Source organism: Lissotriton helveticus, chromosome 7 (genome assembly GCF_964261635.1).
Source record: "Lissotriton helveticus chromosome 7, aLisHel1.1, whole genome shotgun sequence".
Taxonomy (NCBI): domain Eukaryota; kingdom Metazoa; phylum Chordata; class Amphibia; order Caudata; family Salamandridae; genus Lissotriton; species Lissotriton helveticus.
The window spans coordinates 1,555,151,826-1,555,728,541 of NC_136068.1; the positions used below are offsets into that span (position 1 = coordinate 1,555,151,826).

The following is a 576,716-nucleotide window of genomic DNA, read 5'->3' on the forward strand; positions in this document are numbered from 1 at the left end:
ATCTTGAGCGGCTAAAGCTTGCTGTAGAACGTTGCAAAGCGAGATGCTATTGCTTCGTCACCTCGAATCCTAGCTCCCTCGTCAGATAAGAGCTCCTCTACAGTGTTTGCTTGATGCTGGCCCTTGAGTTTGTTAGCGAGCATTCTTCCACATTTATTGCTACCAACATAGAAGGTGTGCTTAATTTGGAGTATAGAATACTCTACATGATCCAAATCCAACCCAGCGAACTCCTCCCTGGCAGTTTCCAATTGTCCCCAGGGGGCCCTGTGCGGTGATGTATTTGTTCAAGTTCTTGAACTTGTTGCTGGAGTTGAGAACGTTTTTCCCTACTTAACTTATTATCTGCTGCTGAGTAAGCCAGGAATTCTCCCCTTATCATTGCCTTTAAGGCATCCCAAATTTTAGATATGGGTGTCTCATCATTATCGTTAAGTTCTAGGTAATTTCGAATTGCCTTATATATCTATGAGATGGCTGCTGGCCTGCGGATCAGAGAATCTCTCAGTTGCCACAGGCGGGGAACCTAGACCCCAACTTGAATATCTAGGTCCATCCGGACCGCTGAGTGATTAGGGAAAGAATAGAGCTCTATCTATATGGACTTAGTTGCGAGTTCGACTTCCCAAGAACCTAAAAAGTGGTCATGCGAGTAAAAGGTATATCCCCTAGCTGTGGGATGAGAAGTGCGCCAAAGGTCCCTCAAACCCATCTCTTGTAGCCATTGTGCCCCCCCTGATCTAAGTGCACCCGCTGTCCCATGTCTGTGTGTCGACCTATCAAGGTCGTTGTGGAATACTAAGTTGAGAATCCCGCCCAGTACCACTCAACGGTCCTGACTGGACATAATTTCCACAACCGCTCCACATAGAAATTGTTCCTGGGCCTCGTTAGGAGCGTACACTGACCCGACAATGATAGAAAGGGAGCGTATATGAATACAGTACCCTGAGAGGCGGCCCTTATTCTCGGTTACCTTAGATCCTACTTTCCCTAAAAATGTATGTGAGAATAAAAGCACCACCCCTCCTGATTTGTGTGAAGGAAATTAGTAGAATTGCTGTGGGAAGGCTTGTGAGTGCATTCTAGGCCAGTCTTTACGCAGCAGGTGAGTCTCTTGTAATAAGCAAATGTCAGCCTGAAAATGTTCTAAATAAGACAATATTGCCTTACTCTTTGCAGGGTTATTCAAGATTTACATTAAGGGTTATCACTCTAAAGAGCACCATTCTGATCAGGGTGCCCACCCTCCCTCAGCACTCATGCTGGCCCTCCTCTCTGACTCCAGCCAAGCGCAGTGCTGGATATTATATCTGTGATTCTGAACACCTTTTGTGGACAAACATAGTGGTAGCTGAATTTGCTGTCACCCCCTAACAAACCTCAAAATGTAACAAAATAACATCAAAGCCCCTGGAGTGGGAGAAATACAAGAGTCAAATCCTTTACAAGTGGCAAAGTCCTTGACCAGGGCAGTAAGCAGCCTTGAAAGATCAGTCTCCCAGCTGCCCCGCCCCCAACCCTCTGCAAACCCAAAGCTTCTCTATTATTTCCTAGGACAGCTCATTGGATGTAGTACCCTCCACCAATGTGTCCCGAAGTGCCTTTCTCTTGAAGGCCATCGTGGCCGAAACGGGCCGGTAGGTCTGCGTCCCATCGAGACCTGACCCCATCACAGACTGTCCCGCGTGTGTGAGGTTGTGATGCTGTCTGGTCCTCATCTTGTGGCTCTATTAGTAGATCACATGCTTCCTTTAGCGAGCGTATTTGGTAGAGTTGGTCTTGCCAACAGAAGATTAGCCTGAAAGGGTGGCCTCAAGAGTAAGTGATGTTCTTGTCCCTTAGATGGTTCGTGACAGGGTGGAATTCCCTCTGTTTCTGCAGGGTCGAGATCGCCAGGTCTTGGTATAAGTGGAGTGTGTGCCCTCGGAAGACCACTGGAGCGGAGAAACAAGCCGCCCTTAAACTTTTTTCCTTGAGCGGGAAACAGTTGAGACAAGTCAAGATGTCCAAAGAACGGGGAGCTCCCGAAGACCATCTACCCACTCTTTGTGTGCATTCCAAATGAATATCAGCCACTGGAGTGTCTCCTAGGATTTGTACAAAAATTTCCTGGACATAAGCTTCAATGTCTCTTCACTCTGTGTCCCGTGGGGGCGCCCCGAATTCTGATATTGTTCCGCCTAGAGCGGTTTTCAAGGTCCTCTGCATGTGCCTGGAGATCCAGATGCTGCTCTGAGAGCCGGGTAATCTATTGTTTAATCTGCTCTAGTTCTTCATCTCTTTAGGGCCCACGGCGTTCCAATCCATCCACTCTATCTCCAATATCCGTTACTTCCTTACAGACTGTTTGAAGCTTGGATGTGAGATCTTTCTTCACTGACATGAGGTCTTCTCTCAAGGTGGAGAACAAGGCCTCCAAGTAAGGGCGCGAAACTAGGGCCTCGGTTTTGTCTTCCGATGGTGATGCAGCATGGCTTGTAAGCCTTTTAAATATCCCCTTCAGGGAGGCGCGTCACCATATCTTTAATTGAACCTCCTCTCTTCGTTCTTCCAGATGCCATTGTATTAGTCTTCAGGTGTATTAAGAGCAGGAAAGGTGGTGGCCTCGTCGTGGATGCTGCAGAAGTGGCTGTTATTTTAGCCGAAACAATAATGTGCTGTATGGGTTCTAGTGCCTTTCAGATGCAGGTGCCTGGCCCCTTTGGAGTCCAGAGAATGTACTCTGGGTTTCGGCGTCTTCAAATCGATGTAGAAGTCAGCTTGTTGAGTCCAGAACAATAATTATTTACCATTTATTGTGGAGACTAGTCTCTAGGCCCGGTTAGGCCTTGGGGGTTGCTGAGCTGCAAGGGCGACGTGTTCTGCCAAATCCGCTAGTTTCAGCTACAGCGTTGCCGGGGGAGAGCCTTTCAGATAGGGAGCTGCGAGTCCTCCCTTAGCACACAATGCTTCCTCAGCCGGGTCCACTCTTCCCGGCTACCACGGGTGGAGCGTTAATCTCTGCCAACTCAAACACCTCTGGGTCTACCGCAAAACTGGGGAGATTATATGCCAAATGTTCCAGCCTATTCAACCAGGTGACCAGGATAGGTGTCTCCCATTATTGTATGTTTTCTGTACCTCTCAGCCTGGCCGATCTGCCCTCCACTGCGACGAAAATCCAAGACTGCAGCACCCCCAGGGCTGTGTGATCGATGTGGATGTTCAAGCCCTGTCTCAGAACGTGCTGCTGGATAAGCTTCTTCTGGCCTCAGTGCTCGCCTCTGTCCCCCATTCCGCGAGTGGCTCTTAGCTCACTAGTTCACAGGAGCAGGGGTGTCTTCCACCTCTGACTGCCGTCACAGTTACCACACTTGGCTCCGACATGCAGCTCTGGTGCTTCTCCTGAATGTCTGTGGGCTTATTGGGAGTGGATAGGACTGGTGACCTCTTAGCCCTCGGGCCAACACAGACCCTTCGGAGCCCAAAGAGCCAGAAAGGTCCTCTCCTCTATGCAGGGCACTGAGTGAGAGCCATCCCCTCCATCAACAGTTGCTCTGCCTGTAGCGCACAATGCAGTGACTCGTGTTTGTAGAGATCCGGTGCTTCGCTCAACGTGAAACGCTGTCTTCATTAGTTGATTTGGCTCCTCGTCGACACACTGCCCCGAGGTGCCTACCCTATGCATGCAGCTCAGCAGGCGCCCCATCAGCGCCAGGTTAGAACCTGGCGCTGATGGGGCCGATGAGCTGGCCCGGCCCCCGGGAGCCCAATTAACCAGGGATGGCTGTTCCATGACCCCCTTGCCATCACTCGCTCTCTCGGCCTCTTCAATCTGGCATGGCTCCGAGGCTCCTTCTCCGCTGGCTGCCTTGCTGGGTAACTAGCTGTACAAAAGGGGTGGTGATGGACGGAGCATCTGAACCATTCGAACACTCACACCCAGTCAACAGATCTGGGTTTAATCCATCACCATTCTTTAGCTCACTCTGCCGCCGCAGTTCAGACATGGCCATATGCAAATCAGTCTGACCCTGTGCCTCATGGGAACAGTCCAGCCCGAACTGCCAAGCCATGCCTTCCCTGGACCGAAAACAAGCTTCCTAGGACCGGTTTCTGGCATTTCAGCCGTCTTCAGCCAGGCTTGCTTGAATCCATTGGCAAAGTGAGCAAGGGACTCACGTCTGAGCATACCCTGCCAACTTATGGCGAACAAAGCGGTACAAAAGGGGGTGGTGATGGACTGAGTATCTGAACCAATCAAACACTCACACCCAGTCAACCGCTTTGTTCGCCATAAGTTGTCAGGGTATGCTCAGACGTGAGTCCCTTGCTCACTTTGCCACTGGATTCAATAAGTTGTCAAGGTATGCTCAGACGTGAGTCCCTTGCTCACTTTGCCACTGGATTCAAGCAAGCCTGGCTGAAGACGGCTGAAATGCCAGAAACCGGTCCTAGACAGCTTGTTTCCAGTCCCCATCTGACAGGGGGTGCAGAAAGTGGGGGTGAAAGTGGGGATGGGCCTGGTTCCTGTCCTCACTGTCTTTCTCCCTTTGAAGGCCAGTTTGGCCACCCAGCATCCTTCCTGTCCAGGGGTCTTTTATAATGTCCCTTTTTATTTTACCATGGCACCTTAGCCCATGGGCACCTGGGCAGATTTTAGGGGTGATGTGTAAAAATAAGGCAGTTTATGGCTTGGGAAGTACCTTTAATCCCAAAGTAAAATGTGGACATAGTTTTTTATTTAAAGTGTCCTGTAAGGCACAGTTGACTTTTAGAATAACAGCAGGAACCACAGCAGTGCACACTTAAGTGCGTTAAAACCACTGGGCCACTAAACCTACATGCCCTACCATATACTAGGGACTTAAAGATAAGTGGTCAGTACCAATTGTAATTACACCTAATTACCATATACCTTTTAACAGAGCAGTGGCCCTGGGCCCTGGTTAGCAGAGCCCAGGAAACAATTAGAGTCAGTAACCACTGGTACCAGTCAGAAAATGGGGTGATTCGGGCAAAAAGGATGATTTCCTCCTAATTAGTTCCAACTAAAGTCTCAAGCTGGGACTTGAATGGGCCGCAAAATCTACTATGGACATTTGCACTCAAAACTTGATTGTAGTCTATGTGCAAATCACAGGTGGTTGCACCCTCGATTTGCACCTGGTAAAGTATTGCACAAATCACTGGAAAAAAATATGCTACATGCACTATTTTAGTTATCTCCCTTTCTAAAGTGCTCCAACACATAAGTGAATGCATATTGCACAGTTGCTACTTTGCAAACCCCGAGTAATTGGAAATTTGCAGTTGCGCGATTTGCATCCTCATTTGAGGTGAAAAAGAGTAGGTCAGTTTTACCTGAGCCACATCTAGAGCTGTGACAGTAATCCACATTGAGGGCATCACAACTCTCATTCATGGGGGAATGGCTACACTTGGGGTGTATTTCTGGAGAGGTTTGAGGGTTTGTGATTTGGAAGGATGCATCGGATATAAGAAGCCCTTAAGTAGAGTTTGCAGAGAGTGGTAGTGGTACACATTGAGAAATAAAAAAACACAGAAGTGGCAGATGACACAAAGTCACAGCAGTCTGGGCGCGTGTGTGCATGCTTGTGTTTGCATGCACTAACACAGTAAAACCAGACGAGACCTCTCTCCACATCTGAGATGCCAGCCCATTTGTTTTTGTCTCTGACTGAGAGAGCGCAAACTGATATAAATATATGAGTACATCACACTTACCTATAGAGAGCATAATTCATGAAGAGAAATGCCATGAGTGCTAATAGTATCTGAAATTATATTCTAAATGTATAGCTAATATAGAGATTTAAGTAGAAGTGGAACTAATACAGAAATGTGTGACATTATATGATTTTAGTAGACGTGATTATTTTGAATCTATGTCGTGTAGCTGTTAACATAAGATGGTCTGTGGTAAAACGCAGAACGTGGTAGGCCTCAGGGCCAGAGCTGGAGCTAAAAGGGAAGGTGTTTCTTTTCACGACACAGATTGTTTTAACGTTTTTGGTCATTGCATTAATGGGCCATGATTTAGAGTAATGTTTCTAAATAATAGAATAAGAGTTTTAACATGCTTTAATTAAATGAAGAAATTGAATGCTATAATCATAATGTGAAATATTGTAGGCCTGAAATGTTTTAGCATTTGATTTACACGTACATGTCTGGGCTGAGAAATGTTGCAAGCCTCTTTTTTTAGAAGTCTATGAGAGTTGGGTTCTTGGCGGCAGATATCTGTCTGCAACAGGAAAGGGGGGATCCAATTATAAGTGAATGAATAGAGGTCTGTTCAGTAGACGGCCCAGACATGGAGGAGGGTTCTGGAATGTTTAAGGGGTATCAGCTGGCCGGAGAAGAGACTGAGAAGCAAGGTCAACTCTAACGTCTGAGGCCCAATACAAAGCATCATGGAAAAAGCCTGAAGTTGCACCACGTGAGAGGCGTTTCGCAAGGGGCGTCTCAAATGTTGTTGACTGTTTTGTATTAGGGACAGCACCCCTGGGTGGAGTTAGAGCAGAGACCTGAGGACCCTTTAGAGAGCGGATGGGTAGGCAGTGAGGGGTCATGACTGGAGAACTTTAGGTTTTCACCGAGAGACTTAGAGTGGGTGACTTCCCTTGGGGGTCATTCACTGCTGACACCTTTGTTAGGTTGGGATTTGGTTAAGTAGGGATACCATCTAGAACAGGGTAGGGACGCCTAACCTGTGTTTGTTTTCCTCCAACCTAAATGAAGGAGAGATATGCGTCTATGCTGATAGCTTTGCTATTTTTAGAACTTGTATTAGTGATTTCTGTTGCTCGTCTGAGGGCTTTCCGAGAGCACATGTATGTAATTGGACCTGTGTACCTCGTGAATCTCATTCTGAGATGCTTGTATTTGCAGCTCATTATATCTTTACAATAAACTTTTGAAACCTAGAAGTTGTCCGTGATCTTTGAGAGTAGAGTCCTTTCTTGGGTGCACTAATTTGCAGATAGGTGTACTGTTTCCTTCCAAGACAGGCAATAAAGGTTCAGTCGACCAGATCGAGGTTTGGATCAATAGATATAAGGTATCGATCAAAATCTCGCCCTTTCAGTTGGTAGCTATAGAGGATGGTTGCCTTCTTGAGGACGGTGACCTAGGCCAGGTTAGCTTACCCCAAGGCCCCTAGAAATCGATGATCGGAAGAACAGCCCGCAGATGAAGATCCGGATGACGTGAGACAGAAAAAGCAGCAGTATCGGTCGAGAGTGAGTATAAAGGGTTATGCGTGTTAGATTGCGGTGTTTTTGTATTGTATCTATGTTGTAATGTCTGGCGGAGTTGAATGTCTGTAGAGTGACTGTGGAACAGGTTGTGAGCGCGCGCAACCGGTGGAAATCTTAAGTTCAAGGAGAGCTTAAGTGGTTCGGGTGTATCGGACACCCAGAGTAATTGTCAACGAGTGTGAAGGGGGTCATGAGGTACCATTGATCACCCGAGAGACCGAGATAGGGGGAACGTAAGAGTGAGTGCGTGAGTAACGGACGCTGGTCGGAAGTTACTGTGTGTGTAAGTAACCTATCAGAGAGACGATAGACATCTCGTCAGTTGTGTTGACAATTACAGATAGACTGTGGACGTACAGTCGAGAGAAGTGACCGCTTGGTCGGAAGTAGTCATTTTTCAGTGTATGAATGGGACGCATGCATAACCGGGAGACGAGTTGAGAAAGGAGGGGTGCTGCTGCGAAGCGGAGAAAAGAGACGTCAGGTGGTGTCGCGCAGTGATTGGCTGACAGGAGAAAGACCGCGCTGTGATAGGCCAAGCTAGCAAAGCCGCGACAGGATTGGTGGATTGTCATCAGGAAGTAAACAGAGTAGCGAGGCTGGATTTTGTGCGCATAATTATGAAGTGTTTTAAATGGTTGAAAGCGCTGTTTAAGAAAGAGAGGCGAGGATCGTATAAAGGGGAAGAAGCCCCGCCGGAGGGTACGCCAGCTCGTTATATGGCAGTAAATGTTGGGTTGCATACGATCCTTTGGATATCAGAGTGGAGTAAGATTACTGAAGGAAACGAGGAACTGACGTTCCCGAAGTACGGGACGTTCAGATTAGAGGTGTTACATCGATTGAAATCAGTCATGACCTCAAAGAGACCCTTGCCTAGACCAACCCAGTTTGAAGCCCTTGAAGCATGGCTTAGGGCAGCGCATGAAAGGAATATGAACAGACGACAAGAAAGGGTGAAACGCTCGGTAAGGGCAGTACAGGATGCCAGGTGGGATGCGGATGCTAAAAGATGGAGAGTGCATAATTTGGAAATAAATAAACTGTACCCAGTGTTAGAGGCGCCAGTAAATAAAAGCCCCCTAGAAGAAGATGATGAGAGCGAAACAGAGGACAGCCTGATAAACAGATTACTGACAGACAGGCCACCCCCGTATAATAGAGCAGGGGGAGAGGTCGAGAATACTGAAGGAGGAAAGGGGGGCAATGCAGGAGGGCATAGATCGCTTCCCAGTTCAGAGTGGGATCCTGAGCCAAAGAAAGAGTTGCTCCAGCCTAGTCAGGTGCAACAGGTAGTCGGTAGGTTTGTGGTACAAAGAGCGCCGGAAACGGAAAGCGCCACATCCTACCCATTACCAGATGCACTACAGGTACCTGTTACCATAGGTCCTATAATATCGATATATGACCAAGAGAGAGCAAAAGGGGAAGAACGGAAAAGGAAAGACAGAGAAAGAGCAGAGCAGGCAAGGAGGAACGATACCACTAATTCCCCAAGTCAGATGCCAATACCCAGAGAGTGGAGCACCCCGATGCACACAGCAGGGGACCCAGGAGGAGATCCTGGGGGCCCTAGATGGCCAATGGATCTGAGGGGATCTGGACGAAAATCCTTTCAAGAGCTAAATGAGTACATGAAGCAGTGGGATGAGGCAGTGAAGGCTCAAAAGTGCATCAATGCTGCAGAAGCAGAAAGAGAAAGTCAGGACAGCAGAGCACGAACTCACTGCGGGGCTGGGGAGAGTAGCCCGGAGTGGGACTGTAGAGGGAGTAGGGGAGTCACCCATTGGGCCCGGAGTGGAGGTAGAACAGACCTGGAGAACGGGGGCCCCGGGAGTGGAGGGGTGGCGTGCCCAATACTCAGTGAAGGGGAGAGGAGAGCGCAAGAGTACAGGAACAGCTTTAAGTGTCCACACTGTGTGCCCGGCACCAGAGAACAGAATGGGAGTTGTGAGAGGTCGCACCATAGTCCCTGTGATGACAGAAATGAGCGCAGCCCAGGGAATATGGGGAACCAGGAAGGATCGTATCGGATACTGAGCGATACGAGGCAAAGGGAGTGTAGCGACCAGAGGGAAAATAACAGAGAGATGTGCGGTGAGAGGAGAGAAGAAGACGAGAGTAGGCAGAGAGAGAGTAGGGATAAAAGGCCCGTGTTCCATCACCTTCCAAGATCGGATGGCCGAGCATGGGACCTGGAGAGATGGGAGCAAGGGAGGCCACCCATTAATTCTCCTGAGCCCAAACGCAGAGCTCGAAGTTGGGATGGTAGGGAGACCAGTGAGCCCCCTTCGAAAGACATATTGCGAGCTGAGATAAAAGCCAAGAGACTTGATGTCTCCAGCTTAAGGTCAGATCTGGATGACATGGTAGATGGTACCCTGCCTTTAGAAAGAATGGAAATGTATGAACAGGATGAAATACTGTATATGGCAAAGGACATCACACGAAAGGCGAGAGCAGTCCATGAGAAGTTAGTCGAACTAGCAGGCAAATATATGGTGGACTTGTCAAGAACCAAAGCATTACAGGGTAACCACAGGCTACATTACTCAGATCGAGATCTAGATGAGAGGAGAACGATTGGGCTGAAAACACACATAAGGGAACTGATTACTGGAATAAGGACATGGAGGGCACTAGATAAATGGGAAGAGAGGTGGTCCAAGAAAGGGACCGGCAGAAGAAGCATGATTGGTATAACACCAGGACAGCAGGGAATAGAAGCTTACCCTTTGCGTGAAGTTGCCAATGGGAGCTATGTACATGTCCCTTGGAGTAGGGGAGATTTAGCTGCTTTTACCACATCTTTCCCCAAGTTACGAGAGAGCCCCGTGGAGTGGTACAAGCAAGTCGAGAGGTTTGTAAAGATCTCAAAAGTCCTATGGATAGATCTGAACACGCTGTTTGACATTGTAGTACCAGGAGATCTGTGGACAGCATGCAAGGTTAGCGCTGAGTGGCCCACAACGGAGCCAGAGAGAGATGCTAGGACTAATGGGCCGTCCGAGATCGTGATGGCAAAATTCGAGAGAGTGATGACTTGGCTGAAAGAAAAAGTGCCAATGCAAGACATAGATTGGGTCAGAATAGACAGAACGAGACAGGAACCCAAAGAGACAGTCCATGAATATTACGAGAGATTGCTGAAGGCGTTTAAACAGTATAGCGGCTTGGATGTAATGGATCCAAAGGACATAGGGCAATTCGTGTCCAAGTTCGTCCTGGGACTGAGACCGGATATTAGTTTAATGATTCAGCAACACTCGATTTGTTGGCAAAGTAGACCCCTAGATGAAATACTGAGATATGCCAGGTACTGCTGTGATGAGGTAGACTCCAAGGCTAAGAAACTAAAGGAGAAGCTGATGGTGGTACAATTGCAGACAGCAGGAAAGGGGGGACCGCAACAACAGCAGCAAGGGACAGGTACAGGAGGTAAGAAGCAGTACAGTCAGAACAAGGGTAATGAGGAGAGTACTACCTTTAGACCCAGAGTAGACATAGCTACCTTGAAGAAAACGACTAGGTGCCACCAGTGCAACGAGTTGGGGCATTGGAAACGCGAGTGCCCTTACAATGTAGAGATCGGAGAGCAAGAGATAGAGGAGGAAGAGGTCCAGAGCGCACCTATGAGAGGGGCGACGCCATACCAAGGAAAGGTGCTCAAAGGGGGGGGGGCTCCTCCCCGAGCCCAGTTCCCGCAACCTCCTCGAGTAGGGAGTATGGGTAAGACCTATAGACAAATGCCCCTGTTTGTGGAAGGTGAAGAATGCTATTATGTGGACCCATTAACCGGACAGAGAGTGGAAAGAGAAGACTGCACCCTCGGGGCAGCCTTAGAGGTAGATCAGAGGGGACCCTATGTGGAAGCAGAAGTAGCAGGGTGCCCTACGACATTTCTGGTGGACACAGGAGCCACTAGATCCACGATCAGATCAGCTGCAGTTCCAGACCTGCCCATGTCTGGAGAGACCATACAGGTGGTAGGGGTCGCAAACAGGAGAATAACCAGCCAATTGACAGAACCGGTACAGGTGAAAATAGGGAAGTACAGCGATGAGCACCAATTTGTGGTTTGCGATTCAAGCCCTGTGTGTCTGCTAGGAAGAGACCTGTTGTGCAAATTGAATTGTACTATATACTGTACACCCCAGGGAGTGGAGGTATTGACTAATGATGATGATGCAGATTTCAAAGTTGCAAACTCAAGAATATGTGTGGAGCTGTACCCTACTTTGACAGTAGACGAGCTTCCCTGGGATTTGAGAGAGACAGTGGCATCAGAAGTATGGGATTTCACTGGGGAAGAAATTGGATTGGTCAAAGGGGTGGACCCAGTGAAAATAGTAGTGAAACCGCATGCTGAGTTCCCAAGAACACCCCAATACAAATTGACTCCAGAAACGATTGCAGGCATAAAACCCGTGATCGAGTCCATGATTAAACAGGGAATACTGAAAGAAATCGTGGGTAGTCCATGTAACTCCCCGATTATGGGTCTGCAGAAACCAAATGGGAAATTTCGGATAGTGCAGGACCTTCGAAAGATTAATAACATAGTCGTTTCATGTTGTCCAGTGGTACCGAATCCATCAGTGATACTGTTTCAGATTCCATTCCAAGCTGAGTGGTTCACTGTGATAGATCTTTGTCAGGCTTTCTTTTCGATCCCTTTGGACGAAGATAGCCATTTTCTTTTCGCATTTAAGCTGGAAAATCGCGTCCTAACATGGTGTCGTATCCCTCAGGGGTATACAGAGAGTCCATCGATCTTTAACCAGCTTCTGAAGAAAAATCTTGAAAGTCTAGTGCTGCCCCAGAAGTCAGTTCTGGTCCAGTACATAGACGACCTCCTTGTGGCGTCAGACACAGAAGAAGCTTGCAGGGAAGACTCCATTGCTTTGTTAAATCACCTAGCTGCCAATGGGCATAAGGTATCCCCGGGAAAATTGCAGTACTGCCTGACAGAAGTGCAGTACTTGGGACACAGAATTGAGAAAGGCAAACGAAAAGTGTCACCAGATAGGATAGAGGCGATCATGAAAATGAATGCGCCTCAGACCCAGAGAGAGGTCAGGATGTTCCTAGGGATGGTGGGTTATTGCCGACAGTGGATCGTGAACTTTTCACTGAAAGCAAAACCTTTGCAAAAACTGACGCACAAGGAGGTGAGTGATCCGGTACCATGGGACAAAGACTGTTTGATGGCATTCTTACAGCTGAGAGAGGACCTGTGTCGTGCTCCGGCATTGGGAATGCCTGATTACAATAAACAATTCTTTCTTTACTGTTGTGAGAGAGAAGGTTGTGCGTTGTCTGTGTTGGTCCAAATCCATGGGAATGCCCGTAGACCAGTTGCTTATTTCTCAGCTACTTTAGACCCAGTAGCCGCAGCGTTGCCCGGATGTCTCAAATCCGTTGCTGCAACGGGTGTCAGCATTGAGAGATGTGAAAATATCGTCATGGGGCACCCGTTAGAGGTGTGCGTGCCACATTCTGTTGAACTGTTGATGACCAGGACCAAAACACAGCATCTGACCAATAGCAGGCTCACGCGCTATGAGCAAGTTATTCTTGCTGCAGAGAACGTGACCCTCAAGAGATGCTCTGTTTTGAACCCTGCTACCTTAATGCCACTTCCAAATGATATTGATGATGATGATGAATATACAGACCATGACTGTCTCGATGTGACTGAACTATGCACCAAACCCAGACCCGACATCGTAGATGAGCCACTGACCGACCCAGACGAAGTTTTCTTTGTCGATGGCTCATGTGTAAGAGACGAAGTTGGGCAGTTGAGAGCAGCTTATGCTGTTTGTACAATTGAAGGAGTTGTGGAAGCAGGGTGCCTGGAAGGAGTACACTCCGCTCAGGTAGCCGAGATTATTGCCCTAACACGTGCTTGCTTAGCAGGCAATCAAATTCGAGTCACCATCTACACCGACAGCCAATACGGGTTTGGGGTAGTTCATGATTACGGGCAGTTATGGTCTCAAAGAGGGTTCATGACTTCTTCAGGCTCTCCCATTCGCAATGGAGAGTTTGTGCGCTTGTTGTTAGAAGCATTGCAATGTCCAGCAAGTATCGCAGTTGTAAAGTGCATCGCACATACCAAAAATGAGGACTTTGTTTCGAAAGGCAATAGATATGCTGATGAAGTTGCGCGGTATTGCGCAGAACAAGGTTACTCTTTCACAGAGGTGGATGTGGGTGGAATAAATGTAAGAACTGAATTAGCCATGATACTGGAAACTGTTGATACTTGGGATGAACTGTCAACCATGCAAGAAAATGCTCCTGATTCTGAGAAAGAAACATGGGAAAAGGCAGGATGTGTAATGGGTGAGACTCATTTTTGGGTCTCAGCAGACGGCAGAGCAGTGTTGCCCAATGAGATGGTGAGTCCAATGGCTAGACTCATACATGGTCCAGTACACTTAGGGAGAGATGCTATGCTGAGAGTGTTTAGACAGACTTGGTACAATCCTAAGTTTAGAATAGCAGCAGAAGCAGTGTGCCAGCGTTGTGTGACCTGCCAGCAGCTGAATGTAGGGAAAAGAACACCAGTTGCACTAAGTCACATAGGAAGGTCTGGAGGTCCATTCAACAGAATGCAGATAGATTTCATTGAAATGCCAAGATGCAACCGCCTCCGCTATGTCCTGGTGGTTGTTTGTGTGTTCTCCAGATGGGTTGAGGCATACCCTACACGTAGGTGCGACACCCTCACAGTGGCTAAGTTACTGCTTAGAGAACTTATCCCTCGGTTCGGGGTGCCGGCCTTTTTGGAATCAGATAGGGGAACACATTTTAACAGCGAGCTTGTGAAGATGATTTGTGTTGCACTGAATATAGACCAAAAGCTCCATTGCAGTTACCGACCAGAAGCCTCAGGAATTGTGGAACAAATTAATGGCACGATCAAGTCCAGAATAGCGAAAGTTTGCTCCTCAACGACCCTGAGTTGGCCTGATGCCCTGCCATTGGTACTCATGAGCCTTCGTAGTACCCCAGACAGAAGAACAGGGTTGTCACCACATGAGGTGTTAATGGGGAGAGCAATGAGACTGCCATCTATTCCAGCTACTGCACTGTTAAATATCACAGATGATATGATCCTGGACTATTGTAAGGGGCTGTCTGACGCCATGCGTTCTGTGTCCCTTCAGGTGCAGGCTGCAGAGGTTCCAGCGTGCCAGGGCCCTTGCCATGACCTGTATCCTGGGGACTGGGTCCTGGTGAAGAAACATGTGAGAAGAAGCTGCTTGGATATTCGTTGGCGTGGGCCCTACCAGGTCATCCTGATCACAAGTACAGCTGTAAAGGTGGGAGGCCTGCCCAACTGGATACACGCGTCGCATACGAAAAGGGTTCCAGCACCTCTGGAAACAGCTCCTCTCTCGGATGGACGTCCAGCTGAGGACCAAGAAGCCATAGAGGGGGCTAGCCAAGCTGTAGAGGTGCCAGTGGAAGCAGGGAACGAGTCTGACCAAGCTGAGGACGGTCAGTACAACAGCGAAACAGAAGACGCTACAGAAGGTGAAGACAGCTGGGAGTACGAGTCTGACCCTGACAGGTCTGAAAGAGAGCGAGAACAGACCAGAAGGAGAAGGAGTAGAAGGGCACGTGGAGAAGCAAATTGGCCGCAAAGAAGAAGTTCTAGCCTGAGGTCAACTCCAGAAGCAACCCTTCCTCCGATATCAGAAGACTCAGACCCAGAAGAAGGTGCTCAGGGCGCTGAGGCACCGAACCGAAGGAGGTCAAGAAGAGTGTGTGTGCCTAACAGAAGATACTCCACACCTGAGTGGACATATCTGGCGACAAATGTCTGTGAAACCGGAGACAGGGAGGATCCGAGCGGTGGTGGTGTCCAGTTCTGAGCCCATTATCACCGTGGAAATACAACTGTTGGTACCCGGTGTCGAACAAGAAGGGTCACTAACATTCGTGCTCCCCAGACCTCCCCGCCTCAGCAAGTTAAAACACATGTTTCTTACAGAATTGAAATTCCCCGACTTTGGTACCACGATAACAGCACATGAAGAGCATACTCTTCGCATGGAAATATTGAACTATGCTATTGAAGCTGCAACCACAAATCTAATAGTCGATTGTTAAAGGACTTTGTAAATAAAGCAAGCAGAAGAAAAGAAGATTACCTAGCGCCCAGGAAGCAGAGAATTTTAGGGAACCCCTTGAGTGGATGGAGAAGGGCTAGGGTTGTCTTTTTGAACTGTGAAAGGACTTTTTGCGAAAAAGGCTGTCAGCCTCCAGCTGGGTGGATTCTAAAGACAAAAAAAGGATTGAAAGAGACTGTAAAGGAACGAGAGGAAAAGAACTTTTTTTGCAAAGAGAAAGGGAGAAGCTAGATTGTCTGGCGAAATGGAGGCCGGCACCCCGAACCGCAGAGCTAAATGTATAATAGGTACACTAATAGTAGGAGTGATAATATTAATAGCTTTAGTGGTAACAATTTCTTATGTAAAGGGACATGAGGAAGAGGTAAAGGTAACTGATGCGAATTCTGTAGTAACACTTACACCCACTGTTGCAGGTGAGAAAAGGGAAAACACTCAAGAGAAAGCGTTATTGGCTGCAGAAGCCCGCAGGTTACATGTAGACGAGTCCCAAGGAGACTTTAGGTCAAATGCTTATGCTAAACTTTTGTATGAATACGTGGATGCCATGGAGGTTAAGGATTGCTACGTCTGCATGCAGTTGCCTGCGTCTGTAGATGAAGGAATTCGATATCATCACCTCCCTCTGACATATGGCATTACATGTAGCTTATTGCTTAGTATATTTTATGAGAGAGATAGTTTTGAATACTATTTCTCCAATTATGATTCTGTGTTGCCAGAAGTCCCGAATTATAAGCAGATGAATAAATGGGATTACTGGAAGAGTGAAGACAGATTGGCCAAGTTCTTCATTCCTTGGATTACCTTAGATACTTCACATGCCCGTAGAAATAATCTGACATGCAAGGTGTCAGAAGTCGAGAAAAAGTTCATAGGGCAGGTGGATGATCGTTATAGGAGACAAAAGATTTTGAAAAAATCAGGACAAGGGAAATTAGATTGGACCGAGGAAGAGAAGTCACACAAGAGAAAGGGTAGTAGTGGTCCAATAGCTTTAGATAAAGCGCAGAAAGGAAAGTTATGTCTTCACCGAGCCAAAACGTATTATGAAAATGTATACGTGGGTGAAGTTGACTGTGAACATGCTTTTAATTTAGAGTACTACACTAAGGATTTCCTGAAGGGAATGCAAGTGATTCCAAATGTGTATTTTGTATGTGGAAGAAATGCTTACGTGAGACTACCTGACAACTGGTATGGATCATGTTACTTGGCAATTGTCTTCCCCAAAATATATCATGCACAAGACTTATTGATCATTGAGGGCCAGACATCATCGAGGGGAAGGAGAGATTTAGGAGATGCAGAAATGGTTGGAGATGTCTTTGGAGCTATGTTCCCTCTTTTGGGAATAATCCTTAATGATGTTAAAATTAGACGACTGGCAACAGTTGTCGACAGGTTGTCTGCCAGCACTGCTCAGTCCTTAATGCTGGTAGAAGGAGAGATGCAATCGATAAGGGCTATGGTTCTTCAAAATCGGCTTGCATTAGATGTCTTATTAGCAAAAGAGGGCGGAGTCTGTAAGGCTTTGAAGGTTCAGGAATGTTGCACTTACATTCCAGACCTTTCAAAACCCCTTGAGAAAGTTATTAAGAACATAACTAATATACACAAAGAGATCGAAGACTTGAGTAGAGAAAATGTCTGGGAAAAGGTGGGCCACGGAATGAGTACAGTTGGAGGGTGGTTTTCCACCTTAGGCAAAAGCTTTATTTGGTATATCCTAAAGCCTATCATCATAATATTGATCTGTGGGATAATATTGTGGGGATTGGTGAGGGTATTCAAATGGTACAGAGCAAGAAGGTCAGAAAGGGCCCAAAGAGAACAGTTGCAGAGATTGGCTGCCATACAAGATAATCAGTACAGGAGCCTGAGAGCTCTGGAAGCGCAGAGAATGCCAGCAATAACTGCAGTTTAAATGTTAGTGATGACCCCGAGAGGTCATCAAAGGGGGGAACTGAGAGAGCGCAAACTGATATAAATATATGAGTACATCACACTTACCTATAGAGAGCATAATTCATGAAGAGAAATGCCATGAGTGCTAATAGTATCTGAAATTATATTCTAAATGTATAGCTAATATAGAGATTTAAGTAGAAGTGGAACTAATACAGAAATGTGTGACATTATATGATTTTAGTAGACGTGATTATTTTGAATCTATGTCGTGTAGCTGTTAACATAAGATGGTCTGTGGTAAAACGCAGAACGTGGTAGGCCTCAGGGCCAGAGCTGGAGCTAAAAGGGAAGGTGTTTCTTTTCACGACACAGATTGTTTTAACGTTTTTGGTCATTGCATTAATGGGCCATGATTTAGAGTAATGTTTCTAAATAATAGAATAAGAGTTTTAACATGCTTTAATTAAATGAAGAAATTGAATGCTATAATCATAATGTGAAATATTGTAGGCCTGAAATGTTTTAGCATTTGATTTACACGTACATGTCTGGGCTGAGAAATGTTGCAAGCCTCTTTTTTTAGAAGTCTATGAGAGTTGGGTTCTTGGCGGCAGATATCTGTCTGCAACAGGAAAGGGGGGATCCAATTATAAGTGAATGAATAGAGGTCTGTTCAGTAGACGGCCCAGACATGGAGGAGGGTTCTGGAATGTTTAAGGGGTATCAGCTGGCCGGAGAAGAGACTGAGAAGCAAGGTCAACTCTAACGTCTGAGGCCCAATACAAAGCATCATGGAAAAAGCCTGAAGTTGCACCACGTGAGAGGCGTTTCGCAAGGGGCGTCTCAAATGTTGTTGACTGTTTTGTATTAGGGACAGCACCCCTGGGTGGAGTTAGAGCAGAGACCTGAGGACCCTTTAGAGAGCGGATGGGTAGGCAGTGAGGGGTCATGACTGGAGAACTTTAGGTTTTCACCGAGAGACTTAGAGTGGGTGACTTCCCTTGGGGGTCATTCACTGCTGACACCTTTGTTAGGTTGGGATTTGGTTAAGTAGGGATACCATCTAGAACAGGGTAGGGACGCCTAACCTGTGTTTGTTTTCCTCCAACCTAAATGAAGGAGAGATATGCGTCTATGCTGATAGCTTTGCTATTTTTAGAACTTGTATTAGTGATTTCTGTTGCTCGTCTGAGGGCTTTCCGAGAGCACATGTATGTAATTGGACCTGTGTACCTCGTGAATCTCATTCTGAGATGCTTGTATTTGCAGCTCATTATATCTTTACAATAAACTTTTGAAACCTAGAAGTTGTCCGTGATCTTTGAGAGTAGAGTCCTTTCTTGGGTGCACTAATTTGCAGATAGGTGTACTGTTTCCTTCCAAGACAGGCAATAAAGGTTCAGTCGACCAGATCGAGGTTTGGATCAATAGATATAAGGTATCGATCAAAATCTCGCCCTTTCATGACCATCTCTCCCATATTTGACCTTTCTGCCCCTTTCATCTCTTCCCTTCCCCTTTTGTTCACCCCTCCCGCTTCTGTGATTCACGCCCACTTCCTCAATAGCCATTCCACCCTCTTTATTTCACTATTCGTCCCCTTCATTGCTGCATATCTCATATTCGCCCTCACTCTCTTCCCCTGACCCTCTTTACCCCTCACCCTTTCTCCACGCACCTCTCCCTGGCCCCCTTTCTGCTCACCTTTCACCGCGTCCGATTCCCTCGCTTCACGCTACTGTTTCTCCATGGTCCTCTCGCCCACTCGCCTCCCAGCTGTTTCCCAGTCCCCCACGCCCCATCACACCTACTTCTCGCCCTCTCTCCCCCTGCGGCCTACTCACCGCTTCCTTTTTTGCCCCCCGTCCCCTTCCTGCACATCGCCGCCCCCTATCCACCCCTCCGACCGTTCCTTCCTGTGTCTCCCACGCCTCTCCTGGGGGTGATGGGTGGGGCTCTCAGCTGACTGCCTATTGGAACGGGTTAGTATCTCATCTAATTCCGTAGCTGCCCCCCTCGCTGCTCTACGAATAACCTGGGACCCCCTCCCGTCCACGGAGGAGCAGGTCGTGCGCGCGCCCTGCAGCTGGCGAATGCCCCAGCAGGCTGGACCTGGAGGCGGAGGCAGGGGCGTGGAAAGGGTTAAAGTAATTGTAGCTGTCACTGCATCCCCGGATGCTGATGCAAGGGGAGGGGGAGAGAGGGAGAAGGTGCAGATTGCAGAGGAGGAAGGAGGGAGGGAGAGAGAGAGAGATCCTCCGAAGGAGAGAGGTACCAGCATCCCTGTAACATCTTCCGGCTCCGTCCACATCCCGGGGCCGCGGGACCAGCCTCCTCGCCGAGATGCTGGTACCCGGAGAGTAGCATCCTCCCTACCCCTTAACCCCACCCCCTCCCCTTCTCCTTTTCTCCTTCTCGGCCCCCTCCCATCCCTTCCCCCTTTTGGATGCATCAGCAAAGCAGAGCGGCGACCCACTTCCCCCTTCACTCCCTCCCCCCCAGTCGGGCCTGGGACCGAGCCCCGGGGGCCGGCGAGCCCTGGGCGGGCGAGGCACGGCGTCGGGCGGCCATCGGTGCTACAGCGGAGCCCATTGTTCGGCGCTGAGAGCGGCGGAGGGCCCGGAGCAGGGCGGCGCTCCCCCCATCACCATGTCCGGCGCCAAGGAGGCCGGCGGCGTGCACCCCTTCCAACCGCCGGTGCAGCATGCTCAGTATGTGGGACCCTACCGGCTGGAGAAGACCCTGGGCAAAGGGCAAACAGGTGGGCCGCGCGCGCTCTTCATTGTGTGCCTGCTGCGCGCAGCTGTGGGATGGATGGGGTGCTGCGGCCCAGCGCAGCCCGGGTACCACTCGGGCAGGCTCCACTCAGGAGGTGTAATGCGCCGGTCTGGACTTGAGGTGGCTTCATCCTGTGTGAAGGTCCGAGGGGAGAGGAGGGTGCTGGGTCCTCACCGGCACCCCTAGGCACCTGCTGGGCATACTCAGGAGAGAAGGCTGCTGAGACCTCAAGGCACCTGCTGGGCAAGCGCAGGACCGTCCAGGAGGATGAAGGCTGCTGGGATGTCACCAGCGCCCCCAAGCACCGGTGGGCAGGCTCAGGAGAGAAGGCTGCTGAGACCTCTAGGCACCTGCTGGGCAGGCGCAGGACTGTTCAGGGGGCTGAAGGGTGCTGGGACCTCACCGGCACCCCTAGGCACCGGTGGGCAGGCTAAGGAGAGGAGGGTGCTGGGACCTCACCGGCACCCCGAGGCACCTGCTGGGCAGGCGGAGGACCGTGCAGGAGGATGAAGGCTGCTGAGACCTCTAGGCACCTGCTGGGCAGACGCAGGACTGTTCCGGGGGCTGAAGGGTGCTGGGACCTCACCGGCACCCCTAGGCACCGGTGGGCAGGCTAAGGAGAGGAGGGTGCTGGGACCTCACCGGCACCCACAAGGCACCTGCTGGGCAGGCGGAGGACCGTGCAGGAGGATGAAGGCTGCTGGGACCTCAGCGGCACCCTCTAGGCACCGGTGGGCAGGCCCAGGAGAGGAGGGTGCTGGGACCTCAGCGGCACCCCGAGGCACCTGCTGGGCAGGCGCAGGACCGTCCAGGAGGATGAAGGCTGCTGGGATTTCACCGGCATCCCCTAGGCACCTGCTGGGCAGGTTCGGGAGAGGAGTGTGCTGAGATGTGACCAGCGGGTTCCAAGGCACAGGCCGGGCAGGCTCTGGTTAGGCCGGGAGAGAAGGCTGCTGGGGTCCTGATCAATGCCCCCAGGCACCGGACACGCTGGCTCCGGACAGTCCAGGAGGAGAGAGCGCTAGTAGAGGAGTCGAGAGAGGGGGGGGGCGAGAGTTGGAGCAGGATGGGGGACTTCTATTGCCTTCATTCTGGAGCTCCACAGGCGCTCGTGTCGTGCTATATACATCATTTTATAAGGTTGTTGTCGCGGAGAACAGGCTGGGGGGAGTATGGGGGGGGCTTTTGGGGCGGAGTTGGGGAGGGGTTGGATGGGAAGTACAGTGGCCCTCGCAGCCGCTGGGTACGAGGATCCGTGACGTGCTGCCTTTGGGGGTCTTGGGGAACCCCTCGAGAGAGTGAGCGGCCGGAGTGTGAGTCCGTTCATTGACCCTTCCGTATCAGATGAGAAGAGTTCCCCCGGCTGTCCCCCGGCTCCCACCCCCCGGATCCGGCGAGAAGAGTTCCCCGACCCAGAGGAGCTGGTGGTGGAGGGGGATGGGCGGTGGAAGGGGAGGGATGCCGAGGGGAGGCTCTGATTTGCTGTCGGTAGATGCAATGAGCGGCGCGCCAGGTACTGCCCTCCCAGCTGAAGGCACACTGCTCTGCACAGAGCCGAGCGAGGATGGACGGGCCTGAGGACAGACGGATAGAATCATAGCTGGACAGACACATGGATGGACAGACCCACAGAAAGCCAATGGGTGGAGGGATGGATAGATGGATTGATAAACTGGTGGATAGACAGAATGACTGACGGATAAAAAGACAGTTGCGCATGGGAATGCTGCAGGTGATGGATGAATGACATAACGATGGATGAAAAGACAGTCAAGCGGAGGAAGGATGGATAGATGGATAGATGACAGAAGGATGGGAGGACAGGTGGATGGTTGGCTAGATAGACTGGTGGATACATGGATAGATGAAGAGACGGACTAACAATTGCGCACGCATATAAATGGGCAGATGAATGGATGGACAGGCAGATAGGACATTGGATGGAGAGATATAGGAATGGGCTGGCTAGAAGAAGTATAGCTGGACGGATGGGTGCATGTTTGAATAGGACCGATGCGGAGATGAATAGAGTCTCAGAGTATAAATAAACCCCAAATCAGCTATATAATTAATAATGACTAATTATTATCATTATTATAACACTACCGTGACAATCTATTGCAACCGCTTTCTAGCGGAAGATGACTAGACTCCCATGGTTATTTCGCATTTTCGAAGCCCTGAGGAAGTCTAGGTGACCAGGCCGGACGAAACACGTGTTGACTAGATGTGTCTTTTATGAAAAAAACGAAATAAAGACTATTTCCTGGAAGAATTATCTATAAAAAGTTGTTCTTGTTGGTTTGTGTGCATGCAAGGACTGGAATCGACATGAAATGTACCCATCCTAGAGGGGTGTGAGCTACCTGTATGCACAGGGACCGATTGATCCTTTCCCCTTCACGGCACCTTTTTTTATGAAATCAGCGGTCTTCTGCTTTGCGGCGTGTAGTTTGATCCCACAGACACAGTCCTGTAGGGTATTGTTCACACCTGGGTGGTCTCCCCAGTTACTGCTGCTGGTGCCTCTTGCTTTGGTGATGTGGTTTGCCCCAATTCTCTAATCCTTAATGGAACTTGACTGGCCACATCGGACCCCTGCTTTGGACGTACTTTACCCCTAATGTCCTCTGCTTTGCAATATAGTGTGGATTATCATGGTCAGCACTTTGGGAGTAATGGAAACCCCAGTGTCCATCATTAGGGAATAATCAGTACCACAGGGTCATATGACTTGGGAGTAATGGAAACCCCCAAGGTCCATGATTTGAGAGTAATGGGAACCCCAGGGTCCAGTGTTTTGTGAGTAATGGGAACCCCCAAGGTCCATGATTTAGGAGTAATAGGAACCCTCAGGGTCCATGATTTAGGAGAAATGGGAACCCTCAGGGTCCCCGATTTAGGAGTAATGGGAACCCTTAGGGTCCATGATTTAGGAGTAATGGGAACCTCCACGGTTCATGATTTGGGAGTAATGGGCACTCCTAAGGTTCATGATTTGGGAGTAATGAGTATTCCGATAGTCCAGTGCTTTGGGAGTAATGGGATCCCCAGAATTCAATGCGTTGGAGAGTAAGGTGATCCTACAGGTTCCAATGTACTGGTAGAAATGGAGATATGAGGGTTCAATACTTTTTGAGTTAAGGGAACCCCTGAGTCCAGTGGTTTGAGAGTAATGGGAACCCTCAGGGTCCATGATTTAGGAGAAATGGGAAGCCCAGGGCCCATGATTTAGGAGTAATGGGAACCCCATGGTCCAGTGGTTTGGGAGTAATGGGAACCCTCAGGGTCCATGATTTAGGAGTAATGGGAACCCTCAGGGTCCATCATTTAGGAGTAATGGGAACCCTCACGGTCCATGATTTGGGATTAATGGGCACTCCTAAGGTTCATGATTCGGGAGTAATGCGTATTCCGAGGGTCCAGTGCTTTGGGAGTAATGGGATCCCCAGAATTCAATGCATTGGAGAGTAAGGTGATCCCCAGGGTCCAATGTACTGGTAGAAATGGAGACATGAGGGTTCAATACTTTTTTTTTGTTTAAAAAGCTTTATTGAGTAGAAACAATGCAACGTAAAACATCATTACATATGTCAAATAGGTAAAAGAAAACCGAGAATAGTAATGCAAATTGAAAATTAACCCCAAAAAGGGGTGAACCATATACCAATGAACAATGCTTTTATGACTTTTTTCATTGTGGGAGGGGAGAGAGAGAAAGAAAGAAGGGAGAAAAGGGGGAAAAAGAGAGAGGGGAGAAGGCTACAAAGAATACATCATCTCATGAACAAAACTTAAGTGAGTTCGGAGGGTCAAGAAAAGGAAATATTGAGTGGTCAGGGAACATGTCTAGATAGAAATTCCGTTAAGGGAGACCACAATAAATCTCTTTTAATTAATAAAGAAACTGATGTAGCATATGCGCGGTCAAGTCTGTGGTGATGGCATAACAGATTCCACCAAGCATTGTAGACAATTTTCGTAGTATCCTTCCAATTAGTGGTAACAATTTGAAATGATACTGCAATAAAAAGATCAATGAATTTACAAACATGACATTGAACATTCCAAATGGAAGCCAGCCCACCCAGGAAAATATAAACAATATCAAATGGAACATCAGTTGATAGAATATTATTGAGTGTGGACCAAACCTTGGACCAAAGTGATTTAACCTGAGGGCAAAAGAAAAACATGTGTAAAAAGTCACTATTATCACAGGAGCAAGACCAGCACTTTTTGGAATCTAGTAGTTTACATTTCAACAAGTCAGTAGGAGTATAGTAAAGCCTATTATAGAAGAAGTAAAATGTCTGTGTGGTGCTAGCTGAGTGGGAAACTGAATGAATTTCAGACCAAATGGAGTCCCAAATGTGTGTGGGGAAGGTTTGGCCAAGGTCTGATTCCCACACGAGTTCCAATTTAGACTTGGGCCTATCAATAGGAGAGTGAGAAAGTAATTTATAAATGTTTGAGGCTCTATAAGGGATGTGGAAGTCAGGTGGAGAGGGAATGAGAGGGAACTCAGAGGAAGTTGGAGTATCTCGCAAAATAACGGAGGACAGTACAGGGGCAAGCAATGTGTATTGAGAAGAGTATTTGTTGGAAATACCAAAGGAGTCACGAAGATCATGGAAAGTTGTTAAGGAATCACCGGTTATTAGATGCTTGTAAGTGAGAATTCCTTTATCAATTCATTCCTTCCAAAAGAGTGCTCGACTGTGAAGCTTAAGAGATTTGTTATACCATAACGGATTGTCAAAGTGAAAATCAGAAGGGGAGGAGAAGAAACGGAAAAGTAGAAGCGTTAAGGCTTTAGAGTGCTTGAAAATGGGAGAGATAAACTTTTGAGGAGGTTGGGATAACCTGGTAGCAGTAAGGAATGAAAAAGGAGTAAGTTGTGCTAATTCCAAAGAGCTCCAAGCCGTTGCGAGTGAAGAGGACGAGTCTGCGAGAAAAGGCCAGATTTGTTTAAGGGTAAAGGCGGAGTGAAAGCGTGAGATATTGGGAAAATTGACACCACCCTGGTTCTTAGGTTGTTGAAGACGGAGAAGTGAGACCCTAGCTTTACGTTTATTCCATAAACATTTCGAAAAGAGGCTATTGATGGATTTAAAAAAGTAATGGGGAAGGGAGACAGGAAGCATAGAAAGATAAAAATTAACAATGGGAAGTAGCATCATTTTAATAGTGGATAAGCGCCCCCACCATGAGAGAAAAAGTGGAGTCCAGCGTTCTATAAGAGAGGAAAGTTTTTTAAGAATATCGGAATGGTTAATTTTGATGGTTTCAGTAATGGTCTTGGCGTACAGGACACCCAAACACTTAACTAATCTGGGATTCCACTTAAAACCCGAACCCTCGAACATATAAGGAAGACAAAGCCTATTGAGGGGAAGGACTTCCGATTTATCTATGTTTAATTTATAGCCAGAAACTGAAGAATAATCATCTAGTAAAGAAAAGAAAGCAGGAAGAGCGTGTGTGGGATTTGAGATGTAGAGCAAAATATCATCAGCGTAGGCAGTAAACTTAATTTCAACATCCTTATAAATAAAGCCAGAATAAGAAGGGGACCGCCTAATTTTCTCAAGGAAGGGCTCTAACGCCAAAATAAAAAGAAGAGGGCATAATGGACAACCCAGTTTGGTTCCTCTATGGAGAGAAAAGTAGGTAGATTGGGCACCATTTACCCAGATGGAAGTTTTAGGGTCAGAATAAAGTAGTTGTATGTATTTGAGAATAGTGGGGCTAAAACCGTGCCAACGAAGCGCTCTAAACATAAAATACCAATTAACTCGATCAAATGCTTTCTCGGCATCCAAGGTAATAGCAGCGACAGGAGAATCCATTTTGGCAGCAAGGTGAATTATATTGAGAAGAGTTCTGGAATTGTTCGTTATGGACCTATATTAGGGTCAGAATAAAGTAGTTGTATGTATTTGAGAATAGTGGGGCTAAAACCGTGCCAACGAAGCGCTCTAAACATAAAATCCCAATTAACTCGATCAAATGCTTTCTCGGCATCCAAGGTAATAGCAGCGACAGGAGAATCCATTTTGGCAGCAAGGTGAATTATATTGGGAAGAGTTCTGGAATTGTCCGTTATGGACCTAAAGGGTTCAATACTTTTTGAGTTAAGGGAACCCCTGAGTCCAGTGGTTTGGGAGTAATGGGCACCCAGGGGTCCAATGTTTAGCAATATGGTGTTGCTTTTCAGGTTCGATTCTTTTGGATTATTGGGGTCCCCAGGGTCTCATGCTTTGGAGTATAGTCTTGCTTCTGAACGTCTGTTCTTTGGGAGGAGCAGGTACCCCCAGCCCCCATACTTTGCAATAGGGAATAACTTCGCAGGACTGAGTACAGTGGAGTAGTTACTGCCCACAGGGTCCCATGCATTTGAATAAAATGTTGCCTCTCTAATCTTTTGCTGTAGTGAGTACCCCTAGGGCTCAATGCGTTGCAGTATGCTGTCGCTCCACAGGGGCTATGACTTCGGAGAAGTCGGTACCCCTAGGGTCCAGTGCTTTGGCATATAGTGTTCTTTCTCAGGGTCTGTGCTTTGTGAGTCCTGGTGCCCCTTGGATCCCATACTTTTGGAATATGGTGTTGATTCTCAGGGTCTATGACTTTAGAGTAGTGGGTATCTCTGGGATTTTACACTTTGTAATATGGTGTCCAGTGGTTAATTTGTAAAGCAACTGAGTGCCGGGGCTCTCATTATGAGGTAGCTTGCACCAGCCCCTTTCTCCTGTTAGCGCCACCTAAAACAGAACCAACTACTAACCATGAAGGTGGGGAGAGGATGTGGCATAATGGCTAGAGCTGCTGACTTCAGCGCTGGGGAACCATGTTTGAGTCTCAGTGTTGGCTTAACATCCTGGGCAAATCACTTAATTTCCCCGTTCCTACCATAAATGTATGTGTCCTTAACTGGTGCTCATGAAAAACGTCGGTGTTGATGAGTAAGTGCCAGTGCTGAGCACCGGTAACCACGGGCTCAAATTATGCACTGATTGAGTCTATTATTATGGAATAGTGGGTGTCCCCAGGGCCCCATACATTAGATTATGATATTGCCTCTCAGATTCCATGTTTTGGAATTGCCCTCTAAGGGTCTTTTCTTTTGCATTAGTGAGTACCCCCAGGCTCCAATTCTTTGCAACATAGTGTTGCTTCTCAGAGAATAGGCAGTATTGGTAGTGGGTAACCCTTTGTTCCCATGTTTTTCAGTGATGGTTGGTCCTCAAAGACTCCTGTTTTGGGAGTACAATTTGACCCTAGTGTCATGTGCTATGGTGTCCGCTTGTCTTCCATAATCGCTTGCTTCGGCACTATTGTGAATGCAATTTGCTGCTCCTGGCTTATAGAAAATGATCTGAAATATGCATGGGAAGGATATTGGAAAAGTAAGAGAAAGAGATGGTAGAAAAGAAGGAACAAAGCAGAGTAAACCAAAAAAGACAAAAGTGAAAGGTAGTGCAAACAAAGGTAAGAAACAGGGAAGTCATGAAATGAGAGGATGTGAGAAAGACAAGCATTTACAATGCAATAGGTCTCGTACTAGCATTAGTTTGAGCTATTGACATTGTAAATGACATTGTTTTTTGTTTTTGTTTTTGTTTTGTTTTTCATACCATACACAACTATTTTTTTTAAATATCTCTCGTCGAGCGTATGTTACCTGCACCCCTGCGTTTGGTAATATAATTGCAAAGTGCGCCAAAGCACTTTTTGGATGACGTTTCTGCCACCCCTAACCCCTCAAAGCACATGAAGACAATCTAAACACAGTTAAACACGTTTGCTACATAGTTTCCATACAGTGCTCAAGGAAAGAGCACAGTAACTGGGCAAGCCTCAGAAAATGTGTACTCGCACCCAGGCTGACTGAGAAGTAGTCGCCAATCAGAACAGCCCGTTCGCTGAAGTCACAGGGGGATTTGCCTATCGTGGAGAAAGTTAAGAAGAAGCCACTGCACAATCAAACCCAAGAATTTGCGATGGTGACGTCACAGCGTGAACATCCACCGGTGGCGCAGGCCAGTTTCTGCTCTGTCAGCTCCTGCTGTTGCTACCCCGGCCCAACGGGCACAGGATTTAATACATGCAGCAGCTGCCAAAACACAAAATGACGGTGGCCCCAATGGAAAGTGTTGCGTCGCCCCCCGAGTCTCGCATCTCACAGGCAGTAATAGAGGTATGGGGTTGCCCTAAAGGCTGGTGCCTATCTGCGTGCAGGAGGCGGCATAATGCTACTGTTACCCTCTACCAATGAGACTTGAGGGTGAGAACATCTCCCTGAGGACTCGCGTTCCTCGCCATAAATGATCGTATTTAATTGAGATTGTAATGGGGCTGGAATGGAGCTTCACATCCTAAAAAGTCTGCCTTTGTATAATCTAGTAGACCCTCCCCCGCCCCTAACCGCTTAGATCTGGTTCGTAGTTATAAAACTTAGCCAGACTGCAATCTTAATAGAAGTCTGTCTGAAAGGTACTCCGAGATGGAGGGCCAGAAGACAATGCCCAGAAACCAATTTGGGGCCATTTCACGGACCGGAGAGCCGAGGCAAAAGTGAATGGTGACCAGGCGTACTGGATTTGCAGGGTCAATCCACACCCCACCGCCCCAACACCCTGGAAGATTTCTGCCAATGTAACTCATGCCTCAGTTTTCAGATAGGGATAACTGAACACAGAGGAAGGCACGTTTTAGGGCTGGACAGTTTGCAGATCTTAATAGAAAACAATTTAATAAAGTTTGATACTAGGTTTAATTTTTGCATTTAATTCCCTTACTGCTTTGTTGTCAGTGTTTGTGTAAACAAGCGCTTTCATTCTGCACCTGCTGGTTGATGTATCGTGGCAGTCCTTCTATTTTTGGGACTATTCTGATTTTTGGTTTTTAAAATCTGGTCACTACAGAAGTGTGCTGTGCATCGATTTTTCAATAAAGTGCACACACCAAATGGAACCTGTAGCTTAACATAACCTTGGCGCTGCTTAAAACGTGAGAGGAAGGAAAAGGAAGTCGTACCTTCTGTTCTTAGAACGCGTCGTAAAAGGGCTTTGCTCGGACACACATCTCTGGCAAAGACAGCTTTTATTGCCATGATACATTGGCCTCATAAAGATAAGAAATTGCTTCGCGACAGCCGCAAAGCAGACAATCCTGTCTGGATGAGCCGGACGAAAAGGCGAAAGGGCGGCAACAAAAAAAACTCTTTGCCAATGGCAGGCCACCGTTTAGCATAAACGGTGACGCCAGCCAATGAAAAAGAGGGGCGGGGCTTCAAGTTATGTTATGTTATGTTACATGCATTTGTATCGCGCACAGCTGCCCCAGCTAAGGGGCGTCCTGGCGCATGTCAGGTAGTATGCAACACCTACAGGGAAACACAACAGATAAAGAAACAGATAGCTGGTTTATTAAAACAAAAAGGTTTTTAAAGCTTTACGAAAAGCTAAAAGGTCCCCTTCTGAAAACCTCTCATCCACAATATCTCTCTCCAATCTAGCAGCGCATGCGCTGCAACGCTAGGCGAGACCTAAAAAAAGAGAAGGTAGGAAAGAAAGAAATAAGAAAACAAATAGGGTAGGAATGAAAATAAAAAAAGAGTGATCCAATACAAAAAACTAAAGAATAAAAGAACAAGAAAGTATGGACATGAGGAAGGATAGAGAGAAGCGGAAATGGATGGAAACCAGAAGAGAAGAAGAAAACATGTAAGTTAGATGGGAAATAACTAAGGAAGGACGTGAAAATGGAGGGAGGAAAGAAAGAAAGTAGAAAGGAGGAAAGTGAAAAAAGGAAGCAGTTCAGGGGAAGGGAAATATGCAAGAAGCATGGATAAAAGGAAACCTTAGAAAATGAAGGGAGGGCACAGGAACTGGAAGGTGACAGAGGTAAGCAAACTAGGAAAAAGGATCCAACTAGAGGAAGAGGAAAGAAAGTAAGAAAATATAAAAAAGACGGAAGGAAATTCAAAAAGAGTGAAGGAGAAAGACTGTGAAGGAGAGAAAAGACTAAGGCACTATGCTGTGAGGCCTAGGATAAAGGAATGGGAGAGAAACTGAAAGAAGGAACAGTGTGAGAAGGCAAGGAGAGAAAAAGAAGACTCAGTGGAATGGAAAAAGGTGGGAAACAAAAAAAAGAGCACAGGTGAGAAGAAGGAAATAAAATCACCAGGAAGAGGAGCTAGAGAATAGGACACCAATGGTGGTGAACCGGTGGAGAGCCACTTCCGGTGGGAGTATGGATGGAAGGAGAGAGGCAGAAGAACTAGAAGAAGGTGTGATGAACTGGAGACACTTAGTGCCAGTCTGTGAACCAGAGGGCAGGCTAGCTGGCAGACTGAGCAAGAATGGAAGAGAAAAGAAGAGGAATGTTTATGTGCTGTAGAGGATCACGGCCCAGAAAGGATGGACCGATCTCAAGAGGAAGTGCCGTGTGCTAAATCCTCACCACCAAGTATGCACGCTCTGATCGCAGTCTTTCATCCATATGTGGGCGATACTGCGATACACATGAAATGAACATGTGAGCCCACTCGAGTAGACTGTACCTCCTCCTGAAGAAGGCTTTCCCTCTCCAGGCTTTATTCAAATGAGCAAAACCTACCGACAGGCAAGGGCACTGAAGAGGCAGCATGGATGGGTAAAGTCACTTACAGAGGTGCTTTCCAGTCCGACTCACCCTTTCTCTCATTACACATGTCTTTTTCAAGGCTAACTTCCAGAGGTCGCTTATTCTCCTACATTGCACAGAAGACATGGAACGACCTCCCTCAACACATCAAGCCTCCGCCTCACTTCTTGAGTTCCACAAGAAGCTGAAGACCTGGCTCTTCTAATAAACACCAGGGGCACACACCTGCCCATGTGCCTGGATACCCTCTTGGGTGATTAGTGCACTATAAACATAACATAACCCTGCCCTGCAGCACACACATATTAGACAAAATAATCATGGAAAGTTTGAAGGACGAGAAAATGTCATTGCATGTGTTGTAATGCAAGCAAGAAAAACAGACTCCTTGTCCTCGAGCGCAGAAGTGTAAGTCAGTCTTAACTGGGGTACACTGAGCACCTCTCACCTGGGGCCTCAGTGCCACTGCATCTGCTGCACCAATTATAGCTATGTCCAGAGAGGAGGCGTAAGCAAGGAATGAATTTAACCATGGAGTTCACAAATTCGTTTTTGAGCATGTCTTAAGAAGAAAAGTATAAGAATATGAAGAACAAGAGAACAAAAAAAAAGAGAACACAAAGAGGGAAAAGATGAAGATGACAAATGGGGGAAGGAAGGGGGAGTAGAAGAGGACAAAGAGAAAGAAGACGAAGCAGAGCAGGTTGAGGGGAAAGCAGGACAGATAAGGGAAGGGTGCATATGAGGAGCTATTGCATACAATGGCCTACAGATCTAATTTAGAGTTGAATGGTGATCAAAAATCTTCAGTTTGCTGAAGGAAATTCAGATTTCAAAGGACAATCTGCCAGTGGAATTTCCTCTACCTACCAAGTTCGGACTGGCATCCAGGGCAATCAGACATTGCCCGACGTCAGGTCTGACAGGTGAGTGACAGTGTGGGGGCCCGTTTTTGGGCTGCTTGTGGGCCTGTTTTATGGTCTGATGGGCTAGTGTTTACTGTTGATTTCCCTGATAATAAAACAAACATAGACGGCAGCAGCTCAGATCAGTCTTCAATATCTTGAAAAATATATGTACAGCTTGTCTTTACATGTTCAAAACTGCCCCAATTTCCAAACATGGGCCACAACTTTAGCTTTTTAATTAACTAATAGGGGCCACTTTTATTTTGTGGCATGGCCTTATTTGTAGACCCAATCTGACTCTGCCACCAACCGGACAGTGTGGGGTTCAAAGTTTACTCAAAGGTAGCATCTCAAAAATCACTCGTTCATCTGGTGACAGTGCTTAATTTGTGGCAATGTTTGATGATGACTAAGATTTATTTTTCGCCCTGAGACTTTGACCCAGAGCAAGGGGGAAAAAGTGGCGAAGGGAGAATGAAGGATGAAGAGAAAGGCTGAAAAACAGTGACAAATGGAGAAAGCAGAGTTGAAAAAGAACCCACAGGAGTAAGATAAAGGGACAGAAAGTGTAGGATGGTGGAAAAAAGGAGCATGAGGTTGAGTCAACAAATCACATTATTTACACAGGAAACGCCACAATGTTTCATTGGGGTAAAAGAATCAATAAAGGAGGAATCCCAATAAAAGCAGGTTTCAGCATCCAACATGAGACCTGGTAAGACCTGGAGGGTGGCAACAAAACAGACAGTCAGGCAACCGAGTAGAGTCCCTCAGAGATTGAGCAGGCCAATAGTGAGATGAGGCCAGGTTTTGCCTCTCTGGAATATGCACAAATCTGCTGCTGGGAGCACAGGAGAGAGTGCTTCCACAAGAGATGTTTAATTTGCAGTTTTGGCTTGTGCATTATATGGGCATGGGAGGCGTGCCGTGTGCACAAGCCATACTTATGCATTCAGCACTGAGGCACAAAGTGCCCTTCACTTTGGCGGGAGGAGGCAGCACCATCTGGGAATAAGGCGGGGCAAGGGATCCAAAGCCAATAGGCCATATTGGGTCTGTGTCCTCTGGCACGTGCAGGCTGCGTGTGATGTACTCATTGGTTTAGCTCTTGGCTGCAGCTGCATGGGGTGGCAAACCCAGTATTCGATCACCAGCACCCCCTGGCACTTACGGCTGCTGCAAGGCTGCAAAGGCTGGCGAACTGCCAAGAGCAGCAAAAGGCCTAGCTGTGCCACTGGAGGTACTGAAAGCATAAATGCGTTCAACAAAGACAACAGGTTCAGGGATCCTATGTCTAGATATTGATTCCTAATATATTGAAGGGTGAAGGAACTGTGCTCGAAGCTCTGGACCGTAGTAGCTTCACAAAGTCAAGTAGGGTTATATATTAGTGAGCTGATGTTGCATGCGTAAATGCAACCACCTGCTGGAGAGCTGTCAGCGAGGTGAAGGTACATCACATTTAATGCTGTGCGTAATAGCCTATCATACAATTTTAAGACATTATGGGCCTTATTAAGGGTTTTGAGGACAGGATATTCCATCACAAACATAGCAGATATCTTGTACACTGTGCTACAAGTGCTACAGGCAACAATGCAAAAACGGCAGATGGGACATCCACCCCCTTTGAGACATGCTACCCTATCCATCGAGGCCAGTCACAATAAAGACTTATGGATTTGTCACTGTGTCAGCCACTGTAAGATCCAATGTACATAAAAAATATTTTCACCCAATATATCCTAGTAAGATGCTTAAGTTCTGCTTCCGCCAATCTGCTCCAGACTCTATGCATTGTAAAAAGCCAGGAAAGGTGGTCGCTCTTTCTACTTTGTTACTGTTGAAGCCTGGAATAGTCTGACTCCATCTCTGCGGACCACTTCGTTTTACACAGTTTTCAGAATACTTCTCTAATCTCATCTGTTTCGAACTTAGTTACATATAAGTGGCCAAGATACCTCCTGTAATGTGTTGACTTAGAATCAGGAATGTGATTTATAAGTCGGTGATTCATTAATTCAGTTTTAATTTGTCTAAAATGTAATTGCATCTTGAATAACGTGGCCACTCCAGTAGAAAAAATGATAGGTTATGTGTCTTCTCGTCCTCTGAAACCATCCTCCGCATTCTGGCAGCAACCCAATGCTTTTGTCATCCCAGCCATGGGGACACTCCTTTACTGTGCCAGGTCCATGTTCTGGACCAACTTGCTGTTATCTCTGGATGCTCCTAGAGGCACGGGTCACGGCGCTCGTGTGAAATTTGTAACAAATCTTTTAGGAGACCCCACTTGAAAGAACGGACGGAGTCAAATCTCAACGTTTGCCTGGCAGTTACAAAGGCCTGCTCATGCAGAGCTCCCTCTGCACGGCAGCCACTCTCCTCGTCCTGACTTGTCCCTTTTCTGTCCCCGCCGCAGAAGTTCCTGCTGGCCATATTATTTCAGGGCCACTAGACCACTGACCAGGGTCGGACTGGGAACCACAACCGGCCCTGGCAAAGTGCTCGGCCGCCCCACCCCCTCCCCACTCGAGGGGGCTGGAGGTGCTGCCGAGCTCATTGCGGGGCCGGTTTTCAGCCGACTTTGGTATAGGGACGATTTTGCAGCTATGCTGCAAAAACGGCCTTGTAACCAAAACGGCCCCCAGGGGCCCAAAACCGGCCTCCACCCGTGCGGCGCACCGGGGGATTGCCCGGTGCCCGCTATGGCCAGTCCGGCCCTGCCACTGACCTCCAAATGTCATGTTCTGCTTTCCCAAACCTGGGGAGCACTCACCCACCGGGGGGGGGGGGGGGGGGGGGGAGGGGGTGGGTGTGATGGCGTTTAAGGGGGTGCGACAAAGGGAAAGTATGTACTGCATGCATAATAGGAATCCAGCGACTTTTGTAGGGGTGCAAGCATTAATCAAACATTTCCTAGGGGTGCAAAAAGGTAGGGAACCCCTGCCCTAGGTTATTGCACTTGCCACTCGTTCTGAGAGTTGTTGTTACCCATCTTGATTTCTGGAGCACGATAGAAAGTAGTTGTTGTAAATGAAGCTGAATACCCTGATTAAATGAACACTTTACATTGTGTCTGGATTTTCAAGACCCTATCTGGAACACTGTGTCCAATACTGTTGGTGACAGAACTTGGTGCCCATTTTTCAAGGCCACATTTATAGTAATGTGTCCAGTTCTGTAGGTTTCATTATGAGAATCGTTTGCACCTCTAGAGGCCTCACTTGGGCTTGGCTTCAGCTCCTCAGCAGGCATCACCTGCACAATTACTTCTGGTTGTAGAGATATTATTTAGAATACTTTGGCCAGTTCTCTAAGGCTAATCCTGAGTTTTGTTGCAGTTGTGGAAGTCACGTTACCAGTGGGGCTGCTCCCGGTCAGTAGTAGTGGGGCTGGAAGTGTGGAGTGTGTTTAAAAAAAAAAGAAAGGTTCACTTACCTGCTGGCAGGCCGGCGCCTGTCCTCCGTCCTCTGCTCCTGTGTGAACTAGAAGCAGGAAGCACCCAAGTTACCCATAGCCAATCACGACGCTGCTGCCACCATGATATCACCGCCGTGATGTGTCTGAGCACCGTGACTCGGTGCTCAGTCAGGGACTGGGAGCCTGGGTATCTTCTCATCCAGGCTGTGCATTACAGCCCGGTGGGGACCATGTGTAATAACTTGTCCAACCAGGATGTATAAAAATAAAGATAAGCTTTATTTAAGGCAGCACAGTACGAGCAACTGCACAAGTAGAAATCCTCATAACTTCTGTTGCATGGAACAGCATGAACCATAGCAACAGATTACAGAATGGGTTTCAAGCATAAACACATGTACAAATAGAGCATTAAAGAAACATGCAAGAACACAAAGAATATAACACATTTCACCCCTGTAAAAAAATAAAGAGAAAAGTGACGAAGAAATAAATTACACGTAATCCCTAAATCTAACAGGGGAGTTGATGATTCTCCTGGTAGCTTTAATTCTAGATGCTACAGAGTTATTATCTGTTAGATTGTGAGAAGAAGAAGAACCTTCCAAAACAGGATGAGCATTATCATCAGAGTGATTAGAGAAATTGCTTCTTAAGGAGTATATCTCCCTTCCACTTCCTAGTGGAACACAACCTGAACCATTTTGACACCTGACAACATGTCTGACATTCCACAATACTATTAAGATTGACCTTAACTACTCTGCGAGCTGGACCCTACTTGGAAGAACCTTTAGCAACAAATCCAGGCTTAAGTATTCTTACTAGGTCACCTACAACAAACGCAGGAATCTTAACTTTCCATTTAGAATCATGATATGACTTCATTTTATCTTGGTGCTGTTTAACTCTCAAAGAGGTGGTGTGACATTCAGCAGAAACAGAGCTACTTCATTTTTTTAATCCACCAGGGACACAACTTAGATACCGGTTCTCTACCTCTCAAAAGACGGAATGGACTAAGCTCAGTTACAGAATGGGGTGTGATCCTGTGCATCCACAATCTTTCCCATAAAGCCTCATTCCACTCACTACCAGTCGTTTTTGCCCACTCTACACACTCCTTAAGAACACGATTACATTTTTCTACTTGACCATTTCCTTGTGGTTCATACAGGGGAGTGGTAGTGTGTTTAACACCACACAAATGAAGATAATCCTCCATATCATGGGACTTCTACTGCACACCATTATCCGTGATCAGGACCTCAGGACTTCTCTCACGAGCAAACACTTCCGTAAGAAACTCTATGATAATCTGAGATGTAGCATATGAGACAAACCCAACTTCAGGCCATTTAGAATGATAATTAATTAGCACAAGAGCCAGGCAAAACAGGCATTTTGTGGTAAGCAGTAAAATGGACCCGAAATGTCAAAAACCAGCTTCTGCCAGAGATTTTTTGGCCAAGAAACAGGTATCAAAGGAGCAGGATGAGTTCTCAACATTTTGTCACTAGTGATGCACCTAGGGCAATCCCTTACAACTCTATTACCCAACTTGTCCATGCTGGGCCAACAAAAACTGGATCTTACTAACCTTTTCATAGATGACATCCCAAGTTGACTCTCATGGGCAAGTATGAGAATTTCATCTTGCATAGATTCTGGAGGAACACATTTACCCCACTTAAAGATGAGATCACTCTCGATTTCTAATTCATTGGACACTTGCTGATATGATCTCATCTCACTAGGCCAACCTTCTAAAATGTACTGTTTCAAAAGGTTCCAGTTTTTATCTTCCACAGTACTTCCCTTCCAAGAATCTTCAGTTATAGCAGAAAATTCCTTAGCTACAAAATCTCCTAAAGATGTAACAACTTCTACTTCATCATTCACAATTACTTTTTCTTCAGAAGGACAGGGCAAACGGGAAAGACAGTCAGCGGTCACATTGCTTCTACCCGGAACATACTCTACAGAGAAATTATACTCTTGTAACTTCGACATGAGTCTGCTAATACGTGCAGTGGCATTACGAACTCCACCTGGTGATAAAATTGATACCAAAGGTTTGTGGTCCGTTCTCAGCAGGAATCGGTTTCCCCACAGAAAGTTTAAAACATTTTCAATTCCCCACACACACCCCAAGAGTTCTTCCTCAATGACGGAGTACTTCCTTCTGTCTCACTAAGGGTGCGGGAAGCAAACGCTACACACCATTCATCTTTTCCACCTTTTTGAGACAAAACCCCTCCAAGACCGTACTCACTGGCATCAACAGTAACAATGCAGAGTTTGTTTACACAGAAAGGTTTCAAAGTGGCTGCTTGTACAATTTCGTCTTTGATTAACCAGAAAGCAGATTGTTGTTTTTCCCCCCAATGAAACTCCATTCTTTGCCTAGTGAGTTCTCTCAGAGGTTCCATTTTAATGGCAAATCCCCTAATGAACTTACTGTAGTATGCACATAGGCCAGTAAATACCAGTGTTTCTTTGTTGTCCGGAGGTGGAGCTTTTACTATGGCCTCAACAAGGGATTTTTTTGGAACAACTCCATCTCCGGAGAGAGTATGACCTACATATTCAACTGAACTGCAAAACATCTTACACTTGTTATCCTTTAGAGTCAGGCCATGTGACTCTACACGCGTGTAAACTTCTATTACATGTTCTCTGTGGGACTCATGATTAGGAGAAAATACAAGTATGTCATCCTGAAAACATTTTACGTACCCATCTAGATTGCTGAAAATGTGATGCACAGCTCGCTGAAAAACTGACGCCACAGAGGCTAAACCGAAAGGCATCCTTTTGTATTGGCTCCGGTGTGAGAAATGCAGTAAGTTCTTTAGAGTCGTCAGTCAAAACAATCTGGTGATACGCCGATTGCGCATCAAAAGTGGAGAAAACTTTCGCCCCCTCCAACATGCACCCAACTTCATTAATCTTTGGTAGGGGATGACAATCCACAACCAAATTCGCATTTAATGCTCTCAAGTCCACACATAGCCTCAAACTTTTGTCAGCTTTGCAAACTAGAACAATGGGTGAAACCCACTCAGAGGACTCAATTTCCTCAATAATGTCATTATCAATGAGATTTTGTAGAAGAAGTTTGAGATCCCCTCTAACATTAATTGGTACATTTCTCAATTTTTATTTAATTGGTATAGCACCTTCTTTCAACCTTATTCTATGGCTGGAGTTATTGAGTCTTCCCAAGTTCTTTGAAAATACTGTGGGAAAAGAATCAATAATTTCATTAATAACATCACTTGAAGCAACAATGTTCTTAATGACATCAACTCCATGTAGACGTTCTGTGATGACCATTACGGGCTCAGAGTTCCTGGGGTTGAGAATAATTCCTAGACTCCACTGATCCCTCCAACCGAGCACATTCACACCTTTTACAGCTACATATAACTTCACATACGCAACACGTTCTTTGAAATTCATATCAACTCCAACATAACCTTCCATATCAATGACAGAACCACCAAAGGCCTTAGCAATAATATCAGATTTTTTAAGATCTTGAAGACTTACAATACCCTTCAATGTATGAATGAAATATTCTTTCGTAATTATTGTCCATGGTGACCCTGAGTCTGCCATGAAATCTGAAGTTACACCAAGAACTTGTACAGAACACTTAGGTGGTTTTAAAGAAATGCAAGAATTTTCATGCTCCCCACAAAATCAGTAATGGAGACAACGATCCCCCTTTCACATACTGCTTCATCAAATTCCTCCTCATTCAAAAAGGACACTCTTCCTTTGTAAGTGTTTCCTGTGGAATAACTCTTGCAAACACTGGCAAAATGCCCACGCCTTCCGCACTTTTTACACTCTCTGCCTAAGGCAGGACATCTAGGAAATGATGCTCCATGGTTTACACTACCACACCTAAAACAATGGAATTCTCTATCAATTTTCCTAAAAAACGTTGACCACCTATAGCACCAGATGGTGCATCAAATTTATGTTGACCACCCAAGGAAGTAGATGGTGCATCAGTCTTAACAACGCAAACATATTCGACTTTTCCTTTAGATTCTTTATCTAGAGACTTCACCCATTTGTTGGACTATTCCATGGCTTTAGCAGTAATAATGACATCTTTCAAATTTGGGTCACTCATAATTCATAGTTGTTCTTGGATTTTTTTGCTCTTGGTATCAACAATAATTTGGTCTCTTATCATCTCATCGGTAATGGGGCCATAATTGCAATTTATAGAAAGATAACGCAAAGCAGTAAGAAAATAATCAAAGGATTCCGAGTCTTCTTGAGCCCTCGTGTAGAATTTAAATCTTTCCAATCCAAGGCTGGACGTAGGTTTAAATCTAGTTCCCAAACGAGCCATAGCACCATCAAACACATTTCTGTCTCCACTCCCATCAGGTTGAGGAAGTGTTCTAAATAACACTTGTCCTTCGGTACCCAACGAATGTAGGACAATGTTTTTCTTTCTCTCTGCAGAAAATCTTTCCCCATCTATGGCCTTCAGATAAGTTCAAAACTCTTCTCTCCACCGTGTCCATGGTATAGGTGGCTCCCCTTTACTTTGAAGAAACTTAGAGGGAGGATCAAATTGCATAATGCCACAATTATTTTCCTCAGACTTATAATGATCCAAACGGTCAAAACAGAAGTGTAGTAGACAATGTGCAAACTCTGCAGTGGTGAACAGAAAACAAGTCAATTTGTTTATAATCAAAACAAACAGTGCAAAATATAGTGCTGACATACTTGGTAAAAAAATATAAACAAAACAAGAGTATCCGGTGATCAGCCTTCTCTGCCAGTATTGTAAACTCCAACAACTCAGCACCGACTGAAAATGCACTTCTCCGTTACGTTGATGTCAAGGTAACAGAAGAAGCATAAAAAAATGGCCACCACATATGCGTGTTCGCGTCATACGCAACGTAGAGATACAGGATATGATTGCGCTTCTAGAGTCTCGAGAATTATTGCATTGCCTCAAGATGCACGTCAGACAGGAGGCTGGAGAATATTATTGTGCGTGTAACTTCCACAAGACTCCTGAGGAGCACGCTCCACAATTCTGAAAGTTAACAAAGCACGAGCAAAAGTCTGGAACAACGCAGAGAAACAAAAGCAGGTAAACAACTTGAAACAAATGTTTACCTTGAAGACGCAGTGTAGTTGTTGTTCAGTGAACACAGTAGAACAAAAGCAGGATAATAAAATGTTGATAAGATCAAGTGTCGGTTGCTCGATAAATAAATAGATGGCAAATCCAAGAGTAGAAAGTTTGAATCCTTCTTTGTAGACTGGATTGTAAATTGCAGTGCGAAAAGCAAGAAGGCACAATCCACAAGAAAATGCTCTGTGTTCTCCAGATACACGATCTTTAAAGCAAAATGCAGGTTTGTGACCTTGGTCGCTCCTGTGCTTCAGTGATGAATGAAGATCGTAGCAGGCCAGGTATAAATCGTCGCCAAAATTATAATAACTTGTCCAAGCAGGATGGATAAAAATAAAGATAAGCTTTATTTAAGGCAGCACAGTACGAGCAACTGCACAAGTAGAAATCCTCAGAACGTTTGTTGCATGGAACATAGAACACCATGAACCATAGCAACAGATTACAGAATGGGTTTCAAGCATAACAAATGCACAAACAGAGCATTAAAGAAACATGCAAGAACACAAAGAATATAACACCATGCTAAGTGCACATGACTGTTTGGCAGCCCAAGACGGCCGTCCAAACCATCATGCACACTTAGAAAGTGCCATAACCACTCCTACCTGTGCTCTGTGAGCAGTGCAGCCCTGCCTTGCCCCGCAAACTGCCTCAGCACGGAAAAATAAAATGACAATAACATTCCTCTTTTGCTGTGCTGAAAAGCAGTGGGGCGACGCTCCTCCACCTTAGCGGAGGAGCCGCCCCTGACTTTACTGTTTCTGTGGACGACGAGGGTGACAGATGAGGCTGACAGGCACATGTTCTTTCTCATGAGCGCATTCACAGAGATCCTGGCGGTTGCCAGGTACCAGCCACTATAGTCATAAGTAAGGTTCCCCGTTTTCCATTTTTACAGATAATTACAGGCAGAAAACAAAGTGTTTCCTGTCTGTATTTTCTTTTTAAAAGCCGAAAAATGCAGAAAAGTCTGCTACTTGTGGGTAACTGTCCATGCTGTTTTTGTGATTTCTAGGACAACAGCTGATAAGAGAGGCTTCAATGGAAGTTAAAAGTAGGTTGAGATTTCCCTAAATGCAGGTGTTTGGAAACATATATTTGTATTATAGTGCTCATATTTTCCTGAAGGTGTAGTATTTTGCTATATTTGGCTGCTTAATTTGCTAAAACGCGTCAGGCAGCAAAGTATGAGTGCATGTTGATCAGTTAAATAAATGAGGAAATATACCATTTTCTGACTTCATATGTTCGCAAAACGCAAAATAAATATGGATAAATACCAATAAGATGGGCAAAAATATGAATAAATATAGAAGGAAATGTTAAAAAAAGAAATACCATAAAACTGAGAGCCCATAAGCAGGTGCACGTTGCACAACCAATTTCCTAAGTTAAGAGTCAAAGAAGGGGGTAATGCCAAAGGTTCAAAAGATCCCATGCTGTTTCCTTAGAAGGTTCCAGCTGTAACCACAGCCACAATCACAAATGTACACAATATCACAAATTGAAAGTGAAAGTAGGGAGAACCTGGTGAGCGGGGGTGGTGGGCGTAAGCTGAAGGGGAGCCATTACATTTTGGTAGGCACATTAGGAGTATTGCTCAGTGTGTTTGTACTGTAACACAGGACCTAATTGTAATTTTAATTATATTTATGTAGAGCTTACTACCCCTGGAAGGAGTTTAAGTGTTTTTCAGTGAGTAGCACGCTACTCCGGAACCCAAAGGTGGATTAGTGGTGGATTAGTAGGGGAAATATAAATTGTTACTCGGAATGGTAGACCCTGGAGTCTGTTAGTTGGATGAATAGGAATAATGCATCTATCTGTGCCTATTTGCCAGCATAACGACCACCCCAACTAAAAAAGCACTTATGCAGGTCGATATTGAAGGCAAGAAGCTGAAGAAGTGGTGGGAAATGCAGACCCCTAGTCAAATTACCTATGACCTTAACGCCAAAACTCACCCTATAGACCTCAGAGGTGGATTCAGGACAAGATGGCAGATAAAACTAATATAATTACTGCCTGTTATTGCAATAAACCAAAACACCCAAGGAAAAAAAATGAATAAAAGGGACATCTTGAATAAAACTCCTACTCACACTTCCACCACAACTGGAAGCATGGTTGAGCTTTTCTTGTCGATGGCCAGATGAATACAATAGAGAAGTGAAACCACTAATCCTGCATTAACATCCGGGGGAGCCACTTGAGGAGAAGACTAGAAAAATAGTACTTCTTCAATGTCATTTTTGAGAGCAGCGAACGCCACACGTGTTAGACGGTATCTGGGAGGGTCTAGAGACGCACAGAGCCTTTATGGGAGAAGGGAGAACTCCTTATGACCCCTGGTTGATACACAGGGAGGAGGAAGTTGAGCCTTGGTTTTATCCCCAAGTGAAGTAACTGGGGTGCCTAATGAGAGAAATAAAGATCATCTAAGTAGTACTCAGGCTTGCTCTTTGGGGGAGGCCGAGGATGCACAGATAATCTGGGTCTACAGGTACTTGGCTGAATATTCAGTATTTCCTGCAAGGCCTAATGCTAGCAGTTTACCTCCTGATTCCAAAAATCAGATCCATTCGTTATGTCAAGTTGTGCAATGTAAACCATTTGAACAGAGTTTATAAGTAAGAAACCAGTAGAAGCTGCAACCCACAGGCCAGAATATTATGTCACTACCAGCTATGCAAATGGCACTACCATTCAACCTGTATTGTCAAACCCAAGATCCACTGAAGCAATTAAAGGTGGTAAAAAATGCCAATCTCTCTTGAACAAGAGAAAGGCCCATCACCACGCCTGAATCATTGCTAAACAAGAATGTTAATGAGTATGGACATCCAAAAGTCCTTTCTTCTCCTGTCTTCTTTCTTTAAAGTACACCAGTTTGGCTGCTGTTCCTATTCCTGTTTACCCATTCTGCCTTGCCGATATGGAAGCCACAACTGTTGCTAGGAAGATTTTCAGAAAAATGTGTGGCATAATGGTACACTGCTAAAGTGGTAGGACTGTCAGGTGTCAGGGTAGAGAAACGGTTGTCACTGATTTGGCAGCACTGCCTTCGGATGTATGACGCTATCCTAAGTGGAGTGGAGAAGTGTGGCTCAATGGTTAGAGCGGCAGACCCTGATGCAGAGGTCTGGCTTGGGACCAGGGTTCAATTCCTGCCTCGGCTCGCCTCGGCTGGTCTTGGTGGATCTTGGGCTCATAATTCCCCGGACCTGATTTCTCGCCTCGGTGCCTACTCTAAGCATGGGTCCCACGCTGCAACTCTGGGCAATAGCTTGCTTAGTCTCTACAACGGCCCCCTACAGCGCTGGGGATGCCTGGTTGCACCCTGGGGATGCCCAGGAGTGAACATTTCACGGGGAAAAACCAGGAAGGGTTCCCTAGCGGTATGAGTACAGCGCCAGGACACTCCGTAGTATCAGTGCGCTTTACAAATACGTCTACATTTACATTTACATCCTGTATGCGTTTAGCAAGCATGTCTTTACAGCGCTGGCCTTAGAATTAATGCGTCGTAACAATGCATTCCTTTAGCATGCAAGTTGTTACAACAACTTGCCTTAGGGGGCGCTGGACTTTAGAATAGTATAATTTACTATTCCAGCTCCAGTCTGTGCAACAACAGGGAAGATGTTGGACTTAAAATCCAACACCACTCCACCTATTTATCCCCTTAAAGCAAGTTGTGCTAAACAAATGCGTGCTAACAATGTTTTGGGAGGAGGAGCTTCGCGGGCATCCAAGATGGTCGTGTGAGCAGAGGGCTCCCGAGACCCGCGCCACCCTTCGCACATATCCTTACTACATCCTAATTTTGAAGATGGGCTTTTGAAGACAAACTCTTGCCGATCCCAATATTTTTTGAAGATTTGAGATCGGACGTTGGGATCCACTTTTACGTCGTCTTAAACTTTGCGGCCCGCCCCGGGACGAGACCGGGGGGTTTGGTTACTCTGCCAGCCGAGGAGTAGTTCAATAACAACGGCCGGAGGGGTTTCTCCCCCAGAGGACCCCTGCCTAACTTTCAGTTTCGCTTTCCTACTCCCGGCGAGGATCGACTGAAACGCTGCTCGGATCTACCCTTGACCCTGCCTGGTGCTCCCACAACGTGGTGTGTCCTCCTAGCGTTTCGCCTTGTTCTCTCCACTATTGGCATTTACGTTGATTTTGGCCGGTTTCGTTGTTTTTTTACTACATCACGGCCGGCCATTTTCACCAGGTCGCGCGGGCCCCTCCGGGGTCCTTTCTCCAATATGGCCACCAAACCCGAGGCGGAGAGACGCAAGACCAAGACGCCTCACCGAGGGGGACAGACCCAGACGAACATCATGGATCACTACTCCCAATTGAAGGGATCCCCCAGTAGTGCTGGCCGTACACCTGACGACCCTAAGGCTGCCTCCGCTACGACACCAGAAGTGTCGCTGCAAGATGTTATGAGTGCCATCACCAGTATGAAGGCCTCCATGGGGCAGCAATATGAGGCTCTTGCCTCCAAGATCGACACGGTGGCCGTGGATGTTACGCTGATTAGAGCGGACCTGGCAAAGACTAACGAGAGGGTCAAGGCGTTAGATCTGAAGACTTCCAGCCTGACTACTGATGTAACGGACGTTCAGATCGAGATCGGGAATTTGCGTTCTTCCCTGGATGTGCTGGCCCGTCGTCTGGAGGACTATGAAAACAGGGCCCGTCGCAACAACGTGCGCATTATTGGGGTACCTGAAAATCCCGAGACTTCTGCATCCGACCTCCTGGTGGAAGATCTGGTCTCCAACTATCTTGCTCCCGCCGGACTTACTAAATTCGTCGCGGTCGGGCGTGCACATCGAATCCCAGGCGGAAAGGCCCAGCCGGGTGCCCCCCCCGAGACCTATCATTGCTAGACTATTCCATTTCAGGGATAGAGATGCCATCCTGCAAGCCTCTCGGGACAGGGGCCCTGTGAAGTTCGAGAATGCCACCGTGAACTTTTACCCGGACTTTACCCTGTTCGTTCAGAGGCAGAGAATAGGATTCCAGGGAGTCAAGAGACGGCTACGGGACTCGGGCCTCAAGTATGCCATGCTGTTTCCGACCAGACTTCGTATTGAGTACGAGGAACGAACGTTTTTCTTTGATCGCCCGGACAGTGTCAGTGACTGGCTTGATTCTTTGCCAAAAAGGGATGATCGTACTGAGCACCCCGGCGGCGCCGACGGTGGCTCGCCGGAGCAGGAGTGACTTGTGGATCCTGACGTCTGAACTTTCCAACTTTTCCAGCTGAGTTTGGACAATGATTCTTTAGTTCTTCTTTTAGATCGGCCTGAGGGTGGCGGGGGTGAAGGGGACTCTTCCTCCTCCGGGGTTCTTTGTGTAGATTAGTTTCTTGATGGGGCGACAGGCACACTGCAAGTTGGGGTGGATTTTGAGTCTTACGCAGGGGTGCAGGGTGGGGGGTGTTGTAACGGGTCTAAGTTGGGGGGTGGTGGGGGGGTGTGTGTGTGATTGTTTCCGTTCACAAGGCATCCAATTGTTTTCTCTAACTGTTTCGGTCATCGGGCTCCGTGTGTGGGGTGCTCTTCTTTCTTCTCGGGGATGGGGGTGGTGAGTTGAGACTACTATCATGGAATGTTAATGGGTTGGGAGACAGGATAAAGCGAGGGGTAGTGTTGCAGTTCCTCAGACGCCATTCACCCGATGTAGTTCTTCTACAGGAGACGCATCTTATAGGGAATACGTGTCGAGCCATGAACAGAGGTGGATACCGCCTAGTTGCTCATTCCGGTTTCACCTCTGGCTCCAGGGGGGTTGGCATTCTAATTCGGTCTTCTCTCCCCCTCGAAATTGATGAAGTTATACTTGATGATAGAGGGCGCTATGCTGCGCTCACGGGTAGATGGGAAGGGAAGACACTGTCCTTACTCACGATATATATCCCCCCGGGCCTACAGGCCTCCACATATGCCGATTTGTTTGGGGTCATATTGGGGCTGCCTGAGGGTCTTCTTATCCTCGGTGGGGATTTTAACTCCGTTGTCTCTGGTACTGCGGATCGTTTTCCCCCCAGGGACTTGGCTAGATCTCATATGTGGCTGAGCGACTTCCTTGATACCTTTGGGCTCGTAGATAGCTGGAGGTTGATGCACCCTACACAACTTCAGTACACCTTCCATTCTGGGGCACATGGTAGTCTCTCCAGGTTAGACTATTTTTTAATGCCATTGACCCAATCCTCCTCCATCAGTGAGGTTCGCCATTTTCCCAGGGGTATTTCTGATCACTCCCCCTTGTGGCTTCGGCTTGCGGTAGGGGTGGGCAGTGTAGGCAGAATGGCTCCTATTAACCCCTGGTACTTTTGTGACCCCAAAACCCGTTCTGAACTTGTTAAAGCCATGGATCATTACTTCAATGACAATGTGGGGTCTGTTTCTTCTTCTGTTTCCTTGTGGGAGGCTTTTAAGACTGTCATTCATGGGCATTCTCTTTCACTGATTGCCGCTGCCAAAAAGGCTAAAAATGAGGAGCTTGTGCGCCTAGAAACTGAGATAACTGCACTAGAGAGTGACCTTGATACAGGAGTAACACGTTTAAAAATGCATTCTCTCAGTCTGAAACAGGCCGATTATAGGTCCGTCGTCACTGACGCGGCGAAGGTGATGAACAGAGAGCAACAGGGCAGGATGTATGATGTGGGTGACAAGGCCAGTAAATTGATTGCGTGGCTGGACAAGAAAGAAAGAGTGAATAGTGTTGTCCCCGTGATTGAGAGGCTGGATGGTGAGTGTGTCACTGACCCAGTTGGGATTGTTGAGTGCTTTGTTGACCACTTTAAAACAGTGTATGCCTCGGTCTGCGATAGGGACGAGGAAGACTCCCGGTTGTTGCTTCGTGACATCGCGTTGCCCTGCCTTTCCGAAGATGACAGAGACCTCATGGATGCACCCCTTACGGCGGACGAAGTAGCGGGGTCTATACGTTCCCTCCGCTCAGGCAAAGCAATGGGCCCCAATGGATTACCCATTGAACTTTATAAACTGCGACCCGACAAAATGGCGCCCCACTTGAAGGATATGTTCCTTGAGGCTCTGGACTCGGGTTCCCTTCCCGCTGATCAGCGACTCGCCACTATTGTGGTAATTCACAAGGAGGGTAAGCCACGGGATCGTTGTGCCTCGTACAGACCTATATCTCTGCTTAATGCCGAACCCAAAATCCTAGCTAAATTGTTAGCTAATCGTTTGATTAAGGTGATCGGGGACTTGATCCATCCGGATCAGTCAGGTTTCATTCCTCATCAAAATACCGCCCTTAATCTTCGGAGACTCCACGGAGTTCTCGCGAGGGCTGAGACTCTCACTGAGTCGGCCATTTTAGCTTCCCTTGATGCTACCATGGCTTTCGACACTATTGAATGGCCCTACCTTTGGGCGGCCCTCTCAAAATTTGGATTCGGCCCCGTGTTCATCGCTTGGGTGAAACTTCTTTATGAGATGCCCCTTGCCCAGGTGGTGGTTAACGGGAAGGCGTCCGGTGTCTTCGCACTTGGACGCGGTACTCGGCAGGGCTGCCCGCTGTCTCCATTGCTCTTCGCCCTCGCACTGGAACCGTTGGAGGAATGGCTCCGTTGGGAGCCTTCTATAAAGGGCATTCGGTGGGCTCCCGATTTCGAGGATCGTATCTCGTTATACGCAGATGACATTCTTCTATATCTTACTTCCCCTCAGAAATCCTTGAACGTGCTCTTCAATGTTCTGACCTCCTTCGGGAAGAACTCGGGTCTCATTATTAATTGGACTAAATCCTGTGTTTACGTTTTGGCTGGTGGTCTCCCCCATTGCCTCGTAGATTTCCGATTCAAGTAACTGAGACCGGCTTCAAATACCTGGGGATATATGTCTCCTTGGACCCCACCGTTCGCTATGAGCGCAACTTGCTACCCCCTCTTCAACGGCTGAAGCTCAATGTTACACGCTGGCGTCATTTGCCACTGTCACCGCTCGGTCGTGCGGCTGAGAGTCTACAACGGCAACTGGTCTGGGATGGCCGTGCACGCATTGCTCTGTCTAAACTCACGCTTCCGTGGTATGACGGAGGCATCGCCCTTCCCGACATCAGGCGCTAATACTGGGCCTCCCAATTAAGTGCGGTCAATCACGCAACATATGTTCTCGGTCCCGCCCCTGCCTTTGCAATGGATAAATACCTTCTGCCGGGGGGAACTTCAATAGGGCGCTGTATTCCAAGAGGCTCTGTAAAACACTGGCTGGACCCACTAAAATCGCGGTACGTGTGTGGCATGATGCGAATGCGGCCTTGGGATGGAATGATAGACTCACCCGCGCGACCCCGTTGTATGACTCTGAAAGTCTGGGTAATTTATGGCGAACGAAAGGATTTGACAAATGGTATATGATTGGAATCACTAAGGTGGGGGATCTTTGGTCTAAAGGTGACGTTAAGACCTTCGAGGTGCTTAAGACGGAGTATGAACTTGGGGACAGAGAATTCTTCAGGTACGCTCAGGTCCGACATGCCCTACTGTCAGTCTTTGCTGTGGGTAAGATATCCCTGAATCCTCACCCCTTGAGGATCGTATTCTGGATGGACATGTGCCCGACAGCACTATTTCATTAATTTACAAGAAGCTGATCTATAACAGGGGTGACCTGCTTGTGCGCCTGAGGGCCTCGTGGATTGCCGACGGTCTAGAATTAGATGATGAGGACTGGCAATCCGCTCTGTCCTCGCCAAAGGAAGTTGCCATACCCGCACGCCTTAGATTTGTTCAACTTAAGATCCTCCACCGTGTGTATGTCACTGGCCCGAGTCTGGTGCGCATGGGTTACTCTTCTGATGCTTTGTGTAAGCGTGGCTGCGGTATGACTGGTACCTTCCTTCACATTCTATAGGAATGCCCGGAGGTGGTCGAGTTTTGGTCCCGTGTGCATGTCGTAATGGAGAGGGTCACCGGGGTGGCGCTACTGCCCGAAGCCAGGCGCTGCCTCCTGAATGTCTGGGAGCCCAATGACTACAATACGGCACAGATCACCTGGGCGACCCTTGGCAATATGATCGCCAAAAGAGACATTGCACAGCTCTGGGGTTCCCGTAGGCCTCCGACTGTAACGTTGTGGGCAGAGAATATGGACTGGTGCATGTTTCGCGAGAAGACTGTGTATCTGTCACGTTGAAGGCCCAAGAAGTGGGGTAGAATCTGGTCACAATGGAACACATATCATGGCAATATATGCACCCCCCGCAAGATTTATTTCCCAATGTCACCTTGTCCCCCTGATTGGCATTCCAAATATTAATTAAAATTGTATTGTTGTTGGTTTCCTCGCTGCCCCCTTCCCACGAAAAACTATGACTGTATTATATATGCTACAATGCTGAAGCGCCGAGTACATGGACCCATGACTGTATTCCCAATTTATTTTTGCCTTGTGTAAACTGTTATTGTTATTGTTAATTTTCAATAAAAATTTTTTTTTTAAAAAACCCCCAAAACAATGCATTGAATTCTATTGCTGGCTTTGTGAATGTGCCGCGTGATTCGGGCTTTGTTCTAAAGGATGTTTGCTCTGCCTCCACCACAATGGCGGCTTGGCAGCTCCTAAGTATACTCTATGTCAGCAGTAAAAAGAGGGCCCAGTAGGTGAATTTAGTGGTTATTTTCTGTCTTCACTGTCTACATAAGACAGCAAAGCAGGAGAATATTCACAGAGAGAGCAAATAGCAAGGCTAGGATTACTGGGATAAGTGTCAGAGAAAGGAAACATTGAGATTATAAGGAGCAAGTAGAGCCTTAATAGGATTATGGTTTTAAGAGATTATAAGGTTTAACGTTTAAGAAAATTCAGGAACAAAGGAAAGATAAGTAGAGGATGTTCGGAGAGCTGGACAATCCGCAGGTCCTTCTCCTGAATACAGCGTGTATCATTATGAGAGATACGGGTTATTGCTTGTCCCTGTTGTCAACTGACAGGTGTTGCTTTATTTCTAAAATTAAATGCCTGGATATAAAGGCTGAGATCCCGATTTCTCCACCACTTTTTCTTTTGTAGGTTACATTTATTGTTACATAGCCATTCATGATTTTGCTTTTCCACCCTTTGTTTGCTGAAGCCTCATGACACATGATCCAGGTTTCAATATTTGGGTGCTTGCTGATCATAAAAGTTGAGGGTAATATGTTCCCACCACCTCACCAATGGGAGGTATATGTTATTTGAACTTCTCAGGTGAGAGGTTATATGTTTCCTGGCACTCAATGTTATTAGTGAATTCGTTGTTGTCTTTAATACTCAGGTCAACATGTTCCTTGTGACTCACTCTTAAATTACTTAGTCATCTTTGTTGCGGGCAGATATTCCATTGCTGTAGTGTTAGATGTTCACTGAATATTTCTTTAGCAGGGTGGATATGCTCCAACCCATAACTGTTGAGAGTTGACTGTTTCTTGACCCTCATGAGTAAGGACCAGATGTTCTGTAGCCCTCATGAGTGATGGACTAAATACTGGCTGGACTTTACTGATGAGGGGTGGATAAGTCATGGTCTTCTTTGGTATGGAGCCAAATGTTCCCTAACCCTCAGTTTTGCAGAATGGATTGTTCTGGCCTTCACTGTTGAAGGTGGTTTGGGATTGTCCCTAAATTGGGATGCAGGATGTTCCCAGGCACTCTCTGCAGAAAGGTGAATTCTCTCCTTTCACCAGCTCCTCACTGTGGAGCCAACATTTTTATGATCATGCTCTCTGGCTCTCACTGGTGAGTGGTAGATGTTCTCTGACTCTCAATGCTGGGGATTTAGCCGAGGGGCAGGTGTATTTTATTACTTATCATTGAAAGTTGGTGCTTATTGACCTTCCTGAATATTTCATAACCTTCACTGTAAGGTTTACACACTCTAGACCTGCACTGCTGAGGAATTGATTTTCCTCGCATTTACTATTGAAGGTTGTTGACTGTTGATCATATTGTTTATGGTGGATTTTCCTCTGTACTTACTGCTGAGGAATGGATGTTCCCTGATGCTCTTTACTAAGAGGTAAATGTTACCGGCTCATAATGAGGGGCTCTAGTGTTCAATGACCTGTACTGTTGATGTATGACTGTTACCTGTTCCTGATAGTTAGTCAGTCCTGTGTTAACTGTTGAGGATGGATATTCCCTGGCCTTCACTGTTGAGAGTTCAATGTTCCTCAGTCCTTACAAGGTTATTTTTTTAATGGAGATTTATATAGCGCAAAATTGACCCGAATGTATTGCATGAGCACCAGTTGCATTACAGACTAACACATTCATTCTGTTAAGCACTGGGGAGAATATATGAGTTGCCCTGAATTACAGGATGTTGAACATCCCTGCCAAGATGCGAACCCGGTTCCCCAGCTTCGAGGTCAACCTCTCAAGACATTAGGCAACATCCTCTCCCACTGTTAAAAGTTAGATTGATGGTCACTTGCCTTCACTGTCGATGGGCCTCACTTTTGAAGTGTAGATTTTCACCAGTGGTCTAGCGTTGGTTATTCTCTGCTGTGAGCAGATAGCCTTATGGGTCTGTTCCTTTAGAGTAGAAGATTGTGTTTCAAGCCTCTTGACAATTTAGCCCCTTGCCTTCCTAAATGTTGGTTTGCCCTTAAGGTGATTCAATAATCTTAGTTTGTGCTACATAAATCTACATTCATCATGATCTCTGGGACTCTAGCCACACATACTGTGCATCCCCTTTACTAGAGATTAGCTGTTATCTGTTCAATGTCTCTTGGCACAAGCTGTTTTAGGGTATATGTTTCCCTACCTTTAGCTGGGGAAGGCTAGATGTTCTGTAGGCACAACTGATTGTACTTACTGATTTTACCTGTGGCCCTATTATGAGAGTCCCAGTATTGGACCCAGTAATCAACACCGGAGAGTAACCAATACCAGGGTACTGGAGTAATCTGGGTTAGTAGGGATTATAAATGGGACCCTAGGAAACTCCTTCATAATAAAGGAAATTCCTCTCCTAATACTTTAAATTATTCCTCAATAGTCTCTGGTATTTTACTTTAAGATTTCACATGGATTCAGTAGCCAAAATAATCTGCACGTGAAATGCACCTGACCCGCAGATTTCCTGCAGATCTAAAAACCCTGGATTACCAGGTAGACTCCTAGATCTTAGCCTCCTTACCCGTACTGCACTAATCACTTGGTTCAGCTGATCTACTTCTGGTATCTTCACTAATCAATTGTAAACATGCTGCGGTTAAACCTTTATTGAAGAAGCCTACCATTGACCCATCTGATTTAAACAACTACCACCCAATTCTTCCTGACAGGTCAAAACTGTTGAAGAAACTGGATGTTGACCAGTTACAAAAACATTTTGACCATGCAAACCTACTTCACCCACATCAGACTGCCTGGAAGCACAGAACTGGCTATCCTCTCGGTTACTGACCACATTTCCATCCTGGTGGATGGATTCTGGTAGTTAATAGCGCTGGCTCTTTTTCACCTATTGGGTGCTTTTGACACCATTACCCACACCATTTTTTAATCCAGGCTCTAGAATATACGGATCCAAGCTTCTGATCTAAAGTGGTTCAACTCTTACCTGTCCAACCATTATCTAGTGACACTCCCTCCCTTCCAATCAGAAACCAAAGCTCTCAGCTACGGCTTCCCACAAGGATCAAGGTCCTATAGTCAACATCTACATATCCCCTGTGGCTGGAATCTCGTCCCATGTGTGTGCACATTTCTAAATGTACGTAGATCATACACAGCTCATTTTGGGTTGAAACGGGATGCACCCTCCTCACCACTCTTGCATGAAAACCTACATATAATTTGTTGGTGGATGTCTAAAAACTTTCTGAAACTAAATCTTGCCAACTGGAAATCTTGGTCTTCCTCTGTGATTCAGTCGGTGCCCAAGATCTTTCATGGCCATCTTCGCTGGCCCTTTGCCTATCCGCAGTACCTACAAGATGGAACTTAGGCAATCTCTGGGAATCAAAACTTGCATTTAGTCATCATACAAATTAACTAGGTAACACTTGCCTTTTCTACCTTAAGACCGTCTACAATCCATCCGTCTGTGGACAAGTGCCACCATTTAACCGTAATCAACACCATTATTCAATCTCACATTGATTATGATAATTCTGTTTTTCTCAGTGCCCCTGGAAATACTCTCGCTCAATTACAAATCATTCAGAACTTTGCTGCTCGCTGAAAAAATACAACGTAAAGTAACATGATATACCATAACATAACACTTGTAATCAACCCTATGTGGGTTTTGTGTTAGATATTTTCTAATTTTAGCTGGTGAGGGCCTGTGTTTCACAGCATAACAGATGAGATGTGCACTGCTTTGGGTTTGTGATGTTTTCGTGTTGCTTGGTTCTACCTGTTAAGATTCCTACCTCTTGAATGCAGATCATAATTACTGGATTACTCTAGCTTTGTGCTGCTAACCCGCATCTAATATAGTAATATAGTGCTGCATGCTGCCAGGTGTCCACTACTAAGCGCTTGACACAGAGATGGGATGGTTGGATGAAAAGCAATGCAGGAGCTGCTTCAGGTGGACACGGACAATATCTAGTGCTCAAAGTATTTGCAGAAGAGGGACCTTCCGAATGGAGTTTGTGGTCTCCCATTGTTCAATGCATAATTCAGGTTGCATGGTTTAAAACTAGTTGGACCTTGTTGGTTTACTTTTGGACATTTATTTATTTATTTTATCCAGCACTCATATATTGCTCTACTAGACAACAAAGAATCAGGGATCTTTGCGTGTAACATAATATCAGAAAAGACATTGAACTGCCACGAAGATGATTAACAATAAGAAATAGCAGAAAGGAAAGTCAAACGCCCCAATAACAGTACAGTAACATTTACAGAAGTAACATCATTTAGGTTAGTTAATCATTAGTTTAGGAACTTGCAGAAAAGATGGGGTTTGAGATGCTTTCTGAAGTTAAGGAGAATGGGCAGTTTCTTGAGGTCGAGAAGTGGGAGTCCCAGGTGGTGGAAGCCGCACCCATGGAAGACGTCTTTTGAGAAAAAGTTGCGTTGAATTTAGAAACCTTAATTTGGAGAATATTTCTTATTCTGAAGCTTCTTAGTATGCCAGAAGTAGAGCAGTGCATTTACATGAGACAGATTGTTGTTTTGAATGGCCTCTGACTGCAGTATGGCTTTTAGTATAGTGTGATAGTGGACATGGGGGCAACAGCATGGATAACATTTCCAAAGAATTATCTTAAGATACTGAGAATGTGAAACTGCTGTTTTCAGGTGTTCAGGGTTAGAAGGTGCTTGCTTCGTATGAGGGCTTGAAGATAAATATTAGCTCCATTTTATTTTATCCAGGCGTTTCAGCTGCTTTAGGCATTTATATGTCGAGTTGTTCAGAATTCTACATTCTAGATATGGAGAGAAATAGTCCTTCTGCTGTAGGTGTTTAAGAAGCTGGGCTCTGTCTTTTCCCAGAAAAATATTACAATTCGGCATTAATGTGTATGTGTTGGTATTTTTAGAGCATGGGCCTACCTCGAGAGCAACAGAATGATGAATAGTGGTGTATGCCCCCCTCCGGGAGATACAATAATTGAGGGAGGGGAGTTTAACAGTTCTATGTTTGCGACGGTGTAGTGCTCCATGAAGTGGTGTTTTTCAGCTTTTTCTGAATTGTAGGAGAATTGGTGCTGATTTGATGGCGATAGCGATGATGTTGCAGATCCTAGTAGAATGAACATGGAAGGGTCACCTTCTGTGCTTTCCTTCTTGTACTGTTTAACCGCTAGTCTGACTCTATCCAGGCTCCTAACCTGACGAGGTCCCTCAGAGATGTCTAGATTTTTGCAAGGTAATCTGTGGTCGTGTTGAGAGCTTAAGAAGTGATGCTGCTGTATCTACTCCCATGCTCTACATAATGGAGGTTTGAGGACTTGAGAGTAGGTGGCAGGAGAGAGGGTGTGTACTGCGAGTGATGGTGATAAGAGGAAAGAGATCATTGAGATATCTGGAACAACTATTTGGAGAATCTGAGCTGTTGACGGCCAGACTATTTTCTTCTATCAATGATTTGACAAAGACGAGTCTGCTGACAGTCTGCAAACAACCATCAAGTTTTAGGTCGAGTTGCATGTTGGCCGCATATGTGATGCCATTTGAGCGGATGATTACAGGAAAGGTAATTTGTGCACATGTGAGAACAAAGGTAAAAGTACAAAACCTTTACAGAGCTCCAGTAAAAATTGCAGCTATCTTAAATTTGCAGTGTCTGTATCTAATGCTTTGCTCTTGGCCTGGTGTAAGGATCTTAGCTGTCCTTGCATTAATGTAAGCATTGAAGGAGAACAGCTCACAGGATGACAAATGTTTAAAAAGAATTGGTAGTATAAGAAAGTTCTCATTTTGGACAAATAACAATTCTCTCAAGCATCTAGAAAAGTCATGTTTGTAGTGTGTCATTGGGAAATGGCTGGGTTCCAGAAGTGAAAGAAATTGTTGGGTAAATGCCTCCATGATGGGATATGTTTCGGCTTGCTGTGCAATAATGGCTTGGCAAATCTGTTCTTACTTTTCAATTTTTTATGAGACAGTTCCTCAAAGCTGAAAATAAAAAAAACAATGTTTCCAATAAGGTAGGATTTTCTCTCGGCACAGGAGAACAGATGAGCAATGTTTCTGCCTCGTCTGCTATGCAATGATGGCAGTCATGGACATGAAAAAATGCACCAGTCCCGGGTGAGAAAGTGTGCCCTAAATAGGCTAGACTCAGAGAAGGTGCCACCAGGGAGGAGGGTCTGTGAGGAATGGTAGGATGTAGAGGGCATCAGGAAGCAGGTGAGGGTCATGTGAGACCGTGGTGGGGAGCCCCCCATGCTGTGGAAGAGGTTTATGCTGGGACCGGGGCCTTATGCAGTTTTACCAGACGCATTTTCTGCCTAGTAAATTTGGGCATTAAGTTTGGGTACAGTGTTCCCAGGGATCCTGTTCCGCCCAACCTATAATTGGGGCTTGGTGTTCTTTGACACTGATTGTTCAGTGCTCTTCATTAAGTGGCTATCGAGGTTAGGTGTTCTCTGCATATAATACTCGACGTGTTGTAGTGCAGAATATTGGTGGTAGGGTGACCCATGTTCTGGCTTTAGCTGTTAAGCGCTCTATGTTTTATAGCTAGTGCTGTTACTGGGTGGTTGACTGCATTCCCTGACATTAGCTTTTTAGTGCTCTCTGTTTATGGCTTGTGTTGTTGATGGCTGGGTGAACACCTTATAATGTTCTTGCAGTTAACTGCTTTATTTACCAGATCTAGGTTGTTGATGGGTGTTGGAGTGTAAGTGCTTAATGTCACGCTGCCTTGGGATGGAGATGGTTGGGTTAAAACATTCTCTAACTTTGACTGTGCGACCTTTGTTTTCTACTATAGAAGGTTAGATCGTCTAGTTGTTCAGTACTTTCAGACAAGTAGGCTTTTGAATGTTGTTCATTCCCTATCTCTGGGTGTTTTGTTCTTATTGTCCCATGGCTTGGTCTATTGGTAGTTATTTGATTGTGTGTTTGGCGGCAACATTCAAATGCTCCTTTTATTTTGCCTTGAGTTGCTGGTTAATTGATTTAGAGTGTTTAATGTTGATTCTCTCTGTTCTATGTTTTAATTCGGATTTCATCGTTTATTGATTGCATTCTCTAGCTCTACCTGGTAAATACTCTAGTTTAGGGTGTTGAAAGTTGGATGGTTAATGCTGCCGGTCACTTTGAGATAGATAATAATTAATTTGTAGCTATTGTGTGGATGTTTGCTTGGTGACTCCTTTATTTAGAAGTGCCATCTCTGTGCCTTGGGGTTTCAGGAGTTCAAAGAGCAGGTGTTGCTGAGCTTTGTGTTCGAAGGTGTCTTGAGTATTCCTTAAAAAGGATGTCTCTAATTATAATTTATTACTAACCTGTTAATATATCTAACTTCTTGTTTGAGATTTGAATCACTTTGATTCTACAATTTTGCCCTGAAGTTTTGCAATGTCGCCTGTGCTGCATTATCTTTCAGGTGACCCTGATACAGCAGGTGGTAGGGCTACTTCTCAGCATCGCATCCGGAGAGCATATGATATTCACTACTGAACTTTGAGTATTTAGGATACGCGCTTTACAAAACCAATGATTCAAATAGCAGAGATATTATTCAATCAAAAAATACACACACCCTGCCGGGTCACTACAATGTCCATAAGATCAGCTTGTTTTTTAATCTTCAGGTTCCTCTGAATGTCTGTCTTGAGATACAATCTGTGGCCTCTGATTTGACTCAATTGCTCTCATGTGATTGGCAGCCCAATAGAAGGTTTGTACACTCTACAAAAAAAATGAATTACCACCACTTTAACTGCTTCCCAAGACCTTTGATTACACCTTACTGTCTCCTCATTCAGAAGCCATGCTTCTTTCCTGGGAAAGTATTTGACTTATTATATGGCCGTTTCCTGGCTACATGTTCAGTATTCCGAATTGTAGCTGTTTAGTGTTCCTATCTGTAACTCTTCCTTATTCCCTAGCTATCAACACAAAGAGTTTCCTGGCTACGGCTATTTCATGTGTCCCGGTTACAACTGTTCAGTGTTCCTTCACCACAGCAAATTCCTGTTTCCAGCCTCTGGCCATCCTTTGTTTCCTAGCTGCAGCCCTTTAAGTTCTTCTTCGCTTGTGTTGTTTATAGTTTCTTAGGTATAACCGTTAGTATTTGCTACATATAAGCTATTTTGCGTTCTCTAGCTGCAACTGTTCAGCTTTGACTGCTAAGTGTTGTCCTGTATACAACCATTCACTGTTTCATGGTTATAGTCACTTAGGGGCATATGTAGGTAGCCGTTTGCGATTCGCAAACGCCGAATTTCTGTGTTTGCGAATAGCAAACGGAGTTTTGATATGTAGGTGCCACTTAGCAAAATAAGGAATCGCAAAAACTGCGATTCCTTATTTTGCTTATAGCATTTAAGGAATCACAATTGTGCGATTCCTTAAATGCTATGTAGGGGTGCTTTGAAAATTGCGATTTTTGCAAAAGGAATTGCAAAATACCACCTACTTCAAGTAGATAGTATTTTGCGATTTCCTTCAAAAATGCATTTTTTTTAAAAAATTCAAAGTGCCATGTGGCGCACAGACATGCCCTCAGGGCATGTCTGTGTGCCACATCTACTTACAGGCACATTCCAGGGGTGCAACAGGTGTCCTTTGGACACCCTGGCACCCTTGGAATTGCGATTCTCAAATTGCGATTTTCACACAGAAAATCGCAATTTGATAATGTATCCCCATTCATTCCTATGGGCCTTTTGGCCCATATGAATGAATGGGACACTCATTCCTTAATTGCGATTCGCAATTTGCTAATCGCAATTAAGGAATGTTAAAGATTTGCAAAAAAATTGCGAATTTTTACCTACATTGCATTTTGCTATTCTCAAATAGCGATTCCTTAAAAATCGCTATTTGGGAATCGCAAAATGGAAATGACCTACATCTGCCCCTTAGTTTATTCTACCCCTATATGTTGATTGTTTCTCAGGCTATCCCTTTAGTGCTTTTTCCCAACACTAGTTATCTGCTGCTTGTTTCCGTATTATGTTTCTGGGCAGTCTTGACTTATTCTTTTTGGGATATGTAGTTCATTGGTCCTAAGTAGCTCAACAACTGTTAGATATTCCATCCATGCTTGCCTTCTTGTAGTCACTCTTTATTGGTTTGTGGCTGTGACTATAACCCGTTTCCAGTGGCGTAACTCAAAATAATCCCCCCCTTGCAAAATGTGACGAGGGGCCCGTCGTCACCCAGACAGCACAGATATTCATTGGACTTGGGCTCAAAGGGGTCACACTGGAGGCTTGGGCCCCCTATGCTGCAGAATGACTTTCCAGAGTGTTTACCTATTTCTTAGTCCATGTAATTGCACACATTCTACATTGGCATAACAACACTTGAGGGGCTCCCTGCAAAGTACATGGAAGGGCCCGTCCTCCAGAGTCAGTCAGGAACTCAAAGGCCAGGGTATTGTGCTGAGGGGGCCCCCAGGAGCTCAGGCCACCCCCCAAACGACGGGGACTGCGAGCCTATGTTAAGTCACTGTTAGTCTGCAAGGCATTGCAGTGGCGCGGCTTTGGGAGCCGAGGGGACCCCCTCAAAAAACAATGAATCCTGACTATCTCCCCGCCACCCTGCATTGTGGGAGCTGAGGGGGCCTCCGTTACGCCCCTGCCCGTTTCTAGGATGAAGATACTGAATATTTCATATCTGAAAATGTTTGTTACTTCCAGACTGTAGCTGTGCACTGTTTAAGACGTTTCTTTGTGACTAAGCACAGTGTCATGCCAACACCTAACTACATGTTCTTTGCTACAGCTGTTCATTGTTCCTTCATACAGCTGTTCATTTTTACTTTAACCACCACTCTTGAGTGCTCTCTGGCTACAGCTGTTTGCTGGTTTTACCTGTTCACTGCTTCCAGGCAATAATATTCTTTCCAGTTAGTGGCAGTTCTCTGTTATTTTGTTATGGCTGTTGAGCGATCCATGGGTGCACAAAAACATGTTTCCTGTCTACAGCTGTTCCCTATTTTCTACATGTTTAGTGTTTTTTTGCTGTTATTGTTTTCTGGCTACACTTGCTCACTGTATTTTCTCTATAACTGTTGATTCCGATGCTTCCTGGCAGTAGCTGATGATTGTTTCCTTGTACAAGATGTTTTTTTGTTTTATGGCGACAACTGTTCAATGTTGTTAATATGACAGAACAGTGTTTCTTGTATATAACTGGTATGAGCGTTTCCTAGTTAACTCTGTTTGCTGTTTACTAGATCTGAGTGTTTATTGTTGCCTGACTTGAGCCGGTGAGTGTTTCCTGACTGTCAACAGTTTTTCATCGTTCCATGTTAATTGTTATCTGGCTATAACTGTTCGACATTTTTGGTTATAGCTGTTGGATGTTTCCTGGCTAAAATTGATGAATACTTTCTTACTACAGTCTTTTCATATTTTGTGGCTACCGTTATTTATAATTTCCAAGCTCTGGCTGTTAAATATTTTTGGGATGTAGTTGTTCCTTGGCTATAGCTGTTTCCTGGTTACAATTGTTCAATGTTTGTTTATAGCTGTACAATGTTTCCTGGTTATCGCTGTGTGTTCTTTCTCATTATTGGCTGTAAAATTGTTATCTGGCTACACTGTTGGATGTTTCCTGGCTATTACTGTCTAGTGTCTTCTGTACATAACTTTTTTCCTTCATAAAAATGATTTTGTTTCTTGTGATAGCTGTTCACTGTCTCGTGGTACATCTTTTTTTAACCCCTTGGCCGCGGCGGTAATTCCGCCGCGGCGCTGGGTGGGAAGGGGCAGCGCGGCGCCGCCATGCTGGTGACGGAGCCACTCCGTCACCAGCCATGGGCGAGCTGTGCTTGTGACGGAGTGGTTCTGTCACGGCCCCGCTCCCTCAATGGAAAGCTCAGCGCAGGTACGGAATTAATGCCGCGCAGGCGTGGCGGCGGGGCCGTGACGGAACCACTCTGTCATTAGCGCAGCCCACCCGTGGCTAGTGACGGAGTGGTTCCGTCACCAGCGTCCAAGGGGTTAAGTCGAGCCTGGGCAGTACATGTACTGTTCTGAAAGGCATGCTGTATTTGAGTATGGACTTGAACCTCTACCCATATTTTTCATTGGCTTGTGTCATTGTCCCTCGTAAACACTAGCTTCTGAATCGTTAATAGGCTTCTTAGTCCCTCCTTAGTGTCGCATTGTCTTCATTTGTAACCTCCCATGAGGACTGGCCCTTTTACTTCAATTGTTAAATGGTATGTCTTATTTAGTCTGTAAGCACTATTTTGTTTAATGCGTTTCTCCTACTGCAGGCATGACATACTTTCCTGCATCTTTCAGCGCTCCATGCGCGTTTTTACTTTCCAAGCAGCCCGGGACAATGGCGGTCAAGGTCTCACATTTACAAGAGTTTGAGCTATGGCATTGTAAATGACAATGCATTTTATTTATGTGTTAATTATCAAAACAGATAAATAAAAGCCATTGTCATTTAAAATGCAAATAACTTAAACTCTTGCAAATGCGAGACCTATTGCATTGCAAATGCTTGTTTATGATGATTCCTGGTTACGGTGATCAGTTACTTTCTGGTTTATTGCAGTTTATTGCTTTCCAGCCATGAATGTACAGTGTTTCCTAAATACAGCTGTACAGTGTTTTGTGACCTTCACTATTTAGTGCTTCTTGGTTATATCTGTTTAGAGTTTCTTGGCTTTAGCTCTTAAGTGTTTTCTTGCTATTTCTGCTTCTTTCTCTTCATATAGCTATTTTCCGTTTTTAGCACACAACTGTTCAACTTATACTAGCTGTACTTGTTGATTTTGTTGCCTTCTGACTAAAGCAGTTGATAGTCCGGAGAGGGAGCCAAAATAGAAACAGTTATCCCCCCTCATGTATCTGTGAATGAAGGGGGGCGCCCGAAAACTATGACTGGCAAAGCAGAGAGACTGATGTGCCCTATGGAGACCTTTTAATACCTCCTGTGGAAGGCAAACTGAGTTTGGATTGGGAGCTGATTAAAAATGATAGGGTGGCAGTGACAGGGCCAAATTTACAATGGGGGGCTATTATAAATAAATGCTCAATAGATCTAGCCAGTACCAGTGAATATTTGCAACTAGTAAACAATGAAACTCTTTAGCGAGAAGAATAGGATAAACAGATAAAGGTAGGAACTAGTGAACAGGTATAGACAGGAAACATTTAACAGTCAGATCCAGAATCTTGCACGTTCTGGATGGCTTGGAGCCAGGATAAATATTTTATGAGCCAGATAAAGAGTATTTCTGTAAAGATACTCGAAGTGATAATAGCTGTGATAACGATCGCACGGCTGTGAAAAGGGAGGAAAGCCAACGTTTACCTCAGCAGCATTACATGAAAGAAAACAAGAGGAGCTGCTGAAATATAATCATCGTAAGAAAGTCTGTCATCATCTAGAAACATAAGGATTCGGGCGGATGAGATAGGATGAGGATATGGACCCAAGGGGAACAACAAGCTTTACTCCAGAAGTGCTTAGCACCCAAGATCTCCATTTAGAGTTGCTGATGATCCACCCAAGCTCAGGCCGCCTCAGGTGGAAGATGTTCTGACACCACACCCAGACCTCTGTCGTGAAGGAAGAAGTCTTGGTTGTCTTCACAGGTAGATGATGGCAGCAGATGGTCCAGGTGAGGGGCTCACTTGCTACATATCAAAGAAGCGCTTCTAAACATTTTTGTACGCAGAAGGTAGGGAGGTTATACTTGAATCAGAAGGATTGCTTGCATCAGGTGACAACAAGGCATGTTTCAATGAATTAGGAATAACTAATGATGACAGAGAAGAGATTATAATCGCCAAGAGTGGGTCAGTCAACGTAAGCAGGGTGGACTTCCAAAACAGACTTGGACCAGAGACCGAAAGGGGACATCGTTTGAGGGCAAGAACTACAGAAGTGAAATGACCCACATTAAATAAAGAAAAACTGCAGACTAAAGCCTTGGAGAGATGCTGTGCTTGACTTTACAGAGTTCACTGTCACAGAAGTCCACGGTGGCCACATAGCTCTTGAGTTTGAAGCATTAGAAGTGGGCGCAATGAGCTTCTGAAAAATAGAGAGACTATCTTTTTAGATAAGGGGCATTCAGGACTCTGTTAGAATAATAGACACCATGGGCTGCCAAGTTAATATTTAATGACAGGGGATACCTACCAATAGTGCAGACGAAAATTATGAATCCCATGGGATAGCATCGGCAATACCTAAAGCAGATTGCTGACATGAATGTGCACAAATCACCACAGCCCTTACCTCGCTCGAGGATCCATTCCTGTTGCATTGAGGATTTGGTGAAACTAATGTTGTGGAGTGATGTGACGTATTCAGAGGAGCTTGTGTTACCGGTGCTGTCTTTTTTTTTTTTTTTAGTAAATTTTTATCAAGTTTGCAAAGAAAGAGAAAAAACCAAAGAATTACAGGAATAAAAGCCATTATAAATCATACATAAAAATAAGTGGTATATACAAATCAGGCAAATAGCAAATAAAGCAAGTATGATTAAATATGATTATGAGAGCGAAAGAAAAGGAAAAAGAAAAGAAAAGCAGGAGAGAAAAGGGAGGAAGAAAGAAGAAAAGAAAGATAGAAAAGAGAAGAAAGAGAGAAGAATTCATGTAATGTAATAGGAAAAAAGAAGAATGATAAAAGATTAATGCATAGGAGAGTGTGTAGAAAGATAAGTGGTGAAAGGAAGCCAAAGAAGATCCGATTTGATCTTTTGAGAGAGAGAAGAAGAGGAAACAGAAGAAATTCGGTGTTCATCACAAATAAAATTCCACCAAGTTAAAAATGAAATCATTGAATTATCTTTCCAAGAGGATAGAATAACTTTAAAAGCTAATGCAATAAAAAGGTGCTGTCTTAAACTTAATAGATAGTGTGAAACTGCAGCAGTACTCCACGGGATACATTGGATGGGTAGTGTTCAAGCATCAAGCTGGAATTCGTTGGCCACAAATTGGCATGCCTTCAGAACACCTGCAGAACTTGCATCAAGAGGTAGAAAAATCTACAGACACTAGCAAACTGAAAAGGGAGAAACTTGTGAAGAGAATGGTGGCTTGGCAGGAATAAAAAGGGAGAAAAGAAGAAAGATTGCCAAACGGGAGTAATCAGTAACACAAATTATATTTTTAAAAAGTTTAGAAAAGGCAAATCCTAATGTATTTACAATTAATAAAACCAGTGACCATGCAGACATTTCCACCTATAAGGAACACAAGTAAAGGGGGTACTAAAAGATGTAATGAGATCTTTTATCTGCATTTTCTGGTTATAGTTGCCCATGTCTTCTAGTTGTCGAGTGCGTCCATTGTTTGTGGCAATATGTGTTCACGCATCCATCATAGTACCAGAAAGATTGTCTATCCTCCTCTAAGAGAGGCTCCATCAAAATGGAGGAAAGGTAGCTCTTATTCACAAAAACAAATGCACATCTGCAATTTCAGACTTCCCGGTATTCACCTTCTTCAAACTTCCCTAAGTAGCAATAAAAACTAATGATGAAAATAGTTTTTGCCTTCATATTATCTAGAGGTCACCTGGCTTCTCTGAAGATCTTTATATTCACTGGAACATCAAAAAATCTCTCTTGGCCAAAATAAAATAAAACTGCTTATTATGCAACCTCAGACAACTCGTCTCTCAGCCCACGCTCATCAAAGGCATGCTGTTGATCTCAATAGCTCCTCTTCTAACCTCCTCAACCAGGAAAACCAATTAAATCCTTCTGGTTGGATCACCACACTCCCCCTTCCCAATGTTAGGCACTGGCAATTAAGAATATCCTTTACAATAACAACGATGCCGAGATCAATAAAAAACCTCTGTTCCCAACAATTATTTCAGAAGTCAAAGCTTCTGCAACTTCCTTAAGCTTCCTTTATTCCACTGAAGAGCTTGTAAATTAATACAACAAAATCACCCACAACACTATTCCATCAATGTTAAACCATTAGGAGTAACAATGTAAGCAAAAGGGCATCCAGAAAACTCGGAGGATGCTCAAAACACATGTAGCCTAACAAGCGTCATAATTTAAGTGATTACACAATTATATAATTTTTCTCTCCAAATCAAATTACTTCAAGAAAAAAATCAACATGGGCTTGAAGCACCCAAGAATGTTCCATCAAAAGTTTAACTACTATATTCACCCAGGACAAATGCCAAAACAAATGGAATGAACTTCAACTAACCTCATTCACATTCTTCGCCAAGTAAATAATACCAATTCACACAGATCTAAAAATACCTCACAGTCTTCTACTGCTCTCATCAGACCAGAAATTAAGATTCCAAAATGCCCCTCCCTCAAATCACTTGAGGGCAGATGATTCCAACAGTTCGTGACCTTCACCAAGCCATCTGCACATGCTGATGATGTTATTCCAGAAAAATTGGTAAAAACATCTTTCCTCATTCTCAGATCATCAATTCCTCTTTGGAATAATGCACATTTTATCCACCTTTACATCCAGACAAATCACCCCATTTCTAATAGAGATGAAACAGTGATCTCCCAGAATTTTAAAATGTATGGCAGATTTAACATTTTTCTCTCAATTGGAAAATATTTGAAAAAGACTGTTTCTCTTCAACATCTTTCCCCATGACTGCTAACAACCTATCCTTTACTTCTGAGTGCAGTGCGGATCCAGCAACTCTTCAAATCGTTAACGAGTTTCTAATTATTATCGTTCTCCTAGTCCTACTCGACCTTTCTGCATCATTTGACCCCATTTACCATGTCATCCTACTTAATACCACTTCGTCCAAAATTAGGATTGAAGGCCAAGAGGTGAAATGACTCCCTCTTTCCTCTCAGCTAGAACCCATTTGTAGAAATGTACTCTTTCAGATCTCTTGTCCTACTGATTAAATGTGGCGTAGTCCACAGGTCCATGCTTCCAGCTACCCTCTCCGTCTTTATGTGGAACCACTAATATTTTCGAACTTAACAAAACTGTCTGCTTCCAAATCCGTCTTTTAATGAAGCTGATACTACCTATTCCTCTCGCGGATCACTCAAATTGTCTTCCTATCTAGAGCTGTTGATTGGTCCTAGCTGTACTTGTTTACTTTTGCCAGAAATACGTTTGTTGTTAGCTTCCAGTATCAGTTTCTTGGCTACTGCGTCTAGTTGTTGAGCCTCTGCTGGCTTTGCCTGTTTATCATCTCCTGGCTATAGCTGTTCAGTCTTCCCTGCTATGGCTACTCAGTTTTTCCCTAAAAAAAGCTTGTTGGATACAACTGTTTGCTGCCTCCCGGGTCGGTTATGGATTGTTGCTATACTTTAGCTGTTCACAACAAGGGGTGGTGAGGGACAGAGTCTCTGAATTAAGCAGAATACTCTCACCCAGTCAAGAGATCAGGGCTAGATCCAACACCGTTTTTTAGCTCATTGCACCATCCCAGTTTCAGAACCTGGCTGTATGCAAATTAGTCTGTCCCTGGCCCAGTGCATCATGGGAACAGGGCAGACCAGACTACAAAAGCCAATTCTTACACTGGGAAGGAAACAAGCTTCCGGGGACCGGTTTCTGGCATTACAGCCGTCTTCGGCCCGGCTTGCTTGAATCCTGATGGTGCAATGAGCAAGGGACTCATGTCTGAGTATACCCTTGCACGCTTAGGGTGGACAAAAATATTTACAACAAGGGGTGGTGAGGGACAGAGTCTCTGAATTAAGCAGAATACTCTCACCCAGTCAAGAGATCAGGGCTAGATCCAACACCGTTTTTTAGCTCATTGCACCATCCCAGTTTCAGAACCTGGCTGTATGCAAATTAGTCTGTCCCTGGCCCAGTGCATCATGGGAACAGGGCAGACCAGACTACAAAAGCCAATTCTTACACTGGGAAGGAAACAAGCTTCCGGGGACCGGTTTCTGGCATTACAGCCGTCTTCGGCCCGGCTTGCTTGAATCCTGATGGTGCAATGAGCAAGGGACTCATGTCTGAGTATACCCTTCCACGCTTAGGGTGGACAAAAATATTTACAACAAGGGGTGGTGAGGGACAGAGTCTCTGAATTAAGCAGAATACTCTCACCCAGTCAAGAGATCAGGGCTAGATCCAACACCGTTTTTTAGCTCATTGCATCATCCCAGTTTCAGAACCTGGCTGTATGCAAATTAGTCTGTCCCTGGCCCAGTGCATCATGGGAACAGGGCAGACCAGACTACAAAAGCCAATTCTTACACTGGGAAGGAAACAAGCTTCCGGGGACCTGTTTCTGGCATTACAGCCGTCTTCGGCCCGGCTTGCTTGAATCCTGATGGTGCAATGAGCAAGGGACTAATGTCTGAGTATACCCTTCCACGCTTAGGGTGGACAAAAATATTTACAACAAGGGGTGGTGAGGGACAGAGTCTCTGAATTAAGCAGAATACTCTCACCCAGTCAAGAGATCAGGGCTAGATCCAACACCGTTTTTTAGCTCATTGCACCACCCCAGTTTCAGAACCTGGCTGTATGCAAATTAGTCTGTCCCTGGCCCAGTGCATCATGGGAACAGGGCAGACCAGACTACAAAAGCCAATTCTGACACTGGGAAGGAAACAAGCTTCCGGGGACCGGTTTCTGGCATTACAGCCGTCTTCGGCCCGGCTTGCTTGAATCCTGAAGGTGCAATGAGCAAGGGACTCATGTCTGAGTATACCCTTCCACGCTTAGGGTGGACAAAAATATTTACAACAAGGGGTGGTGAGGGACAGAGTCTCTGAATTAAGCAGAATACTCTCACCCAGTCAAGAGATCAGGGCTAGATCCAACACCGTTTTTTAGCTCATTGCACCATCCCAGTTTCAGAACCTGGCTGTATGCAAATTAGTCTGTCCCTGGCCCAGTGCATCATGGGAACAGGGCAGACCAGACTACAAAAGCCAATTCTTACACTGGGAAGGAAACAAGCTTCCGGGGACCGGTTTCTGGCATTACAGCCGTCTTCGGCCCGGCTTGCTTGAATCCTGATGGTGCAATGAGCAAGGGACTCATGTCTGAGTATACCCTTCCACGCTTAGGGTGGACAAAAATATTTACAACGAGGGGTGGTGAGGGACAGAGTCTCTGAATTAAGCAGAATACTCTCACCCAGTCAAGAGATCAGGGCTAGATCCAACACCGTTTTTTAGCTCATTGCACCATCCCAGTTTCAGAACCTGGCTGTATGCAAATTAGTCTGTCCCTGGCCCAGTGCATCATGGGAACAGGGCAGACCAGACTACAAAAGCCAATTCTTACACTGGGAAGGAAACAAGCTTCCGGGGACCGGTTTCTGGCATTACAGCCGTCTTCGGCCCGGCTTGCTTGAATCCTGATGGTGCAATGAGCAAGGGACTCATGTCTGAGTATACCCTTCCACGTTTAGGGTGGACAAAAATATTTACAACAAGGGTTGGTGAGGGACAGAGTCTCTGAATTAAGCAGAATACTCTCACCCAGTCAAGAGATCAGGGCTAGATCCAACACCGTTTTTTAGCTCATTGCACCATCCCAGTTTCAGAACCTGGCTGTATGCAATTTAGTCTGTCCCTGGCCCAGTGCATCATGGGAACAGGGCAGACCAGACTACAAAAGCCAATTCTTACACTGGGAAGGAAACAAGCTTCCGGGGACCGGTTTCTGGCATTACAGCCGTCTTCGGCCCGGCTTGCTTGAATCCTGATGGTGCAATGAGCAAGGGACTCATGTCTGAGTATACCCTTCCACGCTTAGGGTGGACAAAAATATTTACAAAAAGGGGTGGTGAGGGACAGAGTCTCTGAATTAAGCAGAATACTCTCACCCAGTCAAGAGATCAGGGCTAGATCCAACACCGTTTTTTAGCTCATTGCACCATCCCAGTTTCAGAACCTGGCTGTATGCAAATTAGTCTGTCCCTGGCCCAGTGCATCATGGGAACAGGGCAGACCAGACTACAAAAGCCAATTCTTACACTGGGAAGGAAACAAGCTTCCGGGGACCGGTTTCTGGCATTACAGCCGTCTTCGGCCCGGCTTGCTTGAATCCTGATGGTGCAATGAGCAAGGGACTCATGTCTGAGTATACCCTTCCACGCTTAGGGTGGACAAAAATATTTACAACAAGGGGTGGTGAGGGACAGAGTCTCTGAATTAAGCAGAATACTCTCACCCAGTCAAGAGATCAGGGCTAGATCCAACACCGTTTTTTAGCTCATTGCACCATCCCAGTTTCAGAACCTGGCTGTATGCAAATTAGTCTGTCCCTGGCCCAGTGCATCATGGGAACAGGGCAGACCAGACTACAAAAGCCAATTCTTACACTGGGAAGGAAACAAGCTTCCGGGGACCGGTTTCTGGCATTACAGCCGTCTTCGGCCCGGCTTGATTGAATCCTGATGGTGCAATGAGCAAGGGACTCATGTCTGAGTATACCCTTCCACGCTTAGGGTGGACAAAAATATTTACAACAAGGGTTGGTGAGGGACAGAGTCTCTGAATTAAGCAGAATACTCTCACCCAGTCAAGAGATCAGGGCTAGATCCAACACCGTTTTTTAGCTCATTGCACCATCCCAGTTTCAGAACCTGGCTGTATGCAAATTAGTCTGTCCCTGGCCCAGTGCATCATGGGAACAGGGCAGACCAGACTACAAAAGCCAATTCTTACACTGGGAAGGAAACAAGCTTCCGGGGACCGGTTTCTGGCATTACAGCCGTCTTCGGCCCGGCTTGCTTGAATCCTGATGGTGCAATGAGCAAGGGACTCATGTCTGAGTATACCCTTCCACGCTTAGGGTGGACAAAAATATTTACAACAAGGGGTGGTGAGGGACAGAGTCTCTGAATTAAGCAGAATACTCTCACCCAGTCAAGAGATCAGGGCTAGATCCAACACCGTTTTTTAGCTCATTGCACCATCCCAGTTTCAGAACCTGGCTGTATGCAAATTAGTCTGTCCCTGGCCCAGTGCATCATGGGAACAGGGCAGACCAGACTACAAAAGCCAATTCTTACACTGGGAAGGAAACAAGCTTCCGGGGACCGGTTTCTGGCATTACAGCCGTCTTCGGCCCGGCTTGCTTGAATCCTGATGGTGCAATGAGCAAGGGACTCATGTCTGAGTATACCCTTCCACGCTTAGGGTGGACAAAAATATTTACAACAAGGGGTGGTGAGGGACAGAGTCTCTGAATTAAGCAGAATACTCTCACCCAGTCAAGAGATCAGGGCTAGATCCAACACCGTTTTTTAGCTCATTGCACCATCCCAGTTTCAGAACCTGGCTGTATGCAAATTAGTCTGTCCCTGGCCCAGTGCATCATGGGAACAGGGCAGACCAGACTACAAAAGCCAATTCTTACACTGGGAAGGAAACAAGCTTCCTGGGACCGGTTTCTGGCATTACAGCCGTCTTCGGCCCGGCTTGCTTGAATCCTGATGGTGCAATGAGCAAGTGACTCATGTCTGAGTATACCCTTCCACGCTTAGGGTGGACAAAAATATTTACAACAAGGGGTGGTGAGGGACAGAGTCTCTGAATTAAGCAGAATACTCTCACCCAGTCAAGAGATCAGGGCTAGATCCAACACCGTTTTTTAGCTCATTGCACCATCCCAGTTTCAGAACCTGGCTGTATGCAAATTAGTCTGTCCCTGGCCCAGTGCATCATGGGAACAGGGCAGACCAGACTACAAAAGCCAATTCTTACACTGGGAAGGAAACAAGCTTCCGGGGACCGGTTTCTGGCATTACAGCCGTCTTCGGCCCGGCTTGCTTGAATCCTGATGGTGCAATGAGCAAGGGACTCATGTCTGAGTATACCCTTCCACGCTTAGGGTGGACAAAAATATTTACAACAAGGGGTGGTGAGGGACAGAGTCTCTGAATTAAGCAGAATACTCTCACCCAGTCAAGAGATCAGGGCTAGATCCAACACCGTTTTTTAGCTCATTGCACCATCCCAGTTTCAGAACCTGGCTGTATGCAAATTAGTCTGTCCCTGGCCCAGTGCATCATGGGAACAGGGCAGACCAGACTACAAAAGCCAATTCTTACACTGGGAAGGAAACAAGCTTCCGGGGACCGGTTTCTGGCATTACAGCCGTCTTCGGCCCGGCTTGCTTGAATCCTGATGGTGCAATGAGCAAGGGACTCATGTCTGAGTATACCCTTCCACGCTTAGGGTGGACAAAAATATTTACAACAAGGGGTGGTGAGGGACAGAGTCTCTGAATTAAGCAGAATACTCTCACCCAGTTAAGAGATCAGGGCTAGATCCAACACCGTTTTTTAGCTCATTGCACCATCCCAGGTTCAGAACCTGGCTGTATGCAAATTAGTCTGTCCCTGGCCCAGTGCATCATGGGAACAGGGCAGACCAGACTACAAAAGCCAATTCTTACACTGGGAAGGAAACAAGCTTCCGGGGACCGGTTTCTGGCATTACAGCCGTCTTTGGCCCGGCTTGCTTGAATCCTGATGGTGCAATGAGCAAGGGACTCATGTCTGAGTATACCCTTCCACGCTTAGGGTGGACAAAAATAGCGTGGAAGGGTATACTCAGATGAGAGTCCCTTGCTCATTGCACCATCAGGATTCAAGCAAGCCGGGCCGAAGATGGCTGTAATGCCAGAAACCGGTCCCCGGAAGCTTGTTTCCTTCCCAGTGTAAGAATTGGCTTTTGTAGTCTGGTCTGCCCTGTTCCCATGATGCACTGGGCCAGGGACAGACTAATTTGCATACAGCCAGGTTCTGAAACTGGGATGGTGCAATGAGCTAAAAAACGGTGTTGGATCTAGCCCTGATCTCTTGACTGGGTGAGAGTACTCTGCTTAATTCAGAGACTCTGTCCATCACCACCCCTTGTTGTAAATAATTTTGTCCACCCTAAGCGTGGAAGGGTATACTCAGATGTGAGTCCCTTGCTCATTGCACCGTCAGGATTCAAGCAAGCCGGGCCGAAGACGGCTGTAATGCCAGAAACCGGTCCCCGGAAGCTTGTTTCCTTCCCAGTGTAAGAATTGGCTTTTGTAGTCTGGTCTGCCCTGTTCCCATGATGCACTGGGCCAGGGACAGACTAATTTGCATACAGCCAGGTTCTGAAACTGGGATGGTGCAATGAGCTAAAAAACGGTGTTGGATCTAGCCCTGATCTCTTGACTGGGTGAGAGTACTCTGCTTAATTCAGAGACTCTGTCCATCACCACCCCTTGTTGTAAATAATTTTATCCACCCTAAGCGTGGAAGGGTATACTCAGATGTGAGTCCCTTGCTCATTGCACCATCAGGATTCAAGCAAGCCGGGCCGAAGACGGCTGTAATGCCAGAAACCGGTCCCCGGAAGCTTGTTTCCTTCCCAGTGTAAGAATTGGCTTTTGTAGTCTGGTCTGCCCTGTTCCCATGATGCACTGGGCCAGGGACAGACTAATTTGCATACAGCCAGGTTCTGAAACTGGGATGGTGCAATGAGCTAAAAAACGGTGTTGGATCTAGCCCTGATCTCTTGACTGGGTGAGAGTACTCTGCTTAATTCAGAGACTCTGTCCATCACCACCCCTTGTTGTAAATAATTTTGTCCACCCTAAGCGTGGAAGGGTATACTCAGATGTGAGTCCCTTGCTCATTGCACCGTCAGGATTCAAGCAAGCCGGGCCGAAGACGGCTGTAATGCCAGAAACCGGTCCCCGGAAGCTTGTTTCCTTCCCAGTGTAAGAATTGGCTTTTGTAGTCTGGTCTGCCCTGTTCCCATGATGCACTGGGCCAGGGACAGACTAATTTGCATACAGCCAGGTTCTGAAACTGGGATGGTGCAATGAGCTAAAAAACGGTGTTGGATCTAGCCCTGATCTCTTGACTGGGTGAGAGTACTCTGCTTAATTCAGAGACTCTGTCCATCACCACCCCTTGTTGTAAATAATTTTATCCACCCTAAGCGTGGAAGGGTATACTCAGATGTGAGTCCCTTGCTCATTGCACCATCAGGATTCAAGCAAGCCGGGCCGAAGACGGCTGTAATGCCAGAAACCGGTCCCCGGAAGCTTGTTTCCTTCCCAGTGTAAGAATTGGCTTTTGTAGTCTGGTCTGCCCTGTTCCCATGATGCACTGGGCCAGGGACAGACTAATTTGCATACAGCCAGGTTCTGAAACTGGGATGGTGCAATGAGCTAAAAAACGGTGTTGGATCTAGCCCTGATCTCTTGACTGGGTGAGAGTACTCTGCTTAATTCAGAGACTCTGTCCATCACCACCCCTTGTTGTAAATAATTTTGTCCACCCTAAGCGTGGAAGGGTATACTCAGATGTGAGTCCCTTGCTCATTGCACCATCAGGATTCAAGCAAGCCGGGCCGAAGACGGCTGTAATGCCAGAAACCGGTCCCCGGAAGCTTGTTTCCTTCCCAGTGTAAGAATTGGCTTTTGTAGTCTGGTCTGCCCTGTTCCCATGATGCACTGGGCCAGGGACAGACTAATTTGCATACAGCCAGGTTCTGAAACTGGGATGGTGCAATGAGCTAAAAAACGGTGTTGGATCTAGCCCTGATCTCTTGACTGGGTGAGAGTACTCTGCTTAATTCAGAGACTCTGTCCATCACCACCCCTTGTTGTAAATAATTTTGTCCACCCTAAGCGTGGAAGGGTATACTCAGATGTGAGTCCCTTGCTCATTGCACCATCAGGATTTAAGCAAGCCGGGCCGAAGACGGCTGTAATGCCAGAAACCGGTCCCCGGAAGCTTGTTTCCTTCCCAGTGTAAGAATTGGCTTTTGTAGTCTGGTCTGCCCTGTTCCCATGATGCACTGGGCCAGGGACAGACTAATTTGCATACAGCCAGGTTCTGAAACTGGGATGGTGCAATGAGCTAAAAAACGGTGTTGGATCTAGCCCTGATCTCTTGACTGGGTGAGAGTACTCTGCTTAATTCAGAGACTCTGTCCATCACCACCCCTTGTTGTAAATAATTTTGTCCACCCTAAGCGTGGAAGGGTATACTCAGATGTGAGTCCCTTGCTCATTGCACCATCAGGATTCAAGCAAGCCGGGCCGAAGACGGCTGTAATGCCAGAAACCGGTCCCCGGAAGCTTGTTTCCTTCCCAGTGTAAGAATTGGCTTTTGTAGTCTGGTCTGCCCTGTTCCCATGATGCACTGGGCAAGGGACAGACTAATTTGCATACAGCCAGGTTCTGAAACTGGGATGGTGCAATGAGCTAAAAAACGGTGTTGGATCTAGCCCTGATCTCTTGACTGGGTGAGAGTACTCTGCTTAATTCAGAGACTCTGTCCATCACCACCCCTTGTTGTAAATAATTTTGTCCACCCTAAGCGTGGAAGGGTATACTCAGATGTGAGTCCATTGCTCATTGCACCATCAGGATTCAAGCAAGCCGGGCCGAAGACGGCTGTAATGCCAGAAACCGGTCCCCGGAAGCTTGTTTCCTTCCCAGTGTAAGAATTGGCTTTTGTAGTCTGGTCTGCCCTGTTCCCATGATGCACTGGGCCAGGGACAGACTAATTTGCATACAGCCAGGTTCTGAAACTGGGATGGTGCAATGAGCTAAAAAACGGTGTTGGATCTAGCCCTGATCTCTTGACTGGGTGAGAGTACTCTGCTTAATTCAGAGACTCTGTCCATCACCACCCCTTGTTGTAAATAATTTTGTCCACCCTAAGCGTGGAAGGGTATACTCAGATGTGAGTCCCTTGCTCATTGCACCATCAGGATTCAAGCAAGCCGGGCCGAAGACGGCTGTAATGCCAGAAACCGGTCCCCGGAAGCTTGTTTCCTTCCCAGTGTAAGAATTGGCTTTTGTAGTCTGGTCTGCCCTGTTCCCATGATGCACTGGGCCAGGGACAGACTAATTTGCATACAGCCAGGTTCTGAAACTGGGATGGTGCAATGAGCTAAAAAACGGTGTTGGATCTAGCCCTGATCTCTTGACTGGGTGAGAGTGCTCTGCTTAATTCAGAGACTCTGTCCATCACCACCCCTTGTTGTAAATAATTTTGTCCACCCTAAGCGTGGAAGGGTATACTCAGATGTGAGTCCCTTGCTCATTGCACCATCAGGATTCAAGCAAGCCGGGCCGAAGACGGCTGTAATGCCAGAAACCGGTCCCCGGAAGCTTGTTTCCTTCCCAGTGTAAGAATTGGCTTTTGTAGTCTGGTCTGCCCTGTTCCCATGATGCACTGGGCCAGGGACAGACTAATTTGCATACAGCCAGGTTCTGAAACTGGGATGGTGCAATGAGCTAAAAAACGGTGTTGGATCTAGCCCTGATCTCTTGACTGGGTGAGAGTACTCTGCTTAATTCAGAGACTCTGTCCATCACCACCCCTTGTTGTAAATACTTTAGCTGTTCAGCGCTTCATGGCTATAGGTGTTGAGTGTTTCCCAAAGTTAACTATTTAATTTTCAAAATATAAAACTTGTGGGTATTGTTGTTTATATTTCCTGATTATAGCTGCGCACTGCACCCCGACTCCATTTGTTCATTGTAGCCTTTGTACAGCTGTTGGATGCCTACTGGCTACACCTGCAGTAGATGATCATTTTACCTGGCTGTTCTGTGCTTCTACATTCATCTTTCTTTGGCTATGCTAATCCATTGCTGCTGACATGGCTGCTTGGTGTTTACTTGCTGTTGTTGTTTAGTACTTGCTGGATAGAGTTGTTTAGTTTTTCCCTGGCATTAGCTGCTTAGCTATTGGTAGCATGGGTTGCCTTTTTTTATAGCTGTTGGATGTCTTCTGATTGTAACTTTAGAGTGTTTCCTGGCTATTTGTGATCAGTATCTCCTGGCTATTGCTAATAAAACATGTCTTGTAGATCTATCTATACCTCTTCAGTGTGTCCTGTCTATAACTGTTCAGTGTTTCCTGGTCTAATTATGAGATGTTTCCCGACTATAGCTGATCAATAGTTGGTTAAAGTTTTCTGGGTATAATTATTTAGAACTCAAAGACAATGTTTGATATTGAATGGCTAGAGCTGTTAAATGTTTCATTATACATATGCATATATGCTGTTACTGTTCTGTTTCATGGCTATAACTGTTCAGTTTTCTCAGGCAAAGCTGTCCACTGTTTCTTGGCGTATACCTTCTCTGTGTCCATGAAATAGCCGTTCCATATTTTCTGCTTAAAGCCTTAGTATTTTTTAGGCTAGATTAGTTTCCTGTCTGTTAAACTGTGTTTCTGGCTTGAGCTATAGCATGTGAGTTGGCTGTAGTTATTCAGGTTTCTTGGTCATCGCCGTTATTTATTTCTTGGCTATAGTTATTCCATGTTGGCTGGCTGTAGTTGTTGAGTTCCTTTGCTACTGCTGTTCTCTCTCTCTCCCTGCTTTGATTGTTGTCAAACCCCTTTCGGGGGCAGACACAGGCTACTTGACCATAACCGTGGTGGCTGGGGTCGTTTGCCTGTGGTGTCCCTTCTGAAAGCTATGCAACTTCTCTCTTGAATACTCATTTAACTAATGAGGACAAGTCATCCCACCTTGATCTCTAGGCTGGAGGAATGCGGGGTCAAAGACAGGGCCAGGGACTGGTTAATCTCCTACTTGGACTGCCGTCAGCAACGGGTTTCGTTACCCCCCTTCAGTTCAGAGGAGCGGAGAGTGGGACAAGGAGTACCTCAGGGCTCAGCCATCAGCCCTATACTCTTTAATGTCTACCTCCGCCCTCTAGTCTAGCTCATTAAATCATTTGGTATCTCCGTATTTAATTATGCGGATGATACCCAGCAGGTTTTTTCCCTGGAGGGACAGGATGCAGTCACATTGGAGACCTTTCACCGGTGCATGCAGGCTACAGCGGAATGGCTCCATCTGAACTCGCTACAGTTCAACGGAACCAAGACTGAGGTCCTGTATTGCTCCACTGACCGAGTTCCCCGAGATCTCCCAGCTGACTTTTGGCCTCCATCCTTTTCAGAGACAGTGTCAGCCGCACAGTCGGCACGCAATCTGGGCGTTATTTTTGGGCCTAACCTGCAGCTAGATCTACATGTAAACTAGACCACCTCCACATGTATGATGCTGATCCGTATGCTGCGCAAGGTTCTACCCCTTCTCCCTGAGCAAGCCAGACCAGAAGTAGTGCGTTGTACCATCCTAAGTCGACTTGACTATTGTAACGCACTGCTTCTGGAGGCCCTGGTAACACTTCTGGGCAAGCTGCAAAGGGTGCAAAACATTGCTGCCAAACTCGCCCTCTCTCGCCCCTACCATAGCTCTTCTACGGCAGCGTTGCGAGAACTTCACTGGCTGCCGGTCCATTTGCGGGTGCGCTACAAGGCAGCGTGTATAGTGTTCAGGGCTATCCATGGCCTGGGCCCAATTCCTTTGCGGCGAATGTTTGCCTGGTATTGTCCTTCTCGAGCTTTGCGCTCCTCGTCCTCCACAGGCTATTGGTAGTTCCGCGCTTCCAGAGAGTGAGGATGGGCGGCCGTTTGTTCAGAGTAGCGGCGGCCAAACTCTGGAACTCTCTGCCAATATCCTTGAGAAGCCTTGAAGATCTCTTAGCTTTTAGAAAGGCTTTGAAAACCTACCTTTTTCCCAGGACAGGTTGAGCTACTGCTCTCACTGGATTATGGGTCAAAAGCGCCAGGATGCCCTTGGTGGTGACAGGTTGCGCTATATAAGTATACCACAATACAATACAATACAATACAAGCAGCCGAAGGCTTCTCAGGGAGTTAGAGTGGGGAGCCAAGACGCAGAACTCGAACAGTAAAACAGCAGATGCCGTAATGTACGGTCCAGCTCAGTGCTTGTCTTAGCAAAAGAGAATTACTTTAACATCACCACAAAACAGTGTACTACAGATCGTGATTGGGTTCAACCACAGCGTTTTACCTAACGCAACTATGGGGGGCTGGCCAATTTCTACTGTTTCCGCACCACTATAGCATTTTTGTTAGCACTACTTTTTCTGCACCAATGTCTCATTCTAGAACAGTTGCTACAATTTCCACATCACTACTGCTTTCTAACAGCAAAGAATACCTCAGAAGTGAGAATTGACACGCATGAGTTCACTATTTGACTTATGTGAGCAGCTAGTAAGCTCGTTAACCCATAGTTGAGTTCAGTTTGTGTCTGGCAAAACCCTACATACTGGCAATTGTTATTTCCTCTAATGTACAGGTCTAATTGTTCTGCACAAGACACAGTCTCTCAGTCTTAAAACACTGCCATGGGCTAGCTGTCCATGGGACACAGATTGTTGCAAAAATGGTTGTGGTGTGGAATTTGTGGCACACTATTAGCATCTTTGCTCGGTGGGGGCAGGGCTGTGGTGATGATGCTGTCTCTTGGAACTTGCTGCTGAATACAAGCAATTCTGAAGGCGATGTCAGCAGTCACACATCTTCAGGAGTTGTGGCCTCCAGGTATTCAGGGTTCTGTGATGCTTAGTCATGCCACATGAACTACACAAGGAAGCTGGATGACCCGTCAAAGCTCAGGTCATCTCAAGTCACATTCTTAGTACAAGCCAGCTCACCAGGTCCACAACTGGGCTTCTCCTCTCAATCTCTCCTCCTGCAGGTCCAGACACTCTCCTTGCCTCGCTGAGCAGGCAGTCAAGCTTCTAGCTGCTAGGCAGACCCACAGCTTCTCCCTCAAGTTGCACAGGCTTCAGGTGATGTTCCCTTACCTCTGGGAGACTGACTATCATGCAGACTCCAGCCCTGGACTGCAGTAATTCCTCTAGTATTCTGTGGAGTACTCACTTCCTTGGTCAAGAAGAACTTGGAACTGGAACAAAGTGGGATGGTTTGGACCCCATTCTTCTATACTCGTATGTCAGGCAGGGATTGTAAATGTAAATGAATGTAAATGTGGGTGTACTTGTAAAGCGCACTGCGACTCCATGAAGTATCCTGGCGCTGAAGACCGGTGGGGAACCCGTCCTGGTTTTCCCTGTGAGATGGTCCCTTTCTGGGTATCTCCAAGGTGAAACCAGGCATCCCCGGCGTCTGTGGGGGGCCGTTGTAGAGATGAGGCAAGCTTAATGGCCAGAGTTGCCGAGTGTGTTCCCTGGTTAGAGTAGGCACCGAGGCGAGAATGATCGAGTCCGTTTTGACCCTGGTCCACGACCCTGCCGCGTCAGGAATTGAACCCTGGTCCCGGGCCGTTCTCTGCTTACGGGTTTGCCCCCTCTAACCAGTGAGCCACACCTCTCCACTTCAGTGTTGATCCACTGTCTAAAGTCCGCGGACTGGCTTGGGTTGCATCCTTTGCAGATTTCAATTTCTGGTGGAGGGCAGACACCAACTTTGTGGCAGGTCACGTCTCTCACAGCAGGTAATGATGATGCTGGTTTCAAGCACAAGTATCCAAAATGTGGGCCCAATGAAGGGCTTGGACTCTGCACCTGGCTGTCACCAGCCTTGCTGGAGTAGCTGACAAGGAAAGACAAAAGGGCTTGTCACTCTTAACAACAGATTCTGCTGACTCACCCCACTACCCTTTCCAGCATCCAAATGGCAGTGCTCAGGAACACTAATCATCAGCCCCCTCTTTAAAAGGGCATTTCTAAGTGCAGCCCAATCTCCACCCTCTCACACTTCAGTGTTGGGGCTCCTTCCTTCAACTTGTCTAGGGAGGGAAGCTGTATCCTTTCCTTTATCTTGAGCCTTGTTGGAGCAGGGGCTATCCAAAATGGATCCCACTGGTCCCATTAATCAGCTCTCACCACAGCATAGAGTCTTGCTGTGTCTTACACGCTTGTACTCGAGACGCACGTGGTATGTCAGTGTAAGTGTCTGGATGTCACATTTTAACGGAACTTTACATGAGTGGGGCCAATTGGGCCTCCTCAACCAGGAAGAAGGTCATATATTTAATAAAAGATAAAGATTTCTTATGAGTCTATATGCAGTGGCAGCTATGTCCAATGGTTATTGACTGTTTTTTCTGGTCATATAAGTCGAAGGTGTGTGTTTTCCGGAACAGATTTAAATTTTTGCAAGTTACAGGTTCTTGTTACTCACTAATAAGATGTTCGTGTTTCCTGTATCGAAGTATAAGGGTTACATTTTTCATTTGCATTATTTTTTATTTTGGGGATTGTGTGTTCCTTATTACTCTGTTTATCAATGCACATTCAGCAGTGTCTCCATCTGTTAGTTTGGAAGCTTCATATAACCTTCCTTACAACCTTAATTATAACCTTGCTGTTGACAATTTCTTGTTTTTTTACGGAGTTCTATATAGCGCGAACTTGACCCGAAGGTATCTGGTATCAGAGCGCTTTACCTGAGCACGAGTTTCGTTACAGATGAACACATTAATTATTTTTTAGGCACGGGGAGATTAAGTGATTTGCCCAGAATCACAGGATGTTGTGCGTCCTTGCTGAGACTCGAACCCGGTCCCCAGATTCTAGTTCCACTGCCCTACCAGTTAGGCCAGCTCCTCTCCCGGTTCTAGCCAATGAGTGCAGAATATGCGTAGATTGCTGGTGTTTCACAATGCATGATTCCTCTCTCTGTCTGTTAAGCAATATATGTTCTATTCTTTGTATCTTATAATTATGGGATAGTTCCCGGGCACTGCATTTCAAACTGGAGGGTTTCTAAATGTTTGTATTATATGTAGCATTTTGCTACACCGTTGCTTCTGTGGTCTTGACCAACCGTTTCTTGGTTGATTGCGCTTTGTGTTTCCTTTCACAGTGAGTTTGATGGGCTTGCTCCTTGCTTATTTTCAGCTTAAAAAGTTCTCCATTGTTAACAGTTCAGTGCTGCAGACCCGCGCCATGGTCTACCAAATGCAGTCGGTTTGACATGTGCCTGGCTTGAAGGTAGCTTTTATAGAGGCACAGCTGCATGAGGTAGCAAATGAGGCCTGGGCTTTGTGGTTTTCCTTTGAGTGGTGATGAGTGCATGGATGTCTCTGTTGGCTTGAGTTCCCCCTACATTCTGATAACTATGACATGTCCATGGTGCTATGAGCAGGCTCCATCATACAACAAGTGTTGCCGCCCAGGGACTGTTTCTGACCAAGCCCTACAAGCCTCTTAGGACATCTCAGTACTTCTTCAAAGGTCCAGCTCTGTTGCCAGTAGGAATATGTGTTGGGTTTGTATTTAGAAAGCAGTGGAACAAGTCTGTCTCTAGTGATGAAAAGTGACCCCCCATCTTCAGTTGCTGGATGAGAGGCCTCTGGTTCTCCTGCTGTTGAATGGGTCAGACTCTCTCTCTTCCACTGTTGAGGATTGTCTGGAGGGATCCCTCCCACCTGATATATTGCATATCTATGTAGTTACGACCCTACAGAGGTGGGCTGGGAGTAGAACAGAGTCACTGGCAGAATGAAAGCAGCCATGTAGTGAGACACTGTCATGGCGGCCATCTTTTTTAAAGCAAAGTCAGCAAGTGTGAGCCCCCGCCGCTCGAGCTTCAGATTGTGTCGTTTTTGTGAGTGAAATCTTGGCGGAATTTCCTCCACGAGACTATCCTTTTGCTCCTCAACACTCGAGGAAATCCCACGTGTGGATTTTCCTCCAGATTTAGGAATCCCTCCAGAAAAGGATGGAGTGTCCCCAAGAAGAACATCACTGGGTGGCTGAGAAAATGGAGGAAATAAAGAAATATGCTCACTTCATATGCAGTGATGCATAAAATGATGTGGACGCTCTTAATTTTCCGGATGTTTGAGTGACAAGAGAAAACGTAGAGTTTGATAATTTAAAGTCTCTAAAATGAAACTGTTGAATGGGTGAGATTCTCTCTCTGCCACCGTTGAGGATTGTCTGGAGGCTCCGATCCCTGCCACCTGATATATTGCATATCTATGTTGTTACGACCCTACAGAGGTGGGCTGGGAGGAGAACAGAGTCACTGGCAGAATGAAAGCAGACATGTAGTAAGACACTGTCATGGCGGCCATCTTTTTTAAAGCAAAGTCAGCAAGTGTGAGCCCCCGCCGCTCGAGCTTCAGACTGTCGTTTTTGTGAGTGAAATCTGGGTGGAATTTCCTCCACGAGACTATCCTTTTGCTCCTCAACACTCGAGGAAATCCCACGTGTGGATTTTCCTCCAGATTTAGGAGTCGTTCCAGAAAAGGATGGAGTGTCCCCAAGAAGAACATCACTGGGTGGCTGAGAAAATGGAGGAAATAAAGAAATATGCTCACTTCATATGCAGTGATGCATAAAACGATGTGGGAGCTCTTAATTCGCCGGATGTTTGAGTGACAAGAGAAAACGTAGAGTTTGATCATTTAAAGTCTCTAAAAGGAAACTGTCAATGAGCCTGAACATATTTCCTATTTGGGCTAGAAATTGTGGAAATCCTTCCACCCAAAGGGGTTCAATAGCTACTCATACGGGAGCTATAAGACTGTCTGCTTTGAAATACCTTTTTTGCCTTTGGGTTTAACTAGTGTATTTCAAAGACTGAGCTATGAATATTTTGCGCATCCGGGCTCCAGTGAGAAATTAACGTGTCTGTTTTAAGAAGGTGGGCGAGGGAGATAGGAGATGAAAGCGGCGGATAGCAAGGCTCGCATTTAGAAAGAGCCCGAGGCCACTGTGTGTTATCTGGGACAGAACACTGTGGGCTCTGAAACAAAGCAAGATGACGTGAGTATGTGTATGCATGTGTGTGTGTTGTGTGTGCGCAAGGGCGACTTACAGAAAAAAGAAGAAGGAAAACCATGTTTTATTAAGTGAGCCTTTCCTTATTGACTGAGGTCAAAGGTACTTTTCACGCCGGATGTTGTGTATGGGGTTTTTGCTCCTGTACTTTTAATTCTAAAGGCATGTGCTCATTGACAATTTGTAACTTTGCTGCTGTTAAAAATACTGTACTTGGTATCTGCTCCTTTTGCTGCTGCCCTAAGGATGGTTCCTTACTTTAGTGTCTGAGTTAGGGTGTGGTCTTGAGTAAGGGTCCTTGCTCTACTGTCTTAAGGATGGTTCCTTTCTTAGGTGTCCTAGGTAGGGTGTGGACTTGTGTAAGGTTCCTTACCCTACAGTCCTAGGGATGGTTCCTTACTTTGGTGCTCTAGGTAGGGTGTGGACTTGTGTAAGGTTCCTTACCCTACTGTCCTAGGGATGGTTCCTTACTTTGGTGCTCTAGGTAGGTTGTGGACTTGTGTAAGGTTCCTTACCCTACTGTCCTAGGGATGGTTCCTTACTTTGGTGTTCTAGGTAGGGCGCGGTGTATTGTATTGTTCCTTACTCTACTATCCTAGGAATGGGTTCTTATCCTCTGTCCATGGGGTGCTCCTTCTCCTAATATCCCGAGGATGGTTCTTTCTGCGCCGGCCCTGAGACATGCTTCATTATTATTTCGTTTTTAGGATGACTCCCTAACCTACTCATGAGGGTTGGTGCCCAATTTCCCCATCCTGGGGATGGTTCTTATTTCTGGTTTTTCCTGGAATGTTTTCTCAGCCCACATGCCTTGTTGATAGTTCTTCATTTTTTTCTACCATGTTAATAGTCCCGTAGCCTTTTGTCTGTTTTTTTTACTGGTCCCTTCTTGGAAGGACCATTGCACAAACATTGAGCCCTTGCCCGTGTCCTTCCTGGTGACACAGGTACACAGTCATCGCTGGAGTCTAAACTGGGTCTTTCATGGTAGGATAGACACACAATCAACCCTGAAAGACAAACCTATGACCCTTCCTGGCAGGATAGACTCACAATCACCCGTAGCCTTTATACTTTCTGGATGTTCTGATGTCATTGATTGCAGTTACATAATTGAGCAAAGGAGCATTTAGTTGACATTCTGCATCATAAGGTGATTGTATCCAGAACATCAATCTATTTCTGAAACAGAAAGACTTGTATATGTGTGTGTGCATGTGTGTCTGTGTTACATGCATATTTTATGTTTGGGTGTCCTTGTAACTGGTAGCCTTGCATAGGGTAGTCAACTGTGTATTGTGCATGAGACTCTTCTTGTGGAGTTCTCAGTGGGAATTCAGTTGATCTGCTTGTCTAGTATTTTGTTGTTGTTTCCATGGTTCATGAAGTATGGATAATTTATTTTTTTACTTCTTTTTATTAAACAAGTGTCAGCAGCAATATACATTGCAGCACAAACAATGGTTAAAATACAAATGATTTTACCAGACAACTGAATTACTCAGTCCTATTGAAACAAGTACGAGCCTCACTCCGTAAGTGGAGGCCTCACTCCCTCTCATGGCTAGAATGCATAGCGGCGGTGAAGATGGTGCTGTTACCTTAAATTCTTTACCTCTTTCACACACTCCCGCTGATGCCCCCGACCGGGGTTCTACGAACCCTGAGGGACATAGAGCGATTTATTTGGCGGGACCAAAGAGCTTGGATGCGCCGCGATCTCACCTACAGGGATCCGTTGGAGGGAGGTCTAGAGATCCCAGATTTTTTGGCATATTGGCTCAGCTGCGGGCATTGGTGGAATGGACTCGACCAGAGTCCGAGAAACATTGGTTATTTATGGACAGGGCTCTTGCGGCTCGCACTCTTTGGGGGGGTTCCCTTTCTACCCCGTCAGAGTCGCTATCGCAATTTGTATTTATCTGAGGTGACCCGGCCCATTATGGCGGCTTGGGAAAGGACTGCGACTGCGAGAGGACTTACAAAATTTCCGTCCCCCATCACGCCTATTGTGAAGAACCCGGACTTTACGCCCGGCCTTGCCTATAGAGAGTTTCAACATTGGACAACGGAAGCTACCCGATCCATCGGGCACTTCTTTGATCTCTCTGTCCTCCGTCTGTTTGAGGAGTTCCGTACTGAGCTTGGGCTTCCTGAGATGGAACGATTTCATTATTTTCAGATTAGACACTGGGTGCTGCAGGAGGGGGTATGGGAGGGAGCGGAGCAGTTGCTAACGCCGTTTGAGAGGTGGCTCATCTCGAGGCACAGTGACGTGCGCCTGACGTAGGACATGTACAAATTCCCCCCCAGCCACTGCGAAAACTGCGGGGCAATTGCGGTGGGAGGGCGAGCTGGGAAGGGAACTCTGCCCAAAAGAATGGAAGGACATTCACCATCGGGCCCGCCGCACGGCTCGCAATGTGGCATCCATTGAAACGGCCACCAAACTGGCCACCTACTGGTACTTGACGCCTGTAAGCCTCCATAGGAGCAATCCCTCGCGCAGCCCATTGTGTTGGAGAGGCTGCGGCACGCCGGGTACTCTCACTCACTTGCTCTGGGATTGCCCTTCCCTGGGGACATATTGGTCACAAATATTAGACGAGATCGACTGCCATTTCGAGACACAGATCCCGAGATTCCCAGCCTATATTCTTTTTGGCCTCCTCAATGTCATCACCTTCCCGCTCCATTCTAGGAGAGGCAAACAAATGGCCCTGACATTAGGAGCAGCAGTACAGAACGTCCTGACACACTGGGGCTCCACGGTACTTCCTACACGGTTAGGCTGGTTACGCAAATTGTGGTTTATCTTGGGGATGGAAAAGATTTCTCTCTCTCTCTGACCAACCCCGAGCCTTCCTTCCACGAACTTAGGGTCCCTCTTGTAGCGCTGCTGACAGCTGAATTTACGGAGCTCACATGTCCCAAATATCTTAGATTATTACGTTTGTCTGATCCCCCACTTCTCTTGGTATACGTCCCAACTTGAACATTAGTGTGCTGGTGTAGTATGACCTATGCAGGATCCTTAGTTGGACCAATCTAAATCTTCCCCTATTGCCACCTCTCTAGGACTCTGCACCACCTCCGCGCAATAATCATCCTCCAGCAGACCCATATCAGACTCCCATGCCTCCCGCGTCTTTTTGAGTAGATCCGGGGAATTGTTAATTATCTTCTTGTATGTGCATGACAGTGCTTTTTCTGGAATTGGGTCCAATATCAATCTGTCCTCTAACAGGCTATATTCAGGGATCTGATCCCCTTCTTTGAGGTGCTTGCCCAGCGCATGTTTCAATTGCAGATATCTATAATGTTCTGTGTGCTCTAATTGATATTCTGTCTTTAATTCTGAGAATGTTAGCATTGCCTGCGTCTTCCAGATGTCTCAAAGGCGTAAAATATCTATTAATTTCCACTTAGAGAAGCCCTGCAGCCCACCAACCTCTCGAAGCATTTCACTATTCCATAGAGGGGTCTGTTCCGTAAAGCGGTTGGCTCAACCTAGGAATCGATTAGCCCTCGACCACACTTCTAGCACTATCTGAGTGTGTGCTGGCATGCTTCCATACCGTCCTCGCGCGTATTGTGCCCCTAAATAACCGGCAGTCCCCAATGCCCAGCGATCTGGTTAGATTGCCTGCTGTCGTTCCGCAAAGATATCAAGACCTACCTATTCCATACGATCTAGCCCTTGCTTTGTATTGGTACTGCTGCAAGCGCCGGGACGCCCCTTCACTGAGCCAGCTGTGCGCTATATAAAATTACCTAACAATAACAATCCACCCTATACGCTGGGTCATTCCTATCCTTCAATACCCAGGCATTAATGACCATTAGGTGAGAGGCCCAGTAGTACTTTTGTAAATCAGGAACAACTAATCCACCCTTGTACACTCGCCTTTGCAGCTTAGCTAGTGCGATTCATGGTCCCTTACCAGTCCAAACAGCGTTCTCAATTCGTTTTCCACCTCCTTAAGAATTATGTAATTTTAAGTGTCAAAGGTGCTTTGCTATCATAGATTGAAACGACTGTGATGGTTTTAAAAGAAAGGAAGTCTCTACAAACAGACTGAAGACGACAGCAATATTTACGTGTGAACAACAGTTTTATAAACAGATATTACAATGTTTAACATTTTAAGGTGTGCAGTATACCATCCCCAGGTATCAACTGATTTCACTGATAAAAGTTTATCTTAGGTTATATTTGATGGCAGGTGGTAGATGGGAAGGTAAGGTGAAGACCTTTAGTGTGTCTAGCGGATGGGTTATGTGGGGGCACAGTAATGGGTCCAGTGCATACTTTCTGTCTTTCTCCCTCTCACTTTTTTTTTTCTCTCACTTTATTTTTCTCTTTCACTATCTGTCTCTACTCATTTGACTAGACATATGGAAATATATGAAGGCTTTTCTTCTCCCAAATAAACTGCATTCCTAGAGAGTAGTACTTTGCAAGATACCACAAAGGAAGTGTATTGTGCTTTCTTTATGACTTCAGTCAAAGGGTCTGCCTTCCCACTTGGCGTTCCCACAGCTGAATCCTATCTTAGGCATTGATTTGTACCAATCAATTGTGGGCCGCTTTTTTTGCTGGCAGCCCAATATATACGATGATGGATATTGGTCCTGAGCTGCATTTCAAGAGTAAAGTGCTTTTCCTGTACTAGGACCCCACACAGTCCTGCTGAAAAAACTCCCCCTGCCTTGCAGCACACCTGCTAGGCCAGTAATAGGACCCCACACAGTCCTGCTGAAAAAACTCCCCCTGCCTTGCGGCACATCTGCTAGACTAGTAATAGGACCACACACAGTCCTGCTGCAAAACCGCACCCTGCCTTGCAGCACACCTGCGAGTCCAGTTCTAGGACCCCTTATAGTTCTGCTGATAAACCTCACCCTGGCTTGCTGCACAACTGCTAGTCTAGTTCTGGGACTCCTTATAGTTCTGCTGATAAACCTCACCCTGCCTTGCAGCACACCTGCTAGGTCAGTACTAGGACCCCACACAGTCCTGCTAATAAACCTCACCCTGCCTTGCAGCACACCTGCTAGTCCAGTACCAGAAACCCACGCGGTCCTGCTGATAAACCTCACGCTGCCTTGCAGCACACCTGCGAGTCCAGTTCTAGAACCACTTATAGTTCTGCTAATAAACCTCCCCCTGCCTTGCAGCACACCTGCTAGTCCAGTACTAGGACCCCACACAGTCCTGCTGATAAACCTCACCCTGGCTTGCTGCACAACTGCTAGTCTAGTTCTGGGACTCCTTATAGTTCTGCTGATAAACCTCACCCTGCCTTGCAGCACACTTGCTAGGTCAGTACTAGGACCCCACACAGTCCTGCTAATAAACCTCCCCTGCCTTGCAGCACACCTGCTAGGCCAGTAATAGGACCCCACACAGTCCTGCTGAAAAACCTCCCCCTGCCTTGCAGCACACCTGCTAGTCCAGTACCAGAAACCCACGCGGTCCTGCTGATAAACCTCACGCTGCCATGCAGCACACCTGCGAGTCCAGTTCTAGAACCACTTATAGTTCTGCTAATAAACCTCCCCCTGCCTTGCAGCACACCTGCTAGTCCAGTACTAGGACCCCACACAGTCCTGCTGATAAACCTCACCTTGCCTTGCAGCACACCTGCTAGGTCAGTACTAGGACCCCATACGGTCCTGCTGATAAACCTCACCCTGCCTTGCAGCACACCTGCTGGGTCAGTACTAGGAACCCACACAGTCCTGCTGATAAACCTCACCTTGCCTTGCAGCACACCTGCGAGTCCAGTTCTAGGACCCCTTATAGTTCTGCTGATAAACCTCACCCTGCCTTGCAGCACACCTGCTAGGTCAGTACTAGGACCCCATGCGGTCCTGCTGATAAACCTCACCCTGCCTTGCAGCACACCTGCTAGGTCAGTACTAGGACCCCATGCGGTCCTGCTGATAAACCTCACCCTGCCTTGCAGCACACCTGCTAGTCCAGTTCTGGGACCCCTTATAGTTCTGCTGATAAACCTCACCCTGCCTTGCAGCACACCTGCTAGTCCAGTTCTAGGACCCCTTATTGTTCTGCTGATAAACCTCACCCTGCTTTCAGCACACCTGCGAGTCCAGTTCTAGGACCCCACATAGTTCAACCAATGCTTCCCAATGCTTATCTGCAGGCCCTCTATAGGTTCTCGCACTGCTCTAGAGATGTACCTCAATCCTGGACTCTCTTTTTTCCAAGACTAGATGCCAGACTGTTTGGCTTGTACTCCTCAACCCTGGCTTAGAAAGTTTGTTAGGAAATTGAACGTGTATTAGTTAATCCTGTGGTTACTTAAAACCATTGCACTAAAATAACAAAATATTTAAGATGCAAAATACATGTTCCATAAATACCAAATAAAAGTAACTGTTATATCACAAGTGTAAAACATACATGTGCAACTTTAAAATGTAAAAAATGTTTGTCCCCGGCAGTTCTGTCTATGCCATCAAGGGTGGGCTATTTTGATTGACACTTTGGTTATAAATGATGCTGTATTTTAATAAAGTGCAAGTGCAGAAAATAAGGTTCAGTAGATGTCCTTTTTATGAACAGATTTAAGTGAAGATGGATAGTTCCGCTTGTGTGGTGCCCCGCCAGTCTGCCTGTGCCCATGCTTGGGCCTGGTTATGGGTTTTAAAACTGCGGGCCTAATTTGTCGATTCTTGTGGTAGCCTACAAGCCCTGGTTTACATTATATCTACTTTCAAACAGTCACAATGATACAACGGATCAATTCTGTGTGTATATAGATCACGTAGAGAGTTATTTGAAAGTAAGAGCAATTTAAGTGCAAACACTCAAATTGCAGCAGACCAGGCTTCAAAACAAGTACTTCCAGGCCCGATTATCCACTTTTCTACTATCCCTCTCCTGTGCACCTTATCTCACAGCTGAACTTGGGCCCAAGCCCCATATCAGCACCATCCAGCTCCACTTTCATTATTCCTGTAAAAAACATTAATAAAATCACCTTCAAACTTAAAACATTGAATGTAGCAGTAAATATAATTAGCACACACTTTAATATGTTCCACAGTTGCCCTAATGACCTGACTGCTAATTAAATAAAACAGAAAGGTCATGACCTTTTTTTTATACAGGGCTGGCTTTAGCGCTAGTGCGAAAGTCTTTTTTTGGTACCCCACCAATGACCTCTTTCTTCACAGATACCACCCTCCAAAAGTGCCCTTCATCTCTCCGTAGCCCCTCTCTCATATGCATTTCATTTGTTGTATACTATTTGTTGTGCTACTCATATCAGTGTAGGGTGTCACAGTACTTTACACTACACACATACTATACAGGGACAATGAATCATACAAGTATGTAAATCAGTCTATAGGGAATGCCACATAGGCCGATGCGGAATGCAAGGTGCAGGAATCACGTCATCCATACTGGTGGGCAGTATATTTTAAGAGGGTTAGGGCTGGGGAAGCATAAACTCGGGATTTAAAGCATACCTCAGTGGTTGGGGGTTGGCTTTACTAATAAAAATTTATATCAGCCTAAATCAGTCTAAACTCTTTAAAACAGCATTAACGAAAGACTGGGGAAGTTCTAACTGTATAGTAACACAAAAATGTAAAGTTCTAACCATACCATTCATGTTTGTAGGCAGTTCATTGATGACAGTTCATAGGTCACTGTCCTATGTTAGGATTGTAACCTCCGAACTGCAAGTAACACCAGAATCTCTGTGACAAAGGCAGTAACCCACTGAGCTACCCACATAAAATACAGCTTATCTGCAGTTCAAAACTACCAACAGGCAAAGGATTGATCTCCAGCAGGATCATTAATCACCAGTTATATGGACATTTTTAGGTCTCGCCTGTCGATGCGCATGCGCATCGAGCAAGGCGAGAGTATTGCGACTTATCTACTCTTTATCCACACTGCAAGGAATCGTGGCGATTCCTTGCAGTGCCCGTGACTTTTAAGCTCAATGCGCATGCGCATTGAGCTTAAAAGCGCGTGCACGTCCGTCTTTGTTTACCCGCTCCGCCCCCTCCCCTTCCCGCCGTGTCGCATTTCTCCTCCCCCCTCCCCTCTCTTCCCTCCGGCTTGTTTGTTTATTTGACCCGCTCCGCCCCCTCCCCTTCCCGCCGTGTCGCATTTCTCCTCCCCCCTCCCCTCTCTTCCCTCCGTTTTGTTAAAGTCCGTCGCTATGCTACTTGCCCTATCCAAATGGCTCTGAAGTGCCAGACAGCGGAACAACTTGAATTAGTCACTGACAAAGTCGATAGGTCGCTACCATGTTCCTTCAAAGAAGTTTTTTGCGTGCTTTGCATGTACGTGTGATTCACAAGAGAAATAGGGGCTCGACGGTGCCTAGTTTGCACAAGTCTGCCTCCCGCTGTGGGTCGGCCCGATGAGAAGAGCTGCGCTGATTGGCAAAGTGTCCCCTCTACATTGTTAGTTGAGCCGGAGCTGTTGCGACTCAAGGTAGGAATCTGTGTGCAGCGAACTCTTATGTTTTACTACTTCGGACTGCTGATGCTTATTCTTGGGAATGTCGCACGGCGCATGCAATCTCCATAAGGTTTGGTGCTTTGAAAACTGGTGCCGAATTCCACTTTCATTCTCAGTTGCACTAAAATAGCCTTGCAGATGATGGTCACTTTTCATCTCAAACGTTTTAATGTCCTTCTATGGTTATACATATGTCTGAAAGCTCTGTTGCATGCGCATCGAGCAAGGCGAGAGTATTGCGACTTATCTACTCTTTATCCACACTGCAAGGAATCGTGGCGATTCCTTGCAGTGCCCGTGACTTTTAAGCTCAATGCGCATGCGCATTGAGCTTAAAAGCGCGTGCACGTCCGTCTTTGTTTACCCGCTCCGCCCCCTCCCCTTCCCGCCGTGTCGCATTTCTCCTCCCCCCTCCCCTCTCTTCCCTCCGGCTTGTTTGTTTATTTGACCCGCTCCGCCCCCTCCCCTTCCCGCCGTGTCGCATTTCTCCTCCCCCCTCCCCTCTCTTCCCTCCGTTTTGTTAAAGTCCGTCGCTATGCTACTTGCCCTATCCAAATGGCTCTGAAGTGCCAGACAGCGGAACAACTTGAATTAGTCACTGACAAAGTCGATAGGTCGCTACCATGTTCCTTCAAAGAAGTTTTTGCGTGCTTTGCATGTACGTGTGATTCACAAGAGAAATAGGGGCTCGACGGTGCCTAGTTTGCACAAGTCTGCCTCCCGCTGTGGGTCGGCCCGATGAGAAGAGCTGCGCTGATTGGCAAAGTGTCCCCTCTACATTGTTAGTTGAGCCGGAGCTGTTGCGACTCAAGGTAGGAATCTGTGTGCAGCGAACTCTTATGTTTTACTACTTCGGACTGCTGATGCTTATTCTTGGGAATGTCGCACGGCGCATGCAATCTCCATAAGGTTTGGTGCTTTGAAAACTGGTGCCGAATTCCACTTTCATTCTCAGTTGCACTAAAATAGCCTTGCAGATGATGGTCACTTTTCATCTCAAACGTTTTAATGTCCTTCTATGGTTATACATATGTCTGAAAGCTCTGTTGAACTGCCAGTGCCCTTTTGCTTTTATTCTATAATTGCAATGCTTTTTAATTAACACGCCAATAAAGATGTGACACATGAAATTGTTTATGAAAAACAGCCACAGAGCACACGCTAAAAGCTGAGGCAGGCTAGGTTCAAAGTGTTTCCCCAGCAGGGCTTTAAGTGAGATGAAAACAGAGGGGTGGTGGTCTCACAGAGGGCCATGGCCAAAGTAATTAAGTGCGTTGCTTAAACACACCTAAGCTAAAAATCTGTGCTTAGCATAGTGTTCCGCCCGACATGTATTTTGCAGCAATTATGGCTTGGTTTTTTTACTTGCCATTGTTTTTTAATGCGGTATTAGATCTCTCAGATTTGGGTTAGGTTGCTTCTTTTACGAGGCACGCGTCCTGCATCCAGTGGTGGTGGCTTCTCTGTTGCACTTCTTGGATGACATCACTGTCTGGCGCCGCTCACTTATTTCCTGGAAATAGAAACGTACTTTCTGCGGAGAGGCAGGACGTGCCCCTGTAAATGGCGATCCAGCATTTCTATCAGATGTGCAACGTAAAACCTGACCAAGGCGAATGGAGGCTCTTTTGGGGGAAATTAGGGCAGAAAGATTTCATTTTTCCAGACTTTTATTTTTCAAGTTCGCCTGACTTCACATTCCTCGATTGCAGTCGCCGAAACAAAGCGGCCAGCTCTTCTTCCCTGAAGCGAATCCTTCTGGCGCTCAACACTGCCGCTGACGTGCTTTCAAAGGGGCGTTTAAGAATGACCCGACAGGGAGCTTGCTCGGATCGTTCCTTTGTTCCCCAATACGGAAGATGGGATGCAGCGACCCTCAACCCCTCACTCACCCTCAACCCCTCACCCTCAACCCCTCATCCTCAACCCCTCATCCTCAACCCCTCACCCTCACTCACCCTCACCCTCACTCACCCTCACTCACCCTCAACCCCTCACCCTCACTGACCCTCACCCTCACTCACCCTCAACACCTCACCCTCACTCACCCTCAACACCTCACCCTCACTCACCCTCAACCCCTCACCCTCAACCCCTCACTCACCCTCAACCCCTCACCCTCACTCACCCTCAACCCCTCACCCTCACTCACCCTCAACGCCTCACCCTCAACCCCTCCCCCTCAACCCCTCACCCTCCCTCACTCACCCTCACTCACCCTCACCCCCTCACCCTCACTCACCCTCACTCACCCTCACCCTCACTCACCCTCACCCTCACTCACCCTCAACCCCTCACCCTCACTCACCCTCACTCACCCTCAACCCCTCACCCTCACTCACCCTCACCCACCCTCAACCCCTCACCCTCACTCACCCTCAACCCCTCACCCTCACTCACCCTCACCCTCACTCACCCTCACTCACCCTCAACCCCTCACCCTCACTCACCCTCACTCACTCACACTCACCCTCAACCCCTCACCCTCACTCACCCTCACCCACCCTCACGCACCCTCACCCACCCTCACCCTCACTCACCCTCAACCCCTCACCCTCACTCACCCTCAACCCCTCACCCTCACTCACCCTCAACCCCTCACCCTCACTCACCCTCGACCCCTCCCCCTCGACCCCTCCCCCTCAACCCCTCACCCTCCCTCACTCACCCTCACTCACCCTCACTCACCCTCACCCCCTCACCCTCACTCACCCTCACTCACCCTCACCCTCACTCACCCTCACCCTCACTCACCCTCACCCTCACTCACCCTCAACCCCTCACCCTCACTCACCCTCACTCACCCTCAACCCCTCACCCTCACTCACCCTCACCCACCCTCAACCCCTCACCCTCAACCCCTCACCCTCACTCACCCTCACCCTCACTCACCCTCACCCTCACTCACCCTCAACCCCTCACCCTCACTAACACTGAAACCCTCAATCACCCTCACTCTTACTCTCACTCACACTCTACACCTCAGCCTCACCCTCACTCACTCACCCTCAACACCTCACCCTCACCCCCTCAACCCCTCACCCCCTCACCCTCACTCGCCCTCACCCTCAACCCCTCACCCTCAACCCCTCACCCCCTCACCCTCAACTCCTCACCCTCAACACCTCACCCTCACTCACTCTCAACCCCTCAACCTCACTCACTCACCCTCAACACCTCACCCTCACTCACTCACACTCACTCACCCTCAACCCCTCACCCTCAACACCTCACCCTCAACACCTCACCCTCAACACCTCACCCTCAACACCTCACCCTCAACACCTCACGCTCAACACCTCACCCTCAACCCCTCACCCTCACTCACTCTCACTCACCCTCACTCACCCTCACTCACCCTCACTCACCCTCACTCACCCTCACTCACCCTCACTCACCCTCACTCACCCTCAACCCCTCACTCACCCTCACTCATCATCACTCACCCTCAACCCCTCACCCTCACCCTCACCCACCCTCAACACCTCACCCTAACTCACAATCACCCTCACTCACCCTCACCCTCACTCACTCTCACTCTCACTCACCCTCAACCCCTCACTCACCCTCAACCCCTCACTCACCCTCACCCTCACTCACCCTCAACACCTCACCCTCACACAGTGCAATAGGTCTCAGAGGATTTTTAGTTAAAGCTTTTACAATTGTTTATGGCTTTTTTGATTTGAAATTCTTTAGCATTGGCTACAAGAAATAAAAATGCTAAAGATTTACAACAAAAAACCCATAAACAATTCTAAAAGCACTAACTCTAATGCTGCGAGACCTATTGCATTTCCAATGCTTGTTATTGTTGACTTCCATCCATAGCCATGATAATGATAAAAACAATTTAAATGTAGCCTTGAAAATGTGTCTGTGTGTCTATATACACAAAGACACATTTTCAAGGCTACATTTTCATACTCAGCAATGGAAAGACCTCCACCCTGCACCCCCCTCCCCACTCTCCAGTCTTTCTCTCTGCTGGAAGCAGACAGCTACCTCCTGCTGTGCTGCCTGGAAGAAACCAATACATTATTTTAGACTTTATTGTTTTACAGATTCATATAGCACAAACTCGACCCGAAGGTACTCCAGCGCTTTACATGAGCACCAGTTACATTACACAAGGAACCATTTATTTTTTGGAAGGCACAGAGAGATTAAGTGATTTGCCCAGAATCACAGAATGTTGAGCCAACGCCGAGACTCGAACCTGGCAGGGTGGAGGTCGTTCCATTGCTGAGTATGTAAATGTAGCCTTGAAAATGTGTCTGTGTGTCTATATACACACAGACACATTTTCAAGGCTACATTTTCATACTCAGCAATGGAAAGACCTCCACCCTGCCCCCCCCACCTCCTCTCCACTCTTTCTCCCTGCTGGGAGATATATATCTAGACACACAAACACACACCTATGCAAAAAACGGATGGGCCAGGTATAGAAGTAAGACTAGAGGCTTTAGTCCTACTTCTATGTCTGACCTGTCCTGGTTTTTGCTTCTCAAAATCTGGTCACTCTACCTTTAACACCCCTTCCCGTTTCAAGATGGAACCCCGCACCTCAACGCATGCCCCTCATAGTATCGTCATTGGGATCCTTTTCCACCCCCCCAACATAATATACATTTCCCATAAATAAAAACACAACACATTTTTGGTTTGTGTAAAGTGGCTGCAGGTTTATTACATACACCGTTATGTAATAGGTGGGTTATCTTCCGGGCGATCCAAGGGCAGGCAAACAACTGGGCCGCCTGCCCGCCTGATGAGCCAGGCAGTACTGGGGCGAATCCCGCCTATGCTGCCTTTACTAGTGATCCTCTCCCGGATCATGTGACCGTTGGTACATTACTCACGCCCCTTTCAGGGCATAGCGTTGCATAGTTAACCCCCCGGTTGTTTAGGCCCACAACCGCCCGAAGGACTAGAGTCCCTGCCCCTGAAGGGGGCGGGGGTTATGGGGTGCCCAGGCAATACTAGAGAGCTACCCTCTAGTGGCCCCCTATGGGTGCCTCGGCCAGCTGCAATCCCAGTGGCGGCATGAGTTTTGGGGCAGTGGCAGCCCCCCGCTCTTACCTGCGGCCGGCAAGAATTGACAGCACCCACCGCTCTTACCTGCCGCCATCACTGCCGCATGAATCGTCCCACCCCCGATCAGGCCACCGCGGGCGGCAAACACAGGGGCCGCCACGGGCGGCATAAGGCCTAGCTACGCCACCACTCAATCCTGGGCTGTTTTTTCCAAGCACGAGACCCACACACAGCTCAGCCAATGCATCTCCACCCTGCCTGGCGCTGCCCACCCAGAGCAGCGGCCCGCGAGCTCTGGAGACGAACAAAGGCTGCAAATCTTTCCTAAGATTAATGATGCGCCCTGTGATAAACAACCAAACGCCCCCATCAGTCTTAATAAAAGAGAGAAAATTGCGGCAGCCTCTGTTAAAATGGCTCTTGTTTTCTTAGTCAGCGTGGACGCATTTTTTGCTTTTCAGCAATAATGTAATTGTGTTGAGATGAGCAGTGTTCCCGTGTTTATTCTGGGAACGGATGGTTATTCTGCCATGCCCTGGTTTTGCGGCTCTGCCTGCGTCTGATTTTGCATATATATTAACAGGAACACTGGAATGGTTCTTGCAAAGCCGGGGATGTACTTGGAGATGATCTCTGCATAGTGTTACATATGCATGATTAAATTGAGTTTGTCTGGCTCACTCTGGCCCCTCAAAGGCACGAGGCGCTGTACAGGAGCACATGTTACTGTGGAAGCCAGTGGAGCCCAGAGGCACACTGGCCTGTGGAGATTGTGAGATTTTCTGACACTGGCGAACACGAATCTGGTGTCACATAGAAATGGCCGGTGTCGAAAAGATCTCTGGTGTCAGGTGGAGGTCTCCGGAGTGATATGAAAGTCTCTGGTTTACAGAGCTTTAAATGGGAAAATATATGTGCAGGTACTTACCCAAGACACAAAAACACACTACATAGAAGGGGGTCCAAGGGCTAGTTTACCGACTCACCACAATCTACAAGATATATTCACATCAACAAGAAAAGAGAGTGTGTCTCTTTTCTTGTTGATGTGATTATATCTTGTAGATTGTGGTGGAGTATCTGAACCTGACAATCAGGTGATATGATTCCTTTTTATTCTTCTCACTATCCTTAACAGCAGTAGCAACAACTAGGTCCTGATGAATGCATAGGCACTTTCCTTTGATGCAGAAACATGTTGACCACTCGTTGAGCAGATATTTTGTTAAATCTGTTACTACACTTTTGCTTTTATGTTTAGGGAGCTGAGAGAAAACATTAAAAGTTTTTTCTTCTACTCAGTCTCACCTAATTTTATATTGTCACTAATCTCTCACTTGCACTGCTTTTTTCAGTTGTCACACTACACTGATACCGCTCACTAGACAAGAACGGTGGGTCTTCTTACTTTCACAGTCCTCTTTTCCGTTTTGTGTGACTGTGTCTGCACTAACTCCTGGGTAAGGAGAACCCAAATGATGTAAAAGTGATAGACAACTGATGGGAAAATTCTCACCTTGGGTATGTGCCTCACGTGAATGCGGTGATATAATATCACGTGGTGCAATTGGATAATACAGCTTACACCCTTCTCTTTTTTGTCACGTCAATAGTTGTTTGTGATTTGAGTTCACTTTTGACTCCTAGATATTCTTTTGTGTAAATTAACTTACCCAAGAGAGCCATGGGGGTAGGGTGGCGCTAGAGCGGGCTTAAGTTGCAAACATTTAATCGGCTCAATATCATAGGTCGGTAAATTGAGTACCATTAAAACTAGGTAATAGTAACATCTGATAGTGCTTAGAAATGTGAATACAAGTGCTATACTTAAAAAAGTAAAGATAATATTGTACATCTTACAAGTAAGGATTACGCTCAAAATTGTATCATATTATAGGTGCTAGCACATGTGCCATTTTGTAATAGAATAAATGTTCTATTGTTGTTAGATTGAAACGGTGTCCGTTCCATTATGTAAACGTATGCATGATAATGCGTCCCTTTATAAGTTGACTTTTACCAAAGGATATTAGTGATATCTTCACCTTTGTCAATCTCCTCTCCAGGGGCCGGACTGGCCGTAGCGGACACCGGGCATTTCCCCGGTGGGCTGCCAGGGTGGAGGCCGGTTTTAGGCCCCTGGGGACTGTTTTTGTTACTGGCAATATCCCCCAGGAACAAAATCGACTGAAACCGACCCTAGCAAACAGCTCGGCCACACCCCCCTCATCCCCAACAGGGGGCCAGCCGAGCAGTTTGCCAGGGCCGGTTTTGGTTCCCAGTCCGGCCCTGCTCTACTAGGGTTCTTCCCTACCTCGTTTCCTCTCCCACATTCTCTCTAATTCCCATTGACAACCCAGTGCTTACAATGTGACTCTCTCCTTTTCTCTCTCTCCTCTGATCTTCTGTCCTCTGGTTTGTGCACTGTAATTGACTTGCCCTGTTCCTCCCCTGTTTCCTCCTCCTTTTTTTATGCCCAGTTTCTCGTTTTCTTCGCATTTTTTTCTCTCCCATGTCTGACCCCTTCCCCTCCCCTCAGCTTTCCCTTTCTCTCCTTGATACCTCTAACCTGGATCTCTCTCCTCGCCTCTTACAATCCAATGTGCATCTTACTATTTCCTGTCGTCTTTCCCTGTCCTTTCTTTCCCTCTACCTTTGCCTCAGTACCTGATCAGGGACCCCTGGAAAAATATTAGGCTGAAGGGAGGGGGAAGGAATCATGCTTTTCCTCTCTCCCTTACCCATCCTGTCCTACCCTGTAGAATGCAGCTCACTTGTTGCATAAGTGAGCCGGGTCCTTCCGGTGCTCAGCACTGGCAGATCTAAAGAGCAGGTGCTGAGAAGGGTCTCTATCGGGCTCTCCATTTTTGCCCTCACTCTCAGGGTGATTTTGTTTTACCTCTGCATCAATACCACCCTTCACTGCTCTTTATGTAACTTTAAAGTGACCAGTTATAGTTCTTTCACAGTTCCATAATTTGAGAACTAAAGCATTTTTAATATTCTATACAATGAAGCCATAGTTGGTGCTTATTTATCTTGCACAACTAACAAGCATTGGCAAAGCCAATAGCCCTGACTTGCTGTAGGTGTAATGTTACTTGTATTATATATCTGTATGCAAAGACAAAAGCAGCAAAATACCAGATGGTCACACAGTGCTAAGCAAATATTTTTCCCTTGTGTATTTTTAAGCCATGCCCTTAATTACATCAAAGCAGCCAAAATACAGTTGTTCACAAGGAACTCATTTAGACCAAAAAACCTTCAGTATTGGCAAGAAATTAATCACCTACATGATCTAAGAGAAATAAACATATGATAGAGTCAATATGTATTACATTTGATACCACCACACAATGTTATTCTTTGATTATAGGGAACACATATGACTTCAGAGAATACAGCACCACACAACCAGTTATTTCAACTACACCCACTTCAGCCGAAGAGAGCGTATTTTATTTGCAGTTATGAGGCGAAAAAAAGCGAAATTCATCTTCAGTTGTGTATTAACACTATTTATGACATTTAAAACATGACTTATGTGACCCCAGTGGAGTGAAAATAACCAAACAGTGAAAATAGATGTAGTGACAATATTTAAAACAGGGGAGTGGTTATTGGAACGAAAAGGATGTCGGATATCAGATTAAATCATTCATTCTAGAATATTTTTCTAGTATTCTGGGACTGTTCTTTTCTCAATAGTCTTAATTACACCAGCCACGCCCCTATGAGAGACCCCTAGGTTTTTAATTCCACTTAAAGCCCAGTGTATAACTCACTGGCTTGAATATTCAGCACTGGAGTAATAAGGTGGGATTTCTTCTTAGACACACCGCTCCCCAGCATGACAGAGTTAACACAAACACTGGGCACAATCAGAGTAACAGCGGGCATCGTACGAGTGTGCCTGCCATGTCCATTGGAGTGTGTGCACCTTTACTTCGAACCGCACAATGCCAGCTGCTGTCTGCTCCAGTGCACAGGTGCATTCTAGTGCTTAATTTGTAATAGAATATGTGCCGGTGCCCAAAGCTCTGCTCTTCAACCAGCGGCCGGTGCAATTAAATGTCGGCGCATGAATGCCAAGGCTGCGTGGTCTTGAATCCACCTCAGGCCTCTTATCCTCTGCTAGACACTCCCCGTCCCTTTATCTCAATCTTACAGGCTCCTGCTTTCTCCCTTTCGTCAGGTTTTCATCTTTCTCTTCCATAGCCTTTCCTCTTTGTTAGTTTTTCCATCTCTTGCTCTCTAAGGCACAAAAATAAGTGCCGTGCCCCCCACGGCAACCACCGGCTCAAAGTAAGCACTGGTGCAGTCACAACTTGGGCCTACTCCGGCTGTAATACAACAAAAGCAGTACCTTCCATGCAAATGGGAAAATAGGGCACCCCCAGCTTTTGCACCAAATAGCTTGCACTGCACGGATAGCATAAAGGGATGGTGGGCCGGCACTGACGGCTTCTACAGACCAGTCAACGAGAAGGTTGGGGCAAGAAAGGGCCCGCTGGAATGTTTTATTCCACTGGTCAATACTTACCAGGCCACAAAGCTAAATGTATCTGAACCCTCACTAGCTCCGCCCATCCGTTGTCCTTCTAGATACTTCACTTCCTTCTTTAGAAATGTCATGGTCATTCAACCGCCCTAATGGCAACATCCACCCAACTGCATCCTTATGTGCATTGTGATAACACTTCCCCATGAAGAGCCACAGCCTCCAGTTGCCACCCAGCACCACCTCGAAGAAGGAAGAGAAACATATGAGCGTAGAAACCAAGGGAGAAAGCAAGACAAGAAGAGTTGAGTAGGGTGGCGGAAGAAAGAAGCATGAGGTGGAATCACAACAAGGCAGCATTTGATACCCTAGGCACTTGCACTTAATGTTTTATATAAATTGGAAGCACTGAATGGCCCTTCATGCATTTGACTATCATTTTGTCTTGGTTCCCTGTTGTGTGTTATACTCGTAAATTCATGTGGTGTTTTTTTCTATCATGTTTCAAATGTATACCTTGATAGTGTAAGCTTTGCCTGTTTTTATTGACACAGATTCTGTACGGAAAGAGTCAGCACTGGTGGTAGTCCTGACATGGCCCTGTAAACTTTTCATAATAATGGTTTCAACAATGTGACTACATGGTTTTATTTCCAGCTGTGTATTTCTTGTCTTAGCTCTGTTAAAGAAGTTTTTGATTGCCTTCACCCATTGCTGTGTTGTGGCTTCCTATTGCTGTGTATGTAACTGGATGCAGCATGTATTTTTAGTAGTCTTTTGGGCAGGTTAATTTCTTTTAGTGCTTCCACGTTGGGGAGTATTTGCTGTAATTCTTTAAAATGTATATATTATGAATTGTCTTTATATTACTTGGTTATACGTATTCAGGTCTGGTTTTTGTTTTAGCTTGTGAGTTATTTCTTGGAAAATGGCCAGTTGGCTGAATGTCTTTCCAATCATCTGATTGCTAGCAGGGCAGTGGCATTGGGTGAAATGCTGCAGTAAGTAAAAGTGGAGATGGTGATTTTTAGGTCGAAGCCTACCAGACAGCGCAGCTGTTTAGTTAGCTAATGACGCAGACAGAGGTCAAATGCCAGGCTCTGTATTCCAGGGAGCTGGGTGTTTACCTTTCTTTTTACGACTTCAAAGTGAGAGGATTTATGTGGCTATCAGCTGGGTACTCATGGTGTGCTGAATGGAAGGCTGTATGATGTTAATTTTTCTAGCACACACAATTTAAATGTCTCTAAATGAACTGTGCAGATATTTCAGAATAAATCAGAATAATGACAGCACAAATAAAGCAATTTTTTGGTAGTGTGGTGGAAATAAATATTTTGATATAATCGAAACAAATCACTAGGTGATGACATTTTCACATATTATTGTTAGTGCGCTGTATACGTTCATCAGTAAAACCTTATGTCTGTGCAAATGTAATAGTCATTTTGATTGAAGATGTGTTGTCCGTACTCACTCACACCCATGCACTCATACATGCGCACACAAGTACACACATTCACAACACTCACTCACGCAAATACACATCCATACATACATGCACGCAGGCACCAAACATCCAAAAATAAAACTTAACTTCACTGCAGCTCTCCGGGAGGGTAACCTAGGAGGCCCCAGGAGGGTGTGACTGCTGCCTTCTTTCACTGGCTGACTTAAGGAAGGCAACAGTCACTCACTCACCACAGTGTGTGATGGGGTCAGTGAGACTGCTGACCCCACCCCACTCTGTGACAAGATGTCACTGATTGACACTCTGCCCTGGGCACTTCAGGACTTAAAGCTGTTGCGCCGAGGTCCGAGGCAATCAGTGATGCTCCCCCTCATCACGAGGGGGAGGGCCTTGAAGCTCTTTTGCCAGGTTGAAGATATCGCTCGAGGTCACGCCCACAGGGCTGTGAAATCCTCACTCATCCTGGCAAAGTTCAGCTCAGACAGCCAGAAGCCTTCCCCTTTAGCCCATGTCTAGCTCCTGGCTGCCTAATCCGAGCAAGAAGAGTGTCTGTCAGGCTGACCTGTGTTCAACATGAACAGCACTCTCCTTGCTGATAAAAAGGTGGGAGGGCGTGGCAGCTCAGCCCAAGCCAATGCGCCCCGGCTGCTCTGCACCACTACATGCCACTCCACTCCACACTATGTCACTGCACTCTACTCTGCTCCACTCTACGCCTCGCTATGCTACACCACTCTACTCTATGCCAGGGCACTCTACCCCGCTGCACTCTTCGCCACTGCACTCTACATCATTCCACTCTGCCCCACTCCACTCTATGCCACTCTACTGTGCAACACTGCACTCTGTGCTACGGCACACTACGCCAGTGTATTCTACTCTGTACCCCTAAACTCTACGCCATTGCACTCTATGCTAATCTGTTCGATCCCACTCTACTCTGTATCACTGCACTTTACGCCACTCAACGCCACTGTACTCTTCTCTGCATTACTTCACTCTACTCTGAAACAATCTACTCAACGCCACTGCACTCGTCGCCATAGCACTTTGTGCTACCGCACTCTACTCTGCACTACTCTACTTTACACCATTGCACTGCACGCTAACCAGTGCTACGCCAATGGATTCTACTCCACTTTACTCAAAACAAATACACTCTATACCACTCTACTCTGCATCACTCAACTCTACTCTTCTGCACTCTACCCTGCACCACTTAACTCTACTCTGCACCACTCCACTCTACACCTTGACTCTTCACCACTCTACTCTGCAGCACTGCACTCTCTGCCACTGAACTCCCCACCACTCTACTCTATACCACTGCACTCTATGCCACTGCACTCTACTTTGCACCACTTTACACCACTCTACTGCACTCTTCACCAATGCACTCTACTCCACTGCACTCTACATCGCTCCACTCTATGCCACTGCCCTCTATGTTAATCCAATCTAAACCACTCCAATATACTCTGCACTACTGCACTCTAAGACACTCTACTCTATGCCATTGAACTCTACACCACTTTGTACCATTCCACACTATGTCGCTAGACTCTATGCAACTGCAAGCTACCCTCCGCCACTCCATTACACTCTGTGCCACTCTATTCTATGCCACTGCACTCAATGCCACTGCATTCTACACCAGTGCACTCTACACTATTCTACTCTGCACCACAGTACTGTATGCAGCTATACTCTACAACACTCTATGTCGCAGCACTCTACACCAATGCACTATACTCCACTCTACTCTACACTACTGAACTCAACAGCACTCTTCTTTGCAACACTGCACTCTCCTCCACTGATCTCTATGCCACTAGAATCTGTGCCTCTCTACTCTGTGCCACTGCACTCTACGCCACCTCATTCTACTCTGTACCACTCAACTCTATGTCACTCTATGCCAAAGCACTCTATGCCTCTACACTCTATGCCACTACACTCTGTCAATCCACTCTAAGCTACTCTAATCTACTGTGCACCACTGCACTCTATGACACTGCACTCTACATGTCTCTACTCCGCTCTGCACCACTCTACTCTACGCCAGTGCACTCAATCCCACTCTACTATGCACCACTGCACTCTTCACCACTGCACTCTATACCACTCCAGTCTAGGCCACTCCACTCTACTCTGCACGACTCTACTCTACTCTAAGCCACTCTACACTCCAACACTGCACTCTGTACCACTCCACGCCACTTCACTCTATTCTGAAACAATCTACTCTATGCCACTGCACTCTACAGCATTCTACCCAACTCTGTGCTACTCCACTCAATGCCACTGAACTCCATTCCACTGCACTCTGTGCTGCAACCCTCTATACCACTCTACTCTACTCCTCACCACTTTGCTGTATGCCAATGCTCTCTACACCACTTTACTCAAAACCAATGCACTCTGCCACTGCTATCTACTCTGCACCACTCTACTCTATACCACTGTAATCCATGCCACTGTCCGTCCCTGCAGTCTACATCACTTTGCTAAAAACCAATGCACTCTACGGCACTGCACTCTGTGTCAATCTGCTCTGCACCACTGCACATTATGCTGCTTCAGTCTAGGCCACTCTGCTCCACTCTATGCCACGCCACTCTACAACACTCTACTCCACTCTATGCCACTCTGCAACACTACTCCACTCTACGATGCTCTATGCAACTTCCTCTATGACTCTCCATGCCATTTTTATCCGTTCTATTCTATTACACACTACTCCACTCTGCTCTACTCCACTACTCCACGCTATGCCACTCCATTTATGACACTCTATGCCCCTCCAATGTACGCTGCTCGACTCTACAACACTTTATTCCACTCTATGCCACCCCACTCTGCTACACTACTCCACTCTATGCCACTGCACTCCATGACAATCTACTCTGCTCTACACCACTCTACTCTACCACACTCTACTCCAGTCTACACAACACCCCCTATGCCACTCCACTCTGTTCTACAACACTGCACAAAACTCCATGCCCCTCCACTCTGACACTCTACTCCACTCAACTATACTCCACTCTATGACATTCTACTCCCTCCATGACACTCCACATCACTCTACACTGCTCCACACTATGTTACTCCACAACACTCCACTCAACACAACTCTATGCCACTCTATGCAACTCTACGACAATCGGTAACACTCCATTGTACTCCACTTCACGACATTCCGTGCTACCCTCTTTAACCCCACTAACTTTTAGCCATGCTGAACAGCAGCCACGTTGGTGTACAGCCTGGCTAAAATGTATCGGCAAAGCCAATAGCTCGTGCGGATACGAGACCTATTGGCTTTGCCAATGCTTATTTCAAATGTTTGCTATGTGTAAAATGGCCTTGGAAGTGTGATAATTCTCGGGTTTGTTAGGATATACTGTTGTAATAACATACATTTACCTTTGCACTGTATCAATATATGTGCCAGTGTATCGTTATTAGTACACTGGTTCCTATTAACATGTTTTATTAGATTAGATTTCTTTTGTGTGGAATCAAATTATACTGGAAGTTCCAGTTCCAGTCCACTAAGCCCGCCATAGAAATTCGCAACATTGTTTCTAATCTTTTAATTTGGAGTGACCACGATTTACAACAATTTGTGAATTAGGTTACCTGAGTCGAATGTTCAGAAAACTTTTTAAAAACAGAGGAGCGAGAAAAGTGTGGCAACATTAGCTACTATCCCAGAGATGCACATTTTATTTTATTTATTTCTAAAGTTTTATATAGCGCGAACTTGATCCCGAAGGATATCATAGGCCGTGAGCCACAAAATGCTAGTGCCCCAGTGCCACCTTCTCACTCCCATCCTACTCTGTCATAAAACGATGACCAGGAAGGATTGATAAAGGACACACCCATTCCTGGCGGTCCTGGCGCTAATGAACCCCTCACTGGCCTAGCTCAGGAGCCGGAGAGAAATGCTGGGCAGCCCCACGGCCCAACACAGATCCCAGACACCTCCCCTTGCTCAAGGGCTGAGCTCACACGTGCCCCCCCTCACCCCACCCATCCTAATGTTGTATAAAATAATAATAATCCATATTAATATATTGGGAACATATCACCCCTTAAGGTTTCAAGGTGCTGGGGGCCGTGGGGCAGATTAAGTGAGCTACTGCCCAGAGTCACATGATGCTGAGATGAGCTCCCCCAGCACGGGGATCTGTATTCAGCCACTCTGGCCACTGCGCCACACCTCTCCCATAGCAACAGTGTAGCTGTCAGCTGCTTTATGTGATATGGGACAGTGGGGCTGTTGTCAGGGCCTGGGAGAAAGCCATGCCCTGTACCGAGACCCTACTTGGACACAGTCAAAAGCTGTCCCCGGTCCTCTCTGTGAGGGAGGGGGCATGGCATGGGACATGCTCATAGACTAAGGGCCATATGTATCATCAAAGTATTTTGCATTTCCTAAATAGCGAATTTTAAGGAATCGCTATTTAGGAAATGCAAAATGGTATGTATGAAAAAAATCGCTATTAAATAGCGATTCTTTACCATTCCTAATTTGCGATTAGCAAATTGCTAATCGCAAATTACCCATTCATTTCTATGGGCCAGGAGGCCCATAGGAATGAAGGTGCAATTAGCGATTAGCAATTAGCTAATCGCAAATTAGGAATTTCTTCAAGGGTGCAGGGGTGTCTCAAGAACACCCTGCTGCACCCCTGAAAAAGACATTTGGGGGTATATGACGCACATATATGGGCGTCATATTTTTTGGAAAAAAGCTTTTTGAAAAGAATTCGCAAATTACCACCAACTAGAAGTTGGTGGTAATTTGCGAATCCTTAATGGCATTTTTTGAATATTTTTTGTTTGATACATTGCATTTAAGAATTCGCAAAATTTGCGATTCCTTAAGTGCAATCGCAAAATAAGGAATTGCAAATTTTGCTATTCCTTATTTTGCATAAAACATGTTTGATACATACCATTTGTCAAATTAGCATTCGCAAAGGCCGAAATTCGCAGAATTTCGGCCTTTGCGAATGCTAATTAGCTTGATACATATGGCCCTAAGACTTTTGTTATGGTAATCTATCATTTGCGACTAAGATCACGAAGTGTTAAACATAAAAACCAGTTGAAGAGCTGTTAAGGTTACAATCCAGAACCTTAAAAGCAGTGCAATTTTCCTTCAAGTGCATTGAGCATAACTATGCACATGCTGTCAAGGTGCCATCAAATATGTTACTGATGGCATCTTATATCACATCACAATTGGCATTATCAATGACACTAGCCAAGCCTCATATTATTGTTCTTTCCCATACTGACTTGCTGACAATGACAATTAAATCTTGTTTCTGTGCCAAGCCTAAACAATCTGTATGTTGACAGTGGTGCTGCAGCCTTACAATTCAAGTAATATCTATGCAGACAGTCGTACCACACCCATAGAACTGCATTTATGCTAGTGATGTCACCAGTGATGTCAATGATGATACATTTTATGATGTTATTTGTGACAGCAGATGCAAGGTTAGGAGTACGGCATGATAGTGTTATGGTTGTGCATCTCACCAGACCTGGAGAAGTTCAGATTTTATTCAGTGTTGGATCACTACCATAGTGTCATTCTTAAGAGGTTTCTAGCAGTATTATAGAAAATAGACATTTTAGTGTAATCCAGACACAAAAAGCTGGAGACAGACTACAAACCAAAGTTGGTGGACATAGCTGTGTGGCATTCATTTAAGATCTCACCCCTGGGGCACGAATGTATGATGTTAAAACGCATACATTTACAACGCATGCACTTACAAAACAGTTTTTACATCGCAACAGCCACTACAACGCATTCCATTACATCGCATGACACTGCATCGCCTTTTAAAAAACTACCTTTATAGCACATTCCATTACATCGCATACTACCTTTACAACGCATACGATTACAACACATACCATTACATCGCATTTAAGGTAAGTGTTGGGTAGTGTAGGGGTTAAAATTACTATCCTTTCCCCCCCCCCCTCTCTCTGATTTTCTGCCTACTTTTTCTCTATATTATTTGACATCCCCCGGGGGAGAGGTGCACTTTTGGATTATTGAGGACGTCTTCATACTGTGATGTTTAGCTAGATCGATAAGATGTATATTATGCCTCTATTACTTGTTTTTGCGGCGTACTGATGTATTCTAGTCGCGTATTTATATATAAATATACTTATTATGGTATAGGTTTTGGATCCTCTGTTATTACGTATTATGGACTGAGCGATTTATACTTGGTTTCATGTTATCCTAGGATGTTGTGGATAATTCGTTATTATTACTCAAGAATTTGTTATTGTTGTTATTTCGATTTAAATATGGCACAATTCTTGTTGTGTATATGGGAAGCATTATATTTGGTCCATCTGGCTATACAAAAGAAGGTGCGCTCCTGATTAAGTTACTTAGCTTTAACTCGAATGTTACTGCTTACTATTCTAAGATGGCGGATGTTTACTGGTTACTCTCCTCTGCTGTGGTGTTTACGCGACATGTTGCTACGCAACCAGGACGCGCCCGGTGTTTACTTTAGTTTCCTCATTTGAATGTGATTTGAGGGACAATGTTCGCTCAGTGCGTTATTCACTATACAAAGAATCATATATATACATTTAGTGACCTTGATGTATGCTTTGAGCATATTACTGTACAATACTCTGCGCTCTGTATTAAGAAGTAATTTTTAGCCGTTCCAAGATGGCGTCCACGGGGCTAAACTATAAATTGCCATTGCAAGATGGCGCCCGTGTAGCATGCGGAGCTTTATACGAACACTCTGAGCAGATATGCGGTGAGTTTGCTCTTGTTGTAGGTGTTAGCATTGATTTATATGGCAATGTAGTGTTGGGAAAATGATACTAAGGGTCCTATTATTTACTATTCCAGATATTGGAATTACTGACGGACTACTTGCGAATTGGATGACTTTGAGAGTTCTGACTCGGGTAAGATTACGCTTTCAGAAGGCTAGTGAGACTTTAAACCCTGATATGTATTTGGCTGTTACATGATATTTATCTGATTACAGAGTGGAGTTTGTTATTACTACTTGGAATTTACGGAATCTACTGCCTTATTACTTTTACATCACTTGGATATTTTGGACCTTGTTACTTAAGATTACTATTCGTGCTACATGACTTATCATATACCTATATGGTAAGTCACTGATTAATACTTTTATACTTGTCCTTGTTATTTTCGAAAGTGCATATCTGTGACCGGGGCTTTGTTTTGCTTCTCTTGTGTATTCTAGAATACTTTACAGCGGTTAGCTTATTGAATTCAATGAGGAGAATTGAATAATTTTGAACCTTCGTTGATGGTATGTGTTACTAGCTGATTTATATTTATTTTTAGAACTATTTACTTTGGCATTATCCTTTGGTCCTTTGATACATCGGAGGTGATTCCAGCTCTTTTCTTGGTATAGGGCTCTTTTCACTTCACTCTTCACATTACTCGGTGAAATGTGGTGGAATTATGACATTGTTTATTCAGTGATGATATTTGAATATTGGTTAATGTACTTGTTTACAGCCCTGAAGAAGTCTGTTTGTCTGTGACTGACAAGACGAAACACGTGTTGGCTGTGCCTCAAAAGCTACGCTGAAAATTTGGAATAAAGAAAAGAAAATGTCATTACCTGATCATTCAGAGACACTTGCTGATTCAGATTTATTGGAATCTTACAATTTGAGTGCTTGGTGGAATCTTGAATTGCTTCTAGCCTTGGCTTATTTTTGAGTAGTGGTAACCTGCTCTACTCCGCCTTGAGCACCAAGTGGTTTATTGATCAATTTCATATGTACATTCTTATACACGCTGTGCGCTCCTGTATAACCGTTACCATTGTTATTATTATTAAAATTACTATTCTACCTCCAATGGTATGCGTTGTAATAGTATGCGTTGTAATGCCTGCGTTGTAGTGACATGCGATGTAGTGTCATGCGTTGTAATGGTATGCGTTGTAGTGCCTGCGTTGTAGTGACATGCGTTGTAAAGGATGTTGCGATGTAATGGCTGCGTTGTAAATGTAGTGCAATGTAATGGTTGCCTTTAAAGGTTGTTTCCCCTGGGGCACAGCAGATAAAGACCAATGGCACAGGGAGTAGAGGGTGGCTGAAATTACAAGTAAGGGCATGTTGAGTAGAATATTCTTGGTGGATTTGACATATTCAGGGTACTGCTTTGGGTCGTTTATCATACATGTAGTAAAATGACTTGAGTAGAGGCACGAACACGCCGTTGCTGAGTCTAGTAATTTGGCATCAACATAACATAACATAACTGACATTCCGCTTTAGTGGCCTTATATATGTATTTCTACAGTCTATGTTTCCCTTCACTCTACAAATCATAACTTGTTACGGCTCATATACTCAGGGTTCCATAACTTTATTTTATGTGTGTTTTTTGGCAGATTTTGTAAATAGTAAGGATCTAGTCCTGAGTATCACTGGAGCACAACATTGATGCGGGGGCAGGGTGGGGGTTGTCCGATGTGTTCTGGTTACAGAAACATGACCTTTTCTGGAAAAAAAAGAAATATATTTACATAGGAGTAGGGGATGACGCGGGATAGGAATTGTAAAGTGGATTAAGAGGGATTTTGGAGAATAAGAGGGTGCATCACAAGAAGAGGTGGACATTTAAGTGTTTGCTGAAGAGCAAGTGTTTGAGGATCAGTCCGAGATGCGGGGCAGTTTCCTGTACATGTTTAGGATATAGCAGGAAAATGAGTTGCCTCCTCTTTTTTCTTTGCCTTCACCAGTTGCAGCAGCATTGGACAGCACGTGGTGCCAGGGAGAAGGTTTGGCCCCTGGGTAGTCCTGTTTGCGGATGTAGATAGACTTATAAATTATTTACTAGGATATAACCTTGATGCCTGCTGGGAAGGAGAGTCCGTGAAGACCCTTGAGTCAAAGAGACAATGCAGGGGAGGCCTTAGGCATGTGCAAGCTGTGCACCTGCACAGGGCCGCCAAACCTCAGGGGCCGCCACGCAAATATATATCCTTAATATAATAATCCTCTGAGGGTGGATACATATTTGCTTGGCGGCACCCTGACCCCCCTCTTCACTGGCCTCCGTGCCTGCGTTCCTCGACGGGCCCCCTACCTACGCTCCCTGCCCAGGGCCGCCATTAGCCTAGAGCCGCTCCTGGACAATGTGGTTGTATCTGAGTTGTGTGGTGATGCCAAAGGCTACTACATGTAGAGCAGCTTTCAAGGGGTTGGGGTCGTGTCCATGGGTTTGTGAAAAGGTCTCCGTCAGCCTGAAAGAAAGAGTCCTTGGAGTGAAGTGTGTGGGTTATGGGGAGGGATTTGATCCAAGGTACAAGGCTACCACGTTGTCTGGAATTTAATCTTCACACAGGCCAAGAGCGAAAGACAGAGAATTTGGTAAAAGCCCAGGGATCTCAGATTGGTGGCGATGTGCAGGACAATGCCAAACAGTTAGTAAATCAGTATTCTATTCCGGGTTGGATCTTGCTGACGTTTACCTGGAGAGGTTCCATTTTGGTCACATTCATTTTGAAATAGACCCCTACCATCCACGCTTGCATACGGTCTTGTGATGTGCATCAGATGCCAATGACATCCTGCACCACAGACATACCACCACCGGAGCCAACTGCAGTAGCTGTAAAAGCATCACAGAAGTATGTCACTGATGAAAGGCTATTTATTGGTTGAGCATAGAACCCAGAGGCTTTATGTCAATTTTAAGAATCACTGGGACAAGAACAATGCTTTGATAGGCTCATATTTAACAGATAGGGATGGTTATTTGGTTGAGTTTATCTGGACACATTGGGTATTATTTATGAGCTCTTGTGTCACTTTTACGCTGCCGGTGGATCACTTTTTGTGACGCACCAGCAGGGTAGAAATGCGCCATGCTGCATCATATTTACAAATTGACACATCTAGGTAGATGTGTCACTTTGTAAACCCCTGCACCACATTATACCTGCGCCAGGTATAATGTATGCAGAGTGGGCTTTCTGACGCAAGTAAACCTAGGAGAAGTGACGCAGTGAAATAGCATTTCACTGCACCACTTCTAGGACCCAATTGTGTCAATATCTTACGCCTGCCTCACAGCAGGCGTAAGACTGACGCAGTCACTTTTGAAATGGGACTTGCCCATGTGAAATTGACCCATTGATGGAGTTGTGTCACTTTCATAACCCACTGCAGCGATGCGTCATTTTTGCGCCTACAGATACGTCAGAAATACTGACGTATCTGTAACTCCTTGCGACATGATGCATTATACTGTAAATATGACGCATCCAGCATGTCGCACAATGAAAAGTGACGCATCGCTGTTTTCACGCAGCGATGAGTCACTTTTCATAAATGAGGCCCATTGTTTTGCCAGCTTGGAAGGAGGATGCAAACCAGTTACGTTCTGTTTGTATGATACACACACAAGTAAAAAGAATGCTGGGTAGGATTTGGTGATCTTCCACGTGAACGTCTTACTTCAGAACTTTATGATGTTTCTCTGTAGTGGGTGTTTTCAGTAATGTAGTGATGTCATCAGAAATGTTATTAGAAACAATGTATGTGATGCCATCAGTGATTTCATCAATAGGGCATTTGCTCCTGTTAGGTGTGATGCCATATGTGATGATATTGTTGCTGTAGTAGGTGCAACCAATAGCCCGTGATGTCATCAGTGGTGCTGACATATGCAAGGCAGTCGGTGATTTCATCAGTGGTATAAAGGGTGGTGACACGAGTGACTCGCTTAGTGATGTCATCAAATGATGTAGTTTGTAGTATCATAACTGATGTTTTAAATGTGACCAATGACGTCATAGTTGAATGTGATTGCTGCTACTTGCAATGTCATAAATCGGATCATTTGTCATGGTATTATCCTCACCTCTGTGAGAGGTTGACTGCATTGTACCCTAAAATTCATGTATCTCTTATTTTCTGCATGTGTGTATTTCTGTGTTTTTAACATCACTTTAACACCTCCCTTCCTAATTCATGTTTTTTTAAAGCACCTTACACAGTTGCCTAATTTTAAGATTTTTGTGACCTTAACAATGAGTGGGTGGCCTGAGGTCTTATCCGGTCTTGCCGGCTGACCCAAACAGTGCGTTTGTGCTGCTTTTCTTTTCATCTCTCTGGGTCTCTGATAAAATAAAGAGCACTTAGTAACAAACTAACCCCATTGGAAAGTGCTGTATTAACAAACATTGGCAAATCCAACAGGTCTGACTTTAGCAAGCCTGCATTTTTTTCATACACACGCAGAGGCATTAAAAGTTTAAAAGTAATCCAAAGGTAAAGATGAATGTATTGTTGTCAAAAGTAAAAAATGGCCTATTGCAAAACTAAATAAGTGCAAAAACATGAAATAAGAGCAGTAATGGAGCCACCAGCCTCCACACTGAAGTGAAGTTCTTTTCAAGTAGATGTGCACGTGTGTGAAAGCAAGATGCCATCACCCAAAGTGAATAGAGGCAATGGTTGCAGTAAGTTGACCCATTGCCCAGTGCTGTGGTGAGTGGATGCAACGTGTGAATGATCCTTGAAAGGACCAATGGTTGAAGAGAGGTGACTGAAAGCGCCTACAGTAACTGACATATGTGAATTTCTGTTGAGAAGTTTAGGGAAAGCATGAGGCTGGTGAAAGCTAAAGCTGCGTCCATGCCAGGCCTAAAATGTGGCATGTATATTTTTTATTAGCATGTCTAAGCAAATGTAAATGGACTCAAGCTCCCCGCGCATGCCATCTCATTTACTTTGAAATGTGAAATTAATTTACAAATGTAATATGACTGACGGTGGATGCCTTTTATTGGTGCAGTTCCTTCTCTGCATAGGAGAGATCTTCGACAAATATAAATATGATGGTAAAAAGAAGTGTTTTCAAAATGTTTACTGTGCAATACTAGTTACATGAAATTATTCACACAAAAAAATCACATTTTGTTGTCTCCAGCGTCTCTTTTTACCTCCATGCAGCTTTCTACGATTAATACACAGTTGCTGCCTGGGATACATGCTAACATCCTTTATTGGCAGTGACCTGCTTTTTTGCAACTTTATGCCCTGCTTCGGTTATTCTTATCAATTTAGTCTTAAAATTGAGACTAGATTGGAACGAAGAGATGCAGAGTGCCTTGGCAGAGAAGCTTTGCCTGCTGCTTTACAACAGGCAGAATCATTGCAAGGGGTCACCTCTGCAGCAGTATTTGCATAGAGTACCGTTTGTCCTTTTAACAAAGTCAGAGTGTTAATTGAGCCCTGCTTTCTAAACATCTATTTAACCCATGTGGCTACTAGGCAGTGGCGACGATGAACACATTTTACCCACACACCTAGCAGGCAGTCGTTTTGCCGCTGAGGCTGTCACACAATAATTCTGTCCATTTATTTATTTATTTTTGAGATGTATAAAGCGCTCAAACACCCGAGGGAGTCTCTGCGCAGCGGACAACGGCATATGCTGGTGAAGTGAGTTATTGGTTGAATAACCAGGTTTTGGACATTTTTCTGAAGGTTAGCAGAGACTGGCATGATCTGATGTGTAGCGGAAGTGAATTCCAAAGTTTTGCAGTAGAGACGATAAATCGCCGCATGTAGCAGTTTTGACGCGAGGAACCTTCATCAAAAGCTCAGTAGCAGAGCGAAGGGCCCTATTAGGAGTTTACAATGCTAATTCCTTTATTAGAAATTGAGGCCCAAAGTTACGTGAGGCCTTAAAGGAAATGCACAGTGCCTTAAATTTAATTCGATTTTTCACAGAGAGTCAGTGATACTGTTTCATGACATGAGAGATTGGCTTAAAGTTAGGAGTTCTGGATAACATTCTGGCCGCTGCGTTCGGGACAGATTCTAACTTTTGAGTGACCTTATTTTGTTCATTTACAAATAGCCCGTTATAGTAGTCTATAGAGGACAAGACTAGAGTACTGACCAGAGTTTTCCCGGCATTCAAAGGGTGGAAAGGTAAGATTTTTTTTATCATTCGCAATTTGTAAAATGAGGCTGAGACCACTGACTTGGCATGATGTGCAAAGGTCAATCTATCGTCAAATATGACACCCAGAGTCCGGACTTTAGTGACTGGAATCGGGGGGGGGGGCGGGGGGGGGCAAAGTGGCAGGCCACCAGGACTGAGACCAAGCGGGGGACAGGTTGCCAATTGTCATAACCTCTGTTTGTTAGAGTTCAGCTTAAGGCAACGGCTGGCCATCCAGCTACTGATGCCAGCATGCCATCTTGGAATTCAGCTGCCACCTTGCCACCATTGTTGTTTATCCATGAAGCCACGATGCAATATCTCCGGTTTGGTCTTTGGAACTCTGTGATAAAGAGAACACATTTTCAGAGGTTTTCCATCTTTTTTGGCTTTTATTACGGCTTGTACCCTAAATACAATACAGTTCACTTGAAGAGAAGACACTACTTTAATGTTTGATAAAACGTTTTGTATTCTTATCAGGAAAAAAATATTGATTTTGCTTGTTTCATCATGCATGAACTAATATTGTTATTGTAGAAGTAGAGAAATGAGGTGATTGAGCTGAAGAGAATGATTGATGATGAGTATCAATTCCTTACACTTCTTAAATTTCTTACATGCTGGTCTCCTCTGTGCTGTCAGCCCCAGCCGCCACTCCGTGTTGCTACATCTCTCCACACAACATGGAAGGAGCGTTCGCGTGTGCCTCCTGCAAATTCTCATGCTCTCTCCCACACCCTGCACTGACACTCCCGTACCAACAGCACCTGGCACCTCACTAAATTACAATAATGTGGGGTACAAAATACAAGCAGAGTTCATTTAATATGGAAACAGTGCAAGTGGTCATATGGAATGCCAGTGTCAGTAAAGGACATTTCAAAAGGCAAATGATTCAATGACATTGGCTCAAATCTATGTGCTATAAAGTTCTATGTAAAATGAAACACCAAGTGAGAATAAACAATGTGAAGGAGATATACATATATACCTCAAGTAATCCAATGGGCGAGGTAAATTCCATGATGCTGTTGCGTCACGTGGTGTGAAATGTATAGTTGTCATACATTCCTTTTTGATATAACTGTAACCCAGTGCCATCTTTATAAAACTGATAAAAAAATGTTTTAAAAGTTCTTGATAGAACTTATATCATGGTCTAATTAAAATTAAAATAACTCCTAGTACACCAAAAAATACTATTTTAGCTAGTGTAATTGTGAGTTAAACAATTCATTGTAAAAAGATATGAGGTGACACGCACCATGAACCAGGTGACATCTGCTATTCTTGCACTATACAAATAATAAGCAAGCAAACAAAATGACACAGAAATGGGTTAATCTTACCAAATGATTGATTGAAGGCACATCACACAGATTCCTCAGTCAAAAAGCTAAGTGGGTGGAGAGCTTTACATTTTATCACCCCTGATCGGATAAAGCAGAAGACATAATTTCATGCCACAATTTCTCATCTAGTTGCACAGCACAGAAACGTATGTGTAAAGAAAGCTTGCACTGCTGCTGTCTGCGCTGTAAATACTGTGTATATGAAGCTTGCACTGCTGCTGTCTGCGCTGCAAATACTGTGTATATGAAGCTTGATCTGCTGCTGTCTGCGCTGTAAATACCGTGTATATGAAGCTTGCCCTGCTGCTGTGTGCGCTGCAAATACTGTGTGAATGAAGCTTGATCTGCTGCTGTCTGTGCTGTAAATACTGTGTGAATGAAGCTTGATCTGCTGCCGTCTGCGGTGTAAATACTGTGTATATGAAGCTTGCACTGCTGCTGTCTGCGCTGCAAATACTGTGTGAATGAAGCTTGCACTGCTGCTGTCTGTGCTGTAAATACTGTGTATATGAAGCTTGATCTGCTGCTGTCTGCGCTGCAAATACTGTGTGAATGAAGCTTGATCTGCCGCTGTCTAAGCTGCAATGTATGTGCGGAGGCGGCTGGCATGTAAGGAGGGTGGTGAGCGGGGGGCTAAAAATAAAAGTAAAACATACGTAAAAAAATAATAAGAATTCCACTTGCCTTCCTGGCACGACATCTTCTTCGCTCCGTCTTCTTCAGGCAGGGAGGCTCCAGCAGGACCCAAGAAACTGCAATAACCAACCAAGAAGCATCAGGATTGAAGGGAGTGGCCTCCGTCGGTGCTCCCGAGGACACTCAATCAATCAATCAATCAATGCATTTGTATAGCGCGACTCACCCGGAGGGTCTCAAGGCACTTGGGGGAGGAGGATCCGCTACTGCTCGAACAGCCAGGTCTTGAGTTGCTTCCTGAAGGAAAGGTGGTCTTGGGTCAGGCGTAGGTGGATGGGGAGGGAGTTCCACGTCTTGGCAGCCAGGTAGGAGAAGGATCTTCCTCCCGTTGTGGCTCTTCGGATGTGGGGGGCGGCGGCAAGGGCGTGGCTGGTCGATCGAAGCTGGCGGGTGGGAGTGTAGAAGGTCAGGCGGTCGTTGAGGTATCTTGGGCCTTGGTTGTGGAGAGCCTTGTGTGCGTGGGTGAGGAGTCGGAACGTGATTCTCTTGCTGACGGGGAGCCAGTGCAGGTTTCTTAGGTGTGCGGTGATGTGGCTGTGACGGGGAATGTCCAGGATGAGGCGTGCTGAGGCATTCTGGATGCGCTGGAGTCTTTTCTGGAGTTTGGCTGTGGTTCCGGCGTAGAGGGAGTTGCCGTAGTCCAGTCGGCTGGTGACGAGGACCTGGGTGACTGTCTTCCTGGTTTCGGTGGGGATCCACCGGAAGATCTTACGTAGCATGCGTAGGATGTTGAAGCATGACGAGGAGACGGAGTTGACTTGTCTGGTCATGGAGAGGGAGGAGTCCAGGATGAAGCCCAGGTTGCGTGCGTGGTCTGTTGGTTTGGGTGTGCTGCCAAGGGCAGGGGGCCACCAGGAGTCGTCCCAGGCGGAGGGTGATGATCCCAGGATGAGGACTTCTGTCTTGTCTGAGTTCAGTTTCAGGCGGCTGTTCATCATCCACTCGGCTACGTCTTTCATCCCTTCGTGTAGGTTGGTTCTGGCGGTGGCGGGGTCGTTGGTGAGGGAGAGGATCAGCTGGGTGTCGTCGGCGTAGGAGATGATGTTGAGGTTGTGTTGGCGTGCGATGGCTGCGAGGGGGCTCATGTAGACGTTGAAGAGGGTGGGGCTGAGTGATGATCCTTGTGGTACGCCGCAGATGACTTCGGTGGCCTCGGATCTGAACGGGGGGAGGCGGACTCTCTATGTTCTTCCGGCGAGGACGGAGATGATCCATTTCAGTGCCTTCTCCTGGATTCCGAGGATGTAGAACGTTACAACGCATACTTTTACCACGCATACCTTTACAACGTGGTTTTTACCACGCATACCTTTACAACGCATAGCGCTTAGACGTGCTGGATAGTGGTAAGTATAATTTTCTATACCAACTCCAGTCCCCGTGGACACTAGGGAAGGTGTTGGATAGAAAATTAAACGTATTCCCTATCCTAGAGCGCCCCCCAGCGCAATGCGTTGTAATGGTTTGCGTTGTAATGCCAGCGTTGTAATGGTATTGCGTGGTAAAAAATGCGTGGTAAAGGTTGTATACCGGATTCCGATGTTGTTGAGGCGCTGCACTAGGGTGCGGTGGCAGACCGTGTCGAACGCCGCGGAGAGGTCCAGGAGGATGAGGGCCGCTGTTTACCCGTTGTCGAGCAGGGCTCGGATGTCGTCGGTGGCTGCGATGAGGGCGGTCTCGGTGCTGTGGTTAGCCCGGAAGCCGGACTGCGAGTGGTCGAGGGATCCATTCATCTCGAGGAAGGCGGCCAGCTGTCCGTTGACGGTCTTCTCGATGACTTTGGCCGGAAAAGGAAGGAGCGAGATGGGGCGGTAGTTTTTGAGGTCGGTGGGGTCCGCTGATGGTTTCTTCAGTAGGGCGCTGAGTTCGGCGTGCTTCCAGCTCTCTGGGAAGGTGGCGGTGTCGAAGGAGGCATTGATGATGTCCCGTAGATGGGGTGCGATGACGGTGTCGGCCTTGTTGAAGACGTGGTGAGGGCAGGGGTCGGTTGGAGATCCGGAGTGGATGGAGTTCATCGTGCGGATGGTGTCTTCGGTGTTGCCCGGGGTCCAGGCGCGGAGGGTGGTGGTGGGGGGCGTTGGTACGGTCGTAGGGAGCGTCGGCCATGTGCTGAAACTGTTGTGTATGTCTGCGATCTTGCTGTGGAAGAACGAGGCGAGCGAGTTGCAGAGGTCCTGCGAGGGAGTGATGTAGTTGTTTCCGGCGTTAGGGTTCGAGAGCTCTTTGACGATGTTGAAGAGTTCCTTGCTGTTGTGGGCGTTGTTGTCCAGTCGTTCCTTGAATGCGGTTTTCTTGGTGGCGTGGATCAGCTGGTGATGTCTTCGAGTGGCGAGCTTGAGGGTGGTCATGTTGTCTGTGGTTGGGTCTCTGCGCCAGGCTTTCTTGAGGGCCCGGCAGTTCTTCTTGGAGCTCTTGAGTTCGTCGGTAAACCAGGATGCTTTCTTGGTGCCGGGTCTGGCGGGGGGGGTCTTCAGTGGAGCGAGGTCGTCTGCGCAGTTGCTGATCCACCTCGTGACGTTGTTGGCGGCTTGGTTGGAGTTCGCTGAGCTGGCGGGAGGGTTCTGGCTCAGGGATGTGGTGAGCTGGTCGGCTGTGATCTTGTTCCAGCTTCTGCGGGGGATATGTTGTGGGTGGTGGTGGAGCGTGGTCCTTCTGAAGCTGAAGTGGACGCAGCTGTGGTCTGTCCAGTGGAGTCCGGTGGTGTGGCTGAAGGAGATGTCCTTGCTGGAGGAGAAGACGGGGTCAAGCGTGTGGCCGGCGTAGTGGGTGGGGGTGGTCACCAGTTGCTTGAGTCCGAGGTTGGCGAGGTTGTCCAGCAGGGTGGTGGTGTTGCGGTCGTTGTTGTTCTACAGGTGGAAGTTGAGGTCCCCGAGGAGGATGTAGTCAGCGGAGGGGAGGGCGTGCGGGCTGATGAAGTCGGCGATGTCTTCGCTGAATTGTGTGCGTGGTCCTGGGGGTCTGTAGATGAGGGTGCCTCTGATGGTGGTCTTGGGGTCGGTGTGCATCTGGAAGTGCAGGTGTTCGACGGCTCTGAGGGTGTCTTCGGCGTTGGTCGTGATGCGGATGGTGTTCTTGTGGACGATGGCGATGCCTCCTCCAGTCTGGTTGCCGCGGTCCCTCCGGGTGATCTTGTATGCGTCCAGGATGGCGATGGCGATGTCGGGTGCTGAGGAGGCGTTCATCCAGGTTTCCGTGAGGAAGGCGACGTCTGGAGATGTGGTGTCGAGGAGGTTCCAGAGTTCTACGGCGTGCCTGTGGACGGAGCGGGTGTTGAGCAGGATGCACTTCAAGTGGTTGCTGCTGGTGCTTGTCTTGGCGGGTGCGGTGCAGGTCCGGATGCAGGAGAACTTGCAGGAATGGCAGGTGAAGGGTCTGTGGGTGCGTCCTGGGGTGGCTCGGTGACAGCCGGGGATCTGGCCGGTGTTGAGTGCGTTGAGGGTGGCGTAGTCGTAAGTCCGGTGGGTGGGCTGGCATCCTTGGGGGCCAGGGGGTCTGGCGCTGGGTGCGGTACAGGCGCGGACGGGCGCAGATGGGCTTGCCTTTGGTGCACCTTCGGCGCGCAATCGGCGCGCCCGCTGCGCTTGACTGCTGCGCGTACCCGCGGACTCTGCCATAAGTGGAGAGTGGAGGGGGCGGAGCGAGGGAGGAGCAGCTGGGAGGCGGGAGCGGGGTGGCGAGTGGGGAGGGGAGCGGTGATGCTGGAGGGAGCGGGGGTGGGGCCGCGGGGGAGCAGCGGCAGGGAGCGGGGTGGGTCGGCGGTGGAGGCACAGGAGCGAGCAGGGGCACAGATACGGCACAAAAATCAGGGGCGCAGAGGGCAGGCAAAACAATTACGGCACAATACTAATCACAGAGCACAGGGCACAGGGCACAGGCAAACAATTACGGCACAATACTTATCACAGAGCACAGGGCACAGGGCACAGAGGACAGGCAAACAATTACGGCACAATACTTATCACAGAGCACAGAGGATGAACTGGCAGCGGCAGTGGCGGCGGATACCGGGACCTTCGGGGTGGGCCACGCGGCGGGAGGAGCGACCGGCTCTGACCAGGTCAGGTCAGGTCACTGGAGCCCTATGCTCAGTAGCGGCTCCTCGAGGGAGTGCTGCGGGGCGGTGCTGGAGGCAGGGAGGACAGGGTGGGGGTAGTAAACTCCAGCATACGGCCGTACGAAGGTAAGTGCATAAATAAATAAATAAAACGAATTACATTGCGTACACTGCAACGCCAAATGGTGATGATAAAATGGTAATATATGAACTTTATTACCATTTTATTTTTCCATCTCTGGGGGCAGGTTTTTAGCGGGGCAACGCTGCGCCGCCTTAACGGAGGAGTTGCCCCTTTGTATGTGTGAAGAAAGTTTGCACTGTTGATATCTGCGCTGCAAATGCTGTGTAAATGAAGCTCGTACAGCTGCTGTATGCGTTATAAATACTGTGTGAATGAAGCTTGCACAGCTGCTGACTGTGCTGTGACTTTTCTGTGAGCGAACCTTGCACTACTATTGTCTGTGGTTGTAACCTCTGTGGGAATGAAGCTTGCACTGTCATCTGTGATGCAACTTCTGTGTGAGTGAATCTTACACTGCTGCTGTTTCTGCTGTCTGTTGAATGAGGGATTTGCTCTGCAGCTATGTTGTACCTGCTTTGTTAGTGAGGGAAGTTCACATTACTATTTTTATTAAATATATTCTCTGCTTAAGGGGCGTTTACACTGTCACTTTCTATACTCTTTTTACTGTGTGAGGAGCTTGCACTGCTGCTGCCCATGATGTACGTTCCAGGGTTTCTACAACTCTTGTTTAAGCCTTCCTCATGTGCAGGTCATGCACACCACATTTATAAATATAATTTATAATAAACACAAAAATAAGTATATTTCCTTTGAGTTCTGCAAGCTGCCCCCCCACTCACACTGGAGAAGTACAACATAGGCAGCAGTTGTAAAAGTACACCTGCAACCACACTCACCTGCCGGAAACACAAACAGGTACAGCACAAGCAGCAGCCGTGCAAACGTCGCAGGCTTGAATATCAGGGTCTCTATGATATTGCGTGAAGTATTAATTCATGTTGCGTGTAACGGTCAATTTAATTGTCAGATTTGTAAGAAACTAAAGGTGAGTAGTGTGAGAAGTTGGCCTGATATGCAGTGCTCACTATTCTAGTGAACACTATGTATCAGTCCAAACAACCCTTATTGATGTCTGGTTGTAAGTCAACCTGATAGACCAGCTAGCCTAGTAGCATGGACACGTGCAGTCTTTAGGCTAAACTCTAGAGGGCTGTTAAGCCAGCTGTTTTACCATCACATTTACCCCTTGAACACCAAGTGAAAGGACACCACACAAGTTGTTATGAAATATAAAGTATATTTATTTATAACAAGACTACCCTGGCTCTTTATGAGACAGGGAGCTAAGCAAACAACAAAACTCTTAAAGAAATACCTAAAGTCGCACAATTTACACAAATGGCCGAGGGGCACGAAAAACCATATACTATACAAGTGGAATGCGAAATACTAGCAGGTAAGTAACTATTCTCATAGGCTTTAGGATCGCTAGGACTGGACTACTGAACCTTTAGATTACAAGCAGGAGGCCTAGGGACGTCGTGTGCAGAGTGGGAACTCTCACGCGTAAGGCGGGAAAAAGTCTATGGAGGCTATTAAAAGCAAAGTTAGTGTTTTCGGGCGAACCCGACTAGGTAGGTCAAAAACGAAAGTGGATCTAGACACTTAGAGAGTTGGACTACGCTGGAGCACCGGAGTACTCGGTTTACCTAGCCCAGGGGCTGCGGCTGCATAGGGTTCAAATGTCGTCGGGTTTCTTCGTTGATGAACCAGGAGCCTGAAGGAAGAAGTTGCTGGCAGGCGACCAGTGAAGAAGTTCGTGGTGATCCAAGCCTGGATCGATGAAGAAGGAGACCTGTAAGCAGAGGGGACCAAGTTCTGAATCACTAGCCAGTGATTTAGGTGGGCACCAGAGTGGCACCGGGTAAAGTCACCTCAACCAGGTGTGTGGGCGCTGCTGGGCTCTGCAGTCTCTCGGACCAGGAGGCGTTGTCGGCGACCAGGATGGAGGTGCGAGCTGTCCCACGAAGATATCTGCTGTCGACGTCGCTGGACCCAGGATTGGGGCAACAAGTCTTGGCAAATGCAAGCCCACGCGGTGGACTTAAAATGGCGTCTGGAGTGGACCAGGAGGGTCCAGGGTGCTCCTCTGTTGGAGGGGAGCAAGGGCCAGTCTGGAGCAACCAGACCAGCGGTGTCATCGAAGTTCGTCGTCAGGGGGCCACTAGCCAACGGGCAAGTGACCTGGACAACGCAGTGAGCAGCAAAGAGCAGAAGGGCCCCACGCAGATCTCGTGGATGCAAGGGGGCTGAACTTCGGTGCTGGAGCTGCTCAGGGTTGGGGCTTCTCTTACCCCAAAGCACTCGGTCGAGGGTCACTCGGGAGTCGTGCTGGGCAAGCGTTGTGCAGTCTTGAAGATGGCCGGTCCCTCGAGGTCTCGTCACACCCACGGGTCTCAGCTGGGCTGAAGATGCAGGTAGAGGTCAGAGGTGCCAGGGAAGCCGGTTCTCGTCGAGCTGGGCAGTCTTGATCCGGAGGAGAGACTTACAGCAGACCGCGATGCTTGGATGGTGCCTGCTGCTGCAGGGTGACTACTCCTTAGTCACAAGGGAGAAATCTTGAGAAGAGTCTTGAGTTCCTTTCGTGGAAAGTTGGTTCAGGATTCAAAGATGATCTGCTTTGGAAGGGGACCTGCTCCTACCTTTATCCTGCAAAAGGGGGCTGGCACGCCACTAAGTCCTGCCCTATAGGTGGGACTAGGAAGGGGGGTGGTTACACCCCTCTCCCATGCCGGGCTTTCCCCAGCTCAGGTGCTGGTGTGCCCCTGGAACTGGTTCTAGCCGGCATATGCACAGTGAGCACCGGGGTGCCACTTGCAGTCACCTTCCTCTAAAGCCCTGCCTACCTGGGATACACAAAATCCTGTCTGGGACGGTGCTGGCACCGCCCCTGGCAGGAAACCCTTTGTCCTTGCCTCCCGCGCTGGGAGGACTCCCAGCAGCAGGAGGGCAGACTTGTGTCTCGGTGGCAGCATCCATCTTATGGAGCTGAGGCTATGTCTGACTTTAACCGGGGTTACAGGTTACCAACATGTCGTGTCCCTCTAGAAGGGTGGAATGCTAACCCTGTCGCCAGAATTGGCGAGGGGTTAGTATTCCAATTAGTATGACACCTTACTCGACATGTTTTGATAATGTTATACCAAAGTTAGCATATGACCGCGAGGTACATAATGCACTTAAGAGTATATGGTATAGCGTTATCATGGAACAGCTATTAGGACTTGGTTCCGCAAGCTGCAAACGGGCTCAGCTCATGCCAGAGCACCATTTCACATTATTCCACGCACTCTGCCTTCAGGATTGTTAAGGCCTGCCATAGGAGTGACTGATAGGAATAGATGTGTCCATTTTAGGTTTAGATATAGGAATACTATATCTAAAGCAAAGGGTGATTACACCACCTTGCCCCAGCTGTCAAGCAGCCAGTTGTGTCTGGTTTAGTTAGTCAACTCAGGGGTGGCATAATACATGCTGCAGCCCCTGGGAGACTTCTGGGTACACCTCTGCCCTGGTTACAGGGGCACAAGAGAGGGCCCAGTGCCAATTCAGTACCTGGGTACAATTTGGAGTAGAGAGAACAGCTAGGCTGTGGGTCTGATTAGCAGGCCCACAGCCAGGGAAAGTCGTAAACCAGTGAAGCAAAAAGCAAAAATCTGGGTGATCATAGGATTGCAGACCCTACTCTCCTACAAGTAGAATGCAAAATGTTGTTCTCACCATATATTGAATTAAGGTATAATGTTGACAGTAATGTATTAGTGGAATTTAGAGAAATCCATGGTAATTGTAATTGTGAGAAATGTGCAGTATGCAGGATGGCGCACATCCAAATAAGCTATAATCAGGGCCACTGGAATTATGCGATTGTGCAGCCGCAGCGATTTTTGCATAGTTATATATTATCCAAATTTGCCACATAATCCATCATCTGCTGCATAATCTGCAGCTTTTAACAAAAAACCATTTGTTTCTAGCTCAAATAGTTCAAAAGTTACTAAAACCACAGTGGCACTTGTTACCGTGCGGTGGAAGCCCTTTTTCGAAGGTTAACTGGTACCTTTCTGTTGCTTATTGCTATATTTGGGTATTAAACTAGTACTAATGAGGTCACCCAATACCTGGACAGCGTTAAACAAGTGTAAAAAGTCCAAGATAACAATATAATACTATTTAAAAAATGTGCAGCATAATTTGCCTTTTCTTTCCACATAATTTGCTCAACCCTGCCGCATCATTCCAGTGGCCCTGGGCTATGATGAACAGAAGTTAGAGACTTTCATAGTGAGCATTACTTTAGAAACGGATAGTGAGATATTCATTGGGACAGAAATTAGCAATAACCAGAATAGGTGAAAACCCATAATGATCAAAACGTGGGTAATTTAACGGGTTGTGAAATTCGGAAATGAAGTGAACCAAAGGATAGAAGAAATGTATGAGAAGAACAGGATCATAGAAAAAGTATAAGCTTGTAAAAGAAACAGCAGCGTTGTAACACCTAAAACCTAGACTGATTTAACCAATATTAGAAAATTATGTTTTTAAATTAGCAAAAGATCCCAACTCCTGTCTAAAAATATAACTTGTTTGAATCCCTACTCTAAACGTATTTTTTATGGAAAAATCATAAGGACAAATTCCAATATTGTCTCTACACCAGGAAATGACTGAAAAGTCCAGTTCACAGAACCTTGCATCCCAAAAAAGATCATATTAGCCTGGGATATAGAGTTAAAAAATGAAGACATGTGTGGTAACAAGACCGAGCACATGCCTGTTCTACTGTAGAAAAAGCAACAGTGTGTGTAGAATACCAATCAAATAGAGCAAATATATACCATGAGCAGTCGTCATAATTTAAATACATATTATGATATTAATAAATGGAAGTGCTTGTCGAAGAGCGAGGGAAGGGAATGGGTGGCTTGATTGGGTTAGGTGAGAAGAAGGGAAAGCATGTTTGGCTGTTTGCTGCAGGAATTTGATGTTCCTCAAAGCTAACCTGAGAAGTTCAGTTTTTAATCTTGGAACAACCTCCCTCTCTACCTGCGCACCTCTCTCTCGCTGGAAGATTTCAAGAGTAGACTCAAGACATGGCTTTTCGACCAAGGCTCACAGACCCTCAGCGCCTGGAGACCCCCGGGGTGACAAGTCGCTCTCTACAAGACTGACTGATTGATTGATTCCAAAGTAGAGGTTTGCTATCCGCTTCCTGCTACTCTCAAACCAGAAATCAGAGTCCTGAACTGGAGGATATGCTCAGAAATCAGTATCCCTTGGTTGAAGATGCAAAATAATCCACAAGGCAATCTGAAAAAGAATAGAAAGTTATAATGAAAAGTGCATGGTGAATGCTAATTAGGCCAGTGCTGCTGCAGAAGCTGTACAGCCAATGAGAACTCTGGAGTCATTGGCGGTAGCGCTGCACTGGTGCTGATGCTGGAGGATTAACAGACATTACATGTGCAGCCAACTAACTTGCAGGAGCCCCAAAAGATGCTTCCAGTTTGCACCTTTTTCCCCAATATAAACACCAAGAGGATTCTAGGGTGATTTTGTCTACTTAAGACAAGAAACCCTGATTCTTACTTTTCTTGAACAATATGGGACCTTGTTATGTTGTGTAAGAAAGCAGTGCTTCTTAATTTGCGGAGTTCTCCGTCAGGTCTGCTATAGGTTAGAGAGACAGACTGCCCCTAGGCACATACCGTCACCCATCAAATCTAGGCTTTAGCATATGAAGAGACTGCAAGTTCTTTGACTCACTCTGTTCATTTCCTGCCTATCCTGCAACTTCCACTATGGCACCTTGGAGACCACCATATGGCTAGAGAGGATTTTGTGCTTAAGGTACCTATTTATTTATTTTATTTTATTTAAAAGTTTTATACAGCGCGAACAAGATCCTTGCGGATATCAGAGCGCTTTACATGCAGATGGCATAGAACAGATAACGAGTTAAACAAAATATAATACAAAGGTGAAACAACACAAATTGAACAAATGTAACCAAGGTGAGGTAGCAACGGTGTATAAGTGGTCAACTGTACACACATAAAGGAATAAAAGTTAAACAAATATATCAAGCAAAGGTGATCAGACAAGTTAAGCAAATGTAAAGCAAGGAGAGGTAGCAGCGGTGTGTAGGTGGTCAGCTGCCCATTGTTTTGGAGGAAACATAATGAGATCGAGAGTACAGTAGTCTAAGTTCATGTGAATTTAGATAAGAGGAGAGATTTTACTTCTTTCTTGAAGGAAGCCGAGGATGAGATAAGTCTGATTTCAGGAGGAAGGGAATTCCAGATCCTGGGCGCCATCCCAGAGAAGGAGCGATTATATGTCTTCATCTTGTGGAATCTTTGGGGTTTCAAGAGCAGGTTTTCTGCGCTTCTTGTAGCTCTTGCGCCACCCGAGATTGTCAGTTCTGAGCGAGGTAGCTGGGTGAGTTGTGGTGTATGGCCTTGTGTGTCATGCATGCGATTTTCAAGTGTATTCTAGCTTCGTATGGTAGCCAGTTTAGGGATCATAAGTCGGGAGAGATGTGAGACCGTTTTTTTTTAGCCCGTGATAAGTCTGGCTGCAGCATTAATAGAGGCTTTTAATGGTGCGGTAGTTGATAAGGGGAGGCCACATAGGGCAACGTTTCCATAGTCCACTCGAGGGATAACTAGGGCTTGGACTGCAGTTCTGAAGTCGTTTGCAGGGAGGAAAGGTTTCAGCTTTCTCAATGTATTGATTTGGAAGTTGGCGCCTTTCGTAGCATTGCTGATATGGTGTTGCATATTGAGATTGCAGTCGAGGGTTATGCCTAAAGATTTTGCTGAATCCACGATAGTAGGTTGAACGTTAAGTGCAGTGAGATGGTTAAGCCAGGGCTGCGTGATGAGACCTTTGGAGGGAGGAGCTATTAGGAGGAATTCTGTATTTAGGGCGTTAAGTTTAAGATGATTCTCTGCTAGCCAAGTTTGTGTGTTCCTAAGCGTTGTGTTGAGAAGTTTGATGTCTTCAAGGGTGTTTATTTTAAGGTAGAGCTGGGGATCGTCTGCATACATGTGAAACTGTACATTAGATGCTTCGAGCAGTGCGGTGAGTGGTTCCATGACTAGATTGAACAAGGTAGGGGATAGGTAGGATCCTTGTGGGACACCAAGTGTTACAGGAACTGGAGTAGACATATTATTGTTAATCTTGAATTTCTCAGTCCGGTTGTGTAGAAAGGAGGTGAACCAATTGAGTACTGTCCCTGATATACCCATTCTGAGATTCAGCATATCGAGTAAGTTCTCGTGTTTGACCGTATCAAAGGCTGATGAGAGGTCGAGAAGGATGAGGAGGCAGGTGCCGTTCCGATCAAGAATTTGAAGTGTATCATCAATTATGAGTGTCATAGCTGATTCCATGCTGTGGCCTGCTCGGAAGCCTGATTGGTGTGAGTTGAGGAGTTGAAAGTGTTCGATGTGTTTTGTCAGTTGGAGATGTACACATTTTTCTAAGAGTTTGGCCAGAGTGGGGATATTGGTGATAGGACGATAGTTAATCAACTCGGTGGGGTCCGCTGTAGGTTTCTTTCGGATGGGTGAAACCTGTCCTACTTTGAGGGAGTCTGGAATGCATCCTTGTTGCAGAGAGCTGTTAATGATTTTGGTCCAAAGCGGGAGAAGCAATGGGATAAAGTCATATACAGCGTTAGCGGGTAGAGGATCAGTCAAGTGATTGGAGGGCTTCAGTGAACTCAGAATCTTGCCGATAGAGTCTTCCGAGTAAGGTTTGAAGGATGCCCACGATGCATTGTTTTTTAGAACAAGGGGCATTTTGCTGTGGGGGTTAGAATAAAGTCTTAGATCAGAGAGGCGGTCTTTCCTGATCGTGTCTGTCTTTAGATTAAAGAAGGAGGAGAATTCTTCACAGGACGGTAAGGTAATAGAGGTGTTGAGTGGTCTTTGAGGTCCATCCCTGGATTGAGTTTTGATTAACTCGAACAACTTCTTAGGTCGGTTCCTTGCCTGGTCAAGTTGGAGGCTGAAGAAGGATGCTTTTGAGCGTTTGATTTTTCTAAAGTATGTGTTTCTTTTTTTCTTTAGTGTTTTGAGGTGCAAAGCTGAGGGGACTGATCTCCAGTTGCGTTCCGCTAGTCTCATGGCTCGTCTATCTTCATTAAGCACTCCGTCGTACCATGGTTTGGAATTCTTAGAGGAAACTCTCTTTAACTGAAGGGGGGCAACTTCGTTGATAATAGAGGACATCGAGTTGAGGTAGTGGTCGGTGAGAACCAGTACGTCGGTAGCACCAGTAGGGGGTAGGAGAAGGTTGTAGCTGGATGAGGGTAGAGAGGAAAGATTGAGTTTCTTCAAGTCTCTCTTCCAGACCTTAGATCTGGTGGCTTGAACCAGGTTAAGTTTCATTTTTTCATTGATGTAGAACGTGATAATGTGGTGGTCAGACCAGTCACAGGGTAGGATTGATTCGAGTTGGGTGGAGTTGCCTTTGGAAATGATAAGATCCAGGATAGAACCTTTGTCATGTGTAGGGCTGTTGCAAATTTGGGTGAGGTCAAGGGCGCTGAGGAAATTTTTGAGACTGTTGACCACAGAGTCGTTGTGATCATTCCAATGGAGGTTTAACCACTTGGATGCTAAGGTGTTTTATGGCTTTGAATGTAATTTCCATTGAAGTCAATGGAAACTCCATGACGAGCTGGGCTCGTCATGAGCGTCGAAGGGGTTAAGTCACCGAGGAATATTTGTGTGTGTTGTCGTCCCGAATTCACACAGTGACTCGCCTGGGCAATGGTGCTGGTCCACAGGCAGTCATGAGCCCTCCTGGAGTAATCTTCTGAAGAAGTCCATCTCCTTTACTCATGAAATGTTAAATGACTTCATTGAAGATATCACTGATGACATCTCAAATGACATCATTCATGATACCATCCAGTGATACAGCTGTTGAATGTCCGTTTGATTTTACTAATGGTGTGAATGAGGAATTGAGATATTTGCCTTATATGAGTAATTTTTTTTCGTACTAAGGTGTGTCGGATCGTCTGTTTACAAAGCAATAGTTTTCAAAAGTACAGACAGATTTTTATTGATAATATATATTATTTTTCAACATAATGGTGGCTCTCTTGATCTGGACATGATTGAATGTTTGTGTATTACTTATATAGGCATATGTTGCACTGTATGTGGTTGCACACTTGGGAATGGGGTTGAGGCAATACTTTTGTGTTTGTGTTGTGATGCATATGATAGAGGGTGTCATAGTATATCTCATGTAGTCAGGCTGACTACATGTTTGTGTGTTTGTGCTTATCAGTGTTTGCGTTTCTATGATACTCGAGGGACGTTTACGTTACATGGAGAGTATTTAAATCATGGAAGGTGTTTTGCAGTTTAATATTGAGTGTTTTACTTTTTATAGCAGCTGTATAGGTGGCTGCTTCATGTGGTGGTGCATGTGTGGTAGTATATGTTTTTGTATAATACCCAGAGATAGGGTGTATAATGGTATATATGTGTATGCTTGATATAGTCAAACTGACTTCTCTTTGTGTTTATCAGTTGATATCTGGTCACATGATACTTGAGGAATGTCTATATTATATGAATGTCTGTCTAAATCATTGAAGGCATATTGTACCATCATTCACAGGATCCTACAATCCCTGATTTAAAGCCAGGGTCTAATTTCCTTATTACATTTGACTTGTGTCATCTTAAGTAAAGAAATGACATTGCTGCGCAACTAAAATAACTTATTATTGCTGAGTTCCGACGCCACAATGCCTGCGGTTTGGGCCAGCAGCCAAGGGAAAAAGCTGAGCACAGAGTATAATTAAAGCTGCAGTTTTAAAAATGAAAACAAAACCTGGCTTTTTCTTCAGTAATGTTTTTCTCAATGAACTGTGAGGAGCAGAAAGGAGATATTTATGGCAACAAGTTTATTTTTGGCATGTTTTAGGCAATGCTATGAAATATAAAATCATTCTGCATTATATGGCAGCGGAACTAGCCATAATCAATGATTGGTTTGAGGGGGGGCGTTGGTGGGATCCGGCCTATCGAATGGAACTAGCTGGGCTTGGGTACAATAATGGCCTTGCTGTACGGGACCCGATCCCGCAAGCTCTGCTGGTAATGACACGGGTGATAGTCTTCAGTTGGAGAGTGGCGCTTCGTCACATGGGCTGGGATGGAAGACTGACGAGATGACCCCCCATCTGGTGAGGCACATGGCTACATCACACCACAGGTTTAGAGGGGTTCTTAAAGTGGGACGCCATAGGTATCACGATTCTCATAGATGTACGGACAGGGGTGCCTCATCCAACATTCCAAGAAATCCAACAGTCACACACTCCATTTCACAAATACTTACAGGTGAAACATATCCTCTTGACCAGCATTCCCCTGGAGACACAGAGTGGCAAAAGGTCAGCATGTCATGTTTTTCATGTTGTGAGGGCTTCCTCAGTGATAGTCCAATACTGGGAGAGGATTGAGCAAGAACTCTCCGGCATCCTGAACCGACAACTGGAACTCGCGCCTAAGGTGGCTCTGTTGGGCCTGATGAAGGGCGTGGGTGGATCGAGGGTGTGCTCCTTGGGATTGCAACATTGGTCACTAAGAGGGATATTGCATGGAAGTAGAAATCCGTGGGACCCCCTACAATGATTGAGTGGTGGGAGGGGGTGGACTAGTGCACCCAGCATGAAAGCCTGTTTATAATCAGCAGGGTTGCCCACAAAAACACATGCAGGTGTGGGGCAAACAGTGGGAATACCACGGTTTAGGCAGATGGGGTGGTTAATTGATAATGAATAGATGGTAAACATTGTTTATCACGCATGCGAGACAATGAATGCCATTACAATGCGGTTGTTACAACGACTGTGTTGTTACATCGCATACCTTTAGAACGCAAGTTGAAACAACGACTTGCTGTAGGGGGCAGAAGGTGTTGGATTTAAAATCCAACACTTTCCCTACTGTTGCACAGACTGGCGATGGAATAGTAAATTATATTATTCCAACATCCAGCGCCCCCCCCCCCACACCAAGTTGTTGTTCCGACTTGCGTTGTAAAGGTATGCAATGAAACAACGCAGTCGTTGTAACAACTGCATTGTAATGGCATGCGTTGTAAATGCATATGAACTAACGTGTCATATTCTGAATAGATACGGTTCTGATTGTGTTGTCGGATGGGTGAGGGATGGTTGCAGAAGCAGTAACTGTGTATTTCTGTTAATTACTATTACTGGTGAAAATACAATAAAGTTGGTTTATAACAACAAAATCTTTCTCCATAGTTCTACACATTCTGATCTATGGCATTTTCTTGAATCTGTCTTGTATTAAACTGATTCTAGCAACTTTTGCTGCAACAATTTAACTTTTTGGTGTGCTTAGTTTTGCACTACAAATGCTACTTTTATTCTTCATGTCTGCAAACATTCTATTTCTTTCATGTGAAAGAGTAACACACTAATGATTTATGTGGCTTGTGGGAAGGGTGATTGCTTGACCTTGTATTATAAGTAATAAAGTACCCCCTATGGTGACATATAAGGATTGCAAGTCACCTCGAACTACCATGACCTTACAAAGGAACTCGGGCTTAGGCTTCATTCCTTCATTTGCTCATGTAACTCCTCTGTGACTTGCAGTATCCTTATAATGAACAGCAGGGAGTACCTTGTCTTATTTATAATATTGAGTGGTTTACTTTGTTAAGCAGCTGTATGGTATGCCGAGGTAGGTTTGTCATGCTGTGTTGGTGCATGTGTGGTAGTGAGATACTGTGTGCCTTTATCTATGTTGGATCTTTTATAGTGACTTATGATAGTTGCAGTCTATCTCAATATTGCTGTATGTGTTTTAAAAAAGTATTTTTTAATGATTATAGCGGGTTAATGAATGGTTGTGGTAACAGCATTATTACATAATGTAATTTACAGACAATTACATGGATTAATGCTTCTGCATTGCGTTTATCATTATTTAACCAGCATTGTAAGCAAGGCCTAGTAAATATTAATTGATTTAAAAATCCTTTCTGAAAGGGAAATGAGCTGAGTATAAGTATCATTGAATGTTGTCATCATGTTATCAGTGATGGCATCAGATGGTGGCCACGTGAGATGGGTTTGTATGAATGAATGTTCGCGGATGAATTGTGAGGCAGCGCGGACCATTGGGTGGAGGTTGATGTGGTGGTTGATGGTCCCTCCCCTCTCGACCCCCCCCCCACAGGAGAGGGGTTCCCCAGGCTGCTTTAATGCACATTTGCTCGGATACCCCTCCTGTAATATTATCGGTGACGTGAAGGAGAACTGCTCACTGCTGCTGTTAGTTTTTCGTCGATGAACTATTGTTGTTTGATGATATTGACGTACAGTGTTAATTTGTTTAGCTTGGATTTGGCCCACACTTACCGCTTTGATTTTGAATTAGAACTGGATACTTATGTATGATACAAAATGCAAATGTACTGTTTTTCTTGTGACTTGTCTAAAGCACTGATCATAATAAAAACATGTCAAACATTAATTTTATCAGTGATGGTATCAATTAGGTCATTGGAAATGTTATCAGTGAAGTCCTCGATGATGTCATTTGAGCTGTCATCAGTGATGTAATCAATAATGTCATCTAACATGTCATGAGTGATGGCAGATGTGAGGTCCTTAACAGTGCATAGGGGGGTGCAGGATATGGTTAGGACTGCAAACCACAACTCTCACAAGAGACTTCCAAGTTCACAGTGCCCAAACAGCCATGAGCGGCTGTCTCAGCTGCACACAACCTCTGGCTTTGCACAGAACAGGTTGGACACAGAGACTGCAAGCAGGTTGTGCGATCAACCGTTCATATGCAGTCAAACCCTGCTATGAGCAGACTTTGGCCATGGATAGTGGGATTGGCTGCCATGCTTGGCCTTGAACATTTTCAGCACACAACCCTTGTGGGAGGCCAACACCTTCTGCACACAAACTTTGGCTGTCCAGAAGGTGGGCTGGGCTGGAGACGGCCGGGTCTGGAACCCACCCTACAGCGTGAAGCCAAACCATCCTGCGCTAGGTCTTCTGCTATTTGTCGAAGTATTTGGCTGCAGAACCCTGTCCCACCAAGGGTGGCTAGTACTGGACTTCGGCCCGGCCATGCTCCCAAACAACCATTTGTAGCCAACCCCAGCATGTGGTCATTTGCCAAGTTCAGTCATAAGGCACTGAATGTTTTTCAATGTTATTGCCAGGGATGTCCGCAGGTCCCATGCAGGGTTTAGGATGCACAAACCTGACATAGGATTTGTGAATCCTACTATAAAAGTCAATTTTTTAAAGATGTAATTTATTAACCGGGCCCTTTTGAGGTCCACAAACTTGGGTAGGTTATCCATACTCACTTATGCACTTTTTCTTTTTCCCTGTGTTAGGCAATGGTAGCAGCAACAAACCTTTTGTTGCACTCCAACCAATTCCAGCACAGCAGATACACAAATCTGCAACTGTCGATGCGACAAAAAGCTCCCTAATCCAGTGGTGCACCTTTATCTTCTAAACAGTATTTGGAAACCCTCCCTAGGTTAACAGTTAAGATATCTCTAAAATGTAACACCTGCATGCCCAGAACACGTTTAAAACACTAATTTCTCAAAAACTACTGAATGGATTTACACAAAAGCACAGGCGAGTTCTTGAGTAAAGTTTTACTTTCAGAGTTTGGTGTAATTCCATCCAGTCATCTTTCTGTACAAAGGAGCAAATAACCCTAGGGAAGTTAAAATAGGAAATGTCCTTTTGGGTCTGCTCCCTAATTTTAGGCCTCTGCTAGATCTGAACAAAACTTGCTATGAAGAGCATAGAGTGGTTGTCCTTCCTTGGAAAGCTTTGTGCACATTTGTCGAATGGCCCCACAGATATTAAGAAAACATACTCACACAGCACAATTACATCCAGATGAAGGCCCGCCTTCATAGTACTGGCCCCGATATCTTCTGACAGTCCAGTACCTTTAAAAGGTCGGTGGGCCGGAGCCAGCTTCATGTCAGGAATAGAATCTGACCTTGCATCCTTCTAACTAGGGCTATTTTGCCATTGAGCCATTCGTCTGTAAGTCCGCAGACCTAGCTATCTCTCTCGGTCCAGTTAATCTCCCTTCCTGTGGAGCTGGATACAAGGAGTCAATGTTTGGTGAGGCTAGACCACCCCCACCTTCACAGTACTTGATGGCCGCAATTACTTGCTTGCAAATTAAGGTCACCCTATGACTGCATGCCGCCTGGAAGCCAATGCTTCCGTTCTGAAATTTCCTTTTACCAGCTAACCTGTACTGATAATTTATTCCTATTGGTTTCATTGATAGGAACAAAAACTACAGAAACCAGAATGCATTAGGTTGTTCGATGAATGCTCAGGTCTGGAGCACTGCATCCTTTGTGATATGCTGCCGTTCGGCACCCTTACAATCCATACTTTAAAATCATGATTTTAGTATCCACACTCTCAAAATTATCCCAGCACCATCAACCCTTCAAACGTGGCTGCAGTGCATGCTGGGTCCATCTATTCTGGCTGCTTAAACATGGTCTCTAGGTGTGCGGATATTTCCATATGTCTGTTCTATGACGTTCTTGCTGCGTGGCAGCCATCTATCATCTCCCAAGAGGCGCGGATTCCCCTTTGGCCTTGACAGGCCCGAGTCGCACGTCCTGATGCACCCCCTGGGACGCTCCGGGGATCATTACACCACAGAGCATGCTGGGAACTGTAGTTCCTTCCTTTTGTGTATCCCCAGGACCAGCAAGAGTTGTGTAATCTCTGTAGCCATGATGATGAAAGCACTCAGTGGCCCAGAGCGCATCCTGCTGACAGGCTTAATTGTGTCTATTTATAGCCTCCGCAGATAATAGAGACAGTGAGGTAAGTCCCCGGCTCCTCTGAGCGCTGAGTCGTCCATTACAGCCCGCAGCGCGAGCCAGGCCGCACGTGGAGGCACCGCGACTAGTCACGCGCCGTGCGCCACAGCGGGGCTGTGCCTGGTTTTCTTTATAATAGTTACTCATGTTATCCCAATCAATGGCATATATTTCATTCATTTTAGAAGGCTGAAATTACGAGTCTCTTAACCAGGATTTAAACCTGTGCGCTGAAAAGGATTTTGCTGGACTTGTTGCTGAATCCCTCACCCTCACTAGGAGGTCACATCGCTCCTGGCCCCACGCTAGATGTGACACAGAGTGAGTTAAGTTGTGTGGGCCTGAGAGGGCCCATTTGGAGATACACGGGATGTGTTGTGGTCTGTTGCAGGTCTAGTACATGTGACGGTGATTCGGGAGTTTTTTTAGGCTTCCTTGGTGATATGTGACAATAACTTGGTTGCTGTGGAAGAGTCTTTTCCGGGACTGTTGGTGACCAGACAAAAGTCTGTTTGGTAGTATGCACTTGTCTTCTAGGAGCTATGTGAGGCTGTATTGATACTATGTGGGGCTATTCGAGGTATTTTGTAGTATTATGTATGTTGCCACTTATTAGGGTCTGTTCGGAGTATTCAATGCCTGGTTTGGGGATGTTTGGGCCACGCTTGGGGTTTGTGGGGGTCTGTTGGGACTGTGTAGAAGCTGACCTGGGGCTGTGTGAGGGACACACTGATCAGAAAGCAGTAAACCCAGCCCAGATGGCACAAGCGGTCCTGAGGTGTTTGCACCAAACACTGGTAGAGTCACCGCCACTGTCACCCTATGCAGATAGTATCTCCGGGTCAGATTCACAAGGATTCTTCTGTGAGCTGATGTGACTTATTCTCCACCTCCCCTGCATGCGCACGAGCAGTCGCACCTGCTGCAGGAAGGAAGCTTTGTTAACATGGTCCTTAAAATATCATTCGGTGTCACGCGCCCGTGCTCTGTCCATGGTGCTGAAGTAGCGGCCACAGGTACTTTGCTTTAACGACCCGTCCTGTTTGGAGGCGGGAGGCAGAGAGCTGTCACAGTTCTTTAGCTTACACAGGTCACTTGTACTTCTAGAGTCAACAGCAATGTGTGATTCTAGTCCATGATCAGCCAGATGGCATGGGAATAAGGCCATACTTTGCAGCATAGAACTGTGCCAAACAACTGCAAATTCGCTCTTTGGACGCAACAAAACAATTATATTGCCACATATAGAGTACAAAAGAAAGTATTTTTTTCAGTTTGTAACCAGTTGATCTAGACATTTTGCCCATATAAAAAATACATTAGTAACATCAAAATGTAATTGATGATTTTCGTGGGATAATGCCATGCCTCCCTAAGGTTCAGGTTACAACAGCCGTTTTCATAGCCTTCCTTAAAATATACCCATTGCCACTGCCACTTTTAAAGATCCTACGTTAAAAATGATTTTGAATGCTTCCTTAATAGTTGTGACGTTAACTTAGTCAAACACAGGTGGCAGGTAAAGCTTCCTTCGTATAATATAGTGTGGGCACAATCAAAATATGCACCTCAGCGGGCCTGCTTATTGTTTACAAAATTACATTATAATCTCTTTAAGCCTCCCTCTGCATCCTTGCGTTCGCATAACTTTAGCTTGTCTAATCCTCTTCAACTTCAGCCTTCTCCTTCAGTGAGGGTCGGTACTTTTAAAAGATATTCTTCAACCCTGCGGCTCAATTTATCTTTAGCCAGGTGTGTTAGCGGGATCCTTGTTGCACCAAAGGTGAATTCATATGAGTTCTGCTTTAGAGATTTGTAATGCAATGAAATCCATCTCCTTCCAAAATAACTTCCTCACAGAATGTTATGTTGTATTTTTTCAAACATCCCTTTCAAAGCCAATCGCCTTCTTATAGCCCATTCCTTTTCTCTTCTGAACACATCTTCTAGAAACCTGGGTGGGAAAAAGCCACCCCTCTGTACACAAGAGCTGAAACAAACTTTATTCTTAATATTTCTCCTTCGAATGTCATGGCTGTAAGATCTAACTCCAGTCTCAGGGCCTCCTCTCCACGGAGCCTGGCTGCCAAGTGCGTGCTTCAGGGTCTTACGCTCAGATATCTTATAATTCATTTACTTTTAGGTAATCAAAGTGGCAGCCCCATAGGATAACATTGGAGCATCTCCTGGGCGTAGGCTCTCACCACAGGTTGAACTGACCCGCCGCCATGCTTATAGCTTGCTCCTCATCCAATACTGAGTCAATGTTTCATTTGGTGCTGAAGGTGAACTGGTTTGGGGTCAGCGATCAATAAATCGTCTGTGTCCAGCATTGACCACATAACCGTGACAGCTACCCATGGCCAGTGAACGGGGCAGGTCAGACAAGAACAGACCACAAATAAGGGTCAAACTCCACCTTGTTGCTGCCCCTTCTTAATTACAGTAGGGTCTGTAAGTTCACCGTCTGCTCCTGTTTGAATTAAGTCTCTGCCTCCATAGACCTAATCAGGCCTGGTTCTAGTGGACCCAAGGGGGTCCCCTGGCCCACCTAATTCCCATTCAGAAGCAGACGATTACCTGTGTGTGCCTTTTAATTTTTCATGTGCACTTGCAGCCTGTCCTATGTCCTTGTTGACACACTTGCAAGAGAGTTGACCTAAGAGCACTTTGTTGCTGCTACAAATTCAATGTCCAACTTTAATCTGAATACTACCAATTGACGGTGTTGAGTCTTTTTTGGGGGAAAAATGGAAACCATTGACTCAATTTACGAGATTCTGGAAGGACCCGGAGCTGGTGCCTGAATATAATGTGTACAATCCTCGGCATTGTTTTTCACCCTGGCAATTCTCCCTTGTTTGGTTTATAAATCCTTTAGGAATACGATCGACAGCTCTAAAACACTTTTAAGTTAATTTGTTCATACATGTGCTGAATTGTATTTGTTATTCAAAGTACAAAAGAATACAGGCTGTTTTTAATTTCCCTTTTTCTTTCCACAGCCTAGACATGAAAATAGTAGACCACTTACCCATTAATGGCTAACGATAAATCTGGTAGTGCCTGTGAAAGGATAAAAGGGCTGGATCAGAGTCAATTGCATATCAGGAAATACCTTATTAGATTGTTCCCTGGCATGTGCCTTTATCTGTTCCAGCCTTTGCTTCTTTTCAAAGGCTTCAAACTGTTATGAAACCTCCTTAGTTCTAAATTAATTTAAAAATAATTATCTTTTGAGTTATTTCATGAAACCCCGCCGTTCCCTGGGCACTGTTGCTGCCTCAATTTCTTTAAATGCACCTCCCCCATTTTTCATAATTAATTATTGGAGAGAGACTTCAAGTCGCATGTAATATATGTAATTCCTATTGTTTGAAGCTGTGTTGCTGGCCTGGTATGAATTAATATGCAACATTCTCTACCTTTCACAAACATTTCTTAAGGGGAAACCCATCTCCCCCACAACTATAAATCACATTGTGTTCTGATAAATGTTACTTGGCCACATAGTATGAAAACCCTAAATGTTTAAGCTTCTCCGATCCCATAAGAAGGTGAGACACTGATCAGTTTGATGCATCGATTTGTGAACTGCGAGAGCATACTTTGTATATCCAGTCGAGAGTTTCCCTGGATAAGCATCTGCCCCATAGGCGAGAGTCCACCCTTGCTGCATCTACAACTGGCTTTGGCGATGAGCCTAAAAGATAATGTTTAAGAAGCTACTTTCAACGCTAGCAATGCTCATTTACCAAGGTTTCTGAGGCTGGTAATTTGGCAACTACAAGATCAGTTGACAAATACATGACCTATTTTATTTACATAAAACCGTTTCATTTATTTATCATAGTTTTCAACATTAGTAGCCAATCAAAGCAATTAATAATGTCCAAAAAGTATTAAAACATCTAATATTCCCAGCATTCTAGGTTTGCTGTCAAAGTCCTTTAGCATACGCAGGTCATGTGTACTTCTAGAGTCAACAGCAGTGTGTGATTCTAGTCCAGGGTCCGCCGGATCCATGGTAATAAGGCCATGCTTTAGAGAATAGAACTGTGACAAAGAACCGCAAATTCCCTCTTGGGAAGCAATTACACAATTATATAAACCACACCATGGTTTATTGAGATTTCTGCAAAGTTTAAAAACATTTGTCTTTCTTACATTTGCTGCCATCCTGTTGGTTTCGCTGTACATATGAAGGGCACTTAATGGATGTTGTAGGCCAGTAATAATTCCATTCAAAATGACCGTAATATTGATGTCAAGGCCCCCTTGATTTGGGGGTCAAGGTCTGTGATATGTCACAGCGGGTCCCTATGTCCGCTCCATCGATTCTGAATAAGAGGGGTGAGCACAAAGCCTTGTACCAAACCCTGTCAATATAGGTCCCCGGGTATCAAGCAGCGGGGCTGCCGGGCTTTATCTGGACCCGGGTTCTACTGTTGCTGCTGGATAATAGCTCATAACAGTATAGACTGCCCCATCTCCGCACTTTATTCCAGAATAGGTTTCTATCCACTGCATCAAGGTAATGAAGCAAGCACTCTGTAGTCCCCCAGCATTCACATATTTTGGGGTGACCGTAGACTGTGCGAAAACGTTGTCTGTTTTACCATTGGTGGAAGCCTGTTTGAAAGAATGGAAGATCTTTTTTGTAATATTCCGCTTCAACGTCAAGTAGTGCAATTAGGTGGGGGGAGTGGGGTGATGGGCCTATTCCATGTTTCTGGTAATCCTTGGTTGATTTTAACCTGCTTCCTTGTGCACCTTCATGGCTGTGATGTGGTCGCTGCTCTTACCTTATTCTGACTGGCGGTACCAAAAGGGATCGCGCTGACTCACCTGTTCCTTATGTAGTGTGGGAAGCTAATTGGTTTATTGGGGGTGGGGTTTTGGTTTGAAATAAAAGGGTCCTGGTGTGGCCAGGACAACGAACAGTCTTACCTGTGTGTGGTGGTCATTGCTTCCGACTTCCTACATTACAATGGCCTACCAGGTGTTTTCATGGCCCTACCGGATTGTGAATTCTGGAGCCGGGCCTATGCCTAATCCTGTTTATAAAATTGTCTTTAGACAGGGGACCTATACAGTCAAAACAAAGGAAACAAACAGTGTGTCTATTCATTCATCAGAACGAAACACTTCATGAAACCTAAAGAGAGCCATGCCAAAGGGTTATTACAAACAATAAAAGCACACATCTGGCACATGAGCAGCGCCTTGAGCCTCTCCCTGCCCATTCGAGGCGCATTCAAGGCATGTGGCTGATTATACTTAAGCTGGGCTGGCCTGTCAGAGGCCTCACTTTATGCCTGAGTAATTCCAAACCAAGCTCCATTGGACTTCAGAGGCAGTGGAGTGCATGCAACTGACCGCTCCCAGCTATTCCGGCCTTTCAGAGGCCGTGGCTTGCCACAGCAACTGACAAGTCCCTATTTCTATCGGCCTTCCAGAGGCATTGCATACAGCTGACCTCTCCCAGCTATTCCGGTCTTCCAGAGGAGCCTGCCAGGTATGCAACTGATCAACTGACCAGTCTTCAACTCTACCGGCCTTCCAGAGGCTGTGGCCTGACAAGAAGCTGACCTCTCACCGGTTCTATCAGCCTTCCAGAGGCACCTCCCTGGCATGCAGCTGACCTCTCCCCAGCTCTACTGGACTTCCAGACGCAGTGGCCTGGCATGTAACTGACCACTCCCCGGTTCTATCAACTTTCCAGAGGCACCTCCCTGGCATGTAACTGACCTTTCCCCAGCTCTTCTGGACTTCCAGAGGCACCTCCCTGGCATGTAACCGACCCTCCAGCTCTACCGGCCTTGCAGAGGCACTGGCCTCGCATGTAGCTGACCTCTCCCCGGTTCTACCGACTCTTTAGAGGAATCCATTTGACTTGACTCCTCCTCTACCCCAAAAGCCTTCTTTTAAGACACAGCCTTTTACAATAAATATATTTCTTTTCAGTTTCAAATATATATAAACAATAGAAGACACAATCCTCCATATTCACCAGTGCCACTTTTCATTGGCAGTAATGAGCGTGATACAATCATCACATCCCTCTCTTACATTTTACAGTCATACTTTGCTGGAGTGGCTGTTAATATTGCACATTTGATCTGATCAGGATCACTGATGAAATCGTTTATTAAAGATTTGATCACCGTTAATCTCAGCTATTCCCACGCTTGGCAAGGGCCAGCCAACGCCTGTCCAACCAGCGCCCAGAGTGCCACGCGGACCCGGTACAAGTGGGCGCCGTGCCAGCGTGTGGCGCTCTTTAGATACACCTTACATTTACAGCAGCTCATTCTCGACAACCCTGAAAGCGCTTTGAGCCTCTTAAAGGGAATAAAAGCGCTGCATCCGTACCAATGCTATACACTGTAGTCCAGAGACTGACATGAAACCAAAATATTCTCATGTGCCCGTACAGTGAGAGGACTCGAGGACAGATCAGGGACTGCTAAGGGGGTGTGGGGAACCAGGGGGAAGGGGAGGGGGTGATGGATACTGGGAAAGAGAGATGGAAAGGTGAGAAAGAGGGGGGAGTAGACAAAGGAGGAGAGAGAGAGAAACAGAAAAGGAACTTTGGAGAGGCATAAGCGTAGTAGGAAATTGCCCCGATCATAAGTGGTTCATCAAACACACTTAGTTCCGGTTTCCCTCAATGTTGGGACGGGAAGTCTCCTGCATGTCTCTGAAGAGAGTGCTTTCCCTTTTTGTGGTATCTCCCTGTAAGCAAACAACATTGGTGGCAAGCGGTGACGGATCACTAGACTTCAGACTCAGTGGACACTGAGGCCAGTTGATAATTCCAGCAGATATCCATAAGCTATATGTAAAATGGCAGATAACATTGGAGAGGAATTGGAATTGCAGAACTTGACTGTGGAGCAATTAAAGCAAATGTGTGCTGAAAGAGGGTGGAAGGTCCCAAGGTCTAAGGACAGGGAGCACCTGATTAGCCACATGAGAAAATGCTTTAAGCAAGAGGTCACTGTTGTGCAAGAGTTGGAGAGCACTGTTACCACAAGCCTGCCAAGTCAGTCAGTGCAGGCTTCTCCTGTACCAGCCCCAAGGCATTCCCCAAGGCTTTCCCCTATACTTTCCCCTAGGTATTCCCCTAGACCTGCCCCTAGACTTTCACCTCCCCCTATCTCCAGGGCTACCTTTTCCCCTGTCCCAGGATTCGCCTCCTTAGGAGGGACTGAGCTAGCAGAGACCCTTAAACTTCAGCTGAAACTCCAGGAAGCTAAGGATTTAGCAGAGGAGAAAGCAAGGGAGTTTGAAAGGGAGAAGCTAAGGATGGCCCGCCAGGCAGAAGAGGAGCAGCGAAGGGTCAGACAGGAAGAGTGGGCTAGGAAGGAGAAGGAGAGGGAAAGGGAGAGGCTGGAGAAAGAAAGGGAGAGACAGGAGAAAGAGAAGGAGAGGGAAAGGGAGAGACAGGAGAAAGAGAAGGATAGGGAATTGGAGAAAGAGCGGATAGCCCTAGAGAAAGAGAAGCTCAAGTTAGCAGCTGATAGAGGGCTTAGCTCTGTGGATGGTGCATCCACTTCAAAGTCCCAGGGAAAGGAAAATACCACCAAGGTACCAAAAGAATTGATACACATGTATGTCCCTGGCACTGATATTCTCAGTTGGATGCGTGCCTTTCATTTAGCATGTAAGGCTCAAGGTCTTAATGGTCAGTCCAAAGCAGCGACTTTACTGAGTCGCCTCCCTCGGGAAGGGACTGAAGTCATTGAAAGGATGCCTGAGAAAGACAGTCTGACATATGAGTGCATGAAGGATGCTTTGATTAGGCGGTTTGGGTTGAAACCAGCCCAGTACTTGCAGAGGTTCCATGAGAACAAGAAGGCAGAGGGGGTTTCTTTTGAGAATTGGGTCCATGACATAGTGAGAGACTGGAATGAGTGGGTGAGAGGGATGGAAGCAAATGATTACAGGTCCCTAAATCAGGTGATGATTGCAGAGCGTCTCCGGGAGGAGTGCTCTGTCCCACTCAGACAGTATTTGTCTGACCTTCCTGAGAGGGATCCTGAGAAACTTGCAGTGATGGCAGATAAGTGGCTTGCCAACAGAGTGAACAGGGGGCAGGGGCAACCCCTTTCCAAGCCCAAGGGGGAGAAGAACTCCCAGCAGGCTGGCCCTAAACCAGAGGGGAAGGGCCAGAACGGTTCCCAAGGCTCTCAGTCAGGACAAGAGTCTAAGGGGAACGGGGCCTCTAGTCAGTACCAGAAGGGGAAAGGAGGAAAGGATCCTTTCACTCCGAAGGGGATTAAATGCTATAAGTGCCACCGAGAGGGACACCTAAAGCCAGACTGCCCAGTGAAGGATGTGGTGCCAGTGGCACCCGTGATAGCAAGTGTGCTTTCAGTGGGGGCAGACATGAAGGGAGGTAGCTAGGGCTCTTCTAGGGATCTTTTCCAGGGTTGGATTTCCACAGTCGGTGGTGACTGATAGGGGAACCAACTTCATTTCATCTTATATGAAGGCCATGTGGGAAGAGATCGGGGTGACTTACCACTTCTCCACCGCTTACCATCCCGCAACCAACGGTTTGGTGGAGCGCTTCAATAAGACCTTAAAGAGAATGATGGGGACTCTGTCTGATCCCCTCAAGAGGAAGTGGGATCTCCTCTTGCCATGCCTGTTGTTTGCTTACAGGGAGATACCACAAAAAGGGGTAGGGTTCAGTCCCTTTGAACTACTTTTTGGGCATCCTGTCCGAGGTCCCTTGACATTGGGCAAGGAGGGCTTGGAAGGCAACCCTAAGTCCCCTACCCATGATGTGGTGGACTATGTCTTGGGCCTCCGTAGGCTGATGGCCCAGCTCATGAGTAAAGCAAAGAACAATCTTCAAGCCAGCCAACAGCTCATGAAGGAGTGGTATGACCAGAAGGCTATGCTGACTGGGTATCAGGAGGACCAGGAAGTTTGGGTCCTGAAGCCGATTTGTCCCCGGGCTCTGGAGGACAAGTTGTGTGGCCCCTACAAAGTTGTTAGGAAGATTTCTGATGTCAATTATCTAGTTGACACAGGGGCTGCACGGGAGCCCCAAAGGGTATTCCATGTCACTGGACGGTCCTCCTGCCGCAAGCAGCTCCTGCAGCTCTGGCAGGGACCCAGACTCCAACACCTTATCCGCCTCTGGATGCTCACCCTCCTCTCCCACTGGAGCAGGAGGTGCCGACACCAGGACAGGTGCCTCAAGACTGAGGTGGCCAAGATGCTTCACCTGGGGGTTGTTGAACACTCCCGTAGTCCCTGGGCCAGTCCAGTGGTGTTGGTGCCTAAGCAGGGGTCAGCTGACCTGCACTTTTGTGTGGACTATCGCGGTTTAAATACTGTGACAAAAACTGATGCCCATCCTATTCCCCGAGCTGATGAGCTGGTGGATAGGTTGGGTGCCGCAAAGTACCTTAGTACTTTTGATCTAACCAGCGGTTACTGGCAGATTGCATTAACACCTGGTGCCAAGGAGAAAACAGCATTTTCAACCCTAGGGGGCCTCTACCAATTTAAAGTTATGCCTCTTGGATTGAAGAATGCTCCCGCCACTTTCCAGCGCCTAGTCAATCATGTATTGGCAGGCCTGGAAGAGTTCTGTGTGGCGTACCTGGATGACATTGCTGTCTACAGCTCCTCCTGGGAGGACCACATGGGACACCTGGAGCAGGTGTTGGTGAGGATGCAGGGGGCCAAGCTGACGATCAAGGCAACCAAGTGTCAAGTTGGGCAGTCCTCTGTTGTTTATCTTGGACATCAGGTGGGTAATGGGAAGGTTCGCCCCCTGGAGGCTAAAGTCCAGGCGGTGCTGGACTGGGAGACTCCCACTACTCAGACCCAGATAAGGGCCTTTCTTGGCCTCACTGGTTACTATCGGAACTTTGTAGCAAACTATGGGCCCATTGTTGCTCCATTGACAGCCCTGACCTCTAAGAAGCAGCCCAGGAAGGTGATCTGGACTGAAGAGTGTCAGAAGGCATTTGATGAATTGAAGACTGCACTATGCAATGCACCTGTGTTGAAGGCCCCTGATTACAGTCAGACCTTCATTGTGCAGACAGATGCTTCAGACAAGGGAGTTGGGGCAGTTCTTGCCCAGCTCAATGAAAAGGGAAGGGAGCATCCGGTGGCCTTTATCAGCCGCCGACTACTCCCCAGGGAGCAGAACTGGTCTGCAGTTGAAAAAGAATTCTTTGCCATAGTGTGGGCCCTTCGAAGATTCAGGCCTTACTTGTTTGGTGCAAAGTTTGTGGTTCAAACAGATCACAAGCCCCTCAAGTGGCTTATGGCAATGAAAGGTGAGAATCCAAAGTTGCTCAGGTGGTCCATATCTCTGCAGGGACTAGATTTTACAGTGGAACATAAAGCAGGCTTACAGCACGGTAATGCAGATGGACTTTCCCGCCGGTTTATCCAATCAGATGATCGGTCTTCTCCCACTGGGAAGTAAGTACCGGCCATTCTGAACTGGGGAGGACATATGTTGGGGCGGGAAGTCTCCTGCATTTCTCTGGAGAGAGTGCTTCCCCTGCCTTATGCTAATCTCCAGGCAAGTCACTCAAAAGCTACTGTATAGTTTCTAGATCCCTACCTCAGTGAGCATGACAATCATGCATGTTCGCTGAGGGTCTCCCTGTTTACATGGATTGAGACCCTAGAGCTTGGCTCTGAGGTCGAGGGGGGCATGCCTAGTGCACCCCTATTTTTCAGAGAGTGGCTACTGCCCTCTCTATTATGGCTGTGGTAGACTGACAGTGGTGGCAGCAATAAATCTATAGTCAGGAGGGGTGAGTCCCTAGGCACCGTCCTGACCAAGTCTGTGCAGTTTGCCATGCCTGTGGGCCTGTTGCCCTTGTCTGACTGATGTGTGTTTGAGAGCCCGTGGGTGTACAGGGGAAGAATGGTGATTTGAGCCAGTGTGAGGAATGCGAGCTGTTCTGCTGGACATCCCAGCTCCCCCGTGCCCCTCCCTATTTCCTTAGAAAGGCCTGGTGGGCTGGGGTAGACACTCTGCTCTTATCTGGGTTTAGCTGCACTAACTTTGTGGAGAGAATCCTCCCCCACTGGTCAGGGCCTCCTGGGCTGGAGTGAATTAAAATTCCTCTCTAGAGGGTTGCACAGCCTGATACCAGAACAGGACCTGCTACATGCTTTACCCATGCATTGAACACGCGGTGAATGGTCTGTGATTGGAGGTGTATTCAGAATGCAGAATGCAGAAAGCGGCAGACCCTCTGATTGGATGAGCCTATCAATCAGAGGTGATAAAAGTCTGGCCTGAGTGGTCAGCTGTTGTTCAAAGACTGGTCTATGACAGAGAAGATAGCCAGGCACGGACCCCGCGGTGTGAAGGCAGAAGATAAGACTCTGTTCACTGCGGTCTTCAAGGACCAGCTGTTTTTTGTGAGGCTTGGAGGAGCGTTCGCTTTGGACCTAGGAAATTACAGACAGCTGCCCAGTGTGGAAAGGAAGCTTGCGGCACATCACCCAGTGTGGAAAGGAAGCTTACAGCACATCACAGAGGCTGGTGGAAAGAAGCTTGCAGCACATGACGAGAGCCAGAGAGAGGAGGATGCTTGATTCTAGTCTTTGAAGGTGAGATCAAATCCCCTCTAGGCTCCTCCCTTGCGCTGTGGGAGCCTGTACAAGCAGTAACTGGGAAGAGAGGCCAGTGAAGCAGACTCCCACCTTTCTTTTTGTGATCTCTGAGGGTATCAGGGTGAACTGGCACTCTGTCCAGCCACTACCCATCTTCAGCTAGCCAGTGGCTACTGGACTAGTGGGACTCCAGTAAACTGTGCCAAGACATCCGGCACCTCTGATCAGATCCCTGACACCACTAGAGCGGTGTCCTCACTCACAATGGGAGGGCACTTCTGTTGCTTTGGGTGGGGGGTTATGGGGCTGATCATGAACATTTGACTTCACATCATATGCTGAAACTATATCCTTTCAATACAAAGTTTGGTATCAAGGCTCTAGTGAATGAGAACAGCCCTGTGTAACATGATCTGTAATATGCAATGCTTACTGTGTGTTTTCATGTTAACTCTGTTTTTATAGTGCTTGGCGTCTAGGCGCTATACTACTGTTTGGGGTCAGAACTCTGCCCCAGAGGGTTGTAGAGACTTCTGGTTTTCACTGTTTATCCTAGTTTTATGTGTAGAATAATTATCTTATGTGTATTAAAGTACTTTTCTTTTATAAAAAGTAAAGCACTGACTGGACATTGAGTTTATCAGCTGGTGGTACGGTTTACACTGTATTCTGAATGTCTAACCCCACCTCACCTCCTTGAGTAAGCCTTGGACTGATCTGTCTCGCTACCCTGAGAGAGTCAAGTGCTGGAGAGGAGTACTTGGTTATCCAGTTTTGGGTCCCTTAGTACTGAGGCCCCAGGACATCAGTGAGGGAACACTCCAGTTGATGCGATTGGAGCGCAGTTACCCCTGAGTGCCCTGGTGCCCAGGAAGCCGGGTCTAACACTCAAATAACGTTTTTCAGGTTTCTTTTGCTGAAGATTAGAAGGTATTGCGAGGATCTGCAGTTTTAAGGCAAGGAGTGTTGGCACATATTTCAGAGGCTGTCCAGATATAGCTGGGTCAATAAAAATAGCAGAGACACTCAAGTGCATTATCCATGACATGCAAAATTCAAAGTAGGTCTTGGCAATCAAACTCTTAGAATCCGCAAGCTCTTTGCACATATAAAAGCTTAAGGTATCACGTGTGGCTCTGATAATTCTCCTAAAAATAAAATGTATATCTGTGTCCTATCAACTGCCCAGCTAGAGTTTACTTCCAACTGCTGACTACCCGTTTCCAGTGCGGTGAAGTTCGTCAGCCCCAAGGGCTATCTCCCAACACCGCCCTACCTTTAATTGGTAGCCAAGGACCAGGGCCTCCTATGCTCCAGCCAGAGTAGGTTGGGCACAATAGACTGGCTCAGAGGGCTGTGAAGAATACCCACCCATTTATGGCTGGCATGGTAGAGGGCATCTGCAGCTGCTGAGAGCAAACTTGTATCATCCCAATAACTGGGTCCAAGCCAACGAACTACCAGGTACCCGCCGGTGTCCACCCGAGGTAAGGGCCACTCATCAGCATACCTCTGTCCTCTGCATCAACCTTCCTTTCTCAGAAGTTTATATTCGTTTTTTATCCTCTTTGACCCTTACACATTTCCTTTCTGTCCACCTTTACAAGTTGCTCTTCATGGAATGTGCATGCCCAGAATTATTTTCTTCGATTCTGCCATTAGTGCCTCAGCCATTAGGGTTTTCAGAGGCATCAAGGAGGCCTTTGGTTTGCTTTTGCCAGGCCCAAAGTGGACATGCTGAGGCACCGGCCTGGCACGTGTAATATTTTACGTTATTTGTGGCCTTTGTAAAGCACTGCAAATCCCATGGATGTACTGCTTCCGGGTCAGATGCAGAGTTGAAGGAGAATGGCTTGAGTCCAAGATCACACAGTAAATTAAGCAGATTCCTGACAGCCTTTGATAGGTACTATCCTGGCATACGAAAAACCCTGCCCTGACCACTGGCTTTTAGGGATAGACCCAAAATACGCCTGACTCTGCCCCAGCCTCTTTTACCTCCTGAAGGCAGGTCTGGTGTGATAGACTGTACCCCAGCTCTTCACAGAGGCTGGCATTTAGCTGGTTCCACCACTGCCTTTCAGACGCCACTGGCTTGAGACTGACTGCAGCCCTACCCTTCCTCTTCTCAAAGGCCCCAGCCAGATATATGACTCAGTCAATCTAAGTCCTACTGGCTTAACACACTCGCCTTAATGTATTTTCCATCCTATTTGACCCTTACACATTTCCTTTATGTCCACCTTCATATGTGCTATTAGGGATTTATTTAAGCGCCGTGTAATGCCACATACCTCTTGGCGCTTTAGCGAGCGGAACTACCATTAAATTGGATATATTGCTGACCGTGAAAGAAAAGATTGCTTGTTCGGTTAAATCGGGATTTTAATAAGGTTTAGGACTAGAGGAGCCCCGGGGTGGAGGTGGGAAAGGGAACATGCCCTAAAACGAGAATGGAGGCTGAGCGCAGTGAAGGACGACGCTGAGAAAACATACATGGAAATTGACAAAGGTCGCCGAATGCTGACCACTGCTGAAATATTCACGACGGGCCGCGCAGCTCTCGTGCAGGCAAAGGGCGCGCGCAGCAGTGAGACTGCGCGCCCGGGAATGATTGATGTTGTAAAGCAGAAGGAGGCGGCCTCCCGCCTTCGGGCACTCCGAGCCCTAATGGAAGAGCGCAGATTGTCTCAGAGCCGCTTCAGGGGCCCTTAAACCCCGCAGGAAGCAGCGAGGAGCGTGCCCATACTCGCCGCGCCTGCAGTTCACAGAAAACATAAACCGTGCGTGCCTGGTATTGTTTAAGACTAGGGTGACCAGGCGTCCCCGTTTTGCCAGGGCGGTCCCTGTTTTTAAGCAGCTGTCCCAGCAAAATTCAAGAAATTTAGCTCCTGTCCCCGTTTTTGCAGAGGGCCAACTGAAAACGGTGGGAGGTGTTTTTTATGTTTTACAAAGCAGGGATACTTAGCAGTTGTTTCAAGAAAGCAATTTAATTAACAGGCAGGCTACTGAGCTTAAAAATTGCGTTTTATGTATGTTCTTTCTGCCTGTTCTGTAATTCTCTGCTGAGGAGCGCTCTCATCGCTTGAAGGAAAAGTGTAGTCCTTCTTCTATTTTTGTGAAATGTCCCTGTTTTTGGCTTTAAAATTCTGGTCACCCTATTTAAGACGCACTCACGCACTCACTCACTCACTCCTCTGGCCACGCCCCTCGAGCTGATCATTGGGGCTGAGTACGCCATCACTGAATGAATCTCCCTTCGGTTAGTGAACAGGCGTCCAGGATTTGCCCGGCCGGTCTCCGTTTCTCACCAGCTCTTCGGGCAGATTTCGAGAAATTTAGCTCATGTCACGGTTTTTGGAGAGGGTTGACTAAAAACGGGGGGAGGTGATTTTTATGTTTTACAAAGCGGGGATAGTTAGCAGTTGCTTCAAGAAAGCAATTTAATTCACAGGCAAGCTACTGGGTTTAAAAATAACATCTTATGTATGTTCTTACTGTCTGTTTTGTAATTCTCTGCTGAGGAGTGCTGTCATTCTTTGCACTCGCTTGATGTAAAATTGGAGTCCGTCTTCTATTTTTGTGAAATGTCCCCTTTTTTGTTTAAAAATTCTGGTCACCCTACCTTCGGTGGGCGACCATCTATGATTCATCTTAGAACTTCCTAATAACAACCCTATCAATACTTTTAATTTCTCACAAGAGTCCCTTATGAGATTAGCCAAAGGTCGCCCCGTGCTCAATGAATTTGGCATCAGAGAAAGGGGTCAATGCACTCTTCGCTGAAACCGATCCCCTGATAAAATACAATTCATACTGTACCGTGATGGCCTCTGCACTTAACGCTGTGGCCCATGTCAACCTAGAAATGTGTTATATCTACAAAAACAATCTGCCCCTTGGCTTTAAAGCGACCTTCGGACCCCAAAGAAACCCACCAAAGAGGCAGCGCGAGCAGGTGACTCCTCCTCGAACGATGTCTACAGGCCTTCCTTCACCACCAACACTGCTAACCAACACCTCCTTTCAGATAGAATTCTAAAAGCCTCTAATAGGCAAAAAGAAATCTTTAGAATGATGAACGACCTCATATCCAACATTTTTCCTCTCGCCTCCCACATTCATCCTCTTTTTTGCCAGGAAGTAGCGGGTTGTTTTGTCATCAAAATTAACAAACTCATTTCTATGGATTCCACAAAAGATCCTTTCAGTGCTGATTATGCCTCCACCTAAAGGCCTCAATATCTTGGTCGAACTTTGATTTTTTGAAGAAGTCTACACTTGGTTCTCTGATAGTACACCGCAGGACTGGTTCTCCATCCAACCCTATCCGCTTAAAATGTTTGCATTAAGTAGGTAATCTTGTAACCACTGTCATTTCAGGCATTCTTACCTCCTCCTTGAACCCTCACAAAAAACTGCCTTGTAACTCTGCTGAGAAGGGCTCGCCTGGATCCCTTTCCTCTTAGTCCATCCTATCTCCCACCACCTGGCCTGGTAACCTCATAACTTTCTTGAATCCTATAGCGCTCTATATGACTCACAGGTAAGTTTCCGTCACCATCGAAGTACCGCTCTCGCCTTGCTGACTGTGAATGTACCTTGTTTTCCCACAGTCTTTTTCCCCGCAGGGAATCACAACGCGGTCGTTACAACGACCGCTTTGTGAATCCGTATACCATTACTCCGCAAGTCGGAACAACAACTTGCGGAGGGGGGGGGGCGCTGGATGTTGGAATAGTATAATTTACTATTCCAACTCCAGTCTGTGCGGACAATAGGGAATGTGTTCTATTTTAAATCCAACACCTCCCCCCCCCTCCGCAAGTCGTTGTTCCGACTTGCGGTGTAATGGTACGCAGAATCACAACGCGAGAATTTTTAAAACAGACGTTGTGATTCCCTGTGGGGGAAAAAGATTTGTGGTAAACGTTGTTTACCCCTGGCTGTGCTGTCTGATCTTTGCCAGCTAACTGACACAAGCAGCTCTAATTTTACTCGAGTTATCAGCAGCGTTTGACACAATGGATCATGCCATTCGTGTTAGTCACCTGCAGACTATAGGTGCTCATGGCACTCTGTATTTTTTTTTTAGTTTTATATAGCACAAACTCGACCCGAAGGTATCAGAGTGCTTTACCTGAGCACCAGTTGCGTTACAGATGGATGCATTCGTTGGTTTGGCACGGGAGATTAAGTGATTTGCACAGAATCACAGGATGTTGAGAGTGCCTGCAGAGACTCGAACCCAGTTCCCAAGCTTTAAGGTCAACCGCTCTATTGAATTAGTTCATTTCTTTTCTTTCAGCTTGGAGCTAACAGGTGACAATGGGTCATTCCTTCTCTTCCTCAAACATTATTATTTGTGGAGTCCCTCAAGGTTTGTCACTCGCCCCTTTGATATTTTTATGAGATCTCTTGCAGCAATCGTTGGGTCTTTTGGCTCAAACCTTTATACATATATAGCTGACACTCTGTTATTATTCAGAGAAGCTCTAATTCCAAAGATGCCTTTGGTTCACCACTGGATGCCCCTACACAGGCTCAAATTGAATATGGATAAGGCTGGAGTCCAGCCTCTGTTCAGTTTCCGTGGTAACCTTCCTTCAGGCCATCTAACTGCACTTCTTGCCCACAACCTGCAAAAGTTGCCAAGCATTTAGGTATGAAAATTCATGCTTCTCCTTATATGGACTGTGTTAGACCTGGCATCTTTGGCGTAGTTTCCCCTGTCTTTTTGCCTCTACCTCCTGTACCTCCTGTATTTTTGATGCTGTGCTGGATTTCGTTTTTGCTGGTTTAGAAGTGCAAGTGCTCCCTGTGTGAATTGTTATTGTAATTGGTTTTCCATGATTGGCATATTTGTATCACCAAGAAGTCCGTAGTAAAATGCACTGGGTGTGCCAGGGCTGGTTATTCAAATGCTACTAGTGGGCCTGCAGCACTGATTGTGCTACCCACATGAGTAGCCCTAAAATGGTGTCTCAGGCCTGCCACCGCAGTGCCTGTGTGCAGTCTGTGAACTGCCATGTCTTCCTGGTCCGTGTCCCCACTGCCCACCTTTCTGTACACATTGGTCACCCCTATGGAAGGCCAAGGTACCCCCTTGGGCAGGGTGCAGTGCATGTGAAAGGTAGAGCATGTACTAGTGCAGGTGACATGCTCTGGTAGTGAATGACAGCCATTTTCGTTTTTCACTATTGTAAGGCTACCTTGCCCATAGGCTATCATGGGGGAATGCTGGCTACAGTGGCTACCAGCATATCTTCCCATAGGAGCAAGGTAGGACATAAATGTCTGGTATCCCTGAACTCAGAATTTAATAACATCTTTTTGGAAAGGTTGTTTTTAAATCCTGTGTTTGAGAACATCACTTTTAGAAAGTTGCTGTTCTCTTGTCTGACCTTTCTGTGTGCCTTAGCCTGTTTGTGAATTGACTGTCTGGTTTGTGAGTGACAGGGGCTGGGTGGCTCCCAGAGGCTGAGTGGGCTATCCCTGGGCTGAATAGCTCCATCTGCATCTAGAGTGGTGGGAGGGGGTAGCACCTGGGCCTGAATAGGGCTCCACCTCCTGCTGGGCGGCTGACGACCCTGCCCCTCTCTCTGAAAGGAAAGGAGAGGCCAGGGAAACAAAGTGCTCAAGGAACACCCAGAACTGGTTCAGACCGGGCTCAGAGCCCTCTTGCAAAAAGGGAACAAAGACTTTTAGGGGTATAAGAACTGGACCCCTGATTACAGAAAATTAGATCATCCTGGAATCAAGAAGGAACACATCCCTGTCAGTGCGAGGAAATTCCCGTCGCTATGAAGGCCGAGATCGTCGCAGTGCCTTCGTTTGCGGGACGCACCAGTCCGGTGCGGGAAGATTACCATCGCTGCGAGTATCGTCGCAGAGCCTGTCATCACTGGGTGAGATCGTCGCACCGCTTGCTTGCGGACCGCATCATGTCGCTGCGAGAATCATTGCAGAGCCATCACATCAAGGGGCCGCGAGAGTAGAAGATCGCCGCTGAGCTGTGCATCATCACCGCACCGGAGATCGTTGCCGCCCCAAAGATCGCCGCATCGTCCCTTTTGCGAGCCGCTTTCATGAAAACCTGTGCACCGGAATCCACGCAAGGTATCGCATCCCTCCCCATACAGACCGGAGTCACCGCAACACACCCGCTGCGTCCAGCGGGGTTGTCGCATCGCCTCCCCAGGGTCTCAGGAGTGGCGCATCGCTTGCTTTTCACCGCTACAGCTTTCACTTGGAGCTTTTGTCGCATCTAAAAATACTGTTGGCTAAAACGTGACGCAGCTGTGGATTATTTTAACTCAACCTTAAGAACACTTTTGAAACCATATTCTTGAACTGTGTATGTTGGATTTTTGTTGTTTTGGTCTTGTGTAGTTTAGATTAAAATACCTTTATTTTTCTAAACTGTTGTGGAGTCAGTTTGTGGTGTTTTCACTGTGTTACTGTGAGTGTTGGTACGAATACTTAGCACATTGCCTTTGATGAGCCTGACTGCTCGTGCCAAGCTACCAAGGGGGTGAGCAGGGGTTATCTAAAGAGTGTATCCTCCTTACCCTGACTAGAAATAAGGGTCCCTATTTGGACAGTGGTACACACCTCTGCCAACTAGAGACCCCCAGTTCTAACAGACTGTTTTTTATTGCAATGAGGCGGGGCGCGGTGGGGGTGGGGGAAAGTCGACAAACGACAGAATAGGTATAGTTAAATAATAACATCTATTCCATTGTCTGTCGCCTCCCCCCTGCCGCCCTCCTCCACGCCTCACTGTGCTTACCTGTGCTGGCCGCGTCTGCTTCGTTGTAATCATTCACATCACTGAAAGGCAGAAGACTGACCCATAAAGTCCTTGAATGGATTTCAGCAAACAGAGCGTTGCTCAAGGACTCTATGACATCTGAAGGATAAACCTGCCTATGTATTGTACATCCTTGCTCAAGGAGATGCTCCCTTAATGAGTCAGATAGGAAGTTGTCAGTCTTGCGTCTCGCGACAAGAAGACCGTCCTCCCTCCGAGCCTTACACACCTGCTCCATCTAGCTTTTGGAGTTCTAGTGAATATAGTTTCTTGCTGTACAACTTCCAGCAACATTCCATGAATGCAGCCTGTGCTGACTCCCAGACTGGATTTGAATCAAACATTCTAGGGAAATGCAGCATAATTGTATTAAGAAATTCAAGTGGATTATCAAAGGGTATAGAAATGAAAGGGCAGATTCACAAAACATGTTCTGTGAATAGGAGTAGTTTATATTGTAATTGCATTTATTTTACTACTCCTGATGAGTTGTCAAAACGCTCTTTCACCGAGTAGAGCACTACTCTGGAACTCAAAAAGGATTAGTGGTGAATTAGTATAGGGAGATATTAAATTGGTTTGAGCGGTGGACATGTGAGTTTGTTATTTGGATTGAAAAAGGATAGTGGAGGGATAGAAGAGGGAAAGGCTTGCATTAATATAGCGCTAACATATCTAACACAGGTGTGGCTTACACCGGAATTTCCGGGAGTAAGTTGCACCTGCTCAAGGGAAAAAGGTGTGAATTGGCCAGAATTTCTTTTTATACAGGGCATGGCAAATAGCACCAACAGCTAATAGAATCTTTAGGTAAACATGGTATTGTCTTTTAAATATGTGACTGCCATACTCTGGTGCCCCCTGCTGGCAGGAACCACTGACCTGGGCATACATTACATATTCAGGGGTGGACAGAGACCGGGTGAGCCATTAAGACATAGGCACATTGACCCCTGTCTCAGCATAAGCTGTTTCTTTTCCATCATGGGGAGCGTGGCTGGGGTTTGCAATGAAATTAAAACACTGTGCAAAATGCCATGGACCATCTTATTAATTTACGTAAAAGCAATTGTGGCTGACATTTACACACATTTCTCTCTAGGTGCACCCCTACCACTGCTAGCTACAGCGCTCTTCCCCTCTACATCTTCTCTCTCTCCACACACATCCATATTATATACTCAGTCCTATGTTTCAGACATAGATCCCTCCTTTCTATCTACCGCATTGATAATATATACACAGCCCACCTCTTCCTAACTCCATCCCTCTCGCCCTGCACCACATTGAAACCTTAAACTCCCACCCCTCTCGTTTCTATACCACATTGACAGTATATACTGAGCCCCACTCTCTGTACCTTTAACCCTCTAGTCTGTGTACTGCATTGATACTATATACTCACTCCACTATCCATACCTCCATCTCTCTTGTCTTTGTACAGTATTAATACTATATACTTACCCACTCTCTGTACCTGAAACCCTCTGTTCTCAGTTCCGCATTAATACTATATACCCATCCAAATCTTCGTACCTTCAACTTTCTCATCTCTAAACAGCATTGATACTATATACTCATCCTATTCTTCATACCTTCAACCCTCTCAGCTCTGTACTGCATTGATACCGTATGCTCATCCCACTCACCCCACTCTCCGTACCTTCAACCCTCTCAGCTCTGTACTGCATTGATACCGTATGCTCATCCCACTCACCTCACTCTCCGTACCTTCAACCCTCTCAGCTCTGTACTGCATTGATACCGTATGCTCACCCCACTCACCCTACTCTTCGTACCTGCAACACTCTCATCCCTGTATCGTATTGATACTATATACTCATCCCACTCTTTTTACCTACATCGCTCTCGACTCTGTACAGCAATGATACTATATACTCACCCTACTCTTCGTATCTGCAACCCTCTCATCCCTGTATCGTATTGATACAATATACTCATCCCACTCTTTCTACTTTGATTCATCTAATCTCTGTACCACATTGATACTATATACTCTGCCTAACTCTCCATACCTCTGTTCCAAATTCATACTCTATATTAATCCCACTCTCCATCGCGCCATCTCCCTCGTGTCTGTTCTGCATTAATATTATATACTCACCCACTCTCCACACCTGCAACCCTCTCATCTCTGTACCACATTGATACAATGTACCCATCCCACTCTTCTTACCTTCATCTCTCTTGTCTCTGTACTGCATTGATACTATGTACTCATCCCACTCTTCTTACCTTCATCTTTCTCGTCTCTGTACCTCAATGTACCCATCCCACTCTTCTTACTTTCATTCCTATCATTTCTGTACCACATTGATACTATGTACCCTTCCCACTCTTCATACCTTCATTCCTCCCATCTCTGTACCGCATTGATACTATGTACGATTCCACTCTTCATACCTTCATTCCTCTCATCTCTGTCACATATTGATACTATGTACCCATCCCACTCTTCGTACCTTTCATCCCTCTAATCTCTATACCACATTGATACTATTTACTCATCCCACTTTTCTTACCTTCATCCCCATTGCCTCTATTCTGCATTGATACTATGTACTCATCCCACTCTTCTTACCTTTATCCTTCTCATCTCTGTACCGCATTGATACTATGTATCCATCCCACTCTTCTGACCTTCCTCCTCTCGTCTCTGTACCGCATTGGTACTATGTACTCATCCCACTCTTCTTACCTTCATCCCTCTCGTCTCTGTACAACATTGGTACTATGTACTCATCCCACTCTTCTTACCGTCATCCCTCTCGTCTCTGCACCGCATTGATACTGTGTATTCATCCCAGTCTTCTTACCTTCATCCCCATTGTCTCTGTACCACATCCGTATTGAAACTATGTACTCATCCCACTCTTCTTACCGTCATCCCTCTCGTCTCTGTACCGCATTGATACTATGTACTCATCCAACTCTTCTTACCTTCATCCCCCTTGTCTCTGTACCACATCCGCATTGAAACTGTAGTGTAGCTCCTATTTTCCCAATAGGCTCTGCGCATTGGAATAGTGCCTACAGCAGTAAAGGCCTAGGCCAGACGTTAACTAGGTCTACTACTGTCGATACTAGACTTAATTTTTGGGTTTGCCAGCTAAGCTCAGAGTTCGCTAGAAACTTTCTCGAATGTTCAAGGAAGGATTAACTCCCCTGATTAGACAAGAAGGGATTTAGTTTCTGACAACCATAGAACATGACAACTTTGCTCTCCCCTAATCAAGAGTCAATCTCGAGAGTCGTGTGAGCACAAGGCAATTATTTTACTCAGTCAGTACGTGCATTCTTAGTCTCATCAGAATGTAGAGAAAAGGAAGAGACGGGCGTGTTCAATAAAAGATGTTATTTATTGATCAGTCTCTTTTCTCGTACAAGAGAAATGGATCGATATTATTGCAATACTTATAGTTAAGTAAAGTGCATACATTAGAAGCAATAGTATAAAATAATACTGTAAAAACATTGATATGGTTTCTGAGCCATATGATGTTTAAAATGATTAAAATATATTTATATACACATATACATTTGACTAAACGTACTCAACTGGTGTTTCTAAATACGCCTACCCCGTGTACCTGACCTAAGTCTAATGCGTGGGCGGGAATAGAAAGTTACAGTTTAGTTTAAGTTTGTTTTTGCCAAGTGAATAACTAAAGAATTCTCTAGGAGGGGTTATTCAGTTCTGTACCTGGAATTTAGGATGAATGAGGAATGGTATCTCTTTCTCTGCTCTCGATATTCCAGGCTGCCTGCGAGGGCTGCCCAGAAGCGCCGGTGCTGGGTCTCTCGGCTTGAGATAGCAGCGCGTCTCTCAGCGCGTGAGGAAGGCGGGGCTGCTGCCTGCGGGGTCTGCTTCTGCTCTCGGCTTCGGCAAGTATGGCTGCTCCGTCTTGTCACCACGCGTGTGTTTGCATAGGGCAAGGTCGGCAATATTTATACCTTAAAGGTGCCGAGATTGACGTAAGGATGGACATAGGTACGTCAATAAAGATGTCATACGACTTGCTCGTTAGCACATTCTTTACTAAAGTTCTCTGTGAAATCAAAACAATGGCCGCACGGATTATCCAGGTTGTCATAGGTTTGATTTGTTATGAGAACGTCGTATGCCTTATCAGGGGCTGGAGGAATGTCGCTTGTCTAATTAGATCTCAAGCGTTATGACCTAATCAGATAACACGTTCCTGTGCCGTAGTGTGACTGCGTCAGATAACGGTATCTGCATCATGGGGGATTTCTTGCCTCATGGGCTGACTGTTAGTTAACTAGCTAGTAAGTTTAACCAGAATAGGGTCAGGAATAGGGGGATCGAATCAGAACCTATAGAAATACACGACACCCACTCCACGCTAACTATGGTCATATCTACTAATCTATGCATAGTATAACATAGTACAACATACTATAGAGTATAGTGTATACCTTACCACCCCAAAATACATAAATGCATTTCGAAATTTTCAAATATACTGAAAAATTGCAGTCATATATATTGTATGCACTTAAGCTATGAATTAGATGCAAAAGTGAACACGCATTGTTATGCATTATTGATTGTTGGTATATGAGAAATACACATGAAATGGCTCTTAATATGGCTATACAGAAAAAAAGTCGAAACCATTTCATCACATAAAATCTATTGCAAACATACCAGCGGGCAGCTAAAGTCTATAAAGTCTATAAAGTATCTAAAATAGAAATCTTAGTTCTCTAGGAATAGTCTCTTACTTTAAGCAGAAAATCAGTGTCCCGGGAAAAAATATATAGAAAAATATTTTAGGGGCTTGCTGAAAAAAGTTGCTGTCCGTGAACTGGATTGTAATTGTTCATGTGACTTTATTTTTAAAGTTGAAGGCCGAATTCAGGGAACGCCGTGTGCGAGTTTACTCAAAAGTCTCTATTTCTGTTCCGGAGAGAACATCATATCATTCAGGCTTTCGAAAAAACTGTCAACAGCTTCATGGGAAAGTTCCTCTAAGTCGGAAATAGGGGTAACCATGCATTCATGCGCATGATTGTCTCCATTGACATTCTGATTTGCATTGCTGACAGAAGGTCGTACCTGTTCGATGCTGCTTTCATCTTGAACTTCACTACTCTTCAATCGCAGTGGTGAAGATTCCAGGAATGCCGTCATCAGAATTGGCAGCCTTTGAGGGCAGCACAGTGCGTGAACCTTGGTAGGAACCAACAGTGTATCTGCATCCACCGGCGCATCCGATTGTAGCGTCAGACAGGTGTCTAACACGCATTCTTCTCCGCATAGCAGACACCTTAGTACAGGTAAAACACACCTTTGCCACATTGGTCGAAATGATAGAAACCAAGTCATGTTTAGGTCTCTAAGCCGGGATAGTCCCAGGATTTTTGATATCCGGTCCCGGTATCCAATGGCTAGGATCGTATCTTCCATTGTCGCGAGAGTTTGATCTGTGACATGGGTTGCCATAACGAAAAATAAGGACTAGGAATAGGATTCCTGCAATTAGTCCTAGGATCAGGGGAAGTCCGCCAAAAATCGAATGGACGAAGTCTGGAAAAATACCCAGTATGGCTTTGAATGGTGTTAATGCCATCGAAAATACTGTCTTAAATACCTTTGAGACCCCTGTGGTATCAGAAATATTTAAGATTTCGCTCAGGATTTCCGCGAAATGTACGGGGGAATTAGTTGATAATAATGTATGTATCTCTGCAGTCGTCCTTGCGACTTGTAGATCATACGTTTCTTTAGATGACGTGAGCCTTGTAGGCGTCTGAAGAAGCACTGTTTTCATTCTGCTTAAAGTGTCTATTCGAATAGAAGTAATTTTCAAACTGGGCCATGCCCTTGCCTCCCTGTCTGGAAAGGAGCTGGGAAACAAAGAACGTCCACAGCACTTGACCTTCGCCGTCGTAGTGACGAGATAAGGAGTCCCGGGCATAAGACTACAGCATCTGCGGTCTACAATAAGAATGTAACTCCCATTATAGAGTCTTTGAAAGAATGGTTCTATTTCAGTTGCAGGTGCGCCTTGCTGGTGACATGAAAGGTTGTATGAATTCCCTTCACAGGCTCCGTGCAAACTAATACCATTACACAGAAGCGTGCCGCTTAGTGACATAGCACAATTGTTGCCACTAAGAAACACTTTCTGTCCTTTGTTACTGACACATGCATGTGAATAGGGCAGGTTCCATGTTGTTTTAAGGTACCCCTTTCCCAATTTCTCGTACATGCCAGCCTGTATATATTTTTGGCAGTATTGAAACCTGAAGGTTGAGATTGGAATATTTATGATTCCGTGGATTATCCATTCACTGACAGGTCGTTCTGACATTGTCAACGGTAATCTTTCTAGTTTTTCAATGCTCAAGATTGTATAATCAGCACCCTTCTGAGCCATACCGATTTGTCTATCAGTAAGGTTAAAGATTTGGAATAGTGACGTTGTGTTGATTAAACGCCAAGGCACATAGCCTGAACGCAGATTTTGTAACGTCCAGCCAAGCTGTACAATAGAACGCAATTGTGACTGACCATGTTGTAATAACAGTAAGTCTTGCGATAATATATCGATTGCTGAAGACACAATGCTGTCCAATGAAAAAATTCTGGAGGACAGAGTCATTAACCCATTGTCCACTACAGAAAGTGATTTTTCCAAATTAATACGGTCAATTTCCCGTATTCTCTCTGCTGTCTCAATTTGAGTAACCTTCCAGGCCTCATTGTATGCTGCATATACAGAGGCTGCTATGAAACGCTTTTGACGCTGTTTGCGTGGTCCCATTATGAAATCACGCAAGTCAGCACCATCAGTAAGTAAAGTTAGGTGTTGCTTAATTTCAGGCAGTGTGGAAGTTTGTAGCCATTGAAGGCATAATTTGCCCACACTGTAGGTTGTTATTATCCCTGGGTGATGTCTTTGGGGATATCTAGGGTCTGGCCTGGTCATTTTGAAACCCTGTGTTTTATTCAGGAATCTATCTTGACAGTTATTTGTATCTGTGGGCCAGATCAACCATTGTTTCCAATCAGGATGTGTTCTGTTTTGGTTAAGTATATGGTTTATGTCTATTTCTTCATCTGTTTCAGAGTTATTGCTAAACATTGTTGGCTTTGGAATAGACAGGTTATTTAAATCTTTGATTTTGGCTAAGCCAAGACAGGTGGTTTGTTGAACGGTGTCATTTAAAAATATCATTTGTTCTGGGATCATGCAGGCTCTAAACAAAGCTTCTATACCCTGTACTTGCCATTCTTTTGTGCCCCAAACACTTTTCAAATCAACATGTTTGTCCCAATAATCAAATCCAAAAGTATTCATTTTTTCAAAGAAAGAATCTGAATATATCAATTTTGTGTTGGTTATCATGGTTTTCATCCCTGTCTTGTTTGACAATTTGTAATAAAATGTTTCAGCATTAGTTATGTTAAAACCTGAAAAATATGAATATTTGCCATACACGGTTCTAGAGCTCCCTTTTGGAGGTGTAGCACAATGTTCCCATTGATTAAAATTTAAAACATTTCTAGGTTGTGCAGATTTATGCAAGAAATGGTTACCATAATGGTTATAGCAGTACATGCTGTCATAATTTGTAGAACCCTGCAAATAATCATGTTTTGTAAATTTAGCAGACATTACTAAGTCAGACATCATATTGTTTATACTTTCAAAGTCCCAATCATCAGCAAATGAGTTTGGTTTTGCAAAGTCACTCAAGGAGATCTTGATTTGGTGTGGATATTTCAGGATCTCGACCGGACCATAAATTTCATAGTCAGTGTTGTCCCAGGCTACCCCACCAGATATTGGAATTGCTGTGAAGTTGGCTGAAGAAAGTTCCGAAGAAAGTTCTCTTTTCTCGACGTGTGAAGATGTGTGTGGTTTGAGGACCAAGTTGATGTTCTGACTTGCTGTGTCCATTTTAGCATATTTTCCCTCAATGAAGCGTCCCAAGGTAAATACCATGATGAGCCAAAGTATGAGGATAAATGCACCAAAACCCACCCAAAATTCAATCCATGGAGAAACTAGATATGTTTCTTTCAGTTGTTTCAAAAGTTCCTTCGCTTTGTCTTTAAAGGATTTTGATGATGGCTGTGTCTTTTGTTCGCTGAAGCCGTCAGAGGAATCATCGAAGTTGATGAAGTAACCGGATGCAGTTCTGTCAATTGTTCCAATTGGTTCAGGATTTTTGTTTCTCGCATTTTCACTTGGTACTTCTGTATAGATTGGTGTGTCTCTGCTAAATGTCTTTATTTGGGTTTTCAGAGGTCTAAGTTCTATTGCATTGTTGCATAGTCCTTGTTGTTCTTCCGTAGGCGTTTCGAATGTGATGAGCCTCTTTGATAGGACCTCTGTACTGGTAGCAAACCTTGGTGTTCTGCTACTTATTGGGAGTCCACTTGGCCTACTGTTTGTTATCGGCCACATGTTGTGGTTTTACCAGGTCGATGGATACAACTCGGTTCTCCTTTTTTCCAGCAAGTGGCGGTAGTACAACTGATCTTGTCCCGTTGACAGACAATACAGGAACTGCTTTTCTGTAAGAAGGCCCAAATTCCTTCTTTACCGCGATCTTCTCCCTGACTAGATCCCCGACTTTTGGAATCCAGACAGGTCTTGCTGGGACAGGTGGTGATTCTTCAGTGGTCGTTGGCTGTTCTTTCAACTGTATGTTGCTCAGGTCTTTTCTTGTTTTGTTTAAGTCCTGCAAAATAGCCAAACGGTCTTTGACATCAAAGCTTTTTTCTGTTACCACTGAAGTCTGACTATCAAGGTCAGAGATCAACATCCTAGTTCCGAATAATAATTCGTACGGACTGAATCCCTTCAGAGAATTTCTTGGCAAGTTATTAAGACTACGTTGGACACTTATTAGATGTTTGACCCACCCAGCTCCCGAACCTAATACCTTTGCCGTTATAGATTGCTTTATGTCACGGTTTTTTCTTTCAACAATTCCGTTCCCCTCAGGGTGAAATGGACAAGAGTACCGCAATTGCACGCCCATGCTGACCATGGCCTCCTTATAAGCCCGAGAGCTAAAAGCAGGACCATTGTCCGAATGCAGAATGCCAATTGCGTATGTGCCGATAAAGACTCGCAAATCTTTTATAACAGTTCTGGCGTCAGCCGTTCGCTGGGGCCACATCCATATGAATCTCGTGCATGAGTCCACTGCGACCAAGATATATTTATAGTTACCATCCCTTTGTAAGGGACCGCAGTGGTCTAGATAAACACAGGCTAATGGTTTATCCGAGATTAGAAGGGGCGTCTGTGCTGGACGTCTCACAGTTGATACTTTCATTTTTTGACATATTTCACATGCTAGAACATAGTTCCTTGTTTGTCTTCTCATTTGTGGCCACCAGTATCTCTGTTTTAATAATGATACAGTGGCTGAGACGCCAGCATGGGTAGAAGCAAGCCCTTCGTGTGCCGCTATTATCAGTCCTAACCTATGTTCCATGTTTGGAATTGCCCTATCCCCCACTCCAGGGATTCGAGCAAAAGGAACATTGTTTGTATCAGTTATGTATGAGTATTTTACTGGAAAGCCTTTAGGGAGTGGTTCTATCGAATCCTTTTCTGAAGCGCTGACAGCTTGTAATATTTCGCTGTCTATTTTTGTTTTTGACCGGGTGACGGCAGCTACGGAAGCCGTTTGCACAGCTGCCTTCGCGGCCTCATCAGCCAATGAATTCCCTGCAACGTGAACGCCATCACGTTGATGACTCAGTGTATGTATCACGTGAGTCTTTGGTAGTTCTTTTTGTAAAAGAGCTACTTGTTCCCAGAGCATTTTATGCTTGATTGTGCCACCTTTCGCATCCTTGAAACCATTCTGAAGCCAGATCTGCAAGTATTCATTATAAGATTGAACGCAATAATACGAATCGCACACTATGAGCGTGGGGAATTCTCGATCGGTATTTTCAAGCGCCATCTTGAATGCTAGTAATTCAGCTCGCTGAGCTGTACAATCTCCTAGAGATTGTGTTTTAGTGAGGGTTGGTTTAAATTTCCCTTCGTGCCAACGACCTTTAACAATCGCGCACGCAGCACTGTAAGCTTGTTTACCCCCTACTGCGGGTTGTGCTGATCCGTCTGTATATATTATACAGCCGTAGTCATCTAGAGGCAGAATTTCGGTTGGCGGAGGACATTCAAATTCATATTGGAGAAATTCTTGTGTTTTTAAATAAGGATCAAATTCGTACATCACGTCTGTTGCAGCAAGAGAGTTAGCCCATTGTATCCATCTTGGATGGAGTGCTTTAGCATTTGGAATGCTTGCCTTTGTTACCGCCTCTAAGGCTGGTATTGGTGTCACGATTATTATTCGTTTACCTTGTGCCAGGGCTCGTTCTTTTGCTATAGCTGTCTGTGTTGCTGTAAGAATTTTTTCCGTTGGGCTAAATTTCATTTCAGCCTTAGTGTACAAGTGTGATTTGAATGCAATTGGTACCTTATCTCCCTCATTAGAGGTTAGGTATGTGAATCCGCATCTCCCTGGGATGACTCGGATCACAAGGTTGCGTGTATTATCACGGGTTTCTAATTTTGTTTTAATTAGCATGTCTGTTTGTAAGGATCTCAAAATTTCTGTGTGTGCTTGAGTCCAACTGGATCTTTTAAAGTCTGGTTTAATTAGATCGTAAAGGGGTTTGACCCTTTCTGCGTAATTTGCAATGTAAGTTCTTCCGAAATTTAGGAAGCCTAGAATTGACTGTAGGTTTTTTAGTGTTTTAGGAGCTTGGATTACGGCACATTTCTCTAGGAAATTGTCTGCCAGGCTTTTGCCTTCACTTGATAACTCATATCCTAAGAATAGGACCGTCAGATGGGCAATTCTGGACTTTTTGAAGTTGAATTTGTAACCCTCTGCAGCGAAACCAAGTATTATGGTGTTCACTCTTTTCAAGTGAGTTTCCAAGTCATCATCTGTTAAGTAAATGTCGTCGACATAAGATAATGCTTCATCATCATATAGTTGTAGTAATTCTGTTACTCTCGCTGAGAATACCCCCGGGCTGTTCTTGTACCCCTGGGCTAACCGACAGAATTGTTTTTGAGTGCCATTTACTGAGAATGCAGTTAAATATCTGCTCTCTGGTGCTATGTTTTGACAAAAGAATCCGTTGGAGATGTCCAAGGTTGTTTTGTATTTTTTGCGCACTATGTTATTCATTAGTGCAGCACTGTGTGAGTTTTGCACTGCAAAAGTTTTGCAACATGTGTTAAGGTGTCGGTAATCCAAAACTAGACGGTACGAATTGTCTGGTTTGGAGACCGGAAATAAAGGATTGTTCATTTGTGAGGTGCAAGTTTCAATCACCCCTTGGTATTCTAGCTGATCTAGTATTTCATTTACTTGTTTTTTAGCTTCTTGCTTAATTGGGTACTGCCTTTGTGCAGTAGGTTGTGATTTTAACTGGACTTTGTGAGGAGGAGAATCCTCATCCCATCCTACATGATTTTTATATAAAGCAGGTGCTAAGGCCACTGCCCACTTTCTAGCAAGTGTATATTTTTTATGAATCGGTATTTGATTCGAGAAGGCAGGCATAATTACTTCTTCGCCATGAGGGCACTCCCTGACAAACTCTGGTGGCCAGTCTTTTTCAGCTAGAAGGATGTCATAGCCCTTGGATAGGTTATCCCAAAATAGTCCCCTTATTTTCCTAGTCTTATCTCCCTCTATACGTAATGTTATCTCGTATATTTTGTGGGGCTTGCTAACTCTGGTATCTGCAGTTTCCACTTGAAGGTATTCATTCGTGTCCACTGTCTCCAGATGATTCATAAGGACTTTGCGAGCTATGCTCACCTCTGCTGCGCTGTCTAGCATTGTCTGAGCCCATTCTCCGTTTTTCAGTTGTGTCCTCAGTATTCTCGGCATTGTTAACTACCTTGATACTGGCTACCTTCTTTTTTGGAAATTGTGATTTCTTTTTCAGTTGAGCAGGTTCCTTGTCTTTGGACTTGGCGTGCTCTTCTGATCGTCCTCTTCTTTCCGATTTCTGCGAGGAATTCTGAAAAGATTGAGAGGGACGTGTATCAATGTCTTGATATCTATCAGGTTTTTTAATATTATCCCTATTTCTAAGGTTATATCTATTCCCAGAGGGTTCACTCTGAGGTGACCTTTGTCTCGGGTTCGGAGATTTCTCTCTTCGCCTAGGAGACCTTCCTCTGGACTGGAATTTCTTTTCTTTAGGATTGGATTGTTTATTTCCATCCCAGTTCTTTTTTGGTGAATTATTATTAAAAAATATTTTTTCTGGACTTGTAGTCAGTTGCGGTTTTACTGGTATTCCACCTAGACTATCTCTGCCTAGTTCTTCATAGGATTTTTCTATGATTCTGGCAATTTCAGCTGGTTGGTCTGCTATATCTGTCTCTTTTAACCTCTGGCGGATCGCCACGTTTGCTGCTTCACCCTTTATGTTGGCTAGTAATATAGCCGAGACCTGCTTGAAGTCTTTCAGTAATTTCATACCAAGAGTTAAAGCAGGTTCTGGACCGTATTCATCTTGAATTTGTTTTAGCACATCTGGTATCACCGAAATGGATGGAACACCGTGCGTTTTTGTATAGATGGAAGCAAAGACTGTACCCCAAGTGTCACAGTCCTCAATGTGTGGTGCGATTCCCATTGGGAGACATATAGTCAGAATCCTGTGTTTTTCTAATGGGGTGGTGTCAGGAAACACCGCCTCTATTTGGGTAATTTTCTGTGCCAACCAGAATGGTATTTGTTCCCGTTTAGCTGGAACTTTACCTAGGCAGGATTGGATGTTCTGTGGTGTGATTTTATTTGTGTTCCCCTGGTGAGGGGTCAGCTGTGGAATTTTAATCGCTGGCTGAATTGTTGAAGTCCGCATTACATACTGAACTAATTGTCTATGAATTTTTAGTAGTTGTTTTAGCTGTATTAATAGCTCTGCTGCAGGCATTCTTTCGATGTCTGGATGTGGTGTGTATCCGGCTAGGACCGGCCACGTTGCTCCTGGTCTTCCTAAAGGACCGAGCCTTGTAATGTGATTGTTATGTATTAGGGCGCCATCAAATAAGAGCAAATGCTCTTGGAATTTGAGTGGTACTTCCACCTCCTCGAAAGGAGTGTACGTTTCAGGAGGTTCCTCTACTTTGTAATAGTGGAAGTACTTTGTTACAGCATTTGCTGCTGGAAAATGTATCCATGTATAGTATACCTCTGTCTGCCGATATTCGTGTGCCTCAATTACGAATATGACTGTGCCACCTCTAGGTGTCAGTCCATTTTCTATAAGTTTTAAGGTTATAGATCTCCTTTTAATGACCGGAATAAGTATTATATCCGCGTCTGCTGCTTGCATGGTAGCATCAGCATCTGCTATTTCAGTAGCTAATCTAATTGCCTCTCTTTCTCCATCGCTGTCTCCCATTTTACTGACAGGATGGTATTATTTTTGTTTGCAGATCAGGTTTCTTTATGGAAACAGAGATTAGATGCACAATATTTTGGAACTGTTTTATCCTTCAACGTTGACTAGACCAAGAACCATACATAGGAGTTCCCTCCTGCGAGGTTTTGGAGGATATAATAACCTTTCACCCACTCCAGACGTCTTTGGAGTATTTGGGAAAAGGGGTCTGAGTGAGAAAGCACGACTGAGTTACTCTAAATGTCTTACGTTAGTTTTATCGCCCTTTCCAAACGCGTTGGGCGCCATGTAGTGTAGCTCCTATTTTCCCAATAGGCTCTGCGCATTGGAATAGTGCCTACAGCAGTAAAGGCCTAGGCCAGACGTTAACTAGGTCTACTACTGTCGATACTAGACTTAATTTTTGGGTTTGCCAGCTAAGCTCAGAGTTCGCTAGAAACTTTCTCGAATGTTCAAGGAAGGATTAACTCCCCTGATTAGACAAGAAGGGATTTAGTTTCGGACAACCATAGAACATGACAACTTTGCTCTCCCCTAATCAAGAGTCAATCTCGAGAGTCGTGTGAGCACAAGGCAATTATTTTACTCAGTCAGTACGTGCATTCTTAGTCTCATCAGAATGTAGAGAAAAGGAAGAGACGGGCGTGTTCAATAAAAGATGTTATTTATTGATCAGTCTCTTTTCTCGTACAAGAGAAATGGATCGATATTATTGCAATACTTATAGTTAAGTAAAGTGCATACATTAGAAGCAATAGTATAAAATAATACTGTAAAAACATTGATATGGTTTCTGAGCCATATGATGTTTAAAATGATTAAAATATATTTATATACACATATACATTTGACTAAACGTACTCAACTGGTGTTTCTAAATACGCCTACCCCGTGTACCTGACCTAAGTCTAATGCGTGGGCGGGAATAGAAAGTTACAGTTTAGTTTAAGTTTGTTTTTGCCAAGTGAATAACTAAAGAATTCTCTAGGAGGGGTTATTCAGTTCTGTACCTGGAATTTAGGATGAATGAGGAATGGTATCTCTTTCTCTGCTCTCGATATTCCAGGCTGCCTGCGAGGGCTGCCCAGAAGCGCCGGTGCTGGGTCTCTCGGCTTGAGATAGCAGCGCGTCTCTCAGCGCGTCAGGAAGGCGGGGCTGCTGCCTGCGGGGTCTGCTTCTGCTCTCGGCTTCGGCAAGTATGGCTGCTCCGTCTTGTCACCACGCGTGTGTTTGCATAGGGCAAGGTCGGCAATATTTATACCTTAAAGGTGCCGAGATTGACGTAAGGATGGACATAGGTACGTCAATAAAGATGTCATACGACTTGCTCGTTAGCACATTCTTTACTAAAGTTCTCTGTGAAATCAAAACAATGGCCGCACGGATTATCCAGGTTGTCATAGGTTTGATTTGTTATGAGAACGTCGTATGCCTTATCAGGGGCTGGAGGAATGTCGCTTGTCTAATTAGATCTCAAGCGTTATGACCTAATCAGATAACACGTTCCTGTGCCGTAGTGTGACTGCGTCAGATAACGGTATCTGCATCATGGGGGATTTCTTGCCTCATGGGCTGACTGTTAGTTAACTAGCTAGTAAGTTTAACCAGAATAGGGTCAGGAATAGGGGGATCGAATCAGAACCTATAGAAATACACGACAAAACTATGTAGTAATCCCACTCTTTTTACCTTCATCCCTCTCATCTCTGAACCGCATTGATACTATGTACTCAGCCCACTCTTCTTACCTTCATCCCCATTGTCTCTATACCGCATTGAAACTATGTACTCATCCCACTCTTCTTACCTTCATCCCTCTCGTCTCTGTACCGCATTGATACTAAGTACTCATCCCACTCTTCTTACCTTCATCCCCATTGTCTCTATACCCCATTGATACTATGTACTCATCCCACGCTTCTTACCTTCCTCCCCCTCGTCTCTGTACCGCATTGATACTATCTACAATTCCACTCTTCGTACCTTGATCCCTCTCGTGTCTGTTCTGTATTGGTACTATGCACTCATCCCACTCTTCGTGCCTTGATCCCTCTCGTCTCTGTATCGCATTGATACTTTGTACCCTTCCCACTCTTCTTACCTTCCTCCCCCTCCTCTCTGTACCGCATTGATACTATCTACGATTCCACTCTTCGTACCTTGATCCCTCTCGTGTCTGTACTGTATTGGTACTATGCACTCATCCCACTCTTCGTACCTCGATCCCTCTCGTCTCTGTACCGCATAGATACTATGTACTCTGCCTAACTCTTCATACCTCTGTTCCAAATTCATACTATATACTCAGCTCACTCCCTCTTCCACAGCTTTTCTATGCACATAGCCACACTCTCTCTACTTCCATCTTTCCCCTCTCTCTACCACCATATAATAAACCCTACTCTCTCTAGCTCTATCCCTCTCCTCTCTCTACCACATTCATACTATATACTCCCTCTACTACAGCCTTCCTCTACACAGAGCACTACTCTGACTACCACTGTATTCTCAGCCTTATCTCCATCCCTCCCCTCACTGGGCCACTCTCATGCTCTACACTTAGCGCCACTCTCCCTACCTACAGCCCCTCCTCTTTCCACCACATTCCTACTTCATACTCAGCCCTGCTCCCTCTTCCACAACCTTTCTTTCTACACAGCCTACTCTCCCTGCCTCCACATCTCCGCGTACTCTACCCCTAGGTACTCAGGGCTTCTCTTTCTAGCTCCACCCCTCCACCCTCTGCACTCACCCTGTCTATGCACTCAGCTGTAATCCCTCTTCTTCTATCTCTACACTGCAAACATTCAATGAACTCATTCCAACTTTCTTTCCTTCCATTTCCCACCCTGATCCCGCCACTTTCTCCTTCCACGGGCCTTGAGTCTGAGCGTTGGTCCTTCGCTCCCTCTCTGCGCCCCGCCTGCATCCCTGCTCTCCACGGCCCCTTCCCTCCATCTCTACCTCACCAGAGCCCCCTCCCCCACACCCTCCGTTCTCCATTGACCTTCCTCCTGCGTCACCCTCCTCTGCTTTCCAAGGAAGGCGCCCGGATCCTCCCGAGTATGTGGAGAATGGGACACAGAATGAAAGCTATTTTTGCTGTCCTGTTTCCATGGAAACCTTGGAACGGGTGGGCGGAACAAGGCAGGTTTTGGGGAGTTTCATCAAGGCGCTGGATGGAAGCCACCAGTGAAGGATGGAGAGGTATCGGAGTGCAGTGGGGTGGGGGAGGGGCGGGCTCAGCGCTGCACACGACGATGCCCATGGAAGGTCTTAGTTTGTGGGACTTCAGTTATTTACTCGGTGCTGTAGAGTCTTGCCATGTTAGTACTAGTACAAAAAGTGCAGTTTGAGTTGTTAATTCTGTCACAAAGAGTCGTCCTACCATTCCCTTCTGCTGCACAATGTTGTGATGGTATCTCTGTAGTTTATCCACTGCTGTGAACATTGATGTGTTTCAATTGTTTACCGAGAAGGGGACACCGGTAGCCAATCTCAGTGGTTTACTGTTGACAGCTTCCATTTGTTTGTTCTACAAAGGGACGCCATTTCCGCAGCCTCCTCAGCACATTAACGAGCTTTGGCATTTCAGGAGATGGCCCAGCTCTGTGCACTGCCAGTTCATGCCGGTAGTTATTATGCACAGAGCACATCTTTCTTCCTGGGGTGCAGTCAGCACCGAGGAACGTCATGTTATTTCTCTAGTCTGCTCTGAACGGTGCAAAGCTTCAACACTGCACCCAGGGGCCAGTGCTGTGCACCTCCAGGGCAGCCAAGGTTTGCACATAGTTTTTACTTTTCAGTAGTTTCCTCTGCGTTGTAAAATATTTTGAAATTGCTGTGGTTCACTCACTGCTATGCACAGGATTGTCATTTCAGTAGCTTCACAACAGAGTGCACAACTTTTCATTTACAGGACCTTCCACAGGACTGTAAGGAGTCTGATTAGTAAACTACTCATAGGGATAGATGTTTTCGATGTAGTGAGTAAACAGCTGGAATCACAAGATATCTATGTACAATATCTTGTATGTTAGTATTCAGTAGCAACCAACACATCTAGTGATTTGAGTGGTTGAGTTAGCGCTGTGAAAATCTTATAATGGCAGTAGGTTCCCCAGTACTTTAGAAAATCTGATCATTTCAGTACGTTATGTTACATGTAGATATCATTTAATCTCAACAGTTTACTCAGGATTGTGGAAAGTCTTATGTCAGTTTCATATGCTACATGTTGATATCTTTTAATCTCGCCAGTTTACGCAACATTGTGTTAAATTTTATGTCAGTAGCACATGTAGATATCTTGAATGTAGGCAGTTTACTCAGGATTGTGGAAAGTCTAATGTCAGTACAGTATGCTACATGTAGATATCTTTTAATCCCTGCAATTTACTCAAGATTGTGTTAAATCCAGAGCACCAGTCCTAAAAAAAGAAGTGGGAGGACACTGTCACCGGAAATGACGTCACGACAGGAAGTGGCGTCACGAAAGGTGGCTTGCACCATCGGGCTCATTGCCTCCCCTCGCTCACCCCTTAGATGCGATTGCATCTGAGAAGCCAGCGTGTGTGCAGCGTGCTGTGAGCTCCCATCTCGTCCCAGAGAGGCCAACGAGTGAAGTCCAGCTGTTTGGCAGGGGGGACGGCGTCCACCTGGTAAAATAAGTGGGGGGACGCCGTCCACCCGCGTGGTACCCAGACTCGAGCCCTGGTTAAATCTTTATGTCAGCACCATGTGCTACACGTAGATATCTTTTAATCTCAGCGGTTTACATAAAATTGTGTTAAATCTTATGTCAGTACCATATGCCACATGTAGATATCTTTTAATCTCAGCAGTTTACTCAGGATTGTGGAAAGTTTTATGTCAGTACCATATGCTACATGTCGATATCTTTTAATCTCAGCAGTTTACATAAAGTTGTGTTAAATCTTATGTCAGTACCATATGCTACATGTAGATATCTTTTAATCTCAGCAGTTTACTCAATATTGTGTTGTCTTTTGTCAGTACCTTATGCTACATATGCATGTTTTAATTTCATCCGTTTACTCAAGATTGGTGAAAGTCTTATGTCAGTACCTTATGCTACATGTAGATATATTTTAATTTCAGTCGTTTACTCAGGATTGTGTTACATTTTATGTCAGTATCATATGCTACATGTAGATATCTTTTAGTCTCAGCAGGTTACTCAAGATTGTGTTAAATCTTATGTCAGTACTTTAAGCTATATTTGCATATTTTAATCTCAGCAGTTTATTCAGGATTGGTGAAAGTTTTATGTCAGTGCCTTATGCTACATGTAGATATTATTTAATCCCAGCAGTTTACTCAGGATTGTGTTAAATTTTATGTCAGTACCATATGCTACATGTAGGTATCTTTTAATCTCTGCAGTTTACTCAGGGTTGTGGAAAGTCCTATGTCAGTACCATATGCTACATGTTTTAATCTCAACAGATTACGCAAGATTGTGTTAAATGTTATGTCTGTACCAAATGCTTCATATACATATCTTTTAATCATAGCAGTTTACACATGATAGTGTTACATTTATTTCAGTATCATATGCATATTTTTAATCTCAGCAGTTTACTCAGGGTTGTGGGGAGTCTTATCATGTATGTCTCGTAGGCAGCATGAAGATACCCTTTAATCTCCAGTTCACTCAGGATTGTTGAGAGTTATATCATGTCAGTACGATATGCTACATGTAGATATATTTTAAACTCAGCAGTTTACTCAGGATTGTGGAAAGTGTTATGTCAGTACCATATGCTACATGTAGATATCTTTTAACCTCAGCAGTTTACTCAGGATTGTGGAAAGTTTTATAATTGCAGTACTATATGCTACATATACTATGGTTCAATCTCAGACGTTTTCTAAGGAGTGTGGAAAGTCTTATTTTGTTGCACTGTGCACTTCTTTTAATTTTAGCAATTCATGCAGATTAATTTCAACCGTTTACTCAGGATTGTATAATGTGTTGTAAAGTCGGTTAAATACGCTGCACTACACATATTTAAATTTGAGCTGCTTACTCCGGACTATGGAAAGTCCTATCATATTAGTAGTATATGCTGCACTGTAAACACCTTTAAGTTAATCGGTTTACTCAGTTTTGTGGAAAGTCTTAATAAGTCAGTTTTATAGGCTGCGTCATACACATCTTTTAATTTTAGCAGGTTAATCCAAGCTGTCAGTAAATTTATTTAGGTCTGTACAAATATTTTATTTTCAGTAATTTACTCAGCACTGAATAAAGTGATGCAATTTGTGTAGTTTACACAGCATGGCACATCGGTTTGGCATGTTTGTAGTTTAGTTAACACTTTAGAACTTCTTTTATTTCTGTAATGTACCCAGTGTTTGACAAAATCATACCAGTTCTTGATTTTGCAGCACCGTGCAGCCTGGTCATTTCAAGTGTTAATTTATGCACTACATACATTGATATTATGGTTGCAGTTTAATCAGCTCTGTACAAATTCAAATTATTCCTTATTTTACTCAGTGCTTAGAAAGTCTTGCCAGTCAGCAGTTTTCCAAGCATTCCACAAAACATGCCGTTTCTGTGATCTTCTCTGCACTATACCAACTAATAAAGCTGACTATGAGCGCTTTGCGGACAGGAGCGTTACGGCGCTTGCTGCTTAGCTGAATTTTAACCTACCTGATTGTTTTCTTCTTTTAGGTCTTTCAGACCCTCGCTCTCCAGCTCCCCTTACTTGCACAGTAATCGTGCCCCTCACCGCCGTTTGGCGGGCTGGTCCTGGGGAGGCGGACATCTTGGTTTGGGGTGAGGTGAGGGATTAGACCGACAGCGCTTCATTGCGCATGCGCCAGCGGGGGAACGCATATTTAATGCTCCTCCCCTAGCGCAGCGGGATCGCGCAGCGGGCGTGTCCTCGCGTGGCCGGAGTCGTGCCAGAGTCCTGCCCGTCTGCGCCCGTCTGCGCCCGTCTCCGCCCGTCTGCGCCCGTCCGCGCCAAGGCCGTGCGGGACGTGGCGGGCTCTGGTCTGCGACAGGTATTACTTCTGCTCCGCTGCCATGCGGACATACTCCAGGGAGAGCCTGGTTTCCATCGGCCAGGTGAGCTTTAGCTGTACATTACCGCTTGTCCACCCACTCTGTGGTCCGTATCGTTGTCCCTGCAATGGCTTGATACTTGACCCCCCATTGCCTCTCCCCCGGAAAGATACTTCAGTCGCCCACCATAGTAGGGGCTCTCCTTCCTCTCTGCGGATTATGAATCTAAATGTAAGGTCGGTCCCGAAACATCAGCAGAACTTGTACGACCTTATCGAGGATGAAGCCCCGGATATCCTCGCCATAACTGAAACATGGCTTCAGGAAGTTGACACTGCCATTCTTAATCTAGCATGCCCCCCTGGCTATTCTATGTACACCTTGAATAGATCATCTAGAGGTGGGGGAATAGCGCTTATAGTTAGGTCTAGCTTTCCCTGTGTGTGGAACAGCCTTAAGATCGCTGGCTGTGAAAGTGCCTCTTTTAAAGTCTCTGTCAGCCCAGAGTTTACACTTTCTGGGATGGTGGTGTATCGTCCGCCGGGCAGTGACGTGCTGTTCAGAAATACTTTTTCGGATATTGTCGGCACCTTGATCACTGACTGCGCCAATTTTTCCATCCTGGGTGATTTAAATCTGCACTTCGACACACTTTCCAGTCTGACAGCTCGTAGCATTTCTTTGGACTTAGAGGCTTTCCAACTCTCCCAATTGGTTTCCCAGCCTACACACATCGGGGGTCATATTCTTGACCCTTTTTTCACCAATTTGACTGAGGCTAAAATCACTGCGATCACTCCAGTAGAATGGTCTGACAATTTTCTGGTGACTATCCAGTGTCCCGTGTCAGCGATCACTCCCACTTCTTCAGCTAGACGGGTACCTAGGAGATCTTGGAATAAACTCAGGCTGGAAGACTTCCATCGTCTTCTGTCAGTGGAGCCCCCGGGCCCATCGAACAACGTAGAAGAGGGGTATGACCTCTTTTGCTCCTGGCTTACTAGGGCTCTGGACGCTCTGATACCTATTGTATCGACTAAGATCAATCCTCGAGAGTCGAGTCCCTGGTACGATGGTGCCCTACGCGTCTTGAAGGGAGCCTGTAGACGGGCGGAGAGGGCTTGGCGGAAGACATATGGGGCTGATTTAAAAGCTGCATATGCCGTGTCCGTCAAGCTCTATCATCGGGCCATATGTCGTGCTCGAGCGGCCTTCTATGCCGAAGAATTCCGGAACAGCACAAACCCGTCAAAGGCCATCTTCAATGCGGTTAAAGATCTTATGGCCAAGCGGACTCCCTCTACAGCCGGGAGTTCTGTCTCCCACTGCGAATCCCTTGCCTCCTATTTCTTGGGAAAAGTCCAAGTTATCTATCGGACGTTCCCTAGCATTGGGGTTTCGTCGGGGAGTTCCAATGGGACACCTCGTCAGATCACCCTGCTTTCATTTCCCCCTCTCACCTCGGATGGGTTTGATAAACTTGCTTTGCAAGTTAAATCTGGGTCTCCATCCGATCCAGTGAGACCTGCTCTCTTTCGAGATCAGACCTTTATGGGACGCCCTGTTGTGCGTTCCCTTGTCAACCTCTCCTTGGAGTCGGGGGTAGTTCCAACTAAATGGAAGCAGGCGGTGGTGTCCCCGATTATCAAAAAACCTTCCTTGGACCCGTCTAAGCCTGAAAGCTTCCGTCCCATCTCGCTGTTACCCTGGCCGGCAAAGTTGACAGAGGCCCATGTCAATCTGGCCCTGTCAGAACATCTAGCTCGGACCAATGCCCTCGACCCCACACAGAATGGCTTCCGTGCTGGTCACAGCACGGACACCGCTCTTCTTGTGATGGTGGAACATCTGCGTGCAAGGTTGGATGCTGGTCAGACGGCGGCGCTGATATTGTTAGATCTCAGCGCCGCCTTCGACACGGTATCTCACAGCATCCTCCTGCATCGGCTCGAGGAGATTGGTATCAGTGGTATGGCGCTGCAATGGTTCCGCTCCTTCCTGGACAACCGTTCCTTCTGTGTTGCCATCCCTCCCTTCACGTCCAGTTTCCAGCCTCTGGCCATGGGGGTCCCGCAAGGGTCCTCGCTGAGTCCCACGTTGTTCAATCTTTACGTGAGACCGCTGGCTGATGTCGCGAGGCAGTGGGGCCTAACTTTGGTCTCATATGCCGATGACACACAGCTGGCGGTTACTCTCAGCGGGGATGCAGAACAAGATGCCCCCAGGTTTCAGTCTGGACTGAAGGCAGTGGCTAGCTGGTTGACAGGAAACTGTCTCCAGCTTAACGCCACGAAAACGGAGGTAATGGTTGTCGGGAAGGGAGTGGAGCTATGGGGCGATCAGTGGTGGCCTTCTGAGCTGGGCCCCACTCCGACCCCGGTGTCGGAGGTGAAAAATCTGGGGGTCTGGTTGGACGCTGGCCTTACTTTTGTAGGGCATACCAAAAAAACTGCAGCCTGTTGTTTCGGTCTGTTAAGAGGATTAAGACCTGTTCTTAAATTCTTCGACGCCCCAACTAGACAGCTTGTAGTCCAGGCAACCATCATCTCTCGTCTGGACTACGCTAGCTCTCTCCTGGCTGGGGCCAACCAGGCTGAGTTAACTCGCCTGCAGCGGGTTCAAAATGCTGCGGCTAGAGCCATTGTTGGCCTACCCAGATTTTGCCCGGTGGCGAATGTCCTCCGCTCCCTGCATTGGCTCCCTGTAAGGAAGCGTATTCTTTTTAAGGTCCTTTGTTTGACCTTTAAAATCTTAAGAGGTATCGGCCCCGAAATTTTGTCCAACTGCATCTCTTTCTATGTCCCCACCCGCAGTCTTCGATCCCAGGGCCAAGCCCTTGTTGTGGTCCCCAGATTTAGACTCAGCCGGATGGGGGGGTCGTTCTTTCAGCGTGAAAGCTGCACTAATTTGGAACACCCTCCCAGTTGAAATCCGTTTGCTAGAAGACCTGTTGTCTTTCCGGAGAGCTATTAAAACATTCTTGTTCTAGCTGTTCCTTTTAGGTTTTATCTTTTCCTGTTGTGTTATGTTTCTCCTTGTCTCTGCGCCGGGACGCTCCTTGGCTGGAGTAGCTGTTGCGCATAATAAATTAATATAACATAACATAACATATGATTTCTGTAGCTTACGCTACACTGTACTGCTCCGTCGTGTAGACCACTCAACATTGTGAAACATTTTGACATGTTCGTAGATTCCTCATGACCGAACAGTCTCTTTTCTTCAGTTGTTTGTTTTGTTTCCTATAGACATTGTCATGTCATTTTAGTAATTTACTTTCAAGGTTTTCAGGGTTTTGTTGTTTTGGTAGTAACTCGACGCTGTACAAAGATTTGCAATTTCTGCAGTTTATTTGGCTTTATGCAAAGTCTTGCTTTGTCTGGTTACTGTGCTGTGTGTTCGTCCTTTGTTTGTGTTGCTGGCTGAACGACACAGGCAATGTTCTCTTACAATATGGAGTATAGAATGTCTATTGCTGTCGCCATTTGCAGACTTTATTGAGTAGCTATAAAGGTGTGTGACATGGTGGTAGCAAGCTGTTTTATGATTGATATAGAAACCCAAACAACCCTTGAGGGCTTGGGCAAGATAAATGGTAAGGTGAGAGTGCCTTCAATGGATTTATTCTGGTATTTTAATTATTTATATCGTTGAATTGTAAGGTCAAATAAATGATTGCTAAGTGGTGGTTAATTCCGACTGTTTGATGCCTCAATATAGTAGTGTTCAAAAATCACAAAGTAAATACATTTAACATATATGATCCAAATCATCAATGTTAAAATATACACAGCAAATAAAGAGCAAAAACGGGTGTATATAGAAAAGTAATCACTTTTATCAAAGTCAAATTAGGGTACTATTTGTAAAAATATACAGACAATGCAACAAAAGGATAATAATATAAATGTGAAGCCTGCACTGTGACAATTGTATACACCTTTCCTCTTGATAAGAATAAAAAACAAATTGGGGAAGGAAAAGGCGCGGCCGGCGTTTCGATCTCTATTTTTTCATACACGAGACCATCTTCAGGACAGAATAGTTTTGTAAATGTTGACCCCTGTATGTTGAGACTTCACTTAATGTCCTCAACAAGTCTAGACCTGACCCATATCAATCTTGGTCTGGGCACGAGAAAGCGTTTTCAGTTTGTAAAATCTATCAAGGCAGTGTTGCATCAACTTCGATGAAACAAAATGCGCGAGAATTGCGCATTTGGATGGAGTTGTTCACAGTCTTATAAGTTGCCAGCGGTTAAATCCGGTAAATGAAGCCGGAACTGTTATGCGATGAGTCGACAGATTTGTTCGCCCAATTCTGATAGTGCAGTTTGTTTATGACCTGGTATCTTTTCAGACTATCACGTATTGGAGCAACAAAAAGATTGCAAATCTTTGACTTTGATAAAAGTGATTACTTTTCTATATACACCCGTTTTTGCTCTTTATTTGCTGTGTATATTTTAACATTGATGATTTGGATCATATATGTTAAATGTATTTACTTTGTGATTTTGGAACACTACTATATTGAGGTATCAAACAGTCGGAATTGACCACCACTTAAGGCAATCATTTATTTGACCCTACAATTCAAATATATAAATAATTAAAATACCAGAATAAATCCCTTGAAGGCACTCTCACCTTATCTGTTTTATGATTGGCCTGAATGCCCTCAGTCTTGCATCCTCTTACTAACATATCACTGTAAATATCCGGGCTATTTCAGTGGATTACCTGGCACCACAGAGACTGTTGTAATGTTTGTCCTTTGCCCAGTTGTGTACTATTTTGTGATTTTACTGATGTACTAAATGCTGCGCAAAGTTGTGTCATTTTATGGTTTCCTTTATTGCACAGTCTTTCAATTTTAGAAGTTTGGTTTCGTTTCCTTCATCTATTTAGAGAAAGTGCACTTGTGCCAAAGGCATCAGGGCGCTATGGCTACGACTAAAACAGCCATCCTGGGAAGTGAAACTAATGGGAAAGGGAAAGGAAGAAAAGGCCGGGAGCCTGCCCCATGTCTGTAACTTCATTCCTCCAGCCATGGGGAGAGATCTTCTTGAGACATTTAAAAAATAAATAAAAAGCCTGTTGTTGCAAACACTTCCTCGAGCGTTAAGGTTCTATCAATGCCATCGTCTTCTGTTCTGGAAAGTGCCCAATCTACTCATTTGCTTATTGTTTAATATACTATTGATTAATATTTATTTTTTGGGTATATTTCATAATTCCTACAAATGCATCATATAATATTTGTGCAGAGTAGGATAATATGTTTCCCATACGTAGCTATACGTGGCACGGATGTTAGTGTTCTTATGCGAACCTATTTGTCTCCCGCCCGTGCATGTAGTCCACGCTGCAGAAAACTGACAATAAATTAACAAATTACATAACAGTTGAATTTAATATAGTGATAGTTTAACTGAATACATTAATTTAGTGATTTGAAATCATAATTGAGTATTTGAATTAAGTATTTAATCCTTAAAATTATTAAGTAGCAGAAAACGAGGAAAAAACATTAGCTGCTACAGAAAAATATATTTGTTTTATACAACTTTTGTGGCTCTGCCTTTTGGTAACCTTCTTCCCCTCCCAGAAGGGAGGGGCGAGAGTTTAGAGTTCATGGCCATTCAATCCATGGACGCTCTACCGGAAGTGCAAACGGAGGTGTCACTTTTCAACCGGTTCTAAGGACAGTTTTTTGAGAAAAAGAATGGTAAATGGATTATGAGACGGGAGCTAAGCTTGCATTAAAGTCTTGCTGTTGCATACAGGAGAAAAGGAGAGAGATGGATGTAGAATGGACTGAAGACCGAAGTGGAAGTATGAGACCCATGGCAGGGCACATATCATCCAAGATAGAACACACCTGCCTCGTTGAAAGCAGTGATGGCCAACAAGATGAAACGTCATTTGTGCACAGCACTGAAGTTACTTTATTTCTGTTGTGTGACTCCTGATCATGGCTTGCATCCAGTATGGCGCCCCTTGAGATATGAAACCTCGATCAAGGTGTACACCCAATAGTCTAATGTGGTGTGACTCCTGATCATGAATTGCATCCAGTATGGCACCCCTTGAGATATGAAACCTCGATCAAGGTGTGAACCCAAAAGTCTAATGTGGTGTGACTCCTGATCATGACTTGCATCCAGTATGGCGCCCCTTGAGATATGAAACCTCGATCAAGGTGTGCACCCAAAAGTCTAATGTGGTGTGACTCCTGATCATGAATTGCATCCAGTATGGCACCCCTTGAGATATGAAACCTCAATGAAGGTGTGCACCCAAGAGTCTAATGTGGTGTGACTCCTGATCATGACTTGCATCCAGTATGGCGTCCCTTGAGATATGAAACCTCGATTAAGGTGTGTATCCAATAATCCCATGTGGTGGAATCCTCTGATCATGGCTTGCATCCAGTATGGCGTGCCTTGAGATATGAAACCTCGATCAAGGTGTACACCCAATAGTCTAATGTGGTGTGACTCCTGATCATGACTTGCATCCAGTATGGCGTCCTTTGAGATATGAAACCTCGATCAAGGTGTACACCCAATAGTCTAATGTGGTGTGACTCCTGATCATGACTTGCATCCAGTATGGCGCCCCTTGAGATATGAAACCTCGATCAAGGTGTACACCCAATAGTCTAATGTGGTGTGACTCCTGATCATGACTTGCATCCAGTATGGCGCCCCTTGAGATATGAAACCTCGATCAAGGTGTGAACCCAAAAGTCTAATGTGGTGTGACTCCTGATCATGACTTGCATCCAGTATGGCGCCCCTTGAGATATGAAACCTCGATCAAGGTGTGCACCCAAAAGTCTAATGTGGTGTGACTCCTGATCATGAATTGCATCCAGTATGGCACCCCTTGAGATATGAAACCTCAATGAAGGTGTGCACCCAAGAGTCTAATGTGGTGTGACTCCTGATCATGACTTGCATCCAGTATGGCGTCCCTTGAGATATGAAACCTCGATTAAGGTGTGTATCCAATAATCCCATGTGGTGGAATCCTCTGATCATGGCTTGCATCCAGTATGGCGTGCCTTGAGATATGAAACCTCGATCAAGGTGTACACCCAATAGTCTAATGTGGTGTGACTCCTGATCATGACTTGCATCCAGTATGGCGTCCTTTGAGATATGAAACCTCGATCAAGGTGTACACCCAATAGTCTAATGTAGTGTGACTGCTGATCATGACTTACATCCAGTATGGCATGCCATGAGATATGAAACCTCGATCAGAGTGTGCACCAAATAGTCTAATGTGGTGTAAACCCCTGATCATGGTGTGCACCCAGTATCGGGTCCCTTGAGATATGAAACCTCGATCAAGGTGTGCACTGAATAGTCTAATGGGGTTTGAGTCCTGATCTCAACTTGCACCCAGTATGGCGTGCCATAAAATATCAAACGTCGATTAAGGTGTCCATCCAATAGTCTAATGTGGTGTGACTTCTGATTATGGCCTGGATCCAGTATAGCACCCCTTGAGATATGAAACCTCAATCAAGGTGTAGTCTAATGTAGTGTGACTCCTGATCATGACTTACATCCCTTGAGTTATGAAAACTTAATCAAGGTGCACACTCAATAGTTTAATGTGGTGTGACTCATGATCATGGCCTGCATCCAACATGGAGTCTCTTGAGATATGAAACCCAGATCAAGGTGGGCACCCAGTAGTCCCATATGGTGTGACCTTTGTTTAAGGCTGGCGCCTATTACGATGTCCGCCCTGTGGCTTGACCACTGATAAAGACTAGCCCCCGAGATGGTGCCTCTATGCAGTGTGCAAAGCCAGGGGTAGCATTAAATGATGTTCATGTCTCCACCCCCTTATCGGTTCCAAACTGCACTTTTCACTGTTGCGTGTGTGGGTTCTGCATCGTTTTCGGCGCGCGCCATAAATATCCAGTTCCCCTTATCTGCGGTTCTTCTACGACTTCCTGATTTATGGCATGACAGAGCGTTGTGCTTCCTGGGTCACGAGCACAGCTCTCAAGTAATAGCTGCCGTAAATCAACACGCGTTGCTGATAATATAGCATGGGAGTGTAGCTGATACACCCACGGCCCTGCAACCTGTTGGCTCGAGTGGATGCTAAGGCCCGGGTCTCGACTTTTTTGGTCCTGAACTCACTTCGTGTTCGTCCTGAGTTTGAGGGGACATTTTCCCTGAAATAGGCACAACTGAAACAAATATACTTAAACAATTACTAATTACATTTACCGCAAAATTCCCTTACACGGGTGACATAATATTAGGATTAAAGGAGTCATTCCTTGCCGAATAGTACTTAACAAACAGAAAACACCTTTTCCTGTACTTAATTTGTGCCGGTATGAGGTTAGGGCACTTGTTCTTGGAGACCAGGACTTATTTTTCTTCTTTGGACTTCAACCTAGAGCAAGAGAGAGACAGACAAGGGGGAAAGAAGTAGACAGAGAAAGAAAAACAAAGTGGGAAAGTGCAGATGAAAAAGAACCTGAAGCATTACGATAACGAAACAAAGTGTACTGTGGTGGAAGAAAGATCCATGAGCCGGAATCAAGATTAGGGCTCCTAAGGTAAACTTTGATCTCCTGAACACGTCCAGTTTACAAATTAAGCTCTGACTACATCTCTGTCTCAGTCTTTGGGGGACCTGGCCGGAATGCTCGGCCATGGATCAATTAACTGCACGAGCTGCACCCTAAATAAATCGCAAATAAAGACGTTTCTGCGTTGGCTCTCAGTGTGGACTGATACAAAACGTCTCTTGTCTACGGGGTGGGTGCATTGCTTAATTTGAGCTGGTGGTTGCAGGTGGGGCCCACCAGCGCTCGTGTTTGGGACCGGAACTTATTTTTCCACTTTAAACTTTGACCCAGAGCAAGAGACAAAAAAGCACACAAGGGGAAAAGAAGGAGGAAGAAAAGAAAACCGTGACAAAAGGGGGAAAGCAGAAACCTGCAAGAGTAACATAAAGGTGAAGGAAGTGTCTGGTGATTGATTAACTCCTTGACCGCTGCGGTAATTCCGCCGCGGCGCTGGGGGTGAGGGGGGCCGCGCAGCGCTGCCATGCTCGTGACGGAACGACTCCGTCACAAGCGCGCTGTGCTTGTGATGGAGTGGTTCCGTCACGGCCACGTCCGCTTAATAGAACGTGCCACGCAGGCGCAGAATCACGGTAACGTGGGCAGGGCGGCGTGCCGTGACGGAACCACTCCGTCACCAGCACAGCGCGTCCGTGGCTGGTGACGGAGTGGTTCCGTCACCAGCACACAAGGGATTAAAGAGACATGAGTAGGACTCAAAATGACATAGCTTTGGTGTTCGTAACCTGACCTTCGGTAGATCAGGTATCAGGCTTCTAAGAAAAACTTTGGGCCCCGGCATTTATTCTTCAACAAATTTCGCCCTGGGTTGATGGTGCCCACAGTACAGACACCTTCCATCCGAAGTCACAAGAAGACTGCCGCTGTGGTGTATAGTATCGGTAATCTATAGCTGACCCCTGTATAGTATCTATAATCTATTGCTGACTTCTATGAGAGTATAGTATTGGTTGCAACATCATAAAGGAATAATCAAAGATGATGATATGAAAATTACTATTTTAAAACGTTATATTGTTAAAAGATAGTCAATGTTGAGATTTAATTGTTTGTTTTGCCTGCAAAGGCATGACATCAAACACAAATACATTTTAAATTTGACTCCTATAAGTAAGGTGCCTCAAGTTGGGCTGTGCAAAATGTATTATCCCATGCTGTTTAACCACAAAACAATTAGGGATAGCGCTCTCAGTAAGAGAGTAGCTGTGTTGCTTCAAATACTGGGCAGGGCACAGGGGAATGTGTGGGGTCAACATGAATATCCCCATCACAGCACAGCTTCTTATGGGTGCCAACTCTATGGGAACATCATAGGGAAATGAGGCATCTGACTAGCTGCACTGCTCCTAGCAGCCTTTCGCAGCCTCTGTCTGCGTCATGTGACAGTACCGGAGGCCTGAGTTGGTTACGTGACAGGCCAATGATAAAAGCTATGTGCTCGTTTATCTGTTTGGAAGGAAATGTTATGCCCAATGCCATAGGTCTGGCCTGTTTATTATGAAACGTTATTACAAACTCAGTAGGCCTGGTTTAGTTACTGTGAAAAGCAGGCACGGATGGCACAAGTAACAGCGGTGGGGCGGGTATGGGGAGGGGTGGTGGGGGGAAGATGACAGACGACGGGATAGAGAAAGTAAATTCAGTGATGCAACGAGAGAAAGGTAAGTGGTTTTATTTATTTATTTATTTTACTTTCCCTATCCTGTTGTCTGTTCACTTCCATCGCACCGCCTCACCAATGTTACCTGTGCCAGCCGCGCTTGGTGAAAAACGTATGATAAAGCCAAAAGGCCTCTAACAGTGGATTGTTATCACATGTTACAGGCATTGAAAAGGTATTTTAATACATGTAATCTCACAGAATACCATAGTAGGTAAGGGATTTGGTGTGATTTACAAACCCCTGGGTAGAATTTTTCTGTGATGATTTTTGTTAGGCCCTATCGAGAGGGGTCTTATATTGTTTTGCAAACTGTCATTTTGTACAGATTTGTAATTATTTTAGATGAATGGTTGATACCAACTTCTTGACATTTCAGTAGGCCTGAGTTGTATATCGTGCCAAGCCATTGTTAAAGACCGGAGGTCTTATCAGTTTACTTGGTAAACTTATATCAGATTCTGTCGGTCTGATGTGTTTGTGCTGAAAACGTATGACAAAGCAAGTAGGGTTTATTGTGAAAAGCATGTATTAAAGGCAGTGGGCTTCTAATGGTAGATTGTTATTACAGTGTGCTAAAGCCTGTTAGCAGGTATTTTGTATGTATATATATAGATATATATATATCACAAGGGGTCAAAGGGAAGTGTATGCTACTAGATAGACAGATCAGTCTCATACTGCTTCCAGGAATTTTTATGCTCACACAGAGTATAGAGCAGCACAAGAAGAACAAATTAAATGGGAACAGAAGGTGGGGGCACTCCAGGTGTTTGGACAAGAACCTTCACTCACCCAAGGATGACACGCTTCATCATTGGGTCCCTCCGCACTGGGACTGAGGGTTTCTCGTCCAAACACCTGTGAGAATTCTTGTTATGCCCTCTGAGGAGAGGCAGGACCTGCCTCTGCACATCACAGCCTCCTCCTCACTTCTACCCTACCTCAAAAAGCTGAAGACCTGGCTTTTCGATACTCCCACTAGGCACTAGGTTTGGCTACACTCACACCTGCTCAGCACCTGGATACCCTCCTGGGTGAAAGTGCACTCTACAAATCTGCATAACATAGCATTTTACCATGCAAACTGTAATTTTGTATACTATGCAGTTGTATGACTTCATGCCTGATGGTTGCCTTGTTGAAAAGATTATGCTCAGTACAGGTGGCCTCAGTTGGTTATGGTGATAATCCACTCATACCAGGTATAGGCCTGATTGGTTCTCTATGAACCAATATTTCTAGTGCCATAGGTCTGATCTTTGTATTAAGAAAGTTATGATAAACACATTAGGCGTGACATATTGATTATGAAAAGCACTTGTTGAATTCAACAGGCACTTATGGGTGGGTTGTTATTCCTCGGTATTAAAGCCTACATACAGACTAGTATTTTGTTACACATAATGTAAAATTACCTTTAAAGGGAATGATTTTGGTATCGGTTACTAAATCTGACAATCACTTGCTGGAGAAGATTTCCACTGCAAAAACTCTTGCTAGAGTCTCTTCTTAGATCTCTGCCAGGATCTCGTTAAAAAAAAAATTAAGCAATAAATACATCCAAATATACATATATATCCATCTAGATACATAGAGGGCCCTTGGGTCCCCTCTGGTCTGCCATTGGTATGTCTGAGTGTCATTTACATCCATCCATGACAACGAACTGCAGGGGGCAATGGTTCAGTCAGCATCTGTCAATTGCTTTTTTGCCCTGCAAATGATTGCATTTTTGCGATGACGTTTGTACATCCAAATGAAAATTACTGCGTTTTAGTCTCAGGGTAGGTTGACCAGTCCTTTAGTTTTTATTTCTTTCCATTTATAGCTCCCCTTTCATTGCTTTGCTTCTTCTCTTTTTATTTTAATCTTTCTTAAGAGGATACTAAAGATCCCTAGCAGTGTTAACGAGTTGCTTGTTTCCCTTTCATTTCACCTGCAGTGCTCCACATTCCATGTGACCCCTTGCTCTAAACCAGGAGATATTTATGAATGTTGCTGTCCATAGTGTATAAATGTTTTACCTCTCCAAGGTGGTCAACACGTTGGTTCTAAATTTGGCGATTATGCTTGAATTTTAACAATGATCGACTATTCAAAATATCGTTGCAAGAAGGACACTCCCTGTTATGTTTAATTTTATTATTGCAAATATATGCCTACCATGTTTAGGAGGCAGCATATTTTCTTTTTCTACTTGTATCCCTTTAATTTTGCATATGTTGTTGAGTTTGTGTGTGTTTTATTGTGGTTGTGTCAGAGGGTGAATGGAAGGATGAATCAGTGGAATAAAAAATGGATGCATGAATGCAAAGATGTGCGACAGTACCCTATATGACAACTTATTGAGTGTCCACCCCATCAGTGACACTAAAGGCATTTTTATCCATAAGCCAGACAAAATGGCATTGCTAATGCTTGTTATTCTATTACCTCCTCTTTTGTTTTGGTGCCTATTTTCTGGCAGCTTATTCTCTTTTCCCTCATTCTCTTCTTCTTGTCACCCCGGAGTTCATGGTATTCTCCCTACTATTGAAAAGATGCCAAAGAACTTCCTGAAACCCCACCAGGAATCATGCTACGATGTTGTTTCCCCCTGAATCCTCTCCGGTACTTCCATCATCTATGATCTTCTTTCCTTCCAGCTTCCTCCCCCCTCTTCTGCTCAGAACCTTGGCTTCAACTTTAACTTTCCACTTTCTGTTTCACTTCCGTTGTCAGATCTTTAAAAGTCACTCTGTCTCTGCTGCGCTGCCTCTTCCTGTCTTCTTTCTAAGTGACTCATTTAAAGTATGCAAGGATGGCTGCCCTATGGCAAGAGCAATAGGGCAGCTGCCTCTGCCAGCCCAGGGGAGGCTGCTCTTGAGGGTGTTTTCACCGGAAGTGCCCCCACGGGCGAAGCAGGAATCAAGTGGTTTCTTCAGCTCTTGATGAGGCGAGGACCCATGCGCGGGAGGCAACAGGGCGGCCCTTTATCCCTGCACTCTTAAGTTACCTCCCAAGTCTCTTCACACCACGTCCAATGTCTTCCGGCTCCTTCAGCAGCCCTGTACTGTTTCACACTTCCAGTCCTATTAGCGCCTTTAATTGTTGACTGAGCTTCCTTTTTAATTTTTTTTTTAAATGAGCATCTTTTCATGGCAGACATTTCTTCATGCTCTTGCATCTCTGTCTTTCAGTTTGGTACCTTGTGTTTCTAACGGATGCCATTTCCACAGCCCTAATCAATCGCATGAGAGAGCCAGCAGCCATGACACTGGAAAACATAGCGCTTTGCCCTGAAATTGCTAATGTAGCATAAAATGTTTCTTTTTAATGCACTCATTGAGCACACTGTGCACCACCAGACTTCTTGGGGCTGAGAACAAAAAGTGGAAAGCATGGCCAGTGAACAGCAGCCATCCGGAGTCGTGAGTTTGAATCCAGGAAAGGTCGGCTCAGACTTCCACCCTTCTGAAGGTCGCAAATTGAGTGTCTTTAAGTTAGTCAATAGTATTTTTAGCGCTTGGAAACTGCAGAAGCACTCGATTAAAATCATTTATTATAAGTAAGGTATTCATGGCTTTTCTAAATGTGACATCATTGTCAAAAGTCCTGTTTCCCACAGGAAAGACATTGTAAAAATGAAAAGGCCCAGCCTCCTACTTCTACTTTTGAAAAGAATGGGATGAAAAGGAGATTCATAGAGGTGGAACAAAGGATTATTGGTTGAGCAGCTGTTATGGTGGTTGTCAGAATGCTGTTAGCAGTAATATTGTCTGACAGAAATACTGTGTCATAAATATTGTTTTCAAAAATATGGCCCAATAAGGAGTAGGTTTTCTATGATTAACTCCATTTTTGTGAATGATGTTTGTGACACAATGTGTCCGACAACTGATATTTTGGTTACCATACTCTGCTTCCACACCCTTGTGGTTTCTCTACTACAAATAGGGGACCCGAATGTTCGAAAACCCACTTCTCACTGGAGAGGCCTTGGATTTTTTTGCCTTTTGTAGATATTCATTGATCTACCTTTTCCATTGCTGGAAGTGGATGGAACCCATAGATTGTGGGTCAGTGTGTGTGGTGGTGCGTGGTAGGTGGTAGGTGGAGGCATCATTAGGAGTAGAGTCATGGGTGCCAGGGTCATTGACCATCAGGTTATGCGCTACCAGGTCATACGCATAATTCATACGGTATCTACTCCAAAGAGATCAACAAAAAATAAAATGTGGCAGTAAAGTTTTTTTGGTTTACTATACGGGACATCAACATACTTCATTTTAAGATCATATAGGGCGATAAGGTACCACAGTACACATCTATATGTTCACAGAAAGTGTCAGGATATGCTATTAGTGAGATAACGCAGGTTGTTAACACATTTGCTGCTGTGTAATCTCTGTGTAAGTGATATATTTCTTCATAAAATTGCTTAAATGATTAGTGTACTTGGAGAGGGTGGGACGAGCAAAGGGCTTTATGTATGTTGAAGACAATGACGACTACCTGGAATGCCACAGGATAGTGTGACTTGTACTGAGGCAACAGGCTGAAATTGAACTGCATGAGCTCTTTCAGCCAGAAAGAACATGAACCAAGTCTGCTCTGTGGTTTGGAAGTCTGCTTCTGCCAAGAGACTTCATGATGGCATGATATGCGGAGATGGGATATTTCCCAGAACTGCTGTCCTTCCAGAGGTAAATGACTCAGGTGAATGACCCTGCCCCACTCCTACTGACCTTCCAGAGTTTAATCTGACATGATTCAGTTTGCTCCAGGTTGTTGGACTTTCATAGGTGACCTGATATGTGGCCAATAATCTGTGCATGAGTGCATAGACTCAGCAGCTCTACCCAATCCAGGATTGGCTGTCTCAGCCCAGCTGGCCTTTCATATCTACTGGCTGCTCGTAAAATCTCCCAATTTCCTAGGCTGACCACCTGCCGCTGTCCAAACCTGGCTTTAGATCTCTCTTATCGCCTTACGTGATCCAGATACCTCTAGCTGAAACGGATAACGTCGCATCAATTCTCCCTAAAACAATTACAGTGATAATCAACCTTCTATAAACCTATAACTGTACCACAAAATACACAAAATAGATAGTAACTTGAGGATTTATTATGCATGGTGAAGACAACTCCTATGATCTGTGTGAATCACTCGGCCTCAAATATTCCAGGACCAGATTTTTAAATAAAATCTATCAACGAAATGTACCAAGTAATGTGAACGCTCGTCTTCCATGAGCAAGTGTCAGTCCATACGTTCCATCAATGTACATTTTGATCACTACTTACCTGCACAGACCCTGCTTGGCCCCCAGTGTAAAATTCTTTCATGCTCTCTTTTGTGACACTGACAGAGTTTTGTTTTTTGAGTCCATTACACTTTGAGAGACAGAAAATGAACGCAGGCAGGGGTTGTTGGAGGCCAAATCCAGATGGATATTGTTTTACAATAAAACTTGTCATGGCCATCTAGTCCAGCAGCACTGTAAATAGCTGGTGCTCTGATTGCAGTTCAGAGATGCTCTCTCACACTGACCTCTGAACTGGATGAAAGATGAGCTCGACAAGACATAGATTTGAAACTCTCACCTGCGACCTGCACACTGATCACTACAACCGATAGATTAACCCATTCATCCATTGTGACATTTCCTGAAATGGACAGAAAATGCGTTATAGCGACAAACGCTAGATGTGCCCTGGCCCTCCCCTTCCTCCTGCACTGAATGACACAAGGACTCCAGGAGCCGCCCCTTACACAGTAAGTTCCTCTGAAGGGATTTGCAGTGCTTTCATTCTGTGCTAGAGTGTCAGAGCATCGAGTATACATCTTTGTAACTGTTTTTAAATCCATAAAAAGTCAACCAACTTCCTAAAATACTAATACCTGAGCCAGAGAGTTCTAAATTCTGCAGCTTCTTTAGAACCTTGCTTTCAGCCTTGCTGTCTGGGATCCCAAGTATTTATGAACTGAGTGATAGACATTTATGTCGTTAAGATCTCTTCCTGCGTTCCTGCTTCCACTCCTTGGGCACAGACTGGCTGCTTTCCCTTAAGTTATATTCAGGACCACTGGAAGGTTGTGATTTTGCGGCAGCAGCGTTTTCTGTAATAGTATAGTTTTTCCGCATTTGCCTCATAATCTCATCTGCTGCCTATTCTGCAGAGTGAAAAAAAAAAGTTTCTAGCTCAAAAGGAACAAAAGTCACAAAAAATGCTGCGACATATTCCCGCACAGTGGAACACCCTAGTTATGTTTCTGCTGCCTATTACTGTATTTGGGTGTTAACCTGGTACTAATAAGGTGAAATGACTTGTACACTTTGAAATTAGGGTGACAGTAGGATTCGGGTTGACAAGTCGCCTCGCAATTGGCATCCATCGCACGTGTCTTTCAAGCAGCGTGGCCTCCTGTAGAAAGACACTCAGGTCACCATCAAACACCCATGGGCACACAAACATTTCAAGCAGCGTGGCCCTCCTGTAGAAAGACACTCAGGTCACCATCAAACACCCATGGAGACACAAACATTTCAAGCAGCATGGCCTCCTGTAGAAAGACACTCAGGTCACCATCAAACACCCATGGGCACACAAACATTTCAAGCAGCGTGGCCCTCCTGTAGAATGCCTCGCAGGTCACCATCAAACACCCATGGGCACACAAACATTTCAAGCAGCGTGGCCCTCCTGTAGAATGCCTCGCAGGTCACCATCAAACACCCATGGGCACACAAACATTTCAAGCAGCATGGCCTCCTGTAGAAAGACACTCAGGTCACCATCAAACACCCATGGACACAAATATTTCAAGCAGCATGGGCCACCCTCCTGTAGAAAGACGCGCAGGTCACCATCAAACACCCCTGGACACAAACATTTCAAGCAGCGTGGGCCACCCTCCTGTAGAAAGCCACGCAGGTCACCATCAAACACCCATGGGCACACAATCAATTCAAGCAGCATGGCCCTCCTGAAGAAAGCCACGCAGGTCACCATCAAACACCCATGGGCACACAAACATTTCAAGCAGCGTGGCCCTCCTGTAGAAAGACACGCAGGTCAGCATCAAACACCCATGGGCACACAAACATTTCAAGCAGCGTGGCCCTCCTGAAGAAAGCCACGCAGGTCACCATCAAACACCCATGGGCACACAAACATTTCAAGCAGCGTGGCCCTCCTGTAGAAAGACACGCAGGTCACCATCAAACACCCAGGGGCACACAAACATTTCACGCAGCATGGCCCTCCTGTAGAAAGACACGCAGGTCACCATCAAACACCCAGGGGCACACAAACATTTCACGCAGCATGGCCCTCCTGTAGAATGCCTCGCAGGTCACCATCAAACACCCATGGAGACACAAACATTTCAAGCAGCGTGGCCTCCTGTAGAAAGACACGCAGGTCACCATCAAACACCCATGGGCACACAAACAATTCAAGCAGCATGGCCCTCCTGAAGAAAGCCACGCAGGTCACCATCAAACACCCATGGGCACACAAACATTTCAAGCAGCGTGGCCCTCCTGTAGAAAGACACGCAGGCCACCATCAAACACCCAGGGGCACACAAACATTTCACACAGCATGGCCCTCCTGTAGAATGCCTCGCAGGTCACCATCAAACACCCATGGAGACACAAACATTTCAAGCAGCGTGGCCTCCTGTAGAAAGACACGCAGGTCACCATCAAACACCCATGGACACAAACATTTCAAGCAGCGTGGCCCTCCTGTAGAATGCCTCGCAGGTCACCATCAAACACCCCTGGACACAAATATTTCAAGCAGCATGGGCCACCCTCCTGTAGAAAGACGCGCAGGTCACCATCAAACACCCCTGGACACAAACATTTCAAGCAGCGTGGCCCTCCTGTAGAATGCCTCGCAGGTCACCATCAAACACCCATGGGCACACAAACATTTCAAGCAGCGTGGCCCTTCCTGTAGATAGACACGCAGGTCACCATCAAACACCCATGGGCACACAAACATTTCAAGCAGCATGGGCCACCCTCCAGTAGAAAGACACGCAGGTCACCATCAAACACCCATGGGCACACAAACATTTCAAGCAGCGTGGCCCTCCTGTAGAAAGATACGCAGGTCACCATCAAACACCCATGGGCACACAAACATTTCAAGCAGCGTGGCCCCTCCTGTAGAAAGACACGCAGGTCACCATCAAACACCCATGGGCACACAAACATATTAAGCGGCGTGGCCCTCCAGTAGAAAGACACGCAGGTCACCATCAAACACCCATGGGCACACAAACATTTCAAGCAGCGTGGCCTCCTGTAGAAAGACACGCAGGTCACCATCAAACACCCATGGACACAAACATTTCAAGCAGCGTGGCCCTCCTGTAGAATGCCTCGCAGGTCACCATCAAACACCCATGGGCACACAAACATTTCAAGCAGCGTGGCCCTTCCTGTAGATAGACACGCAGGTCACCATCAAACACCCATGGGCACACAAACATTTCAAGCAGCATGGGCCACCCTCCAGTAGAAAGACACGCAGGTCACCATCAAACACCCATGGGCACACAAACATTTCAAGCAGCGTGGCCCCTCCTGTAGAAAGACACGCAGGTCACCATCAAACACCCATGGGCACACAAACATATTAAGCGGCTTGGCCCTCCAGTAGAAAGACACGCAGGTCACCATCAAACACCCATGGGCACACAAACATTTCAAGCAGCGTGGCCCTCTTGTAGAAAGACACGCAGGTCACCATCAAACACCCATGGGCACACAAACATTTCAAGCAGCGTGGCACTCCTGTAGAAAGACACGCAGGTCACCATCAAACACCCATGGACACAAACATTTCAAACAGCGTAGCCCTCCTGTAGAAAGACACGCAGGTCACCATCAAACACCCATGGGCACACAAACATTTCAAGCAGCATGGGCCACCCTCCAGTAGAAAGACACGCAGGTCACCATCAAACACCCATGGGCACACAAACATTTCAATCAGCGTGGCCTCCTGTAGAAAGACACGCAGGTCACCATCAAACACCCATGGAGACACAAACATTTCAAGCAGCGTGGCCCTCCTGCAGAAAAACACGCAGGTCACCATCAAACACCCATGGGCACACCAACATTTTAAGCAGCGTGGCCCTCCTGTAGAAAGACAAGCAGGTCACCATCAAACACCCATGGGCACACAAACAATTCAAGCAGCGTGGCCCTCCTGCAGAAAAACACGCAGGTCACCATCAAACACCCATGGGCACACCAACATTTTAAGCAGCGTGGCCCTCCTGTAGAAAGACAAGCAGGTCACCATCAAACACCCATGGGCACACAAACATTTCAAGCAGCGTGGCCCTCCTGTAGAAAGACACGCAGGTCACCATCAAACACCGATGGGCACACCAACATTTCAAGCAGCGTGGCCCTTCTGTAGAAAGACACGCAGGTCACCATCAAACACCGATGGGCACACCAACATTTTAAGCAGCGTGGCCCTCCTGTAGAAAGACACGCAGGTCACCATCAAACACCCAGGGGCACACAAACATTTCACGCAGCATGGCCCTCCTGTAGAATGCCTCGCAGGTCACCATCAAACACCCATGGAGACACACACATTTCAAGGAGCATGGCCCTCATGTAGAGATGTGTATGGAACAGGGAAAACAGCTGCACATAGCATAACTTGTAAACTGAATATAGAAATGTTAAATCAGGTGCCCAAATTAGCCCAACATTCTGACATAAGTGCCAGGGCCCTCATCAGGAGGCCACTGCAGCTTACACCACCTGCTGCCACTACTAGTGCTGCCAATGATGGCAGCAAACCCGCTACTAACCATCCCACTCTTACAAGTGTGACAATTCAGACTATTCTAGGCCCCCAAAGCTATAAGATTAGCATGGGCGGCAGGTATTAGTCATTTTTAAGGTATAATGAATTAGTAAACTACTGTGGTTGTGCACACTCTAAATCAGACAAACAGCGCCACCATGTGTCAGACTGTCATAAGTGCGGGTGTTGCCAATTAAGTGCCGAGCACCGGAACCCCCCGGCTCAAATTAAGCACTCGATGAGGAGGAGGTGCTGTAAACTTGAACATTAACATAAGCAGCGTGGCCCTCCTGTAGATAGACACGCAGGTCACCATCAAAGTAAAACACCCATGGACACACAAACATTTCAAGCAGCGTGGTCTTCGTGTAGAAAGACACGCAGGTCACCATCAAACACCTATGGAGACACAAACATTTCAAGCAGCGTGGCCCACCTGTAGAAAGACTCGCAGGTCACAATCAAACACCCATGGGCACACAAACATTTCAAGCAGCGTGGCCCTCCTGTAGAAAGACTCGCAGGTCACCATCAAACACCCATGGAGACACAAACATTTCAAGCAGCGTGGCCTCCTGTAGAAAGACACGCAGGTCACCATCAAACACCCATGGGCACACAAACAATTCAAGCAGCATGGCCCTCCTGAAGAAAGCCACGCAGGTCACCATCAAACACCCATGGGCACACAAACATTTCAAGCAGCGTGGCCCTCCTGTAGAAAGACACGCAGGCCACCATCAAACACCCAGGGGCACACAAACATTTCACACAGCATGGCCCTCCTGTAGAATGCCTCGCAGGTCACCATCAAACACCCATGGAGACACAAACATTTCAAGCAGCGTGGCCTCCTGTAGAAAGACACGCAGGTCACCATCAAACACCCATGGACACAAACATTTCAAGCAGCGTGGCCCTCCTGTAGAATGCCTCGCAGGTCACCATCAAACACCCATGGGCACACAAACATTTCAAGCAGCGTGGCCCTTCCTGTAGATAGACACGCAGGTCACCATCAAACACCCATGGGCACACAAACATTTCAAGCAGCATGGGCCACCCTCCAGTAGAAAGACACGCAGGTCACCATCAAACACCCATGGGCACACAAACATTTCAAGCAGCGTGGCCCTCCTGTAGAAAGATACGCAGGTCACCATCAAACACCCATGGGCACACAAACATTTCAAGCAGCGTGGCCCCTCCTGTAGAAAGACACGCAGGTCACCATCAAACACCCATGGGCACACAAACATATTAAGCGGCGTGGCCCTCCAGTAGAAAGACACGCAGGTCACCATCAAACACCCATGGGCACACAAACATTTCAAGCAGCGTGGCCTCCTGTAGAAAGACACGCAGGTCACCATCAAACACCCATGGACACAAACATTTCAAGCAGCGTGGCCCTCCTGTAGAATGCCTCGCGGGTCACCATCAAACACCCATGGGCACACAAACATTTCAAGCAGCGTGGCCCTTCCTGTAGATAGACACGCAGGTCACCATCAAACACCCATGGGCACACAAACATTTCAAGCAGCATGGGCCACCCTCCAGTAGAAAGACACGCAGGTCACCATCAAACACCCATGGGCACACAAACATTTCAAGCAGCGTGGCCCCTCCTGTAGAAAGACACGCAGGTCACCATCAAACACCCATGGGCACACAAACATATTAAGCGGCTTGGCCCTCCAGTAGAAAGACACGCAGGTCACCATCAAACACCCATGGGCACACAAACATTTCAAGCAGCGTGGCCCTCTTGTAGAAAGACACGCAGGTCACCATCAAACACCCATGGGCACACAAACATTTCAAGCAGCGTGGCACTCCTGTAGAAAGACACGCAGGTCACCATCAAACACCCATGGACACAAACATTTCAAACAGCGTAGCCCTCCTGTAGAAAGACACGCAGGTCACCATCAAACACCCATGGGCACACAAACATTTCAAGCAGCATGGGCCACCCTCCAGTAGAAAGACACGCAGGTCACCATCAAACACCCATGGGCACACAAACATTTCAATCAGCGTGGCCTCCTGTAGAAAGACACGCAGGTCACCATCAAACACCCATGGAGACACAAACATTTCAAGCAGCGTGGCCCTCCTGCAGAAAAACACGCAGGTCACCATCAAACACCCATGGGCACACCAACATTTTAAGCAGCGTGGCCCTCCTGTAGAAAGACAAGCAGGTCACCATCAAACACCCATGGGCACACAAACAATTCAAGCAGCGTGGCCCTCCTGCAGAAAAACACGCAGGTCACCATCAAACACCCATGGGCACACCAACATTTTAAGCAGCGTGGCCCTCCTGTAGAAAGACAAGCAGGTCACCATCAAACACCCATGGGCACACAAACATTTCAAGCAGCGTGGCCCTCCTGTAGAAAGACACGCAGGTCACCATCAAACACCGATGGGCACACCAACATTTCAAGCAGCGTGGCCCTTCTGTAGAAAGACACGCAGGTCACCATCAAACACCGATGGGCACACCAACATTTTAAGCAGCGTGGCCCTCCTGTAGAAAGACACGCAGGTCACCATCAAACACCCATGGGCACACCAACATTTTAAGCAGCGTGGCCCTCCTGTAGAAAGACACGCAGGTCACCATCAAACACCCAGGGGCACACAAACATTTCACGCAGCATGGCCCTCCTGTAGAATGCCTCGCAGGTCACCATCAAACACCCATGGAGACACACACATTTCAAGGAGCATGGCCCTCATGTAGAGATGTGTATGGAACAGGGAAAACAGCTGCACATAGCATAACTTGTAAACTGAATATAGAAATGTTAAATCAGGTGCCCAAATTAGCCCAACATTCTGACATAAGTGCCAGGGCCCTCATCAGGAGGCCACTGCAGCTTACACCACCTGCTGCCACTACTAGTGCTGCCAATGATGGCAGCAAACCCGCTACTAACCATCCCACTCTTACAAGTGTGACAATTCAGACTATTCTAGGCCCCCAAAGCTATAAGATTAGCATGGGCGGCAGGTATTAGTCATTTTTAAGGTATAATGAATTAGTAAACTACTGTGGTTGTGCACACTCTAAATCAGACAAACAGCGCCACCATGTGTCAGACTGTCATAAGTGCGGGTGTTGCCAATTAAGTGCCGAGCACCGGAACCCCCCGGCTCAAATTAAGCACTCGATGAGGAGGAGGTGCTGTAAACTTGAACATTAACATAAGCAGCGTGGCCCTCCTGTAGATAGACACGCAGGTCACCATCAAAGTAAAACACCCATGGACACACAAACATTTCAAGCAGCGTGGTCTTCGTGTAGAAAGACACGCAGGTCACCATCAAACACCTATGGAGACACAAACATTTCAAGCAGCGTGGCCCACCTGTAGAAAGACTCGCAGGTCACAATCAAACACCCATGGGCACACAAACATTTCAAGCAGCGTGGCCCTCCTGTAGAAAGACACGCAGGTCACCATCAAACACCCATGGAGACACAAACATTTCAAGCAGCATGGCCCTCCTGTAGAAAGACACCCAGGTCACCATGAAACACCCATGGGCACAAAAACATTTCAAGCAGCATGGCCCTCCTTAGAAAGACACGCAGGTCACCATCAAACACTCCTGTAGAAAGACACCCAGGTCACCATGAAACACCCATGGGCACACAAACATTTCAAGCAGCGTTGCCCTCCTCTAGAAAGACACGCAGGTCACCATCAAACACCCATGGACCCAAACATTTCAAACAGCGTGGCCCTCCTGTAGCAAGACACGCAGGTCACCATCAAACACCCATGGGCACACAAACATTTCAAGCAGCAGGGGCCACCCTCCAGTAGAAAGACACCCAGGTCACCATGAAACACCCATGGGCACAAAAACATTTCAAGCAGCGTGGCCCTCCTGTAGAAAGACACGCAGGTCACCATCAAACACTCCTGTAGAAAGACACCCAGGTCACCATGAAACACCCATGGGCACACAAACATTTCAAGCAGCGTTGCCCTCCTCTAGAAAGACACGCAGGTCACCATCAAACACCCATGGACCCAAACATTTCAAACAGCGTGGCCCTCCTGTAGCAAGACACGCAGGTCACCATCAAACACCCATGGGCACACAAACATTTCAAGCAGCAGGGGCCACCCTCCAGTAGAAAGACACGCAAGTCACCATCAAACACCCATGGGCACACAAACATTTCAATCAGCGTGGCCTCCTGTAGAAAGACACGCAGGTCACCATCAAACACCCATGGAGACACAAACATTTCAAGCAGCGTGGCCCTCCTGTAGAAAAACACGCAGGTCACCATCAAACACCCATGGGCACACCAACATTTTAAGCAGCGTGGCTCTCCTGTAGAAAGACAAGCAGGTCACCATCAAACACCCATGGGCACACAAACATTTCAAGCAGTGTGGCCCTCATGTAGAAAGACACGCAGGTCACCATCAAACACCCATGGGCACACAAACATTTCAAGCAGTGTGGCCCTCATGTAGAAAGACACGCAGGTCACCATCAAACACCCAGGGGCACACAAACATTTCACGCAGCATGGCCCTCCTGTAGAATGCCTCGCAGGTCACCATCAAACACCCATGGAGACACACACATTTCAAGGAGCATGGCCCTCATGTAGAGATGTGTATGGAACAGGGAAAACAGCTGCACATAGCATAACTTGTAAACTGAAAATAGAAATGTTAAATCAGGTGCCCAAATTAGCCCAACATTCTGACATAAGTGCCAGGGCCCTCATCAGGAGGCCACTGCAGCCTACACCACCTGCTGCCACTACTAGTGCTGCCAATGATGGCAGTAAACCTGCTACGAACCATCCCACTCTTACAAGTGTGACAATTCAGACTATTCCAGGCCCCCAAAGCTATAAGATTAGCATGGGCGGCAGGTATTAGTCATTTTTAAGGTATACTGAATTAGTAATCTACTGTGGTTGTGCACACTCTAAATCAGACAAACAGCGCCACCATGTGTCAAACTGTCATACGTGCGGGTGTTGCCAATTAAGTGCCGAGCACCGGAACCCCCTGGCTCAAATTAAGCACTCGATCAGGAGGAGGTGCTGTAAACCTGAACATTAAAATATTGCTTTTACATTAATAAACTATATTGTTTTCTATGGCTTTAGAAATGATATACAACTGTGCTGCCTCTGTCCCAGCCACTTCAGTGCAGTTTCACAAATACATCAGATTAAGTACTTTTCCAGTCAGCATAGTGCCCACACCGTCATCCGCTCCCACCCAACATCATACACATGTTGCCCATATAATGATTACACTGGACACATTGTTTATGGGTAAGAACTGCTGCAGGTTTATTTTCATACAACAAGCGTATGACGTTTGAGGGGTTATCTTACGGGCGATCCTAGCCAGGCAGCCCCTCGCTGTACCGCCTGCCTAATGAGCCAGCCAGCACTGTGAGTCGACGCTCGGACAGTGCAGCACCTTGTAGATCCTTATCTTATACTCCCGCCCCCCCTTTCAGGGCAGAGCGGTATAGCACACCTCCGGTCGGTTCAGCCCCCCGACCGCCCGAAGGACTAACGGGGCGCCGTTGCGCTTTCCCGGAAAATCCTGCGGCTCCAGGTCCTTGGCTCAGGCACCCTTACTGTGCCAGGCAGAGGTACCCTTGCTGTACCAGTCTGCCGCAGAGGTACCCTTACTGTACCCGTCTGCCTCCAGATCGCCCTGTAACTCAGCCTGCAACACAAGAAAAAACATTAAAATATTCAACATATCCGCGCCGCCTGTCCAGCCGCTGGGTACAAGGATAGGGTGGGTGCAGCACTCAGGCGGGCGGACAGGAACAGAAGCAGGAACAGAGGCAGAGCTAGGGGCGGCCGGAGCTTAAGTAACTGGCCCGCCCCCACTGGTAAGCCCTCCCCTAGCCGCGCATCATGGAGACCCCGGGGAGGGGCAGATGAGGCTCGCCGCACCTTCTTCGAAGCCCTGGACAGGGGGGGAGCTATGACTAGTGGCCACTAAGGTGGCTGCCCTGCCAATGTCCCCCTGCGTGGGACGCGGGCAGCGGCATAGTGCCCACACCGTCATCCGCTCCCACCCAACATCATACACATTTTGCCCATATAATGATTACACTGGACACATTGTTACTGGGTAAGAACTGCTGCAGGTTTATTTTCATACAACAAGCGTATGACGTTTGATGGGTTATCTTACGGGCGATCCAAGGCAGGCAGCCCCTCGCTGTCCCGCCTTCCTAATGAGCCAGCCAGCACAGTGAGTCGACGCTCGGACAGTGCAGCACCTTGTAAATCCTCATCTTATACTCCCGCCCCCCCTTTCAGGGCGGAGCGGTATGGCACACCCCTGGTCGGTTCAGGCCCCCCGACGGCCCAAAGGACTAACGGGGCGCCGTTGCGGTTTCCCGGAACCTCCTGCGGCTCCAGTTCCTTGGCTCAGGCACCCTTACTGTGCCAGGCAGAGGTACCCTTGCTGTACCAGTCTGCCGCAGAGGTACCCTTACTGTACCCGTCTGCCTCCAGATCGCCCTGTGACTCCGCCACAGCTCTGGAGGAGGCTACCGTCGATGACAGAGCCCCCCACCTCAGAGCTCCCTACTGCCATCTCGCAGCTTCCCGTGCATCCGTAATCAAGGAGAAACATATCCATCCCAACTTTGGACAGTGCACGCCATCCTTTTAATAATAGCCTTCCACTCTTGACTGCAATAGTGCCTCTGCAATGCCCTCCCCTAGCCGCACATCATGGAGACCCCGGGGAGGGGCAGACGAGGCTCGCCGCGCCTCCTTCGAAGCCCTGCACAGGGGGGGGGGGGAGGTTAGGACTAGTGGCCACTAAGGTGGCTACCCTGCCAATGTCCCCCTGCGTGGGACGCGGGCAGCGGCATTGCCTTCGGTATCCCCAATAACTCTTACCATGCCAGGTTGCTGCAATCTGCTTTTCTCTTATTTAATGCCAAACGTTGATTTAGTTATTTATTTATTTATAAAGTTTTATATAGCGCGAACACGACCCAAGAGGGTATCAGAGCTAACATCTAACTTACTTTAACTAAAGTGTTTTATTCCAATCTTGGGGTTATAGAATGCAGTTAACAAATTGTTACTGTGTCCAAATCAAAAGTATTGATTTAAACAACCTTCAAATGAGCAAAAACTGAGCCAGCACACTGGAAAGCTGTGACTTTCAGGCGGGCACACAGGAAATTGTAGCAGGCACGTTAACCCACAGAGCTACACCGTGCGCTTCTTGGTGCCAGGAGGACCCTGCTGAGATGTAAGTCAGTTCTGATTTTTGAATACGGAACAGACAGAAATGGTGCAGAGCTCTTTACACCTGCTGAGCGCTGCTCGTGCACTTATAAAGATGCCGTTGTCTGGAGTTTTGCAGAAAAGCCGCGCTGCTAAGAGGTAGCGCCCGAGGCTGTTGCTTTCCATCGCCTGTTCGAGGCGCCAGACTTGGCAGACAGACAGTTTTTTGTGCAGATAGCACGGACAGGATAATTAGAATGTGGCTTGCCGCGCCGGTAATTTATAAGAGCTGTTTATAGGATGCGAGTTTGTATTATGTGGCCCCAAAGCAAGCAACGGAGATTTGAAGCCTATAGAGTATAGACCTTCATTAAAAATCCGACTGGTAAGTATTGTTTTATCTGCACGATTAATAAATACCCTTCCAATCCACTACTAAATAAAGTTTTTTAAAAAGCATCAGCAGCTTATTAATTACTTGGTGAACTGTGAAAGTAGAAAGAAAGAGGAGTTACAAAGGTATAAGAAGGTCATAGTATAAGAAGTTCATAGTAGGCAAAAAGCGAGCTGCTCTAAAACCAGCTGAAGTGAAGTGCTACAGTGACGCGCTTCCGTTCGATGATATGCGACGTAGGGCGCATGCCACGAGTCCCAGCGGTCTGCATTCTAAAAACGGCCCTTTGTTTTGTTACAAGGGCCAAAGTACCTTTTCTTTGACGGACGTAATGCGCGGTGAGTTGCTAAAGTGCAGTGCAATTGACGCTTGTCAAGTTTTGATCCAGTAATAAGTGGGGGAGGGGTCCAATCATGAAAGAGGCCTGTGTGTGTGCTCTGATCCGAATCCAGCAGGTTTGGCCGTGGACCGTTTGATGAGAGAGCCCGCATTGGAGAGAAATGTTGCAAAGCATGCCATAGTTTATGGTGCGGGACCCTTCATGCGAAACAAAATTGCGTGGCGGCAGGATCAGACGCCGTTTGAATCAAAGATGGTTCCAAGCAAGATGTTGGGCCAAGGTAATAACACTGGGCAGATCCATAGTACAAGCAGGAAGTCTTCCAGGGGATGTTGGCAAAGCCTACGCTCCTTGTCCTCTATCGGTTGGGGCCACTTTGGAAGGGCGTCGAGTGAAGGTAGAAGCCGAATCTGGCTTGGAGCACCTTTATTTTTATAAACCACCTTGAGTAGGCAATCGTGTAAGTAAGTCTGCAGGGTCGGTGCTCTGTATGTATGGATGGTCATCCATGCATGGCTGCGCTGTCTGAATTTTGCTTTGTCTTCGCGCCAGGAGAGCTGCTTGATTTGTTCGTTCAGCGCTAGCTTGGAAGCTTGGAGACTGGTGAGGTAGACTTTTTGCCAAAGTTGTTCCGCCTTCAGATGCTTAACTGATGCTGCTATTTTCTCCGACCAGGAATTAGGTTTTGGGTCCATGTCTGATGCCATTTCTTGCCATAAGAAAGTTCTTAATGAGTTTGGAGCTGCCTGCCTCAGCAGTGATATGTATTTGAGAAAGAACCTTCTTGTACCACTTCTTGCTCCAGGAGGCCATTTCGTGTCTGGTTTCAGCCGGAGAGGTGCTTTGTGGCGCTAGGAAAACGAGGCGGAAGACTTTGCTCTGTGCAATGGTAAAGAAGCTTGCACATTTTCCTGGGGAAGATTTCCAGGCTGTATGTTAACTTCGGTAGGATCTTTGCCTTTATCGCTGTAAGCAGTGGCTGCCAGGTTGGGCTTTGTAATTCGGTTGCCAGGAGTTGGAGTGCTGAGATTTATGAAGCCGCCCTTGCTTTCAGTGTATTTAAATGCAGTCGATGGGACCACTGGTCCTGGAGCCATACACCAAGGTACTTTTAGTTTCCATTGCTATCCATTCGGCTACCCCCACAATGCCACGTCTTTTTATTCTATTCCCAAATACGAGTACCTTTGTTTTCTTAAGGTTGATAGACAACTCATTGGTCGAGCAATATTGGTGAAGGGAGGTTAACAGATTTTGTTACTGGCAGTAACTCAGTGAAGGGATAAGTTCCAAGTGCACATAATTGTGCACGGCATGCATATAGTTACATCAAACCATGCAACTCCTTTTCCTTTCAATCTTTTTTTGAAGTTTTGTAACAGTTCTCTGTTTCATGTGAGTCTATTTATTGAATATTTCCTCAAACAAAGCGTTCAACAGGGGAGGTGCATTCATGGGAGGGCCAGGGGGTTGCCCACCTGTGTGTGCCAGCCAACGTATATAAAAAAAATATATATTTTGACTTTTTAAAGTGCATTAAATTATGGCCAGACCGTGACTTCTGTCACCACGCCCGATTACGTACCGTGGGCTGGTCCAAGCATAATGGTTGACAGCCGCCCTGCCCATTTCAGTGAAATGAAGTGCGCATGTCAGTTAGGCCGTTTCGGTTTCCAGGGCCAACCTGACATGCGTACTTCAGCTTGTCTCAATCTATGCTGAACAAGTGAGCCGAGGGCACATAGACGCAGCTATCTTGGTCTCTATATGAGCGGCGTGTCTGCCTGCCCCATCCAATCCTGGTGCTGCTGCCATGCTGGTCACTAATACAAACAACATGAAAGCAGCATCACGATTGGTTTATTTGGCGGATGACATTATTACGCACCTCCGCAGCTATTGAAAAGGGATTTGTCGGGGAGTCACGTGATACACTCCATGTGATCTTGCAGCTCCCTCAAGCAGGTCGACGCATGCCATCCCATGGACTTTTAATCGGTGTGCTTTGGCAGAGCGGGTCGGTGAGGAGGAGAATAGGGTGTTTTATTTTTGCATGTGTTAGCTCAGGACTAGACTGAGCCAGAATGTAGCCTTTCCGGTCCATCAAGGAAAAACAGGAGCTCGTCTCAGGCTCCAATGCTCTGTAGCACGCAAGATGGAGGGGTCGCTGGTGGAGAGGGACAGCCGCCTGCCAACACCAGAGACAACAGTCGTCTTCCAGCTCCATTGACAGACGCTCTTTAAGGATAAGTAGACTTCAAGGCACACGATGCTGCTGTCTACCTTCCAGGGCAAGCTCTGTTGCAACCTACGTGTTATCCCATCGTTCAGCCGCTGTGCTTACCTGTTGTATCAGTTGTTTTCTAGGCACTACCTGCCTCTATGACAGGGAGCTGAGCTCCTCTCATCAGACTTTCATGAGTGTTATCATTTGTTCATTCTACACTTCCTGCCTTTTTTGTCACCAGTTTGTGTCTCAAGACCATTTAAGCACTTTCATGGTTTACACTTTTTAGAATTTTTGGGGAACTGATGGTGGGCAGGTTGTTTCCTTGCCTCACACATATATGTTCCCAAAGCCCCCCTTCCCTGAGAGGGTGTGCCATGCGTCGTGCCCCGCCACCCCCTAACACTAGGGGTTGGTTTAGCACAGATCAGTGCTTGTCTCTATCCCAGCGGGATGCGGACAGCCAGGCCGGCACTAGGCATTGGCAGTGTGGGCAGCTGCCCAGGGCCCCACTCTCAGCACACAAACACAGGGCCCCACACCAGTGTGTCACAGCCAGGCCACGGCACACTGGCCTTCCCCTGACCCCAGCTCATCTAATTTTCGAAAAAGGTAGCTCCTTGCAATTGTGCCCACGCGAGGGCCCCCGCCCCTGGGCCTCACAACCATGGTATAGTAAGGCTAAGCCTTGCAGAGGGGGGCCCTCCTGTTGGCTCAGTTTCAAGGCGACACCTTTCGCAGGTTTGTCCAGCAATCAGGCCTCCTGCCCTGCTGCCCATTCAGAGGCACCATAGAACGCCCTTTATCCTGCAGCAGTTTTTAACCTTTCTTTTGAAATGCAACTCTCAAGCATTCAGCCCATGATGAGCTGGCATGTGGTGTTTGGAGGTGGATGAGAGGGAGGGGCTGCAACCCAGGAGGGGTCTGTACAAAAAAGCTTCTGGGCCAGGGCAATTTATTGAGATGCAAACAGCCCTGAATGTGTAAGGTCATATGCAAATTAGAGGGGCCTCACGCATTGCGTTTCTGCCCAGGGCCCCCAAAATCCTAGAACCGGCCCTGCACAGCGGCGCCAGTCGGTATTAGATCAGGAGAGGCAGAGAAAAGGACCGGAAGTAGACAAGGCAAACATTGTACAAGTCTAGTGCACGCCGAGGCAGATTCAAGTGCACTTTTGTGCAATCTGGGCACACTGAAACTAGAGCTCTGGTGCTCACAAAGTCGACCAGCCCTGCCAAGTATCAAGCATCAGGCGTGACGCCAAGTCATTTCAGTGCTGGTGTCCGCATCACCGCACTTAGGGGCCGATTAGGATGGCGGTTTTTCCGCATCCTCCGGGCCGGCGGAAGTGTCCGCCGGCCTGGAGGATGCGGAAAAACCGCTGCGGAGCCTCCAAAGACCCACCGCCAAATTAGGATGGCTGGTGGGTCTGGAATTCCGTCCGCCGCTTTTCCGCCGCGGTCGGCTTCCGACCGTGGCGGAAAAGCTATAACATGGCAGGCGGTGTCTATGAGACACCGTCCGCCATATTAGGATGTTCGTAAATACATGCTTTTCCACGGCGGCTTTTCCGCCATGGAAAAGCATACGGACATTCACTTTGGGGGCCCGTTGCGGGCCCCCTGGGTGAATGGGGGGTGGGGGGTGCACATGGGGGGTACCTATGGTACCCCCCTGCATTTGCGTGCACAAAGCAGCAGGCACCGTGCGGTGCCGGCCGCTTTGTGCATGTAAATGTAAAACATGCTTTTTTAACATTGCGGCGGGTGCAGCTTGAAGCTGCACCCGCCGCAATGTTAAATATAGAGGATGTGACCGCCACCCTGGCGGTCACATCCTAATCAGCACGGAGGGAACGCCGCAGCCCCTGCGGACGTTCCCTCCTCCTCAAGGGTGGCGGACGGACGCAAGTCCGTCCGCCATCCTAATCGGCCCCTAAATGCATTAGTCACGCATAATTAGGGACCCCCACACACCTCCAGGCATGCTGTAACAAGGAGCTGCAACAGCGAGTTCAAGTTCACTGGGCTATAGAAAGCGTGCCTGTGTTGGACTGTGTCAGGAACTTAATAAATACATGGTGAACTGCAGCGCAGCGAAGCCTGGTGAAACAATAATCAACAGCACATCCAAGCTGTCTATTGCAGCGTATTCGACCATCATTCTTATTCTGTCCCACCTGGTTATGACCCTGACCATTTGAAATAGCAGTTACATATTACGAAACATCAGAGGCCTCCTCGAAAAATCGATTTGTATTCTGTGCATAAGCAGGAGTCATCTTTATACAACAGCAAATGGTGAACAATTATGCATGAGGCATTGTTTCATTTTTCTTTTTCGTTTTGTTTTCAACGAAAGGGGTCATTACCAAAGTCTTTTCATCATTTAAATTTTGAATTGAGATTGTGAGGGTTCTGCATCATCAGGCTTAAGGTCATATTTATTGATAATTTAGGCAGCAATGACTGCATTTTGGGCTTTCTACAATTGTTGTGATTATCCCTTTTCCTTTCTATTGTGCTTGGTCTAATTTTCACGTAGTAAACATGGTGAATGAGCACGGTATAACTGCAGAGTCACATATTTATTTAATTTCTTAGCTCAGTTTACAGTCACTTGTTTCTACATTACCTCCGCCGCATGTTTAAAATGATTGTTTCCTCGTGTGTTTATGACGAGTTTGCTGATTATCACTTAGTTTGGAGGATATCTTTGTTTGTATTAGGGATGGTATAATGGGTGACTACGTTGCAGACATTGTCCTAAATATGCTGATTTCCACACAGGCTCTTCTCTCTACACATTTCGCAAGTCGAGCATTTGCTTATGTTTGGTTTATTTTTAGTTCTCATGGATGCTTTTCCTCAGGCCACCACTCAGCACGGGCGCATTGATTGGCAGAGCAACTCGCCGTGGCTTTTTGGACCCCCCCCCTTACTGCACTTTACTTCAATTACTTCTTAGAGTTTCTTGTTGTTCAAATGGGTGTAATTTCTGATATTTATATGTTTCTCTATATGTTGTATTGCTTGATTTTTGCTCCGAGAAAGTGTCACTCATATTCGTTGAAACCTTGGCAGCGATGTCAGCCCTCTCTCACACACGAACATACACGCTCTTTCCTTCTCGTGCTTCCTCTTATCCCCCTTTCTCATGTTTTTCTTATTTCTATTTCTTTCTGTATCCCACTTCATGATTTTCGTTCATCCCCTATCTTTCTCTCCTTTTTGTAGATCTTTTCTTTTCTTTTATGTCAGTGTCATTTATCTCCATTCCTCATCGCCTCCTTTCTGTTCTCTATCTTTCTCTCTTCCCATCCATTCTTTCTCTGTCACTTTTTTTATTCTTTCTCTTCTCATGCATCCTAGTTTCTCTCTTTGTTTTCATCAATACACCCATCTGCCAGAGGTAGTGGAAATGTCAACAGTCAGTCTAGGCTACTGATTTAGGGTGATAAGGCGTCCCGGATTTGCCCGGGCATTCAAGGATTTTCACCAGCTGTCTCAGCAGATTTCAAGAAATTATGCTCATGTTCCGGTTTTTAGAGAGGGTCGGCTGAAAACGGGGGGAGTATCTTTTTATGTTCTGCAGAGCATGGATAGTTAGCAGCGGATATAAGAAAGCAATGTAATTAACAGGCATGCCACTGGCTTTAAAAAAAATGGCATTTAATATACGCTCTTACTGCCTTTTTTGTAATTCTGTGCTGAGGAACGCTGTCATTCTGTGCGCTGGGTTGAAGTAAAATTGTAGCCCTTCTTCTATTTTGGGGATATGTCCCGGTTTTTATCTTTAAAAACCTTGCCACCCTACACTGATGTCATCACAGGTTTCACTTCTTCATGCCCCTCCTGCTGCTGTCATGATCCCTGCGACCAGGAGTAATAAAGCCCCTGTCAGGGGTAGCAAAGGACATGCGAGGGATAGCAGCGGCTACCCCTGGCAACCAAGCCTCTTTCACATGTGCTAGTACAAGGGAATACGCCTGTACATGGGCTACTTTCCACACTGAAAGCAAGTCTGTGTGCAGCTCCTCTCTTGACAACTATCAACTGAACCCTGTAAACATTCGGTTTAACTGATGCGCAATAAATGCACACAAGCTGTACTGTTACTAGAGCATAACGCACACCTCCAGCCATGTCACCCCTCAACACCTGTGCACCCGCCCCTTGTTGCGCGGATATTGGTGAACCATTCCATTGCTGAAAAAACAGTTTTGCATCAGAGCACATTTGGATGTGTTTTTAAAACCAGGTAGACACAGTCTGGTTTCCATAAATAATTATTTGTTTTCATATTCTGTGTAATCGTCACTGTGGTGTGCTCAGGCTCAATAAATCGGACCCTGCTGCTTTTCACTCTTTCACGACCCAGTGCCGCAGGCTTTAGGATACAGCGCTGTGGCGGGTGTCTGCAGTTTGAAACATTCAGGACTAAAAAAGGCATCTGTAGCAGAGTTCCTTATGCTCCCAGCCCATAATACAAATGGATCTGCCGGAGAGTTCTGCTTAGTGGCAGTTTTAGCTTATCCTAAAGTGGTGTAGAGGGTTAATGTGTCTCCTGCAAAGCACATCGCATAACATACAATTCACAGACTGGATAGCTCAGCGGGTTACTACTGTTGTCACAGAGATCCTTTTGTTACTTGCAGCTCATAAGTTACAATCCTAATATAGCACAGCGAGCTATGAGCCAGCAGCAAACTGCTGCACGCACACTTCAAGGCATAGGTTTAGAATCTTTTAGTTTTCTTCCACTACTTTAATTAGTCTAAGATAAAAAAAAGGGTTGCTTTGGATCATAATAAATTCTTATTAGTAATTCAGCAACTGCACATATTAATGCTCTCAGTTCATGATTGTTCATTATGAAATCTGAAACAATTTGCAAACACCAACCCAGCCACAATTCAAAGAACCATTAAATACATTTACACACAGGGAAGACGTAAAGTGCAGCTAGAATACATGCATGCATAAGAAAAGTAGAATACATGTATGCAAAAGAAAAGTAGAATGCACGCATGCAAAAGAAAAAAAAAGAAATGTAAGGTACCCTATCAGAATCACATACATGGAACAGAGACAATAAATAAATAATATCAATAAATAAATAAACCTGTGAGGTATGCACCATTGTTATCTCAAAGTCTTTTATGAATTTCTGTTAATATACTTAATAAGCAGCTACCTATGTCTTTATCATATGAAATCTCTGTATTGATGTCATGACTGCACTTTCACAATTGCTTTATTAACCTTCTTGCTCTTTCAAATTTGCTTGAAAATGCACCATTTTCCCACTCTTTTTTCAAACTGTTCATGGGAGGAGACCCCCCTAATCCTCCTTATGATGGTGGGGCTCCCTCGCTATGCTCGCTCGCCACATGGCACTCATCCTAAACTTTTATGCCTCACCACTTTTAAATATCACCAGCCGTCACTGGCGTTCAGCACAATTATTCAGAATGCAGGGTCACCACTTTATCAATCACTGTCCCTCAGTGTGCTGGACTTTGTGGGGGGGACAACACTCGGATTATTACTCTCAGGGTCACCCTTTATTAATCATTCCGCCACACTGTTGAACTTTGTCTCCATAGAGGGAAGGGCTAGCAGGCTCATCACTCTCACTATTTAGGACTCTTGTGCAAGGTGCCTACCTTCCCCTTTGGGGTTGAGTAGAAGATAAATCTTTGCTGTCAGTTTGTACTGGTAGTCCAGTGGGTTATAAAACAAGAGGCTGTTACATGTAAGATTATAAGATACTTTTAACAGATTGACATCCTTTATAATAATAATAATAAAAATAATCCTGTATTTGTAAAGCGCACAGCTACCCGTAGTAGGTTTCCCGGCGCTGGGGGCCATCGGGAAGATTAAGCAAGCTATTTCCCAGAGTCACATGGTGCTGGGCAGACCCCTGCCGCCGGTGCCGGGGATCGAACCGTGATCCCCAGCATCCGGCGTCAGTCGCCCTGGCCGCTGCACCACTCCTCTTCCATGTCTTTATGTATCCCAAGGATGAAAAAGGATAACACTCCCCCTTTCTAGGTCTCACCTACCAGAATTTACAGTGGACTTAGAGCCTGCCCATTGCTTAGATTTGGTTGGCTTTATTGTCACTTTAATCTACCTGCTTCTTATCAGATGGTTTGCCTTCATTTTCTTGTGTTTATCCATCCCATGAAGCATAGCCTCTTTACGATCCTTTTAATTGGCTGACTTGTGCCCTTCCGCTGCTCACATGTGGTGAACTACTGTTTTCTTTTTCATTTAGCACTCCATGAGACAGCGTGGGTTTTCTCTCCTGCTGCTTCCCACCCTCCCCCAAATATCCAGCTTCACACCTTCTAGCTTGTACTTAAAGTGCAACAACAGGGTTATTTTGGCTGGGTATGGCTGAAGAGCAGACATTAAAGGTTGTTTAAGCTTTATCTCCTGCATTCTACATATTTCACAAAGCATACATTTTGGCATACAATCGCTTTTATGGTGCTGGGGAAGGGCTATCTACTTCACTCAGCTAGCCTCTGCACTTCTGGAGGCCTATACATCTGCTCCCTAGGCTACTGCAGAAGACCAAATGGCTGAATTTTGTGGAAAGTAATTTAGGCCCTGACAAGTGTTTCACTTTACATTCTAATACTACCTTATTCTTTTTTAATTCTGTTTAGAGTTTTCTGAGTGACAAGTATTTGAAAAATAAACTGTGCCATTTATAAAGATTGAAAACATTGAATTCAACGTTCGAATTTGAAATACCATAAGATATGTGTTTGCTTTTCCAACAGTATTTTGAAATGTTGCTTTTCTTTTAGTTTTAAAAACAATAAAACCAGACCAGCAGTGGCAAAGCCAACAGCTCTTTGCTCACATTAAATAGAAGAGACTTTGGGCATTGCCAATGCTTATTACAACAAGTTTTGTAACCGATCCAATCTTCTCCAAATACCTTCTCTCTTCTTCTCATTTTTCAGAACTGTCCTCACTGTTACTGCACATAAGATTCATGGTTCTCAGACTTGAAGCGAATGCACAAACAGCCCTCCATAATTCCTCTGATGAAATCTCATTTCCTCAAAGCGGGGAGTCCCAGGACCCATAGGTTTGCCGCCCTCCCGGTATTCTGCAGTTTTTTGAACCATGGATTCAAGAACATAGATGGCCCCTGGAGAAGCCTGATCGAATTTGACCAATTTCCTGCTCTGCGGGAATTTCTTTCTATGTTATTCCAAGGGACCGCTTTTACACTGTGTCCTTTCTTGTGCCAACATTCTAGTACTCAGATCCTCCAGCTTGCAATCCATTTATAATTTTTCCTGCAGTCATGAACTGACTGTTCAAAGATTACCCTTTTACTCTGCCTGAGTGCACAATCCTTTTGCAGGCTTAATTTTAGGTCTTGCTACAGACAGTTTTAGCTGTCAGTTCTTAGAGCTCTTGTCATCAGTACATCAAAAAGAAGTATACACAGGTACACAGATAGAGGGAGCCTCAATTCAGCCCTTTTAGCCATTAAGGTTCCTATGTTTTCCAAGGTTTGCCATTGATTGAATAGGCTGTCCATCTACGACATGGCATTTTGAGGATGGTTACATTGTCCCATTTATGTTTCCCATTAGATTTTAGTTATGGGATCAAGTTGTCCTTTTGAAAACTGCTGATGCAACATGACAAACATCTGGACACTGAGAACCAGTCTGTGTTCATTGATATAGTTGCTGTCACAGCAACATTTTAGTTACTGATTTATGGCTTTAATACTTGCTGTTTGGATGCCTGTCATAAAATAATATCATGTGCTATTCACCCATCACACTTGCATGTTCTTCAGTTTGTTGTCAGGATAATACATTGTTGCATTTATAGCTTTTCTATGTTCAAAAAGTAAAGAAGTGCAGGCACACAGTTTATCTTAAAAAGCAAAATAATAATTAGCCCTTTGTCTAAAGTACTTACTATGCAATATTCTGCTGTTTTTGCCATCTAAATTCACCATTATTAACACAAACTTGTGATTTCATAGCAGGTTTTCTAGCTTTCACGGAACCCTGCTAATGTAATCTGTTCATCAAAGGCCTCTTCTCTTAAATTAAACAATAACAATCAAATGAAACTGCAAATAGTAATAATACAGCTAATAATAGTAGCAATTATTAGTATTAATATCAGTGGTATTCATATTTACAAAAAACACCCATGCAGTTGTATTAATGACTTTCTAAAAACGTGCTGTGAATTTTCAACGAAAGACAAAAAAATGTGAACAGTCAAATATAATACATTACTTATCTATACGAAAATAAGTGTGCTTTATTAATAACAGTGAGCATCCTTCTCATTACCAGAGCTCTGATTTGTAAGCAGAAGTTATGTCCTACCAAACCTAACCTACTATATCATACCTATCGTACTGTACCTAACATATTGTACCTGCCAAAGGCCCATCTCTATCCTACTATACCCATCATTCCTACCCACCATAGTTAAACTGCTATACCTAACATACCTACATACCTTACATAATTTACCTAACCAACCAGCCATACCTATCATGTCTAATTTACCTACAATACCTAACCTATCAAACCTACCAACCTTTCATACCTACCAGCAATACCTGCCTACTGTATCTACCTGCTGCACTTAACTTACTTTACCTAACATACCATAATTACCTACCATATCTAACCTATCATATCAAACCTATTATTTCTCAAATAATATGCCTAACTAATTATACCTAGCATTCCTACTTACCTGCCCTACCTACTTACCCATCATACCTAAACCACCATGCTTAACCCACATTTCCTAGCCTACCATAGCTACCATAGCCAGCCTACCGAACCTTCCATACCTCCTATACCCACATATCATACCTAACCTATCAAACATAGCCTACCTAACATGCTTACAATACCTTATCTGCCACGACTTATGGAAATCCCTATCATACCAAACTTAGAATGCCTAGCTTCCATACTTAACATTCTATTCTTAACCTACCATACTGCACCTAAATATCTACCATATCTTCCTACAATACTCACCTATACTATCTAGCATACCTTTTTCACCTAATCAACCATACCTAACTGGCCAAACCTACAACACCCAACCTACTATACGTAACCTACCTCCACCCCTGCCATGCTTATGCTTGCAGTGAGGAGGAAGTTTTATGAAAAAAGTGGCGAATTATTCCCATGAGATTTCTAGTATGAGCTTAAGGTACTGCAGCCTTTGGCGTAAAGCACTTGTGTCTAACTCGAGGGACCTCAAGCAATGACCTATATCACTGCTGTCTACATGGGGAAAGGGTCAATTTCCGCTTTTGATGATCCGTAAAATGTGAATGCCATTTCTTGTTTAAAAATAGCAAGATCTATTGTCTTTGCTGATGCTTGCCAGGAGATCATCTTAACTTCCATGTGCTAAGCACCCTCTGTCCCCCTTCTTTTCGTAAATCCACCTGTGGAAAGGGCGAGGGGGCACTGCCCCAGCCATCCTTATTTGTTGGACCAGCAGTGGTCACATGATGACCACGCCTTCTATTCTCCTTTTCTGCTGCAGCAAACTTTCCAGCTCTCCCTGTCTCTTCGTCCATAATGCATAGTCCCCATTTTTTACTTGTGAGAACTAGAGGTGGGAACAGTTTGGCCCAGCGACTCCACATTGCCTCTTGTAAGAGCCTGGGTCATGCAATCGAACCACTATACACTCCTGTCCTTAGCCATCCATGCAGCTCTGATGCCCGACCTAATATGACCACTTCCTTTCTTCGTAATGTTATGCCAATGCACCATTCTTGTTCTGAAGGACCTATGCCTATCCCTTGCCTGGTAAAAACAATTATTGATGGACAGAATGCAGAACAATGTCATACATTCACCCCAGTCAGAGATCTGGGCCTAAATCCATCCTTTTTTTCTCACCATGCCATTCCAGTTTGAACCCAGCCATATGCAAATCAGTCTTGACCCTGTGCCCAATGGGAACAGTCCAGTCCGAACTGCCAGGCCAGGTCCTCCCTGAACTGGAAACAAGCATCCTAGGACGGTTTCGGGCTTTCAGCCTCATCAGCCACAGGGTCAAGACTGATTTACATATGGCCAGGTCTAAACTGGGGTGGCATGGAGAGCAAAAGAATGATGGATTCAACCCAGATCTCTTGACTGGGGGTGAATGTTTAGATTTTTCTGCATTCCGTCCATCACCTGTGTGTCTTTTGCTGTCTTGCCCTTGCCTGGCAGCAAACCATTAGGGTTCAACTCTGACCCCTAACCTGGTCTTACTCTCAGGTTCTAATAGCGCACCGTTCCCTGAGCTGCACACTGTGTCACCTCTCCGCTTGTGACCAGAGCCGCAAGTCCCTGCTGTGGCGACTTGTAGCCCTTGTACTGCACAGTGCTAGCAGCACGTCTCTGTAGCTCACCACCCACCCTGAGGGTAGTTCTTCTCAATTATACTGGCCTATTGCCTTCCCCCTATAAGTAAAATCGTAGGATCCTACTTTTGCAATGCACTATGAGGAAAAATTAACAAACAGCAGGAGTGGCTCCTCCGTGAGAGCAGAGGAGCGTCGGCTCCCTAAGAAATGCCCCAGAGCAGCTAAAAAATAGAATGGTAAGAAAGTTTATTTATTACCATTTTATTTTGAAGCAACCCGTACTGAACCGAGTGTCAGGACAGGGCAGGGCCAGTGCTGCTGAGTGGCAGCAGGGAGCTGTGCACTTATGTTTAAAGTACACAGGTCTTTTTGGCCGATCCACTTAAGACAGCCAGTCAGACATACATGTTTTAAACTACTCTCAATTAGCTGTCTTAGACAGCTGGGTTAGAGAAAGCTCAGGTCTTTAGTGCTCTTAGGGGTGCTGCAAGAGGCTGCCTCCTCCAATCCTGATGCGTGTCTCATACTGAGAGATGTGCCAAGATTGGAGAGTGCAGTTTCCTTGTCCGGAGCATCCTTGAGCAAAAACACCCGAGCGAGGACAACATTGTGTGGCAAGGTAAGTGACTTTAAAAAAATTATTTTAATGCCACCCTTATGTTGCCCACCTCAACACCCTAAAAATATGCCAGCCGTCACGGACAAATAGCACCTCAAGGGAGGGAAATCATAAATTGTTTACATCTCACCCTGTGGGTAATATACTCCCTGAATCCCATAATTCTCCAGTTCACATCACCATGCATGCTTGTGTTGAGCCTTTATAAAGCACCGTGTGCTCCCACTTGGCACCTCCATCGCGCAATAAACAGGCCACACTGATGTCTTTGAGGGTAAAAGGCCATTTATTAGGACCAAGCTGCACAACATAATCAACAACCAATAAACATTAACCAACAACAAACCCCCCAACATCAACTCCACCTCCATACACTCCAGACTCACCTTACATTCCATTCCACTCCATGACCCATTCGTTCTTCATCCTTTTCTTCAGATCTCTCTTAGCATCCTCCCCGGTAGCACCTTGGTATTCACTCTCCCCCCCCATGAGGGATGGGTGCGCTCGCTAGTGACTCCCCCACCCCTCCCAAGTACCGCCAACCAGGGAACCCCCTTTAGGGCGGTTACCTGCCCCCCTCCCCCCGGGGACTCACTGTGCATCTTTTTCCTCATTCCACTCAAGCATTCCAGTGACACCATGTCGCTTCATTCCACAACTTGCTTACCACATCTCTCATCTCCATCATGTAATAAGCGTTCCCCATTGTCGAAAGATGCACACCGTCATCCCTAAAATGTAGGGGTTCTTCCAGTCGTAGTCCAGGATGAGCTATCACTTTAATGTCCTTCCCTGCACAAAAAACCCTCATAGCTCTGTTTAGTTTCCGTCGAGCCTTGTCAACTGCCCCATGTTTGATTGCCCCTTTCCAAATCCTCCTAGGGACAAATTCCGTCCATGCAATACAAGTCCCAGCCAGTCTTTGTCTCATCACCTCCAAGTCTCTTTGCATCAGCTGTAAGAGCGCCAAACCCGACAGCTGCAATAAATAGTTCTAACCCAAATGAATTATTAACAGATCAGGGCATCTATTCTGAGGGAGCATCTTCGCGAGCCAGGGCAATAGTGTCCCCCATCGCACCCCCCTTTTCCCCACCAATGCACCTCTTGTTGTCGTCCATTGAGTCCCAGGTTACGGCCGTATACCTGTTGTTCTGCATACTTGGAGGCCCAGTGCACAAACGAATGCCCCACAATCCATGTGACCGTCTTGGCCCCCGGGCCACCCACATAACCTACGAGGAGAGAAAGGAATTAGTAAAACATCCTGAAACACATCGCCCCCATCCCCCCCACCCCCTTGCAACAAACTCCAGGTCCAAGTCTTTATTTCCGGACATAGCTCTCACAACAACTAGACATCCACCTGCCAATCCGCTGAATCCTATCTCCAGACCACCACCTTAGCCGTGCTGCCGCCGTCGCCGCCCTAATGCGGAAAGAATGCATCCCAAAGCCCTTCGGATTCACCCCCAGTCGGGCCTAAGCCATGGGCATAACTACGAACAACTGTGCAGCCATCACCTTTGCCCCAGACGCATGACAAAAAATGTCTCCAGTCGTGGTCCTTGTGGTCCGCATAAAGTCCCTCCATTCAGCCACCGGGCATACCCCCACAACCATTCTCACACAACCAAACCCACTTCCCTCCCCAACTGATCCGTTTTAGACTGCCCCAACCAGATCCCCAGGCGACCCGCATCCAATCTGATCTCCTCATACCTCCTGCCGCACATCGCCTTAGTCCCCAGCAACTCGGGGACTTGCAATGCCCCAAAAAACATCCATACCACGCATAAACGGAAAACTCGAACCTCAAAACCGTCATAACAAAACAGTGGCAAAACCTCAAACAAACTGACCAGCCATTCTAACGTAATGGCCTCCCTCAATGGCCCTCCCCCCTCTTCTTCCCGCCCCAACCTCTGAGCACCCTACCTATAACTACATCTTTCGTAGTGTCAAAACCAAAAAACAAGCTACAGTAGAAAGGCAGACCTGCCAACTTTTCCGCAATGGTCGCGGAAGACAGCCCTTTGTCAATACAATGCAATACAAACTGCAACACCCCTTGTTCCACAGACAAACGATCTACAAATTCAGCATCCCCTCGCCATCCCATAAAGGATCCAAATTCTGCCCACGCCAGTTTGTAGGTCCGTCTTGTTGAATCGGCTATAAATTTCTCCACCAGGCCTAACACCCTCACTCCCCCAAGGCCCAGATGCCGGCCGGCAGCCCGGTCTTGAACTGATCCGCTCCAGGTGCCAGTCTCCGGAACCGCTGCCACTGTGAATGAGACAAAGCATCCACGATGTCATTATTCGCCCCCAGGGACATGCTTGGCACGAAAAACCACATTCAATTTCAGACATTTCAGCATGAAGCTCCTCAACAAACGCAGCACTCTCAGATCTCTCGCCCTCTGTGGGTTGACCAACTCGACCACATTCATATTGTCAACATGATGGAACATCAGTGACCGGTTCTGAAACTCCAACCCCCACACCTCCAGTGCCACCAACAAGGGAAAAAATTCCAGAAACGCAATGCTCCTCCCCTGCTTCACCCAATGAGCCGGCCATTCCTCAGTGCATCATCTGCCATCCCAAAAGATGCCAAAACCTGCTGCACCAGCTGAGTCAGAGTAAATTTGTATTTGCCAAACCATCTTCTCATCTGCAAAATCCAGTGACACCCCGTTGAAATCAGTCAAGAATGTCAGCCATGTCCTGAAGTCAGCCCGAACCCCCATGGAAATCCGGACCCTGTGGTGTGGTAAAACTGCCCCCAACATGACCATGCCGAGCCGTCTGCTGAACATCCGTCCAGCCCTCACCACCCTGCATGCAAAATTCAGAAAACCCAACAGTTATTGCACCACCCTCAACGTGATCTTCTTTTCTCCAATCGCCCACAAGAGGCACGCCTGTATTTCTGCTACTTTTGCCTCAGGGAGCAGAGCTTTCCAGTGAATGGAGTCCAGCTCTATTCCCAGTAATGTCAAGCAGCAGCTGGGCCCAGCTGTTTTCTCGGGCGCCAAGGGGACACCAAAGCGCTTTGTCATCTCCTTGAACTGCGACAGGGCCCTGCCACAGTCCCCAGATAGAGCCTTCCCCAGAAAGAGGAAGTTATCCAGATAGTGAGTCACGTCCCAATGCCCGCTGATCCGTGTAAAAGCCCACTGCAAGAATGTGCTAAACATTTTGAAAAGCACGCAGAAAATAGCGCACACCATGGGCAAGACCTTATCCACATAGATGACCTGCAAACTGCATCCCCAGCAGAGAGAAATCCGCGGGGTGTATCCGCAGGAGGAGGTACGCAGATTTAACATCACACTTTGCCAGTTCCGCCCCCGGCCCACACACCCGCACTAGGCGGATCTCATCATCTACCGATGCATAGAGCACCCTTGAGTCTGCTTCTGTGATGAAATCATTCACAGTCTGTCCCTCCGGCCAAGAGAGGTGATGGATCATGCGAAACTCACCCTCCTCCTTCTTCGGCACCACTCCCAATGGGGAGATGATCAAATTGTCAAGGGGCCAGTCAACAAACGGCCCGCTATCCTTCCTTCCACCACCTCCTTCTGCAATTTGGCCGCCACCACCCTCCTGATCGATTTCCCCCCACTGCTTGTCCGGGTTCACACTAACCGTGGCCCGAAACTCCTCATCGTAACTCAACCAGGCAAACCCCCTGAATTGGCACTGAGCTTTCCTTATAATATCTATATACTTCAAGAGGGGTATGGCCTTATCCAAGTGTTTTTTGCAATAAATACTTGCGTAAATGAGAAAAGCCGACGTCCAATTCTCCATGTTCACCGGCACCCTGGGTCTCCTTGTCAATTCTCTCCTTCACCTGCTACTCCTTGTGCAACAACTTGAACACATCTACGTATTTGTGCTTCCAAATCCTGCTCTTAATATTGTCCGATAAATGGGAGCCCAGCGGCATAGCCAAACCCATATACGGCAGCTTTTTCTGGTGTTTGTCCTCACCCTTCTCACCCTTGTCATCCTTCCCCTCCGTTTTGTCAGTCTTGACCCCTGATGTTGACACAGCCTTACTTGCCCCTGCCGTGGCAGTACACACCCCAGAATCAACTTGAGCTGGCCCCCCCACATCCCTCACTGACCCATCGCCCACACCCACCGACCTACAGGCCTTCTTCCTCCCTCCTTTGGGCCCCTCATCCCAAGCCGACCACCAAATCCCCTCACCTGTCAAGGTGTCTGCGTCTCTCCCGACCGTCCTCTAGAACTGCCGGCTTTGGTGGCGTCCGCCTTCGCCTTGCCCTTCTTCTTCTGTGAGGCCTGTAAAACACCAAGACCACTGTTGCTCCGCACCCCCGTCCAGTCATCGTCAACCCTCACCTCCCCGTCCTCCAGCTCATCACTCTCCGTACTATAATCCAGTTCCAAAACAGGTTCATCCTCCACAGGCTTCCACATAACCTCACGCACTGCTCTCTTCACACCCTTTTTCAACTTCACACCATCACCACTCTCCCGCCCCACACAACGCCGTTGCCTGCTACTGCTCTGCATGGGAAGGCCACCACGGACTCCCCTGCTGCTTCAAGCTGGCGTCCAGAGGCCATCTTGCGAACCGCCCTGGCTACCACACCTCTGCTGACTTCTGCCAGCTGGAATCTCCCCTATCCCCCAGGTCGCTTTAACCTGGGCGGGCTCCGGCACCGTCGGGCCTCACCACTGTCTTGGCTGTTTCTAAGTGCCACTGCTGCCCCACTCTGCCACCCGCCTGCTCCCACCTCGCCCTGTCCGCTCTCTAACTGTCCTCCTGCTCCGCCTCCCGCTCCTCCTCCTCGTCCCGGACCGTCTCTGCCTGGCTGCCTCCAACTCAGCCCAGCACGCCTCTGATTCCTGTACTAAAAGGCGCAACTCCCTGATCCTGTCCTCAAGACGCTTAGCCTCCCACCTGGGGAGCAAGGGGGGGCAATACCCCCGAGGCCCCACGCCCTGCATGTGCACCCACGGCTCTCCAACACTCAAATGGGAGGTGTCCCCCTCCCCCAGCCTCTAAAACTGACTTGTGGCCCCTCCCCACACTCCCCACATGAGCAGGGGCGCGATCCCTTGAAGAGGTCTATCGGAGCGTCCTCCCACTGGCCCCCAGCCCCCTCGCAGGCCACCTCCCCCATCACTCACTTCCCCTTGCACGTCTCCCCTAGCAGCCATCATTCCCAGCACCTCGTCGCCCCTTCCCCCAGCCTGCTGACTCACATTGGCCGACGGCTCCACAATCAATACGGAGCCCCCAGCTCCCCCTCAACCTCAGCTACAACCTCCAGCCCGGGCCGCTGCTGTGAGGGGGCTCTCCGCACCCCTCCATCTTCCGTGGCACCCCTGCCACTCGCGTGCTAACATCCAGACGTGGAGGCAGGCTCTTCCGCTGGCCTCCGCGCGCGGCTACCCGCTGTGCCGCGCCCTGCCCCCTTCCCGACACACCTCTACCCGGCAGTGGTGGCTCCTCCATACATGCCACCACCGCTGAAGAGATGCCAGCAGAGGCTGTCTGTGGTCCCACCCATGCCTCCCCTAAGACACCGGGCCGGAGAAGACTTTCCCTCCCGGCCCGCCCCAAAACCCCAAAGGCCTCCCTCACCTGGTCCGCTGTAATGTCGGCCATGCCTTCCGGCTCAGCAATGCCATCAATCCGCCGCAACAACGCACCACCGACCAGTGGGCCCGCCGCAAACCGCCTGCAAACCAGTGTTGCTCTTAAGGCCTACCAAACTGCCTGACCCTTGTCTAAACTCTCCCACCCGATGATGCCAGAATGCAAGAAGAGGAAGTCGCCTTCCTACCCTGCATTCTTATACCCACCCCCAAACCACACCCCTTGACCCCCCGAGCCTGGCCCAGCCAGCGCGAAAGACCCCGGGGGAAGACTAGTCGGCGACTTTCACTTCCCCCGGGGCCCACCATTGACAACCACAGGAAACGCCACTGTGTTATTGTACTCGCGCGAGATCCCAAACTGCTCCGGAAATTACAGACGGGAGGGCTGTCTTGCCTTAAGTAAAATCATTCAGCCAATTGCAGCCCCATGTGTGCAACACGGTCGTGCTCTCAGCACCATGGGTCAACCACCAGCAGCACTCAATAATACCGCCAATCAATAACACAGTGCTGAACCGCGCACGGGGAAAAATCATTAATAGCTGCCTGCACGGTGTGCTTCCCTCCAGACTCCAAAGCAGCAGTGATTGGGGCGCTCGGTAATTGTAGCCCTAAGCACCATCTGCCCACAATTCACACTCTATTCTTATAGGCGATAATCACTGTTTGAGTACAGTTTTTACATTGCGTTCCTTACCACTCCAAGCTCGATTTGAGCCTTAACTCCTGCAGTCAGAAATGCATACACAGGAGGCATCATTAATGCCACAAACCCTCAATATAAAGTTACTGAGTGCTTCCTGTTGTTCAGGCACGTGATAGAGCCGAGAGAGGTGTGTACAGGATTTGCTCTGATTTAATCTAACCTTGACATTCATCCTTAATAGCTCCTTCTCGGGTCTGGCTTGACAGGGCAACTGTCTGTATACATGTTGATATCAATTCTTTAAAATATACACAGAGTGCAGATCTACCAACTCACACGGTGCCACAGTGTGACATACAATACTGGCTCAGTAAGGAAACAATATCACACAGTGGCAGGGAAGTTGAGCTGAAAACCACTGTAATCAGCAGATTTCCAGCTTGTTTTCTGAGGCTGTGAACTGCTGACGTCCAATAAGGCATGTGAAAACACCACAGGACAGAGGCACAGCCTCAGCAAGCTTTTTTTCTTTTGTTTGAGGAGGAAGTTTGTGGGCGGGGTGGGGGCTAACGTTCCTCTTAGGTCCTCCGCGCTGCACCTCTCCTCACAAGATGCATTTTTTGTTTTAGTTGGCAGGTCTGAGATCATATTTGGCTTCACCCGATGGAGTAGCACTCTTTCACTGCATGCGATTGGCTGCTTGGTGTATGTTTTGGCCTTCCAGGAAGTGCTTCCTATGGAATATTTGGGGGACTATTTTACACCTGAAACAGAAACTGAATTATCAAGTTTCAAAGGGGCGTCGCGTTAACATCTGCTAGAGATATAGTTTTCCTCTGAAATACAATTGCTACACACACAAACCTCCCTTAACATTTTGGTGAACTTGTGCATCTTATATTTAATGCTTCAAATAATGCGGGAGTTGTACACTTTCTCAAAGCGATTGAGTCTGGTTTGGTCAGCACATTCCAGACTTTATTTAGAGTCATTCCGTCCTTTGTACACTCTTTGGTTTCTAGTGTATTTGGAGGCATTCTGCTAGTGTTATTCCTGATTGTTGGGATTTCTGTCCTATCTTTGTTGGTCAGCAATGGATGTTTCACCTCGAGGCCAAATGGTGATGGAACTACCACACCTCCTGCTATGCTATGAATGTATGATACAGTATTTTGGAGTGTCTTTACATCAGGAACTAAATGACAACTAGTCTTTGCCCTTTTGAACTATAAGGTTATACTGTGTACAGCATGTGCTCAGTGCATTCAATCAGTGATTCCATTTGGGGGCCCATTTTAGATGTGACTAGAGGCAATTATTCGTCTTTACCAGCACTAATACAACCCCCTACACAAAACTACAAAGAGAGGTTTGGGGTCAGTCCCCTTCAACTACTGGTTGCTTTTGGGTGAGCTCCCCTACTACCATTACTCGTTAACACTGACCATTCATACATTAGATCAGTGCAGGTGGGCGTTTCCCCTTCACCTCCTGCTGCTATTTCGTGATGTATTAGCCCTCCCATGTAGTGTTTGCATTGCAATGCATGCACAGCAATGAGTTTTTGCATTGAAAAGAACTTCACTGCTTTGTATTTATGCAGATGATAAGAGCAGCACCTCTCTACACCAACCCTGGCTGAGCCTCGCTCTCCTCACAGCCTTGCCAGAAAGGAAGAATAACTGCCTGTTCTCCCATCTGGATGCTTACTTTATGAGGGGCATGCTGTTCCCTTAAGTCGGATTGGCAGCTTCCCATGTTTGCCTCAGTTACAGTGTGGCCCAGCACAAGTCCCATGAGGACGGGATCAGCAGGACCAATCTACGTGCAAAGACTCAAGCAAGCGGAAAGCACTTTTATACAGGGTTTCATAAAAAATGGTCAGCATTGTTGGCTAGCAAAGCAACCTAGCTTCCACTTCTGGCCAGCTAGCTGCAGCACACTGAGAGTGACATGGCGAATGTCTTAGGGAGCAGGCTCCGAGATCCTAGCGAGGTTGAGCAGTCACCAACACAACCCCATAGTCCAGTTCTGTCACCAAGCTGAGCAATGATAGACAGTTCACAAAGTGTTGTCAAGCGGGCCAGTAGAACCACTCTAGCATCCCCGCTACGCCTCCACTCTGGGACACCTATCCTCTCTGTCTAGCAATGCTTATCATCAGAGATGAGCCCTCAGGTGGATGACCACACTGGATCAAATTATATGGCTGTGCAGTTGCATTGCAGATGGCATTCCCTTAAGCAGCTACACGGGACATGCAATCCACTTCAACTGTTGACAATCTGCATTTGATATCCACATATTCAAGTCACAGCTGATTGTGTTGACCAAGCATCAGGCGGGGTGGGGCTGGCTGAGCGCATCCTGCAAGTACTGGTGCAGGGATCCACTCTTCACATGAGGTTGAAGCAGGTACAGCTGACAGCTTTCCAAATGAGGTGCCAACTTTAGGAAATGGAGGAGCACTGGCACTTTAGGAGAGAGAAACTCTGGCACCTTTAGAAATGAGCTGAGGGAGGATTGGCATGGTTGGAACCTATGGGGCGGTGGTGTGCTGGCACACTTGGAAATGAGCTGTGACCTTTAGAAGTAGGTGACTGCTACCATCTGTGTCAACAGAGGAATCACTGGCACCTTCAGAAATGGGGTTGTGGGAGAAACTTGAGAAATGATCTGGCACCTCTAGAAATGGGGGGAGTTGGTACCTCTAGGAACGTAGGCTGCATTGGCACCTTGTGCTGGCAACGTCACAGGCGGGCTTGCACCATGAGAAACAGGGAAACACTGGTACCTTTTAGAAACAAAGTGGCACATTTAGAAACTAACACTGTACATTGGCTGCTGAAACTGGGGACATGTTGAGTTTATACTGGACAATAAGATGCGGAATGTGGGGGCAAGTCAGCTGATGCCTTTGGATCATAAAATGCCGAACTTATGGGACACGTGAGCTGGCGTAGCTGGAACAATTAATGCCGAGCCTCGAGCACAAGTGAGCTGGTTTGCTGGAACATAAGATGCTGAACCTGAAGGATAAGTGAGCTGGTGCAGCTGGACCAAAGGATACTGAACATAGAGGTATAAGTGAGCTGGTGCCGCTGCAATATAAGATGCTGAACCTTGGGGGACAAGTGAGCTGGTGCTGCTGGACCATAACATACTAAACCTGTGGGACTAGCGAGCTGGTGCTGCTTTACCATAATATGCTGAACCTGGGCGACAATGTGAGGTGGTGCTGCTGGACCATAACATACTAAACTTGTGGGCCAGACGAGCTAGTGCTGCTGGACCATAAGATGCTGAACCTTGGGGACAAGCAAGCTGGGGCTGCTGGACCTTAAGATGCTGAACCATGGGGACAAGTGAGCTGGTGGTGCTGGACCATAAGATGCTGAACCTGGGTAACAAGCGAACTGGGACCATAGGATGCTTAACTGGTGGACAAGTGAGATGGTGCGGCTGGGCCATAAGATGCTGTACCTGGGTGACAAGCGAGCTGGGACCATAAGATGCTTAACTGGGAGACAAGTGAGATGGTGTGGCTGGGCCATAAGATACTGAACCTGGGCAATAAGCGAGTTGGGACCATAAGATGCTTTTCTGGGGGACAAGTGAGCTGGTGCTGCTGAACCATAGGATCCTAAACCTAAGGAGAATAGTGATCTGGTGCTGCTGGACCATAACATACCAAACCTGTTGGGCAAGCGAGCTGGTGGTGCCGGACCATACGATAATAAACTTGTGGTATTAGTGAGCTGGTGCTTCTAGACCATAAGATGCTGAACCTGGGGGACAAGCAAGCTAGTGCTGCTCGACCAAAGGATCCTGAACCGTTGCTGGAACATAAGATGCTGAACCTGAAGGATAAGTGAGCTGATGCTGCTGAACCAAAGGATCCTGAACCTAGAGGTACAAGTAAGCTGGTGCCACTGCAATATAAGATGCTGAACCTTGGGGGACAAGTGAGCTGGTGCCACTGCAATATAAGATGCTGAACCTTGGGGGACAAGTGAGCTGGTGCTGCTGGACCATAACATACTAAACATGTGGGACTAGCGAGCTAGTGCTGCTGGACCATAGGATGCTGAACCTGGGCGATAAGTGAGGTGGTGCTGCTGGACCATAACATACTAAACTTGTGGGCCTGGTGAGCTAGTGCTGCTGGACCATAAGATGCGGAACTTTGGGAACAAGCGAGCTGGTGCTGCTGGACTTTAGGATGCTGAACCATTGGGACAAGTGAGCTGGTGGTGCTGGACCAAAAGATGCTATACCTGGGTAACAAGCGAGCTGGGACCATAAGATGCTTAACTGGGGGACAAGTGAGATGGTGCGGCTGGGCCATAAGATACTGAACCTGGGCAATAAGAGAGCTGGGACCATAAGAAGCTTATCTGGGGGACAGGTGAGCTGGTGCTGCTGAACCATAAGATCCTGAACCTAAGGAGACAAGTGAGCTGGTGCTGCTGGACCATAACATACCAAACCTGTGGGGCAAGCGAGCTGGTGGTCTCGGACCATACGATAATAAACTTGTGGTACTAGTGAGCTGGTGCTTCTGGACCATAAGATGCTGAACCTGGGGGACAAGCAAGCTAGAGCTGCTGGACCAAAGGATCTTGTACCTAGGGGTACAAGTGAGCGGCCGTTGCTGGAACATAAGATGCTGAACCTGAAGGATAAGTGAGCTGGTGCTGCTGGACCAAAGGATCCTGAACCTAGAGGTACAAGTGAACTGGTGTCGCGATGCTGAACCTTGGGGGAAAAGTGAGATGGTACCGCTGCAATATAAGATGCTGAACCTTGGGGGACAAGTGAGCTGATGCTGCTGGACCATAATATACTAAACATGTGGGACTAGCGAGCTAGTGCTGCTGGACCATAAGATGCTGAACCTGGGCGACAAATGAGGTGGTGCTGCTGGACCATAACATACTAAACTTGTGGGCCTGGTGAGCTAGTGCTGCTGGACCTTAAGATGCTGAACCATTGGGACAAGTGAGCTGGTGGTGCTGGACCATAAGATGCTGTACCTGGGTGACAAGCGAGCTGGGACCATAAGATGCTTAACTGGGAGACAAGTGAGATGGTGTGGCTGGGCCATAAGATACTGAACCTGGGCAATAAGCGAGTTGGGACCATAAGATGCTTATCTGGGGACACGTGAGCTGGTGCTGCTGAACCATAAGATCCTGAACCTAAGGAGACAAGTGAGCTGGTGCTGCTGGACCATAACATACCAAACCTGTGGGGCAAGCGAGCTGGTGGTGCCGGACCATACGATAATAAACCTCTGGGACTAGTGAGCTGGTGCTGCTGGACCATAAGATGCTGAATCCGGGGGTCAAGTGAGCTGGTGGTACGGGCCCATAAAAAAATAAGCTGCTCCAACTGAATGTAAAGTGAGCTGGTGCTGTTGGAACATAAGATGTTGAAACTGGCGTACAAGTGAGTAGATACCAGTAAAGCATTAGCTGCTGAAACACGGAGCGAGCCATACTGCAACAACCGAGCAACATACCATGGATGTATGATATTTCAACGCATGCTTTTACAACGCATGCCATTACGACGCAGGTTTTACAACGCAAGTCGTTACAACGACTTGCGTTGGGGGGCGCTGGATAGTGAATAGTTTAATTTACTATTCCAACTCCAGTCCCCGTGGATAGTAGGGAAGGTGTTGTTTAGTAATTAAACTATTCCCTATCCTAGAGCGCCCCCCCAGCGCAATGCGTTGTAATAACCTGCGTTGTAAAAGTTGCGTCGTAATGGTAGTGCGTTGTAAAAGTTGCGTTGTAAAGGATGTTCCCCCATACCATACTGTGGAAATTGGGGAATAAACTATATGTCTTCCTTTTCGCATCATACTACCCTGCTGCACCTCGTTAACATGTCAAAATGCTGCATATGGGGGTATGGTATAGTGCTGCAGAGACGCGGCATGTCATATTTCAGACACTGGGGACATGTGAGCTGGTGCTGCCTGGACAAGCCTTAATGGTCGCACTGGGGCCCTGTGAACTGGTGCTGTTGCGGCGTCATGGTGCTGAAAGATAATGTTATGTTATGTTATGTTAGTAGTTTTTTAAAGCGCACAGCTGCCCTAGCAAAGAGGCGTCCCGGCGCTGACAATCTACTGGAACAGAAAAAGCGACCTGAGAGCTCACCAAACAACATCCAAAGGCTATGTTGAAGGAAAAAGGAGAGTTTTAATTGATTTCCTGAAAACTAGTACATCCTCCAATCTCCGTACATCCATTGGCAAGGAATTCCATAACCTGGCCACCATATATCTAAATGAGCGACCCCCTATACGGCAGAGTTTAATGCGTGGCACCGTCACCAGGTGTTGTCCTAGTGAGCGCAGGTTTCGGTGAGGGACATATGGGGTCAGAAGGGTACATAGTAGTTCTGGACTTCCAATTTCCAGACACAGAGCTTTAAACTGAATCCGGGCAGAAATTGGAAGCCAGTGAAGACCCCTGATGGTAGACCTGACCGAACATTGGCGGGGAAGTCCCACCAATATCCTAGCTGCCAGATTTTGGACTCATTGGAGTTGTTGAGTCTCCGCTTTATTAGCCCGTAGCAACAGCACACTAGCGTAGTCCAATCTCGACAAGATAATAGATTGAACAATAAGCTGCCGCACTGCTGGTTCAAAGAACTTCAGCAGGGGATTAAGGCCTCTTAGCAAGCCCATGCAGGTGGCAGCCACTCGCTTAGTGTGTGTCTGAAAGTTAAGCGAGGAGTCCATCCAGACTCCTAGGTTCTTAACTAAGGACTTAGGTGTAGGCATAGTCCCTAGGGAGTCCGGCCACCAAAGCGCATCCCAGATGGTGGTGTTTTTCCCCAACAGCAAGACCTCAGTCTTGGTCGCATTCAGCTGAAGGCAATTTTCTGCCATCCATTGCGCCACAGCTGTCAACCCATCTCTGAACCTAGTGGCCGATGTAGATGGCCCCTCGGCTAGAGTGATCACAAGTTGGGTATCGTCGGCGTATGATACCATCGTTAGGTCCCAGTTCTTTGCCACCGCCGAAAGCGGCTGGACATACAAATTAAACAGGGATGGGCTTAGCGCTGAACCTTGCGGACCCCCTGGCCTATAGGATGTATTTGAGAGAGAAATGGCGGAGCCGATACCCGAAAGCATCTATCTCTCAGAAATGACCTAAACCATTCCAGTGCCGATCCGACGACCCCTATTGCCTCTAGGCGATGTAAAAGAATGTCATGTGACACCGTGTCAAAGGCAGCGCTGAGGTCTAAAAGGATCAGCGCTGCACTCTGACCGGCATCCAAAATCAATCGCAGATGTTCATATCTGGCTAATAGGGCGGATTCGGTACTGTGGCCAGATCTAAAGCCATTTTGAGATGGGTCCAGAATGTTATGGAGGCTCATGTACTGAGATAATACATTATTTACATGAGCCTCAACAATCTTAGCCACCCATGGGAGGAGAGAAATAGGTCTAAAATTCTCTGGTTTTGAGGGGTCCAGCGTGGGTTTCTTGATGATGGGAGAAACCCAGGCCTGCTTCCAGGCCTCTGGGACCACGGCCATGGAAAAGGACAGATTAATTATCTCAGCTAGCGGCTGTTGGAAAAGCACTAGTGACTCGATAAATTGTGCTGGTTTCATAGGATCTAGTGGGGACCCGGATTTAATTTTGCTACATAGCTTCGTGAGGTCTTCCCTAGACATCTCTGGTATTAAAGCCAGAGTAGGGCCCTCAGCCTTTTCCCCTACAGGGGCAGATAAGGAATGATGATGCTGCGGGAAAGATTGATAGATCTTTTGAACTTTTTCGATGAAAAAGGTGGCGAGTTCCTCGCATTGCTGAGCAGATGTAATATTAGAAGAGGTGGTTCTATCCCTCTTGAGGTCATTTACAATTTCAAAAATACTTTTGGTAGGATTTGAGCTATTTTTAATCTCTTCCGCATAATATGCAGCCCGTACAGAGCAAATAGCTTTATGATACTGTTTTATTTTCATCAAGTATTTTATTTTGTCTTCACTATTATACTCCCTTCTCCATATCCTCTCTGCCCTCTTACATTCCTTCCTCATAGCTCTCAGTGACTCACTGTACCATGGGCTCGAGTTAGACGTACGCCCTTTTGACCATTTAGCTGGTATGAGAGTGCCCAATCCTCCCAGAATCCATTTACAAAAAGCACTATATGCCATCTCTGGGTCAGCCAGATTTCGTAAGGGGAAGGCACCCAATGTCACTTGAAGATCTTCTGATTTCAATTTGTGCCAGGGTCTCTTAAAGACCAGCTTCTCCCTACCTGGCCTGAAAGGCTCAGTAATGTCAAATTTAAATTCAATAAGATAATGGTCTGTCCATCCCATGGGCTTAGGCGGTATTGTGCTCACAGCCGGTATATTGGAAAAGACCGGGTCCAATATATGTCCGGCGGTATGAGTAGCCTCTAGCATAAGTTGTTCAAGCTGTAGGGCAGCCAGATCCGCCAGCAGATTCAGAACGGTTGAGTCTTGGATTTGATCAAAATGGAGATTCAAATCTCCCAGCAAAGTAAAATTTGCGGATCCCACCACCAAGGAACTTACTGTCTCTAAAAGTGCCTCAACAAATTTGGCAGCAGGCCCTGGAGGGCGGTAGACATACAGTCCTGAGAAGGAAAAATGTGCGCTAATTTCAACCCTGAAGCGGGCACATTCACACCCCCAAACATCTTCCTTACTAAAGGAGCAGGGGTATTGGGCTTTGTAGATTATGGCAATGCCGCCACCCCTAGAGTCTCTGTTAATGGTATTAATCAGGTATCCGGTGGGAAGGGTAAGATTGAGAATCCCCGCCACCTCGTCTCGTAGCCAAGTCTCACAGAGGAAAAGAACATCTGGCATCTCCTCTGTGATGAATAGCTGCACCTCCATATGGTGCTTAACAAGAGACCTCACATTTAATTGACATACCTTGAGTGTCATGGGTTTACCTCCTTTTCCTTTCTCTTTTCCCTGTCCCACCCGACCCGGTGTTAGAGTAACAAACCCACACTTTCTACAGTTCAGGGCAGTTTCTCCTAGCCGAGTTAGAGGGACCCCGCAACGCTCGTGACTTTGATTAACTGCGATGAGCGTCTGCCTGTCATAACACAAGAGTTCTGTGCAGGCTCGGCCGGGGGGGGTGGCGAGAGGCGAAGTCTTGGTGATGACGGGCGCAGACGGGCTTGCCTTAGGCACGCCTTTGGCGCGCTGTCGGCGCGCCCGCTGCGCCCGCCCGCTGCGCCGTCGCCAGATGACTGTCATTTAAAGGAGCAGAAAGAGGGCGGGAGTCTGCAATCGACTATACCACCACCCCACAATCCCTTCAAAATGGCGCCCGCGACAATCCCCGATCAGCTCCTCATCGGCTGTACGGGATCGCGGTGGCACTGTGAGTGTGGAAGAAACACAGCGCGTAATGCCAGAGATGTCACAAGCATGTAAGTGAGTTTTTTAAATCAAAAACACTTAAAGGTTACACCCCCCAACTCTCCCGGCTGAGCTTCAGGAAAGCAACTAACATTCACAAAGAAGTTAAAATGAACGAATAAAATAGTAACACGCCTGCTTTTCCCGGCTGAGCCTCAGGAAAAGCACCGAGTACAATGCTCTGCCACTGGGGGGCAATTAATGTGGCTTTAGCTGAAAGACAAGTCCTATGTCTGTAACTGGGGGCATGTCATACTGCGAAACCTAGGAGAGTTCCTATTCCTAGAGCAAGTAATGAAATTGTGGATTTGGGAACGTCATATTTGGGAAATCTGGAGACCAGCCATATTACTTATGTCCTATTGCTGTGTCATAAACTAGGAATGTATAATGTCGGATGTGTGATGTATCTCGGGTAGTTAACAGTAAAAACCCGTATCCTATAAATATCTCAGAGTGGGCCGCTTGATGGTGCACCTTGAGTGTGTCGAATTCCTTTCTAGAGCACATGAATAAAACGTATGTGAGTATAATCACAGGCAATATGAATAAATTCACACATAGTGTAATAATTGTTACAGAAACAACAGTATCATAGAGAACACTTAAGACATTTCTCTGAACTATTAAGCACAATCAGGAGATTATAGTTTCGGGATCCTCATTGTGAAGCCGATGATATTTATATCTGTAGCTAATTAGCATTGTCGCTGTAAACACAAGGGATTGCTAGGGTGGCTAGGAATCGCTTTTGTATGTTATATATACAGTGCTTAATTTGAGCCAGTGGTTTTAGGTGCACCAGCACTAAAGTGGTTTAGGTGGTTGGCGTGGCATTTAATTTTCAACACCATACTAATCACTGTCTGCCGCATGGTGGTTCTGCTCATCTAATTTAGAAATTAGTATTACAGTGGTTAAATATAATATACATTAAAATTACTAATACTTGCCTTCCCAGCCATTCCTTTAGCCTTGGTGACCAGGAATAAGTGGAACTGCAGCAGGTGCCGGCCAGAGAGATGGTTAGTAGTTGTTTTGGCAGCAATGACAAGGATGATGGGCTTTGCAAGCTGCAGTGGCCTCCTGGTCAGGGCCCTGGCGCTTATTGTTTTGCAAATTAAGCACTGTAATATAGTATATGTCATGTTCTCCAGAGCCGTTGTCTACTTTGTACTGTGCCATGGGTGATGCAAATTGTTTCTTTTCCCATAAGTTGATTACATATAGATGCTATCCCTAGGTTAGTTGAAGTCATTAAATGTGTCTCTATTATTGTTAGTTGTGGTTCCTAAAGATTTTCTGATCCTCATAAATTGAAGTCTAGGATCGTCTAGTATTTGCTAACCCAGTATTTCCTTAGGCAACCTTAGGTTTTCCCCCAAAATACTTTTATCTTTTGAAACATGCCCACCCTGTATGTGAATTCTGTTCCTTGCGCACAGTTCCTTAAACATTTGGAGACATATTTACAAGCCGCTTGCGCCACCGAAGCGTACATTTTTAAGTCTCGCCTAGCGTTGCAGCGCATGCGCTGCTTGCTTGGCGAGATTTATTGTTAACAAGGACTTTCAGAAGAGGGCTTTAAGCCCCGCCCCTCTTTTCCATTGGCTGGCGTCGCCGATTAAGCTAAACGGTGGCCTGCCGTTTGGGAATGAGGGTTTTTGGTTCACGCCCTTTCGCCTCCGATCTGGACTCGGTCGCCTGCTTTGCTGCTGTCGCAAAGCACTTTCTCATCTTTATGGGGCCATGTGTTTCTAATTAGAAACACATGGCCCAATAAAGACAAGATATCGGGGATTGTTTGTGCTTAGCTACACTGGCGTGCCCTCGTAGGGCAATGTCAGGGAAAGGCTCGCCTCCTTTCATGCCTCACACTTGGTACCAAAGCAGGATACATAAGAGCCGGATCCTCATATCCACATCTCAAGCACTGCTTCAAGGACCACTCACCGGTGTTACAACATGTCCATGGTCACACCTGGCGCTTGCTTCTTCGTGAGACTCCACTCGAAGGTGCACGGGGCTCTCAAAGCAGAAGAGCCACATGAACATCTCTCGCTTCACTCGTTTAGTGCTTCACTCGTTTAGTGGTGATAAGCTTTAGGGGTCTATGTTTCTGAACACTTTTGTCCCTGTCCACTGTCTGACAGGCTCTCGCTGCCTGCCTCACTGAACTGTCCTACCGGGGACATTTGTCTAAAGTTTCTGAGCTGTGGGTTTTACCTGTCAAACCGAGTGGTGCCACTTAGTTTCACTATAAAGGCGCAGCGCCTGACAAGGCACATCTTCCCCGCCCTTCTCGCCTTTCTTTAGGCACTAGACCAAGTGCTCTCAGATGTAATTTGTATGCAGCCCTCGTATTCATCTGCAATTCTTTTTTTCAAGCACGGGGAGTGCAAGTAAGCAGTGCGTGCCCTCAATAACGGCTATGGGGAACAAAAAGCACTATTTCATTCATCAAACAGGGATCACCCAATACACGAGGTCTGCTTTCTAATGAGCTGTGAAATCTCGCGACTGGCCTACGCACTTCTCTTTCGTTCGTCTTTCTTCGGTTTCCTAAATGTTAATAAATCATGCTAGGTGGGCGTCCACTCTTGTTACTTGTGCTCTGTGTGCTTCCTACCACAGTAGTTGTTTTTACTGTTGCTGCTCATGCACTGTGTGGTTCCACTTCACGAGGTGTGCGCCGCCTTCCTACCTGCGCGTGAAATGTATGCACCTATCCCAGTTGTTCATGCGCCTATCTTAGCTGCCCAGTCTGCTTGTGCCCCTACTCTACCTGTTCTTGCGCAGTGCCCCCCTCCATGGAAGTTGGTGCCATGTGTCCCCCACCTCTAGCTTCCCCTGCTCTCTGCTCCCAGCTGCCCCTGCAGCGCATGCTTCGTCTTAGGAGTTGCTCCCGCTGGAGACCTAGCCCCCTCCAGACCCTCTCCTCTGGTACTTGTGAGCTTTGACAATAGTTCGAAGGTGCAAATTTCCCCCATGGTCTCGGATTGCTTTGGTTGTCTCGGGAAGGGGCGGGACTTTTTTCTCATTGCCCCCTGTGTTTTTCTGTCTCAATGGAGATGGTCGCTCGGGCCCTTGCCTGGAGGGTGGACTTTGCTGAGCTCACTAGCATCTCTGTGCCATCAGGGTCTTAGCAATATAAACCCGGAGCAGGCACAGTTTTGAGGTACTGTAATATATATTTATTTTATGAATTTTATATGGCGCTGGCTTGACCCGAAGGTATCAGACCGCTTTATATAAGGAAAAAGCGAGTTGAAAGTTAGAAAATATAGCACCCACTCTATTTGTTAGACACTTTATTTTCTCTACAACTGCACGTGCCTTAAAGTATTCCATTCCTGGTAGCAACGACTATTCTCTGCGAGTTCCTTTACTTTTTATGGACGTGGCACATTAGATATGCAATGTTTGCGTTATCGAAGGATGGGCTTCGGTGTAACGCCCTCCATGCTTAGATGTCATCATATTCTATCTCTTCTATCGTCGTCTGGGTCCTCTGTCACTGACAAATCCAAAAGGCAACCAATGTCAGACCTGCTGGCTTTGTCAACTCGTGTATCTTGTAGTAAGCACTCGATGAAGAGAGCACATGAGTCTCTCCCTAGCGTGCCTTGTTCACCCCGCTCCGCGTTGTTCCCTCTCTCGTGGGCTCCCCTTCGTGTTGCTTTCTCTCGTGACTGCTTTTCCTCTACTAGCCTCATTTGACTTTATTTGTGTTGCATGCCCCTGACACCCTCTCCGCATTTCTCATTTGCCCTCTCTCCTATCGCCTAACCCAAAAGGGCGAGGCCGCTCGATGCATCGTTTTTTCGCCCTTAGATCATGCTGCACAGCAACCCTATTGGTTTTGCCAATACTTGTTTATTCCTGCATTGTTTCCCATTTTCTTGCTCAATTAGTAGTACGATTTTGCCCCTCAGTTATGTTTGTAATACATCCATGTAATGGTTTTCTAGACAGCTCAGCCACAGGAACTCTGACCCCATTACTAATATTAAGAGATAGCTCTGATGTACTACATAACGTAGCCATTGCTTCATCCTGTACGATGCTACCCAAGTTGCTCACAGAACTTCTGTCTGATACCTGGCGTCCATTGCCGTAGTATGTGTACTTTGTGTGGTATAAGAGGAGTGCCTGGCTGTCAAAAGGATAACTTCCAAAGAAAGAGGTCTGCTTTATTGGGCATAGGTGCGTTGTGGAGATGTGCAATCTAATCAAAGCAGTGGGATACTGTTTCAGCTGTCAACCTCCAAAGTGTGCAAGGGAAGCTCTTCGGTCTAGGGTGTAATCCTGTAAGACTTTTACAACCAATGGCATCGCTCTGCTGCCTGAAATGTAAGGTGTTCTAAAATCTGTCTGCACATGGATAGCGTTATTGTTCTACTGTTGATCATTGTATCTTGAGGGATAGCACCGCTAGCAGGGAGTGGCTGGCATCCGTGATCAGAGACATAGATCTGTTCTCTAAACTGGTGGTATTGGACGAGTTGTGTAGCCAAAGGGATATTACTACATTCACAGCATGTGGGATGTGTAAAACCTTATAAATGGGCTTCCTAGAGTGAAACAATAGGGTATTGTTACAGATGGAATGCAAAAGGTCTTGCCTTTCATTAAGTTAAAGCCATTTGCTTTGCTATACAATACCATTAGCAAAGCAAATGGCTTTAATTTAATCAAAGGCGAGACCTATTGCATTTTCAATGCTTGTTTAACACTCTGGTAGTGCAGCATGCTGGACCATATTACAATACAGTATTTACAAGGCCGCGCAGGGTGGCTTTTCATGGCCTTGTAAATATGAACCCTTTCACGCATTACCTTGCATGAAAGGGGCATTCCATGTGTGTTGCTGTGGGTGTTCCCATGCAACAGCCAGGGATTCTGACGCATTCCCAGATTTACAAGTTTTTGTCAGATTCTAACGCCTCCCCAGGGTGGAGTAAAAGAGGCGCAACAAGGAGAAATACCTTTAATTCTTCTTGTTTTTTCTCCTTCTATGTGTGCTGCATTCTGCAGCACACAAAGAAGGAGAAAAACGCCATCAATGATTGCACAAAAACAATCATTACTGCAATGGAGGCACCCTTGCACTGTGGTGCAAGGGTGCCTGCGTTGGTGCTAGGCAGCCTATTGTGCGCTGGTGCAGAGGTTAGCACAAGGATGCGTCATATTGTTGTAAATACGACACATCCCTGCACTTTCCTAAAGACACAGCTCAGTGCAGAAAGGTGGCTTGCAGCGTCGCGCCATTATCTTGTAAATATGCCCCCTGTTGTGTAGATTTCTCCTGGTGAGATACCAAGTTTATTTATTTTATGTTATTTTTGCAATTATGTATAGCGCGGACATGGCCCGAAGTCATCAGAGCGCCTAACCGCAGTAGCATGATAAAAGAGTACAGCAAATTACAGTTACAATAATTATGTTCAGACATATTGACTCAATTGCAGCAACCAGGACAAATGCAGCCATTGAACAAGGGACATACACGGTTCAAGCGCTGATTAAGATGGTGGGGACACACAATGAAGGTAGTTCATCTCCTGGATAGAGTACTTAGGTATAGTCGAGTGAAATTAACCCAGGCGTTTGTAAAATAGGAGGAGCCTGAGGTCCTTTTTGAAGGTGCCTATGCAGGTCGTTAAGTGAAGGGAGGGAGGTAGGCAGTTCTAGATTCTTGTGACACTACCAGAGAATGACTGGCTCATGTACAGCTCTAGACTGAAGGTGGGGTGGGGGAGTTCCAGGAGCAGGGATTGGGCATTTCTGGAACCCCTATTTGCTCCAGAGGTTTTCAGTTTCTCACTTGAATAGGAGGACGCATAGGAGTGCAATGCTCTGTAGGTAATGCAAGCGGTTTTGAATTGGGCCCGGGCTTCAATGGGGAGCCATTGGAGGGTTAGATGGGCCGGGGAAATGTGGTCACATTTCATGAGATCTAACACGAAGCACCTTGCTGCATGTAGGCTGTTCTAAATGGGCATAGATAAACCTTACTACTGTTGAAGGGATTTTTCCCCTTGCCCACCCTACTCTAAATCAGGCCTAATGTATTTTGTATCATACCTCTATTATACCCTCAAGATATCACGGATTCTAGTAATTCGCATTTGTACAAGGAAAATTTGAGATGGAATTTCATCTTTTTGTGCTTTTAGTAGAAATACCTATGGTGTTATTCGCTCTTTTGTATATGCTTGATAACGTCCCCTCAGCTTGTATTTCTGATGGTTATTTCTCAAGGTGTGTCAGCTCCTTGGGTGCAGTGGCATTACCAACTGGAACCTCTCAAACTCTGACAGCTGAACATGATCAAACCTTTTCTATTCCCCTCAGAGGATTTGATGCCCCCACCCTCAAACATCTGAAAGATTTTCACAGTAACATTTACTTCACTTCTCAGAAACATTCCTTTGTTGTGCCATTGCAAAGTTAGCATTGAAATGTATTGTCATGCGGGGGTAAAAAAGATGTGATAGATGTGTGATCTTATCCCACGTTTCTAGAAGTGCTCATAGTGAGGCGCAAGCATAAGGGAACTGTGGTCTAAAGTTTTCAAGTAACCATTATAGGGCCATCTAGTGATCTGCCCACTTCCACTTGATTCCCACGGATTCAGTGTCCTGACTAATGACTAATCACCCTCAGCTTGTGACGAATAGTAATAGGTACAATTATACCCTTTAGAGAGCTGTCTCTGACTAGTTCTTTGGACTGTAGAGTATTAAAATGGATGCAGAATTTGTAATTTCTCATGAAATTTCTTGGACAAAGGACAAGTGAGATATTTCAGATGTTCTCATAATTCATTAAAAGGCAAATATCTGTAGAAAATCAAAATGTAGTTTTTAACTACAGCATGGATGCTTGCAGTTTTGAGAGTAGCAACTATAGTATCATCTTTGAATTTTCTTATGCTTTTTTGTCCAAAGTACATGCCCTATGACATGCTTTGCAAAAAGCTCAATGTTTAGAGCAAAGAGAGGATGAAATGAGAGACAGTGCTACTGAGTGTCTCTAATGTTATTGTGCAGGATGAAGAGTTTCGCAGCTGTATACATGCAGGGAAATTATTAATGTGTACCATCATTTGGATAAAACTGTTTTGTATTTATATTGGCACTAATACTTGGTCTTGGTATATGTTCAACGTAGCTTCTAAAATGTTTCTCAACATCAAGTGTGCAAAGAAGGGTTTTAAGGGTGATTGTTTTGGTGTTTGCACTCTTGATACATGAATTTTTTTTAATTCTCATTGTACGTTTGCAAGTTCTTTATAACCTTCCTGAACATATATACAGACACACACACACATATATATGTGTGTGTGTATATATATATATATATATATATGTATATATATATATATATTTAAATCACACTTTGAATAGCATATGGGCCGCGGTGTGTCCTGTTTTGGTGAACGAACATAGCACAGTCTTTGGTGGATGATTTTGGGGCTCACTACCCCAGCGTGAAATGCCGTAATGAGAGGCTCGGGACAAGAGCGAAAATGAACTGGTGGATATATATATATATATATATATATATATATATATATATATATATATATATATATATTTTTTTTTTTTAATGTATTTCTCAAGGTATGTAGATGAGGAGCTAGGAGTGGTAAATCTATTCTTCCCTATATGCACTTCCTTTTCGATATTTTGTTTCCAATATTCGGATACGACAATTTTCCTATGCTGGATATTCTGTAATATAATCCTTCTTTAGTTATCAAATTCGTGGTGTCTTCCTTGTTGGGGTAAATGTCATCTGGTAGAAGGTTTGGAATACTTGCAGTTTGTTCACTATAAATTCTCCCACTTGACGCTTTTTGTTCTCAGAATCTGAATCTGAGTGTGAAAGCTCAGTCTTTTAAAAAGCATCTTGTCTCCCTTATGGATTTTTACAGAGGTAGTTGCTTCAGTTTGAGTGCCTTTATTTTCAATGTTTATATTAAGTATACAGTGTCTTTTTGTAAATGTAGATGTAAATGTAGTGTATTTTGTAAAGTGCACAGCTGCCCCAACGGGGTGTCCCGGCGCTGTATAACGCTGTGGAACCCTTCCTGGCTCTCCCTGTGAGATGCCTCTCCTGGGCACCCCCAAGGTGGAGCCAAGCATCCCAGTGTTGTAGGGCCGTTGTGGAGATTAAGCAAGCTATTGCCCAGAGTTGCAGTGTGGGACCCATGATTAGAGTAGGCGCAGATGCGAGAATTATCGAGTCCGCGAACATTGAGCCCAAGACCCTGCCGCGTCGGGACTTGAACCCTGGTCCCGGGCCTGATCTCTGCTTCAGAGTCTGCCGCTCTATCCAGTGAGCCACACTTCTCCACAAAGAAGTACTGTCTTTAGTTGTCTTATGGTTTATTGCTCTACAAGCGCATGTATCTTCATGTCTCATATTTTATATCTGAATCTGTATTTGTAACTTGTCTCTCGCGAGTCTCCCTAGCTTGTACATATTGGTGGGAATTACGTTTATTTTGCTGTGAATCCTAGTGTTTAGGTTGTCCACGACTGTTGATATGAAATATTCCTTTCATCGGAGAGTAACCTCAAGGGCACAGGCCTTTTTTAGTCAAATATTTATAAATATATAAAAAGTGTATAATCTGACATCATAATACACATGAGGCCAGATGTACAACGGCCAAAATAGTGGCTCACAAATTGCGAGTCTTTTGCGACTCGCAATTTGCGAGGCGCTATGTTGAATGTACAACAGTGTGTAACACACTGTTAGCGATTCCCAATGGGGTCGCAAATAGAGAGGCTCATGAATATTAATGAGCCTCTCGCAATTTGCGACCATATTGGGAATGGCAGGCCTTCCCAGGTATGGTGGCCTGCTGGGCTCAGCAGACCACCATGTCTGGGATTGCTTTTAAATACAGCAGTTTTTTTTTTCAAATGCAGCCTGTTTTCCTTAAAGGATGCAAAATTGAAACGTTTTCCCTGGGACCACTGTCCGCCCTTAAAAAATATTTTCCCCTGCGTTTGCACTGGGGAAGGGGTCCCCAGGGGACCCCTTCCCTTTGGCGACCCCATTACCACCCTCTTGAAGAGGGTGGTAATTTGCGAGTGGTTTGCACCCGCAATTGTGGACACAAAACATCTGTACACAGGGTTGCGCATGAGAACTCCCCTTCCTAATAGCGAGTCACAAAACCCTATTTTGCGAGCCGCCAAAAACTTGCGACTCGCCAAATACGGTTTGTACATACCCCATGCTGTTTTTGCATGCGCAAACGGGTTTGCAAACACGTTTGTGCATGCAAAAGCCACCATACATCTGGCCCCTGATCTCTAATACAATTTTACTTCTCTTTACATTAGTGAAAGCAAAGTTCCTTTCTGTAGGGTTCTGTGTCTCAAATAATACTGTTACTAATAAAAGTCCATTTATACCAGCTTGAATCCTGTATTACTTATAAACTTTGCTTTGTGATATCACTCCTTTAACTCTCTCTTTAATGAGAGCCTGGTACTTGAGATCTTCCTTGGAAATGTCACTGTCCCCTCCTCACTTCCTGCACAGATGCCAGCATCTGCCCCCACACACGATCTGGTTGATTCGAATAAATAAAACATATTACCTTTGGATGCTTTTGTATAAAAACCCAAATTTCTACAGGGCACTATGAAATACCAAATGTCAAAAATATTTCACAGATCCCTGCGAAGTATAGATTTCATCCTCATAATGACAGCCCTCACGACACTCATAGCATTTTACTATTGCCAGGGCGTCTAAGATCATCAGAATGGAACACCAAATTATTTGGGAAGGTTGTCTAAATTACATGACAAAAACACAAATTACGATGTTAGTATTATTTTGGGCCATTTTTGTTAGAAATAACATTTTTGTGAAATCTGCATATCATGTGTTAAATCCATAATTATGTTATGTTACATCTACAGAACTGCATAAATCCAGTGGCCTTTACCATTGGTAAACAAAATACATATTTTAATTCCAATCAGTTTCCATTGTTTGTTGCACTTTGAAGAAAACAGCCTGTTCAAGCTAACTGCCCTCAAAATAAACATGTAACATACAAAATACATAACGAGTAACGTGTAATATGGCCCTATATTACCATCTTGGGGTTCTGGTGACATTTACAAACAACTCAGCGTTTGACCTTTCATTTATGATGTCACCAAAACCTCTTGATGGCAATACTGAACCATATTACACACTTTATTGTTACATATCCTCTCTATCGCGTTCTCTCTCTCTCGTGCTTTCTCTCTCTCTCACACACACGCACTCTATATAATTACATATAGATAATACACTTACAAATATAAAAATCTGCAGGGTGTCATATACTATTTATTTAAATTGTTAAGTGTGAGGAGGGGCTATGATTCCCAGAGAGTAGTAGCCTCTCTCCTCTCCTCCCTCTATATAAAAGGAGGGCACGCCCACTGTTTAAGCATTTTCTAGAATGTCCTCACCTCGTTCGTCATTGGAACACAACCCCTCAGCACTCCCCTATTGACTAGCGAGCAAATTCGTGCGCCAAGAACAGCCATGGCATGGAAGATGTTGAAAACTGTGGCCACCAAAATGTTGATGGCACTGAGCCATACATTCATTACTTTTTCACATGAATGTATGCATTTCGCTATGTTTGCTCATTTGTTGAGCTTTCAGTGTTTCCACTATTGGCTACATGTCCAGAAGACATATGTGGTGCTTCCTCTCAGCACCTGTAAAGATAATAAGACATTACACCAGATGTTTAAGCGTGAAAAGATGTGGCGGTCAATGTATATCGTGCAGATCTTACGCAAGACGTGCCAACCCACTGTGTGTCACATGATTTTGGCTCTCTACACATGGTCTACTGGTGATGAACCCAAATCATATAGCAGCACAAAGTGAGCTGGAGGACCCTGCAGAGTGTGGGGGTCCAGTTCGCGTGAGGAGGGTGTGGGCAGCTGATGTCCATCAAGGGTCTTACAACATCCCAGGACGCTGATGACCGGCTCAGAAGCCTTTATTATTTGTTCTTATGGAAGTCTCAGTTTGGACAGTACTGGGATCTAAGCCCGGCCTCTCCTTGGTTAAGTAGATGGCATGACCTCAAAACCCTGACCCTGCCCCTTCAACACACCGTCACCCCGCACACTGTAATATTATTTTCTAAATTGGCAGCTCTGGGATATCTGTGAGATATGGGAGGATCCGAAGCCCCTCATCGCTTTCTACAGGAGGACTATCATTCTGCGTTATGCACTGAGGCTAAATTGTCCTTTCCTCCAGCTGAAACTGACAAAAGGATTTCATTCCAGATGGTTAACAGTATCACCTGTGACTAAACACCAAGATACAATTCGGATTGTAGTGTGAGCCACGCAAGTAGCCAATATTTTCATTTCTCTATGTTGAAGTGTGATCCTTGACCTAAAAAATGATGGTAAAAAAGAGAAAATTGTTGAGTTGGCGATTCCAACGCCAGGCTTGAGAGAGGTATGTGTTGGCAAGCTTGAGAAAGCAGGATTGTTGGACAAAGACAGCAAATTGTGTCCCCCCCCCCCTGGTCTAGCGATGGAAGCAGCCCTCGTCGCCATGATCCTGCTGCGGTGTCACACGCTGCATCGATCCAGTGGTCCGCTGCAGACTAATGGGCTGGGAACTGAAGGTCATGGGGGCGCAGCTGATGGCAGACCGGCTCTTCCTTCATGAAAGATTCAGTGGGCTTTGCAGCCCCAGAGCTTACCTCCTGCGCGTAGAGCAAGGATTTCTCCTTCATGCCAAGAGTAGATCCCGGCCAGGATGTGCAGCACAGTTGCTATCCGAAGCAGGATCCGTGTACAGAGTTCCACTCGAGGAGCAATTTCTTTCAAATAAACCAGGATCTCTATCCATGCTCTTCTGGATCCTGGGATAGGACACCCTTGCCTCTTGTGAGATGTAAAGACAAATGTACAGCATCATAAATACTAACAAGGTAAGGATTTACCCCTAGCACTTAACACAACAAGAGAACTGTGCATGGCAATGATACTGAGAAAGCCGGGCAATTGTGACATTGACAGTTAAGAAAAACTTTCCTAAAGGGCCTGAGCACAATGGCTAACCCAGGATAAAGGAGAATACTAAGCTTTCTGTGCGCGCGTGGCTCATCCAGATGAGTGTTTTCCTATATTTTCTGCGACTTGCAGTCCTGAACTTATAATGCGATATGTAAGACTATAGGTCCAGTGACATAGCTGGAGAGCGGTGAGCCCTGATGCAAGGAAGAAAATTGGCACTTTAGAGGCCTAAGTTGAATTGTAAAAGGCAGCTACAATTGGATCTCAGCGGGCCCCTCCCACCCTCGGACCCAGTGTCACTGCACCATTGGTGGGTACACCCCTGTATTAGTCTTGGAATGCAAAGCAAACCTGCACTGAATAGGCGACTTGCATACAGAACTGGCAACCTTGACAACTCTGAATATGGCATGGATAACTCCCCTCTGTCTAACTACAAATTGTCGAATACACCCCTGGTGAGTGGAGGCATGTCCTCCACTGACCACTGCATGTGTTCAACACTGGATGACCAACAGTAACAAGGCAAACGATAACTTATTTTGAGAGGGGGGCGAGCAAGCCAGCAAATTAACAGCGAGCCCCAAAGGCAAGCAAAGCTTGGCTCTAAGATCCAGAGCACGAGGTAAACGATTAAAATATTTGGCGTGTGAATTTTGCAACAGATGTCCTGTAAAAATAGGATAAAGACACTTCAACATTTAAATATATATAGTTCTTTAAGATGCCAAAGCGTTTCGCTTTAAAATATCAGATTATATGACTGTATTGAGTGCCATTTATTAGAAGTGATAGTTTTTAAACATGAACTTAGAAACATTTGTGAACCTTACTCCCGCCCTGGCAAAGATGCTATGTGCATATCAAATGGCAAGTCATGTGCCCTCTAAATACAGCCTATGTGTTATGATAAATGGAGTAACTTTGTGGTCTAGTAAAACATAAAAACGCCCAGATTTTAATTAAAGTCCTCTCAAATGTGTACTTGCCAACATTTTAGAAAAGAAAAGTGGGAGATTTTAGAAAAATAATCAGGAGAATATATTTCTCCCATTGACCTTATCGAGGCCTGAATCAGGTCTTTTGTCATGTAGGGGACTTAAAAGTGTGCTGCTGTCAGGAGCATGGAGAAAGCTCTATGGCCAACAGAGAGAACGTGACAAAATTGCTGTGCACTGGCCTGCAGGAGCCGGTTTCTGGCAGTGAATACAAGTCTCACTAGACCAGTCCCGGTCGGCTGAAGCCTGCAGAGGTATCGGGTTTTTGAATGTAGGAATCGCGAAACAGGAGACTAGCCTTGAAATCGGTAGTCTCCAGCCTGAATCAGGAGGGTTGGCATGTATGTGTGATTTTCAAGAAAACTGTGACGCAGTGAGGTAAATGAATTTTCTAGGATCCCACAATTTGGTCAAGCAGGGAAGCTAGGATTGAACTCAGGTTTCCCTTTTCCAGCACAAATTAAACTGACACAAGAAGCCTTTCTAGAAAAAAGTACACATTTAAATTCAAGGGGAGTCGGGATAATCTCTTGTTATGCTGATATGAGCCACTACTACCCATCCCAACTCTCCCCTGTGCCCTCTCAAACCACCACCCTTTTTGACTTAACAAACATATTGACTTCAGTAGAGGCCCACCACCTCCATGAAGGCAATTATATGAACCAACAAACAATTGAGCCTGCACTGGGCCAAAAGCGAAGTGCAGCCGAACTTCACCACAGAACTCACACTTTGATTTTTTCATTATTATGGTCAGGGGCGGCTCGTGACATCAGAAAGTGGTGAGGCACAAAAGCCCGGGTCAAGTGCCCTGGGGCCGGCAAGCACAAGGGGGGTCAGCTCAATCAACAGAAAAGTCACCGGCAGCCAACCTGCCGCAGAACACTGCGGCCGAGAGAACCCGGGGACGACCCGCCGCCCACCACAAATCCCAACAATAATAATAATCAGCCAAACGCTCTGGCAAGTCCACGCCACCGGCACACCGCAAGCACTCGAAAGACTCCCGGTGAATGCAGCACGGGCGGCAAAAACGCCACGCCATAGGAGCTCAGTCAGCACCCAAAAGCCAGTCAGTACAGCGCCCTCTGCAGTTTCAAGTTGTTGAACGTTGAATGGACGCGCGGACATGAAATGGCGTGATCAGGACAGGGGGGGTACCTGCGGGGAGGGAGGGGGTGCGCGGGGAGGGAGAGGGGGTGGAGGGGCATTTAATTAAACAAAATAAAAACCATACATTTTACACTTACCAGGATGAGGCATCTCTTCTTCCGCGTCGCATCACGTCTCTGAGTCACAGACGTTGGCAAATCCTAAGACAGGATGCGACTGGGGGAAGCTACACGGCTAGATCCTGCCATTTGACAGGGCATCGGGCGAATGAACGTCACCGCCCGACATGATCCTATCATCTGACTCCTGCATTACACTATGCATGCGTAGCATACCTAATGTAATGTCAATGGAGTGGCCGTGCAGAAATGAAACCGCCCTTAGCTCACAGATGCGCAGTCTGAGTCTGCTGGACTCCTACTGCTCTCCCTGCATACCTGCGCTGTGCGCTTCACCATGACTCATGCGCACTTGAGTCTGTGAAGCACAGGCCGGAAATGTAAACAGAGGAAATTTAAACAGACAAATTGCTGTCTGCTTACATTTCTTGCTGCCTGTGAGAAGTTTCTGTTGTTGAGATTCTGCCTAGTGGGGCTCCACCCCTGGTGCCCCTATGGACCAGCCGCCACTGATTATGGTGAGTTTCTAAGGTGGTTCATTGCAGATGGGCTGACAGTGAAGATGCTGTTAACTGCTGTGAAACTGCCTGCGGAAGGCTATAATACTATTTTAAAATCACTAGCAACCCTCTGCCAGCCCTTTCACACTGCTCAACTGTGTCTATACGAGCTTCCTCTCTAAACCACCTTCTTCTTCTTAGGTGATAGGGCCAGGCGGAAGTCACGTAGCTTGTCTCATTTTCAGTTCCAAAAGGACCTCGAGCGGAGCCAGAGCCAGGCATCTTGATCGAGCCTCCAGTGGCTGCCCACCTCTTCTAATTCTCTGGCTCTGCAGCTGTCCTCATACCAATCTGGAACATGTTGCCTAGGTGGCTGTGTAATGAAGCAATGCAAAGTCACTCACCTTTAGTGTGAGAAGTTGGCCTGATATGTGATGTCCACTATTCTAGTGGGCACCCTGTATCAGTCCAAACAACCCTTATGGTGAACGTTGTAAAGTCAACCTTATAGATCAGCTATCCTAGTGGTAGCATGGACAAAGCAGTCTTAGGCTAAAACTTCAGAGAGCGTATATGTAACCCCTTGAATACCAAATGAAAGGACACCACACAGGTTATATATAAAATATATATGTATTTATCATAAACACAACCCCTCTGAACTCTTTATGAGGTCAGAGGCTAAAGCACATAACAAGTTACTCAATTATCATACAATAAGTTGCACAAAATACAGTCGAGCCCTAGGGGCGCTGAAGACCATATACTAAAATAGTGGTATAAGAACCACGTCACGAACAAGGAATAGGCCTAGTGCCTAGGGATCGCTGGGGCTACACTGAGCTAACAATAGTTAGGGAGCAGGAGGGAAGCGTGTGCAGTGTCTACACACACACGCGAGTTACCATAGGGATACAATGGGAACGTACAAGTTAGAAACTAGTTGATTTAGGACACTTCCGGATGAACTAGGAGAAAGCTACTGAAAACAAGGACACTTGGATAGTCAATACCCACTTGAGCACCGGAGTACTCGCGTTACCTCACCCACATGAGCCGGGTGCATAGGTGTCAAGATGTGTCGGGTTTCGTCGCTGAATACTATGGAGACCTGTAAAAAGATGCTGCAGGCGACCAGGAGAGAAGTGTTCGGTTGGATCCAAGGGTGGATCGAGGATGAAGAGTACCTGAAAGCAGAGGGGACAGAGTCTGGGTCACTAGCCAATGACCAGGAAGGAAGCAGGAAGGAACCAGGCGATGTCGGATGCGATCAGGTGAAGATGCAAAGCTTGTCTCTGCAGCCACGTGGACTTGGAGGCGTCAACAACAACCAGGAGCTGGAGGCGGACTGTCCCACAAAGGCTCTCGCTGTCGGCGGTGTCGGCTTCCGGATTGGAGTCAACAGGCCTTGGCAAATGCAACCCACGCAGGAATCAAAGATGGGCTTCTGTTCAGACCAGCAAGGTCTGGGGGTCTTCTCCTTTTTAGGGAAACAGGGCCCAACCTGGAGCAACCATGCACATGGTTCAAATTCAAAGGTTCGTCGTCACAGAGGCCACTAGCCAATGAGCAAGTGACCGGACAGATGCGTTGAGCACAAAAGTACTAGCAGGCCCCACGCTGTACTCGGTGAGTGTGGGGGGCTGTGCGTCAGTGCAAAAGGTGCTTGGGGCTGGGGCTTCTCAATCCCCAATGCACAACTTCGAGGGTGCCTCAGAAGCTGCACAAGTAGCAAGGAGCATGTTTTTTCAAGATGTCCGGTCCCACGTCTCTCGTCGCCTCCACGGGTCTCAGCTTTGCTATGGCTGTGGATCGGGCTCAAGGAAGTCTGGAAGTCCAGGTCTTGTCAGGCTCTGTGCTCGGGCTCCGGTGGGAGCGTCGACAAAGCAAACCGCTGATCGCTGGATGGTGCCTGTTTGCACAGGGTGGTCACTTCTTGACCACAAGGGAGATTCTTCAGTCGTCTTCTGTAAAGTAGATCGTCGAAGGTCCAGAGTTTCATTTCAAGTTTCAGTTCAGGATTAATCTAAAGTCTCTAGATTCAGCTCCTACCTTTATACCAATTAAAGGGGCTGGATTACCTGATAGGTCCCTCCTATGGGTGGGACCAGGGAAGGGGGTGGTTACACCCCTTTCCCTTTGTCCAGTTTTGCACCAGAGCTGGGGCTGGAGTACCCCAGCAAATGGTTTCAACCGGACTATGCATGGAGCACCTTGTGTGCCCCAGGCAGTGTCTCATTTCATTCAGCACTCCTTGCCACAATACACTAAGGCCTGTCTGGGGTGGTGCTAGCTCCTCCCAAGACAGGAAATTTATTGTCCAAGTCTCCCTCGCTGGAAGGACTCCCAGCAGCAGGAGGTCAGACTTGTGTCTGTGGCAGCAGCATCCATTTTGTGATGCTGAGGCTCTGGTTAACTTTAACCGGGATTAACAGGAACAACATGCCTTTTCCCTCTAGAAGGGTGGAATGCTATCCCCGTCACCAGAACTGGCAAGGGGGTAGTATTCCAAAGCGTATGACACCTTACACGACATGTTTTGAAAAAGCCAAACCAAAGTTAGCAATAACCGCGAGGATTATAATGCACTTAAGAGTATATGGTATGGCTATATCATAGAACAGCTTTAAGGACATGGTTCCGAAAGCTGCAGACAGCCTCAGCTCATGCTAGAGCCTCATCTCACATAAAACCAAGCACTCTGCCTTCAGAATTGTTAAGGCCTGCCATAGGAGTGACTTATAGGTATATATGTGTCTTTATATAATGGTAGGTATAGGAATACTATACCTAAGCAAGGGGTGATTACACGACCTTGCCCCAGCTGAGTGATCAGCCAGTTGTGTCAATTTGGATGGCCAGCCAGGGGTGGCATAAGATATGCTGCAGCCCCTGGTAGGCCTTGGATGCACCTATACCCTGGGTACCTATGGTACACTATACAGGGGCTCACAAAGGTGACCCAATATCCAATTGGAGATGTACCTAAAGTACATGGAGTCCATTTTACAGTGAGAGCAGATAGCATTGGGCCCTGATTAGCAGGATCCCAGGCCAACTAAGTCGAAAACTAGATAAACACTAGGCAAAAAGTTGGGGGTAACCATAGTCAGATATCCATCCTCCTACATTTAGGTTCATTTTAAAAGCAGTGCTTAATTTGAGCTGGTTGTAGCCGGTGCTCAGCACTGACACTTAATCATCAACACTGGTGCTTTTCGTGAGCACCAGTTAAGGACACATTCATTTATGGTAGGCACGGGAAGATTAAGTGATTTGCCCAGGATGATAGGCCGCCACTGAGACTCAAACCTAGTTCCCCAGATTCGTAGACAGCAGCTCTTGCCTTTATGCTGCATCCTCTCCCCACCTTTACGGTTAGTAGTGGGTTCTCTTTTAGGTGGTGCTAACAGGAGAAATGGGCTGGTGCAAGCTGGCTCCTAACGAGCGCCTACCACTTATTTTTTTACCAATGAACCACTGTTTAAAAGGCTACTTTAGAGTCTTGCTTAGCCGCGGGCTAAGAACGATGACAACCAGCTCTAAAATAAATAGGGGGACTCTGTGTCCACTTGTGCCCTGGACCATTCGTATCGCTGGAGTTAGAACACTAAAGTCGGCCTCTCTTCGATGTGTAATGCACTGTGTAAGTCCACGCTGGCCTTTTTACTGATTGAATAGAATGTAAGGCCAACAGCGGAAGGGAAACCGGGATCTATTTGTTTATTATTTTATTATACCTGTTAGTATGGGAATGTCCACAGCATGCTATACAGATGTGTTCCCTGACCCTGACTGCCCTACTGCATGTATAGCTAGAATTCTGATTTTTATATGGCCCTGGTGTCATGCTAATCTAAGAGTGTGCGCAGAGACCTAGCTGGGCCTGACGCTGACTATATGAGGTCCTAGTACAAAACAATATAGCTCTAAGTAGAAAACCAGCATATAAGTATATCGTCTGAAAATATATAATATTTAGGGCCAGATGTAGGTAATCCCAGATTACCGATTCTTAAATACCGAATCATACCGATTCGGTATTTAAGAACAGGCAAGTGGGATGTAGGTAATTTTTCTTTAAAAATTACCGAAACTGTAAGTTTCGGTAATTACCGAATCGGTATTTACCGATTCGGTAATTGCCATTCATTTCTATGGGCCTGGACGCCCATAGGAATGAATGGCAATTACCGAATCGGTAAATACCGATTCGGTAATTGGGGGAAACATTGAAGGGTGGCAGGGTGTCACTTTGATACCCTGTTGCACCCCTCAATTGTGTATGGGTGCACATGTTACAGACATACAAGCCATGGCACTGTTGGAAAAGCCAAAAAAATGCTTTTTCCAAGGTTTTCATTACTTACCACCAACTTGTAATTGGTGGTAAATAACTAATCCTAAAATGGGAAAAACACTAATTTGAGTGCTTCCTACATAGCAAAATCGGTAATTTACCGATTCGGTATTTTAAGGAATCGGTAATTTATCGATTCCTTAAAATACTGATTAGGTAAATTACCGAATCGGTAAAACGCCCACCTACATCTCATTTTCCAAATACCGGTCGGTAACGGACGAAATTACCGAATTTCGGCCGTTACCGACCGGTATTTGGCTACCTACATCTGGCCCTAAGCCTTTCAAACAAGTTTTTTGTTAACCTGCTAAGACAGGGCAACATATTATTCCTTAATACATTGCTGATATGTACTTAAAAGAAAGAGAGAGAGAAAGAAATAATAAAATTCTCCAAACATTATACAGTGTCCCCCAAGCAGACCCTTGCCAGAAATCTTGATCGACCACCTTTTATTTCACATTATTGTGTTTTCCTGAGAGGCACAATCATAAAAAGGGAAAAGGAGAGGGAGCCTTACAGATATGATCATCGACTAACCTGTAGACTTTCTACTCTTGTCCTCAACCCTTATTCTTATCTCTGTCCCCGCCTATCAACTCCCGGGTGATGTTTCTGATTACTATACTAGGCCTTATTTTGTACTCATCACTGTGTTAAGTGAGGAGCATAAAATAAAGAATAATCACAAAGCCAATAAATATTGTGTAAGACAAATTCACCCTTTTTTAATGGTGTGTCTTTCACTTATCGGGGCATCTCAAAGATGCCAGAAATAAAAAGAACAGAATTAACCTGCCTATAATTTGCATATTCTTCAGTACAGGCATCATTGTGGGACCTGTCAATGTTTCATTCACATCCTCACAACTATGTGGTTGATTTAGCTCTCTCTGGGACAGTCTGATACCCTAGAAGTTGAAAGAGAAATGAAACGGAATGTATTTTTCATTACAATCATTTTCTCTACTTGATTCAAATGTCCTTTATTTTATTTTATTTGAAAAGTTGTATATAGCACTGGCTAAACCCAGAGGTATCAGACCGCTTTACATGAGGATGTACAAATGCTTCAAAACATAGTTACAACAGTTTCAGGTACGTAGTTACTGGGATACATAAATTACAAAGGCATGGCTCAGGTATGGGGAAGAAAAAGCAGGCAGGGGGAGAGAGAGAATTAATAGAAGAGGAAGATAAAGAGTGAGGGAGGAAAGAGGTGAGGGAGGGGGTAGGAAACACAACAGGGCAACGAGATAAGAAACAGTGTCTGACGATCGAATGGGTAAGTGATGGCAAGGGGGGAACCAGAGCCAAACTCCTCAATAGCTGCATAGGGCAACTCCAGCGGTCATCAGCCAAAGGTTGCTCGGTCGCCGAAGTACATCAGAGGGTTAAAGTATCAGCCTAGGGGAGCTCATCAAAAGGTTTCAAAAAGAGAGCCTTAACGGTGTACGGTGCTGAGTTCCCAGCGATAATGGGAACATTTCCAAACCTCCGCTATGTGTGAATCCCTTAACACTGTGGACTCTCTCAGAGGGGTATCTGAGACTCCAGGGCATAAATGCTAGATCCCTCCCCAACAAGGGGAGCAGGAGTGCTTTGGCATGGGACACATTAAAGGAGGCTGTTTTATGCCATTTCCCGCTATGTGTGAATCACTTAACACTGTGGACTCTCTCAGAGGGCAATCTGAGACTCCGGTGTAAAATGCTGGATCCCTCCCCAAAAAGGGGATAGGGAGTGCTTTGGCAAGGGGTACATTTAAGGAGGCCATTAAGGGACAGTTGAGCTATAGGGGAGGACCTATACAGCAAAATGGGGGAAATGAGAGTAGGAACGCTGGTAAAGGCTCCAACTGCCCTAGAGCAACTAACGTTGGAGGTAGTAGGAAAAAGTAAAGAAAATAATATGAGTATCTGCAAAATGAACGTAGCTTAATCAAAATCAGTTATCCTAATGGTCAAAAATGGGAGGGCTAGTAGTAAAAAGCGAGTTAAAGGGTGAAGAGAGTGTAGGTCGAATATGGAGGCCTGCCAGTCCTAACGGTGACACATAAATGTTGGGATTTATATAGTCTCCTAGTACCAACAGGTAAATCTAAACTAAAGTGTCCAGTAAAAAAAGGGTCCCCTTATCATCCTAGGGATAACAGTTCACAAATAGTAATTTATGAAGTGCCAAGCCTAGATGTAGAAATATATTACAAAGCAAACCTTCTATTAGAAGGGCAGAATAGCTTCAAGGGATTTTATAAAATGTCTGTTACTTAAATCTTTAGATGTTTCTGGGCCCCCATGCAATTGCCAGTAAAATCAAGCCATGGATAGAGAGGTGCATACACTTGCATATCCTAGAGACATATTCATTCTTAGCATACCATGAAGAAAGGTGATTGAATGCTCCTTTCCCTTGTTTTTTTAAGGAAATGGATAATGTAGTTACCAAGTCAATCACTTTACTTGGGCGCTTTGCAAGATATGTCATTATAAAGAAGCATTGAAATCTACCATTTGCTAGAGCGGCCGCGCCACCCGCACCTAGGGGCGTGGCGCCCTTAGTGGCATCACAGGGGGAGCCAGGCCTGTCCCTCTGGCCTGGGGGAGATAGATGACGTCGGAAGTGAAGGGGTGGTCGCATACGATATCAAGGGGCGTGGGCGGCCCCCTCCCAAAAATGATAAAAGCGTAAGGAGAGAGGAGGGAGCCCTCTTTGTCCTCTCCCTCGGATGCAGAGACGCTGGACCAGCAGCAAGTTACCCACCCACCCATCCGTAAGATTAAAGAACAAGTTGGCACGGTCCCGGGCATGAGAAATGGTGTGGACTCCTTTTTGGCATCGACTGTCTGACCCTGGAACAGGGCGAGCGTTCAATGGGGGCTCTGGGCTGGCGGGAGGGGGGACTGACCTGCTGGTGGTCCTGGACTCTCCTGCCCTACCTGAGATGCCGGTGGGTGTAGTAAGAAACTTTGGAGGGGGTACCTGGTGTGCAGGAACCCCTTTGGGGTCAAAGCGTTAAGCAGTGTCCTGGTGGTAGCGCCTCTGGGATGGAGGACTGATAGGTACCACAGATAGAAACAGTGCAAGTTGTGGCCTGCTGGCACAACAAGCACAGGGGGATTCATTATCAAAGTGACTTTCTGGAGATCATGATGGCAAAGGGCCAGTTCTGGAATGTAAATACAATCTCAATTTGGGGCTGAAATGTTTTCTTCTCAAGCCTACTTCTTTTTATATCATGTGTGTTTGATTTGATTTTACTTATGCAAAAATTTGTCAAGAGTTTACAGTCCACCAACAATTAAAGATTGCGTTATTTGAAGGTGTAGTAAAAGACTACGCAGTGAAGACCAACTATTGGCTTGATGTGTATATGTGCGGCAAAGGCTGGAGAGGGTATGGTTGCCGATTTTGCTGGGGCGACTTGCATATTGTATGCCCACTATTGACTTTACAAAGGCACCTTTGCATTTCCCGACCAGGAGAATTTTAACAACGTAGTCATGTATGTGTGTAAGCTGGGCATTGACACACTTTTTTATTAGTGTCCATGGCAGTCAGACCCACTGGGACAACTTGTGTAAAGTTTCACTATTACGTATATGCTCAGAACCATGGACTGGCATCCCATCTGTAAGTGTATTGATTGTGCATGTGTAATACGTGCACACATGTGATGAAATGTGTGTGTGTGTCAGCCTGAGTAATTGGGGCAGTAGGATTCATTTTAGATGCCCCTGGCCTGGCCTTAGCACAAGATGGAGGGGGAATTATTCTCCTAGATAGTGGAAGTGTATTGCCTGCATTCCTGTGGTGTGAGGGAGGCAATCCAGACACTGAAGTCAGGAGGATGGATACAGGGCTACCTTCAGAAATTCCATGAGTCATTTTGTTAGCAAAGAACTGCTGCTTAGTCTTCCTAAACATTGCCATTTGGTGGATGGTAGGGGTAATGAGTGGGACGGGAATCGCTGGTGTGTGAGGTGAAGTTTCCAGCTGAAGCCACCCTTTTGTGAGTTCCTGATTACTCCTTCAGTTGAGCAGATGACAATCGGGTGCAGAAACCTCACACCTCATTGTATCTGTATATTGGTGTTTCAGGTTGAAAACATTCCAGTACAACCTGCGAGAAGTATTGCTTTACACAAATATTTTCTCTTTAAAAGAAGAACTTTAATAGAACATCTGGAAGAAGAACCACTTCAAATTGTATCTGCAGCTTAAGGCAGTGGATCTACATACCCTCTCTGGGAGTTGTGTATAGAATTTGGACCAAAACCGCTCTACTTTGTTCTTGTTGTAAGTCCTTTATTATCTAGGAAGCAGGTCCATCAGAGTATTCCAGGAGCTGCTTTGCAACCAGGGCTGGTGTCTTTCTGACTGTCATTCTCCCAGAGGCAGGGGGACATCACCTGGTGTCTGCACTTTCTGCTGGAGGGGCTGTGGATCTACCTGACCATGAAGACGCCTGCCTGCTAAGAAGGGGAGGCAAGCAGTCTGCCTGGCCCTGCAGGTTGAGATACTGACCAGGAGGAGAGATGCTCCCCATGTTCTCGCTGGCTGAGGGCAATCCAAAGAGAGCGGGCTACTCGAGAGCAAGCAGGGAGTCACCCATGTTATGGAGGGTCTTCCTAGTATTATAATGTGGTTCTTGGTGGTAACTGTTACAGCGGCCATGATCATTGTGGGCCCGAAGGATGTCTTGATTAATGTAGTCCCATGTGGGAAATACCACTGCTGTGATGATCGTGGGACCGAAGGATGTCTTCAACTGCCATGATTATGGTAGTCCCGGGTGGGACATACCACTGCTGTGATCATCATGGGCCTGGACAGGGCTGCAAGAGCTGAGAGTGATGGGAATAAAACTGCTGTGATCATCATAGGCCCAGCGTGGGCTACACCTGCTTTGATTGCTGCACGCCCAGTGGAGCTGCAACTCCACTGACCACTGTTGGCCCGTTTAGGGCTGCGACTGCTATTGGCTCAGGTGGGGCCACATCCCCACATCTAAAAGAGATAACCGTGGCTGCATCTGCACCTGTGCCAAAGTAACAGCATGAGAAAGCTGGAGCTGAGCGATTTTGTAGTCGGGCACATCCGGTACCTGGTTTACACAGATGTCTTGTGAACGTCCTGCTCAATGTGGCCCTCGCAGCAGACACATGAGTGGCCCACCATGGCTGCCAAAGGAGACCAAGGACTTTATCTTTTGCCTACCTCTTCTCCCAAAGCGGTACGACTCGATGAATAAAGTTGAGTATGTATTTTTCTATGAGAGAGATAACAGGCTGCACTGGTGCTTAATTCATGTTATACGTGATTTCAAGGGGGGGCACTAGAAAGAGGACCCCCCTGAAGGAACTAATAAAGGGGGGGCGGTAGAGCAGTGACACATAAGAGAAATGTTACAAAAGACAATGAGGGTTATAAGGTGTAGAAATCATATATCAGCCATACTTGTAGACAATATATGTTAAGAATGAATCATCTGGAGAAACGCAAAGTCAGGATATAAAACATAGCACTGATTGTGGTTTTCTGTACTAATACATCTTCATTACTTCTCCACTGAACCCTTCTTTACCATCTTAGAATAAAATCAGTTTGAGAAAAATACAATACAATTTTAAACCCATTGATTTATAGTTTGCATGCTGCTCCTTGATGCTGGCAAATGGATCACTGGGCTATACAATTTATAAACTGGAAATAACAAAATTTATCAAAAGAGGAAGCCCATTTACCTAAATAAAATACAAATCTGTGATCTGCATGTTACACAACATGCTCTTCAGTGGGCACATTAATCCTCTATGATACTTTATGAGTCAAAACTGTGACTGAAAAAATACCAGTACTGTGTCAACCACTAGAATTATCTTACCATTATTATAACCACCTAAAATTGCTGGGCACACAATGATCTCTGCAGCAGGCGTCTTAACCCTGTAAGTTATTTTAAAAAGCAGCCTTTGTGACCAATTATGTAGTATAAAACAGATGTGCTGTCACATTTGTCCTTATTGCCAATTTCTACGCAGAAGATAAAAAAAGTATAACTCTGCTTTTCAAGCACTGCCCCTCGTGACTCCACCCCCTTTCCTCTGTCACACCTTGATCCCTAATTTATGGGTTCCCCGAGTAAATGTTATTCCAATTCCAGCACTGAGTCGCAGGACGTAGTACAGCCAACATGTTTTTCAACTATGAACTCTGAAAGGACGCTTTGGGAATATGTGAATTGGAGTCAGGGATATACAGCGCTATACAACTTTTGCAGTACTGTTCTCCTTTTTGCTAATCATAACCTGCTTCAGTACAACAGTACAATCAGGGCACAAGCCAAGGGTACATTCAAGTAGACAGCTATTTTAACATGGTTGACGTTATCCATCCTGTCAAGAAGTTGGGCCCTAGTAATATATGCTGAATTTATCCTGGTGTAGATTTCAGACCACGGGACAATTTCAGCAGTGCCTGCACATTGTCTGCTTTCGTTCCAAGCAGCAGCCTGCAGGTGGGGAGGGGCTTTCTATTTTTTAATTTCTTCGGGCCCAAAACAAAGGCCAACGTTAAGGGGCCATCAGGCCTTCTTCTGTTTGAGCTAGCTGGAGCCTCACACCTAACTACAATGAAGGGGAAAACAAAAGAGCACAGTTTAATACTTCACAGCTACTTAACCCCTCCCCTGCTGATGACGGAACCGCTCCGTCATCAGCCGCGGTCGCACTGTGCTGATGACGGAGCGGTTCCGTCATGACCCGCCAGGCACGCCTGCGCGGCACGGATTCCGCGCCTGCGCTGAGCGTTCTATTGAGCGGGGCGGGCCATGACGGAACCGCTCCGTCATAAGCACAGCGCAACCGACGCTGGTGACGGAGCGGTTCCGTCACCAGCATGCGCCCGCCGCTCTTCCGCCCCGCCCCCTTAGCACTGCGGCGGAATAGCCGCCGCAGTGAAGGGGTTAAGAGAGGCATGCTTTTCACTTTGTTCAGCACCTGTATAGAAGACATATGCATGCATTGTAAGAATATCAGATATGTTGCTCTGTCCCAGTATTTAACAATTTAAATACCACTATTTTGTTGTATTTATTTTATAGTGCTACTCAGTAAGTCAGTCATACAAATTCACAAATGGTATTTCATATCCCAAGATTCAAACACAAGACACTGGCACTGTATATCAAGAAGCACAATACATATAGACATTGTCTTCATATACATAAACATAAAAATTACATTAAAAACAATTTATAAAAATCTCGGTTGCACCAGACTTCCTTATGTAATCTCAATCAAATATCCCTCACGAGCTAATAAGCAAATATAAAGTGCACTGTGCATTATCAAAACTTCATCCTCACGTTATGTAAAAGCGGTTAGCCTCTCACGCCAACCCACTTGAATTTATTTTTAAATTTATAGGGGCACTAGTAGAATTTAGTGCATTATAGCTAAGACCATTCATTATATTAAAAACAATTAAAAAAAATATAAATAGCACCAAAATTCCTTATGTAGGCAAAATCAATTGTCCCTCACAAAGCTAATGAGCAAATATAAAGTGCACTGTGTGTTATCAAAAGTTCATCATCACATTATGTAAATGGGTTAGCCTCCCACTTAGGTTTATGGGACCACTGACGAAACTTAGTACATTATAGCTAAATGCATTCATATAGATCATCATTTCTATCAATTTCAGTAATTTTCAGTGGCAAAATCAGAAACATCATAACAAGAGACATAATATCAATAGATTCCTAATTAAAACTGCCTATCTAATGACACTGAGCATAGAGCTACATATAACAGCAGTTGATAATGATTTTAAATGTTCAAAACCTTCCCTGAAATTACAGGGTCTAATATCCCTTAGGAGGGGTCTAATAAAGCGATCTCGCGGAGCTTTATAGAGTGTGCAAAAAAGCACAAAGTGCAATGTGCATTGTTGATCTTCGTTATCGCATGGGCAAGGAGGTAGTCTCTCACACCACCCTCCTTGCTTTGGAAAAGCCACTAAAAAGTGCAGTGCATTTAACCGAAATCTAGTCAAATAAAAACACCATTGCGTGTGTACAGTAAAAGATATGTAAAATTGTTGCTGAGATATAACTGTTATGAAATATGATTTTCATGTTTAGACAAACCTAATATAGAATGGTATACATTATTAATCACCATTTTTGTATCTGATTTAATCGAATCTGGGTTATTATAAAAATCACCAAGACCAATTTTATCAAAGGTTTCCTTTACATAACACAACCATGGAATTTTCAAGGCATTTTCCAAATGTATGCAATCTTTAAAGGTTTCTTTTGAGAACAGCAGGTCTTCTGAGGACCATATTTTTCCCCATAAAAGCAATGGGGAGACATGAATACTGTCACTCACGAAGTCTAGGCCTACCTCGGAATGGCAAAAAGTGTTTAGAGAACTATTTGGCACTGATAAGAGGCGTTTTAAAAACGTATTCTCCACAATTTGTATCTGTGCACTTTTATGGTATCCCTATACCCCTGTGCCATAAGTTGCAACGGGCAAACATTTTGATTTATACAGTGTCTTTAACTCAGCAATTGGTTTTTGACCTAGTTTGCTAGCAAAACGGAAGAGGGCCTCTATCGATCTGGTTGTTTTTTGTACCCGTGATATTGTGAGAGGGTCCCAATTCAAAGTTTTGTTAAAGACTTTTCCTAAGTAATTAAAATTTGGAACTTTTTCGATAACCAAGTTATCCACAACAAATTTACGGGTTTTGGTCTTATTTGGGCCACAGACCATTGTGAATGATTTTGTGAAGTTTACCTTTAGATCTAAACCCAGCATAAATTCATTAAAAGCATTCAAGCATATTTGCATACTATTTGCAGTCAAAGTCATTACCACAGTATCATCTGCGTAAGACAATAAAGGTATATATTTTCCATTAATTTTAGGAAAGTCAAAACCTTTTTCCATCAAGAATTTTTCTAAACCATATGTATAAACAAAAAACAAAAAAGGGGCAGACACCTTCCGTTGATGGAATGGGCCCTCTCTTTTCGCCCCCAGGCCCATATCGAATGGCCACGGAGGTAGCAGCATGTAATCTACGTAGCAAAGTAACCATCAGTTCCTCAAAGCCCATAGACTCCATTAGTAGCCACAATTTCTTCCTGCACACAGTATCAAAGGCACTGGATAAGCCCATAAAGGCCAGGTGCATAGAGACACCCCTGGCCTTTATGTACTTACCCATAATCAGGGCCAAATTGAGACACTGCTCCGTTGTCCCTCTACCATTTCTGAAGCCATATTGTGAATCCACAATGAGGCCAGAAGAGTTTGCCCATGTCTCTAGGCGAGCTAATATTACTCTCCCCAATAGCTTACAAGATGCGTCTATTAGGGAGATTGGCCTGTAACAACAGGGGTCGCTTTTATTACCTTTTAAAAAAATTGGCACTACTACTCCCTCTTTCCATGATGATGGAATGCGCCCCACAATAATTGCCTTAAAAACATTAAGCAGCAGAGGTACCCACACTACAAGATTATTTTTAAACAAGTCCAAGGGTACAGCATCAGGGCCTGGTGCCTTGAGTGACATACCTCTTCTCAAGGCCTCCTCCACTTCACCCAAAGTGAGTGAGAGGCTAAGCTGTTGTGCAGTCTCAATATTAAGATGGATTTCGTCCTCACTTTCGTTTATCAAAGTAATACCCTTTGGATTAAAAATCCTGGAGTAATGGGACTCGCAATCCTCCCTGGTTAGCTGCATAATCATAGTCCTATTTTCACTGCTAAGGAAGGGTCGATTTATCACCTCCCAGAACAACCTACTATCCCTAGGTCAGAGGCTATTTCAAGGTCATCCCAAGCTAATTTTGTCAATTCCAGTTTCCTTTTTTCGATGGTCTCTTTATAGTTTATTCTTGCTTTCTTGACCATCTCCTTATCCCGCGGGGTTCTATGTAAGGCCTTCTTCAATAGTGTTTGTGCGGCAGAACATTCAGCATCAAACCATTTGTTGTCCCGGGTACCACCCTTCCCTGTAGGTCTAAGTAACATCCTAGCCACGCTCTCACAGAGAGCTTCAAAGTTCTGAACTATTGATTCCAGCTCCCAAGTATTCGTTAAACAGGTGGCTACTTGTAAATGGTTGGCCTTTAAAAATAGTTTCCTCCAATGTTTTAGGATTAACCTTATCCCATTTTAGCCTAAGACCATGATTCTGGCTATATTTCATAGGTTGTTCAGAAAACTGTTCCTTGCCAGCCACAGTACTTAACAGTAGGACAAGCGGATTATGATCGCTAGCAGGATTTGCTTCTACTCTAAAATCTTCAATAAGATGAACATACCTACTAGAAACCAGTACAAATTCGATTACACTCATTTGTCCCCCATTCCCTTGAAACGTTGGGATTGGTGCCGATATAGTGCTGGTCGACATATCTAGCATGCAAAGATCATTTATCACAATAATGTTATTCAATGCGTCACCCTGTATAGTGTGCTTAAAGTGTGCAAGTGGTTGTTCATTAATATCAAGTAAACCACAGGCCTTGGTCCCACTTTGGTAGCATGTAGTACAATTAAAGTCCCCCAACCACATAATACACAAGGGGGAAAATCTTTCAGTCACTTTAGCTATTTCAGCCTGTAAGCCATCAATAATGAGTGCAATCTGCATATCAAAAATGTTATAGTACCAATTGATTAGAAGGAGAGAGACGGTGAGTAAATTAGTGATCAGGATCAATTGGTACCATGAAGAGACCATTACTTTATCTATTTTTAATGACTTATATTTAACCGAAATTGAAGTCATTAAGCCACCTTTTGCCCTTCCAGCCAATGAAGGTTCAGCATGTACAATAGATGAGCAATATCCATCCAGGCATGGGTCAGTTCTACTCCAAGTCTCTTGAAGACAAATAATGTCAAAGGAATTAATATATCTCATCCATACCTCATTCCGTAATCTTCGTGCGATGCCTGGCACATTCCACGAGATCAAGCGAAGGATACATCTATCCAATTGATTTTTTACTCTATCTAGGTGTTTACTTAAATCTAACCCCTCAGCCATTTGGTCAACTTGTATGGATTCCTGAATGTCTTCACAATCTGTAACCAGAGCCTGCGTTATGTCTTTATAACAAGACAGCTGAGGATCACCACATTCTCCCAAAGGGTCGACAAATATTATATACTCGCTGATGTTCCCATTACCTAATGGAAATGCGGTCTTATCTATGGCGTCATTTTCCATGAGAATCCCTGTTTGTAGTCAATCTACCTCTACTAGGGTACTCAAAGGGTCAAAACGATTTACATGAAACCAGGATGGACATTGTGATTGCTGGTTAGTTTTATTATTATAACACCCTATTCCTGTTAGTTTCGGTTGCCATGTGGGAGGGCGATAAAAGAACCCCAACGGTAGGATCATGACTTTTGATTTGTCTATGATTTGGTCGAACAGCCTATCATTTATAGCTCTCACCAGCCCTGGGACCTGAACGTTAAAACTATACAGTCCCCCTCGAGAGTTTTCTCAGTTGGTCCAACCCATCTGACCCTTCGTGCCATCTTCAGTTCAGAAAACAGGATACTACCATTAATTCCTGTTTTAGCATTTACGAGGTACAGTGATTTGTTCCTCAGGGATGTCCAGTCTTCCCCTTCCCCTGGGGTCAATGGTCGAGCATTTACTAAGACAACAATGTAAGGTGTAGTTTGGGGTGGTAAATTTAGGATTTAGTCTGGACCACTAACAGGTAAATGTCGTGGCGGACATTCCGCTGCAGTGGTCTTATGTGGGCTACCTTCATTTTGAGGGATTCCTACCCCTGCTGGTTTGTTCTTGGTCGTCAGATTTATTGCCTGATTACCAGCCTGGGTCAAGATATCTACATCCAGAGAGGAACTTATGGGGCCCTTAGGAATCCCAAGCTGTGTCGTTGTTTGCCCCCGGCGGTCTGATGTAGCTACTTCCCCACTTCTATTTTTACCCGTTTGGGTGGTTAAGCCAGATCTAGATTCAACTTGTGATACACAGGTGTTTAAATGTTGGGTCTCAATACTTGATAACCATTTTTCAATATCAGCCAATTTACCTAAAATAGGTTGTAAATGAGCATTCATCACTACTTCAAGCTTGGTCCAAAAATGTTCCCCCATGCCCTGGTGCATAATCGATGCTATTTGTGTTGATGTTGTATCTGACAATATTGGATCATGACTAGACTCAGTTGCGAGTTCAGGTGTTATCTCAATGGTCTTTTGCGCACCCTTCTTTACCTGGGGTTTAGTTATTTGCTGTTTGCGTGTTTTTTTGGTTATCTGTGCCCTTCATTTTTTACCCAATGGAGCTAGGCTACCTCCAACTATCTGTTTGGATCTCTGTGCCCTTGTTAATACAGTTGGTTTTTCTCCTACAGTGGGCAAATCCAGGATCTCTTCGATACTGACAGAGTCTTGCGGAAATAAGGAGCCCCCATTAAGTTGTGATCCTCCTTCCGCCTGGCCCTCATCTAGATTTGTACTAATAGTATCATAGCGGCTCTGAAGCAATTGTGAATCAAGAGACAGCCTGCGTTCAGTTCGCTTAATTTCATTAATAATTGCAGATTCGGCTCTTACTAGGAACGCATCCAGAGTGCCCACCACACTTTTCCCTTTACCTTCCTTTGGCTTTGTCATGGCTAACATTACTTCATAGGACACAAAACACTGTCGGAAAGCAAAGCAAGGCTAAAGAAGCTCCAACGATTGAGGCAATATACATAAAAGTCACTTCAACAGAAAATGGCCAACACGCAATGCTGTTTAATACCAAAGTCTTACTTCGTCTAGTCAGTCAAATATTAGAGCCGTGGCCCAGCCTGGCCTCTTTTGGCCCCTGACGGCCACAGACGGCCCGGCCTTTGCCCGGGCTTAGCCCGGCGCACACCCGCGCACGTCCCGCGAGGCGTTCCGCGTTCTTGTAGCGCCTCCAGGCGCGGCCGGAGCATCACAGGTGCGCTGGTCCCCGGGGCAGCTGGGAGATGTAGTTCCCACTGGCCGTTGTCCTCACGGCAGGAAAGATGCTGGTAGCACGGCCGTTGCCCTCACAGCCTCCTGGATATTGCCAATTAGTTTATCTCTGCCCCCGAAGCACACTCGGAGCTCCGCGTTCTTGTAGCGCCTCCAGGCACGGCGGGAGCGTCACAGGTGCGCCGGTCCCCGGGGCAGCTGAGAGATGTAGTTCCCGCTGGCCGTTGCCCTCACGGCGGGAAAGATGCTGGTAGCACGGACGTTGCCCTCACGGCCTCCTGGATACTGCCGATTAGTTTCTCTCTGCCCCCCCCCCCCTTGCTACTCATCCCAATGCAGGATGTTAGAGCACTTTCCATCACATGTAAACATTATACATTGACTATAAATCATGTATGTAATTCAACATACAGGAAGTGTTACATAGGACAGTGAGGGTTACAAGGTGTAGGAGTCACATGTCCTTCATACCTCACTGTGCTATATTTGAAGGATTACAATTTATGAACTGCAAGTAACAAAGGGATATTGATGTTAAAAGCAGAAACCCACTTATCTAGCTACATGAAATAAAAATCTGTCATCTGCATGTTACATAAGGTGCTTTGCAGGAGACACAATAACCCTCTGTGGTACTTTGATTCAAAACTGGGGCTAGACAAAACACAGATCCCTCCAGCAAATGCGTTAATCTTTAGAGTGATTTTACCATTATTATTATTCCCTAAGATTTACCAGGCACACAAAGATCTCTGCTGCAGATGCCTTAACCCCAGCCACGGCCCCTGCAGGTAAGAGCGGTGGGACTGGGATTTCTACAGATGATGACGAGGGAAAATTAAATAAATAATTTCCCCTCGTCATCGCCAGTTGAAATTCCCCCCACCGGGCCGCACCTTTCTTACCTGCACAGCCACGGCTGCCTAACCTCACAGATATTCTAAAATGCAGACTTTGTAATTAATTAAGCAGGACAGATGTACTGCCATTTTCCTCTCTGCCGCCTATTTATTTGCGGCAGATTTTAAAAATATCAATGAATAAGTTGAGACCTAGATTTTGTATTGGTTTAGGGCACTTTTTTGGCACAACCCTGGCACAAAATCTCACTTGGTAAATCTCGTAATACGCTCAATGTACTTGTGATAGAACTGCTGAATATATTTCTGAGGTGTTAAGATCTAGTGTCACTTTTGTGATGTCACTTCCTGTGAGGTCATGAGTTGTGATGCCACTTTTAGTGATTTCACTTCTTGTGATGCCGCGTGCGATGCAGTGGGCCGTGATGTCCATGATGTCACTTGCATACTGCATAACTTGGTTAGTCCCCCACTTCTTTTCTTAGGACTTGTGCCCTGAGTACAAAGATAGCAAGCCCTTTTCAAACATACCCACACCACTCACGCTCAGGAGCACATCTCAGACTCACCATGAACAGGAAGACGTCACACAAGCAATGCGCATGTGCCGCCACTCCGACCCCAGGTGCACTCTCAGCTATGAATAGTACTGCACAGGCCAGAGATGGCTCCGGGATGGATAACAACACAGCTTTCTAGCTCAGCCAGTTGATCGGATAACCCGCACATCATGGCGGGAGGCGTCAAGGGGCCTCATTACAGTCTGAGAAATCAGTTTGTAAACGGAAGGGCTCGGCTCACACGTATTGAGAAAGGCGCCGTGCTCTGAAGAACTCCATGTGGGCCGCCTGGCTGCGAACCCCCCTACCCCGCAGCCCCTCTCACCCACTCAGCTCTGTTGACGTACAGACGGGGCAGAGAAGAGCCCTCACCGAGCGCGCATGGGGCTTCCGTTCGCATGCAAATCTCCACATCCAGACTAAGTGACGCAGGCAGAATGTGCCAGGCCTATCACTTTCCAGAATATTCCATTATTTCCTCTTGACCTGTGTCCTACCAACGCGAAAACTGGCTGTAGTCCAATTTTAGTATTCACTGCGTAGCTGCCAACCAGGGCTTAATTTATTTTATTGGCTAGGATTTAAAAAAAATAACCGGATACAGAAATATATCCTCACCTACATCCACTGACCAGTGAGATAAATAAAGCATGCAAGGGGCATGAAACTGGGGAACAAAATGGGAAAAAACAGGAGGGGTGTGAGTCCAATTCTCAAGGGATAATCGGGTGCAGACGGGGTGGGCGGTGAACACAGAGAAAAGTAGAAAGGATCAATGCTGGGCGACTGCTGAATCTTCTGTGATCAATGGCGTTCAGAATGTCTCAGGATGAGTAGCTGGACCCAGGAGGTGCATCCCTCAGGGGAGCAGCGCTGTTCTCAAGAGCCGTGAGGAGAAGTATTCACAAATACGCTGGACAATTCAATTCCCTCAAGTTTTGTGAAAGAAATTGTATACAGGGCACCCAAGTTTTGTCGAATTGTGGGAGCTTGTGCTCTACGAATGCCACCAGTTTTTCCATGCCTAGGAGGTCCCACAGTTCATGTAGCCAGTCGGCGTCATCTCTTTGCCCTAGTAGACAGGGTCAGATGTTTGGCAGCACAAATGGCCAGTGTGATTGCTCTCCCCTTCGCGGAATGCAATGGATAGGCTAGAGCGTTGGGAGCCCCAGCAGGACGTAGCTGGAGAAATTGTGTATTTCAGTCTCATACATGCCATTGATGTTTGCCAATACATCAATCCAATAGTTGTGTAGTTTAGGGTAGTGTCAGAGTAAGTGGGTTAGTGTGCCCTGTTGACCACACCTGTGTCAGTAGCCCTCGTTGCCTCCTCGCCCCCATTTAGCCATCCAGACCGCAATATAATACCATAAATGTGCTATTTTTAAATCAGGTTTCCTTTCCAACTGCGCTATGTGCTGAACTGCGGGTTCTATGTAAGATATCAGACCATTCCCTGTGAGTGAAGACACGTTCGCATTCTAGTTCCAACCTCATCTGAGCCAGGGATTTACTGAGAGTTGTAGGTGCGTTCAAAGAGGAGATCCTTGTTGTCATGGTGGATCAGAATCCATTTCTTGAAAGGTGTGCAAGGTCTGCTCGCGTGTGCACACAGTTGAGGATGTGTCACAGTGCCAGATATCCACATAGTGCCAGTATTCATTAGGAGGTATTCCATATTTGGCCTGGATTTGTGTAAAGTCTAAAATACCTTAATGGACAAAGAAGTCTCCAGTCCTCTTCCAATCAGCGTCCTGCCTTTGAAGGAATGTTGCCCCTTGCAGATCCGGGGGAAATCTGTATTCCCAAAGTAGGGAGTGTGCAGTGAGATGTGTTTGGAAAGCTTGTTGGACAGTTTAACCCTATACCAGGTTCCAATTGTGGCTTGCACAACTAGTGAGATATAGATCCCCGGCAGGCATTGCTTTTTACGCAGCCATTGGATTTTCCAAATGTGTATCCTGGTGATCACCTGATCTAAAAAGCACCAATGCTTTTCAGAGCCTGGACAGTTCCACTCCATCATGTATCGCGACTGGGCCGTTCGGGAGTAATGCGTTAAATGGGGAATGCCGAGGCCTCCTTCTTCAACAGACGAGTAAGCTTGTTACAGTGTCATGCGTGCCCTCTTACTGACCCACATATAACTTTGAATCAGATGTTGTCGTTTCGGAACTACCTGAGGGGTGCTTGCAGAGAAAGGGTCTCTATTAAATAGAGAATTTTTGGGAAAAGGGTAACTTTCATTGCTGCTGTTCTTCCCAGCCAAGAGATGGGACCACCTTACCAAGACTGTATGTTGGAGCGGGTAGATGTCAGCAAGGTTGCATATTTACTCTTTGCTGTCTTTTCTATTATAGAGTTGATGCCCTGGTGCTATATCTATCTGAAGACATGCTATTGCTGTAATGACATTATCTTCTTGTATGTCTTGTTCCAGTTTCTTGTAAGCATGCAGTGGGCTCCTAAGCCATATAGTTGATGGCTGCAGTTGTACTTAACTGCTCCGCCTAGTATAGATCCACATAGTAGCATTGAAATGCCTGTGCTATGTTGGCATCCTGGTGTGTGCATTGACCGTGTGGTCCCTGAACCTCAGTCATTTTCTGTCTTCTTGTGTGAGCCCTCCATCGATGGGTAAGCAGGCTCCCAGTATAGCACTTCTGTTTAGTATGAAGGAGAGCATACTCTACATTGTCAATGTCTAGTGCTTTGAGTTGCTTTCTGGTTAGCATTAGAGCTTGACTACTTGTGGGCGTCCTTCATCTCTTTCACTTGTCCCTCTAAGGTGACACGCTTATCCCTGTGCTCTCTTACAAGATTAGCGGAGATAGCTATGAAGGTACCTCTTAAGACAACTTTAAGGGTGTCCCAGAGTAACTTCAGGGAAGTGCCGGGAGTGTCAACGGTGCTAAGAAAATAGTGTATGATGTCTCTGATCTCTTGGATGGGGTCGTATGAGAGCAATTTAAGGTAAAGACTCCATAGAAAATGTGGCAGTTTCAGGTATGGAGTATTGAAAGTAATTGATATCGGGGAGTGACTGTAAAGTGTCTCTGCACCAATGTCTGTGTGAGTGGTGGCTGTCGCTGAGCGGGGAAGCGTAGAAAATAGTAAATTCTCGTGTAGGTTTGATGCACAGCTGAGAAATAAGTAAAGTCTTTTGTAGCTGGGTTCTGAGCACACCACACATCCACTATCCTGCAGCTATTGGAAGCCTGTTGGTAAATAGGCCCCTACTTGCCATGTCCTGTGTGCTGAGCAGTTCAAAGTTGTGGTGTGGACTAGGTTAAAGTCTCTTCCCATAAGGTGTGGTCAGTACCTGCCCCAGTGCATTCAATACAAATTCCTCTAGGCGGTCATTAGGGCATTGATGGTGGAGACAGTGTGAGTGTGTGTGTGCACTGAGGGTCTCGGGGAGGGTAGCCAACCACCAGTGCTGCCTGTGTTTTCAGGACTTGACTCTAAAAATGCATTGCAAGCAGGATCGCGACTCCTGCTTTTTTTCCCTGGCCCTGAGGAGAAATACTGCTGCTAAGCCATCGGGATCTAATGCATCGCTTAGGGAGCTGAGCCTCTTGCAGGAGGGAAATGCCACAGTTGGAGTCTTTAAGCATTGAGAGGAGCGCTAATTTCGCGGAGGCATTAAGACCACGAATATTCAGACCTAAAATCTTAACCATGGATTCCCATTAGGTGTGAGGGCTCCAATAGTGTGGAACTGGTGGGAACTGTTAGGGAACCCCATCAGCAGATCGGATAGTCTGTCTCATTACTGAAGTTGTGTTGGGAAATCAAAATTGCAGAGGAGGGGCCGAGTGTAAAGGTAACTGAAGAAGGAACAACAAGCGCTCCACTCCCAGGAGACAGAATGTTAATGTAGTCGAGAGTCATGTCGCATGCTGTGAGCAAAACCGTGTGTGAGGCGGGATGTAAGAGCTCCGCTACTGTGGCATTGGTCGGTTAATAAAGAGGGAGGCGGATGCTGCCACATCTCTGCCATTCGAGTGGAGAAATATCAGCGAGATCATGCCACGTGCATGGGCCGGATTGTGCCACAGCCCATTAGGTGGAGTTGCAGTTCAAGGAGGGCTCTTCCTTGAGACGTTTCTGGAGCAAGGCCGATCATTCTCTGTGGCTCTCAGCAACTGTGGTTTTGACTGTGTTTTTCCATAAGAGGTGGCGGGTTTGCCTGCCCCTGTCTGAGTCAGAAGGGGGGCTTTGCAGCATCGGAGGCCAAGTGTCTGTGTCCTGTAGGGGTTTCAGGTCCAGGATTGAGCGGGCCTCATCCAAGCTACGGATCATGTGCGTCTCATTGTTCTAGACAAAGATTAAGTGAAAGGGATGCCCCCATTTATATCTCACTCCTTTGTCCCTGAGAAATGTAGCGGCCGGCTTGAGTGCCTGATGGCGCTGCAGGGTGATGGTGGAGAGGTCTTGGTAGAGCCAAAGCTTCGGGCCCTCGAAGGCGATTGAGCTACAGTCCTGGATCGCTGCCATGATAGCTTCCTTTTGACTATAATGGTGTACGCAGGTTAATATATCTTGAGGTATTTCTGGGATTTTATTTGGGCCACCCGCCCAGTGGCGAAACGAAAATTGACGGGGCTCCCCTGCAAGGTACATAGAGGGGCCCCGTCCGGATTTGATCTGGAGCTCTCAGGACAAAGTACTGTGCTGAGGGGGCCCCCTGCAGCTTGGGCCCTGTGCGTTCGGGCAAGTACTATGTCTTTCTCTGCAAGCTCCGGTATGATATAAAGGAAAAGACAAAGCACATAGTCCTCTAGATTCCCAGAATCTGCTTGGAGGGGGGACCCCTTGATTTGTATGTTTGATCAGCAGTACCTGTTTTCGAGATCTTCTAGATGGAGATGCAGATCCGAATTCCTGTCACGCAATTCAAGAAATTCCTGTTGTAGCCATCCAGTTCTTCCTCCTGTGCGTCATTGGTCTGCTCCAGGTTGTCTACACGAGGTCCTATGTCCCCCAACTTCCAACTGACTTATTTAATGTTTGCAGCTACTTCCTATTTCAGGGCAGCAATGTCCCCCCGCAAGATGTTGAATATGTTTTCCATAAAGACGAGTATGATCGGCTCCTGCCACTCCAGGGAGTCTGCGATCTCCACCTCATGAGCTGTGACCGGGGGTGGGTGTGACTGCTCTCGATGCAGATCCATCATTTTAGTGGGTTGCTAGTGAGCAAGTCCTTCAGAATGGTGTATTTTTGGACACAGTGAGTAGCCATTGTATTGCTGGGCCTGCAATATGTGGTGCGTTACTGTAGTCGTGCAGTCAAGCATGTCCCTGGGGCTGCTTTTCTGATCCTACTCAAAGCCAGAGCTCAACCCACCAGTGTCAGCAGTCCTGCGACTGGTGAGTCTCTCACTAGGGCCAGGGGCTCCCCACGTGGCCTGCCAAAGTAGATGTGGGCAGCGGGAGCTCAACCCCAACAGTTAGTCTGCCCTCGCTGTGCCCCCCTGGTCTCTCTCTCGTTGCAGCCCCCTCACTCACCACCTGTCCAGAAGGGCCTAAGGTGGCCCTTCTGTCTCCAAGCAGAGTCCTGCTGGTGCGCTAAAGGCGGCAGGTCTCTTGCCGGCCCCTTCAGCTTTGGAGCTCCAAATAAGGTAAGTTGTGGCCACCGCACAGAGTGGTGCAGTGGTCCTTTGAGTGTAAAGTGACAGGGAGGCTACCCTCAGGACAGCGCTGCCAAGGCCCTGCTGCTCGAGCTATGCGAGGGCCGCCATCTTAATCATAGGTGGCGCTTTACAGTTTCTTCATTCACTGCTATCCTGGTACTCCCTATGCCCCCTCACAGCAACGTCGTGAAAGGGGTCTGGGGCAATATGGGGTCTTTGGGTAACATGATGCACTGTGGTGCTCTTCACGGTTGTTATAATAATAAGATAGTTTATAAAGCGCCTGGTGACGCCATCCCGGCGTGTCCCCGCGCTGTGGAGAAGCGAGTTATCAGAGCAGACATCCCAACTCCCACCGCCTTATCAGCTGTTTATAGTTTGTATAAGTATGTTTTTAGCATAGTTCTAAATTTATTTTCTGATGGCATCTCTGCTCAATGGCTCCGCTGAGGTCTGGCAGTTGGGAGCCTCCGTGGTCGCCATCTTGACTGCTGCCACTGTTGGATGTGTTTAACACCCACGGCTCTCTCGATAGCGCCGGCGGTGGGTGGCAAAAGTGGCAGCAATACATGCCCGGTGATGTCCTCCAATGCAACCTGGATGAGAGTCAGCCCATTAGCCCCCTAACCACCCGAAAGTAATGTCTGGCAGCAGAACCTTGCTTGAACACTCCTATTCAGGCACCATTTGGACACGCCCCCGAGGACTTCATTTAAAGGAATATAAGTTTAAGTTAATTTTACATAACAGTGCTGATAAATTGTCCTTAGATTGTAGAAACTGAACAAAGGGGGTTGAATGCCCACAGTGAGATAAAATGGTACAGCACAGAGATGCATGTAAGCATGACAAAGAGAGATCCGTGCATGCTGAAACACATTGTCCAGTATTTAGTGCAGCTGAAGCAGAACTACAAGCCCCAACATGCATTAGTCTGTTGAGAAGACGCACAGGCTGAAAGTGTCATATCTGAAAGAGGTGCCAGCACTGCTCCAGGATTTCAAGACAACAAAGAGCCTCATTATGAGTTCTGATGGGCCTGGTAACGTGAGTTACCGGCTCTCCTGAAATTACTTGGTCTTCAGTAACTCCACAGGCCCATTGTTTTTCACTAATTGGTGAGGGATTACAGGGGGAGTTCGGTCATTTCCGATTCTGTAGATTATTCCTCATTTCTGAGGCGACTCTAGGATCCACCGTGTATTCCCGTGAGTAACCAGTACCCATGGTATTTTTGGATGCTCTGACAGGCAGTTGAAGGCCCAAAAGCCATGGTCCAAGCAGGGAGAGTAATCAATTCTACAAGCCTGTCTTGGAATTCTCCTGGAAAACAAGAAAGAAATACATTTAGAGCTAAGTCGATTTTCTGTGTAATTCTGAGGTGAAACTAGGCTAATTTTGTAGGTTGATAACTCCTAGTGCCAATACATCCTCCAGTCACAGGTGCTTGTGAAACACGTGCAGGGCAGGACAAGAAATGATCTGTTCCAGGCTGACTCATCGTTCAGCGTCACAACACTTATTACCTGTTAGGCCCCTAAAGCTCTTACCATTTACAGAATTAACTTATGGGATGGAGGGGACAACTAATGGGGACAGCAAAAGGAAGAGAGGCTATTTTGGGCTTAACTGTGGTGATGGAGTGCCTTATGCTGTAGGGTTAACTAAGTGCGTCACTGCACCACAAGACAAGGAGCTGACCTATGCAAACTCAGTCTTTCCAAGCTCTTTACCCCAAGAATCCTTCTGGCATACCATGCCATTAAAGATAGTTATTTCATTAATTGATCATTCATTTGTGGGTATCCAGATGATTGTGGCAGCCAGATGTAAGAACAAGAGCAGCTGCGCTGAGCCAACCCGTGCATGTGTGGGGGAATAGAGAGAAAAAATCACCAAGATAGTGGGTGTAGTTTTTATGGTGACCAATTCATGTTCTTTTTACGAGTAATGTGTTTTTAAGGTAAAAGTGATTTTAATTTGTATCTTGCGTTTTATGCATATTTGATTGTCAGATGGCATGAAATGATGTATGTAAGGCGCCTTGTCAAAGGTTGGCTGGATTAATCTATGAGTTGGAATTCTCTGCAAACTGTTTTATTCTTCTATTTTATTGTATTATGACTATTTTTTCTTTTATGGCCTTGTGCCAAAATAAAGATTTATTCATTTATTGAATCATTCAATTGTGGCCCTCGCAACAGTTGTTAAAGGCCCTCTCCCTCGCTATAGGCCCTCGCCCGTGGCTCAGACCCATAAATTAACCTTTCGCATCCAGTATAGCCGCAGGCCATAATGCTGCATTAACCCAATTACACCCAGCCTGGAAGATATTTTATATTAATGAAGCCAAAACGCAGCACAGTCTGTCTGCTCATGTCCACTCTATTTTAAAGTAATCTTGAGGGGATTCCCTCGCCCATGACATGAGGGCTGCACAGATAAGAGAGGCTTTGGCCTCCAGCTGCCTAGGCTGCTAGTCTGCGATTGGACACACTGTTACTCTTTGTTTTTAATGGGAGAACACAGTGACCTCTGTCCTGTCGAGCACTAACCCCCAGATTCATCAATTTCCGGTTTTGCGAGTCCTTAATAGCGATTTTTAAGGAATCGCTATTAAAGACTCGCAAAACGGGATGCATGTAGAAATCGCAATATTTTTTGCGATTTCTACTGCTTCCTTATTTGCGTCGCAAATAAGGAATGGCTTTCCCATTCATTCCTATGGGCCTAAAGGCCCATAGGAATGAATGGGGAGTCATTCCTTATTTGCGATTAGCAATTAGCGAATCGCAAATAAGGAAGCGATTTCAAGGGTGCCAGGGTGTCCAAAGGACACCCTGTAGCACCCCTGACATGGTCATGTACACTGGTGTTGCGCACACACATGTCCAAAGGACATGTGTGTGTAACATACAACTTTAAAAAATGCACTATTTACCACAAAGTTATACTTCGCGGTAAATAGCGGCCCCAGATTGCGAATTCGCAATTTTAAAATAGTTCATGAATTGCATTTAAGGAATCGCAAATTGAGATTCCTTAAATGCAATTAATCGCAATTTAGCGATTTCTAGATTTGCGATTTTTGCATTTGGGATGATGAATCCCAAATGCAAAAATAGCGCTCGCAAAGGGCCGGATTCTCCGAATCTAGCCCTTTGCGAGACGATTTTACTTTGATGAATCTGGCTGCAAGATGCTTCAAGGCCTGTGGTTGAATAGCGAATTTCAAAGTATGATGAATGTGTAAATTAAATTGGGGTTCAAAAACGTACTTTAAAGCAGGTAGAGAGAACTCCCACGTGTATGAATACAATTCAATTCAAGAAGTCTTTATTCGATTAGTTCATCATAAAAGACATAAAATACAATATATACATATGAAACAATTAAAACAAGTATTAAATCATTTGTAACTAATCAGCTTCTTATACAAATGTGCAAAAAGTTTACAAAGGGACTCTAGTACAACCATAGATCAGTTAAAACAAGTATTAGATCATTTATAGCTAATCAATTTCTCATACAAATATACTAAAATTTTACAAAGGGACTCTAGTACAACCATAGATCAGCCGGATACCGAAGACTAGGCAGTCACCATTTGGGTACTTTTAATAAGCCTGCTTCTGAGCACCCAGGCCCACCCAAGGAATTTAGCAACCCCAACAACAATAAGGGAATCCAAGTTGGTTTTTAACAATCTAGAGGCTTCCACAGCCGATCTGGTACCCAAATGTCTACAAACCGGTCTTAGCCATTTGGCTCTGGGGGCAGAATATAGAGGGCACACATACAAAAAGTGATTCAGGCTTTCCCCAGTACCTTGACACTTGGGACAAAACCCCGTCCTTTCTGTTCCCCACTTTTTAGTAAACTCCCCAATGGGAAGCGAACCGCATCTGAATTGAAAAAAAAGTTTGCGGTCCAGGGGTTTAGTTATGGTATCCCAATACCGTTCTAGCTTGGGCGCATCCTTATGTACAATAAACAGTCCAGTGAGGCTGCTTGAGCTCGATTTCAAGTACATGGTGTGAATCACCCAGTCCCAATAACTTTTTTTAAGTTCCTTTTTAGAGGGGAAAATGGCTGACTCAGGCGAGGACCACAAATTGCCAAGACCCAAGGCTAATAAGGTAGCCTTGAGGTCTCTGAACCAACCGATGTTCAAGGCACCAGGGCTATTTTTAACCTCCAAGCATGCTTCCGTATAATGGTGGAGTTCTGGTGTTGTCCACAGACGGCGCCAGAATGTTAATGGACGGAGTCTTGCTTGGTCCTCCACCGAGTGGCACCCAAGGTCAAAAAGAAGGGGAATTAGAGGGGTCGACTGTGGCAAACCTGTAGACATTCTTAAGAATTTATTTTGGGCATGTTTTAATGGATCCAAATTGCTGCCACCCCATAATTCCGCACCATACAGGACTGCTGATAGAACCTTACCACCATAGATCTTAATAAGCGGGGACATCGGCCTCGTAAATGACCCTTTATGTTCCTTAATCAGTGCCCCGCCCAACTGTTGGTGTTTCAAGTTCATAAGCTCGATCTGATGGGTCCAGCTCAAAGTGTCACTGAAGGTAACTCCCAGGTAGGTGAAGTGCTTTGTTTGCTCCAGGGGGATATCCCCCATGGAAACCCTGGCGTTTATTTGTTTGTGCCCCCTTAAAACCATAAATTTGGTTTTAGACACATTCACCTCCAGCTCATGCTCGCTGCAGAAACTCTCGAACCTGGACAGTGCCTTTTGCAGACCCTTCTGGTACGTGAAATCAAGAGAGTATCGTCAGCGAACATGAGCAGGGGGATTCGCATGCCCGTCAAGCTTGGGGCATCCGTGGAAAAGTTGTCATAATATTTAGTGACCCCGTTGATATATAGGGAAAACAAGGTAGGTGCCATGACACAGCCTTGCCTGACACCTTTATCCACTGGAAAATTCTCCGTCACCTCACCCGGTTTTCCCCAGCGCACATAAGCAAAGGTCTGGGCATGAAGGTTCACTATGAGGCGTACCAATATGGGGGGCATACCCATATCCAATAGGGAATTCCATAAGCCTGCCCTCGGGACCAGGTCAAACGCTGACCTAAGATCCACGAAGGCCGCGTACAGGTTGCCTTTACCCAGGGTAACTGTCTTCCAGTGCAAAAGCATAAAACGGAATGCCTGATCCAGGGTGCTCACATGGGATCGAAACCCAGCTTGAAGAGGGGTGAGGATATCGTACTCCTCTATCCATGCCTGGATCCTAGTGAGCACAAGACGGGTTATGATCTTCTGTACCGCGTCTATTAAACTGATCGGCCGGTAGTTGGATGGGACCGACCGATCGCCCTTCTTAAAGATTGGCAGTATTTCAGCACCAGCCCAGGAATCGGGTACTCTGGCGTCCGCTGCCAATGCATTTGCCAAACGCACCAGATATGGAACCCAGAGGTCATGATCCTCCAGAAATATATCCGCTGGGATACAGTCTGGACCAGGCGCTTTTCCCCTAGGAATGGCTTTCAGAACTGCTTCGACTTCCTTAGCCGAAAACACAAGAGTGTCAAAAGATAATGGCCAGCTAATAGAAACATGCGCTGTGTTGCAACATCTAAATTGTTCCACAAAATGGGACACCCATTTTTGTGGTTCAACAGAAGCAGGGCTTGAGCGATCATCCTGTGAGCTACCCCACCTAAGGAGGTGCCAGAACTGCTGTAAATTCCTAGATCCACAGGCCTCGGCTAAAGATCTCCATCGCTCATCATCCCAAGCGGCTTTGGCATGGCGTTTTGCTTCATTAAAAGCCTTCCTACTTGCTTGGATTAGGGCGGGGTTCTTTGATTTTAGAGCCTTAAACAGGTCTGCGTGGGACTTTCTGCAGGCTTCGTTAAACCAGTTTAGTGGTTTCTTACCCTTCCCTCTCCCTTTATTTGCAACATACTTAATGAACAAAGATTTTAGGGACAGAAACAGGCTGGCATGAATAGCTGCGATATCTAAATTCTGAACATCACATTTTTCAGTTTCTACCAGGGAGTTTGAGACCAGAGCTCTGATCTTTTTGCGTGCTTCCACGTCTACCGAAACCTTTGGCCAGCGCACCCTTCTCATATCGTTTGTAAGTACTACCGCCTCCTGAACAGGATTAGGCTGTCGTACCACCAACCCTACAAAACTGAAATCCTTCAATTCTGCCACCAAGGGTTCATGGTCACTTTCTTGGCGCGGTTTAACAGTCATATCCAAAACCACAGGCCACATTTTCATATCAACTAAAATGTAGTCAATACGACTACTGTATCTACCATTAAAGAAAGTGTGATTACCCATCCTGTCCGAGCTAGTACGACCATTGAGTGCTCGGAGCCCCCAGTTCAAACAAAAACCTTTAATATATGTAGCTGCTTGAGACCATTTATTTATCGGGGGAATTTCAAGTTGTGGGATCCCCCAGGTCTGGTCCTCTGCTTCAGTTAATAGACCATCATCATTACTTAATGGTTCAAAGCAGGTGTTGAGGTCACCCATCACCACTACATGTCCAGAAATTACATTAGAACTTAAAAAATCATCTAAACAAGTAAGGGTGTGTGAGACTCTGCCACCCGTCATTCCCCTAGCATAAACATTAATCAACATTATATCCAGCCCACTGCATGTTCGAATGCTAACTATCAATAAATCAGAACAATCAATAAAAATTTCATTGACAGTTACACCTGCAGCTTGGCGAACCCATGTTGTGAGGCCACCCATAGCCCGACCTCTTAAGCCTTTGGTCGCGGGCTTGTAAAAATTCAAAAAACCATGGAGATACACTGGAGGAATTGCCCAAGTTTCTTGAAAACACCAAATATCTCCTAGTGAGATGAACTCTACCCAATCAGGAATACATGTACGAGATTCTAAACCTGCGATGTTCCAACAACCCATAACAGTACCCTTGTTGTACATTTTCTCACACAGGTTAGTAATCTCAATAGGGTGAGAATCATTAAACTGGGAAGGGGTTGCTTCAGGCACAGAGGCAACCAAGCTCGTACCCAGCATCATCAAACCCGCAGCCCCGACCTGAGGACATGGCTCTGGGTTTGCACCCGCTATAGTAACACTCATTGAGGGCAAAAGGGTTAATACCATATCCAGTATACCTATCCCCACTCGGTTAGTCGTACCCCCCTCCATACAGTTACTGGGATGCTCAACATAACTTCCAGTAATGTTTGGTGAATTAACCAGATCAACCCCCCCACCCATGTGATCCGGGTTAGATACATCATCACTTATCGACACTGCTGGTCAATCATTTGTCGATAACCCTGATAGGGGGTCATAAAGGTTCCTCAACGGTATGTTCCAGTGGTCTTTGGGGTTAAGACTAGTTGGATGATAATATGCTGGGTAAAAATTAGGGAGCTGTTGGACCTGAGAAAAGACATGGGTGAAAGGAACTATGGGGTACAGAGGATTATTTGGAACAGAATAGTTCGGTATGACTGGTGGGCCAGGAAGTTGAGGTTTAATTTTAGCCCAGCCTGGTGTTTGCGGGGGACAATTGTAGCTAGATTGGGTGTAGGAACGATACCGTTCCTCAGGGTTAATTTGGGGTCCATGAAAACTAGATGTAAAGTTGGACCATTTGAGGAGGCTTTTGGTGTTTTTAACATGGGGTTGTTCAGTTGGGTTGATCAGGGTCTCAGGATAAAAATAACTAAGATTCCTGGTGGAAACCCCTCCCTCATGTTTCCCTACAAACCAATCTGAGATGTAAGATACTACTCTGTTGTCCCTAAAGTTGATGATAACTATATCACCCTCTATATCCTTTGGACGAACCCCCACCCATTGACATCTTCTGACCGAGACAATGTCCCCATTAAGATGTGCAGGAAGGGGTCTATTTGTCTTTAGCCAAAAGATGACTTTATTTTTTAGGCTTTCATTGTTTTCCCGATCCCCATCCGGGACTGGTGGCACACCCGTCATTACAATAACAAAATTCAAAGAATCCGGTGGCAAGTCCACATTATGCCTCCTTGATGGGGGTTTGTGGGGATTACCAGTGAAGGGAGCTGATTTACCCTCCCCTTTCTTTGGCTGTTTCACGATTCCCTGTGGCGGGGGTTTACTAACGACCACCCTGGGATTCGCGTTGGCCGTACTAGCTGGTCTTGGGGGTTTAACCGCCACAGCCGTCGCTTTATTTGGAATAGTGACTGCATTGGTTACACTATTAAGATGTTGACTGGTATTAGTATTTATATTACCTGCCATGTGTTTAGTACTTTGTGGGTTAGTGGAAACACCCTTGCCCTTAACTGAGGTTGAGGGTTGTATTAACTCAGAGGACACCAATAGGCGATCCAATTTGTCACTCATAATCCTAACACGCTCCAGCAAAGGTAGCATGTATGATTTGATGAGCTTCTCTATGATGGCGCAAGACGCCTCACTAAGCCCTTCAGTATCTGAGTCGAGAATAGGCAAGTTTTGTATTTCTGGCGTCGGTAACTCTACGTGGGAAGGAATTAGTTGACCAGGGATAGCAATTGGTGGGGGTGATGGTACAATTTGGCGATTTTGGCCTTTCCTTTTTACCCCACCCTTTCTCCTTCTTTTTCTCGGTGGGGAACGCACCACCCTCTTTACATCATCAGACTTAGTAACAACGTCGCCCACACTCCTCAGAGGTAAGTTCTCACCAGGTTCGATACAAACCAGTGAAGAGTTGGGCACCATGGGACAAGGCCCGAGGACCTTAAGTTGGCTATCTGGAATATTTGCATCAGCAAAGCTCGAGTGATCAATTGGAGTACAAAGTAACTGATCACCACTAGTTGCACTAACACACGGCGGCGAAATAATAGGAAACCTAAATATACTGGGAATTTGGTTGATATCTGTACCATCATCCTCAATCGAGCTCAGCCCTCGGGTGTCCGTAGCCTGAGTAAGATTTGAGTCTGAGGGGAAGGGCAATTGACATCTCTTCAGTTGCTCTATTGAGCGTCGTCGCACAGCTCTTCTCTCAGCAAGGAGGAGATCCCTGTCTACATCCTTGGTGGTTTTTTAAAAAAATGTATCAAGAGGGCCAAGTGGGAAGGTGCCCACACCGGGGGGGGGGGCTGAGTGACTCATATCGAAAGGGGAAAAACCAAGGAATGTTATCTACCCGTTAATTATACCTTATAACGATGTTAGCAGCGGCGAGGCAGTGGGCAACCAACAAGAGAAGAAATAATTAAAATAACATCAACATTACAAGGGAAATGACAATACCCTGGCCCAGCCCGGCCTCCTTCGGCCTCTGACGGCCACAGACGGTCCGGCCCTTGTCCCGGGCTTCTCCCGGCGCAGTCCCGCGCGCTCCCGCGCGGCGGGGGCACGTCTGCCTTTAAATAGCAAGTGATGTGATTGGCGGGGCCGGCAGGGAGAGCAGCCCAGCTGGTCTGAATTGGGCGTGCAGGGACTCCTGGTCCTTGGAGTCCCTGCTGGTGCTCGCAGCCCTGCCGGTCAATGAAAGGCAGCCCCCTTAACAAAGCAGCTCCGGTGGTTTTAGCCGCGCTGCGGGACCCGCGAAGCGGGTCCGGCGAGGCGTTGGTTCAGGCTGATGCGGGGTCAAATAAAAACAGGGCAGAGTTTCAACTACTCTGTGCAAGTCGGCGTTTACAGTCCATGTAATGCATACATACATACACCAGAACAAGACACAACTCTGAATTTAGGAAATTGACACCTGTCTGTTCTACAAAGAATTCCCTAATCGCTTATTCACACAATTTTAAAATAATTGTGAAAATATTTTTAAGTAAAATAATTATCCCACCAATATTTACTTTTAAAAGCAATACATCAGCTATCTCTTTAGGCACCTGCTTTCCTTGCTATGTCTGGGAAACACGACCAGAGCCTGTAAACCATCCAGGGCTCAGATTCATTTTCCATTACCTCTGCCTCGCCCCTCATTTGGGATGGAGAACAACACATCCCAATAGCACGGAAAGTAAAACATTTCCGTAAAGTAGTCAAGATGGCGTCGTTGTGTGATAATCATTAGGCACCGTGTTGTGTACTGGTAATGCCATTCAATGGTAGGTAAGTTGGCCAATTTTGGGAAGCGAATCGTTGTCCCGCATTTATTTACGGGGCACCATAAAAAATATATCAAACGCTAACAACAAATGTCTAGCCATGTGGCTTCGCCACATTCCCCCAGGTACACTCAATGGTGGTTTTTTGATAGAGCAAGCCGAAACCGAAGCCATGTAAAGAATAGATTTTTCCATATTTTTATATTCAAATTCCTCGAGTTAGATGTTTTCAGATGTATGTGTGCAAATATGAATATATGTTGGGGTATTTATACAGTGCAAACCCGGTTGGAGAGCAACAGAAAGCTTTCAGTCTCCTGCCCAGGGAAGAGCTGCTGTAAAGAAACCATAGAAACACAGTCTGCTCCTGGAAATGAGGCGTTTGCACCAGGAAAGAATCCAGGGAGGTCTCTTGCAATGGTTGTGCATTTCTCCCATGATGCCCTTGCAGCTGGAGTTCAATGGGTACAAACCATCCCTCGTGTTTGAACCTGAAGCATGCTGGACCCACTACTTCTGGCATGTGACAAACATTCTTACATCCTCAGGCTCCTCTCTGTTGAAGGGCCCTCAACAGGTTTCAAGTACAGTTTTTGCAAAGTTGTTTAAATTGGAATTCATTACACACCTTGCAGTTGCAAACCCGTGGATCTCTGTACCCTGAAAAAGCTTGCAATACAAACTATGTTTTCTGAAATGTCCACATTTCTGAGAATCTAGAGTGGAGTGACATGCATCGGTCTGACAAGATTTCAACCCCATAGTGCTCTGGGGGAGGATGCTTTTAATAAGCATCAAATTCAGCTGAATAAACATGTTCCGTGTGTTTATAAAAACTAAAGCAATCTAGGCTTCATAGCAAAATTGATTACACCGTACAACATGCCCAGAGAGTGTACAAAAAAACAAAGTACCCTGCAGTTGTCCAGACATATAGACACCCAGATGGGAAATCAGAACTGATCCACATTCACCAAGGTGGGTTCTTTCGTTTTATTCTTTCTATTCCTCAGCCTAGTAAAAGCACGTAGCACTATACATTTTCTGATCAATTCACAGCCTGGGGTCTCCAGGAGCAGTTGACATCCAACTGTAGCACAGGTTTCCCTCCTCATAATTCATGTGAGGGAGCAGAAGTAGTGACGAAAAGCATCTTTACATGTCAAAACACTGGAGAATGTGCTTAACCGAGCTACAAGCACAGAAGGGCCTGTTGCTTATGTTTATTGGATTTTTTTATGTTTTATATTTATTTATATTTCATTACCGACATGGAAACGTTGCTCAGTCACATTTGAGTGCCAAAGGCCTGGAAAGAAGGTCTCCAGCTTCGGCACGAGTGGTCAATATGGCGTTATCAAAATTAGCTGCACTCTCCCTAAAATGAAATGAATCTGCTTTGCTTCGTCACCGAGAAGTAACCACCATGGCACCTTCAGGAAGGTGACAGCCTTCCGAAGAAGTTCGGGGTCCACTTACAGGTCCTTGAAGCTAATATGTCTTGCGTGCTCCGAAAGACATTTCGTGATTTGAAAATATAATAAGTTTAGAAGGTTGACTCAGAGTGTGCTGAGCTGACTAAGTGAACTGCAGAATAGAACTCTGCAAAATGATAAGCATGCTGCTGCCCCTCTTTCGGGCCTCAGAGTACTCTGTGACAGTGATTAATTTGTAAAAGACATAAGTGCAAGGGCTGTGTCAGGAAGCCACTACACATTGACCCTGTGTTATGTTGTTGGTCCTCAGGGTCGGTTTGATGCTCAGAATGGTCCACCTCTCGATCGAACCAAGCCTTAACAGCCGTAATGGCACAGGTCAGTGGAAGGATCAAGCAGGGGAAGGAAAGGAGGGGAAGCAGGGAGCAGCAGAGAGGGAGATCTGAAACGACAAACACAATCATATATTCCCTATAGATAATGTCATAGAACACCAACGGTCAACATCTGTAAACGTAATGCCCCTGTAACATAAAAGAACGACACCTGTAGAAGAAGGGACTTCAAAACATTACGTGCCTTCTGTAAGGTAACACCATAGGTTGTGCTATAGCTGTAGTGGATATAAAACAGGAAAGAAAACACACATTGAGCATTCACCCTTACAGTGAGGAAGCAGGGTTACAACACCAATGTTACTAATAACAATTTGCTATAGACCTACCCTTTCCTAAGCTCCAGTTCTCTTCACAGGGATAGAGCGACAATGATTTAGAAACACCAGAAAATGAATCAGCTTACAACAAAGGTTACTTCACCAACTGAGCAAGGTGCATATGAACGATGTGCATATGTAACAATGTTATTAGTATCCAACGAAAATTAAGTAAAGATTAACCGTCCCAGAAAGGAATGAGTAAACAGTGTTTAGTACAAGTTAAATAAACTTAGAAGCCCCACGAGCTTCCATGAGGGACTCTGTCCACCCTAATGCCCCCTGCCGACAATGCCGGGCGAAGGCACCACTGAACTCTGACACGTCCTTCACACGAGCAGGAAGCTCACCAACAGAGGACGTACTTTACTGCCGGCCAACAATGCTGGTCAAAATGACTCAGGCGTCAATCCTCCGCACGAGCAGCTGCTCACCAATGGAGGAGGTATCGCCAGAACAAAGAAACGGGGAGCAAGAGTTGGTACGTTTGCACCCTTACCAGACTTCTCCTTCCCGAACGTCCTAATCACAGCAGAGTCTATGGAGGAAGAATTACCGTTGCGGTGCCGGGTTCCGCTGCTTCCTTATGGGCCGCCGCTGCCACGTCGTATGTGACGCGCAAGGCCCCATTGGACGCTGGTCAGGCTGGCAAGGACTCTCTGGTCGCAATGATGGTGCGCTCATGGCTGGCGCGTATACCACCCTGGTATGCTGCCAATGATGGTAATAACACAACTATTAAACATCACTCATACAAGTGTGATAATTCTGGCTATTTCAGGCCCGTAAAAGCTATAGGAATGGCTTTGACGGCAGGCAATAGTCCTTTTTAATATATATTAAATTAATAATTAACTGTTGTTGTGGTCATCCCTTAATTAGCCAGACAGCGCCACCTTGTGGCAGACTGTCATAAGCACCGGTGTTGACAGTTAAGCGCTGGTGTCGAGCACCAGAAACCACTGGTTCAAATTAAGCACTGTTCTGAGATTTAAACAAAGGTCTAGGCTGTTGAGATGTTCACATATCATGGAGTAGCAAGCTTTCTTTTCCCTGCCTGCTCAACAGCACAGCTGCTACCAGATATCCAGCCTTATTTTAATTTTTTCCTTTTTTACCTCTATCCTTCAGTCTTACTTGACCATCTGCATTTCAAGACGGTTCTGTTGACCACATTGATGAACGAAGGGACTTAGTTGAGGCAGTGGATTTGTCTATGAGCTTGCCCATGGATGAGACCCGTCTTTTGAGCAGCTGCACTGGTGGCATTTTCTTCATGGGTTTAGAAAGAGAGAGATATATATTTGTTCATACATTATTATTTTGGAGTTCTGAAAATCTAACTCAGGATTTTTTTTCTCAGAACAACAGTTTAAGAGGTGGTAATGTGTGAGGAGGGGAAATTCAACCTCAGCATCCTGATGGCTCTAAGATAAGGCTCGGTGCACCCCCCAGCTATTTAATGAGAGTGCGATAGATAAAGATGGAGGCGTCTACCTAAATGGGAAACTGTGCACCCGGAGGAGATATGGGCCACATATGATCTAAGAGCAGGACACGTTCTGAAACTCAATGCAAAGGTGAGAGCGGTTAATCTGACATAGGGGAAGGAGGAGAACCAGCCACTAGAGCAGACTAGAGCAGAGATATGGACTTTAATATTAACTTACTGTACCTTGCTACACAACTCCCCGGCTCCTCCATTTGATGCACCTGCGAAGCTGTTAAAAGGGAAATGAGAGGGAAAACTGGCAGGTGACTCATTGAACAAGAATGGGACGGTTGCTTAGAATATACAAAACCAGGGACATGAAATACACACTTTAAATTCACAGTTTAGCTATTTGCACCAGACGGACATCTTCCTATCTAGGATAGCTAAAATGTGCCCGGTGCATCAAGCCTTTGTCCCAGATGCCGAAGCTGGGATGCAGATATTCATTAAATAGTGTGAGAATGTGCCATGATGCATCCGTATCTGGTAGACATTGAAACAATCTCAGAAGAAAAGAAAAAAAGCTTTATGAAGTCCCCACTGTTGTGCTTAGTAGTAGTAGTAGGGCAACAGCAGACACCATAATAAGGAGAAATATATAGATGCAGGTTTGTGTACTTGACATTAGCCATAGCGAAGAGGATTTTGGCAAAGAATTGAAAGGCATATAGCCCCTGAATACGAAGCTATGGTTGCATGATGTCATGATGTTGATAGACAACGGAGGCTGAAGGGAACATGCATTTGCAATGCAATAGGTCTGGCATTTGAGAGAGTTTAAGCTATTGGTATTGTAAATGATAATGCCTTTTATTTATCTGTTTTGTTAATTAACACATAAATAAAAAGCATTTTCAATTACATTGCCGATAGCACAAACTCTTGTAAATACGAGACTTATTTAATTTCCGAGAAGCATCCGCCATAGTCCTGGGCTGCTTGGAATGTGAAAGCGCCTGTGGAGCGTCGAATGGGGCAGGAAAGCATGTTGTGCCTGCAGTAAGAGAACTCCTTAAAGAAAATAGTGCTTACAGACTAAATAAGACACAACCAGTAACAACAGAAGTAAAAGGGCCAGTCCTCATGGGAGGTTACAAATGAAGACAAGGTGACACTAAGGAGGGACTAAGAAGCCTATTAACAAATCAGAAGCCAGCATTCACGAAGAACAATCACACAAGCCAATGAAAAATAGGGACAGAGAGTGGACGGGGCGTCAAGTCCATACTCTAATACCGGTACAAAAAGGGGTGGTGATCGACGGAGCATCTGAATCAATCAAACACTCACACCCAGTCAAAAGATCTGGGATTAATCCATCACCGTTCTTTAGCCCACTCTGCCACCCCAGTTCAGACATGGCCATAGGCAAATCAGTCTGACCCTGTGCCTCATGGGAATAGTCCAGCCCGAACGGCCAAGCCATGGCTTCCCTGGACCGGAAACAAGCTTCCGAGGACCGGTTTCTGGCATTACAGCCGTCTTCAGGCTTGGTAGTTCGGACTGGACTGTTCCCATGAGACTCAGGGTCAGAGCTGATTTCCATATAGCAAGTGTCTAATCCAGGGTGGTGTGGAGTGCACAAAAACGATGGATTTAGGCCGAGATCCTTGTACTGGGATGAATGTATGACATTGTTCTACATTCTTTCCATCAACTGTGTTTTTTGCAATTTTCACCCCGAGTGGGCTGGGTATGCTCAGACGTGAGTCCCAGGCTCTCCACACCACTGGAGTCAAGCTATCCAGGCTGATGAAGGCTGATAGCCAGAAACCGGTCCTTGGATGCTTGATTCCGGTCTGGGAAAGACATGGCTTGGTAGTTCGGACTGGACTGTTCCCATGAGGCACAGGGTCAGAGCTGATTTGCATATAACAAGTGTCTAACCCAGGGTGGTGTGGAGTGCAAAAAAACGATGGATTTAGGCCCAGATCCTTGTACTGGGATGAATGTATGACATTGTTCTACATTCTGTCCATCAACTGTGTTTTTTGCAGTTTTCACCCCGAGTGGGCTGGGTATGCTCAGACGAGAGTCCCAGGCTCTCCACACCACTGGAGTCAAGCTATCAAGGCTGATAGCCAGAAACCAGACCTTGGATGCTTGATTCCGGTCTGGGAAAGACATGGCTTGGTAGTTCGGACTGGACTGTTCCCATGAGGCACAGGGTCAGAGCTGATTTGCATATAGCCAGTGTCTAACCTAGGGTGGTGTGGAGTGCAAAAAAAACTATGGATTTAGGCCCAGATCCTTGTACTGGGATGAATGTATGACATTGTTCTACATTCTGTCCATCAACTGTGTTTTTTGCAATTTTCACCCCGATTGGCTGGGTATGCTCAGAGGTGAGTCCCAGGCTCTCCACACCACTGGAGTCAAGCTATCCAGGCGGATGAAGGCTGATAGCCAGAAACCGGTCCTAGGATGCTTGATTCCGGTCTGGGAAAGACATGGCTTGGTTGTTCGGACTGGACTGTTCCCATGAGGCACAGGGTCAGAGCTGATTTGCATATAGCCAGTGTCTAACCCAGGGTGGTGTGGAGTGCAAAAAAAGATGGATTTAGGCCCAGATCCTTGTACTGGGATGAATGTATGACAATGTTCTACATTCTGTCCATCAACTGTGTTTTTTGCAATTTTCACCCCGAGTGGGCTGGGTATGCTCAGAGGTGAGACCCAGGCTCTCCACACCACTGGAGTCAAGCTATCCAGGCTGATGAAGGCTGATAGCCAGAAACCGGTCCTTGGATGGTTGATTCCGGTCTGGGAAAGACATGGCTTGGTAGTTCGGACTGGACTGTTCCCATGAGGCACAGGGTCAGAGCTGATTTGCATATAGCCAGTGTCTAACCCAGGGTGGTGTGGAGTGCAAAAAACGATGGATTTAGGCCCAGATCCTTGTACTGGGATGAATGTATGACATTGTTCTACATTCTGTCCATCAACTGTGTTTTTTGCATACTCTAATACAGCATGCCTCGCAGAGCAGCGCATGCGCTGCCCAGGCTCAACCTAAAAAGGACATCATACAATGACAGGCACACCATATTCCTGGTTTTGGTTTACAAATCAGACGAACACCTGCTGTAAAGAAGTCAGTACTTGGAGCTACCTAAAGAGGATTGGACAATAGAATCTAGTATCTACAACAATTATGTACCAGATCATCGGTGAGGTCAGGGCAGAAACCCCGTTTATAAAGGTTTTTTGGTGTACAACAATACAAACATATTATGGAGAATACCTGGTTATCAGAAGGTTGTCGAAAAGAGGTTATAAGATTGGTCGAGCGAAAGGGGAGGGTTATTGATAGTTGTTTATGTTATATCAGTCTTTATTAATGTAGGATCTAAGATTCTTTGCTATCTGATTGTGCAAAGGTGATCTGAATGAACTCTAAGATAAGATGTTTGATAGCATGATAAAGAGGTATTAATTATACGTTTGATGAGAAGGGATGGGCTTCTAAAAGCATCCTAACTTTGAACAATTAACATGGTTACATTTCTGGGATCAAACTTTGAGCAATTTTCTTTATTTAGAGATTCATTATACTCTAGTTTTGTGTTCAAAATATTTATTAACAAATAGCGTATCAGATATTTCTACTCATGGTATATGTACAGAGCATGGTTTAAATCACACCCTTGTTGCAACTAATGAAACTCTGGCAGGTAGACAAGCCAAAAGCTTATACCAATGGCAGACATGCATTTTTCAAATATACTAAAATAACATAACTTTAATACGTTTTCAATCAAAATACACTCCTGTTTTAGAATCTGGGGTTCCAAAGGAAGATTTAAATAGGGAACAATTGAAATACAGGATTTATATGTACTCACGGGGAAGTTTACTGTTAATCAGTTAGAAATGTAGTAGGCAAATTTTTCAATGATTTTCTCTTTTTGTCAACTGAAACGTTATTACGTAGGCAGTGTTTTGTATTCGTAAATATATTGTAATTTAAAGAAGATGCAAAAATACTATAGCCGGAGCACGTACTAAAGACTGCAATATGCTGTATCTGATCTAGTTAATTTGTGAAGAAATTGTTTGAACTACGACATATGGATGTATACAGTATATATTTTACACACATACACACACATATCTTTCCATATAAAAACATACACTCAAATATACGCTTACAGAAAAAGTACATCTAAATACACACCTGCAAGCACACACACATGTATATATATCGTTTAAGATGAAATTGTGTGTGCGATTTAAAAATGCCCATTATCCTTGCACCTACGGCCAGAATGTTCAGTTTAAGTAGTTCAACAGATTTCAAGAAATTCACTTGAAATGTACGCATTTTTATGTTTTTGCTTCTTTTGTCATCCTAAATTAATTATTTAAGTTCTTTAGGAATCTGTCGTGTGACTGGCGATATTACCTTTTGAGATTCATATTTCTGTGTTGTGGTTGGTGTGAGTGCCTTTGTGATCCAGAATACTGTTTTTGAATGTCTGTGTTCCATGTTGTCATTCATACTGTATTCAGATTGGTTTGGTCACGCCCACGATTCATAGTGTTGTGTCTGTATTGGCTGCATTCCCATTTTAGATTCTTATGCGGTGGTCTGAAGGGCTGCACTTCATGCTATGACTCAGTAAACTTTATTATGGTTAGCTCTAGTTCATCTGCGGGACAGCATGCTGTGTTCTAGTATTTTGCTGCAGGGTCTTATTTGATTAAGATCGCTGTGTCTGATTGGCTCCGAGCCCTTCTGTTATTTATAACCTCAGTTTTCATTGGTTGTACTCTCTCTATAATCTCGGATTAGTGCACCTGATAATGTATTCTGCTGTAATGAACTTGAGACAGTACTTCCTCTGCTGAAGGTCCTTCATAGCCATCCTCTCTCTGTACTCTCCAGGGCTGGTGAAACTTGGCATCCACTGTATCACGGGGCAGAAAGTGGCCATCAAAATTGTAAACCGGGAGAAGCTCTCCGAGTCCGTCCTGATGAAGGTAAGAAAATCAATCAATCAATCAATCAATCAATATTTAGCTTTATTCGACCATGTTAATTACAGTCATAAAATCACATATCACAATCAATAAATATTACAATAAAAAGGTAAGATACAAAACACACATAACATAAAAAAAATTGATCATTTAAAATCCAAGAACATTTCAAGTCCCACTGCGCCACCTAGGAAGAAGCCTCCAAAGGCTCGAATGGCATGCTTTTCCTCTGCCACAGGACCTTTTTCAAGAATTTGGATACCCACCAGGCCATGTGCTCATTCTCTAAAAGTTGTATACGGACAAGCGCTGGACGGCATTGCCTAAAGCCCTGCTGTCTTAAAAGAGGCAGTAGCCAGATTTTCCTTGGTTCTGCAAACAACTTACAAAAGAAAACTAGGTGGATAGTGGACTGCTCTGAATGGGAATCACACAGACACGGGGGTAACAATCTTGACCAGTCATTCATTTTAGGAGTAGTCACTAATCTATGTACCATGCCCAGTCTGAATCTTATCAAGAGCATTCTGTCATAGCCACTGGGGACAAAATATAAATAAGGTTCCATACCCAGAGAAATGAGCCTTAACTGATGTTGAATAAGGAGGCTTCATCTGCTATTCTCAAAGAACCCAACATTTCAAGGCCCTCTATCTTCAGGGTTTTTCTCGAGATTCGAGCCATAGAGCTGGGGTTTGAATAAAAATCTAGGTATCCAAGATCATTCATGAACCTATAGACAAACCTGAGCCAGGTAATCTTCAACGCCCCGTCCAACCTAGTACAATCACGCAGGATATCTCTATTTAAATGGGTCTGGTCAATAACTCATATCCTATGCCAAAGGAGTATTGGCTCCAGTTGGATAAGGTCCACTAGATACGGGAGACCCAACTCCTCTTGACACACAAATGAAGACGTGCCAGGAGGGACGGAAAGAATGTACCGGAGGAAGGCATTTTCCACAGTTTGTTAAGGGAAAGAATTAGCGATGCCCCACACCCCTCCCCTGTATATCGCTGCTGAAATACACGGAGCCTTATATATTTGCGGAAGTTCGCCAGGTGACTTCCTGCTCAGTTTCTTTGCAAAGATGGAAAGGGTACTAGTTGAAGGACACCGAGATACGAGAAAGTCTTCGTAGATGCTAACTTCCTACCATCCAGGCAGATGTCCCTACCCGTATCCCTACGAGCCCCTGTGCCACAGCTCATTATAAATGTCTTGGAAAAAATAATACTTAAGCCCAAATCAAGCATAAAAGTGTCCAGAACCCTTTGTAAACCATTTATTGTGCGCGGCATTAAAACTGCATCGTCGCGTTTAAGAGAGCTGGTATAGGTCTCCCACCTGCTTGAGGGAAATCTTGTCCACTCTTTAGGAGCTCCTCGGTCAGCCCATTAATGTATAGATTAAAAGTGAAAGGGGCCAGACACAGCCCTGCCTGACCCCTCTTCTAACAGGAAATCCTTCTGTGCGCTGACCCTCCACCCCATATCTAACGCTGGCTGAAGCTCCCTCATAAAAACGCTGCAGAAAGACAATAATATTTGGGTCCACCCCTAAGTCAGCAAGGATCTCCCATAACCTGGCATGGATTACAGAGTCAAACGCAGCGGTTAAATCAACAAAGACTAAGTAGAGTCGCCCCTTTTTGGCTCTTGTATATTTCCCTATGATAATGGCCAGATTTAAACTCTGTTCTATAGTGCCCAGCCCCTCCCGAAACCCATACCAAAGGTCAGACAGAACGTTATTTTCTGCTGCCCAGTCCTGTAATCGCTGCAGTACAACTCGACCTGCCACCTTCACCATGGAATCAAGAAGGGAAATTGGTCTATAACAACCAGGATCTTGACGATTTCCCTTCTTGAATATTGGAACAATAATAGACTCCATCCAGGTCTTCAGGAAGGTTGTACAATCACTGGCGTTAACCAACTTAGTTAGTAGTGGGTCCCATAGCAGGATGTTTGACTTAAATAAATGAACTGGCCCCCCGTCAGGGCCCAGAGCCTTTTCCCCCTAGCTACGAGCAAGAGCCAATACCATATCGTCCAGCGTTACATGAAGGTTGCCATGATGTATAGAATGAGCTCCCTGGGGTAGCTGCTCATCGGAGGCTGGGCCACTATATAATTCAGAAAAATTACTTACCCAGTCTTTTTCTGGGATCGCAATCTCGATGGAGGGGCCTCCACCCCCACACATGGGTGGGGCCCTTAAAATCTTCCAAAAGGCCACAGAGTCCTTCTTTTGGGCAGCTGCATGAAGAGACTCCCAGGCTTCCTCCCTCAGTGACCTCTTTCTTTCAGCAATTGTCATCTTATACAATGCTCTAGCCTTCCTTATCCCCTCACGCGATCTAGGTTGTCTGTGTAGCTCTGCCTTCAAACTAGAATGAGCCTTAGTGTACGCACTATTGAACCAGCAGGGGGTTTTCAGCCCATTACGACATTGAAAAAATGAGTATGCTCCTAACTTCTTTGGTTATCTCAAGGAAGGAGTGCACAATGTCATTTGCAGTGGAAAGCTCATTCAGACAGATGTCAAAGGCAGTTTTGCAGGATAGAATGAGCTGTTTGGTCAATGCCTCAGGGTCGACTTTAGATCAGCGAAGAGCATACCCATTCATTTTTTTCAGCTCTAAGGTACCCATCACCCGGTTCGCTTGATTCTTCCCCAGAGCTTTGGGCAGATAAATATAATTTAAGACAAAGCGGATAGTGATCGCTTAGTGCAATGCTCCCTATCATAACGGATAGCAAGCTCAGGGCAAGGGTAAGTGATAACAGCATGTAGTCGATGGTGGAAGCAAGGCCTCTACCATTAAAGGTCGGGGACATAATCACTGGGGTGGGAACAAGTTAATTAACAAATCCCAGATCGTATCGGGACATTAATTCATTAAAAAGGTCCCCAGCCTTTGTGTGTGACAAATGACAGTTGAGGACGACCTCTTCAGTGTGAATACCACATATTTTCAAATTAGCTGATTTACACAATGCTCAGTTAAAGTCCCTCAACAGAATAATCAGTGGTCATAAATATCGAATTAAAAATAACATCCAAGGCCTCACCAATCATTAAAGCTCCGTCCCCAACTCTCCTGCAGGAACATTGTTATAAAAATTTACCACGAGGACTCTCTTTGAGTGCTTTATGTACAGTTGAATAATCTGGTAGTAGTAATCCCTAGCGCAAAAAACAATCTTATCTACCACTAGCATGTTAGAAATATACATGCACAACCCTTCCTTAGGCCTTCCTCCCAAACCCTTCACCGCAGTGGTGTTGAAAGTCATATAGCCAGTGATGTGTACTGGCTCCAGCACCCATGTTTCTTGTAGGCATAAGATCTCAGTGTTATCTATAAACTCACACCATATTGGATTTAAAATCTTATCACACAACCCTGCAGTTTTCCAGGAGATGATCCTAGTTTCTATCATTACTTCGTTAGAAGTAAGGCTCACCGGGTGAGTGAATTGATGGTGACTTGCACTGTGAGAGGACCCTTCCATAGTGCGTAAAGCGCTAACATTATTTCTCAAAAGATCTAGGTGGGAATTACTGCCAGTAGACTCCGTACGGTTACTCGCGGTGATGGTGGGAAGTAAGTTGGTGGCAATACTAGGGCTGGCTGTCCTATTACACTGAACTTCAGGACAGGTCACTGGCTCGCCAAGCCCCTACTCTGCTATTTTAGCAAGCTGCGTGGGAATCGCCAGTCAGTCTACCTCATCCAAGTTATAGAGAGGTGCATAAAAGTTACTAACGGGAATTGGGTAACTGAGAGGTGGTGGGCCTCCACAGAAGCCCTCTGTACGTCGTTGGAAAGGTCTTACGGGATGGTAAAAGAAGCCCAATGGGACAATACTGACCCCCTGGCTTCTAACTGGCCAAAAGCCCACCCTGTTCATAATTGTGCAGACAAGTGCAGGGGATGCAAAAGAAAGAACAACACAATCTCCCATAAGGGACTTGTCGGAATATCCCACCCACCCTATCCTGCGAGCCATTCTAAATTCACAAAAAAGCTTGGTTGTCAAGCCTGTTTTCCCTCTTAGATAGTGCAAAGATTTATTACGTAGGGTAGACTCCCCTTGTGGGAGCAGAGGGACATTCACCAAAACTATTGTAAGTGGTGTAGCTTCCGGCGGAAGATGAAGTACCTTTGGGCCCATAGCTCCCCCCTACTACCCTCTGGGGTCCTGGGTCCATGCAAGACGGCAGTCCCAAAGTCCCCTTTTATGGCGGATGTTGATTGGAGTTAGATGTTAGACTGGCTTGGCTCAGCTTGCCCTGCTGACGATTAAAGTGAGTAGGGACCGAGTAACCTGTCAGAGTTTGGGGAAAAACACCTTCAGAAACAATACAATCTAGGTTAGGTTGCGGGCTGGCACAAATAGGGGCCCCTGGGGGTAAGGAAGTCTGATTTAGTGCTGTGGTATGGGGAAGTTTACGCACAGATGCATCCAGGAGACTGGGTGGCACCCTAGGGACATATTGACTGGGACCTTGTGATGTTACAGTAGGGAGTTTGATAAGACTTTCCAGATTCACTAATCTGTCCTCAATTTTAGTAAGGGTGGCTTTTAAAGGTCTCAGAACCACTGTAAGTATTTCCTCCATCTTTTGCCAGAACTCTCTCGTACACGAACCTGTAGGGCCGAAAGTAACCGCCTCTACAGAGGGTGTAAGCTCAGGAAGCGATGTTTGAGGCCCAGTATTCATCACGGGTTCCAAAGGGATGGACTGTTTATTATTGTTTTGCCTAATATTAGCCATGGTCTTCCTTTTCTTACCCGGAGGTTTCATCCAAGATGGTTTGGTATTTTTGTCTTTTTGGGCCCTTGTAATGATTTTAGGCCTCGCACCCTCCTTAATTGTTTCCTGGGAATCATGTGGAAGGATTACCGGTGACGGGGGTACAGATATAAGAGAGATTGGGACAGATAGATTCACTTCCTGAACTTGCAAAGGAGGATGTAATCCTACTACCATAGGTGCAATAGACAAGCTTTGTTCTGTTAGCGCTATTTCGTGCATTAGTGCTGACTCCGCCCGGGACAAAAAAGCATCCAAGGTACCCACCACCCCCTTCCCTGTGAGTGCCTTTCTTTTTATCATAATATAGGACCCCTAATTATATACAGATGTATAGATACAAATCTGCTGTGGCTAGCAAGTTTAAGTGCCGGTCACGAAATTAATATACTTAGAAGAAAAAATGGGGCACAGCAAAGTCTCACCAGTTGGGTGTGCAGGGTTCGAAGTGTCAGTGGGTGGCCTTGCCTGGCCTCATATGGTCCCTGACAGGCACAGACGGTCCCGCCCTTGGTCAGGGCTGCGTCCGGGCTACAACCCGCGCACGTCCCGTGCCGTGGGGGAGAGGCAGCGCATTATGCGTGATGACCACGCCTCCCCCTCACTCGTGGCAGCTGTGTTCAAAGAGTTGCATCCTGGGAGTTGGAGTCCGCTCCCAAGGTGAAGACGTGAAACTCAGCAGGCGGATGGACGATTGACCCTGGGACCTCGTCCCGCCAGGGAAGACACAGCCACTACACAGGACAGGCAGCACCCACAAGGATCAGCAACAGCCTCGGTAAGGCTCAATCAATTATTAAGTATGTCCTAACAGTCAATCCAACAGTCAGAGTGCATCACTGACACTTGGATGGGAACATGAAATAAACACTGACTTTGCATCCCATTCCTTGGAGCTCAATCCTTTCCTTGGCCAGTATCAATGGGTCCTTCACTCTGATGGAACCTCACATCTAGAAATGATCCATTTTCAGCTGGGTGTTTGTTCCAAACTTCTCAAAAATCACTCCCCTCTCTGCACGTTGTGTGTTCTACTAACTAAGCTCCACTTCCATATGTAATCCTTAGCCAAACATACAAAAGATGAACTTTCTCCTTTCTCCGATTTTTCTTCGTATATTCTCCTGTACTTTGTCTGCCTTTTCTTCTTTTTCTCCCTTTTGTCTCCTCCTATTGCTCTTCCTAACACCGTGTTCCACTCTATTCACCTCTATAATTTTTATTTTCTTTCACTCTTTTACTCTCTTCACCTTTGTCTCTTCTCTCCTACATCTCTTCTTTCTCTTGTACTCTTTTTACCCCGCTCCATGCAATGCTGTGCTCATTTTCGCTATTAATACATATTCCACCTGTCTGATGTGATGTTGCATTTCTCTTTCTTTTCCTCCTACGTTCTCTTGCCCACCTGCCTCTTTTATGTGTCACTTAATTCATGAACTTTTCCTCATTGCTCACTCTCATCTTTAACGTTCTTTCTTCCTCGGCCTGTCTTTTTTTTCACTGGCCATGTTTTTTGAACTTTCTTCTTCACTCTCACCTTTTCTACCCTTTTTGACTCTCTTGTTGTTCTTTATTTCTCTTGTACCTGTTTTCACTCGTCTCCATGTTACATCCTCTCCTTTATCTCTCATCCTCTCGGCAGGTGGAACGAGAGATTGCCATCCTCAAGCTGATCGAGCACCCGCACGTGCTGAAGCTCCACGATGTCTACGAAAACAAGAAATATTTGTAGGTATTTACAGACATTCCCTTGCTATGATCCACGCCCAGGGCGCGTTGACCCAAGTTGAACCTCTCTGTGACCCCGTACTTGTCAGTTTCACTTGCTCCACTTCTTCTGAAGGACCAGACATGACTGGCTCCACCATTTTAGAAACTGATATATACTGACACCTTGTTATAAAATGTCTGCCCCTCTCAGGCAGACGAGATAATAATGTCTCCTGAAGTAACTGGCTGATGTTGTACCTAATGATACAGATTGTCCACATCGCTTGCAACTAGAACTGCAATCACCAAAAACTTTGGACTAGACCAGGGGTCGGGGAATCCGTATCCCACTGAGCTGCTTCTGTAACAGTCTTCCATTATTCTTACTGGCCACCAAAGCGAAGACTGACAGCCCAGGTTTGTCTCAACTTGCAGCGTTGACAAAAGAAAGTAGAAAGACACTGTTGGCGTTCTAGGTTATAAATACAGAGATCACTGTCAACGGAGGATTGCTTGGCGCATAGCTATCTTGTTTTCTCGTTGTTTGCTGCAAGAAGAAGTATTATTAAGATATTTTCTACAATGTTGGTTTCCATGTAATCTGAGAGTCACAGATGAGAGTAAGAGCTGAGGGCAGTCAGTGGAAAGCCAGGATAGGAATACTGTGTAATGACCATTGAAAAAGATGTTAGCCATGGCAGGCGTGTAAGCTGGGACCCTCGTGTTTGGACAGACTGTGCATGTTGTTGGGATCGCTGTACCTCGCTGCATCTTCTCACATTTCTTATGCACTGTGCCGTGTGATGGCCGCCAGCCATGACTTTGGTAACACCTTGCCGTTGCCCAACCATGAATGGGCCAAGCAGCCAGGGAATATGTGGGCTTTTCTCGCATCACCCCTAGAGTCTGCGTGAGACCTGCTCTTCAGTTTTCCATTGCATGTAGTGTTGTGGTTTAGTAGGCATGTCACATTTCTCTGTACCAGAAGCTGGTGTGTCAATAGGCGAATTGATCTTTTTATATAAAAAGGGCTGTACTACGTCAGGCAGTGCAATAAAAGGTGTCTTCAGTAAGCTCTGTATGTTGACCTGGCTGCATGTATGTAAAGCTGTGTTACATAGACCTCTGGACTACGTCACTGCGTATGCATGCAGAGCTCTGTGGTAGGCCCGCACGTATGTCTTCATCGCTCAGAAGTAGGTGAGGTTCCTTGTCTGTGTGTAAGTAGGTCTGGGTGTGTAAGCACAGAGCTCTGTAGAAGGCCAGGCAGTGACTGAATACACAGCACTGTAGTACACAGGAATCTTTAGCAGGTTAGACTGTGGCTGGGCTACGCCTTCTAGTGCACCAGACCGTGGGTGTGCAGAACTCTGTAGTAGTTCAGGTAGGGAGTCTGCAGAGTTCCAAGGGAGGTGAGGCTTTGCCTGGACGCAGAAATGTGTAGTAGGCGATGGCATGTGCTTGTGCAGATTTGTAGTAGGTTAAGCTGTATATGCATGCATGGCGTTACAATCGATTAGACTGTCGTGAACTCCCTCTCTTTAGGGTCACACCTAGGTGTATATAATGGGGCCAGATAGAGGCATACATATTGTTGACCTCTGCAAAGAAAAGGACAGCACAAGGTACTTGCCACCCCTTTGTTTGGGCTAGACTCACAATAATGTCGGATGTGTCAGGAATAAGACAAGGCAAATAATCTTTGGCAGGGTGCAGATGACAAGCCATGCCTTCAATCAGCACACACACACCTGTGCAACAGATACAAATGAGTGTTAATTATGTGCTAATATAATGTATTTCATATGTGTTAGAATTATCAGCACGATAACTCAGAAGTGATAACCCATATTAGAATGAATACAAAATATAATCCAAACATTGTATTGATTACTCTAAAATCTCTAGTTGTCTTGCAACATTATATTGTTTTGCTGACTTGCTGCTGAGCAATGTAGTGCCTCCCATGTTCCTGCTGCAGACCTGATCGTCTGCAGACAGCATGCCTGCTATCATTTCTGCTCTCGATTTCCCCACTAAATGTGGGGAGCTTACAAATACCAGTATTTGTCGCGGCTAGCATCTCTGTAACGGCGAAGGCACTTTGACACAGAACCTTATGCTGGGCATGTGCCAACATTTTGCTGGGCACAAAGCCTTAACTTGAAGCAGGGGGAATGTTACTATAAGGTGCACTTTAAACCCTGCTAGAGCTGAAACCAGAGACATACGAAAGTTTGGGGAAGGTTTCACCTCTTAGCTGCTGTTAATAAAAAGCCGGGAGGTAGTTATGTTATGTTATTTGAATTTATTATAGCGCATTACTACCCTGAGGCATCTAAGCGCTGTAGCGGAAATAATGCAAAATATCAGGAGAGGGTCAAATGATGCACTACATCCTGAATAACCAGGGTTTTACCGCTTTCCTGAAAGCAAGGAGGCTGGGTGCTGTTTTTATACCAAGAGGGAGTGAGTTCCATGTTCTAGATGCTTCACACACAATTCTTTTGCCTTCCCATTGTGCACGTTTGAAATTGGGCACTATCAATGGTTGTGCCTTTCCTGACCGAAGATTTCTGGTAGGGAAATATTTTTTAAAACTCTGCTTCAGAAAATCAGGCCCGAGGCCATGGATTGCATTATATGCTAGGTATAGAGCTTTAAAAGTCATTCTTTGTTTTATTTGGGAGCCAGTGTAAATTCTTTAGCTCCTGTGATACTGAGCAAAATGTAGGAATTTTCAACAGAGTTCTTGCCGCAGTGTTTTGTAGAACCTGAAGTTTAATAATATTGTATTCATGGGCAGTCAACAGCAAGCTGTTGCAATAATCTATCTTGGACAGAATTAAAGAGGTATCCAGTAGCTTTTGTAAATTATCAGGTATAAATGGCATGACTTTTTTTATGATTCTAAGTGTGTTAAATATTGTAGTGTTGATAATGACTCCCAGGTTTTCGGGCCTTATCCACTGGAAAAGGGATAGGTCCCAATTTTGCTGGCCAGACTGACGGACCCCAAAAAGATTCTTGTGGTCCAAATAATAGGACTTCAGTCTTCTCTGCATTTAATTTAAGACAGTTGTTATCCATCCAGTCGTAGGACATGGGACGTCACCCTTTAAGCTGAACAGCTTGGAGCAGAAGGCACGTGGCAGTGTGCACACAAACAGTGCTAAAATTATTAGCCATCTGTTTCTGCAGAAAGCAAAGCAGGAGCTTGTGTTAAACAGACACACTCATTTTAAGGCCTGATACAGGTCCACCCTTTTATATTGATGCCTAATGCTGACCTATCACAACACCAAACCACAGGTAGAGGTGTTAAAACACAGCCCAAGGCGTGCGCATGCACGGATGTCCAGTAGTTTGTGTACCGCTTTGCAGTATGTCAGTGTCTGAGGATGCACAGCACTAGAAGCCACTGCCTGTGTTTCTAAAGAGTTCTACGACAGGCTGTGTGCAAGCCACATTCTGCAGCAGGGCAAGAGATACATATAGGCAGTAGGCTGTAGGCTGCATGAATACAGAACTGTGCAATAGGTTGTCTGTGCATGCTTACAGGACCGGACTACAACTCTCCTCCGGTATGGCTAGTGAATGATCTCCTACTATTCCCTTAGAGGATAAAGATCATACGAGCCCTTATGTGTCTTGACTACTGCAACGCGATGCGCATCCCTCCGCTAGCTCAGACTCTTTAGATACGTGGTATGTTAGGAACCTACTGCCACTTCATCTTTGACCTAAAGTCCTCAGACCTCATCATCTCTGTGCTCTTCATCCATCCTCCGAACACCCTACAGTGACCTTCGATGAAACAAGGCATCAACTTTAAGATGTTCTGCTTCATTCTCAAGGCAATCTATGACTTGCACTCGTATGTGCTATGGACACCATCCAACGCTGCTAGCTAGCACAGTAAGGACTCATTTGCAAAAGCTGCTGCCTATATACGAGCTATGCTCACTCTTGTGCGATGCTCCTTTGCATTCTGGCTCGGTTTACACTATAGAAATACGACTACCTGCATATGAATGTATATTCATAGACACAGACGGCAACTCTGAGACCCTGCTCTGTGGTAGAGGTGCCTGTTCTCTTCTTTAACAGTAGAAGGAGAAATGAAGGGAAGGGTAGTTGTACCAGGGCACACCCCACCTAGCTACAGCACTCCCTGCTTGCAGCTCTGTTATCCTGCGGCATTCCTACGCCTGTCTCTGTCTGCAGCTCGTCCTACCCGCACCTGTCGAACTACACTCATCTCACACCTGTCCTGCGTCTTTGTGTCAGCATCTCTTCCTACCCGCACCTGTCGAACTGTACTCATCCCACACCTGTCCTGCGTCTTTGTGTCTGCATCTCTTCCTACCCGCACCTGTCGAACTGTACTCATCCCACACCTGTCCTGCGTCTTTGTGTCTGCATCTCTTCCTACCCGCGCCTGTCGAACTGCACTCATCCCACAACTATCCCGAGCCTTTGTGTCTGCATCTCTTCCTACCCGCACCTGTTAAACTGCACTCATCCCACACCTATCCTGCACCTATGTGTCTGCATCTCTTCCTACCCACGCCTGTCAAACTGCACTCATCCCACACCAATCCTGCTCCTACGTGTCTGCATCTCTTCCTACCCGCGCCTGTTGAACTGCAGTCGTCGCACACCTATCCTGCACCTCCGTGTCTGCATCCCATTCCTACCTGCGCCTGTCGAACTGCACTCATCCCACACCTATCCTGCGCCTATGTGTCTGCATCTCTTCCTACCCGCACCTGTCGAACTGCACTCATCCCACACCTATCCTGCATCTTTGGGTCTGCATCTCTTCCTACCCGCACCTGTCGAACTGCACTCATCCCACACCTATCCTGCGCCTATGTGTCTGCATCTCTTCCTACCCGCACCTGTCGAACTGCACTCATCTCACACCTATCCTTCGTCTTTGTGTCAGCATCTCTTCCTACCCGCACCTGTCGAACTGCACTCATCCCACACCTGTCCTGCGTCTTTGTGTCCGCATCTCTTCCTACCCGCGCCTGTCGAACTGCACTCATCCCACAACTATCCCGAGCCTTTGTGTCTGCATCTCTTCCTACCCACACCTGTCAAACTGCACTCATCCCACAACTATCCCGAGCCTTTGTGTCTGCATCTCTTCCTACACACACCTGTCGAACTGCACTCATCCCACAACTATCCCGAGCCTTTGTGTCTGCATCTCTTCCTACCCACACCTGTCGAACTGCACTCATCCCACACCTATCCTGCATCTTTGGGTCTGCATCTCTTCCTACCCGCACCTGTCGAACTGCACTCATCCCACACCTATCCTGCGCCTATGTGTCTGCATCTCTTCCTACCCGCACCTGTCGAACTGCACTCATCTCACACCTATCCTTCGTCTTTGTGTCAGCATCTCTTCCTACCCGCACCTGTCGAACTGCACTCATCCCACACCTGTCCTGCGTCTTTGTGTCCGCATCTCTTCCTACCCGCGCCTGTCGAACTGCACTCATCCCACAACTATCCCGAGCCTTTGTGTCTGCATCTCTTCCTACCCACACCTGTCAAACTGCACTCATCCCACAACTATCCCGAGCCTTTGTGTCTGCATCTCTTCCTACACACACCTGTCGAACTGCACTCATCCCACAACTATCCCGAGCCTTTGTGTCTGCATCTCTTCCTACCCACACCTGTCGAACTGCACTCATCCCACACCTATCCTGCATCTTTGGGTCTGCATCTCTTCCTACCCGCACCTGTCGAACTGCACTCATCCCACACCTACGTGTCTGCATCTCTTCCTACCCACACCTGTTGAACTGCACTCATCCCACACCCACCCTGCCCCTTTGGGTCTGCATCTCTTCCTACCCGCACCTGTCGAACTGCACTCATCCCACACCTATCCTGCGCCTATGTGTCTGCATCTCTTCTTACCCGCACCTGTCGAACTGCACTCATCCCACACCTATCCTGCGCCTATGTGTCTGCATCTCTTCTTACCCGCACCTGTCGAACTGCACTCATCTCACACCTATCCTTCGTCTTTGTGTCAGCATCTCTTCCTACCCGCACCTGTCGAACTGCACTCATCCCACACCTGTCCTGCGTCTTTGTGTCCGCATCTCTTCCTACCCGCGCCTGTCGAACTGCACTCATCCCACAACTATCCCGAGCCTTTGTGTCTGCATCTCTTCCTACCCACACCTGTCAAACTGCACTCATCCCACACCTATCCTGCTCCTACGTGTCTGCATCTCTTCCTACCCGCGCCTGTTGAACTGCAGTCGTCGCACACCTATCCTGCACCTCCGTGTCTGCATCCCATTCCTACCTGCGCCTGTCAAACTGCACTCATCCCACACCTATCCTGCATCTTTGGGTCTGCATCTCTTCCTACCCGCACCTGTCGAACTGCACTCATCTCACACCTATCCTTCGTCTTTGTGTCAGCATCTCTTCCTACCCGCACCTGTCGAACTGCACTCATCCCACACCTGTCCTGCGTCTTTGTGTCTGCATCTCTTCCTACCCGCGCCTGTCGAACTGCACTCATCCCACAACTATCCCGAGCCTTTGTGTCTGCATCTCTTCCTACCCACACCTGTCAAACTGCACTCATCCCACAACTATCCCGAGCCTTTGTGTCTGCATCTCTTCCTACCCGCACCTGTTAAACTGCACTCATCCCACACCTATCCTGCACCTATGTGTCTGCATCTCTTCCTACCCACGCCTGTCAAACTGCACTCATCCCACACCAATCCTGCTCCTACGTGTCTGCATCTCTTCCTACCCGCGCCTGTTGAACTGCAGTCGTCGCACACCTATCCTGCACCTCCGTGTCTGCATCCCATTCCTACCTGCGCCTGTCGAACTGCACTCATCCCACACCTATCCTGCGCCTATGTGTCTGCATCTCTTCCTACCCGCACCTGTCGAACTGCACTCATCCCACACCTATCCTGCATCTTTGGGTCTGCATCTCTTCCTACCCGCACCTGTCGAACTGCACTCATCCCACACCTATCCTGCGCCTATGTGTCTGCATCTCTTCCTACCCGCACCTGTCGAACTGCACTCATCTCACACCTATCCTTCGTCTTTGTGTCAGCATCTCTTCCTACCCGCACCTGTCGAACTGCACTCATCCCACACCTGTCCTGCGTCTTTGTGTCCGCATCTCTTCCTACCCGCGCCTGTCGAACTGCACTCATCCCACAACTATCCCGAGCCTTTGTGTCTGCATCTCTTCCTACCCACACCTGTCAAACTGCACTCATCCCACAACTATCCCGAGCCTTTGTGTCTGCATCTCTTCCTACACACACCTGTCGAACTGCACTCATCCCACAACTATCCCGAGCCTTTGTGTCTGCATCTCTTCCTACCCACACCTGTCGAACTGCACTCATCCCACACCTATCCTGCATCTTTGGGTCTGCATCTCTTCCTACCCGCACCTGTCGAACTGCACTCATCCCACACCTATCCTGCGCCTATGTGTCTGCATCTCTTCCTACCCGCACCTGTCGAACTGCACTCATCTCACACCTATCCTTCGTCTTTGTGTCAGCATCTCTTCCTACCCGCACCTGTCGAACTGCACTCATCCCACACCTGTCCTGCGTCTTTGTGTCCGCATCTCTTCCTACCCGCGCCTGTCGAACTGCACTCATCCCACAACTATCCCGAGCCTTTGTGTCTGCATCTCTTCCTACCCACACCTGTCAAACTGCACTCATCCCACAACTATCCCGAGCCTTTGTGTCTGCATCTCTTCCTACACACACCTGTCGAACTGCACTCATCCCACAACTATCCCGAGCCTTTGTGTCTGCATCTCTTCCTACCCACACCTGTCGAACTGCACTCATCCCACACCTATCCTGCATCTTTGGGTCTGCATCTCTTCCTACCCGCACCTGTCGAACTGCACTCATCCCACACCTACGTGTCTGCATCTCTTCCTACCCACACCTGTTGAACTGCACTCATCCCACACCCACCCTGCCCCTTTGGGTCTGCATCTCTTCCTACACACACCTGTCGAACTGCACTCATCCCACAACTATCCCGAGCCTTTGTGTCTGCATCTCTTCCTACACACACCTGTCGAACTGCACTCATCCCACAACTATCCCGAGCCTTTGTGTCTGCATCTCTTCCTACCCACACCTGTCGAACTGCACTCATCCCACACCTATCCTGCATCTTTGGGTCTGCATCTCTTCCTACCCGCACCTGTCGAACTGCACTCATCCCACACCTACGTGTCTGCATCTCTTCCTACCCGCACCTGTCGAACTGCACTCATCCCACACCTATCCTGCGCCTATGTGTCTGCATCTCTTCCTACCCGCACCTGTCGAACTACACTCATCTCACACCTGTCCTGCGTCTTTGTGTCCGCATCTCTTCCTACCCGCGCCTGTCGAACTGCACTCATCCCACACCTATCCTGCGCCTATGTGTCTGCATCTCTTCCTACCCGCACCTGTCGAACTACACTCATCTCACACCTGTCCTGCGTCTTTGTGTCAGCATCTCTTCCTACCCGCACCTGTCGAACTGTACTCATCCCACACCTGTCCTGCGTCTTTGTGTCTGCATCTCTTCCTACCCGCGCCTGTCGAACTGCACTCATCCCACAACTATCCCGAGCCTTTGTGTCTGCATCTCTTCCTACCCACACCTGTCAAACTGCACTCATCCCACAACTATCCCGAGCCTTTGTGTCTGCATCTCTTCCTAAACACACCTGTCGAACTGCACTCATCCCACAACTATCCCGAGCCTTTGTGTCTGCATCTCTTCCTACCCACACCTGTCGAACTGTACTCATCCCACACCTATCCTGCATCTTTGGGTCTGCATCTCTTCCTACCCGCACCTGTCGAACTGCACTCATCCCACACCTACGTGTCTGCATCTTTTCCTACCCACACCTGTTGAACTGCACTCATCCCACACCCACCCTGCCCCTTTGGGTCTGCATCTCTTCCTACCCGCACCTGTCGAACTGCACTCATCTCACACCTATCCTTCGTCTTTGTGTCAGCATCTCTTCCTACCCGCGCCTGTCGAACTGCACTCATCCCACACCTGTCCTGCGTCTTTGTGTCCGCATCTCTTCCTACCCGCGCCTGTCGAACTGCACTCATCCCACAACTATCCCGAGCCTTTGTGTCTGCATATCTTCCTACCCACACCTGTCAAACTGCACTCATCCCACAACTATCCCGAGCCTTTGTGTCTGCATCTCTTCCTACACACACCTGTCGAACTGCACTCATCCCACAACTATCCCGAGCCTTTGTGTCTGCATCTCTTCCTACCCGCACCTGTTAAACTGCACTCATCCCACAACTATCCAGAGCCTTTGTGTCTGCATCTCTTCCTACACACACCTGTCGAACTGCACTCATCCCACAACTATCCCGAGCCTTTGTGTCTGCATCTCTTCCTACCCACACCTGTTGAACTGCACTCATCCCACACCTATCCTGCATCTTTGGGTCTGCATCTCTTCCTACCCGCACCTGTCGAACTGCACTCATCTCACACCTATCCTTCGTCTTTGTGTCAGCATCTCTTCCTACCCGCACCTGTCGAACTGCACTCATCCCACACCTGTCCTGCGTCTTTGTGTCTGCATCTCTTCCTACCCGCGCCTGTCGAACTGCACTCATCCCACAACTATCCCGAGCCTTTGTGTCTGCATCTCTTCCTACCCACACCTGTCAAACTGCACTCATCCCACAACTATCCCGAGCCTTTGTGTCTGCATCTCTTCCTACACACACCTGTCGAACTGCACTCATCCCACAACTATCCCGAGCCTTTGTGTCTGCATCTCTTCCTACCCACACCTGTCGAACTGCACTCATCCCACACCTATCCTGCATCTTTGGGTCTGCATCTCTTCCTACCCGCACCTGTTAAACTGCACTCATCCCACACCTATCCTGCGCCTTTGTGTCTGCATCTCTTCCTACCCGCACCTGTCGAACTGCACTCATCCCACACCTATCCTGCGCCTTTGTATCTGCATCTCTTCCTACCCGCACCTGTTAAACTGCACTCATCCCACACCTATCCTGCGCCTATGTGTCTGCATCTCTTCCTACCCACGCCTGTCAAACTGCACTCATCCCACACCTATCCTGCGCCTATGTGTCTGCATCTCTTCCTACACACACCTGTCGAACTGCACTCATCCCACACCTATCCTGCACCTACGTGTCTGCATCTCTTCCTACCCGTGCCTGTCGAACTGCACTCATCCCACACCTATCCTGCACCTACGTGTCTGCATCTCTTCCTACCCGTGCCTGTCGAACTGCACTCATCTCACACCTATCCTGCGCCTTTGTGTCTGCATCTCTTCCTACCCGCACCTGTCGAACTGCACTCATCCCACACCTATCCTGCGCCTTTGTGTCTGCATCTCTTCCTACCCGCACCTGTCGAACTGCACTCATCCCACACCTATCCTGCGCCTTTGGGTCTGCATCTCTTCCTACTCACACCTGTTGAACTGCACTCATCCCACAACTATCCCGAGCCTTTGTGTCTGCATCTCTTCCTACCCACACCTGTCAAACTGCACTCATCCCACACCTATCCTGCGCCTATGTGTCTGCATCTCTTCCTACACACACCTGTCGAACTGCACTCATCCCACACCTATCCTGCGCCTTTGTGTCTGCATCTCTTCCTACCCGCACCTGTTAAACTACACTCATCCCACACCTATCCTGCGTCTTTGTGTCTGCATCTCTTCCTACCCGCACCTGTCAAACTGCACTCATCCAACACCTATCCTGCTCCTATGTGTCGGTATCTCTTCCTACCCGCACCTGTTGAACTGCACTCATCCCACACCTACCCTGCACCTTTGGGTCTGCATCTCTTCCTACCCGCACCTGTCGAACTGCACTCATCTCACACCTATCCTGCGCCTTTGTGTCTGCATCTCTTCCTACCCGCACCTGTTAAACTGCACTCATCCCACACCTATCCTGCGCCTTTGCGTCTGCATCTCTTCCTACACACACCTGTCGAACTGCACTCATCCCACACCTATCCTGCGCCTTTGTGTCTGCATCTCTTCCTACCCGCACCTGTTAAACTGCACTCATCCCACACCTATCCTGCGCCTTTGTGTCTGCATCTCTTCCTACCCGCACCTGTCGAACTGCACTCATCCCACACCTATCCTGCGCCTTTGTATCTGCATCTCTTCCTACCCGCACCTGTTAAACTGCACTCATCCCACACCTATCCTGCGCCTATGTGTCAGCATCTCTTCCTACTCGCACCTGTCGAACTGCACTCATCCCACAACTATCCTGCTCCTATGTGTCGGTATCTCTTCCTACCCGCACCTGTTAAACTGCACTCATCCCACACCTATCCTGCTCCTATGTGTCGGTATCTCTTCCTACCCGCACCTGTCGAACTGCACTCATCCCACACCTATCCTGCGCCTATGTGTCTGCATCTCTTCCTACCCGCACCTGTCGAACTGCACTCATCTCACACCTATCCTGCGCCTTTGTGTCTGCATCTCTTCCTACCCGCACCTGTCGAACTGCACTCATACCACACCTATCCTGCGCCTTTGGGTCTGCATCTCTTCCTACCCGCACCTGTCGAACTGCACTCATCCCACACCTATCCTGCGCCTTTGTATCTGCATCTCTTCCTACCCGCACCTGTTAAACTGCACTCATACCACACCTATCCTGCGCCTATGTGTCAGCATCTCTTCCTACCCGCACCTGTCGAACTGCACTCATCCCACACCTATCCTGCTCCTATGTGTCGGTATCTCTTCCTACCCGCACCTGTTAAACTGCACTCATCCCACACCTATCCTGCTCCTATGTGTCTGCATCTCTTCCTACCCGCACCTGTCGAACTGCACTCATCCCACACCTATCCTGCGCCTATGTGTCTGCATCTCTTCCTACCCGCACCTGTCGAACTGCACTCATCTCACACCTATCCTGCGCCTTTGTGTCTGCATCTCTTCCTACCCGCACCTGTCGAACTGCACTCATCCCACACCTATCCTGCGCCTTTGTGTCTGCATCTCTTCCTACCCGCACCTGTCGAACTGCACTCATCCCACACCTATCCTGCGCCTTTGTGTCTGCATCTCTTCCTACCCGCACCTGTCGAACTGCACTCATCCCACACCTACCCTGCACCTTTGGGTCTGCATCTCTTCCTACCCGCACCTGTCGAACTGCACTCATCCCACACCTATCCTGCGCCTTTGGGTCTGCATCTCTTCCTACTCACACCTGTTGAACTGCACTCATCCCACACCCCCCCTGCCCCTTTGTGTCTGCATCTCTTCCTACACACACCTGTCGAACTGCACTCATACCACACCTATCCTGCGCCTATGTGTCTGCATCTCTTCCTACCCGCACCTGTCGAACTGCACTCATCCCACACCTATCCTGCGCCTATGTGTCTGCATCTCTTCCTACCCGCACCTGTCGAACTGCACTCATCTCACACCTATCCTGCGCCTTTGTGTCTGCATCTCTTCCTACCCGCACCTGTCGAACTGCACTCATCCCACACCTATCCTGCGCCTTTGTGTCTGCATCTCTTCCTACCCGCACCTGTCGAACTGCACTCATCCCACACCTATCCTGCGCCTTTGTGTCTGCATCTCTTCCTACCCGCACCTGTCGAACTGCACTCATCCCACACCTACCCTGCACCTTTGGGTCTGCATCTCTTCCTACCCGCACCTGTCGAACTGCACTCATCCCACACCTATCCTGCGCCTTTGGGTCTGCATCTCTTCCTACTCACACCTGTTGAACTGCACTCATCCCACACCCCCCCTGCCCCTTTGTGTCTGCATCTCTTCCTACACACACCTGTCGAACTGCACTCATCCCACACCTATCCTGCGCCTTTGTGTCTGCATCTCTTCCTACCCGCACCTGTTAAACTGCACTCATCCCACACCTATCCTGCGCCTTTGCGTCTGCATCTCTTCCTACACACACCTGTCGAACTGCACTCATCCCACACCTATCCTGCGCCTTTGGGTCTGCATCTCTTCCTACTCACACCTGTCGAACTGCACTCATCCCACACCTATCCTGCGCCTTTGCGTCTGCATCTCTTCCTACACACACCTGTCGAACTGCACTCATCCCACACCTATCCTGCGCCTTTGGGTCTGCATCTCTTCCTACTCACACCTGTCGAACTGCACTCATCCCACACCTATCCCGAGCCTTTGGGTCTGCATCTCTTCCTACTCACACCTGTCGAACTGCACTCATCCCACACCTATCCTGCGCCTTTGGGTCTGCATCTCTTCCTACCCGCACCTGTCGAACTGCACTCATCCCACACCTATCCTGCGCCTTTGCGTCTGCATCTCTTCCTACACACACCTGTCGAACTGCACTCATCCCACACCTATCCTGCGCCTTTGGGTCTGCATCTCTTCCTACTCACACCTGTTGAACTGCACTCATCCCACACCTATCCTGCGCCTTTGTGTCTGCATCTCTTCCTACTCACACCTGTCGAACTGCACTCATCCCACACCTATCCTGCGCCTTTGGGTCTGCATCTCTTCCTACTCACACCTGTTGAACTGCACTCATCCCACACCCCCCCTGCCCCTTTGTGTCTGCATCTCTTCCTACCCGCACCTGTTAAACTGCACTCATCCCACACCTATCCTGCGCCTTTGCGTCTGCATCTCTTCCTACACACACCTGTCGAACTGCACTCATCCCACACCTATCCTGCGCCTTTGGGTCTGCATCTCTTCCTACTCACACCTGTCGAACTGCACTCATCCCACACCTATCCTGCACCTTTGCGTCTGCATCTCTTCCTACACACACCTGTCGAACTGCACTCATCCCACACCTATCCTGCGCCTTTGGGTCTGCATCTCTTCCTACTCACACCTGTCGAACTGCACTCATCCCACACCTATCCTGCGCCTTTGCGTCTGCATCTCTTCCTACACACACCTGTCGAACTGCACTCATCCCACACCTATCCCGAGCCTTTGGGTCTGCATCTCTTCCTACTCACACCTGTCGAACTGCACTCATCCCACACCTATCCTGCGCCTTTGCGTCTGCATCTCTTCCTACCCGCACCTGTCGAACTGCACTCATCTCACACCTATCCTGCATCTTTGGGTCTGCATCTCTTCCTACTCACACCTGTCGAACTGCACTCATCCCACACCTATCCTGCGCCTTTGGGTCTGCATCTCTTCCTACCCGCACCTGTCGAACTGCACTCATCTCACACCTATCCTGCATCTTTGGGTCTGCATCTCTTCCTACTCACACCTGTCGAACTGCACTCATCTCACACCTATCCTGCGCCTTTGCGTCTGCATCTCTTCCTACCCGCACCTGTCGAACTGCACTCATCCCACACCTATCCTGCGCCTTTGGGTCTGCATCTCTTCCTACCCACACCTGTTAAACTGCACTCATCCCACACCTATCCCGAGCCTTTGGGTCTGCATCTCTTCCTACTCACACCTGTCGAACTGCACTCATCCCACACCTATCCCGAGCCTTTGGGTCTGCATCTCTTCCTACCCGCGCCTGTCGAACTGCACTCATCCCACACCTATCCTGCGCCTTTGGGTCTGCATCTCTTCCTACCCACACCTGTTAAACTGCACTCATCCCACACCTATCCTGCGCCTTTGCGTCTGCATCTCTTCCTACACACACCTGTCGAACTGCACTCATCCCACACCTATCCTGCGCCTTTGTGTCTGCATCTCTTCCTACACACACCTGTCGAACTGCACTCATCCCACACCTATCCTGCGCCTTTGTGTCTGCATCTCTTCCTACCCACACCTGTTAAACTGCACTCATCCCACACCTATCCTGCGCCTTTGGGTCTGCATCTCTTCCTACCCACACCTGTTAAACTGCACTCATCCCACACCTATCCTGCGCCTTTGCGTCTGCATCTCTTCCTACACACACCTGTCGAACTGCACTCATCCCACACCTATCCTGCGCCTTTGCGTCTGCATCTCTTCCTACCCGCACCTGTCGAACTGCACTCATCCCACACCTATCCTGCGCCTTTGGGTCTGCATCTCTTCCTACCCGCACCTGTTAAACTACACTCATCCCACACCTATCCTGCATCTTTGGGTCTGCATCTCTTCCTACTCACACCTGTTGAACTGCACTCATCTCACACCTATCCTGCGCCTTTGGGTCTGCATCTCTTCCTACTCACACCTGTTGAACTGCACTCATCCCACACCTATCCTGCGCCTTTGGGTCTGCATCTCTTCCTACTCACACCTGTTGAACTGCACTCATCCCACACCTATCCTGCGCCTTTGGGTCTGCATCTCTTCCTACCCGCACCTGTTAAACTACACTCATCCCACACCTATCCTGCGCCTTTGGGTCTGCATCTCTTCCTACCCGCACCTGTTAAACTACACTCATCCCACACCTATCCTGCATCTTTGGGTCTGCATCTCTTCCTACTCACACCTGTTGAACTGCACTCATCTCACACCTGTCCTGCGCCTTTGTGTCTGCATCTCTTCCTACTCACACCTGTTGAACTGCACTCATCCCACACCTATCCTGCGCCTTTGGGTCTGCATCTCTTCCTACCCGCACCTGTCGAACTGCACTCATCCCACACCTATCCCGAGCCTTTGGGTCTGCATCTCTTCCTACTCACACCTGTCGAACTGCACTCATCCCACACCTATCCTGCGCCTTTGTGTCTGCATCTCTTCCTACCCGCACCTGTCGAACTGCACTCATCCCACACCTATCCTGCGCCTTTGGGTCTGCATCTCTTCCTACCCGCACCTGTTAAACTACACTCATCCCACACCTATCCTGCATCTTTGGGTCTGCATCTCTTCCTACTCACACCTGTTGAACTGCACTCATCTCACACCTATCCTGCATCTTTGGGTCTGCATCTCTTCCTACTCACACCTGTTGAACTGCACTCATCCCACACCTATCCTGCGCCTTTGGGTCTGCATCTCTTCCTACCCGCACCTGTTAAACTACACTCATCCCACACCTATCCTGCGCCTATGTGTCTGCATCTCTTCCTACTCACACCTGTCGAACTGCACTCATCCCACACCTATCCTGCGCCTTTGTGTCTGCATCTCTTCCTACTCACACCTGTTGAACTGCACTCATCCCACACCTATCCTGCGCCTTTGGGTCTGCATCTCTTCCTACCCGCACCTGTTAAACTACACTCATCCCACACCTATCCTGCATCTTTGGGTCTGCATCTCTTCCTACTCACACCTGTTGAACTGCACTCATCTCACACCTGTCCTGCGCCTTTGTGTCTGCATCTCTTCCTACCCGCACCTGTCGAACTGCACTCATCCCACACCTATCCTGCGCCTTTGTGTCTGCATCTCTTCCTACCCGCACCTGTCGAACTGCACTCATCCCACACCTATCCTGCGCCTTTGTGTCTGCATCTCTTCCTACCCGCACCTGTCGAACTGCACTCATACCACACCTATCCTGCATCTTTGGGTCTGCATCTCTTCCTCCCCGCACCTGTTGAACTGCACTCATCCCACAACTATCCTGCGCCTATGTGTCTGCATCTCTCTCTTGATGTGCCTCTTTCAGTCTATCCTGTTCTCAGCCCTCCCTCTCCTCGCCTGCATCTCTCCTTCATTCCCCCTTCACTAACTGCATCTCTGCCTGCCCATGCCTCTCCTGGCCTGCACCTTTGCCTGTCTTTGCCCTGCCTGCTTCCACTTCTCCCAACTTCTGCCTTCCCCTTCCTGCATCTGCCTTCCTTCCTGCCTCTGTTTCTGTTGCTTACAGCTCCTCCTTTATCACTCTCCCTGAACCTCTCCATTGCCACGCCCCCGCCTATACTGGACCCTTCCCAGACACTGCTCTCCCTGGAGCTCGCCCTGCCAGCATCACTCTCATCCCACACCTCTGTCTACTCATACATCTCCCAGCCTAAGCCTCTCCCGCCCCTCACCTCTTTGTACCCACTTCCCACTGCCCTCTCCTCTCGCCGCCCTCACCTCTTTGTCTCCACCTCTCGCCGCCCTCACCTCTCTGTCCCCACATCTGACTGCCAGGGCCGGGCTGGCAACCAAAACCGGCCCTGGCAAACTGCTGAGTCGGTTCCCTTGGGCGGAAGAGTGGCTGCGGCCGAGCTGTTCGCTAGGGCTGGTTACGGCCGATTTTGTTACAGGGGTCCGGCAATATGGCCCCCCAGAAGCCCAAAACGGACCCCCATCCTGGCGGCCCTCCGGAGAAACGCCTGGTGCCCACTACGGCACTCACTGCCCTCACCTCTCTGCCCCTCACCTCTCACTGCCCTCACCTCTCTACCAGTGCTTTAAATGGGAAAAAATAAGTGCAGGTACTCATTAAAATAAGTAATTGGTGTGGCAAATGGGCGGGGCTAGGGGCGGGGCTAAGGGCAAGATATGCTGATACATAATGACTTCTGTACCAGTTGCAGCACATATCAAAACACATGAGAAATGCGTTTATGTAAACAAATCAGGTTAACTCATTACACAAAATGAAAGCAAAACAGGATGATATGTTAACATTTCCTTGTTTTGTCATATTTGCTGCTTCTTAATGCCATATGTTATTTGTTGTTGTTTGGCACCATACTATATATTCTCAAGCAGGCACACACACTGAGAGCGAAACAAGCTGAGATGAACACAAAAGCATTCCACCCATTCCCTTTAAAATATCTCCTACAAGTGTCCTGATTCTCTCCCTCTCACACAAAAATAGGCACACGCAGGTTGGCAAGCACACAGACATATATATATGTATATATAAACGATTATTAAAGTTAACAAGAAATGCACAGGATTTTTGACTGTACACAATTTTGTGTTAAAATACAATTTCAAAGCATATTCATGATTTCAGAACTCAACAAATATCTGGTATTTTTATGTGCAAAAAGTGGTAATCCTAACTTCACCTGTCACCTCACTTCTATACAGTCACCCCCCCAATCCTGGAGCTTATTTCTGCAGTGCTGCAGCGTCCCCAGCTGTTCATTTCTCTATGGGAAGGGCTTACTGTACACCCATGGAGACAGTGTTAAGGTCAGTCATGTTATCATACAAAGGCAGCAATTAGTGATGCAAAAAAAAAACGGCTTTGGGGAAGGTAGAGGATTGTGTGACGCTGCCGCACACTCTAGTACAGTCAGTGCATTTCCCTAAATGGAACAGGATTACTGACTGGCAGCCCCAGCCAATTTCACATGCCTTATTTTACTTGTTTGGACACAATCAGTAGCAGGGGGGGAGAAAGGTTTCAGGGCACGGTTCCCTATAAAGGTTACATGATGATATGACGCCTCTAGGGGTGTCTCTGGGTCACCCACTGCCCCCTCCCTGTGTATGCCATTGGACAATGCCTGATTCTCGGGTTGTAGACCTGTTGGTGTCCGCCCCTAGTGATGGTTAAGAGATAGCTGACACCGAGTATCCTTTTCAGACGCCAACACTGGGGTGGGACCCTTCTGCTGGGGCTGCCATCTGATCCAGTACCGGCAGAACATTTCTCACCACTGCAGTGTGCCATCATTAAGTCAGTCAACATGGTCCAATGGTCCAAACCTGTTGTTTACTGGCACGTTAAACGGGAGACCACCCAATGAACGCTGAAGGTGCAAAGTGCAGCGGGGAGTGAATAATTGTCATTCAGGATTGAAAGTTTGCTCTCTCTAAGGCCGATATGGGGTTACAAAAATACCCCATCTAATGGAGTACTAATTCAGTGCCCCCTTGCCTGATGAAAATGAAAACCGAATAACAATTGGTGGACCACAGCAGGGCTCCTGAAGTTGATGATTACGCAGCCACCTGGGCGGTCTTTCATTCCCCTACCAATCCTCCTTACTCGATGGGTAAGAAGAATGTCGTGGGCTTTTGATATTTGATAGTCCCTGGACTTTCCCACCCATATTTAGACACTCGTTCTTCAGAGCCCCATGAGACCCGATCTCTCCATCTCTCAATGGTGGAACTCCTGTCATCACCACCACATATGGGCAGGCTGGTGGTGGTGAATGAATTATCGGAAGGTTTTTAGTTTCTTTTTTGTGGTGCCTCCCTCCCCGTTTTCTTTGACTCTTATGGTGGCTGAGATTCCCTGTGATGAGATTAGATTCGTACTGGGCAGAACTTTAGTCTCCCGACCATTCATTTTAATTGGCAAATTGTAATATGGCCGGATGTTTTTATTGGTGCCACTGTTCCCCTGCTCCTTCTGCCCATCTTGCATGGACGTCCAGTCAGCCCTGGGCCCCTGGGAAGTATTTGTGTGCATGCATGCGTGTATCTCTTAGCATGTGAGTGTGTGCATATGAGAGTAATTGACAGAGTGACTAAGTGAGAATAAGTGTCAATGAGTGCATGTCAGTGAGCAAACGTGAGTGTGTAAGAGAGAGCAGGTATTTGAGTGTGTGAAAGTGAGTGAGTACATCAAAAGACGTGAGAATAAGTGACAGTGAGTGTGACAGTGAATAAGAACAAGTGAGACTCAGAGGGAGACTGCGAAAGTCAGTGACCAAGGAGTGAGTGAGCATGACAAAGTGAGTGAAAATGAGTGTGAGGCAGTGTGAAAGAGAGTGAGCTCGTATGGGTGAGAATACGGCGGAGTGAATGTAAGAGAGCATGTTTGAGTCCGTCACGCTCGTTAGTCTGCCACTGGCCTAGAGGTAATTATTGGCTTACAGGGGCACCCATTGCAAATGCTGGCATATTGGTGGTAGTTTTCGTCACAATGTGGGCCCACGGCAAAACACTGAATCACCAGATGTAATTCTTGGTACATGAAACACCCATAGCAAAATACTAGTGTTGGCATATTGGATATCATTTGTGACATAAGGATTACAGACAGGCAGCCCCAGCCAATTTCACACGCCTGATGGAGGAAGGGGGGGCTTAACACTTCAAGCCTAATAGCCATTGCGCACCTGATCGACAGTGCAGGGCCTGTCTGGACCCTGTCCTGCTGATCACAGCATGACGCAAGGCAGCCCTCTCAGACCCCTGCAGTCAGGGGCATTCAAGTGAGAGCTGCTGTAATCTCCCGCAGCGAGTGTGCAAAAGGCCACTGAAGGGCTCAGTGTTTTGCAAGCTCCTCGGAAGCAGGGCGGCATTTGCCCTGAGCTGGAGGAGAGCAGTAACCTGAGCCTTCTGGGCTCTCAATCAGGGTACCGGTACTCTTCCCTGACCTAACAAAAGTGCCGGCCCATTTACGCACTGCTCTCTACCCCAGGGTCAGATTGGTAAGGCGGGCATTTGGGCAAAGGCAGAGGGGCCGGTATGCGAGTTCCAGCTGTGAGCTGCTTTTTTGAGCAGCCTGGGGGTGCCGATTTGGGCGGTTTCTGTGTCAGAATGCCACCCGGCGGCCCAGAGGGTGCCTGAGTGGCTATTCCAGAGGCAGATGGACCTCCATTACCCCTTTTTTCCCAACAGGGCAGAGGTGTCACTCCCTTTCTCTCGCTGGACCGGCCCATTAATGTGTGCAGGTTGCGCCGGGGCCTGAGCAGAAGTGGCCTCACATGTATTCAGGTGTGTTTCACCAGTGTAAATAAATCTGTGCTTTTTTTTATCGAAGTGAAGTTAAGAAAACATGCCTCTGGTCACCGAAGCAGTGTTTTGTGGAAAGGCAATATGGAAATGTCGGCCACTTTTTTTAGCGTGCCCGGGACGATTTTTGATCCCAATGTAACCCTGCTCTGCCCCTACCTCTCACTACCCTCACCTCTCTGCCCTCACCACTCATACCCTCACCTCTCTGCCCCACCTCTCACTACCCTCACCTCTCTGCCCCCACCTCTCATACTCTCACCTCTCTGCCCCACCTCTCACTACCCTCACCTCTCTGCCCCACCTCTCACTACCCTCACCTCTCTGACGCCACCTCTCACTACCCTCACCTCTCGACCCCACCTCTCATACCCTCACCCAGGGCTTTAAGTGGGATGAAAAAACTTGGGTGTCTACTAAAGGGGCGTGGCCAATGTAATTAAGGGCGTGGCTTAAAACCACACAAGCTAAAAATCTGTGTTTAGCCCGACTTGTATTTTGCTGTTCCTGTCATTGCGTCCAGATATATGATACAAGTCACATCATACCTACAAGTCAGAACTATTGGCTTTGCCAATGGTTGTTAGTTGCATAAGATAAATAAGCAGTAACTATGGCTTGAATATAATATTGGAAAACTTACACTTAAAGCCCTGGTGACACCGCGACAATGTTGCTGCTCCTAAGTTTTAAAAAAAGAAGGGAAATCCAGAGAGAAAATGACTCCCTTTAAAGGATTTATTTTCCCCCTACAAGGCTCACCACATGCACTTTAAGTGTCTGCTGTCACTGCAGTCCGGAAAAAAAACGCATGCCTGTGCCAGGGCACAAAACAGAGCTTGATTGAGAGCCGTTTCGAGGCGCCCTTAAAAAAAACTGCCGGTGCTCAGACCCGGTGAGACCCGGCCCACTTAAAGCCCTCACCTCCCTGCCCGCACCTCTCATGCCCTCATCTCTCTGCCCCACCTCTCACTGACATTGCCACTTCCTGCCTGCACCTCTCAATGCATTCCTTTCCCAGCTGCAGCTCTCCCTTCCTGCCTCTGCCAACCTCTCCACTTCACAGCTTCCTCTGCATGCTCCAGCTCCAGGCAGTCTCTCTCAGCTCTGCACCACCCACTGCTCACGCCATTCTCTCTACACTCATGCTTGCCTCAGTCACGTAATCAATCAATCAATCATACCATTTGTATAGCGCACTACTCACCCGGGAGGGTCTCAAGGCGCTTGGGGGAGGGGGATATCCTACTGCTCGAACAGCCAGGTCTTGAGTTGTTTTCTGAAGGTGAGATGGTCCTTGGTCTGCCGAAGGTGGATGGGGAGGGAGTTCCACGTCTTGGCAGCCAGGTAGGAGAAGGATCTTCCGGCGGTTGCTCTTCGGATGCGTGGTACGGCTGCGAGGGCGAGGCTGGTGGACCGTAGCTGGCGGGTGGGCGTGTAGAAGGTCAGGCGGTCGTTGAGGTACTTGGGGCCCAGGTCGTGGAGAGATTTGTGTGCGTGGGTGAGGAGCCGGAACGTGATCCTCTTGTCGACGGGGAGCCAGTGCAGGTTCCTCAGGTGGCAGGAGATGTGGCTGTGTCGGGGGACATCCAGGATGAGTCGGGCGGAGGCGTTCTGGATGCGCTGGAGTCTTTTCTGTAGCTTGTCTGTGGTTCCGGCGTAGAGGGCGTTTCCGTAGTCCAGACGGCTGGTGACAAGTGCCTGGGTGACAGTCTTCCTGGTCTCGGTCGGGATCCAGCGGAAGATCTTGCGAAGCATCCGCAGGGTGTTGAAACACGATGGGGAGACGGCGTTCACTTGTCTGGTCATCGAGAGGGAGGAGTCCAGGATGAAGCCCAGTTTGCGTGCGTGGTTGGTTGGCTTGGGTGCGGTGCCCAGGGCTGGGGGCCACCAGGAGTTGTCCCAGGCGGAGGGCGAGGATCCCAGGATGAGGACTTCCGTCTTGTCCGGGTTCAGTTTCAGGCGGCTGTCCTTCATCCACTCGGCGACGTCTTTCATCCCTTCGTGTAGGCAGGTTCTGGCAGTGTCGGGGTCTCTGGTGAGGGAGAGGATCAGCTGGGTGTCGTCGGCGTAAGAGATGATGTTGAGGTTGTGCTGGCGTGTGATGGCTGCAAGAGGTCTCATGTAGACGTTGAAGAGGGTGGGGCTGAGTGAAGATCCTTGCGGGACGCCGCAGATGACTTCGGTGGCCTCGGCGCGAAACGGGGGGAGGCGGACTCTTTGTGTTCTACCAGCGGGGAATGAGATGGTCCACTCCAGTGCCTTCTCTTGGATACCGATGTTGTTGAGGCGCTGGACTAGGGTGCGGTGGCAGACAGTGTCGAATGCAGCGGAGAGGTCCAGGAGGATGAGGGCCACTGTTTCTCCTTTGTCGAGCAGGGTCCGGATGTCGTCGATGGCTGCGATGAGGGCGGTCTCGGTGCTGTGGTTGGCTCTGAATCCGGACTGCGAGGGGTCGAGGGATCCGTTCGTCTCGAGGAAGGTGGTCAGCTGTCTGTTGACGATCTTCTCGATGACTTTAGCAGGAAAAGGGAGGAGCGAGATGGGGCGGAAGTTCTTGAGGTCGGTGGGGTCCGCTGTAGGTTTCTTCAGGAGGGCGCTGAGCTCGGCGTGCTTCCAGCTCTCCGGGAAGGTGGCGGTGTTGAATGAGGTGTTGATGATGTTCCGGAGTTGGGGTGCGATGGTGGAGTCGGCCTTGTTGAAGACGTGGTGTGGGCAGGGGTCGGTCGGTGATCCGGAGTGGATGGTGTTCATCGTGCGGGCTGTGTCTTCGGTGGTCACCGTGGTCCAAGTACGGAGGGTGGCGGTGGGGGGCGTTGGTTCGACGGTTGGGTGCGTGGGTGGTGCGCCGAAGCTGTTGTGGATGTCGGCGATCTTGCGGTGGAAGAACGAGGCGAGGGAGTCGCAGAGGTCTTGTGATGGAGTGATGTCGTTGGTGCCGGTGCTGGGGTTGGAGAACTCCTTGACGATGGTGAAGAGCTCTTTGCTGTCGTGGGCGTTGTTGTCCAGTCGTTCCTTCAGGAATTTCTTCTTGGTGGTGCGGATGAGTTGGTGGTGCTTGCGGGTCGCGTGTTTGAGGGCGGTCATGTTGTCGGTGGTCCGGTTGAGGCGCCAGGCTTTTTCGAGGGTGCGGCAGGCCTTCTTGGAGTCCATGAGTTCGTCGGTGAACCAGGATGCCTTCTTGCTTCTGGGTCTGCTGGGCGGGTTCTTTAGTGGCGCGAGGTCGTCGGCGCAGGCGGTCAGCCACTGTGTGAAGTTGCGGGCTGCTTCGTTGGGGTCCGTTGTGTGGGCGGGTGGGCTCTGGTTGAGGGAGGTGGTGAGCTGGCCCGCGGTGATCTTGCTCCAGTTCCTGTGAGGTACCTGTTGCGGGTGGTGGTGGGTCGTGGATCTTTTGAAGCTGAAGTGGACGCAGCTGTGGTCGGTCCAGTGGAGTCCGGTGGCGTGGCTGAAGGTGATGTAACGAACGAAAAATGATTGCCCCCCCCCACCCCCCGAACAACGTGAAGAGGCGCCTTCGAGTCTTCCATATGGCATAGATGTTTAGCAAGCAACACTGGGCTTATTGAGGACCCCAGAAGGGTTGGGGGCACCTGAGGGGGTAGGAGCCCCCAGTGCCGCAGGGGTCGCTGTGTTACTCCCCTGCTCTCCCTATCCTTTTGGCATCTCACCCAGCCAACACCTCTACTTGCTTGCATCTCTTTCACCCTTCACTCAGCCTGTACCTCTCTGGGCTACACCTCCCTAGGCACTCTTTGTCATTACCCCTCCCTTCCCTACACATATATTGCTTAGGTCTCTGCATAGGGAAGGACCATAGATCCACTTATAACCGAAAACGCAAACCACACCTATTGGCTTTGCCACTGCTTGCTTGTTTTGCTCCCCTGCCCAGTTATAGCACTTGCTGCTATGTGGGTAATCTCCTGCGTTGGTAATCCTCCTGAGAAGAGTCCGCTTCTTTTCTTGAGACGCCCTTCCTCTCATACCAGGTTGTGAGGTCATGCCCGTGGCGCCCTCTGATGACTACGCGTTGTCCATCCTTTCTTCGGGAGACCTGAAGGGCCTGTGTGAGACGATCATTTGATGCATGATGATGAGGCCTGTCAGAAGATGGGCAGAGGGGTCACTTGGGGGTCTGATCTTTTTGAGGGACTGCGCTCGTGCTGCGACATTTATGTATTGATTTTAGAGTAGGCCTACCTTATTGGCGCCAAGTGCTGGATTTGACTTGTTTTACCTTTCCCTGAAGAACATTTTGTTTTCAATTTTGAAGCAGCATCTCGTCCTATTGGGCACCATTTCAATATGTTGTCCGAGCCCCCGCAATAGCTTCTGACATGTCTGATGACGACAGCAGCAATTCAAAGGCCCAACAGAGAGAACGTGGAACTAAGAGCGCCCCTCAGGGCTATCAGTGGCTGAAATGAGTGGAAACTCTAACAGTGGATGAAATGAGTGGAATCCAAGGGAATTGAGTTCCAGTGCCTTTCTTCCGCTACATTATAGTAGTTTCACCACGACTGCTTATCATTTTACAGCTCCCGAGCTGTATTTTTGCAGTTTAAACCTGGTGCGTGTAACTGTTTTACACCGAGGATGTTTTGCAAGGGTTTTCAATTTTTGTGAAGTTTGCAAATTTATCCGGTTTACCTTCGCAACTTTTTCTTTGCAAAAAACTGTGGTTATAATAACCTTGGTGCTAATTTCACTCCATATGCTGCCTCCCACGTCCGGTGGTTCTTGGCCACAGACTAATTGCAAACTTGCCATTTGGCCATTATCCACTTGCCTACCTTGCTGTATTTTCAACAAGAACACCATGCAATAATCCAACATTTATTTCCAGATTTTATAAGCCGCCACTTCGGAGCATATAGTGGAGGGCACGCACTTTTCACAGGGGCATGTAGCACATGCAAAGTTAGTGCAAGGTATCAGCAAATGTCGCATCACCTGAATTGTATTAAAACATTAGTTTTGCTGTCCAAACAAACATAAAACATGTAGACCACATACATTTTGTGCAGGACTGATATACATTTAAAACAACATATAAAGATGTCAAATCACAGAATTATTAGCAAAGTCAACTATATATGCAATAATCCAATAGGTACATCAATTAATTCTTGGGTCCTAGTTGATTTTGTATAGTTGATTCATGAAAGAGAGAATTGCGTCGAAGTTTCGACCCTAGGGGCGATGCGTTGGTTGTGCGCATCAGGGGCGGGTCTTCATCAGGACTGTGCAGTTGTGGGACAGCCTTTTACGGACCTCGGCTCCTCTAGGATACCTGGTCCTGTATAAGTAGTGTTGCTGGTCAGCCGACTCAGCAAATATCAAGATAATCCTTTGATTTCTGTAATAATTAATTATACAGCCTGGTAGGATGAGTAAGGCGTTGTTTCACCGCGGTATGAAGCGAAGGAGATAGACGCTGACAACCTGGTTGCAAATCGAGGAAACAACGCCTTACTCATCCTACCAGGCTGACCAGCAACACTACTTATACAGGACCAGGTATCCAAGAGGAGCCGAGGTCTGTAAAAGGCTGTCCCACAACTGCACAGTCCTGATGAAGACCCGCCCCTGATGCGCACAACCAGCGCATCGCCCCTAAGGGTCGAAACGTCGACGCAATTCTCTCTTTCATGAATCAACTATACAAAATCTACTAGGACCCAAGATTTAATTGATGTACCTATTGGATTATTGCATATATAGTTGACTTTGCTAATAATTCTGTGATTTGACATCTTTTTATGTTGTTTTAAATGTATATCAGTCCTGCACAAAATGTATGTCGTCTACATGTTTTATGTTTGTTTGGACAGCAAAACTAATGTTTTAATACAATTCAGAGAATATGAAAGTATATGACTACAACTTTACTTTAATTTTCATTGTGGTCAGTGTGTTTTGTGTATACTGGTATAGGTATCACTATCTTTGTACTCTTACAGGGACGGATGTCTTAAATAACACAATAGGAAATACTATATTACTGTGTATTTCGGTCCCACAGAACCATTATTATTTGAACCACTTTTTATCAGCATTGAAAATCCGACATAAATTGTTGCAAAAGGCATGATTTTTACGCAAATGTGGCTAAGCCAAAAATGTGTAAACTTAGATTTGCAAAGCTTACCACAAGCCTTAACATAGCTGTCAGAAAAAATACAAACATTACTGCACATTTGTTACATTTTAACTTGTACTTGTCGTATAGATTAAGAAACAATGGTACTCCCTTCTAACAGTAAAATTATCAAGGTAATCGGAAGATGCACGAGGAATCAGTATAGATAAGACCAGGGCTCTCTGGCCATATTATTGTGCACTGTGCATTTGAACTGGTGCAAAATCAGGGCAACAACTTTGCACCAGTCTTGCTGCTTTCCCAATAGTGAATTTGCCCCAAGCTAAAGTTTTTCACTAAAGGAAAACATGGAGCAAACTAACTTAAAACTAATGCATATAGGAAATAAGGTAGCATTTCACTTCGTATTAAATATACATGAAGCAAATTGGAAGATTTGTTCCATTGCTGCTTATTTCTTGTCAAGAACTAGAGTAAAACCTTGTACTTATCATATTCAGTATTATTAGGCTTAACGCATATTTTTTAAGCAAACCATAACTTTATTCCCAGCTCTGATAGTAAGGTCCTTGATGTTATGTTAAACAGTTCTAATATAACGAGTCCTTAGGCAAGAAAGTTCTTGTTATTGTTTATGTCTAGAGATAGACCAGTATAGTTGTTCCACTAAAGTACTAATATGGCGAGTCCTTAGGCAAGGAAGTCCTTGTTATTGTTTATGTCTAGAGATAGACCAGTATAGTTGTTCCACTAAAGTGCTAATATGACGAGTCCTTGGCAAGTGAGTCCTTGATATTGTTTATGTCGGGAGATAGACCAGTATAGTCGTCTCCACTAAAGTTCTAATATGACGAGTCCTTAGGCAAGGAAGTCCTTGTTATTGTGTATGTCTAGAGATAGACCAGTATAGTCATTCCACTAAAGTTCTAATATGACGAGTCCTTAGGCAAGTAAGTCCTTGTTATTGTTTATGTCTAGAGATAGACCAGTATAGTCGTTCCACTAAAGTTCTAATATGACGAGTCCTTAGGCAAGTGAGTCCGTGTTCTTGTTTATGTCTAGAGATAGACCAGTATAGTTGTTCCACTAAAGTGCTTATATGACGAGTCCTTAGGCCAGGAAGTCTTTGTTATTGTTTATGTCTAGTGATAGACCAGTATAGTCATTCCACTGTAGTTCTACAATGACGAGTCCCTAGGCAAGTAAGTTTGTGTTATTGTTTATGTCTAGAGATAGACCAGTATAGTCATTCCACTAAAGTTCTAATATGACGAGTCCTTAGGCAAGTAAGTCCTTGTTATTATTTATGTCTAGAGATAGGCAGTATAGTCGTTCCACTAAAGTTCTAATATGATGAGTCCTTAGGCAAGTAAGTCCTTGTTATTGTTTATGTCTAGAGATAGACCAGTATAGTTGTTCCACTAAAGTGCTAATATAACGAGTCCTTAGGCAAGTAAGTCCTTGTTATTGTTTATGTCTAGAGATAGACCAGTATAATCGTCCCACTAAAGTTCTAATATGATGAGTCCTTAGGCAAGTGAGTCCGTGTTCTTGTTTATGTCTAGAGATAGACCAGTATAGTTGTTCCACTAAAGTGCTTATATGACGAGTCCTTAGGCAAGGAAGTCCTTGTTATTGTTTATGTCTAGTGATAGACCAGTATAGTCATTCCACTGTAGTTCTACAATGACGAGTCCCTAGGCAAGTAAGTTTGTGTTATTGTTTATGTCTAGAGATAGACCAGTATAGTCGTTCCACTAAAGTGCTAATATGACGAGTCCTTAGGCAAGGAAGTCCTTGTTATTGTTTATGTCTAGTGATAGACCAGTATAGTTGTTCCACTAAAGTGAGAATATGACGAGTCCTTAGGCAAGGAAGTCCTTGTTATTCTTTATGTCTAGAGATAGACCAGTATAGTCGTTCCACTAAAGTGCTAATATGACGAGTCCTTAGGCAAGTAGGTCATTGATGTTTATGTCTGGGCTTAGGCTGGTATAGTCGTACCGCTATCGTGGTAATGAGATTATGCAAGAAACCAGCCAAGATGTGTTTCTTGTAGTGGTGTTAAATTTACATGTAGCTGTGTAGTGATGTTACATTTATGGAGATCAGAAGAAATTGTCTGCCTGTTGTACTCCACAATTGTAAAGTAATTGAATTAATTGGTGGCCGCAATGCTTCTAAGGTCAAGTACCCTGAACGTAATGCGATTATTTGCTTATGCATCATCAATGAATAGGATTAAAGTCTGGAAACATTTATGAGACCGGTTGGTTATAATGCTGCCAGCTCCTTCTGATGTTTTTCTGGCTGTATACTATATTTGTGTTTTTTCATAATAAGAAATAGCCAACTTCATTTTCTTTACGTTTGAAATAGGAACAACATTAGTACGTTTGAGGTAAATCAGTTTGTTCCATTTTTTTCATGTAAGTAGAAAGGCTACTGTCAAAACCTATTTTCTTCATTTTAAATATTATTCCCAGGCTATAATGTCGACTCAGATCAGGATGTGGTAGGAAAATGGTGGAGCAGGAGCAGATATCACCATACTGACGATCCATGTCTTGCTGGTGGAACCAGCACCTGTAACCAAGGCATTGGAGATACTATGAGTATTGCTCCCATGCTGCCTCGCATGCGGAGCAAAGAGGGGGATGTTGGGAGTAGGCAAGGGATTCCACATAGCCCCTAAAGGCCATAGATGCTGGAAGTATGGATGCGGTGCTGCTGCAACACCCCCAAAATAACCATGATGGAGTTCAGAAGGTGAATAAGCAAGAAAGATCCCTTTAAATTGTATCTAGTCACATTTGCTGTGCATTCGAAGTTAGAGGTGAAATGTCAGGCAATGTCTTCTGATAAATTGCTACATATTCTTTTAATATGGAGATTGGTGTTTACGTTTGTTAGTGCAAAGTGAGTGATTTTTGCAAAGTAAACTATGTGAATTATCTGTCAATCATTTCTGTGGGACAGGGAGAAAAAAAAGGCTTAAGAATGTATTTTTTTTCCTAACACACCATATAATGTATTAACCTGTAGATCGACCCTACAAATATTTCAGAATTTATCAGCAGTTAGAATAGCACAAACATAGTCCACTTTTATGTAGTTCTGAAGAATGATGGAAACAAAGATATTAATATGATCAAAACGGATCAAGACACTTTACTTGGTGATGTGCAAATTATAAATATCCACTGAAACCCCACACCTTATCGTTTGATTGTGTCCTTTATAGGTATATCAGTAAAACTGCACGTCTGTGCAAATTTAGTAGCCATTTTAATGGAAAATGTGCTGTCTGTAGATGACTGTGTGCTACCACAACCCACCTTGCTTTAGTAGTATATTTGCAATTGTGTGCTGCAAAATGCACCACCCGCAACATACCATCTCCTTACCACTCTCCTTCTGAATGGGCATGGCTCAATATCTACACTTCTCCTTTGTGTGACTCTTGGAATTTTCACAGTCCCTATGACTGCAGTGATGTAACGTTGATGGCAGCACCCTAACTCTGAAAATTGGTCCAGCACCATTGCCGCAGTCTGAATGGGTAATCCCTACGATCAACTAAGTCAGTGCACACACCCTGCTCGAAGATGTCAAGCTTGAGCTCACACAACCCATCTTTGCTATCTAATATTTACATATTTGCCCCCTCCAAATTAGAAATGCAGGACTGTAAGTACCAACATACTAAGAAAAAGCAACTGGGTATGCCAGTCACACCTGCCATGGCACAACTTGCCGTCTCTGCGAAAGGGAGAAGACTAGGTGCCCAGCTAAAGGGCAGCCCTGCCAAGTACCATGCATCAGGCATTAGTATAACGCATTCGGCGTGGTGGTCTGCATCCCTGCACTGAAATGCAAAATCACACATTATGGGGCCTCTCAGCTGTCATGCCGGAGGGCTGTTATATAATGCACCAAATACTGAAAGCTGCAGTGGCAGCGTGCAGAGTGCGCTGCTTCAGCAGGCTTCAGGCAGGCTCATCTGCTCGCTCTGTACTGTGATAACAATGTAACACTACACCCAACACCACTCGGCATATGTCTGACGTAATTGGAAGTCACTCACTATCAGTGCCCAATGGCTACTAAGGAGATAGTTTGTGAGTCTTGGTGAGTTTGTCAGACTCACTTTAATAGGCGGGTGTCGGGTTTGTTCTGATGCGTCACCTATTTCAAATAGTATTTGGCTGCCTGCTGCAATGTGCATGTGGGCAATCATGGCAGCCCAGTGAGGAGCATGCGGCTCGCTCAGCTGGCAACCAATCGGGAGCTCTCCTCTTTCACCACCGCAGTATTGTGATCCTTCAGACAGGACCGCCTCGGACCCGACACCACCGGCCGGGCTGCAGCTGAGAAGGTAAACCACGGCTACCCAGGCCTTTGTAGTGGTTCAGCATCCCAGAGCACCAGTGTCACCAGAGTCCAGAGGCAGTTGTGTGCCAGAGTATATGGCAGTGGTGTTGGTTGCTGGGGGACTCAGTCTTCAGTCATAGCGGGCCGGCCGTGGAGCCCGCCTGTTGCGGTGGCACTGTCTCTCAAAAGTGTAAGAAAGGCCGTATTGGAAACACAAACCAACCCCGGCATACAGTTCGACCGGCTTCGGGACTGGGGAGCTGCGAGTGGGAAGCGCCACTCCTGCTGCACCGCTGCCGTTTTTGTTACAAGGGGACGATATTGCAGCACTTCTGAAAAACAGGCCCCACGGGTCCAAAACCGCCCCCAGGGGCCCAAAACCGGCCCACCAGGAAAACACCTGGTGCCCGCCCCTGAGTGTAAGTCATGATCTCCTACTGTTGCACTCCCTTGCAAGCCTATTGTACGAAAATTTGCTTATGCTGGCTCGTCACGTTGTTAAAGTGGGTGCAATTTTTAAAATGTATGTTTCCCTCGTCTTCATTGCTTGAATTTATTCGCAAGAAAGTGTCACTCATAGTCGTTGAAATGTCACTCAATTACACATGGGCGTAGGAGGCATGGGGGGCGCTGGGGGCATATCCCCCCCAGATTTTAGAGTGGAGGGGATACGGGGGACAGGGGTGGGGGGATGAGGGGACAAAAGAATGTCCCCACTCTCTTCTGTTATTAGCAGGGACATTAGCGCATGAAAGCTACCTAATGGCCCTGCACTTCACCTGCCTGGAGTCACAGAGGCCACCTTGAAGGCCAGCGGTCCCATTCCCCGATTCGATGGTGGACGGACTGAAGTCCGCCTGCCATCGCAATCAGCCCCTAAGTTGACAAACTTCATGGTCTCTGCTTCATACACATACACAAGCACTTTTAACATGTGCAGCCTGCTTTCGGACCACTGGAGTTATGCAGCAATGGAGGCCAAAATTATGTCACAGTGTTGACTAAATTATGCAACAATAAAAAGGCTGCAGCTTAATGCGGTGCATTTTATGATACTTTATTATTTTGACATATTTATACATGCTTACAGCCTCTGCAAAGCTTTTGCCTCATTAGTACCTGCGTAACATACAAATGCAGCAGTGGGAAAGGTGACCAGTCAACCTTTGCAAAGGGCCTTACACTTCACAGCAACATAAGTCACATTTCTCTTAGTAATTTTTGATCCGTTTGAGCTACAAAATTGTTTTGGGTCAAATCATTAGATTATGCAGCAGATGAATTATGTGCCAAATTTGATACAGCCATAGTTAAGTGGAAAACAGTTTTCCACTTAACTTAATTTTGCCCCAGCATTGTAGTTGATCAATTTGTAAGTACCCCAAACGTCAAGTTTGGGTACAATTTGCATTTTAAAAGCAGTCCTACAACACAGGGCTTCTTTTAAACTGACCTAAGGCTTCAGCAGTGCACACATGCAAACGCAGAAAGGGATGCTGGCCTCTAAACTGCCATGAACTGTTATATGCTAGAGACTTAAAGGTAGTTCTAATCTCCCTGCCCTATTATGTACTAGGGCCTTATAGGAGAGGTCATGCTAATCATAGGGGTACCCTAACCCATAGTGCACCCTAGTGTATATAGGTGTTTTCACAGTATCTTTGAGTGTCTCTTTCAGAATAGCACTGGCCCTGGGCCTGTTCAGGCAGAGACCAGGGTCATTCAAAGTCAGGTACCACCAGTACCAGTCAGCCAAACGTTGGGGAGTGCCCAGAGCACAGGATGGCTTTACAACACTAAAGAAGCACAAACTCAGAATTTAAAACATAACACTATAGTTGGGGGGTTCTTTTTAATAATCAGAATTGATTTCTATCCTAATGAACCCATTTTCCAACATTAGGATAAGGAAAGACTGGGGAAAAATCATAACGTACCTTGAAGTTTTCATGCAGTTCTTTGATGACGGTTAATAGCTTGCCGTTCAATGTTAGGATTTTAACTTATAAACTGCAAATACCAAAAGAATCTCTCAGACAAAAGCAGTAACTCACTGACCTATTTACATGATATGCATTTTGTGATCTGCATGGTACACGTTCTTTGCAGCAGGCATATTACCCCACTGTGGCTACCTTACCATGAGTCAAAACTTCCAGTAGACAAACCTCCGATCTCTCTCAATAAAGAACATTAATCAACAAAGTTATCTTCACATTTTTATTGTTGCCTGAAAATTGCTGGAGACCAAGAATGCAGCAGCAGGTACTTTTCAAACCATAATGCACTTGAAAACCCGATACCCCCACCCTAAGTCAGCGACCTTTGTTTGCTTGGTGCATGAAGATGCAAGATTCATATACATGTTTTTTTAACACTTGGTCTGATTACTATATGACTGTAAATAACAATGAAGCATACATGCAAACTGTGACAACATGCCTGCCTTTCTCCATAGTTCACTTCGAAAGTATGCGATTGTATTTGTTTAACGGGCGGTGATTGGTATAGGCAGGGCTTTAAGTGGGCCGGGTCTCACCGGGTCTGAGCACCGGCAGTTTTTTAAAAGGTGCCTCGAAACGGGTCTTTATTGGGCCCTGTTTTGTGCCTGCTGTCACTGCAGTCATTTTTTCCAGACTGCAGTGACAGCAGGCACATCGATGTGCTGCTGCTCACACTGCTCACTTCTCACTACTGGAGAAGTTACGGCATGACGTCATGCCAGGTGAGGGTTTTAGGGGAAGGGAAATCATTGAAAGTCATATTCTCTCCGGAGTTCCCTTCTCCTTTTGAAACTCAGGAGCACAACATTGTCATGGTGTCACCAGGCCTGGCTTTAAGTAGAAGCTTTTTCAATATTAATACAACAAGCTGCTTATATTTTCGAATGCAGCTAACAATCATTGACAAAGCCAATAGTCCGGATTTCTTGTAGGCATGATGTTTCTTGTTGTATCATATATCTGGATGCAATGACAGAAACAGCAAAATACAGCAGACTTTGCTAAGCACAGGTTTTTTAGCTTACGTGTTTTAAGCCACGCCCTTAATTACAATTGCCACGCCCCTTTGAGAGACCCGCTAGTTTTTTTTATCCCACTTAAAGCCCTGGGTATAGGGTCACTGGGAAGTCCACAAGATTGTCCCCTGTCCCCCCCTGAATTTTAGTGTCTCCTACGCCCCTGAAATTACATTGTAATTATGAAAATGTCACACATACCAATCTCTAACCTTGGCATCTATGCAGAGGTGCAGCTTTTCAGAGTCTTACAGATTGTCACTCTATTTTTGCTCAATATGCAGATTCTAGAAACGGACTCGGTTATCCGGGCCCGATACCGAAACGTGCGTCATCTCTTGTTTAAACACTCCTGTTTTTGTCAAATATAGGGTTTTTTCATATTACTATTTCTTTTTACAGGTTGTGAAAAAAGGAGGTCAGGTTGTCAGCGTTCCCATGGTAACTCTCCAGTCGGTGCAGAGTACTGGGCACGATTCCTGGGAAAAACAAGATTTTGGACAAATTGGCCCTTGTTTTTTGCCCATTGCGAACAGAGAGTTTGCTCATTGGTTACTTATTAAGGTTGTCTGTGCAGAATCAGAAGGGCATGGCGTCTTATTTGCCAGGCTATTTTAACTCACTGTGCCTCGGCTAAACGGACAATACGTTTTTATTAGACTCATGCATTCAGTCACTGGCGCAACACCGCTTAGAACTGCTATTTTCAGCAGTTCTGCAGGGAATACCTGACTTTACCCAGCGCTGCCACCTCGTGACAGGAAGTCGTAATAGCAGGCACTAGCTTCAACAGTGGAGCGCTAGAAATAGAGGTCATATTGAGACTTGAAAAGGAAAGCGCAGAAGTAACATGAATCATAGCTGCCAAGGTTTCAGATTGCTATGTGTGACATTTAAATAATTTCAGTGCAATTATGAGTGACATTTTAACTACTATGAGTGACACTTTCTTTCGAGCAAAATCAGGCATTGTAGATGAGGGAAACATAGAAATATCAGCATTTACACCCATTTGAGCAACCAGAATCTCCAAAAAGATTTTAAAACTGCTGAAAATCACCAGAAATTGTTTGTCTGTCCACGTGGGGCACGGCTCAACAGGAAGGATATGCGAGGGCCCAACATGAACATGTTACACACGGAGGCATCTGAGCTGTCTAAGTGTCACACAGTCTAAGTTGACTAGTAGAAGGCAGGCTGTCAAACACCATTTTGCATTATCCTCACAGGCTTAGGCCGGCACAGTAATTTCTCATACAACATAGCAAACAATTTAGGACTGTCAGATACATGTTTTAAATTACCCCTGGCGGTTTTGAGAAATAAACCGAAAACGTAAAGGAGGGGACAGAAACACACACTAACAGGTAGATTCATCAAAGACCCGTTTTGCGAGTCTTTAATAGCGATTCATAAAGAATCGCTATTAAGGACTTGCAAAACGGGATTCATGTAGGAATTGCAAAAAATATTGCGATTCCTACATGTTCCTTATTTGCGATTAGCAAATTGCTAATCGCAAATAAGGAATAACTCCCCATGCATTCCTATGGGCCTACAGGCCCATAGGAATGAATGGGGAGTTATTCCTTATTTGCGATTAGCAATTTGCTAATCGCAAATAAGGATGCGATTTCAAGGGTGCCAGGGGTGTCCAAAGGACACCCTGTAACACCCCTGAAATGCAACATTACACAGGTGTTGCGCACACACATGTCCAAAGGACATGTGTGTATGTAACATGCAACAGAGAATAATGCAATAAAGTGCTTTTTTCTATTTTTTTTGCTATTTACCACGAAGTCTGACTTCGTGGTAAATAGCGGCCAAATATTGCGAATTCGCAATTTTTAAATGTTTCACGAATGGCATTTAAGGAATCTCTAATAGAGATTCCTTAAATGCTATTCCTCGCTAAAATGCGAATTCTGTAATAGCGATTTTTGCATTAGGGATGATGAATCCCAAATGCAAAAATTGCACTCGCAAAGGGCCAGATTCTCAGAATCTGGCCCTTTTGGGAGCGCATTTCGCTTGATGAATCTGGCTGTTGGTCTCTATGCAGCAAAGCCCTTCCTCATTCACGCAAGCCTCTTAAATTGCGTCGAGCCGTGGTCAATGTGTGAAGTGAATCTCCGTTTCCCAGATTCAGGAGCATCTTCCCCTGGGGCGAGTGGACATGCCGGAGGGCCCAAAGGAGAAACGGAGTCCCGATGTACCAGAGCGCCAACTCATAGGTCAGGGGCCACACTCATAGCAGCGCATCTGGGGCCCTGGTTACTCTCTGCCGCAAGGTCCGGCCAGAGACGGGGGGAATATTAGGTTTCCAATGCGGGCCACATCCCTGGTGTGTAGAGAGAACGATCCACTGCACCTCTTCAGAATCCAGCCGGCAGACCCCCGCCCCTCCAGAGACCAGGGCGCAGCGGGGCACCTCAGGCGCTCGTACTTAATCAAATTTAGGAATCCTAATGGCCCACCAGCGGGCGAGCAAGGGCTGCCGTATTAGGCACCCCAGCGGAAGGAGGCCCAGGTCTTGGAAGTGTTGCAGGAGACACCAGTCAGGGGTCCCCAGCTCCCGCTGCCCAGAGAAGGGCCACGGTGGATTCAATTAAGGCCATCACCCGGGCTCGTTGATGGGAAGGTTCTCGCAGCAGGGCCTGGAGGTGAGAGCGGAGGAAGGAGAGACGCAGCAGCCCAGGGACGAAGTGTCCACTCCCGGGCTGATGTACAATGTCTCAGGCTAAAAGCACAGCCTCTAGAAATGTCGACTCCTGCCACCACTCGCACATGACCCTTACCTAACCATCACCCCTGGCTGGTATATTCCCACTCCATACTCGCCCTGTCACCACTCTCTACCTGTAGCGGAGCCCAGCCTTTCTTTCAGCGAAACCGCCCGGATCGGTTAAAGGAGGAAGACAGGGTGCGGCAAGCGCTATATAGTAAAACCATATTATAACGAGAGTGCACTCACTTTGCCTTTGCTGTCTGTGGCTTCAACGACTCCGCCTTCTGATGTTCAGCAGCTGCGTGGAGAGACTGGTGCGCCAGCCGCCTTATGGGCTGAACAACTGAGTCCAGCGCAAGGCCTGCCCAGGGCTGTTCACTCAACTGCCAGCGCCCCGGTGCGTCAAGTCGGCTCCCTCCGGTGCTAGAACACACATTTGTATTAATTTAAATTAACAGTGGTGTGAGCCTGCCGAATCAACCGCGGTGCAAGCCTGCCTAAACTTTAAAACTCTGGCCACTGGCGGCAGCAAGACGCGAGTGCTACAAAACTCATCCTGATCTCCTGACTCTGAGTCACGGAAGTTAGGAATGTAGCAAATATGCCCTGCTGCTGCCGAAGGTGAATCCCAGTTTCAATGTTACATTTTAGCACTTAGGAGCTAAAGCTGCAGACTCCGAGACGGCCCCGAGAGCAGAGTGCAGGGCGCACTGCCACTCCTCCTCCCTCCAGCGTTAGTTTCCGTACAGCTCAGTGGTGCATGGTTACTAGTAGCGCTCCTGCTTAACATTTCAGTAGGCGCAATATATGCGTGACAATGCATTTCAGTGTGGTGATGCGGATCACCACACTGAAATGCGTTAGTGTCACATGTAAGGCGTGATACTTGACAGGACTGATGAATACATATATTTGCTGCATGTGTGTTGTAGACTTATATGTTCTCCAGTTCCACCTCATTTAGTGGGGGGGTTCAGATTATTATTGCAACTTGTTTTTTTTTCTAAAAGTCTTCAGTTTGGTTTTCAGTCCAGTATGAAATTACTCATTTTCACTTTACTGAAAACTCACAATTCAGATGTGTACGATCTACCATTAATTCAGGTTTTTGTTGGCATCATGTTCGGAGTTGTTCGGGTGGCGATGTTGCAGCTCGACAGCAGAGGAACCCGGGCAGAAGTCAGGCTCCTGAATCATTTGAGTTTGTAATGTAGAACCTCTACCGGCAAAATCCATAGAAATTAACGGTGCTTTTGAACAGCAACATCCTTCAAGTAGCAAGCACACTAAAAACATGCAACATTTTTAACACCATCTGCATCAAAACCACCAATACATTAGGGACTTCAACTTCAACATGGACCTGAGCTGCATTCCAAAACGCAAAGTGAGGAAGAGGACCAACCTCTGCAGAACCATCAGCCTTGAAAACAGGTTAGAGCTTGAGCAAAGGATTGGCATCGAAAGGGGCGTGAGCTCCAGTCAGAGGATTATCCTCGAAGAACAGTTAGGGCCCGATTACTAGTTTGACGGTGCAGCAGCAGGACCGCCAAACCTGCGTGCGATCCTCCCACTGTGTAATTCTTTTTCATTGATGGGTGTTTCAGTTCTCGTTCCAGAGGCAGTGCCTTTAAAATAGGCATCGCAATGGGAAAGTCAATGGAAGTTCCAGCACGGCATGGAGTGTGAAATCCATGCCATTGCTGGAACTGGGGGTATATGCACCCTGGGCGCATCCGCATGAAGTGAGACACAAGGGAGCCCTGTAGGGCTTTCTTTCTTTCCTCATCGCTAGTGTTTTTTAATGGAGGAAAGACCTCCATCAAATCAGTGGCAGTGAGGAATGTCGTAATATGGTTGTCGGGATCGCGGCGGTCCCACCAAGCATATTGATGCGTCTTGAGCATTGTGCCACCACCAGGGAATGGCAGTTCTCTGGCAGAGTCAGCAGTCCGAGTGCAGCACAACCGGCAGGGTCATAATGTGGCATTTGGAATACCGCCACCTCACCACGAGTCTGGCAGTCCTTGGACCGCCAGACTCGTAATTAGACTCTTAGACTCCTTGAGCATGTTCACTTCCACAAAGACAATTAGCCTGAAGAAGAGATGTAGCTCCAAGAAGATGCCTGACCTCAAATCCTATTTTATTCTTAAATAAAATGTATGTACAATTGAACTTTCGACCTGAGAGGACGATGGGTGTTAAAAGAAATGCCTATAACTAGGGGATTACTTCTAGAGAATAATGAGTTGAGGGTACTTTAACAACTGCACACTTACTTAGGACAAACGTCAGACCCAGAAAAAGGCAATATTCTGCCACCATCTGGAGTTAGACTGACACAGTCTTCTATAAAGTATGGTCAGCAGCAGAAGATACAGAAATGTACTTTTGAGGGGGCAATTTTGAATGAGCTTCAAACACTTCCTGGCCCTCAAACATCCAAAGCAGTGAGAACTGATCCCCCATGCAGGGGTCGTATTGCCCAAAGCCCGCAGCCATTTTTTTCTTTTTTTGTAACCAATATCTCCTGTGGACGAATTTGCGGATCAGAGTTTTTTCCAACCAGTATCTTGTATGCCTGGACTGCTTATAAAGACAGGAAGGCAGCATATGCAGCCTTAAAGGCTGCAAGCTCACTGTAGGGTGGCTCAAAGACAATAGAGCCACTCAGCATTGCCTTCGTGTATGTGGCCCTGTCCCGCCCACAGTCCTGCTCACTGTGGCAGCAATAGGGCTTTAGTAAAATAGAATAAGATTGAAAAGAGAGATAACCTACATCCCTTTCTGTGCTCACTTGCCAAAACATGTTGGAACTATTAAGGGTAACTAAGTGTTCTGGCTAGGCCTGTGAGAGCTCAGAGGGACAACACATGCTTTCCCACACACAAACTCTCTCGTGAGTGTTATGTTGATTTGTATAGCAGACTAACCACCCGAGTGAGTATCCAGGCACTTGGGTAAGGTGTGTAGGTGTGTGGTCCCCAAGGTGCTCTTATGAAGAGCCAGATCTTCAGCTTCATGCGGAACTCAGGAAGTGAAGAGGGGGCTCTGATGTACTGATGGAGATCCTTTCATGTCTTGGGTGCTACATAGGAGAAAGAGCGACCTCCAGTTTTGCTTTTGCGGATTCGGGGTGTGTGTGTGAGTAAGACTGCTAAGAGAAAATATTGAAATATGAAATATTCTCAGGAAAGGTTTATGACTTTCCACTTATGTGTTCAACAGTTGTATGCCACAAAATCTCTGTCAGAAACATCTTCTAGCATAAATATTGTGTCCTAAATATAATTTTTTTTAAATTCGTCCCATTGAGTGTACATTTTACCCTAACGGGTTGATTTTTTGTCAATGATGCTTTAACACAATATTAGTTTGCGTTGGCGATAGAGCCTTTGGCTGTGCGGGTCCTTATGTTGTTGCATGAATGGGGTATTGAGGTGGGGCACTATCGGCATATCATGTGTCTTTGTGTGGATGGTATGTTGTTTTATTTAAGTGAGACTAATGCATCGGCAGCTGCTTTATTGGAGCTGCTGCATGAGATTGGCGAGATGTTGGTCCTCCAAATTAACAAACTGAAGTCCCTGGTGTTTCCGCTGGTGGCGCTAACTTATGTGCCCAGGGAACTGTTGCTGGATCTGGGTTTGAGATGGAAGCTAGAAAAGTTTAGAAACCTTGGTATAATGGTGGTACATACTTGCAAGAAACAGCTGCAGTATAACATTGATAGGGTTATTGGCTGTCTACGGGCCTCTGTCTGGTTTTGGAAGATGTTACTGTTGTCATTGATGGGTAGAGCTGCAGTATCGAAGATGCTATTTTTGTCTCAATGCCTGTACGTGATTTAATATTCGTTGTATTCCATGTGCATGCCTGTGCTCCATCAATTGTATTCCCTTCTCACCTCATTTATCTGGGCAGGGAAATGGACTAGAGTACCGCACCTGACGTCGATGAGGGGTATGAGAAGGGCGGATTTGGTGTGCTGATTTAGAAATATTATACCGCCTCTCACATGTGGCACACAGCAAAATGGAAAGAAGAGGAGGATAATTGGGAGATGGATCTCCTAGAGATTATTGGGGGGGGAATGATCTCCCTGTATATCTGATCGCGGGTACTGGGGTGTACCGGAATGTGCCCTATGTGGTTTACAGACTGAGATGGTGTGGCACAGGGTGGTGACAGTGGTGATTCAGACGACTCCTTTTCATAGGGAGCTACTGATTTGGATCTTAGCTTCTTTTCCACAAAAAGAAGAGGCTATGTCTTACCCTCTTCCTGTGAGGATGCATGTGAGTTAGTAGGGGATTTGCATCCTAGTGAGGTCTTTATGCCATTTGAGGAAGCGCAGGCGTGGTTTGTGCTAGGCCGCAAAACTTCCTTCATTATGCTGGGGTGTCTGACATGATGGGGGGGCCTTGGCTATCTTAAGTGGCGCCTCCGATTACCTTGGCTAGTTTGAGTGTGATATTGAGGTTGGGATCGGGGCGACATCTTGTGCAGGATGATACGATTAGGGGGCCACTGAGAGTGTGGAATGCTTGGGAGTTGGATCTAGGTACCCCTGTTTCGGATGTAGAATGGGCTAGGACCTGTGAGTTATTGAAGGCGATATCCAGTAATGCCCGGTTCAAGTTAACTTGAATTTTAACTTCCTACACTGTATTTATGCGACTCCTGTGAGCCTGAACAAAATGAACCCTGTGCGTGGCTTGATGTGTTGCCGGTGTGCGGTGGAGGGAGCAGATTTTATGCATCTAGCGTGGGTTTTTATTTCAGGTCAGGGCCTTCTGGGAGAGGGTACCTGTACTGTTGAACTGGGCTACCACCCTGACTTGTGAGCTTTCACCTCAGCTGTGCCTGCCAGGTCATCTGGTTTCACCCAAGAAGCGTAAAGTGATGAGCCGGTTCATGCAGCTGGCACTTATGCTGGTGAGGCGGTGAGTAGAGAAGCTGGAGAAGTTTAGAAACCTTGGTCTGATGGTGGCACATACTTGCAAGAAACAGCTGCAGTATAACATTGAGGGGGTTGTTGGCTCCCTATGGACCTCTGTCCGGCTTTGTAAAATGTTAGTGTTATCATTGATGGGTAGAGTTGCGGTATCCAAGATTTTTTTTGCCTCGATGCCTGTACGTGATTCAATATTTGTTGTATTCCCTGTGCATGCCTGTGTTCCATTAATTAAATTCCCTTCTCACCTCACTTATCTGGGCAGGGAAATGGACTAGTGTAGCACACCTGATGGCGATGAGGGGTATGAGGATGATGAATTTGCTGTGCCGAATTTAATGCTGTTAATATGCTTCTCACATGCAGCACACAGCAAAATGCATGGACAATGGGGACAATTGGGAGATGGATCTCCTAGAGGTTGGTAGAGGGGAACGAGCTCCCTGTATATCTGATGGTGGGTACTTGGGTGTCCTGGAATGTGCCCTATGTGGTTTACAGATTGCGGTTGTGGGGCACAGGGTGGTGACAGTGGTACGATTAAGGGGCCACTGAGAGTGCGAAATGCTTGGGAGTTGGATCTAGGGACTTGAGTTTGAACTTCATGCATCATACTTATGTGACTCCTTTGAGCCTGAACAAAATTAATCCTGAGCATCCCTCGACATGTCCTCGGTGTGCAGTGGAGGAAGCAGATTCTATGCATCTTGCGTGCAGGTCAGGATCTTCTGGGAGAGGGTACTTGTATAGTTGAACCGGGCTACCACCCTGACTTCTGAGCTCTTACCTCAGCTGTGCCAGCTTGGTCATTTGGTTCCACCCAAGAATCATAAAGTGATGAGCCGGGTCATACAGCTGGCATCGGAGGTGCCTTGGGTTAGAGATTTAGAAGCTTGACGTTGCTATGTCAAACGTTTTTGGATCAGGAAGGAGGAGGGGAGGGGGACAACTCCTCTAGTAGCGATGGGTGAATATAGTTTTGGGGGGTATGGATGTTTTGAGATTCTAAGAACAGAAAGCCTTTGGTTTGTGATGTTTACCTTGCTCGCATAATGTGTATTTGTTTCTGGAAAGGGTGAGTTGTAGGCTTCCCTTCTAAAGACACAGATATTTATATGTATTAGTGTTTTCTGACTGAAATCCTATAGCAAAACATTAATATTTTACCTACAACTCAAAGGCGGTGGTAATGCATTTGCAAAAGGGAAAGGGGTCTCCTTTGGACCCCTTCCCTTTAGTGAATGTAAAAAACAAAGTTTGGTTCATCGGACCACTACCAAATCTTAAACAAAAAAGAAAAGTAACATTTTCTTTTTAAACACAGTCCTGTTTCCTTTAAGGAAAATGAGCAGTGTGTGGATATGGCTTTCTGCAGGTTCACCCCCCCACCCTATTCCCCCACTTTTTGACTACTATCTACTGGCCTAATGACTCTGTGATGCACTGGGCCCTGCTTATCAGATCTTAATCCATGTGCTCTGACCCGTAAAAATGTATGTCTAATTACTTTTACCCAACTGGCATAGGTTAGCTTACTATAAGTCCCGAGCAAATGGTACCAGAGGTACCAGGGCCCGTAAGTTAATGTGTCCCTCGTGGACTGCAGCACTTATTATGCCACCCCGAGTATGACAAATTAAAGCATATATCCAAGCTTGCCACTGCGGCCTGGTAGAAAAGTTTTAAACTGCTAACTTGACTTTACTATGTAAAGTTGTCGCAAAACCAAACCTTCCTTTTTAATACATATCAGTCACCCCTAAGCAGGCCGATTGAGCCCTCAGGCAGGGTGCTGTCTATTAAGAAGTAAGAAATGGGTTTTTACATGTCCCAAAATTGTTGCTTTTTGCTGGAGAAAGGGTAGTAGCCCTATTGGCGAGTACTGGGTTACACTCTGACAACTGAGCTGGGCTTACGTCTGAATGGGACTACTAAAGTTGGTGCTTCAAGGTTTCAAAATAATTATTACATTAAAACTGACTTGATGCCCAAGTCTAATTTAATGTAACTTTTAGGTAAATAGCAACTTCAGGAAGTTGCCACTTTGTTGCCGAGGTTTTTCAGTGACCTACCCAGGGACCTGCCAATGGAAGAGATTTTATATCTCTCTGGCAGGAAGGCCAAACAAGATGTGAGACCAGAAGGCGAGCTTCAAAGAGGAAGCCACCTTTGAAGGGCAAATGGTGGAACACCCACAAGAGGGACTGCTCTTTTGTTTGGTAGACAGGTTAGGGTCAGGAACAGAGAGGGGGAACCAGTTGCCAAACCAGTTTTTCCATGAGCATGCAGCCCTCAGGTGGCCACACCTTTAGGGTGGGCTACTAAGCTCCAACATCCGAGAGAGGGATGATCCATCTTGGGATTTGGCAGAATATTGCATTTTGGGATAGCTAGATGCCACACTATGCAGTAATTCATTATCAGGAGGGAAACAGCATAGTAGCCCATTGGCTAGTGGTCACCACATCTCCTAAGAGCAAGTTCTATGCAAAAAAGTGGCACCCCTGCGCAGGGTTGGATTGGGATCAATAATCGGCCTGGGCACACCAAAAATAAGTGGCTCACATTTGCTATTACCTTTCCAGGGAAACACTGCTTCAGCAAAGTTTTATGAAAAGAAAGGGGGTGGAGGGGCATGTTTTATTAACTTCACTTAGATAACAAAAAATGCACGGATTAGTTCACACTGCTGAGCCACACTTGAATGCAAGAGATCACTTTTGCTCGGGCCCCCTGCAACAAGCTCAATCAGCATACATTATTGGGCCGGCCCAGTGAGAGAAAGGGAGTGATACCTCCGCCCATCTGCCTCTAGAAAGTCTACTCAGGTACCCACTGGGCCGCTGGCGGCATCCTAACAGCACAGACAGTCCCCAGGCTGCCCAAAAAATCAGCCCAAAGCTAGAAATCAGCTACCGGCCCTTTGGCCATTTCCTGAGTGCCCGCGTTACCAATCCGACACTGCCCCTGGAACCCAGACCTCAAAATACCTCTGCACTGGAGAAGGACTGTCCTGCTTTTCCCCGGAACTGGCAAAGAGATGCTTCACCAAAGACTAGACTGTACCAGCTGATCCTTGAGCTAGCTTGGAGAGAACTGTGCCTATGGTGCCCTGCTTGAGGAAAAGTTATTCCTAAGCGTGAGACAGAAAGAGTGACTCCAAGAGTCAGTTGGCTGACTTCCTGTTACAGCTCCAGGGCCACAAAAGCTGAAGATGCCTACCTTGGTGAGTTGGTAGTAACAATTGCCTGACCGCCAATGACTCCTGAAGCACAGCTTGGGAAATCGAGTCTCAGTGCTCAAAAGTTGCAACCAAGTCTGCTGGACCCAAGAGAGTCATCAGAGTGCACTTTAGTTGCCCAAGACGAACACTGTAACTGGAGGCCAGTAGACACGTGGCAACTAGTTTTTGGTTTGACTTCTGCTGGAATCAACCCCTTTGGGCAAATTTGCCCCTCTGTGTTTGGTGACCCAGGAATTCCTGCCTCGCCGGATCAGCACCCTGGGCATCCTGTCTCCCCTGCATCAGGACCACTACATTGATGTCTATGGAGGTTCACCCACAGAGCCTGGAAGTGGACTGCAGACTGCTTTGACTCAAAGGTAACTTTCCTGCCAAGCCTCATTGACCCCGTGACTTGCTCTCTACTGGAGTTTGATAAAGATCAATTCAAAATGGTCAGGCGCTTTCAGTAGATGTTTCCTAAGTTAAATTTGCCCGGCGTAAAACGCCTCTAATACCATACGAAGTTATTCAATAAAGAGGCAGGCGTTGGAGACAGGAAGACAGGAAACAAGTTTTATTCCGACGGAGTAGAACACATCAGATCGGACAACAAGGTATCGTCTCGAGGTGCTCTCTCAACCTCTCTGAGACCTGGTCTTTTTATACACTGGTCTAAGACATGTGAACGTTCTTTATTACAGCAAGGACATTGTGAAGTATGAGAACGACATCCCCGGCACCCCCCCAGTTCCGGCCCATTCCAACACATGACAACAGTAGAGGCCCTTTCCCCTCATATGATTGGGAGGGGCCATCACGCAGCTGAGTGTTCTGCCGATTCCTTTGGAATGTGTGCGCCTGATCGAATCTCAGGGGTGGGGACGTCATGATCAATAGTGGTCTCTTTCAGGAGAGGCGAGTGCATGCAGTAGTGGGCAATAAACTGTATCCTCGGGCTAAGGGATGACCAGCGGTTCGTACAGGCAGTCGGGCTCAGAGGAAGGGGTCATCAAAGGAGGGGTATTCATGGGCGGAAAGGAGGTGTTGGTCAGGCGCGGGGTGTGATTCCCTGAGACAGAGTCATGGGGGGGGGTTTCATGGCTTGTGCATGTGAGCGCGGGGGCAGCCAGGAGGCGCGGGGAAGGCTTGCAAGGTTCAGGGAAGTGTGCTGACGGGCGATCGTAAACAGGGAGACCATGGTACCTAAAATGGCTTTCGTGTATGCTCATACGTGAGTCTGCAAGATGGCGTAGATAATGTTTAGTACACGAACTAAAATTCCACAGTCCTCCCTTTAACATGTCTCGCCAGCTTGTCAGTTCGGATCGATCCCCATGAGACCACGCACCTCTATCTCATATAGGGGACTCATGTGCTCAGTTTTAAAGTTCAAAGTCTTTGGGCACATACAGTTGGAAATGAGTGCACATAAAGATGGTAAACATTGAATACCTAAGCAACACCCACACAGTATCATGATTGGTATCAATAAAAACGTGACCAATCTCCATCCCCAGTTCTTCAAAGTGTCCCAGAACCAGCCTCCAAGCGACCATCCTTCCTGCTCCTGGTGAACCTCTGAGGACAGTCTGTGGAGGTGTTCGATTGCTTTGTAGACTGAAGGTGAGTTATCTGGCACGTAGGTGCAACAGCTGGAGCCGATGATGCGGCATGCTCCTCCGCGGTCAGCCAGAACCACATCCAGAACAAGACGGTTTTGAAGAGCCACCAGGCGGACGGCCTGAAGCTCAGCCGTGTTGTTGGCGAGGATGCCAGCGGTGATGTTAATGGTTGTTTCTAATGCCTGAGTCAGGTGTCGGATAGCGCGGCTATTTGCCATTGGTCCCCACAGAGGAACAAGTCCCTTTGCTGCATCCAGGAACTGTGCTCCGGTGGAGTCGGCTTGTTCAACATCTCCGGCGCGCTTTTGCCGGTGGTGGTTGGCTGAAGCCACATACGTGGGAGGAAGAATGAAGGCGATGTAGCACGTACCCCTCCAGCCTCTTGGGAGCCAAGTGTAAGCTTTGGTGCCACAAACAAAGTACATATTCGGGGAAGCAACAAAGGAGGGGGGGTCAGCTGAGACCAATGTTTTGGTGATGCGACAAGAACTGTGACCCACCAGCTGCGTTCCTTGTCCTTCGAGGCATACGAGTCCTGTGACATTGATGACAGACAGGGCCACGGTCAGGGTGGCAGCCGTTTGTTTCCGCAGGTGGGAGAAGGTGGGTCTGGCTGGATTGTGGAGCACTTGCATTTCGACCCTTTCTTTGGCAGGGATGTTCGTAAGGAAGGTTGAACCTGAAATTGCAGGACAAAAGGGCTTTCCTGTCTTGTTCAGCCAGAACCCATAGTAGAAGTGTGACACGGTTTGACCAGAAGTGGCGTTGTCCTTGTGGCTTTCCTGCATGAGGATCAACCAGGCGAGGCAGGAGCCGTGAACTGAGAAAGGAGAAGGGATGAAGGGGATGGAGTGTCCGGTAGCATGTGGGAGCAACCCACAGATCCAGCAGTTCGTGGCATTTGCAGCAAGGTTGTGCTGGTGCAACAGTTGTACGAAGGAATTGTTCCAGAACTCCCTACGCCTTTCTCGGAGCTGAGGTGAAAGGGTGATCAGGTGGTGCTCTTTCATGGTGGTTGGCTGGACAGTGGTTGGCAACATCTGGTGAGCGGGTGTGCTTTCCTCCAAGATCCAGAAGGAAGTCATGAGGAGGAGGCAAAAGAGGAAGACAATGAAGAGAGCGATTGTCTTTGATTTGTGCAAATTGTCAGTCTGGTCAGTGGGCATTTCCTGTTGCTTCCGACGTCTTCTTATCTGGCGCTTCCATCATCTTCTTATCTGGCGCTTCCATCATCTTCATCTTCAAGGTGCTCGGTAGTGGGCAGAACCACAGACTTTGTTTAGCTTCTCTCCGGGTAACCCTTGGTTGCTTTGGGTCACCGTTCTGAGATTTTTAACTTAGTCAGTGGCCTACTTAGCCGAAGCTCCCTCCTTTCGACGCAGGAAATACCCTTCTCGAGATGGCACAGTGGGATCAGAGTGTTTTGCAAGTTCAAGTGCCTCGGTATCAGGATAGCAGTTCAGTGATGGTCGGTCTTTGTTCAGGAGCTCTTCTTGGGTGCTGACGTGGTCTGTCGTGGCCAGGGTCGAGGAAACCTTTTTGCAGTGGTGTGCATGCAGCCAGTTCTTTTTCCCCTCCACTCGAAGAGCCGTCCGAGTGGTGATCAGTACTTGCCAGGGGCCCGTCCACCGAGGTTCCAGACTCTTCGCTCGTTGAAAGTTCCGGATTAGGATGTAGTCCCCCGGTTGGATATCGTGACCGGGACCCCTGGAAGCATCGGGGATGGCCTGCTGCATCTGTTGATGAATGACAGACAACGTTTTAGTTAATTTGCATAAATAATCTGACAGCAGGACGTCGGGGACGTCGTGAATGGAGGTCGGTTTGGGGGCAGTCCAGAGGTTCATAGGCCGCCCAAACACAACTTCGTAGGGGGTCAAGTGGTGCTTAGTGGGAGTGGAGCGCATCGATAGTAATGCCAGTGGAAGGGCATCTGGCCACTTAAGTCCTGTGGTGGCCACTATTTTTGACAGTTTCAGTTTCAGTGTAGCGTTGTGTCGTTCAACCAGGCCAGCGGATTGGGGGTGGAAGACCGCATGGAACCTTTGTTTTACCCACAACCCCTTCAGGATTAGTTGGATAACTTCGGCTATGAAGTGGGGGCCATTGTCGCTCCATAAAATTCGACAAAGGCCGTAGCGAGGGAAAAACTCTTTCAGTAGTACTTTGGCAGTAGTCATGGCAGTGTTATCACGGGTCGGATAGGCTTCCACCCATTTGCTGAAGGCACATACAATGACCAATACGTACTTCAAGCCTTGGCACCTCTCTAATTGGATGTAATCCATCTGAAGGACCTCAAAGGGGTGGTCGGGGATCCCAAACCCTCCCCGGGGTACCACAGTTCCTTTCCCGGGGTTGTGTTGTAAGCAGATAAGGCACTGCTGGACTAGGCGTTTGGCCGAGTCGGGGATCTTGTTGTTGTGCCAAACTTTGGAAATGAGTTCAATCATGGGAGCAGAGCCTATGTGTGCAGGGGAGTGTGCCATTGTCAGTATGGGGATCAAATATGCATCAGGCAGCAACCATTTGTTCGTGTCTTTTGTCCGCCAGCAGCCTTCATCGTCCCTTAGACCCACCCACGCCCACTCAGTCAATTCGTGTGGTGTGCTGGCCGATTGGATGTCCCTGATCGTTTCCCTAGCGTCAATCCATTTTTCTGCTTGTGACCTGGTCACATACATGCGTGTCGTTGTCCTATTCTCAGCTGTGGTTCGGGCAGTGCTGTTGGCTAGTGCGTTTCCCTGTCCAACTAAATCTGTCACCTTCTTGTGTGCCTGGCATTTGATCACTGCTAATTGTCTGGGGAGAAGAACTGCTTCAATCAGGGCGGAGACTAAATCTCCGTGAAGGATGGGTGTACCGTGGGACGTCAGGAATCCCCTTTCCCTCCATAGGAGCCCAAAATGATGAACCACCCCGAAGGCGTACTGGCTGTCCGTGTAAATGTTTGCCGTAGTTCCTGCTGCTATGATACATGCTCGTGTGAGGGCAATTAGTTCTGCTGCCTGTGCGGATCGTTGTGTGATGCGAGCGGTTTCAACTACTGTTCGAGCTGTCGTCACCGCATAGGCAGCAGAAGTGGTGCCGTCTGGGAGTTTGATACAAGAGCCATCTACCCATAGTTCTCCATCAGGATCTGTAAGAGCAATGTCTCGGAGGTCAACTCTACTCCTAGTCTGTTCGTCCGTGAGGGTCACACAGTCGTGTATAGGGGGCACATCGGGGTCATTTTCGGGCAAGGGTAACAGTGTAGCAGGGTTCAATGTCGTGCATCTCTTCAGGGTGATGTGGGGTGCAAGTAGAGTCAATTCGTACCCTGTTAGTCGTGCGCTAGTCAGGTGTTGAGTCTTAGTCTGGTTCAAAAGGGTGTCAACTGCATGGGGCACTAATACCGTGAGGGAGTTTGAAAGCACAATTCCCTCACTCTGGCGGATAGAGACAGCAGCAGCGGCTACTGCTCGAAGGCAGGCAGATAGAGCTCTGGCGACTGGATCAAGAGTGGCAGAGAAGTAGGCACAAGGGCGTTGTTTGGAGCCGATGGGCTGAGTTAGAACAGACAATGCGCATCCCTCCCTTTCGTGAGTGAAGAGGGAGAAGGGCTTGGAGTAATCTGGTGTTCCTAGAACGGGTGCCGAGCAAAGGGCATCCCGCAACTCCTTAAAGGATGCTTGGCATTCGGGAGTCCAAGGGAGTGGGAACGGAACATCTTTGGCCAACAGGGAGAGTAGGGGTTTTATAATGAGACTGAAATTTGGTAACCATTGTCGGCAGAAAGAAGTAAGGCCCACTAATGAACGGACTTGCTTCTGTGTTTTTGGAATGGGGGTGTCTAGGATGGTTTGGATTCGGTCGGGTGTAAGTTTCCTCCCTTCTTTGGACAGGAGATGGCCTAGGTATGTTACTTGGGACTGGCAGAACTGCAGTTTCTTTTTGGAGACTTTGTGGCCATTCTCCGCAAGAAAGTGCAAGAGTTGGATAGTGGCTGTGATTGCAAGTGGAGTGGCGTCGGCCGCCAGAAGGATATCATCAACATATTGGATCAACACCACTCCATCTGGTAGCTGGACGGCGTCCAGCTGTCTTTTGAGGGCCTGGCTGTAGATGCTGGGACTTTCAGTGTAGCCCTGGGGAGCTCTACAAAATCGGTACGAGCGGTTTTTTAAAGTGAAGCCGAAGAGATAACGGCTGTCTGGATGGATGGGGATAGAGAAGAATGCATTTTTAAGATCAATAACGGTGAAGGTGGTGGCAGTGGACGGGATGAGAGTCAGAATGGTGGCGATGTCTGAGACTACGGGGTACTGTGGCACCACCACTTTGCTGACTTCTCGCAGGTCGATGATGAAGCGGTACGCTTTCTCATCTCCCTCACCTTGCTTCTTAACAATGGGTAGGATAGGGCTATTGCAGACATTACTAACCACTTCCTCTACCACTCCTGCATCTACCAAGGACTGGATAATTGCTACCAATGCCTTCTCGCCTTCGGGCGATATCCGGTACTGTGGGAGTTTCGGGAGTATTGCATCTGGTCGAACAGTTATGTGTACAGGATCGATCATCATTCGTCCTACATCCGAGTCGTTTCTGGCCCATAGGTACAGGGGTAGGGTATCGAGCAAGGATAGGTCAGCATCTGTTATGGCGTACATATGTCGTGCGGGGTGGGGTCTGGACATGCTCGGGTTGTCGTACAGGATGACTCGGACTCCATCCGGGGAACACCTAATAGTAGCTCGGAAATGTTTCAGTAAATCAATACCCATAATGGCGTCAGGGGAGTTGGAGGAGAGCAGAAATGTTGTGTCAGTGGGATTGTTTCCTAGGTCAAAGGAGATAGGTACAGACAGGGGATTAGTGGAGGGCATTCCATCGAAACCTATCGAGGTAATGTGTGAGCCAGACAAGGGTGCCCTTGGAATCAGTCGTTTTGATAATACACTACGTGTCGCTCCAGTGTCTACCAAAAATGGAGACTTTGTACCCAGGACCTTAGCAGTGACGTAAGGACCTTGCTGGTCAACACAGAGCTCGACTGGATCCCTCCCTTGCCCCTGGCAGTCCTATGCAAAGTCGTGAGCATTGTTGCAGTCGGACTGTTGGCACTGATTCTGTCGGGGGCGGTCAAATGTGTTTGGTCTGTCAGATCGGTCATTGGTGGTGTCGCGGGTCTGCCCTCGTCCTTGCCCTCCAGTTTTGGAGCCATTTGTCATGTCCCTTGTTTCTTTATTTTTAATCATTTCCCGAAGGGCCAGGCATTGAGACTTCCAATGCCCAAATTCTTTGCAAAATGCACACTGGTTCTCATCGAGGTCGGTTCGTGGAGCGCCAGATGTGGGGTTGCGGTCTCTAGGGGCCGAATTCCTAGGGGCATTCGACTGGTAGTTTCCCCTACACCGTTCCCTTCCTGTAGTCACTCCCTGCAATTGAGCAATCATTACTCGTTCCTTTAAGTCCTTTTTCTTTTTCTCAGTTGCCCTTTCGTTCTCGTTCTTTTGGTGTTCGTAGTACTGAGCCATCTGAAGGATAGCTGCAGGTTTAGAGGCTCCCCAACTACTCTCGCTAGTCTGTAACTTTTGGGAGACCTCTTGCGATAGCCCCTTTACGTAGTTTTGCACGAATAGGTGTTGTCCGGTTGCGGTGGTCATATCTTGGCCACTGTAGTCGGAGAACACTGTTTCAAATCGTGAGAAGTATTCTGATACATCTTCCTGAGGTTTCTGGCGACAAGCCGTGACTACCGACCAGTCTACCTTCTTTTCTGGGATCAACGTCTTTAGCTTCTGCACTATTTTGTCGGGGAGTTCCAGTATGTCTTTTACAGGTTTCTTTCCGGGCTCTCGCTGCCTATCTAGGTCATCGAGTTGTTTCCAGGTGTGTCCGAACAGGTCTGTGTGGTCGGCTTTCCGGATTTGCTTCCATACATCAGCCGGCAGACACAACCCGAAAAACAAATCAATGTCCGCTAGAGTCATTATGGTTGAGCCCAAGGCTGTGCCTAGTTCTGTATAAAATGCTGTAGGGTTCTTTCGTAAATCGGGCAGGGTTTGCCTAAAAGTTAAAATATCTTGCCGATCCCATGGTTGGTAAACCCAGTTGTACACAACCCTCCCTTTTGCATCTGCGTGGTTGATATCATCGTTTGTTCCCTGACCTCTTGGGGGAACCCAATAGGGGGCGGCTTCTCTGATAGGCATCATAGTGTTGGCTGCTTCTAATGAGGGCTCAATCGTCTCAGGGACTGTGATCTTGACCTCTGGTTTCTGTTCCGCGAGGTGGCGGAAGACCTCAAGCGTTTGCATGAAGAGGTCCGTCACATCGCTCTCAGTTCCATCTCCAACATCGACCCTTCTATATAGAGCCGTCAATTTAGCAGGACCTTTATTCTGGTACCTATCCTCATACGTGTTCAGGGTGTGGTAGCTGAACCGTAAGATGAAATGCCGTCTGTGACTACCGGCATGTGAATTATGCATATTCATCGTATATTCTTCGCTCTCCTTCCGTTCTACCAATGTTTTTGCTATCTTGTCGATTCCATCCCGCTCATCTTTGCTCAACCTATTTGGTCTGTCTGTTAGGTGCCTGCTAGTCTCATGTTCATCTGCTGTTGTTACCAATGCGGCTGGTGCGAAGGCCGTAAGAGCCGGGGCACTAGCGCTAGAGTCACCCACGCCTGCACTTTGAACTGGTGAGTGTTGTGCTAGAGGCTGGCTGGGAGCATAAGGAGGAGGCATGTAGATAATTGGAGGACCGAGTAGTAACTCGTCATTTGCCCGCTGTTTGGAGGGCATCTCCGGGTAGAGCGCAGAGGTGGTCCTGACAGGGCATTGGCCTGCCAGTCCTGGTTCTTGCGTTTGTTTAACTTCCTCTCTTCTTCTTATTTCTTCATCTAGTTCTTTTGCGGCCAGATGGGCGGTTTTTCGTAACTCTTTCACTATTTTCGCTTCCTCTCTTTTCCTGCGATGTTCTGCTTCTTTGCGCCACATGCCAATACTATCAAGCATAGTGGGCGTTGCCTTGTTTATTTTTACAGCTGCATCTAGTGTTTTTATTTTATTTTTATCAAAAGAACCTATCAGTGGCCACTGATTTTTAGGATCCTTTTTTGTATATTTATGCCATAACTTACTATAAGCTATAGCGACTAGTCCTTGCTTAGTAAACATGTCCTTATTAGGGGTGCCTTCCAGTGGAGCTGGATGGTTCATCTCTAATAAGCGGTCCGGGTTGACCCAACTATGAACCAATGGGGAGAAGATAGGCATGACGGATTACAATGGGGGGCAAAAGCCTGCACTACCTATCTTTTCACTACTTGCAAAGACTGGACAGAATATTCTATTCTACGCTATTTGCAAATAGAGAATACCTCCAAAAAGAACCAATTCCCAAAACAGTCAATGTTCGGGCAAACAATCAATCAATGAGGAACGGAATAGGCACGACGTGTTAAAGGTTTGCATTACCTACCCTTCACTATCGGCAAAGGGAGAGAGAATATTCCTATTCTTCCCCGTTTGCAGGCAGAGAAGATCCTTAAGAGAACCAACTTCGAACAATTCAATGCTCGATTCAATCAATCAATCAATGAGGAGAAAAATAGGCACGACGTGTTAAAGGCTTGCGTTGCCTACCCTTCACTATCTGCAAAGACTAAACAGAGTATGGCGATTCTGTACTTGTTTGCAAATAGAGAATTTCTCAGAAACAGTCAATAAGTAATACTAGTATTTTCAAACAATCAATCAATCAATTTCGCAATTTGTCGTGTGTCACGACCTTACCCGGACCGCATGGACAGTTTCTCGTCTTCCGCTTCCAGCGCCCGATTGTCCTCTATTCTCTTGTTGCTATCGCGGCACTCCTGGTGGTTCCCAGTCAGGAGCGTAGATCACTCGGGAGAGGTCAGCTCGGAATCAGTGAAGTTCAGATGATCGGCTGTCAGACGAGGGTCTATCGGACAGGAGCTCTCCCGATCGTTGCAGTTGTTCACTCTGTCGTCGGGACCTCTCCCACTGGAACCACGTGTCGCTGATGGGCCCCGCGTTTGGGACGCCAATTGATAAAGATCAATTAAAAATGGTCAGGCGCTTTCAGTAGATGTTTCCTAAGTTAAATTTGCCCGGCGTAAAACGCCTCTAATACCATACGAAGTTATTCAATAAAGAGGCAGGCGCTGGAGACAGGAAGACAGGAAACAAGTTTTATTCCGACGGAGTAGAACACATCAGATCGGACAACAAGGTATCGTCTCGAGGTGCTCTCTCAACCTCTCTGAGACCTGGTCTTTTTATACACTGGTCTAAGACATGTGAACGTTCTTTATTACAGCAAGGACATTGTGAAGTATGAGAACGACATCCCCGGCACCCCCCCAGTTCCGGCCCATTCCAACACATGACAACAGTAGAGGCCCTTTCCCCTCATATGATTGGGAGGGGCCATCACGCAGCTGAGTGTTCTGCCGATTCCTTTGGAATGTGTGCGCCTGATCGAATCTCAGGGGTGGGGACGTCATGATCAATAGTGGTCTCTTTCAGGAGAGGCGAGTGCATGCAGTAGTGGGCAATAAACTGTATCCTCGGGCTAAGGGATGACCAGCGGTTCGTACAGGCAGTCGGGCTCAGAGGAAGGGGTCATCAAAGGAGGGGTATTCATGGGCGGAAAGGAGGTGTTGGTCAGGCGCGGGGTGTGATTCCCTGAGACAGAGTCATGGGGGGGGGGGTTTCATGGCTTGTGCATGTGAGCGCGGGGGCAGCCAGGAGGCGCGGGGAAGGCTTGCAAGGTTCAGGGAAGTGTGCTGACGGGCGATCGTAAACAGGGAGACCATGGTACCTAAAATGGCTGTCGTGTATGCTCATACGTGAGTCTGCAAGATGGCGTAGATAATGTTTAGTACACGAACTAAAATTCCACAAGTTGGTGACCCAAAATGCGCCAGAGTAACTTTTCTAAGTTTTCCAAGTAACCGCTAACCGCTTTAGTTGCTAACACTTGTTTGCAATTTGATTGAAAAGCAGTGATTAATTATTTGCTTAATAATTCATATCTCTGGAACCCTCTGGTGGATTTTGTTCATTTTGCTGTCTAAAAATTGATTTAAAAAACAACACATTTTAGATCAAGCCTGCGACAGCGCATCTGCTGTCTGCGCTCTCGCTTGTTAGACTTATTGTTTACAATAAAGGGCTTGGAGCCTACCTGTTGCTTACCATTTGTTGGCTTTAGTGTCACTCTTCTTTGCAATTTCCAGATTAGCCAGCACAGACATAGCATCACTTCCATTAGTTTCTGTGGAACATGGACTAAGCACAGATTGATCAAACTTAATTAGTGCCCGCCCGCTGCTCATACTGTAATTGAGGGAATTTATCTCCCCCCCCACTCATCCAATCCTTTCTCCATGTGCTGTCCCTTTCTGATACTCCTGCCCTCTTCCGCCGTACCTTCCTTGTGTTGCTTTCTCTCTCTCCCTTTGTTGCTGCTCCAATTGCTGTGCAACATGTCTTAAAACAGGGAAACATCCTTTACAACGCAACTTTTACCACGCAGTGCCTTTACGACGCAACTTTTACAACGCAAACCATTACAACGCATTGCGCTGGGGGCGCTCTAGGATAGGGAATACGTTTAATTTACTATCCAACACCTTCCCTAGTGTCCACGGGGACTGGAGTTGGAATAGTAAATTAAACTTTTCACTATCCAGCACCCCAAAGCGCTATGCGTTGTAAAGGTTTGCGATGTAAAAATTGCGTTGTAAAGGCATGCGATGTAAAAGCATGCGTTGTAATGTCATACATCCCTAAAAACATTGACAAAAGCAATAGATCTCGCATAGACAACGTGAGATTTAAATATTAGTTTGATATGGCCTATATGCTTATATTTTGAACCAGTGCATTCTTGCACTCTGCAGGAATTGCCATGGAGGGTGATGTTTATGACTGTTAACCTCATTGCAGAGACTTTGGGCCTGTTGTACTAAAAAATAGCAAGACGCTAAACTATTGCTAACTGGTTAGTGACAGCTAAATAGTGTGCTAATGATTTACAAAGAATCACTAATGCGGATTTCTTTAAATGTCTATATATCCAGGGTGTGCAGCTCCTTAAGATAGGTAGAGGTAGTCAGGTCTGTGGAATAACCTCCCTTTGGAGGAAGTACCCGCACACACCCCGAGAGGTGTCATTATTCATCATTTGGGTGTACTCCTCGTCGGGCCGGCGCTGCAATGCCCAAAGGGCACCCGCGAAGAGGCTCTCTGGCGAAGTTCTTTTAGATAAAGCCGTAAGGTGCGTGGGGGTATATGAGGGAGTAGTGTAGTGGAATGCAAAAAGTGTGTTAAAATAGGTTTAGAATAGCCCTAATTACTTCATTTTATTTGTGGGTCTCGCTAGCCTAAGTAAAAACAGTGTGGCCCTAATTGGAAATAATGTTCCTATAGAGCGAGCGTGCTGTGTATTTCTTTAAATAGTACACAGCACAGAATATTTAGTGATTCCCTATTTCTGAGACAGAAAACACAGAATCACTAAATGCGGTCACGGAATAGTGACTTGCTGTTTCGATCTACAAAACCTTCACAAATAGATAATTCGTTAAACACAGCATTTTCCATGTGCAAAATACTATAAATTGAAAAAACAGGTGATAGCTAGGTGCAAAGAATAAAAGGGAGCCAAAATTGTGCTGCAATCTTTCACAGTGGCTGCGCTCTTTGCTGTGTGAAGAGGATGCCGATTCCTGGAGCTCAACAGAGAAGGAGAAAAGGATTTTCAGACAGAGGATGGCTCTATTTTAACAAACAGATGAGGATGTTTATGCTACCGGTTTACCAAAGCGGTCATTCTAACTTTCATTAATGATTTGGATCCTGTACTAAGCAGGCCTGCACAATGCAGTGGGCCTATTCCTACCCATATTCAGATTCTAAACCTTTTAGCTTCTGGTAGCTACAAATACACTGTTGCAGGAGGGAAATCACAGAGTGACTTGTGCAATGTTGTTAAAATAATTCTTGCCACAATGTTGTCAAGAATAAATTCACACATTGCTTTTCCAAGTATCCCTGCTGAATTGGAAGCTACAAACATTCAGTTCTGTGCAGTAGCACGTTTCCTCCAAGCGATTGGATGGTCTTGAAAGTACACATGTTCTAATTTGTCCACCCTTTAAAACAGATATGTATATTGCTATAGAAAAAGCCCAAATTCTATAAATATGCAAGTAGTATGTAATGCTGCATTCCTGATCACAGATCGAGTTGCTCAATACCCTGGGAGCACTCGTGACTCCTACATCTTTAAACACTGTGGGCTATTTGAGCTGATGGCAAGGTGAGAGCTTGGAGACAGATGGTTATTCAGTATTTTGTTCTAAACTTAATCCCAGTTTGGGTATTCCATACATACGAAAGCAACTCTATTATTTTTTGTTGACAGTGCATATGTATTAAGACCATGGATTATGACTCCATACTTTTATCCACGAAGCCATAGACAAAGGAGGCACTGTGCTGCTGACACGTAAAGAAGGAGCATTATTGAGCAGACATTGGGTTTACTAAAAGGCAGATTCCAATTTGTGCACAAAAGTACATATGTTAGACATATTTCTAAGTATTAAATACCATAGAAAGTGTATTGAGTACTAAACAAAAGTGTTTCTGTTTATACAAAGATGCATTTAAATATGAAGAACATATACTTTTTAACATATCACTCCACAATCAAATTTAAACTAAAAATAGTGTTTACTTTCTATTATTGAAAACTGTGTCATTGTGTGTTTTACTCCCAGTGCTCATTAATGTAGGTGGCTCACAAACAGAAATACTGCTCAGCTTGAGCCTTCCTCAGTTTCCCCAGCTGACCTTGCTAGCCAAATTTCTGCACAGGGCCGGCTTTAGCGTTGGAAATTGATTTCTATCCAAATCAACCCTTTTTCCAATATTAGGATAAGGGAAGATGGGTACAATCATAGCCATCTAATCTATGCCTTTCAGTTTTTATGCAGCTCTTCAGTGACAGTTAATAGTTCCCTGCTCTATGTTATGATTATAATTCCTAAACTGCAAGTCACAAAAGGATCTCTCCGGAAAAAACAGTAACCCACTGACCTATTTGTATTATATGCGTATTAGGACCTGAATGGTACACGTTCTTTTTCAGCAGGCATTTTAGCCCTCTGCGCTCGCTACCTTACCACAAGTCAAAACTTCCACTAGACAACCTCCGATCTTTCTAGGAAGAACATTAATCACTGGAGTTATCTTGACATTTATATCGTTGCCTGTACATTTTTGGAGGCCAAGAATGCAGCAGCATGGTCTTTTAAAACCACACAATACTTCCAAATACGATGCCCAGTCAGCGCCCAGTGCGATTGCACCGGTCGCACCGCACTAGAGCCGGCCCTGTTTCTGCATTAGCAATATGCTCTTCCTCTAAGGTTTTTATTATTTGGGCTAGGCTCTTTGCTACATCATATCCTTGTATGTAAATTATATTTAGCGATTCCTATTTTGCAAACTGTTTTTTGTCCCAATTTAGGAAGCACAAAATATATTTTTCGTACATCAGGACCTTAATGAGTTGTAGGCCTTGTCAAAACAAGAACCGTATTCACGAGTAGTATATAAGAAGATTCCTTGAACCCTAAAAACGCAACACATTTCTGTATATATTTGATGTTCGATTAGCAAAGATGTATTACATTGATCATGCTGAGTAGACAAGGTAGACAAAACAGTTTTTTGTTTCATTCACTCAAACAAACCAGGCAACACCATTTGTGAACCTTCACAAGCTTTGGGAGTTTGTTTCTAAAAACAAAAAAACTTTAGCAATCTGCTGCACGGTGCTCAAAACGGACAGTACCGTCCACCAATCATTTTGTACATAGGAAGGAACTACTGTGACAGCGTTCCTTTCAATGTACAGAGATGACCGCTGGGCTGGCGGTCATATCTACATTTTACAGATGGTAGTCTTTCAGAATGGCGGAGGCAATAGCCTTCATCACTCTGATATATGGAGTACCAGCCATCACAATTTTAAAAGTCCCTTAGCTACTGGGCCAGTATGAATTTATAAAATTAAGCAAATTTCAAATTACAAGTGTTGGAAAAACCTTTAGTAATGTATGATAAAGCTCTATGCCGTAAAGAAAGACAGTGGGCAGACTAGATCTGCCTGAATGTCCGCTTCTGAATGCCCAAGGCAATATTCTGGGAAAGGTTTTACAACTTGTTGCCTTTATACGTATGTGATTAGTCAGTAGATCATTCCACTGGATTGTTGTGGGAATCCCATTTGTGTAAAACGAGGTTGCTCAAGTGTTGTAGTGTATTGCATAGGTGTTTAGGTAGTGCTTTCCAAACCCATTGTGAGGCCTCAAAAGCTTCTTATGGGCATTCTTATGGGCATGCACCTTCATGCTTATAGAATGATGATTATGGTCCTTGGCATAAGGATCTCATGCCCATTTGATGACACCAGGGGTAATCTGTGCTGAGTTTTCTGAGGCTATGTTAGATTACAGTGCAGTGATTACAGACAATCTGGCCCTAATGAATGGAGAGCCACAAACGATAGTGATAGAATACATCCATATTATTGTTGAAATCTATACTAATATAATAAAGAGAGAGCCCAAACCTTTGAGGTGGGTAATCTCAGGAACCACAGCACCAATCACAACACCCAATACAGCGTTGGAAAGGGCAGTTGCAGCAGAAGGACATAGGCTATGCAGACACCCACCATATACATTTAAAAGGTAAAAGAACAGTGCCAGCAAAGTAGTCCCTTGTGGGCGTGTCTGCGTTGTGCTGTGGGCGTGTGCTGGGGGCGTGTGGTACGTTCCGCCCTTCATGCTATGTCTCATATCGTGTGCTGTGGACGTGTGCTGGGGGCGTGGGCGTGTGCGGGGCGCGGGATTATGGAAAAAAAAGCGAGCGTTGTGCCCAATATTTCATTGTTTTTTCTTCCCAGGTTCTGTACATTCCAGCTCCGGGTGTCCACCCTGCTCCCTTTAAATACCCCTGCACCCCATAATCATAACCCACCCTTACTCCTTAAAATACCCCAACACCCTTAAGCACTAACCCATCTTAACCCTATAAATATACCCTGAACCCCAAAACCCAAACCTATCCCTAAACCCTAAAAATACCACTCTACCCCAAAACCCAAACCTAGCCCTGAACCCTATAAATGCCCCTGTACCTCAAAACCCAAACCTACCCCTGAACCCTAAAAATACCCCTGTACCCCAAAACCCAAACCTAGCCCTGAACCCTAAAAATACCCCTGTACCCCAAAACCCAAACCTACCCCTGAACGCTAAAAATACCCCTGTACCCCAAAACCCAAACCTAGCCCTGAACCATAAAAATAACCCTGTACCCCAAAACCCAAACCTACCCCTGAACCCTAAAATACCCCTGTACCCCAAAACCCAAGTCTAGCCCTGAACCCTAAAAATACCCCTGTACCCCAAAACCCAAACATAGCCCTGAACCCGTAAAATACCCCTGTACCCCAAACCTACCCCTGAACCCAAAAAATACCCCTATACCCCAAAACCCAAACCTAGCCCTGAACCCTACAAATACCTCTGTACCCCAAAACCCATACCTATCCCTAAACCCTAAAACTACCCCTGTACCCCATAACCCAAAACTATATCTGAACCCTTAAAATACCCAAACACCCCAAAACATATACCTCAGTACCCCAAAACATATACCCCTATACCCATACTTACCTTATCCAAACATTAAAAAAAAGCATGCTTTTACCATTCATGCATTTACAACGAATTTCGTTGTAAATGTATGCGTGGTAAAAGCATATAAACTGTAATGCCATGCGTTATATAGGCATTGCGGAGTCATGGTACTTTCGTAATGAAAGTATGCGGAGTGATGGTATGCGGAAAGAAAGTTGCGGAATAATGGGTGTTTACCCTCCCCCGGTAAGTACATTGGTGGCACGGCGGCCCACATCTCCAGCAACATACTCATATTTTTTCACCACCGATTTGAAAAATGCACAGGTCTCTCTCATTGATGACCAGCACCGACATACACTTTTAGACACACCTCCCGCCACAAGTTATAGAATTGCAAACTTTAGAGCTGGAGAGATACGTTCGAATCTCGGCATCAGCTCAACATCCTGTGATTCCAGGCAAATCGCTTTGTCTCCCCGTGCCTACCACAAATGAATGTGTTCTTCTGTAATGTAAATTGTGCTCATGCCATGTTGTCGAGTTCGCGCTATATAATATTGCAAGGAAAGATAAAGTAGGGAAACTCGAGTTCACACACTGCTGAACGCGTACTCTTAAGTGCATCAGCAGTGCACTGTGAATCGGAGCGTTTCACAGGCCTGTCACAGATAAGAAAAGCTATCAAAACGAAATCCTACAAAACAATATACTACTGGCCGGCAGCAATTCATACCCGGACAACGTCGGGGCGGGCTGCTAGTAGGATATAACGCAGCAATAGCAAACAGAACGTATATGATATTGTGGTCTGGCTGTGTATTCTAAGGGAGAATTGGCAGAAATAGCTTGCCATGGTTATCAAAGGCATCAAGATCAGAGACCAAACTTGAGATGGAGCTTTTTTATGTTATGGACAATAGCACCTTGGAGAAAAAGGTCACCGATGTCTTTCAGGACTTCACTTAAGAAGGCCACTTAGGTGAAGAAGATTGTTGACGCTATTGCAGACACTACTGAGCCACACTGAGGAGACCGAGCCAGTCCATTTTATTCACATCTTCTGAAGCCACAGCACAGGGCAGACTTTATCCTTGATCTTAAGGATAACACCTACTGAAACTAAACTAGTGAATTTAAATTTCATGGAATATAAATAATAAGAAGTGACTTTGAACCAATTGTTTCAAGACACTGTTTTTGTACCTTACTACATTATAAATGTCTTTGGATCTTTTGTATTGCTTGCATCAGAATTTGAAAAATGTTCAGTCAAATTTTTTGTTGTTGCATGAATTAATAAAAAGCAGTTTAGATAATGTGTTAGAAGGAAAGTAAAAATAGTTGCTAAAATACATTTTAGACATGTACAACAATAGGTAATTTTAACGCTTCCAAATGAGAGGGCTGAATTATATAACAGTGCGATTTTATAATGGAACATTGTATGACACTATAGCAGTTATATATAACTGCTGTATTCGTGTTTTTAATTGTTTATTTTTATTTCTTGCTTTATCGCCAAAGGTGTTTAAACTCAATTTGAACAAAATGGAATAAGATTGTTGTGGAAAGGAGCATGCAGTGATATGTGCTTTTACAGTTGGGATCAGGACGACAGTACATTCAGTTGGATCCTAGTGCTGTGGTGAAGAAGACATTTAACGTGTTGCTGTTTGGATATAAATGCATTTGATTGTGTCCTCATGCTGGGGTGGAGATGTCTTCCATTGTAGTTTAATGCTTGGGTTGAAATGTATTTGGAAATTTTCTGTAATGCAGATGCTTTTGAGTGCTGAATCATTGTGCCTAGGTGAAGCTTCCTTTGATTATGACCAGGTAATGGGGTGAGGTATCTTTAGTTGTGTCCTTGTACTAAGGTGAGGATGTTTATGCATTTGACCTAATGTACGAATGAAGAAGCCTTTGTTTGTCTCCTCTTGGTGTTGGGATGCAGCAGATGCTTTTGCTTGTGGCCTGGGCTTAATGTGAGGTTGCCACTGGTCCTGGATGAAGTTGTCGTTGGTTAAATGTCTTGTTGTTGTACAGGAAATGTTTTCAGCTGTGTCCTATTAATAACATAAAGATACATGTGGTTCTATATCTAGGTCTGTGGTGGAGAAACCTTTGGTCATGTGTCCCGGTGCTGGGCAGGAGGTCTTTAGTTGGTTGCTGGTGAATGGGTGGAAATTCTCTCTGTCACATGTCCTGGTACTCCGGTAGAGATGCCTAGGGTCATGCCCAAGTGCTTGCATGGATCCTATTACTTAGGTGGCGATGCTTTTGCTATTTAGTACAGAGGTCAATTTTTAGTTGTGTGCTATGGTGGAGTTGTTTTTGGTCATGTGTTCTGGTGTGAGTGCAAATGTCGTTTTATCATGCTTTATGATGGAAAGATGGAGATATCTTAAGTCATGTGCCCTGGTGCAGGAGTGGCATTTTGGAAATGTGTCCTGGTGCTAAAGCCGAGATTTCTGTGATCCTGACTCATGGCACTGAGGTGAAGATCCATTTGGTTATTTTCAGTAGTTCTGGGCTAGAGATGTCTCTAGTTGCTTACTGATGATGGAGTTGACATGGCTATATGTCCAGTTGTTTGGGCTGAATGTACCTTTGATTGTGTTCTGGCAATTCCTGTAACATGCCTTTGAATTTGCATTCATACAGGGTCAAATGTCTTTGAACATGTGTCCATATGTTAGAAAAATATTGGTGGTATTTTGTCCTAGCTTTGTATTGTTGAAAACTTTAATACAATTTTGACTTCAAAGTGACGGGTACTTTTGTTGTGTTATGGTGAAGGGGTGTCTATGCCTTTTGGCATGTGTCCAGTTTCGGGAGATAAGATGCCTTTGGATATGTTCTGGTGCTTGGATTGGGATGTCTCTAGTGCATATGTGAGAATGCATTTGATTTTGTCCTGGTTCAAGGTGGATTTGCATTTGATTGTGGTGAAGATTACTTTACTGCTGTTATGGTGGTGGTCATATTTGTGGTGCTGAGGCTGAGATGCCATTAGCTGTGATCTAATGATCACAGAGGCAGTCATCTGTTCATGTGTCGTTCTGCGTAGGTGGAGACAACTTGTTTCCTGGTGTTGGAATCAAGATGCTAATTAATGGTCATATGTCCTGTGCTAGAGTAGTCTTTAGTTGTGTCTTGTGGTAGATGAAAATGCTGCTGGTTGCTCCTAATACCAAGATGGCATGCCTTTGGTTACTTCCTGATACTGGGGTCGACATGCTTTCCTTTATTTGACTTGTGCTAGGGTGGATCTGCCTTTAGAGAGATGTCCTTTCTATCTAACGGAAGTGGCTTTGTCGCATGTCCTGTTTCCAGAGTTACATTGCTGTTCTCCTTGTTTTAGGTATCTGGTGCTTGAGCATGTGTCTGGAGGGGAACTCTTTGACTACCTGGTAAAAAAAGGCCGCCTGACACCAAAAGAGGCACGAAAATTCTTCCGACAGATCATCTCAGCTCTGGATTTCTGCCACAGCTACTCCATATGGTGAGTAAGAAGCAATCACTCTATCCTGAACATTGTTTTGAAGAAATTCGAAGTTGTGTTAAGTGGTTTTATAGTGTTTAATGTTTTCTTTAGTATTTGTGTACATTTGATTTCTTATATTTATGTTTCGTTCAGTTTTTATTAGTGTTTATATTTTGATTTACATTTTTTACTTTAATATTCTTTTCTTTCTATATGCTACCTTATAAGGTTTTTTAAATATTCATATTCACACCTTGCTTACGTCTACTTTACAAAGATTTACTGCACTTATTTCTCTTAATCTGTTTTATTGAGTTTTCACCCAATCATAAGGAGTAGACCATTATAGTCAACAGTCAATAGCAGCACATTGCCGACGAGACATAAAATAAGCATTTTCAACAGTAGGTATGTCATATATAGAATTTCAATCATGTATACAACATAAGACCCATAGCAGCAAGCGTGCTGTGAGTACAACATTTCGACGACTGAATGAAAGAACCATAAGGGGTGAAATAAGGAGTAAACTAGTGGGGGGAACAAGATGAGGTTTGGCATGTTTGAGTCAAACAGAGATAAATCGTATTTTTTCAAACAACACCTGTCATTCACAATCGAGAAGATCTATGAATGACCGGCATATCATCACCCAATACCAGTTCATGGCGGATTTACTTTCGTTATGTCTAGAGAGGTGGAAATATTTTTATTTTACTAATGCTTTCCTAATGCAGATTCAAATAACGAATATTTCCCTTTCATGTTTATTTTACTTATTTACTTTGCATGGGGTTAGCACATGTATGTTTCCTTCACCTGTACACGTTGATATAATATGTTATACTGGAGTACGTTATTAATTATTTAGAAGGTGGATTATTTGAAACTTGCTTATGCAGCCTTAGTGGCATGATTATGGTATTAAACCCAAGAATTACATTATCTATCACTCCTGACCGTTGCTTTTAAGAACTTGCAGTGCTACCTTGAAACTCCATCACCCTGCCTTTAATTTCATGACAGGATTTATACTTAATTGAGAAATTACAACTTCAGAAGCTTGCTGATGCAATAGAGTAAGAGGCTGAGCAAAATACAATTTAAGCATGAGTAGCCAATGTAGGCCAAGGGGGTCTGGAAGCTTCTTGATATCCATAGAAGATCAAACTGTATAAAGTGAAACTCAGTTGATTTTAAGGGCCCTTGGGGACATCGAGAGATGAGTAAAATGGTGGCGCTGGGAATACTAATGACAGAACAAGTCACCTATAAGGAGTGGCTCAGATGTGGCTCACCTTGTACCCAACCCTACTCAGTGTTGGCTGGTGATCTTTGAAAGCTGTAAGATGTAAATATTGGCCTCGAATTGCACCACTCAATTAAAGCACGCCAGACAGACCTCCTCAAAGGCAGGTTAAGCGGTGCGTAATATGTAACAAAATAAGTGCCAGGGCCCTGTCAGGAGGCCACCTCGGCTTGTACTGCCAGCGCTGCCAATGGCAGTACCAACACAACTATTAACCATCACACTGCTACAAGTGTAACAATTCAGACTGTTCGAGGTCCCCATATGTACAAGAATGGCTAATGTGGCAGGCATTAGTTGTTTTTAATGTATATTTCATTAATAAGCAACGGTTGTTCAACACATTTCTAAATTACACAAACAGTACCTCCATGTGGCAGCAGTCATAAGTGCTGGTTAAGCAAACAAAGACCTAGGTGTAGCATCGTGCTACAAGTAATCACAGACACTTCTTGCTTGTGTAACTGGAGCTTTATTGTCTGCTTCCAATACCTTCCCTGTCCCTACTCTAACTGCCCTCATCCTGTCCCTGCTCCGCCTCTTCCTTTCCCTGACCACCTAGCTCCTCCCACCCAGCTACTAGACTGCTAACACATAACACTAGGCACACATAAATAGTAGGTTTACACAGTATGCAAAAATATACCAGTACTACAGCATAATAGACATCAAATGGAAGGAAATATCTTCTGAGATGTTGCGAAATGTTCAGTCTTTTAATTTCTCTTAACATTCAATGATCAGTGGACGAACCAGCCGACACGTGTTTTGTTGCATGTGGAAAATAGTTCCTTTTGCTGTCTTTGTTCATTAGTTCTTTGTAAAGTGCTCTCCTGCCAATGTGCCTAGATTTAAATAAATAAAATGGCGTGCCAAGCAAAGGCGGCCCTCCCCAGAAGTGCATTTGAGGAAATTATGGCAAAGAGGTGCATCTTAAGAACAGTTTCTCTGAAATGTATGTATAAAACACCGTCGATGAGGTAAATATTCGAGTAGATGCAGTTTTCACATGGTGTATCATATTTCAAAGCATCTTTCTTCTCCAACGTGTTACTACCTTTACATTTTCTGTCCTGCCCTTTCTAAGAAGATTCTCCATCTTATACCAGATTTAATAGACTCAGACAGAAATGCTATTACTCACCTTACTAACCTTACAGGTTTCGACAGCAGACAGGTTATTCCAGTCCTACTGGCTAAGGTCTCCTCATGCTCCTCAAATACCCGTATTCGTACCATTAAAACATAGAGCTTGTAAATAGCCTACAGACCGCAACCCAGGCCACTCGGGTACAGTCAATAACCAAAAACTCAGAACTGTACACTTATATAGATGGAGCAGGCTTAGGAGTGTCCTGCAAGTGTAACCCAGGAGCAGCAGAGAACCTGTATCAGCAAGCCTCAAGCTCTCCTCTCAAACCATCTATACCATGGCCCCCACATCTAAATGTTTTTGGTGTTCTGCTGCAACTCTATATCAGGTTGCAAGTCTTCTTTTCCAGAAATCTTGTGGACACTTGCCAAGGCAGAGATGGTTGGAAAGTGTCCTAAGGCTTCAGTTTTAAGATCAGCAGACGCTCCATACCAGAAAGCTTCTGGTTTGGACTCAAATCCACTCATCTCCATCACAGCCCGCTTGCTCAGGGTTCCTTGGTGATGCTGATGCAACTCCGCACCAGACCAAAATTCTTCCTCTGATCATGATTCAGCAGCCTTTGTCCAAAAGTGGAGGATCAGCTGTGCTCTCCCTCTGTTCCAGGCAGTTGGTTCTACCCAAAGTTCATCTGATGGGTAAGGACTATAAACTAAAAAGAATCACTCTTTGTAACTGGAACCGAAGCTAACTGTTAGAATGTATCTAGCCCTAGAGTGATCGCAACCGTTTGAATTACATCAGTCTCTCCACTACATGTGGCCATCTTTTCCTCTTTTCGACAGCAAAACAAGAAAGGGACTTATCAAACCAGGTCTACCACAAAGGTCTAGGCTGACTGTCTTACTCTTGCTCACTCTTGTGGCCACATTTAGAACCGCAAGAATGCACATTATTTATGTCCACTGCAAACCCTGTCTCTTTCCCTCCTGCCAAGATGTGTGACTTCTCATCTTCTAGTAACCTGTTTTTTAAATTTAATTCCTCTCTTAATTTTGCTCCACAGACCAATTTGGTGTAACATTTTGTCCCTTTCCTATATAACATATATAAACTCGCATCTCTCATTCCTTTTTCACCACTTACGCTACTCTTACATATGACTATTAAATTGCATTTTAAAAATTGATCATTACTTAAGTAGTTTTACCCAAATACCTAACAGTTCCATTTTAATCCACTCAGAATGCATTTGTCATTTCTTCTTTCTGCTTCAACAACTCCTCATTTGTGTCAGCATCCTTGATTCTTTTTTAAATGTGAAATACAAATAAGTATTGTTTTTAAATGCTATCACTCTTTGGCTCCTTCTTATATATGCTGTTGCTCTTCTCATAAACTCATAATCATCCTTTACGTTCTGCTGATTTGAGTTTGTTGCCTGTGCCTTATCCTCCACGTGCTGTGTCTCTCTTTCATTCATTTGTATACTTTACTTGCCAATTTATTATGGAATGAGCTTATTTTCTCATTAAGAGTTGCTCCTGATCTGCTATTTTTAGGAAAGTATTACAAAAGCACCTATTGTCCCTCTATTATCAGACTAAGGGCCTGAGTTTGATGGACAGGTTACTCCTTCACAACATTATGTGTTTCCTGACCAACTCATTGCAAGTTCTACACGATATAATGCACTTGTATTAAGAGTGCATTGCGATATCCGTCCAATTGTGACAGAATAACTCTGCCGCCTAACTTTAAAGGCGGCCCTTAGTCTTAGCTATTGTACAAAGTGCACCTCTGTTTCTACCAGTAATTGTGTCAGTAGAGCTCTTGGGGTGCAAGTACTATAAAATGTTAAACATACACCCAGTACAATTATGGTATTTGAAGTGTTTAGCTGCAGTAACAAAGACATCACACTGATATCTGTTGATGTGTCACATGTGTCTTCCTTACAGCATTCTGGCTCCTTTGAATCCTCGGCTTCTGTCATCCATCTGTTACCCTCAAGGCTTGTCCGACTTATATTCTATCTATGAAGATGTAGGCAGTGAACAAACTACCTTCATTCTGTGTTCACCTTTATAGCCTCAAGTTTCCTCAAGCCACGCTTAGTAGCAGTCTAATTCTAGTCTATTTATCGACTGACCTCAATAGTATTAACTCAGGAAAGCATAATGTGCTTACCAAATACATCCCAAATTATCCAAATTAAATACTGCACCAAGCAGGCCAAACTCTATTAACAATGTGAATTCCCACAACCTCGTGGACAACAAGTGTTGAGACTTTCCTTCACCAGTTAGATACAACTTTGCATTCAATCAGAATTCTCCAAATTCACGGCTGAGATGCATAGTCCATAATGTCAGATCAACTAATGCACACCATGCAGTCATCCCCTCTCTTACCAACTCACACAAGATGGACCATACCTCACTGAATCCTGGCTGAACTACTGTTCATGTGATTTACTCTTTGGTTGCAGAAGGCTACTCAGTTCCTTGTCTGGGAAACATATTCTTAAAGCTCAGTGTGGAGGAGATGCTATCATTTTCTGAAGCTCACTGAACTGTACACAAAATTACCCAACTTTTTGCATGCATGAAAATCTCCATCCATCATACCTTATCTAGCAGCACCTATTCACCGCATGTCCTCCAGCGATAGTTACAAGGGTTGCATCTTATACCTATCATTACTTCTTTTCTACCTGGGTCCTTCCTTGACCACATTGAGATTAACAGATCTAGCCTCTCCATGTCTCTTTCCTCATTCCAGCAAAAAGAATTCCTTCATGGCCTAAATACTTTTTTTTATCTTATGACATAGTTCATCTACTTTTCAAACAGTCCTTCAAAACATAGCACAAAACACTTTCTTTATTTGTATTCTCAGTGATTTATTGATTTTTTGTATTGTATCAAAAAGTTTTTTCTGCTTTTTTATATATTTTTCTTTTTAAATTCATTAGACTCTTTTGATTATTTCATATAAACATTAAAATACACAACATCAAGTACATGTTTTTCTCAAATTATATATACATGTCAAAGAAAACACCCTTCATGCCACACACCTCTATACACTCACATACTACTCATACATACACTTGTACACACTTCACTTTTCATCAAGAACAATCTCTTTTTTCTGTGACTGAGGTGACACAGATTGTAATGTGAATTTCCACGCCAGGTCGACGCGCTTTTCGGTGGACTTGTACCACCTTCCTCAGGACCGACAGAGAAAAGTTTGTTTCCTTATTGTGTTGACACAGGGTATCCTCTTAAAATTATGGCGATGTACCAACGAATTGACAATAGTTGCACAGCCCCTTTGTTCACTTTTTCATCCTATTAGCAAGGTAGATATAGGATACTTGATGGACGATGTTTCTTTATCTCTTATTTAGGACATTAATCAACACAATATATATTCAACATTTCTTATTTTGCTTTGGAAACTTGGCTTTTTATTAGTTTCTTCAATTATTTGCAGTGGAGATGATCTTTATCCTTTCTATGTTATATACTCGTTTGGAGATGCAATAAACCCTAATTATGATAACAGTATCGGCCCCTTAGGTATTGCGGGATTCAAGTCACAGCTCAATCTGCGGGTTTGGACTACCAAGCGGACAGTGCCGGAAAACCTACACTCTAAACACAATCCTGGAGGTACTCTTTCCTCATTCCATCCATGAGATGCACCCTTATAAACAAATTATATGAGACATATGGATCTGTGCCCTGAAATACATCATGGTAGTCAATATGCAGGGCATGTTACTCCCCCCTGTCGATACTATTGATTACTCCACCAATATTAACTCCTACTTGAGGATGTACAATGCACTGGTGCATACCTTTGTCAATGCTGTTGTCCCTCTAAAGATAAGATGCCACTGATCCAAACCAAGTCCACCTTGCTTAGATGACTCTTTACAAGCAAATAAATGACATTCAGAACTGGGAAAAACCTGGCAATGCTTGAAGTCCCTCATCTTTCGAACCAAGCTCAGTGCCTTACAAAAAGGCTAGAAACAAGTATTCAATATATCAAAGCTAGTTCTCGATCCCCTCACATTCTAAGAGATCGTTGTTCAAATACATCAACGATAACATAGTTGCTCAGACTTTATCAGTCTTTTTAAAACACATTTTTATTGTTTTGTGCATTATCTCATACTACAGTACAAGTAACCTCAGACTTTATCATTTCTCTCACCTTTGCCAGCCAGTACCAACTTGTACATAAACTGTTTCAAGAAATAAATCTTTACATTTTTCCATCAAAGTACACAATACTTAAAACTTCATTATTACAAGCTTCTGTAAAGTTTATCAACAATCATCATACAAATTAAATCGGCTAATGCGAAGTTATCTCCATGTGAACATTCTCAAACCACACTTAGTTGAAAAAATTTTATGGCAAAAGTTAAAGGCCTCACTTAACCAGAAAATGTTTGACAAGCTTTTAAAAACTAGCCAAACAACAATACAAACATTTCCACTCTGGACCATTATTGAGGAAAGCTATAGAATTATGCTTTGCAGTTTGGCTCACAAAGTACATTAATGAAATTCATCTTCTTGTGAATTACCAGTGTAGCTTGCATGTAGATTTAGTAGAGAATCCGCAATGATTAAAATATGGCACAATATTTACAGGATCCTGCACGAGGGCAGCTCATTCCTATTGGTCTTACTGGACCTTGTATCTGAATTTGACACTATGAATCATCAAAGGCTGATGACCATACTTGAACACAGAACTGGTTTTAGAAATCGAGTCTTGAATTGATTTTCTTCTTTTATTTCTCCCAAGGTAAAATTTAGTAAATATTGATTTACATACTTCTAGAATCTCCAACATAACCTATGGTGTTCCCAAAACATCCTTATGTGCCACAACCTTGTTTGTCCTTTACATGGAACATCTTAGATTATTCCTAGCAGATTCATAGTTACTATACCCCCATACTTGAATGACACACAACTGTGCCTTGCGATGTAATCTCTGTAAGAGATTCTTACACTTTAGTCTTGTCTTATGGGAGTACAACATTACATGTCTGACAATCATTTGATGCTGAACCCACTGAAAACTGAGTTTCATTATTTGTCACCAATCAGAAATGTATATTTGACCTCGTATTAATTTCTGGGCTGAAACTAGATGGCTTGTCTCCAAACCTCTATCTCATAATCAACTAAAGTCAACAGTACATGCTCACATCATTTCCGGATTGGTCTCCGGCAACTCTCCTGTCACAGGCACCCTACAAATATTGTGCTCCGCTGAAAGCAGTATTTCACTTAACAGCCACACTGGTCTCACCCCAAAAAAGTCTGTCACATTACACCTATTCTTGAAGACTTGCACCCTTTCCCGACTTATAAAGAGAGCAACTTACCTAGTAGATCTTCTGATGGTCACTGGAGGACAATGTGGTCTGAGGAATAAGGATACTTTCCTACTTAAAATACTAAACGCAGAGATGACCTTTGCATAGAGAACGTAATCTTTTTATGTTATGTTATATTGAGCTTAAAAAGCGCGCAGCTACTCAAAGTTTCCCGGCGCTAACTCCTGAAAGAAAGAATGACCGTGTATCAAATTAAAACAGCAAGGTCTTGAGTTTCTTTTTAAAAAGCACTGGGTCTTGGGTGGCCCTCAGGGCAAAAGGCAACAGATTCCAGGCCAAACCGGCCCGGCGCACAAAGGAGTTTCCACCAAGTCGCTGGCGCTTGAACATCGGAATCTGCATCAGCCATTGGGCAGAAGACCGAAGCACTCTACCTGGCACATAAAAGGCAAATCTCCTTTGTAGGTATAAAGGGCCGGTAACATACAAGGCCCGATGAGCAATGGTCAGCATTTTAAATTTCAGGCGTGACTCAACTGGCAGCCAATGCAGGGCACGCAAGTGTGTCCGCACACTATCTCTAGGAGACAGCCCCATAAGGAGTCTGACTGCTGAGTTCTGCACAACCTGCAATTTTTTGACCAGGGACCCCGAGCAGCTCACCAGGAGAGCATTGGCGTAGTCCAGATGGGAAAGAATCAATGCACGGACCGCGGTTTCTCTGGAGACACTCGGCAGGAGGAGAAGAAACTTCCTCAAGCTCTTCAGTATGCCGAAGCAAGTACCGGCCAACTTCTTCACGTGTGTCACAAAGTGCAGATTTTGGTCGAACCAGATGCCAAGATTTTTCACAGCGCCTGATCTATCAAAGGGTCGAGGAAAACCTGAAGGCCAGAGCCTCTCTCTGAAATCTGACGGAAAGGAGCCGAACAACAGCACCTCAGACTTCCCTTCATTGCATTTCAACTGAGCATCGGATAGGCAGTGAAAGACAAAGGAAAGGCAAATTTGGGCCAACCCGACTGAGTCCGCTTCCGTGGGCCAGGTAAACAGCAGCTGGGTATCATCAGTGTAAGCCATCACCTTAGCCCCCAGTGATTCCGCCAGATACACGAGCGGAGTCACATAGATGTTAAAAAGGAGGGGGCTAAGTGAAGAACCCTGTTGCACCCCTGTTGACACCGGCAGAGGCGAAAAGGCACTCGGGGAGAGACAAACTTACTGCTGTTGGCCCTCAAGGAAAGAGCTGATCCAATGCCAAGCCTTGCCAACAATGCCGATAGCAGTGAGGCGGTTGAGGAGCATGGTGTGGGGAACCGTGTCGAATGCCGCCGAGAGATCCAGCATGACCAATGCTGCCCTCCCGCCGGCATCCAGACACTCCCGGATTGCCTCTGCAACCTCCAGCAAGGCCGATTCCTTGCTGTGAGCAGCACAGAAGTCCGACTGGGCCGGATGAAGCCCCTTAGCCTCCTCAATAAACTTGGTAAGTTGAAAGGTGATGGCCTTCTCGCACACTTTCGCCAAACTAGGCAGTAACGAAATAGGGCGATAGTTCTCAGGCACTGAAGGGTCCAAAGACGGCTTCTTAAGCAGCGGAAGGATCAGGGCATGTTTCCAGGCTCTAGGCACGGATGCTGTGCAGAGTGACTTATTGATCAAGAAGTTCACCTCTGGATTAACGGTGTCAGCCAGGTCCGACAATAGTCTAGCAGCACAGGGATCGTTGGGAGAGCCAGACTTACGAACTTTCAAGATTTTGAGAGAGCTGGCCGAATCCAATAGGCCAAAGTCCGAAAAGGTAAAGAGAGGCTCTGCCCTACTGATAGATGGAAATAACCCCGTATCATGGAGCCCTGGAAAGGTGAAAAGTGAAGCTTGGATGCTAGCTATTTTATCCTTGAAGAAAGTCGAAAAGGAATTACACCAGGAGTCAGAAACAGGAGTGATCGCCTACTGCGCACAGGGGGCCAGAAAACTGTGAATGATGGAGAAGATCTCTTTAGAGTTGTTTTTGGCCCGCTCAATACCCGTAGCATAATAGTGACCCTTGGCTTCTCCGATGGCTGTATAGTAGAGCCTCTGTCTTGCTCTAAGAGTGTTCTTATCGGCAAGACAGTAGCCTCGGGCACGCCAGGCTCTCTCGGCCGCTTTGCACTCCTGTTTCAGAGTCCTCAGCTTGGAAGAAACCCAGGGCTTAGAGGGGGATTCTCTCCTCAACTTGGACTGGCACGAGGCAGATTGTGCCACAACTGAACCTGTGATCCACTCTGCAAACTGGGCAACATTGTCCTCAAGGTCCCCACAGAAGGAGGGCCGAGAAGCACCCAGAGCGGCGCTCAAGGCCCCTAAGTCCGGTCTCCTAAAGGCAGGCGGGCGAAAGCAACGTGCCGGGCGAGAGAAGTTCAACAGAGTCCAAGAGAAAAAGATAGGAAAATGGTCGGACCAAGCGACCGGGCTTGGTTTCTTCACCAATAAATGGAAATTGGCCCCTATAATATCTAGGGTGTGCCCACCAAGGTGGTTGGGAAACAGAACTCTTTGAGAAAGGTTCGCCAGATGTAAGGCGTCCAACAAAGCAGAGGCATCCAAGGCCTCAGCGTGGTCTAGGTGGATATTGACATCGCCAAGAAAAATGAACCTGGAGAAACGCAGAACACGTTCTGCTAGAGCATCCCCACAGGAGTCCAAAAAGTGCTTGGACGGTCCGGGAGGACGATAGACCAAAGAGCCCCTGAGCGTGAAGTGAACAGAGAGTTGAATGCTAAAGTTAAGAACCTCACAATCACCTAAAAGCGAGGAAGACTCGCAAAGCAGAGTCCATCTGTCCCTAGCCAGATGGCGAGGCCCCCACCCCTGCCCGACTGGCGATCGAGCCGATGAACTTTATAACCAGCAGGAGTGACCAGAGCAACAATTGGATTGGAATAGGCATCAAACTATGTTTCTGTGACAAACAACATGTCTAAATCATTATCAGAGATAAGGTCCGCCACATCGACATGGTGCCTCCTCACTGACCTAGTGTTGATAAGGCAGGCCCTGATAGTCCCCTCCGTAGTGGGAGACACAGGTATGTCCGAAGTGCGCGGTTCGGCAGAGAATCTGTAACCACACTCAGCGCAAGCAAAAACACTGGGAGAACCAGTGGACCAAGCACTATGGGGAGAACAGGTCAGGGGCCTGAAGGATTTCAGCCCCTCACTAGTAAAATGGATGAGGCTTTTACCGGAAATGACTGCGCTGTGTTGGACAGAGTGGCTTGCCCTGAGCGCTGACTTAGCGTGGACAGGCGCAGGCGGGCTTGCCTTAGGCGCGCCTTTGGCGCGCCATAGGCGCACCCGCTGCGCTCGTCCACTGCGCTTCCGGATCTTCAGAACAGCTGCTCACCTATGAAGTCTCTACCCACTAACCTGAGAATGCAACCAATCCTCTTACCCTTTTTTTGCTTCTGCACTTAAGTTAGGACCATCACCCTTCCACTGCATCTTTACCCTTGTTCTTTATTGTGCTCCACACATTTTCTAAGTTACATCACAGTTGTTTGTACTCATTCTCTATTATCGATCATTTTAGACAAAATGCATTAATACCTGAGGGTTCAAGCTGTGGTAAAATAAAAATGTGAAATTAGACAAAATACAAACACATATAATTCAGTCAATACCAACACAGATTACAAAAAGCAATCTGTACACATGCATCTATAGACCCTCCGTCCTTGATATAGCATATGTAGTGTTAAGATGTCATAGTGAAAATGCTGTGCAGAAATCTGTGGTTATAAATTATGAGGGTGCCTGATTATGGTTAAAATAAATCTAGAAAATACAGTGCTCTTGGATCTAAGTCTTCATTGGGTCAGGAGAAGGGAGTGGAAGAGAATTACAAAGGAATGTGATGGAACCTGGGCCTTGTGCCTATCATGGTCAAGAATGGTGATGTGAATAGAACAAGGGGCTTAATTGCAGATTACAATGTAAGTAGTTGAGGGGGAAGTTAGATTCCTCTCCACAGAGCTCTGATCTTGTGCCAATAGCGAAAAAGAAGAAGGGCCTGGGGGGTTCATGGAAAATGTAGTGTGAGACTTATCCAGGGTAAATGCTTATTTGGAATAGGTTTAGGTAACATCATCAGGCTTGTCATTTGTGAATATTAGGGAACTGGTAATGATGGCTTATATGTACAAAACAGGGTACGCTCAATGGGATAATCTTATGTTTGTTAGGTAAAGGGCCATAGAGTTTGGCATTATTACTAATGGGAATTACCACCACAAATATGGTACTCTATGTTACATTCCAGGTAATATGAGTTTTACATGAAGGGTCCTCATACTCGTTCAAAAACTGGAGGCTCATAGTAAAATATTATTTGTCTTGGACAACCTTTATATTGTCCTATATGCATGAATGGGTGAGGCAAATGACCTTACTGTTTTCCCTTAGATTGGGCTGTTGGTAAAACCTTACTTGGCTGCAATAACATGCTTTCTTTATATGCATCATAATCCAGGGAGGTAATTGTGCTGCAGTGCTGTGCATGTGAATGTGTGGTAGGTTTATGCTATTTCTATTGCAGTGGTTCTAGGTTGTATGTTAGTGTAGCTTGTGACAATGCTGTTGGTTAGGTAGCACTCAAGCATCTTTCTGTCCTTGATGCTGTGTTGTGTGCATGAGGATGTTCTACCTTGCTTGTTCTGTCTGAGTAAAACCATTTGTAAGTTTGTCTGGAAGAATGGTGGGTGATGATATTAGTGAGAGGTGAGCTCCCTTGTATATGCAACAGAACGCAGATTAAGGGATATCGAAAGTGTGTCTGTGGCTTTAGGTCCAGTTGGCTATACATGTACTGGTTGGGATGATGTATGGTGTGGCTTTAGTGTGGTTGATATGTGAATCTAAAAAACTAGTGATTCTCTATACCAAAGCCTTTATAGGCATGTGTGATCAGCAGTGAGTAGCCAGTCTTGTAGGAGATAAGTAAGTAGGCACTGCAGGCCACTGAAATGGAACATTGCAGTTTTAGGATCATCACTACCTGGCTAGTAGAGATAATACAATCAGTATAAATAGACCATGGTCTAGAATTTACATTAGATCATCTAATGAGTGGTGTTGGTGTGGCATAGATATTTTGTGTACTAAGCTACACTGGAAGCAAGACTGTCATATAAGAGAGAGAAGCGTAAGGATTGGTTAAGTAGTTTTTACGCTAACAGATACTTAGGCCTAACAATATTTATGTGGTTAGGTTAATGACAGTAATAATAATGAATATGAAATAAGTAAATATCCTGGCATTGTTGCCCTTTTTCCCATGGTGTATTATTCGAGGCAAAGAAGCCCAACATGTGGCACTAACCTGTCAAGCAGCGGTGTCGGAAAACCCCATCCTCCTGAGGTGCAACAGCTCTGTAGCTCTTTGTCTCATTGATCTCTGGTTTGGATTCAATGAGCATGCAGGAGGGATTTCAGTTGAATAACAGGTAGAAAAATGTGCAGATGTAAGTGTAAAGAATTGGGTCTTTAGCCCTTCCAAAACTTACCAGGGCCAGATGAGTTGAGAAAAGGTGTAGCTCTTTCCTGAGCCCAAGTGGGTGTGACAAGGAGCCCTTTCCAACCTTCCTATGAGATTTCATGTTCATTATGCATGACACGAATAGCCCGGTGTAAATAGCACCCACAGATTGAAAGTAACACCCCTTCCCACACATGAACACACAGAAGGAGTGGGACACAAGTTGACAAAAGGCATCATTCCTTTAATCTCAGACATGCCACAAGGGTTTGGGTGTATGGCTCACCTCAGGGAGAAAAAACAGTCATTTCATCCCGCTGCATAGTACCTCCCCTGTGAGTATCTTCACTATGGCCGGATTGGCCGTAGCGGGCACCGGGCGTTTCCCCGGTGGGCCGCCAGCGTGGGGCCTGGGGGGGAGGGGGGCGTTTTTGTTACAGGGGGCCTGCAATATCAGTCCCCCGTAACAAAATCCACCTAAATCTGCCCTGGTAAACAGCAAAACCCCCCCACCCTTGGGGGGCGGCAGAGCTGTTTGCCAGGGCAGGTTTTGGTTCCCAGTCCGGCCCTGATCTTCCCCATGGCTCAAGGAAGATCCAACTCAAAATAATGCGATGTGTAGGCTTAAGTGCCTTTGCAGACCAGGAGCAGTCTTGGAATCCAGCAGTATAATGAACATATGACAAAAGCTCTCAGTGCCCAAACCCTGTCCCTGCCAGAAAATGGTTCCTTTCTACCACCTTCCCCCTTCCAACTCGCATCCACATTCAACAGACCACAAAACTTTTTTCAAGCAAGTCCAGGATCAGAGGCGCCACAGCCAGGGGAACACATATTCGGATTCAGTCGAGGAGTCACCACCTGGGCTATCAGTGCCAAATCTCTCCTCATATAATTTCTCTGCAACACACTAGCATAAGGCCCATGACCATACCTGCAACCCCACAGACCTCTGACAGCAGAGGCCTGAAACAGTCAACACGGATAAGGTTTTCAGTGCTCAACAATATTTGGTAATGCCAGGAGACTAGACAGCAATGGTGGACTCCAAATGTCGAGCAACTCCAAGAGCTCACGTGCACGAGCGATAGAGATCATGTTGAATTAGGTGGCTTGCGTCACAAGGATTCGAAGGGACCATGCTGCAGGCAGGAAGAATAATACCTGATGGTGAAAATCGTAAAGGCATCAGACACAGATGATTAAAGGGGGGCGGAATAGACCGCCATTCTCCAATGGGTTGAACGAGTCAACATTGACAACATTTTCAGTACTTGACTAAGGTATTTGGTCTTGCAGTTTTGTTGGACTACAAAATCAAAAACACGAAGAGCACCTGAACATTAGCCATAGAGGTCACATTGTAGGGTGGACACAGACTAGTATCATACATGCAACAAGCAGCAAAGCAACAAAAGACTGCCTCCACCTATCCGAAAACTGCCTTACGAGGAGGATAACTGACACCATGTAGAGAGTTTGCTGAATGAGGTGACCAGCAGTAAAATATCTAATTGATGGCCTGTCTCCAAAGAGCTTGTTTACAGAGTGCATTTGAGGGAGTCCCGTCATACCCCACAAACACTCAAGATTATTAGGAGGCCATGGGAGACCTGGGTTCAGGAAGAAACCCACCAATACTAGAGAGATCTTGGTAAAACCACAGTGAGGTAAGTTCTAAATGATGTAAGCACTAAAGGAGTATATCACATAGCAGTAGGAGGTAACTTTCTGCTGAGCGGACCCAGTCAGGTGGTTAGGAAGCTGGTGCCTGCTCCCTGGAGGTCCTAGGGAGTGGTCCTATAGCAAATGTCTCTCTTTATTTCTAGAGTGAGTGGAAAAGGAGAAAGTTGAGCGGTTCAAGGGCAGAATGAGGATGGAGCATGAGGTTGGCAGCCAGCATCAGGACTACAGGGCACCCTTGCCACTACGCAGGGATCCAGCACATAGGCGAAAAGGCTTTGACCGCAGCATCAGATGGGGAGATATAAAGGAAGAAAAGTAAAGATGGGCTCAGAGAGAATGAGAAAAGTACACCAAAGGATAAGGATTTGATTGTGAAGGCTAAATCTCCATGGATGGATACGATAGACTTAGAGCTTGGATGGAACTTATCTGCCAGTCATCCTATATAGTGCAAGTAGTGATGTACACCAAAGATGTACAGCAGATAGAACTGCAAAGCTCCAGACGCTTAGATTCGCAGTGCAAAAATCAGGTGGGGCACTGCCAAATACACACAAGTGTAATTCACCCATAATCGTATTGCATTTCACTGCACATCTCATTTAAACAACAAAAGATCATTGTCTGAGGCATTTGCAAGCATTGACCGATCACCTTTTGTTTTTTATGTCTGTAAATCTTCCAACTTTTGTTATAGTTCACTTGACATTTATACATAAAGAGTAGATTGTCTAACGGATTCAATAGCAGGGAATTGCCCAGACACTTGACTTCAAGAAACTGGCTGCACATGCTTCTAATACCCACATGCTAGGTTTTCCAACCTTGCTTGTAATTAAGGCACTGGGTGTGAGCCTGCTTTATTGTCCTGGAGTTTGGTCCTGCGGCACACTTGGCCATCAGGTAAGTGTTGAGGCAGATATTTCTCAGCATGGGAATTTATGCATGTATGACTTTTGATGCCCTTCAAGAGGCTTGAGAGCCTCAGACATGCTCACATGTCCTATTTGCCTTTCTACCTACTGCTTTCAACCCCTTGGGAAGGTGGCAGACTCTCCTTGGTTATTGTTAGGCTGTCCAGGTTCCAAGATGTGTAGTATAGTTCAGTGTAAGAGAGCGCTATAAAGCTCAGTAGGAGTAATGTTGAGAGGTATGTGCTACCAGTATGACTGAGACTTAACTTAGTTGTTTGAGGTGGTTTCTCCAGATGAGCCTTGATATCCATTGTGCATAGTTTGCATAGAATGCATAGCATGGGTTCTTTATGCTCACAATGGTACTCGAAAGACGGCTGACAACCGCCCTTTGTATTTGGGACCCTGTTGCTACTTACTCTGTAATAAAGATAGGAATAGGGCCTCCCAGCCTCCTTCGTGTGTAAATTCTTTTGGGAGGAGATGATTGTTGTGTACAGCTTGGATTCCTGAATCCAATAATCAGTTGTAGACACAGGAATATGATAAATGTTCTATACACATGATAGTGATCTAGAAATATGTAATATATTTTGCACTGTGGACCAGGATGTGGGCGCTGTCATGTAAAGGGTAGCTCCACATCCGAACATACTGTCCAGGTAGGTTGGAATCTGGAGCAGAGAATTCAGAGCTACATTCATCAAAAACATTCCAATGTCCTACCGTGACTTTCAGAAGTATGAATCTAGTCTTTTGCATTTCATTGACCATTTAAGGTTGTACCAATGTTTTAGCTGTGGAGAACACTCATTATTGTCACATGTTGAGAGCGATTTATTCTCCCAGGTGTCAACCTTTACATGATCTTAAGGTAACTTCACACAAATTGAACCACTTTTTCTATGTGTTTGCTTGTTTGTTGTATGCTTGGCCTTGCCAGTCACAGAGACCTGAAGCCCGAAAACTTACTTCTGGATGAGAAGAACAACATTCGGATAGCGGATTTTGGCATGGCGTCACTGCAGGTCGGCGACAGTTTGCTTGAGACCAGCTGTGGGTAAGTACAAAAGGGGGAGTGCAGAGGTGGGCTGGGATGGGGAGGGCAGACCAAGATAGGCAATGGGAAGGCCGAGGGGCCAGGGGTTGATCCCAATCCAAAGCCAGGACGTTAATGACATTCTACTCTGGTGTTCGAAATGTTTTCTGGGTTTGTGTGCTTCTTTTCATAGAAAGAAGACTTAGGAAATTTTCTCTTAATAATGTACATTTCATTTTCTCAGCTGGTGGATTGTTTTTTGAACTTTTGCAATTGAAAACAGGTCTAAATGTAACCTGATGCACTCTCTGGACATAGAGAGTAGATTAAGTCCTGTTTCCCATACAAAATGGGCTTCTGGTAGACAATTTTAGATGTAAGCAATTGGCCAACTACATAATGTAATGTGTCTTCCCCAGAGCATTTTGTGAAGTGTTGTCCTGTGGTTTTCAAAAGAAGACATTTGTTACTCTGAGTCCCTCTTCCCCTGCCCTTTTGACTTTTCAGAGTCACACATCTATTTGAAAACTCCCAGTGTTCCCATAGGCCTGTACGTCTATACCCTAGTCCTGCAGTTCCTACCAAATATCCCCAAATGTTGTCCATGCTCCTCTTGTCTGAACATTGGATCTCATGTTGCTAAATAATACGATTCATTGAAAAATGTTTGCAGAGGTATGTCATTGTCCAAATAATTATGCTAATAGAATGGAAATCCAATAAACTCTATTGGCTGCGTCTGAAATCTATATCAAAGATGTAAGACTGCCTTCCATTACTTCAGTGCTCATCCCTACAGGAATGCAGAAGCTACTGAAATTTAGCTGACAAATTGGAATTTCTCTATGTGGTTAGAATTAGGAGACGGGTTTCCTGTTGGTGATTTCCTTTTGCCTTGTTCTTTCCACTCTTTCCCTGCTTACACTTAGTAGACCGTGGGCTCATAAGGGTGTTTTCTTATTGATGAAACTTTGGATTTATTGAAATATTATTCTGAGACCTTGGGACCCCTGGCAATTTGCCCTTTCAAAGTTAATTGCTGCCGGATTACCTGGGAAGTTGGTCCTTCCAGCGTTGGTGCCCTTTGGGACTCAGTTCAGGGAATGGGTCCTTTCAGGGCTAGAACCATTTTGGTAAACACGTCGACTTCAGTACTGGTCCTCTTTAGGCAAAAAGGAAGTGGGCATTATGGGAGTGGCATTTTCTGGGATTTTCTGGGATCACATGCCGTGTATCTAGAGACACTGGCACAATTATGTATTTCCTTGGTAGAGCTTGTGCACAATCAGGTATTCTGACAAAGAGACCCTGTGCATAATGAAGTATTCTCCTGGTTAAAAGCAGGCTCATGTGAGGTTTCTCTTCATAAGACCTTAGGTCCAACAATGCATCGCCTCAGGAGACCAAGGGTCTTGGCTGTATAAAGTATCTCCTCAGTATCTGTTGTGCACAGGAATTTATCCTCTTGGGAATCCTCAGAAATAAAATGTGGGGCATTAGGGTATCTTTGACATAATAAGATATCTGTTGAAGAAACTTAAGTCACAACAAGATTTCTGCTCAGAAGACCCTTCAGCAAAGAATGCAGCTCTTCAAACATATTATAATAATATGCAAACAATTACCCATTTCATACCTGCTCCGATCTTGGCCTACTCTTAGCAGGCTGTTCCTGCACTCATTTTATCTGGACATCCTAGTAGCAGTTTGTTCCAGTGCTGGCCCCTATTGTGCTCACAGTAGTAGAATCCTCCATTGCAGATTAATTTTGGTTACTGGATGGTTTGTTTGGCTGCTGGTCACTACTAGGGGTACTGGGAGTTTGATAATATTGTCTTCATTTGAGTAAGTCACATTGGAACAATGCTATATAAGGTCTTTCACAGCTGAATGCACTCCTGGCCCCGTATGGTGGTTGTCTCTTTGAGAGGACTCATCCTGACCAAAAACACTACATAGATCACTTTAAAGCAAACCCAAAGCGAGTATGTATGGGTAAAATCTGGATATATGGTAATCAAAGAGTAGACTAGCAAATGCTGGTCCCATCTGGGTGCCCTAGTGCAGGCCCTCTAGGCCTTATAAGAGTGGTTCCTTCCAGTTCTGGTTCCCTCTTGGTAACTTGGGGGTGTGAGTGTTGGCTTCTTTAGACAGGGCTGAGTTGCCCTGCAGCTTAATGTTCCACTCCTTTCGGCTTAATATGTAACATCTTTTCTATATTTCTCTTCCTTTCTGTTTCCTCTTTGTTATCTAACTCTCCCCGCTCTCCCACTTTCATCTGTGAATCCTCTCTCTCCTTTTCTACTTCTCTCTCCTAATCTAATGATCCCTTTCCTTTCTTGTTTCTGAGTCTTCATTTACTGTCTACCTATATCTTTCTTTCCTACTCTTGCCATAAATGACACTCTTTCTTAATTCTTTCATCTCCGTCTTTTTATTGTTCTTCTATTTCGTAATCCCTTTGTATCTCTAACATGCCTTTTTCCCTTTGTATCTTCCCCTTGTTTTCTTCCTTTTCTGTTGTCTCATGTTGTCATCTTTCTCCTCACCTCAATCATCCCCTCTGTACATTTCTTTCCCTCATGTCTGCACCTTCTATCTTCCCATTTTTGAGTCTCTTATATTTATTGTCCCTTCCCCATCTCCATTTGTACATTTCACCTTTTCTCTTTTTGTGCCTTACTCACTCTCCTCTCCTCTCCCCTCCCCTCCTCTGCTCTCCTCTCCTCTCCTCCACTCTCCCCTCCTTTCCTCTCCTTTTTCTCCTTTCCTCTCTTATGCTCGCCTCTTCTCTCTCTTCTCTCCTCTTTCTCTCCTCTCTCTTCTCTCCTCTGTTTGGCGCCTGTGTCTTACCCAATTTCTCCCTTGTCTCCTGCTCCTCCTTTTTTCCTCCTTGTCTCTTTCTTGTTACCTCCCCTTTTTCTGTCCAGGTCTCCTCACTATGCATGTCCAGAGGTGATCAAGGTGAGTTCCTTCTCTTCCTTTTGTCGTGGTGTTCTGTGTTTGTGATGCAATGCTCCATGTATTTGCTGCAATGTTACATATTTGCACCGCGTTAATAAGTGAAATTTATTCTGGATAGAGAAGTATTATCAGAGCCTGGGCCAGGCTAACAGCCCCAATACAGGTGCGGGTCCTCAACATTCATCTTTCCTTGTTCCATGCATGGCATATTTACAAAACTTAAAATACCTTTATTTCAAAACACACTCCCTCTGAAAGCTTCTGATGTGATCATATTGCCATATTTTAGCATGCAAAGGCACATACAGTGATACAGCCCTCTGTATGACATAGACCCTTCCGAAGTGCACGCTAAGGGTTAAGGAGGGAGATCCCTCCTTGAACAGTATTCCAGTGAAAACAATTGCTTCAGCATTGATTTTGGTGGACTAAAGGTTCTGTGGTTGGCATGTTTAGAATGCATTGACTCCTATTGGCTAATTCTGTGACACACAGTTGTGGTTGTGTGTCATTGCTTTTTTGCCACAGTAAGCAAGCGAGCATTCTGATGTATACATCAAGCACAATGAAGCAAATCATCTCTTGGCACTCTTGATCTATTGCAAGCAGGTTACAGATTGCTGCTAAGAGAAGATAATATTATTTAAGTAGTTTCTGGGTTTTCCAAATTGGATAGAGGGATTTGTATGGCCTGATTTATTAATGTCAAATGAGAGAATGGTGGTTAGAGACTAACTGGCCATTAATCCTCACCCCCTAACTGCAAAATCGGCCGAAAAACCGCCCCAGCAAAGAGCTCGGGGCACCTCCAACCCCCCAGAGTGGGGAGGGGGGGCCGGGCGAGCACTTTGCCAGGGCCGGTTGTGGTTCCCAGTCCGGCCCTGAGTGTGAGTTTCATTCAGACATGTCATTTTAGGAGGAATTGACTTCAGGTGGAGAAACATTAAATTCTTGAAAAATAAAGAGATGGAAATTGGAAATAAATAAATTAAAAAAGAAACGAGAATTGAATGTATTATTATTTATTTATAAGCATATGGACACCAGCAGGCTGTATGGCCCAGGGACGAGTAAAGAAAGAAACAACAGAGATGTCTAGTAAAATAAAAAGAGGTTCAGCTTCTTTCTAACGGTTAGATGACGCTCTAATGTTTGAGCACAAAAAGAAGAATATCCCCCAACTAGAAGCAAGGTGATGGAAAGAATGACATCCAAAACCGTTTCCCTATTTACTCTTGCTCCTCATTGGTAAGAGATGCCAATTTGGTGCCCTGTAATAATTGTCTTAAAATGAAGAATCTTAGCCCATCCTCCAACTATGACACAGGGTCATGTAGAGCTATGCGGTAATAGGCCATCTGCCAAAAATTGCTGGATGTGCTGTCCACTTAGCTCATGGTTTCCCACCTGATTTTCCTGCATGCCAGGTTTTATGTTTCCAACAGTAGAGCCATTACTGGCCAAAGTCAGAAACACCCTTTACTTAGTGAAGGGGATCCAGCAGCCTCATTCCCTCTAGAAAGATGTCCATGGTTGAAGAAGTTATTTCTGTAGCAATGAGGTAGCTGTTGACTAACTTCATGCCTGCTAACCATGGCTACTCTCTGGATACAAGTTGAGAAATCTCTGGGCTAGTTTCCCCTTAACTGCATGAGAGGTGGTAAGTGGGTTAGGCAGGACTACTGTTTAGCAATCGAGATGTGATTGATGCCTGCAGGTTTAATGTTGCACATGCTGCATCTATGTGCTTATGTATAGATCTTTAGCAAAAAAGAATGTTACCCCAGTCAGAGTTGGTGGTAGAAAGCATGGTTTTCTAATGGAACCCCCGTCTTGCAAGAAGGACCCTTACTGAGTTAAATGTTCATGGACATCCTCTGTTAAAGTTCGCATTATTGAAGGATCTAAGTTGGGAGAAGAAAGCAAGAATCAACAAGGCATGACGTACACTTTTCTGTGAACATACCTTTCATTCAGAGGATGCTACCCTCAGATCTGACTACGTGTAGCGTACCATACTCAAGTGGTACCAAGCTAGGTGTCTTTGGACCTCTGGCTCTTATTACTGCTCCAGCCGTTAAGTAAAAAATTAAGCATTCTTCATCACAGTATCTTCATTATATTGCTGATACTAAGGCTATTCATGAGGGTGTAGCAAGAGCCCATAACTTATATACAAAGCTGTAAGAAAGTGCATTAATATTTGGGGTGGATGACTATCCACCTCAAGGAATAATAATACACCTTGTCAGGGTGAAGACTCAAAGTCACCAAATTAACCTGAGCTCAGCCCTCTGGTATGGTATAGAGCACTCAGGCTTTAGTTAGGAATCTATGCAGGATCAAAACAAAACAGTAATAAAATAAAAACAACAAACAAACCGGATTAGAAATATAGATCAACATGTAATAAAGACAATGACACTAAAGTGACAAAAATCCAATAACCGGAACCAAAGATATGCATTTTTTACGTTTAAGAGAAATAGCGCCTAAAAGCACAAAGCACCGATGATAGTCTATGGAAGGGATAGACCACGACCTAGGCGTAATTTGAAGCTGATTGCGATGGGGCCCTGGTCAGATACAACAAGCGGATCGATGCCGGTGAAAAGTCTGAAGGTCAAAAAGTTCATAAGTCCCACTTCAGAAAGGGGCTTTATCACTTTTTGAGAAGAAAACTGCTCCTGAGCAGGCCCTTGCTTAATTTGTAGCCACTGCCGTGGAACAAAAAGGCTGAATACTTGAAGCAGGTTGTTTCTTTTGGAGCTCTGAAACTTTGGGAATTTATCGCTGAACCTTTTCTAAATCCCAATGCAGAATCTGACATAATCATTTTTCAGAGGTGCTGGGAACCTTGATCAGGACAGGAAAAAGCTTTATTCTGATACCCAAACTACTACAGAGGTACACTTCTAAGCCCCCCGGGACATCTGGCCGGCACTTCGAGATTCTTAGGGTGCCAGGCAGAGGCCAACAGCAAAGTATATCCCATGTTCAGTTGCCCCTGGTCGCTAGCTACTTTACGAAAGATGGCCTCTAGTAGCTTGGTGCATCTCTGTAGCCACTAAGAAGATGGGCTAACCGATCCTTGGAGTCTATTCATTATCTTGAGCATAAAAGGGAGTAGGTTCAGTCCTTCAGGGCTCCTCTCATATCACAGACAGCAGGTCCAGTCTTATTCTGATATTTCGTAGTTTCAGTGAGTGGTACCTTGTGATGCCACATGTATGCCTCCCATGGGCACGCCCTAACCAAAGGGGAATAATTTCCTATGGCAACCAACCCTACTCACTTTTTCAGCAGTTCCTGTTTTACCTACTGCAGACAATCCCACAGGGCCCCTTGCTGTCAAAATGCAAGCTAGGGAAACCATTCTTCCTTTGTGCAGAGCATGTGTGCCCATCAAGAGGTTGGACAGGGTAATCATCAGTCTCCTCTGTGGTCACTCAAAACCGGTTCTGGGTTTGGTGCCAGACTTACTATCGGGACAAAATGTCACCTAAAACTTATTTAGTACCTGCAAGGCGCCTTTGAAGTTAATTAGGTTCCTGGAGCCACTGGTCTTCCTGCCAGGGGAAGAAAACATTTCACCACTTCCAGGCCATTGTGCCTTCTCTGGAAGCAGTTTTTACAACCCTTTCATACTTCATTCAGGCCACGTATGGGCTGGGCAGTGGCTGGGAGATTTAATGTAAATTAGCCTCTAGCTTCTTTAGGCAGGGTAAAGGTAACTTTTTAAAAGTTGCATTTCCAATATACTTAATTAAAATCTGACTTCACCATTAGATTGGATTATTAATAAATATAAAAATAAGTCTTTAAATGGAGTCTGTGGCTGGTACAAGCCAAAAGTTATAGATGAAATGGTATAATCTATACTTTTACTTTTCTTATGTGCCAGCCACATCCTGACCAGCGACAATATTGTTATAGACCAAGTCACTGCGGTTAGGAACATGCCATATCTAATGCCGCTCATATTCCGCCCCTACCTTATGGGCAGTAAGGTGTGCTTAAGGGTGAATTATATAGTATTTAAAAGGTGATTTTGACAGGTCTGTGCAGCAGGGTTCAGGCTGCTGCTGTCAGCCTACACCAAGAAGCCATAAAGCCATCTTTTCACTGCTACTGCTATGTTGCAATCCATGCCAGTGGTGTAGTTCTGCACCATATACCATGGCATTATAGGAATGACATTTGTGCCAATCAGTTTTAAGCCAATTTCAACATGTTTAAAAGGGGAGCACAGGCACTTAACTCCTCATTAACAGGGATAAAGTGCAGAGAGGTCTTATACCAGTAAACCAGATAGTGCAAAATTGGGGGTGAGATCACACAAAAGAGGTTCATTTCCTGCAATAGTATTTTAAACAAACACACAAAAGGTGTCGGCAATAATACTTGCAAATAGTCTAATCATTGGTGGTCTCTGGGGTAGTATTCCAATCTATCGATTTTTTGGACACCATGCCACCTCAGATTAGATCCAGCCATATGCAAACTAGCCTTGGTCCTGCTCCAATATGAAGTGTCCAGCCAAAACTGTCATGTCTGATCCTTTCTGAACCAAAACACAAGACATCCAAGACCAGTTTTGACATTCTTCTGACTTTTTGGTCGTGTGCAGCTTGATTCCAGTGGCACAATGTCTTAGCATACCCTTTTCCACTTAGGGTGTTACAACAAAAACACAAAAGACGTTGAAAGGAATGTTTATATTATTTATCAAATAATGTATTTGTTTGTGATTAATAAATTAGTATTATACACTTTGCCACTTAGGGTGTTACAACAAAAACACAAAAGACGTTGAAAGCAATGTTTATATTATTTATCAAATAATGTATTTGTTCGTGATTAATACATTAGTATTAAACACTTTTAAACTAGTTAAAACGTTAGGATTTTATTTATATATACACATATTTTGTGTAATGGATTTTATTGCCAATTTAATATATTTATATTGGGGTTGATTTTATTTAGAATAATGAAAGTAAATGTAGACTTTTTAAATTTGGTTAATGATGTATATTATTTTAAAATATTTTATGTAATATGTAATAATATCTACTCTTTAATTTAATGTAGTCTAAGTTATTATTTTTATATTTTAAACATATTGAAAATATTTGTACATTTCTATATACATATTTCTAATATTAATTTTCAAAAAGATAAATAAAATGTTATGTATGTTTTGTTTAATAATAGGATTTCAATATTTTTGTAGACTATTTTTGTAGACTAAAATGTTTTTTTACAGTATTTTAGTACTTTACATTATATTACTATGCAATATCTTTGATGCAATATATTGGCATCAATATGTTTGTTGCACAATATTTTTGTAGTCAATATTCATATATACAATCAGCTATATTTGCATGCCATGACAAATCGTCACGTAACAGAGTAGAAAACATGATAAAACCGCTACCAGCAGAAAAAAAGGTCGAACACTTTAGAACTGTTAACAGATGATCATTTAATATCTAATCATCTCATTATGGCTGTCCTGGATCTGGTCGACCTTACAGCTGGGATGTGACACATGGCATCTCCTTCATAAAACATTCCCCTTCTGGTGAAGATTGCATCTGACACCTCAGAGTATCTCAGTAATACATAAAACAGCCTTCTTTTTTAACAAAATGTCCCACAGGTTATGGTCCATTGTTCTCAGGTGCATCACAGTGTTGAGTCAGATTCTACCCGTACCATTGCAGGCATATCTCTCTCAACAGAATTGCCATCCAAGGCACCTCCTATTGCAATAAAACACTACCATTATATTTAACCAAGGGACAGCAAAGAAAGTAAAGATATTTTCACGTAGTTCCTAGTCCAGCAAAAATCCCTCATTTGAGGCCTTTACCAGAGGCTTGTCAACATACTCATTGTGAAAGATTTGCAATGCAAATTTCAAACAACTTTTATATTCACTAAAGGAGGGAGGGGCTACAGTACACCATAGATGTTTAATGACTATTGCCACATCCATACTCCTCCTCTGGATGGAAAACCACTCTGAATTTCCATTTGAGAGTAGTCTTGATATTTCCAAGTCCTAGCTTTTTGGCCTGATGCCTAGCTCTTTTCATCACAAAGCCCAACTGCTTCATCAGTTTAGTCTTTCTTTTAAGTCTGAAATGTTATCAACAGTCACATGAGGGAAAGTATCCTTCATATAAGCAATCCTGAAAGAGAAGCAAGGAAGCATTATTTTTCAGAGAGGAGTATCTGTAGGGAGCAAGTCCTGACAATGAGGCATATACATTTCTTGCTGGGCAAAATCCCTCCTTGCATCGTTCTAATCCCTCAAACTAGGATTTATATGATAAATATACATGAAGGACAAGATTGTGATTACACAGGCAGACAAAAAAATATTGAAGTAGATATCTCTCCAGGGACTTAATTTGGATCTGATGCACCTCTAAAAGGACGCCTCAGTCCATGCCTCTTGATGATCAACAGGAAAGGGTTCCCTAAAGGCATCCTTTGAATAAGATGCCAAACAAGATGAGTGTGTCCTCCAAAATAAAAAAGATTCCTTTGAATAGGGAACTTATGATAAGGATTGATGTTTTACCAAAACATAATTAGAAGTGAATATATTTCATCAACATTTTTTACAATGAATTACTTTCTTTTATTTTTGTTTCTTATTCGCAGAAGGAAGGATACATTATATCATGTATTTTTCCAATTCAAAAAAGGGCAAGAATTTTTGATCTTGTGGTATCATAACAAATCACACTTTATATATGATAAAGACTCTTTATCATACATAAAGCATGATTTGTTATTTTTCCAATTCAAGAAAGGGCAAGAGTTGGTGATCTTGAGGGATCATAACAAATTATCTTATATATCATATATAAAGCGCGATTTGTTATGCTATCTTAAGATCAAAAACTCTTGCATTTTTTAATTGGAAAAATACTCCTTATCATATGTATAGTGTGAGTGGAACTTTTCCTCTCTAATGGAACCCAAAGACTCTTTATCATATACAAAGTGTTATTTGTGATGATACCTCAAGATCAAAAACACTTGTCTTTTTTTAACTGGAAAAATGCTTGGTATAAGGTATCCTTCCTTCTACCAATAAGAAACAAAAGTAAAATAGCAAGACCAAGAACGATTTGTGTATGGTAGGTCACTGTTTAGGGTGGCATAGAAGGCAAAAAAAAGAAAGTTGGAATGTGCACCAAGTAATTACCAGTGGCTGAGATGAATTCAAGCATTCCTCCTATCTGCTTTTTGCCTTTGAAATGAGGCGGGTATTCACAGACATGGGTCCCATACTCACTGCACCATTGGAGTCATGCTGCACGTCACTCATAAGGCACATAGTGTCAAACCGGTATCTAGTTGTTGTTATAATCTGGAGGGGACTCCACCTGCTGGTTTGGGCTGGACTGATCCTATTTGAGCAGGACCAAGACTGCTGTGCATACGACTAATATAGAGAGGCATAGTGGTAAAAAAACAATGGACTGGAATGCAGTTCAAGGATTTGCTAGTGACACAGATTAATTCAAGCATTCCACTCATCATTTTTTATTGTTATTTTACAGCAGGTATATATTATTTGCTTGTTTAATTTTATCATTCAGTTTTCTCTGCAAATGCAATATAAACATTTTTGTTCATTCATTGGTTCAAGTGGTGTCTTCGCAGATGATTGTATTTATGTGAATGAGCGGTGTGATGGGCAAAGTTGATCTGAAACGTTGAGTTGAAGTGAATGGATCATTTGTGATCCTATGCTTGATGGCTTTGTTGATTTCTCTTCCAGGGGGAGAAGTATGATGGGCGTCGGGCTGACGTATGGAGCTGTGGTGTGATCCTGTTTGCACTGCTGGTGGTAAGGAGTTATTTATTTAGTATAGTGCTGAAAACAGGTTGTAAAGGCTGACATAAGACACCATCAAACTTGACCAGTAGTCGTGAAAGGAGCTTCATAGAATTGGATATTCTGTAACATTTGCAGGAAGAATTTTTTTGTACCAATATATTCACTGAGGTTTTTTAATTAGGAAGTGAACTCAAACCCTATATAATTTCAAATACATTTTCTTTATCAATGACAAAATCCTTAAACTGAATACCAGAATAATGATTTAAAATCCCAAACTATTTTAAACAGTTTAAATGACTAATAACTGTAAATGGTAGGGCATGTTTGTTAAAAATGTTTCACTTTTCATTGAATCATTTTGAAAAGTTGGATTTTGTTTCCTGCATGCTATTATAGGAATGAAATCCAGCAAAGTGAAGTATTATTAAAACATATGCTACAAATTAGCTGAGTCTGAAAAAAGCGGTAATGAAGTAAACAGTGCCCATTTTGAACATGTTGCAACTTCATGATATAGCTTAGTTTCCTATTTTGCAAAATATGTCCAAAGAAAACCAATTCTGTGGGATTTGATCCCATATTTTGCACTTGGTACATCAGTTGGTCTGATGTTATAGACCTCTTGTGTCTATACATTTATCATCAAATTAACCTTCTGAAGACAACCATAGTATACTACATACAGATGTTTTATGATACAACATAGAGGGTTTTTCATTCTTCATGCATGATGTTAGAAATGTGGGTCTCTAGTTGGCAAGGGCTTGCACCTTTGTCCAAGTAGGGACCCTTCTTCCTAGTCAGGATAAGGGAGTTACACTCCTAAAATAACCCCTGCTCACCCCCTTGGTAGCTTGGCACGAGCAGTCAGGCTTATCTTAGAGGCAGTTTGCCCATAACCAACAGTAATGCAGTGTAAGCACTACAAAAGGACACCACACCAATATTTTTATATACAAGACCAAAAATGATAAGAATCCACAATACAGTACTTCAAAATCGACAGTTCCTTGATGTCGATAGTTGTGTCCGGGGCTCTCACGGCGTCGTGACCAAACAAATCCAAACAGTTCAGGCTGGTCGTGGTGTCGCGGACCAGCTACGGTGTCAGGAAGACCCGCAAACAGTACCTGTTAAAGATGCAGGGTGCCAAGGCCCTTGAAGTCACTCGTGTTGCAGGTCGAGCTCCTTTCTGTTGGAATCATGAGCGCTGGCGTCGGCAGGCATCGGGTACTGGTGTGTGAAGTGCAGCGGTGCGGCGTGCAGTGCCCTCAGGTCGCGGTGCAAGCAGCGGCTCGGTGGCGGCGTCAGATGGCGTCGTTGGTGATACAAGGGTCGTGGTGCGGGGTGAAGGCGGTGTCAATCACGGTGCTGGCAGGTCACGGTGCAAGCAGCGTCGTCGCTGAAGCGATATCGTCGTCTGACGAACGGTCGATGATGCCGGCGTCGGTAGGCCATGGCTACGGTGCGGGATGAGGGGGGTGCGTCGTGTAACTTTATGAGCGGAGCCCTTGAACTACAATGCAAGCAGCGGCATTGACTTCGGCGTGGAGTGTCGTCGTTGGGGAGGCAAAGGCGTCGTTGTGAAGTGAGGTTGTGCTGGGTGCGGTGCCTACAGGTCGCGGTGCGAGCAACGGCTTGGTGGCGGCATCAGCAGGCGTTGTCGGAGAGACCATGGTCACGGTGTGGCATTGTGGCGGTGCACTCTGCTGTGTCCAGGCTTCGGCGTGAAACGAGGCGGAGCGGAGTGCGGTGCCCACAGGTCGCGGTGCGAGCAGCGGCTTGATGGCAGCATCAGCAGGCATTGTTGGTGAGACCAGGGTCGCGGTGCAGCATTGCGTCGGTGCCTTCAGGACACGGAGTCGGCAGCGGGGTCATAGACGTCGTCGAGTTTTTTTTCTTCTGTCGCAGCACAAAACACACAGTCCCTAGTGCTGAGGGTAGAAGAGCTTGACGTCTTTGCTGTTCCTGAGACTTCTTGAACATGGGGCAAGCTCTACCTCAAGCCCTTGGAGAAACTGACAAAATTAGATTGCAGAAAGTTCAGTCCAGGCTTTCACTGACCAAGACAGAAGCAGCCACTGTAGGCCAACACAGCAAAGTGGTAGTCCCTCCTCACAGCTTCTCCAGCTCTTCTTCTTTGCAGTTTTCTTCATCCAAAAGAGTTCTAAAGTTCAGGGGTCTGGGCCCCAGTATTTGTATCCAAAAATCATTTGATCTTATAGGCAGAGGGTGTCTGTGCCCAGCCAGAACCAGTTCTGCCTTCTCTGGTGTGATTTCCCGGCAGGGGGTGGAGACTGCATTGTCAGAGGCAGACCAGGCCCTTTGAGGTGCAAGGAAATCTCCTCCCTCCTCCCCCATCGCAGCCCAGGTCTATTCAGCCCTTTTCTGACCTACCTAGACTATCTGGAGCCACCCTTGCTTCTTAGCCATCTGTCGTCCAAAACCCAGACATCCACATTGCAGCAGAGGCACACGACACAGGATGACTGAGCAAGAAAATACCTACTTCCTAAAAGTGGTACTTTCAAACACAGAATGTAAAAATCACCTTTACTAAAAGATGCATTGTTAGATTCTAAGTTCAGTCATACTAAATTGTATTTTCCCTTCCTAGTTCCCAGGTCCAGTTATGTTTATAAGTTGTTATAAACAAACTTCCAATTCTGTCCTATGTGGAACAGGTAGCCTTGCAATAGTGAAAAACGAAATGGGTTGTAATTCACTATCAGGACATGCCACACACACACCAGGGCATGTCCTACCTTTCACATACACTGCACCCTGCCCACAGAGGTTCTTTGGGCCTACCTTTGGGGTGCCTGACATGTAAGAAAAGGGAAGGTAAGGGATTGGCCAGTGTGTGCACGGGCCAAGTCGACCTGACAGTTACAAACTGCGTGCAGACTCTGCAATGGCAGGTCTGAGGTACCTTTCTGGGCTACTTGCATTGGTGGCACACTCCGTGCTGCAGGCACACACTTAGCATTTGATTCCCAGGCCCTGGCATACTCAGTGCACTTTACCAGGGGCAGACAAGAAAACCAAACAGCCAATCAGGAAAACACCAATCCATAACATAATTAACCACAGGAGCACTTGCACTTTACCACTGATTAGCAGTGCGACAAATGCACAGAAACACTACGCCAGCAAAAACACAGTCAAAACCAGGAGGGCAGAAAGCAAAAACTCAGAGGAAACATGCCAAAAGATGACAAGTCTAACACGTGATGAACCCAAAAAGTGGAAAAATGGGGAAAAACTGAGTTTGGTACACAGTCCTAGCATCAAGGGCCCTTGGAAAGTCTCCGCTCTTGGTAGCCACTTTTGACTTGGAAATATTTGGGTAGTGGGTGCTGATCCAAAAAGTCTTTATTTGATCTCTCTGTTCCCCTCCCCTCTTCAGGGTGCCCTGCCATTTGATGACGACAACTTGCGTCAACTGCTGGAGAAGGTGAAACGGGGAGTGTTCCATATGCCTCACTTCATTCCACCTGACTGCCAGAACCTGTTACGAGGCATGATTGAGGTGGAACCAGAGAAGCGTCTCAATGTAAGTGGCTTCCTAGTTCAGTCTGTTCTCTTTGGTCCATTTCTGTCCTTTGTCCTATGTGTTCCTGTCCCATATTTTGTATCTTTGATTCATTATTGGGGGCCTACTTTGTCACTCTTGCATGCCTCCTCCCAGTCTCGCCTGTTTCTTATCCATTATACTTATCCTGTTTCTCTTTCTTATGTCTCCTCTTCACGTGTCTAAACTCAAAGTCATGTTTATTCTCCGTCACACTCTCATGTGTAACCCCTACATGTCATTCCTTCTCTCCATCTAACATTTCTCTTCTGTAGATCACATTTGCTCTCACCAATTCACATGTCTTCTCTATATTATATGTGTACTTTCAATCTCACATTTATTTTCTACATCTGTGCCTCTACTTCATCTTGCATGTCTCCTCATCATATCTTACATTTCTGTATTTTATTTCCTTTGCGTCCTCTCAATTTTATGTTTCCTCTTCTCACATCTCTCTTCCACCTCATGAACAGTCCCTACTTCAAATGAATGTCAACTTACCATCATAGATCTCATTTATCCCACGCCTCCACCCTGAGTCAGATTCTTCTTGTCTTCAAGAAGAACAGCCCTGCTTCACTCCAACAGTGATCTAGGACCTCAGCCAAGAAGTGGTGTACTGTGTTAAATTTTATGCAGATTTAGGAAGTCACACTTTTTGGTCATTGTGTCTTGACTGTTACTTTCATCCTGATTTAGAATGTGACAGATGTCCCATCTGTCATATACAAGTGCCGTAGGGTATATTGTACTTGTAATACAACGGCTGAGATATCCGTCACGTTTGTGACAGAGTATCCAAATCACCAAGTCTAAATCAGGCCCTCTGTCCAATAGGAATAAAACGGATGTATGACGTTACAACGCATACTATTACACCGCATGCTTTTACAACGCAACTTTTACAACGCAGGATCCATTACAACTAATACCATTACAACGCATTTTTTTACAACGCATATACCTTTACAACGCATACCATTACAACGTAAGTATAGGTAAGTATATAATTTTTTTGAAAAATGTAAGTTATTAAATTTAATATAATTTAATTTAATTTAATTTTAATTTAATTTAATTATTTTTAAAACCCAAACCTAGCCCTGAACCCTAAAAATACCCCTTTACCCAAAAACCCAAACCTAGCCCTGAACCCTAAAAATACCCCTTTACCCAAAAACCCAAACCTAGCCCTGAACCCTAAAAATACCCCTTTACCCAAAAACCCATACCTAGCCCTGAACCCTAAAAATACCCCTTTACCCAAAAACCCAAACCTAGCCCTGAACCCTAAAAATACCCCTTTACCCAAAAACCCAAACCTAGCCCTGAACCCTAAAAATACCCCTTTACCCAAAAACCCAAACCTAGCCCTGAACCCTAAAAATACCCCTTTACCCAAAAACCCAAACCTAGCCCTGAACCCTAAAAATACCCCTTTACCCAAAAACCCAAACCTAGCCCTGAACCCTAAAAATACCCCTTTACCCAAAGACCCAAACCTAGCCCTGAACCCTAAAAATACCCCTTTACCCAAAAACCCAAACCTAGCCCTGAACCCTAAAAATACCCCTTTACCCAAAAACCTAAACCTAGCCCTGAACCCTAAAAATACCCCTTTACCCAAAACCCCATACCTAGCCCTGAACCCTAAAAATACCCCTTTACCCAAAAACCCAAACCTAGCCCTGAACCCTAAAAATACCCCTTTACCCAAAAACCCAAACCCAGCCCTGAACCCTAAAAATACCCCTTTACCCAAAAACCCAAACCTAGCCCTGAACCCTAAAAATACCCCTTTACCCAAAAACCCAAGCCTAGCCCTGAACCCTAAAAATACCCCTTTACCCAAAAACCCAAACCTAGCCCTGAACCCTAAAAATACCCCTTTACCCAAAAACCCAAACCTAGCCCTGAACCCTAAAAATACCCCTTTACCCAAAAACCCATACCTAGCCCTGAACCCTACAAATACCCCTTTACCCAAAAACCCAAACCTAGCCCTGAACCCTAAAAATACCCCTTTACCCAAAAACCCAAACCTAGCCCTGAACCCTATAAATACCCCTTTACCCAAAAACCCAAACCTAGCCCTGAACCCTAAAAATACCCCTTTACCCAAAAACCCAAACCTAGCCCTGAACCCTAAAAATACCCCTTTACCCAAAAACCCAAACCTAGCCCTGAACCCTGAAAATACCCCTTTACCCAAACCTAGCCCTGAACCCTAAAAATACCCCTTTACCCAAAAACCCATACCTAGCCCTGAACCCTAAAAATACCCCTTTACCCAAAAACCCAAACCTAGCCCTGAACCCTAAAAATACCCCTTTACCCAAAAAACCAAACCTAGCCCTGAACCCTAAAAATACCCCTTTACCCAAAAACCCATACCTAGCCCTGAACCCTAAACATACCCCTTTACCCAAAAACCCAAACCTAGCCCTGAACCCTAAAAATACCCCTTTACCCAAAAACCCAAACCTAGCCCTGAACCCTAAAAATACCCCTTTACCCAAAAACCCATACCTAGCCCTGAACCCTAAAAATACCCCTTTACCCAAAAACCCAAACCTAGCCCTGAACCCTAAAAATACCCCTTTACCCAAAAACCCAAACCTAGCCCTGAACCCTAAAAATACCCCTTTACCCAAAAACCCATACCTAGCCCTGAACCCTAAAAATACCCCTTTACCCAAAAACCCAAACCTAGCCCTGAACCCTGAAAATACCCCTTTACCCAAACCTAGCCCTGAACCCTAAAAATACCCCTTTACCAAAAAACCCAAACCTAGCCCTGAACCCTAAAAATACCACTTTACCCAAAAACCCAAACCTAGCCCTGAACCCTAAAAATACCCCTTTACCCAAAAACCCATACCTAGCCCTGAACCCTAAAAATACCCCTTTACCCAAAAACCCAAACCTAGCCCTGAACCCTAAAAATACCCCTTTACCCAAAAACCCAAACCTAGCCCTGAACCCTAAAAATACCCCTTTACCCAAAAACCCAAACCTAGCCCTGAACCCTAAAAATACCCCTTTACCCAAAAACCCAAACCTAGCCCTGAACCCTAAAAATACCCCTTTACCCAAAAACCCAAACCTAGCCCTGAACCCTAAAAATACCCCTTTACCCAAAAACCCAAACCTATAACATTTTTACTATAATTATATACTTACCTATACTTACGTTGTAATGGTATGGGTTGTAAAGGTATTTGCGTTGTAAAAAAATGCGTTGTAATGGTATTCGTTGTAATGGATCCTGCGTTGTAAAAGTTGCGTTGTAAAAGTAGTCCGTTGTAAAAGTTGCGTTGTAATGGTTGCATACCGAATAAAACACCATCCGCTTTGAAATGTACCAGCTATAGTTACCATTATTACCTCTGTTATTTCTAGTGCATAGGCTTTCCTCCATGAGCAAACTGTGGAAATCGCCACCTATTTAAATCTCCTGAAACTGATTCTAAAGCTATACAGTAGAGCAATCATCCTCGTCCATTCCCTTCTTATAAAATTAGTCCATTTAAGTTTTTGCCAGATGGCTGCGTGGCTGGTAGAAGTTTGTGATATTAGGAGACAGTCTGCCCAATAATGGAATCACCACTATGGTTACATATTCCTAACACTAAATTTTAACTTTACCTCATTCTCAACCTTTGAGTGGATTCCGCATTTATTTATTTATTGTATTTGTTAAAGATATGCAGACACCCCTCATTATAGCTTAAAAACCATATTAAAACTAAGAATTTGAGATGCACCTAATCTCTGGAGCAAGGGCATCCCAACCAATGTGGACTGCAAAGTCAATGCCTAACCACCCTGTTGTGACTTCCTTAATGTATCCGTAGCACTTAAGACGAATGCAATAGCAGAAAACAAGGACTGAGAAGGTCAGTACCAATAGAACAAAAGGTGGTTGAAGAGAAGGCATTTATCATGAGATGCTTTAAAACAAGTCAAGGGGCTTATACACATAATTCGCTTGTGCACGGGAAGCCTATGTAAGAACTTCAATCCCCAAATTTGTGTCCTGCACGGAAATTTCAGTAAGAAATGGGCTAATGCTTTTTGCATAAGTTGTAGTTGGTTGATAGTATATCTAGGGAGACCTTGCTATGATGAATTTGCATAATCAGTCCAAAAGCCTTCCACTTCTAGGAGAATTGTACATGGAATATTCTGTGTTAAAAAAAAGGCAAGCTTTTCCACAACCCTTTAACTAGAAAACAGCAAGATACCAAAACTTTGGACACCTGCGCGCTCAAACACAGCTGGTCATCCAAGAAAGTGCCAAGGTTTTTCACAGGCCTTGAAGGAGAGGGCAGCGAACCAAAGCTTCAGTCCATGAGCCTGATGACCAGACAAAAGGTGGGACACGCACCACCATAAACTCTGTCATATTCATTTTCAAACAGTTTGCCACCATTCAGACTGTCCCGCCCTCAGGCAGTACTGAATGCTAAGGTAAACGTAATTCCTATTGCCATCTAATCTGGGAATAAATGACATGTTATTGGCATAAAATACACATGTCATGTGAAACACGTGGATAAGGTGAGCCAGAGGTGCAAGAGGGGCTAGATAAAAATCATAAATCATAGTGCTGAGAAAGGAGCCCCATGGAGCTCATCAGAACAAGGCACTAGATGATGACCTAAAGTGAAGCATATAAAATGTCTGGCTGTGATACATTAAAAAAGAAATAAACTCGATTATTTGGTCTTTCCAAAGCCTTCCCCCAAGTCTTTCCACCACTGTAGTATGCCACAAGATGTGAAAGGACGCAGAAAAGTCAAGGGATGCAGGAAAGTCAAGAAGAATCATTGCGGCTACACCTCCCTGGTCCATGATAATGCGTGATTCATTTTAAGCTGCCACAAGCATCGCCTCTGATGTATAATAGGTCTGGAAACCCTCTTGAGTAGAATGAAGTAATGAATTATCTATAATGAACTCAGAATGTTCTTCTTCTGCAAGCTTAGTTTTAAATAGCAGCAGAAAAATAGAGCAAACGTTACTCAGTATAGCTATATCTAAAAAAGCTTTCTTAAGTAAGGGAATAATGTATGCCCTTTTCAAATCTGAGGTAAAAGCCTGTTCGAAGGAAGAATTTACCAGTTTATACAACCTTGGAGCTAGCTGAGAAAATTGAGAAACTTTGCAAGAAACTCATCCTTGGGCAGCTTAGGTTATGAGCATGGGTACTCACAAACATTTGCCCATGGGCCACAAAGTGCAGTCTGTGGTGTGACCGAGGGCCTCACTGATGCCAGCAGGGTGGTGGTAAGGGGTCTTGGTGGTTCGGGGATTGTGTAAGGAGGTCTAAAACAAGATTAACGAAATGGGCAAACGTTTGTTTGTAGGTTAATAAATGCTTGCCTGTTTATTTAACATTTTTTTCTGAATATTAGTGTACAGCAACTAAACAGCAGCTCGTGCTGCTATTAACCAGGGGGGGCGCATGTAAGGATCAAGAGGGCCGCAAGTGGCCCCCAGACCCTACATTGAGTATTACTGGCTTAGAGAAGCAAGTTATAAAGCATATCCTGCCATATTGACCTTCGCTTTGAGAGGAAACCTCAAGGGTGTTGAGTCTGCAGAGTGCATATTGGTTAGCCCAAATAGCCAAGAGCCGTCCTGTTTATTTCTCCACCGGCTTCTTGCAAGAACAACGTGATTTATGCTTTTAGTGGAATGTGCTTGGACACTACTGGGTAATGCAGAGTAAACAGATGTCATGCAGAGTATAGCAGTGAGAGATGGAAGAAGATAACCATCTGGTATTAGTGTCTGCTGTACGAGGGGCATGGAAAGGTGGGCTGTATAATTTAGAGTTATTACTTTCTCAAGTACAAAATGTAAGTTGTGCCATGATTCTGAGCTCAATGACAAGAGGACCATGTGGGAAAAATCTAAACAGAAGCGTGTTCAAGTTGAACAATGGTAGTAAGGGATGGGACTCTTCGTCTTAAGATAGGTAGGGAGCTAGATAGGACCTTATTCTTCTGCCTGAGGGTAGATGTGCTGCTTTTGAGTGAGGTACACGTGAGCCAATACCTGGTTGGAGAAAACTGGAGCTATCTGAATGATGAACATCTACGACTCGCTCTCTGATCTCCTGACGAGCTGTCAGGGTAAAACAGGTCAGGGGGTAGGCAAAGAGGATTCTCCCTCCTCAATAAAACACTGAGCAATCCCATGGTAAGTGATGGGGATCCCATTTTAAACTTTCCACCATAATAGATGATTCAGTTGTACATTTGCAGCCCTAGGCGAAAGGATCTCCCACTATGAGGTTATAGGCCTGAGTGGACTATCTCAAAGATGGTGGTAGAGATGAAGGACTGGGGCAGGCTTGGTCGCCCTGTCCAGCAAATGGAGCTACAGGGAGCTCATGTGGCATAGGAAACCAGCCCAATGTAAGGTTGTGAATTTTGAAGAAGACTCAGGAGTTCCAGGCAGATACTGTGTTTTCCAGAATGTGGTCAATGGTTTGATGGATAGTCAGCACTCTTGTCTGGAAGAGGGGAGGCCTTTTCAAGCCATTTGTTTATTATTGGCATGCTGACATAATCATATTTGAGAGTGTTGGAAAGAGATTTGAGTCAAAGTCTAAGAACCTATTATCTAAAAATGTCCTGAAGGTTAGGGTCAGAGGGTATTTTGGGCCCACCATTGATGATGTTTCGATTGAGCCATGTATCTGCATCTGAATGAAGGATGCCAGTAATGCTAGATTCATGATGGGGCACCAGGTGCCGAATCTTGCTCAAACAAAAATATTCTTAATCAATAGTCTTCATTTTTCACCATGAAACAAAAGCTTGTGTTCCCACAGCATGGACATAGGAAAGTAAGCGCCCTGCATGTGTACCACATAAAACTAGCATGAACCAAACTTGTTTTAGCATTTTAGATTGCTGCATTAGAAAGTACTGGTAGAGGTCTGCTTAATTTACCAGGAAGAAATGGTAATAATGTCCAAACCCCCTTTCCAAAAGTAGGACTGACTCTATTTCTTCTAAAAGGAGAAACTCTCAGACATTCTTGTAATTCGCCTGTGGCAGAGGTGTGGATGGGGTGTATCAGGAGGACCCATTCATCAGTGGTGAGTTGAGCTCAATAATGATAGTGGATTGGGCATCCTGTGATGGTTTATTTGATTTTAGAACACCCGAGAAGTCACTCGGACTACTTAGGCTTTGTTTTCGGCTGAACTTGAGGAAGAAGAGGCAGTTACTGGACCCTTGGAACAGACAGGGACTCTGGCTTCTAAAGACCAAAAACCCTTGGTCAGATTGAAAAGAGATACGGTTCTGGTTAATACGGATTGGATAACATTCAGTATCCGTGTCTGTCTTGTTCTGCTCTAGGACCCCGTTGGTGGAAGGTTGAAGGATTTCTCCCTCATGTTGAGGGTTGATTACACTGTGGGAGCTCTGTTTCCTCCCTAGACCAAAAAAAGGGTGCTAAGAAAGCTATTCCTCAATCCAGTGCTTCTGTAGAGTATGAGCGGCCTTCCAACAATATTGCTGCTGATGGCCTGACCTGAGTAGCAGACTCGACTGTGCCAGTACCACTCAGCACCATTGCTTCTTTCTGTGCCTGTTGTGCTTCAGGGATGGTGAAAATGTGCCCTTGCACCACCAGGGTCAGACCTTTTTTTTGTTTTTTACTGCCATGAGACTTCTCAATTGGCACCTCAGTGATGACTTCTTCTTATCAACTCCCTGCACTGATTGAGAGTAGGTTGGATGGTACAGGGGATTGCAGAGACAGGATTTGAATTACTCTAATACAATGGCAGTCGGCCATCCATCCAAGGAGTGCATATTGGCAGGAGCTCACTCTCTGAAGGAAGGCCAGACAGGATATCCCCGCAAGGAGATCTGTTCTGCCTGCTGCCCTAATCAGGCAATGGTCCTTGTGACCAAGACTTCACTAGTTGCCCTTATTTATCAACAGCTGCCACTACTGTGATTGCATCCAAGCAAACTACTGAACATCCTAAAAAGACAGCTGCTCCATCCCTCATCCATTCTTTTTTTACTTGGCATGGTTGGGCCACACTACACCAATTGGAACAGACGTAGAAGTCTGTGTAGGTCTTGCCATGTACCCTAGCAGCTCCAACAGCCTACGGGCAGAGGATGAGTCCCAGAATTTTGATTGCACATCTTCCCTCTATGCATGCTAAATCTGGTTTCATCCTCTCCAGGGTTACATATTTTTCCTCTGTCCTCTCTGTAACCTTATACCTCCTTTCTTTTCTGGTATTGACACCCGCTAACTTCATTGGTACATCCCAGAGTGTGAATGTTGGATTATTCATCATCATTACAACGTGATTGTGCAAACAGTTGACATATATTTCTCCGTTGTCACTTACCGGTCTGTTTTATATTTCTTGATTTTTGCAGTTAGATCAAATTCAGAAGCACCCCTGGTATTTGTAAGTATCTTCTACATGCTGACCTTTATGATATATGTGTGTGATCATGTGTCTGTGGGACAATTTGGACATGTAGCCAGAGGCTGATTGTAAGAGAGAATGCCTTTATGCCAGTTTTCGTTTGATAAGACTGCATGTAACATTTATTTATTTATTTATAGTCTTGTAGCGCGCATGAATCAGCCCCGAAGGGGTATCTCCGCGCGTGGCTTCTGAGAGAGATAAAGCAAAACTGTAGGTCGGGAAAGGGCGGAGGGGGAGCTAAGTTAATCCTGTGTAAATAGGTAGGTTTTCAATTTATTCCTAAAGTTAAGAAGATGAGGAATTTGTCTTAGCTGGGGGGGGAGGGAGTTCCACAGCATTGGACCTTTAAGGGAGGGGGCACGACCACCCTGTCTTGCTCTGTTTACTTTAGGGACGTATAGCAACATAGTGTTGCTGGAGCGTAGGGTACGTCCAGGAGAGTAAGGACGAAAGATATCTTTCAGATATTTGGGACCAGAACCGTAGATGCATTTATGGAAGGAACTTGTGTGCTGCCGAACTCTGTCCTGAGACCACTTCAAAGGGCATAAACTGAGCTACTAAACATGGGACATGAGCTGGGTGACTATCAGATGTGGCTGGTTGAAGAGAATGAATAATAGATCTCATCTCTCTTCCAGATAATAGACCTTACGGTGAGAATTCGCCATGCCTGTGAAACAAGTAACCTCCTCAGCCTATATAACTAATAATAAACTGTTTGCCCCGCCCCTTCCACTGAATACATACATCCTTGACCAGTCACTGCTGAATAGGATGCTGCTCTACACCTAGATAAATTCTGTTTTTAAATAGTGATTGTTTAGTGTCATGGCAGGTGGTTCATTCTTTCCCCGTTTCAGAAGGTTCATGTAATGTGTGAGTTACCTCTCAGTTGATCCCCGGGCTGTATTTGGAGTATTGTGTTGATTATTCGGCTGGAAGCATTCAAGTTTCTCGTGACATATAGAGATGAGAGTGGTCCATCTGTAAGTATGAACAGGTTGGTATGGGGGCCATGTCACCTCTCTTTTCTTCCTACCGGTTGATTGCTGCCATTCATGTGGTTGGATGATTGTTTTTTTAGGGTGGTTTAGATTTTTGGTACCTATTTGACAACAATGTTCTGCCAGCGGATGATGTTGTGGTCCCGCGGATATCATAATGTTGCTGGATGAAACAGTTCTTTCTTCTCTTAGGAGAGTATTGGAAGTGGTATTTCAACATGGGTCATGCTTTTTTCATTATCACTATTTCGTATCTCCTCATACTGTAAGGACTGTGATGTAAGTATAAAGTGGTAATGTTCTGACTACTTACTGGTAATCTTCATCACCGTGTATATGCTCGGATATTGGTTGGGTTCTATTAAAAGGACTTCTGGGTTTGAGGATAGTTATTCATAGCCTTACGTCTAAACTTTGTGGAACATTTAGAAGCATTATGTGGTTGCCTGTTTTCCAGACATGGCACCCCATTTAGTGTAATTACAGCAATGACGTTGAGGAGAACCAATGAACTCATGAGTAATTTATGCATTTCCTGGGAGATCAGTGCAGCCTCTAACAGATTAAGTCGAATGGGGCAGTGTTAACATCTCTCCAAACACCTCTCCATTTGAGATTGGATACACATCTTGGTCGTCCGATTGACTGCTCAGAATACGGATAGAAAGGGGATATATGTTCACAAGGCAGTTTTTTTTTATTTTTCACTGCGAAGTGGCACAAGGCAGTTTGTTGGACCGCTATTGCAACACCGCAACCTCCAAGAACCAAAGATCCCTGGCAGTGGCGCAGCGGTCTTGAGGTCGAACTATGCTTGCCGGGACTGCTGCTTTCCCGCCAAGCATATTAGGAGTTTCCTCTCCACCATGCTTTTCATGGCGGTTCCTAATTTGTGAAAACTGTGGCGGAGAGGAAATAACAGGGCTCTACAGGGCCCCCTGCTGTATCAGGGCCATGGGGTGCATGCAGGGGCCACATGCTGTGCCCCCCAGTGTGTATGCATGGCACGGATTGCAGTAGCCCAGGCCGTGCAGGGACTGCCCTTGATGTTCCCATTGCAGTGCCTATTTCATAGGCACCCCTGTGGCACCGCCAAAGAACCACTCGCCAGTGACTGTAAAAGTCGTACCCTGGTGGGTGGTGCGCACACGGGGTTGGCGGTGTTAGAGTGATGGTCCCTCTCCCCCCAGGCCAAACTCATAGTCGGGCCCTTATGTAAAAAAAGGTCAAGGACAACCAATATTTGCCCGGCGGTATCGCCTCTTTAACCCACAAAATATTAATCAATGAAGAGGCAGGCGCTGGAGACTGGAAGGCAGGAAACAAGGTTTATTCTCTCCGGAGGAGAACACATCAGTTCGGACAGCCAGTATCGTCACGAGGTGCTCTAACCGCATCTCTGAGGCCTGGCCTCTTATACACAGGTTTATGATTTTTATTGCAGGTAACACATTCTTGCAATGCTTTGAAGTATGAAAGGACATCCTCGGAATCTCCCCTTCAGACCCGTTCCCACACACATTTACAGTTGAAGTCCCCACCCCGGTTACAATAGGTGATGATTATCGCGCAGCTGGACATTCCGCCGATTCACGGAATGTGTGGGGTTGATCGGATATCATAGGGTGGGGGCTTTGATCAATTCGAGGGTCCTTTAATGGGGGAAGCTTCCTACTGTACGGGGGGGGCAATAAACAGTATCCGCAGGGCCAGGTGGCGGCCTGGGAACGAGGAAGACAAACGGGCACACAGGAAAAGGGGGTTTGTATCAAAGGGTCTGGGACCATGAAAGGAATGAAGGGAGGTGTCGCGCTGGGAACAGGTTGGGGTTCTGAGGCAGAGCTGCGCTGAAGAGGGGTTTACGACCCAAGGCATGTGAGAGCGGGGGGTGGCCAGTGCGTGGGGGGCTTGTGAGGGCGAAGGGCTGTGCTGGGGGCCAGTGGCGTGCAGAGGGTGGTTCTGATCGAGGCACCTAAAATGGCGGGTGCGTATGACAAAAAGTGTGGCATCAGGGGAAAAGGCAAGATGGCGCAGATAATGTTTACCAAACCGTACTAATTTTCCACACTTAGACATTACGCAGGCGTTCTGTGATAATCTGGCACTCTTCTTTCAATCTAAGATCATGAATATCTATTTGAAATTGCTACTTCTAAAGAGCTGGAGAAATTAAACAATTATTTAAGACTGGGTGTGTAGGAACTTTATGTAAGCTAATGATGCAGTGCAATCTTTTTTCCCTACTATTTCAAGTGAACAGGTGGAAAGCTTCTTTTAAATACAAAGTCAGTATTGGCTTCTGACCCTTGCTTGCCTAAAATTCTCCACTTGGTTTCTGGGTATGTATCAGAGCCCTTGGCCACTTTTATGAATAAAGTTATAGCCTCTGTATGTTTCCCTCAGTCATGAAAATACTCTGTAGGTAGACCTTTATTGGAAAAACAAATCTTGATCCCAAAGATTTTTTTAAAAAACAGCCCTATATTCCTGCTACCAACACCTGCTACAATTCAGGAAAAACACCTGCTTGGTCAGCTTATGGCTTTCAGGTGTTATTTTATGCAGACGACACTCAGATTATTGTATCCATCACGGATTATGTGCATTCAATAGCCATCAGTTTTAACAACTGCATGAAGACAATTTTTGTATGGATGAAGGGAAATTGTCTTAAATTAAACTGAGAAAAGACAGAGGTCCTCATCTTTGGTGATCACCCCTCAATATGGAGTAACAATTGGTGGCCAAAATGTTCTGTTGGTTCCACCTTTCCCTGTTGTGTCTGCCAAAAATGTTGGGGTGATTTTTTATCAGCAACTCTCCGTTGAACTTCAGGTGAGTCGCACGATATCGTCATGCTTCAACTTCATTGGATCTTTAAGGAAAATCTTCCCTTTTTTCCATTAACAGCATGGAAAACAGTGGTTTTTGCCATTATCTCATCACAGATTGACTACAGTAATGTCCTTTATTCATTTGAAAAATCTGAAAACTGCAAATGCAGCAGCTCGGCTTATCTTAGACATTTCCAAATACCCATCTGTTTCTGGTGAACTTCCTAAGGTACCTTGGCTTCTGTTAGGAAGAGAATTTTCTTTAGGCTCCTTTGTATCACTCACAAAACTTTGCACAATATGGGACCTAGCTTTTAGATCTAAGTTTCAATGGTATTCTCCAACCAGGCCCCTTTCTTCAGCCAAACATAACCTCATATTGGTCTCAAAGATTTGTCAGGCCAGACTGGGTGGCAGATCCTTTTCAGTAGCCACTGGTAAACTGTGGAACACTCTACCCCACCATCAAGGATGCATGGAGAGTCATTTTGCTTTTAGAAAAGGTCCTCAAAACGTGTTTTTTGCTTTGTAGGAACTCAAGTTTTTTTTGGGGTTGGCTGCTCTTGAGCTTTTCAGGTTCAGTGGTTTTTCAGTGGGTATACAGCCTTGACAACTTCTGGTTAATGCGCGCTTTACACATTTGTTTTAATTTAATTTCATATCATCCAAAATCAAAGCAACACCTCACACTTGTTGCTTATCCAACAGCATATAATCTTCAAAGTCTCATGCGTGATATACACATTTTACAGGAATTTTCCCATTCTTTTAAGCCAGAACATGATCAAATGCAACGCGTCTCGAACTCTTCGCTCTTCAAATAAGCATCTTCTTGCCATACTATGCTTTAAACATTCTGGACTGGGTGGCCGAACTTTCTCCATTCTGGCCAGCTGTCTATGGAACACCTCGATCTTTGCACTACAGTTACTTCCTACAGTACCCTTGATAAAAAAACGAAACACCAATATATTCAGCTTGTATTAGGCTGCTTCTCAGCAGTTCCCCCTGTCATCCCACAGGGCCAGGGTACCTCTTTAAGTTTATAGTGTGCTTTAAAAGATCATATTAACATAACATTAACATCCTAAGTGCAGTCACTCTAGGGTTGCTAGCTTTGTGACTAACCAGAAATGTGTACAAACATTCAGAGAGGTGAAGTACATGTTGTGCCACTGACTGTGTTGCCGTTGAGAGGCGTGTGTGACAGTGTCATCACATTCGTGATAGATCTCTCGTAATGTCGGTTGGTTTGTAGTCCTGTACAAAGGTCTTTAGTCTTGGGATGATGTTGGGAAGTCCCAATCATTCTTCCAAAAGATTGGCACATTGAATTCGCTCTCTTAGTGAGCTGAGGTGTGAAAGGTGCTGGCATGCATTGTGTTTATTCCCAACACCCTCATTTTTCTACCCCTCTTACCAGACTTACCAGATAGCATTTGCCAAGCCATCAGCCATGCTAATGTGGTGACATAGATGGTTTTATGGTCACCGAAACTACCCAGGGTATTGTATGCTATGCTTTTTTATGGAACACAGCACATGCTTCTCAGTTCATTGCTGGGAATGCTGCTCTCTTTGTGCTCTCAATGATATTGTGTAGATAGTGCTGTTTAGTGTTGCAAATGTCCTAGTGTTGGTGTATGTGAGTATAGGTGGTTGGTTTAGTGTTCACTGGCTACCTGTGCACAAAAGAATACATTTTAAAACCTGTTGTATTGTTTTTAAAGGCATAAACCAGATGGGCCCTACCTGTCTTGCAGATAAGCTAGTGAAACGCACACCGACTCGCCCCCTTCGCTCCGAAGGCCGAGGCCTGCTCACTATCCCGCGCATAAGGCAAGCCAGGCTGGGAGGAAAATCTTTCTTCTACCTGGCCCCTAAAATGTGGAATCAACTATCTCTTGAGATTCGTCTCACCACTAACTACTTAGGCTTCAGAAAGAGGCTTAAAACGCTACTTTTCTAACCTTGTTACTCATATTAACAGCCGGCCTTAGCGCAGAGATACCCCATTTGGGGTGATTCAGGCGCTTTATAAATGACATTAATAAATAAATATGACCAGAGGTCTTCCCGTCACATAGACAGGAGTGATCTTCCCTATCCCTATTCGATGCATTTCCTTGCCGAACCCAGAACTAGAGACAAAGTTGACAGCAGCCGAGCAAGAGGGCTGCCCAGTCAACACAAAGCAGCAATCCCTGAGAGCATTGACTTATGGGAAAGCAGGATCACCAAGGTGCGAAGGGACTGGCCCTCTTCCGAGTGTTAATTGCCAGACCGCTGCTGTGGGTTGTATGATAGCGCCGTAGGGATGTGACTTAGGGTGCTGGTGGCCACAGTGCGCTTCAGCCTGTTACATTGAAAGATTTGAGGGAGAGAATGCGTACGCACGCCTACGTCTACGTGATGCGCATGCACGTCTGCACGACCCATGGCACAAGTCCTAAAAAAAGAAGTGGGGGGACGCTCAAAGTTGGGTGGTGTCACCGGAAGTGATGTCACGACAGGAAGTGACGTCACGAAAGGTAGTCACCTTAGTCACAGCGCTGCCCTTCATGTAGTGACTCCCCGGAGCTCTCTGGTAAGGTGAGGCGAGGGGGCTTCACAGTATCTCAGCAAAGGCCTTCGGCACATACACCAAGCGCAAAAGGAATCAAGGATCTTTAGTGGTAAAATCGAACTGATTTGTGCTTGGGAGGTCGACAGGGCGGCCGTGCGGGCAAGGAACGCCATAATTGAAAGTGCAGCTTTTGGGCAGGGGGAACGGCGTCATCCCGGTAAAAAAAGTGGGGGGACGCCGTCCACCCGCGTGGTACCCCGACTTGAGCCCTGTGCACACCTCAAACCATTGTCCTGGACTATCATCCGTAGCCGCAGCTCTCAAAGACCTGATTTCAGCAATACGACACACACTGGAGAGATACGAAGAGAACCTTGAAGCACCCTGCATAGGTAACTTTGACAGTACCAAAGACACGATTCTTACTACCGATGCTAGTAACAGAGGTATTGGTGCCACTCTTTCGCAGATACAAGGAGGAAAAGAAAAAATCATAGCTTTTGCCTCGTGAACATTCTAAGCTGCACTCCCACGGGATAAAGGGACAAACCAATATAGGGACAAGGGACTAACCAAGAGGACAACCAGGGAGGAAAGGGCAGGAGAGTAAGAAGGGAGAGGTTCACAGATGGGAGACTATAACACACCGCTACCCAGGCACAAACAAAGAAGTTCACCGTTTTTACAATCCGACGCACTTGCGGGCAGGTTGGCTTTTTCGATTCACCAGCGCGCCTTCTGCGCGCGGCCTTGGTGTGTAATCAGGGGAGGTAATGAAGCCGAGATACCGCGCATAATTGTTCTCATTTGAGCAGCAGGGTTGGTTTCTGGGCTGCTGATGAAAGTAATTTTTTAAGAAGGCCCACTGCTGCTTTTAGAAACTCTCCAAAGGTTATTAAGCAAAACCTAATTAAGACAACCGATTCAAACAGGCACGCACAATTACATGTTTTTTTTTCTCACACAGACTCAGAGGTTAGCAGTGATGCAGTCTTTCCTGAAATAGTTGCTGAGTGTTCTGTGTGGCTGAGGAAAGCTTTCGCAAAATAAAACTACTTTGGCACAGAAAAATACACAATATGTGGGGTTTTATGATCAAAGAAAATGCACTAGCAGCTGAAAATTACCACCACTCTGCTGAGTGGTAATGTTGATGGTGTCAGTGTTTCATTATTACCTCACGAGGATTACTACTATTGGCGATCATTGCTGCGGTGGTAGATACTGGTATAATAAATACCACCACTAGGAAACATAATGCCTCCCTCCTGATTATGACTTGGTCGGAAAATGGCAGCTCCTGCAAAAACCGGTTTGCACTGGGATCAGAATTTCCAGGTGCACAGACTGTTTAAGCACCCGGGTATAAACGATTAAGGCTGCACCTCCCCCTGTTAAATTTCGGCAGGTCAAGTCTACCATTCGCCAAAAAAAGAGTTTAAAATGGGGAACTTTATAGGAAATATGCAGCAAAAACCCTTCTTTTGGCCTTGCTATTATCTTTGTGTGTTCTGACCGTGCTAAGCTTACGTCAGTTACAGTTTTTACACTAGTAAAAACCAGCCCAGAAGCGATCTTATTTTTGATGATAACTACCATTTGGACTATTTTATTTCCTGCAGTCGGAATATCCGTGACAATGCACTTACCATTAGCAGTTACCTGGAGAAGTTGGTTTTATCCCTAGGCAGCATTCTCTCCCTCTGGAGTGAGAGGGATCGTATTACAGATGGTATTTTGTTTGTGCCATCAGTGGTAAAATGGCCTCTCTTTACAGATAAGGGTGGTAAAATTATGACCCTTTACAGAATGAGGGTGGTAAAATTATCGCCCTTTTCAGAATAAGGACCAGTCTTTCGAGTCTCCAGTGCCTTATGCAGTAGGGGCTGATGTTGTCGAAGAGGGGCACGGAGGAGGGCAAGGGGGATGAAAAATGAAAAAAATACAAAATTAATAACAAAAATAACTTACCTGTAACCGGCCGCGTTGCACTCTTCTGCTCATTTACTCTGAAGATACAGGCTCCAAGACTCCACTGCAGCCAATCCTGGCACTGCTCTCATGCTGCTGGAAGCAGTGTCAGGATTGGCCTGAATGTGCTGAATTTGCGCTCCCAGTTAGACTGGGAGCCTGTGCATGCAGCCTACGACCTGGCAACGCAGCTTGGGTTAAAGACAGCTTCAGTGTACATGTCTGGTAATATTTTATTTTCTAGCACTGGAATGATTTTTTTTTTTTTTAATTGGTGTTATTTCTGCTGCCTCAAGATTTATGGTGACCATTTTTCCCCTGGTGCACAGCAGCATTATTTGATGCAAGCCAAGGGCATAGCTACCAATGGTGCATCAGGTTAATTAGCACCAGAGCAGAGAACTGTGTAAGGCTCTCTGCAGCTCAAGTATGTGTGGTTATTTCTAAGTATCCCTATACAAGGTGTGGACCTATCTTTTATTGGTCGCATTAGGACCTTTGACACTCTTGATACGCAACTGATTGGATAAGTATCCCCAAAACCCCTTTAACAACATCTTCTTCTTTTTTTTTTACAGTTTTATATAGCGCAAACTTGACCAGAATCAGGTATCAGAGCGTTTTACATAGCACCAGTTGCGTTACATCAGGACACATTCCTTTTTAGGTCTCGGCCTAGTGTACACTGCGCAGCAGTGTCGCGCAGCCGAGATTTAATGTTTTCCTAGAGTGGGGCTTGAACCCGCCCCTCTTCTCCATTGGCTGGCTTCCTAAACGGAGGCCAGCCATTGGAGGAGAGGGGCGTCACTTCCTTCAAGCCCAGTATATTTGGGATAGAGGGGTGTGTTTTGGCTGTTCTTTCTCTCCCTGACGTTATCGGGAGAGAGCAGCCCCTCATCACGCTGCCTGCACGCCCAAGTCAGCTCTCTGATTGGTGTTCCTTGGTAACCAATCAGAGGGCCGACTTGGGCGTGCAGGCAGCATGAGCATTTCTTCCCGACCGCCGCCGGAAGAAGTCGGCTCAGCATCCTATAATTCTGGGCATATTACATAATCTCCTACTGAGGTCCTTTATTATCCATACTTTCAAGAATCCTTGGCACCTCGTGCGATATTTACTTTTAATGTACCGTTTCCCTCTAGCTCACGCCCCGCATTCCTTCTCTGCACACCCAGCCTCTTAGTCTTCACCAGCGGTGTGATGTCTGAGGACAGACCTGCGGGAGGTAGGCCCCTGCAGTCAATACTAAAACTCACAGTAAAATGGATCTTCGTCTGGCTCATAGAATGGATGCGTCCTCCCTACAGCCCTGCAGCCTCATCACTGCTGAGGGGCCCTCACACGGGCAGACCCTCACCCAGTCCACGCCGCTCCATGAGTCAGGCCGCGGCAGCACATGCCGGGTGCACTGAAGGCCCTCCGGCCTGCTCAGACGCTGCAGCACCCATGCCCAGGAGTCCCTCACGTGCCCCAGCCCATCGTCAGGGCCACGGGCACTCACTCACTGTGGCTCGGGCAGCACCGACTGGCAGCGTTCCCTGTCCGGGGCAGGCGCAGGCCTCGCCCAGGACATTGCAGCAGGCCTCGTCACAGGGCGAGGGAGACTCCGGAAGGACCTCCGGTTACTCAGCCCGGTCTGGAGCAGCTGGGACTCGTGTGGAGGAGGAGAGCCCCTCTCCCTCCAGATGCAGCAGCTGCCGGGCATGTCCGGCCGCACATTCCTCTCAGTAACCGGGCAAAAACAACCAGAAGCAGCGCAAACCAACAGGTATGCTTTGCACAAGCCTTAGGCGATGATCGCAGAACTAGGAATGGTGAAGTATGCACAGCAGCAGCTCCCCCAGCAGTGCTAAACAGATGCAGTCTCCCCTTGAGGGGGCATACCCGACCAGGGCAGTCGTGGCCAAGGCCAAAATGCACTGCAGCAACATGTCGCACAAGCCTGGCACCTACCATTTGAAAGCAGGGGGACACTACTGCAGCTGCCCGTCTTGTTCAGGCGTGCAATGCCACTTATGTACAAGCTGGGGCACAGAGGCATGGAACCGGTGTGTGCTCTCCTGCCCCTGCCCCCTCGTTCGTTGTGCTTGCTCTCCTGCCCCTGCTCCCGCGTTCGTTGTGCTTTCTCTCCTGCCCCTGCCCCCTCATTCATTGTGCTTGCTCTCCTGCCCCTAACTCCTCGTTGCTTGTGCTTACTCTCCTGCCCCTGCCCCCTTGTTGCTTTTGCTTGCTCTCCTGCCCCCCATCGTTGCTTGTGCTTGCTCTCCTGCCCCCTCGTTCGCTGTGCTTGCTCTCCTGCCCCCTCGTTGCTTGTGCTTGCTCTCCTGCCCCCGCACCCTCGTTCGTTGTGCTTGCTCTCCTGCCCCCCCATCGCTGGTTGTGCTTGCTCTCCTGCCCCTGCCCCCTTGTTCGTTCTGCTTGCTCTCCTGCCCCCTCGTTGCTTGTGCTTGCTCTCCTGCCCCTGTCCCCTCATTGCTTGTGCTTGCTCTCCTGCCCCTGCCCCTTCGTTGCTTGCTCTCCTGCCCCTTCCCCCTCATTCGTTGTGCTTGCTCTCCTGCCCCTGCCCCCTCGTTGCTTGTGCTTGCTCTTCCGACCCTGCCCCCTCGTTGCTTGTGCTTGCTCTCCTGCCCCTGCCCCCTCGCTGTGCCTGCTCCCCTGCCCCTTCACTGTGCTTGCTCCCCTGCCCCCTTGTTCGTTGTGCTTGCTCTCCTGCCCCCTCGTTGCTTGTGCTTGCTCTCCTGCTCCTGCCCCCTCATTGCTTGTGCTTGCTCTCCTGCCCCTGCGCCCTCGTTGCTTGTGCTTGCTCTCCTGCCCCCTCCCCCTTGTTGGTTGTGCTTGCTCTCCTGCTTTGCTATTGGCATTGTAAATGACAATGCCATTTATTTATGTTTTAAAAACAAAAACATAAATAAAAATAATGTCATGAGCAATGCCAATAGCTCTAACTTTAAGAATGCCGAGACCATTGCATTGTAAATGCTTGTTTTTATTTGTTAGGCACAGGGAGATTAAGTGATTTGCCCAGAATCACACGATGTTCAGTGTAGGTGCCAAGACTCGAACCCAGTTCCCCAGGTTCGAGGACGACCGCCCTAGCTTTTAGGCCAACTTCTCTCCTCTTGGCTCCAGTGGTGAACATTGGTCGGCCACCGCTATATATCTTATTATGTTATGTGGGCTTCAGGAAATCACTGAACAAAAGTCGCTCTAAAAGTAGTCTAATACTTTTTTGATTGCGAATCATATGCCCATGAAGATCGGATATTTCATTATATTTATGAGGAGTAACTAGTTAGCCTGGAAATTACAGAGCAGGGATGTTTCCATATATGCCCTCCTGCTCTCGTTCTTGGTAGCACGTATTCTTGAAAACTCAGTTTACGGTGTTATAGAGTTGGCATGGTGGTGCCATTCTTTCCAGGGCTGGCTTCTCTTTTACCAACCATTATAATCTGGTCCTTCATTGAAGTGTGAAAATGTGAAGACTGCAGCTCCCACAATGCAGTTGTTTATTAAATAGAAGCTGACAATTGTAAAAACTGTGTCCCTCTACCTTGAAACCCTTTCAGTAGTCTAGATGTAGGTTGAAGCACAGCTTTAAGGAAACACATATTGCCAGGCTAGTTTGGGCCCTGAAAGTTCACTGGTTCAGTCGGTCTTGTAAAGCTGACTGGCCCATACCAGCATAGTGGGACAGAACCTAGAACCACGCACAGCAGACTGCCTTAAAGTTAGGTGTGTGCAGTCGGCACGTCATCCACGCCAGCTTTCAGTTATGGAATAAAATGCCTGACTTGGGATATTTGTCCGAGTGTGTCTCTCTCTCTGTTCACTTGGACATCATTCAGGTTCAGATGTTCTTCTGTCCATGCAAGCAGGGTTCCATTTTCAAAGGTTAGAGTTGATTCAGTTGATAGTGAGGTCTTCTGGACCAGGCGTGTTGCTCTGAGAGGCCAATAGAGTTTGCGCTGCGTAGGTGAAGCATACTCTACGCTAGCACAGCTAATTTTTTAGAGACCTCGGTGCAAAGCCTGGTATCCTGACCATCCTGTTTTTGATATCACCCACAACGTCCTCCATGCCGGCCTTACAGTAAGAAGGTAGTATACCGCTTACTAAAGGAACCTTCTGGTGAAAATTATAACAGTTGTTTTGTCTAGTCCTGCATTTCTAACAATTATCAATAATAAGCATTCTAGAATGTTCCTTTGTTTGATGAACCCTGCCTGGTTTTTCAAACATATTGTGACATCATGCACCAAAAGGCCCTTTTACTTTTTTACGTTCTTTTATGTGGTGTTTTGGCTGTCTGCTTGTGTCCTTACAGAAAAATCTTCCTCAATTCCTGAAGAGGACCATAAACTACATTATGCTATGTTGTGTTATGCTATGTCACATAGGGTATGCTGCCTTTGCGCTTTGTGTTTCATACCTATGGGGCATTTCGCCACCTGCACTGCACTACATACAAAAAAAATAGCGTATACAGGTGGTAAAATGTCAGTCGGCAGGATGGCAATAGGGAGCGGGTGAACAAGCGGGAAACCCATGTAAATAATAAATAGGCTGGGGCAACCCGTGTAAATAATAAATAGCATGGGACAATTGCCGTGGGCAGACATATCCACGCCTAGAGTGTCAGTGTTTACCCCGCAGTGAAATATCCCCAAATTTCCACAGTACACTTTTTCTCACTGTAAGCATTTTCCATGGAACTACACTTTGTCCTATAAATGCTTTGTACTGCAAAAAGAAAGAAAATTGGCTAACTTGATGTACTTGAGAATTGTTTTATTCTATAACCTTAAGTGTTGTTGGTGAGTAAGTGGTTCATGCAGGGCTATGGGCCAGGGCCATCTTTGTTCAACATGCTGCTGCTTTGGTTTCAGGGGTGGAAAGAATGAGCCGGAGCCCGAGCAGCCCACCCCCAGGAAAGTGGCCATCCGGAGGATCCACTCGGTCAGTGAGTTCGATCCTGATGTGTTGGACAGCATGCACTCCTTGGGCTGCTTCAGGGATAAGGGAAAGCTAAAGCTGGAGCTGCAGAATGACGAGTGAGTAGCGACTCCCAATGCGATACTTGAGGACCACCTGTGGTACGGTCAGGTTACAGGGGAAGTAGGGACTTGAATGCAAAAGGGCTAAAACTACAGGACAAAACGTTGCGCTTCTAAACAAGGCATTTTTTTATAGCATTTAACACAGAGAGTGGGTTGTTCAGTTTAAGCCCTTCCAATAACTGCATCTGAAGAAAATGGATCCCAGTAGTCTTAATTGGTGCCACAGGATCTCACATGTGGTCAGTGTGGAGAATCAAAACTACAGCAGTGTTTTCTTGGTTTTCCACTAAGCTTCAGAAACACATCTCCTCCTCCTGACCATAAGACCTTACCTCTTGGGTGTTAACAAGTCCCATATTATCAAAAGGGGAAAGAGCAGAGTGAGTGTTTGCAACCCGTTTTCTGTGCTCTTGGATCCCTTTGATTTTATAGAAGTGACCGCAGACGTTGTAAAACACATTCCACAGGCATTTGTTTATGCTAGCGTAGTATGACATGGATGTTCTCCATTTTCATGGTAGCTTGGCCCGTGCTCCTGACCGAATGCCTTTGCCCATGCACCTATGCCATATTACAAAAGAGACAGATGGGCAGACATAGGATATAGTCCCAGGCAAGAGATGCGCTGTCAGTGCCTCTGCAGGTACACATGGCACCTCGGCATTTGAAACAGAACAAGAAGACCCCCTTGAGGGTTGAGTGTCTTTCTGTAGAGAAATCCTGGGCAGTGGTTTGAGCCAATGTTGAATGTTTCACCTGTTACAACATCTTCTGGATCTGAGCTAACTCATAGCGCAACCACGTGCCCTGGTGGAGAGAACTCATTTCAGTGCAGGTCGGATTACACAAGAATACAAACTAGATCCCTCTGCCTATTTTGTAATTCAGGCCTACACAAGCACACCTCCCAGGAACCAAATCACTCACACATGATTACTCCTCAACTGGGCCACAAAAGCATACCTGAACCACTGGAAACATAAAAACACACTCTCTTCACTAGACCACAACAGCACACTTGTCCTTCTGCTCCATGAGAGAACACATTGACTTACAGTACATGAGATACTTCAGCACACCTTCTGCAATGGAGCAAACTTCCCTACTAAATGTAAGAAGCATACCACCTCCACTAACATACACTGCCATTAGGTTAGACAATCGCATCTTCCACCAGTCAACAACACCTGATCCGTTAAATGATACCTATTGCACTAAAGCACACTGCTGCACTCTCTACCACTATTCGACAGACCCTTCTGTAGACCACCTATACCCTAGCAGATCTAGCTTCCTAATTTACACAACTTCATTAGATCAAATATGCTATTCTTTATAACATTTCCACAGTGAGATGACACAGCCTCCAAATAATACCTCTTCTGCTGAATTACGTCTTCCACAAAATGTCACCTTCTCCAGAAGACCCCTCTTCCCTAGTACACTGCACCTCCTCTAGATTACACTTTTTCCACTAGGTCACATCCCCTCTACCAGACCACACCTCCTACACGTAACCACTTCTCCTTCACCAGACCACATATACATTAATAGACCACATCACCTGCCTGAGACTTCACTAGTCTACTGCACTAGGTCACATCTGTACTAAATCCTATATTCTCTACTAGAGGACATCTCCTCTACTTGCCCCCACCTCTTCAGTGTACAATATCTCCACTAGACCACACATTTTCCTTTATAATATTACTCCTTTACTAGACTACACCAACATTAGACCCCACTTCCACTAGCCCAAATCTTCTGTTTTTCTCTTGCCCAATGGGGCAGTGAACTGTTCATCCTGCAGAGCCTTTGGACTTCACTTCCAAAGAGGATGAAATGTTTGCTTTAATGTTGCAGAGGAGGTACTGACTCCAAACACATCTTACTCAATAGAGGCTTCAACTTATCACTCTGCTGGCATTATCCATGCGCATCCTGTTGTTGTTTATCAGAGCTGTGCTTTTTATCCCTTATTCTTCCTTCAGCGAAAACCAAGAGAAAATGATCTATTACCTCCTTCTTGATCGGAAAGAGAGGTACCCCAGCTGTGAGGACGAAGATCTGCCTCCAAGAAATGATATAGGTAGGGCTATGAATCTTGGAAGGACTTGTGACTCCTCTCTTCTGTGCATTTCTTTCCTTCCTTTTACCCTACTTTTCTTCCTTCTCCTCTCCTTCATGCTTTATATGTTTCTACCTCATTTTTGTTTCCCTCTTTTCATACATTTTTTCTGATGTCCTTCATTTTCCTTATCTTTTTTCTTCTTTCCTGCTTCCTACTTCTTTCCTGTCTTCTTTCTAGCACTGTTCTTCTGCTTTCCTTCCTTTCTTCCACTGCTGCTTGTTTATTCCATAAAGCTTCTTTCAATTCCTATCTTGCTTCCACCACTATTCTTCATTTTCTTCATGAGCTGCAAAACGTCATCAGTTAATATCCATATATTAAAAATCTCTCTCTGATTGTGTCTACACTGTAGAGGATCATAAAGTTGTACTGCTTTCAAAAGAATTCTCTGGTTACGAATGTTGATCTTTGATTTTTGACACTCAGACCCCCCACGAAAGCGGGTTGACTCCCCAATGTTGAACCGCCATGGCAAGCGTCGGCCAGAGAGGAAGTCCATGGAAGTTCTGAGTGTGACGGACGGGGGCTCTCCTGTGCCAGCTCGCAGGGCGATAGAAATGGCACAGCATAGTCAGAGGTGAGCCATATGTTCATTGCCCACCAAACATCAGGGGTCGGGTAGATTATGGGCATATCAGGACATTTTACAATAGGTTTTCTCGTTCTTCAAGGCATTTCATACCTCATTTTCTTTACTCTTTATTCTCCAGTGACACTCCCAATCTCAGTCCTGTGAGGCTTGAGTGGCACAAACTCACTTTGGTGCTCCCCTACTATGGAGCCGACCACAGAAAGGTTGTGAATGGCGATTAAGAATATTGTCCCTTTCACAGACTGTGGACTGCGGTCACACATAGAGATAGTGGGCATGACCAACAAGCCATTACTTGATGTGATATTGCCACTGATGGATCAAGTGCTGTTCTGATCACAAAGTGCAAATAGGAGTAAAAGATAGAGATCAAGGAATGATTGAATGGGGCCCAGTTCCAAGTGACCAAGTCCCTGGAATGTTTTATTTACATGGGGCTCTTATTAAACAATGTCTTTAACTCAAGGTTGTTTCATATAAAATATATCATCAACATGGGAAATTAAGGTTTACAAATCACAAAATACATCCGTTCTACTACAGAGAGACCCTCCTACATTGGGTCTCCTACTGAATCAGAGGGGAGCAATTCGTTTTTTTTTAAATAAACTCTAGAGAGTCACCACTTGTCCACAGGACAGATTCCTCATCATAGCAAACAATGAGTTTCCTTCCAAAAGTGAGCACTCCTCAATATTTCTGAATCTGTAAGGTTGACCTTTGTCTACTAGCTTGTCTCTTATTTCTCCCATTATCCCTCAGGTCCCGGTCTGTTAGCGGTGCCTCCACTGGCCTATCCTCCAGCCCACTCAGCAGTCCCAGGGTAAGTATTTCCAAGGTGGCTTTTCTCTATGGCTTCATTACAGTTTACACTTACATTGGCCATGCTGGCTCAGTTAGGTGGGTCAAGTCATCCTAAAGAACCCCTTCTGTGTTGCATTGTCCCAAAGTAGGGAAAGACCTTATCCTACGTACAACGTTGTGGTTGTCACACTGTGATGCATCACAAAAGACTAGCGATACCACTGTAAACCCATTTTGAGGTCATCATCCCATTACCATTAATTCCAAGACACGGTATGAAGACATGGGCAAAGTAGTCTATTCTTTTGGTAGAGATCTGTGGCCTCAACTAATGGAAAAATGGGATTTCCACAATAGGCCAAGGCCTTACTTTTTGTTATATGTCAGACTTGCATCTTAAAATTCAGTATAGGTGAGATTGAGCAGCTCAATGGACAGTATGTGCATATCTTGCAACTGCCAGCCCCATGTCTATATACTTGTCAGATGGCCCAGTCTAGTGGAAATCTCAGTATTTCCCTCAGGCTGGTTGACTACTTATTGGCAATCATTTTCGCAATCACTTTCAGCCTATGTTTTGAATTAATTTGTCTCCAAAAGTATGTATCAGCTGGTGTGATACAGAAGCTAAATATAATCCTAAAAAACAAAAATTTAATTGATTGAATACTTTCAGAAATAATAGATTATCCTTCATGACTCAGATCTTGGAGGTGGTGAGTGATGGGACATTGTGTAATAATACATTGTTCTGCCATGATTTCAACAACTGCTAGAATGTTTTTCAAATCTTAAGTCTCTTCAATTCATGTGACAAAATATATACCAACAGACTCTTTTCACACCCATTTTCAGTCAGAAAGTTGGATGAAAGTGTGCACAGACATGACACCATGAGACTTTGGGACTATAGTGAAGACACATCACACACCTCTGTGAGAAAAGGTATTATTAGGAGCGGGTCAGCCTGTTGTTATAGTAGGCGAAAGGACTAGACAGCTAGAGAGACATGGGGAACTGGAGCTACAGAGGGAACATAGCGAACTGGAACAGTAGGATCTTTAAAGGCATAGAGAAAGAAATCAGCTTAATCACAAGTCAGGGTAGTCTTAAAAATTTGAGAAGACACAATTTCTTTAGGAGGAGATAGAAAGAAAATGAATGGCACCTTGGTAGTGTGGAGTCCCAAGCACTGATTTGCCCACCTTCTCATGCTCCAGCGTGTGGCTGAATGCTGCTTTCGAGGTGGGAGGGCTAAAAAACAATGTCCCATGAGTGCAGCAATATTGATAACAATACCATGTCATGCCACATTATTCCATCTCATTGTCAAGACATCAATGCCCACTGGGCAATTTTCTGTCCCTCCTTGCCAGAGTCCCGTTTTCACTTTTTCCCCTTCGCCGCTGGATTCCGCCGATGGGGAGGACCCCCGAGCCATCTGGCAGTCCAAAGCCGTGCACCGCTCACCAGATCCGAAGACCCAGACGCTGCCGGCTAAGACCAGCCTGGGAGAGAAGCCACTGCACACCATAAAGTCTAACCCTTTACCTATGGCCTTGGCCTCCTCCTCCCCACCGCATGACTCCTCATCTCCACCTCATCGCTCCCCTCTGTCCCCACCCTTCTTCCCTACCTCACTTCCTGCTCGTTTCTTCCCTGGTACTAAAACCGCCACCAAATCTGTCCCTTTGACGCAGGTGACCCCCCACCCTTCTCCCCGAGGTAGCCCCCTCCCTACCCCGCTGGGAACCCCAGTTCACACGCCCAAAGACAGCCCGACGGGAACGCCCAGCGGCACGCCCCCATCCAGTCCGGGAGTTGGCGGAGTGGCCTGGAAGACGCGACTCAACTCCATCAAGAACAGCTTTTTGGGATCACCACGCTTTCACCGTCGGAAATTGCAAGGTAAGTTGACTTACTGATATTTGATTGTAACAGTTTGAAATGTTCTGTAGTGCAAAAAGGGATTTTGCGTCCCAGTACATTCATAGTAGATACAAATGCATCAGAAGTCAACAGTCAAGCTTTGTCCTCATTCCTCCAGAGCTTTTGTTTTCCTTGCAAGCACTGCTTCCATTCCTTTATACAGCTTAGCAAAAAAAAGAGAATTCGGGTTGACGAGCAGGATTACTTTCATTTCTCTACCTGCTCTCATCTGTCTGACTGTGGCATAGAGCATTAGCCTTTTTATTATTTGTTATTTATTATTTCTATCAATATGCAATTCCTTCAGTTGCAAAATGGTATCTCTGACTTACTACCCTTTCTATCCTTCTCACCTCTCTGCAAGAATCTCCACCACTGATAGACCAGCTTGTTTATTTTTTGTCTAATTCAGTCACACGTCCTTTTTCTAAATAAATCCCATCAAGATCTTCCTGTTCCCTCTATGTCATCTATGTAGCATGATTTAGAATTTCATGAACAATACCCTGGTCATCAAGGTGGCGGAGGACATTAGATCATCCACTTTGACGGACTGCCATCTGGTTAATATAGAGATGACTACAGGCCAAGCGATCATCTATGCACATTGAAAAGGAACCACTGTTATAGTGTCATCTTTCAATGTACAACAGTTTTGTGAACAGCCACCACTGTTTTTCACAGCACCACCATTGGATTTTACATTTACATTGTTTTCAGTACCAAACTCCCAAAGCAGGAGTGTATTACTAAAAAACAAAAAGCTAATGACCTCCTCACCCTGGGATTTTTCTACCAGGGAGTGGAGTCATTATTTGTTTTTCCATCCCTGACCACTAGGATTTTCCTGGCGGTCAAGGACAGGGAAAAAAGGCTTTACACAGTCCACCCTAAATAGAGCGGGCCGTTTAATGCCTTTCCCCCTTCCTCCAGTGGCCTCTACTGCATCTAAATGAGGCTCGCGGACCAAGGGTTTGGCAGGCAGGGTGCTCTGTCCTATTTCTAATGGAGTACCCTATTCATTAAACTTTAAATTAGGCCCAAAGTCTTGGTTTGAGAACATTTATCCTGATATTAGGTCCATCACATGGTCTATATATGAGGTAATGTCCTCTAGTTACAAACACACTGACTTTTTTTTTCTATTAGGAGCTAATTATGATTCTCACTCAGGCTGACACTCACCTGTTAACAATACAAAAACGGTTTTATGCTGTTCCTCTCTTAAACGATGCTAGTTGGAGACACAAAGTGGCTGGATCCCACTGTACCCTAGAAAGGGCATAAGTGGGGATCCATATGTTGGATCATAATGCCCTTTCAGGTGTCATGCTTCATCATCTGGTCTGCTCTTCGTTGGGGCGGTGGTGCAATCCCCAACGGGGATTCACTGCATCTACACAACAACGGCCCCATACCCGCACTTCACCATACGGCAGTTGGATAGAAGATCTCCGACAAAAAGCCCCTTTTTAGGGAGCCCGTTGGGGATTGCACCGCTGCCCCAACGAGGAGCAGCCCAGATGATGAAGCATGACACCTGAAAGGGTGTGTGAGGGCATTATCATCCAACATATGGATCCCCACTTATGCCCTTTCTAGGTTACAGTGAGATCCAGCCACTTTGTGTCTCCAACTAGCATCTTTTAAGAGCGGAACAGCATAAAACCTTTTTTCTATTGTACCTACTGAGGCTTCCTTTAGGCTGGACCTCCCCACTCCCCCTTGAGTGGGAAATACGCCTCTAGTCCCTTTCTTTGACTCAACTCTCCTTGTTAACCATCACAATTTCAAAAATACCAAAAATGGGGATCCCTGATGTTTGTGCTTGCTATTACACAGGCTCCTTCTTTGATGGAATTCTTTCCAGCTCCGCTATTGTAGTGTTAAGTCCAAGCCCATATTTTAAATATTTTGTAAATAGAAGATGGGGCAATTTGTGTTGCAAGAGCAATTAACGTGATGGTGCACATGTACTTCAGAGTTCTGACTTGTAACAGAATATTACAGGATCAAGACTTGACCCTAATGATGTAGCTAGAACTACACAGACTGCTGGCAACATATTTCCTTGTTCATTGCTGTGGTTATGTACACTATGTGACTAATCTTACTGTAACGTGTACTTTTTAATTCCATTTTCTTTACAGTTTGTGTGCAAGCTTGAAAAAGAAAGTGTGCCCTTCTTACATGTTATTGTTTACATATTAAGAAATACATGCTCATTTTCTTGACCTCCTCCAGGTCTAACATTATATTAATCTAACCTAAGTGATACAAATGTTTTAAACAGAAAACCAGCTAACATTCAATAGTGATGTGTGAAAAAATTAGGAGCACCATTGCTGCTCCCATATCATTTAAGTAGATAATTGGAATCAGGTGCTTCTATACATGCACTGCATGATAACTTGATGATGGTGGAGTGCCACAGACACTTGTCAGCTTGGCTTGTAGCATTCAGAACTGGTAACACTTTATGCTTAAATCAAAAGTTATCTCTGACCGCCCCAGATAAGAATTATTTGAGCTTATTAGTTTGGGAAGAGCTATAAAGACATTTCCAAACAATATGAAGATCAACATTCCATACTGAGAACATTTATTAAAAAAGCAACACAATTCAGTGTGGTTGCCAATATACCCGGGGAGGGGTGTCCCACCAAATTCGTTCTTTAAATCATATTGTATGATGCTTGTAGACTTTACAAAGAGCACCAGTGCAGCAAGTAAAGGTCTATAGGCCCCCGTCAATGGTGTATGCACACTGACAGATGCATAATAAAATTGTAGGTTTGAAAATGTGTAGCATTAAAAAACATTACATCCACTGATGTATTCCACCACCAATGTAAGATTTTTAAATAAGGGGATACCTGTGAGTTGTGTGGCAGATTAAGCATGAGTTGGTCTATGCAATTTTTAACCTGTTGTAAATGATATTAGAGATATTTTGGGTTTCCAAGATAATGACTGTTTGGGTCCATGATTTGCTTGAAAAATGGTGAAGTGAGCATTTTTTGGTAGGAAAGACACAATCTAAAGTGTTCTAAAAATCAGAAATCATTGTTTAGTGACTTTGAAATGTGGACTGAAACAGATAAAACACTATCAAAGATAATACACAAATTAATACCCAAACTACAGGCTGAGCTGAAGCGATTTGTTCAACTTGTTGAGCTGCCACTTGTTTGACGAGATGGATTTATTGGAACCAAATAATAACATTTCAGTCCTACCTGAATTCAGTTTTAAGGGAATGTGCTCATCCAAACTGTATCAAATCTCCATACAGTTCTGGAAATTGGAGCAAGTGCTTCCTGGTTCATTTCATGCTTCAACACAATTTATGTGTCATCAGCATAGCACTGGAAGGAACTACGACCAGTGAAGCCACATATATCTACAAAAAAGTTGGAGTAAAGGAGGATCCCTGAGGAACCGCACAAGTAACAGTTCGATAAGCAGTAGTAAACTGTGATAATTTCACAGTCTGCATGTGGGCCAGTAGAAAAGAAGAGAATTACTGCAAGGCTTTGTCTTCAATACCTGACAGTCTATTTACTAATTAATAAGTATTGTGTAGGGTTATAGATATCAGGGTGGCAGATCTTCACAGTTCAGCCTATTTTGAATTAAGGCAAAAGCAACTTCTGTTCCATGTGCTGCTCTAACTTCTGCTTGTACCAGGTTCAATATATTTGTGAGCTGGATAAAGGAGATGATTTGGTAATTTACTTCTTTCTCTGCAACTGTGGACATGAAGGGAAGTAATGAAACAGGACAATAATTGTCAGGAGTAGCGTAATCAGCTGAGGGTTTCTTCTGGCATTGGTGCAACAATAACCTGCTTCCAAGCAGAAGGCAAAGTGGCAAATGACAAGAGTTGATTAATAATGATGTGTTTCCAGAAAAGTGAAAACATCTTCCTTGGCAAGGTTAAAGGGTTGATCATGGCCTAACTAGCAGCTTCGGTTTTGCTGCAGGCTCTGAAGAGAGTCGAGTAAATTTTAACAGCTTCGGGTCTGACAGGTGAGAATGAGAGGGTACCAGGGAAAAGAGACTCACTACTGGGGTCTCGATAAATAACGATTGTTTCTATAAAGAAGGAGTCACAGTCTAAAGCATGGATGGTAGAGCTGCAGAAGTTGTTAGTAATTTAAAAACTGTTACGATGTTGAGCTTTTATCAATTGTTCAGAAGAAAATTCACCATGTGCCTTCTTGACTTCTACTTTATAATTGTTTAGGGTAGGCGAATATATAGCTTTATCTTCTGGCAAATAATTGTGGTACCATTTTCGCTCCAGTAAATAACAATGTCTTGTAAGTTATTAGCACAAAAAAGAAGCTGCAGACATATGGCAGGAAAACATTCCTGATATTACTGTCTGAAGTAAACTGAATACTGACAGGGATCTTATGACAGATAACTCTTGAATCACAGGTTTAGGAAGACTATTCATCTTCTTACACTTGGACTGACAGAGAAGGTATGTTGATGACCGCACTGTCTATAGAACCAAAAGAAGTAACCAAATAGGTTCACCTTTTAGAAAAGCTTATGAACAAAGAGGCCAGGGAGCCTGTTTAATAGAGCAATCATGTCTTTCTTAGACCAGAAGGGGCCATCAACCAGAAAGTGTTTAAATAGTTGACTTTGTGGGCACATAACAAGCTGTAAAAATCTCTTAAAAGAAAATGGCAATTTTGTATTAGAATTTTTTTTTTATGTGGACATGAGCAGAAGACTATTGGCCTCTCCCTGCTACATTGCATTTTTATTGTAAAACATGTGTGCTAAATTTACATACAATATTGTTCAATCCCATCTCTTATTATTCAAAATGTTGGTATATTAATAATAGAAACAAGCATTGGAAATGCAATAGGTCTCGCATTAGAAAAGTTGGAGCTATTGGTCTTGTAAATGACAATTATTTTATTTATGTGTTGGTTTTTAAAATACCTAAATTGATGGCTTTGTCATTTACAATGCCAATAGTTATAACTTTCGCGAACGTGACACCTATAGCATTTGAAGGGCTGTCTGGTGGGGGGGGGGAGAGAGAAGGAGGCGCTATACAGGAAACAAAGCCGTAGCTAAACAGGGGCCCCTCGGGGGCGGGTGATACGATGGACGCACTGGGAGGTTGGTGCAGTCTTGTGGGTGGGGGAGGGAGGAGAAGGGTGGCTGAGATGCGTGCAGCGCGGGGTTATAGAGTTCTTAATGCCTTTTATGTAGCGCGGAATTTGCTTGGAGGAAGGGTTAAGTTTGCGAGGCAGGACGACAATGGTGGGCACAAATGCAAGAGGTAGCAAACGGTACACGGTAGGAGGAATAAGGGACATGGGTGCAGGTTACAAAAGTGTACAAAGTACAAGAAGAGGTTGGATACTGCAATAAAGTGCAGACGCTAAAACACAAGAACAAACGTTACGTAGGCAATGGTGGTACTTGTTGTGCAAGGATCTAAAGCAGATAAAATGAGAGGTAGCAAACAGTGTAATGCAAGAGGAAAGTGACGTGGGCAAGTTATAACGGAGTGCCCAAGACAGGTACAAGGATAATACTGCAATGAATGGTAAACATTCCAACAACAAGAAAGAACGCACTGGGAAGGCACTTCCATAGTCAGGGGAAGGCACCTCCACGGGCAGGGGGTTGTTGGGAGGGGGGAGTTGAGGGGGTGCCTACAGGAGAGACCTTGGTAGCATACAGGGGCCTTTCATCATCCGGAGGTATTTTGGGTTGGGGGGCAGGGAGGCAGGCACTGTGAGAACAGGGAGGGGGTCGGGCGAGGTCTGTTCCAAGAGGGGACTAAAAAATAAATAAATAAACGAGACGCATGGGGAGCAGCAGCCTTTGATGTGCCGGCCGGCCATGCAGTGAATACTTAGGGGAGGAGAAATGCTGGCCTGAGGCCGAGCGCAAAGCAACAGATGGCTTTGATGTGGAGGCAGGCAGCTCGGGCGGATAGAAGCACGTTCACGAGACCTCATCGATGTAAGGCATACGATGTGCATCACGATTTGTATTGACCCATGTAGTCTCCTACGTAGGTTAATGCTTGCTCACTTACCGCCATTCAGGATATGGTTTGGGAGGTGGGGGGAAACACGAGAAGAGAAATGTAAACCAAAGTAGATGGGAGGAAAGGAGAGACGAGGTGGAGAATGAGGAGAGGGACAAGGCTCCGTGGGAGGGGGAGCAAAGGGAAACACGAGAAGAGAAATGTAAACCAAAGTAGATGCATAAAAGGAGACACGGCCGGCGGCCGTGAAACTGAAAGTACGGCCGGCCGGCCGTGAATAATTAGGGGATGAGCACACGCTGATAAGCTTGTGGGAGGGAGGCTGGGCTACCTTTGATGTGGTAATGCGAGGCAGGCAGGCAGGCGGCTGGTGGCATTGTGCACGCGCTTTTTAGGGCTTGCGCTTGCGCAATGACCTAAAAAGCACATGCACTGCAAGGAATTGCCAGTGGAATCGTGTGCTTGGTTAAACGCTGTTTAAGCCCCTATAGTCTCACTCCGCTCAATGCGCATGCGCATTGAGAGGCGAGACCTAAAAACTACCATGTATGATGACTAGTGTTCTATATAAAGGGAGTAGCCTCCTACATGAAAATTCCCTGCCAAACAAATTAGCAGAAGCCCATGGAGAAATAATTAAGGATGCAACCATAATTAAACTGAATATGGATAAAAAATAGGCAGAAATATATGTTTTTTAAATTTGTTTTATTTTTCACCAAATGTCACAGGCATGCACTTCACATACTAGTTGTAAGAAATTGGATTATTAGTTGAGAGGGGTGGAAACACAGTTCTTGTCAGGGTGAACCACAGAAGTTACTATATGAACCTGGTAGTTTGGCACAAAACAGTCAGTCTTAACTTACAGTTAATGTGTTAAGTTTTTATGCAGCATTCAAACAGTAATAAAGTGAAAACACAAAACAAGAAAAATCCCAAAGCAATTCATTAAAAATAGAATACATTTTAATAAATAAAATGAACAAAATCCAATCAACAGAACTGGAGACATACACTTTTTTAGTTTTAGGTAAAAATAGGGCCAAGAAGCACAAAGTGCTATTCGTGGTTATCTGGTCACGCTAGACCTGTTGAACGTCACAAGTTCAGGCCGACCACGATGGAGCAGGTTAGTCCTGCTGAAGAGTCACCTTTTCAAATTCGGCATAAACAGTTCCGTTAACATTGGAAGTGGCCGCGAGGAGGAGGCTTTTGGCATGAGAACCAGGTAAGGCATTGCAGGTGGTCATTGCTGTAACACGAGGAGCCGGTCATCACTGGAACTTTGTGCTGCTTGATAGCCACAGACAGTCGCTGTCACCATGAAGAGCAGGTTCCGCTTGAGTTTTGAGTGGGCAGTTATCACAGGTGGTCGATTTCTGGCACGAAGCAATCAGTTTGGGGTTGCGAGAAGCATCTGGTTCTTTACATTTCTTTCAGTAGGAACTCTCACTGATGCCCTACCAGAGTCCTGGTCATAGGGAACACCTCTTGAGTATTAGGAGTCACTTCAGTAGGGCTCAGGCAAGTCCAGACAGGTCCAGGTGGTGCTGGACAGATGGGCAGTTTCAAGGTGGCCTCCGGCAGTATGTTGTGTCCCTGTATCTCACACAGGAGGTCAACCAGCTTACCCTTGGAGTCATTCTGAGAAGCCTGAGATTAAGACAAGCAGGTGCAACTTTCCTTCTTCAAACAGCAATACATTTGTTCAATCATCAGGGCAGTTCTTCTTCTGAATCTTCTAGTGATCCTGGAGGGTTTTGATGAGATGTTCAGAAGGTCTCATTTTTATATCTGGTGCCAGCCTTTGTGTGGGGAATTCCCTGGCCTGCTCCCAAAATTGGTTCCTGGTCAGTTCTTCCCACTCCCTTGGTCCTGGCAACAGATTGTCTAAGGTGACAACGGCAAGGGCAGGCCTGATGTCAGGTTCCTTTGTATGTGCTGCAGGCAGTGCCCTTTGAAATATAATCAGGACAGGGTACAGCTCCTCCCCAGCTGTCAGGTCAGTAACACCCTCATCCTTCACGCCTAGGCTTCCCTTGTCTCGCTGTCTGGAAGCAAGACACAACCTACACCAGCAGAGCCATTCGCAGTCATGTGAACCAGGACACTGCCAGAAAGGCACATAGGTTGGAACTGCCATCTTTTTCCAGATAAAACCCTGTTTAAGTAGTAGGTTTTAGTCCATTATTAGAAATTCAGACATGTTGTTATTTATATCTATGACACCAGACTAACACCTATTATCAGTGCCTAGAGGCCAGACAAATTAATTGGCAAGAGTTGGAAAGTTTGGCCAGACCACAATTGTCACTCAGTCCATTGAGTGTTAGCTTGTTTGTCCACATGTCGAAACATATTGCCATTCACACGTACCTTGGTAACCTGCTGACCACCATTTTTCATCATTTTTAGTTCCGACACCAGAAGAAATGTCAAGTCTAACCCCGGAGTCTTCACCAGAGTAAGTGTACACCTGGTTTGTGGGCGGTGAATAAATACATTCATGTTGCACCAGGGTTAAAATGGGAATCTGAGCTATAGTATGTCGAGTTAAGTTTATGGAGCGCTACAGCATACATTGTTAGCTAGAGATATTTCCACAACCAACAGTGTATCAATTTGAATAAATGACTATGCAGATGTCTTGTTGTGGAGAAAGGTGCACATTTGTTGTTGCAAATGACAGTGCATCTCCCAATAAGCAAACAGTTGCCACTGTTGTACCTTCAACATCTCTGAAAGTATCAGAAAATGAAAAATAGTGGACACCGTGTACCTTTTGGTGTGAGAATACACAGGAGATAGTGTAGAGTTTCAATAGCCTACATTGTCAAATGTAAAAGAAAAAAATTTATGAGCTTAATTCCACAAATGCTAATCCCCAAACATATGATATGCAGATTTTAACCTCCACCGATGGAACTCAGTTCAGTGTCAAAATAGTGATCATGGCAGATATTTCCAGCATACTAACTTATGGGGAGGAGGCATACCTAGAGGAAGAGGATGGTTCCGACAATTGGGAAGGTGGTGTACATCCACAAAATCATGAGGTTGTGCGTGTGTAAGACCTGATTCTGTTGCTTGTCTCCACACACCTTCCCAAACACAGTAAGTGACTTCAAAGAAGCTTGAAATTGTGTAATTCAGGAGGAAAGGTTTCCTAAGCATCCAAATTTCATCTTTTTGGGTGTAAGGGAGCATGTTTCGCCACAACAATAAAAGACAATCCATTTGAAGAAAAAAATAAATACAATTTAATGTGCTAATGCACATTTCCACAGCACATATTCTTGTGGATTGCCAGCACTGTGGCCTGATCTATTCAGAACAAGCAGACAAGAAATATGCACAGCAAGCTATGATTTGTGAGGATTTCTACACGTAGTCAGAGTATTTTTATGACGGCTCAGAAATTCAGAAATCTATGCAGATCAAAGGAGGACATCTACAATATGTGGATTTCCAACTTTTAGGCTTTTTTTTCAGAATCGAACCATTAGGGTTTGCATCTTATTAACATATTTTCTATTTATTTTTCTGTAATAAAATGATTCTCCAACCAATGCCCCCTGGGTGCAATTGGACACGGATAGAAAAGATCAACAGAAAAAATAATGTTACTAGAAGGGATAAAGCAAAAATGTAAATAAAAAGAAAATAATATGCTCTACTAAATGAACCATTTTGTCATTATAGCAGCAAGGTACACTAACATATTTCTCAATGCAGATAATTGCATTCTGCCATTGATGAATATTCACTTCTTGTTTCCCCAAATTCTACAGTCTTACTCAAAATAATAATCCCTTCCCAATGGACCTGAACACACATTTGAAAGCCTCAGTAAAATCCTTAGTACTTTCCAGACTCACCATGTTTTTCTGATTTTGTTTTTTCACATCTGTTTTTTCTACTATTCTTTGCAGACTGGCAAAAAAATCCTGGTTTGGAAACTTCATCAATCTGGATAAGGAAGAGCAGATCTTTGTGGTTATCAAAGATAAGCCACTTAGCTCCATTAAGGCGGACATTGTCCATGCGTTTCTGTCGGTAGGTTTTTGTTTGTCTCTGATCTCTTTTACTTTGCATGTGCTTTATGTCTGAGATTGGGAAAGATGGTACGTACATTAAATTAGTTAAGTTATAAAAGTTCTAACTGAAGTAGAAGATGGCCACTGTCTGTTTAGAGACACACGGGTCCTTGGCCAACAGGAAAGCCTAGTTCACTGCTCCTGCTCTACTGTACAGCGTGGTCCCAATGGGCACACCTCCTGAACCCAGTCAATACCCACACTCTGTAATGACCACCAGCCTTTCTTTCACTGAGGATGGGCTACAGGTGCCTCCTCATTGCACTTGAACCCAACTTGAGGGTAAGCGGCACATCCATGTCTTCCTGACAAATAGTGGGCCTGTTTTCACTTGCAAGATGCAAGTTTGAATTACATCATTAACTTCTGAAGTCCATAAAAATGAGTTTCCAGGAAGAGTACAGTTTTACTGCTGTGAGTTTCATGTTCTACATATTTTGATTTAAGTAACACTGTTTCTTAAGGTATTGTGCTGCAGAAAGTGCTAGGTATAGTACATATCTCTTCTTTGCTGTAACGTTATAACAATCTATTTTAAAGAAGTCTTTAGTAGACCTAGCTTGTTATACCTAACAAGCTAACATTTACTAGGTTGGATACAGTGCTGTCAATAATATATAATCATATGTCATGTTCTTCTAAATCTATGTAGTGACTTCATATCCATAGTAGGTAGGGGCATAGTTTATGCCTTGCAGTACATAGTGTCCTTCTTCCCTAGAGAAAACATCAGGAGATTTTGTAGGCATGATGACACCCGTGCAAGGCTGGTAAGTAATAAGTGGTGTTAGCCATATACCTAGCAGAGGCGAGTCTGTCAGGAGCAGCTTACTTTTTGTCTAAGCCTGCTCCTGTCCTAATATATACAGAGCAGCCCTTCAAAGAGTGTGATTACTTATCTCATTGGTCCACAGATTCCCAGCTTGAGTCACAGCGTTATCTCCCAGACGAGTTTCCGGGCGGAGTACAAGTCATCTGCTGGGCCATCGGTTTTCCAGAAACCCATTAAGTTCCAGGTGGACATAAGCTACTCAGAGGGAGCCGAGGCACAGAAGGAAAATGGCATCTACTCTGTTACTTTTACTCTAATTTCAGGTGAGCTGACAATCTGCCCACTGTGACTCTGTGAATGCAATATGGTACGATGGGGAAATGCATCATTTAGATGCTCCGCAAATCGATTGGGATTGATTAATAGTGGGTGATGGCAGGCACCACAGCGGTGAGAGATTGGGAAATTGGAAAGACTTAAAGAGACAGTGAATTACTGAAGAGCAGAAATGACAAATTAGAAGAGATAAGGGAAACTAGCAGATGAGACTTTAGAGAAAACTAAGAGGAATCAGCAACTGCTGAAGCAAATAGAGGGAATAGACTGAGAAATGATGGGGGACAAGTGTAATAGATAGAACTGCAGGCAAGACAGAGTATTTTTATACAAGGAAAGAGTCCTCTAACAAGAGGCAATGTTCAGGTTACTATTAAAAAAATACACATACATCTGTAATTTGCTGTTAATGGATTAATACATCCTAATTCTGCACGTATTGGATTGATGTATCACTAAATATTAACTAGTATATTCACCAGCGCCTGATTGTATGGGAGTTATATTAACTAGTGAAGTGTGACAATGGTCAAGAGGAACGTCTGTGGAGGGAAAAGGGATGCTAATGGGTACACTGTGTGCCCTGGAGGTGAAAAGCAAGCAAAGCAGGAATGATTGTAATGTGAAATAAAAAATCCCAATAACAATGGCAGACGTTTAAATAGGTTTCACTTTCATTTTGTATATATACAGAGTTTACCAATTCTCTAATACTGAAGCTTAATATTGTCATATTATAAATTTTTTAGAATCTTAATATGTTATTTATCAGACTCTTAAAATATCAATAACAAAGCATCACAAAACTAATTGTAAAAAGCTAACAAGAAGAAAAATAAGCAAGAGAGTGACAAAGAACCTACTGAAATAAAGAACATGAAATAAAAGAAACTAAAACAAAGATCAAAGGTTAGATAGTAAGAAAAAAGAAGGGGTTACAATAGAAAATGAGTAAGAGGGCAGCACAATAAAGAGAAACATGAAGATGCTGAGTATTTTTATTGGCAGTGTAATTTATGTCAAGAGTTTTTTTTAGAAATGGAACTTTTGTAGCTAGTTTGTAAACGTAACTTCTATGTTTTTTTGCAAAAGCAGAATAAAGTGTTGTTGTTGTGAAGATGCTAATTGAAGCAGTGGTTAAGGAAAAGAGAACATAGTAGGAAAGGGAACAGAAATAATGTACACTGAACCAAGAATAATAAAGGAATGGAGAGGATAGAAAATTAAACCATGAAAAAGAAAATAAATGAAAAAGAAGAGGAAAAATACTTAAAAACAAAACAATACAGTTGAAAATGAGACAATTTAGAAATAAACTAAAATGAAGAAGAAAATATAAAAATAAAAAAGTGAAACAAGCTAAAACTGTAGCAAAGTTGAAAGTGGGAGAAATAATTAAAGCAGAAAATAAGAGAAAGAAATGGGATAGCATAAAAAAAGAAAAATATGAGACTCAAAGTTTGGAAAAGGTGGAGAAATAATGCAAATGAGACATTAAAACATTGAGAGAATATTATATACAGATGCAAGCTCAAGAGACAGAAAAATTAAAGCAAGAAAAATGATTTAAAGAATGAAAAAAAAAAATTGTATAAGAGGAACTGTAAAAAAAAAGAAAGAAAATTGAAAAATAAACCAATACAATAAAGTAGAAGGGGAAACAAAATAAAAAAGGGACGGAATCTTAATAAGGTTGAATAGAAAAATAAAAAGTGTAGAAGTAAGGAAGACTTGAAGATGAAAGCAAATGGAGAGAATGAAAAAGAGGTACAAAAATGAAAGCAAGGAAGGGAAGCTTAGCAAAGAAAACTAAAAAAGTATGTACTTTCACACTGAATAAAGTGTCTTCTGCTGAATAGTGCAATTTATAGACTTCTACTTACCTGGAACAAACATAACTTACACAGCTTCCTGTAGCTATCCTGTTGGTGCCATTTATAGAGATGAACAGTGCTAATTAGTGTGAATATCAGCATTGTATACATTGTATGAACTGTCCCATCTTGCTACCTGCCCTTTTTTCCTCTCTGCAGGTCCCAGCCGTAGGTTTAAGAGGGTAGTAGAAACAATTCAGGCCCAACTCTTGAGCACACATGACCAGCCGTCTGTACAAGCCCTTGCCGGTAAGCAGGTTACTATATTTCCACTCTATATACAAGCTCTCACACGTAAACACAGATTGACCATTCCTTGAACAAGTGTTTAATAGTAAGTGAGTTGTGATAATCAGTAATTTGAACAAACTCTTGAGGGTAAGCAGGGAGGGATCTTCCAGTCATGTGTGCAGGCTGTAATAGGTAAGAAGAGAGCCATATTTAAACACAAGCCATATAGGTAAGCTTAGACAGCTGTATCCATTATGTAAAGAGGTTCAGAGGCATGGGGTGGCTAAATTATATTTAGGTAGAGAATTCATGCCTAGCTGCAAGGAAAGTTAGACAACATACAACTGCTTAATGGCAGCTTGAATTCTAATGGAAACAGGCTACTGAGGTTTAGAGGTAGGTGGACTCGAGGAGAGAATGTGTATAGCCAGCCGGATTGTGGAACATAAGGGAAGATGAGTGAGACTTACTTTGCAGTTGAAGAGGCATGTAAGCTTGTGGCACCGGGCTAAGGAGAATTGTTAAATCAACTTTCAGGTTTTATGAATTTATAAAATATACTGATGAGTTCTTTTTGAAGGAAGGGGCAACCAAACTGTAGCAATACATGTTTTTGGAGGTTTTTGGAACAATGGTTAATCTAAATCTGGAAGACCAGGTTATCAGTGGAGCTGTATGTAGTGGGCTTTACCCTGTTAAGGAACTATGATCCACATGAGATTTTGGTTGATCAGAGTCACAATTCTTTTTCTGGGAGGTCTGAGGAGTGCTACTCTCCTAATGATGTAGAAATCCATCAGATACAGCAGACACTCACCTCTTTGCCTTATAGATTTATGTTGATGTTTAAGAAGGAAGATCTGACACATTTACCTCAATAGATATCAATAGAAAGTTGAATGCTAAAAAGTGCTTGGCTTAGGGGGTGTTTGACTTAGGGGTTGTGGGGGTAGGAAGCACGTTCCAATTAATAAAGTGTATGGTCCAAAGGACAGCCCAGGGCGAAGGTATGGGCAGATGCCACAGAGACCAAGCTTATGACGCTTCATATTATATCTCGTACAAGTCCTGCGTAGTAAATTGGGCCTACCACATTTAGGGGTAGTGCTTGTGAGACAGCAGTCTAAGGCTGGGCTGATGAAGCTGTGCTGGTTATAGCGGTTTGAGATGCTGTGAAGGGGGTAGTTCCCAGTATGCATGCAGATAAGCGGGAAAGATTGGCAGATGTTGGTTGAGAGAGTGTGTGATAGCAGGAAACAGGAAGCAGGGCAGTATGTTACATGCTGTTGCTGTTTTCTCAGAGCAGTTTGATAGTGGAGGACTGATCATCCTAAATGCTTTACAAAGCATCTAAATAAAGTAAAATAATTTGCGTAATCGATTGATGATGCAGATGTCGTGGATGCGGAAACAGACATTTAGATGAGAAATCTCATGTTGATTATTATGATGAGTTAATGAGACTTCGTGAGTTAATGCCATTCAGGTAGGGATAGATTTGCTGAAGTTGATGGTGGTCTGAAATGGCATGAGTATCAGGAACTTAAGCTGTGTGGTTTTTTGAACTGACTGTCAGACTGAGAATGTTACTGGTAGATGTGCTTAGAATGAGTATACTTATGAAGGGGTAAAGCATGATATTTGCAAAGGTCTGTGAAATAAAGTCTCAAATATGTGTCCTGTATGGACTGGTGCAAGCTGTCTTCTCACAGGTGGTCAAGTCAGTCCTTCTGTGAGCTAAATGTGCTTGTGTGTGTGCTTGTATATATGTGAGAGTGAGAGGAAGAGAGAGCTAGACAGAGAGGGACAAAGGAGTGAGAGCTAGAGTAGATGCTGGGTTTTGGGTGGTTAGTTTAAGTATGGAAGTGTCCTCCTTTGTTGAATGTGAAGGTTGGTAGGGGTTTAAAGATCTACGTGGAATCATGTGGGATGTAATTGTAAGTGAGTTTGGAGGCACTTTGAGGCATCTTATGTAGTTTGTGCAGGGAGTGGTATGAGTGTAGGTCTATTGTATTAAAGTAGTGAAGAAGAGATGATGCAGGGCGTATGGGGCAGCCAGGATTAAAGTCTATCTCTTTTCTAGCTGGGGAGTCAGGTCTGGTGGAACAAATTAATTGTAATGGCTGCTGGAGTAAGGTCTGGGTCAGTATTGTGAGAGCTGAGCATCTGTGATGGATGGAAAGTCGCTTGTATATCATTCCTGGTTGTGCCACCTTGTATAGAAGAGAGCTTACCTTATATGGTGTATTTGAGGAGATGGGATTTTATGATTGGGGATAGTCTGGGTCTGGGTCTGGTTGGGTTTATTTCAGGGTATGATGTGTAACAAGGTATCAATAGGTGCTACATGTGTAGTAGAGGTAGGGCAGAAGCACCTTCACATTGGATCTGATATGGTATATGGCTGCAAAGTGAGTCTGGAGGTAGACAGTAAATTCAAGTGCGTGGATGAGTGCAAGCACGTATTGAATCTAACACTCACTAATATGCATTCATAGGAGTATGTATGATGCAATCTGTGCATGGATGGGTTCTTTTAGGGGGACCATAGGAGAGGACTTCAACTTTGAGGTGGTTTGTGTGACTTACATCTTGGTCTTGAGTAGGGTGGCCAAGTCATGGTCTTAGGTCTAGGGTCTAGGGCAGATTGGCACACATGGTCTTGACTATTGTATGCAAGTGTTATCCCCACATCATTACATCGAGTGACATTGAGTGATTTACCAATCATCTGTTCGAGCCTGCACAGGTAAGAAGAGAGTGAATAACCAGCAACATGAGCAAGCTTTTGTAAATAAGCAGGTATTTTCGAACGTTCAACTACATAAATCCTCTCATGCTAGCACAGTCATAAACTGTTCTATAAACAAACCTTTACTGTTAAGCAGGTATTGATCAACACAGTCTTTGTGCAAGTTCTTACTGGTAAGTAGGAACTTATTGTCCAACGTTTTCTTGAGGTTAATTGTCAACTCTATTTGCAAACCCTCACATATAAATGGAAATCTATAGTCTGCTTTATATACAGTCTATTATTGATAAACAGGCAGTGACCAGACATTAAAAATCCATGCTCTCGCAGGTAAGCAGGACATACATGATGAGCTGCTTAATAAATGTCCATGTAGGTAATGAGAGATTGGTTGTTGAGTCCTCTGTACAGTTACTTACAAGCCGCAGTGAGTGTTGTCTTTACACACCTTCCAAGGAAGCCAGGAAGTGATGAAACCACTCCGTGTAGAAACAAAACTTCAGGGCTAAACCAGATTATGACTGGTCAAGCTATAAACATGAACTAGCACAAGACAGGCTCAGGCATTGTCACTTGCAATAATGTACATGCTTTGAATTAGTCCTCATTTACAGGTTGGGACTATAACAGTAATATCAAACACTTTTATGTTGTTGTAGCCTATCAACTTAATTGTGACAATTTCACAAGCATTGAGGTAATGAGGCTTAAACTCCAACTCCAGCAGCCATATTCAGATTTCACTTGCATGCTACTTGGAGTTTCCGGGACATCTCTTCCTAAATATTGTATAAAAATCTTTCTTCATTGGAAGTGACATAGCTGCATCTCTTATACATAGCTTTCAAAAGGTTTCCTAGAAGTTTATCATTCCCTTAAGCAGTACTTGTAATGATCTTCTCCAAAGAGTGGAGCTCCTGTGGTGCGATTTTAGTGATCATATTCGATTCATTATTAATTCAAATTATGGCTTAAAGCAAACAAGAGTCCTGTTCGGGGAATATCAGTCCTGTGGCATGAATAACTTGTCTGTACATGACATATATGCCAAGTGAATTTGAAGCCTGCTTCCACATCACATACCATAGGAGTTTGACATTTACAAGCAATTATTCTTAAAACCCTTACAGACAGGAAGAGGAGAAGGATATTCTTCAGGCCTGGCTGTCATCGGACCATGTGTGATCAACCTCGAAAAGAGCTTTCAGGAATACTACAGAGAGGGGGTTTGGTTCCATCCACATGTTGTTGGACAGGAGTACATGTTTTGATGGGACAGAAGTTGTTTGCTTCTACAGCAATGATCTTTTGTTTGTTTATCCACCAGCAGGATGGCTACCTAGAGAAGTCTCTCTAACACGTATAAAATATCAATCTTAAAATAGCATGGAGCTTGCACTTTTAGTGGCACACACACAGTAATATTAAAGTGTTATTCGAATGTGGATAATTTACATCAATAATGTTTGACTGTGCAGTTGTGTGTTTGAGAGCAGAATGGGATGTACAGGGCTAACTTAATCCACACACAATTTTAGGTCTTCCTTGACAGCGCAACTTTTGCCAGCCCTTATGTGATCAGCAAAAAAAGTGCTTTAAGTGTACTACTAAAAGAGAGGCATAGCCTCTGCCCACAGGTTGGTTCCTCTGAGTAGAGAATTTAACTGGCCCAATGTTATGTTCTTCCACTAAAATGAATGTTGTATTGATTTTAGTGGCTGGTGGCAAACCGTATAATATTATTTGAGTACTCCGTAAGTTCTGGTTACCAAATAACTTGGTCCTGCCACCATCCCAGTATACAGGTTAGAGTAACTTGGGGTGAAACAAGTACTCATCACAGTACCCCTTGATAGTTTATATAGGGTGTCTAGGAAAAGAAAAATGTTATTAGACAAAATTCCAACGTACGCAACAACGGGAAACATCCTTTACAACGCAACTTTTACCACGCAGTGCCTTTACGACGCAACTTTTACAACGCAAACCATTACAACGCATTGCGCTGGGGGGCGCTCTAGGATAGGGAATAGGTTTAATTTACTATCCAACACCTTCCCTACTATCCACGGGGACTGGAGTTGGAATAGTAAATTAAACTATTCACTATCCAGCCCCCCAAAGCACTATGCGTTGTAAAGGCATGCGTTGTAAAAACAGCGTTGTAAAGGCATGCGATGTAAAAGCATGGGTTGTAATGTCATACATCCGCAACAACATTTCAGGGTGTTGCAGTAAATAGAAAGAGCACATTTTCAAGAAATTATGGCAGTTGTTCAAACTATGTATATGCAAGATACTTGCATATGAGCCAGTCACACAAGCTAACATAGAATAATCCACATGCCAAGGTATTCCTCCTGGTTCACCCAAAAAGTCAGTTGTGTCTTGTATATATGACACAAGTTATTTTTAAATATGGGGCAAAAAAGTGGCCTATCTATCAAGAAGTCATTAGATGCCCCTGTAGGTCTACCTGGTGGTCATCTAGCGCTCTCATGTATTTGTGGGAGATGGTTGGGTCTATTGGATAGGCCTTTCTGAGAAGAGATATTCTTTCTGCTCTATTAATCCTTTGTCTCTCGATTCCCTTAATAATGCATATTTTTTCTATTACTCTCTCCAGCATCAATCATATCAATTAAACAGTAATAGTCTCTGTCATCAAGTTGACGTTTAGCTTCTTCGGCATACATTTTCACATTCTGTATCATAATATTACCCCACTTATCGGAGGGTTTTTTAATATTGTTATTATTTTCTGATAGAGCCTAGTATGAGCTTTCAAAAAATAAATAACAACTATTTTCTTGGTGTTTATTGGTATGAGTAGCTCCACATCTTGGATACAAGCTGTTACTTTATTACTTCAGCAAAGTCCCGCATCAGGGTTGGATGTGTTGTTTTCATATGCAACTTGATGGATTAAAGTAGTATTACAAGCTGCACAGAGCGGCGTACCAGCTTTCTTCCTTGGGGAGAGGCAAATTGATATTTGGCAGTAGCTGGCTGGCAATTGGCACCTTCGCAAAATTAGTATCCAGCATTTCTTAGGTGTAGAAGAGGGAAAGAGGGCTTGTGTGTATATATATATATATATATATATATATATATATCAAAACAAAACCCTTTCAGGCATAGAGTGACGCATAAATTATGCAAAAAAGAAGGAGAGAACTCTGGGTAGGTCTCGGTTTAGGTGAAGAGCAGCTCCTGTTAGAGCACTCTCAACACCAGCCACAACTCTAGATCTGCTCGACTCAAATGTCTGTTTTTCTATCAAAGTTTTTAAGCATAGGATTAGACAGTGCTATCTATGCCGAGATAGAAAATGACAAAGTCTTTCGCCATTTAAACAGCAAAGTCTTTAAGCATAGGACTAGTACAGTGCAGTCCTTGCCGAGCTGTCAAATAACAAAACCCATTTATCACTCCAGGCACAATATTACAGCTTTGAATTGGTAAAATACCAACTCAAGCCAACCTGAAATGAATAAAAGCAACCCCTGACACAGTGTTTCGCTCTGTTTAGAGCTCTTCAGAGAGGTATAGCTTTGTCCAGACACAAGGGAGCACCCAGTATTAAGTCAAAACAAAACCCTTTCAGGCATAGAGTGACGCATAAATTATGCAAAAAAGGAGAGAACTCTGGGTAGGTCTCGGTTTAGGTGAAGAGCAGCTCCTGTTAGAGCACTCTCAACACCAGCGACAACTCTAGATCTGCTCGCCTCAAATGTCTGTTTTTCTATCAAAGTTTTTAAGCATAGGATTAGACAGTGCTATCCATGCCGAGATAGAAAATGACAAAGTCTTTCGCCATTTAAACAGCAAAGTCTTTAAGCATAGGACTAGTACAGTGCAGTCCTTGCCGAGCTGTCAAATAACAAAAGCCATTCATCACTCCAGGCACAATATTACAGCTTTGAATTGGTAAAATACCAACTCAAGCCAACCTGAAATGAATAAAAGCAACCCCTGACACAGTGTTTCGCTCTAATTAGAGCTCTTCAGAGAGGTATAGCTTTGTCCAGACACAAGGGAGCACCCAGTATTAAGTCAAAACAAAACCCTTTCGGGCATAGAGTGACGCATAAATTATGCAAAAAAGAAGGAGAGAACTCTGGGTAGGTCTCGGTTTAGGTGAAGAGCAGCTCCTGTTAGAGCACTCTCAACACCAGCGACAACTCTAGATCTGCTCGCCTCAAATGTCTGTTTTTCTATCAAAGTTTTTAAGCATAGGATTAGACAGTGCTATCCATGCCGAGATAGAAAATGACAAAGTCTTTCGCCATTTAAACAGCAAAGTCTTTAAGCATAGGACTAATACAGTGCAGTCCTTGCCGAGCTGTCAAATAACAAAAGCCATTTATCACTCCAGGCACAATATTACAGCTTTGAATTGGTAAAATACCAACTGAAGCCAACCTGAAATGAATAAAAGCAACCCCTGACACAGTGTTTCGCTCTAATTAGAGCTCTTCAGAGAGGTATAGCTTTGTCCAGACACAAGGGAGCACCCAGTATTAAGTCAAAACAAAACCCTTTCAGGCATAGAGTGACGCATAAATTATGCAAAAAAGAAGGAGAGAACTCTGGGTAGGTCTCGGTTTAGGTGAAGAGCAGCTCCTGTTAGAGCACTCTCAACACCAGCGACAACTCTAGATCTGCTCGCCTCAAATGTCTGTTTTTCTATCAAAGTTTTTAAGCATAGGATTAGACAGTGCTATCCATGCCGAGATAGAAAATGACAAAGTCTTTCGCCATTTAAACAGCAAAGTCTTTAAGCATAGGACTAGTACAGTGCAGTCCTTGCCGAGCTGTCAAATAACAAAAGCCATTTATCACTCCAGGCACAATATTACAGCTTTGAATTGGTAAAATACCAACTCAAGCCAACCTGAAATGAATAAAAGCAACCCCTGACACAGTGTTTCGCTCTAATTAGAGCTCTTCAGAGAGGTATAGCTTTGTCCAGACACAAGGGAGCACCCAGTATTAAGTCAAAACAAAACCCTTTCAGGCATAGAGTGACGCATAAATTATGCAAAAAAGAAGGAGAGAACTCTGGGTAGGTCTCGGTTTAGGTGAAGAGCAGCTCCTGTTAGAGCACTCTCAACACCAGGGACAACTCTAGATCTGCTCGCCTCAAATGTCTGTTTTTCTATCAAAGTTTTTAAGCATAGGATTAGACAGTGCTATCCATGCCGAGATAGAAAATGACAAAGTCTTTCGCCATTTAAACAGCAAAGTCTTTAAGCATAGGACTAGTACAGTGCAGTCCTTGCCGAGCTGTCAAATAACAAAAGCCATTTATCACTCCAGGCACAATATTACAGCTTTGAATTGGTAAAATACCAACTCAAGCCAACCTGAAATGAATAAAAGCAACCCCTGACACAGTGTTTCGCTCTAATTAGAGCTCTTCAGAGAGGTATAGCTTTGTCCAGACACAAGGGAGCACCCAGTATTAAGTCAAAACAAAACCCTTTCAGGCATAGAGTGATGCATAAATTATGCAAAAAAGAAGGAGAGAACTCTGGGTAGGTCTCGGTTTAGGTGAAGAGCAGCTCCTGTTAGAGCACTCTCAACACCAGCGACAACTCTAGATCTGCTCGCCTCAAATGTCTGTTTTTCTATCAAAGTTTTTAAGCATAGGATTAGACAGTGCTATCCATGCCGAGATAGAAAATGACAAAGTCTTTCGCCATTTAAACAGCAAAGTCTTTAAGCATAGGACTAGTACAGTGCAGTCCTTGCCGAGCTGTCAAATAACAAAAGCCATTTATCACTCCAGGCACAATATTACAGCTTTGAATTGGTAAAATACCAACTCAAGCCAACCTGAAATGAATAAAAGCAACCCCTGACACAGTGTTTCGCTCTAATTAGAGCTCTTCAGAGAGGTATAGCTTTGTCCAGACACAAGGGAGCACCCAGTATTAAGTCAAAACAAAACCCTTTCAGGCATAGAGTGACGCATAAATTATGCAAAAAAGAAGGAGAGAACTCTGGGTAGGTCTCGGTTTAGGTGAAGAGCAGCTCCTGTTAGAGCACTCTCAACACCAGCGACAACTCTAGATCTGCTCGCCTCAAATGTCTGTTTTTCTATCAAAGTTTTTAAGCATAGGATTAGACAGTGCTATCCATGCCGAGATAGAAAATGACAAAGTCTTTCGCCATTTAAACAGCAAAGTCTTTAAGCATAGGACTAGTACAGTGCAGTCCTTGCCGAGCTGTCAAATAACAAAAGCCATTTATCACTCCAGGCACAATATTACAGCTTTGAATTGGTAAAATACCAACTCAAGCCAACCTGAAATGAATAAAAGCAACCCCTGACACAGTGTTTCGCTCTAATTAGAGCTCTTCAGAGAGGTATAGCTTTGTCCAGACACAAGGGAGCACCCAGTATTAAGTCAAAACAAAACCCTTTCAGGCATAGAGTGACGCATAAATTATGCAAAAAAGAAGGAGAGAACTCTGGGTAGGTCTCGGTTTAGGTTATATATATATATATCAAAATGAAAACACTCCTGCTGGAAATCCTTCGCCTTTACCTGGGGTGGCTCGTAGCCGGCGGAGCAGCCGGTATTAATATGAATCCGAAACGGCGTTCCAAGACGTGCACTCAGGCACAATAACATCAACTCACGCAAGTAATCCGAGTAGTGGACAAGGCGGGAGCAAGCCGCCGAAACGCGTCTAAGCAGCAACTGAGAGAATACATTTGCTTTGGATTGTGATTCACGGAGTCAGCGCCTTTCTTAATTAAGAGTTTGGACTGGTTTTCAATATATATATATATATATATATATATATATATATACATATATATATATATATATATATAGATAGATATATCTATATATCTATATAGATATTCATATATATTTATGGATTTCTGATATCCCATGCTCACCCTCCTTTTCATCACACACTGTTCGTCGAGGGCGCAGTAAGACAGCACCAAGTAGGTCAGAAAGACAGCATTATCCGTATTTCCTTTGGCAAACAATTTAATTCCTTTTCAAGTAGTTTCCAAATTTCAGCAAAGTGCGAGTGCAATCATGGGAAAGCAGACCAATGCGTTTCAGCCAACGACCTTCGTCTGGGTTATAGAGTGTGCTGTACAGAGTATCTTTTAACAGGGACTAATTTGTCCTGCCCGTCACCATAAAACCAGGAACATGTGCAACTTCACTTGCAATTATCTACAAGGCTGGTATCACAGTGATATAAGTAACTGTTGTGTAGGAGGCCCCACATCACAAAATTGAACAATTGTACATCTCAATTCTGGTATTGTACCCAAGGGCATATATTTTGTGATGTGTAATATTGTTCACAAAATAATAGAATTGGCACCGCTATGTTGGTATCTGTTCAATCTAGTTTTCCTATATTTCTCAATCATGGTAAATTACCCCATAATTGAAGTCACTATATATATGTCAAGATATCTCCAGGATATATTTCACTTATATTTTGTATTTAATTAAATATTTAATCCCCGGACAGCAATTCACAAGACATAATATGACTTGAAAGTTACTAACACGCTTTCACCATTAGACGACAAATAATATATGTTAGATCAACAATTTCCGGTGCCCATGTCAGATCTTAAGTTTTCAATGGAACTCTATTATGCAATACTAACACACAATCCTCAAAATTTCAAATCAAATAACGGCATAAAAAATGCACATGGGGAGGTAAGAAGATGCACTGTTAAGAAAACATCGAAGCTAGAATACTTCTAAAGCGTGAAGTGGAATATTTCACAGAGACACATAGGGGTCGATTAGGATCGCGGACGGACTTGAGTCCGTCCGCGACCGCAGAGGAGGAGGGAACGTACGCATGGGCTGCGACGTTCCCTCCATGCAGATTAGGATTTGACCGCCAGGGTGGCGGTCACATCCTCTATCTTTAACATTGCGGCGGGTGCAGCTTCAAGCGGCACCCGCCGCAATGTTAAAAATGCATGCATCGCATTTGCGTGCACAAAGCGGCAGGCACCGCGCGGTGCCTGCTGCTTTGTGCACGCAAATGCAGGGGGGTACCATAGGTACCCCCCATGTGCACCCCCACCCCCCCATCACCAAGGGGGCCCGCAACGGGCCCCCGAAGTGAAGGTCCGTATGCTTTTCCGCGGCGGAAAAGCCGCCGTGGAAAAGCATATGATTTCCTCCATCCTAATATGGCTGACGGTGTCTGATAGACACCGCCAGCCATGTTAGAGCTTTTCCGCCGCGGTCGGAAGGCGACCGCGGTGGAAAAGCTGCGGACGGAATGCCAGACCCACCAGCCATCCTAATATGGCGATGGGTCTTTCGAGGCTCCGCGGCGGTTTTCCCGCATCCTCCGGGCCGGCGGTGGCTTCCGCCGGCCCGAAGGATGCGGGAAAACCGCAATCATAATAGGCCCCTAGGTCTGGTTTCATAAGGTATAACATTATATATATATATATATATCTTACCCAGTGGCAGTAACTACTGAGTAGTTATAGTTTGGTCAGCATTTCCTCAGGAAACATGTTTTTTGTGTTTCTAATAACTTTGGCACCAGTAAACAAATCTCCTCAAAACTTTCCAAAAAAGTGCTCTTTTCTGCCTGGTTCGTGCATGGAAGGTTTCGGGCGGTCTGTCAAGCGGGAGCCAAGAAAAAAAGGGAACCAAAATGCAAAACCTCCATGCCTTTTCCATAGACTTTAAGAAGCACTACTGCAAAAACTGCTGACTCGAATTACACCAAAATATGGCGGAAAGCTAGATATTGGTCCGCAGATTGTGCTTTCTGTGATTTGATGGAAATCCGTTCATTCATTTTTGAGCAATCAAGGTTTATGTAGATGTGTATTTTTAAATGGTTGGGCCCCTGAGAGGCTCACGAGAGTCTCGTAGGAGCACCAATTTAAAAATAGAGTGCTTTGATTTGCCCTGGGAGGTTTTTTCCCTTGAGCCATTTTGCTCCTGCAGGAGTCAGACACCTGCAGGAACGAGCACTCTGATTGGCTGCCAGCAACATGAGAAAAATGTTGCTGGCATCCATTACAGGACTCAGGGACTTAGTCCCCTGTCCTGAACTTAAAACAATAAATTAAATAGGGGGATACCCTGCCGGCCTAGGCTCCATGGGTGCGGGCGGGCTCCCAAGTAACCCCTTAGGGCCAAAATAAAAACAAATTCACAATTTTTGCTGTGATCCTACAATAGTCACACGGGATCGTGCTAAAAAACCAAAAACAGTGGTCACAATTTTTTTAGTCTAGTTAACGGGAGGGGCATCAATAGGGCCTCCCTCCCGGAGCATTAAAAAGGCCTTTGGGACCGCATCCAATCAGGGCTGTAACTTAACTTTGAAGGGAGGGGAGGCCATGCAGCCCCCCTCCCTGAGCCTTTAATGGCATGTGCCAGATCAGACAGTGAAACATGTGTTTGCTTCGGTCGGGCGGGAGCATTTTCAAATCGCCTGTCAAACTAGAGCAAACACATAGTCTGCTCACAGCAGGCAGGAGCTTTACAAATGCACCCGCCAGCTGGAAGCACACTTGAGATCTGTTTCCCTTTCCACACTGATGGCAGCGAAACAGAACAACATATTTCTCCCACCTGGGGGAGAAGCACAAATAGCTGCTCCTTCCAGGAGGGAGCAATGCCGGCTCCTGTACTAATTGGGGAGCCAGCTTGGGCCACAGTGTTCCTGGGGCTCCCTACACCGCCCTCAACATGGGCTTTGTGGGTGGCTCAGGTGATATGATGCGGGCTCTATATAAAAAGGTTCCCATGGGGCCAAAATATGCCTGGGGAGGGGAGATGTGTGGATCCTCTCCCCTTTTCAAAACACTGACAGCTCCAGAGGATAGGGTACCTGGGACCTGAGAAGGCTTAGGGAGATGGGGCCACATTTCAAAGGGCTGAGTTATGACTTTAAATCGGCCTCAAACATACTAAGTGCATTGGACCCTTGACAATTTGTAGGTAAGATCACCATCCTAGACTTTCTTTTTCCTGATAAGTGCACGTATCACTTACACTTTCCTTCAAGTTATTCTTATGGGAGTGGAGGGCTGAGTTCAACATGGAAGAGGCAATATGTCCGTCTCTCAATCTGAAGTTTAGAGACCATAATGAGAGTTGTCAGAAAATAAAAAACCTTACTTGAAACAGTGTCATTTTGCGTCCTTCTTACCTCAATACTGCAAACTAAACATGCCAGTAGCAAATAAAGATAGAATGGAACAAGTATAGTGAGATTTGAAAGGTCAATTAGTTCTATTAAATATAAGTGATATAGTTTGACTCGGTAACCGTGGCGTGGTTCCCTCTCTAACGTTTTGTATTTTACCCTCCTGTTTGCTGACATAATTTCTGTTTGCTTTTAGATTCTGCACACTTAACCACTGCTAGCTAGTGCTAAGGTTCCTGTGCTCCTTCCGTAAAACATGATACAATTAGCCTATTCCTAATTATCATATTTAATTGTCTTAAAAGTTCCTAGTTAAGTGGTATTACATGTACCCAGGAACCTTAAATGTTATTCTACTAGTGGGCTTGCAGCACTGATTGTACCACCCACTTATGTAGCACTTTAAACATGTCTTCCATTGCAACCTGTGTGCGGGTTTTTATAATTGCCATGACGACCTGGCAAAATAATCCTTTTGCCAGGGCCAAACCTTCCTTTTTAATACATATCGGTCACCCCTAAGGTAGGCACTGGACAGCCCAGAGGCCAGGGTTCAGGGTTTTTAAACCGTAGGACATGTACTTTTAAGTTTTTTATGTCCTAATATTGAAAAACTCTTAAATTAATTTTTCACTACTGCAAGGCCTACCTCTTCCATCGGATAACATTGGAGTTACCTTATTATATTTAATAACCTGTAATTTCCAAATTGGAAGAGAGAGGATGTATCCTTCTGGCTAGATCGGTCGACTTCGGACCTGGGAAACCGGGTTTGAGTCTCGGCAATGACGCTCAACATCCTGTTATACTGGGAAAATCACTTAGGGGCATATGTTTGAACCCATTTCCCGTTTGCAAATGGGCCAATTCTCAGAATCAGCCCGTTTGCAACGAGAAAAAGCCTTTTGGCATGTATCATCCCAAAAGGCCCTCGCAAAATAGGGAATTGCAAAATTTGCGATTCCCTATATTGCGAATGCATTTAAGGAATTGCAGATTGCGATTCCTTAAATGTGATGTAGAAAGCACCCAAGTTGTGCAATTTCTTCTTAAGAAATCACAAATTACCACCAACTTCAAGTTGGTGGTAATTCGCGATTTCTTTGAAAAATTTACTTTTTGTCATTTTTCAAAGTGCCATGTGCACCACAGGTGCACACATGCTCATTTCAGGGGTGCTTAATGACACCCTTGCACTCTTGAAATTGCATTAGCAATTTGCGAGTACCTAATGGGTACTCGCAAATTCCGAATATCTTCCCATTCATTCCTATGGGCCTCTAAGCCCGTAGGAATGAATGGGAATGTATTCCTTAATTGCAATTTGCAAATCGCAATTAAGGAATTTCAAGGAATCACAAAATATTTGCGAATTGTTTATTACTTCATGTTTTGCGATTCTCAAATAGCGATTCTCTAACAATAGCTATTTGAGAATTGCAATAACGGTATTTGATACATATGCCCTCTAATCTCCCCGTGCCTAACAAAAATGAATGTGTTCATCAGTAACGAAACTGGTGTTCATGTAAAGCTATCTGATACCCGATGTCTCGGGTTTAGTTCGCGCTATATAAAACTCTAAAAAAACTGTTCATGTTTGACGTCTTTGGAAATGTGATAAAAAATCCTATCTTTTGGTAAAGTAACATTTTAAATTGTAATTTCGAAAGTTGCCATTGTCCTGCCTTAACGATTTAGTGTCTGTTGCCTGTCTCTGGGTCACATGACTGGGTTTAGCTGACAGTTGGGCTTTGTTTATTCCTCTTAGACAGCCAAACAATAGAGAACAAAGGGGTTCCTGGACTGGCCATCCTTGACAGGATGGGAAGGCAGAGCTGTGCACAGTCCCACTTATATTTGAATAGGTTGTGTCCTGCCTCTGCACAAAAGATTGTAAACTTCCTGTAGTTATTTTGGAGCTAGGACAGGGAAGGTAGGATACCTGGGGTGTTCAAAGGGAATTTCTAGAAGCCCCCCCTTCCCGTGGAAGGACATCAGGTATAAATATTGAGCCTCAGACACCAACTCTTCAGTACACTTCTGGATCGGTGGATACTCTGCCATGACTGGCTGCTGTGCTGCTGAAAGAACTGCCACTCTGATGAACTGCTGCCATGCTGGACTACTGCTTTGCTGGACTGCTGCCTTGCTGGACTGCTGCCTCCCGTGATGACCTGCTGACTGCTGCCTTCTTGCCTTGGTAAGAAGGACTGCACGTGCATTTATTGAACCCAGCACCCCAGAGGGAATTCTATGAATAGTTGTCTGGCCTCTTGACTTGAGCCTCAGGCACAGAAGGCTCCAACATCCTCGACTCCCAACACCTGAACTCTTCCATCTATGAGTCTACCCTGACAAATGGTCCTACCCAGGTCCTGGACCCATGGAAGGTGTTCTGCTAGCCTCTGCAGTGCAGCACAATCTTGAGCAAATCCGAAACATAGCCACTGCTGTGTGAATCGACCTTACGCAAAGACCTGCATTGCCTCACAGCCCAAATCCTTATCGGAACCAATGCCCCCTCGATGCCGGCCCTCACATCCCTTGTTGGTAGTTGCCTCTATGCCGGACTCCGCATTACAATCTTGCAGCACTTTGGAACTGACACATCTCCTGGACTGTGATATGCATCCTCGACATTGGACTTTGCTTCGCAGGCCTGATCAACAGGATCCTTGATGACAATGCAAGCACTCGCACCGCAGCCTTGCCACATCTCTCAACTGACACACTGCCTTGGCTTCATGACGTGTCTTCACCGCAGACTCTCGCAATGTTATGCAAACCCCCTATTTAAGGTACTTTGTTCAGCGAGCCTAACTGGGTCACAATAGCCAGTCCGCGCGATCAGATATCCACAGTTGGTGGTTAGTGCTTTTTGAGTCTATTTTCACTGAAAGCTTTCAAATTTCATATCTTCAACTCTACCGATTGGATTTTTGTTGTTTTGATCTTGTTTTAGTCATTAAAAATAACTCTATACAAGGCCTCTAAGTTAAGCATGACTGCTCTGTGACAAGCTACCAGAGGGTTGAGCACAGGTTAATTTAGGGTTGTACCTCACCCTGAAAAGGATTGTGGTTGCTGCTTGATAAGGGCCCTCAAATATCTTTACATAAATATCATGCAAGTTATTCATAAAGTTTAAAGTACGAGTATTGTTACTAATTAGGAAGAATTGGCAGTAAAACTTGTGATAAACAACTCAAATACTGTGTTGTGTATAAAAAAACAAGGATGCACCAGGTCTACCCAATTATCACCAAAGGCAGAAGTTGTGAGCTTGAAGCATGTTTCTTGATACTTAAATATTTGTGAAACTGGTTAGTAACTCAGTGTATTCTTTGAGAAATGATCACCTGCCTAACATGAGTGGAAACAGTGTCGATGTCAGGCCCATCAGGATGGTTCACAGATAGAAATATTTGAAACATAAGAGATCAGGAAATTACATAACATAACATGTATATTTGTAAAGTGAACGTTCACCCAAGGGTATCTTGGCCCTGAATAACAGATGCTTATTGTTACCCAACTCAATGAATTGATTTTATCGACCTTGGGAGGATGAAAGACTGAGTGGACCTGCTGAGATTAGAACCTGTGACCATGAGGTCGAACACAGGCTCCTACAATGGAAGCATCAGTCCACTAAGTCACAAGACCCAGAAATTCAGAGTCTTTGCAAGCAGCCACTTCCACCAAGACAGTTTTAGCAATACATTTTGATTCCTTGGTCAAGGATGTATATTAACACCTTCCCACTGATACCACGCATGCAATGAGATTCATGTTAATGATGAAAACTCATGTATAGCTCACTATTTTGGATGGCGTTGTTTGATAGCATGCATGCTGATTCTTAACACAAGAGTTTGGGTGAGGCAAGTATTGTGCACAGATCTGCTAGGACCGTCAGACCCACATCCGCTCAGAACTGAGGAGTAACCCTCATACTCTGGCAATATGAAAGCGGCCTATAGTAAATCACTAGCTAACATATGAACTTGAGGACCTAGACATCACAGAGAGGTGAAGATAGATCATATATAGTTCCATGGCAGGTTCCACATTCAAATCATATTTTAAAGGAGTGTGTAGTGTCGTGACCAAGGACTCCATCCATTGTTGGGTTTACCTCATCAAAACTTGCTTAACATTTATATTTAGCAGACTCGTAGCTTCAAGACAGTTAAAACTAAGTTCAACTCTTGGCCATTTCAAGGTTCAGGAGATGAGCCCTCCCTGTGTTTGAAATTGACATCATGGGACATTTTACGCACTTTTCTCCAATTGTGAAACCTGTTCCCAACTGAATACGTCTAGGTAAAGCCATGGAGGCCAATTTAAGCCAATGTATAAAGCAGTGGCGGCTCCTCCACTATGGTGGAGGAGCGTCGCCTGTCAGGGTCCCTCAGCCCCCAAAAGGAAAGGGTTCTCTCTGTGATCGGCCTTAGAAACCCTCAGAGGCTAGAATAGGCCAACACTTGAGGAGGTATTGGGCAAAGTGGAAACTCAAGATGGCTGCCAAGAAGCTAACTATCGAGCAGCATGCTAGTTGTTACCTAGTGCGAGGCAGCTTGGAATGTCCAGGTGAAGCACCCGCATTAGTGCGCACTTCACCTGAGGAATTTGAGCAGTAGGATGTTTCCAGAGATTCAGTTCGAAGTTAGGGAAAATAGCGTTGTTCAGCAAAACTTCGCCGCTTACCTCGTCGTGTCCTGTTCCAGTAGAAGCGAGCGGCGCCATTCCGGAGCGCAAGTCAGTAAGCTCGTGATATTTAGTTTTTGGAGTTTTTGGGCATGTGTGTAGGGAGTCAGAGGAAATTGTAGTCTCCCTCGATAGCGCATGAACAGTTGGTTAAGTGAGCATACCACGCCTAGTGGGAGTAGTGTTTGTAGAAGAAAAGGAAGAGTCAGCACAAGTCGTTTGAGCAGAATTTGAGCACTCGGGAATACCTTTTTGTTTCAGTCCCAGACAATTCTTAGAGCATTAGTTGGTTACAGGCTTTTGGGTGATAAAATTCACAACTGTAAATATTAGGTTTAAAAGGTGACAATTTAGGTGAACAAAGAATACGTAAAAACGCAGTTTCAGCAAATAATTAATAATCCTGTAAATAGGAATACTTACCAGAGACCAAGAAAGAGTCTGCCTCATCAGTAAAGAATTACAGGAAGCAAGATTATAAACATCACATGAAGAAAGGCGTAGGTCACAAGTTAACTGGTTCAATCATCTGTAAACCAAATTGCACCAGAAAAGAATACGCAAGAAGAGTGAAACACTAGAGGAAGAACCAGAAAAAACATATTTTATGACTGTCTCTTCTCTGTCCCACCCCCTTTCTCCCCAGTGGGTTCCACAGTGATTCACAAGAAAAAAATACGTGTTTACTAGAAAACTGTTGTGGGGCTTTGGGAACCAAGGTCGTTCTGCCTCCATGCATATTGTTTGTTGCACGTCTGACATCGCCCCACTTCCTTCAAGCAGTGCGAGAAGAGGAATCATAACTTAATAATAACTTTCAGTTTGCGGACAGGAGGGTGGGCGTGGCTGCTCTTCTCTCCTCACGGAGCAGGCAGGGTTGGAGTGGTTTGCCCACTCAAGTGCGCAATGACTGTTTGGTCGGCCCACTCGGGACACCCAAAGCAGTAATGCTCACTTCCCTGTTCTCCATGCAGGCTGTGTTACAGCCTGCATGAAGAACATGCCCACCCCTACAACCCCTGGCTGAGTGCTGCGCTCTGACCAATCACAACGCTGCACTGCAGCATTGGGATTAGCTTAGGGGAGGGAGCCTGGGTGCCTGCTTCCTGTACCTGTAAGCGGATGGACTCAGGAGAGCAGAAGAAGAGAGTTAAACAAAAAATACATTATAAACCCTGCCCCCCCCTCGCAACTCCCCCGTGACCCACTCCCCCCACGACACCCCTGTGACTCCCACGGCCCCTGCCCCCCCCACCCCGCTACCCATGAGCCGTGCCGGCCACACCTGGTATGAAGCACAATAGCATTTTGTATTATAGAAGATCGCTCAGCCTTTTTTCATTGGGGCAAAAAATCATGATTATTCTGGGGAAAAGGGCTCTGAGTTGAAGCAATTTATTATGTTTAAAATATCTTGGGGTGTCCCTTAAAACAAACAGCTAGATTCATGAAAGGGCCGTTTTGCGAGTCTTTAATAGCGATTCATAAGGAATCACTATTAAGGACTTGCAAAACGGGATTCATGTAGGAATTGCTAAATAAATTGTGATTCCTACACATTCCTTATTTGCGATTAGCAATTTGCTAATCGCAAATAAGGATGCGATTTCAAGGGTGCCAGGGGTGTCCAAAGGACACCCTGTAGCACCCCTGAAATGAAAATTTACACAGGTGTTGCGCACACACATGTCCAAAGGACATGTGTGTGTGTAACATGCAAAAGAAAAAAATGCACTAAAGTGCTTTTATCTATTTTTTCGCTATTTACCACGAAGTCAGACTTCGTGGTAAATAGCGGCCAAATATTGCGAATTCGCAATTTAAAATTGGTTGATGGATTGCATTTAAGGAATCTCAAATAGAGATTCCTTAAATGCAATTCCTCACACAATAGCGAATTCTATAATAGCGATTATTGCATTTGGGATGATGAATCCCAAATGCAATAATTGCGCTCGCAAAGGGCCAGATTCTCAGAATCTGGCCCTTTGCGAGCCGAATTTCGTTTCATGAATCTGGCCGAAAGTCTTTTAAAATCCAACAACAGGCCCCAAAAAGTTATTACTTACTTTAAGCTTCAAGCGGTGCACAAAAAAGCAGGTGAGGGGCAATATAGGTGATGAAATCAGGTGAATGATTCTAAACCAACTGGGTTACCCTCTTTAAATAGGAGCTTTATGGCTTCCTCCGTTGTTGCTAGGGCACTACATCAGTAATTACTACTTCCATTCGATGTGGATTAGAATGCAGAGGAAATGAAAGTGTACAGTCGTACTGTTGATATCTTTCACAGGCTTTCCGGTAGAGACATATACCCATACCTAATAGGCAAACTGTACATGCAAATTCAAAAATAAAAAATGCATACACATTTCCATAAATTTGGGTCGGCCCTCTTCATCCAGTGGTCGGTTCAACTGTCATTCATATTTTGTTTCTGAACAACCCCAACATACGTCATGGGGCAATGGGCTAGCCCACTTTACATGTTAGCTCTCGTACACTCTACATGACAGCATTTTGCCTGATCACATTTACCTAAAAAGAAGGGGACTTTGGTGCCAGAGCTGGTGGACAATACTTTACTTGGCCAATGTTTTTTTAATTTCCATCCTTTGTCATTTGTATTCATCTATGTGTGTTTATACTATGTCTTCAGGCTATGGTAATTCACACCCAATCGCACGTTTTCTTAGCATCAAAAGGAACACATTAGTTTTAATACCTGCTAAGGAGGGACCCTTACTGTTCAATCAAACATAAATGTAATGCTTATTTTTTTAACAAATACAAAGCATATGGTAGCTACTTTTAGGCTGTGACATGTTTTCTTTTCTCTTTCTTTTCATGGCACATTCTTGTGATAAATAATAAATCTAAATTAACCATCATACCAGCTTGCAGATGCCAGACCTATTGCCTTGGCCAATGCTTGTATGGTAAGCATATGTCCGCACTTTTAGGCTGCAACATGCTTTCTTTTCTTTTTCTTTTTGTGGCATATGCTTGTGATTATTAGTAAATACAGATTACCCATCATACCAATTTGCAAATGCCAGACCAAATGCCTTGGCCAATGCTTGTTTTTTCTTGTCCTCAGATGAGAAAAATGGCCAGCAGAGTCGACCGCCGGGCACCCCGACTCGCAGTTGCCAGAACTCCATTCGTAGTGAGCCGGACATGACGGAGCACCACCGGCGAGGCTCCTCCAAGGATAAAAAACTTGTAGCTTCTAACGGGACTCAAACGCAGCCATGACACCACCCGCAACACATCAGGGGAAGAGGGACACTGAACAAAAACTAGCCGAAGGAACAGCAGGAATCAAAAACCTGACAAATGTCGCCTTGGAACGGGGTTCCGGCAGAGGGGAAGGGAGGGAAAAAGGAGGTGACAACCACACAAGACAACAGGACAACATAACAGATGCAGAGAGATATGGATGCAAGCAGGCCGAAACTGAACAGGCGGGATATTGGTATTACTGTGAACATGTAAATATTTCCAGAAAATCAAAAACAGAGACAAAAAAACAAGAAAGGGAAAAAAGGATCTTTGCAGAAGAAACTGAAAATTCAAGTTGACGACATCATGGTTTTCTTTAGTTATCTACTTATCAATTTAATTTCCCCCTCAATTGGCAGCTGATGGCCCAATGAAGACAGCCTGTTTTGATTATCCTTTTGTCTTGGCCTGGAGCTTTTTGTTCAGACTGTTCGGCCTACACGGACAAACTCTTTTTTTCTCCTTAGGAACATTTATGTATATATTTGTTTATTTATTTTATTTATTTGTCTCTTTTGTCTTCGTATTATTTTTTTTTATTTATATCACTTGAAGGAACATTTATGCAAATGCCAGCCTGTTGCTTGCAACGAGACAGGTTTTTCACTTTAACTTTTTCAAAAGGAGCAGCATTCCTTTTTATTTTCCAAGGCAACTGGGCCTGTGGGTTAGGCAGTTCGATGGCTGATGCGGCATATGTACGCCTTTAGCGACATGTGGGTTGGGTGATGCTGGGGGCTGCTTGGAATTACTCTGTAGAACACATAGCCCTACCTCTTCTTCCAGATCATGAGCCATCTGTATGTTTTGCTTATGAAAGACTTCAGAGTTAATACCTCCTGGCTGCTCGAGTTTGGTAATTTGGCAGCTCTACCTGCAGTCCGGTTGGCTTTAAAAAGCAGGAAAGTCTAAGGTCTGACTTGTTACCAACTCCACCTCCTGTATTTGTCAATCTTAAAAAACATTGACTGGCCAGGTAATCTCCACCATTTTCATTTTGAAAATCCACGTTTGTGTCAGACCTCAAAGAGGCTTCATTCCTATATACATTTTGATAAAGGATGGAAGAGAACACATTTTAGACTTTAGATACAAGATGAATATTTAAATGTATTAAAGATACAAACCATACAAAATTAGATTGCTATTTACAAAAGTTAAGTTTTTCTTCTCCCTCTTTTGAAAGAACTGAAAACCGATCCTAAATCTTCTATTTTTATTATGGTGCTTCCCTGGGCCCTTTATCATAAGAAGTAAACTGGTGCAGGTTCATGATTTAGCAAGGAAGGAAAAGCACTAATTCATCGGATGGAAATACGGGTAGGGAAGGTAAGGTATCCACTGCATAGAAAACAAGGGAGAATATTGCCTTTTGGGATTACGAAGGGCCAGAAGACTTAATAAGCTCAACTGCAAGTATTTAGAATTGGTGTATAAGGACTAAAAAATCATGCTGTACCTAACTCACAAATGCTGTCCTCCGCTAAGCAATCTAGGGCACAGTATAGGATTTAAAATGCTACCACAGAGGGTAACTGGCTTTCAGACGCTACCCATTGGTGGCTCTTGTGGCCCTAAGAATGCACAGCATATGCTGGGTGCAGCTTTCTTAACATTTTGCAAAGTATTTTAAAAGGGCGCTGTTGTCAGTAATTTTTAGGGCTGCTTTTAAGGAAACATAACAAATGCAGTTGGATTTCGACGCTGACTCCACCAGTTCTGGGACAGGCGAAACCTCAAGCACACTAGACATCCCTCGCATGTTGCTCAGCAGTATCCTTTACGAAAGTGCTTTTGCTGGTGGTAATTCAATTTATTGGACACTAGGAATTAAATACAGACGTGGCTCTGACCAAATAGTTTCACTACACTCTTGATATCATCAACAAAAGGGTTAACTCATTGATTAGGTAGTCTCTCGATAGAGACTAAATGCAACATTTGCGTCCATCTTTGAAGAATACCATTTGTAAAACCCCAGATATGGATCCTGAAATGATTGCATATTTTTAGTTGGAGTGATCTCAGGAAATGTTGGCAGGTCCCTAAAATTGTGTATGGAAAAATCTTTATATTAGGACCAATGGCACTCCTCTTTAATTTGGCAAAAAATGTAGCATCTTTGTGGACAGGAGTAGATCCAGAGAGTGTTTTGTCCACTTAGGAGGACTATTTCCGGAATTATGACTGACGTTTGAACATCAATTTTGAATGAAAGAATGAAAAACACCTGAAGCTAATGAATTTGGGGGAAAAAGATCTCAAGGCAGATGGAATTAAACCAGCAACATCACTTTACAGATAGGACACATGACAGATAGGGTCCAAGTATTTCAATAATACAGTACACATCATTAAAAATGAAATTTCCTTCATTAACCAAGTGAAATTAAATGTGAAATCCACCCTTCTTCTCATATTAGTGTGCATAGAGTTGTTATCTCATGGTTGTTCTCTTTCTGTCTCATTGTTTCAGCCATGCCCAGGCTGAAATGAAGCCTCTCGATGGCAGTGTGCCTGAATTGCTAGCCTTAATAGGAAAGAGCGCTACAAAAAGAGATCTGTGGCAGCAACCTTAGTATATGAATACTGATATTTTTAAAGGTCCGTACTTACGGAAGGAAATAAAAACCCTAAATTTGTGTAAACAAGAATATTGCGGACATTTGTCACAGGGATCCATTTTCTAAAGAGGTGCTTTCAAACATTATAAAGGGGTTATGCCCACCTTTCTACTTTCTAAGGGCCTGATTCACAAAGGCAAACTGAGATGAAAGTCTAACTTTACGACTTTTGGTATTCACAAAGGGCATTCACGAGTAGCAAAATTAGACTTTTGTCGCAGTTAAACTTAAGTTTTGGTCTTAAGTTAGGACTTTTGGTCTCAGTTGAACTTAAGACCAAAACGTAAGTTTAACTGAGACAAAAGACTAACTTTACTACTTGTAAATGCCATTTGTGAATACCGAAAGTCGTACAGTTAGACTTTCGTCTCAGTTTGCCTTTGTTCAATAAAACGGTACAGCCTCACATCCAATCCATCCTGATCTACATCCCGAGCTGGCTGAAAGCCATACCACTAAAGGTCAGTCAGGGATCTTGCCATTACTTTTTTACAATTACAGTTTAAGCACATTTGTATATACAATATCTGAGAAAACCAGAGTGTTTTAGAATTCATTATAGTGGTTTCAGCTAAGTGCCCCTAACTTTAAAAAAAACCAAATCCCTCACGATTCTACAAATTTCTGCTCAGTTTTTTTTCTGAGTCCTGCATTTCAATAGGTTACATAGATTAGGACACCTTAACTTAACCAAATTACCTTGGACCCGAAGTATCAAGTATAAGGAGGAATGTGAAACTGAAGTAGAAAAGATGCATGGATACACAGTCAAAGAATTAAGAAAAGAGAATATTTAAAGAATGAATAAATGCGTGTTGCCCATTATTTACTGGATGAGTTTAGCTCAAATTCAGTCCAGACGTATTGAATTAATAGCAATTCCTAGGAACAGCACTCATTTACTAAAGCTTTGCGTGGGGGCTCACGTGGTGCAACAAAATGCAAAATGCAGCAGCTAATTATCACACACTGAAAAAGACAGCGAGCTCCAGCACAAACATTGCAGTTCACAGAATGTACATGGGACACTCCATCACAACTGTGGAAGGCCAGTGGGCCATTTAATGTGGTTACCACCATTTGCACTATGTGGAGTTGTCCTAACAGTTCTCCTGATTTAGTGCTCATACATAACTTTTATGTCTGAACTCAACTCTGTTGGTGTCAGTATGGAAAGGGTGATTTTTAATTGGTTGCCTTCAGTTTCATTTTGTGTGATCAACTTTCACCACTCACTGAAATACTTAACATATCAAACAAAACACTATGCGGCAGTACAAAATAATATAGTAGGAATATTATTTGGCTGACAATTCACTTTTCTAGTAATTATAACATCACAAACTCAATTTGGCGGAGGTTGTTAGGGTTATCCGTATTTCTCATGTCCTGATTAATAGATTAAACATTTATAAATATCCCCCAGATAATTCTTAAGCAATCACAAATCTCTCACCCCGCTCTTCACCACTTATTTGATGCTGCGATCAGAAGATATGTTCTTTAAGCGTTGAAAAGCGATGTGGTGAAACATTTCCCCACATAAGCCCCACTCTGAGAAGGACCGACTTCGCTGGCCTTATCCGACCTTCCAGAGGAGAAATCTATTTCTTCATCCTGGCCATTACAAGTAAATGCTCTCACTGATCTAGAAGACCATAAGCAAACAGATGTAATCCTCTTAAAAAACTAATAGAGCAAGCTTTACCAAATGAGAGTTACTAATATTGTGAATAATTTATTGAAAACCACAGTTATTTGCAACAGTTTCTAAAAGCGTCAGTCAATATATGTGGAGATCCCTCAAATCAAACAATGTATGTTCTTCAATTTCAGTCGCTCAATTATGCAGATGGGAAAAATGCATTGAATCAGCAAGTGTAGTTTGCATGCATAGCAGCAAGGTTTTTGATCAGGAATCCCAAAAAGTAAGTCATAATAATTTACTGCAACTTTCCGATGTGGAAAGGCTAGGAATATTTAAATAGACGCATTCTAGAATTGCTAGACATATGAAAATGGACAAGAAATTGCCTATCCAATTTGTAACAGCAAGTGTGACCAGTCTGAGCCTGCGGCTAGCTGTAAGACTTAGGGAACACCTAATACGTCAGGCAGCACAGCAGAGGGTCCATGACCTTCCCATTCTGCAGCAATAATAAACTTTTATTCCACAATAAATAAAGTCCACACACAAAGACTTCAGCTTTTACAGCAAAATCCCTGTTGGTGATTTTTCAAAGGCTGCACAATCAAATTTAAGTACTTCAATTCATCATTCCTCTGCAATTGGCATGAGTCAAACACCAGAGCTATTAAGAGACGCTTGAGCAAGACTGCATGCGCCCAAACTAGAGGAAAGATGGCCAATTTTCAGGAAATATAGTGTCATTCCAGGGTGATCGAAGAGTGCTCTTCACCCATGGCTTTATGACTTCTTAGGCCAGTGTTTCAGTAGCGTCCACAACAACAGAACCATTTCCTTTCAAGTCCAAGGAATCCTGTCAATTGTGAGACAGAGTTTTCTGCTCACCTGTACCCTCACGTCCACCATTTCATGCTTGTAGGAGATGCTACCCTTATAAAGGCCCTCTCCTAATAGATGTGCAAAACTGATGCTTACACTAACAGGGAGAAAACATGGTTTTCTGCAACAGAGAATGTTAGGGGCTTATAATAGGGTTTAGCCACACAAATATTTCAAGATCGGCAGGCAGATAAAATCCTACAGATTACTATGAAAGGCAATGACTGTTCACAGTAGATCCACACATGCCTGCTGTCTCCTTCCCATATTGGCGCCACGTGGCAATTCTAGTGGATGAAGTTCATTAATCATTTCCAATTGGAATTAACTCAGTGGTGTTTACCATGGTTACCCTGAAGTATGAAGTAATTTTGGAGATAGAGAGTTTGCATCTACTCTTACCTCATTATTTGGTGCAGTGCAATAATTCTCAGCAAGATCAGGGACATGCTCTATTGTTTGCAAATCTCTGTAATGGAAAAAGTCTACAATGTTTCCTTCCCAGAGACTGCAGTTCATCAAATCAATCATCTTGGACATGAGGCTGAACTGAACCTTTGCCGTACCAAAACTTATCCTTGCACTTCATTGTCAGAAAAGACAATTGGCAAATGCATGGTGATTTCATAAAATGTGGGACTTGTGACTCCTGGTTCTTAATTGTACCACTTGCCTTTTTCAAGTCCCATATAACTGCGAATAGAAGAATAATCTTTGGTTTGGAAATGGTTTCCAACCCACTCGGATCGGGAGAGTCCGACCGACGGAGTACGATGCATTGGATGCTTCCAGATACCATTTGTTTGGACTCCCATTGTCTTCAATGGGAGCATTTGTTCCTAACCACATCATAATTTGGCCCTGGGTCGGGAAGACGCGTTCCCGATCCGATTTGGAAGGAGCAAATGCCATTAGGAGGCCTTACTAACCGCATCAGAATCAGGCCCTAGGTGGGAACGCTTTCCTAACCACATCAGAATCAGGACCTTTGTGTCACATGTGGGAAAGGTTCACTCTTTCCCTGGGGTTGCCCATTTTAACTTGAGAGGTGTGGTTCCTCTGCTTTCCCTAGTTTACAAAAGTATCAGCTAGCTAAGCTCAACACAGTAACAAAGGAAATTAACTAGATTTTGTTAATGAGTTTTGGAAATAAACATCAATCCAATGGCATGCTGTATTGATTACCTTTGATTTGGTAACTTTGGATCTAAACGTAGATGTTTGTAAATTTTACATATCCATTTGCCACTTATAAACTTCTATCTGATCGAAATTTATCTTCAAAACTGAATAGTCAGTTGACATTTTGAAGTTCTTCTTTTGCTGTTGCATCTTGAAAGATCATCCGTGACTATCCGCACATTATACTGAACTCTAGTTTACATGCTTTGGCTTCTGCTGACGTAAAATGAGCTACATGGAAGTCTGCCTTTTTAGTGGCGGTTATTTTGCAACCAGAATTTGTGAACTGGAGGCTCTCATGAGCCAGAAGCCTCGTACAGATCTTATGAAAGACAGTCATTTTAGGATTCATTCTAAGTTTTTTTCAAAAGTTTGTTTAAGATTTGACTTTGACCCTACAAAGGAGTAAACCAATTCTCTGTCTAGACTTCTCTTAAAAAGCTTTCATAAACTAGATATTTAAATGGTCCTTCATTCTACTTATATAGGTCCAAACCCCATTGACAGAATTCCTTTTATCTGTTACTTTGCGAAGTTCTACCCTTTGTGGGGGAACAACTATATCCCCAAATGCAGCTAAAACAGACATCTGTCCGGCATTGCCTGTGGCTCGGGCCTATAACTCGGGATCGTACCTTTAACAATAACTATAGCCCTCAGCAGCAGGCTATAATGCTATATGATTTTCCATTCCACTGATGTTGCCTTCTTTTGTTCCTTAAGGAAGCTAGACATGAGACTTTCTTCATTATGCTTAAGAGTGCCACTAAATGACTGGAAGATGATGGCATTGCTTATGCATTGTGTAAAAAAACTAGTCTGATGGGAAAAGAAATGGGTATTGTTTTCTGAAAGATATAACATTTTAGCAAACCAATAAAAGTTTCCCCCGCAGTTCTGCAGCTGACCAACTAAAATGGAAACATGAGTGAATTGCTCTCTCTCTTACCATTAGTGCCACCATCACCTCCACAAAAACGTTCTTCAGCTCATAATCAGTTCTTCCACCAAATTATCACTTAATTTACTCCAAATCACAAGTCACATAGTTCTACTGAATCTCTACAGGGAGTGGTATTGAGTGGATATGTAATACAGGTGTCATAGGTCAGTATCTTAATGTTATTGATCGACAAGAACAGAATCCTATACTGTTATGTTTCGCTATTTTCATGCCCCGTGGGTGATCAGAAGCATATTGAGTTCAGAATATTGAGGACAGTGGCCCACCAGATCAGAAGCCACTGGAACCATTGACCTGGAATCAAGGGTATCAGATTAATTGGACACAAAAACATACCTGCAAAGAACAAAATGAATCTTATAATAAGAGGACAGTGGCAGCTTTCAGCAATCATTAACGCATTAGTGCCATTGCAAGTGTGGCACGTCTGCACATCTACCTTAAAATAGTCCATAAAAAAAGCACATGACCGAGAAAGCCTATTTTAAAATAGGTAGAAGATAAAAATAACAGAGTTTCAATGTGAAGATATACGCTTCATAAATAAAACATATAAAAATGAAGACTTAAGTAAGACCTTACAAAAGTATTAATTTCCAGAAAGTTTGAGCTGTTAAGTTTTCCCAAAGTCAACCAAGCTCTTTTCCTATAGATTGTGAGACTGAGTTGAATTACTTTTCTATCCCAATCCAGAGCATATTTCTGTGACAAGAGCTTGAGGGTGATATTAGGTGCATGTTGAAACTTTTACAGAGTCTGTTTTTGCATATGTTACCAACAAGGGGACAGGTAATTCAGCCTCTAGACCTTCATAATCCCGAATGAGTTCACCAGCCAAGATGCAGTCCGTTACGATTATCATGGAGCGCGCTTCTGAAGGCAGGCAGAGTTTAGAAGATTTTTTTAATATGGGATTTGGTTGCACCTCCCAAAGATAGGCCAGTTTATAGAGACAATGTGAGATGTCTCAACAGGACTGAGCCTTTAAAAGCTGGGTATGAGCCTACTCTTGTCGGGTGCAGCCCAACCGATCTTTCACCCGAATTAACCAGTTTGTAAAACTTCTGATGTGTGTAAATCCCAGAATGCCCACCAGTCCACTTCCTCCCTACTCATGATCTGAAAAATATTTGTATGTGTCGAGGAAGTTCCAGTAACCCACCAGAGCAGAACTGCAGCCATTCGGATAATCATCTCCACATTTTAAAGCAATATTACTTGCAGGCCGGTGATGCCTCAGCCTTGTCTTAAATTGTATGTATGTGTATATATATATATATATATATATATATATACATATATATATATATATATATTTATATAGATATAAACACACACACACATATACATATATATAAATATATATATAAGTATATATATATATATATATGTAAGTATATATATATATATATTCAAAATGAAAAGGAATGCTGTACTTTTTGATCTCCGCCCTTGTGGTATGGTGCATTCATTTATTAACGTTCTTTCTTAGCTCCATTCTGTATCGTTTTATTCTTTTCATTTGATTTCTACTTCATGTAGTTTTTGGAGTTTTTTTTTCTCTCGATCAACTCACGATGGACTTCGTTTTCCCTTGGTTTATTTACCAACTCAAAGAGTTTAATTTTGGTGTGGCTACACAGCATGCTGGCGTGCACATTACTCAAGAAGACATGTATGTATTTGCCCCTTTTTGTCCTTCTTCTGTCTTCCACCCTTACTGTCTCCTTCTCTTCCCATCCTTTCTCGCCTTCTACTTTATCAAGATTGTGAGACTTCAGAGAAAGTACACAGCCTTTTTTCTCTCTTTACTCCTGACTTAACTTTGTCTTCAGTTGCTTAATTTTTTTTTTATTTCTCTCTCCTCTGTCTCTTGTTTTGTATTTATTTTACCCCGCTCTGTTCTCTCTTATTCCTTGTTCTCAATATGCTCTAAAACCAATTACAAATGAAAAAAATGAGAACACAACAAGCAAGTTCTGGGTTTTCATTGCCTTTCTTAAAGTAAATTGTTCCTACTGTGCACATCAAAGGTAAGATCATATCGGGGGTAAAACATGTCTATCTCTGCAATCAGGATCTGTAATATTGTGTTCAGTTTCGCTGGTGACATCAGGAGCATTGTGCACAGTCATAGAGCCTGCATCTGGATTATTGTGTTTGACTCTATCGGCCGCCATTTCTACTGGTCACTATCAAGTTGTCATCCTACATTATAGTGGCCACATGTGGAGTATACTGCTAGGTGACAAAGAGGACGTGTAAACAATTGGATCCGGTTTTGGAGGTGATAATGTGATTCTTGTGTCCTGTTTACTTCTGGAAAATTATGCTGTGGTCTCACAGTGTGACTTTGGAGCCACCACCTCAAAGTAAGGCAAGGACAGCTGTTCCCTGAGGGATGATGTACCCTCGCTCACCTAGTGAGTCATGCTTCAACGTGGGGTTCCAAACCTTGCGCTAGGCGGCAACCCCCGTCATTCAAATGGCCATATATAGAATTGTTGAGTATCTGGTATGACTTGGGTAAAATATGTGTGAGAATAAAAGGGGGAGGGAGTTAAAACGTTGATGAGAGCACCCAATGGTATCAATCAGATAACATTGCATTACACGGGACAATGATGACAGAGTATCTTAAGCTAAATCTGCCCCACGTGATCCCTTAGCCACTATTGAGTTATATTTTTTTCATGACCAGACATAATTAAAATTGGATTGGAGCCATATAGCTTGCAAGTGTTGGCAAATAAAACACCAGGAATTAGATTTGCACAAAAAAAGCACAATATCATTTGACAAGTCTGCATCTAATACCTCAGTTAAAAGTTTTAAATGCCTAGTACCTTATATTCTTAAGATATGGCCTTGAAGCATTTTTCTGGAAAATTCAATGATTGGCTTAACTTGTGACAATCAAAATCGTACAAAGTTATCCTTAGGCTGCTAAACTCAGTGATGGCAAGCAGAGGTCCTTTTGAAGTGTTGCCTATGTGAAAGCTCTCTGGGGCAAAATACAGCATTATTTTAAAATTCTGGTTAAAGCTAAATCAAGACAAATACCATTTCGGCCTGGACTTTACCCGCTCCCAACATACTTCTTGGTCTCCTATCACACTCATTGTCCTACAAATGGCATCTCTATGGAACCTCAATATATCTTACGGCCATTTCTAATATCTTCTTTAGGGAATTTTGATTTAAAAAGGTATCGCTATGGACTTGCAAACATTGCAGGCAAAGCAACTGCAACATAACCCATTTACAGTCCTACCTACGAAAAGTTGGCACCAAAGGCATCCTAAAAATGATGGGGCAGTTTACAAGCCACCAGTACATCACATTTTGTGACGAACTGGTGGCGCATGTTACTGCTCCATATTTACAAGGACAGTAAAAGCCACCCTTCGTCAAAGGGGCATTCAATGGGTGTTGCTGTGGGTGTTCCCACACAACACCCATGGAACAAGACACATTTCCAGATTTACGAAGAATCGTAAATCTGGAAATGCGTCTGACTGCTACGCTGAGTGGGGTAGCGAGGCTCAAAGAGGAGAAATGTTTTCATTTCTCTTCGTTCTTTCCTCTTTCAATGCGTGCTGCATTCTACAGCACGCATTGAAAGAGGAAAATGCCTGTGGTGATTGTTTTTGTGCACTAAGGTGCCCCTTCCTGCACAAAAACAATCTCCCCATGACGCAGGCATCCTTGCACGATGGTGCAAGGGTGCCTGCGCCAGCGTATGGCAGCAGTTTGTGCGCCAGCACAGGGGAGAGCACAGGAATGCGACATATTATTTGAAATATGCCGCATTCCTGTGCTTTGGAAGTGCCGCCGCATCGCGCAGTCAAAGGGCTTGTGTTGCCGCGCTGCTGTACTTCCTTGTGAATCTGCCTGATCTCTTTCCTTTGAAATTAAACTGCATCTCCTAAGATTGCGCCTCATCCTTTTTGATGCAGGAGATAGTGCAAAGTTGCAAATATAAAAGAGTGAACTTTGCCTGCTGCTTCTGCTCATATCTCAAAGAGTGATTTGCACATGTCCTCTGCATGTGCCCAGCATCTGTTTCGGAGCAAAAGAGTTTTCTTGGACCACATTTTCATGGAAAAAAATAAGAAACTGTGCATTCTCTATTTCTTACTCCTTACTAGCAAATGATAGCAGGTTGATCACCAGGTTGGATAGATGCATCGTTAAAGTCCTTGACACTGCAGAAAAATAACATGACATTAATTCTGGTGCCAACGCCATGCTTCTTTTACAAGATATATACCTCCTTGTAGATTAGTTTAGTTTATAAGCATATATAGTGCATAAATCACCCCCTGAACGGTATCTCTGCGCTCGCAGATTTGCAGAGGAAGTTGTTACGGTGGGCGGGTCTAAAAGAGGGCAGTTTTCAAGGCCTTTCTGAATTTAAGGTGGTCTGGGCATTGTCTTAAGACAATTGGAAGTTGGTTCCATATGAATGGTGAGTGATATGAAAAGGCTTTTCCTCCTGTTCGTGCTTTTTTGATCCTGGGGATTTTGAGCAGAGATTTTGAGCCTGATCTTCGGTCCCTTTGGGGGAGATACTGATGGAGCCTCTCCGCCAAATAGGAGGGTGCATGTTCCCATATTGCCTTGTGTGTCAGGCAACAGATCGTAAACTTCAAGCGTTTCCAGCACCGGTAACCAGTGTAGTTGGTGTAGAAGAGGAAGTGAAGCTCATCTGTGAGGGGCATTTCATACTAAACATGCTGTGGTATTTTGTCATCTGAAGGTGGTTTAGAGAAGACTCTTTGCTGGCGTTACAATATTCCAATTTACTCTGCACCAGGGTTTGGATCATGGTCTTTCGCAGGGGATCGGGGAGATAGGGAAAAACTCTACTCAGCAGGCCCAGCGCCTAAAAGCATTAGCCAAAAGTATGGGTTACATGTTCTTTCATTGTTAGAGTCTGTTCAAGATGCACCCCTAATTTCTTAGCCATTATTTTTGAAGGGCGGTTCCCAAGTCATTAGGCCACCATTCTGGAGTCCATAGTAGTGGGGCTTCTCCGTAGAGCCTAACTTCAGTCTTTCCAGCCAGCATTCAGCTGTAGGAAGTTGTTTCTCATCCATTGTGAGATGGCCAGCATGCCGGGAGAGAAGAAGGATTCGGCTGTCAGGGAAGTCTTGTTGAAGGAGAAGGTAAGCTGGGTGTCATCTGCATAGGATATTGGGACAAACCCATAGCTCCTCAGTAGAGCCGCCAAGAGAGCAATGTATATATTAAACATGGTTAGGCTTAAACATGAGCCTTGAGGTACTCCCTTGGTCAGTTCTTTCAAAATGGATTGGTATGGGCCCAAGTTAATGGTCTGGGTGCGATTAGAGAGGAGTTAGTCAACCATTGCTGTGCCACTCCCCCAATCTCAATATAACAGAACAAAATGCCTACACTGATGAATGGATCAAAACCCTTACTGTGGCTCAAACAGAAGAACGAATAGTTTCCACTGGAGTTTTTGCTATTTAATAGCTCTTTTACTCATTTAAATAGAAACACGAAAATACAAAAGTTTATACACTTTACATTGAGAAAACATTGGACACAACATATTTCAAAAAGAATAATATAAACACAGTCACTCTAATCAAACATATCACAGTCATTCAAAACATATGAACCCACTCATACAGCACACTCAAAAGTCCCGGTGTGTCAGTGTAAAAGGAAAAAAAAGGGGAAAAAGGATTCGAAATTGCTCTGTGGATCAACACATTAGATTATCAATCAATATAGCACGAAAATATATATTCAATACACTTTTCTGTTTTTCTACACAATTTAAACACAAGTATATACAATATCATGCAATTTAGAGTGAAAGAAATTCACTCCGCGTTTGAAACCGGAAATTCTTTTTAATGCCCAATCATGGTTGAATGGCAAGCAGGTAAAATTCTGGCTGTTTGGCGAAATTCAGGACGCTTATCTAGAAGACATGCATAATCAGCGATTTTATTTAGGGAGGCTTGACTGCTCACAGCGGTAAAGTCGGATCTCGTAATCTGTCGAGAATAAATCACGAAGGCCAGCTCGAAATGTGCTGGTGGCGTCCACGGAGCACTACTCACTCACGCATGCGCCATGTAGAGATGCACCTCTACACGGCGCATGCGTGAGTGAGATCCGACTTTACCGCTGTGAGCAGTCAAGCCTCCCTAAATAAAATCGCTGAGAATTTCCGGTTCCCTGTGAGTGAATAACCGCGCCGTGGCAATTTTGTCCCCTCGGATAGAATCTTCCTTCTTCCACAACATCTGAAACACGTCTCATAGTTGAGTAAGATACTTGCTGGCCCTGATGAGAATCCCTCCCCTTTGATCTGCTGGGATTCGAAACGCGTAGGCCCTTATCCTAGGAATTGCTCTGCTATGAAGTTTCAAACGGGGAGTGAATTTCTTTCACTCTAAATTGCATGATATTGTATATACTTGTGTTTAAATTGTGTAGAAAAACAGAAAAGTGTATTGAATATATATTTTCGTGCTATATTGATTGATAATCTAATGTGGTGATCCACAGAGCAATTTCGAATCCTTTTTCCCCTTTTTTTTCCTTTTACACTGACACACAGGGACTTTTGAGTGTGCTGTATGAGTGGGTTCATATGTTTTGAATGACTGTGATATGTTTGATTAGAGTGACTGTGTTTATATTATTCTTTTTGAAATATGTTGTGTCCAATGTTTTCTCAATGTAAAGTGTATAAACTTTTGTATTTTCGTGTTTCTATTTAAATGAGTAAAAGAGCTATTAAATAGCAAAAACTCCAGTGGAAACTATTCGTTCTTCTGTTTGAGCCACAGTAAGGGTTTTGATCCATTCATCAGTGTAGGCCTTTTGTTCTGTTATATTGGTATTAGTGCTCAGCCTCACTGATTAGAGCCAGCTCTTGTTTGTTATTGGACTCCCCCAATCTCAGCTTCCCTCTCATGAGCATAGTCTGGTGGTCGACCGTATCGAATGCGGCGGAAAGATCTAATAACACCAGGAGGGTAGGTTGGCCCGGATCTAGTGTGAGCCTGATGTTATCGGTAATGGCCACCAGGGCAGTTTCTGTGCTATGTTCGGGCCGGAAGCCTGATTGAGATGGATCCAGGTAGCCGGCCGATTCAATATGGTCAGATAGATGAATGTTGACATGATTTTCCAGAACTTTGCTCAGATATGGTTTAGAGGTTTGAGAGATCTTCCATGGTAGCTTTGGCGTTTTTTCGGATTGGGGTACCTGAGCCACCTTCCATGTTAAGGGTAGGTGGCCTTCCTTCAGAGATAGGTTTAATAGAGAGCAGATGGGATCTGAAAGTGTTTTTGCAAGGGAAGCTGAAATACTTGCAGGTAGAACATCGAGAGGGGAGGCAAATTTTACTTTGCACATTAGTGTTTCAGTCTCGACCTGCGATAAAAGAGGGAAATTCAACAGTGTTTTTTTCCTAGTGCTAGGAGGAGATCATGTTATGATGTCTGCCGATAGAGAACAACTGGTTGCGGCGATCTTATTGTAAATGGTGTCTATTTTTTGTATAAAGAAAGCACTTATTTTATTGCAGAGAGATTGAGAAAAACTTTCTTCCAGTAAGCAGGCTTTGGGGCTGGTGAAAGCTTTCGGGATTTGGTATAGGGCTTAGGGGTGTTTTCAGCTTGGCTAAGTTGTTGTGCTGTATGGGTTTTCCGAGTATGCTTTATGATTTTGTGATAGAGGGAGAGAGCTGCCCTGTGTTTTTCTTTGTCTTCTTTAAGATGGGTTCGGATGCATCTTCTTTCTAGGTTTTTGCAGCATCTTTTTTCTTTACGAAGTTCGGGGGTGAACCACACTGCCTGGGTTTGTCTGGATTTGTTTGAACAAGTTTTCAATGGAGCAATCAGTTCGATACCAGCTAAGACATATGAGTCTCTTACAATAGATTCACTCTTACTACAGTGATCTATATTTAGCTTTATTTATTTTATGATTGTCTATATTTTTAGAGCAGTCAATTTGGGATGGGTGTAATGAACTATGAAATAAAATGTTATTATTATTAGGAAATAGAAAGTTAGAAATTCAAGCCACGCTAATGATCCGAATCCATCTTAAGGATAAATGCTGCAAAGAAGGTTTATGTGCTTGAGATTCTGGAAAAGGAGATTAACTTGAAAACCATGATTTTGACATTGATGGTTGTACACAAAAAGGATTTGGATGGGATCAATGACGGACAGAACCAGTTTAAGGAGTATCTTATAAAACATACAAAAACTAACGAAGGACGTTCAAAAATGTTCAGCCGCTGGGAAGAACGAGAATGTACGCAGCCTTAGCCAACCTCTAACAACGCACTTTGGAAAGGCATCTCACAAAGCTGGACTTTTACTGCTTGCTGTTTGCTCATTGCTGCTGCACTTCAGTAATCTAACCAAGGACCACCTTGGCAGGAACCCAGGGCCATATTATCAAGAAAGGGCGATACATTATCGCCGCTTTATCGGCAGAAAACTGCCGCTAAAGCGGCGATAATGGACTGGATAATATGCCCTTGTGAATTCCCATAGAAGCCCAGGTCAACACCAGAAACTGGCCTTCTATGGGAATTCACAAGGGCATATTATCAAGCCCATTATCACCGCTTAAGCGGCAGTTTCCTGCTGATAAAAGCGGCAAGAATGTATCGCTCGTTCTTGATAATATGGCCCCCACTTTTTCTAGAGCACATTATAACAACAAAGAGGTTTTTTTATGACATGGAAAATTCAAGGGAGGATACAAATGAAGCGGTCAGTTCCAGGATCAATACAAGGTACCACACTCACCTTGAGTGACAAGGAGCAGAGGGAGGGCCCAGCTCATTGGAGCACCTCCAAACCAAATTTGTTTATCAATCATTCACACACAAAGAATTTGTGTTTTAAGACGGTTATATTTTGTTACTGTTCTTAACAAGTAGGGTATTTCACAACCCTTACATACAACCACTTTAACACCCAAGTTGAATGCTAAGAACTTTTTAGAAAGGTAAAACTGCAATTCTGTTTTGAAAAAAACCTACTAATACCACAACAGAAAATGATGACTCAGGACTGAAACAAATTATCTTTTTTGTTTTTCTTTCCTACACAATTCCAATAGGAGTCCTTGCCTTTGAAAGGGTCGTTTTGCGTGTTTTTGATGATATTAAAAAACAAACTAAAAGAGGCTTTGACAATACCTCGAAATTTGAAAGGGAAGTTTTAAAAACCCATAGCCAAAGAACATACTTTCAAAACCCTCAGATAAATAGGAAGTTAGAGTTACACTTGACGAGGAAGACTTGTCAGGAATGTCTGAGGTTGCGTGCTACTACTGCCCGTTAACTAGTCTTCGACATTATCACACCCACAAATGGCAAATTAAAATCAAAAATCTTGCAGCAAAAGGTAAACTGCTGGTTAGATAACAAAAACAGAGTCAGAATTCACGAGAGCCAACAGTCCCAGGATCCCACATTGTTACACCCTTTCTAAAATTCTTAACGGAGATAACGGCTAATTGGCTGACCAAATGTGTCAGTCATAGGATTAATTCTAGAAACTCTATGAAAGTTTTGTAATTTCTTTCTTCAGCTCATGGTACAAAAGTACCCAATTTCCAAAAATATACAAGGGATGTCCTCAGACTGAAGATAGAAGTGTCAAATGACTCACATCTCACCAATTGTCAGACATTCTAGAATCCACAATCTCCATGGGTGACATCTGTTATTCAGAGAATACAATCAAGTTTTCCAGACTCCACGGCATTTGCTTGAAATAGGCCACGTATGGAAACCATGACAGATAGGCCACTGGCAGCTGTGGAGGCAAAGTCGGGTGCAGTTACAGGGAAACACAGAACATCACTTCGGCGGCAGGTCAGCATAAACTGGAAAGATTTATACTCCAGTCACAGTATTGCACCTTGCATGGCAACACAGGTTGGTGGGTTCCCTACTCTGATAGACCAGTTTACGTCATGTATATTTCTTGCACCTATTTTGGTTTGTTCCCTAGGGCAGTGAGGGCAGCTCATGTTCCCCTTTCTTTGGCAGGTGTCACACCTGGCTTGCCACCATAAAAAAATCCTGCTCAACTACATTCTCTCCGAGTCTTTCTGATGCATGACATTTGTACTTCTGGGAGCAGACCTTTGCATTCGGTGCCCATAGTGAATCGTGGTTGACAAGGGGATAGTTGTGGCTTCTCTCCTCCAGTACCCAGCTAAGCTTACTGTACTGACAATAACTCTTAAGGCATTCCCACTTGATGCATATTTAGATTGAACAATACCTTGTTTTTTAGGATTACAGGGGCTACCAGTCAATCCATAGCAGATGGAAGGTCTTTCCATTATGCCTTAGAGCGTTCCATGCTCACAAGGTCTGCTGTCTGATACAATTACAGAATGTTTCTTCTCTATTTACCTCCATCACCCATTCTCCTACACAGTCTCTTTAGAGCCTGTTGTTCAGTCCAGTTCTCAATTGATTTAGAGATTCCCCCGACCTGATAACCATAGAAATCCTGACACCTATGTACACTCTTGATGTGGAATCACTCAATGTGAACATTCCACAGTAAGCTCCTCTTGACACTACAGAAGGCACCCTAAAATCTATAGAGTGGCCCCCATATCACTCCTGCATTTTTCATTGCACTGAATTGGCACTTCCTAGAAGCTTCTTTGATTTCGATAGAAGTGACACTCGACCCTGAGTCAAACTAGCCTTTATATAAATAGTTTTGAGCAGACTACCGTCTTAAACACCAAACATTCCCTTTTTTTTTGTCAAATCTGTTTTTATTGTTTTAAGGTTACACTTTATAGCACAAGCATCACTTATAAAAGCTCATAGCCATAGACAGGTCATTCATCAATGCATTAGCGCATGGTCATATTATGTTACATGCATTCGAGCTTTGCAATGAATAGAATAAAAGAGGCTCGCCCAGGGTTAACTGAACTACATTTCGCCAGTCCTGATGCAGACTCTGAGGCTACCCATGAGAACCGGTGTGCTAACCTCCCAATGTTCTGTGCGGTCCAGGGCTGACCCTCCATCTTGGGCAGGCAAACAGATAGTGTATGTATGAAACAAGAAACAATAACTGTGGCAGCAGAAACCTCATGCGTACTCTACTCCCTCTCTTTTGCCCCCTGCCCGACCCTCCACCCCCCCCCCGACTAGTGCGCGCACTCCTCATCCGCGCCCGCGCTGGCATGGTTGTCTTTATGCCTTAGTGGAAAAGGAGTAAAGCACACCAGATTATCCCGGCAGGAGAACAACCTGTGGTATGCACCCACCCACATGTGCACTTCCCACACCCTCCATGTGACTTGTGCGCCCCTGCCTGTCCGTCTGTTGTAATGCACCAAACATCCGCTCCCAATGTGCCGCTATGGGCTCCTTCTGGAGCCCTAGTGTTTCCTCCCTGCGAATGGCGGTCCACTCTGCTCTGGCCATCGTTTGAAATGAGGAACTCCATGCCTGCGTACATGGTGGGTCATGCGCCTTCCATCTCCTTGTAAGGAGGCGTTTTGCTACCACTAGCCCCAGATCCAGAAAACGGGATGACACCTTATCCTTGGGGGATCTCTTGAAATGGTGCAGGAAGTACTCGGGCCAGTCAAAGGGTATGGTTCGACCTATGCAGCTCTGTAGCAGCTCGTTAATTGCGCGCCAGTAAGTGCCCAGCCCAGGACAGCTCCACAGCATATGCAGGAACCCCGCCCACAACTCATTACACCTGGGGAAGAGTGCATTGTCACAACAGAAATACCTATTAATCAACTCAGGTGTGAGGTAAGCCCTGTGGACAATAAAAAGCTGAATTTGGTGAAATCGCATGTTTCTGGGGATGCGTACCGGACTTTTAAGTACCCTTTCCCATTCTTTGTCCGCTAGTGGCCGCCCCAAGTCCAGCTCCCATTTGCATCTAAGGCGGCCTAAACTAACTGCCACGTGTTCCCTTAATGATGCCGCAAACCAGCGAACCAGGTGCCTGCCCCTCCCCATAATGTGCAGATACTGCACAGTTAAATGCTGTCTGGGCTCCGTAGTTACGTCTCCCCACCCGGCGGTCAGCTTCCCTATCAAGGAGCGGTGCATTAAGAACCCCCCAGGTGGAAGCCCCTCCTCTGTTACCAGCGTCTCATATGTCGTGAGCTCCCCATCCCTGTATAGGTCTCCGAGAGTATGGATCCTCGCCTCCCGCCACTCCCTGAGCATAGAAGCCGTGAGCACCCCTCCACCACCAGGCGAGCCCTCCAGTGGTATAGCTGGCGCATAAGGAACCGTATTGCGGATGAGGTATAAAGCCCTCCGGTAGCACTTGTATGCCACTGCCAGGAGGAGCAGTGTTGGGCGCTCAATCACAGCTATGGGGTGGAAAAGTCTGGTTTTACGCTCTAGTAAGTAAGGCGGCATTGCTGTGGCTGTATCATCTCTGCCTCTATCCGTCAACCAGCGAGCGACCCATTGTAGCTGCGCGGGTAGATAGTAGTGTTCAAAACAGGGAGCAGCCAGGCCTCCCCGGTCTGTCGGCAGGTATAGCTTCGCTAGCGCCAGCCTATGTCTAGAAGTGCCCCACATAAAGTCCCGCAGCATCTTATTGAGCATAGTACAAAAGGAGGCCGGGATAAATAACGGTAAATTGACAAAGTAGTACAGGAGGCGGGGAAGCATGACCATTTTAGCAAGCGCCACTCTACCCGTAGTTGTCAGTGGGAGTGTGTTCCAGAAGCGTATCTGCGACCTAAGCGCTGCAACCGCCCTCCCAAGATTTCCATCGAACAGGTCAGCTGGGCGGCGATATATCTGTATCCCCAGGTATATGAAGGTATCCTCTTTCCACTGGACTCGTGTACCCCTGAGGCGATATCCCGGGTCTGCAGTCCCTTCACTGAAAGCGTAAAGGCAGAATTTACCTGCATTCACTCAGAGCCCCGAAATGTCAGCAAAGGTATGCAGCAGCTGGGCCGGCTGCTCGGGTATGTGCCCCACGTCCTTCACAAACACCAGCAGATCGTCAGCATAGAGTGATACCTGATGAACTGCGTCTCCCATCGGAATACCATCCCCCAGAGTCGCTCGTATAGCTACGGCCTGGGGCTCGATTGCTAGCGCAAACAGCAACGGGGACAGAGGGCACCCCTGTCGCGTGCCTCGGCCCACCGCTACCGCCTACGAGATGTAGGGGCCAAGCCGCACCCGGACTTTGGGATTTTTGTATAATAGGTCGATCATGTGGAGGACCCCATGTCTAACCCGTAGCGTAGCAACACTGCTGACAAATAGCCCCAGTCTCCAGATCCAGGATCAGGCATCCCGCCCTGGGCCACTCCCGTGTGGCCTCAGCTGCCACCCTGAAGTACCTCCTGAGGTTCAATGATGTAGATCTCGCAGGGACAAACCCGTTCTGGTCAGTATGGATTAAGTGAGGGACCACCGGCGCCAACTTTTCTGCCAGCACCTTTGCGAAGATCTTATAGTCCACGTTAATCATCGCCAGGGGCCTGTATGAGCCCAGAGCCGTAGGGCCCCTGTCCGGTTTGGGCAGGGAGACCAAGAACGCCTCCAGCATGGAAGGGGGCAGTGATCCTTCCTCTACCGCTTCAGTATATAGCTTATGAAGTAGTGGCGCCAGGATTTCCTGATATGCTTTATAGTATTCGGCGGGCAAGCCGTCCGGCCCCGGGGTCTTCCCGGATGCCATTGACTGGATCGTCTACCCAATTTCCTCCAACGAAAGAGGCGCGTTAAGCATCTCCTTCTGCTCCTCGGAGGTCGTGGGCAGTTGGATAGTGTCCAAGAACTCCTCTAGAATGTGCCTGAAGCCAATGACCTGGGCCCTGTATAGCTGTGTATAGTGATCTGTTAGGGCGCGGTGGATTTCTCGTTGTGTGTACACCATCCCTCCACCCGCTGTGCGGAGATCTCCTTTCGGGGCTACGTGCCCCTCTTGCCTTATCAACCAGGCAGTAGAAGGCCCACTCTATCTGCTTTGGAGTGCGTTCTGGCCGTGTGTGCCTCATGGTTGTGGCATCTCAACCGCTCCAAAAGCTCCGCATGCTGGGTACGAAGGTCCCCCAGCCTGTGTGAATGCCTGCCCCCTCCCTCTCCTTCCCGCTCATAACGCAATAGCTCAGCCTCTAGGCGCGCAAGGGAGGCTGAGAGCTTCCCACGTATGTTCCACGTGGCCCCCAAGCAATGCCCTCAGACGGCCACTTTGTGGGTGTCCCATTCTACCTTGGCGTTGCTCGCAATCCCTTCGTTGATATCTAAATATGTGAGGACAGCCGTGCCCAGGGAGGAGCGAAACTCTGAATCCTCTAGCGCACTAGGCTATAGCTGCAACGTGGGGACAGGCGGGCGATCTGCCTCCCAGCTGATCTGAAACCACAGGGGATTATGATCGAAGTGCGTCCTCCCCAGGTACTCCGATTGTGCAATAAGCGGGAGCAGAGACTGGTAACCCACTATCCTGTCCAACCGGACATGCAAGCCATGGACTGCTGAATAGTAAGAATAAATTCTGTCGGTTGGGTGCAGTATGCACCACAGGTCCTGTAATGCCCAGTGTGAAAGCCAGTCCCTGAACGCCTGCGCATTGGACGCTACCGCTGCAGCACGGAGGGGGGGGAAATACCTGACCAGCTGAACATCTAGTACCATATTAAAGCCCCCGCAAAGTAACCAAGGGAGCCCGACATAGGGGTGGAGAACCTGGGTCAGCTACGCTAGGAAGGATGGTTGATGTAAGTTTGGGGCATACAATGATCCTAGTAATACCTCCTGACCATTCAATTTCCCCCGCACCAGTGTATACCTACCCTCTCGGTCTACCCTTGCTTCTTCACAGATAAAGGAGATGCCCGCCCTTACCCAAAGCAGTGTTCCTCGCGCATGCGCCGAGAAGACCGTACCATAAATTTGCCCCCTTCAACGCCTGTGAAGTTTGTCAAGTTCTGTCTGGGTCAGGTGAGTTTCCTGCAGGAGGGCAACCCCCACAGAGTGTCGCTCAAGGTAGGAAAAGATGGAATAACGCTTCGACGGTGTGTGCATACCACGTATGTTCCAGGTCACAATGTTAGTGTGCGTCATGTATCCGGGTAAATCATCGCAGCGCAAGACAAAGGGGCCACATCGAGGGGGTCTGGGTTGTGATCCGAGGGGAGCGTATTGGTGTGATGCAACTCAAACAAAATAACAACTGCAAACAATGCAACTAATGGGGCGAATCCCCGAAAGGGCATACATCCAAACCTCAAAGGAAAACACATGTAGTGGTGAGCTATTCCAGTGCAATAGCTGGTGGGGTGTGTGTGATGTCAGTAACTAATCTGCACTACTCCCCTTTCTCATGCCTCCTGTGCTCACAGGAGGTGTGCAATGAGTCATAGGCTAGTCGAACACGCAGGTCCAGTGTGGGCCACAGCGGTAGGAGCCTGCGATTGTAGCATCTGAGCAGTGTTTCTCACTCCTGCGCAACAAGCTGTCCCCGGTCGTGCGCATGCATCGCATTAACGTTCAGGGGAGCCTCCAGCGTGCAGCACATTTCAACAGCATGAGTGCGGGCATATGAAAGATAAAACAGTGCACGGTGTATATATGCTTGTAAGCCATATAGAGATGCAACACAGCACCGCTCTATCACATGAACTGGTCAGGAGTCTGGGTTGTCACCAGAGGCAAATTCGAGTCTTCGGAGAACACGGTGGATGGAGATGACGAGCCGCTAGTTCCCGGGTCACTTTGCGTGTGGATCTCCATGCGGCTATTTTTGTTCACTGTCCCAAGGGTTGACACCACCTCAAGATCTTCCTGGCATTCCATCCTGATCTTCTCTGGACTGGGCGCAAGTGGGCCCGGCCTCGCATCCCGGTGTGCCCCTCGCCGTCTGCGCCATCTTGATCTCCTCTCCGGCCGGCCACGGTCCTCCGGGCCTGGGGGCCTTGTTCCTGTCCACTGCCCTGTCTCTTCCAGCCAGTCCCAAACTTCTGAAGGGGCGTCAAAGAAACGGGTACCATCCATCGAGACCACTCTGATGTGGGACGGGAACAGCAGGGAGTAAGGCAACTCCAGCTCCCTTAGTTGATGCTTCACTGGCATATAGGTGCTTCTCCATCTCTGCACCGCTGCTGTGTAGTCTGGGAAAAATATTACCCGACCTTTTCCCACATTGACGTCGCCCAAGTTCCTGGTTTCACGGAGCACCACGTCTCTGTCCCGATAATTAAGGAGTTTGAAGAGAAACGGGCGAGGTCGAGCTCCCGGCCTGGGCTTCTGCCCTGGCACTCTGTGCGCCCTTTCCACCACAAACTGCTGCGACAGCGCCCCCTAGGGCAGTAAGTCCCGCAACCAGCGCTCGACGTACTGCTCCGGGTTTCTGCCCTCCTCACACTCCGGAAGGCCCACAACACGGACATTGTTGCGCCGGGAGCGCCCTTCCGCATCTTCTATGCGGTCTTCGAGTGCGTGGATACGGTCGATCATGTCTTGGAGCGCTATAGTGTGGTTTTGGACTACAGGTTGTATCTCCTCAAGTGTCTTGCTTTGCGAGGCAACCGACTAGTTTACGATGATCGGCGTGGAGAAGGGTGAAATCCGATGTGACTTTTCGATCCGTGTCTCTAGGGACACCTTGGTTTGCTCCAGAGTGGTGCCGATCCGTTCCACCGCTGCAAGCAGTGTCCATTTTGGCTGCAAGGGCCGCCACTTCGGGTTCCATGCTTCCACTCTGGTGCCCCAGTGAAGGGTCAAGACTGTCGGCCCTCGTCTGCCCATGCTGCGACTTGTCCCGCAGCTGGCCCATTGCTAGCTGTTGCGCCGTTGGCATCCGCAGACTGGCTTTAATTCGAGTGGGTACGATCAGCTACAGGGAGCCAGAGCCCGGGCCTCTTCTTATTTGCAAAAGAAAAGTCTGCCTGCCGGTCCGTTGGCAGAGTTGTCAGCGGAGTGGACCCCCCCATAAGCGTTGTTGGTGTCGGGAGACTAGCCACGCTGCATTAGCTGCTGGCCCTGGGGGGGGTTAATTCTGCAATCCACCTTTCCTTTCCTTTGCAACACAGGGATTTCCGTTGCTCGCGCCTCTCTGACAGACTCAGCTCGGCCCAAGCTAGTGCACTTGACTGACTCTCGCCATGGGTTCGCAGGAGCTTTGGGCACAGTCTCCCTATGACACCTCTGATCGTCCAGGGCCTCCTCTATGATTGGTGCGACTCTCATATCAGGGGCACACCACTCTTTCCGCAGTCCTACTCAAAATGGCGCTGCCCTCAAAATGGCGCCCAAGTCACAATGCTTCAGCTCGCAACTTTTCAGGCCCAGGCAGCGAGCATTCCCCCGGCGCCTCTGGGCACTCCAGGTACATCAACTTTTCAATTCCCCCTGTTCTGGATGGTTGCTCCTCAACTATCACACCAAGCGCAGCGCGGCACCTCACTTACTTACTAGCAGGAGGGCAACCGCCTGCTCTCCTCTTCTTGCCCTGCTCGCGTAGTGCGTGAGCTTGCACTTTGTGGGAGCTATCGGCAGGCAATGTTCTCGGTGGTCTTCCCGAATCACTGGCTGGGCTTTTCACTGTTGTCCTCGCCGCATTGTCCACCAGTTACGCCAGCCCCCACAGGTCTCCAAGCCGGCACGGGCTTTGGGGGCCCGTCCCCTGCGCAGTCTCTCCGGGGTCCTAGCACTGCACCAAGCCAGCTCAGGGCCGAGAACCCGGCTCTCCTTTAGCAGTCTTACGTTGTGGCCTCAGGCCGCGGGATCAGCTGGTACCGCCGGGGGCACCAAGCGCAGGCTGCAGCTCCCCGTCAGCAGGCAGTTGACAGCCGACCCCCCAGGTCGCAAATGTCCGCCTCGTTCAGCAGCGTCCGCGGTGGGCTTCTCGGGCCGCAGATCAGGACACCTTCTCCGGTGCCTCGTTGCCGTTACAGGTCCCCCTCTTGCCTCAGGCCTCACGTCTCTCCACAGATCCCGATAGCTGCGGTGGGCAGGATGGGCCTGCAATACTTATCGGGCCTCGGCAACGGGGCAGCACAGGGCCACGTCCTCAGCGCCCCTGCCTCGGGCCTCGAGAGCAGCCGTCAGCTCCGGGGGCACCAGGCGCACTTTCCCCACCTGGCCCTCGCTGCACGTCCGGTCCGCAGCCCCTCTCCAATGTTCAGCCGTCCGCCAACTCCCAGGCCACAGATGTCCGCCTCACTCAGTGGCATCCACAGCGGTCTACTCGGGCCGCAGATCATGTCGCCTCCACCTGTGCCCCGCTGCCTTTGTGTGTCCGCCTCTGGCCCCGGGCCTCACTTCTCCTCGCAAAGCCCGATAGTGGCTGTGGGCAGCAAGGGACTGCAGTGTTTATCAATCCTCAACAACGCACCACCGGTGCAGTCTCTTCAGGAAGCCATGCGCTGCCGGGGAAACACAGGGTCAGATCCACAGCGCCCCTAACGATGTCGCAGTGCCTCCTAAGGCTCTGGCGGCAGCCGTTACCTCTCAGAGCACTTTTCACGTCTTCCCCTCCGGAGCACCGCTGCTCAGCCGGGCCGCAGCTCCCACGCCAGCGCCTCACGATCAGCAACTATCGGGCTTCACAGACTCCCCTCTGCGTCCCCTCACCGGTCCCGCTTGGTGTGGACGTGAAATGCACCTCAGAAGGAGAAAAGACAGGAGAATTAGGGGTCTTCAGTCGGAGCGCTAACAACTTGCGTCCGCCATGTTAGCTCTACTCATGCTTACCACCAAAAATTCCTTTTATGACCATATGTTTGGGGTCTCTACATAGGTAACATATTTTCCATCTGGAGAGTTGACGAAACCATGATGTATGTGTTTTTTGATCTGGCTCAATAACAGGCATTTGTGATTCACAATGACCAGGAACCTTACTGAAATTACCTTTCTTGACATATTTATTGGGACAATGATGGCCATCTTACCACCAAAGTCCATTTTAAGCTCATAGACAAAAACTCCTTAATTTTTCACAAAAGCTACTATCCCAATCCACAGCAGGGTACTTGGCCTTTTGGTCTGTAAATGAGAATCAGATATAACTACTCTATCCTCATGACATATGACAAGCAAGTTATGTCCTACTAGAAGCCAGATTCCCAACCATTGAGAGGCCCTGAAAGACAAGATGGCAAGACCTCCCTCTGACAGGAGGACACGTTAATGCTGTATGCCAGTAACTAAAAAAAGCCATTCTAAAATATCGGCCTCTACTTAATATTGAATGCGGGATTGCCCAAAAACTTTGTTCGCCCTATTAAGAAGTAGCAATTTATGAGAAAAGTTAGTCTATACTTGCCCCAAAGCAGACAGTGATGGTAACCCCCAACTGACTCCCTTAGGTCTGAAAGCACTCCCAGGCAAACTGCAGCGGGTGCACCCAAACAAACCCTTATAAAATCACTGACTTAGCTCAGAGACACATACTCCGAAAGAGGAAATTAAGAGGTTGTAACACAGACAATTGCAACACTACTATATAGAGCTAATATTACACGTAAAGTTATGCAGCGGATGCTAGAGCACAAAAGCAACGCCTACTGTACAAAATGATCTACCAAATATTTACACTACAACACAACATTCCCCTGAGGACTTTGAGTGGACCCACGCATACAGATACAAAAATGCATCTAGGATATTGCTTTGAAAAGAACAATCTGTGTTCCATTTGAAAATCCAAAGCAGAGGTATCAACAATGTAATCAAATGAAATCAGTTGACACCAACATGAAGACTCTTACTGGATGTTATCTATATCTAATCTTTTATCTAAATTTCTTCTTTTAATTGCGTTTATGTTAAACTCTGGAGTCTTCCAAATTGTAAATTACAATAAAAATGTATACTGGACGAGAGCAATACATTGTATTGTATTAGAGAGCCCAGCAACAATGTCCTTTAATTTTCATATCAAGGTTCAACTTTTAAATATCTGTCCTTTTTTGTCAGTAAAAATGTACATATAGTTGAATGGACTTAACTACTGTACAATCAGAGAGACCAAGCAACATACTACAGATTTTGTCCAACCATTTTTTTCACACATGTGAAAATATCTTTATTTAGTAACCATAGTCACGGCACATAAAGAGTGTACCTCTCCTTCCTTTCAACACCCAAACCACACCACCTCTAGAAACAAAATGTTGCATATTTAAATTGTTTATAAGCAGCATGGGTTGTTTACCACTGGATAACTTTCAACAACAGTGATTCCTTAGTTGCACATCCCTCTCAATTTGAGCATTGTGATACAAGCCCAACAGTGGTGCTCTAACGGTGTAACACCACCTGTTGCCACGATGTGTAAATCTGCACCCAAGAAACTCCCCAGGCTAGTTATCAACACAGAATACAGAACAGTGGAGCACTAATCATGTATGATTCACCCATATCTGTTTGGGTCCATTTAGTATGTCCATTCACACATCATAGTATATATAATACACTTATTTGGTATAGTAACGATGCCCCTGTAATCATTAACAACTTCAAACATTCAGGTGATTGATGTTTTCTTTTTACTTCTAATAAATATCACAAAGAATAACACATATCTTCAGTCTAAATACAGTTGTTTGTCAGTTCCTTGATTACGAGTACAATTGTTTAGCGATACATTGTAGATATATTGCTTTTTTTTCATAGATGGTCTCAGCCAGCATGTGTTTCGTCCCTTATGGGACTTTCTCAAGGCTAAATTCAAGTAGAATATCTCCAACCAGTAAGTAATGGTTACTCACACTTGTTCAATGTGGAGAAATAAGATTTTCAGGCTCATTGAAGCTTGTCAATATTACTCATTGAAACAGAAAGATGTAAATTAAAATTTACTAGCTGTGTGAGCTAAAAGCATGTAAGGAGATAATAACGGTTGCCAAATGCATACGAAATTAACTGAGGTTGTACAGTCCCTAATGTAGGTGGGAACCATGATGTTATGTTATGTTAGATTGCTTTTGTAAGGCGCACAGCTACCCAAAAAGGGTTTCCCGGCGCCAGCCAGGCTGGAAGTAGGCATGGAAATTATTGGTTAAATAGCCATTTTTTAAATTCTTGCGAAAACTTGCGAAATTTGTTTCAAGCTGAAGAGATGCAGGCAAAGTGTTCCACAAAGTAGGACCAAGAAAGGCAAAAGAGCGACCTCCCATCCGTGAGAGTCTGATCCTGGGCACCAAAACATTTTCCCTGAGTAGTAGACTTCAGTTGCCGTGAAGGATAGTAAGGTTGGGCCAAGGCCTGCAGATACTGAGGCGCAGTGCCAGTATTGATCTTAAATAAAAAGCTCAATGCTTTAAACTTAACACGACTTTCCACCTTCAGCCAGTGGAGATCGCGTAAGTAACTGGTAATGGAAGTGAATTTGGGAATACGGCATAATAGTCTCGCTGCCGCATTTTGCACTACCTGTAGCTTCCGCACTATATCTTTATTGGTTCCTAGATAAACAACGTTGCCATAGTCCATTCTTGAAGTCACAAGTGCCTGGACCACCTTTTTCTGGGTGGAACATGGAAGCATCCAAACCACTTTTTTCAACCACTTCAATACAGTGAAGCAGGTGGCTGCCACTTTTACAGCTTGCTGTGTCATGGACAGCTGATCATCAACAATAAAACTCAAGTTACAGGCTTGTTGAGTGGGCTGGGGGGCAGTATGCCAATGGCGGGGACCCCAAAGTTCTTTGTTATTCCCAAAAACAAGAACTTCTGTCATGTCACCATTGAGTTTAAGCATGTTTGTTTGCATCAATGCAGCAACTTTCCTTAAGACATCTTGTAAAGCTGACAGACCGGATCCCTTCTCAGAGGAAAGAGAGAAGATGATCTGGGTATCATCTGCGTAAGAGAATAGAGATAGCCCAGCTTCTTCTACAATGGTTGCCAATGGTTTAACATAAACACTAAAAAATAGTGGGCTAAGAATAGAGCCCTGAGGGACTCCACACTCAGATGAATAAAATGTAGATGTGGCAGCATCAGAAAATATTTGAAAAGTGAGGTTGGTCAGGAAAGATACCAGCCATTTCAGGGCTGCACCTGAGATGCCGAGGGCTTGGAGGGATCGTATAAGCACGGTGTGAGACACCGTATCAAAAGCAGTGCTTAGATCGAGTAATATAAGGGCAGCAGTGTCCCCTATATCCAGACGGTGTCTCAGCATCTCCGTCACGCCCAGCAGAGTCGTCTCTGTTGAGAAACCGGCTCTCAAACCGGACTGAGAATTGTGCAAAAATTTGGAGGATTCAAAAACGGTGTCAATTGGTCATTTATATCCTTTTCCAAAATTTTAGAATAAATTGGGAGAAGGGAAATATGTTTAAAATTGGAAAGCTGGGCAGGGTCAGCGTTAGCTTTCTTCAAGAGTGGAAGAATCATAGAATGCATCCATGCAGGGGGAACACTTGCCTCCTGTATGATAAGTACTTTGTGCTTCCAAGTAACCACCTGTGTGCCGCATAACCTGTACTTCATACACAAAGGGCACAGGATAAGACTAACGTAACTATCACATCATAGTTGCACGTTCCAGCCCTAGAGAAAGTGTCTCAGGACATAAAACCTAAACTAGCATCCTAGTGCTCTCAAATTAATGAAACAGGGCTTTCTTTCAAGGATTACCTTATTCAGTAGATTTTAGCATAAAGTTGAAATAACTACCACTACTGAAATAATGGTGCATAGTCACATTAATCACAAGCATGTACATATATTATCATCTTTCTAGGGACAAACGTGACATTCTACTACAATAGATCTTCTGACCCTTGCCTCCTTTAAATGTGTGTGATATCAGTTCTGACAAAATCCCCTTTTCTTGCATGAGTACCGAAACATGTTTACTAAAAAGACATGCAGGGCCTAAGAAATAGGCCTGCTCATTTGTAACCTTGTTAACAGGGGACAAGATTAACTGCACCTTCACCCCAGCATTTTAGTTACCAGTCAGTAGCCCACATCTGCAACGTTTTAGTCCTACATAGTTTCTTCTCACCCTCATTTTGATACCTTGGATAAATATGGGTGCTTAGGAATTTTGAAAGGTTTGAAGATGCCCCCTTACTTGAATTTATGGGACTTGTGTTTTGAGGATGTTTGAAAAAGCTTATATGTGTAAGTTGGTGTAAAAAATTGCTTGTAAATTAGGATCAAATCACATTTGCTCATAGAAATAGTTTAGACTTTAGGCTATAGTTTCCAATCAAAAGCTTAACATGTTCCTTCAAGCAAGAGGGATGCTACACTCTTTCCATCCAGTGTAGGTAACATGCAAACCAGGTAATCACACATTTTTGGTTGATGATACACAATGAGTGATAAGTATCTGCCATAAAATTATGAATCTTAGTTATGGCAAAATCTAAAAGCAAACTTTAACAGTAATGGTATGTTAGATGTCCAAGACAATCTCAGCAAAAAAGGCCCAGAAAACATCAGACAAAGATGGAAAACGGGGCAATGTAAAATTCGCTCAAGTAGGGCAAGCTCTTCCAGGGCTTTGCTAACTGCTTGCTGCCCCACCCACTACAAGGCCAGTAGCCCATGCTGACATTTCCAGGTTACAAGAGGTAGAACACGATAAAGACTGGTCGCACATGGCATGACCAATGAGAAAAGATAAATCAGTATACTTTGGAAGGAAGCTCCTACAATAGGGTTGAAGAAGGGATGCCCAAAGGTAAGTAATTCAGATGAATCTAATTGACTAGCAAAGCAGCATGGGTAGCAAGGAAATCAACCCTCTGAGTGGAAAATGAATACCAAGATTATTTCCTAGAATGTGGCTGGTATCCATCAGAAGGCCAGAGATTCAGATTTTGTGAATTTTCTAACTGCTTATGATATCATATTCCTTCAAGAAACATGGATGGCAGATATCATGCAGGACCGACATATGAATAGCATCTAAAGAATGGGATAACCTCCACAACAACCTACAACATCAAACTGTTCAACAACTGAGATTAATAAACACATATTTACCCCGTCAAATAAATGCTGCCAAAAACAAATCTGCCTGATGTAGTCATCAATATTTGTGGTGAATTGAACTGCAAGTTAGGTGAATGGAGAGTTAATGAGTAGTCAACAATCGAGATGAAACCAGCACTGGGGATCCCAACCGTTGGCCAAGTTTTTTCAAAGAAGAATGCAAGGGGTAAGTGTCTGACTCTTTTTTCTCAAGTGAGGACCTCATAACATCACTGAACTCCTATGAAAATGATTACCAAAGTACACCGACATATAACACCTATAGGGCCCCAATCGGAAATTGATTATATCTTTCAAAAGGCAAAATACTGGGACAATTTTGAAAATGTTCCCCTACATTGCTGGGTAGAGAGAGTACAATCTTATGCTCTAATTCAAACACAGTAGACAAACTGAACCAAGAGAAGTTCAAAATCTAAACTCTACCAGGGATTTATTTCAAAGGCAAGTAAGGGTCAGATAGACTACTGATCTTGCTGAACACCTAACAGGCTAGAAGAACCAATACCCTCTGGCTGCTCTACAAGCATCCATCTTGGAAGGTCAACAGAAGACGATAAATTACTCCTGTATGGCAAATTACTGAATATGTTAGCTCCTATTATCTCAAGGAAATAAAAAGAATGGAGCTCCAGTCAATGATGAACAATGAGCCAGCCAAAGAAAAATCAGGGAGACGAGATCAAGCTATAAGGCTTTATTAAAGTAAAAAAAGGTGGAAGCTATGAATAAAAACTGAGGAGAAATTGAATAGGCTTCTGCAGGAAAGGATACAAGAGCTTCTGGCTTAAAATAGGAACAAGTTTGGGAGCCAGAAAGAATCATCTGGAGTTGAATACTAGGGAAGAAGAGTGGGCAGCCTACTTCTCAATTATCAGCCCTACACCACAGGATAATGACATTAATCACCCACACTTTGAAGAGCAATCCCGAAGTGGTCCTGAGAAGATCATCCAGAGGCCACTTGTTGATAGGAAAGATTAACTAATGTGTGAGTGCAGTGCAACAGGACTTGAAAATAGGAGGGCCCTGGTCCTAATATGAAAACCCAGATGTGTTCATCACAGACCCAGAGTGGTGGACCAAAATCATAACAGACATTTTCACGAGAATCTCAGTAAAGGTACAGTGTCTCATTCTTAGCAGAATAGTATGATTGTCCCACTCTACAATAAAGGCAAGAGAAATTACCCAAAATCTTACAGACCAATTAGTCTAATAGACATTGACTGCAAAATATTCCGAAAGTTGATCCTCAGGGAACTAGATAAGTGAGTTACCAATGAGAATTTCATTTGTCTAATTCAAGGTGGGCTCAGAGAAGGCCTTTCAACTATTGAACAAATATCCACCTTTTTACATATTGTGCACATTTTCTGCACAGCCAAAACAATGCCCCTGTAGGCAGCCTTCTAACACTTTACCTCAGCCTTTGATTTGGTACCAAGGCACACATTTGTAGAAAGCTAACAACTATGGACTTTGATACAGCCCTTCTATCCTTATTACAATTGCTGTATGCTGATACCACTTTGCAAAGTCAGCCTAACACAACAAGGGCTTATGATTAAAAGAAATTCCATATTAGGAATCGAGTGAAGCATGTGTCTCTCTTGGGTCCTCTTCTGTTCTCTTTGTATATCAATGATCTTTAAGAGGAAGTATGAATGGCTACAGAGGATATCCCCATGATAAACTGCATTAACATGCTGGCTCTCCTATTAACAGATGATTCAATCTTGATCACTAAAACGGCGAGGGGCCTGAAGGCACAATTGGCAACCCCGGAAAAATATCTTAAAATAAATCAACTAAAAATCAATACAAGGAAAACCAAAATCATTACCTTCAAGACAAACAGAAAGTAGGATTTTGTCATCCGCATATATGGTTCAGCTATTTAAAGAAGTGGAATCCTTTAAACATTTGGAGGTAGAAATTATTAGAAATATAAGCTAGTCTGAAGATATTCAAACTATCCTTGTAAAAGCAGAGGCATCTGCTAATGCTATCACAAAACTGATCAGGAAACATGGACATCAATTTTCCAATCTCATTGTTCACGTCTTTCTAACAAAGGTAGTAAGTCAAATTATTAATGGTGCAGAACTCGGGGGATTGCATATGAGTATTTACCATGTTGGGCACTTGGAGTGGAAATTTTGGAAAACAAAATTCCAACTCCCCAAAGAAGCACATGACCTGACCAATGGGAAAAGATTAAGCAGTATACTTTGGATGGAAGTTCCCTACTGAGATCCTGGAATTAGATGTGGGTTGCACCTCCATTGAGGACAAATACCAGATGGCCCCTTTGACCTAAAAAGATTAAAATTGTGTTGAAGGAACCTATTTGAGAGGGCCAGCGAGTAACATTTCAAGATGAACATTAAGCCCTCCTTCAAAATACTGTAGCTTAAAGAAAGTAAGAGACTTAACTTGGCACTCTCACAAGCATTAAGTAATCTTCAAATTATCCCAAAGAGGCAAATAAATCCCATGGTAACCTTTCAATGCACATACCGTGCAAAAGAACAGAGAATGGGTGCACTGGACAATTTATTCCATATCCATCATAGGGGAATGTTCGACCCCTCCACACGAATACTTAATTCTGTTGGCTAATCAGAAAGGAGGCTCTTCACCCTGGTGAGAGCAGGTTGGTCATTACTAAACAAGATTTTGAACAGAAGAAATACAGCAATCTCTGCTAAATGCATCTGTGGTGCCACAGAAGACTTGAGACATTTCTTGCTGGATTGTCTTATGTTCAGTATTATACGATAGACCACAAATAGTAAGTGGCTTCAAAGAGCAAAGTTAGATGAGCCGGATGAACAAATATTTTTTCTCCTAAGTGACTTGTCTGGGCAAGCAACAAGATTGACTGGAACATTTATTAGGAAAAGTTGGGACCTGTGTGCTGGTACATACGGGGAACTTTGTTGGTCTTTCTGCTGCCCCTTGAAATATACTATCCAGGCTCATGACTACTTATATTTTGATAAAGGCTGCAGGACTGGGTGGTCATAGGGAGGGGCTTTTTATCCATTTTATATTTTTTTCATATGTTAACATTTTGGCGATTTAAATATATTTATTTGGCTTTTTATCTGTATATAATAGGTATTCCTATGGGAAAGGCAGCATTGTTTCACACTCAGAGTTATACCCTCGCCTTTATTGTTTTTCTCCTCCATGGTTCCCCCAAGTCCCTCATTAACTTCCTCCTATTGATTCTGATGGTACTTTCCTCCAGTCCTGCTTTGAATTGTGCCTAAGAGTGAATCCTCTACAGCAGTTATTTTGGGATTTCAGCAACACTCAGCATTTCCCCGAAGTGCCAGAGTTTGATCATATTCAGTTCTCAGGCCTGTACCCAGGTTTGCCTGAGGGCTAGTTACAGTAAAACCATCTCCGCTCATGGGGTAATAACCATTCCTGTCCTATCTCCTTGGTGATTCTGTACACTGATCCCACATCTGGTGCTACACTTACCTTATTCCTTTCTCTTAGTGTTCCTACAGCAGTGGTGCTGCCAGTGTGTGATAATGTACCATTTATAATCTGAAAGTCCAGCCCAGGCTTTCCACCAACTTTCCTGCTGGCACAAGCGTCTCTCTGTCATGCTCACTTCCCCTTAGCTCTAGGATTCCTTCATAGTTCTAAAATTGAGATAGTTTGTGAGTTAACCCATAAGAGGAGTTTGTGACAATGGCCTCGCTATTCAGTTTCCGGTTATCCAATGAAACACTGCCGCCTTTTTCATAAGATCCCTGGGACTGTCTTGGTCGGTGTAAAAGAAGACTGAAATCCATCACAAGAAAAATTTCTAACAGACCTTGGTTGTAAAGGACGTTCGACTGAGCTTCTAAGAGATGTGCACCAAAGTTTTTAAGGCAGAAACAATATCGTTATAAAAAATTAGCTTACTCAAGAAGCTTTGGTAAGTGTTCTTTGAAAACGGGATGAGTAGGGTATCTATTGTAATGCAATTGATACTGTTTTATCACATTTAATTGTATTCTCTAAATCTCTGAGATTTAAACCCATGAAAAGAGACTTATCTTCAAGCAGCATGAACAGTCAACAATGACACACATGGACTAGATCCCAGAGGCTCATCTCAGCCAATCAGCCTTTTGTAGGTAAGTTAGTTTAATCATGTAGTGAGTACATGGTTCTGTATTGTGCACACTGAAGGTCTCTCTGCCTGTTTGGTGTTCACAATGTGCATGTTCTTAAATAAGTGTTGATCTGGCAGGTACAAAGCTGTTTGTTAGGCAGTTTGCTATAATACTATTAATGTGTATTGTATCATTATGAGATAATTGCCCACCATCAAAGTTGGAAGTGAGCCACCCGTCACAGACAAAGTTAATTATGACTTTTGTTCTCTACAGTGGTTTAGAGGGTTCCGCACAACAGTTCATTAGTATTCACATGTTTTTCTTCCCAACACACAGAGAGGGGAGAAGCACAGCTGTGTCCTCTCCAGTCAGTCATCAGCTGGCATCTGTCAACATTCCAGAATGAACAGCTGGTGACATGACAGCAGAAGACCATCATGGGCGGTATCTATTAGTGGACAACCCATAGCGCAACATACAACACACCTTCCCCCTTTTATACAAACATATCATATGTTGAGGCTTATACAAGACTAACGAGCATACTAAGAAGACAAAATAAATTAAGTACTAACTAAAGTGATAAAAAATAAATTGAATAAGTGACCAGCCGAAGAATTATACACATACTTGTAGATGCAATAAAGGAGCCATTCATGTCTTAGATAATATGTTACATAACTTTGTGGATGCAAAAGGATTACAGAAGGTTCCAAATGTTAGGATCAAACAGTACAAATGAGCAGAATATTACTCACACACATATTCCTGTAATTTATTTGGTCTTACTACAGTGTGTCCCAAACTACTCTTTTGGCAGCTTACGGGGTTTGTATCTTCTACAGGAGTAAAAGAATCTCCTTCCGCCTGGGACTCCTTTCACGATCCCATTTAACGGCCTGCTCACACTCATCCTCAAACCACCATCCTCTGTTCCATTTGGTTGAACTATTCTTACTAGCTTCCAAGGGTACATTATCTCCCTTTACCTGTTTGCAAACAGTAATCGCAGAGAAATTACACACTTTCCCATTACACAGTAAAGCTGCATTACAAAACAACTTTTTGCACAATTAGTGGTTGCGAAAATCTTCTCTGGTCTTTGCCAATGTGACCACTTCTCTTAACCCTTACTAAATCACTCACTTTCAGTTGGACAGCCTTACTGTTGTTTTTCTTGTCATAGTACGTTTTACATACTTTTTGTACCTCCTCTAAATTTCCCTTGACTACCTCCAGTGACCAATTCACCCTTTTGGCTGCTTCCATCCAACCTACATTATCCTTGGACATAGGCGACCTACCCCTCATGAGGTCAAAGGGGCTGAGATCTGTGCTGCAACATGGAGTAATTCTGAATGCCCATACTGTTTTATGTACTTCATTCCTCCAAGCTAAGCTATTGTTGCTAGCTAGTTGGATTATACCCTTAATAACACGGTTAAACCGTTCCACAGTGCCATTGTGTGCGTGATGATACACAGAGGTAGTCTTGTGCACGATACCATTTCTAATCATGTATGTCTTAAAACTGTCTGAAGTACATTTTGGGCCATTGTCACTTATAACACTCTTGGGTGAACCCTCTTTGATGAAGATTTTATCCAAAAATGTTATGACGTTCACTTTGCTGGCCCTTTGCACCACCTCAACCTCTGGCCACTTGGAAAAAATGATTGATAAGAACTAGTAAAGAGACTTGCTCATTCATCTCTTGTATGGGACCCATTATGTCTTCACCAATCCTTTCCCATGGCATATTGGGACAGGGAATGAGGTGAAGGGGTGGTCTAAAAGCAAATTGGGTTTTGTCAGAACTCTCAAAAAGAATACAGTCCCTGACCTTCCTCTCTATCTCTTTAACTATTCCAGGTCACTAGTACCAGCTCTCTACTCTGCTTTTTGTTTTACTGGCAGATATCCAGGACCTTATACTCAATTTGAAGGGGGGGGGGGAGATGACTCTTCTGCCTCTTAATACTAAATCAGTCTCTACACATAGCTCATGTCTTATTTTCCAAAAAGGTAACATCTCTTTCGGAACAGATTTCTTCTCTGGACACCCTCCAGATAGTGGTGGCTGCTTTGGAACGGCAGTAGGGAGATAGGATTAAAAAAAGTTAAAAAAAATAAACTTACCTTTCCTTCGCTGCCGCCGCATGCCTCTCCTCCGTCCTCTAGATTTGCACTGACCGCACCGGAAGCATTTGTCTGAGCTGCCTGTTTGGCCGCTCAGGCAGTGCCTGGGAGCCTCTGCATGTTCTCCATCGGGCTGTGCAATACAGCCAGGTGTAGAACATGGTGAGTGCGCATGAAGGTTTGGCCGGCACAAGATAGAGACAATCAGCAACAATAGATATGCCAATGCGACCTATAGGCATTTTGCATATGTTTTTTTTCTTCCTTTCCTCACTGTTAATTTGTAAGACTTGTGTGTCCTCCAAGCTAAGTACACACATGTTCAAATCTTTGTTCTCTGATGTATTAGACACACCTACATTTTCACAATCGACTAAGTTTACAGAGTTGCTTGTTTTTCTCTGACACACCTTTTGAAAATGCCCTATAATGCTACATTTGGAACCTTTCTGTTTTCTTGCAGGGCACCTTCTGTCGTTGGCAGGGTGGTAGGTACTACTGCCCCTGTAACAACGTCTTCTGTTATAACCTTTTGAAATGTTACTTTCTACTTCAGATTTTTTCTGATTTCTCCTCTTATGCATTGCTGGTGTTTTAGCTCCAACAACCTTTGCTACAAGTGGCTCTTCTTTCCTTTATTTGTGTGCTCACCTTCCCATGAGTTCAGCTCTCCTGACAATGTCAATGACAGCCTGGAGAGGACTCTCCTTTCACCGACAGATTGTCCTGGATACCTCGATCGGAGGCTTGCATCACAATCTGATCCCTAATAAGGTCATCATTTAGGTCCCCAAAACGGCATGTGAGGGCCAGATTATTTCAGGCAGATATGTAATCCTCAATGGGTTCCTCTTTACCCTGCTTTCTGTGGGAAATTGTGAAGTGATCCAAAGAAACACAGACTGTGGGCTTATAATAAGTGTTTAAAACCTCAAGAGCATTCTTAAACACATCCCTTTGGGCAGCCGCTCTTGGTATATTGTTAATGCGGTGATAAACTTTCCAACCACCTGTGCCTAAGCAGTATAAAAGTATCTTTAGTTTCTTCTCTGGTGGGAAGTCTGTGTCGTCATCAAAAGTCGAGATATAGTTGGTAAAATATTCTCTCCATTCCTTCCACTTAAGTGCAAGTTCACCTGAGGCGGGAAGAAAAGCTTGTGGTGGTGAGAGATTCCTAACATTCCCTGATGCCATGTATCCACAGAAATCTCACAGTACCCTGCAAAGTAAACTGAGCCTGCAGAGAAAGCAACACTAGAAAAACAATGTAGCTGTACAGCAGATGTTGAATGAAATAACAATGATACAAATTAGGTAAAGGGAAATGTTTAGAATCAGCATATGTGCATGGAGATATTGTATCAATTTGAAAATGTTAGTGGCAGAAAGCAAATGAAATTGCTAGGATAGGTAATTTATATGCTCACCTCCAAGTGTATTAGGGATAGGAACTCTGGAGAATGAAGTACCTGTGCCTATCAATCAATCAATCAATACATTTGTAAATCGCACTACTTACCCGTGAGGGTCTCAAGGCGCTGGAGGGGGGTGGGGGGTAGCTGCTACTGCTCGAACAGCCAGGTCTTGAAGAGTCTCCTGAAGATCAGTATGTCCTGGGTCTGCCGTAGGTGGATAGGAACGGTGTTCCAGGTCTTGGCGGCGAGGTGGGAGAATGATCTGCTGCCGGCGGTCGCTCTTCAGATGCGCGGGACGGTCTCAAGGGCGGGGTCAGCAGAGCGAAGCAGGTTGTTTGGGGTGTGGAAGGTCAGTCGTTTGTTGAGGTATGCTGGTCCAGTGTTGTGGAGTACCTTGTGGGCGTGGGTGAGGTGCCTATTAGTGGTTAGGATGAAATAACAGAGGAGAATGCGCACCCAACAAACATGTACTAACCCTGAATATATTTTGTGAAATAACATTCAAATCTGCCTATTTAGTAGAAATAGGTGTGCCTGTCAGCAAAATCAGAACAGACCGGATCCGCTGTGCCTGTCAGCATGTATGATGAACTGACAGGCACCCAGACTGCATGTTATAAGTTCTTGAGACAGCTGTGCCTGTCAGCGAGACCTGCAGGCAACCGTGGGCAGAGGCAATCGAACGAGCAAGTGATTCGGATGAACAATGCACGCTGGACGGGCCTGAACACAGCGCGAAGAAACACAACCAGAATTAAACACTCCATGCTACTAAAATTCAATTCCAATATGGTGGAGAAAAGTGAGGTGTACAATGACACAATAGAGGCAACGAAGAACCTGTAAGGCTTGCATGCAGTCCACACGGAAGGCGTTGAAGAATGCAAGCTCTATTAGAGTTCCAGTCTCGTAATACTATGATTACTTACCGGTAATCCCCATTACTCTTAGTCCTACTCGTCCTCGACCCAGTCATCACTAATGAGGTATTCCACTGACAGGAAACAAAATAGGAAATGCTTTTAGGCTCCACCCACCCTCCTGCCAGGGGCTATAATTACATAGCCAACAGAAAGCACTTCCTGACATACCAAGCAACAAAGGCCTGACAGCGAGGGTGGGTGGGAAGTGTTACAGGGTCGAGGACGAGTAGGTCTAAGAGTAATGGGGATTGCCGGGAAGTAATCATAGCACTACCTCTACGTCCCTCGTCTTCGACCCGGTCATCCCTAATGAGGCATACCAAAGCAACCACACAAGAAGGCCTTTGGCACACCACACATAGAACACAGACCGAACACAAAAGCGGAGTTCAGCAAGTGAAAAACACTTTAATAAATAAACAGAATCAAGTGAGGGGAATATGCCCCACAGCACGCAACACACCACAACCAGAATTTGTCCGGTCAGACAAAGCACAATTCAGACGATAATGCTTCACAAAGGTAGAATCAGAAGCCCAAGTCCCAGCCCAACAGATCTCTACAAGGGAAAACCTTTGAAAAGCAGCCCAGGAGGCAGAAACACCCCTAGTGGAACGGGCTTGAACCCCAGAAGGGCAAGGCAAATCAGAGCCATGATATGCCAGAGAAATAACAGCCTTGATCCAGCGACCCAGAGTAAGATGGGAAGTAGCCCTCCCTCTACCAACCAGATCAAAGGTCACAAAGAGAGAGGCGGAAGAACGAAACACCGCAGAGCGGGCAACATAAACAGACAACGCACGCTTCACATCAAGCATGTGCTGCAACAGCTCAGAAGAGAGGAAGGAGAAGGACAGAAAGAAGGAAGGTTCAACTCCTGGGAGGAATGAAACCGAGAACGACTCTTCGGAACAAATCCAGGATCCAAAGAGAGGACCACTGCGTCATCCAAGAAACGCAGAAAGGGAGGAGAACAACGCAAGGCAGTGAGATCACCCAACCATCGAGCAGAAGTAACAGCAACCAAAAAAGCCATCTTAAAAGAGAGGAACTTATGGTCAACCGACTCCAATGGCTCAAAGGGAGAGGACTGGAGAGCACTCAGGACCAAGGAAAGATCCCAAGGAGGAACCGAAGAGCGAGCAGAAGGAGAGGAGAGAGAAAAACTCTGGAACAACCGAGAAACCAACAACCATTGACAGATGGGAGCGAAGTCGGATCCCGAAAAGCCCAAACAGCAACCCCCTGATCTTTAAGAGCAGACAAGGCAAAGTGCTTCTGAAACCCATCAAGATAAAACTGAAGAATAGAAGCAATAGGGCTAGAGGTAGAAGACAGACCAACCCCAGAACACCAGGAGGAGAAGGAAGCCCGATGTGGTCAGGCAAATCCCAGACCCCAATAGACATCAGTTCAAACTCCAGACTGCCAGGGAGAGAGGGACCAGGAGGGAGTGAGAGTTCGACCTCAGGGGAGATGGGCAGCAAGGCAGAATCCAAGGAGGACCCACCGCCAGACTCAACAACAACGGAAACCAGAACTCCAGACTGCCAGGGAGAGAGGGACCAGGAGGGAGTGAGAGTTTGACCTCGGGGGAGATGGGCATCAAGGCAGAATCCAAGGAGGACCCACCGCCAGACTCAACAACAACGGAAACCAGGACCTCCGAGGCCAGTGATGTAAGACAGCCACCACCTGGGCCCCCACCCGCTGCACCTTCAGTAAGAAGGCCCGAATCAGAGTAAAGGGGGGAAAGCATTCAGCAACCAAAGGGGCCATTGGAGAGACAATGCCTCCACTCCCCAAGCCCCCAATTCTGAAGTCTGGGAACAGAAGAGGGGAAGCAGCGCATTGGTCCTGGAGGAAAACAAGTCCAGTTTAGGAGTCCCGAACCTCCGACAGATCAGCTGGAAAATCCTGGAGGAGAGACACAAGGTCAGAGACAACGGAAACCTGCGACTCAAGGCATCCACCACCACATTGTCCACACCCCTAATATGCTGAGCAGGGATGGCCAGAATATGACGCTTTGCCCAACCAGCAATTGCACAAGCCACCAGATTCAAGGAAGGACTGTAAGTACTGCCCTGGTGGTTGATGTAAGCCACTGTGACCGTGTTGTCGGACCGCACCAGGACATTGCACCCCAGAAGACAATCCTGGAAGAAACGAAGAGCACGTTCCACAGCAGACAGCTCCTTCCAATAGGAAGATCGGTGGGACTCCTCCCGGAGCCAACTAAGCTGAGCAGCCCACTGACCCAAAGTCGCTCCCCAACCGGACGCACTGGCATCCATTGTCAACACCACCTGAGGCGGTAGACGAACCCACATCTCTTTGGAGGGATTTGAAGAATTCAGCCACCACTGGAGAGCGACACAAACTCCAGAGACACTGGCATGGAGACAGCATAGTCCTGAACTGGAAAAGGCACCCAACGGTGAAGATGACACAGCAGAGGCCGAAGATGAAACCTGGCACAGGGCACCGTGAAGGCAGTCACAGCCATATGACCCTGAACCTCGAGCCACTGAAGGAGGGGAGCCTCAGCCTGGGGCAACAACCTCCTCAACAGGAACTGAAGGCGCAGAAGCCGGGAACCTGGAAGGAATGCCTTGCCTAGGATCGAAGACGGCCCAGATGAAAGTTCATGATAAATCCATGGCGCTCTATCGTACGAATGGTCATGGACAGGTGTTGAGACAAGAGCAGCCAATCGTCCAAGTAAGGAAACACCAACTCTCCCAGGAGGTGAAGATGGGCCACCAAGGGAGCCACTACCTTGGTGAACACTCGGAGCAGAGACCAAACAGAAGGACACAAAACTGCCAATGATGAACCTCTAGGCAGAAGTGCATGCATTTCTAAGCTTCCAGAGCCACTGGCACATGAAGATAGGTGTCCTGGAGATACAGCGTAGACATCACCCAGCCAGCCTGAATCAAAGGGATCACCCATTGCAAGATCTCCATCTTGAAAGGGCTCTTCCGGACAAACCAGTTCAAATGCCGGAGACTGATGACAATCCGAAATCCCCCGGTGATTTTCGAACAGGAAAGATGATCAAATAGGTCCCCAAACCCCACTCCAACCGGGGAACAGGCACAATCACCCACTTCAGGTGTAAAGACCGAACACCGTCCATCAATGACTGATGTCGAGCCTGGTTCAAGGGTGCTGGAGTCAGCACTACGCCCGAGGATGGAGAAAGGGACAGAAATTCGATCCAATACCCATGGTCCAGGATATCCAGCACCCACTGGTCTGAGGTCGGCAGACACCAAGCAGGAAGGAACAACCTCAGCCTCCCACCAACCACTGGTTGACCACCAGCATGACCGACCCGGGGGCGGCATAGTCAGGAATGCTGCGGACCTTGACCAGCATCCTGGGGGTATTTCTTCAGGAATTTTTTAGGGAAACTCCTACCAGCCCCTTTGTGGCCCCTAAATGAAGACTTCTGAAATCTCGAAGGCTGGTGGAAGGTCTTGGCATGAGAGAAGGAAGAGTCCTTACGAGAAGGCTGATGTTGGAAGGACAAAAAATGCTTCCGCTCTTTGAACAGTTTGTGAAGTTTATCTTCCAGAGCGTCCCCAAAAAGACGAGGTCCAGTAAATGGCAACCTCTATGCCATGGATCTCTGAGAGGTAATTGCAAACACAACAATGATGGACAGAATGTGGATCAATGTCACACATTCACCCGAGTCCAAAGATCTGGGCACAAATACATCGTTTTTCCACTCCACACCACCCTGGGTTAGACAATGGCGATATGCAAATCAGCGCTGACCCTGTGCCCCATGGGAACAGTCCAGTCCGAACTACAAAAGCCATGTCCTTCCCAGAACGGAATCAAGCATCCGAGGACCGGCCCGGTTTCGAGGTAACACCTCTCATCAGCCCGGCTAGCTTGACTCCAGTGGTGTGGAGTGCCTGGGACTCACGTCTGAGCATCCCCAGTACACTTAGAGCGGTAATTGCAAACACAACAATGATGGACAGAATGTGGATCAATGTCACACATTCACCCCAGTCCAAAGATCTGGGCCCAAATCCATCGTTTTTCCACTCCACACCACCCTGGGTTAGACAATGGCGATATGCAAATCAGCGCTGACCCTGTGCCCCATGGGAACAGTCCAGTCCGAACTACAAAAGCCATGTCCTTCCCAGAACGGAATCAAGCATCCGAGGACCGGCCCGGTTTCGAGGTAACACCTCTCATCAGCCCGGCTAGCTTGACTCCAGTGGTGTGGAGTGCCTGGGACTCACGTCTGAGCATCCCCAGTACACTTAGAGCGGTAATTGCAAACACAACAATGATGGACAGAATGTGGATCAATGTCACACATTCACCCCAGTCCAAAGATCTGGGCCCAAATCCATCGTTTTTCCACTCCACACCACCCTGGGTTAGACAATGGCGATATGCAAATCAGCGCTGACCCTGTGCCCCATGGGAACAGTCCAGTCCGAACTACAAAAGCCATGTCCTTCCCAGAACGGAATCAAGCATCCGAGGACCGGCCCGGTTTCGAGGTAACACCTCTCATCAGCCCGGCTAGCTTGACTCCAGTGGTGTGGAGTGCCTGGGATTCACGTCTGAGCATCCCCAGTACACTTTGAGCGGTAATTGCAAACACAACAATGATGGACAGAATGTGGATCAATGTCACACATTCACCCCAGTCCAAAGATCTGGGCCCAAATCCATCGTTTTTCCACTCCACACCACCCTGGGTTAGACAATGGTGATATGCAAATCAGCGCTGACCCTGTGCCCCATGGGAACAGTCCAGTCCGAACTACAAAAGCCATGTCCTTCCCAGAACGGAATCAAGCATCCGAGGACCGGCCCGGTTTCGAGGTAACACCTCTCATCAGCCCGGCTAGCTTGACTCCAGTGGTGTGGAGTGCCTGGGACTCACGTCTGAGCATCCCCAGTACACTTAGAGCGGTAATTGCAAACACAACAATGATGGACAGAATGTGGATCAATGTCACACATTCACCCCAGTCCAAAGATCTGGGCCCAAATCCATCGTTTTTCCACTCCACACCACCCTGGGTTAGACAATGGCGATATGCAAATCAGCGCTGACCCTGTGCCCCATGGGAACAGTCCAGTCCGAACTACAAAAGCCATGTCCTTCCCAGAACGGAATCAAGCATCCGAGGACCGGCCCGGTTTCGAGGTAACACCTCTCATCAGCCCGGCTAGCTTGACTCCAGTGGTGTGGAGTGCCTGGGACTCACGTCTGAGCATCCCCAGTACACTTAGAGCGGTAATTGCAAACACAACAATGATGGACAGAATGTGGATCAATGTCACACATTCACCCCAGTCCAAAGATCTGGGCCCAAATCCATCGTTTTTCCACTCCACACCACCCTGGGTTAGACAATGGCGATATGCAAATCAGCGCTGACCCTGTGCCGCATGGGAACAGTCCAGTCCGAACTACAAAAGCCATGTCCTTCCCAGAACGGAATCAAGCATCCGAGGACCGGCCCGGTTTCGAGGTAACACCTCTCATCAGCCCGGCTAGCTTGACTCCAGTGGTGTGGAGTGCCTGGGACTCACGTCTGAGCATCCCCAGTACACTTAGAGCGGTAATTTCAAACACAACAATGATGGACAGAATGTGGATCAATGTCACACATTCACCCCAGTCCAAAGATCTGGGCCCAAATCCATCGTTTTTCCACTCCACACCACCCTGGGTTAGACAATGGCGATATGCAAATCAGCGCTGACCCTGTGCCCCATGGGAACAGTCCAGTCCGAACTACAAAAGCCATGTCCTTCCCAGAACGGAATCAAGCATCCGAGGACCGGCCCGGTTTCGAGGTAACACCTCTCATCAGCCCGGCTAGCTTGACTCCAGTGGTGTGGAGTGCCTGGGACTCACGTCTGAGCATCCCCAGTACACTTAGAGCGGTAATTGCAAACACAACAATGATGGACAGAATGTGGATCAATGTCACACATTCACCCCAGTCCAAAGATCTGGGCCCAAATCCATCGTTTTTCCACTCCACACCACCCTGGGTTAGACAATGGCGATATGCAAATCAGCGCTGACCCTGTGCCGCATGGGAACAGTCCAGTCCGAACTACAAAAGCCATGTCCTTCCCAGAACGGAATCAAGCATCCGAGGACCGGCCCGGTTTCGAGGTAACACCTCTCATCAGCCCGGCTAGCTTGACTCCAGTGGTGTGGAGTGCCTGGGACTCACGTCTGAGCATCCCCAGTACACTTAGAGCGGTAATTTCAAACACAACAATGATGGACAGAATGTGGATCAATGTCACACATTCACCCCAGTCCAAAGATCTGGGCCCAAATCCATCGTTTTTCCACTCCACACCACCCTGGGTTAGACAATGGCGATATGCAAATCAGCGCTGACCCTGTGCCCCATGGGAACAGTCCAGTCCGAACTACAAAAGCCATGTCCTTCCCAGAACGGAATCAAGCATCCGAGGACCGGCCCGGTTTCGAGGTAACACCTCTCATCAGCCCGGCTAGCTTGACTCCAGTGGTGTGGAGTGCCTGGGACTCACGTCTGAGCATCCCCAGTACACTTAGAGCGGTAATTGCAAACACAACAATGATGGACAGAATGTGGATCAATGTCACACATTCACCCCAGTCCAAAGATCTGGGCCCAAATCCATCGTTTTTCCACTCCACACCACCCTGGGTTAGACAATGGCGATATGCAAATCAGCGCTGACCCTGTGCCCCATGGGAACAGTCCAGTCCGAACTACAAAAGCCATGTCCTTCCCAGAACGGAATCAAGCATCCGAGGACCGGCCCGGTTTCGAGGTAACACCTCTCATCAGCCCGGCTAGCTTGACTCCAGTGGTGTGGAGTGCCTGGGACTCACGTCTGAGCATCCCCAGTACACTTAGAGCGGTAATTGCAAACACAACAATGATGGACAGAATGTTGATCAATGTCACACATTCACCCCAGTCCAAAGATCTGGGCCCAAATCCATCGTTTTTCCACTCCACACCACCCTGGGTTAGACAATGGCGATATGCAAATCAGCGCTGACCCTGTGCCCCATGGGAACAGTCCAGTCCGAACTACAAAAGCCATGTCCTTCCCAGAACGGAATCAAGCATCCGAGGACCGGCCCGGTTTCGAGGTAACACCTCTCATCAGCCCGGCTAGCTTGACTCCAGTGGTGTGGAGTGCCTGGGACTCCCGTCTGAGCATCCCCAGTACACTTAGAGCGGTAATTGCAAACACAACAATGATGGACAGAATGTGGATCAATGTCACACATTCACCCCAGTCCAAAGATCTGGGCCCAAATCCATCGTTTTTCCACTCCACACCACCCTGGGTTAGACAATGGCGATATGCAAATCAGCGCTGACCCTGTGCCCCATGGGAACAGTCCAGTCCGAACTACAAAAGCCATGTCCTTCCCAGAACGGAATCAAGCATCCGAGGACCGGCCCGGTTTCGAGGTAACACCTCTCATCAGCCCGGCTAGCTTGACTCCAGTGGTGTGGAGTGCCTGGGACTCACGTCTGAGCATCCCCAGTACACTTAGAGCGGTAATTGCAAACACAACAGTGATGGACAGAATGTGGATCAATGTCACACATTCACCCCAGTCCAAAGATCTGGGCCCAAATCCATCGTTTTTCCACTCCACACCACCCTGGGTTAGACAATGGCGATATGCAAATCAGCGCTGACCCTGTGCCCCATGGATGCTTGATTACGTTCTGGGAAGGACATGGCTTTTGTAGTTCGGACTGGACTGTTCCCATGAGGCACAGGGTCAGCGCTGATTTGCATATCGCCATTGTCTAACCCAGGCTGGTGTGGAGTGGAAAAACAATGGATTTGGGCCCAGATCTTTGGACTGGGGTGAATGTGTGACATTGATCCACATTCTGTCCATCATTGTTGTGTTTGCAGTTATGGATCTCTGAGCGGCATCTGTATTCCAACCCTTCAGTAACAGATTCCGCCGAGCGGCAATAGAGGAACCACAGGACAAGGCAGAAGTGCGCACAGAATCAAAGGCAATGCCTGAGAGGATTCGGCATGACGTTTCATGGATTCCAGGAGATCTGGACAACTACTTTCCCCCTGCATTGTGGAAAACAGAGTCTTAAAGTCGGTTAACAAGGATTGCGCAACATAAGCCCTCTAAACATAAGATGGGAGCCTGCATAAGATTTCTTCAACGCAAAGTCAGTCTTCTTATTCACACCATCACGTAGTATATTATCATCTGCCATAGAAGGACAAACCACTAAACTGGCGACAATGGAATCCACATGCACCCACTCATGAATCGAAGCCTCCATGTCCTGCAAAGGATACAGTTTGGACATAAAGTGAGGCATCATAATGTGGTCAGAGTCCTTCCATTCCTTCAAAAGGACATCCATCACAAAGGGATGGATAGGGAGAGAAGTAGTCACCGGCTTCCGAAACTGCAGCAAAACCGCATCCTGGTAAGTGCTGGCCACAGCATCATCAGGAAACTTCATGATCCCTCGTACATGAGAAAGAATGTCAGGCAACAATTCCTTGGAAATATATTTCGCTTTCAGATCCACGAACCCAAGGAAGAGTCATCAGAAGAGTCTGAGAAAGAAATGACCGAATAGAGGTCAACACCCCCACCAGAACAACCCCCAACAGACTTCTTGGAGGACTTCAGGTCTGACAAAGTCTCCAAAATTAGGCGCTTCAAGGTTGGATGCCGTCATCCAACCTGGCCCGCATCACAGGAGGGGCTGAATCCCCACTGTCCACTGGAGTAGAGGAAAAGGAGACAGGAGACACATGTTTACGCTTCTTTTGATGTTTCCTCATGATAACACACCAAAGACAGGACCCAAAGCACGCAACCAACAGAGGCAGAGTACATAATCACAATGTGACACCCCTCCTTGATTTAAACAGAAACAAGCCGGAAACTGCCGGAATCAAACGGGCATGCCAAATAGCTGAGTGCAACACACGAAAGTAAGTGGAGGGAGGCGTGGCCAGTCGAAGCCAGAAAACTCCACAAAACACCGCCGCGAAGCCCGAAAACAGGCAGAGAGCCAAGAAACGCGGTCCGTCACCCGCGTTCCCAATGGAACCCAGCCCCACCACCCCTTACCCACGAGGACGCCGGGAATAGAAGGCAAACGCGACCGAATGCCGCGAAACACTCTCAATCAATCAATCAATCAGGGGGTTTGTAGAGCACGCTACTCACACGTGAGGGTCTCAAGGCGCTGAGGGGAGGGGGGGAAGTTCCGGCTCAGTCAAAGAGCAAGGTCTTGAGGTCCTTCCTGAAGGCGTGCCAAAAATTAGCATTTAGCACTTGTACACTTGCATTGATTTCTTTTATGTATCTTGGAAAATCCTTTTTATATGTTTCTCTTCTTTCGGGTCGATTTTTATCTCTGGCTGCAAGAATATATAGCAAAGCTGCTATCCAGAATAAGTACCTCTTTCAAATTAGATTTCATTTTTTTATTGTTTTATTTTCTATCTATTTCAGTCAATACAGCAAAAAAAAAGACATCATGTTACAGATATGCGTACATTCAGCCACATGACATGTCCAGTTAATCATGATTACACTCAATTATGCAATTACACATCGTTTTCAGTTTTGCATCAATCAGCACTCTGCATGGCATCTAAAAATTGTACTAGGGGTTCACAAAAATCCCTCGACCGAGAAACCTGTGGTAATTCTTCTGCATATGTTTCTAGCTGTGTCTTACAATATATCTTATCTCCTAACCAATCTTCGTGTTTCGGTGCAGACTTGGTGCCCCATTTCATCGCTATACATCTCTTTGCTAGCAACAGTGCTACTGCTAAGAACTTGCGCCTACGAGCCAATGTGATCTTATACATGCCCAATAGACATGACTCGGGTGTATTGGGTATCAGCTCTGACAGCATGGTAGTAAGGGTGGTGGTTACCTCCGTTCAGTAGGCATGGAGTTGTGGGCATGACCAGGCCACATGGAGAAAGTCCACCGAACGAGCCCCCCATCTGTGGCATTTTTCATCCTCCCTCAAACCATATTTATGAAGCTGCATGGGTGTGTAATATACTTGATGCAAAAAACTTGAAATGTGTTATTTTCAGGTTGCAATTGGATGTCAGTATCTGTAGCTGCATGCAGCTGTAATCTCAGCATTCTGCTGTGATGCTTTCTCCTAGTGTGTCTTCCCATCTTATTTTAGGTCTATTTTGAGCATGGAATTGTTCCCACTGGGCAGCTGTATATAGTTTCGTGACTAGGCCTTGCTGCGTCGGGGACACCAACAGGGTCTGCAGCATGTTGTGTGTCAACGGCTCACCAGTAAACGTAGTGTATAAAGCTTTGAGTGCTGCGCACAGTCTCATATATGCAAACGTTTTCAATGGAGTATGATGTGTGCACAAGGTAACATTGTGCGAAATGAATGTCCCATGCGGGAAAACATCTCCCATTTTACGAAACTACATTTCATTCAGGAGGTGTAAGATTTTGGATTCTTGCGTTGAGTTGTGGATGGTGGGACAGCGGAAGTGCTGGTGCATATGTGGGGAGCTTATGCGCTCGCTTTGCTAATGTATGTCAAGCTTTAGAAGTAAAAGTTGCTGGGTGTATTGCCATAGTCTGGGTATTACGTTGGGGGGTGCAATTAGTGGGTTGGGATGCGCATTGTCATGTTCCACTGCAATATGTGGAATATGTCCAAGGGGATGTAGCCAATAGTGGGCATATTATAGTAGAGTTGAATGTCAGAAGCCCCAAGACCTCCCTGAGTATATGGTCTAGTAAGTTCCCTCCAGCTAACTCACGCTTGCTTTCCCGCCCATGTCAGTCGAAGCAGAGCTGTACGAAGTCTAGCAAATAGTTCTTGTGGGATCCATATAGGTATGTTCATGAATAAATAAAGAAACCGTGGCAGCACCACCATTTTTTGTACCACTATTCTATTGGCAAGGGAGAGGGGGAGGTGAATCCACCTGTCCACCTGTTCTTCTAGTCTGGTTATTGCTTTGCCATAATTCTCTCTCAGGACCAGATCTGTATCTCGGTGTATCCATACCCCTAGATATTTTATTGGGTCTGTTTGCCATTGTAACGGATAATCAATTGTCGGTTTGGTTGTCACAGGAGTGAGTGGAATTGTCACTGATTTATCCCAATTTATGCTGAGGCCAGAGAAGTATTCAAATCCAACATATTCCTGGATGAGTTTGTTCAAATTCATGTCCGGGTGTCTCGTGTAGAGGACCTAGTCATCCTATACAGTGATATTGTTATTGACCATAGATGAAATTGCAGGGCAGTATCGGCATGTTTTTGATGAATCATGCATGCGAGGGGCTCCAATGTTAGTGTAAATAGAAGTGGGGATAACGGGCAGCCCTGGCGAGTGCCACGATATATAATAATAGGATCAGACGTGCTTCCATTTATACATATTCGAGCTCTGGGTTGTGTATATAATAGGGCAATCCATTTCAAGAATCGTTCTGGGAATCCCATTCGTCTCAAGACTTGAAACATAAAGGGTAATTCCACAGAATCAAATGCCTTAGGTGCATCAAGGAGAGTCGTGGTAGCCAGTAGTTCCAGGTGCAGATGATGAAACATGGCAAATATAGTTCGTACATTTTGTGTAGTCGATTGCGTTGGAATAAATCCAGCCTGATCTGGAAGGAGCAGGTTTTGAATTAATGGCTGTAGCCGTAGGGCGATAATTTTGGCCAGTATTTTAGCATCTGTGTTAATTAAGGACAGTGGGTGATAGGAGTTGCATCTAACCGGATCCTTGTCGGGTTTGAGGAGTGTGATTAGGAGTACCTCACATAACGAGGGGGATAATATGCCGTCAGTATACGCTTCCTCGTACATTGCTGCTATGTGAGGGAGTAATATATCTTTGTATTCTTTGTAAAATTCTCCAGGCAGACCATCTATACCTGGTGCCTTGTTTGTCAGCAGGGAGTTAATGGCTTTCCTCAACTCATCCTCCATTATGTGGTGACTAAAGTATTCCAGATGAGCATCGGACAGCCATGCCAAGGCGATATCGTCTAGGTACTTGTTTATCTCAGTACTATTGGCATTTGTCTTGGCAGTGTATAGGCATGTATAGTGATCCACGAAACAACGAGTAATAGAGGGAGTGTCATACAGAGGTGTGTCCTGACTATCCACAATTAGAGTTATATTCAATGTAAAGTGTGCAGGCTGCAAATTACGAGAGTGATCTACCCAGTCTACCCCCTTCACGATATGCTCTGGCCATGTATTTGCGGGAGAGGTACTTAATTTCATCCTCTGCAAACTCATGATACCTATCTATTTGCTGCCGTATTTCAGCCAATATCTTGGGATCTAATGTGGTCATGTATGAAGTTTCTAGGTTTGTAATGTCTTCTTCAATTTTGGATCTTTGTCTTTGGATATCTTTGAGTATACCAGCATGCTTACCGATGCAGAAGCCCCTAAGCGTTAACTTAAAAGCCTCCCAGAGTACCTTAGCACTATCCACAGAGTCTACATTATGAGCAAAATACTCAGTAATAGCCTGCCGCAATTCTGCTCTGCTCTGCATATGCGCGACGTTAGTCGTCCAAGCGTTTATATCTGCTGTGGCAAGCCAGAAGTCGATACCTGACCAAGTATTATGTGTAGAGGATACACAAGTGCCCTCTCTACGATTGGGATGGCGCATTCTCCATATGTCGAACATAGCATATTTTACCATCCCTTCTTAGAGCATCTTGGTCGATTGTTTACCATGTCGGTCATTACTGGTGAAACCTATCCATGGTTGGGTCCATGCATGTGTTAAAATCTCCCCCCCACACTATTGCAGAGGGAGTGTGTGTATTTTGGCCCATATTCCCCTGTAGAATGAGGTGTCATCTACGGTCGGCCCATATACATTAACAACAGTCATGACAGTTCCTCCAAAATTACCTTGCACAATAACAAATTGTCCCTGATCATCTTGGATCGAGTGGAGTAGAGTAAAGAGATCATTCTTTTTTATAAGGATTAAAACACCTCTAGCATAAGTAGAATAAGATGATGCGAACCTATATGTGGCCCATCTAGCCCCCACTCTGCACTCTGTTGTGTTAGTAAGGTGCGTATCTTGCAAACAGGCGACATCTACCTTGTGTCTATCTAAATATGCAAATACCTTTCGTGTTTTCTGTGGATTGTGTAGACCTTAGCACAAAAGGAGAGGGGGGTAGAGGGAAGGAAAGGCATAGGCTCACCCTCCAAATACTTTAGTCAACAGAAGATCTCTGGGGAACAGAAATCAAAAGCCTAGCCACTAACTATAGTACCATTCACAACATTCATTGGAGTTGGACTGGTGGGTATAGTAAATAGAAAAAGAGAATTGCTCTTTTTCTTGGTATCCCCTCACTCACCAGGGTTGCCCCGTGGTGACATGCTTCATCATAGGGGCCATCCCAGTCCGCTGCGGACTGGGGCGTGCTGCGACTGACGAATTACGTAGGAGCACTTATAATTTGACTATGTGTGGTGCGCGTGTGGTGATGGAGTGGTATAAGTGAATGGTTAAAAATACCTGCCTTGTAAGCTTTTAATACATTTTATTCTTGCTTCCAGGTGGTAACATTAAAAGTAGGGGTGGAAAAATCAGGATACCTAAAAGCAATGTATTTAGGTGTACCTATCAACTCCTGTCAACATGTTTCGTGCGTACCCCAAGCACTTCCTCAGGACTACACAGGGACCAGCCCTGTGTTCGCCACTCCTTAAAAATGCTACAATGAGCTAATAAGTGTAATGCTGCAATCGAAATTAGTGCATGCATGTAATACCTACGTATTCAATTGAATCACGTGGTTCATGTAGTGGGACCTAAGAGGCGCGATTAGGTGCCAAATGTGGGAGGTATCCTGTTAGCAAATTTCTGGGATACTGAACCCCTTCGAGTCCATGGGGCGCAGTTAGGTCCCACTACATTAACCACGTGATTCAATTGAATACGTAGGTATTACATGCATGCACTAATTTCGATTGCAGCATTTCACTTATTAGCTATTCATTTTTGGCTACAGTGATCTCATGAACAAAATATCTTTGTCTGGATCTGCATATCCGTATATAATAAGTAGACGTTGCCTCTGTGTTGACCATTTTTTAAATATTTCTGCCCCTCCCTCCCCCTCCCACTTCGCCACCCCAATGCTGGCAAAGACAATCCCCTGCAACTGGTGAACATACTCATTCCCCGTAAACATTACTACTTAACAAAAAAAACAAAATTGTGGTGTACACAACAGTGGCAGGAGTAGCCAGCCTATATCCCCGTTGAACAGGTCAAACGGGTGGTCATGCTACCTATCATCAAGCAGCTTGGTTGCACACAACGCAATGCCAATAGCTAGTAATAGAACTAATGAGATCCATAGAAGACTACAACATATCTAGTCTAGACAGTGACATATTGGCCCAAATCCACACTACACACATCCGAGAGCAAGACATTGCATAGTCAATCAGGTGTGTCCATTACTTATCTGAGTCCACATGATAGAAGTAGAGGAGGCTACCCATAGCTCCCTTTTCAAGGCGATCTTGGCTAGACCAGGCAACATTACTCAACATCTGATGTATTTCCCGATTCCTCTTGTGCGCCTCTAGGGGATTTTCAACGTGGCTGCTGAGACGTTTTCATTTTCAAGTATTTCAGGACTTCTGTAGGTGTGTTACAAATCCTGCTTTTACCATCATCAGTTATCCGCAGGCGCGCCGGTTAGATCATCACATAAGGAAAGTTCATGTCTCTGAGTTTCTTTTTTACATCTAGGAATTTTTTCCGAGCTTCTTGGACTTGTGCAGTGAAATATGGGTAAATAGAGATGGTCATACCTTCATGAAACAGAGTGCCCAGCTCATGAGCCTTGTGAAGCGCCGCCTCTCTATCTCTGTAGTTGAGTAGTTTGGCAATGAATGGGCGCGGTCGCGCCTCTGACGGCGGCGAAGGTGCCAGCGATCTGTGCGCCCTCTCTACAATGAAATCGTCCAAGAAGGTTTCTCTACCTAGTAATGTGGTTAGGAGCGATTCAATATAGCGTTCCATGTTACCTGTGTTAGATGACTCTGCAATGCCCATGAAGCGCAGATTATTGCGGCCTCTAAGCCTTCGGTCTTTGCCAGTAGTGCTGTTAGAGTCTTGTCTGTTGTTGTTTGTTTCATTTCCAATTGGTTGTGGGCGTCTTCGGTGTCTCAGATACGGCACTCTGCCATGTCGATTCTTTCTGTATGTCTATCCAGCCGTTCCGACATGCGATCAACTCAGTATGTTAAAGAGTCTATTTTACCAGTTCGCAGTATCCGCTAGTGTAGGTGTCTGGCTCCCGTGTGCCTCATCGGTCGAGCTTTCGAGTATTTTCTTTTGACTGTTCAAAGTGCAGTTTAGGTTGGTTTTTGTCCGGTTTACCCATTTTGGTGTTCTTCTTGCAGCTCTTGATGGACGAGAAAGCAAGTGGTGATCTGCGCTTCCGCAGTGTGCAGCATTTCTGTTCAGGCGTGAATACCGGCTCCACCTGATGTGTCACACCACTTGCCTCTAGGAGAGGAGAGAACCAGGTCTCAGGGCCGCAGAAGCCTTCCAGGGCTGGGGGGGACTGCAAATTACTGTGGTTCCAAAATTGCAAATCTGTGACTGCATGGAGTTATGGGTCTCCGTTGTCTCACACACGTGTGCCACGCGTCTCTGGCAATCAGAGTCTAGGTAGTGGACACAAACAGCCCCAAGCTGCACCGTGCGCCAATCTGGGCCCTATGCACCAGAATTGCACCAAGGTCTGCCCCAAATATCTAAGACCGCACAGCCAGTGCACATAAGCGGCATCAGGCCCTCTGTTAACAGGCTAGGTTGCAAGAATCCACACCCCTCTCACGCCTGCAGATCATCTTGGAGTACGGGGGCGAACAGAAGGGAGGAAGGCCAATTGTACCACAGTCTGTCAGTGTCTATGGGAGGTCCTCACATTGCACAGCAGGATATATGAAAAGGGTGCCTTTTTTCCCCTTTGGCTCTTACATTGCATGCCATACGTCAGAGAGCCTCCCTGCTGTTTCCTGCGCCACATGCAGTAGCATTCATGTTGCGTGGGTGTGGATCAGTCACTCTGGGCTCAGGCCACATATAGGGCAGGGTAACAGCAGCACTCACGGAGTGCGCAGTGCCATCTAGGCCGTCACCGTTCACTTCAGTGGTGCCTGTAGTGAAGAATCCACACGTGGGAATGTAGCAAGTAGGTTTATTGAAGAAGAAAGACAACTTAGACAACCACAGGAGGCAGGCAGTAGTTACACCAGCAAAATCCAACGGAAGAATGAATCTTGACACACATGCATTCTACATGACATGCAATAATTCTAGAAGTGACATCATATAGGAATACAACACACCTCCCCCCTATAAAAAATAAATAAATAAATAAAACCTTAAAAGAGAGAGAGAAAAAAAAAACACTAAGAGCAAACATAGTCTCTAAATTTTGCAGGAATGTGTTACACACGAGAGCTACTGCGTAAACAAACAGGTTGTAAATTACAAGCTTGAGAATTTTCATAGGGAGAAACATCGTGAACATTCGAGGAATCAACCTGTAAAGAAGAATTATTAGGACAAATTTGAGGAACAAGCACATGAGATGAACCCAAATTGTCAAAAACTTCATGGGAACCTGGAAAACCTGAATCAGCATCAGGAACAGACAAACTTTCAGGAGATTTAACATCTAAACAAACATTATTTTTTTCTAAAACATTGGATCTGCAAATTGAGATACGCCTAAAGTTCCAAATTTTGCCACCCTCCACTCTAACGGCCTTACTGAACACCTCAGTGACTTTAACTGGAGAAGACCACCTGGAATCACCTTTAGGAATAATACCACCAAATTTCACCCTCACAAAATCACCAACAGATATTTTAGAGGAGACTGGCCTTTGGGGAGAATTCTTAAACATTTTCTCTTGGTATTTACCAACACGGTCTCTAATATTCTTCATGTCTAACTCCAGGTACTCAGAGTCTCTCGCCTTCAACCACCAAGGAAAAACTTTAGTGCCTGGCTTTCTACAGCGTAACATCTCAAAAGGAGACAAGCCGGTAACAGAGTTGGGAGACATGCGATAAGTGAACAAAGTAGCCTGTAAAGCTTTTTTCCACTTCAAACCACTCCGCAAAGCTAATTGGCAAGACTCCTTAATCACTCTGTTAAAACGTTCCACTTGACCATTGGATTGTGGAGAATAATTGGAAACTCTTTTATGATGGATACCACAAACTTTCAAAAATGCAACAAAAATTTCACTTACAAACTGTGGCCCATTGTCGGAAACAATTTCTTCTGGTAAACCTTCTCTACAGAAGACTTCATTTAAAAATTCAACAACAATTTCAGCGTTAACCTTTTCTACAATCTTTAATTCGGGCCACTTCGAAAAATAGTCCACAAGCACCACAGCAAACATATCTTTTCCTGACTGATATTTGAAAGGACCTACAATGTCGATCCCCAATTTTCTCCAAGGTCCAAAAGCAAACTCAACAGGGGAAATTCCTGTAGAAATGGGTTTCACAGATTTGTCACTTAAAGAGCACGGAGAACAGTTCCTAACCCACCTGTCAACCATAGCATCCATACTAGGCCACCAGTAGAATTCTCTAATCCTCCTTTTAGTTGTGGACATACCCATATGGCCCTCATGAGCCAAGCTACAAATGGATTCTCGAACATCATAAGGAGGAACAATTTTATCATCTCTATAGACCATATCGTCAATTACCGTCAATTCATCTTTAATCTTAAAGAAGGAAGCTAAGTCACCACTCAATTTCCTCTCTTCAGGCCAACCAACTCTCAAGAAAACCTTGACTTTCCCAAGAACATCATCATGAAGCATAGCTTTTGACCAATCATTTTCAGTAATGGAATTTTCCTGATCTTTACCAGCAATTAAGTTAACATCACATAAAGTAAAAGCCACATCACACTCGTCACAATAATCCTTGTTCGAACTATCACTAATGGGAAAACGTGACATGCAGTCAGCGTGTACATTAAAACGTCCAGGAACATAAACAACTTCACAACGGTATTCCTGCAACTTAGCAGCAAGACGTGCAAGACGAGCAGTAAGAGTTCTACCGCCACCAGCTGACAACATGTTGACAAGAGGTTTATGATCTGTCTTCAAAGTAAATTTCGTCCCCCAAAGAAATTGACGAAAATGCTGAGTCGCCCAAGTGCAAGCGAGAAGCTCTTTCTCTATTGTGGAATAATTAAACTCAGCATCCCGTAATGTCCTGGATGCATAAGATACTACATTTTCTCCCAAACCATCCTTTTGCAACAAAACGGCACCTAGACCTACATTACTCGCATCAACGCAAACGATACATTCTTTATGAACAGAAAAAGGTTTAAGAAAGGGAGCATTGATAATTTTACTCTTTAGAGTGTCAAAAGAGACCTGTTGTTCTTTACCCCAAATAAATTTTGCTTGTTTTTTTTAACAAAGACCGCAAAGGGTGCACAATGGTAGAGTAGTCTTTAACAAATTTACCATAAAATTCAGTGAGTCCTAAAAAGGACAACAATTGTTCTTTGGAGGAAGGAATAGGAGCATCGGTAATACTCTTGACATGATTGAGTTTTGGTTTTATGCCATCTTTAGAAATTTCGTGTCTTAGATATTCAACTTTAGATTGTCTAAACTTGCACTTATTGAATTTTAAAGTAAGCCCTTTCTTTTGAATATTAGACAACACACAATGTAAATTGTGATCATGTTCTTTAAAATTTTCCCCAAAAATTAGGATATCATCTTGGAAAGCAATGGCTCCTTTACAGTCAAAAAGAACCTCCTTCATCAGGCGTTGGAAAACAGATGCAGCACTGGCGAGTCCAAAAGGCATTCTTAAGTATTGGAACATGCCCTCTGGAGTCACGAAAGCCGTCAATCTCTTTGATTCCTCATTTAGCTCGACCTGGTGGTAGGCACTAGCTAAATCAATCGTGGAAAAAATAGTGGCACCAGTAAGTGAGGAAATTAATTCGTGGATATTGGGGAGAGGATGTTTATCAACCCAAATCTCTTTGCTTAAACTGCGGAGATCCACACATAGGCGGAGCTCGCCAGAACTTTTGAGTGATAAAACAATGGGAGAAACCCAGGGGGAGGATTCAATTGGTTCTATGATTTGTTTAGCTACAAGGTCTCCAAGAATGTCTTTAAGTTTCCCACGATAAGCTAACGGAACATTCCTGACTCTGTGCCTGACTGGAATAGCATTGTCATTAAGAATGATCCTATGTTTAAAATCTGCAAATTTCCCTAAAGTATCCTTAAAAACCTCAGGAAAATTCTTTTTAGTGTTTTCCACAAACAGAGTATTGTCTCCCACATCACATACACTCAAAACACAAGGATCACTTAAATAAACTGGAGGATCGGCATTAGGGTCAAGTTTAATACCAAGTAATCTTTGATGCGGCCATCCTAGAATAGCTACACCTTTAGTGGCCACATATACTTTCCCTTTGGTATATCTATCTTCTACCTGAATGTCAGCCCAAAAGAAACCTTCCATGTTTATTTTCTGCCCAGTATAACCACCGGGAGAAATGTCAGGAGTTAACAATTTCCTGTCGCCCCAAAAACTTTTAAACAAATTTAGACCAATAATGGAGTACCATGAGCATGAATCCATCATTAAAAGAATAGGTTGGTTATCAATCAAAATAGTGTAGGAGGGAAATTCTTTTTGTTCTGAATCGTCTACAGATAAAATGCAATTAAAACTGTGTAGAACTTCTTCTTCTTCTTGAGAAATATAGTTAACCCTTTGGGAAGAGCGACAAACATTAGCAAAATGACCTTTCTTTTTACATTTGACACATATTCTATCCCAAGCTGGACATCCTCTGTAGTTCCCCAAATGATTGAAACTACCACATCTATAACAAGAAACATTTTTCCTGTAAGAAAACTTATTATCAACCACGTTCTTATTTTCTGAAACTTTCTTGTCATTGTCTTTTTTAGAAGGTATTCTATTAGAATTTATTGAAGTAGTTTGGCTCTTTACTAACGAGACTTCAGTCTCAGGAACCTGTAACTTCGGTATGTGACCTCTAATCTCAGAAACGAACAATTCAGATTGTTCAATTCCTTTCGCAATGTTGATGACGGCGCTCAAAGAAGATTCTGTACCCAACCAAAGTCTTTCTTGAATTTTCTTACTCTTAGTACGCATCATTATCTGATCTCTGAGGACTTGTTCGTAAGAAATGGTTTCAAAAGCACACGAACAAGCTAAAGATCGTAAGGCGGAAACATAATCTTCAATTGATTCATCTTGTTTCTGGACGCGGGAATAAAACTTGAAATGTTCCATAACAGTATTTATTTTTCTCCCAAAACGAATTTTCATTTGTCTAGAAGCTTTTTCAAAAACGTCAATATCCCCAGCGTCATCAATGGGTGGAAGATTGTCAAATTCTTTAATACCTGCTCCACCAAGACAATGCCTAAGAAGAGCTAACTTGCGTTTGGCTGAGCACCCATCTTTTTCCAGGACGTCAACATAAGCTATAAACATTGGGTACCATAAATCCCATTCAATGTTTGGCTCACCAGCGGTTTGTAGGAAATGAGGTGGAGCAGCAATGTTAGACATACTTTTTCTTTCTTTCCTTTTTAAAAAAAAAAAAAAAAAAAAAAAACCCGTAAAAATTAATTAAATAAGTATATAAATCTCAGTACCTTGCTATTTGTTGGTAAATAGTGGTAGAACGCCAAACAATAAATCCGCTGGAAAAATAAAAGAAAATAACGAAGTTATGATGAGAAGAAGAGATACTTCGTGAAAACTGCTTTCCTATGAATCACGAAGAAAACAAACAAAATGGTGTCACGTTGTTGACGTCTGACGTCATAGCGTCAGGAAAGGTGAAAGGGTAGTACCCAAGATGCACTGGTGGTCAGAAAGCGAAGCGAAGAGTCGTCACAGACGCGGGACCTACGGCTGTGGAATGGAGGCTCTTCGGAGTTGTCAAGGTTCTGCAGATGCACAGGGAAGTGAGCGCAAAGTTCTGCAAGGATTTGAAGAATGCAGCGTCCAACGGTAATAAACGAAAAAAAAAATTCTTTAGAAAATAAAGTCACAGGAAACTTTCGATTGTAGATTTCAAAACGTGGTTTTTCAGAGTCGAAGGATGTATCAGTGCTTCACGCGTTGCAAGGTTGTCTCGATACTTTGTTTAAAATTAAAATGTGAACGTTGTCGAAAGATCCTTCTTGCTTGTAGTTCAAGTTTCCCAAACGTCGCCAAAAATTATGTAGTGAAGAATGCACATGTGGGAATGTAGCAAGTAGGTTTATTGAAGAAGGAAGACAACTTAGACAACCACAGGAGGCAGGCAGTAGTTACACCAGCAAAATCCAACGGAAGAATGAATCTTGACACACATGCATTCTACATGACATGCAATAATTCTAGAAGTGACATCATATAGGAATACAACAGTGCCCCGGTCATATTCTCACCTCCGACGATTATCCGGGAGCAGCCGTGGAGACACCAGGCAGCGACGGATTTATCGGTGAGACAGCCCCCCCAGACACGCCGGTCAGGAGCTCTATCACAGGGCGGGGCCTAGCGCGCGGGCGACGGGCCTTCTCACCGTCGAGCCTCGTGTAGTGTGCACGCCGAGCGTGCACGCCCCCTCAGCTCAGGCTGCACCACTGGCCAACTCTCCCGGCAGTTCGGAGGCCCACAGGCCCCGTTTTCAGCTGCGATTCCAGACAAGATAGTTTCTACTGCGATCCGGTGGCAAAATCCAGCATTTTTTGGCAATTTATTGCGTTATGATGCAAGGATATATGAAGGAAAGGCACACGACCGGAGGAGCTCGCTCACATTTCCAGGCATGGCTAGCCTTTTAAGGAGATCTGATAATTTGTAATGAGAGATAATATTACATTTATTTTAAAATGTATGTGATAGCTTTAAGGACATTTTATTGTTAATATCTAAAATACAACTTTCTGAACAAACCTTCGCTAGGTTAGTACTATGCAAACAGCAAATACATACATATATACCAGGCCATTCATAAGGGGGCTGTAGGGATCCTCATCGATTAGGCCACAATTTAGGGGCCCCATGATCTTTTGCAACAATTGTTATAACGTTTAAAGCTAGCCTGCCCTATTTAATGTTGAGGGCGCTAACATGTCTAACACCACAGGATGGCACCATGTCTATCACTACAGGATGGCGCCATTTGTAACACCACAGGATTGCGCCATGTCTATCACCACAGGATGGCATCATGTCTATCACCACAGGATGGCGCCATGTGTAACACCACAGGATGGCACCATGTCTAACACCACAGGATGGCGCCCGGTGCTAGATCTGTTGTGCTTAATCTTTCCCTGCAGAACATTTTGTTTTAAAGATTGAAACAGATCTTCATGCCACTGGGGCCCCATTCCAGGGAGGTTTGGCGCAGCGGCCAGAGCGGCGGACTCTGGAGCAAGGGGATCACGGCGTCAACTCAGCTCAGCATCATGTGACTCTGGGCAATAGCTCACTTAATCTCCCTGATTGCCCCTAGTGCCTTGAAACCCTTAAGGAGGTGATATGTTTGCGCTTTACAAATATGGATTATTGTTACTGTTTTTATTGTCCCAGGTCCCGCAGTAGCTCCTGACATGCCTGATATATACATACAAGCGATTACCACTAAAGTGCACTGTACCAAAAAGGTACCATTAAGGTACATTGCATGTGATGCCATGGAGGAATATTTTATTTACATGTGAGCATAACAGGTCAACATGCTGCCAAGATCCACCTGAGTGAAAGGGAGGAACCCGCCCCAACAGAGCCTAGGCAAGTTTCAATAGTCCTCTCTCTAGTTTTAGAACCCTTTCACATTATTTCTGTGATGCAACCAGGCAGGCACACAATACAGCCATGGCTTTGGGAGGAGGGTACAGGGTACCCTACTCAACAGGGCATCACTAGATCATTGACAGGAGGGAGACTATCTGCTTGAGCTATCTGCTAGTGCTAGTGGAATAAATTGCCTTTTCAGGCAGTCAGTTAAAACCTTCCATTTGTAATCTCACCTGGTTCAGCCAATTGTAGTGAGACGCACAGGGAAGGTTTGTTTAGAGCTTTCAGGTGCCAAAGGATGAAGCTGGTGAGCAGGGCCATCCCAAGGACCTTTGCTGCACTAAACGACATACTGCTTCTGGCCATTACCCACAGTGGTGGTCCTTTTGGCTGACAGCTCTTTGCTGAGGGTGACCTGGTCTGTTACCTTGTCATAGTTTATCAGTGGACCAAACCTGGCTTTCGAGTGCCTTGAAAGGTACCCACAAATTGGGGGCTGCAATCTAGATCACTCACTGTTTGTCACCTGGAGAATCAGTTTTCAATTTGTTGAACTGTTATCAGGCCCTCAATGGCACCGGGCATTTTCCAGAGAGGCTGGAAAGGTGGGGGCTCGTTTTGATGCTGGGGAGCAGGGCAGATTCTGCTATGACTACAGCAAACCCCCCACCCTCGTAGCATCCCCCAGGTGTATGTGTCGACTGGGAGCTGGGGTGGCCTGGTGGTGTCGCGTCCCCTGCTTACAGCAGCCCACATGCTACAGTTAGACCTGCTGGCTGTTGTCAGGGGGAGAATTGGGCATTCTGAAGCCCATCGGCGCTGCGCTACATAGCCAGGCAGAGTCCTCGCAGAAGAGGCTTTCGGGTGGTGGCCGGGGTGTGGGCCTGCCCGTGCTGCAGTTTTGTCTTCACATTGTCATTGAAATTTCCATGTCAGAGTTCATCAGCATTTAGAGGAGTAGTCTAGATACGAATATTTTGCCAGCTAAACTCAAATTATGGTCCATTATGGTTTCGGACTAAAATGGAATCCCAATACAAATAAGTACAGAGATGTAGTTTGAGAGGAGTTTGTACTTCTATAGCTGAATTCCGATAACGCAAATAAAAATCTCCGCTTAATCGTCCTCATTACTGTGTGAAGTTGCAAAGTTTTCCCTCTGCAACTTTGAAGTTTGCATTTTTTTAGAAACTTCGCTGCTCTCCTGAACTTCTTGAACTTAATGAGAAAAAAAAAGTGAAAACATATAAAACACGAACATTTGATCGGCGCCACCTGCTACTACTGCATTTCTTGCCTCCTGTGCCGTTAAAATAGAGAGGCTAATCAAACCACTACTCTTTCACTGCAGTAGGCCGGGTTGCCTTTGTAAGTGAGGCAATCAGTCAGTGACTAACAAACCGCCCACCATGTGGGGTGCCTTGGGAGGTCCCTGGGGCACTACGTCACCTTATATTGTTGTGTACTACTTTTTTGTTGGGGCACAGTCACTATGCCTCCTGTGTGCTTCTTTGCCATGCCCCACGGTGGTAATGCGTGGTGGGTGCATGAGCATGGACAAGGGCTTTCATGCAAATGAGGGAAGCACCCTTTACATAACAGTTTTTCTATCATGTGCACTGTGCACAGGTGCAGAACAGCCCTGTGAACTAACTGGCGCATCACACGTATGAACTAACTTGGTAATTCCAGAGTTACTGCTTAAACTTTTGAACTCTAAAATGCTAAACAGAAACCACATTACGGCCCATACTTATCATAGTGTTGCGTCGCCCGTGCTCCATGCACTGGGGCGTAAGGGCAACCCAACACTAAAGTCAGATTCATCAAGTCACACAATGCCACCTCGCGCGGCCCCTCATGGTTTGATAAATCTGGATTACTTCAAGGCAGCGCAGAGCTCTGCCTTGCTTGACTCTGCTGAAGGGAAACGTTCCATGAGTGTGGGTGTTCCCACGCATCCACCAATATGAATCTAATGTACTGACAAGTTATATTCATTCGTATTTGAAAGTGTACACACATATCATAAATGTTCACCATTGACCTGCTTGTCCTGAATAGGCCTGTTTTCCATTCTGCATAAAATATTGTTTATCCATTTCTGATTGCATGTCTTTTTCCTTGCAGGTGCGTTCTCATTGTTTGAAGTTTGAGAATAGATGCAACAATGTACTAGTGATAGATAGAGAGCCTGAGAAGAGGACCTTAACTATTAAGTGCTTCGTATTGTGTGGGTTTAAGAGGCACTTCATTTGAGGATCATTGAACATATAAGGAGGATGTCGTATGACAAGGAACTGCCTCTTAGACCCACACAATACGAAGCACTTAATGCATGAGAACATACAGCTTATTTTAGACAGAGAGAGAGATTTCAAGGATGGATTAAGAAAGTCTTATACACTTGTGTGGATGCTAGATGGGATGCAGAACAGAAAACCTGGAGAACTGACATGATTGAAGGAGATGTCCCAAAAGGGAAGGGGAAGTGGATGAGAAACAGGACAAAAGAAAAACACTGCTTCTTCACTCATCCTGGTCCAGCTGGGCACCATGTCTCGGGCCTCTGAGGAATTAACAGCGTTGTTGTGTGATAACTCTGGCGGTAGAAAAATAGCAAGGCTGAGCACAGTTATACCTTAAGACCCCACCCCCACACACACACATCTAGATACATCAATGACACATAGTGATCATGCATTCACCTAATGCAAAGGTCATTCGCACTCTCTTGGTATTTCACATCCACAGAGAAGATGGCTGCGTAATTTGTATGTACTCTCATTTTAGACACTGGAAAGAATGCTCCGTCTTCTCTCTATGAGTACAAGTCTCTTTCTCCAACAGGAATAGGGCAAATCAATTAAAAGTCCAAATTAAAAGCAAAATAAGGAAGAACTAAACAATAAGAGAACTAAAATAAATGGCACCATTTACATCGTGAGTCCTTTTCTCCCAATCCTGAACATTCGCACAGGCATGTATGGCATACAAAACGTAGGATGAAATTTCAATACAAACAATTAAAAATATGAGCAGTGTTTGTTCTTCTACAATCAGCACATAATAAACTTCTGAGTCTTTGTTGGCTTTTACACAATTCTTGATAATAGACACGAGGTAGACAGCAACAAAATTGCCTCGAAAATAAGTGCAGAAGAGTCAAGGGTTAAGTCTTTGCCAATTAGCATGTAAGAAAAAAAATAGGGGCGCGAGGTCATGAAGTCTCAAACAAGACGAAAAGACAAGCAGAAAGAAATGTGCTGCACTTAGATTGTCTGACAAGCTTTCTGTGCAGACGAATCCACTTGACATCAGGAGCGCCAGAGATTCCGGGAGGAGGACACCAGTTGGCAGGAACCCAGGAAGTAAGCCAAGCACCGGCATGTGCAGGGCTTGTCCTTTTATCACCAATCAGGATGGTTGAGACCGTGGTAGGGACTGGGGCTTTTCCCTGGCAACCACGCCGCACGGCAACAGATCGTGCTTACCTCAGACCATGAAGAGCATCCACTCAGGAGCTCCATCTGATCCTTGCCCGTACCACATCTTCCATAGAGCAGCTGCCTCCATTGCCCCCCCTCCCAGCTTCACTGCACCATCAACTTCTTCATCTAAACCGCCACCTTCCCCGATGACTGGAAATGCGCCAAGATCAACCCCCTGCTGAAGAAACCGTCCGCCGACCCGACAGACTTCAAGAACTTCAGAACCATTTCCCACCTCACCATCCCAACCAAGGTCACCGAGAAGGCCATCAACGCCCAACTCTCCGAGCTCATCAAAGAGAACCTCGTCCTGGACACCTCCCATTTCAGTTTCCGAAGCAACCACAGCACACCGACCACATCTGCTTCCTCCTCGACTGGAGTGAAACCCCAGCCTCATCCTACTGGACCTCTCGGCCCCACCGCACCTTAATCACAAGGATCCACAACACTGGCATCCGCGACAAGGCATTGGACTAGATCCACTCATATCTGACCGGCCGAACACAGCAATTCAAACTACCCCCTTTCCTCTCAGAACCTACTGAGATAACCTTCGGAGTGGGTGGGGCTCAGGCCTCTGGCCTGAGCCCCACCCTCTTCAACATCAACATGGCTTCCCTCGCAGCTCTCGTTAGAAGCCACAGACTCAACATCGTGTCCTATGCCGGCAACACCCAGCTGATCATCTTCCTCACCAACGAACCCACAGCAGCCAGAATCAGCTTTCACAATGGAATGAAGGAATTTACTACCTGAATGCAAGACAGCTGCCTCAAGCTCATCTTGGACAAGACCGAAGTATTCATCCTGGGATCCACCCTCTCAACCTGGGATGACTTCTGGTGACCCGTTGCACTAGGAACCCCTCCTATCCCTACAGATCACGCAGGCAACCTCTGCATCATACTGGACTCCTTCCTTTCAATCAACTGCCAAATCAACACAGTATCCTCATCTTGTTTCCACAGACTCCACCTGCTTCAAAAGAAATTCAGATGGCTCCCCACAGAATCCAGAAAGATGGTCAACCACGCACTCATCACCAGTAGACTGGCTACGGCAACACTCTCTTGATGCAGGCATCATCCAGAAACAGCTCAGGAAACTAATGAACGTCCAAAACACCGCAGCCAGACTGGTACTCAACATCACCCACCAAAGCCACATGACAAAACACCTCCGACAACTCCACTGGCTCCCTACCAACAAGAAAATCACCTTCAAGCTTCTCACTCATGCCTACAAGGCCCTCCATGATTCAGGACCAGAATATCCGAACCACCGCCTTGCTTTCCACACACCATCCAGACAATTATGCTCCGCACAACTCGCCCTGGCCTCCGTCCCACAGATCCTCAAGACCAGAAACTGAGGAAGATCCTTCTCCTACCTCGCCACCATGCCCTGAAAAACCCTGTCCCACCACCTCAGGCAATCCACGTCATTGACCCAATTCAGGAAGGACCTCAAGACCTGACACTTCGACTGAACCTCCTCACCCAGATGGATTAGCAGCCCCTCCCCCTCAGCACCTGGAGAAACTCAAGGGTGAGTAGCCACACTTTACAAAGTCCTGACTGATTGATTGATTGATTAATTTTTTCAATGCATGTAACATGGCAAATGGGAATCAGGTTCAGTATGGTGGATTTGTGCATTCTCAAGGTAATAAAATGGTTCAGGCCTAGCAAATACAGAGGCCTTCAGTACAACACTACAACACTACCTCAATCTTGGTAATGCAGGTTCCTCAAGCTCCAATGCCACAACAAGATTCAAATGTTCAAAGATATACCACAAATCAGGTTACCAATGTAAACTCTAATCCTTCTGTGAGTCAGGGTATGCCTCGACGACAGTATTCTATGATACAGACAGACAAGCATGACATATCAGACCTGTCACAATGATGGGGCCGAGATGGGAGGAGGATTGTTTTCTTGGCGCAACCTTAGATGTAGACCAGAGTGGTCCATTCGTGGAAGGTGAGGTGAATGGCTACCCCTTATCATTCTTGATCAATACCGATGCTAGAAGCTCTACTGTAAGAACAGCAGAGGGAGCCAACCTACCCCATTCAGAAAAAATAATCCAAGTTGTAGGAGTTGCAAAAACACAACTGACTAGCCTCGTTACAGAAGCAATACCTGTCAGAATAGGGTCCTTCGAGGAGAATCACCGATTTGTGGTTTGCGATTCAAGTCTTGTAAATATGCTTTGGCAAGACCGTTGTGAAAACTGAATGGCTCCATTTACTCTACTCCAAATGGCTTTAAATTCCAGACTCTTGATGAAGATATTGTTGTTAAACTTTTCAATCAGAAGACAGGAATTGGGCTTTACTCCATGTTGACAAAAGATGATTTGCCACCAGTGCTTAGAGACACAGTGTTACCTGTAGTCTAGGACTTTTCAGGGATATAGTTCTAATAAAGGGTTTCAAACCAGTTCGCAGAACAATGAAACCTAATGCTGAGTACCAGACCAATCCTACAATACAATCTAATCTCTGAAACCGTTGCTGAGATTACTCCTGGGATTGACCCAGAAAGAAGTCAGGATTGTCTTGCGAATTGCGGGCTACTGTCGACACTGAATTCCCAACTTGTCCCTAGTGTTGACACACAGAGATGTGTCAGATGCGGTACCATGGGATGACAGCTGCATGTGTGCCTTTTCAGAGCTGAGAGAATGTCTCTGCCGTGCCCCAGCACTGGGAATTCCTGATTGCAATAAATGGTTTGCTTTGTTTTCAAGTGAGAGGGAGTACTGTGCTCTCTCAGTGGTAACTCAGATACATGGGAATGTTGCAAACCTGAAGCATATTTTTCAGTCACACTTGATCCAGTAGCTGCTGCTTTGCCCGCCTGTCTCAAAGCTGTGGCTTCCACAGGTGTCAGTATCGAGCAGTGTGAGAGCATTGTTATGGGTCATCGATAAACTGGTTTTGTTCCCAGAACCCAATATCTCACTAACATTTGCATCACAGGTCATACTAGGTCCGACTAATGTCACCGTCAGGAGATGTACTACACTTAACGCTGCCACTCTTTTGCCAGTACGTTGAAATGATGTCACTGAAGGTGAAGCTGGCCATGACTGTCTTGATGTTACTGAACTGTGCACCTGACACAAAATGAGACACTACCTGAATCAGATTATGTGATGTTTGTTGATGGCTCCTGTTTACGAGACCATGAAGCAACCTTGAAAGCTGACTACACAGTCTGTGCTGTCTCAGGCATGGTCAAAGCCTCCTGGCTTCAAGGAGTATTTTCTGCACAAGTGGCCAAATTGATTGCTCTTACTAGGACATGCTGTGTTACTGACCAACTGAAAGTCACCATTTTCACCGGCAGTCAGAATTGCTTTGGTGTTCTTCATGACTTTGGACAGTTATGGTCATAACACAGATTTATGACCTCGTTGGAGTCACCAATCCACAAGGGGGAAAGCGTACACAATCTGTTCAAGGTGTTACAGCTTCCTGCCCTGATTGCGGTCATGAAGTGTGCTGCACACCGCAATGGGACTGACTACGTTACTGTGGGCAACAGATATGAAGACGAGACCTCGAGGTATTGAGCCCTTAATGTTAGTATCTTTAACTGGGAATACCAAATGAAAAACAGGATGATACAAATTGCAATCTGTTGTTAACCACAGTTTTTTTAAATGTTATTTATTTTATTTAAAGAGTTTTGTATAGCGCGAACGTAACCCCTGGGTATCAGAGCGCTTCACATTACCTGAGGTAATTTAGAGATACATCCTATATAACAGACATTTCACAATGATATTAGGTAGGTGAATATACAGTCATAAATGTTAACCTGACAATATATATAAATAGACATATGAGGTAAGTATTTGGATACATCTTGGAATCAAAGGAGTACTGGGACTTCCAGTACCAAATAGTTCTGGAGTGTGATTTCCCTGTGCAATCTAACTCCGAGTCAGTTAACGTTTCCCGCCAGTATCGCTGGTGACTTTCTCTTTTACTTACAAAGCTGTTCTGTTAGGTGACATCTATGTCACGGTGCTAGTGAAGAACTGTTTTGTCAATGGTAGGAACTTACTCATAAGGAAGACCTTAGCTTCCCTCTTAAATGTTGCCATGTGGAGAAGTGTGGCTCACTGGTTAGAGGAGGCAGACCTGGAAGCAGAGGTCAGCCCGGGACCAGGGTTCAATTCCCGGCTCGGCAGGGTCTTGAGTCCTAAAATGTCCATGGACTCGACAATTCTCGCTCCGGTGCCTACTCGATTCACAGGTTCACACTCTGCGACTCTGGGCAATAGCTTGCTTAATCTCCACAACGGCCCCTCGCGGCGGGATGCCTGGCTTTCACCTTGCGGATACCTTGCCGGGGTTATCTCACAGGGGAATACCAGGACGGGTTCCCTAAGCAAGCGCTTAGTACATTTACATGTTTGGAATTTTCCTAATGTTTGGAGGGAGTGAGTTCCAGATTCTGGGGGCTGCTCCAGAGAAAGCTCTATCATGTGTTTTCTTCTTCCGGAAGATGGGTGGTTCAGTTGGAGGTTCAGATTGATGGCTGAAGGTTTGTGTCACAGATGTTTTGTGTGCCAGCAGCAGAATGTAGGCAGAAGAACAGCAGTAAACCTGAGTCACATAGGAGATCAGAAAGTCCTGTCAACAGTATGCGACTGGACTTTATCGAGATGCCTGTGTGCAATGGGCTGAGATATGTCCTAGTGATTGTGTGCATTTTCTCACGTTGGGTTAAAGCTTACACTAGAAGATGTGACAGTCTCACAGTGGCTATGTTGTTTTTGAGGGAAGTAATACCATGCTTTGGGTTCCCGACTTCTCTGGAGTAAGACCAAGGAACTCATTTTTATAATGAGGTCCTGAAGATGTTGTGCACAGCATTACAAGTCGGACAGAGGCTACATTGCAGTTACAGATCGGAGGCTTCTGGAATTGTTGAACAGGTCAATGGGACTTTTAACTCCCGATTAGTTAAAGTGTGTGCTTCAACATCTCTGAAATGGCCTGATGCTTTGCCACTTGTGTTGATGAGCCTATGCAATACTCTGGATAGGAGAAAAGGGTTGTCTCCCCATGAAGTTATGATGGGCATAGCCATGAGACTGCCAGCTGTGCCTGCACATGTGCTTGTGAGCATTACAGATGACAACATTTTTGGTTACTGCAAATGACTGGCTGATGTGATGTGTTCTGTGTCTCATCAGGTTGGAGAGGCTACAGCCGCATCTCAACAAGAGCAGTGCCATAACCTCAGTCCTGGCGACTTGGTTATGGTTAAGAAGTACGTGCGCAAGTCGTGCTTAGAACCTTGATAGCAAAGACGCTACCAGCTTATCTTGGTACAACTGGTTGTATGCTGCACAAACTCGCAGAGTCCTTTATCCCCTAGATGAGATAACAGCACCTGTTCCTGGCTACTGTGAGACAAAGGGAGCAGGTTAGTCAAGATGTTGGGGACCAGCAAGACGCTAGGACAACTCTTGTTTGGCCCGATGGGGGTCTGAGAGGGTCAACAGTTGACATCGGTACAGAAGGGTCCTATACTGTAATGATGACTGCACCACAATCAAAACCTGGTGTAGATGTGAGTTGTGTATGGAGACCGGCGGCCAAGAGGACAGGAGAAAGGGAGACACATTTTGTCTGAAGCGCATGCATCAAACATTATTCCTGAAGATGCTAAAGGATCTGGTCTAAGTGACGGTGATGAAGAAGGGGTAGCAGTAAGGAGATCAAAGAGAGCTAGAGTACCCTGTCAGAGGTACTCCTCACCTGAATGTATATAGCTTGCTGTCCATGACTGGATGAGAGCATTTTGGACATTTTGCTATACCAATTCACATTCAATTGAGCCTCCTTGAACTGAACTTTGTGGCCGAACTGAGTTTGAAATTGCATTGCCACTAAACAGACTAAGTCAACTTATCCAGGATGTGATCATTAGTGAGTTTGAAATGAGCATTTAGTAGATAGAATATTAGAGATTTTGCCCATACTACTAAGAAGCGTACCACGGCCCTAGTCCCCTCTAGGAGCGTAAGGTTGTCACTTAGAAGAATATAGAGTAGGGCTAAGGAAGCCTCATGAACATCATGTGTATATCCTTTTTATTTACTGTGCTGAAAAACATTTGTACTTTGCTTTGTTGTTTACACAAGTGGAGACAAACTGAAAAGACTGTACTGAAATCTTCAATTTTTTTTAAATTCTTTTTATTAAACAAAAACAATACAACAAAAGAAATAACTCTCAGGTGAATGCATGTAGTTCCATCACATAGATCCAGGTGGCACAATACAGAATCAAATACTCAAAGTTTTGACAATAGGGTCAAGTGGATTCCTGCGCTACTGGATCTGCCCCTGGCGTGGGTGGTTCACAGAGTCCCCCCCGATGACCATTCCACGCTCCCCTTATCTTCCCCCACTTCCGCGGGTAACCCCTAGCCACATATACTGATCGTTCTCTAATCATGCACCAGTCGAGGTCTTTCGCTCATTTATTGATGTGGAGCGGCTGACGGGCTCCCCAGAGCTGCGCTATATTGCATTTGGCTAATGTGACCCACCGTTTTTGGTACACATTTAAATCGGTCAGCACCCACACATTCAACAAACACCTCCGGGCCTCCGGGCGCAGCTCCAAGCCCACAACTTCTCCCAACTCAGCGTGGCTATAAATCCAATATGCCTGTATCACTGCACAGTGCCAGAGGATATGCATCAGGGTGCCCACCTCGCCACACTCTCTTCTACAGGCGCTACTCTCAGCCCGCCTCATTCGCATCAAACGTGGCCCGGTTATGTAGGCTCTATGCAGTATCTTCAGCTGCACCAACCGGAGCCGCATCTGGATAGCCACTACCTTGGGGGATGACACCACCTCAGTCCAGTCTTCATCGTCCAACTCTAACCCATCCGCAATCCACTGAGCTCTAATCTTCACTAACGGGTCTCCGGAGTTATTAATCAATTTACGATAAATCGATGAGATGGTTTTCTCTGGGATATGCCCATCCAATACACGGTCCTCAGGAGGGGACGACTCCAGGAGCTCTGAACCCTTGGGGACATGGGTGGCGAGAGCATGACTTACCTGCAGATACCGGAAATATTCATGGAGAAGTGTGGCTTAATGGTTAGAGCGGCAGACCCTGATGCAGAGGTCTAGCCCGGGACCAGGGTTCAATTCCCCGCCTCGGCGGGTCTTGGGCTCAAAATTCCACGGACCTGATAATTCTCGCCTCGGTGCCTATTCCAATCATGGAGTCCCAATCTGCAACTCTGGGCAATAGCTTGCTTAATCTCCACAACGGCCCCCACAACGCTAAGGATGCCTGGCCTCCACCTTGGGGGTGCCCAGGAGTGGACGCCTCACAGGGAAAGCCAGGATGGGTTCCACAGCGGTGTTCGTACAAGCACCTTGAGACCCTTGCGGGTGAGTAGTGCGCTATACAAGTATCAATTTACAATTTACATTGTGGTGCAGACTATACTGTTTCGCAAGGGAGTCAAACGTGAGAACAGAATCTTTCCCCCACACATCTTTAATCTGGGAAATTCCAATAAGATCCCATCTTTCAAACCCTTTGGTTTTCCACAAGCTACCTAACCTCTCAGAATTTAGCAAGGGAGTAGCGAGCGTCAATCTGCCCTCCCACCCCAGACATTTAGTGGCAGCGTGCCACACTTGTACCGCATGCGCTGTCGGGCCTGTCAGCAGAAACCTCCCAATTCTCGAATACAGAGCTCTGTCTATCATCCCACCCAGGGCCTGATAACGGTCCATAGCATAACCCGGATCGCCAGGAGGTCCATATATAACATGATTTACAGTAGCCAACTGCGAGGCCCAGTAAAACCTCCGCAGATCAGGAAGTCCTATCCCGCCATCGTACCACGGGAGAGTCAATTTATTGAAAGCAATACGGGCCCCGCCATCCCACAGGAGCTGTGTCTGAAGCGCATCTATCTCTCTGAAATACGCTGCCAGCACCGGGCCCATCGAGTTTTGCAAGGCGTACAAGAACCGGGGCAGAGCCATCATCTTGAAGAGGTGAGTACCGTTGCTGGGGTAGTATCTAGACAGGGTCAATTAATTTGTCTCTGGTCCGTGGGTCAAATCATCAAATGTTCTTCTTTTTTCAATCGTTTATTTATTCCTTCATAATATAAATTCGATATATTAATCAATAGGCTGAGATATGTCCGTTTACGATTGGAGTAATTCCGAGGTCCATGTTAATGATCACTTCCACCCCCGAGGAAGGGTCTTTGACCCAAAATGCATTGGGTTTATGTGAAGTGAAGATATAACTTGCACTGAATTGATTTATATATCGAGTTTATATTATGAAGGAATAAATAAACGATTGAAAAAAGAAGAACATTTGATGAATTGAATGAACTTTGTCATTAATGATTTAAGATTGATGATGACCAATCTAGGTTAAAGTTGAAGAGTGCACACGACAGCATCCACCAGTTAAAAGCCGTCACCGGAGCCGCAGATTACGACCAACCCCTGCAGACCGACGGCCCACAAGTCAGGATGTCATGCCGGAGCTCACGGCCCAGGCAACCCGCTCCAATCAGGACCTCAGAGCATCGGAAGCTGTGTCGGGGTTCTCATCCACACTAGGTGACCAGTCAGCAGCCAGGGTAAAGGGATCCAACCCGGAGCTACTGTGTCGTAAGTAGGAGATCGGCCCTGGTGGAGTAGGGACCGATCCCCTGCAGCACATACAGTCAGCAGTTACAGCTGCGTCAGTGGGGCCCAGACCAGCAAGCAGTTTATCAAGGCAGTTGACCGTGAGGTGTGGTCACCACACGGAAAACTAGTATCTTGCGTGCATATCCTCTGCACAACAGGGGTCAATAGCACCACTCAGTACAGGAGCCCAGTAATGAACAGTGGGATGCCCCCCCCCCACGGCCCACGCCACAGATCCGACACCGGTGCCGCAGCGGCATGTCCAGGATAAGACAGTGCACTGTTGGCTCGTGCACGCTGGAAGTGTCGTTTTATACACAGCAGTCCTCTGCCCCAATGCTCAGACAATACGTGGCACCCCCCGGTCACTCACACCGCCACACAACCTATAATGAAGGGCTCGACCGGTAAAGGGGGAGCCGGCTGCACAGCTCGAGCGCCCCGGATCAGCTGCGGCTCCAGCAACGACCTCCAATGCCAGCGCCTCCACGGATGCACACTCGCGGGCCCCCCCGCATGGGGCACAAAGTCTAGTCCGGCAGGGAGGGCGCGACCGAGCCTTCCCTCCACACTCCGCCGCCAGGATCTTCCTCAGGAGTGCCGCCAAGGACCCAGCAGTCTCTCCAGTCCATAACAGAATCAGTGTCGGGCCGCGGCCAGCAACTTCCGGTCCGCCAACCCGGTGTTGTTACACTCCGGGCCGGCCGCCACAACAACTCGAGTCCCCGGCTTCACCACAGACGGAGGCCCAGATTGTCCAGGCCCACAACTCCGGCTCCCGTACACCTCATGAGCCCGGAGTTGGGCCAGTCTGCACCGCTACCCCTCCGCCGAACAAATTCGACCTCGGCGCACACAGGATGTCTACAGGATAGTGCGAGCGAGGAGCGGGTCACGCGGAGCTTCGGGCCTACGCGGCCATCTTGTGTGGACGCGTAGCTCCTCCTGAAATCTTCAATTTTAATGGTCTTACCTTAGAGAAGTCATGGAGCCTAACCCTAATACTGGTAGCTATAGATGCTTATTGTGTAGGAGTATTTGTTGTTGTGACATTAGGATTAATTGCTTTGCTCGTAAAGATAATTTTTCCCCAACCTTAACGTGAGAAAGGTTAGATCTACAACGGCTCTCAAACACCACTTCATACTGACAGTAGTTTATCTTCAATAAATGAGGAAATCTTGCATGCTGATGCATCAAGAGACTATTCATTGAATGCTTACTCCAGATAGCTTTATGAGTATGTTGACACTATGGATGCTAGGGATTGCTATGTCTGCACGCAAATACCTGCCTTGGTGGCACAGGGAAGTACATATCACCATCTTCCCTAGACATATGGAGTTGCCTGTTGTTTATTGCTGTGCTTATTTTACGGATAGGGTCATGTTCAATATTATTACTCAAATCCTGATTTCGTTTTTTAGAAGTTCCTGTGTTAAAGCATTTTTAATCATCAGCCTGATGCTAAAACTTGGGAGATAGTGGGACATTTCTTTAATCCCACTAAACATTAGACACTGCTTATGCGCAAATTACATCATTTAACTTGTTTCTTAACAGGTGTGTAGGAATATATTTATGTAATAAACCAAAAAGAGGTATATTTTGTACAGAGTCCAGGTATCCCTTATGTGTGGACAGGAGCTTGTTTTAACTATCCCAAGGAGCTCCTTTTGTGGTAGTGTGGTCGAGTAGTCTTAGGCTTATCAAGGAGGAGTGCTGGTCACGTGTTGCATACACACAGCCAAAACAATTATACACATACACTCAATAAGGAGATCCACACCAATTTAGAAAAATAACTCATATTTCTATATATCTTTGGACACCAATAGCTTCCTTATTGGGTAAGTACTTTTTTATCAAATCAGTTTTGAAGAAAACAGGCAAATACACTTATATTGTCTCTAAGCGATAATGCTATCCTATGGGAAAAACACCTACTGCATACGGGTACTAAGCAGCGACTTCTAGGACCAATCTTCTGGAGTTAAGGTAAGAATGGGGTAAGGTCCCAGGCAGAACCAACATGTCACCTCAGTAGGCTCTGGGTCATCTGGGTACAGAGGTGCTTTTTGGCATTGTGTGCCCCGTTGGTTTCAATGGGAATGATCCTGGGAAAAAGAGGCTACAAGCTGGGACTCGGGTGGCCAGTACGGTTGAACCCACAGGGGGGCTTGGTTCTTGAGATGCTCAGGCACATGGGGAACCATCGGTCCACTTCTCCTCAGGCTGTGTTGCTCGGGTGAAGTTGAGATTTTGGGCATCTGGTCCGTAGGCTACAGGAAACACTCACGGTTGAGGTGGCCTGCACAAAGAGGCTGCAGGTGGCTACTGGGAGTCCAGTCTGGGCAAACCCGAGTTGGGGTTCGACTCTGGAGGGTCTCAGGACCTCTTTGGCACTGTTGGCCCACTTTGACTTGGTCTGGGGGACACTGCTGCAATGGTGCTTTCCGATGTCAGGTTTTCATAGTCCGGAGTCGTCACCGTTCTTCTTGGGTGCCTGCAGGGTGCAGGGAAGTAGCTTTGCTACTGTACGGGAGACACTGATTGCTCCTTGAAGTGCTGGCTGTCCTCCCAGGCATTTGGAGGCAAAGTAGCTGCAGGACGAGTTGTCTTTGGTGCAATTGTTGGGGACAGTAGTCAGGCCAGCAGGATTGGCGCCAAGTCACTTGCTACTCCTCAGTTCTTGCTCTTCGTGGCTCTTCAGTGTACTTCTTCTTCTTAGGTCATCAGAATCTACTTTCCTGGTGCCAGGCATCCCCTAAATACTTGATTTAGCGGTGTTAAGGGAAGTGAAGTGTAGTAGCCAATGAGCTACGTACCCTTGGGGTCACTGTACCCCCTGTATGATCACTTCCTGTGGGAAGAGGGCCTAACCCTGTCCCGGACTTCGTAATTCTGCCATCACCAAGATGGCAGAATTTTCCTAAAAGGGGGGAACATCGAGCAGCTCAGCTTAGAGGTGTGACTGGCCTGGTAGGGCACCAACCCTTCTTGCATTATCTAATTTCCTGCCTGTCCTGGTGCCAAATGGGCCCAGGGAAGGGGGTTGGCATTTACCCTGTCTGGGGAAGCCATGGTCACATATTAAAGGCGGCAGAAGCCTTTAAAGCCTCTTGCCTTGATATGCTGATTATTTAGCCATCCTGCTTGCAGGAGGTGACAAAACCTCCTGCCAAAGCAGGCATTGTTTCTGCCCTCAGAGAGCATAGGCACTAACCTGCAGGGGTCAAAAACCTGTCTGTTTCGGCAGGCTGGTCGACACCAGTCAGCCAGCACACTAGAGGCTAGTAGCTTTCCAGGGTCACCTCTAAGGTGCGGTCTGGGTATTAATAAATCACCACTGGAATCAGTGTGGGGTTATTAATACAAGGTGTGTGATACCAAACAACATAGATTTCAGTGAAGCCATCATATAGCTGAGTAACTAGTTTTTACCAGTTTCCAGCACATGTACTTAAAATTGCTTCATTGTTCACTTGTGATATCTAAGAATTCACTTAGACATCACAGGGGCATATTTGTTTATGCAGATATGCCCACACATGTAGTGTAGTGCACCGTACCTTAGGGCTGTAAGGCCTGCTGTAGGGTGTGGCTTATCCATGCTGCATGCCGTGTCTGCAGGCATGGCATAGAAGGGTGTGTGCCATATCGTGTTTTCCCGTTTATCTGCACCAAGACATGCAGCCTGCAATGGCAGTCTGCATGAGTAAGGTGGGGGTTCTTTAGAGTGGCACAATACATGCTGCAGACCTTAGGGACCCTCTTTAATACATATGCCCTTTACTAGGCATTTATAGAGGTGTTAAAGGTATGGCCAATTGGGAAAACAATTGTACAGTTTAGAGAAAGAGATCTGGCACTGGGGACCAGATTACCAGGAACCCAGTGCACTTCTGTCAAAATTGCATCAGATACCAGGTAGAAAGTGGGAGTGACCATGTGAAAAAGGGGCACTTTCCTACAGGGTGTAGAAAATAAGTTAATGAATTCAGTAGAAGACAGACAAAGAGATGCATTGGCTAAAGCAGAAAATAATTCAAAGGTACCTCAATGGGCCAAAGAGGAAAGTGAGCATACATTAGTGGTACATTTAGCACCATTAGCTCTAGATTGGCAACATAAAGGGAAATTATGCTTACTCGTTAGAAAATCAACAACAGACAGAGAATATGTGAGAAACTGTGAATATGATCATACCTTTGAAGTTCTTGAAAAATGGGGATTATTTTTGTATGGAGCAGGTGCTGTTTTTCCTGGAGTTTATTATATTTGTGGGAAAATGCATTTTACAGGTTACTGAAGAGACTGTATGGAACATGTTACATGGGAATAGTTTTTCCAAAAATCTCTCATGTGGGACATCTTGATGACCCAAGGGGTAGAGTCATTAGAGAACAAAGAGAGGTGCCAATGCTAATGAAATTGTGGGAGACATCTTCAGTGCTCTAATACCATCTGCAGGAGTGATACTGAATTTGCAGACGATTAGAAAGCTTTCTACTGCTCTTGATAAGTTGTCTGCTGGTACAGCAGGAGGATTTTTAGTAGTAGATAATGAAGTGGTTATGATCAGATTAATGGTTTTGCAGAATAGACTTGCATTAGGTGTCCTTATTACGAAAGAGGGCGGAGTCTGTCGGATGTTAAAAGTTCAGCAATGTTCTACTTACATTCCAGACAACAGTAAGGACATAAACAAATACATTAAGCACATTACTGACTTGAAGGGAGATTTGAAAGGGTTAGAAGCAACGGATGTTTGGGAAGCAATAGGGAATTGATTTTCTGTTATAGGTAGATGGTTTGATTGAGGAGTAAGGGAGCACATGTAGAACTGGAAAATAGACAAAGCAAATACAATGATGACATGAGGCTTCTGGAGTAATCCAGAAGAAAGATGATGAAAACAATCAGATTGTGAATTGCCCACCTGATAAGAGATGCTTATCTTTATTTGATGGTTGATTTACCATCAGAGGGGGGATTGGAGTACCATAATTTTGGCTCCTCCCTTACATGTCACCAATACTTAACAAAAACGTGCACTTAGCACATGTTTCCTGTGTGGCCTAACAACATTAATGTAAAGTGTTGCACTTTACATCATTATTGAAGTGCAATCACTGTAGAATTAGATCATTCATATACAGTGTGCCTTAATTCATAAAACGATAAATACTGTTTAGATGGTTGAGTAGAAACCATTCTCACAATATTAGAATGTAGTTACTTTAGAAACAACAATGTGTTATGTAATGTGTGAACTAGTGTTTCAAATATTTCATTTATATTGTACTTCTTAGCCATACTTACACATTCATATTAATGATTTTACTGTATGCCACATTTGATATGAATCTAATGTACTGCGAAATTACAATTCATTTGTGGTAGAAAGTGTACGCACATTTTAAATGTGCACCATGATTTAATGCTCTAAAGATTTCCTGACTCTGCCTATTTCCCATTCTGTATAAAATACTGTTTTTCGATTTCTGCTTGAATGTCTTTTTCCTTGCAGATGTGTTCCCATAGCTTGTTAATTTGAGAATTGATACAACACTGCGATAGAGAGAGAGCCTGAGAAGAAGACCTTGACTGGGAACATGGAGAGCTAGAGCGTTAACTGAAGATTCCTATTCAACAATGTTGTAACCAGGCATAGATGACCCAGGCTGATGTCGTTCCAACAATCAGTGTAGAATATTTTGTAAATGTTGCAGCTTACAATGTGAAAATGTAACCCCTGACGATGCGGACAGAAGGGGGTTACCTGAGAGACTCTGGTGGAAATATCTAGGGGCATATTCTCGACGCGGAATTGCCGCATTAGCAGCACTTTTCTGCAGCTAAATAGCGGCGTTATTTTTATTGCTTTATTCTCAAGCTGTTGCTAACATCCGTTAGCGACAGATTTCAGGCCATAGCGGGCGCTTACAACATTGCCAACGATGTCAGCGGCAACTACTGCTAATCATATGCAATGTAGGCGTTCCCGTGCTAAAACGCACACTAACCCCACTTCGCAATATTCTCAATGATCGCCCGGACCAGCGATGCGATTAGAAAACACACGCTAAGGCCCATTAGCTGCAGGAACTTAAGACCAGACAAAAGGACGTCTTAAAAATGGTGAAATGTGGCAGCATATAAGAGAGACTAGCACAAAGCCTCATCTGATGATCCACTGATGCCATGGAGGTACTAATCATGCCGCTTGGAGCACCGAGAAGGCCAAAACAAACCCCGCCAATGCCACCTCCCCCAGGCCCACCACTGAGGCTGCGCTGCATAAGACAGCGGGTCTATCGCCGACGCACCATCCTCACAGGCCTAATGCCACAGGATATCATTGCCTACTACAAGCTCAAAAGGGCATCCATCCTCCGCATCCGGACACCGATAACCCACAGGCTGACAGCACCAACCCAGCGGATAAGCAACATCCCTTCGCAAACAAAGCTGCTGGCTGTGCTGCACATGTTGGCCTCAGGTACATTCCAACAACAACTGCCAGAGTCGGAGGAGTCTCACAGCCAGCCCTACCAAATTGCCTCACAACTGTTTTGGATCAAACAATCAATCAATCAATCAGAGCATTTGTATAGCGCACTACTCACCCGGAGGGTCTCAAGGCGCTGGGGGGGGTCCGCTACTGCTCGAATAGCCAGGTCTTGAGCTGCTTCCTGAAGGCGAGGTGGTCCTGGGTCAGGCGGAGGTGGGTCGAAGGGAGTTCCAAGTCATTCGGGCCAGGTAGGAGAAGGACCTTCCTCCTGTGGTGGCTCTTCGGATGCGGGGGACGGAGGCGAGGGCGTGGCTGGTCGATCGAAGCTGGCGCGTGGGAGCGTAGAAGTTGAGGCGGCTGTTGAGGTATCCTGGTCCTTGGTTGTGTAGGGCTTTGTGTGCGTGGGTGAGGAGCCGGAAGGTGATTCTCTTGTTGACCGGGAGCCAGTGCAGGTCTCTCAGGTGTCCGGAGATGTGGCTGCGGCGGGGGATGTCCAGGATGAGTCGTGCTGAGGTGTTCTGGATCCGCTGGAGTCTCTTCTGGAGTTTGGCGGTGGTTCCGGCGTAGAGGGAGTTGCCGTAGTCCAGACGGCTGGTGACGAGGGCCTGGGTGACCGTCTTCCTGGTCTCGGTGAGGATCCATCTGAAGATCTTGCGTAGCATTCGCAGGATGTGGAAGCACGAAGAGGAGACGGCGTTGACTTGTCTGGTCATGGAGAGGGAGGAGTCCAGGATGAAGCCCAGGTTGCGTGCGTGGTCAGTTGGTTTGGGTGCGCTGCCCAGGGCGGGGGGCCACCAGGAGTCGTCCCAGGCGGAGGGTGAGGATCCCAGGATGAGGACTTCCGTCTTGTCTGAGTTCAGTTTCAGGCGGCTGTTCGACATCCATTTGGCTACTTCTGTCATCCCTTCGTGCAGGTTGGCTCTGGCGGTGGCGGGGTCGTTAGTGAGGGAGAGGATCAGCTGGGTGTCGTCGGCGTAGGAGATGATGTTCAGGTTGTGCTGGCGTGCGATGGCTGCGAGGGGGCTCATGTAGACGTTGAAGAGAGTTGGGCTGAGCGAGGAGCCTTGAGGAACGCCGCAGATGACTTCGGTGGCCTCGGATCTGAACGGGGAGAGGCGGACTCTCTGTGTCCTTCCGGTGATCCACTCCAGTGCCTTCCCCTGGATTCCGACGTTGCTGAGGCGCTGTACTAGGGTGCGGTGGCAGACAGTGTCGGAGGCCGCGGAGAGGTCCAGGAGGATGAGGGCCGCTGTTTCTCCGTTGTCCAGGGCTCGGATGTCGTCTGTGGCTGCGATCAGGGCGGTCTCGGTGCTGTGGTTGGCCCGGAAGCCAGACTGCGAGAGGTCGAGGGAGCCGTTCGTCTCGAGGAAGGCGGCCAGTTGCTTGTTGACGGTCTTCTCGATGACTTTGGCCGGAAACGGGAGCAGCGAGATGGGGCGGTAATTCTTGAGGTCGGTAGGGTCTGCTGATGGTTTCTTGAGTAGAGCGCTGAGTTCGACGTGCTTCCAGCTCTCCGGGAAGGTGGCGATGTCGAAGGAGGTGTTGATGATGTCCCGCAGGTGGGGTGCGATGACAGCGTCGGCCTTGTTGAAGACGTGGTGAGGGCAGGGGTCTGTCGGAGATCCGGAGTGGATGGAGTTCATCGTGCGGATGGTGTCTTCGGTGCTGATCGGGGTCCAGGCGCGGAGGGTGGTGGTGGGGGGCGGTGGTTCGGTCGTGGCGTGCGTTGGTTGAGTGCTGAAGCTGTTGTGTATGTCCGCGATCTTGTTGTGGAAGTAGGAGGCGAGGGAGTTGCAGAGGTCTTGCGAAGGGGTGATGTCGTTGTTTCCGGCGTTGGGGTTGGAGAGCTCTTTCACGATGTTGAAGAGTTCCTTGCTGTTGTGTGCGTTGTTGTCCAGTCGTTCCTTGAATGCGGTTTTCTTGGTGGCACGGATCAGCTGGTGGTGTTTTCGGGTGGCGAGCTTGAGGGCAGTCATGTTGTCTGGTGTTGGGTCTGTGCGCCAGGTTTTCTCGAGTGCTCTGCAGTTCTTCTTGGAGCTCTTGAGTTCGTCGTTAAACCATGGGGCTTTCTTGCTGCCGGGTCTGCTCGGCGGGGTCTTCAGCGGGGCGAGTTCGTCTGCGCAGTCGCTGACCCATTTCGTGAGGTTGGTGGCTGCTTGACTGGGGTTCGTTGTGCTGGTGGGAGGGTTCTTGCTCAAGGACGTAGTGAGCTGGTCTGCAGTGATCTTGTTCCAGCTTCTGCGGGGAGCCTGTTGCTGGTGATGGTGGAGCGTGGTCCTTCTGAAGCTGAAGTGGACGCAGCTGTGGTCCGTCCATTGGAGTCCCGTGGCGTGGTTGAAGGCGATGTCCTTGCTGGAGGAGAAGATCGGGTCGAGTGTGTGTCCGGCGTAATGGGTGGGGGTGGTCACCAGCTGCTTGAGTCCCAGGTTTGCGAGGTTGTCCAGCAGGGTGGTGGTGTTGCGGTCGTTGTTGTTCTCCAGGTGGAAGTTGAGGTCCCCGAGGAGGATGTAGTCGGCTGAGGGGAGGGCGAGCGGGCTGATGAAGTCGGCGATGTCCTCGCTGAATTGTGTGCGTGGTCCCGGGGGTCTGTAGATGAGGGTGCCTCTGAGGGTGGTCCTGGGGTTGACGTGGATCTGGAAGTGCAGGTGTTCGGCGGGTGCGATGGTGTCGTCGGTGTTGGTCGTGATGCGGATGGTGTTTCTGTGGATGATGGCGATGCCTCCTCCTGTCTGTTTGACGCGGTCCCTCCGGATGATCTTGTAGCCGTCCGGGATGGCGATGGCGATGTCAGGCGCTGAGGAGGCGTTCATCCAGGTTTCCGTGAGGAAGGCGACGTCTGGGTCTGTGGTGTCGAGCAGGTACCAGAGCTCGACGGCGTGTCTGTGGACGGAGCGGGTGTTGAGCAGGATGCACTTCAGGTGGTTGCTGCTGATGTTCTGCTTGGTGGACGCTGGTGCAGTGCAGGTCCGGATGCAGGAGAACTTGCAGGACTGGCAGGTGAAGGGTCCGTGGGTGCGTCTCGGGGTGGCTCGGGAGCATCCAGGGGTTCGGCCGGCGTTGAGTGCGTTGAGGGTGGCGGCGTCGTACGTCCGGCGGGTGGGCTGGGGTCTGCGAGGGCCAGGGGTCCTGGCGCTGGGCGCGGTCCAGGCGCGGACGGGCGTAGACGGGCTTACCTTTGGCGCACCTTCGGCGCTCAATCGGTGCTCCCGCTGCGCACGTCCGCTGCGAGGTCGCTCTGGGGGCGTCATAAGAAGGGAGCAGTGAGGGCGGGTCAGCTGGGAGGCGGGAGCGTCTTAGCCAATCGGCTGGCGGGGGGGCGGGTCTGCAGGCAGCGGCGGCGGGAAAACCGGGTGCGGGCTTCTCTGGCGGCCCTGCGGCGGCTGGGGCGCCGGGAGCAGGCGGCGATGGAGGTCGGGCGGCACAGGCAGCAGGAGGGCGCAGGAGCAGGAGCGAGGCTCGTGGGGCGACCAGGCCGGTGAGGGCGCAGTGGATGGTATATTCAGCCTGATACCCCAGCACCTTCACTTTCCCAACACTGCGTAGGAACAGCTGGAGACCAAGCAGGGGTTCTACTCCACATCTGGCTTCCCGCATTTGTTGGGGGTAATTGACTGCACATATGTCCTACTTGTTCCCCCTGCGGACACTGTCCACATATACCACAACAGAAGGCGCACACATTCCATCAATGTGCCGGCAATAGTGGACCACCGGGGCCTGTTCACCAATGTTGTAGCCAAGTTCCCAGGCAGTGTGCATGATTCCTACATCTTCCACCAGTCCATTATTAACCAGCTCTTTCAGGATGGCACATATGGAAAGCACTGCTCGTTGGTAAGTACTAACTGAACACACCACAGACCTTAACTCCACAATCATAGAACACACAACTGTGAGAATGCACATGTTCCAAACTCACATACAATATGACAATCAACATGCCCACCTACCAGATGCAAAAAGAACAATTGATGGACAGAATGCAGAACAATGTCATACATTCGCCCCAGTACAGGGATCTGGGCCTAAATATATCGTTTTTTTGCTCACCATGGCATTGACCAGACACAACAACACAAGTTACTGTGCTAACTTGCCCTGTAGACAAACCATCCCCAAAGCCATAGCCCTTCTGCCACACAATTGCAAATGTGGTGAGAGGTGGGAACCAAGTATGTGCGACGGAGGTACTTGACTGACGAAGAAAGAATGTACACAAGGCAGAGTGTTGCGCTGGTGTGCTGGACACTCTTGAGTGTGCCGAGCATGGACATGTCCATGTGGGCATATAGTGCGTTTCTGTGGTCCAACCTGATGGCAATGACAGGGATGGTGACTGTCCCACCTGACGGGGGTGGTAATCATGTTATGATAGCATAGAGGATGCAGAGGCTGTTGAAGCAGCGGCAGGCCACTGCGTACACCTGTTTGTACATGGAGAGGAAGGACTCAAGTACGATGCCTAGGCACCTAGAATTGAGGTGGGGAGGGCCGCCAAAGGCGCTGGCCCACCAGGTGTTGCCACATGCTGATGGTGGGGTCACGTGGATGAGGACTACTGTCTTCATTTCGTAGTGCACACCCCAGCTGTTGAACATCCATGTTGCAAATTGCTGCTATCCTCCCTGGAACCCCAGTCTGGTTTGTGTGTGCGCCTTGTTGAGTGAGAGTATGAGCTAGGTGTCCCTGTAGGTGGTGGTGTCAAATGGTTCCCTTCATGTAGCTCCATTTCTACTCAAGGCACCTGCAGATGCATCCGTCATCTTTGATGTTGTCGGTGACCGAGGTGGCATGCATAGCAGGCTGTATGTTGGAGTTGTATATTGGTAAAAGTGTGTATGCGCAGTTGGAGACACATGTTTTGAATTTCCGGACAGTGCTGTAGGCGTTTCCTGCAGTGGTGCATTTGCAGTATCACTCCTGAGGCGGAAAGCCGGGAGGTAGTTTCTTTTAAAATTGTTGTGATTACTTGTGTGTTTTAACTGACCACTCACCCCCTGATATCCTCACGCTTGTGGAAAGCGGAAAAGCGCTGTTGTCATCTGGCGTGGAACGCTTCACTCGCGCCTCGCTCTGCCCGCAGGCCATGCCCCCTGCCCAATACTACATAGGGACGCTGAACTACTAGCACCGCCATTTGCAGTATCACTCCTGAGGCGGAAAGCCGGGAGGTAGTTACTTTTAAAATTGTTGAGCGCAGCGGGCGCGACGATTGCGCGCCGAAGGCGCGCCTAAGGAAAGCCCGTCTGCGCCCGTCTGCGCCCGTCCGCGACCGACCGGGACTAGGGGCACCTCACAATACCCAAATCACCCATTACTCCAGGGCCGATCTTTTGGAGTGTAATAAAAATAACGATCATTTACTCCTATCAAAGGATACACTCCACCAGCTCTGTAAGCATGGTATCCTGAGCCAAGGCTGTCACCTTTCCACTCGTGCAGCATGTCCGGCACCGCCCAATCTACAACCCAAGTCGCTTGCTATCCTCTACCTCAACACTCGCTCCCTTGTTAAGCATCAGATGGACATCTTCCTGCTATTAGACACGGAGAAACCAGACATCCTCCTACTGGCGGAAACTTGGCTAACCCCTACCTCAGCACCCGATATAATAGCGGCTCTGCCACCTGACTACTACATTATTCAGGCAGACCGCGCTATCGGGAAAGGAGGTGGAGTCGCGGCGATTTTCCACTCCAGTGTGGATGTCACCACTCTTACCTGTCTGACGTTAGCCAACACAGATAACCTTGTATTAAAAATTGCTACTCCCCACATGACTATAGCATGCGTCCTCTTGTATAGACCGCCCACTTCAAGGCCACTGTTTCCCATGGCTGTTAGTGAGCAAGTTGCTAACCTGACCCTGGATCATGCCAGGGTCATGTTAGTAGGTGATTTCAACTATTGGTACAAAGATCCATCAGAGGGCTCTCAATCGGCAGAACTGACTGACCTTCTGTCTAACCTTAACTGGTGCTTTACCCCACCCACGATAAAGGACACATACTGGACCAGGTGTGGTCTAATTCCATATGCGTGACCTCCCTGCTAACCCTGCCTTGCTTATGATCAGACCATCTTATTCTTAAATTTAAGATTTGTGTTACTCACATCAGATCCACTGTGCCAATCTCCGGCAGGATAGCCAGAAATTGGAACGCAATGGATAAGACCGCTTTTTTACAGTCACTAGCCAATGATGTCCCCTCCCTGGACAATGACATAAACTTGTCAGTTTCCACTCTAACCGACTGGCTACAAGCGGCTAGCAATCTTCATGCCCCTTACAAAAAAATTAGACTAGCAAGACGTACGGATGCCAACAGATGGTTTTCTGCCGACTTGAAAATTAGGAAACTGGCCCTCCGGCATCTTGAACGCCTCTGGCGCCGTGACTATAACACTGAGGAAAAAATTAAATATACTAGGGCGAGGAAGGAATATATGAATGCCATCTCTGCAGCAAAGGCAGAGTATTTCTCTTCTCGTATCCTAGACTCATCAAACAAATCTAAAGATATCTTCTCTGTCTTTAATGAACTGACTATCTCAGAGAATGTCCGTCCTAAAGTAATCCCTACTCAGTGTCTGTGTGACTCACTTAATACTTACTTTAGTGAAAAAATCACAGGCATAAAAACTAGCATTCCCCAATCAAAGACTCCAATCACGACCGGCATGGCAATCAAGACCGGTTCTGCCACCCTTACCAACTTTCAACCCATAACTTATGGCCAGCTTCTGGAACTAATGATGAGAGTCAAATCCGGCTCCCCACTGGATATTTGCCCCCCTCGCATCTTGAAAGAATGCTTTTCCATCTACCCAACCCCTGTCCTTGCCCTCCTAAATGACTCCCTCTTATCGGGCATTGTCCCGTCTGCTTTTAAAGAAGCCACGGTCATACCTCTATTAAAAAAACCTGGGGCTGACCCTGTATGTAAGGCAAACTACAGGCCCATCTCCTTACTGCCTTACCTGGCAAAAATTCTAGAGGCACACGTGGCGAAAATTCTCTCTAATTTTTTGGAGGAGTCCTCCTGCTTTGACCCCCATCAGGCTGGATTCCGGCCTGCACACTCAACGGAGGCAGTGGTCACTGCAGTTCTGGACACACTTCGAGACTGCGCGGATAGACACTCTCCCCAGGCCCTGGTGCTCCTGGACCTGTCGGCCGCGTTCGACACGGTCGACCACAACATCTTGGTCGACCGTGTCGGACAGGCCGGCATACAGGGCGCGGCGGCCTGCTGGTTAAGGTCCTTTTTAGAGGATCGCTCTCAAGCGGTGCGCCTGGGGGACCTAACCGGTGTCAAACAGCCTATCCCATGCGGAGTGCCACAGGGCTCTTCCCTGTCACCTCATCTTTTTAATATATATATACTCCCCCTTATACAAACCCTGAGGGACAAACAGGTGAGAGTATTTAACTATGCAGATGACCTGCAGATACTCTTCACCATTGACAACTCCGAAGAATCCATTCGCCACTTCCAGTCAACCATGAGGTTTATCAAATCCTGGATGGATCAAAATCAGCTGAAACTAAACCCAGGTAAAACCGAACTGGTACTGACTGGGGATAGTGCTAAGTATTGGGGTCCTCATTACTGGCCTTCAGATCTGGGTCAAGCTCCGCAACCATCACCATCGGCTAAAACGCTTGGAGTCATTGTGGACAGCGACCTCTCATTAAAAGCACAAGTGGGCCAGGTGGTCTCCAAATGCTTCTACCAACTAAAAAAAATCAGGAAGGTCCGGCGACTACTAACGCCAGAAGCTATTACCCAAGTTGTGATCGCCACCGTTCTGTCCCATCTGGACTATGCGAATGCCATCTACCTGGGTCTCCCAAACTATCTACTCAAGCGTCTCCAGATGTTGCAGAACTATGCTGCTAGGATGATCCTGAAGCAACCAAGGTGGCAGGCAGCGACTCCTCTTCTCATCAAACTGCACTGGCTTCCGGTCATACAACGCTGTACCTTCAAGGCAGGCTGTATGATTTTTAAGTCGCTGCATGGCAAAAGCCCTAAATTCATTAATCAATTAATCACCAGATACGTTCCCTCTCGCAACCTTCACTCACTCTACTTGGGCCTTCTCCAGACCCCCCCCCCCCCCTTCAAACTTAAACGTTCTGGTGGACGTAGGTTCGCAACACTTGCCCCATGCTTATGGAACACCTTTCCTGTGGAAATTCGGTTCTGCCAAGATCTTATACCTTTCCGGAAAGCACTGAAGACCTGGCTCTTTAGACAAGCTTTTTGAATCTACTGCTCTCCTTACCTCCGATTGTGTTACTGTCAATTTTAGCGCCAATCAGTGTTAGTGCGCTCAATAAATGATTTAATAACATAACATAACATGTGGCTGTTGCTGTTGATGGTGGAGTGTGCCAGATCCTTGGTGACTCTGCTCCAGTAACTCTGTGTGGCGCCGGCTGTGGGTTAGGATGTAATGGGGTTTCACGATGAGGAAGTGTATGCTGTGCTGGTCACACCATGGGCGTAGAGTTTTGTTGATGAAGTGGACGTAGTTTCCACTCGTGATGATGGGGTCAAAGGAGTGCCCTGCCTTGTGGATGAGTGTTGAGAAGAGTTGGCAGTTCATTGTTAGCAAGCATCTGCCAGAGGGTGATGGATTCTGAGTTCTTGTGGTATGTGAGGTGGAGGATCAGCTCAAGGATGAGTACGTAGTCCATGGAGTAGATAACGTCATGAGATGAAGTTGATGTCCATTGCGAAGCAGCCCTGCCCTCTGTGGGCCCTGCAGGTGAGGGTGCCGCAAACTGTTGCTTTGTGATTGGAAACGGCAAGTGTTATGCGGTGGGGTAGTTCTTGCGTCAGCAGCTGAACAGAACGTGAGCCGTGTCATGTGTGGTCTAAATGTTCTCCTGGCATTGACTGCAAGGAGTGCAGATGAGTGGTAGCGCTAGCCGTTAGGAGAGCCAGGGACCCTGCTGGTATAGGTGTCAGGCCTGCAGACATGTGCAGACAGGCCTAACATTGGTGTGCTGTTGGAGGGCTAGTGATGTAACCGCTCAGTGCACACAAGCAAGTAGGCCTTGGGGGATAGAGGAGCAGCTGTGAGGCATGTAATTTGCATAGATGCTGGTAATTGTCTCAGAAGCTTCACATGGCTACAATCAATCCCAAATTAGCACCAATCACACACCATAAAACTATTAACCCTGCCCACACAGCATGCATAACTACTAATGGACACATCTCTCCATTACATGTTACAGGTGATCACGGATATGCAGTCACACCATGGATGATGACACCCCTCCAAGCCACCAACACCTGGGCCCAGAGGCAGTATAATTTGGCTCATGGACGCACCAGGGGCATAGTGGAGTGCACATTTGGTGTGCTAAAGTCACGTTTCCGGTACCTTGATATCACAGGTGGAAGACTGTTGTACAGTCCAGAAATTGTGCGCAAGATGATCATAGCATGTTGTGTATTGCACAATATATGTGTACCCACCAATGCCCCATGGATCCAAATGCCAGATGCACCGGATGATGATCAGGATGATGAGGAAGATGAGGCAGGGGGAGCACACCCCACAGCTTCTGCAGCAGGATCAGCCCAAAGGAACGTAATCATAAACAATTACTTCACCTGAGCACATCACATCGTGAGTGTTCTCAGCAATCATATATACGTTCAAAATGACCCCAAGCACAGTATATGCAAATAATAAATACTACAAATACACCCTGTGTGCATGTTTCTCATCTGCATTATTACATCACCCTTACAAGTGTGACATTAAGTGGTAACAATATACCAAGTTTAAAATTAGGGGGGATATGGCACCTCTGAATAGAGATGCTGTTTAGGGTGACATATGTTGCAAACCACACACCTTAGTGTGTCAAAAGTGTTACAAAATTCTGATGTTCAGCTTGTCACATGTGGCTAAAAATTACAAATAGGGTGTCAACAGTGGTAAACCATGAATATCAGGGTGTCATTTGGGTCAAATATGAAATGAGGGTGTCATTTGGGGTCAAATAAGAATTTAAGGGTGTCATTTGGGGTCAAACATGAAATTAAGGGTGTCATTGGGAGTCAAATATGAAATTAAGGGTGTCATTTGGGCTCAAATATTAAATTAAGGGCTTCAGATGGGGTCAAATATGAAATTAAGGGTGTCAATTGGGGTCAATGCGAGCATCTCATTGTGTTCTGTGTGTCAAGAAATGAAATGTCAGGTAAGACTGCCAATCTGTGTAATAAGTTGCCCTTAGCGTGGAAAACTGCCCGCATTTTCGAGTTTGCAATGTATTTTTCATATCAGCGATGGAAAATACATCGCTAGACACATTGAACTATACGAAATGTTCCCCCAAAGCCTCTTTGTGTGCAGATTTTCATCGCTAAGTTCAAAAACGGGTCGCATACACACAGAAAGTGATGTCTGCATGCTTCCTGTTTGCTGGAAGAGTGCTGTACACTTTCACTTTCTCTTCTGAGCACATTGCTGGTGATTGTGAAGAGTGTTGGAGGTGTTTGGTGGTGTGTGCTTCAGATTTGAGAGTTTGAGAGTGTTGCTGTGTCCTGTTGAGAATGTCTCTGTGAGGTGGTGTTTTCTTGTTTTCACTTGTTTCATTTTCTCCTGTGCTCAATCTTGTCGGGTGTTTGTCTTGGGGTAGTTAACTTAATTTGTAGATGTTGGGGATATTATCTAGGGTTTCTTCTTTTTGACAGTGGGGAAAGGAGCGTGAAGGGAGATGGTGGGTGTGGGCAGGGAGGGCAGGATGTCCAAGAGGGCATTGGGGGGCTTCCTATGGCTCATAAAGTTCAACCTGCCCTTGATGGTGGAAAGGAGAGGCCGTATCCTTGCTGGATACCCAGTCAGTGTGCGGAAGCAGAGGTGGGAACGTGTGCGGGAGTGTATTTGGAGTTGACCACACTGTGCGCCAGTGGTAGCACAGCTGGCAGGATACCCTGGCCCGTGAGGGAGACCTCTTGGACTATGTGGTATTCATCGGTGGCCTAGATACAAACTCTGATATGTAATCATGAATGCAATAACAAATACAAAAATATGCCGTGTGATACCCACTGGTGTTTAAGGGAAAACATGTTGCAGAGTGAGGCAGGAGACGTAATGCATTCACGCATAATGTTGGCACATCAGAGACACAAGGCTGCATCATATTGGAAAGCATAGGGTGCACGTTTGTGTTAGCCACTGCACTGAAGCAACAATTAGCACTGTTGAGCCAAAGCTGGCACATCTGTGCAATAATACGTGCTGGATAAATATTTTTGTGTACAGTAAGGGTGACTGTACATGAACATTCCAAGTCATTGTTTCTGTGATCTGTGTGCTGATCAAAAGGAAGTGCAAAAATGCTGTCCTCAAAAGTTGTGGTACGTCAACAACGCTGCCCTTGCACATAGTCTCTGTGTGACAATGTATGAGATAGGAAAAAATGCTGAAAGAAAATAGGACATCTCCAGAGTGGCATTAAACACCAACCGCTGTGAGACTGCAGTGTGCGATCTGCAGCGATGCATTTGTACACAAAGCATATATTACATCATGGTGCGTGTAGAAATGGGGCCTTGCAAAGGTGTCACACAACTAGCATGTGCAGGTTTGCTAGCATTATTGTCTTGATTGGCCAGACTCAGCATTCACAGGTCTTGTGTGAATGGCAGGCAAAGTAGACCCAATCATGTAGCCAACATGTAATGCAAACCTACAGTTACCTAGAGTTTACAGTGATGGGGATGATTTGTATGATGAATATGACACTTGTGATTTAACGTATGATACCAACACACACTCATTTTGTTGTCTCACAGCTGGACGACCTATCATCACACAGGGGGACATTGACATTCGAGGACCCACATGCCACTGGTGAGTTTGGACATCATATATTGCCACAGTGTGGTGTGATAGATGTCTGAGTCGATTGATCAATGTTGTAATGTGCAGTATGCGTGTGTATCACATGTACCAGGACTACAGTGTGATGATGTATTGTGGAAGTCAGAGGCGTGTACAATTCTGCAAGTGAAGGTGGAGCAATGCATTTGTCTCCCAGTTGTGGCTTTGCACATCCCCAGTCAGTGATAGACATGTAAATTAGGGCTATGGGTTCCGTCACCACACCACATGCATGTGGATTACAGAGCTCACTGATAGGATAGGAGACATGTAAGTGGTGTAGTTAATGAGTATCAGCAGACATGGAATGCATGTACATCCTTGACTGAGATGACTGTGTAAGTGTGCCCGATCATGCACAAGGAGGCAGTGCTTTTCAGGCCGTGCGTGCTCAGACACAGGTCTGCACTGTGATTTCATAGGTATGCTGCATACTGGCTTCACAGTAGTGGCATTGCATAGCTTGAATCAAGCATATCAATGGCATGTTCCCCAAACACCTAGCAAAGATGGCCCTATGAATCTCATTGGCTTGTTTGGCCACTGCAATGGTGTTGTCAAGCTGTCTCCTTGGGGTCAGTCCGTGACCTACACTGGATCAGGTGTACAAGCTCCCCTGTCCCACTTTTTGACATTACTCCGCATGCATTTACCCCCATTGTTTAGCTCTGCATTTATTGCAGCACCATATTTTTTACAATGTAGGCCTCTATAACCCTTATGACTCAAGGCTGCCGTTACAATGGTGAATAAAAGGACAAAGGCAGTGTCCCTGACTCCGCGTTTGGTACGGCAAGGAAAGCAGCAACTCCTTTTTAAACGGAATGACTGATTTTTAATACATGGTGGGATACCGTGTTGGTTTTTAGTGTGTGAGGAACTTTGGGTGCAAATCTCTTCTTACCTGTGCTCGATCAGTGGTCTTCCTGCCTCGGTCCGATGGTCTTCCTGCCTCGGTCCGACACGGTGTTCAACCATTGCGCGGAGGGCGGTGAAGACAGAGCCAGGGACTTCCTGCGGGTGCGGGCAGCGCTCTAGTTGTTGTGAGGGCTCTCATTTAAATTCAGCATGCCTCTGCAGCCGCGCAGCGGATAGGACAGTGGCAGTGTCCCTGACTCCGCGTGTGGTATAAACGATTTATAAAGGGGGTGGTGATGGACAGAGTATCTGAATTAAGCAGAACACTCCTACCCAGTCAAAAGATCAGGGCTTGATCCATCACCGTTTTTTAGCTCACTGCACCATCCCAGCTCAGAACCTGGCTACATGCAAATTAGTCTGACCCTGGCCCAGTGCATCATGGGAACAGGGCAGACCAAACTACCAAGCCAATTCTTTACTGGAAAGGAAACAAGCTTCCGGGGACCGGTTTCTGGCATTACAGCCGTCTTCGGCCCGGCTTGCTTGAATCCTGATGGTGCAGTGAGCAAGGGACTCACATCTGAGCATACCCTTCCACACTTGTGGTGGCCAAAACGATTTATAAAGGGGGTGGTGATGGACAGAGTATCTGAATTAAGCAGAACACTCCTACCCAGTCAAAAGATCAGGGCTTGATCCATCACCGTTTTTTAGCTCACTGCACCATCCCAGCTCAGAACCTGGCTACATGCAAATTAGTCTGACCCTGGCCCAGTGCATCATGGGAACAGGGCAGACCAAACTACCAAGCCAATTCTTTACTGGAAAGGAAACAAGCTTCCGGGGACCGGTTTCTGGCATTACAGCCGTCTTCGGCCCGGCTTGCTTGAATCCTGATGGTGCAGTGAGCAAGGGACTCAAATCTGAGCATACCCTTCCACACTTGTGGTGGCCAAAACGATTTATAAAGGGGGTGGTGATGGACAGAGTATCTGAATTAAGCAGAACACTCCTACCCAGTCAAAAGATCAGGGCTTGATCCATCACCGTTTTTTAGCTCACTGCACCATCCCAGCTCAGAACCTGGCTACATGCAAATTAGTCTGACCCTGGCCCAGTGCATCATGTGAACAGGGCAGACCAAACTACCAAGCCAATTCTTTACTGGAAAGGAAACAAGCTTCCGGGGACCGGTTTCTGGCATTACAGCCGTCTTCGGCCCGGCTTGCTTGAATCCTGATGGTGCAGTGAGCAAGGGACTCACATCTGAGCATACCCTTCCACACTTGTGGTGGCCAAAATGATTTATAAAGGGGGTGGTGATGGACAGAGTATCTGAATTAAGCAGAACACTCACCCAGTCAAAAGATCATGCTCATTGCACCATCAGGATTCAAGCAAGCCGGGCTGAAGACGGCTGTAATGCCAGAAACCGGTCCCCGGAAGCTTGTTTCCTTCCCAGTGTAAGAATTGGCTTTTGTAGTTTGGTTTGCCCTGCCCTGTTCCCATCATGCACTGGGACAGGAACAGACTAATTTGCATACAGCCAGGTTCTGAAACTGGGATAGTGCAATGAGCTAAAAAACGGTGTTGGATCTAGCCCTGATCTTTTGACTGGGTGAGAGTATTCTGCTTAATTCAGAGACTCTGTCCCTCACCACCCCTTGTTGTAAAAATTTTTGTCCACCCTAAGCGTGGAAGGGTATACTCAGACATGAGTCCCTTGCTCATTGCACCATCAGGATTCAAGCAAGCCGGGCCGAAGACGGCTGTAATGCCAGAAACCGGTCCCCGGAAGCTTGTTTCCTTCCCAGTGTAAGAATTGGCTTTTGTAGTTTGGTTTGCCCTGTTCCCATCATGCACTGGGACAGGAACAGACTAATTTGCACACAGCCAGGTTCTGAAACTGGGATAGTGCAATGAGCTAAAAAACGGTGTTGGATCTAGCCCTGATCTTTTGACTGGGTGAGAGTATTCTGCTTAATTCAGAGACTCTGTCCCTCACCACCCCTTGTTGTAAATATTTTTGTCCACCCTAAGCGTGGAAGGGTATACTCAGACATGAGTCCCTTGCTCATTGCACCATCAGGATTCAAGCAAGCCGGGCCGAAGACGGCTGTAATGCCAGAAACCGGTCCCCGGAAGCTTGTTTCCTTCCCAGTGTAAGAATTGGCTTTTGTAGTTTGGTTTGCCCTGTTCCCATCATGCACTGGGACAGGAACAGACTAATTTGCATACAGCCAGGTTCTGAAACTGGGATAGTGCAATGAGCTAAAAAACGGTGTTGGATCTAGCCCTGATCTTTTGACTGGGTGAGAGTATTCTGCTTAATTCAGAGACTCTGTCCCTCACCACCCCTTGTTGTAAATATCCGCGTGTGGTATGGCAAGGAAAGCAGCAACTCCTTTTTAAACTGAATGACTGATTTTTAACACATGGTGGATACCGTGTTTGGTTTTAGTGTGTGAGGAGCTTTGGGTGCAAATCTCTTCTTACCTGTGCTCGATCACTGGTCTTCCTGCCTCGGTCCGATGGGTGTTCCACCGTTGCGCGGAGGGTGGGGAAGACAGAGCCAGGGACTTCCGGCGGATGCTCTAGTTGTTGGGAGGGCTCTCATTTAAATTCAGCATGCCTCTGCGGCCGCGCAGCGGGCGTGCGCAGTGGGCGCGCCGCCGGCACGCCAAAGGCAAGCCCGTCAGCGCCCATCCGCGGCCGACCGGGACTAGCGGCCAGAACCCCTGTTGGATTTGATCTGGGATGCCATTACAGTGCTCAGATGCTTCGCGCACTCTGCCCAAGTATGAATTACAAGTGCAAGCACAGCATAAAGGCAGAGGGTCAGTGCTGGCAATGTAGTCACTGCTCGTTTAGGGCGGATGCACTAGTAGCGGATAGGGAGGGAGGCCCCTCACTCAGGCTATCTCTAATTAATTGTAGATCATTGAGGAAGCACAGAATCGAGATGTGTGACCAATTGACGGAGGGTCAAGCAGATGTCCTATTTCTTACCGAGTCCTGGTTGGATACGGACTCTGCACCTGAAATTCTGGAGGCACTCCCTAGTGGGTATGGGATTATGAGAGTGGATAGACCGTCTGGCAGAGGAGGGGGAATTGCAATCATTTACAAACATGACATTCAGTGCTCTCTTGAGCCAGCTGATATAGCAGACTGCGAGGCAGGTCTCTTCACGATCAGGACAGCTACTAACTATGTCATTAAAGGGCTACTGGCCTATAGACCTCCAAGACCCTATATGAGGTTCTCACCTAGCTTAATTGACTACCTCATTCAACCTGCACTACGGTACGAAAAGTTATTGGTGCTCGGCGACATAAACTTGCACTTTGATGACGCACTCAACTCTGGGGCACAAGAGATGCGCCAGGAATTAGCAACGCTACAACTACTTTTAAAGTCTGAACTTCCCACTCATAAGTTGGGTCATTTACTTGACCCTATCTTTGCCAACTGGGACGCGCTGGAAGTGGAGCCTCCGCTTCCAGTGTTGTGGTCGGATCATTTTCTGATTTTGTTTATGATAAAGCTGCCCTTGCCTAAGAAACAGGAGAAAGTTAAGATCGATATAAAACGTAGGAAGTGAGCTAGTTTCTCTCAGGGGGCTTTTAATCAGGCCCTTTTAAGGGACGGACCACCTTCTGGCCTGGAAGTAAACCTGGCTTGCGAAGCTCTAGAGAGACGTATTATTGATGCCCTTGATTGCACCGCACCTTGGTCTCAAAAATGGTCTACTAAAAGCTAAAACGCAACTGCTAAGTCAGCTTGTAAGCGCCTAGAAAGGCTTGGAGGAAAGCTTTCTCAGGCCACTTGGAAAAAGAATATAAAATCAGCCTTAAGAACTACCACTCGCTTATTAGAAAGGCGAAGGCAGCCTATTTCAAGGAAAGGATTCAAACAGCTGAGAATTCTACCAAAGAGCTGTTTAAGGTTTTTAAAGAAATATCTTCCCTGGCATCTATTGCCGCGTCTATTGCTGGATCTGAGGAATCCTGTAACCGAGTTGCAGAGTATTTTTCAGCAAAGGTGGAGAAGATTTACTCCTCCTTTCCTGACTCTGCTCGTGATGGTAAGGGAGTGGAGGGGGAACCTGTGGATGTTTGGGAAATACAGTGTCTTCATGAATTTTTCATGCCATCCCCTGACATTCTTAAACAGATAGCCACCAGCATAAAATCGGGTTCCACCAAGGGACCCGGCTACTCCTAGGGTGCTTAGAGGGAGTATTGACATACTCGAGCCATTTCTGAGATATCTTTTAGAGCTGTCTTTTAGCTCAGGAATGGTTCCTAAAACATTGAAGGAGGCGGTGGTGCTCCCTTTACAAAAGAAACCTCACATTAGTGTGGATCAGCTTGACAACCTGGGTCCCATCTCCCTGCTCCCTTATTTTGCTAAGGTGGCAGAGAAGATTGTGAATACTCAACTTACAGCACATATCTATAAAAACAACCTTCTCCATCCTTCTCAGTCTGGCTTCCGGGCTCTTCATTCCACCGAATCTTCCCTGTTGTACTCAACCGAGACCATTCGGAAGTATGTGGATGAAGGGCAGACAGCGGCTTTAATTCTTTTAGACGTAAGTGCCCCTTTTGACACTGTTGCCCATCATACCCTGTTGCAGGCCCCAGAGAGAGGGGTTGTAGCAGGTGGGGCCTTGAAGTGGATGGAATCCTTTTTATCTGAGCGCAGCTTTCAAGTCATGCAGGATACTTATTACCCCAGGAACATCAAGCTGACACAGGGGCTGCCTCAGGGCTCTACCCTGTGCCCGACATTGTTCAATCTTTATGTCGCCCCCCTGGCTAAAATCTCGGATCAATGCCCTGTCCTACGCTGATAACACCCAGCTGCTGGTCTACCTCATCCAAGCTTGGGCTGGTGCTGCCTCCAACTTTGTGTCCTGCCTTCAAGAGCTGACTGTGTGGATGGCAAATAATCTCCTGAAGTTGAATGGTAGCAAGACTGAGGTGTTGGTGCTAGGGAAGGCTCCATCAGTGTAGTCATTGGCATGGTGTCCCCAGACTTTAGACCCTACTCCTACACCTTGCGAACAAGCTAAGAACCTTGGGGTATGGGTGGACAGCAAGCGGTCTTTTGATTACCATACCAGGTGGGCGTCAGGCGCCTGTTTAGGTATCTTACGGGGTTTACGGAAAACCCTAGACGCTCTTCCCACTGCATCAAGGTGCATGCTTTGGTGACGTCTCGCCTGGATTATGGCAACCTCCTGTATCTGGGTGCAACTGCGAAATGCATACAGAGATTTGCAGTGCATCCAGAATGCAGCAGTGATACTGGTTGTTATGCCTCCTAAGAGAGCCTCAGCTACAAGGGCTTTGCCCTCTCTACACTGGCTTCCTATTAGGGAGAGAGTAAAGTTTAAGGCCCTGTGTGTTAGTCACCGGATTTTACAAAGGAAGGGGCCCTTGTTCTTGCATGACTTTCTAACTCCCTATGTACCGACTAGACTGCTAAGATCCAGTGGGAAAGGAAAGGTGTACGTTCCCAACATTAAGAGAGCCTGGATGGGTGGCCACTCTTTTCGATATCTGGCAGCTCAGCTGTGGAACAGACTTCCTCAGAGTCTCCGGTTGGAGTGCTCTGAGTCTATTTTTCAGAAAGGTTTGAAGACCTATTTTTTTCCTACGGTATAAGTTGATCTGGTGCTAGGCCCCTGTTGTCGCTGTTTTCGTTAACTGGTACCTCAGTGCGGGGACACACTGGTCCCAGTGTAACCAGGCGCTATACAAATAAAATTATTATTATTATTATTATTATTATTATTAGAAATTGTAACAGTTTGCATTGTAAAGGCCTGCGTATTTGGCTTTATGATGTAGTGACATTAGCGGATCCAAGATATGCTTGAGTGACACTTTAGATGAAAGGATGTTTCCCCCTATCTAGCAGCAATGCGTCACCCATTGTGAAGTAGTGGTGGAGAGAGGGATACCGCCTCATGTACAAGTCAGTGTCCAGCCAGCCAACGTGTTCCCATGTGTGCTGCATGATGCAGCACAGATGAAAGTGTGAGTAGGGCTGTGCCTGAATTGCTCCTGTGCAGGTAGGGTAACCTTCCTACACATCAACAAACTCCTCTGTACACAGACACCCTTGCACCCCTGTGCAAGAGTGGCTGTGTGAGCACTGACTTGATGAACTGCACACAGTTGCTGTCAGACACACAGGGCTGCGCATGAGCATTGTACATATGATGCAGCACTGGGTCACAGGAGAGGATGAGGGTGGTGCTATACACCGAGGGCTAATGCCTCCCTCCTCCGATTCCTTGTACATGTCAACCTCAGTCAGGGAATGTAATGGCAACAGATTTTGACACTGTCTGTCTAATTTTGTTGTGACAGTACATGTCCCATGCCATGCACTGTCATGTCACTCTACCCAGCATGTAGTCAGTGAGCCAGGATTCAACATTTAGTTGTCCAGGTCACTCTCTGACTTCACATAGTTACGCTAGAGTGTAGGCTCCCATATTGAAGTGATCTTGTATTATAAATTTGAATGGAGAACATTGACATAGTCTAAAGGACTCACAATTTCCCATTGTTCACATTTTACAGACAACATGACGCCAGCGGAGTCACACGTCTTCCAGGTGACGAAGGAGCAGTACCTACATATAAAGAAGGTTGTGAAAGGGTACCGCAACATGGCGCGGAGGTAACAGGAGGACCAGGCTTGTACATGGAAATCTGTCACCGAGGTGGCAACACGTGACAGCCGCAGTGGTACACAGGCCATCCCAGCCAAAGGACAATCCCACCTGTCCCTGCGGATCACACGATTCCATTCACTGTCCGGCACAGAAGGCTCATTATGGACAATAACATGCTGCTGGCCGAGATGAGGTGGGAAATCACCACGCAGACAAGGCAAGTAGGATTTACAGCCTAGTCTACGGGCAGTCGTTCTGTAAGTTATACATCTTAAGTGTGACTCATGGAGTTGGCCTGCACATTCTTGCACATTTGCAACACAAGTTAGGGGCATGGCATTGAGGGGATATTGTAGTAGCTACTGTTACCTATTATGGAGATGGTTGTATGTGGCAGATACCACAGATTGTGTCATAGCCCTGCATCTCACATGCTCCTTCCGCAGAGTCCATCTACATGCACAGACCTTGGCACACTTGTGTTGTGCAAGTGTGTCAGATTATTTTGAATTATTTGTTCCTGTGCATTGAGGCCAAACCTCTGGGCCATGCAAGTAGTAGTCTTTCTGTGGTTCCATTGGGAAATGCATAAGGCAGAACGGTGGGCCAGATTCACAAATAAGTCATCTGAGAGTAGGTCACGAGGTTACGTTTTCTGGTATTCATAACAGGCATTTAGGAGTAGTACAGTTAGATGTACTGACTTCACTCCTCCTATATGCCTTTTGTGAATCAATGAAGATTGGAAAGTCATGATTTTGTCACCTTTAACGTTTTCGGCCATGCACACAGTTCTGCTGCCCATAAAAGGTGAAATGTTGCATTGCTCCCTCTTGTACCAGTGTCATGGCATAGTCTCACATTTGTTACCTTTTGGATCATAGTGATGACACCCTTGAACTGATGGCACTTCTTCTGACTATATGTCACATTGCCCTACCCGCTCACAGTGGTCACACCATGTGAGAGTTCCAAAGTCAGTAAGCATTGTTTGTCCACAGGAAGGGGCTGACTGACACCTTACACTTAGGGGTGTGTCCCTATTGCCAACTCTACTTCACTGAGGCAGACATTGTGGTTCAATTAGTGGCTGGTAATAATAATAATAATAATAATCCTTTATTTGTAAAGCGCACAGCTACCCATAGGTTACCCGGCGCTGGGGGCCGTCAGGAAGATTAAGCAAGCTATTGCCCATAGTCCCATGGTGCTGAGCAGACCCTGCCACCGGTGCCGGGGATCGAACCATGATCCCAAGCATCCGGCGTCCTAGCCGCTGCACCAGACCTCTTCCACACATGTGCCCTTACGTATCTTCATCAATGTGTATATGGTGTGCACCATCTTGGGATGTGAAATGCAATGTGCACCTTCACAACAGGCTCTGTCCAGCCTGTAGGGTGTGAGTAGATATACCAGGAGATATTCTTTCTGCAATTGTAAAGAGTGACACTATTTGTGGCCTGCAACAGACTTTGCCTTTTTTTAGACATTCCTATTTCCTCCATGGATGTGGAGCTTAGTTGGGATATTGCCAGATTGGTGTATGGGAACAATGGGGTCACAGCTGGTTCACACATACCCGGTCCTCTCACTGCCTATCAGGATCACATTAAAACATTGGCATTTGTATTATTTCCCTGGGTGTACCTTTTGGTGGATTCACTGCTCCTACATTTTGTGAGACAGCTATACTGGATTGTTCATGGACAACAGACATCTGTGTGATTGAAAGATATTTATTCACATGTCTGTTGACATAGTTGGAGACTGGACCACTACTTGGCCATGCACTCCCCACATTACATTGATACCCAGTGGAGTGCCAGACAGAGTGCTTTAGGGTTTACAAGTCCAAAGGATGAGGAAGAGTTCAGTCAGCAGTCTGATTGCTGTGTCATTGGTAACCAAACGAAATATGGCAGTCCATGTCGAGGTTCAAGGTGATGTCACAGAGTGTATTGGGGGACAGTGGAAGGTGATATTCTGTGACATGATGCTCAGCCCGGAACCAAGTAGAAGCTGGCCATTTGGCCTAGATGAATGCTACAGCTTCTTTCTTTGCAACAAGGCAGATTCATCACCATCTTCGTCCTCTGATGTATCATGTGCCTCACATGTGGGTGGTGGTAGATTGGCTGCAGCACAGACACATCAGGGGACGGAGATGTGGATGTAGAAGCAGCAGCATTCATCTACGCCTGACCTTGCTGCAGCAAAGCAGAGATGATGATCTGCAGGGCTTGGAAAATTCCAGCTACATCTTGCTGATGTGCAGCCGTGGCAGGCATTTGTTCCGACTGCATCTGGTCCATGTTCTCCATTATCCTCCACATGAGACCCAAATCCTGGCTGCCATCACTAGAGCCACTTTGACTGGACAGTTGTTCCTGTCTCTGAGTCATGACTCCAGCGATGTCAGCCAAGCAGTGTTGGAGAGCATTGAGCAGACTGTGGGTGTCCGTGATGTTTTGTACGTGGTCCCGGATGGAACTTAGACACCCACAAACGCCAGGCTGTCAAACCCCACCCACACCTGATGAACCATCTCCTACTGGACCTCTAACACACAGCGTTGGAAATCAAGATTTGGGTCCTGGGGGTCCTGGGAGACAGCCTTGGTGGTAGGTGCTTGCTGCTATGTGGTTTGTGCATGGGGTGGGGTTGGCACGATGCAGCTGGTTTGCCCTGCTCCTTGAGGTGGGGTGCTGATGGAGTCTAGCAGCTGTTGGAGGGTGTTTGTGTTGATGGTGGAGAATTCCTCCTCTTCATCAGTGAAGAGTGGGACAGGCTGCTGTTCAGGAGGTGATGTTTGTCCCTCTGCAATGTAAAGGGCAGATGCATTTTAACTGTGTGTTTCATGGATGATCATGCATTTGATGAGTTTATAAGCATGTTGCATGACAATGTACATTGTGACTGTTTGGGAGGGGCTGCCTATTTCTTGCTGGATGTTGCCTTTTTTGACTACATCACGGATATGAGGTTGTACTTGTAATTGTCATCTCACAATTTACAGCTATGACTAATGTGATTGGGTTGTTTATACACAGGTGACACTAGTTGTGTCCTCTGTTCAGTTGTGAAGGTGACGCAGTTTGTCCCACATTGTAGTCAATGTGGTTGAACTCCAATTTGTATGTGTGTGTGCTGCATTGTGGGATACTCGCCCATGCAGCTTTTGTTTTCCTGCCCATTATCCCTTCCTGGCGATTGGCCTCCACTTCTGTGCATTTCCAATGCTGAGATGTTGCAAGCTGGGCTCAATATGTGTCATGGTAAGAGTTGGGTCACTTGTGCATTGTTTTCCCCCACAACACACATTGATACCCGTACACTAGGGCACAAGGGCAGCCTTGCTTTTGCATTGTCCATGGTAAAATCAAAATGCCATGGTTTGTTTATAGACGGGAAGGGACAGCTTCCTGCACATAAAAAAACCTCACCGCTTGCAGATACCCTTGCACTCTGGTGCAAGGGTGCCATTGCGAGGGGAAAAGAAGCGTGATTCAATGGTTAGAGTAATAATGAAAGTGGCCTAGCCCCTATCTGGCTGCTAGGACTCCAACACGCTACTACAATGTGATAAAATTTTCAAATTTAGCAATTTAATGCATCTTAAATCAAATACATCAACATGATCATCATATTGTTACAAAGAGAATTCAGTGTGTAAACATAATTTTAAACAAAATGCAAATACATACGTAATCAAAAACAGTCCACTTTGATATGAATCCAATGCATTTCGGGACTTGTTGTCCCTTCATCAGGGGTATTCTCTGGAAAAGAAAAGGAAGCATATTCAAAAGATGCACATGTCACATATTATACAAAGTTTCGTGGTTTACAATGTACGACATTCAACTATGTATCAGTTACTTTAACATCATCAAGGAAGGTCATTATATGGATTAGCCTCTTACAATTATATCCACTAGCTCTCAAGAACAATCTCCTGTGTTAAACCTTACATCTATGAAACATTGAATACACTGATCGTTTACTTAGGTGTGAAAAGATCTGTCGAGAAAGATGTCACACTCACTCTGTGTTAATGCGTGTTTCGAGTACTATCGTACACATACTTCAACTGACCTCTTTAAAGTGTCCGTCACCCAGCGAACTCTGTTGATTTATCTTGTGTCTTCTACTCTGTCAGACCCTGTAAAAATACCGATTTTATTGTTTGCTTTCCTTTGCAAACTTTAAACTGAACGAACCTAACCTTAGTGTTAGAATGCTCACCTCAAATATGGGTAAACACAACGTCAACTATTGAATACGTTCTTGTGAAAAACTTCAATCTTCTATTCACTAACAATTCAGTGCAAAGCCACCTGCAACAATGTTAAAAAGTGTGAGTCAGTTTACTTGATCTCACAGTATTTGGATGACTCTTAAAAACTGCTGAAAGCAAACGCTCACCACAGGTGCGTGTCGTTGATAAATCACAGTAGCACCAAATAAACTGAAGACTCCCGAAGCTGTGGGATAATAAATACAACTACTTTACTTTAGAGTTCAAATAGTTTGAGCACCCTATGCACTTCCCCTCCCTACTCTGCTCACCTCGTTATCTTCCACCGCAATGGTACGTTGTTGCCAAAGATTCGAATGCTACTGACTATTTACTTCGATTATTTAAACTTTCCCGCGTAGCGGTACGTGATGACGTTACCCGTGGTTATCAACAGCAAGGTAGGACTCACGGAATTTCAATGTCACGAACTTTGTACTATACTAGTTTCAACTTTCCGTTGAGCGGCAATAGATGATGACGTAATAAACTGGAAGACTCGCGGATCTGGCGTAAGTTCGCAATTAACATGAAAAGAGAACGATGATAAAACAATTGTGTGTGCGTTAGTGATTCTATGATACTAGTGATTACCTACAGCCCAAAACCTATTCCCTTAAGAAGTTCCAATTACATGGTGATTTAACATTGGTTCTAAATGTTGATTATCTAACTGTCATGGGTTGTGATAGTTTAGAAACGCTCAACATCAAATTTTACAGCGTTACAATCGTTCAAACATATTATAAAAACATTAACATTCAGTGAGTGAATACACAATACTCTGAAAAAACATTATTTACGTATTACAGTGTACTCCATTATTCACACATGTGTACCTCATCTTAAACAGTAGTAAATGTGCAGTGTTTGAAGGACCCTATGTAGAGGCTATGAGTTGCTATGTGAAATATTTACAAAAAACAGGACATTTCTAGTTTGTCATTGAGCCCATTGGGTGTTATGGTTTGCAATTTCTTAATCCAAAAAACTTCCCTCTAGAGAAGGGTTCTAGAGTTATCAGCTCCTGGCAGTCGTGGAACTTGTTCAATGATCTGAAATTTAATTTGAGCAATTGTATGACGTGCCTCAACCGAATGGACCGCCAAACTTGAGGTGGTGCTCTTGTTGCGAATTCTACTTTTGTGCTCTGATAACCTAATCTTGAGCTTTCTCTCGGTTTTACCTACATATAGTAGCCCGCAGGGGCATTTAATCAGGTAGACAACGTGTTCTGAATTACAGTTAGTACTGTGTCGTAGTTTGATGCTTGCTCCTGTTCTTGGATGTAACAGAATATTTCCAGGAATCACATTATTACAGTTTTTACAGTTCCAACATTTCGTTGTTCCTCACAATGTTTCTGTAGCCGTTGCCTTTATCGATCGTGCACGCGTGGTTAGTAATTCTTTCAAGTTCTGCACTCGTGTGAAAGCGAAAAGTGTTTTTTGTTGAAACAATGATCCAAAATCAGCTTCAGATTCCAGAATCTCCCACCGTTTAGAAAGGATTCGTTTAATGTCTCTTGATGAAGTTGAGTATTAAGAAACAAATACCATCCTCTTGGTGGTTTTCTTAGGTCGTTTCACCAACAACTGTTCTCTAGATGTCTTCCGAACTTTCTCAAGATGCATATCCAAAAGTGATTCTGGAAAACCTCTAGTCATGTAGCTTGATTTTTGTTGTTTAAGTGTTTCTTCGCACACAGCATCATTCGACAAGATACGTCTCGTCCTCAAGAACTGAGAGACTGGTAAGTTTTTAATCAAGGAAGGTGGATGACAACTTTGAAACAAAAGAGCATTATTTTTATCAGTAGGTTTTTTGAACACTCTTGTCAAGATTTTTCCAGAGTTTAGTTCGATCCAAACATCTAGGTAGGATAATGCTTCCTTGCTGATAGAATGTGTAAATTGGATTCGAGGATCTACTTGATTTAATGTTTGGATGTTGGTCAATAATGCAGACTCTGATTTTCTCCAAATTAGGAAGATATCATCGATATACCTCCGAAAGAAAACCAGCCCTTCTTTCCATGTAATATCAGAAAATATAAAATCATGCTCAAATTTCACCATGAATGTGTTGGCATAAGCCGGAGCTCCAGGAAAACCCATGGAGGTTCCATTTAGCTGTGTGTAATACTTGTCATTCCATGCGAAATAGCTATTTTGTAGACAAAACTCCAGTAGTTGTAAAATGAAACATTGAGGTGCTTGAGAATTCTCATCTTGCAGCAAAGTCCATTCCACGGCTTCTAGCCCATTAGCATGAGGGATGGATGTGTACAGTGCAACTACATCGATAGTGCACAGAATCCAGTCCTCTGTGGGTTCAGTCTCGATGCTCATTAGGCTCCGTAAAAAGTCAGTCGTGTCTTCAATATAGGTGCTTCACTGTTGCACAAACGATTGTAAATATTTGTCAATGAACCGTCCTGGATTTTCGAACAAAGATTCGCAGCCTGACACAATTGGTCTAAAGGGAGGATCGTCAAGATTTTTATGGACCGTAGGCAAAAAATACATTTTTGGTCTCCTAGGGAAAGGTTGCCATAAGAATTTTTTGGTAGTAGCATCAATCCAATTTAAAGTTTCAGCTTGGTCAAGGATTTTGCTCAACATATTTGAAATTTATGCAGTTGGATCTCTGTCAAGGACACCATAGATTGTTTGATCCGATACGTGTTCTGTTCCTTTTTGTTGATAAAATTCCGTATCCATCATCACGAGCCCTCCTCCTTTGTCTGCCCTTTGGAATGTGATGGTTAAATTTCTAGCCAAGGACATTAGTGCACTATATTCCGCTCGGCTTAGATTCCTTGCTTTCCTTTTATAGTTGATTTTCCGTAGATCTGCTTTTACTAGAGTTTCAAAAGTGTCGAGAGTTTTATGCGACACAGGTGCTAACAAAGTAGTCTTAGTTTTGAACTTCGGGGTAGTTTCTTCCTTTGGATAAGTAGGACAAATGAATGTGAAAAAATTGCGTAAGCGTAAAATTCTCATGAATTTGAAGAGTGCCACTTCCGTTTCTAATTCAGTAGTATGGTATGTACTTACGAAAGAGATCCCTTTATTCAGAACTTGCTCCTCAAATTTGGTGAGTTTGGTTTTGGATATATTAATTATGAGACTTTCCCCTGACTTCTGAGACCTTTTTTGCTCTTCTCCTTTTCTTTTTCTTTTTCCTCTTCTTGTATTTTGCCTAGAGGTTTGGTTGTTGTAGGGTCTGGTGGTAGACCCGATTCTCCCGCCTTCTCTAAAAAAGACACATTAGATCCAGAGGCAGTAGCTGCCGTTTCTTCACAGATATTTTTATGAGGCAACGACTTATGAGCAGGAGGTCTACAAGTATCCGTGTCTCCATCTGAGACTACACTCTCCTCAGACGAAGCTTGTGGATTTCTTTTGGTGAATCGTCGTTGGGCATAAACTTCAGCCCATGTGTAGGCTTCATTCAACTTGTAATCTATGGTGTCTCTTTTAAATTTTCTTAACTTTGTTTCTTGAAGTTCTTTACCATATTTGTCAAGTCGCAGATTGAGATCTTCTAGAAACTTTCCCCAAGGTTCTTCCTCCATGCGTTTGGAAAGATCGTTTTTTAAATTATAGATTTCTTCTTCCAAGTCATGTATTGTTTTTGACAATTCTTCGATCAGTAAAAGAATCAGATCCAAGGAACATTTATTTAAAATGCAATACCATTTCTCCATGAATTGTTGGTTGTTATTGAGCCTGAACAACATAGGTCGAATAGCAAGATGCAGGCCTCGTGGGATCCGTTTAACACGATGATATTGTATGAGAGTTGCGGCGTGCATGCGCTAGTTCAATTCTCTCCTGGTGAGATACTCTAATTGTCGGAGCTGTTGAGTAACAGTTCCACTCTGTGCATTGAATGATTTTGTTTCCTTTATCAAATTATAAATTTCATTAGCCTCATCTGTTGTATATGCTTTAGTTGATGCACAGTTTTCAGTAATATTTGCCATAGATTCAAATGACATTTGTCAGTGGTGCTAGTTTTCGTTGAAGCAGAAAACGTATGACAATGAATGTGAGTGAAAAGTGCACTCAAGTGTTACACTACTCAGACTAACCCGATATGTGTGCTATGTTTGAATAATGCCTGCTAAGCATTTGCAATGAAATAATGAAAGTGGCCTAGCCCCTATCTGGCTGCTAGGACTCCACCACGCTACTACAATGTGATAACATTTTCAAATTTAGCAATTGAATGCATCTTAAATCAAATACATCAACATGATCATCATATTGTTACAAAGAGAATTCAGTGTGTAAACATAATTTTAAACGAGTGCACTTTTCACTCACATTCATTGTCAATGGTTAGAGAGGCAGACCCTGATGCAGTGGTCTGGCCCGGGACCAGGGTTCAATTCCCGCCTCGGTGGCTCTTGGACACTATTTCCCCGGAGCTGATAATTCTCGCCTCGGTGCCTAGTCTAATCATGCGTCCCACTCTGTGACTCTGGGAAATAGCTTGCTTAATCTCCACAACGGCCCCAGCAGCGCTTGGATGCCTGGCTTCACCTTGGGGGTGCCCACGAGTGGACATTTCACAGGAAAGCCAGGAAGGGTTCCACAGCGGTATGAATACAGCGCTACGAGACCTCAGGGTAGAAGGCGCTGTATAAATACAAACACATTTACATTTACAAAAGCAAGGCTGCAACTTGTCCTTGCTTTTCAAAGGTGGCGGAGAGAGGCGTTAAGCCAAGACGGTTAATGCCTCTCTCCGCCACTTCCTTGTGAATATCATCCTACATGTGTTTCTAGCATGCAGACTCACTAGATGGTTCCTCACCTGGTGTACACACAGTGACAACTTGCAGTAGGAGTTCTACAGGGCGGTGGTGCGGGGGCTGGTGGAAGGCAGGTGATGGGCAGGATGGGGTAGTAGAATTGGAGACACGATGTGCTTGAGTTAGGTAAGTAATTAATGGATCCTACTATTGAACTTGCACTTGCTGCAGTGCAAAGTTAGCTATGCAGTGTGCAAGGTAATTGGTTTGATTTATTTATTTACTTACCTAACTCCAGCACGTCGTGTCTCCAACTCCACTACCCCATCCTGCCCCTCCCCCACCCAGCACAACCGCCATGCACCCTCACCCCACAGGGCTCATGCTGCAAGCCGTCAATGTGTACACTGGACTGCATCTCATGGACATGCAGGGGGACACATTTACTGGAGATGTGGCAGGATGTCTATATGACCCCCTTGCCTCAACATCACACATTTATAAATCGTCTGCAAAGGGCCCCATCTCTCTGATACTTGACATGTGGATGCACTGTGTGTGTGACTGATGAGTGGGCATACCACCATCATTGTCATCAGACATGTGGCACTGTGCCCATGTGTCTGCGTTGTGTGCAAGATTGTGTATGTGCAGTTGTGTCACCCTTGATACACACACACATTCTTGCACACAACTCCAACATACGGGCACATGCATATGCGTGGTATTGCCACATCTACAATCAATGTGAGACTTTGCTCTTTCATGTAGCCCTTATCTTGTGGTCTGATATGATACTTAGACTATATTTGTTTGACTGTTCTGTGCACATTTCCATGCCTGTGTGCCCACCAATTTGTGTCTTGCAATGTATTGGTTGAGTAGGGTAAGATGTGTCTATGCCACCAGGGCCAAGGGTATCTGGGACATGATCCATAGTCATTGTGGGTGTGCCCTGCAATATATTGAACCCCTCCCATGCTCATGACGAGCTCAGCTAATCATGAGCCACGGTGGCAGGGGATAATTCCCCTGCTGTGCTGGGCGTTCCATTGGAACGGGCGTGGTCGTGACGAGCTCAGTTCGTCATGAGCACACGGCCACCGTGGCTCATGATGAGCTGAGCTCGTCACGAGCACCGGGGCGCTGCGCGCCCTCCCTTCCCCAGCACAGGGGGGGAATTAGCCCCGCAGGCAAGGGGTTAATTGTGCATGGGTGCCATTGGGCCCATCTTTTAACCTACATCTGTGCCCTCTCATTTCCCTTATCAAATCCTTTGGCATTGATGTAATAAATTACGTGGACGACACCCAGCTCATCTTCTCTTTTGAGGGTAATAATGCAGTTCCCTTGGAGAAATTCCATAACTGTATGCGATAAACAGCAGACTGGCTCAAAGATAATTAATTACGATTTAATGGTGACAAGATGGAAGTACTCTGCTGCGCTGCAAGTAGAGTCCCTCCCCCCTTACCAACAGACTTCATGTCAGCCCCTGCCAACAATCCTCCACTACCTGTCAAGACGGCGCGTAATTTGGGAGTGTTACTTGACAGTAATCTACAACTTTACTCTCAAGTGAATAAAACCGTGAGCACCTGTCTATCTTTGCTCCGAGCTCTCCGAAAAATACTTCCCTTTCTACCCGCCTCAGTTAGACCTGAAGTGGTAAAGAGTATCATTATGAGCAGATTAGATTACTGCAATGCCCTACTCCTAGGAGCTCTAGCTTACTTGCTGTAAAAACTGCAAAGAATACAGACTATGGCAGCCAAGCTTGTGTTAATTAGACAACGCAGTGCGTCAGCCTCGCTTGCCTTAAAAGATCTTCATTGGCTGCCTATTGGGCAGAGAGTCCAGTTTAAGTGGCTGTGTATCGTCTATAGGGCGATGCATAAAATGGGGCCTATGCCTTTACAGTGGAAATGTCAATGATATTCCCCACTTAGAGGCCTGCGCTCCTCTTCAGCCATTCTGGTATGTAGCTCCCATGTCAATAGAGCTCGACTGGGCGGTAGATCATTCAGTTTTGCCGCATCCCGTCTTTGAAATTCTCTAAAAATTGAGCTGAGACAAATGAACACTCTATCACGCTTTAGGCAGGAATTGTAAACTAGACTCTTTCCTAGAGATTCATTCCTAGATGTTTTTCAACTCAGTTACACACAGTGGCTTTTTTTGGTAAGCCCAGCGCCAGGATACCCGTTGGGTGACAGCTGTGCTATAAAAGTGCTCCTTACAATTACAATGATTGCCTGTGATTGTATTTTCATCGTTTACTGCGTCAACTGTTGTGCCCCTGCTCTCGCTCCCAGTGATCTCAGTAGTGTGCCTGTGATTGTATTTTCATCGTTTGCATCGTCCACTGTTGTGCCCCTGATTGTTTCTCTGCCTCCACCGCCGTTTCTGCCACCCTGCTCCCCGCTCCCTGCCGCTGCTCCCCCGCGGCCCCACCCCTGTTCCCTGCAGCATCACCGCTCCCCTCCCCACTCGCCACCCTGCTCCCGCCTCCCAGCTGCTCCTCCCTCGCCCTGCCCCCCCAACTCTCCATTTATGGCAGAGTGCATGCGTCCGCACAGCGGACGCGCCAATGGCGCGCCGAAGGTGCGCTAAAGGTAAGCCCGTCTGCGCCCGTCCGCGCCTGGACCGCGCCCAGTGCCAGAACCCCCTGGTCCCCGCAGATGCCAGCCCACCCGCCGGACCTACGACGCAGCCACCCTCAACGTACTCAACACCGGCCGGATCCCGAGCTGCCACCGAGCCACCCAGGACGCACCCACGGACCCTTCACCTGCCAATCCTGCAAGTTCACCTGCCTCCCGACCTGCACCGCACCCGCCAAGCCGAGCACCAGCAGCAACCACCTGAAGTGCATCCTGCTCAACACCCGCTCCGTCCACAGACACGCCGTCAAACTCTGGAACCTCCTCGACTCCACAGCCCCAGACGTCGCCTTCCTCACGGAAACATGGATGAACGCCTCCTCAGCGCCCGACATCACCATCGCCATCCCAGACGGATACAAGATCACCCGAAGGGACCGCATCAACCAGACCGGAGGAGGCATCGCCATCGTCCACAAGAACACCATCCGCATCACGACCAACTCCGACGACACCCTCACAACCGCCGAACACCTGCACTTACGGATATTTCCCCGGAGCTGATAATTCTCGCCTCGGTGCCTAGTCTAATCATGCGTCCCACTCTGTGACTTTGGGAAATAGCTTGCTTAATCTCCACAACGGCCCCAGCAGCGCTTGGATGCCTGGCTTCACCTTGGGGGTGCCCACGAGTGGACATTTCACAGGAAAGCCAGGAAGGGTTCCACAGCGGTATGAATACAGCGCTACGAGACCTCAGGGTAGAAGGCGCTGTATAAATACAAACACATTTACATTTACAAAAGCAAGGCTGCACCATGTCCTTGTGGATATGGTGCAGCCTTGCTTTTCAAAGGTGGCGGAGAGAGGCGTTAAGCCAAGACGGTTAATGCCTCTCTCCGCCACTTCCTTGTGAATATCATCCTACATGTGTTTCTAGCATGCAGACTCACTAGATGGTTCCTCACCTGGTGTACACACAGTGACAACTTGCAGTAGGAGTTCTACAGGGCGGTGGTGCGGGGGCTGGTGGAAGGCAGGTGATGGGCAGGATGGGGTAGTAGAATTGGAGACACGATGTGCTTGAGTTAGGTAAGTAATTAATGGATCCTACTATTGAACTTGCACTTGCTGCAGTGCAAAGTTAGCTATGCAGTGTGCAAGGTAATTGGTTTGATTTATTTATTTACTTACCTAACTCCAGCACGTCGTGTCTCCAACTCCACTACCCCCATCCTGCCCCTCCCCCACCCAGCACAACCGCCATGCACCCTCACCCCACAGGGCTCATGCTGCAAGCCGTCAATGTGTACACTGGACTGCATCTCATGGACATGCAGGGGGACACATTTACTGGAGATGTGGCAGGATGTCTACATGACCCCCTTGCCTCAACATCACACATTTACAAATCGTCTGCAAAGGGCCCCATCTCTCTGATACTTGACATGTGGATGCACTGTGTGTGTGACTGATGAGTGGGCATACGACCATCATTGTCATCAGACATGTGGCACTGTGCTCATGTGTCTGCGTTGTGTGCAAGATTGTGTATGTGCAGTTGTGTCACCCTTGATACACACACACATTCTTGCTTACAACTCCAACATACGGGCACATGCATATGCGTGGTATTGCCACATCTACAATCAATGTGAGACTTTGCTCTTTCATGTAGCCCTTATTTTGTGGTCTGATATGATACTTAGACTATATTTGTTTGACTGTTCTGTGCACATTTCCATGTCTGTGTGCCCACCAATTTGTGTCTTGCAATGTATTGGTTGAGTAGGGTAAGATGTGTCTATGCCACCAGGGCCAGGGGTATCTGGGACATGATCCATAGTCATTGTGGGTGTACCCTGCAATATATTGAACCCCTCCCATGCTCATGACGAGCTCAGCTCGTCATGAGCCACGGTGGCAGGGGATAATTCCCCTGCTGTGCTGGGCGTTCCAGTGGAACGGGCGTGGTCGTGACGAGCTCAGTTCGTCATGAGCACACGGCCACCGTGGCTCATGATGAGCTGAGCTCGTCACGAGCACCGGGGCGCTGCGCGCCCTCCCTTCCCCAGCACAGGGGGGGAATTAGCCTCGCAGGCAAGGGGTTAATTGTGCATGGGTGCCATTGGGCCCATCTTTTAACCTACATCTGTGCCCTCTCATTTCCCTTATCAAATCCTTTGGCATTGATGTAATAAATTACGTGGACGACACCCAGATCATCTTCTCTTTTGAGGGTAATAATGCAGTTCCCTTGGAGAAATTCCATAACTGTATGCGATAAACAGCAGACTGGCTCAAAGATAATTAATTACGATTTAATGGGGACAAGACGGAAGTACTCTGCTGCGCTGCAAGTAGAGTCCCTCCCCCCTTACCAACAGACTTCATGTCAGCCCCTGCCAACAATCCTCCACTACCTGTCAAGACAGCCCGTAATTTGGGAGTGTTACTTGACAGTAATCTACAACTTGACTCTCAAGTGAATAAAACCGTGAGCACCTGTCTATCTTTGCTCCGAGCTCTCCGAAAAATACTTCCCTTTCTACCCGCCTCAGTTAGACCTGAAGTGGTAAGGAGTATCATTATGAGCAGATTAGATTACTGCAATGCCCTACTCCTAGGAGCTCTAGCTTACTTGCTGTAAAAACTGCAAAGAATACAGACTATGGCAGCCAAGCTTGCGTTAATTAGACAACGCAGTGCATCAACCTCGCTTGCCTTAAAAGATCTTCATTGGCTGCCTATTGGGCAGAGAGTCCAGTTTAAGTGGCTGTGTATCGTCTATAGGGCGATGCATAAAATGGGGCCTATGCCTTTACAGTGGAAATGTCAATGATATTCCCCACTTAGAGGCCTGTGCTCCTCTTCAGCCATTCTGGTATGTAGCTCCCGTGTCAATAGAGCTCGACTGGGCGGTAGATCATTCAGTTTTGCCGCATCCCGTCTTTGAAATTCTCTAAAAATTGAGCTGAGACAAATGAACACTCTATCACGCTTTAGGCAGGAATTGAAAACTAGACTCTTTCCTAGAGATTCATTCCTAGATGTTTTTCAACTCAGTTACACACAGTGGCTTTTTTTGGTAAGCCCAGCGCCAGGATACCCGTTGGGTGACAGCTGTGCTATAAAAGTGCTCCTTACAATTACAATGATTGCCTGTGATTGTATTTTTATCGTTTACTGCGTCAACTGTTGTGCCCCTGCTCTCGCTCCCAGTGATCTCAGTAGTGTGCCTGTGATTGTATTTTCATCGTTTGCATCGTCCACTGTTGTGCCCCTGATTGTTTCTCTGCCTCCACCGCCGTTTCTGCCACCCCGCTCCCCGCTCCCTGCCGCTGCTCCCCCGCGGCCTCACCCCTGTTCCCTCCAGCATCACCTCTCCCCTCCCCACTCGCCACCCCGCTCCCGCCTCCCAGCTGCTCCTCCCTCCCACTGAATACAAAGGGTGGTGTCCGTGAGGCGGGGAGCTGTGACCTGACCTGACCTGGTCAGTGCCGGTCGCACCTCCCGCCGCGTGGCCCATCCTGAGTGTGCCTGGGACCCGCCTGCCGCCGCCGCTGCTGCTGCCAGTATTGTATCTGCCCCCTGCCCCCTGATCTCAGTATTGTGCCTGTGATTGTATTTTTATCGTTTACTGCGTCAACTGTTGTGCCCCTGCTCTCGCTCCCAGTGATCTCAGTATTGTGCCTGTGATTGTATTTTCATCGTTTGCATCGTCCACTGTTGTGCCCCTGATTGTTTCTCTGCCTCCACCGCCGTTTCTGCCACCCCGCTCCCCGCTCCCTGCCACTGCTCCCCGCGGCCCCACCCCTGTTCCCTCCAGCATCACCGCTCCCCTCCCCACTCGCCACCCTGCTCCCGCCTCCCAGCTGCTCCTCCCTCGCCCTGCCCCCCCAATTCTCCATTTATGGCAGAGTGCATGCGTCTGCATAGCGGATGCGCCAATGGCGCGCCGAAGGTGCGCCAAAGGCAAGCCCGTCTGCGCCCGTCCGCGCCTGGTCCGCGCCCAGCGCCAGAACCCCTGGTCCCCGCAGATGCCAGCCCACCCGCCGGACCTACGACGCAGCCACCCTCAATGTACTCAACACCGGCCGGATCCCGAGCTGCCACCGAGCCACCCAGGACGCACCCACGGACCCTTCACCTGCCAATCCTGCAAGTTCACCTGCCTCCGGACCTGCACCGCACCCGCCAAGCCGAGCACCAGCAGCAACCACCTGAAGTGCATCCTGCTCAACACCCGCTCCGTCCACAGACACGCCGTCGAACTCTGGAACCTCCTCGACTCCACAGCCCCAGACGTCGCCTTCCTCGCGGAAACATGGATGAACACCTCCTCAGCGCCCGACATCACCATCGCCATCCCAGACGGATACAAGGTCACCCGAAGGGACCGCGTCAACCAGACCGGAGGAGGCATCGCCATTGTCCACAAGAACACCATCCGCATCACGACCAACTCCGACGACACCCTCACAACCGCCGAACACCTGCACTTACGGATACACACCGACCCCAAGACCACCCTCAGAGGCACCCTCCTCTATTGACCCCCGGGACCTCACACACAATTCAGCGAAGACATCGCCGACTTCATCAGCCCGCACGCCCTCCCCTCCGCTGACTACATCCTCCTAGGGGACCTCAACTTCCACCTAGAGAACAACAACGACAGCAACACCACCACCCTGCTGGACAACCTCGCCAGCCTCGGACTCAAGCAACTGGTGACCACCCCCACCCACTACGCCGGCCACACGCTTGACCCCGTCTTCTCCTCCAGCAAGGACATCTCCTTCAGCCACACCACCGGACTCCACTGGACCGACCACAGCTGCGTCCACTTCAGCTTCAGAAGGACCACCACCCACCACCACCCGCAACAGGTTCCCCGCAGAAGATGGAACAAGATCACCACCGACCAGCTCATCACATCCCTGAGCCAGAACTCTCCCGCCAGCTCAGCGAACCCCAACCAAACCACCAACAACCTCACAAGGTGGATCACCAACTGCGCAGATGACCTCGCTCCACTGAAGACCCCCCCCCCCCATCAGACCCGGCAGCAAGAAAGCATCCTGGTTTACCGACAAACTCAAGAGCTCCAAGAAGAACTGCCGGGCCCTCGAGAAAGCATGGCGCAGAAACCCGACTACAGACAACATGACCACCCTAAAGCACGCCACCCGAAAACACAACCAGCTGATCCACACCACCAAGAAAAACGCATTCAAGGAACGACTAGACAACAACGCCCACAACAGCAAGGAACTCTTCAACTCGTCAAAGAGCTCTCGAACCCTAGTGCCGGAAGCAACGACATCACCCCCTCTCAAGACCTCTGCAACTCGCTCGCCTCGTTCTTCCACAGCAAGATCGCAGACATACACAACAGTTTCAGCACACAGCCGACGCACCCTACGACCGTACCTACGCCCCCCCCACCACCACCCTCCGCGCCTGGACCCCGGTCAACACCGAAGATACCATCCGCACGATGAACTCCATCCACTCCGGATCACCAACCGACCCCTGCCCTCACCACGTCTTCAACAAGGCCGACTCCGTCATCGCACCCCATCTCCAGGACATTATCAACGCCTCCTTCGACACAGCCACCTTCCCAGAGAGCTGGAAGCACGCCGAACTCTGCGCCCTACTGAAGAAACCATCAGCGGACCCCACCGACCTCAAAAACTACCGCCCCATCTCGCTCCTTCCTTTTCCTGCCAAAGTCAACGAGAAGACCGTCAACAGACAGCTGGCCGCATACCTCGAGACAAATGGATCCCTTGACCACTCGCAGTCCGGCTTCCGGGCCAACCACAGCACCGAGACCGCCCTCATCGCAGCCACCGACGACATCCGAGCCCTGCTCGACAACGGGGAAACAGCGGCCCTCATCTTCCTGGACCTCTCCGCAGCGTTCGACACGGTCTGCCACCGCACCCTAGTGCAGCGCCTCAACAACATCGGAATCCAAGAGAAGGCACTGGAGTGGATCATCTCCTTCCTCGCCGTAAAAACACAGAGAGTCCGCCTCCCCCCGTTCAGATCCGAGGCCACCGAAGTCATCTGCGGCGTACCACAAGGATCATCGCTCAGCCCCACGCTGTTCAACATCTACATGAGCCCCCTCGTGGCCATCGCACGCCAACGCAACCTCAACATCATCTCCTACGCCGACGACACCCAGCTGATCCTCTCCCTCACCAACGACCCCGCCACCGCCAGAACCAACCTACACGAAGGGATGAAAGACGTAGCCGAGTGGATGATGAACAGCCGCCTAAAACTGAACTCAGATAAGACGGAAGTCCTCAACCTGAGATCATCACCCTCCGCCTGGGACGACTCCTGGTGGCCCCCTGCCCTGGGCAACGCACCCAAACCAAGGGACCACGCACGCAACCTGGGCTTCATCCTGGACTCCTCCCTCTCGATGACCAGACAAGTCAACGCCGTCTCCTCGTCATGCTTCAACATCCTTCGCATGCTACGTAAGATCTTCCGGTGGATCCCCACCAAAACCAGGAAGACGGTCACCCAGGCCCTTGTCACCAGCCGACTGGACTACGGTAACTCCCTCTACGCCGGGACCACAGTCAAACTTCAGAAAAGACTCCAGCGCATTCAGAACGCCTCAGCAAGACTCATCCTGGACATCCCCCGACACAGCCACATCTCCGTACACCTGAGAGACCTGCACTGGCTCCCCGTCAGCAAGAGAATCACGTTCCGACTCCTCACCCACGTACACTAAGCTCTCCACGACCAAGGACCCAGATACCTCAACGACCGCCTGACCTTCTACACTCCCACCCGCCAGCTACGTTCGACCAACCACTCCCTCGCCACCGTTCCCCGCATCCGAAGAACCACCACGGGAGGTAGATCCTTCTCCTACCTGGCTGCCAAGACGTGGAACTCCCTCCCCATCCACCTCCGCCTGACCCATGACCACCTCTCCTTCAGGAAGCAACTCAAGACCTGGCTGTTCGAGCAGTAGCGGACCCCCTTCCCCAAGCGCCTTGAGACCCTCCGGGCGAGTAGCGCGCTATACAAATGCTTGATTGATTGATTGATTGACAATTACAATCTCCCCCCTCCCCCAGTCCCTGGTTGGTACTCACCCTGTTGCTATTGAGTCTGGTTGTGTTTAGCAGTATCCTGTCCCGGAACTCCAACCACCATCTCCTCACTGATGACTTGGGACACCTGTTCCTCCAACGGATCCAGCTCCTCCTGTGCCGCTGGACTCCCACCTCCAGTCTGCATTGCTGCTTTCAGTTGGCTGCAAGATTCTGCTTATTTTTATGCTTGGCATCATGCCAGCGCTTCTTGCAGTCGTCCACTGTCCCCCTCACCTCTCCGACAACATTCACCTTGGCCACGATGGACTGCCATATTGCGTTTTTGGTTGCCAATCTCACAGTGGAGCTGACAAAAATTTGTTGTTGGGGTTCTGTCACCTCCGAAATCAGGACCTTGCTTTCCTGATGACTGAACCGCGTCTTCCTCTTCCTCTTCCTCTTCTCCTTGGTCTTCCCCTGAGTCTCTGGCTGGCCCTCCTGATTGTTTGTGGGGTTGTTATTGGACTCTGGGTCCAGGCTCCACCACGGTTCTTCTCATATGTTTCCTTTTTTTATTTTGTGTGTGTATTTGGGCTGCATAGCGGGCGTTTTATAATGGTTTTGCATGCCAAACGTGAAAAAAGGTGCGCTGACCAGTGTGCTGTTCCTGGTTGCTAATTGGCCCATCGCCACTTTTTTCACCTTAGCATGACATATTTTATCGCTGTGACGCTAATCTTATCGCTGTACATTTGACCCGGTAGGGGAAATTATCGCGTGTTAGCGGCATGTTGTGAATACACCGCTAACACGGCGATAATGTCCTGCGGTACAAGGCGATAAGAAAACGCACGCTAACTGGGGTTATCATTAGTTTTCACCAATGGTTTTGAATATCCCCCAGAGTGTTTACCCTGCCTGATGTTACGCCACTTTTCCTTGGACTTTGAGAGGTTTAGACCTCAATGCTTATTCCCTTTGAGTCTTTAAAGAGTGTGTCTTAGGCTAACACTCAAATTCCTCTGACCCAAGAAGACTCTTAACTGAGCTTCTGAGATGCTGACCACCTTCCCTTTTTTCCTTTTTTTGTGCATTTCCCAGAATGTGGAGGTCTCTTAGACTATTGAACCATCCTCTTAGTTTAGACTTTA

General features: G+C 45.8%; 1 protein-coding gene across 1 annotated transcript; it reads left to right on the plus strand.

Annotated features, from left to right (window-relative positions):
* Positions 1-19,972: 19,972 nt before the first annotated feature.
* Positions 19,973-455,707, plus strand: BRSK1 (BR serine/threonine kinase 1). The gene is made up of 19 exons (XM_078650957.1): positions 19,973-20,084; positions 291,111-291,205; positions 297,678-297,763; positions 362,550-362,690; positions 379,515-379,631; positions 382,541-382,574; positions 390,385-390,453; positions 393,857-394,003; positions 402,454-402,485; positions 415,778-415,942; positions 417,940-418,037; positions 418,506-418,656; positions 419,434-419,494; positions 420,852-421,383; positions 429,857-429,905; positions 431,374-431,497; positions 432,453-432,633; positions 434,680-434,769; positions 455,508-455,707. Exons 1-19 carry the CDS (start codon positions 19,973-19,975, stop codon positions 455,663-455,665), a joined length of 2,442 nt encoding a protein of 813 aa, XP_078507083.1. The 3' UTR covers positions 455,666-455,707.
* Positions 455,708-576,716: the final 121,009 nt, after the last annotated feature.

Bases quoted from the DNA above. Each gene is read 5' to 3' on its own strand.
- BRSK1 (XM_078650957.1), top strand. From the start codon at position 19,973: ATGTCCGGCGCCAAGGAGGCCGGCGGCGTGCACCCCTTCCAACCGCCG. The intron at 297,764-362,549 runs GTAGGTATTTAC...TCCTTGTTTTAG, and splicing joins TACGAAAACAAGAAATATTT to GTATCTGGTGCTTGAGCATG. The intron at 421,384-429,856 runs GTAAGTTGACTT...CATCATTTTTAG, and splicing joins TCACCGTCGGAAATTGCAAG to TTCCGACACCAGAAGAAATG.